General features: G+C 49.1%; 4 protein-coding genes, 1 long non-coding RNA gene and 1 other non-coding gene across 17 annotated transcripts; all 6 read right to left on the bottom strand.

Moving 5' to 3' along the window:
* Positions 1-52,689: 52,689 nt before the first annotated feature.
* On the bottom strand, positions 52,690-96,980 carry NOTCH3 (notch receptor 3). The gene is made up of 34 exons (XM_048834209.2): positions 96,778-96,980; positions 89,357-89,438; positions 81,606-81,748; positions 80,915-81,250; positions 77,438-77,560; positions 76,799-77,032; positions 75,571-75,726; positions 75,186-75,371; positions 73,042-73,155; positions 71,207-71,320; positions 70,323-70,556; positions 69,688-69,798; positions 69,183-69,375; positions 67,950-68,095; positions 67,757-67,870; positions 67,205-67,324; positions 66,972-67,124; positions 66,116-66,344; positions 65,158-65,359; positions 64,628-64,781; positions 63,796-63,980; positions 63,066-63,198; positions 62,577-62,828; positions 62,191-62,303; positions 60,615-61,144; positions 59,585-59,905; positions 58,579-58,727; positions 58,146-58,368; positions 57,759-57,843; positions 57,392-57,554; positions 56,858-57,162; positions 56,370-56,517; positions 55,898-55,995; positions 52,690-55,599 (listed from the first exon to the last, which is right to left on the bottom strand). Exons 1-34 carry the CDS (start codon positions 96,860-96,862, stop codon positions 54,277-54,279), a joined length of 7,257 nt encoding a protein of 2,418 aa, XP_048690166.2. The 5' UTR covers positions 96,863-96,980; the 3' UTR covers positions 52,690-54,276.
* Positions 96,981-184,651: 87,671 nt separating this feature from the next.
* BRD4 (bromodomain containing 4) lies at positions 184,652-435,703 on the bottom strand. Of its 9 annotated transcripts, none has more exons than XM_048834229.2 (22): positions 435,579-435,703; positions 343,212-343,306; positions 307,501-307,819; positions 295,033-295,170; positions 291,338-291,473; positions 280,719-281,002; positions 278,996-279,361; positions 277,348-277,428; positions 276,136-276,264; positions 252,091-252,300; positions 251,079-251,278; positions 249,351-249,652; positions 247,712-247,822; positions 234,756-234,808; positions 234,169-234,451; positions 222,122-222,637; positions 219,103-219,215; positions 218,680-218,839; positions 218,277-218,407; positions 211,271-211,482; positions 209,921-210,140; positions 184,652-185,141 (listed from the first exon to the last, which is right to left on the bottom strand). In XM_048834229.2, exons 3-22 carry the CDS (start codon positions 307,783-307,785, stop codon positions 185,025-185,027), a joined length of 4,047 nt encoding a protein of 1,348 aa, XP_048690186.2. In that variant the 5' UTR covers positions 307,786-307,819; positions 343,212-343,306; positions 435,579-435,703; the 3' UTR covers positions 184,652-185,024. The 9 variants fall into 9 exon arrangements, with proteins under 9 accessions (XP_048690186.2, XP_048690191.2, XP_048690188.2 ...); XM_048834234.2 differs by having other exon boundaries at positions 249,351-249,649; XM_048834231.2 differs by lacking the exon at positions 435,579-435,703 and adding an exon at positions 434,613-434,725.
* TRNAK-UUU (transfer RNA lysine (anticodon UUU)) lies at positions 196,050-196,122 on the bottom strand. Its single transcript has one exon. It is a non-coding gene; the product is annotated as a tRNA-Lys (tRNA).
* Positions 435,704-467,838: 32,135 nt separating the features above from the next.
* Positions 467,839-497,642, bottom strand: AKAP8 (A-kinase anchoring protein 8). 3 transcript variants are annotated; one of them, XR_007354327.1, is made up of 14 exons: positions 497,516-497,642; positions 489,958-489,996; positions 488,824-488,856; positions 485,028-485,331; positions 483,205-483,799; positions 481,865-482,006; positions 481,368-481,412; positions 477,859-477,955; positions 477,026-477,167; positions 476,127-476,220; positions 474,351-474,481; positions 472,084-472,179; positions 470,395-470,589; positions 468,584-468,718 (listed from the first exon to the last, which is right to left on the bottom strand). XR_007354327.1 is itself a non-coding variant. In XM_048834244.1 (13 exons), the coding sequence occupies exons 1-13, from the start codon at positions 497,532-497,534 to the stop codon at positions 468,194-468,196; spliced, it is 2,262 nt and encodes a 753-aa protein (XP_048690201.1). In that variant the 5' UTR covers positions 497,535-497,642; the 3' UTR covers positions 467,839-468,193. The 3 variants fall into 3 exon arrangements, 2 of the variants coding, with proteins under 2 accessions (XP_048690201.1, XP_048690204.1); XM_048834244.1 differs by lacking the exon at positions 470,395-470,589 and having other exon boundaries at positions 467,839-468,718; XM_048834247.1 differs by lacking the exon at positions 470,395-470,589 and having other exon boundaries at positions 467,839-468,718; positions 483,241-483,799.
* Positions 497,643-518,835: 21,193 nt separating this feature from the next.
* Positions 518,836-530,381, bottom strand: LOC142069672 (uncharacterized). 2 transcript variants are annotated; one of them, XR_012665612.1, is made up of 4 exons: positions 526,194-530,381; positions 523,629-523,749; positions 521,119-521,396; positions 518,836-520,142 (listed from the first exon to the last, which is right to left on the bottom strand). It is a non-coding gene; the product is annotated as an uncharacterized LOC142069672 (long non-coding RNA). The 2 variants fall into 2 exon arrangements; XR_012665611.1 differs by lacking the exon at positions 526,194-530,381 and having other exon boundaries at positions 523,629-525,061.
* A 6,121-nt stretch (positions 530,382-536,502) lies between these two features.
* On the bottom strand, positions 536,503-575,701 carry AKAP8L (A-kinase anchoring protein 8 like). The gene is given in 14 exon segments (XM_075121645.1): positions 536,503-537,561; positions 546,408-546,503; positions 547,955-548,085; positions 549,527-549,632; positions 550,122-550,263; positions 551,311-551,419; positions 553,157-553,193; positions 553,803-553,849; positions 554,055-554,178; positions 554,678-555,146; positions 558,567-558,795; positions 561,035-561,067; positions 575,534-575,584; positions 575,587-575,701. Coding segments are annotated over 14 exon segments (2,061 nt in total). The 5' UTR covers positions 575,687-575,701; the 3' UTR covers positions 536,503-537,174.
* Between the last annotated feature and the right edge of the window lie 1,015 nt (positions 575,702-576,716).

Genomic DNA, 576,716 nt, shown 5'->3' with positions numbered 1-576,716 from the left:
TCACTAGACTGCCTCCTCCATTCAGTAAGGGTCCCACACTTTGCCTGCAATCAGAAAGGAAATTTGTAAAAGGAGGGAGTATGTTAAGCAATAATCTGTGTGTGTCTCTCTCTCACACACACACACAGGGTAGAAAAATATTTTTTGCCTTTCAGAACTTCAGGACAAGCTGGTACCAGCTGAAGAGCAACCCAGAATGCCATCTACTGTTGCGACAAAGATTGTGTTTTATGGTTTTTGTTCGTCTTGTTGCTAGCATTGTTGTGTATTATTTTTAAAGGATTCTGCATTAGGCAGAAAAGGATTAAGTATTTTAATTGTAGTTACAGAAAACAATGTTGCAGAAGGGCGGAGGTCAAGGAATGCCAGTCTGTTAACAGGGAAACATGCACAGGTGGTAAAGGCAGAATATGCATGGGACACAAGGTTTATCTGTTGGTGGGAATGGAAGGATGTACACAAACAAATTTGAAGCACAAAGTGACATTACTAAGGGAAAGAAGGGTATGTGAAAACATTGGTTACTGAAAAAAAAATCTCTAATAATTGGCAAGTCTTAATCAACTTCCAGTATGTATGGCCAGCTGAGTGCACCTGGGTGTTGTAATGGCCTTCCTTTTCTTACATTTAATTTTATACAACACCTTCCCTGATTAGTATAAGGGGCAGTAAAGTAAAGGCCCAGTGAGGGTAGAGCTGCTCTAACACTATCTTAATGTGAACTACTGAAGGTTATTGGATTTGCCTGGGAGCCAGGAGGGGTGGGTAGCCTAAAAAAGGCTCTTGAGTGTATTGAAAACTGCTCTGGGTGAAATTGGATTAGGAGTTGGAGTACTGGATGCTACTAACAGAGAGGTAATGGCAAACTAAATTATGTTACAGCTGAAATAGAAAAATTGGGAAAGCCCGTCAGTGCATCCTTGTCAAAATTAGGAATGAGACAAAAATTATTTTCTAAAATACTACCAGTATGGCAACAGCAAGGTGAAAAGTATGTTACTTTCAGTAGGGACTATGGAATCAATATAAGAAAATGTGTCCTTAGCATTAGCCTGTACACAGGCCCAGGAAACAAATCAGCAATTGGTTATTCAAATCCGGGAAGGCATGCAAGGAAATTTGCCTTTGTATACAAAGTTGTTGGGAAAACGTTACGGAAGGGGAGAGACCATTAATGGCATGGTGGAAATCGGTAAATTTTACCCTAAATAAAGATCAAATTGTTCTACAAGCATATGCAGTAACCGTACACCCCAGTCTGACCACTGGTATATATCCAGTGGTACCTGTGGGAATCCAGTTAACAAATTTGCTTATGTATTCCACTGATCATATTGCTGGGTATATAAAGAAAACCACTGACGTGTTTCAGTGTGTAGCCTATGAGAATTTGGGATGTGTATGAGGATCAAAATTTACAAGAAAGAGGTGAATATTTCTATGTTCAAGACCAAGGAACCCAAAGATATGTTTAATGTATTCACTAAACAAAAGTCAGCTGTTGTATATGCAGGAAGGGGATGTGTTTCTGTTGGACATCATTGTCCAATAGTGGTAGTAGACGATAAGGGATTGTATTTTATGACTTATTTAGTTGTTTTTGCAATATTATTACAAAGATTAAAAGTTGTGATTTTAAATACTATAACTGTATGGACTGTAAACTACTTGAAACTTAAACCACACGTGTAACACCTGTAACCTGAGGCATGACTATGACCATGATAAGAAAATTGTTAATCCATCCTATGTTACATTTGCATTTACAATATATACTGCACAAACGGAACAACTTCTATTGAAATACAACCTAATAGAGACATCACTCATGTACTGAAAACTGTTGCAGATGCAGGATATCGTTCCTGGTGGGAAACACTATTAGGGTGGTCACCTTCTGCAACTGGTACACTAAATATCATGGTTCACCTTGTTGTGATGATCACTGGAATCCAATTGACTTTCTTAATGAGCATAGTAGCTTTGGCTTGCTGGGTGAAGAGTACCGTTTGAAGCTGGCCTGCACAGTCAAATAAGGCCCCTGTTAATTATACCCAGGAGGTAAGCCCAAGCTCAGCTGGTCTGAGTATTGGACTCCTGGAATAGTAGTGACAGCTTTGGAAAAAGTGTCATAAGGAGGGGACTGTACAGATAAGGCCTTTGTCTGCAGCCATATTAGGAGAGCAGCAGCAATGAGCTAAGAAGCAAAAAGTCACATCCTCACATTACATTAAAACAATGTAATATTAAGCTGTTAAGAAGGCAATTCTGTCCTAATAGTGCCCACCATCACCAGATAAAGAAACAGGATGCTGTCAAACTACGTTTTCTTTAACCACCTTAGGATCTGTCTGGCAAGAAATCACTTATCAACGGTTGCAGTTGTCAGAGTAACAGCTCTGTTAGTCTGTATTCACAAAAAGAAAAGGAGTACTTGTGGCACCTTAGAGACTAACCAATTTATTTGAGCATAAGCTTTTGTGAGCTCAAGCTCACAAAAGCTTATGCTCAAATAAATTGGTTAGTCTCTAAGGTACTCCTTTTCTGATTGCAGTTGCAGAAATTTTCATTTCTTTATGGTCCCCACTTCTCTAATGTTTGGTATGATCTCTGTCTAGTTCTTTGATTGTTTCTGTCTGTTACATAATTTTGCTAAGTGTAAATCCATTAAGGTGGTGGGTTATAATTTGTTAGAGAATTTTGTTACAATATGTTAGAATTGGTTAGTAAAATGATTGGTTAAGGTAGAGCTAAGCAAGGCTCAAGTTTCATTATATAAACTGGGGTCCAAAAGGAAATTCTTTGGAACCAACTACCGGACAAAGCCCCAAGATCAGAGCTGCCAGACCTCACACGCTGCCAATCACATTGTGCAGAAGCTGGAGCCCCCAGATAAACTTTTCCCTGCTGGCCAGTCAGGATCAGGTCATCTGCCTTATTGAGAGTGGTGAGCATTGTATGCATAGCATGTGTGTTCTGTTTTGGTGATTGTTAATAAATAGAGGTTAAGTAGCATATTACTGTGTAAGGCTCTTACACTCTGGGGGTTTGTAGGGTCTTTTACCAGTGAAAGTGTGGTGCCTAAATTAACAGAGTTGTGCTTGAGCCCTAGGAACAGGGTAAGGGTGGGTGCCCCTAGAGTGTGCGAGTAACAGAATTTTGTGCGGTTTACAAGAGCAAGTGTTATGTACAATGCAACTCCTCCCTTTTTCCCAGCCTGTGCTTCCTGGACAAGCTGAACCCCTCTGCACAATAGTTCAGTCATGTGACAAGTTCTGAGGTCTCTGTTATCCCCAAGTGGGCAATGGAAGGTTGGGCTCCCCAGCCCATTCAGCCCTTGGCCTCTCTACTGGGGCTCAGCTAGTGAATGTGGGTTTTGGGCAAGTGGATGCCTGAGATGAGACCCACTAAACTGGCCTCATGCAGAAGGCCACCAAACAGGCTGGCTAATAACCTGCCTTCCAGTAGCACCCAAAGCCATGTGCTGCCTTCTCACAGGTCTTGCTTTGCACTGACACTGAAATGCAGTCACCTCTGGACTAGAACAGTGTCTGGCCTGGCAGCTGCTGAACAGCTGCAGTGATATGACCCAGAGAGGGATCCCATAGCTAACTGCTCAGGGAGTTCAGGAGGGTGGACTAGAATTGTCGCCACTGGAATTGGGGCAGGAAGTAGGGCCCCAGGGAAAGCTCCATGGCATTGTTTTAGCTGAGGCTAAAACCTTCTCATTAACCAGGCCCTCACTGGAGTATTGGGAATAGTATGAACCCCCCCACCCTGCAGCACAGCACCCCCCTAGAACCATGCTGGGGCATTGAGGTCAGCACTGACTGCAAGGGAAGAGCACCCCCTACTGAGCCCTCACCCTACTCCTTGCAGCACCGTGCCCCCCACTTCACATTGGGGGCAGCACTGACCCTAGGAAGACCACCACCAAGGGAGCCCCAACTCTGCTCCCCACAGCATTGATTCATTCCATGGAGGGATCCCCATCCTAGGCCAAGCGGACTCCAAGCCTGTTGCTGGAGCACTGCTGAGCTCAGCGCCAGGGGCTGGCATGCCGGGTGCGGCGGCTGCTTCTTGTTCCTGAGAACCTGGAGGACAGAGTTGGCCAGGCACGTTGAGGCAGGGCTGAGGCACCAGTGCCACAGGACTCCCACGTGTTCTACCATCGAGCTCAGCATCGCTGCCCTGAGGCCTTCCCTGCAGCGAGAGCTGGGCGGGCAGCGGGCTTTGCATCCCGGTCAACCTTTCCAGCTATCACAAAAATGTCCTGACCTGAACTGACCCCAAGAGTCCAGGCCATGAGGAGAGAGACACACCACACACACACAGGCTGAGCATGCAGAAAACAAAGAGCTGAAACCCAGGTTTTATGCATCTGATGAAGTGAGCTGTAGCTCACGAAAGCTCATGCTCAAATAAATTGGTTAGTCTCCAAGGTGCCACAAGTACTCCTTTTCTTTTTGCAAATACAGACTAACACGGCTGATACTCTGAAACCAGGTTTTATGGAGGATTGAATTGGCTTGGCCCTTGGGAATTCCCTGAAAAGCACAAAGGACGATATCAGTGGTTGAGGACTCCCCCCATGTGCCTGCTGAACAAGTCAACTTTCTTGGGGGGACAGGGCTCAGCAGCAGGTGTTTTTTCCCCCCTTCCCTGTCTGGGATCGGAGAGAAAGCAGAATGGGTAGTTAAGGCAAGGCTGCCCACTGCCAAGTGAAGCCATTTGTCAGCACCCCTACCCCCATCTCTTTTGGAGGGATGTGCTACATGGGGGAGCCTACGTGGAGGGGCCTAGAGGGCTGCCTGGGCCCAGATCACTTCCTAGAAGGAGCCGTGAGAAGGGAACCCTTGGTGCAGCTTCAGGAGGAAACTGTGAAATGGGGCAAGACATGGAGGAAAGCAGGAAACTCCAGCTCCTCCCCCTCCCAGGCATCCTCTTTTTTCCCCCCCAAACCAGCCACTGACTGACCCCTGGCAGAGCCCCAGCCAAGAGGAGCGGAGGGGGCAGAGGACTCCATCCATTCATTGGGTGGGGAGCGGGGGTGCTGCTGATCAGCCACAGGAGCTGTCCATTCTGTCCTGTCCCAGGGACTGAGGGCATAGCCCCTGCCCCTGACACACAGCAGGGCAGAGCCATTCAAGCTGGCAAAGGGACGAGCCAAATATCCCACATCAGTGAGTGCAAAGAGCCAGGAGCCGAGGCTTGTGGGAGGACACAGCCTGCCTAGGCCCAGAGCCCCAAAGTAGGTGGCTGGCATCGATGCGGCACCGCTGCAGCTTGCGCTGGTTTGGTCATGCCAGAGCAAGCTGCGGTGCTGCGTTTCTCTAGGGTGAGCAGCCGCAGCCCAGGCCCTAGGCGCTTCAGAGTTACAGGGTGCATCTACACTGCAATAACAGACCCGCGGCCTGGCCATGGCTGGCCTGGTCAGCTGACTCAGGTTGCGGGGCTATAAAATTGCAGTGTAGACACTTGGGCTGGCCCTGGAGCCCAGGCTCTGGGTGTAACACCCCTCTTGCAAAGGGGCCATGGGCACGTTAACCCTTTGCTCCCTGGGGAATGAGCCCTTTCTCAAGCTAGCTCTGTCTAGCCCCCAGTCTGGGGTCATGCCGCTGCCTCCCACCTCCTCCCCAGCCCCCAGACTCTTCTGCTACCCCTCCTACACCTGGCCACCACCCCTCTTGAATTCCAAACCTCCTGCTACTCCCTATCCCCAAGCAAGGTCAGGACAACCCCCCCCCCCACCATGGCTTCCTGCACGCCAGCAGGAGCAGCACAGCTGGGATGGCACGGGGGTGCATGGAGCCCTGGGGGTGGGGGATGCACTCAGCGGACAAGAGCAGCTCAGTGGGGTCAGCGCAGGGGGTGCAGGGAGCCCTGGGGGTGGGATGCACTTGGCTGACAGGAGCAGCACAGTGGGGTCGGTGCAGAGAGCCCTGGGAGAAGGGAAGCACTCAGCTGAAAGGAGCAGCACAACGGGGACAGTGCAGGGAGCCTGAAGGAGCCTCCAAGATATAATTTCAGAATTTATTCCTCCTCGATCATATACTCTCAGGGGCAGGGATGCTATACCCTGGGGGTCGAGAGCCAGAGCGCTGGCTAAGGGACATCAGCATAGGCCAGAGCTCCCTGGGCAGGAGGAGTGTGGGGAACAGAGAGGGCGAGCGCCTGGCAAACCCAGAGCTGCTGGGACTGGGGAAGGGGCTCCAAAGGGAGACAGGTACTGGGGAGGGTTACCCAGGTAGCTTGGATTGTGGGGGGATCTGCACAGGTGGAGGGAAGGGTTAGCAGGAGCCTTTGCACTGGAGAGGTGTGAGGGGTAGGGATAGCAGGAAAGGCTAGAGAGGGATGGGGCATAGCAGAAGTCTTTGGATTCAAGGAGTGTGGGACCCAGGGGTGTGGGAGAGGTAGCAGGTGAGTCTGGGGGTTGGGGGGATCAGGGTGACCCCCAGAAAGGGGGCCAGATAGAGCTGGCTTCAGGAAGGGCACATTCTCCAGGGAACAAGGGGTTACTGCAGCCATGGCCCCTTTGCAAGGGGAGAGGTATTACTCCCGGAGCCCTGGCCAGGTTCCAGGTCAGGTAATTAGCAGCCATCCCCCATCGGGCCAGGCTGCTGGCACATCCTGCCCCAGAGGGGGCTGCATGTCACTGGCAGAGCGAGCACGGCCGGTCGGGGGAGAGGGTGGGTGGGGCTGGGAGAATCGGGGACAATGATGTTTCCCAGTCGGCATGTTTGGCAGCACATGCCGGTGTGCCCGCCCCCCGGCACATGGACTGCATTCCGCCGCCTTGCAGGCGAGCCCAGGCAGCCAACGCCCACCCCTCCCCACACAACATCACTCCCTTGTTTTGCTTCTGGATGGGGCGTCCCCCTCTGCTCCCCACTCCCCAGCCCAGACCTTGCCCCAAGTGGCTGAGGCAGACAGGCAGGGCCTGGCTTAGGGAAGCCAGCCCCATCTTTGTGCTGGAGCACAGCAGAGGGTCAGGCCATGTCAGGGACCCTGGCTCATCCCTGGGGGCTCCATTTCATCAGAGCCATTCTGGGGCAGCCACAAACCGCAGCCATGGCAGCAGCAGTATATTTGGGAGCCTTGCAGTGCTTTCCCATAGTGCCCAGATCCAGTGCATTCTGGGAGCCCTGAGGCAGCCCCCCATTGTGCCCCAAGCCAGTGCATTCTGGGAGCCCTGCGGTGCCTGCCCATAGTGCCCAGCCCCGGTGCATGGAGAAGAGGCTTTTGGATAACTCCCCAATATGACAGTTGGCATCAGGGGATGGTTCTGGGGCCTGGTCAGCTGGACCTGAGCTAAGGAATGCCCAGGGAGCCAGGCCCAGGTGGGGTCTCTTCCCCATCTCTGGCATTGGGTGGCTGGGGGTCAGTTGCAGCCACAGTCTGGCTGGCCTCTGAATCCTGGAGCACTGGCAGTCTCTCTGCAGGAGCATGCTGAGTCAAAGCCCGCTACCTCAACTGGATCAATGTTTAGTCCACCTAGGCTGCTTCCCACCCGTTCTTCCACAGCTGGGAGCTGTGTGCGGACAGGGGGTGCTGCTCCAGGGCTAGGCCAGCACACGAATTGAAATTGGGAGGTGCCATCCTTCCCTAGAGACACTAAGCAGAGGACACTGGCACCCAATGTCTGCAGAGGGGTGGGAGACCTCTCCCTTATCTTCCCCCTACAGGAGATGGGGCAAACACATGCCGAACTGTGCCCAGTTGGGAATAGGCTCAGGCCTACCACAGGGCCTCAGCAGCAAATCCAGAATGAGATTCCCCCTGCCTCCAACTCCTGACCAAAGGGATTAGAGCTATCCCAGCCTGCCCCCTGCCCAGCCAGAGGGATGAGCCCTGCCTGTCCCACCATGGCCTCCTTATCCCTCCCACAAGAGGAGGCTGCTGGGCTCTACTCCTTCCCCATCTCTTTACCCCGTGCTGGTGCCCTCCCAGGGGGGACGCCAGGCCCACCTACCCCTGGCTGTGGGGGAGCTGTCACCCCTGCTCTCTGGCAACCTCTGGAGGAGGACAGGTCGAGGCCTGGGATGTGGGTGGAGACAAAACTGGTGGCCCTAGGGGATATCACAAAGGAGCACAGGTTTAGGGTCAGGGCACAGGACTCCTGGGATGTGGGATGGGAGTGGGGTCTAGTGATTAGAGCAGGGGGGGGGGGCTGGAAGTCAGGACTTGTGGGTTCTATCCCAGCTCTGCCCCTCTCTCCCTGTGTGACTCTGGGAAATGGATGCACTTGGGGTACACGGGAATGGAGCCCTAGCCCATCAGGACACCGAGGGGTGCACGGCATGTGGGTTTTGGGCAGGGAGCCTTCCCGGCAGGGCTGTGCCCTTCACACCCCTCAACCTACAGGGCTGTCGGGGCTGGACCAGTGCCCAAGGGACCCACAGGCCAGTGGGGGCAGGGAGGGGGGGCAATGCAAGGGAAGGAAGGGGAGGTAGGGGCTGAGGGGGGAAGTTAGGCTGGGGGAAGCTTAGGAGTGGGGAGTGAGTTTTAGTGGAGGGGGTGGGGAGTCAGTTTGGGGGTGGCTGTGGGGCAGGTGAGGGGTGCCATGGTGGTGAGTTTTAGGGATGGGGCTGAGCAGTGAGTTTCGGGGGTGGGGGGAGGGCTGGGCATGGTGAGTCCCCCAGCATAGCAGGGTCCAGAGAAGCCCCTTACAAGTCACCCACAATACCTCCATGCCCTCTCCCAACCTGCCCCAGCCCCGTCCAGGCTCCTACCCCATCTGCCAGGCCCTGGCCGGAGCCAGGGAGGGGGCAGCTACTTGGCCTGAGATGAGGCCTCCCCGTGGCCAGCAGCCCCTGCCACTTCCTCACCTCCCAGGCCCTGCAGCAAAGGGTTAATCCCCAGGCACTGGGTTTAGCATTCCACAGAGGCTCAGTACCAGCCACATACCCCCCACCGCCCCACTTCCCCCATCGAGGCCTCCCTGCCCAAGAGGGTAAGAAGATTAATGGGCCCAGACGCGTCCTATTAACCCTCTGCCTGCAGTGCAGGGACCAGACACCTCCCGAGGGTGGCAGGACCAAAGGGAACAGTGTGTGAGGGGGGCGGGGGCATATCTGCCTCTCGGGGTGGGAAATGGGGCCTGGACGCTGCCCCGCACCAGCTCTGCCAGCCAGTCCCTGCCCCCTTTCCCTTAAGGGGCTTGTCCAGACTGCAGTGAGCTAGCTCTCTCTCTCTCTCTCTCTGTGAGAGAGAGAGAGAGAGACCACTGCTCACTGTGGGGGCAGCAGATTGGAACAGCTCAGCTGTAGATCATACCCCCTCCACTGCTAAGGGAGATTCTCTAAGCTCCAGGGTCCTGGCCTTTGGGAGCAGCTGGCTCTGAGCTCTAGCCCAAGGAGGCAGGACTCCTGGATTCTGTCTCTGGCTCTGCTGCTGACTCACTGGGTGACCTTGGGTGAGTCTCTTCCCCTCTTCCTGCCTCGGTTTCCCCATTGGTAAAATGACCCCCCACTTCTTTGCAAACAGCTAATTATACGCAGCCCAGCATGAGTGGCAAGGCTGAGTCACAGCAGGGTGGGGAACATTTACAAGCCTGCGTGGCCTCGTTCACCCCGACAGGCTGCACCCAGCAATGACAGGCAGGCACCTCTGGCCCAAGAGACAGCAGCAGCTTCTCTGCAATGCCTCTCAGTCTCTGCAGGCCAAGGGGAAGCCTGTGAGGAGGCAAAGAGTCCTGTGGCACCTTATAGACTAACAGATGCATTGGAAAAAGAGAAGGAGTACTTGTGGCACCTTAGAGACTAACCAATTTATTTGAGCATAAGCTTTCATGAGCTACAGCTCACTGAAATAAATTGGTTAGTCTCTAAGGTGCCACAAGTACTCCTTTTCTTTTTGCGAATACAGATGCATTGGAGGAACTCTGCAACTCTGCCCCACTCCCTGGAGCACAGCACCCCCTACAGACTCAGCCATCCCACTCACCCACTGCTGCATTTACTCGGGAAGGGTCCTACCCAAGCACTGACCACATCTACCCCTGCAAGCTCTCTAGAGGTGGCGGGCACATGCACAGGACTGCTCTGAGACAGGACAATGGTCCCTGTCATAAACATACAGCTTAGGGTAGCCTAGAATTCCTCCTTACCTGTAAGGGGTTAAGAAACTCAGATAACCGGGTTAGCACCTGACCAACAGGACCAATGGGGAAAGAAGATACTTTCAAATCTTGCTGGGAGGTTTTTTTTTGTGCTCTTTGTTTGTGTGTGTGTTCTCTCTTGGGACTGAGAGGGGCCAGTCAGAAATCCATCTTCTCCAACCCATCCTAATTCAAGTCTCCAATATTGCAACCAGTATAGGTAAGCCAGGCAAGGTGGATTAGTTTATCTTTTGTTTTGCTTGAATGTTTCCCTGTGCTAAGAGGGAGGTTTATTCCTGTTTTCTGTAACTTGAATTTTCCCTGTGCTAAGAGGGAGGTTTATCCTGTTTTTTTGTAACTTTAAAGTTTTACCTAGATGGGAATCCTCTGTGTTTTGAATCTGATTACCCTGTAAACTATTTACCATCCTGATTTTACAGAGGTGATTCTTTTACCTTTACTTTAAATAAAATCCTTCTTTTAAGAACCTGACTGATTTTTCCATTGTTCCAAGACCCAGGGGTTTGGGTTTTTGATCACTTTGTAACCAATTGGTTGGGATATTTTTCTCAAGCCTCCCCAGGAAAGGGGGTGTAAGGGCTTGGGGGGATTGCTGGGGGAAGAGGAACTCCAAGTGATGCTTTTCCCTGGTTCTTTGTTAAATCACTTGGTGGTGGCAGCGTTACTTAAACCCAAGGTACAAGGGAGAATTTGTGCCTAGGGAGTTTTTAACCTAGGCTGGTAGAAATAAGCTTAGGGCATCTTTCATGTGGGTCCCCACATCTGTACCCTAGAGTTCAGAGTGGGGAGGGAACCCTGACAGTCCCGTTGGGAAAGGAGCTGAGAACCTACAGCACACAAGCCCCATCCACACACACATGCACATTTGCAGCACATCCGTGCACACACAAACACACACTCAGCGATTCTGAGACCAGAAGGGGCAATTTTGGTCAACTAGTCTCACCTCCTGTATAATACAGGCCAGAGACCTGCCCCAAGATAATTCCTAGAGCAGAGCTTTTAGAAAAACCTCCAATCTTGATTTTAAAATGGTAAGTGATGGAGAATCCACCACAACCCTCGGTAAATTGTTCCAATGGTTAACTACCGTTACTGTCAAAAATTTACACATTATTTCCAGTTTGAATTTGTCTAGCTTCAAATTCCAGCCATTGAATGGTGTCAGACCTTTCTCTCATAGATTCATAGACTTTAAGGTCAGAAGGGACCATCATAACCATCTAGTTTGACCTCTTGCACATTGCAGGCCACAGAACCTCACCTCACACTCCTGGAATAGACCCTTAACCTCTGGCTGAGTTACTGAATTCCTCAAATCCTGGTTTAAAGACTTCAAGTTACAGAGAATTCACCATTTACACTAGTTTAAACCTGCAAGTGACCAGGGCCCCATGTGGTAGAGGAAGGCTAAAAACCTCCCAGGGCCTCAGCCAATCTGACCCGGGGGAAAATTCCTTCCCAGTCCCAAATCTGGCAATCAGTTAGACTCTGAGCATGTGGGCAAGCCCCACCAGCCAGACACCTGGGAAGGAATTCTCTGTAGTAACTCAGAGCCCTCCCCACTCAGTGCCCCATCCCCTGCTGTGGGGGATATTTGCTGCTAGCAGTCCCAGATCAGCTCCATGCCATTGTAGGCCATCTCATCATACCATCCCCTCCATAAATTTATCAAGCTCAGTCTTGAAGTCACTTTTTTTGCCCCCACTTGGGAGACTGTCCCAGAAATTCACTCCTCTGATGGTTGGAAACCATCTAATTTCAAGCCTATACTTGTTGATGGGCAGTTTATAGACATTTGTTCTTGGGTCCACATTGGCGTTTAACTTAAATAACTCCTCCCCCTCCCCAGTATTTATCCCTCTGATGTATTTATAGAGAGCAATCAGATCTCCCCTCAGCCTTCGTGTGGTTAGGCTGAACAAGCCAAGTTCTTTGAGTCTCCTCTCATAAGGTAAAAAGAAAAGGAGTACTAGTGGCACCTTAGAGACTAACTAATTTATTTGAGCATAAGCTTTCATGAGCCACAGCTCACTTCATCGGATGCATTCAGTGGAAAATACAGTGAGGAGATTTATATACACACAGAACATGAAAAAATGGGTGTTACCATACACACTGTAAGGAAAGTGATCACTTAAGATGAGCTATTACCAGCGGGAGAGCTGGGGGGGCGGGGGGGAGAAAACCTTTTGTAGTGATAATCAAGGTGGGCCATTTCCAGCAGTTAACAGGAACGTCCGAGGAACAGTGGGGAGTGGGGAAAATAAATGTGGGGAAATAGTTTTACTTTGTGTAATGACCCATCCACTCCCAGTCTCTATTCAAGCCTAAATTAATTGTATCCAGTTTGCAAATTAATTCCAATTCAGCAGTCTCTCGTTGGAGTCTGTTTTTGAAGTCTTTTTATTTTAATATTGCGACCTTTAGGTCTGAAATCGAGTGACCAGAGAGACTGAAGTGTTCTCCGACTGGTTTATGAATGTTATAATTCTTGACGTCTGATTTGTGTCCATTTATTCTTTTCGTAGAGACTGTCCAGTTTGACCAATGTACATGGCAGAGGGGCATTGCTGGCACATAATGGCATATATCACATTGGTAGATGTGCAGGTGAACGAGCTCTGATAGTGTGGCTGATGTGATTAGGCTCTATGATGGTGTCCCCTGAATAAATATGTGAACACAGTTGGCTACGAGCTTTGTTGCAAGGATAGGTTCCTGGGTTAGTGGTTCTGTTGTGTGGTGTGTGGTTGCTGGTGAGTATTTGCTTCAGGTTGGGGGGCTGTCTGTAGGCAAGGACTGGCCTGTCTCCCAAGATTTGTGAGAGAGATGGGTCGTCCTTCAGGATAGGTTGTAGATCCTTGATGATGCGTTGGAGAGGTTTTAGTTGGGGGCTGAAGGTGATGGCTAGTGGCAATCTGTTATTTTCTTTGTTGGGCCTGTCCTGTAGTAGGTGACTTCTGGGTACTCTTCTGGCTCTGTCAATTTGTTTCTTCACTTCAGCAGGTGGGTATTGTAGTTGTAAGAATGCTTGATAGAGATCTTGTAGGTGTTTGTCTCTGTCTGAGGAGTTGGAGCAAATGCGGTTGTATCGTAGAGCTTGGCTGTAGACGATGGATCGTATGGTGTGGTCTGGATGAAAGCTGGAGGCATGTAGATAGGAATAGCGGTCAGTAGGTTTCCAGTATAGGGTGGTGTTTATGTGACCATCGCTTATTAGCACCGTAGTGTCCAGGAAGTGGATCTCTTGTGTGGACTGGTCCAGGCTGAGGTTGATGGTGGGATGGAAATTGTTGAAATCATGGTGGAATTCCTCAAGGGCTTCTTTTCCATGGGTCCAGATGATGGAGATGTCATCAATGTAGCGCAAGTAGAGTAGGGGCATTAGGGGACGAGAGCTGAGGAAGCGTTGTTCTAAGTCAACCATAAAAATGTTGACATAGTGTGGGGCCATGCGGGTACCCATAGCAGTGCCGCTGATTTGAAGGTATATATTGTCCCCAAATGTGAAATAGTTATGGGTAAGGACAAAGTCACAAAGTTCAGCCACCAGATTTGCCGTGACATTATCGGAGATACTGTTCCTGACGGCTTGTAGTCAATCTTTGTGTGGAATGTTGGTGTAGAGGGCTTCTACATCCATAGTGGCCAGGCTGGTGTTTTCAGGAAGATCACCCATAGATTGTAGTTTCCTCAGGAAGTCAGTGGTGTCTTGAAGATAGCTGCGAGTGCTGGTAGCGTAGGGCCTGAGGAGGGAGTCTACATAGCCAAACAATCCTGCTGTCAGGGTGTAGATGCCTGAGATGATGGGGCGTCCCGGATTTCCAGGTTTATGGATCTTGGGTAGCAGATAGAATGCCCCAGGTTGGGGTTCCAGGGGTGTGTCTGTGCAGATTTGTTCTTGTGCTTTTTCAGGGAGTTTCTTGAGCAAATGCTGCAGTTTCTTTTGGTAACCCTCAGTGGAATCAGAGGGTAATGGCTTGTAGAAAGTGGTGTTGGAGAGCTGTCTAGCAGCCTCTTGTTCATATTCCGACCTATTCATGATGATGACAGCACTTCCTTTGTCAGCCTTTTTGATTATGATGTCAGAGTTGTTTCTGAGGCTGTGACTGGCATTGTGTTCTGCACGGCTGAGGTTATGGGGCAAGTGATGCTGCTTTTCCACAATTTCAGCCCGTGCACGTCGGCGGAAGCACTCTATGTAGAAGTCCAGTCTGTGGTTTCAACCTTCAGGAGGAGTCCACCCAGAATCCTTTTTGTAGTGTTGGTAGGAAGGTCTCTGTGGATTAGTATGTTGTTCAGAGGTGTGTTGGAAATATTCCTTGAGTCGGAGACGTCGAAAATAGGATTCCAGGTCACCACAGAACTGTATCATGTTCGTGGTGGTGGAGGGGCACTACAAAAGGTTTTCTCCCCCCCGCTCTCCTGCTGGTAATAGCTCATCTTAAGTGATCACTCTCCTTACAGTGTGTATGATAACACCCGTTTTTTCATGTTCTGTGTGTATATAAATCCTCCTCACTGTATTTTCCACTGAATGCATCCGATGAAGTGAGCTGTAGCTCACGAAAGCTTATGCTCAAATAAATTGGTTAGTCTCTAAGATGCCACTAGTTCTCCTTTCCTTTTTGCGAATACAGACTAACACGGCTGCTACTCTGAAACCTTTCATAAGGTAGGTTTTCCATTCCTTGGATCATCCTACTTGCCCTTCTCTGCACCTGTTCCAGTTTGAATTCATCTTTCTTAAACATGGGAGACCAGAATTGCACACAATACTCCAGACGAGGCCTCACCAGTGCCTTGTATAATGGTACCAACATGTCCCTGTCTCTGCTGGAAATACCTTGCCTGATGCATCCTAGGACTGCAGCTTTTTCACAGCTGCATCATATTGACTGCTCATAGTCATCCGGTGATCAGACAATACACCCAGGTCTTTCTCCTCCTCTGTCACTTCCAACTGATATATCCCCAGCTTACAGCAAAACTTCTTGTTGTTAGTCCGTAAATACATGACCTTACACTTCGCACTATTCAATTTCATCCCATTTCTATTTCTCCAGTTCACAAGGTCATCCAGCTCCTCTTGTGTGAGATTCCCGTCCTCCTCGGTACTGGCAACACCTCCCAGCTTTGTGTCATCTGCAAATTGTATTAACACACTCCTACTTTTTGTGCCAAGCTCAGTAATAAAAATGTTATATAAGATTGACTGAGGAACTCCACTAGTAACCTTCCTCCAGTCTGACAGTTCACCTTTCATTATGAGCCATTGTAGTCTCCCCTTTAACCAGTTCCTTATCCACCTTTCAATTCTCTTATTAATCCCCATCTTTTCCAATTTAGCTAATAATTTCCCATGTGGAACTGTATCAAATGCTAGGTAGATTAGATCTACTGCATTTCCTGTGTCTAAAAGATCCGTTATCTTCTCAAAGAAGGAGATTAGGTTGGTCTGGTGGGATCTACCATTTGTAAAACCATGTTGTATTTTATCACAATTACCATTCACCTTTATGTCCTTAACTACTTTCCCTTTCAAAATTGTTCCAAGACCTTGCAGACAGTTGAGGTCCAACTAACAGGCCTGTAGTTTCCTGAATCACCTTTTTTCCCTTTCTTAAAAATAGGAACTATATTAGCAATTCTCCAGCTATAGGGTACGTTCCCCCCCACCCCCACCCACCCCCCCGCCTCATGATTACAGATTCAGTAAAAATCCTTGCTATTGGGATTTCAATTACATGTGCCAGTTCTTCTAATATTCTTGGATGGAGATTATCCAGGCCACCCAATTTAGTCCCATTAAACTATCTGAGTTTGCCTTCCACTTCGGGTGTGGTAATCTCTACCTCTATATCCTCATTCCCATCAGCCACCATGCAACTACCTCTAAGCTCCTTGTTGTCCTTATTAAAACCTGAGGCAAAGTATTCTTTTCGGTGTTGCCCTGTGTTATTTTTAATCTTCACCCCATCCTCAGTGCTTAGTGGCTCCACTTCTTCTTTCCTTGTTTTCTTCTTATTTATTTGGCTACAGAACCTTTAACTGTTGGTTTTAATTTCCTTTGCAAGGTCCAATTGTGCTTGGCTTTTGGCAGTTCTCACTTCTCCCCTACAGTTTCTGACCCTCCAGAGGTCGCTTTTCTCGCTGATCCTTCCCATCATCCATTCCTTATAGGCTTTCTGCTTTCTTTTAATCACCTGTTTGAGATGTTTGTTCATCCAGCGTGGTCTGCAACCCTTCCTCACAAAATTGTTCCCCTGGCCTGGGATGCAGGCTTCAGAGAGCTTCTGAACTTTGACAGTTATTCCAGGCCTCCTCCACATTCAGGTCTTTGGGTTCCTCAGTCCAGCCCACGTCCCTAATTCCCTTCATTATTTAAAGTTTGCCCTTTTGAAATCAAGGCCCCTCAGTGTGGATCGATTTTTGTTTATCCTTCCATGTAGTTTAAACTGAATTAGCTCATGATCACTCGAACCAAAGTTGTCTCCTGCAACCAGCTCTTCTACAAGGGCCTCACTGCTCACCAATACCAAATCTAAAATGACATCACCTTGTGTAGGCTCGGGGACAGTTTGGTGAAGAAATCTGTCAGCTACCACATCCAGGAAAACCTGGGCCCTGCCGTTATTAGTAGCACTTGTCCTCCAATTTATCTCTGGGAAGTGAAAAAGTCTCCCATAATCACACAATTCCTAGTAGTATTTATTTCATCAAAAACATTAAAGAGGTCTTTATCCAGATCGGATCCTGAGGGTCTGTAGCACATCCCAAGCACTGTCCCATGGGAACTTCTGGTAGCTTCTTCCCCAGAATGATTTTGGCCCAAACAGACTCAGTCTTATCCATTCCATCACTTCTAATTTCTTTACAGTCTACCTCATCATTAACACACAGTGCTACTCCTCCACCTTTGCCTTTGTTTCTGTCTCTCCTGAACAGCAAACACCCTTCAATCCCTGTACTCCAGTCATGCCTATTCCACCAGGTTTCTGTTATCCCTACAGTGTCTGGTTTCACTTCCTGCACCAGTAGCTCTAGTTCCTCCATTTTGTTACCCAGCCTCCTTGCATTGGTGTACAGGCATCTTAATTACTGCTGCTTGGCTTCACCCACATTCCTCGCCCAATTGGGTACAGTCATTCTGCTTCCAGTATCGCCTTCCTGAATGGTATCGGCACTGTCCTTCCTCTTAATGTCCATTCTCCTACCCACTGCTGGTCCCTTCTCCATTGCTGTGTCCTCTCATTCTTGATTTTCCTCCAGGTCAATATTCGAATTAGGCATGGAGATTACATGAGCATCTCCCAACCTCTCCTGTGAGTTCCTAGTTTAAAGCTCTTTTAATCAGTTGCACCAGCTCCATCCCAAAAGGCTATTTCCCTCCCTCCAGAGAGCACAAGTCCTGTGAGTCCGTGACACCCCTTCATGGGGATTCCCCCTCCCAACTCCCACAAGATCAACAGCTTCCAAAGAGAGCTTGGCTCTGGGACCAGTATCCAGATCCTGTGTGTGCATGCATACATGTTCATGTGTGTGAGTGTACTTATGTGTGAGAGGGTGCATACATGTGTGGGTGTCTGGGTGTGTGCATGCGTGCGCAGGCATTCAGATGCACCTCTTTTTATGTGAATGTGCATGGTTGTGTGCATGAATATTAAAAAAAAACCTATGTAACAAAGGTAAAAAAGGGGAAATTAATAGTCATGAATATAAATCAGAAGTTAAGAATGGAAGAAAATTGATAAGGGAAGCAAAGGGACACAAAGAATCATCTATGGCCAGCAGAGTTAAGGAGAATAGGAGTTTTTTAAATATATTAGGAACAAAAAGAATCTGGACAATGGTACTGGTCCATTACCAGATAGAAATGGTAGAATTATTAATATTAATGCAAAAGACGCAGAAGTGTTCAATAAATATTTCTGTTCTGTATTTGGGGGGGAAAACAGATGGTATAGTCTCATCACATGGTAACGATAACATTATTTCCATTCCATTAGTATCTCTGGAGGATGTTAAACAGAAGCTACTAAAGTTAGACATTTTTAAATCAGCAGGTCCAGATAACTTGCATCCAAGAGTTTTAAAACAAATGATTGAGGAGCTAATGTTGACTTTCAATAAGTCTTAGAGCACTGGGGAAGTTCCAGAAGATTGGAAGAAAACTAATACTCTATTGTGCCAATTTTTAAAAATGGTATTAGGATGACATGGGTAATTCGATGCCCGTCAGTCGGACATTGCTCCAAGGCAAGATAATGGAATGGCTGATACAGCACTTGACTGATAAAGAAGTAGAGGGGAATGTAATTAATGCAAATCAACATGAGTTTATGGAAAATTGATCCTGGCAAACTAACTTGATATCTTTTTTGATGAGATTAAAAATTTGGTTGATAAAGGTAATAGAGTTGATGGAATATGCTTAGACTTGCAGAACATTTTGATGAAAAAATTAGAACAATACAAAATGAACATGGCACACTTTAAATCCTGGCTAACTGCTAGGTCTTAAAATGTAATTGTAAAAGGGAAATCATCAAGCAGGTGTGTTTCCAGTGGGGTTCCTCGGGGATTAGTTTCTTAGCACTGCATTATTTAACATTTTTATCAATGACCTGGAAGAAAACATAAAATCACCACTGATAAAGTTGCAGATGACACAAAAACTGGGGGAGTGGTAACTAGCGAAGAGGACAGGACAGGTCATTGATTTGGAGCAATCTGAACCATTTGGTAAACAGGGCGCAGCCAAAAACTATTAATTTTAATATGGGTAAATGTAAGTGTACATCTAGGAACAAAGACTGTGGGCCAGATTTGCAGGCTGGGGGACTCTCTCCTGGGAAGCAGTTACTCTGAGAAAGGTTTGGGGGTCGTGGTGGACAATCAGCTGAACATGAGCCCCCAATGCGATGCTGTGTCCAAAAGGACTAGTGCCATCCTGGGATCCATAAATGGGAATGTCGAGTAGGAGCAGAGAGATAGGTGCTGACTCTGTGGGTGTTTAGCACCCACTGGCAGCCAAGCTCTCTTCCCACACCCCCACTCCCACCTGCCGACGGCCCCATCCAACCCCCCTGCTCCTTGTCCCCTGACCACCCCCTCCAGAGACCCCCCCTGCCCCCTAATCACCCCCAGGACTCCAACAACTATCCAACCCAATTGTCCCAACCCCTAGCCACACCCCCGCCCCCTGACAAGCCCCCTGGGATTCCCACTCCCTATCCAATGCCCCCATTCCCCATCCCCTGACGGCCCCCGAAACCCCCTGGTCCATATCCAACCCCCCTCCCGGCCTGGCCCCCTTACCACACCACTGCTCAGAATGGAGTCCCCACCAAATCCCACCCTGTGAGGGTTCCCTCCCCACTCTGAACTCTTGGGTACAGACATGGGGACCCGCATGAAAGATCCCCTAAGCTTATTCTACCAGCTTAGGTTAAAAACTCCCCAGGCACAAATTCTCCCTTGTATCTTGGGTTTAAGTAATGCTGCCACCACCAAGTGATTTTAACAAAGAACCAGGGAAAAGCACCACTTGGAGTTCTGCTAACAAAAAAAAAAGGGATAAACCTCCCTCTAGCAAAGGGAAAACTCACAAGTTGAAAACAAAAGATAATCTAACGCGCCTTGCCTTATTTACTTACTCTTTTTGTAATATCAGAGACTTGTACAGGATGGTTTATAGGAGAAGGAGTTTTTTTGACCTAAGACTTCTCTACTTTCCCCAGAGAACACACCACAAAGCCTTCCCCCGCCCAAGATTTGAAAGTATCTTCTTTCCCCACTGGTCCCTTTGGTCAGGTGCCAACCAGCTTATTTGAGCTTCTTAACCCCTTACAGGTAAGGAGGAATTCTAGGCTACCCTTATCTGTATGGTTATGACACACGCCCTGGACATCCCCTTGACCAATGACGTGATGGCACTTATGGGGCGGGCGCAAAGAGCACCAACCAAGCTGGAGCACAGCAGTGGAAGAGCGCTATGACTGATGTAAGTCAACAAAGGTCACGAGGGGAGGTGGTGATTGGCTGGGCAGGCCTGGGCGGGGGGCCAGCGGGACTCATGGCCAAACAGGCACAATGTTCTGAAGATTCAGAGCAGGTTGCACAGCGGGGACAGGAGGACGGTGAAGAAATTTGGCAGCATGTGACCTCCAGAAGAAGAAAGGGGAGCGTCCATGAACCAGCAATGCAGATACAGGTAATCGACCGTTTTCACGTCCTCTCCACAGGTACTAATGCGGAGAGTGGACCAGATGATACGTCTGAGGGAAGGGAACAGAAGGAGACTCCACTGATTGGAAGGCATGAGATGCACTGTCCTAGGGATGGGGATTCCACGACCACTGCTCCAAAGAGGAGGAGGCAGGTGGTGGTGGTCGGGGACTCTCCCCTCAGGGGGACTGAGTCATCTATCTGCCGCCCCGACCGGGAAAACCGAGAAGTCTGCAGCTTCCCAGGAGCTAGGATTCACGATGTGACGGAGAGACTGCCGAGACTCATCAAGCCCCCGGATCGCTACCCCTTCCTGCTTCTCCACATGGGCACCAATGATACTGCCAAGAATGACCTTGAGCGGATCACTGCAGACTATGCAGTGGAAGAAGGATAAAGGAGTTTGAGGCGCAAGTGGTCTTCTCGTCCATCCTCCCCGTGGAAGGAAAAGGCCGGGGTAGAGACCGTCAAATCGTGGAAGTCAACGAATGGCTATGCAGGTGGTGTCAGAGAGAAAGCTTTGGATTCTTTGACCATGGGATGGTGTTCCAAGAAGGAGGAGTGCTGGGCAGAGATGGGCTCCACCTAACGAAGAGTGGGAAGAGCATCTTCACAAGCAGGCTGGCTAACCTAGTGAGGAGGGCTTTAAACTAGGTTCATGGGGGAAGGAGACCAAAGCCCTGAGGTAAGTGGGGACATGGGATACCAGGAGGAAGCACGAGCAGGAGAACGCGAAAGAGGAGGGCTCCTGCCTCATACTAAGAAAGCAGGACAAACAGCAAGTTATCTCAAGTGCCTATATACAAATGCAAGAAGCCTGGGAACCAAGCAGGGAGAACTGGAAGTCCTGGCACAGTCAAGGAATTATGATGTGATTGGAATAACAGAGACTTGGTGGGATAACTCACATGACTGGAGTACTGTCATGGATGGATATAAACTGTTCAGGAAGGACAGGCAGGGCAGAAAAGGTGGGGGAGTTGCATTGTATGTAAGGGAGCAGTATGACTGCTCAGAGCTCCGGTATGAAACTGCAGAAAAACCTGAGTGTCTCTGGATTAAATTTAGAAGCGTGAGCAACAAGGGCAGGGGTGAAAGTAAGTCGAGTGACTTACCGGTACTCTGGGGCCAGCTCTGGCCCCTAGAAGGGGCGGGACCTAGGGCAGAAGGGGCAGCGTTGAGGGGGTCAGAGCCAGCCCCAGCCCACCCCGTAAGGTAAGTGCCCCCCTCACCAGGGTAGCAGCAGCAGCCTGGGGCTCCGGGGGCTATTTAAAGGGCCTGGGGCTCCCCTCTTCCTCTGCCCTGGCCCTCCCTCTTCTACCACCCTGGCCCTTTAAATAGCTGCAGGAGCCCTGGGGAAGCGGCAGGGCTCCAGCGGCTATTTAAAGGACTGGGGCGGCAGAGGCAGCTGGAGCCCCAGCCCTTTAAATAGCCCCCCCCAAGAGCCCCTGCTACCCCAGGGCTCCAGGGGCTGTTTAAAGGGCCCGCGGCTCCCCTGCTTCTACCGCCCTGGTCCTTTAAATAGCCGCCAGAGCCCTGGAGTAGCAGCGGCGGGCCTCCAGTGGCTATTTAAAGGGCCCGGGCGGTAGAAGCAGGGGAGCCCCAGGCCCTTTAAATAGCTGCCGGAGCCCTGCAGCTGCTACCCCAGGGCTCCAGCAGCGGGGCTCTGAGGGCAAGCGGGGCTCTGAAGGCCACTGCTGGGAGCCCCAGGCCCTTTAAATCGCCCCCTGGGGAAGCCGGGCTGCCCCAGTACGGTGCACCGGCTCTTGCCGGTATGCCGTACCTGGGCGTACTGGCTTACTTTCACCTCTGAACAAGGGTGATGTCGTGGTGGGAGTCTGCTATAGACCACCGGATCAGGGGGATGAGGTGGACGAGGGTTTCTTCTGACAACAAATGGAAGTTACTAGATCGCAGGCCCTGGTTCTCATGGGAGACTTCAATCACCCTGATATCTGCTGGGAGAGCAATACAGCGGTGCACAGACAATCCAGGAAGTTTTTGGAAAGCGTAGGGGACAATTTCCTGGTGCAAGTGCTGGAGGAACCAACTAGGGGCAGAGCTCTTCTTGACCTGCCGCTCACAAACCGGGAAGAATTAGTAGGGGAAGCAAAATTGGATGGGAATCTGGCAGGCAGTGACCATGAGATGGTCGAGTTCAGGATCCTGACACAGGGAAGAAAGGAGAGCAGCAGAATATGGACCCTGGACTTCAGAAAAGCAGATTTTGACAACCTCAGGGAACTGATGGGCAGGACCCCCGGGAAAATAACATGAGGGGGAAAGGAGTCCAGGAGAGCTGGCTGTAGCTCACGAAAGCTCATGCTCAAATAAATTGGTTAGTCTCTAAGGTGCCACAAATACTCCTTTTCTTTTTGCTGTATTTTAAAGAATCCTTATTGAGGTTACAGGGACAAACCATCCCAATGTGTAGAAAGAATAGTAAATATGGCAGGCGACCAGCTTGGCTTAACAGTGAAATCCTTGCTGATCTTAAACACAAAAAAGAAGCTTACAAAAAGTGGAAGATTGGACAAATGACCAGGGAAGAGTATAAAAATATTTCTCGGGCATGCAGGACTGAAATCAGGAAGTCAACATCTCTTGCTAGCTGCAACTCCAGGTGTAATTTGAAGAGTAACAAGAAGGGTTTCTTCAGGTATGTTAGCAACAAGAAGAAAGTCAAGGAAAGTGTGGGCCCCTTACTGAATGAGGGAGGCAACCTAGTGACAGAGGATGTGGAAAAAGCTAATGTACTCAATGCTTTTTTTGCTTCTGTCTTCACAAACGAGGTCCGCTCCCAGATTACTGCACTGGGCAGCACAGCATGGGGAGGAGGTGACCAGCCCTCTGTGGAGAAAGAATTGGTTCGGGACTATTTAGAAAAGCTGGACGAGCACAAGTCCATGGGGCCGGATGCGCTGCATCCGAGAGTGCTAAAGGAGTTGACGGATGTGATTGCAGAGCCATTGGCCATTACCTTTGAAAACTCATGACGATCAGAGGAGGTCCCGGACAACTGGAAAAAGGCTAATGTAGTGCCCACCTTTAAAAAAGGGAAGAAGGAGGATCCTGGGAATTACAGGCCAGTGAGCCTCACCTCAGTCCCTGGAAAAATCATGGTCCTCAAGGAATCAATTCTGAAGCACTTAGAGGAGAGGAAAGTGATCAGGAACAGTCAGCATGGATTCACCAAGGGCAAGTCATGCCTGACTAATCTAATTGCCTTCTATGATGAGATAACTGGCTCTGTGGATGAAGGGAAAACAATGGACATGTTATTCCTTGACTTTAGCAAAGCTTTTGACACGGTCTCCCACAGTATTCTTGCCAGTAAGTTAAAGAAGTATGGGCTGGATGAATGGACAATAACGTGGATAGAAAGCTGGCTAGATTGTCAGGCTCAACGGGTAGTGATCAATGGCTCCATGTCTAGTTGGCAGCCAGTATCAAGTGGAGCGCCCCAAGGGTCGGTCCTCGGGCCAGTTTTGTTCAATATCTTCATTAATGATCTGGAGGATGGCGTGGACTGCACCCTCAGCAAGTTTGCAGGGACACTAAACTGGGAGGAGAGGTAGATATGCTGGAGGGTAGGGATAGGATACAGAGGGCCCTAGACAAATTAGAGGATTGGGCCAAAAGAAATCTGATGAGGTTCAACAAGGACAAGTGCAGAGTCCTGCACTTAGGACAGAAGAATCCCATGCACCGCTACAGACGATGGACCGAATGGCTAGGCAGCAGTTCTGCAGAAAGGACCTAGGGGCTACAGTGGACGAGAAGCTGGATATGAGTCAACAGTGTGCCCTTGTTGCCAAGAAAGCCAATGGCATTTTGGGATGTATAAGTAGGGGCATTGCCAGCAGATCGAGGCACATGATCATTCCCCTCTATTCGACATTGGTGAGGCCTCATCTGGAGTACTGTGTCCAGTTTTGGGCCCCACACTACAAGAAGGATGTGGCAAAACTGAAAAACGTCCAGCAGAGAGCAACAAAAATGATTAGGGGACTGGAACACATGATTTATGAGAAGAGGCTGAGGGAACTGGGATTATTTAGTCTGCGGAAGAGAATTATGAGGGGGGATTTGATAGCTCCTTTCAACTACCTGAAAGGGGGTTCGAAAGAGGATGGATCTAGACTGTTCTCAGTGGTAGCAGATGACAGAATGAGGAGTAATGGTCTCAAGTTGCAGTGCAGGAGGTTTAGGTTGGATATTAGGAAAAACTTTTTTTCACTGGGAGGGTGGTGAAGCACTGGAATGGGTTACCTAGGGAGGTGGTGGAATCTCCTTCCTTAGAAGTTTTGGAGGTCAGGCTTGACAAAGCCCTGGCTAGGATGATTTAGTTGGGGATTGGTCCTGCTTTGAGCAGGGGGTTGGACTAGATACCTCCTGAGGTCCCTTCCAACCCTGATATTCTATGATTCTATGGTAGCAGCGTAGGGTTCACCATGTGACACAATTGCAACAACTTTGTGCAGCTGCTCGGGAAGTTTGTACAGGCAACAAATACACCCTGCTTGGGCAAGCGGGAGGGACCCTGCCATTTTAGATTTGGTTTTGGTGAGTAGTGAGGACCTCATAGAAGAAATGGTTGTAGGGGATAGTCTTGGCTCAAGTGATCATGAGCTAATGCAGTTCAAACTGAACAGAAGGATTAACAAAAATAAATCTGCAACTAGGGTTTTTGATTTCAAAAGGGCTGACTTTCAAAAATTAAGGAAATTAGTTAGGGAAGTGGATTGGACTGAAGAATTTATAGATCTAAAGGTAGAGGAGGCCTGGGATTATTTTAAATCAAAGCTGCAGAAGCTATCGGAAGCCTGCATCCCAAGAAAGGGGAAAAAATTCATAGGCAGGAGTTGTAGACCAAACTGGATGAGCAAGCATCTCAGAGAGGTGATTAAGAAAAAGCAGAAAGCCTACAGGGAGTGGAAGAAGGGAGGGATCAGCAAGGAAAGCTACCTTATTGAGGTCAGAACATGTAGGGATAAAGTGAGACAGGCTAAAAGTCAAGTAGCGTTGGACCTTGCAAAGGGAATTAAAACCAATACTAAAAGTTTCTACAGTCATATAAATAAGAAGAAAACAAAGAAAGAAGAAGTGGAACCACTGAGGATGGAGTGGAGGTCAAGGATAATCTAGGCATGGCCCAATATCTAAACAAATACTTTGCCTCAGTCTTTAATAAGACTAAAGAGGATCTTAGGGATAATGGTAGCATGACAAATGGGAATGAGGATATGGAGGTAGATATTACCATATCTGAGGTAGAAGCAAAACTCAAACAGCTTAATGGGACTAAATCGGGGGGCCCAGATAATCTTCATCCAAGAATATTAAAGAAATTGGCACATGAAATTGCAAGCCCATTAGCAAGAATTTTTAATGAATCTGTAAACTCAGGGGTTGTACCGTATGATTGGAGAATTGCTAACATAGTTCCTATTTTTAAGAAAGGGGAAAAAAGTGATCCGGGTAATTATAGGCCTGTTAGTTTGACATCTGTATTATGCAAGGTCTTGGAAAAATTTTGAAGAAGAAGGTAGTTAAGGACATTGAAGTCAATGGTAAATGGGACAAAATACAACATGGTTTTACAAAAGGTAGATCGTGCCAAACCAACCTGATCTCCTTCTTTGAGAAAGTAACAGATTTTTTAGACAAAGGAAATGCAATGGATCTAATTTACCTAGATTTCAGTAAGGCGTTTGATACCGTGCCACATTGGGAATTATTAGTTAAATTGGATAAGATGGGGATCAATAGGAAAATTGAAAGGCGGATAAGGAATTGGTTAAAGGGGAGACTACATCGGGTCTTACTGAAAGGTGAACTGTCAGGCTGGAGGGAGGTTACCAGTGGAGTTCCTCAAGGATCGGTTTTGGGACCAATCTTATTTAATCTTTTTATTACTGACCTCGGCACAAAAAGTGGGAGTGTGCTAATAAAGTTTGCGGATGATACAAAGCTGGGAGGTATTGCCAATTTAGAGAAGGACAGGGATATCCTACTGGAGGATCTGGATGACCTTGTAAACTGGAGTAATAGTAATAGGATGAAATTTAATAGTGAGAAGTGTAAGGTCATGCATTTAGGGATTAGTAACAAGAATTTTAGTTATAAGCTAGGGACGCATCAATTAGAAGTAACGGAGGAGGAAAAGGACCTTGGAGTATTGGTTGATCATAGGATGACTATGAGCTGCCAATGTGATATGGCCGTGAAAAAAGCTAATGTGGTCTTGGGATGCATCAGGAGAGGTATTTCCAGTAGGGATAAGGAGGTTTTAGTACCGTTATACAAGGCACTGGTGAGACCTCACCTGGAATACTCTGTGCAGTTCTGGTCAGGCGGCAGGTGGGGCCGGGGGGGGGACACCCGGCCCCAAATATTGGGGGAGCTGGGCCCCTGGGCCGACTGCCCTCACCCCGCGCCGCTGGGGCCAGCAGTGATGTAAACACGGCTCCCCCCATCGCTGCCTGCAACTGCGGCAGCCTCCTCTTCCAGCCCCCAGCAGGAGCAGCCTTCCCCACTGGAGCTCCAGGCGTTAGGGTGTGCCTAGGCTCCCCCACTGCGCACACCTATGGCTAGAGGGGGTATATGGGGGCACATGGAGGGGGATGGGGTCCATAGGTAGATTGAGGTGGGGCATAGGGTACATAGGTAGATTGAGGGGGTATATGGGCCGGGGGTACATAGAGAGGGGTGTATGGGGCACATGCGCAGCTAGAAGGGGGTCACAGCCCTCAGCCCCCTCCCACCCACCCACCAAACCCCTCAGCCCCACCCCCGCCACACATCACCTCCTATTGGTGCACATAACAAAATTCATTCCGCACACGGATGGGAAAAATGAGAGTGACCATTGCCCCCAATGGCCAGGCCTGCATGCTGAAAGCCAGCGGGGCCGGGGATGGAGCCAGGGCCCAGCGCCTCTGGAATGTCTGTTGCGGGGAGCCCTACCCGGACCAGCGCCAAGAGCCAGTGCCACGACCCCATGAGCACCAGCACTCAGCACTGGGGCCAGGGACAGCAGCCGAGAGACCGACAGCCCCGCCCCTCCAAAATCCACTGCACCTTGTGGCCCGGCTACCGGGCTGGGAGCTCTGGCAGCTGTGGCCATGTCTGTACCCCTGCCACCCCATCCCTGGGGCAGGCGTGTGCCAACCCCCCCTCCCCCCACATCTATGTGGCGATAGCGTCTGGCACAGCCACATGCCTCCGTGTATTGATAATGCCAAGTGGTGTGTCTTGGCTCTTCAATCGCTAGCCCCCCTGCCCTGAGGCAGGACGAGAACCCAGGAATCCAGGGAAGAGCTGGGGGAATAGCTGAGGTTTTGCTTTGGCCAGCCCCCCAAAACAGCAGACTAAATTGTTCAGGCTGGTTTAGAAAATGGCAGAAAATGGGGGAAACCTCTTAGCATGCAACACTCAGCCAGTGGTGATTCGGTGCCTTCAGCCAGGGGCAGGGCACCCACCCGGGAGACCAGAGACCCTGGTTTGAAGCTTCCCTGTAGAGCAGGGATGTCAAGTCAGGACTCTTCCTGCTGCATGGTCCCTTGGAGGATTGCACCATTCCCCGCTGGACACCAGCAGCACCTGCCCAAGCGTCCGTCACTCTCCTGACTCAAGGGCTACTCGAGTATTTTTACACAGTGGAACAGCGTCAAGGGGAGAGCCAGGAGCCCCCACCCTGACTCACCAATAGCCCATGGGGGCAGGGCACACCTGGAGGGGATCCAAGTGTCCTAACTCTGGGCTGAAGGGACAGACGGACACTTGGCTTTGCTTAACTGGGGCAGGCAAAGGGTTCTCAGCCAAAACAAATCCTGTCAACTTTTCAAAGAGTTTCAGGTTTACCAAAAACTGCATTTTTAGCAAACAATTAATCCAAAAAACTTCACAGTGCTGTGTCCTGAGTGCCAGTCACCAGCTGTAATTCCTAGACCCCACTCCCCAGAGAACCCAGGCGTCCTGAGCACCAGTTCCACAGCTCTACCCAATAGACCCCACACCCCAGAGAACCCAGGAGTCCTGCATGCCAGTTTCCCAGTTCTACCCACTAGACCCCACTCCCCATACATAAGAACATAATAATGGCCATACTGGGTTAAACCAAAGGTCCATCTAGCCCAGTTTCCTGTCTTCCAACAGTGGCCAATGCCAGGTGCTTCAGAGAGAATTAACAGAACAGGTAATCATCAAATGGTCCATCCCCTGTCATCCATTTCCAGCTTCTGGCAAACAGAAGGTGGGGACACCATCCCTGCCCATCCTGGCTAAAATCCATTGATGGACCTATCCTTCATGAATTGATCTAGTTCGTTTTTGAATCCAGTTATAGTCTTGGCCTTCACAACATCCTCTGGCAAAGAGTTCCACAGGTTGACTGTATGTTGTGTGAAGAAATACGTCCTTTTGTTTGTTTTAAACTTGCTGCCTAGTAATTTCATTGGGTGACCCCTAGTTCTTGTGTTATGAGAAGGAATAAATAACACTTCCTTATTTTATTTCTCCACACCAGTCATGATTTAAGAGTCCTCTATCATATCCCCCTTAGTCATCTTTTCCAAGCTGAACAGTCCCAGTCTTATTAGTCTCTCCTCATACGGAAGCTTTTCCATACCCCTAGTCATTTTTGTTGGCCGTTTCTGACCTTTTCCAATTCCAATATATCTTGTTTCAGATGAGGAGACCACATCTGCACACAGTATTCAAGATGTGGGCATACCATGGATTTATATAGAGGCAATATGATATTTTCTCTCTCATTATCTATCCCTTTCTTAACAATTCCCAACATTGTTAGTTTTTATTTGACAGCCACTGCACATTGAGTGGATGTTTTCAGAGAACTATCCACCGTGACTCCAAGAGCTCTTTCTTGAATGGTAACAGCTGATTTACACTCCATTATTTTATATGTGTAGTCGGGATTATGTTTTCCAGTGTGGGTTACTTTGCATTTATCAACACTGAATTTCATCTGTCATTTTGTTACCCAGTCACCCAGTTTTGTGGGATCCCTTTGTAGCTCTTCGCAGTCTGCTTTGGACTTAACTATCTTGAGTAGTTTTGTATCATCTGTAAATTTTGCTAGCTCACTGTTTACCCCTTTTTCCAGATCATTTATGAATATGTTGAATAGGACTGGGCCCAGAACAGATCCCTCGGGGACACCACTATTTACCTCTCTCCGTTCTGAAAACTGACCATTAATTCCTACCCTTTGTTTCCTATCTTTTAATCAGTTTCCAGTCCATGAGAGGACCTTCTCTCTTATCCCATGATAGCTTACTTTGCTTAAGAGCCTTTGGTGAGGGACCTTGTCAAAGTCTTTCTGAAAATCTAAGTACACTACATCCAGGGCCGGCTCCAGGCCCCAGCAAAGGAAGCAGGTGCCTGGGGTGACCCATAGAAAGGGGTGGCACTCTGTCCGTGATTGGGGCAGCACATCCGTGTCTTTGGGGGCAATTTGGCGGCAGGTCCTTCACTCGCTCTCCTCCTCTTGGGCAGCAGTTCAGAGGCAAGTCCTGCTTCTATTTTTTTGTCTTTGCTGCTTGGGGTGGCAAAAAAGCTGGAGCCGGCCCTGACTGTATCCACAGGATCCCCCCTGCCCACATGTTTGTTGACCCCCCTCAAAGAATTCTAACAGGTTGGTGAGGCATGATTTCCCTTTACTAAAACCATGTTGGCTCTTCCCTAACAAATTATGTTAATCTGTGTGTCCGATAATTCTGTTCTTTACTATAGTTTCAGTCAGTTTGCCTGGTACTAATTGCCAGGATCACCTCAGGAGCCTTTTTAAAAAATTGATGTCACATTAGCTACCCTCCAGTCATCTGGTACAGAAGCTGATCTAAATGATAGGTTACAGACTCCAGTTAGCAGTTCTGCAATTTCTCATTTATGTTCCTTCAGAACTCTTGAGTGAATACCATCTCATCCTGGTGACTTATTACTGTTTAGTTTATCAATTTGTTCCAAAACCTCCTTTAATGACACCTCAATCTGGGACAGTTCCTCAGATTTGTCACCTAAAAAGAAGGGCTCAGGTTTGGGAATCTCCCTCACATCCACAGCCAATGGGAGCTGCTGGGGTAGCGAACAGAGCACCCTGGCTACCCCTACGCCTAGGAGATGCAGGGACATGCCAGCCACTTCCAGGAGCCGCTTGCGGTAAGCACCGCCCGGAGCCCACACCCCGAACCCCCTCCTGCATCCCAACCCCGTTCCCTAGTCCAGAGCCCCCTCCCACACGCTGAACCTCTCATTTCTGGACAACCCCCCAGACCTTGCACCCCCAGCCGGAGCTCTCACCTCCATCCTGAACCCCAGACCCTGCCCCAGCCCAGAGCCTGCACCCCCAGCTGCAGTCCTCATCCCCTCCCACATTTCAACTCCCTACCCCAGCCTGGTGAAAAAGAGAGAGTGAGCAAGGATGGGAAGGCAAGCAATGGAGAGAGGGGAGATGGAGTGAATGGGGTGGGGCCTTGGAGAAGGGGCGGAGCAGGGGCAGGGCCCCGAGGAAGGGGCAGAGCAAGGGGGTCAGTTTTCTGAAATCAGAAAGTTGGCAAAGTCCCCCTCCCCCTTTCCCTCTCCCTCCCCCCTCCGGCAGTGTCCTCTTTTGGGGAACCTGAAGTATGGTAACCCTACAGCCCTGGGCTGACTCATTCAGTGGATTTCAGAGCTAGGGTTGCCAACTGTCTAATTGCAGAAAACCAAATACCCTTGCGCATCCCCAGCTCTGCTCCTTCTCCAAAGCCCCACCCTTGCTCTGCCCCTTCTCTGAGGCCCCGCCCCCTCCCTCCATCCTCCCTCCCTCCATCACTCGCTCTCCCCCACCCTCACTCACTCGCTTATTTTCACAAGGTTGAGGCAGGGGGTTGGAGTGTGGGAGGGGGTGAGGGCTCTGGGGTAGGGCTGGGGATGAGGGGTTTGGGGTGCAGGAGGGGGCTCTGGCATGGGGCTGAGGGATTCGGAGTGTGGGAGGGGGCTGTGAGCTGGGGAAGGGGGTTGGGATGCAGGAGGGGGTGAGGGCTCTGGCTAGGGGTGTTGATTCAGGGTGGGGCCAGAAATGATGGGTTCAGGATGCAGGAGAGGGCTCCGGGCTAGGGCAGGAGGTTGGGATGCAGGAGGCAATGTGGGCTCTGGGAGGGAGGTTGGGTACTGGAGGGAGTTCCGAGCTGCGACAGGGGGTTGGGGCATTGGAGAGGGTTTCGGGTGCAGGCTGTGGGTGGCGCTGACCTCAGGTGGCTCCCGGGAAGTGGCAACATGTCCCTCTGGTTCCTAGGCACCTAGGAGCCAGAGGTACATGCAGGCCGGCCACTTCCTGGGAGCTGTGCGGAGCCAGGCACGGAGCCTGCCTGCCACGGCCACCCAGACTTTCAGCAGCCACCAGGATCCCTTTTTGACAGGGCGTTCCAGTCGAAAAATCGGAGGCCTGGCAACCCTAGCTGGGGAAAATGCCCTTCCCTCCCCACACTATGTGTGCGAGCTGGAGGCCAGGCTCCGCAATGAGCTGCAAGCCCTGAGCTTTAAGGCTGGGCTCTCCCAGGCTGGGCTGAGCCCCCATCTGAGTGGCAGGGGGAGGGAAGCAAAGCGGGAGCTGGTGCTGCAAAGTCACCTCTGCCCCGGGGAGAAGGGACCATCCCGCATGAGATCCCTGGCTCAGGTTGCGGCTCTGGCGCTGGTCACACGTGTCTCAGAGCCTCTGGAGCGGCTTCTCATGAACATGGGGTGTTTCTGCAGCAGGCCGGTGGGGCAGGGAGGAAGCACAGCTGGGGAGCAGAGAGGAGGGTAGAAAATAGGACACAATCCAAACAATCCCAAAGCATGGATTGGCACCCACCAGGCTCACAGCCATGCTGCCCCCAACTCTCTGCAAGTGCCTTGCTGAGGTCATACACACTGGTGGGCGCTGCCTTGGCCCCCTGTTCCGGCACCCCTGCCGGCAGGAACCAGACTTTTGGTGTCCAGTCAATACTTCTGACTGGACACTGTACAGGTCCCCTTTCGACCGGACTTTCCAGTCGAAAAGCAGACACCTGGTAGTCCCAGCAGCTGGCCAGTGCGCAATACTTAGCTTCACTAGCTGCACAATGGGGCGCTCCACATGGCTGACCCCCCCCCCCCAGGCTCTAGGACCTGGCCCAGCAGGGTGGCACATCCCTGCGGAGCTTGGGGCAGAACCAGGCCAGACAAAGGTTAAGGTGCTGCCCTGGGACTGAGCCCCTGTCTGTCATGGGACAACTCCACCTATTTGTGAAGGAGACTGCTCAGACCCTCTCTGAGCCCTGGGGTCCTGTCTGTGGGACAGGAGACTGGCCTCCCCCCAGGGCTGGGCAGGGCCCTCCAGCAATGCCCAGGAGATTGGGGGGCAACTAATGGCAGAGGGGTATCACTGTGCTGGGGGGAGGCCAGCTCTGTGCTGGGGGAGGTCTGTTTAGGGAAGGCACTTTACAAAGTGGGGTTGGGCTGCATGGGGGTGAGGGAGGAATATTAAAGGGTTCTGGAGAGCTGCATAATTTTGCCCTCAACGCCTCTGAACTCACTTCCCCCAACCCTGTGCCAGCTGCAGCCCCCATGAAGCCCATTCCCCTGGCCCACTGCCCCGCCTAGGGTTGCCAGGCATCCAGTTTTCAGCTGGAACACCCAGTCGAACAGGATCCTTGGCGGCTCTGGCCAGCACTGTTGACCGGGCTGCTAAAAGTCTGGTCAGTTGCTCAGTGGGGCTAAGGCAGGCTCCCTGCCTGCCTAGTTCCACGCAGCTCCCGGAAGCAGTCGTCATGTCCAGCTCCTAGGCACAGAGGTGGCCAGGGTGCTCAGCTTGCCGCCCGCACAGCTCCCATTGACCGTGATTCCTGGCCAGTGGGAGCTGCAGGGACAGTGCCTGCGGGTAGGGGCAGTGCCTGTGGGCAAGGGTAGCGTGCAGAGCCCCCTGGCCCTCCACCTAGGAGCCAGGCATGCCGGATGCTTCCTGGGAGCTGCCCGAGGTAAGCCACGCCCGGCTGGAGCCTGCACCCCAAATCCCCTCCTGCACCCCAACCCCCTGCCCCAGCCCAGAGCTCCCTCCTGCATGCCAACCCCCTTTACGCTGGCCTCACCAGAGCCTGCACCCCCCAGACAGAGTCTTCTCCCCCTCCCGCACCCCAACCCTCTGCCCCAGCCCAGAGCCCCCTCCCGCACCCTGAACCCCTCATTTCTGGCCCCACCTCAAAGCCTGCACCCCCCAGACAGAGTCCTCACCATCTGGCACCTCAACCTCCTGCCCAAGCCTGGTGACAGTGAGTGAGGGCGGGGGAGAGCAAGCTCGTCACCGAGCTGAGCCTGGCCGGGTTGTTGAAAAGGACAGATCGCCAGGACACGGACTCCTCGCAGCAGTGCCCTAGGTGGAGAGGGATTTCCCTGCCTCTTAGCTGGGCAGCTGAGCTCAGACCCAGAGCACAGGGGGCTCAGCAGCGGGTGCCGTGCCATCAGGTGTCACAGGTCGCTCAGCAGGGGGTGCCATGCCGTCAGAGGAATCACCTTCCCCGCGAGGCATTAAATCAACATCCAACACACAGGGGCCCCCCACCCGCTTCCAGCTCCGTTCCTGCCAATGACGCCATTGCTCCTTCTGGCTCCGCAGCTTAGTTTCCGTTAGTGCCAGCGTTTCTACCCTGCCCTGAGTGGCTGGGTCTTGCTGCTGTGGGGCCGAACAGCCTGTGGCCCTGTCCCAGCCCAGAACTGGCCGCCTCCAACACTGGAGGTAGGAGTGAGGCAGACGCCCCATCCTGGCCAGCCCTTCGGGCAGCGCTCTGATGCTAGGTGGTGCTGCCAGCTCCCAGCGCGGGTGGGTGGGGGGGCAGGTCTGGATCCAGAGAACCTCCAATGTCATTAGAGCCAATGGAGGTCAAGGACCCTCTTTCAGGGACCCCAGAAGCAAGCCAGCCAGCCCGCCCCTGGCTGCAGAGCCAGCTTCAAACAAGCACTGCCTATGGCATGGGGCAGCTCAGAGCTGAACCACATGGGCAGAGAGGGCACTGGCTGAAAATGCAGGTACAGCTTGCGGGATGCAGGGGAGGATGGGGGCAGAAGGAGCTGTGAGCAGGTCCCTGGGAGGAAGCAGAGATGTTGCTTCTTAGGCACAGAACTGGAGGGAGGGACAGACAGGGATTTCTGAGTATGGAACCTGGCAACTGCTGTTTGTTCCTCCCCTGTCCAGGGAAACAGGCCCCTGTATAAATAGCCAGAACCAGACTGAGAATAGACCTGACTCAGAGCAGCAATTCCTGCCCCTAATGGAAACAACAGTAGCTGCAAATCCCTTAGGCCAAAGGGGAAAAAACAGTTACCTTTTCCGTAACTGGTGTTCTTCGAGATGTGTTGCTCATGTCTATTCCACAATAGGTGTGTGTGCTTGCCACATGCACCGCTGCCAGAAGTTTTTCCCCTAGCAGTACCCAGAGGGGGGAGAGCCCCAGCAACTCTTGGAATGGTGCCTGCCTGGCATGGTATAAGGGGAGCTGCATGTTCCCCCCACCCTCAGTTCCTTCTCGCCAGACAACTCTGACAGAGGGGAAGGAGAGCGGGAATGTGGAATAGACATCTCGAAGAACACCGGTTACAGAAAAGGTAACTGTCTTTTCTTCTTCGAGTGATTGCTCGTGTGTATTCCACAAAAGGAGATTCCAAGCTATATCTGTTGGAGGTGGGTAGGAGTTCACAAGTTCTCAGGATGGAGGACAGCCCTGCTGAGCCCTGCTGAACCTGGTTTGGCGGACGATAGCGTAGTGCGAGGTGAACGTGTGAACCGAAGACCACGTGGCGGCCCTACAAATGTCCTGGATGGGGACGTGGGCCATGAAAGCAGCTGACGAGGCCTGCACTTGAATTGAGTGTGCCCTCACAATGGGTGGCAGGGGAACACCCGCCAGCCCAGAACAGGTAAGGATGCATGAAGTGATCCAATTGGAGAGCTGCTGCATGGAAATTGGCTGGCCCCTCGCGTGCTCAGCCAAGGCAACAAACAGCTGCGAGGACTTCCTGAACAGCTTGTTCTGCTCCAGGTAGAAAGCCAGAGCCCAGCGCACGTCCAGCGTGTAGAGGCGACGCTCCTCACCGGAAGCATGGGGTTTGGGGGCAGAGGACCGGTAGAAAAATGTCCTGGCCCAAGTGGTAAGCGGAGACCACCTTCAGTAGGAATGCAGGATGTGGGTGGAACTGGACTTTATCTTTGTGAAAAACCGTGTACGAAGGTTCAGAGGTCAGGGCCCTGAGCTCCGAGACTCGCCTGGCCAACACGATTGCAATCAGGAAGGACACCTTCCATGAGGGGTGAGACCAGGAGCACATGGCCAGTGGTTCAAAAGGGGGCCCCGTGAGTCGAGCTAACATCAGGTTCAGGTCCCACTGTGGGACCGGGGTCTAGAATACAAAAAAGACAGTCTAATCCCTTGAGGAACTGGCCAGCCATAGCATGGGAAAATACGGTGTGCCCCTGCACTGGTGGATGGAAGGCCGATATGGCTGCCAGGTGCACCCTGACTGAGGAGGGTGCCAGGCCCTGGGCCCTCAGGTGGAGGAGGTAGTCAAGGATAAGCTGGATCGGGGTGGCCAGGGGGGAGACACCTTGGTCCACTGCCCAACGAGAAAAACGAGACCACTTTGCATAAGCTCAGCGAGTGGAGGGCCGTCTACTTTCAAGGAGGAAGCACCGAACTTGTTTGGAGCACATCCTCTCCTCGCCACCTAACCACTGAGCAGCCATGCCATGAGGTGAAGAGCTGCTAGGTTGGGATGGAGGCGGCAGCCCTGGTCCTGAGAGAGCAGGTCCGGGGGTGGGGGTGGCAACGGCCACGGTGGAGATACTGCTAGGCTTGCGAGGGTCCCGTACCAATGTTGATGGGACATGCCGGGGCAATCAGGTTGACCCAGGCCCCGTCGATCTTTATCTTCTCCAGGACCCTGCTGATTAGAGTGAATGGGGGAAAGGCATAGAGAAGCCGGCCTGACCAGGACAGGGAAAGGCATCAGAGATCCCAGCCCACCCTGGAGCAGAACCAGGGACAATGCCGGTTCTGCCGAGTTGCGAACAGGTTCACCTGGGGAGTTTCCCACCATTGGAAGAGCTGGTGGGCCACTTCCCAGTGGAGGGACCACTTGTGTTGCGAGGAGAAGTCCCTACTTGAGCGGTCCGCCTCTCGTTTTGGGCGCCCAGTAGGTGGAAGGCCTTCAGGTGGATGTTGTGGGATATACAGAAGTCCCACAACCTGAGGGTTTTGTGGCAGAGGGCAGAGGAGCGGGCCCCGCCTTGCCTGTTGATATAGAACGTCGAGGCAGTGTTGTCTGTGAGGACCCCGACTACCTTGCCCTGCAGGTGCGAGTGGAAGGCCGTACATGCTTGTCTAATTGCTCTGAGTTCCTTGACATTTATATGTAGGGTCAGGTCTTGAGCCGACCACAGGCCTTGGGTCTGAAAGTTCCCCACATGGGCCCCCCAACCCAGGTCCAACGTGGCAGACACCAGCTCCAACGACAGAGCCCTGTCCCTAAATGGGATCCCTTGGGGCATATTGTTCAGGGCGGACCACCACCGTAGGGAGGTGAGCACAGATTCCGGCACAGTGAGGACCTTATCCATCCTGTCCGTGGCCTGAGAGAACTGCGAGGCCAACCAGAACTGGAGGGGCCTCATTCTGAGTCTGGCGTGGCAGACCACATATGTGCACACCGACATGTGACCCAGGAGCTGCAGGCAAACTCTGGCTGTTGTTGTGACGAAGCAGGACTGTTCTTAATGTTTCCTCTGAATAGTGTGGGGGTGCCTCAGTTTCCCCTATGCAGTTCTTAAGTATCTAGGTGGTGGGATAAGGGTGTATGATCATTGCAGAGCCCTAGAGGGCAGGTGTGTGCAGGGGTCTGGACACAGAGAATGGCCGACACCCTGTTTCCTGGCAACTGATGGCCTGGCCCTTCCCCCCTGCAAGGTGAGAGCTAAAGGGGTTGGAGAGCAAAGAAATCCGGTGACCTCCTGGCCCGGGAAAGGGACAAAGCCCAAAGGAGGGGGGGCAGGAGAGAGTTTCAGTTGGGGCTGGCTGAGGACGTGGAGTGAAGTGCAGACGTGTTGTCTGCCTCACTGCCCCCCCCAAAATGGACCCCGCTGTGGGGTCCTGTTCTCTGTACCTACAAGCTCTGGTTTAGACCATGTTCCTGTCGTCTAATAAACTTTCTGTTTTACTGGCTGGCTGAGAGTCATGTCTGACTGTGAAGTTGGGGGGCAGAACCCTCTGGCTTCCCCAGGACCCCGCCTGGGCAGACTCGCTGGGGGAATCGCACGGAGGAGCGGAGGATGCTGAATGCTCCGAGGTCAGACCCAGGAAGGTGGAAGCCGTGTGAGCTGTGTGTCCTGAAGACAGGCTGCTCACAGAAAGGGGACTTCCCCAGACTCCTGACTGGCTTCATGGGGAGCATTTCCAAAGCATCACCTGGGGACTCCGTGACAACTGGTGGGAGCGGTGGGATGTACTGCACCCCATGGATGGCGCTTCCTGCAGTAAGTGACTGGGGAGCAATAAAACGAAGGTGGATTGACGAGGACCAGGCGTGCTGAAGGCTCAGAGAGGAGCGGTTTCGGGGGGCGGTTAACCCCTGGGAGTGTGTGACCAGCGAGAAGGACTGTGCAGTAATGGGGTCCCCCTGGGGACTGCGCTGAGCAGTCTCAGGGGCGGAGAAGCCTGCGGCTTGGCCCTTGGAGACAGAAGGACTTTTGCAGTAACAGGGTTCCCCTGGGGATTGCAGCGAGCAGTCCAAGGGGCGGAGGAGTCTGCAGCTCGACCCTGGCAAAGACGTGGTGACCTCGAGAAGGGCTGGCAAACTAGGGGTTCTCCCTGGAAACCATGGGGAGCAGAGAGCACACAGGCTTGTGAGTCCACAACAACTTGGGAACAGCGTCGTGATGGCCTATCACCATCTCCTTAAGAAGGACATTGTAACCCTGTGCAAAAAGAGAGGGTTGCACATGGGAAAGTTCACCAAAGCACAGTTAATCGTGCAGCTGGAGGAGGATGACCGCTCTAAGGAACAGATTCCTGACTCAAATGGGGCTATAGCAGGATCTGGGAGCAGCTGGAGTGGTAGCCAGGCATCCCCAAGACTCCTGTCCCCGACCAGACGGGGGTCTTCACAATCAGGTTCCCCACTGGGGGATCGGAGACGGACGGGATTGGAGCTGAGTCCAAGAGAGCAAGAGGACTGTGAGAGACAGCGAGAGTCCAAGAAAGAGCTGCAGAAGCAGCAGCAGCATGAACTGGCGATGGTGGAGCGGAGAGGCATAGGGGACCTCCCAGGGGTGAGTGGGAATAGACCCCGGGGTGCCAGTTCCACAGGGAACCTAGAGACTAAATTGCTGCCCCTGGTTAAGGAGGGGGAGGGGATGTGGATGCCCACCTCACTGCCTTTGAGCAGGCTGGAGATTTGAACGAGGGGGACCCTGTGGAAAAGCCCTGGTGTCTAGCTCCCTTGCTGGGTCCCAAGGCCATAGACTCTGTCAGCCAGATGGGTGGGGAGGTGGACAGGCTCCCACTCCTGGTCCCAACCTATATGTCTGTGTGGAGTTTCCTGGGGTCAGGCTCCTCGGACCCCCAGTAGGAGCGGAAGGTGATGGTCAATGGGGAGACATTCCTGGGGTTGCAAGATCCTGGGACAGAGAGAACAGTTGTCAGGCCCTAGGTGGTGCAGCCTCACCAGATGCTGAGGGGCTGTGTGAGCTGGGTGAGGGTCCCAGGGATGAAGCCCCTCGCCCTGCCAATGGCCCAGATCCCTGTGCAGACCCAGGAGGGGTGGAGCTGGCTGGTCGTTGGGGTACTCCAAGATACCAGCTGTGAGACCCTGTTGGGGGGTGACTGTCTCTCCTTGGGGCAGGATCCAGGCCCTGCTCCAGTAACTGCCAAGGGTTTGAATTGAATCCAGGGAACCAATCGGCAGAGAGGGAAATGGTCATTGAAAATGCAGATGACCTGGCTGGCAGCACGGAGGAGCTGCTAGGCTCAGGCTACCTGCCTGCCAGTAACCAGACCTCTGGGGCTGGGTGGGATAGAGAGATGCTCGCTGCCCCCTTGCACACCGGAGAGGGGGCTCACGCTGGCTCTGATGCTGTGAGGAAAGCAGCGAGCTCGCTGCCTACCCCACTGGGACAGCAAGGGCAACGCTGAGCACAGTGGGAGCTGACATCCCAGCTGAGTGGGGGGAGTCACAGGCAGGGCAGGGGATCTGTTGGGAGTGGCAAGGTGCTTGGTAAAGAAAGTTTGGATGAGCCTAGGCAGCCTTGTGAGCTGATGGCTTTGTCTAGTCAGCAGGGTGGGAAGGCGAGGAGAGTGGAAGATGAGTGTCCCTGGACCTTGTGACAATTGTGAGAATTGTGACAGGGAAGGAAATGTGCCCGTGTCTGTCAGGGGCAGTGACTTGCCTATGGAGGGAGCTACCCTGGTCTCCAAGCAGTTGTCTGTGAACAGCCCTGCGTGCTGGGACAAGGGGAAAGAGATCCCAAGCTGTGTGTCTGGGAAAGGAGAAAGTGTGCCCGGCTCTTCTTTGTCTGTGGAGCAGACAGAAGGGGCCTTTCAGCCTGTGATGGTTGAGAATAGTGCAGTTGTCTCAGGGTTGGTTCTGGATTCAGCTAAAGCCCAGGAAGAGAATGGTCCTAAGTTTGTGTCTGCTCGGGAGAATGGCCCTGTATCTAGGTTGCATCCAGTTAGTATCTATGCAAAATCCCAGAGACCAGACAATTCTGGTGCTTGTATTTTGCCTGTTGCTAGTGTGTTGTTGGGAAAGGGTGTAGCAACTCTGTCTAATCAGAGTGAGACTTTAGCCAGGGCACAAGGAGAGCATGAAGGTGATTTGATTGTGTTACCTACTGAGGGTGTGGAAACCTGTAGCAAGAAGGAAAAGATTCCTGAACTTGTGTGTGGCAAAGGAAAGGAGAATGCTTCTAACTTTTTATCTAGGAAGTCTGTAAGTTTGCCTGAAAGGGGATTGTGTAGGAACCCGCCTGATGAGCCAGAGGTAATTCTGGATGTACGTGAGACCCAGAAAAAGTCTGTTGTTGCTCAGGAAAGTGTTCCTCTAGAGCAAGCCCTAGGTGAAGAGGGTAAGGGTAGAATTTCTGTGAAGGGTGAATTGTTGCATAGAAAAGCCCTAGGGAAAGGAATCCTCATGGAGTCTTTGCAAGCAGTTTACTGCAACTGAAGGGTGTGAATGTGATTTAATCAAGAAAGTTTCAGTTCCTAACAGCCAGAAATTTTCTGTTGTGAATGGATCCACTGACTTTCCTGTTGAAAGATCCAGTGTGGATAGCTTTGAGAAGGTCTCACATGAAGTGAAAGCTGTTAAGAAAGTTAAACAGTCCTATAACCAAGTGGCTGTGTTTGGGAGCTTGTTGGGGAGACAAGGTTGTTGAGAAAGGATCATAGAACTCACAACCCTGGGTTTCGCAGGCCAATGCTCCCCCCACCAAAAGATGGTGTTCATAGAATATCAGGGTTGGAAGGGACCTCAGGAGGTATCTACTCCCACCCCCTGACCAATCCCCAATTTTTGCCCCAGATCCCTAAATGGCCCCCTCAAGGATTGAACTCACAACCCTGGGTTTATGAGACTAATGCTCAAACCACTGAGCTATCCCTTCCCTCAAAGGAATGTCTCCATGCTAGTTCTGTAAGTGAACAGTATGTGGCCCAGGTCAAGATGGGGACTCCTAACCAAGAGAGCCCAAATTGAGCGCAGGGAGAAGACCTGATCCCAGTTTGACCCCCGGGGGTTTTGGGGTGGCAAAAGGGCACAGGCCGCATAAACCTTCCCACATGTGGCATGGGAGTGCTATCGACCACCCCCTACCTAACGGAGGGCATGAAACTGGAAGGGCCTGGTGTAAATCCCACCAAGGAACAGGAGAGATGCTGGGGCATCCATGGGAACGTTGGTGGCTCCGAACTTCCCCAGGTCACCGGCTAAAGTGACCCTGCTCAGTTCAGTCTCAAAGGGGGGAGAGATGTCACGAAGCGGGACTGTTCTTAATGTTTCCTCTGAATAGTGTGGGATGCCTCAGTTTCCCCTATGCAGTTCTTAAGTATCTAGGTGATGGGATAAGGGTGTATGATCATTGCAGAGCCCAAGAGGGCAGGTGTGTGCAGGGGTCTGGACACAGAGAATGGCCAACACCCTGTTTCCTGGCCACTGATGGCCTGGCCCTTCCCCCCCTGCAAGATGAGAGCTAAAGGGGTTGGAGAGCAAAGAAATCCGGTGACCTCCTGGCCTGGGAAAGGGACAAAGCCCAGAGGAGGGGGGCCGGGAGAGAGTTTCAGTTGGGGCTGGCTGGGGATGTGGAGTGAAGTGCAGACGTGGTTGTCTGGCTCACTGCCCCCCCAAAATGGACCCGGCTGAGGGGTCCTGTTCTCTGTACCTACAAGCTCTGGTTTAGACCATGTTCCTGTCGTCTAATAAACCTATTTTACTGGCTGGCTGAGAGTCATGTCTGACTGCGAAGTTGGGGGGCAGGACCCTCTGGCTTCCCCAGGACCCCGCCTGGGCGGACTCGCTGTGGGAAGCACACGGAGGGGCAGAGGATGCTGAATGCTCCGAGGTCAGACCCAGGAAGCTGTGTGAGCTGTGTGTCCTGAAGACAGGCTGCTCCCAGAAAGGAGACTTCCCCAGACTCCTGACTGGCTTCATGGGGAGCAGTTCCAGAGCATCACCCGGGGACTCCATGACAGTTGTCACCGGGAACTTTGTGACTGAGTTGATGAGACCTTTCAGGGTCTCCAGTCTGTCTGGCGGGAGGGAGGCACTGGCCGACGTAGCACCCAGGAGTGCCCCGATAAATTCCATGCGTTGTACCGGGCCTAAGTGGACTTGGTGTTGTCCACCAACAGGCCCAGGGCGGTGCACGTGGACAGGAGGAGCATCACTTAACCCCTCACCTGCAACCTCGAGGAGCCCTTGACCAGCCAATGGTCCAATGGACCCCCCGCCGTCTGAGGTAGGCAGCTACCACTGACATGCATTTTGTAAATACTCTGGGGGCCGTGGACAGACCGGGTGGGAGTTGGACGCCGGGAAGGTGTATAGGTACTCGTGTCCCTTGGTGGGTACGAAGTACTTGCGTTCCGCCCTCTTGGAGGTGGGAGGACCGTGCATTGGTAATGATTCTGTCCCACCACAAAACGGAGGAAGCGCCTGTGCCCCTCGAATATGTGGATGTGAAAGTACGCGTCCTGCAAATCGAGGACAGCGTACCAGTCCCCAGGATCCAGGGAGGGGATGATCGAGGCCAGGGAGACCATGTGGAACTTGAGCTTCACCATAAACTGGTTCAGACCTCACAGGTCCAGGATGGGCCTGAGTCCCCCTTTGGCCTTCGGGATAAGGAAATAGCGGGAGTAGAACCCCTCTGTCAAAATCGCCTTTTCCCCGCCTGTTTGCCCTTGGAGGACCCAAGTTGCGGGACTGGCCTCGACTGCCTCCAAGGGCGCCTTTTATAGTCCCACGCCTTCTTATAGGTGGCCTCGTATCTTGGGTGGAAGCCTGAGCAGGAGTCTGCTGTGGCTTAAACTTAGATTTAGCCGGAGCTGGGACATAGAGGCCCAGAGTCTGGAGGGTCGTGCGGGAGTTCTTTATACCATGCAGCTTTGTATCTGTTTGTTCCGCAAACAGAGCTTTGCCGTCAAACGGGAGATCCTACATGGCGGCTTGCGCCTCACTGGACAACCTGGACAGCAGGAGCCATGAAGCCCATCTCATGGACACCACGGAGGCCATGGACTGCGTGGCCACGTCCGCCACATCCAAAGCTGCTTGCAGGGCTGCCCTGGCAGCCGCTGTACCCTCCTCCACCAGTGCCTTGAACTCCTTCCTATCACACACCGGCCCAGGAGAGCCTGGTGGTTTGCCACTCATAACTGGGAGCTCAAGGACAAATAAACTTTTCTTCCAAAAGAGTCCAGCCTCTGTGAATCTTTATTTTTCGCGGTAGGGGCTGGCTGGCCCTGTCGTTCCCTGGGGTTGACCGACTCAACCGCCAGGGAGTTGGACGACGGGTGGGTGTATAGGTACTCGTGTCCCTGGGTGGGTTAAAAGGACTTGCATTCTGCCCTCTTGGAGGTGGGGGCCAACGAGACCGGTGTTTGCCACAGGGCATTTGAAATTTTTGCCACCCCTTCATTGAGAGGCAAGGCTACCCTGCCCAGTGCCAAAGACGACAGCACATTACATAAGGAGTCCGAGGGCTCCTCCATCTCCTCTGCCTGGAGGTGGAGGCTTGATGCCACCATTTCAGGAGTTCCTGGTGGGCCCTAAAGTCCTCCTGCGGGACTGAGGGGAGCGGGGCTGTAATCGCCTCATCCGGGGAGGGCGAGGAGGCCGGTGCGGAACTTTGGGTGTCTGCTGGCACCAGAGGGTACACCACTTGGTTGGTCCCTGGGCACGGTGCCGAGGATGTACGTCCCATTGACTCCTTCCTCGGAGGTCTGGAGCGGGAGGCTGATGGTGCCTCTGAGGCTCCGGCCACCGAGCGAGCTCCCACCGGGGCTGGATCGGGGGCCATGGTGCCCACTGGTACCACTGGACCAGCCACAGGGCCCGAAGCCATTGCGCTTACTGCGGCACCGGCGGGCCCAGTTGCTCGGCCAGGCTGTCCTGGCCCAAGGAGGGACGACTATGAGCGGAGGCTGGGCTGATGAACGACGTGCCACTGTCCCAGGACCGGGAGGAACGGCGGTGCCGGAAGTGACGTTGACCAGGGGACTGTGATCTCGACGTGGAGGACCAGTACCATCGGTAGCAGCTGCTCTGCAATTGGCTCCGACAGGCGGACCCGCAACAGCGAGACACCAGAGATTGACGCCCGGGGCTGTGGAGGCGATGCCTTGGTGGGTTCTTGGAGTGGGATTCCGAGTGGGAACGGCATTGACGTCTGTGCTGTAACCGCCTGCAGTAACCCCTCTGAGACGAGGACCTCTGGCGACGTCTGCCTCGGTCCTGTCGGTATTCGCTCCTCGAGGTGGACGGTTCAGAGAGTCTCGGTTGGATGGCACCCAACCAGACTGTATGGTGGGAGTCGAGGGCGACCTCCATGGACTTTGGCCTGAATGGTCGCTGGGCGGCGAATGGCGTCGGGAACGTTCCCTGGACCAAGAAGGCTACCGAGCCAGGGGCGACTGTGGAGATCCTAGCGGCGGCTTACCCCTGGAGTGCAGGACCGACATCAGCGGTGCTCCTGGTACTGGCATGGACATGATGTCCTGGGCCACCTGCAAGGCCTCCAGTGTGAGGGACATACGGACATGCAGGGAGGCCTGGTCCGAAGCGGCCAGGCTACTCCACTCTACGTGAGTTGGAGGCCAAGAGGCTTGAGAGATAGCTCAGTGGTTTGAGCATTGGCCTGCTAATCCCAAGGTTGTGAGTTCAATCCTTGAGGGGGCCATTTAGGGATCTGGGGCTAAAATTGGGGATTGGTCAGGGGGTGGGACTAGATACCTCCTGAGGTCTCTTCCAACCCTGATAGTCTATGATTCTATGACTAGCTGACAGGGGTCCAGCCCAGGGGGTCTCAAACACGTGGGCTGCATACGGCCGACGTGGTTATTTTCTGCGACCCGCCAGCTCCCCGCGGCCCTCCCCCAAGAGTTTACCAAGAGCAGCTCCGGGAAGCGGCCGGGACCTGGGGTGGGGGGGCCCACAGGGGTCTGTGTGTTGCCCTGGCCGCTCCTCCAGGTACCTCAACGGAAGCTCCAATTGGCCGTGGTTCCCCATTCCCAGCCAATGGGAGCTGCGGGGGGCAGTGCCTGGAGGCACAGCCAGGGCAACACACAGACCTCTGTGGGCCCCCCAGGTTCCGTCCACTTCCTGGAGCGGCGCGGGGGCCCCCCAAACTCCTCATGCAGCACCCCACACCCCTCCTGCACCCCAACCCGCTGCCGCACCCGGACCCCCTGCCCTGAGCCGCATGCCGCATCCCTCCTGCATTCCTACACCCTGCCCTGAGCCCCCTGACGCCTCCTGCACCCCGACCCCATGCTGCAACCCACATCCCTCCTGCACCCCGACCCCCTGCCCTGAGCCCTCTGCTGCACCCCGCACCCCTCCTGCACCCCTGCCCTGAGCCCCCTGCTGCACCCTACACCCCCTGAGGGCAGGGAGGGGGTGGAGTTGGGGTAGGGATTTCGGGGAAGAGGTGGGACATGGGTGGGCCTCATGGGAGGGGTGGAGTGGGGGCAGGGCCGGGGCAGCGGGGTGGGGGGTCGGTGGTGCGGACCTCGGGCCAACGTACTAGTCCTCATGTGGCCCTCGTGGTCATTTGAGTTTGAGACCCCTGGTGTAGCCTCTGCCCCGGGTTGACCTCGGTGCCGCTGCAAAGAAGGCGTCTTCTTTGCCTTCTTATGCCCCGTGGATGGGGAGCGGTGCCGACTGGTCGAAGGCTCCAGAAGGTCGCCACGTACCGACACTGCGGTGCCCGGTGCCGGCTCGGAGTAGTGCACCGGAGTCGGGGTCAGCGCCGGCTCCATCAGAATGGCCCAGAGCCTAATGCTTGAACGACTTGCAAACATTGTAGCGATCGCTGATATGGGTTTCTCCCAAACAGTGTAAACAGTCTGCGTGCGGGTCACTCCGTGGCACAGATCACCTACAAGTGTCACACAACTTAAAACCCGGGGCGTGGAGTGGGGGCATGCCCTGGCCAGGGCGCTCCCCGCCCCCTACGGGTACTGCTAGGGGAAAAACTTCTGGCACTGGTGCACGTGGCGAGCACACACACCTATTGTGGAATACACATGAGCAATCACTCAAAGAAGAAATGCTGGTGGTGAAAGTGGGATCCAGTTTCTAAGGAGAGAAACTGTAAGCTGGCTTCCTGGCAAACCATGATGGGGAAGTCCCTGGGTGGTTTATCTGGCTCAGGTCAACATCATAGTCCAAAGGGGGGTGCCTAGCAGCCAGCTTGGGTGGCCCAGCTCTGACTGTGCTGCAGAACTCCCCCAGAAAAGGGTGCAGTGAGCCAGACCTGGTGTGACGGAGTGAGAATTCTCTGTAATATTTTGTATGAGTACAGCATGCCTCAGTTTCCCCTATGGACTGCAGAGACCCCGAGATCCAGATGTGACTGATGCCAGCAGTCTGGGGCCTGGACCCCATGGCCATGGAGAGTCTGAGAAGGCAACAGACACTAATTGCCTAGACATTTGGTACCTAGAAACTAAAGAGCAGGGAGGGCCCCCTCTCCTAGTCAGGAAGTCACCCGGGTTTGTCTGGGAACAAGAACCAAGGACTGAGGAGGCGCCAGAAGGCAGGGGTTTGTTAAGCGGGGGCTGCTGGAAGCTGGAGGCTCTCCTGTAGTGGGACAAATGCAGGGCAGAGGGCTTAGGGCTGACTGACCAAGCTGGACCAGGCGACAACTTTGTTCTGTGCTAACCCAGGACTTTTCATGCTGTGTTCCAGACAGCTAACAAACCCAACTGCTTCTGTAATGCTTGCTGAGAGTCAGTGCAGGTGCTGAAAGGGGGGGTGCACTGCTCCCTTTGGGGGTACAGGTCTCCTGCTGGTGCCCAACCCAGGTGGACTCTCTGAGGGGAGCTCACAGTGTGAGGCAGGGGTGCTGAAGGCTCCGAGGTTTGGTCCAACAAGGCAGTGAAGCCGAGTGGCTCACCCTAGTAAGAGTGAGACCCTCAGGGGGTCTGGCACACTGAAGGGGTCCTTCCAGGGACTGTCCCACAGCAGCGGCCCTAGGAATTGACCTGGTGCAAGACCCTGCTGCATGGTTTGGAGCCATCCAGTGAGCTGAGCTGGCCAGGGCACAGCTAAGAGGCAGGAAAGGGAAAGAAGAGACCCCACCTGGGCTAGCCGAGGACCTGCACAGACCTGTGATCCTGGCGTACCCAGATACCAGAGGACGGCTGGGGCAGACTGGCAGCTGACCAATTGATGGATGCTCAGCTGTACTCGGACTCGCAGATCCCGTGCCCAGAAGAGAGCCGAGGACATGCCAAGAGGCTGTGGAATGGGCCCCCACCGTTGAATCTTTCCTCACCACGATGTGCCAGCAGAGGAAGCAGCTGCTAGCCAGGTGGATGGAAGCTGTACAGTGCTGGGTCTAATGCGCAGGCTGGACACGGGGACTCGATTCTGGGACATGTTATTGACCAGAGAGAAACATGTGGGTTGTAAAACCAGGGGAATGGGCACTAATGGAAACCCGAAGCGCAGCCGTTCAGTGATGTCCGGTCTGGGAACTGAGTGGGCATGAAAAGGACTGAGAAATACACATCTGGCCAGGCCAGAGCAGCATGAACATCTGGCAAAAGCCCTGCCCCCCGCCGCCCCACAGCTTGCGGTTCAGCTGGGACAAGCTGTTCTGTGCCATGTTGATGAAGGCTACACAGGGCCGTGACTTCCTGGTCTCGGGCATGCAGCCAAGTAAATCACTCCTGGGGCAGAGCAAGGGTGGGGTGAATGGGACTGAAACTGACCTGTCTCAGGAGAGGATCTGGAAAGACAGGTGAGCCCCAAGGGCCAGGAACTTCACAGCCCAGAGGAAGGAGCTGCCCAGGGAAATGGAGCACAGGCCCTGAGCTGGAGAACAAAGGGGCGGGTGTCAGGTTAAGCGCTGGCCTTCAGGACCCTGACAAAAGGAAGAAGGAGAATAGCAAAATACAGACCCTGGACTTCAGAAAAGCAGACAGACTCTGTTCGGGAACTGATGGGCAGGATCCCCTGAGAGGCTAATATGAGGGGGAAAGGAGTCCAGGCTGTATTTTAAAAAAGCCTCACTGAGGGCGCAGGAACAAACCATCCTGATGTGCAGAAAAAATAGCAAATATGGCAGGCGACCAGCGTGACTTAACAGTGAAATCAAGCACAAAAAGGAAGCTTACAAGTGGAAACTTGGACAGATGACTAGGGAGGAGTATAAAGATATTGCTCGAGCATGCAGGGGTGTAATCAGGAAGGCCAAGGCACAACTGGAGTTGCAGCTAGCCACGGATATGAAGGGTAACAAGAAGGGTTTCTACAGGTATGTTAGCAACAAGAAGGTGGTCAAGGAAAGTGTGGGGCCCTTACTGAATGGGGGAGGCAACATAGTGACAGATGATGCGGAAAAAGCTGAAGAACTCAATGCTTTTTTTGCCTTGGTCTTCACAGACAAGGTCAGCTCCCAGACCGCTGTACTGGGCAGCACAGTATGGGGAGGAGGTGAGCAGCCCCCAGTGGAGAAAGAACAGGTTAAGGACTATTTAGAAAAGCTGGACATGCACAAGTCCATGGGGCCAGATGCAATGCATCCAAGGGCGCTAAGGGAGTTGGCGGATGTGATTGCAGAGCCATTGGCCGTTATCTTTGAAAACTCGTGGCGATCGGGGGAGGTCCCAGATGACTGGAAAAAGGCTAATGTAGAGCCCATATTTTAAAAAGGGAAGAAAGAGAACCCGGGGAACTACAGCCTCACTTCAGTGCCTGGCAAAATCATGGAGCAGGTTCTCAAGGAATCCATTTTGAAGCACTTAGAGGAGAGGAAAGTGATCAGGAACAGTCAACATAGATTCACCAAGGGCAAGTCATGCCTGACCAATCTGATGGCCTTCTATGATGAGATAACTGGCTCTGCGGACATGGGGAAAGCAGTGGATGTGATATATCTTGACTTAAGCAAAGGTTTTGATACGGTCTCCCACTGTATTCTTCCCAGCAAGTTAAAGAAGTATGGGCTGGATGAATGGACTATAAGGTGGATAGAAAGCTGTCTAGATTGTCAGGCTCAACAGGTAGTGATCAATGGCTCCATGTTTAGTTGGCAGCTGGTAGGCAAGTGACATGCCCCAGGGGTCGGTCCTGGGGCCATTTTTGTTCAAGATCTTCATTAATGATCTGGAGGATGGGATGAATTGCACACTCAGCAAGTTCGCAGATGACACTAAGCTGGGGGGAGAGGTAAATATGCTGGAGGATAGGGATAGGGTCCAGAGTGACCTAGACAAATTGGAGAATTGGGCCAAAAGAAATCTGATGAGGTTCAACAAGGAAAAGTGCAGAGTCCTGATCGTAGGAAGGAAGAATCCCATGCACCGCTACAGACTGGGGACCGACTGGCTAAGCAGCAGTTCTGCAGAAAAGGACCTGGGGATTACAGTGGACGAGATGCTGGATATGAGTCAGCAGTGAGCCCTTGTTGCCAAGAAGGCCAATGGCATATTGGGCTGTATTAGTAGGAGCATTGCCAGCAGATCGAGGGAAGTGATTATTCCCCTCTATTCAGCACTGGTGAGGCCACACCTGGAGTATTGCAACCAGCTTTGGTCCCCCCACTACAGAAGGTATGTGGACAAATTGGAGAGAGTCCAGCGGAGGGCAACGAGAATCATTAGGAGGTTAGGGCACGTGACTGAGGGAACTGGGGTTATTTAGTCTGCAGAAGAGAAGAGTGAGGGGGATTTGATAGCAGCCTTCAACTAACTGAAAGGGGGTTCCAAAGAAGATGGAGCTCAGCTGTTCTCAGTGATGGCAGATGACAGAACAAGGAGCAATGGTCTCAAGTTGCAGTGGGGGACGTCTAGGTTGGATATTAGGAAACGCTATTTCACTAGGATGGTGGTGAAGCACTGGAATGCGTTACCTAGGGAGGTGGTGGAATCTCCATCCTTAGAGGTTTTTAAGGCCCAGCTTGACAAAGCCCTGGCTGGGATGACTTAGTTGGTGGTTGGTCCTGCTTTGAGCAGCGGGTTGGACTAGATGACCTCCTGAGGTGTCTTCCAACCCTAATCTTCTATGATTCTATGACACTGAGCACTCACCAGGGACCACAATGGGGACGAGGACCAAAAATGGAATCCATGGCAGCTTGGCTGGGTGGCACGCTGGCTTGGCCAGGATGGACTGTCTTTTAGCCTTTGCTTCTCTGTGCAAACCTGGGGAATTCCCAGGCTGGGTTCCAGACAACTAATAAACCCAACTCTGTTTGAAAACGCTGCCTGGTGTCACTGCACATCCTTGCCAGGGGTTGCTTGGCTCTGAGGAGTGGGCAAGTCTCTGGCCAGGCATCTTTCTCAGCTGGATGCGCCAGGCAGAGCTCACGGGGTGCAGCAGGAGGGCTGGAGCCCAGGGGCTCAGTCTTGGAGGAGGGGAGGAAGAGCAGTACGCCTTGGGCATCTGGCCCACTGAAGGGTTCCTCCAAAGGACAGTTTCAACGCTGGGGACTAGCACTGATCTCGTGGACCAAGGACACAGACCTGGGCCATGAACAGCAAGCCTGGGAGTCCAGCGACTGTGTGCTATAGGATCTGTGCTGGGGGGTGGGGGTGCAGGGTGTACAGTATTGGACACTGGTTCAAATGGAAGAGTTATTAGACCAGCCATGCTACAAAGCCAGGGCCTAGCTGCTCCAAACTGAACTACATAACTGGGCTCTCAGACCTGGGGAGAGCTGGGTTTGCTGCCTGGCCTGCTGGCAGGGCAGAGAGACGTCTGGGGAGCCCAGATGGAGAAGCGAATAATTGGCTTGGATTTCACTACAACTAAGGCCGGCGTGATTGGTGTCAGGAACGGTGTCTGACGAATTCCCCTGAGGCAATTCCCTTGAGAGCCGTACCTTTGCTGAGACTGACGGGCTTCAGGCCAGCAGTTTGCAGTGACCACCTGTCCTGCCTCACCGAGGCAGGAGCTGTCGGACCAGCAACTAGCCGGGAGATGCTCCGGGGGGGGTGGGGGGGGTGACCCTTATTCTGGGACCTGGCCCTCGGCTGCTAACGCTGGAGCTGCTCCCGGTGCATTTGCTGAACATTTCTGTCCTGTGCAGCCGGCAGTGGTTTGTGGGCTCGGTGCTGGTTAGAGGCTGATCTGTGGTTTGCCGATAGAGCCACTATTGGCTCAGACAGGGATATGCTGCCGGGGTGAGCTGGGCGCACAGGAGCGGGGCGAGCTGAAGATGGGCCTTGGCCTGCCCGCTTCGCCCCCCTCTCCTGCTGGACCTGAACGCCAGCACTTACAGCTGGGCACATCATGGACATGGCCACCCAGGGCTGCCCCAAGCGCCTAGAATGGGGCTGTGGGAAGCTGAGGCTGGAAGAGTTGTGACAGGCATGAATTCCCCATCAGGACAGATTGAGCCATGTCCATCCCAGCTTGCTGACTCCACCAAAACAACAGGGGTGAGGCAGGTGCCCATCGAAAGCGGCCCCTCCCGGCAGCTGCCCAGGAATCAGGGAGGGGAAGCGCTGAGGATTTGGGCTGGGGTCTGACTCGTCCTGACGCATCCTGGGAAGATGCAAATCGTTCAGCTGGTCTTGCTCATTTGTTTCTTTTCTGTCTGGGCTGCAGCCCTCCGGGGGACGGCGTGTCAGACCCCAGAGATGCTGGGCAGAGTGGAGACGGGGGGGTATCATGCTGAAGGAACTGGCGGCTTTGAACCCGGGACTATCACAGTCTCCTGAAAGCCAACAGCTGCCATGCTCCCCCTCCAGGCTGCACAGCGGGCGCCTGGCTGCAAGCAGCCCTCACATTCTGGGGCTCGCTGCTGCTGGGCTTGCCCCCAGGAAATCTGTGGCACAGCCCAGGTTTCTGAGCCCTCTCTGCTTGTACCCCAGGGACTTGAGGGGAACGACTCTGCCAGGCTGGGCACACATGTGGGACTGTGAGAAGAGCTTGGAGGACGATCAGCAGCCAAGCAGGTTAGCCGTGTCCCCACCGCAAGGCGGGCAAGTTCCCTGAGTAAAAGCCTCCTTCCAGCCCCACAGGTGAGAGGGGTGAAAGCAATGGGGGGCCACCCATGGCAGGTCAGTGCTGAGCCCCGCGGGGCAAGGGGCTGAGAGATGGGGCGCGGCGGGGAAGCGCAGAGAGAGTGTTCGGGCACAGAGCTCGCGGGGGGGCGGATGGGGGCATTTTTGCCAGCTACTGTTTGTCCTCCTGGAGCGCGGCCACCACACTCCCCAGGGCCCCGCCGCTCACCCACAGCACTTCAGGCCGCAGGCAACTGACTGCTGGGAGCCCCCGGCACTGGTGCCCCCTCTGCCGAGGCCCTGAACTGCTCAGTGGGGACCAGCCCAGATGACCCCAGGGAAACAGGCTGCTGTAACCAACCAAGATCAGCCCAGGACTGGAGCTGACCCAGAGCAGCCGCTCCACCCCAACCCAGAGCCATGGCAAGGCCCTGAGTATGGCAAACGGCGCACACATTGGGGCGGGGGTGGGAAAACAGGCGCACAGAAGGGGGCGGGGGGGGGGAAAGAGGCGCACAGAAGGGGGCGGGGGGGGGAAAGAGGCGCACAGAAGGGGGCGGGGGGGGGAACAGGCGCACAGAAGGGGGCAGAGACAGGTTCTTTGTTAACTACAGCTTTATTAGGCACAGTGGGGCCGGGCTCTGTACAGCAGGTCCCAGGGGGATAGGGGCAGGGTGGGCTCTGTACAGCGGGTCTCAGGGGCGTTATGTGCAGGGGCAGGGATGGGGGCCCCTGTACAGCAGGTCCCAGAGGAGTTATGTGCAGGAGCAGGCTCTGCAGTGGGTCCCAGCAGGGTTATGTGTGGGGACAGGGATGGGGGTGAGGGTGCAGGGTGGGCTCTGTACAGCGGGTCCCAGGGGAGTCAGAGGCAGGGCCGGCTCTGCACAGTGAGTGCCAGGGGGCTTAGGTGCAGGGACGGGTGAGGGTCCCTGGTACCGGAGGTCCCAGGGGGGTTAAGCGCAGGGTCAAGCTCTGTACAGCGGCGCCCAGTTGGTTCAAAGCTACTTGATTTAAACAGGGATTTAAAAAATAGTTTAAAAATGAGCTACACTTCGTTCTAGGAGTGACAAGCAGGGGCCTTGCCCCCTCTATGCTACAGCGGGGGGGCAGGGGCTGTGCCCAGGCACTGGGCTCCTCCCCAGCCCCTGCTCCCAGAGCCATTGACAGAGGAGGCATGTGGGGAATGTATAGAGGGGCTGGAGCCCAGCTGGCTGTCAGTTTGCTGCCTGGCATCGTACTGCGGGCAGGGCCCCCCGGTGGGAGGGCAAGCGGCCATTGTGGAGCAGAGGGGGTGGGATCAGCCATGGAGGACAGGTGCCGCCCATCCCGACCAGCTGTGCCCAGGGTGGGGGTGGCAGTGGTGCCATGGGGGAGACAAACACCGAGAGCAGCTGGCAGACCCTGTCGCTGGCCGGAGCCCCCCACCAGACAGGCCCCACTTGGGCAGCGGGCATCTCCAAGGAATAAATTAACCTGGAATGTGATGAAGTGCCAAGAAACAGGACAGGGAGGGCGGGGGACCTGGGGGGGCTCAGCCCCAGGCAGAGAGCTCGGGGCAGTGAGGGGGCTCAGTCCCTCCGCATTGCGGAGGGCCCTGAGCAGGGGGTAGGGGTGGGGGCTCAGCCCCCCGCATTGCGGGGAGGGGGCCCTGTGCCCCGGGCAGCGGCCACAGGCTATCGCCGCATCCCAGTACACAATTACAGTGAGCGGGCTCCTCCCCAACGTGGGGGGCGCTCTGCCCACCGAGCAACAGTGGGGGGAGGCCAGGGATCACCCTCCCCCGCTACAGCCCCACCCCCGCCCGTGGTGCTTTAGCGACACCTACTGGACACTTTACATATAATATTTTGTAAAAATAAAGCGCTCGTTTAAATGACTTTTTTTTCTATACAAAAGACTTTTTTTAAAAAAAGACAAATGCCCCCCGCCAGGGAGATGGGGGGTCAGGGCATGGCCAGAGCCCCCCCATGGCAGTTGGGGGGGAGCCCACAGCCCCCACCCACAGAGAGAGGGATTTTTTCCTTTTTACATTTGACATTTTTCTTATAAAAAACACTGCGGGGGGGGGGGGGGGGGGGGGGGGAGAGTTTCTCCAGGAGGCAGGGTCTGGGGGCGGGTGAGGGGCTCCCCCAGGAAGGGGAGCTGGGGGAGAGGCTCGGGGCCCTGGATCCCTCACCCCTGCCCTCACGCAAACACCTGCATCTTGGTGGGTTGGTCGGGCAGGTGGGAGAGGGTCTGGGGGGGCCCCAGCACGGCCGGGCTGGGGGTGGACTCGGACCAGTCGGACAGTGAGTGGGGCGAGGGGCTGGCCCACTGCTCGGGGGACTCGGGCGAGGGCGTCAGGTAGGGGTGCTCGCTGCGCAGGTGTAGGTAGTGCTTGGGGGTGCCATCCTGGCCGGGGGTGTAGCTGTGCTGCGAGGGGGGTGTGGGGTAATCTTCTGCCCCCTGCCCGCCGGGTGCCTTGTAATACTGGGGTGGGGGTGGGGGACCAGGGCGCGCAGCCCCCTGCCCCTCCTTGGGCGAGATGGGCTGGTTGGCACGGCCCAGGGTGGGTGCCGCAGGGGGCGGCGGGGGCATGGGCTGCCCAGGGGTGGGCGCCGGTGGGGGCTGATCCTTGACAGGGCTGGGGGCGGCCAGCACCTGGGAGCTGTGCACCATGGCCAGATGGTTGGGTAGCAGCAGCCCCTGAGGGAAGGGCTGGGCCGGCTGGTGCAGGTTCGGGTGGGAGGCAGCCGGATGCACCACCCCAATGACTGGGTTGCATTGGGAAGTGGGGACACGGGTGTGCCAATCGAAGGGCACCGCCACCGGGCTCACCATGCCCAGGCTGAGCCCCACGCAGCCAGGCTGGCGTGGCAGCGAGGGCATGGAGACCCGGTTCATGGAGAGGATGGTGCTTTGGGCCGATGCCACCTCGCCCAGGTCACTGAGCCGCGCCAGGCTGACGGCAAAGGGCCCATCCATCAGGCCGTGTACCATGGGTGTGGAGCCCACTGACATGGAGGAGCTGGCTGGGTGGAAGACGCCGGGAGAGGCCAGGACGGGAGAGGTGGGGTTGGCCACGTAGGGAGAGTCCAGCGAGTCGACGGGCGACAGGGTGACTGAGCTCTCCAGCAGGGAGCCCTGGCACTCCAAGCTCAGCTTCTTGCTGCGCCCCTTGGCCTCCTTGGCCAGGCTGGCGCTGCTGCCTGCCCCTGCCGTGTTCTTGGCGCTGGGCCGCCGGTTCTTCTTCCCCTGAGGGGTGGGCTTGAGGCTGGGCAGGAAGCTGTTGGGCGGGCACATGAGCGGGGACATGGTGTGGCCGGGGGGCAGTGCCCCCTGCGGGCTGCGTACCGTGTTGTACTCGTCCAGCAGCCGCACGATGTCATGGTGCATCCGCTCCTGGGCGATATCCCGCGGCAGCCGGTCCATGTGGTCTGTGATCTCCCGGTTGGCAAAGTGATCCAGCAGGATCTTGGCCGCCTCGTAGCTGCCCTCCCGAGCGGCCAGGAACAGCGGGGTCTCCTCCTGGGGGGGCAACAGTGGGGTTCAGACTGTGCTGAGGGGGATGCCCCCATTCACGGAGCCCTGGGAATGCCAGGGCAGGGCTGGGAGATGCCCACAGCCCTCTGTGCCAGGGCTTTAGAGCCAGGGTCAGGCCCTAGGCAGACGGGTCTCCCCCGCCCCAGCACAGGAGCAGCGTGTCCTGGTGCTCGGCCCAGAGGCTCCTAGAGGAAGGCACAGTGGGAGCCCCCATTGTGGGCGGGGCCTGCAGGATGCGTGACAGCCAGGCTTTGCTGGCCTGCCCATCCCGCCTGCCGCTCACCTTGCTGTCCTGCATGTCCTTGTTGGCGCCGTTCTTCAGCAGCGCGATCGTAGCCTCCACGTTGTTCACGGCCGCGGCCCAGTGCAGCGCAGATTTACCTGGGGGAGCCAAGCCATGAGGGGGGGCACTCTGCTGGTCTACCCCCCACCCGCTGCTCCTCAGTCCCAACCCACAGCCCTGCTAGCCCAGCCCTGGGCTCCCCTGCTCCCACCACAGCTCTGCCGTTGCCCCTCAATCCCAACCCACAGTCCCCTGCTAGCTCAGCTACGAGCTCCTCCTCCCTGCACAGCCCCTCCCAAATCCTCACAGGTTGGCAGTGCTCCCCCATGTCACCAAGCCCCCACAGTGGGCTCACGCTGGGCGTGGAAGGGTGGAGAGCTGAGCCCCAATACCCACAGCCAGACCCTTCCCCAGGGCAAGCTGGGGGCGGGCCTCAGTGGAGACCCCCCGATGGGGGGAAGCCGCCCGATACCTAGCTCATCCACGGCATTGACGTCTGCGTGGCAGGCAATGAGCTCCTCCACCATCCCCTCCACGGCCAGCCGGGCGGCCAGGATCAGTGCCGTGGAGCCATCCACCATGCGGGCGTCCAGGTCCGTGGAGCGGTTCCGGATCAGGATCTGCCAGGCAGGGCAGGTGTGAGATGGGAATACGGAAGAGCTGCACCTGGAGAAACTCTGCCTAGCCCAGCTCTCCCAGCATGGGCACAGCCAGGGGCCCTCGGAGCCCTCCCAGTGTGGGTAGAGGGGGAGCTCTCCAGGGAGTTGTTCTGGCAAGGGCAGAGTGCCCAGGGGCTTGGCCCAGGATGGGGGGGGCCTCCAGTAGAAGATGACTGCGTGGGGGAGCTCTGGGGTGGAGAGAGAGCAACTGGGGCGCGTCCCAGGTGGTGAGGGAAAGCAGGAGCTCACCTGGAAGACGCTCTGGGCGTCGGCACCACGGGGGGGAGGGGGTGGGTCTCACCTGGAAGACGCCCTGGGCGTCGGCGGTCACCGCAGCGTGCAGCGGTGTGCGGCCCGTGTTGTCCTGGGCGTTGGTGTCAGCACCGGCGTCCAGCAAGCGCTTGGCGGCGTCGGCCCGGGCATAGCGGGCAGCCAAATGCAGCGCGGTCTCACCTGTACGGTCGGTCTGGGCGCTCAGGTTGGCGCCCTGGCAGATGAGGTCCGAGATGATGTTGGCTGAGGAGTCGTCGGCCTCATCCTCCTCGGCCAGGTCGGTCTCCACACCGCCCCCGCAGAACGAGGCCAGCATGAGCGGAGTGAAGCCGTCTGCAAGGACAGCCACCACCAAGGGGTTAACTGGGAGCTGCCCCAGGGCTCCAGCATGAGAGACCACAACTCCCAGCATGCAGTGTGGCTGAACTGGGCAGTGATGCATGCTGGGACATGTGGTCAGCTGCATAGGCAGGGGAGCCTTTCCTCTGCCCACTTCTCCCAGCGTGTCTGCACTGCATGCTGGGAGCTGTAGTCCCTGAGATGGAGCCAGGCCCCCCCTTACCTGGCCCCCTGACATTGACATCCATGCAGTCGGTGTCGAATTCGCCCTGGGGTGGCGTCAGGGCCATGGATGGCGGCATGCGGATGTCAGCGGCCACCAGGTGATGCTGTGTCCACTGGCGGCAGTCCACAGGGTCCTCCGAGTCCCCGCCCGGCTCCTCCACCTGGAGGGAGAGCACAACCAATCATGGAGCTGGTAGATCCTGCCCCAGCCCTGCTAGGGACTCCCGTTCCCTGCCCAACACCACCCCCTCCGGCACATCACTGTGCCCCACACCCCTCCTCCCCCGCATCACTGAGACCAGCACCCATCACCCATCCCGCCCCCAGCAAGCCGGGGCTCACTGCTGGTCCACAGGTGTTGGTACCTTGAGTCTCTTGGCCTCCGGGCACTCTGCATCCATCCAGTCATCTGAGTGTTCCCCCATCAGGCTTTCCCCCTTGCTGATGTTCCTAGAGGGAAGCCAAGAGCTTAGACCCCAGCCCCTGCCGTGCAGCCCCTGGCCACCGCCCCACCCACCCAGGGCTTCAGGAGGCCACTCCTAGGACATCCCCCACTGCACAAGGCACTGGGCAGCCGTGGGGTGTGCAGGCAGAGACAGTCTGCACACTGCCCCCCTGGTGGTGGTGGTCAGGGGAGGACGGGGGGGGTCCTGCAGCAGGTAAAAGCCCCCATACTGCTGCAGCGAGCGGGGATCCAGGCCTGGGTGTGGGGAGCAGGCTGTGGGCTTGGCCCCCGAGGGCAGGTCCCGTACTTCATGCCCAAGGCGTCCTGGCCCACGGGCTCCCGCCGGTTCTTGTTGCTGTTCTCCTTCTTCAGGCTGAAGCCCTCTGGGAACCAGAGCGTGCTGTGCTCCCGCTTCCGCCGTGCCACCAGCACCCCCAGCACCAGGATCACCAGCAGGATCACGGCCGCTGCCACCACCACCAGGGGCACCAGGGGCACGGAGTCCGGGGGCTTCGGCTGCAGCTTGTCACCTGCAGGAGTGGATGGGGGTCAGACCCTGCCTCTTGAGACCCCGCCCCCACTCACCCCACCCCTCCCACTCACTCCGTCCCCTCCCAATACTCCGCTCCCTTTCACTCACCCCACCCCGCCCTCTCACCCCACCCGCTCTTGAGAGCCCTCCCCGCCTCTCACCCTGCCCTCAAACTCCACCCCCTAGCCCCGGCCCCACCTGCACTCACTGTGCACAGCCTTGATGGGGTAGGGGAACTCCAGGCGCTCGACAGCGGCCAGTGCAGCCAGGTAGTCGGCCGCGCTGCGCGCGTCGGGGAAGCACTTGTCTGAGGCCTGGAAGCAGAGGCGGTTGTCGATCTCCAGGGTGACCACGGAGCTGGGGCAGGGAAGGGGACAGTTACCAGTGGCCTCACCCACAGTGGCACCGAGCCCCAGACTGTAGGGGAGCCTGAGCACCCCTTGCCCCACACGGAGTCCTGGGGCAGGGCTGGCTCAGCACTCCCTGCAGCAAGGGCTGTGCATGTCCCAGAGCAGGCATGGCCCAGGCAGCGGGACCTCGGTCCCGTGGACCACATGGTCGCTGCCAGGCTGCCAGCAGCTGTTTAGCACCGTTGTGCAGGCCCCGTCCCGACCTGCTCCCATCTGGGCCCCAGGGCCGGGCAGGAGGCAAGGCCCCTGGATGCTGCCCCCAGGGCCCTTGCTGCCGTCCGAGAGCACAGGGAGCGGGTAACAGGAACCAGCTGAGCCCCCCAGTCCCCGCATCAAAGCGGGCGGCGACCCAGATTGCTGATTGAAAGCAGCTGTGTGGCACCTCTGTGTCCTGGTGCCAGTCAACAGACAACTTCCTAGTGCCTGCCCCAGGACTGGCCCCCTTCACTGGCACTGGCCCCCTACCCCCAGTGCCAGCCCCACAAAGTGCTAACCTGCCCCACCCTGGCACCAGCCCCCTAAAGGCCAGGATCCCAGCCCCTTGGCTCCCCCCCCCCCCCCCCACCATCTCCCCCGTGGCTCATGGGGCTGTCTCTCTCCCCCACCCTGGCTGCAGCCCACATCTCCCCCCTCACCCCAGCTGCGGCCCACAGGACCGCATCTCCCCCTGAATCCCCCTGGCTGTGGCCCCCAGGGCTGTGGCCCCCACACACCCCCTGGCTGTGGCCCACATCTCCCCCCCCCCACTCCCTGAGGCTGTGTCTCCCCCCACTCCCCATGGGGCCGCGCCGGCCCGCAGCTTACCCGATGACCTCCCGGCCCAGCTCCCGGCGGTGCAGGCGGCTGGGCCGGTAGAAGGGCTCGATCATGTAGTTGCCGTCCCTGTCAAGGCGGAAGCGCAGCGAGGTGCGCAGGATGGCGCTCAGCTTCTGCAGGAAGGTGGTGCTGGTCCTGCGCAGCTCGTCGGGGGGCAGCAGCACGGTGATGACCAGCACACCGCTGGCCAGGTGCTCCGGCATCTCACGGGCGCAGTCCAGCCCGTCCCAGCCGCATTCCTCGTGGTTGCAGCCCTGGTCGCACTGCCCGTCGGCAAAGTGGTCCGAGCAGTACTTCTCATACACGGGGCTTGGGGGGGGGAAGGGGGGCCATGGTCAGCGCACAGCCCCATCCAGCCCTGCCCCACCCAGCCCCCAGCCCTACCCCGTTCTGGCCAGTCCCCCTCTGCCCTGTTGGGCACTCCAGGACACCTGGGGTCACTGGGCTCCTGCAGCAGAGACTGCCTCACACAGTGAGAAACATCCTGGACATGGCTCCAGTGCCCACAGCCATCTTTGGCCAGCGGTGAGATGTATAGCTACCACAGCCCCCGTGCTCCACCCCAGAGTCAGGTGAGGGGTCCCTGTATAAACACCCTCCGCGCCCCACTCCAGAGGTGCCTGCACCTCAGCTGGGTGAGGGGTCCCTGTATAAATAGTCCCCACCCCACCCCCAGAGGGGGGCGCATCTCAGCGCCAGGCAAGGGGTCCCTGTATAAACAGCTCCTGTGCCCCACCTGGGCAAGCACCAGGGTTAAAGGCTCGTCCCTGGCAAACGCCATGGGACCTGCACTGGGCACAACTGCCCAGGGCCTCATTTTCACGCGTCACCCCCAGCTGCACGGCACACACTGGCACCATGCTGGGGCACTGGAGTCAGCACTGACCTTGGGGGGAGAGCACCCCCTACGGCACAGCGCCCCACTGGGGCAAGTGCACACTCTGAAGGGAAAGCGCCCGCTGTAGAGCGCCCCCCAGGGGCAGCGCCTCCCCATCCCCCGGCCCAGCGCCCTCCTTACTTGCAGCTGCGCTCACGGCTCTTGCAGTCGAAGTTGTCGTAGAGGCACGCGGCCGTGTTGCAGGCCTCATCGCACTGGCTGTTGTTGAACAACTGCCAGCACTGGGGCTCCTCGCACTGCTGCCAGGGGTCGCCCACCAGCAGGGAGCAGTCGCCCCCATCCCACTTGCAGGCGGGGCTGTTGCATTCCTTGTCGCAGTAGGAATCTCCGGCCTTGGCATCGCACCCCTCCTGCAGGCATTGCAGCTCCAGGGGGTGCTGGAGCTTCTGCTCGCAGCGCAGGCCGGAGAAGCCGCTGGGGCAGAGGCACTGGAAGTGGGGAGGCCAGGACATCTCTATGCAGGTGCCCCCACTGAGGCAGGGCGCGCTGGTGCAGCTGCTGTTAGCCCGCAGGCGGCAGTCGGAGCCAGTGAAGCCCGGCAGGCAGGAGCAGCGAGCGCCCAGCGCTGTGTGCTGACAGCTGCCCCCGTTGAAGCAGGCGAGCTCCCGACACGACAGCACGCTTCGCTCGCAGTTGGGCCCGGAATAGTTCTGGAAAGGGGCAGGAAAGAGGGTGAGAGAGATGGCACTGGGACCAGGCCATGGGCCAGAACCACCTCCCCCTTGCCCAGCAGCGTTGGGACCCGGACCAGAACCAACCCAGAACTAGGATCACCCCATCCAGCAACACCAGGACCCAGACCAGAACGGGCCCCTCCACGTGGCGTGTGTATCACAGGCCGGAACTAATCCATGGATGAGGGAGCAGAGCAGCTAGACCCACAGCGCAGCTCCACTGCAAATGGCCCATGACGGAGAACCCAGCTCAGGCCCTTGCTGGCCCATTCCAGCGGCTGTTTCCAGTCTGAACGTGTCCAGCTTCAGCTCCCAGCCGCTACATCCCATCACATCGCACCTCAGTCGCTAGGCCCAGGAGCCCAGCCTGGGCTCCACTCCCCTGGCCCCTTCCCTTTGGGACACTGAACAGCTCGAGCTCCTTGCTCTTCGGATCCTTCCACCATTCTCGGGGCTCCCCTCTGACCCTCACCAATGGACCAGCATCCCTGCACTGTGGGACCAGCACTGGGCACAGGAGTCCAGTAGCCGCTACACCAGTGCCAGGTACGCGGTAAGAGAACCTCTCTATGCTCGTCTGGGCATCCCAGGATTGTGTTAGCTCCTTTGGCCACAGCGTTGCACTGGGCACTCATGTTCAGCCGATTATCCACCCCCCAGGTGCCATGGGACCCCTCCCCCAGCCCCTCCCCCCCAAGTGTCATGGCAACCCTCCCCCAGCACCCTCACCCCAGGTGCCATGGGACCCCTCCAAGTAACATGGGAGCTCTCCCCCACCCCATCTCAAGTGCCATGGAAACCCTCCCCCCACAGCAGGACCAGCCTGCTCCCCCAGGGCACCAGGAACAACACCTAAACCCTTCCCCGCAGCTCCAGGACTGGAATGGCGGAGCAGGCCCCCAGCACCCCCCCACAGCCCCATCCCCCCGGGCCTGGAAGGCTGCAGGCTGTGCACGGCCAGGGGGAGGCCCCCAGCTGGCCTGAGCCCAGCCCCCTGCCCTTTCCCATGAGGGGGCACTCACCGGGGGGCAGCGGCAGGTGTAGCCCAGCGGCGTGTTCGCTGTCAGCCTGCACTGGCCACCGTTCTGGCAGGGCTGAGCCTCGCACGTATTCACGATGTTCTGGCAGCGCCGGCCTGGCCGGGGGGTGGACAGGGATGGGTCACGAAGAGTCTAGGGAGAGGGGAGCTGCCCCCGCACCCCGCCTCCTGCACTGCTCCTAGCACAGCCACCTTCCCACAGCTCAGCCCCTCATGGGTGCACAGACCCCCAGCCTAGAGAGCCTCCCCCGCCCCCCAGGGATTTCCCCTGCTCCCACCCTGCACTGAGTGCAGCCGTTGACATGCACCCCAGCGCCCCCGGGATAAACGCCCCTGGGCTGGGTGTAGCCCCCCCCCCGGCACACTCACCCGTGTAGCCCGGCTTGCACAGGCACTGGAAGTCGTTGGCGCCCTGCACGCAGTCCAGCGTGCGCTGGGGCAGGCAGGGCTTGGCCAGGCACTCGTTGATGTCGCCCTCGCAGCGCTCACCCGTGTAGCCCGGGGGGCAGTTGCAGCGGTAGCCACCCACCCGGTCCACGCACGTCCCGTTGTTCAAGCACTTGGGCGCCCGGCTGCCAGGGCTCGTGGCACAGTCGTCCTCGTTGATCTCGCACAGGACACCTGGGGATTGGGTGGGGGGCAGAGACCTTGCAGCCCCCGTCGTAACCAGAGCATCCCAACCACCCCATCCTGTGGGGATCTGGCCTCCCAAGGAAACCAGGCCCCATCCCCCAACCTGAGCTCCCCGCCCCACAAGTACCCCCACTCCTGGGAGTAACCAGAGCCACCCCTTGCCCCAGTAACCTGCCTCCCATTGCCCCCCCACGGTGCCCAGCCACTAGCCCAGCTTGGCCTTACCCAGGGTTCCCGGCGGGCAGGAGCAGATGTAGCGCCCAATGAGGTCAATGCAGGAGCCCCCGTTCTGACAGGGGTGGGACTGGCACTCATCTATGTCATACTCGCAGTTCTTGCCCTCGAACCCCGGTGGGCACTGGAGGGAGAGACAGACACAGCTCAGTCAGGGCCCTGGGCCTCAGTTCCTCTCCTGAGGGCCCCACCCCAGGGCTGCCCAGCCCCTCGGCTCAACCTCCTCCAGCCACAGAGGGGTTAACAAGGCCTCATGCTGCCATCACCAACCCCTCTCCGCTGCTGTGCGGGGTCATGGAGCACCATCGCGGGGAGGAGAAGGACTTACCCCACAGTACAGACTGTCAACGACAGCCAGGGAGAGAACCCAGGAGTCCTGGCTCCCAGGCCCCCATTCCAACCACCTGACCCCACTGCACTTTCAGAGCTCAGAACAGAACCCAGGAATCCTGGCTCCCAGCCCTCCTGTTCCAACCACTAGACCCTGCTCCTTTCCCAGAGCCGGAGGTAGAACCCAGGAATCCTGGCTCCCTGGCTCATGCTCAGACCAGTCTCGGCTGCCCTGCTCCAAGCTAAGCCTGTCTGAATGTGCCTCGCTCAGTATCCCCTTGGCCCAGCCGTCCTCGTGGGGGCACAACGCCTGCGGCTCCCCAGCAGCCTGGCGAGCGCCGGTTGGCAGCGCCTGGAGCTCCTCCATGCAGCCCCCCTCCCTGGGGCTCACCTCACAGTCGTAGCTGCCTATGAAGCTGTGGCAGGAGGCACCGTGCTGGCAGGGGTTGGGCTGGCAGGGGTCGGCCTCGCTCTCACAGTAGCTGCCCGTGTAGCCTTCCTTGCAGAGGCAGGAGTGGGTGTTGCCAGCATCGACGCACTGGCCCCGGTAGTGACACACCTGTTCCTTGGAGACCCCTGCCCCCAACAGACAGACAGAGACTGTGATGCCTTGTGCCCGGCCCACAGCCCCAGCACAGCCCCGACAGGGGAAAACCATGGCACAGAGTGGACAGGGACTCTGGCTGTCAGCCCCCCTGCTCTAACCACTAGACCACCCTCCCCTCCCCGAGCTGGGGATAGAACCCAGGAGTCCTGACTCCCAGCTCCCCCTGCTCTAACCACTAGACCCCTCTTCCCTCCCAGAGCTGGGGATAGAACCCAGGAGTCCTGACTCCCAGCTCCCCCTGCTCTAACCACTAGACCCCTCTTCCCTCCCAGAGCTGGGGATAGAACCCAGGAGTCCTGACTCCCAGCTCCCCCTGCTCTAACCACTAGACCCCTCTTCCCTCCCAGAGCTGGGGATAGCTGTGGGGGTACCAACAGCATTGCTAGAGCAGGTGTGGCTGGGACAGCAGGGTCCAGTGGGGGCAGGGCAGGGCCCAGGCTATACTTCAGCTGACAGCTCCACCCAAAGCTGCCCAATGGCCCCCAACTCCCCCCCATCTTTCGAGGGCACTGGAGACCCAGATCCCTGAGCAAGGGCAGCTCCGCTAAGGGCAGACCCCTCCCAGCCCAGCCTGGCAGGGACCAGTGGGGGTCAGTCCTGCCCAGGGTGCCCTCACCCCGATGAGCTGCCGCCACCTCGCAGGAGACATTGGGAATGTCACAGTAGCGGCCGGTCCAGCCCCCTGGACAGTCACAGGTCAGGGCCGTGCCCGTCTGCACGCAGCGGCCCCCGTTCTGGCAGGGCGAGCGCCTGCACCAGTCCACCAGGTTCTGCAAGGAAAGGGGAGTTAGGGGACAATGTACTCTTGGGGGACGCAACCTGGGGAACCAATATAGCCTTGGCTGGGCTCCGGCAATGCCAGGTCCCTGCGCCCCACCACACTGAGGTGTTGGATTCCCCCCCGCCCCTGAGGCCAGGCCCCTGGCACCTGCCTCCCACCCCCCACCGCACTTGGGTTTGGATTCCTCCCCTCCCCTGTGGCCAGGCCCCTACCCCCACCGCAGTGGGATGTTGGATTCTCCCCCCTCCCTGAGGCCAGGCTCCCCCCAGAATGCCAGGCCTCATGTTCACCCTCCCCAGACACTGGGACTTTGTGTCCTTGCCCCTGTCTGCCGAGCCACCATCTATCCCCGGGGCAGGGCTCACCTGGCACTGGGCACCGGTGTAGCCCTGGGGGCAGGTGCAGCGGTAGGACTCCACGCCATCCAGGCAGGTGCCCCCGTTCAGGCAGGGCTGGGACTGGCACTCATCGATCTCGTGCTGGCAGTGGGTGCCCGTGAAGCCGGCACGGCAGCGGCAGGTGTAGGAGTTCACCCCGTCCAGGCAGGTGCCGCCATTGAAGCAGGAACTGCAGGGCCACAGGCATAGTTAGCTCGATGCCCCGTTCACCACCCATCAGTACAACCCCTGCCCCCCCAGCACCCCTTCGTCCCCCGCCCCCCCCAGCACCGGCCCTATGCCCCCACAACCACCCCCACCCCACCGCCCTGCCCTGGCACCACTCTCTCAAGAGATGAAGCAGATAGGGGTCCTCTGGGGACAGGGAGATGAGGACTGGGGAGGCTCCCCGATGGGGGCCTGGGGCTCACCTGTCGGTGTACTCCTGCACGTTGGGCTCGCAGTGCAGGCCAGCCCAGCCCGGGGGATGGGGGGATCCCCAGGCGGGGGGCTCACCTGTCGGTGCACTCCTGCACGTTGGGCTCGCAGTGCAGGCCGGCCCAGCCCGGGGGATGGGGGGGATCCCCAGGCGGGGGGCTCACCTGTCGGTGCACTCCTGCACGTTGGGCTCGCAGTGCAGGCCGGCCCAGCCCGGGGGATGGGGGGGATCACCAGGCGGGGGGCTCACCTGTCGGTGCACTCCTGCACGTTGGGCTCGCAGTGCAGGCCGGCCCAGCCCGGGGGATGGGGGGGATCCCCAGGCGGGGGGCTCACCTGTCGGTGCACTCCTGCACATTGTGCTCGCAGTGCAGGCCGGCCCAGCCCGGGGGATGGGGGGGATCCCCAGGCGGGGGGCTCACCTGTCGGTGCACTCCTGCACGTTGTGCTCGCAGTGCAGGCCGGCCCAGCCCGGGAGATGGGGGGGATCCCCAGGCGGGGGGCTCACCTGTCGGTGCACTCCTGCACGTTGTGCTCGCAGTGCAGGCCGGTCCAGCCCGGGGCACAGGTGCAGGTGAAGCTGTTGACGTAGTCAGTGCAGGCAGCACCGTTGCGGCAGGGGCTGCTCAGGCACTCGTTGGTCTCGCTGGCACAGCGTGGGCCCGTGAAGCCTGGCAGGCAGGTGCACAAGAAGGAGCTGATGCCGTCCTGGCACGATCCACCATTGAGGCAGGGGTCTGCGGGCAGGTAAGTGGCAGGGTCACCAGGGGGTGTGTGTGTAGGGCTGGCGGGGGAGGCCTGCAGCAGGGTCAGAAGGGGCCAGAGGAGCTCAGCCACTCCATGGCCTCCCCTTCTCCCCCCCGCCCCAGGCAATCAGGGCAGGCACCCCCAGGGAGAGATTCACCCTCACATCCCGGTCCTTCCCAGAGCCCTTCCCCCACTCACTCAGCCAGTCCCCTCTGGGGAGGGAGCTGTGGCTGTTCCCCAGCCCCACAGCCCTGCTGCCCAGCTGCTCGGGTGGGAGGGGAAGGAGAACCCAGCGTGAGCAGGCTGGGCAGGCCCAGAGGCAGCCCTCGGGAAGAGCTTGTCCAGGACAGCTTCAGCTCAGCCCAGGGGAATGGCAGGATGATGGGACAGCCAGGACTCGGTGGGAAACCTCCAATTAACAGCACCTCCTGACAGCACCCCAGTAGCACGCTGGGGTACTGGGTAAGCAGGGAACGTGAGGGGAGAGCACCCCCTGCTGAGCGCCCTCCACCCACAGGGCTGGGGTCCTGCACTGTGCCCTGGCTGGGCTGTGGGGTGGCTGAGCCAAGCGAGCTGGGGTGCACTACCCCAACGAGCGCGCGTGAACCCGGACTCACTGGGGGCACAGTCGTCAATGTCCGTCTCACAGTTGGTGCCTGTGTACCCTGGCCGGCAGGCGCAGCTGTACCCGCCATGCAGGTTGGTGCAGGTGCCCCGGTTCCGGCAGGGGGTCCGGTCACACTCGTTCACATCCACGTGGCACCTCTGACCTGGCGGGGAGGGAAAGGGCACAGGTCAGAGCAGGCAGGGCAGGGAGGCCATGGGGGAGGAGTGGGCGGAGGGACGGTACCTTGCCAGCCTGGGGGACAGCTGCAAGTGAAGCCCTCGTAGTCGGGCGTGTGGTCGCAGACCCCCCCGTTCTCACAGGGGTTAGGAGAGCAGGGTGTCAGCACGTTCTCACAGTTGCGGCCTGCAGGCAGAAGGGGGCGATGGTGAGAGCAGCTCCGACTCTCGGGCCCAGAGTCCACATGAGGCTCCTGCCCTGGCCACAGGCCTTGCCCAACAAAGGAACTTCCCTGCCATGAGTCCCAGAACCACAGGGACCCCCCCCACACACACACATACCTCCCAGAACCACACACACCCCAGAACCACCAGGACCCCACCACACCCCAGCAAACCCCCCAGAACCACGGGGACCCCCCCAGTTCCAGCACACCTCCCAGAACCACAGGCACCCCCACACACACCCTCGCTCCACCTGGGCTGGCGCCTCCCTCAACTACAGGAACTCCCCACCCCCGAGAACCACAGGGACCCCCCACCCCTCCAGGCTCCCAGAAACAGGCCCTCTCCACTTAGCCTGGGTGCCCTCTTCTCCCCACAGTGGGCACAGCCCCACCTGTGTAGGGCAGGTCACAGAGGCAGGAGTAGCTGGCGATGGCGTCGATGCAGGTGCCCTTGTTCAGGCAGGGGCTGGAGACGCAGTCATTGATGTTTGTTTGGCAGTAGGTCCCTGGGAGAGAGACAGAGGGTCAGTGGGGGGTGGGTGGGGAGGGGGATAGGCGGGGAAGGGTGGATGCGGGAACATGTACCCTGGAAGCCCTCCTTGCACTTGCAGCGGTAGCCGTTGACGTAGTCGGTGCAGGTGCCCCCAGACTGGCAGGGGTTGGACTCGCACTCGTTCTTGTTCAGGTCGCAGTTGGTGCCGGCCCAGCCCGGCTCGCACTCGCACTTGTACCTGCGGGGGAGGGGGCGTCACTGCAGGCCCTGCCCCAAGGGGACGTCCCCCTGTGCCCCCAGGGCTCTCTGGGGAACTGGCACCACACAGCAAGCACTGGGATGGGGCCGCTGGGTCCAGGGGCTCCCTCTGGCAAGGCGGACAAGTGCAGCACTATGGCAGGGGGCAGATGCAGGCAGGGCGGGGCGGGGGCAGGGCAGGTTGTGGCAGGGCAGGGGCAGGGGCAGGAGCAGGGCGGGTGGATGCAGGCAGGGTAGGGCGGGGCGGGGCAGGGCGGGCAGATGCAGGCAGGTGGGGTGGGGGCAGGGTGGGCGGATGCGGGCGGATGCAGGCAGGGCAGGGGGCGGAGGACGCAGGCAGGGCAGGGTGGGGGTAGGGCAGGGCAGGTCACGGTGGGGGCAGGGTGGGCGGATGCAGGCTGGGTGGGGTGGGGCGTGGTGTGGCGTGGCGGATAAAGGGCAGGGCGGGGCAGGGCAGGGGGTGGCAGACGCAGGCAGGGTGGGGTGGGGGTAGGGCAGGTCCGGGCAGGACAGGGGGTGGCGGACGCAGGCATGGCGGGGGGAGGGGGGGTAGGGCAGGTCCGGGCAGGACAGGGGGTGGCGGATGCAGGCATGGCGGGGGGTGGGGGGGTAGGGTAAGGCAGGGCAGGGCAGGACAGGGGGTGGCGGACACAGGCAGGGCGGGGGGTGGGGGGTAGGGCAGGGCAGGGCAGGACAGGGGGTGGCGGACACAGGCATGGTGGGGTGTGGGGGGGGTAGGGCAGGTCGGGGCAGGACAGGGGGTGGCGGACGCAGGCATAGCGGGGGGTGGGGGGGTAGGGCAGGTCCGGGCAGGACAGGGGGTGGCGGACACAGGCAGGGCGGGGTGTGGGGGGGGTAGGGCAGGTCGGGGCAGGACAGGGGGTGGCGGACACAGGCAGGGCGGGGTGTGGGGGGGGTAGGGCAGGTCGGGGCAGGACAGGGGGTGGCGGACACAGGCAGGGCGGGGGGTGGGGGGGTAGGGCAGGTCGGGGCAGGACAGGGGCAGGGCGAGCATACGCAGGCGGGGTGGGGTAGAGACCGGACGGGCGGCCGCAGTGCTCCCTCACCCGTTGATGTCGTCGCGGCAGGCTCCATGCACACAGGGGCTGCTGCTGCACTCGTCCACCTCAGAGTAGCAGTGGGGGTCGTGGAAGCCCTCGGGGCAGAGGCAGGTGAAGCCGTTCTCGCCGTCCATGCAGGTGCCGCCATTCTGGCAGGGGCTGGACGCGCACTCGTCGATCTCCACGTTGCACAGGGGCCCTGTGAGGCACGCCCACTTGGCATGGGCACCCCGTATGGCTCGGCCCAGGACACTCCCTGGCCTAGCCCCCACACACCCCCAGAGCCAGGGCCCCACCCCACGAAGCCAGGGTGATGGGGCCCAGCTCCCACCCCCCCATCCACCCCCACAGAGCTAGGGCCCCACCACCCCAGAGTTAGGCCCCACCCCTAACAGCTCCCCAGAGCCAGGCCCCCCCATCCCCATCCTCTGAGATTCAGGGTCACAGGACCCCACCCCACCCACACCCCAGAGCCACGGCTCCCTGGAGCTGGGCCCCGTCCCTGCCTCACCTGTGAAGCCAGGCTTGCAGATGCAGTCATAGCGGTTGATGCCGTCGCGGCAGACGCCGTAGTCGCAAGGGTTGCTGGCGCAGTCGTCGAAGTTCACCTCGCAATTCACACCTGGAGAGAGGGGCTGCCTTACATCCGCGCCAGCCAGCCACAGCACGCGGGAACCTCACCCCCATGGCGTGGCCAGCGCAGGGCATGTGGGCTGGGAGGGCAGGAATAGCGGATAGGGAGCTGAGGGGATAGTGTATTCCTGGGGACAGCACGTGCCCTAGGGCTAGGTGGGTGGGAGTGAGGAGAGACAGGGGGCAGCGGATGTGCCCTGGGACTGGGGGTGGGTGGCATGGTGTGTTCTGAGGCGAGGGTTGTCCATGTCCTAGGGTTGGGGGGATGGGAAGCCAGGGGACCCAGGGGAGGGAGGGGCCATGGACCGGGAGGGGGCTTGAGGGGGGCAGCATAGGCACATGGCGGAAAGAGTGCCCCTGGGGTGGGGAGGGAAGGGGCCGTGGACCCTGGGGATGCAGAGGAGGAGCACTGGGCACCCCTGAGGGTGGAGCGGGGCAGTGCCAGGGCATGTGGGGATGGGGCGGGGCGGCAGACCCGGCCAGCGCGACGCAGGCCCCCAGCCCTGCCCCCACCTGAGGTGCCAGGAAGGCAGTTGCACTGGTACTTGTTGATGCGGTCGATGCATTTGCCCCCATGCTGGCAGGGACTGCTGTGGCACTCATTGAGCTGGTTCTCGCAGCGGTAGCCGGTGTAGCCGGCAGCACAGGAGCAGGTGAAGCTGGCAATGCCGTCCAGGCAGGTGCCGTGGTGGCAGGGGTCGGGAGAGCAGTCATCAATGTTCTTCTCGCACAGCGTGCCCTCGAAGCCTGGGGGAGGGAGCAGGGGGTAGGGGGGCTTGGCTCTGACCCTCCTTGCGGGGCAGTGCCAGGTTTGAGTGACGCTGGGGTGGCCCGATTGCCCCACAGCCACATGGCATGTGGGTAGCGCCACCCCGCCTGTTAGGGAGGGGATGCCCAGGTGGGACAGACTCCAGCAGCTCCATTCTTGTCCCGTCTCCAGATGCCGGAGGGCTCTGGAGGGGGACAGCCCAGCCTCATGGAATGTGACCCCAGCCATGGTTCCCCAGTGCAGGCAACCGGCCCCACACGTTGCCAGACCTGGCCCTCCATCCTCCATGCTGTGAGGGGAGGGGGCTCCAATGGGGTAAGGGGAGCCCCCCATAGAGTGTGGCTAGCAGGTGGGTTCCAGCCTTGGCACCATCTCCCCCTCCCTGGGCACCACGAATGCCTCTGTTTAATACAGACGTACCCCTGACCCCCTTATGGTTGGGGGTGCAGCTGCAGTGTCTTCCCCAGACTGCTGGGTGGGGGCCCTAGCCACGCCTGGGAATGGGGGTGGAATGGAGCACCGCTGCCCCTTGCTGATGGGAGGAAGTATTGTGGCCCCTGTGGGACAAGCCGCCCAGCCCGTGCTGAGGCCACAGAGCACCCAGGCCTCAGCGGCAGCCCTCACTCACCCTCAGTACAGCGGCACTCATAGGCGTTGGGCCGGTCCACGCACTTGGCACCGTTCTGGCAGGGCGTGCTGGCGCACTCGTCAATGTCAATTTGGCACATGGAACCGGAGAAGCCTGGGCACAGAAAGGCAGGGGGCTCAAATGTGTGCCAGGGCCCTGCACTGCCTCCCCATGGAGTCCACAGTCCCCACTGAGATTGCTGGGACCGCCCCAGGGGCGGCACAACCTGGGGGGCGTTCCCTCAGCCGTGCTCTCAGACGCAGCCCTGGGACAGATGCTGGGGGCCGAGCGAGGGCGGGTCAGCCAGGCACATCTGGGGGTGAGTGCGGGGCAGCCCATTCTGTATCTGGGGGGCAGTGTGGAGGTGAGGGGCAGCCCCATATCGAGGAGCTACGAGGATGCCCTGTTGCTTGCAGTTCTGGGGTGGGGTGCAGCTTGGAGCAACTTCAGGCAAAGGCTCCAGGTCAGGGTTGGGCAACAGCAAGGGGCCAAGTGGACAAAGGGGCTCGGGGGCGGTGGGAGGGGGGGATGCCATGGAAGTAAGGGGGACAGGGATATGCTGTGGTCCGGGAGTAGGCCACAGTGGTGCAGGGAGCTGAGCTCCGAGTTGGGGGTACAGGCCCCGAGGATGGTGCAGGGTGCAGGGCCTGGGATAGGAGAGGAGCTATGGGGAGGGGTGCAGAGTCTGGGGGTGGGGCAGGAGAGGAGCTCTGGGATGGGACGCAGGGTCCAGGGGAGGGAGAAGAGAGGGACTCAGGGGCAGGGTGCAGGCTCTGGGGGTGGGGAGGGGAGCAGGGCTCCAGGATGGGGCACCGGGTCCAAGGGTGGGAGGGATAAGAGCTCCAGGACGGGGCACAGGCTCTGGGGGTGGGACTGGGTGCGAGCTTGGTGGATCTGCGAGCGAGCTGGATGGGGACATCCTGTCCCAGAGGCGGGTGCTCTGCAGGCCCATGGCACAGGCTCCCCACTGGGCCCGGCAATGGGGCAGGCCAGCTCCCCTCCCGTCCCCCTCGCCAGCGTCTGCCCCATATGTAAATTGGGTTCAGGGGGCTGTGTGCCAGCTGGGAAGCAGCCCTAGGAGAACAAAGGTGCCATTGTCCCCAGTCAACAGGGACAGCCCCAGCCTGGCTGTCCATCAGCCCTGCAAGAGGTGGCTTCCGGGGTGAAAGGAGCAGTGCAGGTATGGGGTGGAGAAGTGGGGGGAGGGGGTATTATGGTTCCCCAGTCAGAGCCCCCTCCCCTCCGCCCCACAGGCCCCCTGCTGCTGAGCCCGGCCTGCCCAGCCTGGGGCACTTCCAGGAGCCCGGCCCAGGGCACTTCCATGAGCGCAGCCAGGCCGCGCTGGGAGCTCTGTGCCTGCCCCCAGCCCGTGGCCCCGGGACCCAGCCAGGCCGCGCTGGGAGCTCTGTGCCTGCCCCCAGCCCCTGGCCCCGGGACCCAGCCAGGCCGCGCTGGGAGCTCTGTACCTGCCCCCAGCCCATGGCCCCGGGACCCAGCCAGGCCGCGCTGGGAGCTCTGTACCTGCCCCCAGCCCATGGCCCCGGGACCCAGCCAGGCCGCGCTGGGAGCTCTGTGCCTGCCCCCAGCCCATGGCCCCGGGACCCAGCCAGGCCGCGCTGGGAGCTCTGTGCCTGCCCCCAGCCCATGGCCCCGGGACCCAGCCAGGCCGCGCTGGGAGCTCTGTGCCTGCCCCCAGCCCATGGCCCCGGGACCCAGCCAGGCCGCGCTGGGAGCTCTGTGCCTGCCCCCAGCCCGTGGCCCCGGGACCCAGCCAGGCCGCGCTGGGAGCTCTGTGCCTGCCCCCAGCCCATGGCCCCAGGAGGAGCCAGACTCACCGGAGGGGCAGGTGCAGGTGAAGCCGTTGACCCCGTCCCGGCAGACCCCGCCGTTGACGCAGGGGTTGCTGTCACACTCGTCAACATTGATCTCACAGAACGTGCCGCTGAACCCTGCAGGGGGAACCCAGAGGCAGTGTTAGAGACGGGGCAGAGGCGGAAGACCTCCCTGGGGCAGGGGCAAGGCTGCATGCAGGGGCCATGTGGGGCAGGCAGCAGCATGTGGCGGGGGAGGTGGCAGGCTATGTGGAGGGAGCGCAGTGCCATGGGGCAGGGGAGGAAAGGAGGTGGCAGGCTCTGTGGGGGCAGGGCAGCACCATATGGCAGGGGAAGTGGCAGGCTGTGGGGCCGGGGTAGTGCCATGGGTAGGTGGCAGGCTATGTGGAGGGAGGGCAGTGCCATGGGCAGGGGAGGCGAGGAAGTGGCAGGCTATGTGGAGGGAGGGCAGTGCCATGGAGCAGGGGAGGTGGGGTTGTGGCAGACTCTGGGAGGGCAAGGCACTGCCAGGGGAAGCAGCAGACTGTGTGGGGTTAGGGCTGCGCCATGGGGCAGAGAGGCTGTGGGGGGGGTCTGGAGTAAGCCCATTACCAGAGGGGGTCCCATCACTAAGGCAGTGGGATCCCCCTACACAGGTGGGCAGACACTCTGCTCGAGGCTACAGCAGTGCGGACTCTTGTCCCCTGTGGGGTGTGACAGGAGACGGCAGTGTTGGGGGGCAATGCATTTCTGGCGGGGGGACGGGGGGGGGAAGAGGATCTGGGGCCGCAGAAAACACAGATGGTATTTCATGCAGAGGTGAAACCCTCACCCAGAGCCCAGGCCAGTCAGTGGCAGAGCTGGAAAGAGAGAATTCCAGAGTCCTGGCTCCCAGGCCCCCTGCTCTACCCACTAGGCCCCACACCCCTCCCAGAGCTGGGGACAGAACCCAGGAGTCCTGACTCCCAATCCCCGCCCAGAGCTAGGAGAGCACCGATCCCTGCTCTATGCTCTGAGCTGAGCTCTGTGTGTGGCCCCCGGAGCGGCCAGGCGGTGGGCATGTGGAGTCTGTGGGTTGGTTTCGTGCCCATTCCCTGGTCCCCACATCCCTGGCGCAGGCATTGGGGCAGAGGCTCCTTCGCCCTCCTGCACCACAAGGGGCCTATGCGGCTCCCGTCCCATCAGGATGACCAGGCACCAGCATGGAGCAGCAGAGCACCAGGGTGCTGGACTGGGGAAGAGGGCCCGGTGCCCTGGCGAGGGCAGTGACGGCACTGCCCCTCCCCCCAGCTCCAGCCTCACAAAGGGCTGAAAATAACGAGGGGAAGATTCCTCCCCACAGGGGGTAGCAGGGAGACAAAAAGGAGCAGTCCAGCCCCGCGCAGGCCTCCCCCAGCCCCATTAGTATTCCAGGCACAGCCCTGCGCTCCCACCGTCTGGCTGCCGGCTATGCACCCCCTGCCCCTCTGGCACCTCAGGGTGAGGAGCCGACTCCACAGCCAGCCTTCCAGTGCTTAACTTGTGCCAGGGCTTGCCAGGGCTGAGCCCCAGCACCTCTGGGCTTGCCACATGTGTTATGCTTGAGCCCTGGCACCTCTTTCATTCCAAATTAAGCACTGCAGCCTTCCCTGCCAGGCCCAGCCCCCGGGATCCCGCCATCCAGCTGCCAGGGGAGGGGCCCTCGCCCCAGTCGCCTGGGCTTCCCAACAGCTCCCAAGCCCTGGGAGCCGAGCCAAGCCAGGATTCCCTGCTATGGACAGGAGAGGAATGCAGGCCAGGCCAGGCCAGGCTCGGCTCTGCCCACGGGGAGCCCCGTCACAGAGGGGCACCCAACGCCCATCCAGCCCTGGCCTCTCAGCTGGGGCTGCCAGCAAGGACGCTGGCTAGAGCCAGCTGGGATACAGGGTGGGGGACCCAGGTTCCCGCCCCGCTGGGCATTGGGCTGAGTCCCAACAAACTCACTGTGAGGTGTTGTTAGAAGGTGACGCCTTGCAGCTGCCCGGGGCGGGAAATCACATCTCTCATTCCCAGATACTCAGGCCAGCCAGCCCCTGAATCGACAGCACAATGCTCACCTCCCCGAGCTGGGGAGAGAACCCCACAATGCTGGGGAGGGGGAATGCTCCCCGAGCTGGGGAGGGGGAATGCTGGGGGTGCGGGGCACTCACCCGCCATGCAGATGCAGGTGAACTCCCCAATGCGGTCAAGGCAGGTGGCATCGTTCTGGCAGGGCATGGACAGGCACTCGTTGATGTCAGTCTCGCAGCGGGGACCCGTATAGCCACGCCCGCACTGACACTGGAAGGAGCCCTGCGTGTTCACACAGCGGCCAAAGTGCTCGCACGGGTTGGCGCCTGCAGGGATGTGGCCAAGTCAGAGACAGGGTGGGGGCCAGACCCCCCCAACCCCTGCCTCACCCCGATCCCAGCCAGGCCTCCCCCACTCCAACCCCATCACTGAGCAAAGGGCCGGCCGGCCAGCCGCCCCTCTCCCAAATCCTGGCCCAACCTCCCCCACCCCGACCCCATCACTGAGCAAAGGGCCCCGCCTCACCAATAGAGCACTCATCCACATCCTGGTCACAGGCCCCCCCAGTGAAGCCTGGGGGGCAGGTGCAGATGGCCCGGCCATTCACAGGGTTGGTGTCGCAGATGGCATCCTCATGACAGGGGTTGCTGACGCAGGCGTCGTCCAGGTGGCACAGGAGACCTGGCAGAGGGAGGGAATGAGGGGGTGTAGGCAGCCGCGAGGCAACCACCCTGCGGAAGCCCAGCTAGCCTGGCCCTCAGGGAGCAGAGTGCCAGTCCCATCCTGGAAGGCTAAGGAATGCACCCCATCCCTCCTCCCCACCCACACACAACAAACCTCCCCACCCAGCCGGCCCTGGCCTCCCGCACAGACACCCACCAACCCCCTAAGCCGGCCCCAGTCCCCCCCACCTGCACAAACACCCACCAACCCCCCCATAGCTGGTCCCAGTCACCCCCACACACACCAACTCCCTCCCCCCCAGACAGATCCAGTCCCCTCACACAGACCCACCAAGCCCCTCCCCCGCAGCCAGCCCCAGTCCTCCCCACCCACAGAGCCACCCAGCCAGCCCTGGTCCCCCCCTCCCTCCACACCTGCAGACACACACCAACCCCCCATCCAGCCGGCCCCGGCCCCCCCACCCCATAGACCCACCAACTCCCCCAGACAACCCCAGTCACACACCCCGACCTGCACACCCCAACTCCCACCCCCAGTCCCCCACACCCACACAGATCCACCAACACCCTCCCCCCATAGCTGGCCCCAGTACCTCCCACCCACATAGACACCCACCAACCCCCACCCAACCGTCCCCAGTCCTCCCACACCCACACACTCCCCAGCTGGCTCCAGTTCCCCCCGACCCACACCCACCAACCCCCAGCAGCTCCCCCCGCACTCCCACACTATTCCCCTGCCCCAGCTCCCTACCCCTCACAGCCCTCCTCTCAACTCCTTCCACTCAGCCAGCCTGTCACCCTCACCTCAGGTCTCCCTCCCACCTGCTTCCACTCCTTCTGCCCCCGTCTCCCTGCCCCCTTCCACTCAACCACCCCCTGCCCCTTCAGGTCCTTCCTAGCCCTTCCCATCCCCTTGGCCAACCCCTAAGCCCCATCCCCTCAGCCCACCACAGACTGTCGGGGGAGGGGTTAAGCATGGGGAGAAGAATCCCAAATCCCACGGTGAGGGATGCTAGGAGATCTGAGATTGGGCTGAGCCAGGCCGGACCCCCCCACCACCACCTCACCTGTCTTGCCCATGGGGCAGGCGCAGTAGAAGGAGGCCACGCGGTCGTGGCAGGTGGCCCCGTTGAAGCAGACGGCCGTGGCACAGTCGTCAATGTTTTCACTGCAGCTCTCGCCCGTCCAGCCGTTGACGCACACGCAGGTGTGCCCGCCGTTGGTGTTGAAGCAGGTGCCCCCATTGTGGCAGGCATTGGGCTGCAGCTGGCACTCATCTACGTCCTCTGTGCAGAACTGGCCTGGGGGAGAAGGGGGCTGAGCCTGGGCAGGTTAGAGCTAGCACCCCTAGAGGGGAAAGGGCCCGTGTCCCGTTCCCCACCACCTCAGCCAATCAGTCCCCTGTCCTGGGGCTGGATCAGAGCCAGCGCCCCGTAAAGGGGAAAGGCCGTGTCCCATTCCCCACCCTCTGAGCCAGCCAGACTCCTGCCCTGAGACTGGATCAGAGCCGGTGCCCCCTAGAAGGGAACGCCCTGTGCCACATTCCTCCTGGGGTCCTATGGCAGCCCTGGGCTGCTGGACACACAGTCCGTGCCCACAGGGTTAGATGTTAGCTCTAAGGCTCAGGACCCATAGAGCTGACTGCACTACTGGGGGTGGCCAGCGAGGGGTTAACTCCTGCCGCTGGGCAGGGCGCTAGGTGGTACCTGTCCACTCGGGCGGGCACTGGCAGTTGTAGGTGTTGACCCCGTCCACACAGGTGCCCCCGTTCAGACACTTGTGGCCTGGGCAATCATCAATGTTGATCTCACAGTTTTGCCCTTCAAAACCTGGAGAAAGAGAGCACCACCCAGTCAGAGAGGGCGCGTACACCCGCTCCCCAGACCTGAGCGTCTCCACCCACTCCCCGGCCCTGGCCCCAAGCGTCTCCACCCGCTCCCTGGCCCAAGCGTCTCTCTCCTGCTCCCTGGCCCCGGCCCCCTCCACCATCTCCCCGGCCCTGGCCCCAAGCCCCCGGCCCTGAGCATCTCCACCTGCACCCCGGCCCTGGCCACAGAACGTCTCCCACCTGCTCCCTGGCCCCAGCCCCCTCCACCTGCTCCCCAGCCCTGGCCCCGAGCCCCCGGCCCTGAGCGTCTCCACCTGCACCCCGGCCCTGGCCACAGAACGTCTCCCACCTGCTCCCTGGCCCCGGCCCCCTCCACCTGCTCCCCAGTCCAGAGCGTCTCCACCCAGGCCCCAAGAGGCACGGAGCTCGAATCCACCCCCCAGCCCCATCCGAGAGGCAGCCGGCCAAACAGAGTCTGGCTAAACCTGAAACAGAGACCAGGCAACTGACTCCCAACCCCCCCACCCCTCGCCCTGCTCAGTGTTGGGAATAGAACTCAGGAGTCCTGGATCCAGCCCCCTGCCCCTTGCTGCAACCCAGCAGACCCCTGGAACAAATGCAGGTCCCAGCAGGGCTGAGTGAGGCAGGCCAGTTTTCCCCTTTGCCCACACGGGGGCTCACAGCAACAGAAGCAGGAGCTTCTGCGAAGGGTCAGGGAGCAGGACGAGGGGTACCCCCAGGGCAATGGTGGATTCAGCAGCTTGGCCAGGAAGGGTGAGAAAAGCCCCAGGGCCACAGCAGAGCCGCCTCAAGCATGGCAGGGCCAGATTCTGCGGGAGGCCCTCTCCACAGGCCCCAGCAGGGTTTGCTGCAGGGGGCAACGGATGGGCTGCCTGCCCCTCTGGCTCCACGCAGCTCTGCTCGGCCCAAGGCCACGCTGCAGCAGGAACACCCCCCCACGTACACACAGCGCCCCCGAGCCTGCTCTCCCCCACGTACACAGCTCCCTGAACCCTGCTCTCTCACACACACACACAGAGCTCCCTGAGCCCGCTCTCCCCCCCACGCACACAGAGCAGCCCCGAGCCCGCTATACCCCGCTCCACGCACACACAGCATCCGAGCTCTCTGCCCCTTGACACACACAGCGCCCAAGAGCTGGCTCCTCCAACGCGCACACAGCACCCCCGAGCCCACTGTCCCCCCACAGACACACTCGAGCCTGCTGCCCCCCCCAACCCCCGCCCCCCACGCACACACAGCATCCGAGCTCTCTGCCCCTTGACACACACAGCGCCCAAGAGCTGGCTCCTCCAACGCGCACACAGCACCCCCGAGCCCACTGTCCCCCCACAGACACACTCGAGCCTGCTGCCCCCCCCAACCCCCGCCCCCCACGCACACACAGCATCCGAGCTCTCTGCCCCTTGACACACACAGCGCCCAAGAGCTGGCTCCTCCAACGCGCACACAGCACCCCCGAGCCCACTGTCCCCCCACAGACACACCCGAGCCTGCTGCCCCCCCCAACCCCCGCCCCCCACGCACACACAGCATCCGAGCTCTCTGCCCCCTGGCACACACAGCGCCCCCGAGCCCGCTCCCATGCCACGCACACACAGCGACTGAGCCTGCTGCCCCCACCCCCCCCCCACACACAGTGCCCCCAAAGCTCACTGCCCCACCCCCCACCACCTCCGAGCCTGCTCCCCCGCTACACACACATACACAGCACCCCTGAGCCTGCTCCCCCCCCACACACAGCACCTCCGAGCCTGCTGCCCCCCCAGCACACACTGCACCGCTGAGCTCTCTGTCCCCTCGGCGCTGTGCCCCCGAGCCTGCTCCCCCCCCATGCACACACAGCTCCCCAAACCCTGCTCACACACACACACACAGCGCCCCCAAAACTCGCTGCTCCCCCACACAGCGCCCCTGAGCCTGCACCCCCCCACACAGTGCCCCTGAGCTCTCAGCCCCCTGGCACACACAGCAGACCCAGAGCCAGCTCCTGCCATATGCACACAGCGTCCCCGAGCCCGCTCTCCCCCCCACGCACACACAGCGCCCCCGAGCCTGCTCCTCCCCACATGCACACACAGCTCCCCAAACCCTGCTCACACGCACACACAGCGCCCCCAAAACTCGCTGCTCCCCATAGTGCCCCTGAGCCTGCTCCCCCCACACATACAGCTCCCCGAGCCCGCTCCACCACACACGCACACACAGCACCCGAGCCCGCTGTCCCCCCCCACGCACACACAGCACCCGAGCTCTCTTCCCCCAGCACACACAGGGCCCCCGAGCCCACTCCCCCCCCCACACAGCGCCCCAGAGCCCACTCCCCCCCACACACAACACCCCTGAGCTCTCTGCCCCCTGGCACATACAGCACCCCCGAGCCCGCTCCCCCCCACACGCACACACAGCTCCTCGAACCCTGCTCACACGCACCCACAGCACCCCCAAAACTCGCTGCTCCCCCACACAGCGTCCCCAAGCCCACTCCCCCGCCCCACACAAACACGGTGCCCACAAGCCCGCTGTCCCCCGCACACACGCACACAGCGCCCCCGAACCCGCTGTCCCCCACACACGCACACACAGTGCCCCCGAACCCGCTGTCCCCCACACACGCACACACAGCGCCCCCGAACCCGCTGTCCCCCACACACGCACACACAGCGCCCCCGAACCCGCTGTCCCCCACACACGCACACACAGACCACAGGGCCTGGCCCCCACACACACACAGGGTCCCCCAGACCGTACCCCTCCTTCCCTGTGTTCCCAGTGCCAAGCCAACTGGCAGAGGGTGCAGGATTTGGCAGGAGCAGAGCTGCAGCTTAGATGAGAATGAGCCATTCTTTGGGGGCAGGGGGCTGAAGGGACTAACAGGGGACTAACAGGGGAGAAAGAAACGGTTGGCTTGAGCTGGGGAGGGGGCCAAAGGGGGCTCTGGGGAGCAGGGGAGGGGAGGGGATGGCCCAGGGTTGGGAGCCCCCCAAGCTCCGGCCCTGCTGCTCTCCCGGACGCTCCCTGGGATTGTTTCCTTCCTGGCCAGGGTCCAGGTTCTCCCAGCGCCATTTACAGCTTCCGATGAGCTTCCTGCAGCGCTGCCTGGAGCCGCTAGCCCCATGGGCACACGCGCCAGGGCAGGGGAAGAGACACACTCCTAACAACGCCTGCCCCCAGCGCTAAGGGAGGGGAACAGCATCCCCCGGAACAGATTCCTCCAGCACTGTCTCCGCCAGGCCCCCACACACCAACCCCTGCAGCCCAGAGTGCTGCCCCCAAACTCTGCTCAGCACCCCACTCCCTCCCCAGCCCCCCCACCAGCCTCCCACCCCCTCACCCGGCAGGCAGGCACACTCGTAGCTCAGCTCCCCGGTCTGGCGACACGTGCCCCCGTTGAGGCACTGTGAGGGCGCGCAGGGCATGTAGACGCTTTCACACAGATGCCCCGTGAAGCCGGCCGGGCACTGGCAGCGGAAGGAGCCTGGCGTGTTGAAGCAGGTGCCCCCGTGGCGGCAGACGCCCGGCGCCCGGCACTCGTCCACGTCCATGCGGCAGTTGCGGCCCTGGTAGCCTGGTGGGCAGGTGCAGTTGTAGCGGCTGTTCCAGTTGGTGCAGCGGGCCCCGTTGGCGCAGGGGTTGTTGGCACAGGCATCAGCCAGGGAGCAGTCCTGACCTGTGGGGGGCGAGGGGGGGCGGGTCTGTGAGCAGGGCCTGGTTGGGCATGAGGACACCCCAGAAAGCCCTTCACCCTAGGCCAAGCAGATCCCCGCCCTGGGGCCAAGGTGTGCCCATCCCTCCTCCCGCACCAGCCTTGTTCAGTCAGGTTCCGTTCCCCTCCCACAGCTGGGTTGAGGGTCCCTCCCCATCTCCCACAGCACCCCTATGGCCATCCCCCATCTCCCTTAGGCCTGCATGGCATGGGTCCTCCTCTCCGGCCTGCTCCGATCCTGGCCCCTGCTCCAACCAGGCCAAGCTGGGCGCCACCCCCTCCCCTAGACCAGCATGCCCCCCACCTACATGACCCTCACCTCGGAAGCCCTTGGGGCAGGTGCACTGGTACTGCACGGTGCCATCCTTGAGGGAGCTCTCACACACGCCCCCATTGGCACAGGGCGACTGGTGGCAGGGGTCCTGGAACTGGCAACGCTCGCCAATCAGCCCAGGCTGGCACCTGCAGAGCGGGGGCACATTGGTGTGAGTCCCTCCCTCAAGCGGAGGATCGAGACTAAGGGTAAACGCCCGGAACCAGTGCAGGAAGGCCACACACCCATCACCACTGCATCTGGGCACCTGCTACATCACGTCACTGGCAATGAACTTCCTAGGGGAAGCATCATGGAGTCTCCAACTGGCCTCTCTTTTCGGGGTAGGGTTAGAGTCCATCAATTTCCTCTACTTTTATTGGTTGCCAGGGGTTCCTTGGGGGGGGAGGTTGTCTCTGGCCCAGCCCATCCCCCAACTGTGCTCTGTGGGTGGGCACCCAGCCCTGCACTCAGCACCCAGCCATGGGCCCCCATGCCACAGCACATCAGCCACCTCCATCCCCGTGGCTCCAACAAGCTGTCCCCAGGGTAGCCTGGCCCTCATGCAGTTGGTGCTGGTCTTGGGGGTTGCCCCAGATCTCAGGTTATTCCCTCCAACAGGCATTGCTTGGCATTGCTCTGCTCCAAACACCCCCTGCCCTGTGCTGCCCATTCGCCCTGTGGGCTCAGCTCCCTTTGCAGGGCCTCAGTTGGCACCAGCGTGAACTCATCATTGTGCCAGCTGCTCACTTTACCCCCTCCTTGTTCCCCCAGCCCTTGCCAGATCTCCACTGAAACTTTTAATCCTCCCTCTCTGCTCCCCCAGGGGGATCCTCCCTGCCTCGGCCTATAACCCTGGCCAGGGGAGAAGGGGCCACTGAGTCTGACTCTGCTTCCTGACCCTGAAGTATTGGTCTGCTGGCAAACCAGACTGGGCTCAGCATCGGGGTACAGCTCCAAGCATGGGGGAATCTGTGCCAGTGCAAAAGGGCTCCCCATTGTGTAGCTATCCCTACACAAGGAAGGAGACGTGCTACACCAGTACAAGGCCCCTTTATACTAGCAGAGCAGCACCACCGCATGGGGCTGTATTGCTAACCCAGATCGGCAGAGAATCACCCCCACCCGCTACAAACTGTGAAGAGCTGGCGTCAGCCAATTCAGGACCCACTCCCTGAGCCCCCCACACCCCGTCATTCCTAAGATCTCACCTGCTGCTGCACCTCTTAGCACCTGCCCAAGCCCAGCCCCTGCTCCGACCCCGGGACCCCACCACCGAGAGCTCGTCCGCAGGGGCGGCCCCGGGACCCCGCTCTGACCCCGGGACCCCACCGACCAGAGCTCGTCCGCAGGGGCGGCCCCGGGACCCCGCTCCGACCCCGGGACCCCACCGCCGAGAGCTCGTCCGCAGGGGCGGCCCCGGGACCCCGCTCCGACCCCGGGACCCCACCGCCGAGAGCTCGTCCGCAGGGGCGGCCCCGGGACCCCGCTCCGACCCCGGGACCCCACCGCCGAGAGCTCGTCCGCAGGGGCGGCCCCGGGACCCCGCTCCGACCCCGGGATCCCACCGCCCAGAGCTCGTCCACAGGGGCACCCACTCCCAGTGGAACCTGGCCCAGCCAGCAGGTCCGCACCCCTCTCTGGTTCCCTGCCCCCCCCCCCCAGCTTCACCTCCTCGGGGCGCATGCAGAGGGAGTAGGGTAGAGTCCCTTCCCCCCCCCCCCCCCCGGGCTACGTCCTATAGGACTAAGCCAGGGTAGGCCCAGCCCGCCAATGAGCGGGGCCCAGCTCACAGGTCTCTAGCTAGCCAAGCTGGAGCAGCGCATGCTGGGAGCTCTGCAATGGGGAGGCCACAGGAGGGCTCTCTGCAGGGCTCACAGCCCGGAGCATGCCCCACAGGGCTGGGTCCGAGACCCACGGTGTGCAGGGGCTGAGAGGTGGAGGATGGGAGGGCAGCCAAGCCTGCCGGGCTGAGCCAGGCTGGGCAGGACCATCCTGCCTCCCAGCCCCAGTTCTAGGCTCGCTCCTGAGGACAGCTCAGGTCCCAGGACGGAGCCAGCGCTGGGCAGCACCTGGGCGCTCGCCCTCAGGCTGGGCTGGCTCCAGAGGGCACCCGCTGGGGGGAGCCGCACCAGAGCCTGGGTCCTAGTGCACAGATTATACCCTCCAATCTGCTCCTGTCTCCGGCTCAGCGGCAGCTCCAGCCAACCCCCACCCCCCTCGCCTGCCGTTCCCAGGGCAACGCAGAATGCCTGTTTGCTCTGCTGTCCAGGGCCTGCAAACCAGGCCCTCAATCCCGGGGGGCACCCTGCAGCAGAAACAGGGGGGTGCTCAGTTCACCCCACCACAGCACGGGAGCTCCCAGCCTGCTCTATACAGCATCCCCTGCTGGGAGAGGCTGGGACTGGAGGAGATCCTGTGCTCCTGCCCTGCTCCCTCCAGTGCCCTGCAGGCAGGGACCAAGAAGGGTGACCAGCAAGTGTGAAAAATCGGGACGAGGGTAGGGGGTAACTGGAGCCTATGTAAGAAAAAGCCCCAAATATTGGGACTGTCCCTATAAAACCGGGACATCTGGTCACACAAGTACCGCAGGACAGCAGGGACTCTGCCCAGGCCTGGAATTACACCAGCTCTCCAGAGCGCTGGGCCCTACCCCCCAGAGCTGGGGGCATGGCCCAACAGGGAGAGGAGAGGGCAGAGCATGCATGGTGCTGGGGGCACAGACGGGGCGGGAGAAAGGGATGGTGAGGAGAGAGATAGTGCAGACCAGATGCCCCCGCCTGCCACACCCATGGGCCCATCCAGCCTTGTAGCCCTTCTCTCCTGCCGCACTGGACCCCCAGATCGGAGAAATGGGCCCATCAAGACCATAACTCCCCTGCCCCCGGCTCAGACCCATTGACCAATACTGCCTGCAGGAACTCCTCCCCCTCCCCATCCCCTGGAGTCTGCAGACGGACAGCTGTGCCTGCCTCAGCAGCAGCCACAGCAAATGCCACTGACCATCCCAGGCCATGCAGCCCCCCCAGCAGTGACACAGGCAACTCCACTGGCCTGCGGACCCCCCCATCCCCATCCTGCACACTCCATTTTGGGCTCCCTCCAGCAGCACTTGGTGAGATGCCAACTCCCCTCTCCCTGCATGTGTGTGGGGGGCCACCCTGAGTGCAAGGCTGGGGTTGGCAGAGCTTCCCACCACATCCACCCACCCAGCCCCTGGAAAGGGAAACGGGATGTGGGGACAGGCATCCCTGTGGCAGGAAGCAGTAGGGGAGCAGGGCCCTGTATCCCAAAACCTGGCAGCGCCCTCCCCCGCAGGCAGAGCCAGGCTCCCACGCTGGGAAGGCAGCCCCCTTCCCAGCCCCATGGCAATACTCCTGCCTGCTCATGTCTGGGGAGTGGAGCCCGGCACCCAGCCCGCTCCGTGGGGCGGTGACTCAGCGGCTCCACTGCCGCGTCACCCCATGAGTCACCCCGGCAGTTGCCTCAGGCACCCGCTCCTGGAGGGATGGGATGCCCCTGGGCACGAGAGCGCACAGGGGCACAACTTCCTCCCCATACCTCCCAGCGGCAGGAGGCAGCAACCAGCTTTAGAGAATAGAACCCAGGAGTCCTGACTCCCAGCCCGCCTCCCCTTGCTCTGACCACCAGGCCACACAGCTCCCAGAATGCCCCCTCACCTGACAGATGGGGGCTACCCTGGCATGTGCCCCCTCCCATCCCCCAGTGGTCCCTACTGCTCTCCCTGACCTCACGCCCCTCTTCCAATTCCATCCTCCCACATGCATTCCCCCAACAGCCCCCTCCCCATCCGTCCCCCTGATCCCATCAGCCCCTGCTCCAATCCTGTCCCCCACCTACATATTCCCCATGGGCCCCTCCCCCATCCATCACCACGCCCCCCACCCTATCAGACCCTGCTCCAATCCTGTCCCCCACCTTCCCACTTCTCCAACTCCCACACTCATTCGGCACCCCCTTCCTGTGGCGTCTGGGCGGGCACAATCCAGCCTAAACCAGCCCCACCTTCTCACCCCGAGGTGCCTGGCAGACAGACCCAGGCTGCAAACCCAGCTCCAGGCTGGCACGGTAGGGCACATGGGGCCCACAGGGAGCTGCCCCCCTGTGAGGGGCCCCGCACACTGAGTGGGGCAGATTTCTGGCACTGGGAAGAAGCTACATTCTCTCTCCCCTCCTCCCAGCCCTCCCTGAGCCGGCTCCAACCCGTTCGACAGGTTCCAGCAGCACCAGCACCATGCTGGGCCAAACGGCAGGGAGAGCCCCGGCCGCTCCTCTCTGCTCCCTGTCGCGCCCTTCCTGCCCCCCTGGCAGCTCCCCTCTGTCCCCTAGTCAGAGTTCATCCACCTAGAGCTCGCCCGCTCTGCCCCAGGGCTGCTCCTCTCTGCCCCCTGCCCCACTCTGATCCTCCCCGGCCCCTCCTCTCTGCCCCTGCCCCTCTCTGCCATCCTGGCTGCCCCCTGTGCTCCCCCACCGCTCCTCTCTGCCCTCCCGGCCGCCCCCCCACTGCCCCTCTCCCCCTGCCCCCACCATCTTGGCTGCTCCTCTCTGCCCCTCTCCAGCCTCCCCCCAGCTTCTCCTCTCTGCCTTCTGCCTCCCTTCTACCTCCTCCAGCCACTCCTCTATCCCCGCCGTACCTCTCCTGCCCTCCGGCTGCTCCTCTCTGCCCCCTGTCCCCCCCCAAGCCTCTCCTCCCTCCCCCAGCTGCTCATTTCTGCCACCCCCTCCAATCATCTCTGCTTCTGCTGTGCCCCTTACACCCCTCCCCCTGATCTTCTCTGCCCTCCACTACGCCCCTCCCGCCCCCCGATCCTTGGTGCCTCCCGCCACACCCCTCCCGCCCCCCACACTCAATCCTATCTGCCCCCCTCCCACAGCACCGGGGGGTGGGGGGGGGGCTGTCTCCAGAGCACAAAGAACCCAGCATGCAGATGGGAGCCTGCTCCAGTGAGCTGGGGCAGGGGGCTGGGGGCACTGTGCTTGTTCTGGCAGAGAGGAGCGGTGGGGGGGGCACAGGTCAGCATTCAGTTGGTGCTCCAGCCCCACACTCCAGCCCATGATTTCCAGCAGCCAGGCAGCAAGGCCCCATCCAGATCCTGCTCCTACTCCTGGCCAGGCAGCGCAGCAGCCGGTGATTCACCTGTTCGGGGCGGGGCAGCAGGAGGCCCATCCACCTGTCTGGCATTCCAAGGCAGGCAGCAAGGAGACGGGAACCTGCCACAGCGAGCTCCGGCACCTGCCTGCGCTGCGGCTGTGCCGTGGCCTGGCACTCGGGGTAGCGGGGACCGGGCGACGGCACAGCACAGAAACCGCCCAGCTACTCCTGGCTCACCCCGCAGGAAGTGGTGGGCACAGGGCCACCCAGGCTACCCTTGCAGAGCCAGCCGCTGCCCCCACCAGGCGCCAACCTCTTCCCCCTGGAATCCATGAGCTGGGTGACAGGTCAGAGCCGGCTCTGCAGAGAGACTGCCAGGAGCTGCCCAGGCCCCCTGCATCCAGTCTCCGGGGCTCAGCCCCATCTGGTTCCAACTCCCCAGCAGCAGGGCCTGGAGCCCTGACCTGGAGAGGGGATTCCCAGATAATCAGCCTGCTTTGCCCCACTGGCAGCCCCACCCCCCAGAGCTTGCACTGCAGAGTCAGATGCAGGAAGAAAATGGAAGTGATTCACAGAGAAAGTCATTACTGGGATCAGAGACGGCAGGGTCGAGTGGCTAGAGCAGGGGCACTGGGAGTCAGGATCCCTGGGTTTTATCCCCAGCTCTGCTCCTGTGAAGTAGGGTGATGACACTCACTGAAGCACCCCATGCTAGTCAGCCCCAGCCCCTTGCAGCTGGCTCACCAGGACTCCGCAAGCCTGTTGGGTGGCACAGCACGGCAGACGTGGCAATCGCCATTCCACACCCATCTTCCATCCACACTGACCAAGCGGGGCCGGGCACAGCAAGAGCTGCCATGGCCCAGTGCCGTCTCCCCTTTGTTCCCAGCCCCCTCCCCACCAGCAGCTGGTGGGTCCCCCCCACATGGCCTTTACAGCATCCCCACCAGGGAAAGCATCTGGCCAGGCTGGGGCCCAGGGCCTGCAGTCTCTCCAGCCAGCCCCTTCCCAGAGGACTGGCCCAGCCAGGGCCGGGGAGCCAAACAGCCTCCCTTCAAGTGCTCCCACTGGCAGGGTTGAGAACCAGGAAACTCAGCACACTCCTTCCTGGCCTCTCCTACACAGGCCAGCTGCTCCAATGGGGGCTGGGGAGGTGGGGGTCAGCTCAGTCACCCTAGCCTGATGGGGTCAGCTCAGCTCCGGACACGGCCTAGGTCTCACATGCCCCCCACCCAGTTCCACAGATCAGCAGCTGCTTCCCTTCCAAGGGCTGTCTGCAGCCACTGGGATCAAATGACTCCAGGGCCCCCTCGTGAAGAGGCCCCCTGTCTGGGAGACTCTGGGAAGGAGGCCGGGCAGGAGGAGTCCCCCCCTCCCCGCGGCAGGAAGTGGGGAGCTGCGGGGGGGGGCAGCACACGTCACTGCTAACACTGTTCTGCAATCTGGGATTGCAACAGCCACAGCAGGGAGGAAACAAGGGCTTGGGCGGGGGGGGGGGGGGATCTCAGCCCCTTTGCCAGTGTGGGGTGGGCGGGGGAGAGAGCCAGAGGATGTGAACCCTGGGGTGTCAGCTCTCTGCCCAGGGAGCCCCAAAGAAAACATCCAGGCACCTTGTCACTTTGCCCTCCACTAGCCTTCCCCCAGGCACAAGATTCACCTCTTCTGCAGCCGCCCTCCCAGCTCATCCCAACCCCGGCTGGAAGCCCTTTCTCCCCCCAATGCGTCAGCAAGCATCACCCCGTGTTCCCCTCCCCAGCACAGGGCCTCGGGGACAGGAGGGGTCGCGCCCAACAGCTGGGCCTCCAGAGGCACAGTGAGTCGCCCACTGCCTGGCTGCTGACATGGAAAGAGACCCACCCCACCCCCCTGAACTCTTATAACACCCCACCCTGCCCCAAGCATCCCCCGCTCCCATCAGCTCAGGGCAACCCCTAGCCCTTCCCATATGCTCACAGCCCCAGTGGGGTGGCTCCACACCATTCTCCCAGATTGGCTCCCCTCCCTTGGCCTGGCGAGGGTCCCTTCTGCTGCATCCCTTTGCGGAGGCCATGAGGAGCAGGCAAGAGGCTACCTCACAGTAAGTGGCTGCTCCCCACATCCCCCAACCACTGGGGCTTGGTGCCATGAATAGAATATCATAGAATATCAGGGTTGGAAGAGACCACAGGAGGTCATCTAGTCCCCTCTCCCTGCTGGCTGGCACTCCCCAATCACCACCGGCTCTTTAGGGCAGGGCCGTGCCAGGCACGGTGACAAGGGCTGTGGGACAGCCATGCAGGCCCCCAGCCAAGGACACACATCAGGTGAGACCCAGCAAAATGGGCGCAGAGCCGGGAACAGAACCCAGTGCTGCAGAACCTGCGCTGGGCCGGCTGAACCACTGGGCCACACTGCCTTTACTCCTTATGACGCACTGCCAGGAACCACCCTCCCTCCTGTTAACCCAGCCCCAGGCCTCCGGTTCCCGCTGGTTCAGACCTGTCCATCCGCCGACCCCAAGGACAGTGGGAAAGGCACCCCCCCGTCCCCTCCCCCCCACAGCCTGTGAGCAACACCCAACCACCGTGGAGCCCATCTTGCCTACAGCCCCGTGCTGGATGGCAGCGGGCATGGATCCCAACCTGCAGAGCAGGGGGTCACTTACACGCAGGCTGCCTTCCCGTTGGAGTAGAGGATGCACTGGCCGCCATTCTCACAGGGCATGGAGCCTTCCAGACACTGCACGGCTGCAGGGAGAGAGTGGGAGAGAGCCCATTAGAGCAGAGGAGTGGCCCCCTCCCCTCCCTGCCCCCACCCCCACACAGAGCTCCCTCGTGCCCGGCCCCTCTGTGGGGAGCCCAGCTCAGTCACTGGCCATGCCAGTTGCACCAGGGTGGAGGGATCCAGGGGGCTTCCTAGCAGCAACCCCTGACAGCTTCTGCTCACTGCTTCCCTGTGCCCCCGCCACACCCAGATGGTCCTTGGTCCATCACCCGCCTGGCTTAGAGCACACTGTTCAGGGCAAGCCCCAGGGAACATCAGAGCACCCCATAAACTGGATGGACGTGGCAGGACCCTGCCCATAACCCCAAGCCCCACCCTGAAATGATCAACAGCAACGTTGTTGTAAAGCAGTCCAGTACAGCTGCCAAGGAGGGATTTTATGCTACTACATACATAAAGGTTGCTACCCTTCCCCCTATATTTATGACAGCTGCTATCAGGGCTGGGATTTAAACAGCCACCATTAGGCTTCAGAGTCAATGCACTGACACTGGTACTGAAGTTGCATGGGGAAAATTTCATCCCAGCAGCAGCAGGCAAAGGGAAGACACACACACCCCACAAACCAGGAGGAGGGCAGCTGTCAGACAAGTTCCATGCATGACTAAGAAGTTTAGTTTGGGGGTGCCCCCCACCAGTGAGCCAAGGAAAGGTCTGTGTGACTCCACCACCACCAGCCCCCAGTGCCATCCAGCACAGGGGGAGGGGGACAGGGGTTTTCAGGGCTCCAGGCACAACCTGCAGGTTCCAGTCATATGCTATGGCCCCGCACTCCCTGGGACCAAGGGGACAGCAGCCCCCAGAACTCCAGCTCCCAGAATCCTCTCCCCTGTGGCACATGGGCCCAGGCCACCAGGACCCCACAGGGAGAGGAGGCAGCTCGGGACCTGTCAGGGCCTCAAAGCCCAGCCAGTGTCTTCATCAAGTGTCCAGGGACCTGCCCTGCTAATCTCTGCCTCTTCCCAGGCCCCTCATACAGTAGTAACCTGCTAGCTCGGACCTCGGCTCAGAGACCCTCACCCTGCCAAGGACACTGGGTCATGCCAGGCAGCACAGAGCCGGGGGCCTCGGCCCCACATGCAGGGGACAGAGCAACACAGCTGGGAGGGGATTGCGACTGCACCATCCTGGGTGTTACAGCAGTTCGAGGCCCAGGAGACCTGCACCCACAGCTCACCCTACAGCCAGCCCAGCCCTCTGCCTCCACCCTGAGTGCCAGGTTCCCACAGCCTGGGGAGGGAGGGTCGCTCTGAGGCAGACTGACTGACACAGAGGCCCCCCGAGTCCCCAGCCCAGGGACCTGTTGCCCAGGGCAGCCCCAGCTCTGCCAGCCCCCACAGCCTCCTGAAGAAGCCTCCCCAGGGACAGTGAGACCCATCCTGTGCCAGGATGACAAGGACCAGCTGCCAGCCCTGTCTGGACCCAATCTAGGGTCGAGGGGCCAGGGCACCCAGCCCTGCGAGCCCTCTCCCCTTCCAGACCTCTGGGCAGCTCTGCCAGCAGCTGGGCTAGCATGGGGGGGCAAACTAGAGACACCCCACAACCCCCCCATGGGCCACTGCCTGGGCTGCTAATGGGAGGGTGGGGTGGGCTGGTCACAGCCCCCCTGGCTGGATTGGCCCCATGAATAAATGGGGTTAAGACATCTCTATGCCCCTGGGGCTGCAGCTCCAGGCCCCCTGGAGGAGCCGATCCCAAAGGGAAATCCCAGCAGCAGTTTTCCACGGCTGGGGAGCAGGGCAAGGCACAAACCCATCAGCCCCCTCCCCCCATGCAGAGAGAGAGGAGAGGCCAGGCCTGGGCCCCACAGGCCACATAGGGCTCAGGGGCCTTGCTCCTTCCCCCACCAGCCATTTCCTCCAGACCCACTTGGAGCATGCTGCGTGCCCAGCACACAGATCAGCTCCCAGAGACAATGCCGCCCCCGCCCCTCTCCCCCACTGCAGCCCCAGCTCCACCAGGCAGACCCCAGAGCCAGTGCTGCAGGCGAGACCAGCCCCCTCCCCACACACGGCTGCAGCCGAAGGGGTGGCATCGGGCTTAGACAGCTCCCACCCCCACTCTGATCCCTGGGCTCCTTTGCCCTTGGCGCCAACCCTCACCCCACAGCCCCGTGAGGGGCCCCAGGCGTGGCAGCTTTTGGGGAGGGGGATGAGATGCCGAGAGGCTCATTCTCCCGGAGAGCTGGTGGGGTTGCCCCAGGTGCCAGGAGGAGGTTCGGGCCCCGCACAGAAGAGTCTGTGGAGCGGCAAACCCAGTCGAGCCCCCCACAGTGGAGCGGGAGCCTGTTCCACACTGGGATGCGTGCGATGAGGGGCTCCCATGCCCCCCAGTGTGATACCCAGGGCAGGCCCGGGGGGGATTTTAAAAAGAGTCCTAACTTCTTCCACCCTAGAGAGGGAATGCGGGGGAGGGGGTCCCAGAACATTAACCCTTTGGGTGCCAGCTCCAACTCCCCATCTGCAGGGAGGCCTGATGGGAAGTGCAATGGGAAACCCGCAGCATGCACCCATGGGGCAGGCCCTCACAGCCCTCCAAAGAGGGCACCAACAGGAAACTAAGGCATAGAGATAGGAAGGGTACTGCCTAAAGTCACCCAGCGAGTCAGTGGCACAGCTGGGAGAGAACCCAGGAGTCCTGACTGCAAGCCCCACCCCACAATCTAACCCAGAAGCCCCCACTTCCTTCCCAAAGCCAAGGATAGAACCCAGGAGTCCTGACTGCCAGCCCCATCCCTAATTCTAACTCACTAGCACCCATTCTCCCCCCACACCCAAAAAAACAAAAAAAACAAACAAACAACAGCAGCAGCCAAGGCCCCATCACTGCAGAAATTCAAGGACAGTGGTGATAAGAGGCTGTGGGAACGCTGGGGCAGTTCATGCTGCCAAAGGCGGGGTGAGCCAGGATGACCCTGGAGGCTCCGGTGCCCCGGAGGGCTCTAGGACTCCTGAGGTGGAGAGAGGCACAGAACGACCCCCCACACCTCCCCCAAGTCCTGCTGTCCAAAGTGGGACACCCTCACAAACAGCCCCAGCTTCTCGCTCCGGCAGGCCTGGGGCACAGTCTCCCATCAGCCCCTGCAGGCAGCGAGGTGCTCAGCTCTGAGCCCTGGGGGTTATAGACAGCGAGGGGGGCACTGTGCCAACACACACCTGGCCTCACCCCAGCCCCCGTATTCCCCTGTCCCCCACAGCTGAGTTAGGGACAGTGCATGCTGGGACACAGCCGCTCACCCCTCTGCATCACAGGTATGCCAGGCGAGGCAGGGCACATACCGACAGAGTCTCGCACCCCTGACCCATGCTGTCCAGCAGCCCCGGGATCCTGACCACAGGCAGCCTAGCAGGACTACTTAAGCTAGCAGTAAGGCAGTGACCCGACAGCCACAGCTAGCCCAGGGACTGCCGGTACCTCCCATCTGCCTGAAACAGCACACCAAAGGCCAAGCCAGCCCAATGCATATTGTCAAGCAGGACACAGGATCCAGAGCCACCCAGAGAGGAATGGACCAGGGAAAGGTGAGACAGTCAGGACTCCTGGGTTCTATCCTCAGCTCTGCCAATGACTGGGGCAGAAGTAGCCCCAACCTGCCTCCTCTCTGGCATTTATGAAGCCTCATGAGGAGCTCAGGGCCCCAGGGAGGGCTCAGCCAGCGCCCCAGACTGTTCAGTTATGGATCCCATTACTGCAACTCCCCCACTCCCCAGGGCAGGGGAAGGGCTGCTCCTGCCAGCCAAGGACCCACAGATGGACCAGAACTGACCGTCACAGGATAGCGGAGCTGGTACCCCTGGCCTGGCAGACACAGCCAACTGCCCCGCCCCAACAGTGCAGCCAGTTCAGAGTGGTTGGTCTGGGAGAGTCGGAGCCTCTCATGTCTAGGGGATGCCAGCTGTGACCCAGCCCAGAGCATGGGGACCGACTGCCACAGGGTTGGCTGGAGTGGGAGACAGGACCTGTCACTTCCAAGGTGCAATCCAAGCCCCGGCATCCGAATCCCCACCACTGGCCCCAGCAGGCACCCTTCAGTGCAACTGGTGCCCCCGGCAGGGGCCGGGGAGGCTCACCCACTCCTTGCTCTCCCCATGGCTGGGGAAGCGGTCAGTGTCGCTAAAAGCCCATGAGTGGAGGGGGACTCGTGAGACGCCACTGCCCCAGGATTCCTGGTCTCCATTCTGGGTGGGCGAGCAGGTTCAGGCCCTGATTCTGGGGCACATTTGGATGCTGCCCTGGGGAAAGCTCTGCGGTCGCCAAGGCAGCAGGGAAGGGGGCTCACAAGCCAGGCAGAGAGCCCCTGAGAACAGGTCCACACTGTCCTACCAGTTGGGCAGGAGAGCATGGCCTGCGCTGGCTGTGCTGGGGCAGGCGGGCCCCCCAGCCCCACTCCTCCTGGCCCGGCGGGTTGGGTCCCTGGGTCTCCCCTTGCTGCAGCCAGCGGCTCTGTGGGAGGAGTGTTTACAACCGGATTAGCCAGTGTGATTGTTCAGGCGGCTCCAGGGCCCTCTCCAGATTCCACAGCTCTCCAGCTGCCTGGCCGCTTTGTTCACAGGCTAGCAACGCAGTGGGGAGAAGAAAGGGGCAGGCAAGTCAATGGCCCAGCCAGCCAGCAGGCCAGCCCTCTCCGGCATCTGGAGGAGAGGCAGCTGCTGCAGCTCTGAGCGCTCCCCCAGCATAGCCAGCGCCAGGGGAGGGGCAGGGTCTCACACTGTTTGTGGGTGAATGACAGAGGCCAGCGCCACCAAGCCATTGCCTGCCACCCAACTCCCGCCCCCGCCGCATTCCACAGGGGAGGCCGCCCCCACAAGCCCCTTCACTTAGGGGGCAACATGGGGAGCCTGGCCACAAACCAACCGGGTCCCACACAAACCATCGCGCCCTGGGGACCCCGCACTGCTGCAGCAGGGCACAGAGAAGCCAGTTTTGTGGGAGCCAGGCTGCTCTGGAGGAAGGGGGAGGTTAAACAGGGTGTGGCTAAAATCAATCAGGGAAAGTCCTGGAAACGAGACTTTGCAAAGGTAGGACCTCATCCCCAGGATGGGGGGCGAGAAGCTGAGCTGTTTCTCCCCCCCCATCCCCCAGGAGGACCAGGACTGGGGGAGGGGAGGACCAGGCCGCTCCCCGCCACACACAAGGAGAGGGGTAATCGACACCCCGATAACCTGATTTCTACTCTGACCACCCAAGACAAGAATTTACCCAGAAGAGGCTGAGCTGAGCCCAAGGCCTCCCAGCCCTTGCCCAGCCCCCAAGCAGTTGGAGCTGCAAAGGCCTCGTCCTCACTCAGGCTGTGACAGGGGCTAGAGGCGTCTTTCCCTAGTGAGGACACAGTCTGGGTGCATCTGGAGGCTGGTTCCTGGCTCCGGGACTGAGACGCTCCAAGCTCCTGCGGGGGGGTTGGCACCAGCAGTCTGTGCGGGAGCAGCGGCCAGACCCCTGTCTAGCCGTGGGGCCACGCGCTGCTCAGGAACGAATAGTGGGGCTTCCGCAAGGCAGCGAGTTGCTCAAGAAGAACAATGCTGGTCTATGTCCAGCCAGGCAGCAAGGGGGGAGGAGGGGTTATACTTCAGGGCATCCTCAACCTGCAGCAGCCATCCCACAGGCCCTGGGCCCATCCACATGTGGTCCCATGGGCTGGGAGTGCAGGCAGCAGGCCAGTCTCCCGGAGCCGCACAAACCAGTCCAGCAGCTTCATGGGCAAGTGAAACCCACGCTGAATAATAACCCTGCGCTGTATTTACCTTTCACAGCAGTTCTCTCATCGCTGGCACATTGCTGTGCACCAGCAAGTCCATGCAGGACACGCAATTGAATCATCTTATCTCCCAGACGCATCACCTCGGTCCCAACTCACACTCACTTGGGGGGCGGCGGGGGGGGGGGGCTGACCAGCTGGGACCCCAGGACCCTTACTGAGCTTGCCACTTGCCCGGCAGAGCCAGGGGAGGCCAGATCCCAGCTGGCCCAGTGCGGAGCTGGGTAAGCATTTTGAAGTTCTCTCCCGGCTTCCTTAGTGCTCCCTAGTCAGCGGGTGCCCTGCCGCAATGCCCCAGCTCTGTGGAGAAGTGGGGGGAGCCCAGCCCGGGCAGGGCTGGGAGCGCCCCAGGACCGTGCCTCGGAGTCACTTTCCAACACAGAAAAGTTTGAGCATCCGGGGTTGGCAGAGGGAAGAGACCGGAGCCAAAGCAGCTGCTGGAGCCTCTGTGCAGGAAATCAGCCCCCCACCACACCCCACACCCCCAGCCCCCACACTCATTCCACACACTGAACCACAACAAAAACGCCATCAAATGTAATGTCAGCCCCAGCGGCCCCCCCAGGAAGCCGTTTCATGGCAATCCCAGCTAACCCCCCGGGGGTGGGGTCACTGCTCCCCCTGCACAGCCCCCACCCCAATACAATGTGATCCCCCCCCACACACACACACACTCTGCGCCGGGCTCGTGGGGATTTCATGGGCAGGAGGCCGCGACCGCAGAGTGGGGGAAGGGCGGCAAGGGGGAAGGCGCCGGCTGGGGAAGCCGGATCCGCGCTCCAACTCCAGGTTTCCCCGCGCGCCCAGGCTGGCTGGCGCAGGCTGCTGGAAAGTTACTTCTAGTCAATAGCGAAAGAAGAGGAGCGCAGGATTGTTCCCCGCAGCCTCAAATCAGTGCCTGCGAACTCCCCGCCCCAGCCCAGCCGCGGGGCAGGGGCCGCGCAGCCCCCTCCCCCAAGCAGGGATTATACATTGATTAAGTATTTTCTTTGTGCTCTGACACAGGGCCAGCCCCCTCCCCCCAGCGCAGACAAGGGAGGGGGCTCTCCGGGCAGGGGAGAGCGCACAAGAGACTGGTTACAAGTGGTTCCCAAATTGGACGGAGCCGTCACCGTCCTGAGCCCCCCCTCCCCCCCCAATTCAGCCGCTGATCCCTGCCGGGGGAGCCCGCATCATTGGGGCGCGCGGCGGATTCCTGGCTTTGAACACCCCCCCCCTCGGAAAATAAAAGTTTTGTAAAGTTTGTAAAGAGAAAGTCAAGGGACCAGATCACGTCGCCCCCCTCCCTGACGCCACCAGACGCCCCCCGCAACATCAAACTGCGGGCCCCGAAACCGCCTGGGCCCCCAAAGACCAAGAGAGGACCCCTCAAGAACGGGGTCTCCGGAACTGCCCCAACGCCGGGCTGCTTAGCAAGAGATCGCCGGGGATGGGGGGGGGGTTCCCCTGGCACTCGCAGCTGCCGCGATCCCCGCTCCAGCTCTCCGGACCACAGCTCCCACAGCCGGCGCGCCCCCCGCACGGGATCCCCGCCCCTGCCCCCTTACCTGCTCCGGCTCCCAGCTGCACCAGCAGCGCGATGCCCAGGAGGCTGCCACCCAGCAGCGCCCGGGACCCGGCCCCCGAGCCCATCCCGCTGCTCCGCTCGCGATCCCGGACCCGGACCCCGCTCCTCCGCCGCCCCCGCCCTAGAGATCCATGGCGCGGCCGGGAGCCCCGCGCCGCAGAGCCAGACTCCAGCGCAGCCAGGCTGCCTCCCTCCCTCCCGGACCCTGGGAAACTTCCCCCGCCAGCAGCGACTCGAGTCCCGGCCCGGCCGCCCCTCCTCTGCGCGGGGCGGGGCCCGGCCGCCTCCTCCCCGGGCTCCCACGCTCCTTCCCTCCCCTCCCTCCTGCCCAGCCCGCTCCCGGCCAGGCCCAGCCCCGCGCTGCAGCCAGCGCCCCCTGCCCGAGCCGGCGCCGGCAGGTGCCGGGGGGCTGGCCGGGCTCACTCGCTGCAGGCGGGGGGAAAGGAGGGCACCGCGGCGCTCAGTGGGGCTCGGGCTCCGGGGGACAGATGACTGTGGAGGGGGAGGGGTGCAGTGGGGGCTTTGCGGGGAAATCTGTGAGCGACCGGGTAAAGGCCCCCAGGGTAGAGGGCTCCAAACCTGCCTCCCTTCCCCCAGCAGGGCGAGAGGGGGGCAGAGGCAGCGGTGTGTGTGCTGGGGTCAGAGAGGTGCTGGCTCAGGCCCCATAGCCTCGGCCTTTCCCACAGAGTCATGAATCCTCCCTCCAACATGACCAAAAAAAGCGTTTGTTTTTTATGAGCATCCAAATCCCCAAGGAGGGGAAAGTTTCCATCGCTGGCTGGCTGTGGCAGGGGCGGCCCGTCATCCACCCCCGCTTGACTCCAACCCAAGGCAACTGGTAGGGTCCGCACGCTGGCTGTAGCCCTGGCAGGATCCCTGCTGCATTGTTAGCTTTTGGGGGGAGCCAGGCAGACTCGGGGGGTGGAGTAGAGCAGACCATGGATGAACTGACTGAGTCCCAGCTGGAGCAGAACCAGCCAAGGGGGCTGGAGAGGGATGCTGGAGGGCTGATTAGCATCTTGGGGGTTCCTGCCTCTTTGCCCCAGCTGCTCAAGAGCTGGAGAGAACCACTTGCCCCTCCTCAGTGCAGAGCCCCCCCTCGCTCCATCACCAGCTGGAGTCGGGCCCAGCTGTGCCCACACTGGTAACGGTGCCAGCCCAGAGCCTTTTGGCCTCACGCTGCCCTGGCAGGATGGAGCTTTCCTGGAAAGTGCAAGGCAATTCAGACAAGACAGCTGGGCTCCAGGAGGGTCCAAGGCAGCTCGGCCCAGACACTGCTCTGCCAGGCTCCAGAAGGCCAGGTGTCATCGCAGGAGGCAAATTGTTGGGGGAAAGGGCAGTTTGACTCCTCCTTGAGGAAGAGGACGTGAAGGGACCAAGGGGCATGGGGCAGAGCTAAGGAGCTGTGGGGCTCTTTGCAGGGGTGCTGAGCACTCTGAAAATCAGGACCTGAAGATTCATCTACAGCTGGGTGAGCATCTGCACCCCAACCCCCTGGGTCTGGCTGGCACATCTGTGCCAAGGGTCATGTGCCACCTCCCTGGGCAATCACATACCAGGAAGCTTCTATCTGATTAGGGCGACCCAGGCACTAGGTGCCTCTCTGGAGGGATGGGCACAGGGCTGGGGCTCTAACCCCACCGCTAACACTGCGCTTTGATAGGGCTTCACAGCCAACTGAGAGCCACCACCAGAGCCAAGCTCTGAGGCAAGAAATACCATCCAGTGGGGAGGGAGGGGACAGGCCCAGAGAGGGGAAGTGACTTGCCCAAGGCCATTCAGCAACTCAGTGGCAGAGCATGAGTAGAACCAGGCCTCCTGCTCCCTGACACAGCACCCCACCTGCCACCCAGCCTGCTCCCCAGCTCACTGCTATTCCAACTGGTGGGCATGTGGAACAGTCTACAGACAGACAGGTGCCTGCTCCCAGTTCTCAGCCCCTGGCACATGTGAGTGGCCCCCTGAGGAGGGAACAGGGGCTGCCCTGCCTCTCCCCCCAAGAGATTGCTCCATCACAAGAGCTCTTGATTCTCAGAGGTGCTGGTGGGAGTTATTGCTAATGTGGCCCATATACAGGCCCTAGCTGGGATCAGGGCCCCATTGCCCTGCACAGCCACCTAGGGAGAGACAGTCCCTGCCCCACAGAGCTCACAGGCTGAGAGAGCAAACAGGCCAGAGAGGGGAGGTGACCTAGCTGGGCTGCGGCACAGCTGGGAACAGAACCCAGGTCTGCTGGGGGCCAGCCTGGTGCCCTCCCTACAGGGCCGCCCTCCTCCCCAGGCCCACCTGCTCCCTGACCTTAGAGCTCTCAGCAACTCAGAGGAGAAGCCCTGCACCACAGAACCTCCCCCGCAGTCGTTCTAGCCCTGCTGCCCCCACAGCAGCTGGCACTGGGGGCTGTAGCTGGCAGAACCATTTTCCCCAGACAGAAGGTTCCTGGTGGGGCCTGGGGACTCAGGCTCATCTGGGGGGGGGGGGGTGTGCTCCTAGATTCTGGTCCCAAATCTCCCCCAAAACTCACTGGGTGGCCTTGGGAAGATGCCCTCCCCTCAGGGCACCTCAGCCCCCAATATCATGGGGTGACACCAATCTCTCCAGGGAGCAGTGGGGCTCAGGGAATTGCGGGGCTGTCTGAACGATGGAGCCCCAGTTCCCATCCCGCCCTCCTGACCCTAGTCACACCCATTTTACACCTTCACTAGCCGCAGCACTGCTGACATCTCAGATCCCACTGACTCGAGCGGGCACTGCTGCTGTATGAGCCCGGGGCGGGGGGGCAGGTCACGCTCTCCGGGCCCTTGACCCCACAGCACACATGGGGGTGGGGCACACCCAGCTGCAGAGTGCCCCGAGGCTGGCACACAGCAGGCCACGCTCCCGTCCTTGGACTGGTCTCCACATGACACCAAGGGGCATGGGATATGGGGCACAGCTGGAGCTGTGGGGCTCATTTCAGGGGGGCTGAGCACTTGCGGGACTTGTGGGTGCTCAGCACCTCTGTAAATCAGACCCTGAAGATTCATCTACAGCGGGGCGAGCATCTGCACCCCGACCCCCAGCAATGCACCACCCCCTGCCCAGGACAGGCCCCTCTGGGGGCAGCAGAGAGCTCTGCCCCGGGGGCAACGTCAGCCCCTCTGCTGAGGCTGCCAACCTGGGGCCCATTGCAGGGGGCAGATCGTGACCTCCAGCCAACTCATCTCATGGGGGCTGAGACGCTGCCGTCGCGAGGACTGTGTTATGGACAGGCTGCGATGTCCCCTGGGCTGGAGATGAACAGCCCCGCAGTGTGCTAGGCACCTGGGATCCCGACTGAGTTATGGAAACGGCCTTCGGTCCCAAGGCAGCTGCCTGCCCCAGGGCTGCGATGTCTGCGGGGGGCACTGGTCACAGCCCTCCTATTCCCCACGCTGCGTTGGCTCCCCATGCTGCTGCCCCAGGCTTTGCAAAGCGCCCGGCCCAACTGCCTCCTCCTCTGTGAGCCGTTCCTGCTCCCCCTTTCTGAGCGATTCTCACAGCCCAGAGCCTCCTATTTATTTGTCTTTGTCATTCTTGTGTGAACGTTAAAGCCAGCTGTAGAGCGGGGCCGGGGCGCTGGGAAAGAGCTCCCCATCTCCCCTCCAGCCCCCTCAGAGCACATCTGCAGAGGTTTGGGAACACCAGGGAGCAGCCTCAGCAATGGGTTTGGGGTGCCAAGGTGCAGCCAGAGCAATGGGCTGGGGGAGCAAGGTGCCCCCAGGGCTCTGGGGGACACAGACAGGTTAGGGGGCAGCGTGTGGGGCTTGGGAACACACAGAGGGGCTTCAGGAGCACAGTGAGGGGGTTGGGTGCCTAGGAGTGCTCCCTGTGAAGGGTTTGGGGTGGCAAAGTGATGGGTTCAGGGGGCAAGAATACACCTTAATGGGTTTAGGGATGCCTGGGGGGCTCACACAGTGAGGATTCGGGAGTGCCTGGGGGGTCACAGTGAGGGTTCAGTGGTACCAGGGGGGCTCACACAGTGAGGGACTGGGGGTGCCTGGGGGCACCCCATGACTGGTTCAGACCACACCCCCTCCATGACAGAGAGCACATTGCTGGATCTGGGGAGGGAAGGGTGGCTGCCCTGCCCTTTAATAGTGAGTGCTGGGAGGCAGGACTAGAGGGCAGACTCCGCCCCGAACTGCCCAGGCTCCGCCCCTTGTGGGGTCAGAACTACTCCAGGGGCCCAGGAGGGCTGGAGCGAAGAGCTGCCCTTGGGATGGTTCCTACTATGGGGGCTCACCCCAGAGCCAGGCCAGGCTCCCCAACAGGCAACCAGACTCCATCTCCCCTGCTATGACCTCGGCCTTCACTTCCTGTCCTAAACAGCCATGTTTGCCCGGCCATGTAGTGCAATGTGGCTGTTAAACTGCCCCGGCCCACCCCAGAAGTGGCTGCAGCTCAGCGCTGGCTGGTCCCTGCACACCGTGTATGTGGCAGTAGGAATGGGGGTGGCAGGCTGTGGGGGGCAGTGGGGCCTGTGCAGGTTCTTTCTGTCCATAACCATCTCCCAGGCTCCCCCTCGGACTTAGCCTCTGCTGGGTCCCAGCCCAGACAGGCTTTGCTGGAATCGCTGCAGCTGTTCCCTGGTTAGGCACGGATGACAAAGATGCATCTTTTCAGCTTCAAAATGATCCTTCCCAGCCACCCCCTGCTCCCCTCCAGCCCCACATCATCCGCCCACACCTCCCCTGCAGCCCCACATTCCCCCACACCTCCCCTGCAGCCCATGCCCCCCTGCTCCCTCCAGCCCCACATCATACCCCACACCTCTCCTCCAGCCCCATCATCCCCCAGCTCCCCTCTAGCCCCACATCATCTGCCCACACCTTCCCTCCAGCCCCACATCCCCCCACACCTCCCCTCCAGCCCCACATCCCCCCTGCTCCCCTATGTCCCACCTCTCCCCTACTCCCCTTCGGCCCCACATCCCCCTGTACCTTCCTCCAGCCCCACATTTCCCCCTGCTCGCCTCCAGCCCCAAATGCCCCACAATGCCTCCAGCCCCTCATCATCCCCCACACCTCCCCTCCAGCCCCACACTGCACCTCCAGCCCCACATCCCCCTACACCTCCCCTGCAGCCCCACATTCCCCCACACCTCCCCTCCAGCCCCATACCCCCCTGCTCCCCTCCAGCCCCACATCCTCCCCTGCTCCCCTCCCGCCCCACCTCCCCCTGTTCGCTTCCAGCCCCACATCATCCCCCACACCTCCCCTTCAGCCCCACAGCCCCCCTACTCCCCTCTGCCCCACATCCCCCCCAACTCCCCTCCAGCCCGACATCTCCTCTATACCTTCCCTCCAGCCCCACCTCCCCCCACACCTCCCCTCCAGCCCCACACTGCCCCTTCAGTGCCACATCCCCCCACACCTCCCCTGCAGTCCCACATCCCCCCACACCTCTCCTCCAGCCCCATCATTCCCCCAGGTCTCCTCCAGCCCCACATCATCCACCCACACATTCCCTCCAGCCCCACCTCCCCCCACACCTCCCCTCCAGCCCCACATTCCCCCTGCTCCCCTCTGCCCCACATCCCCCCACAACTCCTGTCCAGCCCCACATCCCCCCTACTCCCCTCTGCCCCACATCCCCCCACAACTCCCGTCCAGCCCCACCTCCTCTACACCTCCCCTCCAGCCCCACCTGACCCCACACCTCCCCTCCAGTCCCATGTCCCCCCACACCTCCCCTCAAGCCTCACATCATCCCCCCACACCTCCCCTGCAGCCCCACATCTCCCCTGCTCCCCTCTACCCCACACTGCCCCTCCAGCCCCACATCCCCCCACACCTCTCTCCAGCCCCACATCCCCCACAGCTCCCCTCAAGCCCCACATCTTCCCACACACACACACGTCCTCTTCAGCCCCACATCCCCCACACCTCCCCTACAGTGACACATCCCCCCTGCTCCCCTACAGCCCTACTTCTCCCTACACTGTGCCTCCAGGCCCACATCCCCCTGCTCCTCTCCAGCCCCACACACCCCCAGTTCTCTTCCAGCCCCACATCCTCCACACATCCCCTCCAGCCCTACATCTGCTTACACTGCCCCTCCAGCCCCACATCCTCTCACCCCAGATCTCCACTGCTCCTCTCCAGCCCCACATCCCCCCTGCTCCCCTTCCAGCCCCACATCTCCCTATACTGCCCCTCCAGCCCCACATCCACCCTGCTGTACTTCAGCCCCACATCATTCCCCCACATGTCCCCTCTATCCCCACATCCCCCCACACCTCCCCTCCTGCCCCACATCCCCCCTCCAGCCCCACATCCCCCCTGCTCCCCTCCAGGCCCACCTCATCCCCCCACAGAGATGCACCTGGATCTCCAAGCTCTTAGAGTCTCGTCTCACATGGTCTATTTTCCATTCTTCTGATCGGCCTAGTCGCCCTTCTCTGCACCTGTTCCAGTTTGAATTCATCTTTCTTAAACATGGGAGACCAGAACTGCTCACAATACTCCAGGTGAGGTCTCACCAGTGCCCTGTATAATGGTACTAGCATGTCCCTGTCGCTACTGGAAGTATCACATCTGAGGCATCCTAGGACTGCATTAGCCTTTTTCACAGCCGCATCACATTGGCGGCTCATAGCCATCCGGTGATCAGCCAATACACCCAGGTCTTTCTCCTCCTCTGTCACTTCCAACTGATACGTCCCCAGCTTACAGCAAAAATTCTTGTTATTAGTCCCTAGATGCATGACCTTGCACTTCACACTATTAAATATCATCCCATTTCTATTACTCCAGTTCACAAGGTTATCCAGCTCTTCTTGTGTGAGATTCCCGTCCTCCTCTGTATTGGCAACACCTCCAAGCTTTGTGTCATCTGCAAATTGTACAGCACACTCCCACTTTTTGTGCCAAGCTCAGTAATAAAAATGTTAAATAAGTTTGGTCCCAAGACGATACCTGAGGATCTACACTAGTAACCTCCCTCCAACCTGACAGTTCACCTTTCAGGGTGACCGGCTGTTGTCTCCCCTTTAGCCAGTTCCTTATCCAGCTTTCAGTTCTCCTATTAACCCCCATCTTCTCCAACTCAACTAATAATTTCCCATGTGGAACTGTATCAGATGACTCGCTGATATCCTGGTAGATCAGATCTACTGCATTTCCTTTGTCTAAAACCTCAGTTATCTTCACAGAGAAACAGATCAGGTTGGTCTGGCAGGACCTACCATTTGTAAAACCAGGTTGTATTTTATCCCAATTACCGCTCACCTCTATGTCCTTCATTACTTTCTCTCTCAAAATTTGTCTCAAGACCTCACATACAGCTGAGATAAAAAAACAGTCCTGTAGTTTCCCAGATCATTTCCCCCCCTTTCTTAAAACAGGAACTCCAGCCATAGGATACGACCCCCGAGTTCACTATTGGGTTTGCAATTTCCTGTGCCAGTTCCTTTAATATTCTTGGATGGAGATTATCTGGGGCCCCTTAATTATTCCAGTAAGGTGTTTGAGTTTGCCTTCCACCTCGGATGTGGTAATTTCTACCTCTATATCCTTATTCCCATCAGCCACCATGCGACTACCTCTAAGCTCCTTGTTACCCTCATTAAAACCAGAGGCAAAGTATTCGTTTAGGTGTTGGGCCATGCCCTGTGTGATCTTTAATCTCCACCCCATCCTCAGTACTTAGTGGCTCCACTTCCTTCCTTGTCTTCTTCTTATTTATTTGGCTACAGAACCTTTTACTGTTGGTTTTAATTCCCTTTCCAAGGTCCAGCTCTGCTTGGCTTTTGGCACTTCTCACTTCTCCCCTACACAGCCCCCCAGCTCTGTGATGCCCCTCAATCCTTATCCACAGCCGCCCCATTACGATGCCCCTCAGTCCCAATCAACAGCCCCCCCCAGCGATGCCCCTCAGTCTCAACCCACAGCGACCCCAGCGATACCCCTAAGTCTCAACTCACAGCCCCCGCACTGCGATGCCCCTCAGTCCTGACCCAGAGCCCCCCTGCTGCGATGCCCCGCAGTCCCGATCAACAGCCCCCCCAGAGATGCCCCTCAGTCTCAACTCACAGGCCCCCCACTGCGATGCCCCTCAGTCCCGACCCACAGCCCCCCCAGCGATGCCCCTCAGAACTCAGTCCTGACCCACAGCCCCCTGCTATCCCAGCCCCATGCTTTCCCCACCATGGAAAAAGGACCAGAGAGACAGAAAGTCCAGTGTGGGGGAGGGAGCAGCAGCCCCTAAGGAGGGAGCCAAGTCTTTGAACTGTTGCAGCCCCCAGCCCCTTCCCCTCCAGGTCGATGCTGATAAAGTCTCTGTAAAGGAGAGTAAATGGATTGTAAATAGGGGACAAGCTGGGAGCGCTGTGCTCTCTGGAGGGGGCACGTGGGGGGTCGGAGGATGGCTGGAGCATGGCTGGAGAAGTCAGGTAGAATGGTTGGGGGTCAGGGGAACAGCTGGGTGGCTGGGGGCTCAGGGATACAGTTGGGGAGCAGGTGGTGTGGCTGGGGGGGTCAGGGTGTGGCTGAGGGGCCTGGGGTGTGGCTGGGAGCACAGGGGTGTGGCTGGGGGGCTGCTGGGAGGGTGGGGATGATATGATGCTGCTGCGAGGGGAGGTCTTTACAGCTGAGCTGCTTCCCCTTTCCCAGGCTCTGGGCTGGTCTGTGCATCCATGATTTGTTACTGGGAGTCTCCCCACTTGGGCTCTGGCAAGAGAGCCAGGGGCAGGGTAGGAGGAATTGCTGGGTGAGCTGCGCAGGAAGGTGCTGGAGGCTCCATAAGCTTCATTTCCCCCCACTGCCCCCTGCAGGTGGTGTCTGGGGCTGCAGCTCAGGCCAGTGGCCCCGGAGCTTGTGGGGATGCGAGGAGTACAGGCCAGCCTGAGCCATGAGCCGGCCTGGGGGGCCAGCTTCAGGCACCTGAGCTGCCTGGCTAAACCCCACGATGGGGGGCAGAGCCTGTAGGACAAAGAGCCTGCCCCTGCCCTGGGCCCCCAGGGAATCCAAACCAGGTGGGGCCCTAGCCCCAAGAGCTTGGGGGCATGATCATGCTCTGGCTGCCCTGGACCCAGCAATGGGGCTGGAGGGGTGTTGCCCCAACAGACTTCTCCCCAGAGCCATGCCCCATGCAGAGTCCACCTCCCCCACATCCCTGGGGCAGACTGTCCCCCTTAATCCCTTGGGCTCAACCCAGCCCCCACATGTGCCCCTGCCCCCTGGAACATCCTCCTCCCTCTCCAGCAGCAGACCCAGGGGCATTTGTCTCTCCACCTTCCCCAGACCTTCAAACCGCCCCCTGCGGGGCCAGCCACTGCATGAGGAGAGAATCTCCCCTGGGGAGCATGACCAAGCTGGGAGCCTCCTCTCTGCTCTAACCACCAGCCCCCACTCCCCTCCAAGAGCCTGGCTCCCAGCCCCCGCCCCCTCCTCTCCCCAAGCCAGGGATAGAACCCAGGAGTCCTGGCTCCTAGCCCCCCCTGCTGTAACCACTGGGCCATGCTCTCTTCCCTTAACTGTAGAGCTTGTTTCGAGGCTCCTTGGCTAATCTTGAGCCCAAGTGGGGAAGTGGGGGAGTCCCCTAGGCCAGGCCTGGCTCTTTCTCTTCTTCCTAAAGTGCTAAGGACATTTCCAGGTCAGTCACTGAACTAATACCCTGCCCCTGCGATCCCCTGGGCCTCCCTCTGCCACATCCCCCTGGGCCTTCCCTCTGTCCCCCCAGGCTTCCCCCAGCCCCCCCAAGCATCCCTTCTGCCCCCATCTCCCCTGGGCCTCTCCTCTGCCCCCAGGCTTCCCTCTGCCCCCATCCCCCCGGGTCTCCTTCTCTTTTCCCATTGCCCACACCTCCCCTCTTCCCACCCAGGTTTCCCCCTGCCTCACATCCTCCCAAGCCTCCCCTCTGCCCCTCATTCCCCCTGGGTCTTCTCCTGTCCCTCCATCCCCCACACCTCCTCTGTGCCCCCACCCCAAACCCCTGGGCCTCCCTCTCCACCCCCCTCCCACAAGGCAAGCTCCTGCAGGGAGCAGGAATTTCTGGTTCTCCAGCCCCAGGCACCTGCAGGGGCCGGGGGGGGGGGGGGCCTGCTCCCCCCACCCCTGGCCGGCCTTTGGCAGCAGGGAGCCAGCAGATCCTGCCCATCCCTGGGTGCTGGGAGGTGGTTCAGGAAAAGCAGCTGGAGCCCCCGCTGGGTGCTGGGATCCCTCCCCATTGCACTGGGCAGAGGACCTGGGAAGAGGGGCAGCAGAGGGGAACCGAGGTGCCTCAGCAGACCTGGGGAGCTCAGGGCTGGGATAGCTGCGGGCTGCAGGTCAGGACTGAGGGGCACTGGCAGAGCTGGGGGGAGGCTGGCAGCAGCTTGCCTGCCTCTGTCAGGTGGCCCTATAGCCCCATGAGCTGGTTGATCATGAGCCCCAGAGTGGCCCAGGCGAGGAGCCTGAAATGGTTAAGTCAGACCCAGAGAGGCTGCCCCTCATCTGACCCCACTCCAAGCTCCCTTTCCAGCTCTGCCCAGGGGTGGGGAGTCACCCCAGGGAGGAGAATACAGACAAACTGGGGGGTCTGTGTGAGCTGGGGAGGAGCCAGGGGGTCAGGGTGGGGTCTGTGTGAACCAGGGGGGGTCTGTATGACTGGGGAGAGTCAGGTTGGGGATCTATGTGAACCGGGTGGAAGAAGAGGGGTCTGTGTGACCCAGGGGGTCAGAGTGGGGGTCTGTAGGACCCAGGGGCTTGGCAGGGGGCTATGTCAGTTCAGCCGCTCCTTGGTGCCCCCTCTGAAGGGGCCTTGGGGCTGGCTAGGAGCGGGAGTGGGGAGTCAGCTCCCAGCTGCTCCCGTCCCTGCCCAGGGCCCCCAGCCCAGCAGAGCGGGGTGAGGCACCCAGGCGGCCAGCTGTTCCAGCAGAGCGGCCAGCTGTGGCAGCAGGTCCGAACAGCAGCCCATTGTATGCGTAAGCTGGAGCGGTGCCCAGAGCCGGACAGGGGAGAGGCCCCCTAGCCCCACATGGGGGCATCGCCACCCTGTCCCCATAGCACAGTGCCCCCTAGCCCCACACTGGGGCATGGCCACCCTGTCCCTGCGGCACAGCGCCCCCTAACCCCACACTGGGGCATTGCCACCCTGTCCCCATAGCACAGCGCCCCCTAGCCCCACACTGGGGCATGGCCACCCTGTCCCTGCAGCACAGCGCCCCCTAGCCACACTGGGGCATCACCACCCTGTCCCTGTGGCACAGCGCCCCCTAACCCCACACTGGGGCATCGCCACCCTGTCCCTGTGGCACAGCGCCCCCTAGCCCCACACTGGGGCATCGCCACCCTGTCCCTGTGGCACAGCGCCCCCTAGCCCCACACTGAGGTATTGCCACCCTGTCCCTGCAGCACAGCGCCCCCTAGCCCCACACAGGGGAATGGCCACCCTGTCCCTGTGTCACAGCGCCCCCTAGCCCCACACTGGGGTATGGCCACCCTGTCCCTGTGGCACAGCGCCCGATAACCCCACACTGGGGCATTGCCACCCTGTCCCTGCAGCACAGTGCCCCCTACCCCACACTGGGGCATTGCCACCCTGTCCCTGTGGCACAGCGCCCCCTACCCCACACTGGGTCATCGCCACCCTGTCCCTGCAGCACAGCACCCCCTAGCCCCACACTGGGGCATGGCCACCCTGTCCCTGTGGCACAGCACCCCCTACCCCACACTGGGGCATTGCCACCCTGTCCCTGCAGCACAGCACCCCCTAGCCCCACACTGGGGCATGGCCACCCTGTCCCTGCAGCACAGCGCCCCCCAATGCCAGGCTGTAGTCAGCACTGACTTCAAAGGGAGAGCACCCCCTACACAGCCTCCACCCCCTGCCTTTCCAGCTCAATCAAATCCCTGGAGCTCAATATATATCACCTCCACCCCAGTGCCAGAGACGTGACCCCAGATCTGCCCCACTTCCCAGGGGACGAGGCTGCTCACCTCTCTGTTGGTGGGGTGTGGGAAAAGGTGCTTCCTTTGCTCTACATTGAGCTCCCTCACAAACCCCTGCTCTACCTACTAGCCCCCCCCTCCCCTCCCAGAGCTGGGCAGAGAACCCGGGCGTCCTGGCTCCCAGCCCCCAGCTCTAACCCACTAGATCCTCCCCTTCCAAAGCTGAATAGAGAACCCAGGCACCTTGGTGCCCATGCTGGGGAGCAGGGTGGGTCAGTAGAGGCCAAGCTGTTATAAACAAAGGAGGATGAAAGAAAAGGGCAGCAGGGCAGGAGGAAGTGGGATACAAATAGCTGCAAGGGGGCAGGCCCCGGCTCCTCGGGGTGCAGTATAAATAACCCCCCATCGGAGCGTTCCCAGCACACCAGGCAGCTCCCAGCCTCCCCTCCAGGCAGGACCCCTAACCCTGCACTGAGGACACAAGACAGCACCTCCTTGCCCATGGGCACCTCCCCAGCACACAGGCAGAATTGCTGCAACTCCTCTCTCTCTCCGCCCCCCCCCATCCCCCCCGCAGCCTCCCTGGCCCCCGAGCAAGTGTGGGATTCGCCACTGGGCCGTGCAGTGCGGGTCACAGGAAGCACAGGCCCATGGTTCTCATGCCAGCCAGCAGGGGGCACACAACTTCATGTATTGCATGGTGCTCATGCAATGCTATTCCTATTCTACTGGGCCCACCCCACGGACAGACACAGCCTCAGGGTTAAGGTGGCACAGGGCCTTGCAGATGGCAGGCCAGGAGCCCCTCTGCCTGGGGGTGCGGGGGAAACCCTCCAGCTACACCGCCCAACACACTCGGCTTTCCACCAGCTCCGTGTCTCCTCCCAGAGGGGCCGTGCTCCCAACAATCCCAGCTGCATCACTCTGCACTCTGGGGTGCCTAAGCTGGGGACAGAACCCGGGAGTCCTGATTCCCGGCCTCACCCCCAGCAGCGCTAACCACACACGCTCTGTGTGAGAGCTCCCTCTGCTGGACTCCCAGGATCAGGGCAGGGCAGGGCAGGGCAGTGCTGCAGGGAAGCTCACAGCCTCTGGGGCAGTGGCAGGGATGAAGCTGGAATGCAGCACTGGGTTGGGGGCGAGCGCCCCCTGGGGTGTGTTCTGGGGAGGCAGCAGGTCTCAGTCCTGAGCTCTCCCTCTGGGAAAGGGCTGCCCAGCGTGGGTCAACCCAGAACGGCCACCCCCACCTCCCCCCCATCAGGCGCCTGCCAAGAAAGGAACGAGGCTGGATCCAGAGCTGCATTTTCCCAGGCAGGCCCAGCCCGGGTCAGGCACTGGCATGTGGGAGATCATGGGCTGCGGCTGGGGCTGGGGAGGAGCCTCCCAGACACAGAGGGAGGCCTGGGCAGAAGGGGAATCTCCCCAGAGCTGAAGAGAGCCTGTGGGGCTGCCCTCCACCCTGCTGCCCCTGCCCCACTGCATCCCCCACCGTGCTGCCCCCACTGCCACTCCCAACCTGCTGCCCTTGCCCTACTGTATCCCTCACCATGCTGCCCCCACTCCTCCCCCCACCCTACTGCACCCCACATGCTGCTGGCTGTTGCTTTGAGTGAACCCTGAGCCCAGGGGCAACCTCCGCAGCATGGAGCAGGGGTCCTGGTGTTGCTGCAGAGGGGTGGGGACAGTTGTTCAGGGCCAGGAAGGTTGTTGTGGGGGGGGGTTGGAGTCAGGGGGGCTCTTTGGGGTGCAGGAGCATGTAGGAACCCTGGGATTGTGGCAGAATACCCTGGGGTGCTGGGGATGTGTGGGGGTGCCCCCAGAGATGGGAAGAAAGGACTGGGGGGTCTGAGGAAGTGCTGGATGTTTGGGGGGCTGGGGTGAAAAGGGAGAGGGGGATTTGGGGGAGGGAAGGACACAGACGCTTTTGCTTAAAACAGAAACGGAGCTGGGGAAAAAAGCTGCCTCCAGATCAAGCCCAGATTGTGCTGCAGGCACACACACACGCACATAATCCCTCCCAGACACACACACACGCACACAATCCCTCCCAGACACACTCACACAAAATCCCTCCCCCCACATGCACACACGCACACACACAATCCCTCCCAGACACACTCACACAAAATCCCTCCCCCCACATGCACACACGCACACACACAATCCCTCCCAGACACACACACAAAATCCCTCCCCCCACATGCACACACGCACACACACAATCCCTCCCAGACACACACACAAAATCCCTCCCCCCACATGCACATACGCACACACACAATCCCTCCCAGACACACTCACACACAAAATCCCTCCCCCCACATGCACATACGCACACACACAATCCCTCCCAGACACACACACACACAAAATCCCTCCCCCGACATGCACACATGCACACAATCCCTCCCAGACACACACACACACAAAATCCCTCCCCCGACATGCACACACGCACACAATCCCTCCCAGACACACTCACACACAAAATCCCTCCCCCCACATGCACACACGCACACAATCCCTCCCAGACACACACACACACAAAATCCCTCCCCCCCACATGCACACATACGCACACACAATCCCTCCCAGACACACACACAAAGTCCCTCCCCACACACACACAAACAATCCCTCCCAGACACACACACACACAGGCGCAGCTGCCAACACATGGAAACAATCCATCCTCGAATGCCGAGCTGGCCAGGACTGGGTGGGAGGGGGCAGGGGGCTGACTAACCCCAAGAACTCACTTCAAACCCCCCCCCCCCGCCTCCCCGCCACCACGCCTGGCTCCCCTCCACCATGCGCTGATCCCTCCATTTCTACACTGCTCCAACGCTCGCAGCTCTGCTGGTGCCCCTCGCTCCTGACCCACAGCCCCCTGCTGGCCCTGCATTCGAGTGTGTGCTGGAGCTGAGGCAGGGCCAGTCCTGGTTCTGTGTCCCCATTCCTAGACCGACCTGCAGGAGGAATGACATCCTTGGGCCAGGTGATGTCAGGAGGGTCTGTTAAACAACTGCCACCCCCCACCCCAGAGATGGCTGCATCTCAGTGCTGGGCGAGGGAATCCCAGTAGAAACAGCCCCCATGCCCCACCCCAGAGATGGCTGCATCTCAGTGCTGGGTGAGGGATCCCTGTACAAACAGCCCCCGTGCCCCACCCCAGAGATGGCTGCATCTCAGTGCTGGGTGAGGGATCCCTGTACAAACAGCCCCCCCGTGCCCCACCCCAGAGGTGGCTGCATCTCGGTGCTGGGTGAGGGATCCTTGAGTGCAGCTTGTTACATGGGGGCTTCCTTGCAAAGGGAGTGTCCCAAAGTGAGGGCCGCAGAGACGATCGCCCCACGAAGAGGGGAGAGTTTAGATCCAGAACTGCCCTTCCTGGGCCCTGCTGTGAGCAGTGCCCAGTTGTGAAGGGGCCACGCGCTGGGTGAGGGGTGTGTCCTGAGGTGCCCCTTGCCCCCTGACGCAGGCAGCACCTTTCCCAGGGCCCCGCCCCCCATGTGCGAGCCATTAGGCACGGCAAAGGCATTTCTTTCGCTTGAGTAAGAATGTTCCCACAGCACAGGCTGGGGGAGGGGCTGGCCCGGTGCCCGCCGTGGGGAGATAAGTGTCAGGCTGGCTCAGCGCCAGGCCCTGCAACCAGCGCCACTCACAGCAAAGCTTGGGGCCTGGCTGCCCCTGCTCCCCACAGCTGAGCACTGCTCTGCCCCCAGGAAGGCCGAGGGTTACCACTGCACATGCCCCCACCCTAGCCAACCTCTCCCAACCCTGCAGGGCATAGCCACCGCCTGGGCCCCGAACCTAACGCTGGTCCTGGGGAGCCAGGGCACTGCCGCATGGATGCTCACAGGCACCGTGCCCAGGGGGAAGCTCACAGCCCAGACATGGAGCTCTGGGGCCTGAGGGACCCCACCAGACTGGCACCACCTGCAGGGACCCGCCAGCTGCCCACTCACTGTATACGAGCTCCAGTGGGAGTGACAGTACAGGGGTTCAGGTCCTTGATGCTATGGAACGCCCAGCAGGGAGTGGGGCAGGAGCGCTGGCTGGGGGGGGAGCTCCCAGCTACCTCAGCCAGGTCTCTCCCAGCAGGGGGCGCTGTGGAAAGCGGGGCAGGAGTGCTGGCTCTGGGGGAGTTCCCAGCTACTGCAGCCCTGAGCTCTCCCAGCAGGGGGCGCTGTGGGGAACTGGGCAGGAGTGCTGGCTCTGGGGGAGTTCCCAGCTACTGCAGCCCTGAGCTCTCCCAGCAGGGGGCGCTGTGGGGAACAGGGCAGGAGTGCTGGCTCTGGGGGAGTTCCCAGCTACCTCAGCCAGGTCTCTCCCAGCAGGGGGCGCTGTGGGGAACAGGGCAGGAGTGCTGGCTCTGGGGGAGTTCCCAGCTACTGCAGCCCTGAGCTCTCCCAGCAGGGGGCGCTGTGGGGAACAGGGCAGGAGTGCTGGCTCTGGGGGAGTTCCCAGCTACTGCAGCCCTGAGCTCTCCCAGCAGGGGGCGCTGTGGGGAACAGGGCAGGAGTGCTGGCTCTGGCGGAGTTCCCAGCTACTGCAGCCCTGAGCTCTCCCAGCAGGGGGCACTGCGGGGAACTGGGCAGGAGCGCTGGCTGTGGGGGGAGTTCCCAGCTACTTCAGCCAGGTCTCTCCCAGCAGGGGGCGCTGTGGGGAGCGGGGCAGGAACTCTGGCTGTTGGGGGGGAGGAAGCTCCCAGCTGCTGCAGCCTCAGCAGGGGGCGAGGGGAACAGGGCAGGAGTGCTGGCTGCCGTGGGGAGCTCAAGGTTCCTCCAGCCCCAGTCTCTCCCTACACCCCAAGTCCCCACACTCTGTCCCCTCCCCCACTCAACCCTGGTAATGTTGCTGTGTCCCACAATCCTCCTTGCTCTAGGGCTGATGTCTCCCTCCCTTTCCCCAGTCCAGTGACTACTCCTGTCCCGCATCCGCTCCCTCTCCTCTCCCTAACCCCCCCTTGCCTCCACCCCTGGCCATCCACTGGGCCCTAAACTCTGCCTGTCCCCAGCATCCTGGCCTGGGCACCACACCCAATAAGGCGCCAGTTCCTGCACCCCAACCCCCACATCCCACCATCCCTTCCTCTGGGGTCTCTGGTTCTGCAGTGTGGGGACCTCATGGTTCCCCCTCCCAGCGTAGTCTCCTGGGGGCGATCAGCCAGCTCAGTTCTCCAGGGGCTGCTGGCTCCCCCATCCCCATGGGTGGAGCTAGGGAACAGGGGCAGCTCCCAGGCCTGTGGGAGCCCCTGCAGAAGGGCAAGTTTGGCCCATGCTTGATGCAGGGGCTGATGCAGTTTGGCCCAACCTGGATGCAGGTGGATTCACTGGACACCAGCCCCCTTGTCTACCTGTCACTCATGCAGCTGGTTAGCCCTCTCCCTGCTTAGCCAGTCCGAGTGACTCTGGGCCCAGGCCCATAGGTCAGTGCTGGGGCACATTCCAGAGCCTGATGCCCCATCAGTGCAGTTGAGGGCACCAGCCTCTGTGAGGCCCGTGCCCCACCCCCCTGTGGGGCCCTCTCCTCATCTGGACCATGTCAGGGCAGTAGTATCTGCCATGTCCCTGACCACCCTTGTCTTGCTTGGGTGTAGGGTGACCAGATGAAACGGACAAAATATCAGGACAAATGGGGGGAAGCAAAAAAAGCGGCCGAGCCAAGTTGCCAAAGCGCCAAAAAAAACCCCAAAAACAAAAAGAAAAAAATGCCGGAGCGGCCAAAGCCGCAATATCGGGACAAGTGGCATCCCCACCGTGCATCAGTTGGGACGCGGGACAAAACTAAAAATCGGGACAGTCCTGATTTTACTGGGACGTCTGGTCACCCTACTTGGGTGCCACAGCCTCCCCCGCTTCTCCCCAGCTTCCAGGTTCCAGGAGCCACCCCATCCTGCTCAGGGGCTGACATAGAGCAGACGCCCTGGGGTGGGGAGACCGGGTTCCCCACTGTCGGGGGTTCAGGGCTGGTTCTGGCACCTCAGCCAGGCTTACAGACCAGGGGCTCTGTCTCCAGTGGAGAGAGGCTGGAGCCAGAGGCCCAGGCACTGCGCTGGGAGGGTAAGTGACTGAGTGGCGTCAGTGAGCATCTGTTCCAGGGCCTGTGTTATCGAGCGTCCGTCAGTTTGGTCTTCTCCTGAAGCCTCCCCCTGTCAGAGAGAGGACAGGCATCACAGGTGGTCAGCCTGGCAGAGCTGAGCCCAGTCAAGTCCCAGCCACAATGAATGTGGTAAATCCATATACTGGGCCAAAGATCTGTCTGCAACCTCTAAACCATCCTCCCCTCACAGGGAGTCAGGAATGGAACCCAGGAGTCCTGACTCCCAGCCCCCTGCTCTAACCACTGGATTCCACTCCCCTCCCAGAGCCAGGCATGAAACCCCGGAATCCTGACTCCCAGTCTCCAGTCCAGATTCTCAGCAAGCCACTGCTGTCAAACATAGTAGTTCTGCAAAAACAATGAGGAGTCCTTGTGACACCTTAGAGACTAACATATGTATTTGTTATAAATTTGTTAATTTTTAAGGTGCCACAAGGATTCCTCTTTGTTTTTGTTGATACAGACTAACACAGCTACCCCTCTGATAGTGGTTCTGGTCGTCCCATCTCAAAAAAGCTATTTTAGACATATACAAGGTGCAGAGAAGGGCATGATTAGGGGGATGAACTGCTTGTGTACGAGGAGAGATTAATAAAACTGGGACTTTTCAGCTTGGAAAAGAGATGGCTAAGGGGGGATATGACTGAGGTCTATAAAATCATGACTGGGGTGGAGACAGTGCATTAGGAAGTGTTACTTACTCCTTCTCATAACGCAAGAACCAGGGGTCACCCGATCAAATTAACAGGCAGCAGGTTTAAAACAAACCTAAGGCAGTATTTCTTCACATAAAGCAGAGTCAGCCTGGGGAACTCGTTGCCAGGGGATGTTATGAAGGTCAAAAGTATAACAAGGTTCAAAAACCAACTAGATAAGTTCCTGGAGGATAGGTCTATGAATGGCTATTAGCCGGAATGGTCAGGGAGGCAGCCCCTGCTCTGGATGTCCCTAGCCTCTGTTTGCCAGAAGCTGAGAGTGGATGACCGGGGATGGATCACTCAGTGATTGCCTGGTCTGTTCATTCCCTCTGAGGCACCTGGCACTGGCCGCTGTGAGCAGACAGGACACTGGGTTGGGCCATTGGGTTGACCCAGCCTCACGGTACTTATGCTCTTAAGTTCTGTGTAGCCCCTGGCCCTGCCCTGCATCTCAGCACAGGATGCAGCTGGGGGCAGCAGGCTGTGCCCAGGCCTTGGTGCTTCTGAATTCAGACCCTGGCACCGGGGAGGTATCAGGAGTGCTAGGTACAGCCTAGGAAGTGCAACCTAAGATCAGGGCCCAATAGTGCTAGGCGCTGTACAGAAAAATAACAGAGACACCATCAGTCCCTGTAGCAGCCTGCTCAGAGCTGGAGCCAGGCGGGACCGGGCCGGGGGGCACGGGGGGACAGTGAAGTTGCTTTTCAAGTTTCCTTGTGGGAGGGAGCTTTCTGCACCCTCTAGAGGGAGGAAGGGGAAGGGGACACCAGCCCTTGCCAGCCTCATTTACATAAATTACAGTGGTGCTTACCCATAATTCCCGCTGCAGAGTCTGCTTGTCATTGGTCTAGGCTTTGACTGCGTCAGTGATCACAGATTGTCATCACTGTGCCCTGACGGGGGAAGGAGGTGGGCAGGGTGTGGGCTGGAGGGAGAGGGGCACATGCGTGTAGGGAGGGGGGACACGGGTTTTTAGTAACAACACAAGCTCCGGTGTGTGGAGGGGAGGCTGAGCCTGCCACTGGGGGGTCCTTTGCTCTCCCCTCCTTGGAGAGTTTGTGGGGCGGGAGTGGGCGTGCAGGTGCAGAGCTGGCTTTGCAGCGAGCTTTGACTAGGCAGCCAGTGGCAGTGTGGTGCCATCTTCATACCGCCCCAGGCCGGCTGCCGGCAGAGGAGCTGCTGGTACAGAGCTGGCCCAGATTGCTGCTAGGCCTAAGTGCTTTGCTGGCCAGGGCAGCTGAGCAAAGGAAGGACCAGCCAGCCAGGAGTACGGGACCCCTGGATGTTGGCATCCAGGGTAACTGCCCCGCTCGAGCATGCTCGCACACGCACACACACATACATGCAGGGCAGCTCTGCTGGGCCTGACTCCCCATGCCATTGGCCTGGGCTGGGGGAGGCAGGGATGCTGGCTGGGCTGGGGAGGATGGTGCTGCAGCTTCCCCCTGTGACATGGGGGGACAGAGCAGGCCCAAGCTGCAGCTACACGAGGGGCAGCAGCCTGGGCAGTGGGGTGAGATGAGGGCATGGGGGGCAGCGGCCCAGCCGTAGGGAGCGTGCGCTGGGTGGGGTTTGTGCTGGAGGATGCCATGGCCTGGGATGGATGTGGAGGGATGGCAAGGGGGGACCAGCACTGAGAGAGGCAGGAAGTTGTGGGTTTTAAAGGGAAGCCAGAATGGGGCTCATCCTGGAGACCAGGAGCCGTGAAGGAGGGAGGCGGGGGCAGCTAGTGCCAGCAGTGGCATGGGCAGACCCTTCCCAGTGCAGCTGAATCCCAGTGCCGAGCCAGGTGCACACAGGGTTGCTGGTCCCACACCGGCTCTCATATGATTCACACACAGCACTGGCTGCCGCTGCTCACACAAATTGCAGCAGCAGCAGCAGCTGGGAGAGAAAGACCGGTGCCAGGACTATTGTGTGGGTGGGGGAGGGAAGCTCTGGAGGGGAGGGTGCTATTGACCCAGCCCAGCCTGGACTTTAAGGGTGCAGGGAGAAAGAAAGCCCTGAACTCTGCCTGAGCCGCCCCATGGGGCATGAGCCAGGTGGGGCACGTCCCAGCGACGTTCCCTTTGCAAGGTCCCAGCCAGGGCTGTGCATGGAGCCCCGGGCTGCCCCAGACACAGCCTGGTAGTTTAGTCTCTTGTACAGGGGAGCCCCGTGGTGCTAGATGCATTGCAAACCAACCCGCGCAGGCAGGCCATGGCCCCAGGGGCTCCAGGTGTAAGATCCAGACAGTGGGACAGTGGGATTGGCAGACATGACAGAGGAGCCGGGCACCAAGTGGATTCCCAGGTGCATCCCCGGGTCGCTCTCACAGCTTGACCTGGTTGGGCTGATCCTGTCTGACCCAGTGCTCAGTGTCAGGGCCACGCCCAGGCCCAGGCCTTGCTGAACACGCTGCTCCATGGACAGATCAGCCCAGCCTCCTGGGCAACTTCCTTTTCCACCTAGCACTGGCATGGGCAGCAGCATATCCTGGCACGGCGTGAGGATCAGGCTGTGGGGTGGACGGCTGGACGTGGGTGAGGCCCTGTTGCCCATAGGGCACCCTGCACTCAGAGCCTGAGTTCACGTTCTGCCCACTTGGAGCCTACTGCTCCCAGGGGTGCCCGGGCCCTGCAGCAGCTGGTGTGGATTTGTTGGGAGAGTCCCTCTCACCAGCTTGTCCTCTGGAGGCTAACGCACCTGTCTGCAGCTTCTGGAGCCTCCTCCAGGGGGCAACATCACCCCACAACAGTGTGAAACTGGGCACAAGGGCATTGGGGCAGAGACAGCTCCGCTTCCCTGTGTGGGGAAGGGGAGGTACGGGGGGTTTCTGAGGCCGCCATGGGCAGGGCTGCAGGATGGCCTGCCGCTGCAACTCAGCACATGTCTGGGGGGAGGAGCTTGACTTGGGTACTGCCTGGGGCTCGCGCCGACCCAGACAGGTTCCTGCAATAGTGCAGGGGCGAGATCAGCACTCTAGGTTGGGAGGGGCCAGACTCAGAGCCTCCAGCTCATGCACTGTCCAGCACCACTCGGCCTTCCGGCCACTCAGGAGCAGCCTCAGCACCTGCCATCTGGAGGCAGGGAGTTCCACAGACCAGCCACACTTTGCGTGAAAGAGCCCCTTATTGACTATGAATAAACTGCCTTCCAGCTCACCCCCCATCACTCTTGTGCCATGAGACAGGGGCACCCAATCGCCCTCTGGCCCCTTCATTACTCTGGAGACCTGAATTACGCCCACTCTGACTCAGTGCATAGAATCATAGAAATGGAGGGCTGGAAGGGACCTTGAGAGGCCACCTAGTCCAGCCCCCTGCACTGAGGTAGGTCCAAGTAGACCTAGCCTATCCCTGACGATGTTCGTCTAACCCAGGGGTCTCAAACTCCTGGCCCGCAGGCCGTCTGCGACCCGCGGGGCTCCATCAGTTTTGGGGCCAGATCTCTCCCTTAGCCCCACCTGCCACCCCCGGGCACTTCCCCTGGCAGGCAATTTACAATGGCCTGCGGCCCGGGCCTGGGCTGTGCTTCCGCGCGCTGCCCCCACCCCGAGCGACCCTGCAGCCAATGGGACGCTGTGGGGATGGTGCCTGGGGGCAGGAGTGCGTGGAGGCCCCCCGGCTCGCCCCGCCTTGGAGCCCCAGGTAAGCGCTGCACTCCCCCCAACGCCTTCCCGAGCCTGCACCCCCACCCCCTCCCACTCCCAAACTCCCTCCCAGAGCGTGCACCCCTCCCCGCCAGAGCCTGCAACCCCACCTCCTCCTCCTGCACCCCCAACCCCTGCCCCAGCCCAGGGCCTGCACCCAGCACCCAAACTCCATCCCAGAGCCTGCACCCCAGACCCTCTCCCCCTCCCCCCAGAGCCCAACCTCTCATCCCTTCTGCACCCAAACTCCCTCCCAGAGCCTGCACCCCAATCCTCTACTTCCTTCCCGACCCAAACTCCCTCCAAGAGCCTTAGGCAGGTGGGGGGGCAGAGTTGTGGGGGACATGAGTGACATTATTGGCCCGCTGGGAGGATTTGAGGACTGGCCCTGGCCCTGGCTCTAAGGTAAATTGAGCGTGAGACCCCTGGTCTAACCTGTTCCTGAAAACGTCCAGGGACAGGGATTCCACAGCCTCCTTGGTAACCTGGTCCAGAGCTGAACTAGCCTTAGAGTTAGAAAGTTTTTCCTAACCTCGGGCTCCCTTGCTGCAGATTAAGCCCATTACTTCTTGTCCTAGCTCCAGCGGTGCGGTCTGGAGAACAATTGGTCCCTGTCCTCTTTCTAACAGCCCTTCATGCAGCTGAAGATTGTTGTCAGGTCCCCTTTCAGTCTGCTTTTTTCCAGACTAAACAGGCCCAGTTATTTTAACCTTTCCTCAGGGTCAGGTTTTCTCAACCTTTTCTCATTTGTATTGCTCTCCGTTTATCCACGTCTTTCTTAAAATGTGGCACCCGAAACTGGATGCAGTACTCCAAGCTGAGGCCTCCCCAGTGCCGAGTAGAGCAGGACAGTTACCTCTTGTGTCTTACATACCACACCCCTGTTAATACGCCCCAGAATGATATTAGCCTCACACGGTTGGCTCATATTCACTTTGTGATCCACTATAACCCCCAGATCCTTCTCAGCACTGCTACCACCTAGCCTGTTGTTCCCCATTTTGTAGTTGGGCATTGGATTTTTCCTTCCTATGTGTAGTACTTTGCACTTGTCTTTATTGAATTTCATCCTGCTGAATTCAGACCAATTCTCCAATTTGTCAAGGTCATTTTGAATTTGAGTCTTGTCCTTGGGGTCACCTGCAGATTTTATAAGCGTGCTCGCCACTCCATTATCCAAGTCACTAATGAAAATATTGACTAGTACCTGACCCAGAACTGACCCCTGTGGGGCACCACTAGATACGTTCCCCAGTTGGAAAGCAGAGCATTGATAACTTTGAGTACAGTTTTGCACCCACCTGATTGTAATTTCATCTAGGCCACATTTCCCTAGTTTGCGTAGGAGGACGTCAGTTGGGGCTGTGTGTAGTCTTACAGGCACCCCAGGACCAGAGGGTAGGGGGCTCCCTGCCGTGTAGCAGAGCCTTTCAGCAGGCCTGACCAGCTCAGTGCAACCCACACACAGTTGTCATATTTATTTAGCAGGTGTCTTGTCAAACGTCACTGGAAAACTAGCAATTCATCAGTGTTCTTGCAAGATGGGTGTACGGTTAACATATAGTGAATTATAAATACGGGCTGGAAATACGTTCCAAAAACGGCTGCAGGAAGCAGGCCTTACAGCACCTGCCCTAGGAAAATAGTGTGGTTCCATCTACTTAAACGTGTCTCCAGTGTAACCTGAGTAAGCAGAGATGATGGACGCACATTTCCATAGAAGGTAAACAAAGCCATCAAACTAAGGAGGTGGGAAGAGAGGCACATCACTATCACTGTGTGGGGAGGAGACTAGAAATTAACTGAACCCCGGGGAGGGCTTCCTGGCTTGGAACACAAAGATAAGCGTTGAGGCTATAAGCAGAGAGAGCCACTCTGGTATCTTTCATCTAAGGAGACAAAAAAGCCGAGAAGTCATGGGCTCTACCCTCTGCTAGGGGTGCCTCCTCCTGGCCACTCTGGGGATTAGCTCCTTCCAGGTGCTGCGCCTTCCTCTGGCGGTGTCGCCACCCGTCATCCCCTCTCATTCCAGGAGCTGTAGTTTCCTCTTCATGACTTGGCTCCCCCGGCCAGGTCACTAGGGTCCTCACTTTCTGGGGTACCAAAGTCTTTCAGGGCAAAGAGTCCCTGACAGTCTGCTCTGCACCGCCTGGTCTGTTCCACATCCCGAATGGCTGGCAGAGGAACCCAGGCCTGCCTTATACTCTAGCTTCTGGCTCAGGGACCCTCTGATCAGCAGCCAAGGTCTGCACTATCCTACCCCTTGCTGCTTTTCCCCTGAGCCTTTCCTACCAAGCTAACTCTCCTACCTCTCTGGGTTTGCCAGCCACACCCCCCGCTAGGCTACTTCCCTGCAGCCCTCAGCTGCTCTCAGCTCCTGAGCTTTAGTCAAGCCCCTCCTGTTCCTGGCCAGCTGAGCCTTCTCTGGTTAATCCTTGCTCCCTGGCTGTTCCTTCAGGTGCAGCCTGGGCAGTTAATTGGCCCACCTGTCACTGTAATCCCATCAGGTCTTGTGTGGGGTGGACAATCCCATCATACCAGCACGTTGGGCTCAGTGTTGGATCCTGGCTAAGGACTGGGCAACCATGCTGGGAGAACAACTGTGGTGAGGAAACTCTAGGTGCTTAGAAACCGAGTGTTTAATAAGTTGTACCAGTACCTTTCCAGGCTGGCTGGTCAATAATACCTGGGTCCTCTGCATTCCCCTTTTTAAAGATGGGAATTTTGTTTGCCCTTCTCCAGTCCTCTGGGACTTCCACCCATCCTCCAGGAGTTTTCAAAGATAATCTCTAACCATTCCAAGATTGCTCCAGTCACTTATGTAAGTCCCCTCGGGTGGATCTCCTCAGGCCCTACTGACTTGAAGACTCTCGCTTAGGTACCGGTTCTTTATCCAGCTCTTTCCCTAGGCTGGTGTTTGTTCCCTCTCTGCATAGTCCCAACCTTTTCAATCTCTTTTTATGGGGGATTTTCTCCAAGCCCCTAACCCTTCTCCCTGCCATCTCTGCCTGGCATGCCCTGCTGAGCCCCTGGGGGACAGCCACTCAGCCCAGCACACGGTGCCCGGGCACGGGTGCCCCCTGCTGTAGAGCTGCACACCAGCCACATCCCTCACGTCAGCCCCCAGCCCGCTCCCTTCCCCCACAGCCCAGCGCTGTGTTGGCTGTGTGGAGCGTGGTGGCACAGGGTTCACTGAGCTGCTCCCAGCAAGGTGCACGGAGACACTGGGTTATTCCCCCCACGAGGGATCACTTGGCGCTGGTCCATGCCAAACTGCCTCCAGCTCAGTAGATCTTTGGTCAGAAGCGCACGCACACACACACACGCATGTGCACACACACTCCCTTTCTCGTGGTGCACTCTCCCCGGGTGCTTCTCTCCCCTTTCACATTCCTCCCTCCCAGGCTCAGTATTTCCAACTCGCACAGCTTGATGATGACTTTCACAAAAATGGGCCATTTTTCTCAAATCCCCAGCTCCTGGCGTCACGTGATTCTGCTTCCAATGAAAAAACAAAGTGAGTTTCTGGCCCTCCTGGCGAGCTGCAGAGAAAAGCTGGCAAATGTGTCCTCCTAAAGACTCAAAGAGCAGCCGGCCAATAAACAGACCCAAATCTGATCATGTTAAAAACCTCATGATCATCTGGGCAGCGGTTCCTAGTTAGTTACCAGGCGCCATGCTCCCCCCAGAGATGGCTGCATGTCATGGCACTGGTGAAGTTTGGAGGTGCACAAGAAGTGGCTGCCATCCAGAGTGCCTAGACGGTGCAGGAGCTGGGCTTCCCATGGGCACAGAGGCCTCTGGAGGGGAGTCCTTACCTCCCACCCAGGCAGCACTCCAGCCCCTCTGGCTGTGGCTGTCCCCCCCTTCTACCAGTGTTCCCGAGCTGGCCACGTGACCTCCCCACCACCACCGGCCTCTGTCCTACACAACGGGACCGGAACCAAAGGGCCTGCTGGGCTGGAGTAACATGGGGGATGGGGAGCTGGGGAGAAAGGGCAATGGAGCAGGGCAGCTCCTGCACCGGGCTGTGTAGGCCCCTGCCACTTCAGCGGCTGTGACTCAGGACTCAGATAACCCCCTTCCCCGCACAGCACTGCTGGGCTGCCTCTGCTCCCATTCCCTTGTGCCCAGTGTCACAGCTGGCTAGAAGTTACCTACTACAGAAGTTACCTACTACAGGACAGGCCTAACAAAGAAAATAACAGAACGCCACTAGCCGTCACCTTCAGCCCCCAACTAAAACCCCTCCAACGCATTATTAAGGATCTACAACCTACCCTAAAGGATGACCCAACACTCTCACAAATCTTGGGAGACAGGCCAGTCCTTGCCTACAGACAGCCCCGCAACCTGAAGCAAATACTCACCAACAACCACATACCACACAACAGAACCACTAACCCAGGAACTTATCCTTGCAACAAAGCCCGTTGCCAATTGTGCCCACATATCTATTCAGGGGACACCATCACAGGGCCTAATAACATCAGCCACGCTATCAGAGGCTCGTTCACCTGCACATCCACCAATGTGATATATGCCATCATGTGCCGGCAATGCCCCTCTGCCATGTACATTGGTCAAACTGGACAGTCTCTACGTAAAAGAATAAATGGACACAAATCAGATGTCAAGAATTAGAACATTCATAAACCAGTCGGAGAACACTTCAATCTCTCTGGTCACGCAATCACAGACATGAAGGTCGCTATCTTAAAACAAAAAAACTTCAAATCCAGACTCCAGCGAGAAACTGCTGAATTGGAATTCATTTGCAAATTGGATACTATTAATTTAGGCTTAAATAGAGACTGGAAGTGGCTAAGTCATTATGCAAGGTAGCCTATTTCCCCTTGTTTTTTCCTACCCCCCCCCCCCCGATGTTCTGGTTTAACTTGGATTTAAACTTGGAGAGTGGTCAGTTTGGATGAGCTATTACCAGCAGGAGAGTGAGTTTGTGTGTGTATGGGGGTGGGGGGGTGTGTGAGAAAACCTGGATTTGTGCTGGAAATGGCCCACCTTGATTATCATGCACATTGTAGGGAGAGTGGTCACTTTGGATGAGCTATTACCAGCAGGATAGTGAGTTTGTGTGTGTGGTTTTTGGGAGGGGGGTGAGGGGGTGAGAGAACCTGGATTTGTGCAGGAAATGGCCCAACTTGATTATCATGCACATTGTGTAAAGAGTTGTCACTTTGGATGGGCTATCACCAGCAGGAGAGTGAATTTGTGTGGGGGGGTGGAGGGTGAGAAAACCTGGATTTGTGCTGGAAATGGCCCAACCTGATGATCACTTTAGATAAGCTATTACCAGCAGGACAGTGGGGTGGGAGGAGGTATTGTTTCATATTCTCTGTGTGTATATAAAGTCTGCTGCAGTTTCCACAGTATGCATCCGATGAAGTGAGCTGTAGCTCACGAAAGCTCATGCTCAAATAAATTGGTTGGTCTCTAAGGTGCCACAAGTCCTCCTTTTCTTTTTGCGAATACAGACTAACACGGCTGTTACTCTGAAAGCTGGCTAGGGTGATGCTGCCACCCAGAGGATGTTCCAGGAGCTGCAGTACCAGGCCAGACAGGCGCGTCGGGCTCCAGAAGCACTAAGCGGCGTGAGGGACTCTCCACAGGACCAGGCTCCAGGGGTGCGCAGCGGGCTCCGGGCGAGCAGTGCATAGCAGGCTCTGAGTACAGAGTGGGCAGCAGGGCCATGTCTGTACATCTGTCCCTGCAGGCTGCCCCTTGCGCAGTGCCAGGACACACTGCCCACACCAGTGCCGGGGGGAGAAGGATGTCACTTGGGAGGCCAGGCTGATCTCGCCATGGAGCTGGGTTAGCCAGGATCAGCCCGACCAGCTCAATCCAGGACAGTGACGGAGCCGGGGAAATCCACCTGGGCTCCAACTCTGCTGCCCATGTCCGCCCATCCTCCCTCATGCCTGTCCCTGCCCCACCCGGTCCCACTGTCTGGCTCCTACTCTGGGAGCCTGTGTCACAGACATGCCAGGCAGGTATGCGACGTCTGCGTCCAGCCATCTTCTCGCTATTTCAGCAGCAGGGGAGGTGCGCGGTCTCAGCCAAGGGCTCAAAGCTCGCTGGTGCTCGTGGTTATTGGAGGGGGCTGGCACAGGAAACGCGGGCCGAGTTTTGGAACATGGAGGGTATGGGGTTCCAAACCCATGGGAGGTGAGCCATGGCGTCAGAGGCGGGGTGGGTCTCCCATCAAAACCGAGAGCAGTCAGCATCTGGGGCCCAGCCCAGCCCAGAGTTTACAGTCCAGGGATGATGCAGATGTGAGCATTGACACAGGCAAAGGGCCTGAGACTGTACGAGAAGGAAAGAGGGCACAAGTGCTATCCATCAGGGAGGCAACACTCTGCCAGCAGGAGCCTTCCAGGAAAATGTGGAGCCCAGCTCCCTGCCTGGACAAGTGCTGGACAGACTGACTGCTGGGACAGAGATACCTTATCGCTCAGGAAAGGAACTGGTTAATAAGCCCAGGCTCTAGACCGCCTTTGATGGGGTTATTTCAGGGGTAGGCAAACTTTTTGGACCGAGAGCCACATGGGAATAGAAATGGTATGGTGGGCCATGATCGGGGTTGGGGTGCGGGAGGGGGTGTGGCTCTGGTTGGGGGTGCGGGTTCCTGAGTGGGGCCAGAAATGAGGAGTTCAGGGTGCGGGGGGTGGCTCTGGGCTAGGGTCGGGGGGGTGAGGGCTCTGGGGTGAGGCTGGGGATGAGGGGTTTGGGGTGCAGGAGGGTGCTCCGGGCTGGGATTGAGGAGTTCAGAGGGCGGGAGGGGGATCAGGGCAGGGGTTGGGGCACAGGGGGAGGCTCAGGGGTGCAGGCTCCAAGCAGTGCTTACCTCAAGGACCTGGGGCTCCCTGTGCTGGGGAGAGCAGCTGGGTGGCGCAACTCGGGGGAGGGGGTCGCGCTGGGTGCCCACAGAGCAGCTCTCCTTGGGGTGGGGCTGGGGGGCAGTGCCCCTGACATATGGGGCAGGGAGGGCTCCTCTCCTCAGCAGCTGCTGCCATTTCGCCCCGCCCCCCACATCCTTGCGGCCTTGTATGGGGCCCAGCACCAAGACCAGCCTGGATCTGCCTCACGCCTCCCCAGGGATGGAGTTCGGAGAGCTGAGCTCATGGCCCAAAAATGCTGCTGCCCCAGTGCCTCAACCCCTCCTACCCCTGAGACAGCCCAGCCCCCAGGCTCCTTCCCCCTTCTCTTCTCTACCCCAACCCCCTCCTCACTACCACCCCAGGTCCCCTCTTGCACCCTCACCAGCTGCCCCTCAATACCCTTGTAGCAGATCCCTTGTTCTAGGGGCCTCAGGAGCCAGCGAAGGAATCTGGGAGGGGCTGGAGGGGAGGTGTGGAGGATGTGGGGCTGGAGTGGAGCAAGGGAGATGTGGGGCTGGAGGTGAGGTGTGTGGGGATGATGTGGGGCTAGAGGGGATGTAGGGCTGGAGGGCAGCAGGGGGGAGGTGGGCTGGAGGAGAGGTGTGGTGGGAGGTGGGGCTGGAGGGCAGTAGGGGGGATGTGGCGCTAGAGGGGAGGTGTGGGGGATGATGAGAGGCTGGAGGCATTGTGGGGCATTTGGGGCTGGAGGCGAGCAGGGGGAAATGTGGGGCTGGAGGGAAGGTGCAGGGGAATGTGGGGCCGAAGGGGAGTAGGGGAGAGGTGGGACATAGGGGAGCAGGGGGGATGTGGGGCTGGAGGGGAGGTGTGGGGGGATGTGGGGCTGGAGGGAAGGTGTGGGCAGATGATGTGGGGCTAGAGGGGAGCTGGGGGATGATGGGGCTGGAGGAGAGATGTGGGGTATGATGTGGGGCTGGAGGGAGCAGGGGGGCATGGGCTGCAGGGGAGGTGTGGGGGGAAGTGAGGCTGGAGGAAAGGTGTGGGCGGATGATGTGGGGCTGGAGGGGAGCAGGGGGTGGCTGGGAAGGATCATTTTGAAGCTGAAAAGATGCATCTTCGTCATCCGTGCCTAACCAGGGAACAGCTGCAGCGATTCCAGCAAAGCCCGTCTGGGCTGGGACCCAGCAGAGGCTGCGGTCCGAGGGGGAGCCTGGGAGATGGTTATGGACAGAAAGAACCTGCACAGGCCCCACTGCCCCCCACAGCCTGCCACCCCCATTCCTACTGCCACATACACGGTGTGCAGGGACCAGCCAGCGCTGAGCTGCAGCCACTTCTGGGGTGGGCCAGGGGCAGTTTAACAGCCACATTGCACTACATGGCTGGGCAAACATGGCTGTTTAGGACAGGAAGTGAAGGCCGAGGTCATAGCAGGGGAGATGGAGTCTGGTTGCCTCTTGGGGAGCCTGGCCTGGCTCTGGGGTGAGCCCCCATAGTAGGAACCATCCCAAGGGCAGCTCTTCGCTCCAGCCCTCCTGGGCCCCTGGAGTAGTTCTGACCCCACAAGGGGCGGAGCCTGGGCAGTTCGGGGCGGAGTCTGCCCTCTAGTCCTGCCTCCCAGCACTCACTATTAAAGGGCAGGGCAGCCACCCTTCCCTCCCCAGATCCAGCAATGTGCTCTCTGTCATGGAGGGGGTGTGGTCTGAACCAGTCATGGGGTGCCCCCAGGCACCCCCAGTCCCTCACTGTGTGAGCCCCCCTGGTACCACTGAACCCTCACTGTGACCCCCCAGGCACTCCCGAATCCTCACTGTGTGAGCCCCCCAGGCATCCCTAAACCCATTAAGGTGTATTCTTGCCCCCTGAACCCATCACTTTGCCACCCCAAACCCTTCACAGGGAGCACTCCTAAGCATTCAACCCCCTCATTGTGCTCCCCAAGCCCCTCTGTGTGTGTTCCCAAGCCTCACATGCTGACCCCCAACCTGTCTGTGTCCCCCAGAGCCCTGGGGGTGCCTTGATCCCTCAGCCCATTGCTCTGGCTGCACCTTGGCACCCCAAAACCATTGCTGAGGCTGCTCCCTAGTCCCCCAAACCTCTGCAGATGTGCTCTGAGTGAGCTGGGCAGCTCTTTCCCAGCGCCCCAGCTCCTGGCCCTGCCCCACAGCTGGCTTTAGCATTCACTCTGGGCTGTGAGAATCACACAGAAAGGGAGGAGCAGGAACGGCTCACAGAGAAGGAGGCTATTGGGCCCGGCGCTCTGCAAAGCCTGGGGCAGCAGCAGCATGGGGAGCTAATGCCATGGAGCAATGGGGGGCTGTAGCCAATGCCCCACACAGAGATCTCAGACCTGGGGCAGACAGCTGCCTTGGGACCTGTCTGTGCCAAGGAGCAGGTGGCCTGGGTCTATTCCCTCTCTGCCACTGAGTTGCTGAAGGACCTTGGGTGAGTCACTTCCCCTCTCTGGGCCTGTCCCCCCTCCCTCCGGGATGGTATTTCTTGCCCCAGAGCTTGGGGGGTATCATAAATATAAAGGGAAGGGTAATCACCTTTCTGTATACAGTGCTATAAAATCCCTCCTGGCCAGAGGCAAAACCCTTTCACCTGTAAACGGTTAAGAAGCTAAGATAACCTCGCTGGCACCTGACCCAAATGACCAATGAGGAGACAAGATACTTTCAAATCTGGAGGGGGGGGAACAAAGGGTTCGTCTGTCTGTGTGATGCTTTTGCTAGGAACAGATCAGGAATGCAGCCTTACAACTACTGTTAGTTAGTAAGTAATCTAGCTAGAAATGTGTTAGTTTTCCTTTTGTTAATGGCTGGTAAAATAAGCTGGGCTGGAGGTAATGTATATTCCTGTTTTTGTGTCTTTTTGTAACTTAAGGTTTTACCTAGAGGGATTCTCTATGTTTTGAATCTGATTACCCTGTAAGGTATTTACCATCCTGATTTTACAGAGGTGATTCTTTTACCTTTTCTTTAATTAAAATTCTTCTTTTAAGAACCTGATTGATTTTTCATTGTTCTTAAGATCCAAGGGTTTGGGTCTGTGTTCATCTGTACAAATTAGTGAGGATTGTTATCAAACCTTCCCCAGGAAAAGGTGTGTGTAGGGCTTGGGGGGATATTTTGGGGGAAGACGTCTCCAAGTGGGCTCTTTCCCTGGTCTTTGTTTACAACGCTTGGTGGTGGCAGCATATGGTTCAAGGACAAGGCAAAGTTTGTACCCTGGGGAAGTTTTTAACCTAAGCTGGTAAGAATAATCTTAGGGGGTCTTTCATACATGTCCCCACATCTGTACCCTAGAGTTCAGAGTGAGGAAGGAACCTTGACAGGGGGCCTGGCAGTGAATCCCTACCCAAGTGCAGTGTTAGTAGTGGGATTAGAGCCCCCCCGCCCCCGTCCCTCCAGACAGGTACCTAGTTCCTGGGTCGCCCTAGTCAGACAGAAGCTTCCTGGCATGTGATAGCCCAGAGAGGTAGCACATGAGCTTCAGCGTGGCTGTGCCAGCCAGACCCAGGAGGACCCCAGTGCAACTCAGGTAGGAGTCAAACTGCTTTCACCCCAGAATTCCTCCTCCTCCTCCAACAGGTTTCAGGGAGCCCAACAGACGAACATCGAGATTCTGCCAGGGAAATTTGAGGCCAGTTGGCTCTGGGCAGGCAATTGTAGTGGGGTGGGAATCCAGGTGGTGATGGAGTGAGGGAACTCAAATTAGGGGCGAGTGGCACTTTCCAGCTGTTGAGCAGATGGGACAAAGGGCAGGAGGTGCCAGAGTCCCTGTGCTGGGTCTGATCTGGCTGGGACTTGAACTGTTCTGACCCAGCCAGGACTCTCCATCCAGGCTTGCTCCATCCCCAGAATCTGCATCCCTCTCCCAAATGCCAGCAAAGTATGTGGGATCCTGCCAGGGCTACAGACTCCCACCATCCTGACCGCCACAGCCGCATTGGGCTGGAGTCCCCACAAACAGGGTGAGGGTGTGGGGAGGATGGATGAGGGCTGGTGAGCTGCCCCCCAAACTGCTTTGTATTCTATTAACATTTGTGTTCTGAAGTGACAGCTTCTGGTGAATTCAGAAACAGAAAAATGATTAATGATTTACGTCAATCTTTGTGGGTAATTTTCCTAACCAAAAACGTCCATCTCTGATGCACTGGGATCTGGGCAGTCAAATTACCTCAGAGGAATGGAATTTGCTCTGGGAAAGAGGAGCAGCAACTTCCGTCTGTAGCACAATAAAACAACGATTCTTTAGGACACCGTTTCAGTGATACCTCGCACAAGTCGGGTTATACCGAGAGTGAATGGGGACAGATGCTGGAAAAAGAGAAGAGATTTTATGTATGTGACACAGACACCCCCAGGCAGGTAAACCACTCCTGTGTCCAACTGTCTTCTCAATATCTCCCCAAAGGGGTCGTGTGTGGTCTCTGCAGAAAGCCAAGTACTAGCTGGTTGTCATGGTTATTGTGAGCTGTTTGTATGGGAAATAGCTTCAGAGACATGGAAAGTGCTGACAAGTAAGTTGCAAAAGCATTGAAGTGAGACTGGTTAGCTGGGGCAAGGCAGGGTCTCAGGGCTACCTCAATCAACGCTGAGAACAACAGACAACCTCGGAGACAGCACTGCGATTACACACCGACCCCAGGAGAGCTCTTTGAATAGCTCTGCTCAGCGAGAATAGCCTAGAACTGCAGAAGAGCAGAAGAAATGGCCCTCATGGTTATACATTACTGTTATAAATGAAGGTGTGGGGAGTAGCTCCCTTTTATGGGCACCCAGCCAGCCAGTTAGCTATAAAGTCCCTCTTGGTGGCTGTTCTCTGCTTGCTTTATCTGCAAAGGGTTAACAAAGTCCCTCAGGTGAAGGAAACGGTGTGGGCACCTGACCAAAAGAGCCAATGGGAAGGCTAGATCTTTTTAAAATGAAAAAAAAAAAACCTTCCCCTTTGTCTCTGTTGTTGCTCTATGGGAAAGAGGGGAACAGGGAGCAGTTATGCTATGAGAAGCTTTAAGCCAGGTATGATCATAGATCATAAAATCATACCTAGACCTACTTATTTGGAACCCCCAAATGTGTAAGTAGATCAGAAATGTTTAGAAAGACGCGATTAGGTTTATTTCTATTTCTTATGGTTAATGGACTCCTCCGTGCTAACCCCAGATGCTTTTTATTTTGCTTGTAACCTTTAAGCTGGACCTCAAGAAGGTTATTCTTGATGTTCGATTTTTGTAAGTGGGTTTTTTAAAATCTAGCAAAAGCCTATGTTCCAGATGTATTTTCTTTCTTTTTGTTTTTAATAAAACTTACCTTTTTAAAGAACAGAATTGTATTTTTGGTGACCTAAGAGGTTTGTGCCCATGTTGTTTAACCAGCTGATTTGCTTTGTTTTTCTTTTTCAGCTCTTCCCCGGAGGGGGAGTGAAAGGACTTGAGGGTACACCACAGGAGGGAATTCCCAAGTGCACCTTTCTGGTTTCAGGGGGTTTTGCACTTGGGTGGTGGCAGTGTCCACCCATCCAAGATCAGAGAGAAACTGTAACCTTAGGAGTTTAATCATCATAGAATATCAGGATTGGAAGGGACCTTAGGAGGTCATCTAGTCTAACCCCCTGCTCAAAGCAGGACCAATCCCCAATTTTTGCCCTAGATCCCTAAATGGCCCCCTCAAGGATTGAACTCACAACTGTGGGTTTAGCAGGCCAATGCTCAAACCACTGAGCTATCCCCTCAGGGGAGCCTTCACTGGCCAGTATTAATTTTTAAAATCCTTGTGGGCCCCAACCTTCTGCACTCAAAGTGCCAGAGTGGGGAATCAGCTTTGACAATTACAGATGAGAAACTCTGCCAGCAGGGGTGGCTCATGAAAGGTGGATCCCAGAGGGACAAGTGCTGTAAGGACTGACCCTTGGTGAGAGGAATGTAACTAGTTAACACATAGAGGCCATAGACTGGGTCTTATGGTTTTCTTTTACTTGTAACCTGACATTTCCAAACTCTTAGACTTACTGTTATTTGACTCTATCTCAAGCTCTGGTAAACAAATATCAGTTGAGTTTTATCATTGACATGTTGAACTGAGGTGAAACCAGAGAACTGGGGTTTGCTGCTTCCATGGAGACAGCTGTGCGGGATTTCAAACCCAGGTCCATGGGTCTCCAAGCAGTGCCCAGACTGCGACCGCCACCTAGCAGCGCACCAGAGCCAGCAGGGGAGGGAGCTAACAGAATTGCAGCCCACCAGAGGCTCCACCCATGAAGCTCCTGGGAGCAAACATCCAGCCCCACTGATTTTTCTGGTCAAGATACTGAAGCCAGAAGGAGTCACAGGAAGTTGTCCGAGAAACTGAGTGAGTTCCTGTTCTGCTGTTTCTGGGGCCTAACGCATGATTCCAGTTTGACTCTGGCATTGTTCCCTGACTCCGGTTTGGCCTTGGCTGCTGCTATTCGATTCTGACTCTAGTTAGACCCCTGGCACTGTTCCCTGGTTCCTCACTCCAGCTCAACCCTTGGTGTGTCTGTCTGACGCCAACTCCAGTCCTGACCCTCCATGTGACTCCTGACTCGGGCTCAGCCTTTGCTGTACCTCCTGACCCCAATCAGTCCTACCCTTGGAGTGATCCTGACTCTAGCGCTAACTCTGACTTTGGTTCCTGGCTGCCGACCCTGGCTCTGACCACTAGACCTGACCAGCCATGCCCTGGTCCTACAGCTTGCTCAGGCCTCCACTCCTCTGAGTGGGCCCAGCCTAGCATGGACCCAGTGGAGCTCCTCTAACCCCAAGGAGCATCAGCATCACATGAACAGGTGACTCCTCCAGGCAGATTGTGCAGCTGGCTGCTGAAAAATTGGGCATTGCGGGAGCAAGCGCCTCAGCTCCATGCAGAGAACACTGTGATCCGGGCTCGACCAGCCATGCCACCACACTAGCTGGGACATGCTCTCCCTTTGCTGAAGCACTTCAAAGAGAGTTGTCAAAATTTCAGGGCTTCATGAACCAATGGTGCCTCTTGTTCCTGCTTCGACTGCAGATGTATTCTTCCAAGAATAGCAAATAGCCCACTGACTGGGGACATATTGAACTGAGCCTCCCCCTGTGGGAAACCAGCGGTTAAGTTCTGTCTAACTTGGACACCTTCCAGTGGGTGATTGTGACATTCTATACTTGGGTGGAGCACCCTGTAACCCCCATATCCCTCAATTACATATCATTTTGATCTTGCATATAAAGCAGGCCATGTGAGGTATTGGGAAAGATTATGATTTGCTGAAAGCATTTCTCTATCCATATATGTCTATCATTAATGCATATGAAGTTATGAGAATTGTGTTGTATGGTTGTCACTCAAACATGCTGTAAGTTGAAGAATCAATCAGATATTAGCTCCCCAGAGGCAACAGCAAGGAAAGTTACCAGCACCCAGGTGAGGTGTCAAACAACCCATCAACAGCCATTGTCCAGCAAGGGAGATACAACGCAATGATTCACCTGCATAAGGCTATACCAGGGGAACTGCTCAGCCTTGCCTGGAGACTCAGCAATGCCCCGCAGACATGCCTGGACTTGTGTTCCCCAAGCACATGGGACTGAGGGTATAAAACAGAACACAGGGGCCCCATGCTTGGCCTTTCTCCTGCCCCCACCTATGCTGCAGGCAACAAAGACACTGAGAAGAAGACTTAAGACTCCCCCCTGTTGGAAACCAGCCATCTAGACCTGTCTAACTGGGACACCTTCCAGATGACGATATCAACCATTTTTTATGACCACAACTGTGCCCCCTTTGCTGAGGCTCCCCTGAGGAAACTCGGACAGGGGTCAGGCATAGCTGCCTCCTATGCAGCACCCTTCCAACCACATATGTCGGACCCAGAATGGAACTTCCAATGGGACTTGTGGGACAAGATCAAGGACGAGCTGTCCCGAGTTGAGACCCCCACAGGTCGGGATGACTTCATTGCTCTGTTCATCCAGACCGACCATCAGCCACATGTGCAACCCTGATGTGATGTCACAAAACTGCCCCCTGCTCTTGGATTCCGCTCTGCCAGGCGAGCTGATGCAGACCAACCTGGCTTGCTGGTGACTCACCCCTGAGGAAGGAGCACACCAGCAATGCCTTATCCTGTGGGGAACCGGGTCACACAATCTCTTGTTGCCCCTTGAAGAACCCAGCATGAAGGGATCTGGGAAATGAGCCAGCCCAAGCCCAGTGAAGGACATTCACAACCATCCCCTCACAGACACAGCTGCAGCAGATAATTTTATCAACATGGAGGCGGCCCAAGAGCTGCAGATTTCCCTGCAGCCCAAACCCAAACCCTCGTAGAGACAATGGAAGGTCCCTCCTGTCCTCTGGGCTAGTGGCCATGGAAATGGTTCCTGAGGAGCTCACTATCCAAGGGCAGCAAGAGACACTACAGTTCATTGCCATCCATTCCCCATATATCCCCCGGATCTTGGGTATCTCTTGCCCGGCCCTCCATGCCCGCTTATCCGCTGGCATGAACTAACAGTCAGCTTTTCCTCAGAGATTTGTCAGCAGCACAGCTTGGCCCCAGGGAATGCAGAGCATGCAGTAGTTCCCAACCAGTTACAAGCCAGAGTACCAGAGCCAACCACTGGCCCTGATTCTCTACTCCCTTCCAAATATAATGTCAAGGTTCCTTCCCCACTCTGAACTTTAGGGTACAGATGTGGGGACCTGCATGAAAACCTCCCTAAACTTACTTTTACCAGCTTAGGTTAAAACTTCCCCAAGGTACAAACTATTTTACCTGTTGCCCTTGGACTTCCGCTGCCACCACCAAACGTCTAACCGGGTTTATTATTGGTAAAGAGCCATTTGGAAATGTCTTTCCACAAAAAATCCTCCCCAAAACCTTGCACCCCACTTCCTGGGGAAGGTTTGATAAAAATCCTCACCAATTTGCATAGGTGACCACAGACCCAAACCCTTGGAACTTAAGAACAATGAAAAAACATTCAGTTTCTTAAAAGAAGAATTGTAATAGAAGTAAAAAGAATCACCTCTGTAAAATCAGGATGGTAAATATCTTACAGGGTAATTAGATTCAAAACATAGAGAATCCCTCTAGGCAAAACCTTAAGTTACAAAAAGATACAAAGACAGGAATATCCATTCTATTCAGCACAGCTTATTTTCTCAGCCATTTAAACAAACAGAATCTAACGCATATCTAGCTAGATTACTTACTAAGTTCTAAGACTCCATTCCTGTTCTGTCCCCGGCAAAAGCATCACACAGACAGAGAGAGAGGCTTTGTTTTCCCTCCTCCCAGCTTTTGAAAGTATCTTGTCTCCTCATTGGTCATTTTGGTCAGGTGCCAGTGAGGTTATGCTAGCTTCTTAACCCTTTACAGGTGAAAGGATTTTTCCTCTGGCCAGGAGGGATTTTAAAGGTGTTTACCCTTCCCTTTATATTTATGACATATAACAACTACACTGAGGTCTTTGAAAAGGAAATTGCAGATGCCTTGCTTCTGTGACACTCTGTACCTCAAAGTAGCACCCCGGAACCCCCATTTTCACCATAGTTATATGATTATATATGTTTTGTACAAAGTATGCCTTGTGAAGTATCATTTTAAAAGTATTGATCTGTAGAGCCTTAATATCCTGTTGGATTGCAGGTGCTATAATTGTCTGTGAAGTTATGGATCACTTGTTCATTCCCTCTGGGGCACCTGGCATTGGCCACTGTTGGAAGACAGAATACTGCGCTAGATGGACCTTTGGTCTGACACAGTATGGCCGTTCTTATGAAGTATTGCTCTGTGTGCTACTGAAATATGCTGTGAGGTTGGGAAATGCCCACAGCTGGCCTTTCAGCAGGGACAAAGGAGCAATTCTTATTGGCCAGACAGGCGTTGATGGCCCATCCACTATCCCAGAGACTTCTCAGAGAGGGCACATGCGCAATGAGGATTTCCTGACCTCACATCACAGCAAGGATCTTTCTAGCAGCTGGAAGAAAGTATAAAGGAGGGACAGTGACATCATCACTTGGCCTCTCTCTTCCCCCATCTCAACACTTGGAAAAGCATCTGGAAGACAAAGACTTTGAACTGGGGAGATTGGTCCTAGTCTGGGAAGGAAATCCAGCCTGTGTACTGGGAACTGTGAGCTGCCTGTAACATTTCTTAAGGTAAGAGACTGCTTGATTCAAATCTTGCTTAGTCTGTAGAATTTAGACCGCAAATTTATTTTTATTTCTATGTAACTAATGTTGATCTCTATGTCTACTTATAATCACTTACAATCTGCCTTTCTGTAATTAAGAAATCTTTTTTATATTTTACCTAACACAGTGCGGTTTTGGTTGAAGTGTTGGGGGAATCCCAGCTCAGGTTAACAAGGGCTGTTGCAGATCCACTACCCTTTTGTTGGAGTGGTGAGCTAATTAATGAGCTTGCACTGTCAAAGGGAGTCTCGAGCAGTGTAAGAAGGTATGGGGTGCAAGGCCAGGGGCTGGGGTGACTAGCTGGTGCCTCTCTCTGTATGATTCATGAGTGGCTCAGGGAGCATTCATGCAATCTAGCGGGGTGTGGGGCTCCACATGCTGATGGCTGAGTGATCAGAGCGCCTAGAGGGGTTTGCTGCTTGTCACTGGCATTGCATTGTGTGAGACAGCCCAGGCTGGAGAGTTAAGGGAGATAGTGGTCCCACAGTCCCAGGTTGTACCCCGGGGATCCTGTCACACCCCCATACAAGGATTACCATTGTCCAATCAAGTCACAACCTGCAGCAAACATTCCAGTCGGTTGCATTTACGCCATGTCTGAGCCTCAGCTAGCTGCGCTGCATGCCTACCCAGGAGAAGTTGGCTAAGGGCTTTTTTTGCAAGTGTACCTCCCCTGCTGGGGCAACAGGCCTCTTTATCCAAAACAAACAAACAAACAAAAAAAGGCACCCTCCAACTGTGTGTGGATTATCGGACTTTAAATCAAGTCACTGTTAGGAACTGATACCCACTATCCCTACACCCCAAACTATTGGAGCAGGTGGGAGTCGCTTGAATATACAAAGTTAGACTTCGGAGGGATGTGTCTATGTTAGAGCTGGGGACAAGTGGAAAACTGCCTTCCAAACCTGTTACGGTATTTTGAGTACCTCGTCATGCCCTTTGGTTTGATGAATGCACCTGCCACATTTCAACATTTTATGAACGACATGCTCTGGGACATTCTGGACCAACATGTGGTAGTATACCTGGGTGACAGAATTACTTTTTCAGTGACTGCTGAGCTGCACACCCTGCATGTCTGTTCCGTCCTGAGGAGACTACATCAGCATGGCCTTATAGTGAACAGGAGAAGTGTGTCTTTGGCCAGACCTCTGTAGAATTCCTAGGGTTCATTTTATCACCTCATGGTAGTAAGATGGATCCTGGCAAGGTGAATAGCAGTCCTTGAGTGGGCAGCATCATGCAATGTTCTCAAACTACAGGACTTCCTGGGGATCACAAATTTTTATCAGAGGTTTATTCTGAAGTTGGACAAAGATTAATAACTGTAAACAGAACAAAGGCGAGTCCCCTGCTGATTATCTAGATAGACTAACTAAGGTGTTTGAACAACATTCAGGAATTGCTACCTGCCAGCTGACAATGCCAGAGAGGCAGTAGGGGCTGCCTTTGTTCAGGGACTTTTACCAAAGGTTCAGCAGCAGTTAAGGATTATCTGCATTGGCTGGCAAACTAAACCTCTTTCTGAATTGGTGACAATTGTCAACCATTGTGCAGCTTGCATAGAGCAGAAGAAAGAAAGTACTGAAACAAAACTTTTGGCCTTGCAGTTGCAAACTTATCAATATAGAGGCCGAAGGGTGCGGAAGGACAAGGTCGGGGGAGAGGGAGAGGGAGAGGTCCCTCATATCCTGCCCCAACAGGGAACACTGCATGCCACTTTTGTGGCCAGGAGGGACACTGGAGAAATGAATGCCCAAACCGACCACCTGAAAATCCTCCACCCCTTTTTCCAAACCCCGAAACACCTGCACTTTCCCCACAAAACAACTCATATTAGGACAGCCTGAGGGAATGTAACTGCATCATGAACCCTTTAATTCCTATCAATCAAGAAGGCTCATATGTAAATTGTGGAAGAAAACACAATCTTCTTTCTCAGGTTGGTTGCAACACATCAGAGACAGTTTGTTTGTTTCTAGCACTTGCAAGGGGAGAGTACACCCAGACAGGAGTTCCCCCATCCCAGGCAGGTCTCCGTTAGATAAACAATTAGGGCAAGCATTTATACCTTTGCTACAGACAATAATGATCAACAACCATGTCTTGTTTATACATACACCTTCCTGCTATCTTACTTTTCTCAGTAGGTCCTGCTACAGTCTGTGTTCCATTCTTATCTAACACAAGGTCGATTAAAAAAAAAGTCTTGCATTATCAGAACTAGTGTTAGCCTGAATCTTGCTCTATTCCTAGAACTTAAGATATCTGCGTTCAAATTCCCTTAATCCTTTCCTCTACTTCCACAACCCCCCTCGCTGCCCTGCTCCACCAAAGCGTCTCTGGGTCCCCTGAGGCCCAACAGACCTTCAAGTAGTTAAAACTCACATTCATCACCACTCCCATACTGGTTCATTCAGACACTACGCAGGCCTTCATCATGGAAGACTCTTCCAATGTGGTGATCGGAGCGGTGCATTCTCAGAGACACGGTCCCCAACAGTTGTTACATCCCTGTGCCTTTTACTTCAAGAAACATACACATGGAGAGCAGAAGTATGAGAGTTGGATAAGGAACTCCTGGCGATTAAAACTGCCTTTGAGGTGTGGCACCCCCATCTAGAAGGGGTTTGGTATTCCATCCAGATGTATACAGACCATTAAAACGTTGAATATTTATGTAGAGCCAAGGCCCTTAACCAGTGACAGCATCGGTGGGCCCTGTTCTTTTCATGCTTCAATTTCATAATCTCCTATCACCTGGAAACCAGAAATAGGGGGAACATTATGCTGATCTAGAGGATTTGAACCCTGAAATCTTCTCATAATGTCCTGGGCTCAGCTCCTCACCAAGACCAGCCCATGCAAATACAATCAGCCTCAGCCCAAGGGGGTCCCTCCTGACAAACAGGAGTCCATAGGTAGGGAACTCCACAAGGTCCAAGACAGGATAACCTACAGGAATGGGCATATATATGTGTCACGGAGTCCCTGGGCGATGCTCTGGAACTGCTCCCCATGAAGCCAGTCAGGACTCTGGGGTAGTCGCCTTTCTGTGAGCAGCCTGTCTTCAGGACACACAGCTCACACAGCTTCCACCTTCCTGGGTCTGACCTCGGAGCATTCAGCATCCTCTGCCCCTCCGTGCGCTTCCCCACAGCGAGTCCGCTCAGGCGGGGCTCCTAGGGAAGCCAGAGGGACCTGCACCCCAACTTTGCAGTCAGACGTGACTCTCAGCCAGCCAGTAAAACAGAAGGTTTATTAGACGACAGGAACATGGTCTAAAACAGAGCTTGCAGGTGCAGAGAACGGGACCCCTCAGCTGGGTCCATTTTGGGGGGCAGTGAGCCAGACAACCACGTCTGCACTTCACTCCATGTCCCAGCCAGCCCCAAACTGAAAACCCCCTCCAGCCTCTCCTCCTCTGGGCTTTGTTCCTTTCCCGGGCCAGGTGGTCACCTGATTCCTTTGTTCTCTAACCCTTCAGCTCTCACCTTGCAGGGGGGGAAGGGCCCAGGCCATCAGTTGCCAGGAAACAGGGTGTCGGCCATTCTCTGTGTCCAGACTCCTGCACACACCTGCCCTCTAGGGCTCTGCAATGATCATACACCCTTACCCCACCCCCTAGATACTTAAGAACTGCCATGGGGAAACTGAGGCACCCCCACACTATTCAGAGGAAACATTAAGAACAGTCCCACTTCGTCACAATATGTTCCCCCCAGACCTCTGAGAACTGCAACTCTTGTAAATATGTCACAACTCCCCCCTTGTGGGACATTTTGGCAGGTTCAAAATGCAGTGCCTAGTCTCTTGTCTCATCTGGTGGTATTGCATGTGAGCCACAGCGAGGTCTATGTCAACTTTTGCAATGTATGTGCCAACTCCAAGGGAATGCACAATAAACCCCTCAGACTCCAGCAACCCCTCGAGAGTCCATCTAGCTCCTGATCAGTTACTGCCCTAGATTTTATAGTAGAATTACCAGAATCTGACGGGTTCACGACCACTTTGAAGGTCTCACAAAGATGGCACACTTCATCCCTTGCACTGGCCTACCCTCCTCCCAGAAGACCGCCTGGCTCAGGGTGGACCAAGTTGTCTGCTTCCATGGCCTCCCAGAGCACATCATCTATGACTGCAGAGCATACTTCATCTCCCGCTTCTGCGGTAAAGCCCTCTGAATGCTGGGCATTTGCTCTTGTCTCTCATCCACATAGCCGCAGGCAAGCAGTCATATGGAGAGAACCACCCAGATTCTGGAGCGTATCTTCACTGCTATATAAACTACCAACAGAATGACTGGTCCTCCCTGCTGTCTCATGCATAGTGCCCCTACCAAATTCACAACCATGAAAACTATGACTTGGACCGCGAAATCTGGTCTTTTGTGTGCTTTTACCCTACACTATACAGATTTCACAGGGAAATTCTCAAATTGTGGTTTCTGATCCAAAAGGGAGTTGCAGGGGGGTCACAAGGTTATTTTAGGGGGGTTGCAGTATTGCCACCCTTACTTCTGCACCCTGCCAGCCCAGAAGTAAGGGTGGCAATACCATACCATGCCACCCTTTACTTCTGCCCTGCTGCCTTCAGAGCTGGGCGGCCAGAGAGTGGCGGCTGCTGACTGAGGCCCAGCTCTGCAATACCATGCCATCCTTGCTTCTGCACCGGTGCTGGTGGTGGCTCTGCTCCAGAACTGGACTCCGAGCTGGCAGCTGCCGCTCTGCGGCTGCCCAGCTGTGAAGGCAGCGCCGCCGCCAGCAGCAGCGCAGACGTAAGGGTAGCAGTACCGCAAGCCCCCCCTACAATAACCTTGTGAGCACCCCCACCTCCTTTTGGTGTCAGAACCCCTACAGTTACAACACAGTGAAATTTCAGATTTAAATAGGTGAAATCATGAAATGTACGATGTTTAAAATCCTACGACATTGAAATTGACCAAAATGGACCTGAATTGGGCAAGGCCCTACTCTTGCGGAGTTTGCATTTAATAAAGTGGAACACACCTCGACAGAGCAAAGCCCCTTTTCAAACTATGGATTCTCTCCTCAATTCTACCCAGAGCTACCTGCAACTTCCTCCTACCCAGTAGCCCGGGACTGAGCACAACTCAGTCAAACCCAAGATGATGTAAAGATACACCTGGAGGACACCAAAAGGAGCTACAAACAGTATGTGAACCGCCGTCAACAGGAGGGGCCCACACTTTCAGTAGAACAGATTGGTATGTCTTTTGATAAAACACCTACACTTCAAGATCATAGAATCATAGAATATCAGGGTTGGAAGGGACCTCAGGAGGTCATCCAGTCCAACCCCCTGCTCAAAGCAGGACCAATCCCCAACTAAATCATCCCAGCCAGGGCTTTGTCAAGCCTGACCTTAAAAACTTCTAAGGAAGGAGATTCCACCACCTCCCTAGGTAACCCATTCCAGTGCTTCACCACCCTCCTAGTGAAAAAGTTTTTCCTAATATCCAACCTAAACCTCCCCCACTGCAACTTGAGACCATTACTCCTCGTTCTGTCATCAGCTACCACTGAGAACAGTCTAGATCCATCCTCTTTGGAACCCCCTTTCAGGTAGTTGAAAGCAGCTGTCAAATCCCCCCTCATTCTTCTCTTCTGCAGACTAAACAAGCCCAGTTCCCTCAGCCTCTCCTCATAACTCATGTGTTCCAGACCCCTAATCATTTTTGTTGCCCTTTGCTGGACTCTTTCCAATTTTTCCACATCCTTCTTGTAGTGTGGGGCCCAAAACTGGACACAGTACTCCAGATGAGGCCTCACCAATGTCGAATAGAGGGGAACGATCACGTCCCTCGATCTGCTGGCAATGCCTCTACTTATACATCCCAAAATGCCATTGGCCTTTTTGGCAACAAGGGCACACTGTTGGCTCATATCCAGCCTCTCGTCCACTGTCACCCCTGGTCCTTTTCTGCAGAACTGCTGCCTAGCCATTCGGTCCCTAGTCTGTAGCGGTGCTTGGGATTCTTCTGCCCTAGGTGCAGAACTCTGCACTTGTCCTTATTTAACCTCATCAGATTTCTTTTGGCCCAATCCTCCAATTTGTCTAGGACCCTCTGTATCCTATCCCTACCCTCCAGCATATCTACCTCTCCTCCCAGTTTAGTGTCATCTGCAAACTTGCTGAGTGTGCAATCCACACCATCCTCCAGGTCATTTATGAAGATATTGAACAAAACCGGCCCTAGGACCGACCCTTGGGGCACTCCACTTGATACCAGCTGCCAGCTAGACATGGAGCCATTGATCACTACCCGTTGAGCCCGACAATCTAGCCAACTTTCTATCCACCTTGATAGTCCATTCATCCAGCCCATACTTCTTTAACTTGCTGGCAAGAATACTGTGGGAGACCGTGTCAAAAGCTTTGCTAAAGTCAAGGAACAACACGTCCCCTGCTTTCCCCTCATCCACAGAGGCAATTATCTCGTCATAGAAGGCAATTAGATTAGTCAGGCATGACTTGCCCTTGGTGAATCCATGCTGACTGTTCCTGATCACTTTCCTCTCCTCTAAGTGCTTCAGAATTGATTCCTTGAGGACCTGCTCCATGATTTTTCCAGGGACTGAGGTGAGGCTGACTGGCCTGTAGTTCCCCAGATCCTCCTCCTTCCCTGTTTTAAAGATGGGTACTACATTAGCCTTTTTCCAGTCGTCTGGGACTTCCCCTGATCGCCATGAGATTTAAAAGATAATGGCCAATGGCTCTGCAGTCACATCCGCCGACTCCTTTAGCACTCTCGGATGCAGCTTGTGCTCGTCCAGCTTTTCTAAATAGTCCCGAACCACTTCTTTCTCCACAGAGGGCTGGTCACCTCCTCCCTATCTCGTATATTGGAGTACCAGTTCCTTTGCCCCTAAGTTTGCTGGAAAATCAACCCAGTTTCTCATGAACTCCACCTAGTCTAATCCTTCTAGATACACCCTGTTTTTATATATCACTCCTGAAGCCCTACATGTAGGATCCAATCCTTCACCACTCCCAAGTGCCACCTCACCCAGTATGTGCTCAAGATCATGTATATAATCATGATGAGTATATTGTCCATGAGATCCTCAACTACAAAATGAGATGGGGTAGACTCTGCTATCTCATAGATTGGGAAGGTTACAATCCTACAGAGCACTCCTAGGAGATGGTGGAGAATGTCCACACCCCTGACCTGGTGAAAACCTTCCAAAGAGCCATTCCAGAAAACCAAGCCCAGTGAAAGATGCAGGGCGCCAATGTGAGAGATTGTGGGTCTCAAACCCAGACTCCTGGGTCGCCAAATAGTGCCTAGGCCACGATCGCAACCCAACCGCTTTCTGGAACTAGCAGGGGAGAGGGCAAACAGACCACTGGTCCACCAGAGGTTTCACCCATAAGCTCCATTTGGAACAGATGTCCAGCCCCACCAATTGGCCCAGACACACTACTTAATTTAGATAATTTCCAGTGCCTCCTCCTGATTTAACTCCTGATCTGCTGTTGTACTGGACCCTGACTCTAGTTAGACCTTTGGTACTGACTTCAGCTTGGTCCCTGACACTGTTCCTGGTTCCTCACTCCAGCTTGACCCATGGACTCAGCTTGACCCTTGACCCCAGACTCCAGTCCTGAACCTCAACGTGACTCCTGACACAGATTCTTGCTCAACTTTTGCCATGACTCCTGACTCCAACTCTGGCCCCAAGCCTTTGGGTGATTCCAACTCCAGCTTTCATTCCTGGCTTCTGACCCCGGCTCTGACCACTAGGCCTGGTTGTCTACAGCCCCAGCAGATTGGAGTACATTGTGGGTGTCCAGAAGATAGGGGACTGGGCCATAAAGTGTAACAAAGTGGAGTGTGTAAATTGCAAGCCTGCAGTGTGTAAGAGTGGGGCTCACAGAACCTGGAGTGGAGCACCTGCATGGCCAGCAGCCAGTGGCTGGGGAGAGTTTCCCCCGTCGGCACAGACGGGGCTCCCTCCTGCTTTAAGCAGGTGGTCATGATTCACCCCAGACACCTTGGGTAACGTAACCCCGAAAAGTGTCAGAGCGTAGATGGTAGACATGTCCAGTCATTAGAGAGCGTTGGGGTGCAACGTGTAACCAAATATCACAAACGGTGGGGCTATTTATTACCAACTGATCTTTGGTGATCCTCCTGGGGCTTCCTGCTGGAAATGGTCACACAAATTAATTCCTCATCTGCTGGTACCTGTCTGGCTACTGACAGCCTCCTACTGGAGAAAGAAAAATAGTCCAACTCTAGAGGAATGGCTCATAAAAACATGGGAGATTGTTATGGAACAAACAGCACATGTACTCAGCAAAACAGAACAACTACATGGTTCCCGTTTCTTCAACACTTAGACAAAGCACATTAACCTGCTAATCAAACCCCAGCACACCTGTCCCATTATTTTGACTAGTAACATTTGATAGGGCAACTAATTAACTCAGTGTAATAAAATCACCAGAAACGACAGGTCCTGGGTAGCATAAAGAGGCCGCCTTCCTCCCTCTGTTAAATAAAGATCTGGTGATTACATTACAGGAGAATGTTTCTGTAAACAAAAGCTGGTTATTCTTTGGGCTCTGATAGTTACAGGACGGGGTTTGGAAACCTGTTAAAACTTCCTAAATAAATACGTCAGTGGCATGCCAGCTCTGCTATAGTTGTGCTTAAGACCAGCTTTCTGAATAAAGAACAGGAGGACTTGTGCTAATTTAGAGACTAACAAATTTATTTGAGCATAAGCTTTCGTGAGCTACAGCTCACTTCATCAGATGCATTCAGTGGAAAATACAGTGGGGAGATTTATATACACAGAGAACATGAAACAATGGGTGTTACCATACACACTGTAAGGAGAGTGATCACTTAAGATGAGCTAATACCAGCAGGAGAGTGGGGGGTTGGAGAAGAACACTTCAATCTCTCTGGTCACTCGATTACAGACCTAAAGGTCGCAATATTACAACAAAAAGACTTCAAAAACAGATTCCAAAGAGAGACTGCTGAATTGGAATTAATTTGCAAACTGGATACAATTAACTTAGCCTTGAATAGAGACTGGGAGTGGATGGGTCATTACACAAAGTAAAACTATTTCCTCATGTTTATTCCACCCCCACCCCCCTTCCTCAGACGTTCTTGTCAACTGCTGGAAATGGCCCACCTTGATTATCACTACAAAAGGTTTTCTCCCCCCCCCCCCCAGCTTGAAATGTGTTGTCCACCATGGGCGTGCGGGGTTTGGGCACTGAGTGGAAATGTGGGGCCATTTCTCCAAGCGGTTCCCAAGATGCAGCAAACAACAAGAACTTCCTGTCTGGCGATGTTGGAAGGGAGGGGAAAGGCCGAGGCTATGGGCCTAAGCCAGCCCATCTCTGACCCCAGCACACACACTGCTCGCTGCCTGTGCCCCCCCCACCCTGGTGTGGGGGGAAGCAGGTTTGGAGCCCTCTACCCTGGGGGGCCTTTACTCCGTCGCTCAGAGATCTCCCAGAAAAGCCCTCCACTGCACCCCTCCCCCTCCATAGTCATCTGTCCCCCAGAGCCTGAGCCCTACTGAGTGCCGCAGTGCCCCCTTTTCCCCCCGCCTGCAGCAAGTGAGCCCGGCCAGCCCCCCGGCACCTGCCGGGTGTAGTGTATTAAACAGCTCTCCATAGGACTGTGTTACTGATACGTGGGGGATTGTAAGAAATTGCTATTGTATAAAACTACAACCTGGTATAGCAAATGCCTGCAGGTAGCCACGTCTTGCACGGTGGCGTGTGGAAACTGCGGGGTGTAGAAATGTGCACTACACTGGGCCAGCTCGGGCAGAGGGCGCCGGCTGCAGCGCGGGCCCGGGCCTGGCCGGGAGCGGGCTGGGCAGGGAGGAGCGTGGGAGCCTGGGGAGGGGGCGGCTGGGCCGGGACTCGAGTCGCTGCTGGCGGGGGAAGGTTCCCAGAGTCCAAGAGGGAGGGAGGCAGCCTGGCTGTGCTGGAGTCTGGCTCTGCGGCGTGGGGCTTCCGGCCGCGCCATGGATCTCTAGGGCAGGGGCGGCGGAGGAGCGGGGTCCGGGTCCAGGATCGCGAGCGGAGCAGCAGGATGGGCTCGGGGGACGGGTCCCGGGTGCTGCTGGGAGCCGGAGCAGGTAAGGGGGGCGGGGACCAGGGGCAGGTCCTGCGGGTAGTGGGGTGGTACAGAACAGAGGGACTGGTGTGGAGAATGGAGGCCGAGGGGAGGGAGGTTGCAGGGGGACGGTGGGGGTGCAGGGGGAGGGACAGGGGTGCAGTGGGACAGTGGGGGGCATAGGCTATGGGAGAGGGCTCAGTGGGGGGGCAGGCTGAGGTCAGGGGGTGGCACAGGCTGAGCAAAGGGGGGTGCAGTGGGACAATCATAGAACTGGAAGGGACCACAGGAGGTCATCTAGTCCAGTCCCCTGCACTCATGGCAGGACTAAGCATTATCTAGACCATCTCTTACAGGTGTTTGTCCGAACTGTTCTTAAAAATATCCAATGATGAAGATTCCACAACCTCCCTAGGCAATTTATTCCAGTGCTTAACCACCCTGACAGGTAGGAAGTTTTTCCTAATGTCCAACCTAAACCTCCCTTGCTGCAATTTAAGCCCACTGCTTCTTGTCCTATCCTCAGAGGTTAAGAAGAACAATTCTTCCTCCTTGTAACAACCTGTTATGTACTTGAAAACTATCATGTCCCCTCTTAGTCTTCTTCCTATTTTGTATGTGTACAACTGATTGTTCCTTCCTAAATGAAGTACTTTGCATTTGTCCTTATTGAATTTCATCCTATTTACTTCAGCCCGTGTCTCCAGTTTGTCCAGATCATTTTGAATTTTAATCCTATCCTCCAGAGTGCTTGTAACCCCTCCCAGCTTGGTATCGTCCGCAAACGTTATAAAAAGAACAGGAGGACTTGTGGCACCTTAGAGACTAACAAATTTATTAGAGCAGAAGCTTTCGTGGGCTACAGCCCACTTCATCGGATGCATAGAATGGAACATATAGTAAGAAGATATATATATATATATATACTGTGGTGTTTAGATGTTGCTTGTAATTATTAGAATTGGGAGCATTAGCTGTTGGGAGTCTGAAAGGACAGGAAACTGGGAGAAGGGGGGAGGAGTTGAAGAGGCTGAGGGAGAACTACTGAGGGTGCAGCAACAGCTTGGAAAAGAGGTTTCCACTTTAAAAAATAAAGTCCTGTTGAAGTTTGTTAGTACCTTGCCTGGCTACTACAACATTTTGGCAACGAGGGTGGGATCTTCTGCCTTTGAACCCAGCTGCACCCTTTCTACAAAGCCCAGGTGAGCCTCCAATTGCTTTTACTGCTTGGATCCATATGTTTGAGACTTATCTGCTTGCAATCAGTGCTACAGAGATTTCTGAAGTAAGAAAACGTGTTCTGCTAATCCACTGCCTTGGAGCAGAAGGGCAGCGTATATTTTACACTTTTCCCCTTGCAGATGATAAATATGAGATTGCACTCACTGCATTAAAGAACTTTTTTGTGCCAAAAGTGAATGTAGTAGCTAATCGCTACAGATTTCACCGGCATGAGCAGAAAACAGGGGAGACTGTAATGCAGTATATTGCTTCCCTGAGGAGTCTGATTGTGACTTTGGGAATACGGCAGATGAGATGACTAGAGACCAGCTCATTGAGAAAACAACCATGCTTCGTGTAAGAGAACATTTACTTCTAGAACCACAATTTACACTAGAAAAAGCAATAACCATTGCTACCCAGATTGAGTCAGCTACAGCTGAACCCAAAATAATGAGCATGGATACAGGAGGCACAGTCCAGGCTGTGACTCCTTTGCAGAAAAGTTCACTATCGCTGCAGACAAACAATTACAAGAGGAAAACTAATGAAAAACCACCAAATCGGCAAATTCAAAATCCAGTAAAAGCATGCTTTCACTGTGGATCCCCACAACACCTTGCAAGCTACACAGGATGTCCGGCAAAAGTAGTTCAGTGCTGTCATTGCAAAAAGATTGAGCATTTTGCTAAAGTATGTCGCAGCAGCCAGTTCAATCAACAGGTGCATGCAGTTACAATACCAGATGTTACTGTGCTGAGCGTGGACAAAATCACTACTGCACATATTCCAGAACAAATAAAGTGCACTGTAAACGTTTCCGTCATACCCTCAGGCAAATCACACTCTATTCAGCTAATGTTGGACACTGTCTCAGAAGTATTTATACTACCTGATTCCATCTATTTGCATTACTTTAAAGATGTGCCTCTTACTGAACCCAAGCTTCACTTGGTGTGCTATTTGAAAAACCATATTTCAATACGTGGCTGCCTGCCAGCAATAGTTACTTTTGGTGATTGCTGTGTAACTGCAGAGTCCTACATTGTCCACAAAGGCACTCCTATCCTTGGCAGAGATTTATTGGCTGCTTTAAATCTCAGGGTAGTTAATGGACGAATTGATCTTCCTCAGCAAAGCACTCTTGTGGTACACACACCAGTTTCAGCTGGGACCCAACACCAGGTTGAGGAGAAACTCGGCTGTGCTTATGGGTTTCTGCATAAAGTTAAAATGCGGAATAATGTGATGCCTGTACGACAGAAATTACAGCGCTTACCGTTTTCAGTCAGGGAAACTGTTTCAGAGGAACTTAGCAAACTTGTTCAAAAGGATATTATTGAAGAGATTAACCCCTCGGAACGGGTTTCACCTATAGTAGTGATGTAGAAGAAGGGTGGAGGCATTTGCCTTTGTGTGGACGTAAGGGAGCCAAATAAAGCTATTGTGATTGACAGCCATCCTCTTCCTCACATAGAAGAAGTATTTGCAGAACTCCGTGGAGCAAAGATGTTTTCTACTCTTGATTTGCAGACCACATACCACCGGGTTATGTTGCATGAAGATAGCAGAGACCTCACAGCATTTATTACACATGAGGGACTATTTCATTTTAAACGTGTTCCATACGGTCTCGCATCTGCCCCAAGTGCCTTCCAAAAAATGATTTAATTGATTCTGAAGAATCAACATGGAGTTCAGTGCTATCTGGATGATATTATCATGTTTGGAAATACTGGAGGAGCATGACAATAACCTGCAGTCTGTACTAAACTGCATCAGCAAAGCAGGCCTCAAGCTCAATAGGTCCAAATGCAAATTTAGACAAACTGAACTCTCCTTTCTGGGGCATACAATTTCACAGGCTGGACTAAAACCTGATCCAGATCATATCCTGGCAATTTCAAATGCTCCTCCTCCAACAGATTTGCAAACCTTACGTTCCTTCTTGGGTCTTACCTCCTGGTATGCAAAACTCATTCCCAATTATGCTTCTGTCATCGAACCGTTACGAGAATTACTACGGGAAAGTTCAACCTTAGTGTGGACAACGGATGCACAAGCTAGTTTCAAAACGGTGAAAGACTTGATTGTACATAGTCCAGTACTTGCACTATTCACTCCTGCATTGCCCACAATTATAACTACTGATGCTTCTGATATTGAACTTGGGGCTGTCCTCACACAACTTCATGAGGACAACACAGAGAGGACTGTTGCATTTGCTTCAAGGACACTAAGTAATGCTGAGAGGAAATATTCTACAGTCGAAAAAGAAGCACTTGCTTGTGTCTGGGCTACTGAAAAATGGAGAACTTACCTGTGGGGCCACACGTTCAAGTTGCGCATGGACCACAGCCCTTTGACGACGTTGCTCACCACGAAAGGACAGGGAAGAGCAGGATATTGTATTGCTAGATGGTCTGCAAGACTACTCTCTTTCAATTATGAGCTGGAATATAAGCCTGGAAACCAAAATGTGGTAGCTGATGGCCTTTCTCGCCTGCCTTTGCCTTCACCAGATGGTCCACAGGAGGATGAGGATGTAGTAGTTGAACTTATTACAAGCACTCTTACTGCAGTCACAAGAGAACAATTTCAAGCTGCTTGTTCAGCGTGTCCAATTCAACAAAAACTATGGGAATTTCTGACAAAGAGATGGTCCAGTAACCCTAAAAACTTTGACCCATTTTTGCTGTCTTATTTTAGAGTTCGGGATGAACTTTCTTTGCTTGATGGCTGTGTGCTACGAGGTACACACCCGCTACTTGTGCCAGAAGAATTACAGTCAAAACTCATACACCTGGCACACGATACTTGAAGGGCTAAAATTCATATGCTGTTTATGTTACAACCTGATATATAGACTGTGTCAGCTCTTTTCACAGGCCCAAAATTCAGAGTTTGGTCAAGAAGACAGAGGCCTAGCAAATAGTGAATAATATTAGCTAAGAAGCAGAACAAACAAAGGACAACCTTGCTTTTTGCTAAGATAAGCTTGGTCAGCAAGAAGCCAGGTGGAAATTATAATTGGGGGCTTTATCTCAAAGTTGCAAACAGACCAAAGGCATGAAAGGGGCCCTGTTTCTTCTGTAGAAGAGGTGCCTTCCTACACACCAACCTTGAGTTTATGGAAGAGGTTCAAACATATCAGTATGAGATATGATATCCTCCCTCTCACAGATGTGCACCTCTCCTCCAGGCCATAGCCACTACCTGCCTTAGAAAGACAAATGAATAATTAAAAGACAATCTTTATTGCTATATACTTTTCATTTGTCCTTTTGCTTTAACTCCTAGGTGTGTACCTGCTGGACAATCAGGGGAGCTACTTCATTCCTGTGGATCCCAAATCAGAATTCAACATAGAAGTGAGCTGTAGCTCACGAAAGCTCATGCTCAAATAAATTGGTTAGTCTCTAAGGTGCCACAAGTACTCCTTTTCTTTTTGCGAATACAGGCTAACACGGCTGTTACTCTGAAACCTGTCATATTTTATACTAACACACTTAAAATATTGTTTAATGAAAAACACCTGTGTACTAATTAAGTGTCATGTGTTAACCTGAAACCATTGGCGGAGATATTATGTAACCTTTTGACCATTGGCTACTGTGCTTATCTTGTCTTGCTGCTAGACCTATCCAGGGGTTTGGAACTGCCTACCCCATCATTTCCCTCCGCCCATGGAAAATCCACATAATCCATTGTAATCAATTGATTGGCAGTGTCTCTGAGCCTAATAAGCGAGGTGACACTCAGTCAGCGCTGTACATAATAAACCCATGTGCTTGATTCTACACGGTGTCCATATTTGTTCCTTCAATACTCATCAAGGAATTGTCAGAACCAAACGACGACTACGGAATCTATATTGGTGACCAGGGATGGACTCTCAAACTGAAGCACTCAGAAAATCCTGTGTCACTTGCCAAATGCATGATAAGACAGCAGTGACATGTACCCCTCCATTACAGCCTGTTCCTCTTCCTGAATCTGCATGGGAAAAAGTGGCAATTGACATTGTAGGACCCTTTGATACTGCTCCAAGTGACTGCCGTTATGCCATCCCCTTAATAGACTATTTCAGTAAATGGCCTGAAGTAGCGTTTACATCGCAAATCTCTTCTGTTACAGTAATTAAGTTCCTCTCTTCAGTTTTTAGCAGGGAAGGTAACCCCAAAGAACTGGTTTCAGATAATGTTAGTCAATTTACTTCCCTGGAGTTTGAAACTTTTCTAGCAGAGAGGAACATTTTACACAGAAGGTCATCCCTATACTACCCTCAAGCCAATGGGGAAATCGAATGGTTTAACAGAAGTTTGAAAGAGAGTTTGCAAACAGCTAAACTGGAAGGGCGATTGTGGATAACCTTCACTACTGATTTCTTGCAAGCATACCAGGCTACATGACATGCCACAACGCAAAGATCACCCGCAGAATTACTGCATGGGAAACAGATGAATACTAAACTGAACATTGCTGGATTGTTAAAGGCACGACCTGAGGCCCCAGCCGAGGATGATGTGAGAAAAACAGTTGAACAGAACCAAGCAAAGTCTAAGGCTTTCACAGACAAGTGGCGGGGTGCTAAGGAACCAAAGTTAGAGTGTGGTTCCTTCATTAGAATACAAAAACCTGGAATTTTACGCAAAGGGGACCATCAATTCACAGCTCCTCTTAAAATCATAGAGAAGAAGGGACCTTACACCTATCGACTTTCTGATGGGCAGGTATGGAATGCTTCTTATCTTGCACCTGCCTATGCACCAAGAGGAGATTACGCCAACGCCAAGCCTGCACTGGATGACTTCACCGTAGTATCAACACAACAAGACATTGCACTGGAACCGGGGCTTGAGAGACGGCCTGTCAGACCCAGACGACCACCTGTCTGGACTAGGGACTATGTTATGTAGTGTCTATCGTGTTTTTATTGTAATATTTCTGTCAATAGTACAGTGCCTTGTTTCCTATTTGTTCCTGTGGTTAGAACAACCATGTTTATTGTAATTGGGAGAGTTTCTTAAGAGAGGAGGGAATGTGGTGTTTAGATGTTGCTTGTAACTATTAGAATTGGGAGCACTGGCTGTTGGGAGTCTGAAAGGACAGGAAACTGGAAGGAAGCGGGAGGAGTTGAAGAGGCTGAGGGAGAGCTACTGAGGGTGCAGCAGCAGCTTGGAAAAGAGGTTTCCACTTTAAAAAATAAAGTCCTGTTGATGTTTGTTAGTACCTTGCCTAGCTACTACATATAAGTATAGAGAAGGTGGAAGTTGCCCTACAAACTGTAAGAGGCTAATTAATTAAGATGAGCTGTTATCAGCAGGAGAAAAAAACTTCTGTAGTGATAATCAAGATGGCCCATTTAGACAGTTGACAAGGTGTGAGGATACTTAACATGGGGAAATAGAGTCAATATGTGTAATGACCCAGCCACTCCCAGGCTCTAGTCAAACCCAAGTTAATGGTATCTAGTTTGCATATTAATTCAAACTCAGCAGTTTCTTGTTGGAGTCTGTTTTTGAAGCTTTTCTGTTGCAAAATTGCCACCCTTAAGTCTTTTACTGAGTGGCCAGAGAGGTTGAAGTGTTCTCCTACCGGTTTTTGAATGTTATGATGCCTGATGTCAGATTTGTGTCCATTTATTCTTTTGCATAGAGACTGTCCGGTTTGGCCAATGTACATGGCAGAGGGGCATTGCTGGCACATGATGGAATATATCACATTGGTAGATGTGCAGGTGAACGAGCCCCTGATGGTGTGGCTAATGTGATTAGGTCCTATGATGGTGTCACTTGAATAAATATGTGGACAGAGTTGGCATCGGGCTTTGTTGCAAGGATAGATTCCTGGGTTAGTGTTTTTGTTGTGTGGTGTGTGGTTGCTGGGGAGTATTTGCTTCAGATTGGGGGACTGTCTGTAAGCGAGGACTGGTCTGTCTCCCAAGATCTGAGAGAGTGAGGGATCATTTTTCAGGATAGGTTGTAGATCTTTGATGATGCGCTGGAGAGGTTTTAGCTGAGGGCTGAAGGTGACAGCTAGTGGACTTCTTTTATTTTCTTCTTCGGGCCTGTCCTGTAGTAGGTGACTTCTGGGTACTCTTCTGGCTCTATCAATCTGTTTTTTCACTTCAGCAAGTGGGTATTATAGTTTTAAGAATGCTTGATACAGATCTTGTAGGTGTTTGTCTCTGTCTGAGGGATTGGAGCAAATGCGGTTGCGTCTTAGAGCTTGGCTGTAGACAATGGATCGTGTGGTGTGTCCTGGATGGAAGCTGGAGGCATGTAGGTAGGAATAGCGGTCAGTAGGTTTTCAGTATAGGGTGGTGTTTATGTGACTATCGCTTATTAGCACAGTAGTGTCCAGGAAATGGACTGCTTGTGTGGATTGGTCTAGCCTGAGGTTTATGGTGGGATGGAAATTGTTGAAATCATGGTGGAGTTCCTCAAGGGCTTCTTTTCCATGGGTCTAGATGATGAAGATGTCATCAATGTAGCGTAAGTAGAGTAGGGGCATTGGGGACGACAGCTGAGGAAGCGTTGTTCTAAGTCAACCATAAAAATGTTGGCATACTGTGGGGCCATGCAGGTACCCATAGCAGTGCCGCTGATTTGAAGGCATATATTGTCCCCAAATGTGAAATAGTTGTGGGTGAGGACAAAGTCACAAAGTTCAGCCACCAGGTTTGCAGTGACATTATCGGGGATACTGTTCCTGACAGCTTGTAGTCCGTCTTTGTGTGGAATGTTGGTGTAGAGGGCTTCTACATCCATAAAAAGAAAAGGAGGACTTGTGGCACCTTAGAGACTAACCAATTTATTTGAGCATAAGCTTTCGTGAGCTACAGCTCACTTCATCAGATGCATAAAAGTGGAAAATGCAGTGAGGATGTTTTTATACACACAGACCATGAAAAAATGGGTGTTTATCACTTCAAAGGGTGATAACTACATCCATAAGGGCCAGGATGGAGTTTTCTGGAAGATCACCAATTTTATAAGTGTACTCTCTATGCCATTATCTAAATCATCGTTGAAGGGGGTGGCACAGGCTGAGGGAAGGAGGTGCAGTGGGATGGGGGGGCGCAGGCTGAGGGAGGGGGTGCAGTGGACAGTGGGGGAGCAGTCTGAGGGGTAGGGGTGCAGTGGGACTGGGGGGGTGCAGGCTGAGGGGAGAGGGTGCAGTGGACAGTGGGGGAGCAGTCTGAGGGGTAGGGGTGCAGTGGGACGGGGGGACACAGACTGTGGGAAGGGGGTGCAGTGGGACTGGGTGATGGCACAGGCTGTTGGAGGGGAGTTCAGTGGGGGGGTACAGGCTGAGGGGAGCGGGGGGGTGCAGTGGTAGAGTGGGGGGGCACAGGCTGAGCTAAGAGGGGTGCATTGGGACCATGGGGTGGCACAGGCTGAAGGGAGGGGGTGCAGTGGACAGTGGGGGAGCATGCCAAGGGGAGGGGATGCAGTGGGACTGGGGGGTGCAGGCTGAGGGGAAGGGGGTGCTGCGGAAGAGTGTGGGGGAGGCTCAGGTAACTGCTGTCTGGAAAGCCGGGGAGGGATCACGCCAGCTGTGAGTCCCAGGGGACCCTCCCCAGGTGTCTCTGACTGCAAAGCCCCCCCAGCGTTGGGGTCTAACGCAGTTTCTGGAATGGGTGGCGCCCCCATTTGATAGCGGTGGGGGGGAGCCCTGGTGTTTCCGGGGCCCTCATGGTGGGAGGGGGGTGCGATCTGGCCACCCGGGTTTGAAACTGCAGCTTTTTCTCATTATTGCCTAGAAGTAACTTTCCTGCAGCCTGGGCGCGCGGGGAAACCTGGAGCTGGAGCGCGGATCCGGCTTCTCTGCCTCCCCCTTGCCACCCTTCCCCCACGCTGTGTCGTGGCCTCCTGCCCATGAAATCCCCACGAGCCCGGCGGTGCAGTGTGGGGGGATCCCATTGGATTGTGGTGGGGGCTGTGCAATGGGGCAGGGGGAGCATGGCTGGAGCTGACCTTGTGGTTTCACGTTGCTTCTATTGCGGTTCAGTGTGTGGAATGGGGGGGCTCCCCCGCGTCTCCACAGAGCTGGAGCATTGCGGCAGGGCACCCGCTGGCTAGGAAGCACTGAGGAGGCCAGGAGAGAACTTCAAAATGCTTACCCGGCTCCGCACTGGGCCAGCTGGGATCTGGCCTCCCCTGGCTCTGTCGGGCAAGTGGCAAACTCAGCAAGAGTCCTGAGATCCCAGCTGGTCAGCCCCCCGCCCCCCCCCTCCCCCGGCGCCTTTCTAGTGACTGTGAGCTGGGAGTCCTACAAACTTGCCAGCACACAGCAATGTGCCAGCGATGAGAGAGGTAATTTGCTATGAAAGGTAACTATAGTGCAAGGTTATTATTCAGGGTAGGTTTCACTCTCCCAACCCTCTGCTCTAACCACTAGTCTCCACTCCACTCCCAGAGCTCAGAACAGAACCCAGGAGTCCTGATTCTTCTCAGCCTTCCCTGCTCTAATTCGCTAGACTCACCCCATTCCCAAAGTTGAGACCAGAACCCAGGATTCCTGACTCCCAGCCCCCACTTCTAACCACTACAGCCCAGTCCCCTTGCAGAGCTGGGAACGGAACCCAGGGGTCCTGGCGCTCTCAGCCATCCATTTCTCTCTGGGTGGCTCTGGCTCCTGCACCCCACTTGGCAACATATGTGGAGCTGTCTTTGGCTGTAGGGTGCCAGAGGAGCCCCATTTCCTCTGTGCTGAGGCTGTTCCATTCCCATCAGCTGGGAAGTAAGGGAAGGTGTCTGCGGCTGTCGACTGCCTGTTTCGGCGGTGGAATCTCACTGGAGCGTCAGGCCCGCCACACCCCTGACAGACCGAGGGGTTTCCTGCTGGCTGGGCCTGAACCTCGTCCTGGCACCCCAGGGCAGGCCTGCCAGCTGCCCCAGGAGAACTGGAGCCCACGACTCTCAGCATCACACCTCGCTGTCCCAGCTGCCATGCATGTAGTCCCTCAAGGGGCTGTGGGGGTCAGAGCAGAGGGCAAAGGAGCCCTCAGATTGCACGTGCCAAGAGATGGGCTGCGGTGGGGTTGGAGCTGACTACACTTGATTCCCCCTCCACCCCCATGGGAGGCTGCCCAGCGCTGGCATTGCTGGAACGAGGGGCTGGTGTGGGGGAGCCGGAAGCTAGGAGCTGACCTGTGTGCTGGGCACGCAGCGCGTCCACGTGCGTCTGGAGGAAATGGCTGGAGGGGGAAGGAGTTGAGGCCACTTAGCCTGCGGTGGAGCCCAGGTGTGGCAGCCTCCCCATGCTTGTCGGGGGAAGATCTCAGTTTGCGCCTCACCCTGCTGCCCAGTCATGGAAAACTGCTGCTGGGATCGTGCCTCCAGCTGCAGCCCCCTGAGGCACAGCAACCTCAGAAACCCCCTTTCAGTGTGGGGGAAAGGGTGGCAATCTGGCCAGGGCCCCAGGGAGCTATTGTGGGGGGACTGTGACTTTGCCAGCAGACGAGTGGAGGGTCTCTGGTTGCTCTCCCACGTGAGCTGAGCCACTTGTGGAGCTGCACAGGGAGGTGGGAGGGATAGATCCCCTCAGCCCCAGACCGGGTCCCACGTCGGCAGGCTGGCCGGGCTAGTGGCTGGTCCCTGTCGGCCTGGCACCTGTAGCCTGGGTCCTGCTCTCCGCAGGGATGCTCTGGCTGGGCTGACGGCTGTTTTCATGAGGCCATGGGCACTGGGGCTGAGGGTCGTCAGCAGGCAGGCTCGAACCTGGGACCTCTGGAGCTTAAAGCATGAGCCTCTACCACATGAGCTAAAAGCAATGGGCTATTAGCTAAGGCTGTAGAGCAGACTTATTTTCTCTCTCTCTTTAAGTGGTCTCGGTGCCACTAGGTGGGACAGAACACCACACCCAGGGGGTGTGTGGGTTACACTAGCACCCAGGAAACCCACCATGGGTCACCGTGGTACAGTCCCAATCGCTGCCCAGATGAGCTTCCCACCCCCACATGGGGACTGAGATGCCCCCCCAGCTCCCTTCTCACCCTGCATGTGGGGCTGAGGCCCCACCCCCAGGCTTCCCCTGTTTCTACATATGGGCCTGAGGCCCCCGGCTCTGTGGTGCCTGTAGCCCCTGGCATGGCCCAGCCTCCTTGGCAGGGTGAGGGTCTCTGAGCCAAGGTCCGAGCTGGCTGGTTACTGCTGTATGAGGGGCCTGGAAAGGGGCAGCGATTAGCAGGGCATGTCCCTGGACACTTGATGAAGACACTGGCTGGGCTCTGAGGCCCTGACAGGTCCCGTGCTGGCTCCTCTTCCTGTGGGGTCCTGGTGGCCTGGGCCCATGTGCCACAGGCAGAGGGTTCTGGGAGCAGGAGCTCTGGGGGCTGCTGTCCCCTTGGTCCCAGGGAGTGCAGGGCCCTAGTGTCTGACTGCGGCCTGCAGGTCACTCCCAGAGCCCCCTGTGCTGGATGTCACTGGGTGTCGGGGTCACACAGGCCTTTCCTGAGCCCACTGCAGGGAAGGGGGAGGGCAATGGGGCATCCCCAGGCTAAACATCCAGACCAAGCGTGGAACTTGTCTGTGTCAGCCACCACCCTCCCCGCTCGGCGGGGGAGGAGGCATCCCTTTCCCTGCTGCAACACACACCTTCCCAGCACGACTTCAGTACTGGCTTGACAACCCCATCTCTGTGGGAGCGTTGACTCTGAACCCTTAGGTTACCTATTAAAATCCCAGCCTTATTAGCAGTTTTACTGGTGATAATTTCCGGTTGGGGGGGGTTGGGTATATGGATGGCATCCTGCCACCTTCCTTCAGGCCACGGGGCTCCAATAAGCCCTGGTGCCTGGCCAGGGGAGTGTGATCTAAGATGGTGCCTGCATGGTGAGCATGGCCTTGGAAGGAAGCCAGCAGGGAGGTTTTTTTGTGCATGGGACTGGCTGGAAAGGCAGACATGGATTTCTGATCAAGGAAAGGGGTCGGGGCATGGACTTTGTACGTTCTTTGTAAATAAACAGGACTGTCCTGCAGAAATACTGGAATCAGCCTCAATTTCTCCTCCTAATGGAAACAACTTAGCGAGGCCCCCAAAAGCGGTGAACCGCTGAGACTGAAAGGGGCAGCACATGTCAGGAGCACAGCTGGGAACAGACCCTGGGAGTCCTGGCTCCCAGCCCCACCAATCACTCAAACCCAGTCTTTGCCCTAACCTGGGAATAGAACCCAGGAGTCCTGGCTTCTAGCCTCCCCTTCTGTAACTCACTAGGCCCCTCCCGCTCCCACAGCCAAGGACAGAACTGAGGTGCCCTGACTGCCAGTGCCCCCCCCCGCTCTAACCACTAGACACTGCTGTCTCTGAGCCCAGTAATGCCCTTCTCTGTGAATCACTTCAATTTCCTTCCTGCATCTGACTGCAGTGGGAGATCTGGGTGGTGGGGGCTGCTCAGGGGGACAAGGCAGGCCAAGTAGGGAGTGGTCTGTCTGGGAATCCTGTCTCCAGGGCAGGGCTACGAGACCTGATGTTGGGGCTGTTGGAACCAGACAGGGCCGAGCCCTCTGGACCGGGTGGCATGCGCCTGGGAGGGCAGGAAGTTAGGCTGCCCCCTCCCTCCCCGTTGGCCCACAGTAGAGTCTCTGCAAAGCCAGTTCTGCCCCCTTCACCTGGGTTGTGGGCTCCCCAAATGGCCGGCACTTGGGGGGAGTGAGGGCAGGGGCTGGCTGAGTGGTGTTAGCCTAGGTGGCCCCACACTCACCACTTCCTGCCAGCGGAGCCAGGAACAGCGGCACGGGCTCGGTGCTGCACCCTCGCTAGCCAATGGCACCGTGCAGCCCCTTGTACCTCTAGAGCTAGGCTGCCACGTGGGCAGGTGCCAGAGCTCGGCCAGGCAGGTTCCCGTCTCCTGGCTGCCTGCCTCGGAAAGCCGAGAAGAGGTGAATCCGGCTGCAGCGCTGCCTGGCCAGGAGCAGGATGGGCCTGTCTGCCAGGCTGCTGGAAGCCGTTGGCTGGGGCACCTGGCTGAAAGCTGCCATGGCCTGGTGCTGAGATGGGCACAGTCCCCCTCCCCCATCCAAGACTGTGGCTCAACTGCCACCCGCCCGGTCTGAGAGCAACCCGGTGGGCACCAGGCCCAGGCAGGCAGGCGCCACCCTGGGCTGTCAGTGAGGGGTGAGAGCAGAAGTGTGTAGGGGGCAATAGCACAGCCATCGCTCAGCCCAGGCTTGGCTTCCCTTCCCTCCTCTCCCCTCGGCCCTGGCAGAGCCCGGGTCAGCCCCGCCTGTCCCCACCCCAAACCCAGCATGAGGAAGTGGTCGAAGCCCTGTCCCCAGCCCCCATTGCAGAGCTCCCAGCATGTGCTGCTCCAGCTTGGCTTGGGCAGCAGGCTCAAAATCAGGCCGGGGTAGAGGGTAATAGGCACCTATATAAGACAACGCCTCAAATATCGGCACTGTCCTTATAAAATTAGGACATGCGGTCACCCCAGCTGGGCCCCATTCACCAGGGGGCTGGGACCTTCCCTGGTTCAGTCCCATTGGACACACATGGCCTGGGGGGCAGAGTTCAGGGCCCCTGCGTGAAGGGGGAATTGTTGGGGGTGGGACAAGAGTGACTGTACCCTCCTCTTCCTGTATGCCCTCCTAGGAGGTTAAGCTGTAGGAGGGGTGTAGGGCACCCCTCACCCGGCTTGCCCCAAAGAGGGGCACAAAGCTGCTGGTTGGGGCAGGTTCTGCAGAGGTCGGTGCCCCAAGGGGTGGGAGTCAGTATCTACGGGGCAGGGCAGGTGCAGCCTTTCCACAGGGAAAGCCACCTGCCCTCTGCTTCAGCCCCTTCCCTGTTCGGGGGCTGGGAAGGAGGTAGGGGGTGAGGCTCTCCCCCCACAGCAGGTCGGCGCTGATCCCAGCTCTGCTCCCCACAGGAGCCTGTTGCTGGGCTGCCGTCTGCCCCAGCTGACAGCCCCATGCCTCTCCTGCCTTGCTCCCTTTCCATGCCCTGGCCTGACCCAGGGCCCACGATCCCCTTCCCCTCTGCTGTTACCCCCTGCTGAGACTCTTCTCCCCCAGCCCACTGCCCTCTCCTCTGGCTCCCAGGGGGACGGGGGCAGCTAAGGGGGAGAAGGAGGTGGCAGAGAAGAGCTGGGTTTCTCCATGCAAGTGCAAGACCCTTTTGCCCCTAAGGCACCAGGGATGAGATGCATCAGGAGAGCAGGGGCTTAGCTAAATGGTGTCATCCCAGAGCAGCAAGTCTCTGGGCCAGGCCATGGTACAGGTACATTATTTGCCTCCACAGTGCTTCATGTTCTTCCTCCCTCTGAGAGACCCCCAAAGCTCTGCCATTGTCCCTCATTAACCAGCGCTCAAAGCATACATCCTGAAGAGCTACGCTGGGACAGACTTGTTCTAACAGGGGGGCCCTTGGGAGCCTGTGCCGATCCAGTGCAATGGCTGCCTTTCTGTCTGTCTGTCCATCCAAGGGCCCCCCTCATCCAGCCCCATCACAGGCTGGGCACCTCTCACTCATTCCTGCATTTATCCTCACGCACCCTGGGCGGCAGGGCAGAGCTGTTAGCCCTACTGGATAGAGCAGGAACTGAGGTACAGAGCCACCAAGGGACTTAGGTGCCTAAACCCCAGTTTTAAATACCCCTGCAATCCACAAAGCTGCCAGTCCACTGCTGCCACACACGGCAGGCGCCTAGCCGCCCCTTAAATTTCTGCCTCCGGGCACACGCACGGCAGCTGCAGTTTAAGCATCCAGAGGCCTGTCTCCTACCCAAACCCCATGCAAGCCACAAATGCCAACGGGAGCACCGCCCCACTGCAGATTCTGTGGGGTGTCAGGGGAGACACAGCTCCATTCCACACAGGGTAAAGGGCAGCTGAGCCTGTCTACATGAGGGATTGGGCTGGGCCAGCTGCAGCAGGGGCTGCTGGTATCTGCTGGGATTGGGCACTCCCAGCAGACCAGGCCCTAGGGGGATGAGCTGCAGTTCCAGCATGGATCGCCACAGGCAGCTCCTGGGTGGGGGTTTTAGCCCAAGAAAGGTGAGCAGAGCAGCCAAATGATGAGTGTGCCTCAGCGAGAGAGAACTGCTCCCTGCTGGAGGGATGAGCACAGATCTATTTCAGGGGGGCTGGGACAAGGTGGCCCCAGTGCTGGGACTCTCCAGTGTCCCTGCTGCAGCAGGCCCAGTGTCACAACCCCTCCCTGTGCAGGAGTCACTTACAGGCCTCATCCACCCCAGGAGAATGTCTGCCCCACACCCACATGGGGGGGCCAGACAGAATCACAGATGAAGCCTGAGACAGCCGAAGGCTCCACCCAGAGCAGCCCAGCCTGGGGCACGAAGCTGCCCCTCACCCCCAGTCCCCATTGCACTCCCCTTGCTGGCTCCAGTGCCCTGCTCTCTGCCCTACATCCCCCACCCAGCCCAGCCACAGGAGCCCTGATTCTCCATGGGTGGCAGTTAACTCCTCCTGCTTGAGAGCTGGGCCCGATTTCAGCAGGAGATGGACTGTGAGGGGTCTCCCTGCCGAGGCCCTTCTCCTGCCCCCAACCTGCTGAATCCGCCCCCTCTCCCGTTTACCCCTGTTAAGGGGACAGGGCTCTCCACAGGTCTCCTCCCAGGGCTCCGCAAACTGCTCCCAAGCCCACCCCAAGGCCGGGCTGGTGTAGGGCTCTGTGTGGGGCTGGGCCCCGGTCCCCACCTAGGAGCAGACGGACTCTAGCACAGAGTGTGCCAAGGCCCAGAGCTGGCGAGTGCCTGGTGGAGGGGTCTGGAGCAAAGGGATGAATCCAGAGCCCGGCTGCTTTGGGCGCTGGGTACTCCAGAACCGGCTGTGCCCAGCCTGTGCCATCAGCAGAGACACCAGCCATCCCTGCTAGCAAAGGAATGGGCCTGGGAGAAGGGGCTGCAGGTCTGCCCAAGGAGGGGGTCTGTGGTTAAGGTCCTGGCCTTGGAGCCACGTTCCCTGGGTTCTAGCCTAGCCTCTGCCCTGTGCTCCTGCTGGGCTGTCACACAACTCAGCCCCTTTGTGGGGGAGGCTGCTAGTTCTGGTCCTAACCTCTCTGGGCCTCCAGTGTGTGATGCAACTCCAGCCAGGGCTGGGAAAGGAGAGCCCCCAGCGGCAGGGGGACTGGAGCTGAGGCATAGGGGTGTGGCTGTGCTGGGGAGGGGGAAGGCCAGGCCTCCCCTGCTGAGGTCTGTTTCTAGCCCTGAGCACTTTAAGCAGGAGGATGGTCTGTGGTTCTGGTGCTGGGCCAGGCCACCTGGGTTCATTCTGCCACAGACTCTGGGCGGCCCTAGGCGAGTCCCTTCCCCTCTCTGTGCAATGGGGATAAGGATCCTTCCCTCCCTCCTAAACCCTGGGGTGTCTGTGATGTGCCCAGATACCCCGGTGAGAGGCCCAGCCCAAGACCTGGGGCCAGGAGCGCTGCACAGCAGCTGATGGAAAAGCAAAAGTGAGCCGTTTTACTGGGCTGGGGCAGCAAGAGCCAGCTCCCCTCTGCTCAGGGCTGGCTTCCCCTTCCCTGCCCGCTCCCATGGGGGGAGTCTGGGGCCCTAGCGACTCAGACAGCGAGGAAGTGGGGCAGCCCAGGTGGTCTCCTGCCCCCCACAGCCACATGGGAGGAAGCAGGCACAGCTTTGCCTCTCTGCCCAGTCAGTGGCTGTAAGCTGGGCTGCTGCCCCCTACTGGCCCAGCCAGGCCCAGCTCCCAGAGCCATCAACACGCCACCCATTTACCAGATCCCCAGCAGTCCCAGCTGGAAACTGCAGCCTCTCCGCAAGCAGGGGCAGCCTGGGGCGGGGAAGGGGGAGGAAGCACAGCTCCAGGCAGGCAGATCCCCGACTAGTTCTGGGAGGTTTCCTGACATGCAGCTCCCTTGGCCAGGGCCGGCCACCCCTGCCCACACCAGGGAGGTTTCTGTACCAAATGCCGTTTATTAAATACACTCAGAGCATGGGGACCATAAGGCAGCACTTTCTATCCAGAAGCCATCACCCTCTGCAGATGGATTTACAGACAAGGTGCTAAGGAGCCCATCCCTGGCAGAGAGCACTGGCATCTAGGCACCCGAAGCTCCAGCCATACGTACGGGCAGCAGAGCACAGAGAGTCACTAAGGGGAACGGTAAGCGTGGGGAATCCACGGCAGAAATCAGCTGCTTGCCCACAGCCATCCTTTCTAGCGAGGTCAGCGCTAAGCTCCCCCCACCCTGCCCTGACACCACGGCAGTGAAACCCCGGCTTCAGGCACTGAGCAGGGGCTCCCACCTGCCAGGAACAACAGAGCTGAAGAGCACTGTGACCGGAGTCCCAGGGGAGCCTGCAATGAGGTCACTCAATTAGGGTGAACTGCAAAGAATGGGACAGACGATCCCCAAAACTGGTGGATATTCCAATACTTAGATTTACCAAGCCAGCATAAAACAGCTTCTATAATACCTCACTGGTTACCCAGAAGCCAACAGCACAATTCCCTTAAAGCAACCCAGCCTCAGGCCTCCACCCAAACACCAAATTAAATATGATGAGGATTACTGAAAATCTTATTCATCATATAAGAAAGTTCTATCAATCCCAAAGGATCAGATACATTACCTCCCAGGTTAATGAATATTCCAGATCTTACCCAAATACAAACTTACAGTCAATTCTTCTTAACTAAACTAAAATTTATTAAAGAAAAGAAAAAAGAGTTTTGGTTAACAGATCAGTATACATACAGACATGAGTACAGTTCTTGAGATTAAATTCAAAGTAGAGATGGTGAGCTTTGTAGTTGCAAAGAGTTCTTTCAGAATTAGGCCATGGGTTATAGTCCAATGTCCATATTCAGGGTGATTTCAGAGTAGGACTGGAGATCTCAGCCTTTTGATTTAAGCTTCCCCTGCATGAGGCATCAAGCAGGTCTGAGATAAAAAGGATCATCACCCAAGGGAACTTTATACAGTTTCAGGCCTCCTTTGACAGGTTGGAGTCCTTAGGCGAACAATAGGCAATTATGGAGACCTATTTCCTAAGCATCACCAGCAATTAGCTACACAAATTAATAAGGCAATCTATGCATTAGGCAGTCTATCACAAACTTTAAAGAGATATATAGACAATGACATTATTTCACCCAAGATTCATCTAAATGCTAATATTCTCTTTTGATCTCTGAATCAATAGCTATAGTAACAGACAGGAACTGTCTGTTTACATGGCTAACATTAAACAAGATATGAGTAAACACATACAATTAGTATCACCTTTAATTTCTAACAACATCGGGTTGGATTTCAAAGTTCTAGCCTATCTACCATGGAATAGCCCTAATTACCATTCACATACTTTTCTAACATGTCTCCAATGGTTGAATCTGGGTCATTTATCCTGCAGGATGCTTAACCCTTTCCGGCCATGCGTCACATTTTGTATAAGATTTGTTGCAATTATATAACAGTGGTATCAACAATGATTTGCATGGTCATATTTTAATCAGATAATGTTACACACACACACACCCTGCCCTGGCACACTGCAGTGAAACCCCGACTCCACGCACAAAGCAGGGGCCTCCCACCTGCCAAGAACAACAGAGCTGAAGACCAAGTGCTTAGATCCCAGGAAATGCAGTATTCTTGTTATGCTTCCCCAAACCAGGCATCCCAAATCACCTTCACTCTGTCCAGAGAGATGCCAGCAGCCAGCTCCCCTTCTGGACACAAAAGACCATCATCATGTGTACTGCAGTAGTGCCTAGGAGAGTAAGACCCACTGGGTGCAAGGGCACTCACAGAGAGAAGCTCCTGGCTGGAGAAGGGAGGCCAAGATCCTGCTTCTCTCCAGGCATCACCCACTTGCCCAGGGCTCTGGGCACAGAGCCCCCTCACAGCACAGGGCAGCACAGGGATGGTGGGCGAAGACAGGAGGGTAAGTGGGGTAGGCCACAGCCAAGGTGATTCAAGGGCCATGTTTGAGGCGTGCACTATTCAGAATTTCTCGGGTCTCCAACTCTGCTGTTTTACAGGTTGCTTCATCCCAAGGAGCCCAAACCTGCAGCCTCCTCCCCCCTGCCCCGCCAGCAGCTTTGGCAATGGGCTCTGCAGGAGCAGGAATCCACTCCAGCCAAGTGCAGTCCTGATGCCAGGAATGGAAATGAGAGGGTGGGGGGAGTGGCTGGGCAGAGTCTCCTGCCAACTACAACCCCCACCCTAGTCTATGAAAGAGGTACCCCACTATCATGAACCCCTATAGGTAGGGCTCTACCAAATTCACGGCCATGAAAAACATGTCACAGATGGTGAAATCTGGTCTTTTGTGTGCTTTTACCCTATACTATACAGATTTCATTGGGGGAGACCAACGTTTCTCAGATTGGGGGTCCTGACCCAAAAGGGTGTTGTGGGGTGGTGGTGGTCACAAGGTTATTTTAGGAGGGGGGGCCACAGTATTGCCACCCTTACTCCTGCACTGCCTTCAGAGCTGGGCAGCCAGAGCGTGGCGGCTGCTGACCGAGGGCCCAGCTCTGCAGGGAGCAGCGCAGAAGTAAGGGTGGCAACACCATCCCAGGCCACTCTCACTTCTGTGCTGTGGCTGGCGGCGGCTCTGCCATCAGGGCTGGGCTCCCGGCCAGCAGCCCCCGCTCTCCAGCTGCCCAGCTCTGAAGGCAGCACCGCCGCCAGCAGCAGTCAGGGTAGCAGCATCGCAACCCCCCCCCTACAATAACCTTGTGACTCTCCCATAACTCCTTTTTGGGTCAGGACCCCTATAATTACAACACCCTGATATAAATAGCTGAAATCATGAAATTTACCAAAATGGACCCTTAATTTGGTAGGGCCCTACCTATAGGTCTGGGAGCTAAGGGCTCCGCAGGAGGGCTCAGGCAGGATCTGGAGGGGTGGCCTGCTGCTGAGGGATGGTACCCCAGGCACAAGACCAATCAGCGTGGGGGATATGAGCCAAGGGGGCTTGGCCCAGTGGAGGGTCCCGGGACTGATTTGCCAGGATCAGATCCCTGCCGTGCCACACCCAAGGCTGTAAATGGGGCCCAGGCACGGCACCAGCCCTGCTCAGTCACTCTCCCGCAGGAAGCTCCAGATCAGCTGATTGACCTTGTCAGGCTGGTCCTCGCTGACGAAGTGGCTGGCATCAGGGATGCGCCCCACATGGCAGCGCTTGGCAAATACTGCTCCAGGAAGGGGATCATCCCAACCTCCAGGTACACGTACTTCTCCCCCAAGATCACCAGTGTGGGCACCAGCATGTCCTTGCACTGCATGGGCCTCCTGCTGCAGGGAGAGGGAGAGAGAGAGAGAGGTGACCACTTGCCCAGGGCACTGGGCCCAGAGCCCCCTCACAGCACAGGGCAGCGCAGGGATGGTGGGCGAAGACAGGAGGGTAAACGGGGTACGGGAGAGGGTGTTCAGGTTACCTTAGTGCTGATGAGGGCAGCACAGCCTCTGGGGCAGCTGCCTGACTGCACCTGCCTTCCCAGAACTCCATGGTTGGACCTGCTGCCCCAGCGAGAGCCCGGAGGTCTTGTCCTGCCACTCACAGACCTGAGAGCACCCGACTAGGGCCTGGTCTACACTACACAGTTAGGTCGATGTAAGCTGCCTTACATCAACCTAGCTATATCAGTGTCCACACTGCTACTCCTGAGGGCATTCTGTGTCAAAAAATTAATTCTGCAAGTTTTATTTGTCAATAAATAAATGCAGAGGCTCCAGCATGGCAGTGGGGAGCACAGGCCAATGGCTGAATGAAGGTGGGAGATCACCCTGAAGCCCTCCCACACCTCACCCCCAGGACACGGACTCAGTGGTGAGACTGCACCCGACCCTAACACAGCACAAGGCATGGGCCTACCCCAGAAATACCCTGGGGCCCTGCCCCTCTGCACCAGGCACGGCTCAACCAGGGAGGAGCTAAGTGTGGAGGGGCTCAGTGTGGGGGGATTGGATTCTGTGTGGAACAGTCTGGATGCAAGCAGCTCAGTGGTGGGGCTAGGTATGAAGGGATCTGATGCACAGAGGCCCATGGGGGGCGGGGGGCGGGCGTTTCCAGGTGCAATCAGACTCTGCAGGTCTTCCAGGTGAAAGTGGTTGGGGCTCAGCACAGGGGTCTGGGTTTGGGGATCTCAGCAGGGGGGTCTGGGTGCTGGGGGACTGAGGCTTGGTGGGGTGGGGATCTGGGTGCAGCTAGTTGCAGGTCAGTGGCTTGGGGGTCTTGATGTGGAAGCTCAGGGTGGTGCATGGGATGGGGCTCATCAGGATGGGGGTTTGAGTGTAGGGAGCTCAGTGGGGGGGGGTCTGGGTGCAGGGGGGCTCCAGATGAAGGGGTTGACGTTCAATGGGGTGGGGTTCTGGTATGGAGGGCCTGGGGGGTTCTGGGTGTATGGGGTGAGGCTTGGCAGGGGTGTCTGGGTATGGGATGTCCAGATGTACAGAAGTTGGGTGGATGGGGGAGCAGCTCCCTGTACACTGCCCCCTGCCCCCACAGCTGAGGAGCGATGCAGGCAGGAAGCAGGGGAGGATGCTGAGCTTCCTGCAGCTGGGGGAGGTTTCTGCAGGTGAGTCTGACACAGCCCCAGCCACTCCATGCAGGGGAAGAGGAAGTCCCGTCCTCACCTGCCTCCAGCCCAGCTGGGACTAGCAGCTGATCCCAGCTCAGGGTAGGAGCCACTGGCTGGGGTGTGATTTACCTCTCCACTAGCTGTTCCAGATGCCTGAAATGATGTACCTGTGTAGCTAGGGCGTGGTGCATGCCTGCTCTTGCAGCTTCCCTTTGCTTCCCTGCCAGAAAATAATTTTTCTTCAGGGAAGCAAAGAAATCTGCCAGGGAAATTAATTCTGTGCACACGCCGTGACACAGCCTTGCTCCTGCTGACGTAAGTGCCCTAGTACTCCAACATAACAAGTCCACCTCCACAAGAGGCGGAGGGCTTAAGTCCGTGTGGATAGGGCGAGGCAGCATCCCTGTGGTCACTTACATCAGCGCTTGGCTGTCATTCTTGTCAATTCAGGCTGTCACCCTGGGGCGGGTGTAGGGCTCCAGCTAGAGACCGGCTGCCCTTGGAATCCCAGTTCCCGGCTCCCCATCCGGATCCTCGCAGCTGCCCAGTGGGGAGCCGGGGGGGGGGGGGGCAGCAGGGCTCCTGGTGGTGGGGAGCAGGGAGTTGAGAGCCTGGGGAAGGGGGTGGGGCAGCCACACACAGAGCTGAGAGCCCAGGCTCTCAGCCCCCTGAACTGCCCACTTAAGTTGGTGGAGGCGTGCTAGTAAGGAGGGTAGTGTGGATATGAATCTGCAGTGGTTGTAAGTTGAGAAGGACCTTACACTGGCAGACAGTGATTTTTATTCTTTCTTTTATATCTCTATAACTAGCCAAGTGATAAGAATACACCTAAATTCTTAGAGTACAGGCCTTTACAGACAGGCCTGAATATCTATATCCTAACACACCATGTCAGGGTGTGTCATAAATATAAAAGGAAGGGTAAACAACTTTAAAATCCCTCCTGGCCAGAGGAAAACCCTTTCACCTGTAAAGGGTTAAGAAGCTAAGATAACCTCGCTGGCACCTGACCAAAATGACCAATGAGGAGACAAGATACTTTCAAAGCTGGAGGGGGGAGAAACAAAGGCTCTGTCTGTGTGTGATGCTTTTGCCGGGGAACAGAACAGGAATGGAGTCTTAGAACTTAGTAAGCAATTTAGCTAGATATGCATTAGATTCTGTTTGTTTAAATGGCTGATAAAATAAGCTGGGCTGGAGGGAATGGAAATTCCTGTTTTTGTCTCTTTTTGTAACTTAAGGTTTTGCCTAGAGGGATTCTCTATGTTTTGAATCTGATTACCCTGTAAGGTATTTACCATCCTGATTTTACAGAGGTGATTCTTTTACTTTTTTTTCTTCAATTAAAATTCTTCTTTTAAGAACCTGATTGCTTTTTCACTGTTCTTAAGATCCAAGGGTTTGGGTCTGTGTTCACCTATGCAAATTGGTGAGGATTTTTATCAAGCCTTCCCCAGCAAAGGGGGTGTAGGGTTTGGGGAGGATTTTGGGGGGAAAGACGTTTCCAAGCAGGCTCTTTCCCTGTTATATATATTTGTTAGACGCTTGGTGGTGGCAGCAATAAAGTCCAAGGGCAAAAGGTAAAATAGTTTGTACCTTGGGGAAGTTTTAACCTAAGCTGGTAAAAATAAGCTTAAGGGGGTTTCATGCAGGTCCCCACATCTGTACCCTAGAGTTCAGAATGGGGAAGGAACCTTGACAGGGTGATTCATGGTGAACTCCCATGCGATGGCATCACCACAGTCATGCCCCACCAGGATGCACTTGGTAAAGCCTGGAAGCAGAGACAGCTAGGCAGACCGACCATCAGGGCAGAGTGATGCTGGACAGAGCTGGACTTCCCCCACCATGGGCAGGCCACACCCCGCACCGCCTCTCCCCCCCCCCCCCCCAGCCTCCCCCTCTATCTTACCCTGCCAAGGGCATGTCCACCTCTTCCACAGAGATTCCCTACTGCCCCACTGCCTCTCCCGCTATAGAGATCCCCCCCTCCATTGTCTCCCAGCTCCCCAATTGGGGCAATAGCCAGAGGCTGGGACAGCCTGGACGGACCAAGCAAGCAAGCGAGTGGGATGGGACACTGAGCATCTGTCTCTGCTACAGGCACATGGGCTCATTGCTCCAGTTCTCGCCCCAGAAATGGATCTCCAGACTCGGCAGAGCACAGCCACGCAGTCACACGGCAGCCAAGCTCTTCCCACTTGCTGCTACGTGGCGTCCAACCAGGGAGATGCTAAGGATTGGGGGGCATATCCCAGGCTTCACAGCGCCCCACCCAACCACGGTGGTGCTCTGGGGTTGCCGTTGTGGGGGCTGGAGGAGAACCCCTCTGGCTGGGCGTTTCCACAACTCATCCAAAGGGGGGAGCCATCTGTGACCGTGTCAAGAGGGATGCAGCAGGGTCTCAAGGAAAGGCCCCCTCTGCACCTGGGAACAGCTTTAGCGGGGAGGTTCCTCTCCTCCAGCACAGGGGTCAGCTCCCTTGCAGCTCATACCCTCCCAAGCCGAAGCACAGAGGGGGAGGCCTCCATTCACACGTGCCCGGCAGCCACTCCTCACCCTTCTGGTCCTTGGTGCCCAGCGCCTGGATGACACCATGCACGTCCTCCAGCAGGGCCTCCATCCGGTAGTGCTGCTTCCTGCGTGGGGCGTCTGAACCCCCATAGCCTCGCAGGTCCAGCACCGCCACCTGGAACTGCCTCTTGAATTCCTGCAGCTGGTAGCACCGGGCAAACCTGCCAACGCACACAGCCCTGAGCTCAATCAGTGCCCAGGGGATACCCTGCCCAGCCGGGGGATGGGGGGAGAGTCCCTGCCAGCTAAAACTCAGGGCCATTCCCAGCTGCTCCCTAACCCTCCCATCCGCTCCACGGCTGCCCGGCCAGGGCACTGCCCAGAGCCGGGGCTGAGCATGGGGGCCTGAGCTGTGATAGCCAGCGCCCCCAGCACAGCTCACCCAGCGTCGCGCGACACGCCTCTGTGAAGAAAGGAAGGGGCGTCGCAGGAGGAACATGCAGTTTCTCTGTGGCACCATCTTCCAGGGCCCAGCTCTCTGGGGAGAGAATTCCTGAGCAGGCCCTGCCTTGGCGATGGGACCCTCCTTCCAGGCCGGCCTTTGAACAGGTGTCCACCGTGTGTTTTGCCCTTCACCTGCCCTGCCTCCCTCACGCTGTCAGCTCCTTGGGGCAGGGACTGCCTGCTGCTTGGTCTGTGCAGCACCAGCGCAATGGGGCCCTGACCCAGGCTGGTCCTTAGGCATGACTGTAATAAACACCCCCTCATCCCAACTCCTCACCGGCCATGGGAAGCAGGCGCCCCTCCCACCCAAGAGCAGCCAGAGAGACCTACCAGTTCTGGGGGAATCTGTGCAGACACAGCATGAGCTGCACCCCCTCCTGGCCAGCTGTGACATAGTGCAAACGCAGCCCCGAGCCCGGCAAGGACGGGGAGGGGGGAGAAGGGGACGTTCATGCCCAGTCACCCAGGAGTCAGCTGCACCATGGAGGGAGCAGGGCGGCACTTCCAGCGCCTCCCCTGACCAATAGGGCTGCTGGGCTTGGCAGCTGGTGTCCCCCTGGTTTGTCCCATCCTGGACACTAGCCTTGTCTGCAGCACCTGCCCCAGCTTCCCCACTGCCACAGCCCCATGTCAGCAAGAACCATGGGAGACAGCTGGGCAGGAGGCTGGCAGAGCCCCACCGGTACCAGCTGGCAAAGGGTTCACTGTTCCAATAGCCTGACAAACTCACTACACCGAGCACACCACTGTCATGGCGTTTACCCAGCAATGATGTCATGGGAGGTCTCCAATGGAAGGCGCTGTTATCCCGCTCCTCAGAATCATTGTGGGGAGGGGGTGGTACGGCTAAAATTGAAGGAGTTTTGTATATGCACTGAACATATTTAACGTCTGTGTCCAAGGCAGAGCTGACAGGTTCTGGGTCACACAACGGCTGTAGATTCACTGGTCTCTCTGTCGGCCACGGAGCATAAGCATGGCGAGCCAACCCCAGGGAAGCCCCATTTACACATGGAGTCAACAAGAAAGGAGCAAAGGGAGTGAACTTTGGGAATACAAGCAGAGGCAAGGAGACACCCCATGTCCTGCACTCCGGAAGTAAAAGTACAGCACGTTTACATGCGTGAAAACAAGATCCCAGCCAACCTTGCCTGGAACCACTGCCACGGACGTTTCGTCCAAATTCTTCTTCTTAGCTGAGGTTATAAGAATGATTTTAAAAGTTTTTGCTCCTGTGAATGATTATCTCCTAAAGGACCTAATGCGCCTTGCTAACATAGTAGTATTGATAACTTGCCTGTGAAGAACTTCAGCAAAGGAAACATTTGAAGATTGTTTCTGAGATTTCACCCAAGCACCGTTTTGAAAGATGCATGTGATGAAACGTCAATATTAAGATGTGCCACCAAAAAAGCCAAGCTACTGCCCCCAAAATGTCAAGATTTCATAGTCATTGAGCACTTACCAGGACTCTGAAATGTAAATGAGCATCAGTGGTCCCAGATTTCTCAGAAATGGACTGATGAAACCACTGGTGAAGGGCAGCGGGTAGTTGAGCTACCCAGTTGGTTCCTTGAGATAGTAAAGCCTTTATGATCTTTTTCTTTAAAGTTTGGTTTGCTCGTTCTACCAGTCCAGAACTCTCAGGGTGGTATGGACAGTGGAATTTCTGTTTGATGCCTAGGGCAGAGCAGACCTCCTTCATGATTTGTCCTGTAAAATGCATTCCCTGATCTGCGTCTATTGAACAGGGTAGGCCCCATCGGCGGCAAAATTCGTTGGCCAGGATCCGGGCCACTGTTCCTGCATCGTTCTTAGAGGTGGGGAAGGCTTCAATCCATAGAGTAAAGTGATCAGTTAGAACCAAGCAATATTTTTTTCCTTTTGCAGGTGGCAAGAGGCCCTATAAAATCCATTTGAATTTTTTGCATAGGGCCCATGGGTCAAGGCTGATGCCTCATAGCTACTTTAAGCTTTTTGCCTCCATTACATTCAGCGCATAGAAGGCATTGTCAGCAGTAGTTATGTATGTCTGCGGGCATCTTGGGCCGCCACCACTTTCCCTTCATGTGGTATAGCATAGCCTTGGGGTTCTGATGTGTTGGCAGGTGGTAGAGACCACAAAGGTGAGCTATAATTGCTCTAGGAGCCACAAACTGTTGGTCCTTTGTAACCCAGGTATTGTTTTTGTCGATTTTGCAGGCATTTTCAATCCATGTCCATCTTTCCTCTTTAGGACATTGTTTTGCAATTCAGGTAAAGAAATTTGTTTCAAGTCAGAAATGTGGGTGGCTGCTACTTGAAAATTGTCCTGGGGCATTGTGGCAGCCTTTTTGGCTGCCTCGTCTGCGGTTGCAATGCAAAGAGGGTCATTGTTTCTAGTATGTACCTCGATTTTAACTACAGACACTTTAGATGGTTTTTGGATTGCTTCCAATAAATTTGCAATATACCGTCCGTTTTTAAGAGGGGTACCGAATGAAGTGAGGTATCCCCTGTTAGTCTAGGACTCCAAATAATCATGAACCACCCCGAAAGCAGAGCGGCTGTCCGTGTAAACAGTTACACTGTGACCTTCAGCCAGAAGGCAGGCTTGCATTAGGGCCACCAATTCTGCCACTTGGGCTGAACAAGATTGTGGCAAGGGACCCAAGCGGAGGCATGTACCTGACAGATCGCAAACTGCCTAGCTGGTGTAAGGTTGGCCGTTAACATAGTGTCGGGATCCATCGACAAACAAAACAAAATTGGAAAAAGGTAATGATTGTTCAGATACAAGTTGGTCCTTGACCATAGTGTCCTCAGAAAGAGGGCACTGATGAGGTTCCCCTGTTGTCGGCATCAAGGTAGCAGGATTAAGAAGATTAGAGCGTGCAGTTGTAATGTGTGGGCTGAAGAGGGTGCATTCCCACTTGGACCATCTGGCAGAGGTGATTTTTGAAAACCGGCCCCCATCCAGGATTTTATGCACTGCATATGGCACAAAGATTGTTAGAGGGACTGTGACTGTTACGGCCCAAAAAGCTGCCTCCACAACTCGGAGACAGTGGTTAAAGGCTAGAGTTACCGAATCAAGGCGAGCGGAGACGTAGGCCACGGAGTGGTACCTGTCTCCATGGTTTTGAGTGAGCACAGCAACAGCATGGCCTTCCTGTACGTGTCCAGAGCGCAAATGGTGCTGAGGGGCGGGGGAACCCAAGTGCAGGGGCAGAAAGAAGGGCTATTTTAAGTTCAGTTAAGCAGTGGTCATGCTCTGGTGACCAAGAAATGAGGTTTGAGGAGGCTTGAGCCCCTCTAAGGAGGTCATTAAGAGGCTGTGCTAGGGTGGAAAAAGATGGGACATACTGCCTGCAAAAATTAAGGAGACCCATTAGTTTGCTTACCTCCTGCACCTTTGTGGGTTGTGGGGCTGCAGCAATTGCAATTCAATGGTCTGAGGTGAGGGCTCTTGAATCCTGGGAAACTGTATAGCCCAGATATTGAACCATAGGTAAAGCTACCTGGGCTTTTGGAGGATTGGCCTTTAGGCCTGCGTCTGCCAAGGCCTGGAGTAGCAATTGAAGGGCACATAAGTGGTCAGAGGCTGTGGGGGAGGCAAGCAGTAAATCACTGACAATCACAGAGTTGGCAGCAACCCAATTTGCTGAGAAAAGAGCCTTAGCCATAACCCGGTGAAAAAGGGTGGGAGCGTTATGAAATCCTTGGGGCAGGCGGGCCCAACTGTACTGGGTGGAGCCAAAGGTGAATGCAAATCAGGGCTGTGATTCTGGGTACATGGGAAGGCTCCAGAAACTGTTAGCAATGTCTAATACAGTAAATATACAGTAAGAAGGGTCAAGGTCCAAGAGGGCCACTGATGGGTCAGCAACAACAGGGGCAAGTTTGTCCGCATGTTGATTAACAGTGCGGTAATCAACGGTAAGGCACCAGGAGCCATCAGGTTTTTTAACTGGCCAGCTGTGGGAGTTGGTGGGGGAGGAACAGGGAACCAGTATGCCTTGCTGAAGTAAAGAGTAAGTAATGTTACCTACTGCATCCATGGCCTCAGATTTGAGAGGGTATTGCTTGGTAGGCAGAGGAAATTGGCCGGTAACCTGGATGGGTGGGCAGAGATGACCAGGCACCAAACTGCAAGACAGTTTATTTTCTGCCCACACCGAGGGAAATCTGGAACATAAGTCTTGAAAAGGGTTAGATGTATCCCAAGTAAGAGCCACAGATTTGGCAGTTGCAACAGAAGAGAGGGATGGTATGAGTACTCATAAGTTTATCAGTGGGGTTGTCCAATGTCCGGTCTCCCGACACACAAAACATTGGGAGGTAGGGGGGACAGTGGGGGCAGGACCAGGTTGAAAGGGCAGTGAAGTATTGCGGGGATTCGATTCGCCATGATTTTGTCCCTGACGAGATTTTTGGACTTTGCATTTGCAGTTCTTTTGGGTATCTCCGGGTCACCCACAGTTATAGCAAATTACATTATCTTTTCCTGTTACCACAGCAATGCGAGTAGACTTGCTCTTTATCTCTTTAGCTTGTCTGGCTTCGCATTCAGAGGCACACACACAGATGGATTCATAATCAGAGCCTGGGTTCACTCCCAAACTAAGGGCTGTTTGCAGGTGGGAGTTAAAACCTTCCTTTAACATTTTTAGAAATGCCTGATCAGTTTTCTTTGGGTCCCCAGTGCCTGCATTGCTGGAATACATTTCCTGTTTTCACTCAGAGTACTGAGAGGCCGGCTCGTCCTTGCCTTGTACACAGCCCACGATCAGTCCCCAACTACCGGCTCCGTTCCCCAAGGCTTCTTGGACAGCTTCCTTAAACTCAGTGCAGGTCATATCATATCATAAACTCAGTGCAGGTCATTTTCAGATTCAAATTTAACAGCGGCCCAAATGCCGTTTTGGTGTCCTTCTGTAGGGATCTTGGCCCGTGATAGATCGGGGCATTTAGCTTTTGTTAAAATATAAAGATCCCTGGGTTGTAATGTATAGGTGGAAACCATCTGTCTTATTTTTTTCCAGAATATCAAATTTGGGTCTTTGGGCTTTATATCAGGGAGATCTTTCAGTAAGCCCCTCATTTCCTCTGTGCTGAGAGAAGTGTACTTATAGGTATTATGAGCCTCTCTGTTTTCACCTGTCCCTGACCACCGAGTGGTCACTTGGAGGGGGGCCAAGAGAGCACTGGCATTTAATTTTGGGTTAAAAGGGGGGTGGGGAGGAGGAGGGGGCCAATTATCTCAATCTTCCCCCGTGTGTGCCAGGTTCCAATTCTGAATGTTTCCAATTAATTTCATTTTGGTCTTTATCAGTATCGCTGCCTAAACCAAAGTCGGTGAAATCACTCTGCTGCTGTGTGCTAGTAGCAATCCGGTGGGCAGAGGAGCTGGTTTCTTTTAGTTTTGCTCTTAGAGCCTTGTTTTCTGCTTCAAGCTCGCTCACTTTGTGTTTTAAATCTGCCTTTTGATTCAGTTCTGATGTAAGAGCCTTTTGGAGTATTTCCAACTCTTGTAATTTCCTTTCATATTCGCAATACATTATTACGATCCCCTTCTCTAATCTTCCTTTCGTCTGACCAGACCACCACATCACGCTGTCCAGCATACTCATACCCTCATTCCATCCATCTTTTGCCATCGTCTTTTGAACCTTTTCATGTTTTCCTTTTATAAATGCCCATAGAGGGCGTCATTGATGTTCTTTGGGGCCAGTCAATGGGTCTCCATCCTGTAGAGAGTATCATTGGTGTACCCTGGGGCACGCCAACGAGTCCCGCTCCCATAGAGGGTATCGTTGACACATTCTGGGACAACTCATATGGCATTGTGTCCCAGCTTCCTGAAACCTGCTTAAGCGGCGCTTCAGGGGAGACCAACTGAGCACACCCTTGTACTCGATCTACTGCAGCACACACACTGTACCTGGCGATGCAGCCTTTGGCTACAGTGATCCCTGCACCCCAAAAACCCTGGCGGTGCAGCCTTCCCTGCACCCCAAAAACTTTGGCCACAAACATAGTCCTGTTCAGTCCTCTTGTCTGTGCATCCTATATGTGGTTCATATTAGGAAGGGGTGTGAAGGGGTATCTCGGGGAGTCCCAAACCAAGGTGCGCCCTACAGGTGGTAAGTAAAAGGGTACTCACCTGTATCCCTGGTTGTGAGAAATGCTCAGAGGGTTCCCGATCATAGCCTGCTCGCTGTGCCAGTCTGTTAAGCAAGAAGATTCTTTCCCCAAGAATCAGAGTGCACAGGCAAATACTGAAGGAAGATTTATTCACGGCACCAGGAAGACTGGAAAACAGCTTCGAAAGGATGGTGTTACAGTGACCAGTTATGTACATTTTCTTATCAATTCATTTATATTTATCTGTACTTAGAGACAGACATTGTTACAAAGCAAGAGAGAACTCTTAAAGATAATAATAGGAACAGTACATACATATAGAAACCATCCTGATTACATCAATTAGAATCATAGAATATAGAATATAAGGGTTGGAAGGGACCCCAGAAGGTCATCTAGTCCAACCCCCTGCTCGAAGCAGGACCAATTCCCAGTTAAATCATCCCAGCCAGGGCTTTGTCAAGCCTGACCTTAAAAACCTCTAAGGAAGGAGATTCTACCACCTCCCTAGGTAACGCATTCCAATGTTTCACCACCCACCTAGTGGAGGTGGTAGAATCTCCTTCCTTAGAGGTTTTTAAGGTCAGGCTTGACAAAGCCCTGGCTGGGATGATTTAACTGGACTCTCTCCAATTTATCCACATCCTTCTTGAAGTGTGGGGCCCAAAACTGGACACAGTACTCCAGATGAGGCCTCACCAATGTCGAATAGAGGGGAACGATCACGTCCCTCGATCTGCTCGCTATGCCCCTACTTATACATCCCAAAATGCCATTGGCCTTCTTGGCAACAAGGGCACACTGCTGACTCATATCCAGCCTCTCGTCCACTGTCACCCCTAGGTCCTTTTCCGCAGAACTGCTGCCTAGCCATTCGGTCCCTAGTCTGTAGCTGTGCATTGGGTTCTTCCGTCCTAAGTGCAGGACCCTGCACTTATCCTTATTGAACCTCATCAGATTTCTTTTGGCCCAATCCTCCAATTTGTCTAGGTCCTTCTGTATCCTATCCCTCCCCTCCAGCGTATCTACCACTCCTCCCAGTTTAGTATCATCCGCAAATTTGCTGAGAGTGCAATCCACACCATCCTCCAGATCATTTATGAAGATATTGAACAAAACCGGCCCCAGGACCGACCCTTGGGGCACTCCACTTGATACCGGCTGCCAACTAGACATGGAGCCATTGATAACTACCCGTTGAGCCCGACAATCTAGCCAGCTTTCTACCCACCTTGTAGTGCATTCATCCAGCCCATACTTCCTTAACTTGCTAACAAGAATACTGTGGGAGACTGTGTCAAAAGCTTTGCTAAAGTCAAGAAACAATACATCCACTGCTTTCCCTTCATCCACAGAACCAGTAATCTCATCATAGAAGGCGATTAGATTAGTCAGACATGACCTTCCCTTGGTGAATCCATGCTGACTGTTCCTGATCACTTTCCTCTCATGCAAGTGCTTCAGGATTGATTCTTTGAGGACCTGCTCCATGATTTTTCCAGGGACTGAAGTGAGGCTGACTGGCCTGTAGTTCCCAGGATCCTCCTTCTTCCCTTTTTTAAAGATTGGCACTACATTAGCCTTTTTCCAGTCATCCGGGACTTCCCCGGTTCGCCACGAGTTTTCAAAGATAATGGCCAATGGCTCTGCAATCACAGCCGCCAGTTCCTTCAGCACTCTCGGATGCAACTCGTCCGGCCCCATGGACTTGTGCACGTCCAGCTTTTCTAAATAGTCCCTAACCACCTCTATCTCCACAGAGGGCTGTCCATCTCTTCCCCATTTTGTGATGCCCAGCGTAGCAGTCTGGGAGCTGACCTTGTTAGTGAAAACAGAGGCAAAAAAAGCATTGAGTACATTAGCTTTTTCCACATCCTCTGTCACTAGTTTGCCTCCCTCATTCAGTAAGGGGCCCACACATTCCTTGTCTTTCTTCTTGTTGCCAACATACCTGAACGGTTTCAGAGGAACAGCCATGTTAGTCTGTATTTGCAAAAAGAAAAGGAGTACTTGTGGCACCTTAGAGACTAACCAATTTATTTGAGCATGAGCTTTCGTGAGCTACAGCTCACTTCATCAGATGTATACCGTGGAAACTGCAGCAGACTTTATATACACACAGAGAATATGAAACAATACCTCCTCCCACCCCACTGTCCTGCTGGTAATAGCTTATCTAAAGTGATCAACATACCTGAAGAAACCCTTCTTGTTACTCTTGACATCTCTGGCTAGCTGCAGCTCCAGGTGCGATTTGGCCCTCCTGATAACATTCCTACATGCCCGAGCAATATTTTTATACTCTTCCCTGGTCATATGTCCAACCTTCCACTTCTTGTAAGCTTCTTTTTTATGTTTAAGATCCGCTAAGATTTCACCATTAAGCCAAGCTGGTCGCCTGCCATATTTACTATTCTTTCGACTCATCGGGATGGTTTGTCCCTGTAACCTCAACAGGGATTCCTTGAAATACAGCCAGCTCTCCTGGACTCCTTTCCCCTTCAAGTTAGTCCCCCAGGGGATCCTGGCCATCCGTTCCCTGAGGGAGTCGAAGTCTGCTTTCCTGAAGTCCAGGGTCCGTATCGTGCTGCTTACCTTTCTTCCCTGTGTCAGGATCTTGAACTCAACCAACTCATGGTCACTGCCTCCCAGATTCCCATCCACTTTTGCTTCCCCCACTAATTCTAATTATCTATGACTACCTTGAGAGGGGAGAGGCAGGGTGTGGGGGATAGGGAGGAGTGCTTACAGATATCTGGGGGCCCTGGGGGTTGTCAGCATTGTCCTTTGTTACCGATAAGCTGAGTTACTGGGTGGACATTTGAACATCTAAGTTACCATGTATTGACAGAAACCACTGTCCTTGGCCCTCTAAAGTATTCCTGCTTGATCTGTGGTTTCTGTCTTAGCTGTTAGCTAAATTTTACCTCTTGCCTGACACCACTCTCTCATGTGCTCCAAAAGCAGCTTTCTCCGATTCCTCAGTTCGAAAGGACTCTTTCCTCTCCAGACAGGTAGACAGGGTCTGGCACAGAAACTCCAGCGTTGACCCCTGCAGCCCCACTTTGGAATTGAGGGGATGCCCCCCATCCCCAGCTATGGGCCTGAGACAGGCTCACCCGCCTTTGCCCCACTGGAGTTTGCCTTGCACGGCATGGAGCCTTCTGCCCCCTGGGGGATCAGCCCTGGGGCAGTTGCTGGGATGGCTGCTATCAACAGCTGGAACGGGGGCAAACAGCCTTGCAGGCTGGGGCTGCGTGGGACTCAGCACAGCCACCTCGGCATGGAGCCAACTGCACTGGGACTTGGTCTCACGTTGATAACGCAGCTGGGAATAAGGGTGCAGACCAGACACAGAGTTTGTGGGCTCATCACCAGCCATCACCCAGTGCCACCCGCGGGCAATGCTGGAGCCCTGCACCAAGCCACACGCCAAGGCTGGAATTCACTAGCAGGTTCATTACCATGTGGTGAAGCACAGTGGCCCATTCAAGCCTGCCTGGCCCAAGCTATGGGGCCACGGGTCATGGAGCAGCTCAGCCCCAAAGGCTGGAAACCCCAGGCCCAGCCAGCATGTGCATCTGCCAGACCCAGAGCTGCTGTCTGCCAGGGATCAGTGAGGGAGCAGGCAGTGGAGCCCCTCCCTGCAGCCTCCCAGCCCCAACCCAGGGCGGGACCTGCCTCGGCCTCTTCCCACTAGCCCGGTGTTTGCTCTTCAGGATGGCGATGGGGTTCTCTCCATAAATGCTTGTCCAGAGCCAACGGGCCCCTCCAGTTTGACACAGCTGCATCCTGAGTGCTGGCCAGACTGGTTCTAAATTACCTGGCCCAACAAGAACCCAGCAGGCCATGAGCTCCTGAAGCATCTGTGGGGGTCAGGGAAAAGGAAGATGAGGCTATACCTTGGACAGGGGCTGTGGTTCTTCGAGATGTCTCCCTGCCACAGGATGCTCTCACCACTAGGGCACCTCCTACTGGCCACTCTGGGGATTAGCTCTTTCCAGGTCTGACGCCCCCCTCTGCTGGTCACCACACACCTGCCGTCTCCTCTCTCTCACCCTCTTCTGTCAGGGTGCTCTGTCTTCATGACTTGGCCCTCCAGCCAGGTCATGTGTGTGTCCCTTTCTGAGGTATCAAAGTCTTTTCCTCCAAGATGCCCATCACCCCTCCACTGCCTGGACCAGGCCTCTTCCCCAGTGGCTGGTAGGGGAACCTGGGCCTGCTGTCCACTCTGGGTTCCAGCTCAGGGACCCTCTGATCAGCAGCCAAGGTCTGCACCCCCTTAAACCTTGCCACCTTTTCCCGCACCCTCCCACCTAGTTTCCTTCTTTCCCTCTTGACTGTCCAGAGTGGCTACAGACTCCTCAATGCAGCCCCATTCTACTGCCAGCTTCCTGGCTTTAGCCTACCCCGGCTGCTCCTTCCCAGCTGGGGTGCAGCATTATTCAGGGGTTACTTAGGCAGCTAATTCCCCTCAGCTATGGCCTGTCCAGATAACTGGTCTCATTAACCCCTTCTAGGCTGTGCTATGAACACCCCATCACAATCCCCCTGTAGGTTCTCCCCTTCAGGTGCGTATGCGCCTCTCGAGCCCTCGTCTGGAAATTTTCCATTAGAATCCGTTCAGTCTGCTCATGCACTCCATACAACCTCGTGACTGAAGACAGAATAGCAAAACCAACCACCACAACAGATCTGAGGGTGTGGACCAAGGCATAGTGTTTAGAAGACGTGTACACTGAAGTCCATGTCGCAGTTCTCCATATCTCAGGCACTAGAATGGTTTTGAGTAATGCTGTGGAAACTGCCGGTGACCAGGTAGAGTGTGCTATAATCATTTGGAGAGGAAAGGCATCAGCTGCATCATAGTAAGCAGCAAGTTACTCAGAAATCCATCTCAACCATCTCTGTGAAGAGATCATGGACCCTTTGATCCTTCTGTGACGAAGACAGAATCTAGGTGATTTCCAAAATTGCTTGGTCCTATCCAGACAAAAGGCCAATGCCCATCATGCAGCTAACATGTGAAGGGACTTCTCCCGCGGAGATGTATGTGGTTTAGGGAAAAATACTGGTAGAAGAGCAGACTGGGTGGAAATCTATCAGTGCCTTAGGTAAGAACTTTGGGTGGAGTCATTGAGAGGTAAGAGGAGGAGGGGTGCCTTGGGGTGTCTGACTTACATTCTTATAGTTTCAGGCCCATTTTAGAAAACGTTTTCACCTGTGATTCAGGAGTCAAAAGGTCTCCGGGGGGGGGAGGACGTCTCCTACTGGTTTCCCCACCTGTTGGAACTTCCTTTGTGCCTGAGGACTCTGTTTGCTGCTTAAATGCAAATGAAGCAGAGCACACATTCTATTGTTTCGGACAGACCTGTTTGGGCAGGGTGTGGTTTGGAACGTGTGTTCTGTCTAAGAATTGACCTCCTTTACGATGGCCTGGAAGCCTTCTCTAAGCTCCCGTGGAAGATGTTCAGTAAAGGTTGCAAACTTGTAATTCTTGTGAAGTCAGACTTGGCCTTACAAGTTGGTCATAAAGGTCTAACTTCTGGTCCTTATGGTAAGGGGTAGACCTGGAGTAATGCTGTTTATCCCACACATTTACAACATCCACCACCAGGGAAGGTGTTGGGGGGACAGGACAAATTCTGAGTCCCTGGGGGGCAGAACATATTTCTTATCTGCCTGTTTGCAACGTGACAGGATGGTGGCAGAATTTGCCACACAGTCTTTGCTGGATCCAAGAACACTTAAATTAATGGGTAATGCAACCCAAGTGGGTGCTGCCCACTGCAGAATGCTCAGGAGCTTGTGTTTGAGTCTTAACTGCCTCATGAAGTATCTCTGGAGGGTGTCTGCCACCCTCTCCACAAGGTCCTGGAATTGGCAAAAATCAGGTGGAGGAGGCAGGACTACCTTCTCTGGAGATCAAAACAAAACAGGGGTTTGAGGGGTAGCCTCTCTTGTCCTCCCTAGCCTCCTGTTCTTCAAAGGTCTCCTCTGTTAGGGGGCTTATTTCTTCACCCGCTTACTTCCCTGGTCCTTCTCACATGAATAGAGAGCAACAATACCCGAAGTCCGAAGGTGCAAACAATTTGATGTTTATTGGGGTGAACTTCCAGCAAGCATGCTTCCAGTTTCCTTCCTTAGTGTCCCCCTTCCCAGCTCTGACACCTCAGAGCCTTGCCTGTGTCCTTGTTCCCATTCCCCCCCCTTTAGCAAAACATGATTCCAATTTCCCCACCCCCATTCCATTCCCATTCCACCCCCCACACACACACACTTCCTGATTGACTGCAGACTATATAGTAAAACTTGAGTTCTGCTTTGCTATACCTTAACCAACCATTTTCCTGAAATTTAACTAACCGATCCTAACATATTGTAACATGATTATGTAACCAATTATATCCCACCACCTTAATTGGTTTACACCCACCAAAATTAATTATACAGCAGACAGAAACAATCACAGAAGCAGACAGAGATTATACAGACAGACAACAGGGAAATGGGGCCTACAGCGACAGAACAAACACAGAAATGAGGATTTCACATCCCAGCTAGTGATAAGTGAGTTCTTGCCAGACAGGCTGCTATCAAACTAAGTTTCCTTTTACAACTTCTAGGCTCTTCCCTTTCTCTGGAGGTGATAGGAATCCTGTCCTGATAATGCCCATTAGCACCTTATTTCAATGTGACTAGTTTGGAATGTGAGGAGGTGACCAGTAGCTTCCCAGCTTATGGCTGCCTCTGCTGCTTAGCCAAAGGCCTTAGCCTAAGAACAGGGCCTCAGATTGTCACAGTGAGAAAAGGCCCTATACAGGCAGTGATTTTGATTCTTTCTTTTATACCTTCTCTCGTACGGGCATACCACACCTATTCCAATTGGTGTTCCAGACTTCCCATTATAGTGGGCCCGAGAAGGTTGGGTACAGGTTGGCTAGTACGCTGTGCGGGAGGGCTTACTATATTACTTATAGGTTATCTCCATATGCAACGTAACACAAGTACAGTTAATACATCAGCTGCTATGATAATCCACAGCAACACCGAGTTTTGACCACTGCAGTATGGTTCAACTTTCGAGCCACCACCAAACACTGCCTCTCCTCCTTTGACAGGGTCAAGATCTTAACGTGTCCACTTGCTGGCAGTTGCAACAAGCTGCCCCTGCAGGTTTTGCATGCTTTTGTCCATATTATAAGTCCATTCAATGTCCACAGAGAAATGGGTTATTGTTCTAACCAACGTAACCACTTGGTATGGAATCAGGCCATATGCCCTGGTTTGATTATTCACAGCAATACTATTTACAGATCCATTTGTGCACCAAAGTCCAGATAGCAGCATGTAGATGTGTGTAGTTTGGTTATGGGATGGTGTAATTGTGCCTTCTAGTAATATGTAGATTTCCAGCAAAACACCTTATACACAAAAAGAAAAGGAGTACTTGTGGCACCTTAGAGACTAACAAATTTATTTCAGCATAAGCTTTTGTGACCTACAGCTCACTTACACCCAATTGTCCACCCCTTGACATAGGCCATTGATCCTGCTCCTCCATAGTCATAGGAGAGGACCACATCCAAACATCTTCTCTGGATTTACACGATTTCACACACCCCTCCATTGATTCCCAGCGAGCTCCCCCCCTTCTCATTATTCCCATAGGGCTTGTGGGGCCCACCTTAGTTGCCGTTCCATTTCCAGATACCATGGTTGCTATTACACAGGTGCTGGCCTCCTAGTTGAGCCTTTTGCATTCCCATACAAATCTTTCCCCCCAGGTTAGCCTTTTGAAGCCATCCCCACCCACATCATGAGGTTTTTTGTTCACTGAAACACAACAATGCTAGCAACAAGACAAACACCATAGACAAACAATACAAAACATAGATTCATGGTATCCTGGGTTATTCTTCCGCTGGCACCAGCTTGCTTGTAGAGTGTCTGAAAAACAAAAGAAACAATTTTCATCCCCCTGGTGGGGACAGATTATTGCTTAATAATACCACCACTTACTTTTACAAATTTCCTTGCTAATTGCAGGAAAAACAGAAGAATTACCTCCAGGCTGTCCTTATTTTATTCTATAGTCAGACTAGTGAATTACCCCACTCACTGGTCATTTATGAAATTTATGAGGTGGTGGACCTCAGTTTCCCCTCTTGTACAACAGACCAGGTTTGCAATAGTTTCTCTGCTGTACCAAGCTTTAAGTTTATTCTCCGGTAATAGCTGAGGGAGACAGCTTTAGATTTCAGCACTGTATACACACACACACACCCCTTAGGGTTAGCCTGTCCCCCTTATTTTCAGGCTAGACTTGTTTTTACACCTCCCTTTCCTGAAGGGCCACAATCTGAGTCTTCTAGTAGCTTGTTTGCTGACCAGATGTATTTATTATTTGCAGCTCCTCTGTGCTGCCATTTATGCGCAGTTCTCTTCTTCCCCAATCAGCTAGGTAATTTGCATTCACACAGAGGCTTTCTCACTTGCTTTTGGATCCAAAGCTATTAGCAGCTCAGAGACGGTCTTAAATATAAAGGGAAAGGTAACCACCTTTCTGTATACAGTGTTATAAAATCCCTCCTGGCCAGACGCAAAACCCTTTCACCTGTAAAGGGTTAAGAAGCTAAGGTAACCTTGCTGGCACCTGACCCAAAATGACCAATGAGGGGACAAGATACTTTCAAAGCTGGAGGGGGGAGGGGGGGACAAAGGGTTTTGTCTGTCTGTGTGATGCTTTTGCCAGGAACAGATCAGAAATGCAAGCCTTCCAACTCTGTTAAATTAGTCAGTAATCTAGCTAGAAAATGCGTTAGATTTTCTTTTGTTTAATGGCTGGTAAAATAAGCTGTGCTGGAGGGAATGTATGTTCCTGGTTTTGTGTCTTTTTGTAACTTAAGGTTTTGCCGAGAGGGATTCTCTATGTTTTGAATCTGATTACCCTGTAAGGTATTTACCATCCTGATTTTACAGAGGTGATTCTTTTACCTTTTCTTTAATTAAAATTCTTCTTTTTAAACCTGATTGATTTTTCATTGTTCTTAAGATCCAAGGGTTTGGGTCTGTGTTCACCTGAACCAATTGGTGAGGATTCTTATCAAGCCTTCCCCAGAAAGTGGGTGTAGGGCTTGGGGGGATATTTTGGGGGAAGACGTCTCCAAGTGGTCTCTTTCCCTGTTCTTTGTTTAAAACGCTTGGTGGTGGCAGCATACTGTTCAAGGACAAGGCAAAGTTTGTACCTTGGGAAAGTTTTTAACCTAAGCTGGTAAGAATAAGCTTAGAGGGTCTTTCATGCAGGTCCCCACATCTGTACCCGAGAGTTCAGAGTGAGGAAGAAATCTGATGAGGTTCAACAAGGAGAAATGCAGAGTCCTGCACTTAGGATGGAAGAATCCCATGCACCACTACAGACTAGGGACCGAATGGCTAGGCAGCAGTTCTGCAGAAAAGGACCTAGAGGTTATAGTGGACGAGAAGCTGGATATGAGTCAACAGTATGCCCTTTTTGCCAAGAAGGCCAATGGCATTTTGGGATGTATAAGTAGGGGCATTGCCAGCAGATTGAGGGACGTGATCGTTCCCCTCTATTCGACATTGGTGAGGCCTCATCTGGAGTACTGTGTCCAGTTTTGGGCCTCACACTACAAGAAGGATGTGAAAAAATTGGAAAACGTCCAGCGGAGAGCAACAAAAATGATTAGGGGAGTGGAACACATGACTTATGAGGAGAGGCTGAGGGAACTGGGATTGTTTAGTCTGTGGAAGAGAAGAATGAGGGGGGATTTGATAGCTACCTGAAAGGGGGTTCCAAAGAGGATGGATCTAGACTGTTCTCAGTGGTAGCAGATGACAGAACGAGGAGTAATGGTCTCAAGTTGCAGTGTGGGAGGTTTAGGTTGGATATTAGGAAAAACTTTTTCACTAGGTGGGTGGTGAAACATTGGAATGCGTTACCTAGGGAGGTGGTGGAATCTCCTTCCTTTGAAGTTTTTAAGGTCAGGCTTGACAAAGCCCTGGCTGGGATGATTTAGTTGGGGATTGGTCCTGTTTTGAGCAGGGGGTTGGACTAGATGATCTCCTGAGGTCCCTTCCAACCCTGATATTCTATGATTCTACGAAGGAACCTTGACATAGTGGCAGAGCGGTGGGATCATTTTGAACCAGAAACACAGAAGGATTTTAAAAGGTTTTGTAAAAGGTGATTGCAGCTGTTGATTCTGTGTCTCTGCCTGGGGGAAAGAGCAGTAGGCATAACAAAAGGATTTTTTTGTAGGCTGAGAACAGCTATCAGAGAGAGACAAAAGGTATCAGGTTACAACACAGCAAAATTTTACAAGCCAGATTTTTTTTTTTCGTTTTCTTTCTAACTCTCGGGTGTAAAGTTAGTTAAAAACAGAGAGGTTAAGATGGCAGAATGCAATGTTCAACAGAAGCTGGAATTAGCCAGATTTGAGGCTGAGGAAAGACAAAAGGAACATGAAAGATGGGTAGAACTCAGACAGATGGAAATGGAGGCAAAAGAAAAAGAAATGGAGGCTGCCCACAGGAGGCAAAGGAAAAAGAAAAGGAGAAGGACAAAGAGAGGAAGCATGCTGAGGAGGAGGAGGACAAAGAGAGGAAGAATGCACTGGAGATGGAGAAGGCAAAGGCTCAGCAGAATATACCGAATAACCCAAACAATCCTTCCCCAACAATCCACAAATGGAAGTGATTATGTCCACAGTACGATGAATCCAGTGATATTGCTGAATATTTTCTCACCTTTGAGAGACTGTGCACACTCCATCAAATTCCTGAAGCTCAGAAGATGACCACATTGGTCGCAAAATTGACTGGAAGAGCTCTGGACATATTCAATAAGATGCCTATTGAGGAGGCTTCTGACTATAATAAATTCAAGGATTTGGTTTTAAAACAATTTCAAGTTACACCTGAAACTTACAGAGTAAAATTTAGAGCCCTTAAGAGAGGACCTGGACTAAGTAATGTGGTTTATGTAAACCAGATGACAGATCTGTTTGAGAAATGGCTCAACGGATGGGATGTAACTAACTTTGGAGGAATACGGAATTTGATGATACAGGAGCAATTCCTGAATATGTCCAAGGATGATATAAAACAGTGTTTATGGGATAAGAAAATGGACTCAGCAGGAAGTCTTGCTTCTTATGCTAATCAGTACGAGCAGTCCCAGACTGCCAGAGAGCCGGAGCAAACCGGAATAAAATGGATGGAGGGAGGAGAGAGGAACAACCTTGGTCGCAGTTGGAGCGGATACCAAAAGGCACAACCTCAGACCACACCCTACTACTGGGGGCAGCCCAAGGCCCCAACTACACCCCAAGGAACACTCCAGACACCTTATCATCCCGCCACACCGTTCTCCAGCAACCCACCTCGCCCCAGTGACCCGTCAGCTGGATGATGTTTTAAATGTAATAAGCCGGGACATGTAAAGGCCAACTGCCCCAAGAACCCCAACCAATTACAGTTCATTGCACCGGAATCACACCAGACGTCCTCAGGCCCAGATGCCTCCCAGATACACTCAGAGCAGAGGGAAACTTGCTGCTTCCTTAGTGGACCCCAATTTAATCGACCCAGAGGTCTAAGTGATGATTCAACCCTTCAAGTCAAACTCTTTTGACTTGCCTACAGCCAAGTTGCCGGTCCAGTACAAGGGCTGGTCAGGAATGTGGACTTTTGCAGTCTATGATGATTATCTCATCCCCATGCTGTTGGGAGAAGACTTGGCCAATCATGTGAAGCAGGCCAAGAGGTTGGGAATGGTCACTCACAGCCAGGCTAAGCAAGCTGTCACTCTTAGCTCTATTCCGGAAACTTCTATCAGGACCCTGTCAGAGGTGATGGACCCGGACCCCAGGCCAACGTCTGCAATAGCAGTAGTGGATCCAGTCACAGAGACCCAGACAGAGCCAGTCCCAGAACTGGAACCGGTGGAACAATGAGCACCAGACCCAGTACCAGCATTGAATCCAGTACTTGCAGCCCCAACACCAGAGGGCCCCACCAACCCTGCACTGGCAGCAGCAGCAGATGACCCTACACAAGAGGCTCAGCCAGAGCCTGAACCCCAACATAGTGCACCAGCGGAGAGCGGTTCACAGTCAACGGAAACAGCCCCATCCCCTGCATCGCTTCCAGAGGGACCAAGCCCAAGTCCACAATCCAGTGAGGAACTGATGTCTCCAGCATCAAGGGAACAGTTCCAGGCCGAACAGGAAGCAGATGAAAGTCTCCAGAGAGCTTGGACGGCGGCACGGAGCAACCTCTCAGCTCTTCTAATCAATCCCGGTTTGTTGTAGAAAGAGGACTTTTATACAAGGAAACTCTTTCTGGTGGACACCAGGAAGACTGGCATCCTCAGAGACAGTTGGTAGTTCCAACTAAGTACCAGGTCAAGCTATTAAGCTTAGGCCACGATCATCCTAGTGGCCATGCGGGGGTGAACAGAACCAAAGACCGTTTGGGAAAGTCGTTCCACAGGGAGAGAATGGGCAAGGACGTTTCTACCTATGTCCGGTCTTGTGAAGTATGCCAAAGAGTGGGAAAACCCCAAGACCAGGTCAAAGCCCCTCTCCAGCCACTCCCCATCATTGAGGTTCCATTTCAGTGAGTAGCTGTGGATATTCTGGGTCCTTTTCCAAAAAAGACACCCAGAGGAAAGCAGTACATACTGACTTTCATGGATTTTGCCACCCGATGGCCGGAAGCAGTAGCTCTAAGCAACACTAGGGCTAAAAGTGTGTGCCAGGCACTAACAGACATTTTTGCCAGGGTAGGTTGGCCCTCCGACATCCTCACAGATGCAGGAACTAATTTCCTGGCAGGACCTATGGAAACCCTTTGGGAAGCTCATGGGGTGAATCACTTGGTTGCCACCCCTTACCATCATCAAACAAATGGCCTGATGGAGAAGTTTAATGGAACTTTGGGCGCCATGATACATAAATTTGTAAATGAGCACTCCAGTGTTTGAGACTGAGTGTTGCAGCAGTTGCTCTTTGCCTACAGAGCTGTATCACATCCCAGTTTAGGGTTTTCACCATTTGAACTTGTATATGGCCGCGAGGTTAAGAGGCCATTACAGTTGATAAAGCAGCAATGGTGTACCATATTAATTCTCTAAAGCCCTTTTATTCCAGAGAATTAAAGGGTTGTCACTTTACAGCCTAGGGAGAAGATGATGCTGAGTGTCCTGAAGGTGTCTACTACGAAGGGAAAAGTGATGGTGGCGTGGAAGAGGTGAACCTCTCCATGATCTTTGGGCGTATGCAGCGACAGCAGATCAAGGAGCTGTGCTCTAGCTATGCGCCGACGTTCTCAGCCACCCCAGGACTGACTGAATGGGCATACCACTCCATTGACACAGGTAATGCTCACCCAATTAAAGTCCAACCTTACCGGGTGTCTCCCTCAAGCTAAAACTGCTATAGAACGGGAGATCCAGGATATGCTACAGATGGGTGTCATCCGCCCCTCAGGCAGTGCACGGGCATCTCCAGTGGTTCTAGTTCCCAAACCAGTTGGGGAGATATGTTTTTGCGTGGACTACCATAAACTAAATGCTGTAACTCGCCCCGACAACTATCCAATGCCACGCACAGATGAACTATTAGAGAAACTGGGACGGGCCCAGTTCATCTCTACCTTGGACTTAACCAAGGGGTACTGGCAGGTACTGCTAGATCAATCCGCCAAGGAAAGGTCAGCCTTCACCACACGTCAGGCTGTATGAATTTAATGTGCTCCCTTTCAGGCTGCGGAATGCACCCGCCACCTTCCAAAGACTTTTAGATGGTCTCCTAGCGGGATTAGGAGAATATGAAGGGTTTCTTCAGGTATGTTGGCAACAAGAAGAAAGCGAAAGAAAGTGTGGGCCCCTTAATGAATGAGGGAGGCAACCTAGTGACGGAGGATGTGGAAAAAGCTAATGTACTCAATGCTTTTTTTGCCTCTGTCTTCACGAACAAGGTCAGCTCCCAGACTGCTGTGCTGGGCATCACAACATGGGGAATAGATGGCCAGCTCTCTGTGGAGAAAGAGGTGGTTAGGGACTATTTAGAAAAACTGGACGTGCACAAGTCCATGGGGCCGGATGAGTTGCATCCGAGAGTGCTAAAGGAACTGGCGGCTGTGATTGCAGAGCCATTGGCCATTATCTTTGAAAACTCGTGGCGAATGGGGGGAAGTCCCGGATGACTGGAAAAAGGCTAATGTAGTGCCAATCTTTAAAAAAGGGAAGAAGGAGGATCCTGGGAACTACAGGCCAGTCAGCCTCACTTCAGTCCCCGGAAAAATCATGGAGCAGGTCCTCAAAGAATCAATCCTGAAGCACTTACATGAGAGGAAAGTGATCAGGAACAGTCAGCATGGATTCACCAACGGAAGGTCATGCCTGACTAATCTAATCGCCTTCTATGATGAGATTACTGGTTCTGTGGATGAAGGGAAAGCAGTGGATGTATTGTATCTTGACTTTAGCAAAGCTTTTGACACGGTCTCCCACAGTATTCTTGTCAGCAAGTTAAAGAAGTATGGGCTGGATGAATGCACTATAAGGTGGGTAGAAAGTTGGCTAGATTGTCGGGCTCAACGGGTAGTGATCAATGGCTCCATGTCTAGTTGGCAGCCGGTGTCAAGTGGAGTGCCCCAGGGGTCGGTCCTGGGGCCGGTTTTGTTCAATATCTTCATAAACGATCTGGAGGATGGTGTGGATTGCACTCTCAGCAAATTTGCGGATGATAGTAAACTGGGAGGAGTGGTAGATATGCTGGAGGGTAGGGATAGGATACAGAGGGACCTAGACAAATTGGAGGATTGGGCCAAAAGAAATCTGATGAGGTTCAATAAGGATAAGTGCAGGGTCCTGCACTTAGGATGGAAGAACCCAATGCACAGCTACAGACTAGGGACCGAATGGCTAGGCAGCAGTTCTGCGGAAAAGGACCTAGAGGTGACAGTGGACGAGAAGCTGGATATGAGCCAGCAGTGTGCCCTTGTTGCCAAGAAGGCCAATGGCATTTTGGGATGTATAAGTAGGGGCATAGCAAGCAGATCGAGGGACGTGATCGTCCCCCTCTATTCGACATTGGTGAGGCCTCATCTGGAGTACTGTGTCCAGTTTTGGGCCTGGGAGGAGCCTGGGAGGAGCGAGGAAGCTGGGAAGCGACTGGTCACCTCCTCACATTCCAAACTAGTCACATTGAAATAAGATGCTAATGGGCTGTTAGGAACACAATCTGTGATATTCCTCGCTCCCCCACATAGCTTCCTAGGGGTGTGCGAGGCAGAGGAGCAGCAGTCCTGTACTGACAACTAGCGCTAACTAGAACCACTAAACTAACTGCAAGAACATGCAGAGATGCACACAAGACGGACACGCTACAGCTCCGTCTCCAGCCGAGGCAGTAGAGAAGGAATTGAGGGTAGGTCACCCACAAGCTCTATATACACTTGGTGTGGTTGCATAGAGTGCTCATGGAGGGTGACAGCTCTTGTAAATGCCAGCATGGGACCTAGTGGCTGGTGTCATGGTGTCACTCCATGACCATGACACCACTAACCCCTGGGGTTCAAAAATCAAGAACTAGGCCCCCAAAATCCTGAGGTTTTAACCATAATCACTATGGGAGCTTGTTCTTCAAGGACTGGTTTCTGAGCCTTTCAGGGGAGTGAGGGCATTTTCCAGATTCCCTCTGCAACCACAAGGGCCAGAAAAAACCTGTTACTGGCCTTTCCATAACTGTTGTTCTTCGAAATGTGTTTCTCATGTTCATTCCACATTAGGTGTGTGCACATTGCAGGTACCGTCGCCACAAACTTCCCCCTCAGTGATATCCGTCGGGCTGGCTCTAGCAACCCCTGGTGCCATACACTTATACGCTGGTATAAGGGGCACAGCCAGCCTCACACCCTCTCATCCTTGTTGCCAGCTAACTCCAACACAGGGGCAGGAGGGTGAGTCATGGAATGGACATGAGCAACACATCTTGAAGAACAACAGTTACATAATGGTTAGTAACCGTTTTTTTCTAGAGTGCTTGATCATGTCCAGTCCACGTTAGGTGACTCAAAGCAGTACCCAAGGAAGTGGGCTCGAAGTTCATGGACATGCTGACTGCAACACTGCTCTTCTGAATCTGGCATCATCTCAAGCCTGTTGGGCGATGGTGTAGTGGGAGGAGAAAGTACGCACTGATGACCAGGTCGCAGCCCTGCAGATGTCTTGGATCAGGACCTGTGCCAGAAATGCCACTGATGAGGCCTGAGCTCTTGTCAAACTGGTGATCAAGATAGCAGGAGGTGGGAAGCCTGCCTGCTTGTAGCATGCATGAATACAGGAGGTTATCCAAGATGAGATTCTCTGGGCTGAAACCGGTAGGCCTTTCATCCTATCTGCTATTGCCACAAGAAGTTGCATGAATTTACAGAATGACTGTAGAAGGCTGGGACACATTTAATGTCCAACGAGTAAAGACACTGCTCCTCTGAATTTCTGTGCAGTTTCAGGAAGAAAACTGGGAGAAAATAGACTGGTTATTGTGGAACTGCGAGACCACCTTCAGAAGAAACACTGCGTGGGGTACCTTGTCCTTCAACACCATGTTTGGTGGTTCTGACATAAGGGTCCTGATTTCTGAGACCCTTCTGGCTGAGGTACTTGCCACCAGGAAGGTGACCTTCCAGGAGAGGAACAGCAGAGGACTCAATGCTAGCAGTTCAAAGGGAGGACTTGAGAGCCTTGACAGGATCAGGTTTAGGTCCCATGGTGGAACTCGTTCACAAATTTGAGGGTAAAGTCTTTTTAACCCTTTAAGGAAGCAAATGGACATCTCATGTGAGAAGACCGACCCACCGGTCACCGGAGGTTGGAAGGCCGAGATCGCTGCTAAGTGTACCTTGATGAAAGTGAGGGCCAGACCTTGTTGTTTCAGATGGAGCAGGTATTCCAGCACAGACTGGAGGGAAGACCGAGTCAGCAAAAGGCCTTGTTGGGAAGACCATACTGAGAAATGCTTCGACTTGGCCAGGTAAATAGCTCTAGTAGACGGCTTCCTACTACCTAGCAAAACCTGGTGGACTTGCTCTGAACAGGCCTGTTCCTCCGGGTTCAACCATGGAGCTTCCACATGGGTGGAGTAAGCAGCTGTGATCTTGTCAGAGCAGGTCCGGGAGGGGTGGGAGTGGCAGCGAGGGTGCTACTGTCAAGTCGAGTAGTGTGTCAACCCAGCGTTGGTGCAGCTATAACAATAGCCCATACCTTGTCCCACCTGACTTTGAGAAGGAACTTGTGCACCAGAGGAACTGGAGGAAACGCACAGAATAGGAACCTGTCTGTGGAAGCAGGAAGATGTCTGAGAAGGTGCCCTGGCTGTGTCTGCGCAGCGAGCAAAACTGTTGACATTTCTTGTTCTGCCTGGTTGTGAACAGGTCTACGTGGAGAAATCCCCAACCTCTGGAAGTTGCATATGGTCACCTCTGGGTGAAGGGACGACTCGTGGTGAGAGGAGAAAGATCTAGTGAGGTGATCGGCCAGGGCGTTCCAGGCTCCCGGAAGATGGGAAGCTTCAAGCTGGATGGAGTGTTTCACGCAGAAGTTCCACAGACAGATAGCCTCTTAGCACAGGGTGGAGAAGCGTGCTCTTCCCTGCTTGCTGATGTGGAACATAGCTGCCGTGTTGTCAGTAAGCACTCGTACTACTTTGCCCATGATCTGGAGAAGGAAAACTTGGCAAGCTAAGAGGACCTGTCAAGGTTCCTTCCCCACTCTGAACTCTAGGGTATGGATGTAGGGACCTGCATGAAAGACCCCCTAAGCTTATTCTTACCAACTTAGGTTAAAAACTTTCCCAAGGTACAAACTTTGCCTTGTTCTTGAACAGTATGCTGCCACCACGAAGCGTTTTAAACAAAGAACAGGGAAAGAGACCACTTGGAGACGTCTTCTCCCAAAATGTCCCCCCCCCAAGCCCTACACCCCCTTTTCTGGGGAAGCCTTAATAAGAATCCTCACCAATCTGTACAGGTGAACACAGACCCAAACCCTTGGATCTTAAGAACAATGAAAAATCAATCAGGTTCTTAAAAGAAGAATTTTAATTAAAGAAAAGGTAAAAGAATCACCTCTGTAAAATCAGGATGGTAAATACCTTACAGGGTAATCAGATTCAAAACATAGAGAACCCCTCGAGGCAAAACCTTAAGTTACAAAAAGACACAAAACCAGGAATATACATTCCCTCCAGCACAGCTTATTTTACCAGCCATTAAACAAAAGGAAATCTAATGCATTTCTAGCTAGATTACTTACTAACTTAACAGAAGTTCTGAAGCTGCATTCCTGATCTGTTCCCGGCAAAAGCATCACACAGACAGATGAACCCTTAGTTTCCGTCCCGCCCCCAGATTTGAAAGTATCTTGTCCTCTCATTGGTCATGTGCCAGCGAGGTCACCTTAGCTTCTTAACCCTTTACAGGGTTTTGCCTCTGGCCAGGAGGGATTTTATAGCACTGGATACAGAAAGGTGGTTACTCTTCCCTTTATATTTATGACAGGACCGCTCTGAGTTCTCTGATGTTTAGGTGTAGGGACAGCTCTTCATAGAATATCAAGGTTGGAAGGGACCTCAGGAGGTCATCTATTCCAACCCCCTGCTCAAAGCAGGACCAATCTCCAATGTTTCCCCAGATCCCTAAATGGCCCCCTCAAGGATTGAACTCACAACCCTGAGTTTAGCAGGCCAATGCTCAAACCACTGAGCTATCCCTCCCCTGTAATAGTAACATCAAAGAGTACTATATCTAAGATCTTGATGACTAGTTCCTCACCTGAGCAGGGACTTGAACCCTGGACCCTTAGATTAAAAGTCTGATGCTCTATCAACTGAGCTAGCCAGGCTCTTCTTGAGACCACAGGCCCTGTGTCCTGACGTGAGCTCCCCAACCTAGATCAGATGCGTCCAAAATTAAAGACACTGAAGGCTGCGGGGGTAACAAAGGGAATGCCTGCAGTTACTGACTGCAGGTCCTTCCACCAGTAAAGGGAGGTGAAGACCAGGGCAGGAACTGTAAGCACTGAGTCCAAGTGGATTTGGTTAGCACACCGAGGCCAACCAAGTCTGCAGGGGTCTGAGGTGCAGCCTTGAGTGACATACTATGTAAGTGCACGTGACCATGTGTTCCAAAAGTTTGAGGCAGAACCAGGCTGTCAAGATGGGGTGAGCTTGACCTTGGATATCAAGATCCTATGTTGTCCAGAATCAAGCCTCTGGAAGGGAGGCTTTGGCCTGGGTCAAGTCTAGAACTGCCCCAATAAACTCTATTCTCTGGACTGGAGTGAATGTTGACTTTTGCTTGTTTATCAACAGGCCCAGTGCTCAGAAGGTGGCTTGGGCCAGGCTGATGCTGTTCTTCACTTGAGCCATTGAGTGGCCCTTGATTAGCCAGTCGTTGAGGTACGGGTAGACAAAGGCCTCTACCATCACCATGCATTTCGTAGAAATCCAAGGGGCTGCAGACGGACCAAAGGGGAGGATGGTGAACTGATAATGGGTCTGGTTTATGATAAACCTGAGGAACCTTCTGTGGACTCGGAAGATGACAACGTGGAAATATGCATCTTTCAAGTCGAGGCCGGTCCCCTGGATCCAGGGAGGGAAAGATGGAGGCCAAGGAGACCATGCAGAACCTCAGTTTCTTGAGATAACTGTTGAGGTGACACAGGTCCAGGATGGGTCAAAGATGCCCTTTGGCCTTCAGGATTAGGAAATATCTGGAGTAGAACCCCTTCCCTCTCAAATTCTGGGGCACCTCCTCCACAGCTCCTACCTGTAGGAAGGCTTGTACCTCTTGAGCTAAAAGTTGCTCATGAGATGGGTCCCTTAAGAGTGATGGGTAGGAGCAAATTGAAGGGTGTAACTGTCTGCCATGATACTCAGCACCCAGCAATCCGAGGTGATGAGGGACCATGCCGGATTGAAGTAGGAGAGTTGGTCCAAAAACAAAAATGGGGAGCAGGATCCGAAGCAGGAACGGATAAATAGTGCCCTCAGGCACACCTTCAAAAGCTCTGTTTGGGGCCTCCTGGATATCTGTGTGACCTCGGTAGCACGGCTGAGGTGGATTGGGGTGGTTGTCTATGCTTCTAACCCCTGCTCCTTTTCTCGAACAGGATCTGATGCAGTAGTGGAGTTGAGAAGCAGGCTGGTTGCTGGGGCCTGAAATGCTTCCTTGAAGTAGCCTGGGAGTAGAGGCCCAGAGATCTGAGGGTGGCCCTGGAGTCCTTCAGACCATGGAGCTCTGTGTCCATTTTGCTCTGAGAAGAGGGAGGTACCCTTGAATGGGAGGTCCTGGATCGACTGTTGGCGCTCCAGTGGTAGCCCCGAGGGTTGAAGCCAGGAGCATTGCCTCACAAACACTGCGGAAGCCGTCATTCTGGCTGCTGGGTCAGCTGCGTCCAGAGCTGCTTGGAGTGAGGCTCTGGCTACAGTTTTCTCCTCCTCTAACAAGATGGAAAACTCTTGCCTGGACTACTGAGGCAGTGAGTCCTGAAACTTGGCCATAGAGTCCCACATATTGTAATCATACCTCCCACACAGGGCTTGTTGGGGTTGGGAGAGGAGGGATAGCTCAGTGGTTTTGAGCATTAGCCAGCTAAACCCAGGATTGTGAGTTCAATCCTTGAGGGGGCCATTTAGGGATCTGGGGCAAAAATTGGGGATTGGTCCCCCTTTGAGCAGGGGGTTGGAGTAGATGAGGTCCCTTTCAACCCTGATATTCTATGACATACAAAGCTGTAACCCAGCCCGTGAATACATTTTTCTGCTGAACAAGTCTAGCCTCCTTAAGTTCTTCTGCTGCCTGCCTGGCCTTGCCTGTCCCTCTCATTGGCTACTGTGACCAAAGGGACCCAGGAGGAGGGTCAGAGTACAAGTATTCGTACCCCTTGGCTGACACGTGGTATCTCTTTTCTGCCGTCTTTGAAGTAGGAAGGAGAGAAGATGGGGTGTGTCACCATAGGGACCTAACCAGACCCATAACAGCCTCATTAATGAGTCGGGCAACCTTGGATGGGACTGCTGTGGCCAAAATGTCAACGAGGCTATGTGCTAACTCCTTGAGTACCTCCACCTCCAGCCCCATGTTAGCAGCCACCCTTTTTAGAAGCTCCTGATGGGTTCTAAATTCATCTTGTGGAACCAAGAAGCTTGGTCCCAAGACAGCTTCATCTGGGGAGGAGGAAGAGGCCTGAACCAGTGGGGTCCTTCTCTTCTTTGACCCCAATTACGTTCCCCAGGCCCACATCTTGTGTGCTGGTAATGGACTCAGTACTAGAGTCTGGGTCAGGTGCAGAATGGTGAGGTGGAGGGGCCCTGCTCTTGGACACAAGCAAATAGGAATGGTTGGATGGTGGTCCTGGTACTGGGGGGGGGAAGCCCCACAGGTTCCAGAATGGCCACTGGACCTGCATTGGCCATTGTCCTCCAGGCCAGATGCCAGTGAGTGGACCTACACCAGGATCCAGAGGGATGTAGGATGGGTAATGGCAGCGGCTCTTAGGCTGGGTGCAGGGCTCGATCACCAACTCCAAAGAAGAGCTTTCCTGAGGTACTCCCTTACTTCTGCTGGTCAGTGATGAGGGTCTGGGGATTGGTGCTGGATCAGGGAAGACCTTGTCGATGATAGGAGAACCGGTTTGCCTGTGGTCAGTACTGAGGCCCCTGGTGCCAGGTAAGAGCTCGAAGCCCCATGCTCCCTTCTGCTCGTCACACTCATGGGAGCCAATGATTGTCCCACTGGTGGTACCGGGAGGGACAGTAGGTCCCTGGCCACTGCAAAGGCCTCCAGGGTGGAAGGCACCACGATCCTGCTGGCGTCACAATGACTCCCTGGCATTGATGGGTGATCCCACTCCAGACTCAACAGCCCCTGTGGGCAGGGTGGAGTCGATGGTGCCGCTAGGGCACCGGACGTGGAGGAGTGGCCTGACATGGTTGACACTCCGCTGCACTCCCCTTGTTTGTCCTTTCCTGGGGCCAGGGAGCAACCCCTCTCAGACCATTGCTTCTTGTGTTTCTTTCTTGTCACTGGAGATCATAGAATCTCAGGGTTGGAAGGGACCTCAGGAGGTCATCTAGTCCAACCCCCTGCTCAAAGCAGGGCCAATCCCCAATTTTTGCCCCAGATCCCTAAATGGCCCCCTCAAGGGTTGAACTCACAACCCTGGGTTTAGCAGGCCAATGCTCAAACCACTGAGCTATCCCTCCCCTCAATGGGAGAACAGTGCCAAGAAACACGTGGTGCTGGAGGGGCACTTCGCACTGAAACCGAGGAGCGCGGTGCCAAGTCGAACTGGCTTGGCTCAGATGCCGGTCTAAGTGCGGTTTCCATTAGGATAGCCCGTAGTCTAGCCTCCCTGTCTTTCTTTGTAAGAGGCTTAAAGTCTCAACAGATTTGACAACGTTCTCATATGTGAGCCTCTCCCAGACACTTCAGACAGCTGGAGTGTGGGTCGCTCACCAGCACAGACTTGGTGCAGGAGGTGCAGGGTTTGAAACTGGAGGACAGGAACATACCCAGCCCCAGGGGCAAAGGGAGCCCCTCTATGCTAAGAGAGGGGGCTCTAGCTACACTAATGCTGTTTACATTACTACTAAAACAAAGACTAATAAACTAAGCTGAAGAGCAACCACTGAATAACACCTTGCTGAAGCAAGTGTTGTTCCCGCGACAGTCACGGGGTAAGAAGGAACTGCGAGGGTGCAGGGCTGGCAGTGCCCCTTATAACGGCACATAAGCGAAGCGCGTGGCACCAAAAGGCACGAGAGCCGGCCTGACTGATATCACTATGGAAATGTTTCTGGCAATGGTGCACAGGGTACGCACATACCTAATGTAGACTGGACATGAGTAATCACTTGAAGAACTTGCTTTTCATATTTAAATGAAATCTGTGATTCACCCATAATCCCCTGACTCTGGGAGCTGGGTCTTTATGGCTGAAGGAATACAAGGCCCTATCAAGGCCTTGAGAAATGATGTGGGGGTTGCTAGTAAAATCGTGCCTGAGGCAGGAGGTGAAGTTAGGCAAATTGGTTATTGTGAACTTTGTAACTGTTAGGCAAATTAGACCTTTTCTGGGAGGTTAGGGCCTCCCTGCCAGAGCCAGACACCTAGTAGGAGCTATCTGTAACTGCTCGGCACAGAAACAGTTGAGACAAGAGAGTGATATGCAAGCAGTTCCAGGCAGACACAGCCCAAGTGCAGCTGAACCCGTGGGCAAAGGGCATAGGGGGTAAGTAAGGAAAAGCAGCTCAGAAGGTCCGTCGATAGCCAAGACCACGGAAGACATGGAAGATGTGATGGGTTCTATTTCTGACTCTGCTGTAAGTATCTGATGGCTCCTTACCGTATTTAGGTGGGGACAATTCATTCATATAATCATCTAAGGTGCTATTGGGATGACCAGCCTTTGGACTAATAAAGGTACTTTCAGTTAAAGTGTAGACAAGTGGTGGGCAAACTTTCTGGCCCGAGGGCCACATCAGGGAATAGAAATTGTATGGTGGGCCATGAATGCTCACAAAATTGGGGTTGGGAGGGGGTGCAGGCTCTGGGGTGGGGCTGGGGTTGAGGAGTTTGGGTTGCAGGAGGGTGCTCTGGGCTGGGACCAAGGGATTCGGCGGGCGGGAGGGGGGTCAAGGCTGGGGCAGGGGTGCAGGAATAGGTGCAGGTTCAGGCTGGGGATGCAGATGAGAGGTTTGGGGTGCAGGAGGGTGCTCTGGTCTGGGATCGAGGGGTTTGAAGAGCAGGAGGAGTATCAGTGCTGGGGAAGGGGGTTGGGGCATGGGGAGAGGCTCAGGGGTGCAGGCTCTGAGTGGCATTTGCCTCGAGCATGGTGCAGCCCCCAACCCAGTGTCTCGGCCAGAGCGGGCCGTTGTTTGCCTACCTGTGGTGTAGGCTCATTGAACCTTATGGGGAAGGGATAAAGATTTTCAACAATGGCAAATACCAACTATTGCCCAAGTTGGCCCTCAGCAGCTATTTATGTGCTATTTACACTGGCCCTCAGCAGCTGAAGGGACTCAGCTGGGCCACGCAGCTCAGTGCTTGGAAGCAGAAGGAATTTCAGATCGAGATTCCGGGCTCTGCAGATCATGGCCTTTGGCTGGACAAAGGCAAAGGAGGGAGTCACCGAGCTGGACTGTTATTCAAAGGGGACTCAGCGGTGGTGAAAGTTGTGCAATAGGGCCCATGATCCCTCAAAATGACGTCAAATAAAATGGAAGACTAAAAATCCAGCTGTCAAATGTTTAGAGATCTGTGTCATGGGTGGCCAAACAGGGTGATCACATCAGGGAAGTGCTGTCTGGGATTAAAGCCTATGAAGCCTGTTATGTTCCTGATGTTTGTGCCCCTCCCCCTCACCCCACCCCAGGCCTGAGGAGTCTCATCCCTGGGTGGCATTGGAACCCCAGGGGGAGTGGTAGCTGGCACACACCAGAGGGCAGTTTTCAGGGCAGGAATAGTGCAATGTCTGTTTAGATCAGGGGTGGGCAAACTTTTCGGCCCGAGGACCACATCTGGGTATGGAAATTGTATGGTGGGCCATGAATGCTCACGAAATTGGGGGTTGGGGTGCGAGAGGCGGTGACGGCTTCAGTGGTGGGGCTGGGGTGCAGGAGTGTGCCCCGGGCTGGGACCGAGGGGTTCGGAGGGTGAGAGGGGGTCAGGGGTGCAGGCTCCGGATGGTGCTTACCCCAAGCAGCTCCCAGAAGCAGTGGCATGTCCTCTCTCCAGCTCCTATGCGGAGCCACGGCCAGGTGACTCTACACGCTGCCTCATCCACAGGGACTGCTCCTACAGTTCCCATTGGCTGCAGTTGCCTGCCAATGGGAACTGCAAGCGCAATGTGCAGAGCCCCCTGCCTGCCCCTACATGTAGGAGGCAGAGGGGGGACATGCCCCTGTGTCCAGGAGCCACATGGAGCCCCAGCATGCACAGAGCGGGGCAAGCCCTCGACCCCGCTCCGCAACTGGGGCAGGGCAAGCCCCAGACCCCGCTCCCCGGCTGGAGCTTGAGGGCCAGATTAAAATGTCTGAAGGGCTGGATGCGGCCCCTGGGCCACAGTTTGCCCACCCCTGGTTTAGATGCACTTTTCCGTCAATCAAGCTGATGCAGAAGGCCCCCTGCCCCCAGTGCTGGGGATGATTCCCACTGCAAGCTGCCATGGGGACATTTCATAGAATCATAGAATATCAGGGTTGGAAGGGACCTCAGGAGGTCATCTAGTCCAACCCCCTGCTCAAAGCAGGACCAATCCCCAATTTTTGCCCCAGATCCCTAAATGGCCCTTTCAAGGATTGAACTCACAACTGTGGGTTTAGCAGGCCAATGCTCAAACCACTGAGCTATCCCTCCCCCCGTTTCAAAGTGGAAGGATGCTCTAGGATCTTGTGCAATAACTTCTCCTGCTGTGTTCGCCACCAAACGCCCTTTGGCCCAGGGAAATGTCCACAGGCCCATTTTCCAGAGGGGCAAACAGAGAGACAGGCAGCGTAAGTGACTTGGAAAAGGTTACATAGAAAATGTAGGGCAGAGTGGGGAACAGAGCTCTGCTCTTGATGGCAGCAGCTCTAGGTCTGAGCCAAGAGAGCCTCATACAATGGACTTCAAATCGCTGACTTCAGGCCACCATACAATGGAACTAACAGTTCTCACCCACCTTTGTGAAAGGCTTTGAGATCTGTAGGCAACAGCATGCCGTGCAAGTGCAATGGAGCAGTCTTAGCCACGCTCTCAGACATCAAGCCCAGAGGTGGTCAGTAACATGGTCGGGAGGTCACGTGGCCCCACTGGGTGGCATCAGATGTGGAGCCATGAGAACTGGGCTCTAGTCTTGGGGCTGACACTCATTTGGTATTTTCCTTCTCAATGTTCACAGTGAAGGGAGCTGTGTGACTCTTTGGGGGGTGCTGCCATTGACATCAGCAGAGACAGGGATTGCACCCTTGGTCCACAATGTAGTTGCATACAATATCCCACCAGTTCCAAAACACAAGCATTTAGAATAAGGAATAGAGCCTTTCAGGACGGCAGAAAGCTTGCACTGCCCATGTGAGGGGGATGGTCATGATTCAATCCAGACTTAAGATCTTGGGTGCTGTTAGGATATAGATATTCAGGCCTGTCTGCAAAGGCCTGTACTCTTAAGAATTTAGGTGAATTTTTTTCACTTAGCTAGTGATAGAGGTATAAAAGAAAGAATCAAAATCTGTTCTTAGGCTAAGCAGCAGAGGCAGCCATAAGCTGGGAAGTGACAGGTCACCTCCTCACATTCCCAACTAGTCACATTGAAATAAGGTGCGACTAGGCTGTTAGAAATACAATCCTGTCCTGATAATGCCTATTGCCTCCAGAGAAAGGGAAGGGCCTAGAAGATGTAAAAGGAAACTTAGTTTGATAGCATCCTGTCTGGCAAGAACTCACTTATCACTAGCTGGGATGTGAAATCCTCATTTCTGTGTTTGTTCTATCACTGTAGGCCCCATTTCCCTGTTGTCTGTCTGTATAATCCCTGTCTGGTTCTGTGATTGTTTCTCTCTGCTGTATAATTAATTTTGCTGGGTGTAAACCAATTAAGATGGTGGGATATAATGGGTTAAATAATCATGTTACAATATGTTAGGATTGGTTAGTTAAATTTCAGGAAAATGATTGGTTAAGGTATAGCTAAGCAGAACTCAAGTTTTACTATATAGTCTGCAAAAAGGAGTACTTGTGTCATCTTAGAGACTTGTTAGTCTCTAAAATGCCACAAATCCTCCTTTTCTTTTTGCGGATACAGACTAACACGGCTGCTACTCTGAAACCTGTCATTATATAGTCTGCAGTCAATCAGGAAGTAAGGGCGGGGAATGGGAACAGGGAATAGGGGTGGGGAAATTGGAATCATGTTTTGCTAAGGTGGGGAAATGGGAACAGGGCCACAGGTAAGGCTCTGTGGTGTCAGAGCTGGGAAGGGGGACACTAAGGAAGGAAACTGGAATCATGCTTGCTGGAAATTCACCCCAATAAACATCGAATTGTTTGCACCTTTGGACTTCGGGTATTGTTGCTCTCTTTTCACGCGAGAAGGACCAGGGAAGTAGGTGGGTGAAGGAATAAGCCCTCTAACAGGTGCCAGTTTGTGACATCTTACGGGAATGACATTTTCAGAGGGGGTACCTGGCACTTTCATGGAACCAGGCTCCTTCAAGGGGTCACCTTTTGGGCCCCCAAAAGCATTCGTCACTGTGAAGACTCTTGGCCAGTGCATTGTTGATAACCATGTGGCAACAAACAGGTTAGAATAGCCAGCACTATCCATTGCTTGCTTTAAGTTCTGGGGTTTTATCAATGAGGTCAGTGGCACTGTTGCAATGTAGCCACAATAGCTGATTTTGTCGATCCTGCAATAAGCCCTTTATGGAGCTGGGGCCCAAACACTATCGCAGTCTTGGGGGAATCTAGTCTCAATGCAGAAAACGAGATAAAATTTCAGACAAAGTAGTTTTAGCTTTATATTCAGTACAAATGTTTATTTTTGCAATGAGAACTGCACAAAAAAACCTTTAGTATATAAGTGAAAACTCTATGAATTCCCTTCTACAAATGTCTAAAGTGTTTAATACAAGTCTCAAATTCACTGACAGAATTATTTGCCAAGCGTTCCGTGCAAAAAGTACAGTGGGATTGTACATTTCTCTTATTCTTTTGTACAGGATTAAAGAGAAGGAGAAAATAACCAGGATTACATCATTTAGACTAGACTTCTATAGCAAGAAGATGCATTCTAATGTCCATAACTGTTAAATCATACACAAGGGGATGGGGTGGGGGAAATTAAATAGTGTATCATCTGAATTACAACCCAATTATAAACACACATAGCAAAACAGGAAAAAACCCATGAGAATAGCAAAAAACAAACAAACAAAAAAAAAACCCACCTTTGGCAGAAAAAAAACTGAAGGAACCATTTCTCCAGCTAAAGATACCACATTATGGTCATCATTCGGCAACGTGTAAAAACAAACAAAAGATGCACAGAAGAGAACAAGAAGTGTACAGCTTAAAAAAATATTTAAAGTTACAGAGTATGTAGGTGCAACCTGTAAACGTTTCCAGATATTTGCAAACAATACAGAGCCGAGCAAGAAAGGGAAAGAAAGACTGGATGAACTCACCAGTCTAAAATATGCTACCGCTACTCCGAATTATTAACTACTGATGATAAAGGTTTGGCAAATTTCAAATGCAAAAAAGGGTTGAACATTAAAAAAAGGACTAATATCACTAGTGACTAGATACAGGGGGATTTGTTCTTTGCATACATATAAATTATATAATATTTGTTTTCTTTATTTTACAACCTAGGGTGCTCTCTTAGAAGTTCCAGCACTTCCAATTGGTTTGTTTTTCTTGTTTGCAATGTGGTGGATTTTATGTACAATTGCGATGAGTGTGTGTGTGGTCACTCTTACAGCGGATGTGCACTTAAAAATACCCGGAAACCCTGAGCTTAAAATTAAAGGAGGGAGGAGATGATCACCCAAAGTGCTTTCATAAGAAGAGGAGAGAGCTTGGAAAGAGGAATACTGCCCAAGAAGGGTGAGAGATGGAAGCAGCTCGCCCCATGGCTCTGCGTGAGGCTCAAGAGACGTTGTTGGAAGAGGTTAGAGGAGAAGCCAACGGTTCAGATTTCCCCCACTACGATCTTACACAATGCACAACCGAAAAAAGATTGAAATCCAGAGGCAATTTACAAACTGTAACACATGCTTGTTCTGGAGAGGATGCAGCGGAAGCCCTGGGAAAGGACTTTAAGAAGTGACTGTTACTAGCCCTCGGGACATGGAAATGGCACGTTCCCTACCTCTCTTCGTAACTATTCCATGCCCTACAGTGCCATGAAGTTTTGCTCCTGCCAATTCTTGGGGATCAGAGTAAAATCAAGCATATCCTATTCCTCTGGCTTGGCACAGCACAGAGAATCTGCCCAAGCCAGGAGAGCCTGCCCACCCTTTGCCCAACCTGAGGCCCTATCAACCATTTGCCAGCAACATAAGGGTGGCTCCTAATTTGCATACAATGACGCCAGTTGTGTCCATTTTTATCATGGGTGGGGGGCCTTGGCTCACAAGAATACTACAAGTCCCAGCATACACTGATCTTCGCCAGGTCACTGGCATGAGCACAGGATACTGGGACCTTTCAGATTGCAGTTGTATTTTAAGGTTAAGGGCAGCCACCACTTGTTGATCCACACTGACACATCTCATCTAAACAAACCCACTGAGCTCTGAGGCTAAGCTGCAGCCAGTCCCTGGTCCGGCCTGGGGCTCTGCCAATCAAGGAGAGCAGGGATGCTGCTCTTTTGGGTTTCTCTTTGCAACAGCAGCAGGATCAGCTGCTAATGAAGTTCCCTGGTGCAGGTTCTCCCAAAGGAAATCAGGACTTTTCCAATAGCGACACCAAGGGGCTAGGCAGTTCACTGGGATGATTTCCTGAAATAGCCAACAGAAAAGCGGGGCTCTACATTCCCAAGCACAAAGAGGTCCTCATCTGATGCAGTTAATAAGCTCCCTATGATGATTAGATAGAATCAAGAACTATTCCTCACGACGTCACCAGACAAATCCTGCACTCTGCTTCTCTGGGCTTATCAGTGACCATGGCTAGCACAGTGGGGAGGCCAGAGATTAAGAGCTACAGAGATGAGGGACTTGAGTGTTCTCACCATTCTCTTGGTCAGTACAAGTTTTGATCACTGACTAGAGTCGGGAGGAGCCTGTCAGGTTTGACTAACATGGAGTGGGGGGTAGGGGAAGGATTTGGGCAGGTTTATGGGATGGATTTCTAGACTTTCTTGCAGCCTCCTCACGACCCCAGCCACAGCTGGCTCACACATCACTAGGTCCATCATGTTAGCTAAGAGAAACTTACTTAACAGGCTGATTTCTTTTAAACTTATTCCCCTCCCCACTGGCAGCAGAGAGCTCTAATGGATGACAAGAAAGTAGCTTAGAAAACACTGAAGTCATCTTATGGCAGACAGTCAAACCCTACAACCTGAGGCTACTATTTCAACGCTTGCTTGGTCACAGACAACAGCAAAGTGGAGTTTATCCATACTAGTGCCGTCTAATCTGTCCCCTGTCCTGACTGGATCTTCCCAGAGATAGCTGCACCCAGTTCTCACACTGAACTAGGTCTGGAATGTGAAGAGAAGGCCCTCCCACCCCATCGTCCATGCTCCTCCTCCCACCCTCCACATTCAAACCTCATAAAGCAAGTATCAATGGAAGCCACCAGCTCTCAAAATGAATAGGTTGGCCAAGGCTTGGAGAATCCCAGCTCTTGCTCAGTGGGACAAACGTCACCTCTGGAACTAGGCAGGCTCTTGTGCTTGCTTTACATAGTGTCAGTTACGTCTGCATCACAATCTCAGAAACTGGGAAGGAACTGCGCTGGCTGTTTGAGACGCTGTGGGTGTCAGTGCTGGGTGTCCTGATGCGCCCTCTGGGTGAGAGAGGGGGGCCAACAGCAGAATGAAGCCTTCACACAAGACCAGCCTCACTACACCTTGTCCAGGATCATGTTGCTTTAGCATGGCAGCTCTCCTGGCCCTCGCTTAGGAGGGAGGATGCACGTTGACTACCTGGGACAAGCTTCCCCCCCACGATGGGGACAGGAGCATGAGAACTCCTTCCTTTCCCCTAGAGCACAGTCAGGAGATAGGGACAAGCTTTCCTCAACAATCCTCACCCCTTTAAACAATTTCATCACAAGTAGGATTCAAAGAAATGTCAGTACGACACCATCTTTTAAAAAAAAAGAGATGAGTTTATTCCATGATCAGTACAGACCAAATGCATATTCACCGTATTAAAGTAAAACCAATCAATTACTCCAGCGCTCGCCCCATACTGACACACCAGTATTGTACTGTATAGTGGGTATTTATGGCACATAACGTTTTAACAGTTCACAGAATAAAATTAAAAGAACACACACTGAAGGCGCATGGGAAAGCGCCCACTGCTGGTGAGTGAGATTTGATAGGTGGTGGAAGGAGCCTTTCCAAAACTGCCTCCTCCACCTGCCCTCCTCTCAGCCACTCCTTTTAGGTATAAAAACTTTTTTTTTTTTTAACACCATATTTTATGACATTTAAAAAAACCCAAAATGCAACTTTCTGGTTTTACAGTTAAAAATATAGGCTAAAAGTTTGGAACTGAGCAAAATATAAGCAGTGTTTTTACACCGAGTTTGGTGGCTCACCAAAATCTTCAAACAAATATATGCCAACTATAGTCACTATACAATACAGCCACGGTTAAACACTAGTAACAGGGTGGTAGCTTCCCCTGGTGTTACTGGTTTCCCCACTCCACTCTATAACAAAGACAAATAATACCCAGTCAAGAGTCGAGCAGTGCCAAACTGCCTGGAGGAAAAAAACAGACTGAAAGAAACTGACTTTGGTTGGTAGTCTAGCTCCAATTCCTGGACCTCCACACAATGCTAAAACAAAAACCTCACTCAAATGGCCAGTTACACTTGACACCTCCACTGTACTATTCCCTTTTTCACAAGCGAACACTTACAGAGAATGGCTCCCAGCTAAAGGCTTGTGGGAAGTTAAGTTAAAGGCAAAGCCAGTGATGAAAGGACCAGACACAGCTTGTGTATTTTCCCATCTGGACCCCAGGTCTCCCATTGTTGCCAGGATACTCCCATAGGCAGCCTCTCAGTGAAGAGCATCTCTTGCTGTCATGACACAGCACTGTTTATTCATAGACATTCTGTAACTTAGAACCTTTATGGATAGAAAAGGTGTGAAGAACATGAAGTCCTGGATATACTGTGAATACGTTTGGCATAGAGAATGTCGAGTGATCAGGGCACCCTTCCCAGCAGCTGCATGTCCAATCAAACCTAGTACATAGTTGGCTTGTCTTGGTCGGTCTTTCTTCAGTGTGTGAGGGGGGGCAAAAGTCAAACTGTAAGGCAGACTCTGCTGATCCTTCTGAGGCCTCAACTGAAAGATCTGCAATGGTCATACATGCAGAAGGGCTGCAGGAATGCTCCCCCTCCCAGCCGCCGTTAACACTATGGAGAGTCAAAGATTCGCCGGGAAATTAAAGAGTCAGGAGAAGAAAACCAGGCGCTATTAGAAAAGATTCTCTTCGAATATTGCCAACAAATCGCTCTGGAAATTCATGTCGATAGTAGCTGCCATCTGAAGGGGAAGAGGAGATAGGAGAATTACAAAGGCTGCAGGATTGATGCTCACAAGAGCACATTGCAGGGATGCTGCACTTGACTCAATGGGTGGCATTAGGGGCCAGGGATTTTGTTGGGCTACCTAAACTTTTTACTGGTATAATCTAGTACTTTTTCCCTATAAAAGTGGACTTAAGTCTCCTGGCACAGTTATCTGCCAATCTGTTGAGTCTTCACTCAGTTCACCAAGGCATCAGCATTCCAGCAAAAGCACTCTGGCCTGCTTGTAACCCCCGGCTGATAAACCCAGCGTGCTCTAGGACTATCAAATTACACTGCAGAGTGATGCTCTGTCACTCAGCTCATTGCCGGAACATCTGCCTCAAAGAGCCCCACATCAGAGTGCCCAATATCCCCCCACCACTCACCGCCTCTCTGCGCCTTCGCTCCTGCTCCCGTTTTCTGGCCATCTCTCTCTGCTGATCCAGCATAGACTGAGAGGACTGTGGCTGAGAGCTCTGTGCTTGGGGCGCAGAGGCTGCAGCTGACACCTGCTGCTGCTGCTGCTGGTGCTGCTGCTCCTGGCGTCTTCGGACTTCTTCCTGAACTCTGCGAGCTTGCTCCAGGGCATCCTCATCATCACGACTCCTGCCAAGACCCGAGTGTCATTAGAATGGTGGGGTGCTTTGTGCAACCACATAAGGCATCATGGCAGTTTCTAATACAGCTCTATGGGGGTACTGCTGGGTCCTTCTTCCACACCCAGGGCTGGCTCATCATTGCTGTGATGAAGGACTATTTGAGGAAACACCCTTCTAGAGTGGGAAGGGATGTCTCAGATTTGGCTGTTTCAAACTTGTTCCTAGTGTGACCCATATCTTAGAGCTTCTCATGGATGCCTCCCTTCCCCACTGTGATCCCATAACCTTCCTGCGGGAACTCCAGCAATCACTGACATAGTGAAGTCTCTGAGGAAAGGACTCAATGTATTACATTTTTAATGCCAGGTAGCAGCTGGAAACGAGGAAGAGCAGCCAGCACCATATGTCCAGCCATCTCCCCCAGCAAGCGCTCCTTGAGGATCCCAGTTGGAGAATGGGCAGCTAAGGGGTTTCTCCCTGTGGAGTTTGTTGCATAGTCAAGCCGCCCATTTTGCAACACCCACACTGTGGAATGGGAAGTGCTTAGCAGAGAGAGATTCTTGCTCATATTGCTTCTTGCTTAACAGTACTGTTAGTCAGCTTAAGGAGGAGGAAACAGCAGCTGTTATCCAGTGGCACACCCAGATACCTCAGTGGTATGAACTGGGAATAGAGTATGATGCGGGAGCTCTACAACTTGCACTGGCTCTTGTGTGGGCAAGGAGCCCATCTCCTCGTGAGCCCACCAGGGAAACGGTGGCTATATTACACACACTGATTATGTTCAGAGTCCCTGCACTGCAGCATGTAAGTGCTGCCACACGTCTAGGCTAACAGAGCCGAGGTATAACCCGAGGGAGCTAGAGAAAAGGTGGCCTGGACAACAGGGCCATGTCTGGTATACCCCTCAAAAGGGCAGTGGAGACAACCCTACCCTCACCATCTTCTGGTTGATCCTGCTGCAAAACCTATCTTTTCCCAAAGTATCAGCAGTGGCTCCAAGACACCAAGCTGACAAGTGAAGCAAAAAGCAGAAGTGATTTTCCCCCATGGGGACATAGCCCCATTCACAGCACCTTGGTACCCTAGAGAGACAAGCTTTAGGAGCAATGAAATACAGATGTGCAGGCCTCTCACCTCATCCTCTCCTGCTCCCGCCTCAGCCGCTCCTTCTCCTTTTCCACCTGTTCTGCCTGAGCCTTGAGCGCCTTCTCCCGCTCCTCCTTCTCCCGCGCTGCCCTCTTGAAATGCTCAAAGCTGTCGCTGGAGGACTTTGCTGTGGAGGACGGAGTCGTGAGGGGTTTCTGGACCAAGCTTGCCCACGAGCCCATGTTCTTTATTTTCAGATCCTGTGAAGTCAAGAAGGCACCATTAGTGATGAACTGGGCCATAACTAGCAGACATAGCCTCCCAGCTAATATTAACAGCACACAGTAGCAGGAGTCTGGCATGAACCTTAGTGCTAGGCATTATGGTTAAGTTCTTAGTAAGAGGCCACAGAACTCCCCCAAAATCATTTGCTGAAGGGAACCTTCAGCACTTGTGACCTGTTTCAATCCAGCACAGACTGACAGTTACTGAAAGAGGAGGTTACTTACCTATAACTGGAGGTTCTTCGAGATGCGTGGTCCCTATTTGTATTCCCAGAGGGGTTACGCATGCGAACCATGCACCTGCAGTCGGAGCATTTGAAATTAGTGTGCATCGGTCAGTGCATGCGCCTGTGTTCACCTTGAGCTTCCAGCCAAGGTGATAAAGGCTGATGTGAACCGGACCATGTCACCAGTTCCTTCTCCAATGCGAATCAGACAGATCCGTAGGAGAAAGGAAGGAGGGTGGGAAGTGGAATACAGATAGGGACCACGCATCTCAAAGAACCTCCAATTACAGGCAAGTAACCTCTTCTTCGAGTGATGATCCCTACTATTCCACTGGTGGTGATTAACAAGCAGTACTTAAGTCGGAAGAGGGTGCAAGGATGAGGAAGGAATGGTTGTGTGGAGAACAGGCATGCCCAAGGAGATATCTGCTGCTGAGTCCTACACTAAGATAGTGTGCTGCAAAGGTGTGTAAGAACTCCAGGTGGCCGCTCTACATTGTCCCTAACTGAAGGGAGTCCATGGTCGAAGCCTGAGCTCTCGTGGAGTTAGCCTGCAATGCTGTGGAGATAGGTCGGCCTGACAGTTGGTAGCAGAGTGCAACCCAAATGCAACCCAAAATCCATTTAGAGATCCTCTCGGTGGAGATGACTTGTCCCCCGAGTCTTTCGGCTACTATAACATATACAGCATAGGGGAGTTCCTGATTGGTTTTGTGCTCGCAAGCAACAGGCCAGAGCTTGTCAGACATCGAGAGAATGGAGTTGATGTTCCTCTGCAGATGTGTGTGGTTTCAGGAAGAAAACAGTTAAGTGAATAGACTGACTGATGTGAAACTGGGAGACCACCTTTGATAAAACCTTGGGTCGAGACGTAGGGAAAGGATCCTTCTCAAACACTATAAAAGGCGGATCCTCTATCATAGCTTCAAGTTCACCAACCTTCTCGCAGAAGTGATAGCAACAAGGAAAGCAACTTTCATGGAAAGGAGGGACATAGAGCACGATGGTAACAGTTCAAAGTGTGGTTTTGTTAGCATAGAGAGAACTAGATTCATGTAACCATTGGGGTGTGATCATTTGGGTGGGAGAGGTTGTGATGAGGCCTTTCCAAAACCTAGTGGTTAGTGGGTGTGTAAAGACGGTGCAACGTGCTAATTGCCGTCAGGTGGACTCTCAAAGAGTTGAGGCAAGAGCTGACGACTTCAAGGACAGAACATAATCCAGGATTGGGGGGATCCCCATCAGTTCAGGCAGAAGTACTTTTTGTTGGACCCAAGATGAGAAACGTTTCCATTTGGCTCAGTAACATTGCCTAGTGGACCCCTTCCTGCTGCTGGAGAGGATGTCTTGCACAGCAGGAGAGCATGTGCATGCTAAAGCAAATGCCCATCCAAATACCATGTTCTGAGGTGGAGTGCACGTGGATTGGGATGCCTGATCTCGCTGTTGTACTGGGTCAGGAGATTGGGGAAGTTGTGGAGGGGAATTGGTGGACAGAATGACTATGTGGAGGAGATTGGGAAACTGGAATTGCCTGGGCCAGCAGGCGACGATCACTCTGTCTTGTTGGATCTTGTGCAGTACCTGAGGCAGGAAAGGTAGAGGAGAGGAGAGAAGGCGTAGTTGATTTGGTCTGACCAAGGAAGCAGGAGAGCATCACCCTGAGAGTGGTGACTGAGGCCTTCTCTGGAGCAGTATGTGATACATTTGCTGTTTGTTTGTGATGTGAATAGATGTCTGGTCAGGGTCCTCCATCAGGTGAAGATGCTGTGTACTACTGAATTGTGACGTTCCCTCTCGTGGTCAATTGCAAAACGTTTGCTGATAGAGTCTGAGACTACATTCTGTGTTCCTGGATGATAGCCTGCAGACAAGAGATCTGGTGATTGATGCACCAAGTCCAGAGAGAGAGAGGCCAATCTTATTCCCGTTTGTTAATACAGAAAACAGCAGTAGCGTTGTCTGACATGATGAGACCATGACAGGAGTGAATGAAACAGAAGAAAGGACTGGCATACCTTTCTTACAGCTCGGAGTTCCAGGATATTCATGTGCACCCTGGATTCTTGGGGAGACCACGTGCCCTGTGTCATGTGCTCATCCATGTGGGCTCTTCAGCCTATTGGGGATGCATTGGTGATGATCTTCTTGTCTGGTAGGAGGGAAGGAAGGGAACCCGCATGCATACATGACATGGCTCTGACCACAATCGGAGGGATGCCAGCATGAAATCCAGGGAATGACAGTTTGGTGAGTAAACATACTGGAGCCACGTCTGAAGGCAGCAAAGGTGGAGTTGTGCAAATGGGGTCACGTATGTACGCAAAGCCACGTGGCCCAGGAGGGACAGGAAAGTCCTGGCTGGTACATGATTGCTCATGATGCTAGTTATGATGAGATTTCACTGTCTGGAACCTGTCTTTCAGTAAGTAGGCCTGTACTGTGGCCGAACTGATGATAGCTCCTGAAAAGTTCAGAGACTGTGTGGGGTCTAGGATTGATTTCTCAACGTTGATGATGACTCCAAGGGATGAAAGGAAGTTGAGCAACATGGAGGTTGATGCTTGGGCTTCTTGTCTGGATCGTGCAATTAAAGCCAGTCTAATGTCTGACAAAGGCTGCAAAGATGGAAAAAACTTTGGTGAAGACTTGGAGCAGTGGCTATTCTGAAAGGGAGCACCCTGCACTGGAAATAGTGGGTGCCCACTATGAATCTCAGGAAACATCTGTGGGATGGATGGATATCAATGTGAAAATAAGCAACTTTCGTATCGAGAACCGTAAACCACATGGCCCTTTTCTAAGGATAGGATAATTGCTGCCAGCATGACCACTGAAAACTTGAGCTTGTGAAGGAACCGACAGATGTTGGAGATTGAGGACTGGTCTCCACCCGCCTTTCTTCTTGGGTATCAAGAAGTAAGTTGAGTAAAACCCTGTTCCCCGGTATTCTCTGTGTGTGTGTTCTACTGCTTCCTGTTGTAATGAGTTCACCACTTGGGTGAGAATGCAGTTGTGAGGATGGTCCCTGAAGAGGGACAGGGAGGGCGGTCTTGGAGGAGGTAATTCGACGAACTCGTATAGCCCTGGTGGATGCTGTTCGACACCTATTTGTCTATTATCATCGCACTCCAACCATGAGAAAAGAGTGCTAAATGACCCCAATGGGGGGAGTGTGTTTGTGAGGTGTCAGGCATAGTTGTTGGGGCTTGTGTCAGAAATACTTCTTGGTTGGAAGTTTTAGCTGTGATGCTGAAGCTTGCAAAGGAGGCCCAGGAGGGGGCGAGGTAGCGGAGTCTTTTGATGCTTCCTTGGAGGCTCAGGTGGTCTTTGAAGGCAAAATTGTGGGGGACCTATAGCGCTGGTGGAATTTGAGGTTGGGGGCAGGAGCGTAGATGCCCAGCGAGTGAAGGGTGGCTCTGGAGTCCTTGAGGGAATGCAGCGATTAATCTGTCTTTTGGTTAAAAGGATGGGATTCATCAAAAGCGAGGTCTTCAACAGTGCTCCGTACCTCCCTCGGGAAACCAGAGGAATGGAGCCAAGACACACTCTGCATAACTATGATCACAGCCATGGCCCTGCAAAGAGGTATCTGCTGCATCTACCCCTGACTGGAGGGCTATTCTGGCTATCAGCTTCCCTTCCTCAGTAAGTGCCTGAAAGTGAGCCCAATCGTGTTGCGGCAGGCTATCAGTAAATTCCTGGAACTTGCTGTAATTCAGGAAGTCACACTTGACTAGTAATGCCTGAGAGTTCGCGATACAGAATTGAAGGCTAGCTGAGGCAAATATCTTGTGTCTCAAAAGGTTCAAATGTTGGCCTTCCTTATCAGCAGGTATAGATTGAGGGTGCTGTTGCTTGGCTTGTGCAGTCACTGCCTGGACAACTAGGGCGTTTGGAGGAGGATGCAAAAAAAAAAAAAAAAAAAAAAAAGTGGGAGGGGGAGGGGACGGGGGGATGGACATACACAACACTCAGACCCCTTAGCAAGAACGTAATGCTTTTTGGCCCCTCTGGGGTAGCCATACATGTGGGAGAGGTGTGCCACGCGGTCCTGGCAGGCTCCAGAATAGCCTCAGTAATAGGCAGTGCAATTGTGGCTGGTCCCAGGTTTCTAGATTTCTTCCCGTGGAAACTGGAGTTCCCTTGAGAATCTCTGCAACAGTTCCTTGAAACTGCCTGTAGTCATCCAGAGGCGAAGGGGATGCTGCAGTCACTGCTTCACCTGGAGATGAAGAGGGAAAACTTACTAATTCTGGCAGCACTGAGGTGTTCCTCTTCCTCCAACAGATCCAAGCGTCTGCCAGAAGGAAACTTTAAGCAGGAGGCAAGCAAAATGTTCCCTCGTGGACCAGGCTGGTTCTAAGGGGAGGTATTGGGACCCGGTCCCTAGTAACAGCCAATAGGCCAGATCCGAGGAAGGTTGTGGTGGCCCCCACGGTATGAGGTACCAATGGCTCTGAGGTCATTGAAATGGAGGATGCTGCCATGGATGTGGTAGTTTCTGTGAAGACACGTAGGGGTGACAGGACATAATTGGTTCCTCTCCTGGTTCCTATTTTTCAGAGGAGGAGAAGGCAGACTGGTTCAAATGGTGGTACTGTCAGAAATGGCGGAAGGGTGTAGATCATCAGAGAGGATGGTGAAAGGACCTGTTCTGGGGAAATGTCCTGAGGTGGAGAAATCCTCTCTCTAGAGGTGGAAGGACTGGCTGGCTGGGGTGACTCTGGGTCTGGCAAGGCGAACATGTCCTGGGGTTCAGGTACAATTCCAGATATCCCCGGTATCACAGGCACCCTTTCCCTGGGCTGCTATCAGTGCCGGTGGCATGGACTTTCCCAGAACAGGAGGATCCCATGTCTTGTGGAGGGTTGGTGATGACGGTACTGTTGGACAGGTGCTTGGAAGTACCAGATTCCATTGCTTGTGGGACTTCTTCTCATGCCTATGAGACTTAGTGAGAATTCCATTCCCATGGCTCGAACTCGTGGAAGGAGCGTCCACTTTCTTTGACTTTGAGCAAGACTTAGTACCATGCTTATGGTATGCTTCCTTATCTCCCAGTTAGATGCCTCCACAGGCTTTGGATGTGGTAATGGGAGGTGTGCGTTCCTCACTGATTCAGGCCGATATACAGGGGGAGTTTTCCTACCTGGGTCTGAGTGAGACCTCATGGCGAGCTCTATGTGGTGCTTTCGGAAGCGGAGGGTCTGGCCTTTTTGGGTGTGGCTGGGAAAGGACTGGCAAATACTGAACCTGAATGTGATGTGAGCTTCCCCCAAGCAGTAGACGCAGCACTGGGTTAATCACTGATGGAGAAGAAGCGCGGGCAGGAGGCGCAGAGTTTGAAGCCTAGAATCCTGGGCATAGTCCAGTACCTGCACACAGGTACCAGGCAGGGTGTTGTATGAAGAAAAAAACAAACCCCAATCTTATCTTAACTAAGTGCTAAAACTGCAATAAAAACGGTAATAAACTGGTAAAACTACCATAAACCTGGGTAAAACTATGTACAACTATCTTTATTAAAGATGCACCAGAGAGGAGGACACTGAAAGTTCCGACCTGCACCATGCGGCAGTGAGAAGAATTGGAGTCACGGTTGGTCAGCCCCTCCCTTTAATACCTTGGACGAAGCACAAGGTGAGCCAGGGCGCATGAAGGGACCAACAGACACTACTTTCAAATTCTCCGACTCTGGGCACACAGTGTGCATGCTTAACCCCTCAGTGGAACACAAATAGGGACCATTACTTGAAGAAGGTGATGTTACCATCTGAAGGCTGTTCACAGTGGCATGTATGAAATGAGTTGGTAGTCTCACTTTACAGCTCCTGGTTCCCATATCGTCAAACCACCACATCCGTTTCCCCCATTTGTGGCCAGAAGTGTAGGGCTGAATGGGTCACAGAGACTGAGCTCCCTTCCCACACACAGGGAGTCCTCCCGCTGCATCTCAGTGACACAGGTGGGAGATGCTTGCCTTGCTGTGCCCAGGCTGTTCCTGATCTGCAGATAGAAGCTATCAGTCCTCACAGCTCTCAGCCAGGCCAAATTCTCTTGTACAATCACTTTAACATTAAAAAATTGGGCCCAAACCTTCATGAAGTAGTGAGGATAATAGTGCTGCCTCCCTCCCCGCCCCCCAACACGGATGGGGAGGGGAGGCGAGGCGGGGGGAGAGAGAGAGCGAGCATACGCGCACTAAAACTAGTTTACTCTGGTGAGCCCCACCCTGGCATGAAGGGACAGGTCTGCTCAATCTGGGATAAGACATGAGGCCATGTCCGCTTCGAGGCACCACAACCTGTGTCCTAAGCAGAAGAGGATGGGGGACCTAGCTGAGTAGATCAAACTGTTAGAGAAGGGACAACTTTGGCCTCGAATTTTTAGGGGCTTTACACTGAGTTCAGCCTCTTCTAGTAGCTCAGAGTTTCTGTGCCCCTTTCGCAAAAAAGAATATAGACCAAATGCTGGAGTGTAGGCAGGACTAAATAACCCCTTCCCCCAAACTGACTGCATCCAGGTGTGGTGAATTGTTACCTTTTTAGGAGCGACAGGTGTTTTCAGTTCCTGTTTTTGTCTGTCTTTGTCCTGTACTCCAGGTGGCGGCACATTCTGCTCAGGGGGTCTGATTACAGGCCGCCCACCCTCCATTGGTTTCATTTCTGTTCCTGAAACACACATATATATACCACGGTAAGGGCAAAAGACCATTCCTGCAGGCTGTCAGGGTATCTGAGTTTCCTAGAGCATTCAGGGAGTGATCCTGTCCCTTCCTTCCCCACTATCGAGGGCAGGCCAATTGACTGAGGTGTAGACTCTCAGGCTTTCACCGTGATGAGCAGTCCATTTCTCCATCTCAGCCTTCAAAGGGAAACAGACTAGCCCATGTTACACCCAAAACACACATTTCAACACTAACAGCGCAGGGGCTCTAACTTACTTTGCTGGATATGTGCAGGGGGTTTGATGCTCTCTGGGTGCTTGGGAGGTTCCTGTCGCAACGTGGGGCTGAATGTTTCATTTCGGATGACCGGTGAATGCATCTTCTCTTCCTTTGCTGCCATGGGCTGGGATTGCACGACAGAGGGTGCTCTGAGCTCCTGCCATGTTAGCACATTGAGATGGGTCAGTCACCATCCAAACACCTTCCTTGATGGAAGTCCATCCCACATCCACAGAGCCAGTAACATCCTGAACAATCCACCATGAGTGTCCCACAATGGGGCTGGCCTAGCCTCTAATGCATGCTCATGGAGAGTGCACCGTTGTGGGCATGAGCCCAAGCTACCAACACAGGTTGGGAACCCTGTGCTTTGAGAGCAGGCCCTTTGGGACCCCACATTCAGATTATGCCTTCCTTTACCTGTTTTTTCGGCTGGATATTTTGCTGAGGTGGTGACTGGTGGCCCAGACCCTGGAACTGGGGCATCTGTGGGGAATGCATCATGAGAGGGGAAGGCGCTTCTCTCAAGTGACCTGGAACAATTCAGCACCAGTCAGTTAACCTGTCATCACTATCGCTTGTCCAAACATTAACCGAGGTGAGAACTTGTCCTTGAGTCAGATCGAGCAGCATGCTGCTCCACAGGACTGACACCGTCTGCAGGTTGAATTTAACCCAGGCACACCTTACAAACATAGGAAGACTCCACACCAGTTTGGCAGTTTCCATAGTCTAGTCCTGCCCCTCAGTACTTCCGGCTGTCACATGGGCTGCACTGCCCCACTAATTCACACTAACCCTAAGCCCTAATTCAGAGCAACTTTAAGATTCTGTCACCCAGATCAGCACACAAAGAGCCATACGCTTAGCTGCATCTGTTTATTCCTCTCCATAAGCCTGGCAGACTTGCATGGAGATAGGGGGAACCTCCCACCAGCCTTCTTACAGTCCAGTGTCAGGCCAGTGCCATGGCTGTCACAGGCACATTCACAACGCACAAGGGCTGTAGGTGGCTGGGCAGTGGCAAGTGAAAAGGATTTTGTTGGATTGCCCTTTGGATTTGGCCATGAAGCCTATGGACTTCATTCTGAGGAATGGAAAACCTCCATACAAAATACATTCCTATTTTAAAGAATTTGTAAGCTCCTCTATGCAATTTCTTCCACTGAACCACAGAACACTTGAGAATCACTGAACATTTACTATTTTAAAACTCTCCTCTTATATTTCTATGCCCCCAGAGTCTCTCAAGATCTCTGTTCAGGAATCACACATGCACTTTAGGGCACAGAGAACTGAGGGAGCACCTGGAGACATCCATTTCATTTGATGTTTACTGAAATTTATAAGGGAAGTGAGCTTTCCTTTTTCAGGCTCTGGCTGGACTCAGCCAACACGCTAGGCACTAGAGAGGTGCTCAGCAGATTGCCTCATGGGTGGGAGGGAAGCAACTGAATTTCACTTGTCTGCACCCTTCTTTATTTGTCTGCCCTCTGTTGTTATAGCTCCCTGGCGTCGCTTGTAACAACTCTCAGAAACCCTATATGATGGTTTATGGCATTCATTTTAAACTACAGGTGGCCGGGGTGGGCGGGTTTGAAAGAGGCAGGATGTAGTAATTCCAATTAGAATTTAACCAAGGCACCACGACAAACACCCCTAACTAGAGATCTTTAATGAACCAAAGTGAGCCTCAGTTTTACATTTAATTGGAAAGACAGCACCTCCAGCAGCACCCTGCTGAGGGCACCAGCCTGGTGCTAAAGAGAACCACCTCCTGAATCACTAAATAACCTGTAACACTTTTTGCAATGCCTGGGTTTTCTTTGGAGGCCTCTCCTCTCCCATCAAAATCCTGCTCAATCCATTGACATCTGAGAAGGTCACAACCCAAAGTATGATGGCTGAAGGCCACTGACACATTCCTCTTATTTCTCCTACATACACAGTTCAATGTTTAGCATAGGAGGAAAAAATTAAAAGCACATTCTGAAAATAGCACTCCACCCAACAGCCAGGGGTCATTACATATCTAAAACAACACAACGGTAAAGAGAAGCAAAAAGAATTCATGCTAAATATTTAAGACAGAAAAATATATTTGTCCTTCACACAAGAAATGAATACCCATCTTCATATGCACTCTTATCCTGTAACAAAGCTTGTTAGAGATTGTAGAGAAAATATTCTTGATCAAGGGCACTATGAGGGAGACTAGGCTACACCATCATCAGCTCAAATAATCTTACAAGGGTTTAAAATCTGCCCATAGCTAGGAGGGACAAGGCTCTGTCTATGTCTCAGGGACCAGTCTGAGCACTTCGCTTGAGACTTTCCACCGCCCAATCTGGGTTGAATCACTCACGCAGTCACAGGCATTTTATTTCCTTTTCAGCGGTGCGTCCACTGGAGCATACCCCAGAAGGGCTGTCATTAAGGCAGGGAAAGCACTTTGGCAAGGCTGCTTGCCATCTGATCACTTGCTGGGGGCTAGCATACATGTACATGTTTAGTGTGGTAATGCTAGCTTGGCTATTCTGGAGATGCTGGCTCTTGTCACCAGATTCTAACTATTTGTATTTTAACATCTAATAAACTACCCAAGGGGACAACTTAAAGTGCTTGGCTAGTAAACAATACACAGCAGTCATCCTCCTTAACTTCAGTTTATTTCCTTTTACCAGATACTACACTGGCAATCATGCACTTTTGATCCTTTCATGGGGAACTTCCCAACATGCTTGCCAACGGCACACGAGAACTTCAAATCCAAACAGAATCAGGAAGCCTGATCTGTTCCTGGGGAGGTGGTGATTTATGCTATTACTATAAAATCACAAACCAAACATCCTGCCAAAGGGAGCAAACAGCCTCTTTTCTAGATGGAGCTCACCAACTGTACCCTGATTTCAGGACAGGCTAGACTTCCATGCTGAAAGGGGATGGGATGAATCTTAACAGGGCACAGCATTGCCAGTTAGAATCTGTTTCCTAACTTTGAGCCCTACAATAGTTGGTTTTCCCCATGGACTGAGATTTAAGCTCCCAGGAGAAAAGCTTAGAGTCCTCACTAGACTATCAAGTTATTTAAAGAATTCCTCCGAGACTAAATACGTTTCTTGATGACTTGTCCGTGCTCCAAGCCCGATGCCAACTCACCACCAGTATCTGCAAAGCTCAAAAGATTGTGGAACAATCACATTCCAACCAGTTTCAGAGTAGCAGCCGTGTTAGTCTGTATCCGCAAAAAGAACAGGAGTACTTGTGGCACCTTAGGGACTAACAAATTTATTGGAGCATAAGCTTTCGTGAGCTACAGCTCACTTAAGGTGCCACAAGTACTCCTTTACATTCCAACCAGGCATCCAACGCCCTTAATTTGTTACTAATTGTAGCTGCGCTGATGTTAAGAACTCAGAGGGGAAATTTCAGCACTCACCAGTTGAATAGGGGTCAGGCTTATGGTGCCGTGGTGATGGGTGGTGCTGGATGACTTGCTGAGGTTTAGCTGGCTGCGGCTGCGGCGGTGGATGCTGCTGTGGAGGTGGCTGAGGCTGAGGGATATGAGGAGGGAATTGCATGGGCTGCATGTGCATCGGCCTCTGCTGCTGCTGCTGCAGCTGTTGTACTGAGGGATGAGCAGGAGGCTGCAGGGGTGGCTGAGGCTGTGACTGGACCTTCACTGAAGGGAGGAGAGGAGTCTGCGGCTGCACTTTCTGCAGCTGTTGAAGGTAGAGCTGCATCTGGCTGGTGCTCAGAGGCAGGCTGTGATGAGGCGTGGGAGGCTCCTCATCCTCCAGGAGGACCTGGGGAGGCTGAGGCAAAGGCGGCTGGGGGAGCATGGGCTGCTGGCTTATGGCTGGTGACGCTGCTGGAGGACGTGAAGGCTTAGGGGGTAGTGCTGCGGCTCGATTACTGGGTCTTGATGGCTGCTGAGGCAGAGCGTTGTGCAAAGCTGGGGAAAAAGAGCAGGAATACATGGCATCACATACAACAGAAGAAAGAGCACAACTCCCCACAGCAAAACTGCACAAGTTGTTCTGCTTATTAGACTGCCATTACATCGCACAGAATACACATGGAACATAACACAGATCTCATGGCATCTAACCCCGTTTCTTAATCATGTGACCATACATCCTTCTCTAACACATCAAGTTATCCCCAGACTTGCAAAGCCTGGGACCATGTGGTGCCAACTAGGAAATGCAGGGCTGTAGAAGAAACAATGACTTACTGTAACCATGTCTCTTTGTATGTGTGCCCAAAGCACTGGAGCTGGAGAAATTTGCCTAGCAGTACACGTAGAGGGGCAGTGCTCATGCCTCATGGCCATAGGCCTACTCCTGGCTATATGAGGCGGCGCCACCCCAAGCATCCCTCAGTTTCTTTGCACTGAATGCCCAGACATTAGACTCCGATGCAAAGTGGACGGACAGTGGGTCGCAGAATACACATTGCATCACATCTTGAAAAACCACAGGTACATTAAGTAACCATTTCTTCTTCTTCAAGTAGATGCAGCTGTGTATTCTATTTTCCACTTAGGTGAATCACAAGGAGTACCACCCCCACCCACCCACTCCGGAGGCAAGGCTCAGAGTCTACCAAAACAAGGATTGCAAGACAGCTCTACCAAAGCTTGCTTCTGCCCTGGAAGATGTGGTGATGGTGTAATGGTTCGTGAACATACGTATCAATGACCACACAGCAGCCCTGGAAACGTCCAATATGGAAAGATCACTAAGGAACACTCTGGACATTGCTTGCATCCTCGTACAATGAGCTCACACACACTGAGGAGAGTAGCCAAGGCTATTTCATTGCTGTCAATGCAGGATGTTAGCCATTTGGAGGTCTGTGACGAGACCAGTTGACCCTTCATGCAATCTGCATATGGCACAAACAAATGAGGTGAGGCCCAAAACATTTTAGTTCTGTCCAGATAAAAGGCTAGACATTGCCTGACATCTAAGGTATGGAGATGCAGCGCCTCCAAAAATGAATGCAGTTTAGTAAAAAAAAAACTCCAGTAAATACAACACCTGGTTCCAATGAAACAGAAACCACTTTAGACAAAAATGTGGGGCGTGGTTGTAAAGTTACCTTGTCTTTGGAGAACTGTATATAAGAAGGTTCTGCCATCAGAGCCTGCAACTCTCTCAGTCTCCTTGCCGATCTTATTGCTACCAGGAAAGCAGTTTTCTGACACGAGCAAAAAGGAGCAAGATAATAGGGGCTACAATGGATGACCCATCAGAGTTGCCAGGACTGTGTTTAGGTCCTGCAGGGGAACTGGCTCTCGTACCGGAAGATATAGACAAAGAAGCCCCCTTAACACGGACACTGGAGAAGACTGATTTTCCCGGAACAGGGTATGAAATGCCAGTATTGCTGCCAGATGCACTTTCAATGGACTAAGCCAGTGGTCTTATCATAGAATCATAGAATACCAGGCTTGGAAGAGACCTCAGGAGGTATCTAGTCCAACCCCCTGCTCAAAGCAGGTCCAATCCCCAATTTTTGTTCCAGATCCCAAACGGCCCCCTCAAGGATTGAACCTATTTACCATTGTGGGCCGCATATGCAGGTCTCTGTGTGTTATGTGGGCTGCATCCACACTATATATATTTATTACCTGTATGGCCCTGAGGATGTCACATGGGCTGCAACTGTGTGCTGACTGGGGCACAAGTGGCCCGCAGGTTGAGAACTACTGGACTAAGCGCAAGCCCCCATGTCTGAAGGTGTAACAGATACTCCTAGATGTCGTGGATAGAAGTCAGTTTCGACTGGATTCCACGAGCTAATGACCATACCAAAAAAAGGTTTCCATTTTGCTGAGTAGACCATTCTGGTAGAGTTTCAGAGTAACAGCCGTGTTAGTCTGTATTCGCAAAAAGAAAAGGAGTATTTGTGGCACCTTAGAGACTAACCAATTTATTTGAGCATGAGCTTTCGTGAGCTACAGCTCACTTCATCGGATGCATACCGTGGAAACTGCAGCAGACTTTATATATACACAGAGAATATGAAACAATACCTCCTCCCACCCCACTGTCCTGCTGGTAATAGCTTATCTAAAGTGATCATCAGGTGGGCCATTTCCAGCACATTTCTAGCACCAGCAGGAGAGTGAATTTGTGTGGGGGGGTGGAGGGTGAGAAAACCTGGATTTGTGCTGGAAATGGCCCACCTGATGATCACTTTAGATAAGCTATTACCAGCAGGACAGTGGGGTGGGAGGAGGTATTGTTTCATATTCTCTGTGTATATATAAAGTCTGCTGCAGTTTCCACGGTATGCATCCGATGAAGTGAGCTGTAGCTCACGAAAGCTCATGCTCAAATAAATTGGTTAGTCTCTAAGGTGCCACAAGTACTCCTTTTCATTCTGGTAGAGGACTTTCTACTGTTGAGCAGCACTTGCTGGATAGCCACTGAACACTATTCTTCCTCCTCATTCAGGCATGCAGCAGCCATGGCGTGAGATGCAGAGAGGTGAGCACATAAGGAATCTGATGAGGTTCAATAAGGATAAGTGCAGGGTCCTGCACTTAGGACGGAAGAACCCAATGCACAGCTACAGACTAGGGACCGAATGGCTAGACAGCAGTTCTGCGGAAAAGGACCTAGGGGTGACAGTGGACGAGAAGCTGGATATGAGTCAGCAGTGTGCCCTTGTTGCCAAGAAGGCCAATGGCATTTTGGGATGTATAAGTAGGGGCATAGCGAGCAGATCGAGGGACGTGATCGTTCCCCTCTATTCGACATTGGTGAGGCCTCATCTGGAGTACTGTGTCCAGTTTTGGGCCCCACACTTCAAGAAGGATGTGGATAAATTGGAGAGAGTCCAGCGAAGGGCAACAAAAATGATTAGGGGTCTGGAACACATGAGTTATGAGGAGAGGCTGAGGGAGCTGGGATTGTTTAGCCTGCAGAAGAGAAGAATGAGGGGGGATTTGATAGCTGCTTTCAACTACCTGAAAGGGGGTTCCAAAGAGGATGGCTCTAGACTGTTCTCAATGGTATCAGATGACAGAACGAGGAGTAATGGTCTCAAGCTGCAGTGGGGGAGGTTTAGATTGGATATTAGGAAAAACTTTTTCACTAAGAGGGTGGTGAAACACTGGAATGTGTTACCTAGGGAGGTGGTAGAATCTCCTTCCTTAGAGGTTTTTAAGGTCAGGCTTGACAAAGCCCTGGCTGGGATGATTTAACTGGGAATTGGTCCTGCTTCGAGCAGGGGGTTGGACTAGATGACCTTCTGGGGTCCCTTCCAACCCTTATATTCTATGATTCTATGATGCAAGATGAGTTTGTGATTCTGAGTTAGCAGGTTGTGATGGAGAGGAAGCCTCATGGGAGGCTGAATAGACAGCGTGAGAAAGTCAGAGAAGCAGCTTTGTCTTGGTCATAATGCGACACTGAGAATGAGCTTGGCCTGAGCCACTTTGAGCTAGAGGATGACCTGAGGGATGATCAGGACCACAGCGAGTTCGGTCAGGGAGGCTTGACTGAGGCCTGGCTGAGAGCAGAACAGACGACATTTCCTCTTGTCCCTTGTAGTGAACAGGTCGATCACTGGGATGCCCCAAGCTGTGAAGATAACCCAGAGGACACCTGTTTTCAGGGACCATTTGTGATTCAGGCAAGAATACCTGTGGAGATGGTCTGAAAGTTGATTTTGAACCCCAGGCAAGCGAATGACTATCAGAGTAACATTCTCCTCGATGCAGAACTGCCACAGCCTGATTGCCTCTAGGCAGAGCAATCTGGAGCATGCTCCCCCTTGTTTGTTTACATAACACATCACATTGATATTTTCAGTAAGTACGTGAATCACTGAGGCTCCGATAGGTTGCTAAAAAGCGCGACATGCATTTTAAATAGCCCAAAGCTCCAGTAAGTTGATATGGAGTGAGGCTTCCTGTGCCAATCACAGTACCTGTACTTTCAGTTACCCCAGGTGCATCCTACAATCCACCCGGGAGGCTTTGGTAACAAGTGTACTGGGTTGGCGAGCGCTGGACAAAAAGAACGCCTTGGCAAACATTCTGTGGCTTCATCCACCACTAAGAGTCTAGGACCAGTGGAGGGAGATGAACCAGTCTGTCTAGAGAATAAAAAGAGTAGGATTCAAGACTGTCCTGAGACACATTCAAAGGCGACGGAGGTATAACCTTGCAAACTGGACCACCTGTGTGCAAACAGACATGTGGCCCAAATCTCAGGCATTGTCTAACTGTCATGGAAGGCTGAGATTGCAGACTGAGGCAAAGATGGTGAATTATCTGAAAACGGTCGGTCAGCAGAAATGCTCTTGATGTCGTGGAATATAACAGGGCCCCAAGTAACTCAATATTTTGAGTGGGAGCCAAGGTTGACTTTCTGGTGTTTAGGGTGAGACCCAGGCAGTCGAGCAACCGTAGTGTGGTACTGACATGAGCAAGAACTTCCTCTCTGGATCTGCCTCTCAGTAACCAGTTGTTAAGATACAGGAAGATGTGAATTCCGTTCTCCCTGAGATACGCAGTAACAATTGTGCATTTAAGTAAAAACCCTGGGGGAAAAAGAGAGGCCAAATGGGAGCACCACATACTGAAACTGGCATTCTGCCATGATGAACTGAAGGAATTTTTTGTGACTCGGTATAATTGCACTCCTGGGGGAATTCTGCTTCAAAAATTTAAAAATTCTGCACTAAAAAAGAAAAAGTTACTCATCTTGTGCAGTAATGTAGGTTCTGTGGGTGCACCACTCTAGGTGTTCGGGTGCCCCTGCGCAAGTAATCAGAGATTTATGGTAGTGCCCGGCTGGATCACACATGCGTGGTCTCAGTCTTGCACCACTTCAGGCGGTTAATTAGCGTTGTGTGATAAACTCCCCCTTAGTTCCTTCTCTACTGCAGAGCCTAGCAATAACTCTGAAGTAGAGGGGAGGAGAGAGGGTAGTGGAGCACTCACAGGGACACACATCTTGAAGAACCAACGTTACTGCAAAAGGTGAGTAACTTTCTCTTCTTCGAGTGATGTCCCTATGGTTGCTCCACTCTGGGTGACTTCAGAGCAGTACCCTCCAGAAGGAGGAGGGGGCTTTGGAGTTGAAGTCATAGCAGACAAAAGAACAGAGAGTCGAAACAGGGCATTGGAGGTTGCCTGTTGTTCTAAAGTGTAATGTTGAGTAAATGTATGGGCTGATGCCTAGGTTATGGTCTTACAGATTTCTACAATGGGCACATTGTTAAGGAACGTTATAGAGGTTAAGAAGGCCCTGGTGGCATGCGTGTGAATCCCTGTAGGGCAGTGGTGGGCAACTTGCAGCCTGTCAGGTAATCTGCTGGTGGGCCGCGCGACAGTTTGTTTACATTGCCCATCTGCAGGCACAGCCACCCGCAGCTCACAGTGACTGTGGGAAGCGGCAGCCAGCACGTCCCTTCAGCCTGTGCCACTTCCCGCAGCTCCCATTGGCCGGGAACAGCAAACCATGACCACTGGAAGCTGCAGGCCTGCGGATGGTCAATGTAAACAAACTATCTCGCGGCCCGCCAACAGATTACCCTGACAGGTTGCCTGCAGCCCATAGGTTGCCCACCACTGCCATAGGGGATTGTTGACCACGTTGGGAACAACAGTTTTCTGCAATCTGAAATCCATTTGGAGAAACTCTGTGTAGATATGGCGTTCCCTTTGGATCACTCTGTGATTCAGACAAACAGTTTCCGAGACTTACAAAATGCTTTTGTTCTGTCTATTTAGAAGGCGATTGCCCTACATACACCCAGGGTATGTAGTCTGGATTGTTGTCTATCCTGGATAGAATGTAAGAAGGCAGATTGCCTCACCTTTTCACCTAAACCAGCCTATCTTGGGCAAAAATTTAGGATTGGTCTCAAAGAAACTTTATCTTTGAAAAAGACAGTGTATGGCGGATCTGCCAAAAGAGCGCCCAATTCTCCCACCCATCTGGCGGATGTCATTGCAACGAGGAACACTACTTTCATAGAAAGATGTAATGAAGAGCATGTCACCATGGGTTCAAATGGAGGGCCAGTTAGGACTCTGAGAATAGGTTGAGTCCCATGGTGGAGTAGGTTCTCTCACTTCAGGATAGAAATTGCTGAGGCCTCTGAGGAATCTTTTGGTGAGCGAATGTGGAGAACTCATCTACTTTGCTGTGAAACGCTGTGATAGTGGAGAGTTGCACTCTAACCGAGCTCATGGAGAGGCCTGACTTTTCAAGTTGTAATAAGTAGTCCAATATTGGGGTAAAGAGGCTGACATAGCAGGAATTCATTTTTATTAGCACATGCCTCTAATTGTTTCCATGTGTGGAGGTAGTTGGTGTGGGTGGTGGTTCTGCAACTGTGTTTTGTACTTCATTGGAATGTGTTATTTCAGGTCGCTTGAGCCATTGGAATGTGTTATTTCAGGTCGCTTTGAGATGGAGTCTTTGGGGATCCGGTTGAAGAACATGACCTGCATCCTTAGATAGGAAACGAGGCAGAAGCGGAAGTGTCTGTGGTGGGCACACTGATAATTTGAGAAGGTAAGGATACCAAGTTTGGCAAGGCCACGTGGGGACTATTAGAATTACCCTGGAGTTGTCCTGCCTGATCTTGTGTATCACCAAGGCCAAAAGGAGGGTTGGGGGAAACACGTAAAAGAGAGGAGCATTCCACTTCATGAGGAAGGCATCGCCCAGAGAGTGGGGACCAAGCCCCCCCCGGAGCAGAACTGTGGACATAAGATATTTTGTGTGGTTGAGAACAGGTCTATTGTCAGGAATCCACAATGTCTGAAGAGGTCCCAGACCATGTGTGTGTTGAGTTTCCACTCATGGTCCCGGGAGAAATTCCTGCTTAATGGATCTGCCGTGGTGTTCTGGCAACCCAGGTAGGTATTTACTGTAATGTGGATATAATATCTGATGCACAATTGCCAGAGTCTGATGGCTTCTACACAGAGGGAGTGTGATCATGCACCCCGTTGTCTATTTATATAAAACATGCAAGCCACATCGTACGTGAGGATTTGTATAGTCTTGCTTTCCATTATCAGTAGGAAGTGGGAGCAAGCGTCGCGAACGGCTCTTAGTTCTAAGATACTTATGTGCAGAAGAGTTTCCGCTGGGGACCAGTGGCCCTGGATAGCGCGCAGACATAGATGTGCTCCCCAGCCCAGAAGCGATGCATCTGTTGTGATGGTCAACACTGGTAGAATTTGCATGAAAGGCACTCCTACGCAAATGTTGTCTGGTTGAGTCCAACCAGAGAAGAGACTCCTTTACCTTGTTTGGTATCTTGAGGTGCCTGTTTATGTTTATATTGTTCCTGTGTGGGACAAACTGAGTGGAGCCAGGCTTGAAGGCACTTCATATGGAATTGTGCATGTCTGACAACGTATGTTGTGGAAGCCACGTAAGCATGTTCTGGCGGTGAATTGTGGGCTGATTTGTACTGTAGCAATCAGGTTGGTCAGTGTGAGGAACTGCTGTTGTGGTAGAGAGGCCATCGCCTTTAGAGAGATTCCAATGAACTCTAATTTGTTGCACTGGTATTAGTGTGGACTTTTGTGCATTTATTTAGAAGCCTTACGCCGTAAAGAGAGTGAGTGTCTGTTCTGTGGCATCTATCAGTGCCTGCTGTGCTGGTGCTTTGAGCAGGCCATCATCCAAGTACAGGATCATCATAATTCCCTTTCTGTGTAGCTGTGCAGCCACAATGGCAAGGACCTTCAAAAAAAACCTCAAGGGGCAGCGGATAGGGCAAAAGGAAGGATCTTGTATTGGAAATTATGTGGGCCTATTACGAAATGGAGAAAATGCCAGTGTGAAGGATGGATAGTTATACGAAAATATGCATCTTGAAGGTCAAGGGCAGAGAACCAGTCCCCTTTTTCTAACTCTGGGATTATGACTATCTTGAAATGTTGGGTGTTCACAAACTTGTTGAGAAGTCAGAGATCGAGAATGGGTCTCCATCTGTTTTATCTGTGAGAGAAAATAATGCAAGTAAAAGCCCTTCCATTTGTACTTTGGTGGTACCAGTTCTACTGCGCATAGATATAGGAGGTGGTCTACCTCTTGTTGCAGTAGATGTTTGTGAGCGGGATCCCTGAAGAGGGACAGGGTGGAGGAGGTAGAAGTAAATGGGATGGAGTATCCAACCTTGATTATCTACAATACCCATCTGTCTGTTGTGATGGACTGCCAGACTGGGTAATAGGGGATAAGACGGTCTGAGAAAATCAGAGAGATGTGAGTTGGTCCCACAGCACTGGGGGGAGAGGAGGGAAAGATTGTCTTCTCCTGAAAACACCGACAAAGAAAAGTGAAGGGTGGGTTCAATGTCCTGACCTTGGTCAGAGGGTTCATCCTGTTCTGCTGGCATGTCGTCAGGGTGCTGAGACAGTCCCACTACCAACAGCGCAGGTGACGGTTGTGTGCTCTCCCTGGGGGGACAGGGAGGTATGTGGTGGTAAGCGGGATGTGCCATCCATGGTAATATGGCCACTGTGGTGGAGGTGGCATGGGTGTCATCCATGGGTACTTGTACCATTGGGGTTCTTTGGGCACAGTATGACAGACTGTAACAAGGCACGTGCTGCCGTATTACAGATGGGAGAAGAGCAGCAGGAATACCTTTCCCCATCACCAACCTCATCCTTGTTGCTCGAAAGAAGGGGAGCTGAATAAGGTGGAGTGGAAGGCTGACTCGGTACCAAGTGAGCCAGGGTAACGTTGGTGCCGAGGACAGGTGACTCAGGCACTGAGGATACTGCCAAATCCTTTTGGCAGTAAGAACTGGCACAGTACCAACAGTGGCAGCGCTGTTGTGGTTGTAACACTTGGTGCCCCAGGTTGTGTTAGTACAGATGGGTGTGCCAGTTGCAGCATACTGCCTGTAGATGGCAGCATGGCTTACAGTTGTATTGAGCTGCTGTGTGCCATGGGTCTGGTCAACTCCAGTGGTGCTGAGGCATGGGGTTTCATTTTCCCCTTAGTGCCTGTGTCAGGGCTCTCTCGTTTACAGTCCCTAGCTCTCACGGTACACATGGTACTACCTCAGTTGGAGAGGCTAATAGTGTGGTTGGTATCGACTTAGCATGCCGGTGCAGGGAACACCTTTTCTTTGCCGTCTCCTGGTTCGGTGAAGCCACAGGATGCTTTTTAGCCACCTTCATAGCAGGGTGGTCTGCTGTCTGAGCCTTGGAAGTAGAGTCTCTGTCAGAGGCTGCTGTAGGAAACTTCTGACCAGGGGAGTCCTGGCTTCTGGCTCAAACGCCAGCCAGAGAGACTTCTCCATGAGCAGCAATTTAAAGCTGCAAGTCTCTGGCTTTCCTGGTCTGAATTGTCAGTTTGTGACAATGAGGAACGTGTGTTTCACCTAAGCAGTGAACACTGGGATCGATAGCCTATAGGTGAGGCAGCATTTAAAGCCCGGAGAACCACCCATGCCCCTGAGGGGAGATCCACCTGGGCACTGCTACCATATATTTCCGATTACGAGAACAGGGGTGCCCGAACACCTAGAGTGCAGCACCCACAGGCACATCACCTGAAGCATTAAAAATTCTGTGTACAATATTTTAAATTTCTACAAAATTCTGTATATATTATTTGTCAAAACAACACAATGTAATCATGCCAGTTCCAATTATTTTGGTAATTTATTTCAAAATATCTGTCAGTAAGTATGTCTGTAACAATACAGACCCCCCCCCAAAATTCTGATTGTTTTTTTTTTGACGAATAGATTCCTTATGAGGCATATTAATACAGAATGTTGAGTAATTCATTTAAATTATAGTAAAGAATTGTATTTCCTGCACCTGGCAGAAGCAGTGCAAAGGCTTGAGGGAATCAGGGGTAATGGAGGAGCTGAGGGAGAGGAAAAGAGCCTGGGGTGAATCAGGTGGGTATGGGTGGGAGAAGTGTGGAAAATAGGGCTGTCAATTAATCGCAGTAAACTCAAGCGATTAACTCAAAACAATTAATCACGATTAAGTGCAGTGACATGGATAAGGCACTGGTGACCAACAGATGCAGGGCCAGGGACCTCTGTCCTGACCATGAGATGTGCGCCAATCCGGTTACATGTAACAAATCCATCAGTGGGCCTCAATGCTGGTCGGGCAATGGAGAGTGGGAGGATGACAACCCTGACTCAAAGGAGTCTCAGGATTCCAGAGATAAGGGCAGAGCAAAATCAGAGGGAGCAAGTAGATGTTTGACTCGTCTATTGTCCAAAATGAGGCAGGAAACAGTGCTACCAATGGAAGCAATATCATTGGTACCAAGCATGCCAGTGCTGGAAGCACTGGTAGTCCTGAAGTGAACAGTGGTAGTGGAGTGTCTGATTGCACCAATGTCAAGGGCGGCGAAAGCCACCATGGAAACATCTGCTGTGTGGACTGCAGCAGTGCCGAGTAGGTTCCTGGTACCGGGGTCCCACGTACCAATCCGAGTACCGGCCCTATTTCCACAATTTGTGGAAGGGGAACATTGGGGTGCAGTGCCAACAGACCTGACGGTTCAGTGGCTTGTTCAATAGAAGACACAGACTTGGCAAAGTCCTGGACCAAAGGAGAGGTTGGGACTGAAAGGCAGAAGGTGGTCTGTAGCTACTTGGTATGCTGCCAACGCAGAAACAGTCGGTACTGGCATCTCCCTCATCAGTGCCAGACTCAATGGATGTCCAGAGGCTGGAACCAAAGTCAACGGTAGAGGGTTTCTCACCTCCCTACTAGGTACCAGGGAAGGGTTAGAAGCACCAGCTCCATGCTGTTCCATGCTTTTCCGGGGGAGGCGGAAGAGTCACCCCAAAAGACCTATTGGTGTTATGCAACCTTTTCCTCAGCACAGGCAACAGCCCCTATTGAAGTACCTGCTCCAGAACATGAAGTGGCAGTGCTGTTGGAGCCCAAGGGAACCTCTGACCCACTGAGGGCCTTGGGACGGAAGCAGGCCACACGGCCTGGTCGAGCAGGCACTGCTTCAGGCGAAGGTCCCCAGCCACTTGAGTCAGTTTCTTAAACCGATCGGCAGATTGCGCAATACTTCTTGACATGGGCCTTGCTGCTGGGGATTGCTCCCCCACATTAAAGACAATGTTTAAACCCCAGAGAGGGCATCACTGGGGAAACAGACTGGTAACACACACTACTCTAACAATTAAGGGTACTACTAACTATACACAAGAGAAAAAACTAAATTAGTTGAGAGTTTGAGACCACACAGAACTCCGACTCCAGTCACGGGCGGTAAGAAGGAACTGAGGGAGGGTCAGGACAGCACTGCATCATGTAGCCAGGAGAAGGACTATAGCAACAAGGAGTGTGTGCCACCCCTCTACTGCTGGGCAAATTTCTCCTGCTCTGGTGTGCTGGGGACACACACCCCTACATGGAATACGAGGCTGCATCTACTCCAAGAAGAAGAAAGGGCTACAGCTTTAGACACACAGCATTGCCCATTAAGTGCTTACCTGGAGGAGAGACCACTGCATGTTGGTTCAAGTGAGGAGGAGTGCTATGCTCAGGCTGCTGGGGGAGATGAGGTGGCATCTCTGGCTGAGGAAGATGCATGATGGGCTGGGTGAAATGTGTGATAGTGTCGAACACGTTCCCTGGGAGAGGATGCTCCATGATGGGGACCTGTGCAGGTACGAAAGGAGGGGGAGAGGACTTCATCGGAGGTGGTGCTTGTTGAGGGACAGGCGGTGGTTGCATCTGCTGCTGCTGCACCTGCTGATGGTGGTGGTGGTGATGCTAGGGAAGACAAAAACTCATGAGATCAGAACACCTTCTCATTTAAACTTCCAGCCTTGTCTCATCTGGTATGCAGGGAGGCAGCTCAGAACAATTCCAGACATCAATAATGGAGGGACTGAGCCTGTGGTTGACTATAAGCTCCTGATCTAAAAGGGAGATCTAAATAAGAGTATTGTTCTAACAGCCTGTGTGCCTGGCCCAGCCCAACCTCTATGATGATTCAGCAGTCACTGTATACGGAGGACTCTCATTCATAGGAATTCTCTCATGGCTCCAGGAGGCAGGCTTCTCCAAAACTCACCTTTTTTTGCTCTCGCCCAGAGTGCCCTTTCTTCTTCAATTTTGGTGCCATTTCTGTGGAGAAAGGAAGAAGGGATAATAAAAGGGTTAGCATCCAAGTGCTGCTCTTTCAGGAATCACTGAGACAAATATGGGAGCAACTAATATTACTGATCTCGGTTACAAGTACACCACTTAAACCACAGGAAGAGTAGCGAAGTTTTGGTGCTCACTGCAAACTACTCTCTCTCAAGCACTCGCGAAGAGCACATTTTCAGACACAAAAACAGGCAGCTTTTCCCTGATTTTACCTTTGAAACTTACTACAGATTCCGGAGGAAAGAGATTCAGTTTCCTTGGCTACATCTTTGTTCCTTCACAAAACCAGGAAGGATCAGAACTTTCAAAACATCAACTACAATGATTTACAAAGAAATCTCTTCAAGACTTTGACCAACACTAATTCTTCAGCCACAGGCCTTTGGGACACCAAAGTGACAGACTGTAAGAATTGGTTAGCCCTTGCCTATATTAGAGTTTCTTGGAAATCTCTCACCAATGCAGTGCCACCGGTGGTAACCAAAGTGGCAGTTAGTGTGGATAGGACTCAGGGCGCTGCCAGACTGTGTGTCATGGTGTCTTCTACACCCATTCTGACCAGTGTTAGATAACATGATGGTAAAAATGCCAGTGGTCTGACAGTACTTCCATTGCTACCATTGGTGGAGCTGCAATGAGGGAAAATATCCCAAATAGCCTATTGGAGATACAACCTGACAGGGCTGCAGAGAGCTGGCTGTGAAGCAAATGTTTGCACAGCCCATTAGTTAGATCAAGAGCACTTATTTGAACATTACAATGTCAGTGATGGAGAAGAGGAAAGAAACAGACAGCAGCCATGATAGAACAGATGCTACACAGAAAGCCATCCTTCCTCTCTCACTGGAGAATTGTTAAGAGTTTGCATCCAAGGGCCTCTTGCTGTTTAAGCAAGAAGGGCTTTAACTCACCACTTTCTATCAGAGGTCACACTGGGAGTCAAACAGAAGCAAACTTTCTTCTCCACCCTATAACAAAACTGTCTGGGACCTTCAGCAGCTTTCACTACCAGTCAGCCCCTCTCCATTGGTGAAAATGTGTTATATATTAGAGCTTCCCAAGACTTCCTTTGCAGCTTACTTCAGAGTTTATTAAATCAACAAAAATGAAAGGCACAATATTGACCATCTGGCTTAAATTTCCTCCCCTGGAGAATTCCAGCCAAACACCTGGATCAACTCCCTTGCTTGAACGTGTTCTACTTCATCATTATTTGGCATGCCCAGTGGTGTGGGGTTAAGACTGAAACACTACCCCTGAACATACTTTTAAAACAACCTTGGCAAAATGCTAGTGGCCCATTCATGCCTCAGGTTTTTTGTTTTTTTTTTTTAAATCAGTAAGTAAAGTATTCCTATTTTCACTGTCATGAATCCTCATGTGATGGGACAGGCAAATATGATAGAATTTGTACTTAGGCTGGTAAATTGAAGTCAAACTAGATTATCACTTTTGTACCTTCCGGCCTTGAAATCTATTAAATTTTCATAACTTTGCAAGGCCTATACAAAGTCAAACCATTCTGTAGCAAAATTTAAGATGATCTGGTAAGTATTCAGACCCACTTCCTATGTATATCATGCTTCCTTCATACACATCTCTCATTATGAACTTCTCTGTGTTATAAGGTAAATACAGCATAATTAAAGTATTCCTGGAGGTCCCTTCAGCCACCAGGGTCTCATTATAGGGATTCCCTAAGCTTTTCAGGAAGCTGTATAAATTTTACCAGAGCAAGACCTCAAGTGTGTCAGCAGACTCCCATTCAACTGTTCACATTTTCCACGGCTCAGGCTGTTTTTCTGACCACTAGGAACAGCCCAAACTCAGCTGCAGGTCAGAACAAGTCCAAAAGAAAATGGAAGGTGGGTAGCAGAGCTCCATCATTACAGTAGGGAGATGAAGCATCAACACCAATGGCTGGGGCCACTAGTCATTTGAGGACTACTGTACAAACCTGACACTTTGCCAGTCTAACTTGGTAAGAATAATTGCTTAACTAGGCCTTGACCTAGCAGAAGACATTTCAAAGAGCCAAAATAAAACTTCAGTACATTTCATGCATTAAGGCTCATGTTCTACACATCCATACAGAAGTGGATGGAACAAAAAATAAACAATTATTTGCACTTTTCCTCTGAGGATCTCCAAGCGTTTTACAAAGGAGGTAGAGTATCATCATTCCCATTTTACAGATGGGGAAGCTAAAACATGGAGATTTAATGTCTCTCTTGAAACTGTACATGGTAGAGCTGGAAATTGGATCCCAATCCAGTGCACTGTTCACTGGACTAAAATGCAAAAAAAGGATTATGGTTAATCTGCTTGCAAACTTGTTTAAAAGAGTAGATTTTGACTTAGATGTACAAAGCTATCTTAACCAGCCATTTTGACATTACTTTGCACAAAGGAGAAAAAGAAAGAGTGATTGATGTTTTCTGCTATTAAGTGACTAGCCCCACATAGACTTTCCCTATCTGAGTCAAAAACCCAGGTAACAGAGAGAGAGGCTGAGAGAGAATTAATCACAGGAACACCATGCCAATCAACTGAAGAGGCACTGAAAGGCAAGAAGGAAACGCAGCAACATGTAGGTCTTCAGGAAAATCATGTTTTACAACTATTCACTGAGGTCTTTTCTGAGTTCCTACTCTATGACTGAGGGCAGAAAATAGAAGCCCCATACTAATCAGTAAACTAAAATCAAATTTACAGAAAAGTCGTCAAAGTGACAGATGTCAGTCTCTGTAACAGTTAAGTATCTAAGAGACTGGTCTGCTTTACTGTGAGCCATACACTATGTGAGGGGAAAAAGAAAAGGAGTACTTGTGGCACCTTAGAGACTAACCAATTTATTTGAGCATGGAGCCTGTAACTGCCACATTCTTATCTGATGCAAGTGTAATATATATAGCAAACAGAACCTGATTCACTTTGCTATAAACATTCTACTTGCTGATCCACTTTTATCATGTCCGCATAGCAAGAAACTTCCTACCATGCACACCAAACTAGAAGGAAACTGAATAAGCTGTGTGGCTTGAAAATGGAAGTTACTGAAGGAACCAATATTTCTGTCATGTTCCATTTAATCAGAAGGAAAAATACCAATGGGAAGAAACCAAGGGATGGGATACAAACAAACGTGGGGGATTCCAGGAAAGGAGGAGTTTTGTAAAAGGACACCACAACTTGAGGGGAAGAGACAAGGAAAACTATGAAATATTTGATCTCTGGAAATCAATGGGATTTGAGAGAATTCCTCTCGACAAGTTGCAGATTCGCTGCATAAGTACACAAGGAAGTTGCATGAGTAAACATTATCAGCGAAAAGGCAATTAAGCCAATGTCACTCCTATGTGAGCAGGACTGGAAATGCGAGATTATACATAGACAGTCCCCAGCTTCAGGAGTCAGCCAAAAATGCCATGTTTAATATATAACATTTCTCATTTGTACTTTATGTCAGAGACCCCTAGCTCCATGGTTTTCATGCAGCTGATCAACATGTATATGTTTCGCAATAGTAAAGGTGTGAAAAAGAGGGAATATCAGACATATAAGGCTGTGTGCAAGTGTCAACCCTGAAAAGCAGTTAAAAAGGTACCAAGCCCTGTAAAACTGACATGATTACTCCTGGTGTCACTCTGCCATAGTTGCTTCTCTGTACAGGTGTTTGCTCTCACTCCTATATTCCTCAGAGGTATGATGGCTAGCTTCTAACCAAGCTCCTCAGAAGCGTCACGTTTGCTTTCTGGTGTGCATATTTCTTGTATTGATACTGTCTTTAGTTTAAACTGAATTATTGACAAACTATCACATGTTTAGCCAAGATACTGGACCATTCTCTGCACACAGGTAAGAGAAAATGGTTTGGTCTGGATTGACAAGAAGCTCCATTCACTCTATACAGCTCTGAGCAAAAGGTTGTGCATCTCCTGGTTTGTGTGGATCAGCTGTTCTGTTTAATATTGGAATCACACCTGCGAGTCTGTGGGACTGAAGAAGCTATGGACACAGTTCCACTCTGCTCCACTCCAGCCAGCCACAGTACACTAACCTTCTGGCCATTTAACTAACCATGAGGTTTTCAGAAATGTAAGAACAGCCAAACAAAAGACAGTTATAAAACATGGCCCAGAAAAATCACTTTTCTAAGCTTAAAGTGCAGTTTTACTCTGAATAGTCACGTCAGCTATTTTAGAGATAAAATTTTGCTGCTTTTCATTCGTATTAGCCCTGCAGAGCCAACACAGCCAAGACTGAGTGAGCTGCTGATTCTATTCCATCTTGTGTATCTACAAAATTGCTTAAGTTCCAAATCAGTGTTATACCTATGGAAGCCCATGAAGGGCACCAAGGGCGCCGCATGAACTAAATCTGGTTCACAGAACCATTATGATGGTTCTCTTCGTACCACATTTCAACTAAGCTTTGGCTCGTAGAGCCCAGGTTGAGATTTCAAGGCTGGTAATTAGAAAAAATTTCTACTTGTGCACACAGCACATCTGACACAGAAATCCTCAAGACACAATAAATATGGGATTCCACAATGCCATTCTCACAAAGTCACTTTTCAGAGTAGAAACACTAAGATCAGAGCCCAGTTTCCATAAGAGAAGCCTCTGCTTACAATGAACTTATTCTGTCAAATAGCTTCCCTCTCTGGAAGGTTCTAGGGTATCTTCCCCACCCACACAAGTTTTTCCAATTATTAGTTACTTCCCCACATGTTCACTGAGGAAGGTGAAATACTCAATATAATAGTATACAATTATATACTTGGTAAAAATATTCTTTCAATTTTGAAATGACTTCTTAAAACTAATTCCATTATACAAAAAGGTACATTTTCTGTAACAAACCAAACACTTTATTTATTTTTATTTAAAAACAAAAATATAAAAAAACTATACAACTTGTTTTTAAAAAGATTGTGGTTACATTACTGTTAAATCAAAAAGCATGCAGATAAAAATATAAAAATAAACAGATTTGTATAAAGTAATTCTTTGTAGATGATAAATGCTAATTGAAGTGCCTTAAAGGAATCTGAATCAAAATGGCAATGACAGTCCATTCATTGCAAATGCATTCTTACTTTCAAACAGTTCACACTTGTGCATCAGAGAAACTAGGATTACAGCTTTGCTAGAAACATGCAGTTATACATTCCAGTAAAAATCAATCTCAGTCCCCAGCAGTTTATAGAAAAATAAAACACAACATGAACAATCATGTGATTTGGAGAAAACATTTTAACAATGCTAAGAGACTGCAAGTAAAAAAAAAACTTTACAAAATAGTTTCGGTTATAAATTAAATTTCCCTTGATAGCACAGAGAACCTCCATACTACCCTGGTATTAGAGATGAGCTCAAAATGTGAATACTGTGTATAAGTGACTCTCGGTCTCCAGACTGTGATGTGGTGCTTTCTTGGCATTATGCTGGAAGACAATTCAATCTAACTGCTTCCCTTCCCCTGTTGTGCAGGAAGAGCAGATCAACTCGTGGCTTCTATGCCACTGACACACAGTCATGTAAGGCAGAAGAGTTCCCTAAAAATGTGGCTAAAGAAAGTTGTTAGCAGTAGCAAGAGCACTAAAACCCAAGGTTCAAATTGGTCTTGGACAAGATGTATATCTACCTTTGCAGAAAAAGGGGTGCCTAAGTTCTAATTTGCTGGCATATCAGTTTATTGAATTTCTAATGGAACTATCACCTTAGTGGAAAAATGCTGGTGTGATATTTGTCAAATTATTACATTAAAAAACACCAGGGTTTTGAAGAAAAAAACCCAACAACCCTAATCTTAACAGGGCAAAAGAACAGTGATTAAAAACAGTACTTCGTTTTTCTATGTATCACAGTACGTAAAACACACTAAGGCCCAGATCCTGCAGCCATGTATGCAAGTGAATAGTTTCTTAAAATAGGATTAGAGTGCGAGTGCCTGGTGGACTGAAGCTCTGTATGGTGCTTTACAAATATTAATTTAGTTCTCCTTCCTCAGTTCAGATGCAACAAGAATCAGCATGTTGTAAACTAACAAGGAGTGGTGTATCAAGATGGTCATTCTTCAATGGGCTCAAAACCAAAGTAAAGCACTTTTCCTGACATCTCATTAGAAAGTATGTTTTTAAAAATGAACATCCCCAGCTAAAAAAGAATAAAGAGAAGAACATCCCACACCCAAACTCCCAACAAAAGAGTTTCTATTAAAACTCACCACAATAAAATAGAATATTAAGACAAATTTGATACAGTTATCAGAACAGTAAGGGTGCAAATTTGATCAGTCAGGGAGCCTTAACTGTTGAATTTCAATAGTGAACTTCCCAACTGCATAGTTCTCCAACTAACTACTCAAGAGGTTTGCAGGACCATAGATATAGCAGTGCTCTTCTGCAAAGCCCCATTACTGATGCTTAGGGCCCTACCAAATTTATGGCTACGAAAAAAGCGTCACGGACCGTGAAATTTGGTCTCCCCCCATGAAATATGATCTTTTGTGTGCTTTTACCCTATAGTACACAGATTTCACAGGGGAGACCAGCTTTTCTCAAACTGGGGAGTCCTGACCCAAAACAGAGTTGCAGGGGAGTCACAAGGTTATTTTAGGGGAGTCATAGTACTGCTACCCTTACTTCTGCACTGCCTTCAGAGCTGGGCAGCTGGAGAGCAGTGGCTATTGGCTGCACGCCCAGCTCTGAAGACAGTGCCCTGCCAGCAGCAGCGCAGCCAGAGAGCAGCAGCTGCTGACTGAGGGCCCAGCTCTGCAGGCAGCAGCGCAGAAGGGTGGCAATACCATACCATGCCATCGTCACTTCTGTGCTGATCCTGGTGGTGACTTTGCCATCAGAACTGGGCTCCTGGCCAGCAGCCACTGTTCTCCAGCTACCCATCTCTGAAAGCAGCACCACCACCAGACCAGCACAGAAGTAAGGGCATCAGTACCACAACCCCCCCTACAATAACCTTGCAACCCCCTCATCCCTTTTTGGGTCAGGTCCTACAATTACATCATGATGAAATTTCAGATTTTAAATAGCTGAAATAATGAAATTTATGATTTTTAAAATCCTATGATCGTGAAATTGACCAAAATGGACTGTGAATTTGGTTGGGTCCTACTGATGCTATTAGGAGTGTCCTTGGTGATTAATACAAAGTTAATTCTAGATTCTACTGAGAGAAAATTCATCTCTTATTTTTTCTTCTCCCATTTGGTGTTTCTCAGGGAGCAGCTACAACAGATAGGAGGTAGTAGGCACTTCGAAACATTATCTGTACGGTAAGTTAAGACTACAGGGAATCAAGTTTCCTATTTCAGACACCCAAGGACCAAAACACCTCTAGGAGTTTAGCTAAGTAAGTTTATTTATATAGAGCCATATAAGGTATTGAAGGTACAACTGTCCAAGGGGAATGGTGGCATTCTGTTCACAAATCACTGTGTGTGGATATGAATGCCTCCTCAGATGCACAATTCAATGCACAATTCAAACTACATCCTAAATGCAGGACACTAGGGTAGAATATCCTAATTCTTCTAAATTTCCTACATGCCAGATGATCAGGAACTTTGATACTACTAGGCATTAAGTCCACTAAATCCAAATTGTTAGAGACTCCCCACCCACATGAGAAAAAGTGGATGAGAGGAAGTTTCTGCACAGAGTCCCCCAATCTAGATGCCCCCAATTCTCTGAAGTTCCTCAATCACCACAGTATATTGAAGTTGTTAAGCAGTTTGATTGTTGAGAAGGGCAGGGCTGTCAAACATGACTAAAAAGCTACCTGATGCCTGATAAAGACAAAACAGATGCCAATTAAATTCAAATGAGTGCAGTACTGTTGAGGAGGGAAGAATTTTCCCCCCTCAGATTCATAAGGAAACTCTATTAAGGAACAGATTACAATTTAGCAGGGTCTGAAGTCTGAAAGGCCAGCCATTTAATCCATACATAAAAATACATTATGAACACAGGAAAAGTATCTTTCTTTTGCACAACTCACAGCTGAATTGGCATTAACTCAAAATGTTCACCCCAAAAGTTTACCTCTGAGCTGAGCAAAGGAAGTTTCAGCTGACAAATCAAGTTGAAACATTAACTTTAGCGTTTGTTATGATGGAAATAATTTTAGTAGAATGGTTTCTACATATCTGTGGTCTTTGAAGCTTTTCAGGAGACATCTCAGGCTTGCTAGCTACGACATGAACACAAAATAATACTTAAGACCTTTAGGTGAGGTATAACATCGCAATACTACTTCATTCAGCATTAAAGCTTCGAAATATGAAACAATAGCTATGAAACATGGAAACAAGTTAGCCAGAAGTATTACTTCCCACATTCCTGCTCCCCAGGGTATGAAAAAAACTGAGCTCTTTTGCTGCCCTAAAGTGGTAAGAGGATACTCAAGCCAGAAAGACCCAGCATTGCACCTCCAAAGGCAATTTCTGACTTTTGTTAACATATATTTGTGTGTTCTGTGAGCACTAGACACTCTCTGCCATAAAGATGCACCACTGTGTACTACAGTCTGATCATTCATGACTGAATGATTCAGATCAAAAGAACAGATATGCTTACAAAACTGTATTTGTATTCTGTAGAAAAAGATGTTGCTTACATGCAACTCACCTAAGGCTGAAGATACCAAAACCATAATTGAAAGAGGCAATGGAATCTACTAGAAATTTCACAGTACTAGCACAGAAAGTCAGGAGGTAAGAAAGTTAACAGCCAACATGATGGTCATGTTTAGTCTATATCACAAGTAGATGTTTCCAGGATGAATTTCAATCTCATTACAATTCATAAAGATACTGTCAAAACACAACTAAAATTAAACTGCACTAATCCTTTAATCCTGTACCTCTGTTTTCATAGATTATAAAACTAAGGGATCATTATGTTCACCTGGTCCAATCTCCTGCAGAACATCCCCCAGTAATTTGTTTTCTCTACTAATATCATCTATCTTCAAGGTATTAAATCTTCAAGGGCTGATTTTCAATGTAAGTATAGTACTCATGATTATTAACAAGAATGCTTTAAACATTCTGTTTTAAATTCTGATTAAGGATTAGCAACAACAGGTGAATTAAAGTGAGTGGAGCAAAATCAACCCAGAACGTAAGTAGCTTTTCAGAAATCTGGACTACAAAGATGAGTCAGGCAGCTGTAAGAGAGCACTGTACTAGTACATTAAAACTTGTCTTTAGTGACTACGGAGAGTGAACTGTAGGAGATAGGAGCAGAAGTGTAATTTCAGTATAACTACTTATATAATATGTACCTATTTTTCCTTATATATTATAGAATTAACTGGTGTGTATTTTTACATGTATCAAAGTGCTTTATGATAAACCAAACCAAGATAAAATAATTTAGAATATTAATATTTTTAGATTTAAAACTACATACATCTATTGCACAAAACACTAAGTACACCCACCAAACAGCAGCTCAGTGGGTAAAAAAAGGAAAAACAGAAACCAAGTTATTATAAAAGAAGATCATAAGAAGCCAGATCTTATTACAAATTGAAGTGCAAAGATTATCAGTAAGATTTTAAATCTAATTTTCCACTTCGCCAGTGCAGGTGTTTCCAAGATTCTCCTATCAGGATATATATTTTACAACTTCTCCAGAATCATATTGCTCATTTAAACATTACAGAGAGAGAAGCTCAGATGACCAGCAACAGGGCTGTTACAATAAAAGGTATCATGAACTAACAATACATTAGTTACATAAGGTATCAAATACACAATTCTCAAAAGTTTAAACATTTACATTTCAATTAATGGGAAACGGTATTCTATATGTTAATAATTAAGTTACTATCCTGCAGTACAGGGTCAACAAGGGCCCCTATATATAATCAGAAAAGCAGGAGAAAGATTTAGCAAAACAAACATCACTGTAAATATTCTAGACCAGAAAAATTTAGTTTTTCTTTTGTTGGTAACAAAGTATTATCAAAACAAGTATATTCATTTGTACATATTCAAAGGCTATTTAAAAAAAAATCTGGTGACTGTAGCTTTATGACATGGCAGAAAGCTTGATAAAGATTACAAACTGCATGCAGGGTTGCTGGCTTTTAAAAACAGTGTTTAAACTGAGAGAATTATAAATATATATGATATGATTCATTTTGTAACAGAAAGTGAAAGACAGCCAACAAGCTAAAACAAAATCAAAAGTTGCATCCCAAGGAACAGTTGCAATTTCAAAATAAATGTGATGGGAAAGAAGGCTCAATCATCACACACATTGCACTATACCTAGAGACAGAGTGCTGTCCAATGGCTCTGATAGCACTAAATCACTTAATGCCAACATTTTCAAAAACATCCGATTTCCAGTAACGAACATGGGACACCCTGGCCATGATTTTCAGAGATGCTGAGCACCTATTGACTAGGGGCACCAATTCAAGTTAAAGAGCTGTGGGGGGCTCAGCACCTGTGATAATCAAGTTCAAAATGGACACCCAAAAACAGAGGCAACCAAAATTAAGAGGCCAGTTTTGAAAACACTGGCCCTGTCATCCCAAGAATGTCAAGATGGAATCAGACTAGGTAGATATGGATACGTTTATGGGAAGAGCAGTTTTACAGTCAGTTCTTATAGTTTTATAGAACAGAGAACACTAGAGAAAAAAGCTCAGTCACATTTAGAATTCCACCAAGGAAGTGCAGTTATGGCACACAGTGGAGAACACTGGAGGTACTAATGTGACGGTCATGTTGCAAAGTTGAGCAAACTGTCATCTTACAGATTTCCATACCATACACCACATAAAATTTATAGAGAGCTAAGGTTTTAATTAGCTCTGCCTAGTGACAGCTTACTCAAAATACAAAAATAAACTATAATATGTACTTAAGGATAAAGTGCTCTACAGCAGAAGAAGGCTCTCTAAGCCAATACAACCCAAGAGGTCAATTACAGGACAATGAGCAAGTGATGCTCAATTTCACTCATATCCACCCAATCAAATGAATTAGGTTCCACTGCCTCATTCTCAGGAAGATTATGAGAAACATTTGACATAGAAATGGTTTTGTCTGGATCACGCATATTTTCCATGGAAAAAGACAAACAAGAAGAAACGTTCTGTTTTTGCCATATTGTGGCATTTTAGGGTTTGTCTACACACAGGTTTTGCACCGATTTAACTATAGTAGTATAGCCAAATACTAGTACAAAAACTTCGTAGACCAGGCCAAGATATCCACAACTGTGCTTTTGCAGACAACAGCATCACACTGGGAATAAATCTCTGGGGCAGAGAGGAACAACACTTTTTTAATTCCCATGTCTCAGACCTGAATGAGCAAAAAGTCATGCAAGAAAGAACAGAGAAATTGATTTCTAAACAAGTTTTTCACAGAAGCTTTGGCAGGACTGAGTCTGCATTAGTCAAATAAAGCCACCGAAAAACAAGTGTACAATAACAGTCTATGGTTTGAGTGTAAATGTGGCAGCTCTGCCTTAAGACTTATCAAGTAGCAGGAGACCATTTTTCTCCTCCACTAACACACACTATGAGGACAGCACTCACTACCACTGAAAGTTATATTTTGACCAGTATTAAATATAATTCCCTCTAAAGAACTATCATCAAAGGTGAGGAGTTCCTTTCAAAAAACTAAATTTACTTAAAAATATGCTTGACAATATAATGCAACTTAAATGTGTTATGTTTAACTACAGTTTAGTGCAGATTCCCCAACCCCAAAAAATACAGCCTTAAAATTGGAGTGTTTGTAGGAAGCGTCATTAGTAAGCACCCAAAGCAACTCCTATAAATACTAACCTCTGCTGACTGGAGGGGACAGGAAAAGAAGAGGTGAGTATTTAGCATACATGTCGGGCTTAGAGCAGTATGCATTCAGCACCTGTGCTCTTAGGCCCCTCCCAACCCAATGGCAGGCCCGAAAATGTATTACTTCAGTCACAGAATTTCTTACAAGTGCGTTTTTATTTATTTTTACTCCTGTTTGCACTTCAGAGTCAATACAGCTATAGAAGTGGAAGCAGGACTGTTTTCTACCTCTTACATCTTCATCAGACATAGTTAACTAAGTTAAAGTTGCAGAAACTATTACTGGTGATTTATGTGTCTGAAAGAACCCAGCTTAACTTTCAGAACCCACACAAAGCTGGCAGTTCGAGAAAGAATAACTCAAATTTTTAGCTATGCAGCTTTGCTCACTTCGACACAAAAGAATGCCACAATGCCACTTTAGAGGAAGAACCATACTTTAAGAAGCTATTTCAGAAGTGCAAAATCAACTTAACATGCCTAAATCACAAATTCTGAGGGAGTATCAGCTGAAACTAGAAAAGGTATACAGAGTCATTACTGCTCACTAAATTCACCCTACTTTCCTGAAGAGAATTGTTTCATGCCATTGTTTTTATTTTTTATACATAAACCCACATTTCCTCAGCTGTTGTCCAGCAAAATGCTCTGGTGCAGAAGTGTTCCTGGTGAGAACACTTACACTCCCCAAGAGCAAACTGAAAAGAGAAGGGGACTTTTAAAAAATATGTAATTAAATCACTGGCCAGATAGAAAGTATCTGCGCATATGTTGCAGGTTGGCTCTCCCATCGCAAGGAAGAAAAGCAAGAAAATCTTGTAATCTTGGGAAGTGCAAGATGCCATATCCCCCACCTCCAAGTTTCATATGTCGGGTCCACTATAGGCAACTGCAACATGCAGGATCTACACTGTGTGTACTGTTTTTAATTACAAGACAAAAAAATTAAAGACCAAGCCAGTACTGAAAACATATTTATTTATACAGAAGACAGGTATAGGACTGAGTCTTTAAATAAGCTGCATCTAACCTGTTTCTGAATCTTCACTGTCGGAGGAGCTGGATTCACTGGTGCTCTCAGACTCTGAGGAGGAGAACCCCTTCATTTTAGAGGAACCAGCAATTACATCCACTTTCTCTGCTGCAACAAGATAACAGTACAATATTGTCAAAGGATGACAAAAATAACCCAGAATCCAGTCTTGTGCTGTGTGGTCCTCCTGTAATCAGCAACGCCCGTAATAGGAATTCTATTGCATGGAGGACTGCTTGTATGCTGATGCTCTATAGTTGGAGTCATAAGTAGTTTAACTAAGTAAAGTACTATTGTAATTGGGCAAAGCAAACTCACTGCCCTGTTCCCATGTTCCTTCCTAGTCTTGAGCTTTACAAACTAAGGCAGAAACGAAGAGTTTGCCCTGCTGCTCCCAATTCCAATGTAACAAATACAACTTTTGCCTAAATAACCCATAAACATGCATGTATCAGATTCTTGCAGAAGGAAAGTGTGCTAGAAATGTTAACACACATTATTTACTGACTAGACAGTATTGGCCCAAAATTAATGCAGAGTATTTTTTTTTAAGAATGCTATTGACCCAATGAATTATAATAGGTCCAAAACTGCATATACTCAATCCTGCATGTGACCCAATCCTTCTGCAATCTGTGTTAGAGAAGGCTTATCATGCATATGCAGCGTTTGACATTTACACTTCAGGCTCTAGGCTATTTGTCTTTCCAAAACACCAAATAAGCTTACAAGTGATGCTTAGGCCAGCAGCACATAGGGCAATTTCACATCTTCTTATGGCTCGCTGAATTCCAAACGTAAAGGTTTTATTCAGATATATTAGTACAAAGAAAAGCATGGGAATGGGTGATTGGAGAGTCCTCCAAACTCCCCTCTACATGTGCAGCCATTTTTGATTTTGTAAGAGGCTTTACTTCAATTTTAAAATGCTTTTCTGCGCATTAACCATATATTAAAAACTGAAACAAAGTCCAAAAACAGCTCCAAAAACTGGTGGAAAGAATCCAGGATGGCAGCCCCAGTGTAGTGAGTCTCATGCCTGGCACAATCCAAAATCCAGGCCTATACATGTGCCAACTGTTTCACATGATGGCGCCCCAGTTTGACATGAGAACATTCTTTCACTGAGAGGAGGTGTTTTGGGGTTTTTTTTGGCACACTGAAGGTGAGTTTGCAGCCCAGAACAAATACTGTTGTACAATAAAAAGAAAACTAAAAGGTTTTACAAGAAAAGTTTGCATGAGATTGAAACAGCATGTAATATTCCATTTAGCTGGCAGTATGATCTGTCCCTTGTATCAAGTGTTTGGAGTGAAGAAAATATTTACATTAGAGCTCAAAGTACAGGGATATTAAGATAAAATTAGCCCTAAATCACAAGCCATTGAGTTGAAGTCCAGTGGTAAGATTTAACACACATGCTGTTGTGCCATTAATCAAATCTACCTTTTGATAGAAAAGTAGTAGCTTTGAAATGAGTTCTTCTCTCCCCTGGCATGAGGATATAAATACCTATACGCACAGTTTGTGCACCATCTCTCTCTACGTGTGTGTGTGTGTGTCTCTCTCTCTCTCTCATAAGATTTGCACTACATCGCTGGAATGTGAAGTAAACTGCTTTGAGGATGAAAGGTACCTTGAGGTTTCCTCTTCTTCCGTAAACATGATGTTACATATCTCTCCAACTCCCGCAACGTGGATGGCTTTAATGTCTCAAAGTCAATTTCAATCTCATCAGGATTGGAGTTTTTAAGTGAGGGTTCTCTTGACTGGATGATATGGACAACTCGGCCCAGTTTCTCACCAGGGAGTTTATTAATGTCCAGGCTCAGCTGCCTCTTCTCCTCATAGGACATTGGCTTACACTTGTCCTCCTCCTCAGACTCGTAGACAGGAGGGGGTTTGCTGTTCTTCACCGTCACAGGCTCCTTCTTACTACTTAGGAATAATTATAAAACATTATTATAGAAACACCAAAATGGTGAGGCGTTTAAAAAGCAGCAGCTTGATATTAATGTCTTAAATGTAACACTGATTACATTACACTCTAATTAAAAATTATCAAAGTTGTTTAATTTCAGTAGGCTATTAAGAGTACAACTGGAATGGGTGGGTAAGAGGGGCAGAGAGAACAGAAGGTGATAGATAGGCGCTCCTTGGTGACATTCATTTTAAGCATTAAATAAGAGGGATCCATATATGATTTTTGACTTGCTGATCTATGTACTGTGTGTGGGAGAGGAGGGGAAGCAAGAAGCAGCAGGCATGAAAAAAACAAACAAACCTGTCCTCAGAATAAGTAACGATCTGTTAGACTTCATATACTAGGGTTGTGGTTTTGTTCTGAGAATACATAAATTAGACTGTCAATGATTTTGAGAAACTAGATTTATAGTTATAAAAAGGATGTGTATGCAATTGAAGAGGTCACACTTCAGCCAGATTCATAGCACCTCAGCATTAACACAGAATGCACAGCCTATGTAGCAAAAGGATTACCAATGAAATTAAAGAAGTAAGAGATCTATTAGGCCACAGTCAGTTCAGTTCCCTGGGGAGGATTTACAATTGAGCTGTACAGTACATTGTCTAGTATTTTGTCCAGCCTCAATGCCCTAAATGGGGGGTGGGGGTAGGGTTTGAGAAATGGGCTCATGTCTCTTACCTTTAACAATTTTGCAGCCTAATCAAGCTCACAACAAACAGTTTGTACTTATATGAAAACTACATGTTCCCCTTTCTTCATTTCATCCCACTACCCGAAGTTATGATACTTTGTTGCACTGTAAATAGTTCCTCCCCCTGGCTGGGGGCTAACAGTTCCTCCCGCTGGCTGGGGGTTATGCCTGTGAAGTACTTGAAGATATTTTACCTCCTCTGAGTTGTCACTTACCCAGCTGTAAATATCTAGCTCATAACCTTTTCCCTGATAAGTCAATCCCTCCAGCACCCAGGAGGGGAAGGTAGATGAAATCTAAAAAAACCTCCAGGATCTGGGATTCAATGTCACAGTGACAATATACAGAGGAACAAAATTAATTCTATCATCTCTCATATTGGATACTAATGGCAGCCACACAAGCCAGGCACAGAAGCACAGGGGTGCACGAGTGAAAACAAGTACTGTCACACTGAGGCACAATGGATTGGGGTCTGCACCAACACGTGTTGCTGGAACTGATACTATCAATGCCAAGGCCCTTACAGAAGCTAGAAACCCCAGATTGAGCCATCACTACATCACAGGCACTAGTGGTTACTGTTGGAAGTAATCCTGAATGCAAGAAGGTTGTCTCTAACTCTCTACTGTTCCTCAGTGCAGTAAAATACAAAAACTGCAAGATAAGACAGACACAAAGCTGACCTTGAGTTACTGCTGTTGCTATTATTTTTCTTGGCCTTCTTGAGTGGTGGTTCCTTGGTTTTACTTTTCTTATTCTCCTCTACTTCTTCCTTTTTTTTGTGCTTCTCTTTTTTCTTTTCTTTCTTGTCTTTCTCCTTTTTCTTTGGTTTGTTCTGTTGTGGCTGGGACAGGGCAGCGAGCTGTTCATGCACTGCTTTAAGCTAAGAGGCAGACATACAAAGATCAAGATACTTTCGCTCTGCATCACCTTCTCCCCCATATTCATTCCTTTCTCCTCCTTTCTGGCCTAGCTACTCTCACTTGCTTTCATCTCTTTGAATATTAAGTGGGTCAGTTCGAGGTGCTTTTTATTGTACACTGATTTTTTTGTTCATTATACTTTAAAGTACCCTGACCCGCTTGACAGGGGGTAGGAAGCCTTTATAAATAAAGTTACTACTCTCCTTACCTTTTGGCCAAGAACAGACTGCCCACTTCCTCAGCGCCAATCGGACACTAAGTGTTATTGACACCGAATGATTTAATGTACGAGGAGGGCCTGTGAGGCTACAACAATCTAGATGGAGCACTTCACCTCCCTATCAGAGGTGGTGGCTACAGGCCCCATTTTATAAGTCCATGTTCCACACTTTAGTCTTAAGTTCAGCCAGCCCAAAACTCTATTCTATCGATTCAAATGATGCTACCTAACTCAAGGCAATGGTATCGTGTAATGGTGCTGTAATTTTTTTTGAACATTATGTGTGAGCTAAACAGAACATACGCAAATGTTTTGAAAGACACCATGATATTTATTAATACTTTGCCCATTAAGCCCTTTCAATGACAAATGTCAGAGCATTTTACAGTTGAGCTTCACAGCCCCTGGACAGCTGGTAGCTCATTTTACAGATGGATAAACTAAAGCAAAGAGCTAAAGCAAATTGCCCAAGGTCACCCAAGTCCGTAAGAGTTGTGAATGCCCGACTCCCAGTCCCCCTGCTCTAGCCCCTAGGCCCGCAGAACACATTACCTGTTCCTGGAGTTCTGCTAGTCGCTGAGCTCGTTCTTCCTCAGAATCATCTGACGAGCTATCGCTATCGGAGGAGCTGTCACTGCTGCTATCGCTGGATGAAGGGGGGGCCACCTTGGTTGGGGGCGGCACCGCTACTGGAGAGGAGGCTGGAATCATGGGTTCTTCAGGTTCATCTGGCATTTTAGCAAAGCGCATCTCAAAAACATCCTGGGGGAGAAACACACATTGAAAAATAATGCTGGGTTTGCATGAATACAAATACACATTTACAAGCAGCTCAGCATGTAATAATGATTATTATTCAAGCAACATAAGCACCTGATAAAGACAGACAAACCTTCCTCCTTGAATGAACGAAGGGAGGACAGACTAGGATTCAATATAGGTTCTGTACAGGCTTGGCAGAATTCAACTTCTGATATTGATGTTTATTTTTAAGCATTTTTTTGTCCATTTAATTATTCACAGTTGCAAAAAATTACAAGTTTTAAATTTTCTTCTCCTACTTATTTACATTTCCACAGTCGCAGGGAAGCATGGGGTAGTCAGACAATTATTTAATGACAGCAGATGTAGAGATTCAAAAAATTAAAGCTTTATTACCATTAAAATACAAATTGTCAATATCACATATGTAAATATCCTTAAATTAAACTAAGTTCTCAAGCAGCATTTTTCTTACTTTGCTTATCTGTAACTTTCTATTATCGCTAGAAATATTCAGTTTGTGTGTGGATAGTGAAATTGATGTTTACTGACATTTACCGATAAAAATCTAATCCTTCAAAGCCTACTTATGTAACTAAATAAGGTACGAGTGCTGAACTGATTATACTATCTACACAATAAATACTAAGCTGCAGGACGATCAAACCTACTAAAACAGCAGAACAGCTCTATGGATTAGCAAAAAGAAATGTTTGATTGTCCAATTCAGGACAGAAGCTTCCTTACTTATTAGAAGACAAAGTTCAGAGGACGCAAATAATTCCTCAAAATTACTTCTAAAGAATAGAATTCAATGTTTTAGCTTCCTTGATTAAAAACAAACTTTGAGGCAGCTCATAGCTTACTACACTACCTCTCTGTTCACTCCTTAACTGTTATTTTAAACAAAATTAAAGTCAACAGGTAAACCTGAGATTTGGAGGATATGGTAGATTGAAGTCCTAAAGAAAAATTACAACTATGCTTGCAGAGTCAAGACCTTAATACAAAACCCAGTACAGAGATATACTGAAATGTTGAAAAAATCCCCTTACAGAATGGCTAATACTAAATCTGAACAACCAGATGACATGGTTCAATGTGGACACAGGTGCTGAAAGGCTGCATTTTATCGCCACTGATATTTGGCATTGCAAAAGACTGGATAATGAAGTGTATTAGCAACACAAACACCAGAACAGCATGGGTAGATGGAAAATGCCTAGAAGACCTAGACTTTGCTGAAGATATTGCACTACTGAGTGATGCCCATAAAAACTTACAAAGACAGACAACTTGGCAAAAATAACAGGCTCAAAATTAGTTATGCTAAATCAAACATCCTTGAAAAGCAGATGTCCAGCGGTAACATCACATTAGAAGGCTAAAATATCAAAAAAGTAAAACAGTTCATCCACCTGGGCAGCATGCTGTTAGTCAACAGAGACCTCAAGAAGGAAGTGACATCAAGAACAGAGAAAAAAGAAAAGGAGGACATGTGGCACCTTAGAGACTAAAATTTATTTGAGCATAAGCTTTCATGAGCTACAGCTCACTTCATCGGATGCATTCTGATGTACAGAGACGCATCCACAGCATTTACTAAACTCAACCACCTATGGAAATCAAAAATATACAGCGCCAGAACCAAACAGAATTTTCAATTCAAAAGTAATCTCGGTGCTAACGCACGGCTGCAAGAGCTGCAGAGTTACTAAAATGTTAGAACAACAGACACCTTCGAAAATAAGTGCCTATGAAAGACTCTGGGAATTGGCTGGGAAAAAATCACCGATGAAGAGATCTGACAAATCACTAACCAGCAGCCCATTTCCACCAGAATCAGAAAGAAGCATGTACTGCAGATGCCAACATATATCCCCATGTGAAGCTGCCAAGTAGAAATGAAAGCACCCAAGATATATCTTAGGAACCCCCCTTAGTAGTGAGGGCAGAATAGTTCATTTCAACACCACAGAGCTAATGGGAGCAGCAGCAAGTGACAGAAAAAAGGACTGGTTTCTGCCTGTGCATCAACTTTGACATGGAAAGGATGTAAAAAGACCTTTACCAATGCTACTTCTTGTACAGACTATCTGTAAAGATTTGTCTGGGGCGGGGGGTTATTCATTCATCCTGCTTTTGTGGTTAAATAATTTTAGCTTCTCTGAAGTCTTATTGTGTTCTTTAAAACCCTGGCAGGCTCTCTACCTGCTCTACTGTACGGGGTTGCTTAGAGTATGGTCGGAAAGGCAACCATGTAAAAAGGGCATCTTCTTACTCAACAGGGCTCTTCCCCATGTGTAATATGTAAGGTTAAGATTTTGTCATGGTCATTTTTAGTAAAAATCAGTCAGGTTGTGGGCAATAAGCAAAAATTCACAGGAGCCATGACGTCTCTGTGACTTTTACTTAAAACAACTGGGTGGGGGGGAGGGAGGAGGGAAGCTGCCGGGGGTGGTATGCCAGCTGGAGCCCCATGCAGAACTGACAGTCCAAGCCCCATTGCCACAGGGGTGGGGGGCACAGCCCTGGCTCCAGACATGAGTGGGTGGGGGCGGAGGAGATAACCCCAGCTCCAGAGGAGTGGTTCATAGCCCTGGCTGAAGCTGAAGAAGTCAAGGAGGCCTGGTAAAGTCACAGAATCCATGACTTCCATGACCTTTTCTGTGACTAAATTGTATTCTCAGTAATATATATTGCAGGAGTAGGAAACTTGCGGCTCGCGTGCCAAAGGCAGCACGCGAGCGATTTTCAGTGGCACTCATACTGCCCGGGTCCTGGCCACCGGTCCGGAGGGCTCTGCATTTTAATTTAATTTTAAATGAAGCTTCTTAAACATTTTTAAAACCTTATTTACTTTACATACAACAATAGTTTAGTTATATATTATAGACTTATAGAAAGAGACCTTCTAAAAACGTTAAAATGTATTACTGGCATGCAAAACCTTAAATTAGAGTGAATAAATGAAGACTCGGCACATCACTTCTGAAAGGTTGCCGATCCCTGATATACTGCATCCACTTTAGTGCCAAAATAATATTTTAATATTGACATTAGTCTTGCAGCGCCAATCTGGGCAACGGGAGAGAGAAATGGATTTTACCCTGCGTCAGTCATTATCCTCTGAATTGTTAAACAAATACTGGTGCAGAATCTTTATTGCTGGCGAATTATATCCAGATGTAACCCAAGTTGATTCTCAGATCCCAGATAGTAGGGCTTGCAATTAGAAACACCATCTTTTTACAGGTAAGGCAAATGAGAGACAGACACACAATGCTATCTAAATTCTCAGAGCACATCCTAACTGCTCAGTCAGGTAAATAGTGGCTGGGATTTAATTTTTAAATAAGGTAAATGTAAAAATCTCTTCATGGTACAAAGAAGTCCCAAATGCCAACATTTAGTTACTGTGACATGCCAAAGCACCATCCCCAACTAGAGCAAAGGCAGCTGGGGAAACAAGTAAGTCTAACAGCAGAAGGGTCCATTTTAAATATTCTCTAACCCATTTATCATTCAATATGTAAAAACTAAAGCAGGATTCTTTAAAAGGTTATATTTAAAAAATGTAAAAACTTGTTTATGGTGAAAAGCCACATAAATGCTACCAATTATAATATTAAGTCTGTATTTGTCCGTCAAGCATGCACTGCTCAGTCATCTCTGCTCAGTCATATTTTTACAGGTTACAAGCAATCTGTGGCTTGTGCCTCAGAACAGTTAAGGGGGTAATTCTGCCTGATTAAATGCATATTTAAATAGCTAAGTCAGGTAGGCCATATGTGAGCAAAAAGACTGCACATCAAAGGCAAATAACTAGTAGTGGGCCACATTACCATGACATCAAGGTTAAAGGCCCAAATCCCAGACCTAACCGCAAGTCTAGCTACCTTTCTGATACTTTACTTATAATTTCAGAATGCTGAACGTATTAGTTGCCTGGAGACAAACAACTAGGCTATTAGAAGTATAAGGCTGTACGATTTAAGTAATTTCCCTAAGATCTGCATTCTGTCTGGAAACTGGACTTTAACCACAATACCTCTGAAGGAAACAATAAGGACAGGGGAAAAATAGTTTTAAAACTGTTTCTTTTTTGTTTAAGACTCAAGTGGTCTTTACATGCTGAGATTTTCTGTGCCAAGCTATACCCTGTACTAACACTTATTCAGCACAGACAGTTTAAAACAGGAATTATGCAAATACCCTCTTAACAGTACCACTGCAGTGACTGCTGTCTGCCCTCCGTCTTAGCAAAGGTACAAGCTTCATTTCCTAAAGACAATGGTTACATCATAACCAGCTGGTTACAGAAAGCAAACACCACCTCAATTACATTTACCACTTGACCAAGCAACTTGCAATTATACTTTAGTGTGAACCAGGGCACTGAGTCACCTTTAAGTGAAGCACTGACTTAAACCAATGATATGGCAACTGTAAACTAGTTAGAACTTTTAAGAGTCTGATGTGAAAGCCTGAAAGTATTTTTCAACATCTGTCCACTTTGTTTGAATGTTTAACAGCAAAGTTTTTTTCCCTGTAAGATTCCAAAAGACGACATAACCAATGAGACAGGATTTTAGCAACACTTGAAACAATCACCTTACCCTTAAGAGGCTGAAAAAACTGAACTTTAGAGACAGTTTCTTCTCTCACAAACCTTATGCTCTTTCCCTTTGTGAACTCTCTCTCTAGCATAGACACCAAGATGACCAAATCTCAGATTTCTGACTCTTAAGAGGAACAGTTTTGTTTATATGTATTTTCAAGAGCCATAGATTTTTTACTTTTAAAATCAGATAAACAAGTTTTTTACTTAACAAAACCTTTGTGATTCACATTTGAATCCCCTTCATAGAAAGAGTGAAGGATTTTACAAATAAAACATAACTTGTGAAAAGTGAGATTGAACAAAATCCCTTATTTTCTTCAGTGTAACTGCAGCTTTTCTCTTCAACCGTATTTATATAGAGAAAGAGTAAATGTGGGTAAAACAAAATAAAATGGTTAGAAAGGAAGTTTTGAAATGATAAATATGAAGCACAGCCCTAATTAATTGCTGCAAAAAAAGAAAAGGGGGGGTTGGGGTGGGAGGGTGCAAGTTCTCATCTTTCTTTATGAGACACTTCTGCTGTCAGGTTTTTCAGTACCATCCCTCTATCAAGTTTTGAATGCATTTAAAAGAATAAGGCAAAAATTCACCTTCTGCCTGGAAGTTCAACATTTAACCTCTAGATATTGTTTTGTGTACGTAAGAGTTCATCTCTGAACTCTACTGTGTATACAACTTAGATTAAGAAACTCTTTAGCACAGTGCACATGTCTGCTCATCACGGTGCTACGCATACTGTTGGTATGAAAAAATATTTACACATGTATTTACATAACTCATTTTAACCACTCACCAAATAAAATATGCTGCAGTATAAAAATTTACTATTTAAATATAAACTATTTTAACACACAGTTAAATAAAATAAATCAACCTCATTTCACAAAACAGCTACTAAGCATTATCAAAAATATTTATACAAGAGACAAATGATTCCTTTGAACAATAAACATTTAAAAGGACTTTTTAAATAAGGAAACTGAACACAAAACCAACATACTTTTCCTTCTCCTTTGTCCTACCTTAGAATACAGGTAAAGGATCCCAGATATGAAATTTGTACCGACTTATACCAGTCTACTTTGGCTCTTGTACCACACCTGTCACTATGACTTGAATGAAATCCCTTCTTGAAACCTTCCTGCACTTTTAATTCAGTCGCACCCGTCTCTGAACGCTCATCAGTCTTAGCCTCAAGAACTTGTATCTGTATGATTTTTTTCTCTATATGCTTTTTGTAAATGAAAAAGTAATGATAGCACCATTTGTCTTCCCACAGACTTTGTAAACATTACATTTTTTGCCAAAATATTCTCACTGTTGCTACCTCTGGTTCAGCTTCTCAACTTGGTAGCAATAGAAAGTGCACTAGTGCACACGTAACTCCAGGTGTGCATTTACATTTTAACTACCGTATCATCTAACTTTGCTTACAGAAGGTCTAGAAGATGCAGTGGGTAGACTGTAGGCTCTTGGGGGCAGGGACTGACATTTATTATCTGTGGACACCTATCACATTAGGGACCCAATCTGTTGACCTTTAAGCACTACCGTAATACAAATTTTGATTAATCGTATCATAGGTCGCCATCTAAAGCCCTATCTACCCTAACAACCAGCACTGTTAATGGCAAGTTTTTTTGGCAAAAACAGCCTAGTGCAGACAAGGCTCTAACTATCCTGAAGTGCTTCACACGCTTTACTAATCATACAACCTTCCCTCCACAAACAAATTGCCTCTGCATCTGAGGTGTTTAACAATGAAAAGCAACATTTTCACAGCAGGTTAACGCAGGAACCGGAAACTACAATTGCCAACTGGATCAAGAAATAATCAAAACTAAAACAGGCAGAAAAAATAATCCAATAAAAGCAGCTTGAAGTTGACACAGATTTTGAAGACACTGATACCATCTAGTGGCAAAAATACATTGTTAACCTATTAACAAAAATTCATTAATTCATATTCAAATACAAGGAAACATCTTTATGAAGAGCACAAAATAGTGATCAGAAATGGGCAAAGGGTTAACTAGTCATATCAAAACAGGACACTATTGAGCACAGAGCCACAGAAAGAACCAATTTCTAACACATTCTCAGTGGTTACAGACTGACTTTCCATTTTTAGTATGATGTAGACGTCTTAACATGCAATTTACAATCTTATCTATGATCAATCATAATATTCTTGGTTACCAGAGGTCTGCTCAGGCCTAATTTTTAGGCTCCGCCCAAGTAGGGTCAAGTCATTTTTTGACTTGACTTCAACCCTGAGCCTTCTACTCCATTCCCCCGAATCTGAGTTGCGACTGCTGCTACCTCCTGCCTGTGGGGTTGGCACAGAGGCAGCTGCATGCTCTGGTCCTATCACCCAGGCTCTGCTGTGTGTACCCTGCAAAATGAGTAGGCCGAGGCATCGCAATACCTCTCACACTGCAGCGTACACACAGAACAGCAGATGGTAGCAGACGGCAGGAGTAAGGCACACAGCTGCTGTCACAAGTAACCACCACAAGCTGACCTCACAGGCAAGCAGAAAGCCGAACCCAGCTGTCCCCGACTTGACGCTTGTAGCTGGGTTCAGATTGGGTTGCAGGGCCTAGTGTGAAAAACTGTTATTAATCTGTTCCATAACTACTGTTCAAGATGTGTTGCACATGTCAATTTCGCTTTGGCAGTCTGTACGCCCAGTGCATGGCCATCAAACTTTTTCCTTCAGCAGTACCTGTTAGGTGGCTCAAACGACTCCTGCTGCTGTGTGTCACTGTGTGCAGGTATAAAGAGCAGAGCTGCCTTGAGCCCCCTCAGTTCCTTCTTGCCATAACTCCAATGAAGAGGGGTAGGAGTGTATGTCATGGAATGGACACATGCAACACATCTCTAAGAAGAGCAGTTATGGAACAGGTTAGTAACCCTTTTTTCTTCTTCGAGTGATTCCACATTTTCATTCCACTCTTGGAGACTCACAAGCCATAAGACAGGAAGTGGGATTGGAATCTATTTCAATAGAGATTGGAGAACAATTTGTTCCCCTCTAGCATTGTCTTTGGAGTCTTAAGCACAGCATGTGGATCATGGACACGTGGACAAAGCTGCCACTACAAATGTCTGCAACTGGGACTTGTGTTAGAAAGATCGCTGAGTCTGACTGTGACCTCGTCAAACGAGCTGTGACTGTTATGTGGAGTGACATTAGCCAAAAAGTCATTGCACATGCATATGCAGGGTGCAATCCAGGAAGAAATTCTCTGGGTGGAGGAGACCTCTTACCCTATTTGCCAATGCTACAAATAGCTGGGAGGATCTATGAAAGTGACTGGTTTGTCTAGGTAAAATGGCAAGACTCTTATGTCCAACATATGTAAATGTTCTCCTACCCAATACCACATATAAGCAGGGAGGAATACTGGCAAATAAATTGGCTGGTTGATGTGGAAAGGGGAAGCCACCTTTGGGACCAACTTCAGATGAGAATGCAGGTAAACCTTGTCCTTAAAGAAGATCATCTGTGGAAGTCCCAACATTAATGCCAGCAACTCCCCTGCTCATTTGGCCACGGCTAATAATACGAAGGACTCGACTATGTGTGTACACACACACACACACAGTTCACAAAGGCTGAGACACAGAACTGTTCTGATATAGAACAGAGTTCCAATGACTATCATGGACGATAAGAAGGAACTGAGGGGGGGCTTCCTTTTATAAGAACTATAAACCAAATTAACAAACAACAGGGCTGGCTCTGCAGTTTTTGCCACCCCAAGCAGTGAAAAAAACAGCCGTTTGTGATGGCAAAAGGGAGAAGCTGCGGCCGATTTGCCGCTGCGGCCGGTGGAACAGAGGAGCTGCTGCCGAATTGCCGGTGCTGCAGCAACACTGCCTCCCCTTTCTAACTGCCGCCCCAAGCACCTGCTTTGAACGCTGGTGCCTGGAGCCGGCCCTGACAAATACTATCTGAAGACTTGGGAAGCGTGGAGAGCAAGCAGAGCAAGACCCCACAGTTCCAACAACCCTCATGGGTGGTAAGAAGGAACCGACGCGGCGCCGGGTCGGCTGGGGTATATATTGAACGCGATGAAGGTGCCACTCCAGGGGGCTCCACAGCCAACCCAACGGGTGTTGCTAGGGGAAAACTTTCTGACAGCCGTGCACGCAGTGAGCACACACCTAATTGGAATCGATGAGCAAGCACTTGAAGAAGAACTGCATGTAATGGTGAATGGGGGGGCTCAAGCTGCCAAGCGAGTACTATAGAGGGGAAAAGTTTTTGATAGCCGTGTGCACCAACACCAAGAGCGGAATGCACATGTGCAGTCACTCAAGGAACTATGTTTGTTTGCATACTATATAGATGGCTTTCATTAAGTCTGTTTTTTCTATTATACACAGATTAATAGTCAGTGTTACAAGATTTTACACACTCAGTCTTAACTTTAGCATTTCCTGGCTTCCGAGTGCTTAACTTCGCATATTTTCTTAATGTACTTCCTTAATGTACTTTTTTGCATGGAGTTTCCTAGCTAAAATTATTTGTATTGAATCTCCAAGCAAGCCAACAACAAAAAAATAAAAAACAGTTACTTACCTTTTCATAACTGCTGTTCTTCAAGATGTGTTGCTCATGTCCATTCCATTCTAGGTGTGTGCGCACCCACGTGCACAGTTGGGAGATTTTTGCCTTAGCGGTATCTGTAAGGTCAGCTGTAGTGCCCTCGAGTGCCACGCTCATGCATCGGGATATTAGGCGCTGCCGACCCTATGCGCTCTCAGCTCCTTCTTACCGCCCATGACGGTTGGTTAGAGCGCCTTGTCTTGCATCGCAAAAGCATTAGCGGTTCTTGCAGGCCATTGTTCTGTCTCCCTTGTTGTCAGTTGCTAGGTACTTAGTTAGACCTTTAAGTTAAGCTTTAGAGTAGTTGTGTAGGAGTTAGAGTTCTGGCTGGGACTTGGCCAAGGAGCGGGGCATACCCCTTTCCCCAGGTTTTAAGCCATGTTCATTGTGTAGCCAGCCGACGCCCATTAGGGACCCCCATGAGAGCGGTTTAAAATGTTTGGGGGAGTCCCATAGAAAGGATAAGTGCAGGATCTGCAAAAACTTTCGACCTCATACTCAGAAGGAGCGGGATATCTGCTTAAGGACCCTCCCCATGGAGCTTGCGCTTCGTCCTACCTCGGAGCCCGCTCAATTGGACTCCAAGCCTGGTACCTCGATTTGACAATCCAACTCCCATTCTTAGTCCTGTCAGAAGCGCCTGCTGAGCCTACTGGCTGTGACATTCTGGGCTCCAAGGAAGGCAAAAAGGCTGAGATCTGACTCTGATCAGCTATATACCAGTTCCATAACTTTCTAGCTTCACCGCACAGGAAGGGGAATCTTTCTTCTTCGGTTGTTGATATCAAACATGCAAGCCACACTGTCTGTCATGACTGTGATTGTTTTGCTCTTGACGAGGGCAGGAACTCAAGGTAGGTAATCCTTGAGTTCCAACAAATTGATATAGAGCCAGTGGACTGAGGTGACTACCTGCCCTGAGTTATGAGTGAGGGATGGGAGTATCTCTAAACAAACAGCGATGCATCCGTTGTCACACTTATTATTGGAGCAAGTTTGATCAAAGGGACACCCACATAGACATTGCATTAATCTGTCCATCAATCCAGAGAGTTCTTCACCTGGAGGGGAACCTTAACCTGTTTGTCCAATAGGTCCCTCTGAATCAGCCCTAAAAGCAGCAGAGGTGTAATCTTGCATGCTCGGTCACAAAGGTGCAAACTGTTATCTGACCCAGGAGCTGCAAACAGTTCCTTATTGTAGTACAGAGACTTCCTTGATTTGTCCCAACCAGATTTGACAAAGTTACAAATCTGTATGTGGGAAAGAAGTCCCTGGCTACCAACGAATCCAAATATGCCCCAATGAATTGTATTCTCTGTACAGGGGCTAATGTGGATAATTATTAGCCCCTCTGTACAGGGGCTAATGTGGATATATATATTTTTTTAACGTTTAGCTGGAGACCCAATTCCTGGTGGAGAGAGGGGGCTCTGGGTGGAAGTTAGTACCAGTTTGTAAGATCAGCCCTTGACTAACCGGTCATCAAGATACCGAATTACTAAAATTGCTTCTCACCGAAGGTGAGCAGCTACTACTGCTAAAGCCTTTAAGAATGCCTTTGGGGCCAAAGAAAGGCTGAAGAGAAGTACTCGGCACTAAAAACAATCCTGGACCATGGTGAAGCGCAGGTATCCTGTGTGCAGGATGTATCTCTAGATGAAAACAGTCCACCTGTAGATCGAGGGCCGAAAACCAATCTCCTGCCTTTAGAGAAGAGATTAGGGCTGCCAGAGCCACCATCTGGAACTTTTTTGAGACTTGGCACAAAAGTATACTTTGAGGAAAACCCCTTCCACTGTGGGGTCTACTGCTCCTTGTCGCAGGGCTGGTACATCCAGTCACCTTTTGTGGGCAGGGGAGAGGTGCTTTACAGCCCTGTGGCTGAGTCAACAGCATGGCCTAGTGGCCAGAGTCAATCGTATGGGTGAGCTGGGCCACCACCCCGGGGTGAGTGATGGCCAGGGTAGGGGGACCTCTCCACTGGGTCCCTCCCTCTCCACCGGGTCCCAACCCAGGGCCCTGTTGGTGGTGGGACTGCCCGCCACCAGGTCAGCGGGGATCCTACCGAAACATGCTGAGCTAGCCTCTGGTTCTACAACCAATTCCCCATCAAGTTTCCCTGGGTCACTTCCTACCCAATTCTCTGCAGTTTGCCATCTCTGGGTCCCCACGGTCTCTCCACTCTCTGCAGCATCCTGAGCCTGGGGGTCAGGGTTTCTCTTGGTCTTTGTCTGGCCTCTGCATCCTGGAGTGCAAGCGGTCTTCACACAGGAGCCAGCAATGCACTTCTTTCCTCGCCAGCAGTCAGCCCAGACTGAGCAGCTCTGCTTCCTTTTATACCCTGTCTCCAGCTGGAGCATGCCCAGCAGAGCTGAAGGGGTATGGCCTCCTCAGCCCAAAGAAAAGGATTAACTGCTGCTGCACCGGGGCGGGGCTGGTACACCTAAACAAAGGAAGGAGTGTACTTCTTGGCTCAGTACAGTCTTGTTAGGGGGTCCCTGAAAAGGATGGGGAAGGAGAGTGGAAGGGACGAAGTGGATGGTGGAGCCCAATGTTATATTCTCCATGACACACGTGTCTGCTGGAAATGGGAAAGGCAGTCTCCAAAAGTGTGGAGATGGGCAAAAGGTCGCAGCTTGCAAACTAGAGGTGAGGGAGGAGTTGAGCCCTTGACCATCCTGTCAAAATAGCTGTTTCAAAGATGACTGGGTACTTGCTGAAGGCAGGTGGGAAGCTTTTCCCCTCCGGAATCTCTGTCTCTTTCTAGCAAGTTTTGTGAAATCCAGAGAACTGCGTTGGGTGTGATCTTTGGGCAGTTTGAGACCCACTAAACCTCCTCTTTTTTGTAGGCGTACATATACCCAGAAACCTCAGCGTAGCCACGGAGTTCTTCAGCATGTGTGGGGACTCGTCTGTAGTTCCTGAGAAGAGCTTCTGATCGTCAAACAGGAGGTCCTCAACTGCATTTTGTACCTCTCTCAGGAACCCCAACAGCTGGAGCCATGACACCCTGTGCGTGACAACTGCTGTCGAGATGGATCTAGTGGCAGTGTCTGCAGCATCCAAGAATGCTGGGAGAGAGGCTCTGGCTAATAACTGCCCCTCCTTCAGGATAGCCTGAAAGTGCTCTCTATGCTCTTGTGAAGATGTTCAATAAAGGTTGCAAACTTGCTGTAATTCTTGTGAAGTCATACTTAGCCATGACTGCCTTATAATTTATGGTCCAAAACTGAAGGGTCTCAGATGAGTAAGCCTTTCGCCCAAAAATGTCTATCCTTTTCTGGTCCTTGTCATAAGAGGTAGACCTGGAATAATGCTGTTTACGTGGCTTGTTTACTGCATTCAACACATGGGAATTAGTTGGAGGATGGCAAAACAAAAATCCTGAGTTTTGTGGTAACAATATTTTTTATCTGTCCATTTACAAGTTGCCAGTATAGTGCCAGAAATTTGCCACACAGCCTTTGCTGGATCCATGAGCTCTTCATTATAGGGTAATGCAACTTGGGTGGGTGTCACTGACTGCAAAGTGTCCAGGAGCTTGTATTGTGAGTCTTTAACCTCCTCAAGAGGTAACTTGAGGGTGTCCACCATCCTCTTCACAAGATCCTGGAATCAGCAAAAAAGGTCAACCATTGATGGTGATGGAAGCATGACTACCTCATCCAGTCTGAAACCAAAGATTAAACAGGGGTTTGAGGGGTAGTATTGTTGTCCACCCTAGCCTCCTGTCCCTCAAACGTCTTCTGGTGTTGAGGGTTTGGTGGAGGAGAATGTTTGACTCTAGTCTTCTGGTGCAGTGGAGCCAGGGGTCTAGAAAATTGCTGCCGATACGCTGCCCAAAGACGCAAGCGGTCCATACAGGAGACAGGGTGGGACCGATCCCAGGACTGATCCCACTATCTCTGATATGGGCGAGAATTCTTATGGGTTCCTGTAAGTATGGGTTCCACAATCTCAGTTCAGGCTTCTTGGTGCTAAAGTAATGCAAACAAACAAACAAAAACATGGAAGACTTCCTTGCGTGGAATGAGACAGTTATGTTCACCAGCCTATCAACATTTTTTGCCCTTGTGAACCTGCTCCAAGTAGAACAATAGTCAAATTGACAGTGCTCAAAATGTTCTCCAGCCAAAAAGCCTACAGACAAGTGAGGTGCAACCAATTTTTTCTTCACTTAAAACAAAGGATTGTGCTCTGTCCCAAAAAACCAGAATCCAAACTAATAAGTTTCCAGAAGTTGGTGAATTTTCATAGGAAACCCTTGTAACCTACTATTCAGCAATAAATAAACCCCCATAAAAATGCAAACAAAGCAGGAAGCTATTTTAAAATCTTGCCTGGAAAGATGTCACTGATATATTTTGGTACATATCAGAGGGAAGACCATTCTAAAGTTACATGCACTCAGTGGAAAAAGACCAGCCTCTCACTCCTCTGTTATACAATAGGACAGTCAGCAGACTTAACACTGCTCATTTCTAGTGCTACACTTGAAGGCTGGGCACAAACTGACCTTCAGATTGGCCCAAGACCTTGTCATGTAATTGATGGATCCATCTATGCAGTATTGTACAGTGAAGACTGGGTAGGGATCTGATAGAGATGATCTAACATGGATCCCTAACATCACTTCGAAGTCTGAAAGGAGGAGTTCCATGCATCTAACTTTTCACATCTTCAGAATTTTGTCTCATTCTCCTAAGCATAGTTAGAGGACACAATTCATGTGAAAATGTCCAGAATGCTGAGACTGGGAGGCCAGGATTTCAAATCAATTACTATAGGAAGCAGGGAGGAAGGAAAATAGTGATCTCTATGCAGTAATAGCTTGCAGCCTGGTACAGCACTCATATACCGAAGCCCTGATGTTTAGAACGGTGAGCTGTAATTTAAATTTCCTTGTACTAGCCAAGTGCTTCCTACCAGATATACCAGCATCACTGATGCTTGCAGGCTCTCTGTGGTGAATCCCTCAGTTCCTCCTTAAAACATATCTTTCTCCTTTTAACAATTTTAACAATGTTTTTAAAAACTGTAACATGCTGTGTAAAATGCTAAGCAGATCACTCAGTAGCATGGAAATTCAGAGTCTGGCTTTGAGCATTGCTGTAGCTAGACAGTTATGATGCACTGACAAGAAACTTGAGAGGTTACACACAGTGTGATGGTGCAGCCAAAACAGCTAATGCTCCTTTGGGCTACAGTGCAGGATTCTTTATCCAAAGCCACACAGGAACAGAAGGACATATATATAGCTTGAGTAAATGCAGCACACAGCAGCAAAAGTGATAGGAATTGAGATACATGAGGAATATGAAACAGACATTAAAAAATGGCATATAGGAAAAATTCCCTACATATAAGACAACAATTTCTGTGGGTGGTATTGCCCCGTACACCATACTTTCAAAGATAGTTTGTAATCCAACCCTTACAAAATGCTTCAACACCTGATGAATGGGCAAAGTGCTTTCAGATTTCTTCTCCTCTTGGAAGGAAAGTGAAAACTTTACATGTTTCTGGTTCACATTACATTTCCTTCATTTACATCTACATCAATAAGTGCCTGACAATTCTCCTATATAAAATCGTCTCCAAGGGAAGGAAGATGCAGGAGCAAGACCATAAGTTAAGTAAGTCGCAGCCAAACATAATTCCCTTTTAAAAGCCATCCTGACAAGCCGTCAGTCTGGATGGATCTGGTCTTCACAGAAAAGGCTAGATTAAGCAGAACATCCAAGTATACCAATACAGTACGGTGTAGGGGCAACACAATGGAGTAGCTTTCATGATAGTTATAGGAGGCCTTCAATATTCTGTTCTAAGCCCAGCAATATGCACAAACTACATGCCAAAATGTCCAATGCAGAGAGTGCACGTGTGTGTTTTAAGTGTACAAAATGAGATGGCACAAGGGAGCACACCACCATGAGAAACTTGGGCTCTTATTCTGGATCTTCTTCCTGTTACTGTGGGGCAGAGCTCAAGCTATTATGCAAGAGTGTGAAGTTACTGAAAGATAATTGACAATTCCTGCACAGTCTATTGGAACTAGGAGAGTCACTCCAGCTACTCTGAATATGAATGTAAACAGACATTTTTATGGAATACTGAAGTTTCCATATTGAGTGAAACACTTCCCTTCTGTAAGCTACACTGCTATTTTAAAAAGCCCACATGCTGCATGAGTGAGTGGAGAGCTGCACGTTTTAATGAAAGGCTCTGACACAAAAGATTACTGAATTTTGATAAAGGATTACTGTGATGGCAACACGGAGTACTGAGTACAAGGAAGTTATTTATAAAGCTATTTGCTTCTGAGGCTTTATAAGATGGGAAGCAAAATAAGTTTTCGCTTCAGTTAAAGGATGGTAAACAAAGTACACAGTTACAGAGACCAAGGAGAGATTACTCACATTGTGCAGTAACTACAGTTCAAGATATTTCCCCCCCACCCTCCTTATGGGTGTTCAACTTCAGATGCCTCCCATGAGGTCTGGATCAGCGTTTCGGCAGCAGTGCCCATTTGTCCCACACGAGCACTCCTGATGGCCTCATGCCCTGTACTGAGATCTAGAGCTGCATGGGCAAACTACCTCCAGTTCCTTTTCCACTGTGAAATTCTATGAGACAAAACTTTGAACCAGAGGGAAAGGAGGGTGGGTAGTGGGGCACCCATAGAGACACATCTCAAAGACGTGCAGTTACTGCACAAGGTGAGTAACCTCTCCTTCAAGTAATGTCCCTGTGGGTGCTCCATTTCAGGTAACTCCCGAGCAGTATCCCTGGAAGCAGGAGGGAGCTTTGGATTTGAGTCCAACACTGAAGTTATAACTGCAATGTTAAATACAGCATCTGATCTGGCAGCATGAATGAAAGCTTAGTGTTTGGAGACCAGGTTGCCACTGTACAGATTTCAGCCACTGGAATATCCTTCAGCAGTGCTATAGAAGCATGCTGAGATCAAGTAGAATGGGCTAGGCACTTCAGAAGGAGGATGAACGTTGGCAGCCTCATAATAAGAAATACCATCCAGAGATCCACCTTGAGAGTTTTGAGTCGAGACTGTGGATCCTCTGGATCTGTCTATAAACAAACAGTCTGGGAGACTTTCAAAATGATTTGGTTCTGTCCAGATAGAAGGCTAACGCTCTTCTAACATCCAATGTGTGGAGGGAAAAATTTTCAGTGGTCTGGTGTGGTTTTGGGAAGAAGACTGGAAGATGAATATCCAGGAATATTAATGGCTAATACAGAATTCAAAATATACCTTCGGTAGAAGGCTATGATGAGGTCATAATGAAACTTTCTCCCTGAAGAATACTGTAAAGGGAGGGTCTGCGATTATCAACCCCTTTCTCCAACTCTTTTGGCAGAAGTGACGGCCACCAAGAAAGCAGTTCTCATGGCCAGGTGAAGATAGGAATATGCAGCCAACTGGCTCAAAGGGGACAATTAAGGACCAAGTTAGGGGCGGGGTGAAAGTAAGTCAAGTGACTTACCGGTACTCTGGGGCCAGCTCTAACCCCTGGAAGGGGCGGGGTTGAGGGGGTCAGAGTCAGCCCCCCCACCAGGGTAGCAGCAGCAGCCCAGGGCTCTGGAGGCTATTTAAAGGGCCCAGGGCTCCCCTCTTCTACTGCCCTGGCCCTTTAAATAGCCGCCGGAGCCCTGGGGAAGCAGCGGGGCTCCAGCGGCTATTTAAAGGACCGGGGCTGCAGAGACAGCTCTGGAGCCCCAGCCCTTTAAATAGCCCCTGGAGCCCCCGTTACCTCAGGGCTCCGGGGGCTATTTAAAGGGCCCGCGGCTCCCCAGCTTCTACCGCCCCAGTCCTTTAAATAGCTGCCGGAGCCCTGGAGTAGCAGCGGCGGGGCTCCAGTGGCTATTTAAAGGGCCCGGGCAGTAGAAGTAGGGGAGCCCCAGGCCCTTTAAATAGCTGCCGGAGCCCTGCAGCCGCTACCCCAGGGCTCCAGCAGCGGGGCTCTGAAGGCAATTTAAAGGGCCTGGGGCTCCAGCCACTGCTGGGAGCCCCAGGCCCTTTAAATCACCCTCTGGGGAAGCCAGTCTGCCCCAGTATGGTGCACTGGCTCTTGCCGGCACGGCGTACCAGGGCGTACCGGCTTACTTTCACGTCTGTTTAGAGGTGAGCTCTATGCCATGGAAAAAGGTTCAACCTCTTAATGAATTTTGCTGTCCTGGAGGGAGCAAACATTGAGAATCCCTCTACACAGCACTGGAAGGTCATGATGGCTGCCATGTGAGCTTTGCTGAACTCCTGGAGAGTCCTGACTTTTTCAATTCCAACAGGTAGTCAAGGACAGCGAAGAGGGAAGAGTGAACAGGCAAAAACTGCTGCCCAGTACAACATTGGTGAAATCTCTTACATTTCTGAAGGCAAATGTTTCACACGGTATCTTTCACTGTTATACCTCTGCAGAACAGGAAGATGCTATCCCCAAGAACCATCAAAGAACCAAACTCCGAGATGAAGAATTCCCAGGTTGGGATGAAGAGTCCAACCGGAATCCTGAGACAGCAAGTGGGGAGATGACAGAAGACTCAGTAACAGGCAACGAACACGAATCAGGTAAGGGTACCACGCTTGACTTGGTCACTATGGGATAACTAAAATGACCCTGGGTTTGTCTTGTCTGATCTTGTTCAACACTCTCAAGATCAATGCTGTGGGAGGATATGCATGGAGAAGGGGCCTTTGTCCAAGGAATTAGGAAAGGAGTCCGCTGGGAAGAGAGGACCCAGCCCTCCTCTTGAGTTGAATTTCTTGTACTTCCTGTTGGTGGAGGCAGTAAACAAGTCTATCTCTGGAAACTCCAGGGTCAGAAAAATGCAATTACGGGTCCACAAGTCCAGCTCCCAATCATTATCTAGGGAGAAGTGACAGCTGAGATTGTCAGCCATGGTGTTTTATATCCCTGGAAGGCGAGACTGAAATAAGGACGTGATTGGTTATACATCAGTTCTATAGCTTCTACAGCACAGAGAAGGGGGGGGATCTTGCACCCCTTCCCTCCTGACAATTGATGTAGAACATGCTGGCTATGCTGTCTGTCATGACTTTGTAGCTATTTCATTCCATTAATCAAAGGCAAATCCATCAGGCATTCTTGACTGCCCTCAGCTCCAGGAGGTTCATGTGTACAAGAGACACTTGGGTAAACAATTTGCCCTGAATGGTGAGAGTCCCTAAGTGTGCCCCTGCACCCCATCATGGATGCATCTAATGTTACGGTGATATGAGGCTGGATGAAAGAAACATCTGTACAGACATTGGATGGCTCCTTCCACCTACTGAGTGAGTCCAGTACTCAGCAGGGGAAAGACACCAGATTGTGCTTAAAGAAAAGGAGTACTTGTGGCACCTTAGAGACTAACCAATTTATTTGAGCATAGGCTACAGCTCACTTCATCGGATGCATACTGTGGAAAATACAGAAGATGTTTTTATACACACAAACCATGAAAAAATGGGTGTTTATCACTACAAAAGGTTTTCTCTCCCCCCATCCTACTCTCCTGCTGGTAAAAGCTTATCTAAAGTGATCACTCTCCTTACAACGTGTATGATTTTTATCTTTGAAAACTCGTGGCGAACGGGGGAAGTCCCGGATGACTGGAAAAAGGCTAATGTAGTGCCAATCTTTAAAAAAGGGAAGGAGGAGGATCCTGGGAACTACAGGCCAGTAAGCCTCACTTCAGTCCCCGGAAAAATCATGGAGCAGGTCCTCAAAGCACTTACATGAGAGGAAAGTGATCAGGAACAGTCAGCATGGATTCACCAAGGGAAGGTCATGCCTGACTAATCTAATCGCCTTCTATGATGAGATTACTGGTTCTGTGGATGAAGGGAAAGCAGTGGATGTATTGTATCTTGACTTTAGCAAAGCTTTTGACACGGTCTCCCACAGTATTCTTGTCAGCAAGTTAAGGAAGTATGGGCTGGATGAATGCACTATAAGGTGGGTAGAAAAATGGCTAGATTGCCGGGCTCAACGGCTAGTGATCAATGGCTCCATGTCTAGTTGGCAGCCGGTGTCAAGTGGAGTGCCCCATGGGTCGGTCCTGGGGCCGGTTTTGTTCAGTATCTTCATAAATGATCTGGAGGATGGTGTGGATTGCACTCTCAGCAAATTTGCGGATGATACTAAACTGGGAGGAGTGGTAGATACGCTGGAGGGCAGGGATAGGATACAGAGAGACCTAGACAAATTGGAGGATTGGGCCAAAAGAAATCTGATGAGGTTCAATAAGGATAAGTGCAGGGTCCTGCACTTAGGACGGAAGAACCCAATGCACAGCTACAGTCTAGGGACCGAATGGCTAGGCAGCAGTTCTGCGGAGAAGGACCTAGGGGTGACAGTGGACGAGAAGCTGGATATGAGCCAGCAGTGTGCCCTTGTTGCCAAGAAGGCCAATGGCATTTTGGGATGTATAAGTAGGGGCATAGCGAGCAGATCGAGGGACGTGATCGTTCCCCTCTATTCGACATTGGTGAGGCCTCATCTGGAGTACTGTGTCCAGTTTTGGGCCCCACACTACAAGAAGGATGTGGATAAATTGGAGAGAGTCCAGCGAAGGGCAACAAAAATGATTAGGGGTCTGGAACACATGACTTATGAGGAGAGGCTGAGGGAACTGGGATTGTTTAGTCTGCAGAAGAGAAGAATGAGAGGGGATTTGATAGTTGCTTTCAACTACCTGAGAGGTAGTTCCAGAGAGGATGGTTCTAGACTATGCTCAGTGGTGGACGAGGACAGGACAAGGAGTAATGGTCTCAAGTTGCAGTGGGGGAGGTTTAGGTTGGATATTAGGAAAAACTTTTTCACTAGGAAGGTGGTGAAACACTGGAATGCGTTGCCTAGGGAGGTGGTGGAATCTCCTTCCTTAGGAGTTTTTAAGGTCAGGCTTGACAAAGCCCTGGCTGGGATGATTTAATTGGGTATGGGTCCTGCTTTTGAGCAGGGGGTTGGACTAGATGACCTCCTGAGGTCCCTTCCAACCCTGATATTCTATGATTCTATGATAATGAAGGTGGTCCATTTCCAGCACAAATCCAGGTTTTCTCCCCCCCCCCGCCCCAACAAACCCACTCTCCTGTTGGTAATAGCTTATCTAAAGTGATCACTCTCCTTACAACGTGTATGATAATCAAGGTGGGCCATTTCCAGCACAAATCCAGGGTTTAACAAGAACGTCTGAGGAACGGGGGGGAATAATAAACAAGGGGACATAGATTACTTTTTATAATGACTCAACCATTCCCAGTCTCTATTCAAGCTTAAGTTAATTGTATCCAATTTGCAAATTAATTCCAATTCAGCAGTCTCTCGTTGGAGTCTGTTTTCGAAGTATTTTTGTTGAAGGATAGTCACTTTGAGATCAGAAATTGAGTGACTAGAGAGATTGAAGTGTTCTCCGACTGGTTTATGAATGTTATAATTCTTGACATCTGATTTGTGTCCATTTATTCTTTTTTGCTGGAAATGACCCACCTTGATTATCATACACATTGTAAGGAGAGTGATCACTTTAGATAAGCTATTACCAACAGGAGAGTGGGGTGCGGGGAGAGAAAACCTTTCGTAGTGGTAAACACCCATTTTTTCATGCTTTGTGTGTATAAAAAGATCTTGTGTACTTTCCACAGTATGCATCCGATGAAGTGAGCTGTAGCTCACGAAAGCTTATGCTCAAATAAATTGGTTAGTCTCTAAGGTGCCACAAGTACTCCTTTTCTTTTTGCGAATACAGACTAACACAGCTGTTACTCTGAAACCTGTAGATTGTGCTTGTTCAGGCTATAAATTATCCTGAGCCATCCCTGGACACAGCAAAGATGTAACCTGGCATGTTATGTTACAAAGGTACAAGCTGCATGTGTTCTGGCAGTTGGAAGCAACTGTCTTCCCAGTGGTCACCATGAGAAAGGCACGAGGCTCTTGAAAACCGTTAATCGGTGGCACAAAGATTCCAATATGGCCACTGAGAAGAGCCATTAAGCACAGAAGATGGCATCCAATGCTGGTCATACCAATGAGAAGGGACATGGATTTGTCTTGCCCCAAGATCCTCTCTTTCCGTAAAGGTGTCAGGTTCTTGCACAAAGATTTAGGAATATGAAGAGAGGTCCTCATTATTGTCTACAGGATGAGCTCCGCTTTGCTCAGAAAGCACTGGAGAAGCAGGTGGCACCAGAGAAAGATCTAATCCTGGTGACCCTGTTGATATCAGTATGAACAGGCACTCGGTACCCATTGACAGGGGAGACTTCGGCTCTTCTGAGACAAACAAGTCTCTTTAATACCTAAATTCCTGTTTCAGAGTAGCAGCCATGTTAGTCTGTATCCACAAAAAGAAAAGGAGGACTTGTGGCACATTAGAGACTAACAAATTTATTTGAGCACAAGCTTTCGTGAGCTACAGCTCACTTCATCGGATGCATTCAGTGGAAAATACAGTGGGGAGATTTATATACACAGAGAACATGAAACAATGGGTGTTACCATACACACTGTAACGAGAGTGATCAGGTAAGGTGAGCTACCAGTGGAGGAGAGGGGGGGACCTTTTGTAGTGATAACCAAGGTGGGCCATTTCCAGCAGCTGACAAGAATGCCCGAGGAACAGCGGCGGGGTGGAGGGGGTAGTTTTACTTTGTGTAATGACCCATCCACTCCCAGTCTTTATTCAAGCCTAAGTTAATTGTATCCAGTTTGCAAATTAATTCCAATTCAGCAGTCTCTCATTGGAGTCTGTTTTTGAAGTTTTTTTTTGTTGAAGAATTGCCACTTTTAGGTTTGTAATCGAGTGACTAAACAAATTAACTTAGGCTTGAATAAAGACTGGGAGTGGATGGGTCATTACACAAAGTAAAACTATTCCCCCCCCCCGGCTGTTCCTCGGACGTTCTTGTCAACTGCTGGAAATGGCCCACCTTGATTATCACTACAAAAGGTCCCCTTCCCCCCCCCAGTAATAGCTCACCTTACCTGATCACTCTCGTTACAATGTGTATGGTAACACCCATTGTTCCATGTTCTCTGTGTATATAAATCTCCCCACTGTATTTTCCACTGAATGCATCCGATGAAGTGAGCTGTAGCTCACGAAAGCTTATGCTCCAATAAATTGGTTAGTCTCTAATGTGCCACAAGTCCTCCTTTTCTTTTTGCTAAATTCCTGTGTTATCAGGTGGATTTGTGCTGAGAATGAGGGATGTTCAACAGTCTGTACTAGGTTGAGACCTGCTTTGATGGGTCCTGTCTAGCAAAAGTCATTGGTACCAAAGATGACAACTCCTTTGGAAGTACCAAGGGACTCTGGATCACTTGTCTAGAAACCGAAGGCAGCACAGGATGGCCTGTCAGTACAGACCTTCTGGAAGCAGAGAATTTAGAGTCTCTGCTGATGGATTTATGCTTAGGTGGTACTGAGTATAGCTTTGATAACAAGGTATGGTTGTTACTGTGGCTCTTTGAAGGGCTTGGAGTCTTAGAAGACCTCCCAGTATTACAGGAGCCTGGAGCCTCAGCAGTATCCAGTCCAGGACCTGAGATCTCTGACAGTTAATTTCTGAAGAGACTGGGGCTTTTTTTGAAATAGGCTCTTCATGAGGAGAACTAGAACTCCTCTTTTTAAGTGCCTATTTGGTACCCTCCAACATTTTTCCCTGAGAAGTTGGGGGGAAAATTGGTGCAGAAGCTGATGAGGCACTATGCTCACGCAAAGGCTGATGTACAGGGGAGTATCGTGGCCTGGATCTGAAGATGGGAGTGCTCCATCGTAGAGAAGCTTGAATCTAATCTCCTGTTTTTTTCTAGCTTTGATCTTAAAGGTTGAGTAGGTATTGTGCTTTTGAGGGATATGAATGTACCCCAGACAGTAACTGTACTGGTAATGTCCAACACTGAGTGGGACAGATTCCTGAGATGTGAGACTACTTGAATCCCAGAGATCCTGGCATATTCCGGCGACAAGGCAAAAACCTCCACAGGGAACCCCTCAGGTGGGGAGAAGGAGAAGCATTGAAAAAAGCTCACCTCAAATGAAGCAAAGACATTATAAAATATAACTTGCAGAAGTGAATAATTCCACTAAATTAAAAGTTAGATGATCCTAAAGCAAACTTCAAGCAACACTAGAAGCAACCATGCTAGACACTGTGTCAGGCTGTGGGTGGCTTGCCACACAGCTCTACTCATAGTTGGGACAAAGAACAAGGATGTCTGGAGTTCATGCATGGGCTTAACAGGCACTGCTACTGAAAACCTCTAATCAAAGATGCAAGGGGTGCATGCACACCTGAAGTGGAGTGCCTATAGGGACACTACTCAAAAAAGAAAAATGTTACCAGCTCAGTCTGTTCAAGCTGGCATAGCAACTACAGTTCATGCTCACACTGCAACGTGGAAGACTTGCTTTTGAAAATTTAGTGTACCATTCTGGTATATTTTTGTACTTCAATTTATTTTACTTTTAAAAGTTTAAGGTGTAGGTTATGCTAGACCATTATGAAAAAGTTTCAGGTACGAGTTCAAAACAGAAAAGCACTCTAACAAAGCAGTTTCTTTACCTGCAGTTTCCGTGCCATAGCTACCACCTCATGATCAGCAGGGTTGTATTTGTAACAATTGGAAAACATCAATCGGACATCTGCTGCAAATTCCTGAGCATCTCTGTATTCCCGGTTCTCCAGTTTAGACTAGAAGGGAAAACAAAACTCCACTATCAACAGAGCAAACAAAACAACTTACTGAATGGACAAGAAATATCTTGGATCTATGGCATCCATAGAGTTCTGGGCTTCCACCTAATCTCCATCTATATCTAAACCTTTGCCAAATGGAGCATTGCTTTGGAAACTTGCCAGAAACCTGAGATCTGCATTTGATTTACATAAAATGGAGCAGATTACAGCCATCCTGAACTATAACATGGAGGTGCATCCAAAAGACGACTACAGAAATAGCATACAATGCAGCTAAACTGCTGAGACCAAAATGGAACATTGTATGCCGAAGCTGGTATTCCTTCATAGAACATCCCTCCATAATAACGGGCAGCTGCAAGCTACATGGGAGGACACGACTGCCCACATGTGACAGACACTTTCACTGCCTACCAATTCAACGGACAGTATGAAGGAACTAATTCACTAGATTACTGGTCCCCATCATTACCAATCATGGTGCAAGGTTTTGTTTGAACAACAATATGCTAAAACTTCACACACGCATCTGAAATGATTTTTTAAACAAACAAGTTTTTAATCTTTGTATCACTTTCTTATAAGAGAAATCACAAACTGTCAGTAGCAGTTAAAGACATCGCACAAGTGGGCTCAGTCCAGCATAGCAGTGACAGTTTGAAGAATTGGGACCACAGGACAATCCCTCCTTCAGGTCAGCAGGAACTTGGAAGCATTCAAGAAAGCAATATGCTTGGCATTTTTCTGTCAGACACAGGGAACCACATCCAACTGGCTGTGGCAACATAGGATTTTTGAGAGAGTAGTGTGGAAATAAATCCCCCAAGGATCTAAGGATGAATCTTATCCCCACCCCCGGGGAAAAGATAGAGCTTGATTAAAGAAACAAAGCAGTTGAACTGTGCAGGCTTAAGTCAGTCCAGAGTGAGACTATCTGCCATTACAAAAACACAAGCCTTAAAATAAACTCCCTGCACAGCAACTTCATTTTATTATTAAGTGAATGTAGTGGTGTGAAGCCCTGATGTGTGCAGATCTCAATTTATCGACAGTTGTCCACACCATCTCATTATATACCTCAATTTTTGTCTGAAGGAGCCAGAGGTGAGGATAGTTCTGTCTCCATGGCTCATTCAATCCTTTGCCTCTCTGCTGTGCCTGCCAACAACAAGGCCAAAAGTGATGGTGTTTTTTTGAGAGGTGGACACCTGACCATCAGCAACTGGAACAAGATCCACCAATGCATTTCATATAAACATAAAACAGTTGTCATGGGCAATGATTTTTGCTCACAACCAACTTGAACTAAATTTCAACCAGTGACCTGGAATAAAGAACTTTGTTATCCCATTACCAATGCTTCAGACATCCAGATCCTCTCTGTACTTGTGGTTTTCCAAAACTTCCTAGCTGGTTTTTTTGTTAGATTTGGAGAATACTACAGAATGCTCAAAGTTGTTATACATATTCAGAAAAAGGGGCAATGGTACCAGATCAATCTTCAGCACAGGTTTTAATTATTTAATTGAAGGAAAAACAATAATCCTTCATTCACTTCATACAAGCCAAGTTCCCAGTGTAATCTCAATATGGGTTTGGGGGAGAGAGAAATTTGTCTTTCTTCTGCTTAACGTATTTTAAAAAAGAAGCCTGAGTTGCGTGAATATTGATACAACCAAAGAATTCTGCAGTTTAAAGCTATATCCATGAAGAAGTTATAAAATGACAGTGCTCCCAACAATGAATTGACATTTTCAGCAGAGACATGGACTGCTTTGCAATTACTTCTCTTGGATAAGCAACTCTCAAATACTCCATGAGAGGGAGCTAGTTGTGTCCTCTCAGCAGAAGGCTTTGATTTAGATGCTCTGGAAACATGGTCCTTTATATTAAGCAGAACATTTCCTTTAAAAGAAAAGGAGTACTTGTGGCACCTTAGAGACTAACCAATTTATCTGAGCATAAGCTTTCGTGAGCTACAGCTCACTTCATCGGATGCATAAAGTGGAAAATGCAGTCTGCTCAGATAAATTGGTTACATTTTCCACTTTATGCATCCGATGAAGTGAGCTGTAGCTCACGAAAGCTTATGCTCAAATAAATTGGTTAGTCTCTAAGGTGCCACAAGTACTCCTTTTCTTTTTGCGAATACAGACTAACACAGCTGCTACTCTGAAACATTTCCTTTAAAGGTGAACAGCCAATGTGGTGTTTTTTTGTTTGTTTTTGTTTTAAAGAAAATTCCCCTACTACAGCAACCTGTACTGACTGATTGAGCCCATTATCTTGGCTAAGGGTATTCAGTGTAGACTGCCATAGTAGAGGACATTTACTTTTAAAAAATGCACAGGCAGTTTTTTTTATTTTTTTTTTTATATTTTTTTTTTTTGAAGCCCCATTCTGGAAAGAGGACTGTCTTCTTTTCAGGACCTGTCACTTAAAGAGTAGCACACTATGGACAGATCAGAGACTCCACCTACCAGAATTCTCAGGTTACACAGAGCGAATGGTTATTTGATTTCAGACAGAGTCCCAGAGAAGAGTCCTTTCTTTTGCAACACACACTTTTTTGGTGGATATCTATAACACACCATGTTAAGCGTGCAGCTGCACACATATGCCCACATACATGAGTTGGCATGTAAAACAGACTGCATTTCCCCAGGGAAGTTATTCCTCCTGCACAGTCTATTTTTTTTTTTTGGCTATGTGAAACTGAGCTTACTTTGATTGTGCTCAGATCCATGGGATGTTTAATGATATCACAATAATCATGCAGTCCCAGTGCTTCCACGTCCACAGGTTTGTAGAAGGGCCATGCGTAGGCAGCATGCTTCTTGGCAAACATCTCTTTGATGATGCCACTGCAATACTTTAACTGCTCAGACACTTTGTTACTGTTACTCTTTTCTACCACATGCTGCTGAGAGTCCGGAACATCCTTCTTTGGAGGTTTCACTGGCCGGCTGCTTTCCCTTCGTGGACCCATCTTGGCAGACTTGGGTTCAGTGGGCAGCGAGGAGGATTCGTGAATTGGGTCTATTGTTGTTGGTGTTGTGGTGTCTGCTTTCCTCTTCACTCCTTTTTTTGTCTGTAAAACAAAAAATACAACAGCATTATAATATTTTATTTAGTCTTGTGCTCTTTTGTTACTATTGTATTCACAGGATCCACCTCTGGCTGTATATTAAAGTCTAACCACTAAATACTCAGATGAGATGGAACTAAAAAGTTAAAAAGCTTTCTATAAATATGCATGCTGGAAGCAGTTTGTACTGAGCCCTCTCGAAAATGCGTAACTACAAATTATCTTTATTATATTAGCAAAGGTCAAGAGGATGGTTAAATGAGAATTCAAAACCTTTTACTTAAGAACCACGTTAGCATCAAGTAAACCTCTTAGGATTCATTTCTACAGCTTGTGTAGTGTTTACAGAAGTCCAGATCTTGGATTATTTTGGCTGAGTTGCTGGATGGGATTTTCAAAAGTACCTAAGGCAATCAGGTGACCAACTCCCACTGAAGGTTCATATAACTTGGGTACCTAACTCTGCCAAGAACTTTTGTAAGTGGCACCTGACATCCTTTCTCCTGAGACATGGTTCTGCTGTGGAAGTGGCAATCTTACTGATGCAATGATATAAAAGGCATTACTCAAAATAAGAAATATTAGTTAGCAGGATCTGATCTGCTGAAGATGTATGCCAAAATTTTCAAAAGCAACTAGTGATTCTGGGTACCCAACTTGAGAGACGATAAAGGAGCCTGATTTTAATGGGTGGGGACTCAGCTCTTTTTGAAGAGTAAATTTAAATAATGTTCTGTTGCACATCCAAAAATTGAGGCACCCAAAATTACTAGTCACTTTTGGCTAGCTTAGCCACAGTGACATAGCTTTTCAAGCCAGATAGCTTTCTTTTCCTTGCAAAGCCTAAAAAAACCCAACACTATTAACCCCAGTACACAAGGGTACTAGCTAAATGTTTAGTAGAAATTCTGATGGGCAAATACTGTTCTACTCAATTACTTTGCTATGGTCAACAATCTATGGAAAACAGATTCTACTTTTAATTGATAAGGACAAGTGAGGCAGAGTCTTCGTGGTTAGAGAAGAGGACTGGGAATCAGAACTCCTGGACGCTAATCATCATTCTATGATTCTGCCCTTGACCTGCTGGATGACCTTGGACAAGTCAGTCAGGTGGGATTTTCAAAGGCAAATAAGGAGTTAGGAGCCTAACTCTCCTAAATGCTCTTGAAAATCCCACCCTTCACTTCTGTGTGCCTCAATCAGTAAAAATCTGTAAAGCAATTTTAAACCCTAAGATGAAATGGACTTCCCAGTGAATGTTTTAAAATAGTCATCCAATAAAATCTTCTCTTCTAGAGAGGAAATTGAACACAAAGAATCCTGACTCACTAACTCCACAGAGTCCTTATTTACTCACCTTCACAGGCTGTGCAGTTGTTGGGATAACAGGTGGGTGTGCTTGAATGGGCTGGGGAGCGGGGGTTGGGGGAATAGGAGGTGGGGGAGGAGGGGGAGGAGGTGCAGGTGGTTGAGGAGGCACCACTGTCATTACTGGCGTCTGGACAATAAGGTCAGGGGTCACAGAAGGAAAGGAATGAGTTGTTTGCACAGACTGAAGATTCTGTTGTGGGGCCTGCGTCTGAGATGGGGATGATGCTTGAGTTACGTTTTGTACCGTAGATGCTCCTGGCTTGGGTGTAACTGTCAAAAAATGAAGGAATAAAGAAGGGCCACACTTAATGCTTCAAACTTACTCATTTTGATCAGGCAACATATGCATATTTCATAACGATCATTATTATTTTTTAAATAGTTGCGCTTGGGTAACAATACTTTAGCGCATCCTTCCCTGAGTAATCAAATTCAGGGTAGATACTAATCAAATTTTTCATAGTCCATTTTAAGTAGAATCAGGTCAAAAGACACATTGCCCTCAAAGGGGTCCCTGTCAGAGCCTGGGGAGAAAGGGTGAGAGAGTCTACTCTCCTTCCCCTGCCTGCTTATCTTTTTCTGGCCATTTGCATGACTATACTTCACAATTACCAGGCTTGTGGTACTGCAGTGGGCAGAACTTCCTTCAAAATCAGTCAATACCCATCAATTAATAACAGGGGTTGCTATTCAGTGGAAATAAGCAGTCACCTCAACACATCTGCAATACTCAGAGAAAGATCATCAGTCTTGCTGGCTAGCAGGAACTCCCATGAGGCAACTTTTAACGTGAAATGCAAAAAGAACGGCAGATATCTGTGCAAAAGCCAGGTACCTGGGAACACAGAGTTTCCACATTAAAGGATGGGAAAGGCATTTTGAAAGTCATGCCCGTAAGTAATTGAGGAATTCCACCATATTTGGTGGCACCTTAAAGACTAACAGATTTATCTGGGCATAAGCTTTCGTGGGTAAAAAACCCACTTCTTCTGGGTTTTACTGCTAGGAGGCAGTACTTCTGAGAAAGATACCCACCCACTGCAGGCCAGCAGGCATTACAGGAGTACCCTCCTGGCAGACATCACATATTTTTCATTGTGTCTGTTAGCAACAGTTCTATTTTTATATATGCAAATTCCAGGAAAAGGAGCACCTATCATTCTAGACAGGGACTTCCTGACATTTTAACTTACATACTATTTTGGGAACATCCATTTGCCCAATCACTAACAAAACCTAATCATGAGCAAAAAATGACTGATTTTTAGCTTGCAGAAGTTCTAACTAGTTTAGCAACCTGAAATTAAGAGGTCACAGTGTAGGCCAGCAAATACAGTAGAACCTCAGAGTTATGAACACACCAGTCACCCACACACCCCATTTGGAATTGGGGGCACCCAATCAGGCAGTGGCAGAGACCAAAAAAGGGCAAATACAGTAAAGCACTTTGTGTTAAATGTAAACTACTAAAAAAGGGAAAGTTTAAAAAAAAGATTTGACAAAAGGTAAGGAAACTGTTCCTCTGTTTCTTTCATTTAAAAACAGCATTTTTCTTCTGCATAATAAAGTTTCAAAGCTGTATTAACTCAATGTTCATTTGTAAACTTTTGAAAGAACCACCAACATACTTTGTTCAGAGTTCCGAACCACCTCCATTCCCGAGGTGTTCAGAACTCTGAAGTTCTACTGTATCTATATTTTGGCTGCCATTTCCCAGTATTGCTCTTTCAGCAAGGCACTGGAAAGTCTTTAGCAGGACATGCAGCAGCATAAGCAGGGCTACGTGCATGACTTCAGTAAGCAGGGATGTGTCCACAGACTCAATTTATTGAGGAAAAAAGCTGTGGCCAAATTTAGTCACTTATAAATGATAGCTACAATTCCAACATAAAAGTGTGGCATTGTGTAACAGTTAAGATGTCTCAAGTAGAACCACCACTAACCAAACCATTCTTCTTATTGGATGCAGAGCTTGGCAAGCCAATTTACAGTAGCTTCATCACTGAAACACAAAACCCTCAGACTAAAAAGCTAGGAAATCCAGATACATATGGAGTATGATCCCCTTGGCAATTTATATAGAACATGCATGCTATATTGTCCGTAAGGATCTTGATGGCATTGTTCTTGATTAAAGGGAGAAAGTACTCGCATGCATTTTGGACTGCCCTTAGCTCCAATAAGTTTATGTGCAGGCTAGGCTCCACTGGGGACAAGTCGCCTTGGATCGTATTGTTGCGTAGATGTGCCCCCCCACCAACCGGGGAAACGTCTGTCGTGATTGTCATGGTTGGCGCTTTTTGTTGGAAAGGAACTCCTGAGCAGATGTTTTGTGGTTGTGTCCACCATGTTAGCAAGTCTTTTACCCTGTGTGGCACTGTGAGGCATCTGTTGAGAGTGTGTCTGGGCAGTATATACACTGGTCAAAGCCAGGCCTGTAAGCATCTCATGTGGAGTCTGGCACGTTTTACAACAAACATTATCACCAACATGTGCCCCAACAGTTGTAAGCATGTTCCGGCAGATGTTTGTGGGCTGTTCATCACAGTTGAACTTAGATCAACTAGAGTGAGGAAGTGTTGTTGGGGTAATACTGCTGTTGCTATGAGACAAGCAAAGTAGGCTTCTCTGAGCTCCAACCTTTAGACAGGAACCAGTGTGGACTTTTGTACATTTATGTGCAACCCTAGGTCTGTGAACAGGGTTATCGTGCTCTGTGTGGCGTGTATTGCTCCTTGATGCACTGGGGCCCTTATCAGGCAGTCTTCTAAGAATGGAAATATCATCACTCCTTGTCTGTGGAGGTGAGCTGCAATGACAATGAGAACCTCGAAAAAAAAACTCTTGGGGCAGTGGAAAGGCCAAAGGGTAGTACTCTGTATTGGAAATGCTGTTTCCCTAGGGTGAATCTCAGGAATCTTCTGAGCGTTAGATGAATGATAATATGGATGTCGAGGGCCAAGAGCCAGTCTTTCTCTAATGTCAGAATTATTGTGGTTAGAGTCACCATTCTGAAACATTGTGTTCTCACAAATTTGAGTTTTCATAAATCTAGGATGGGTTTCCACCTGCAAGTCTTTTTCTGAGTTAGAAAGTAATGGTAATAAAAACCTCGCCCTATGTTTTGATGGTATGGGTTCCATAGCACCTAATTGTATGAGGTGGTTTATTTCCTTTTACAAAGGTGCTCGTGAAAGGGGTCCCTGAAGAGGGACGGTGAAGAGGGGTGGGTAGGTGGGATAGAAATAAAGAGGATGGAGTAGTACTTCTGGATAATCCCTAAAACCCATTTGTCTTTCATGATGGTGTTCCAGACCGGGTAGCATGGTGACAGATCTCCAATTGGGCGGGTCACCATATCTGGTTTTGGAATCAGAGTGTGTGGAGGTCTCATGCCCTCGATCACACCTTCAAAATGATTGTCTGGAGGTGGATGGTTGAGACGTCGAAGGTTGATCTTGGTTCTGCCGATGTCTGTTCTGTTTTTGTTTATGCCGTTGGTCGTACTGTCTTTGTGGGTGGAAGTATGGCATAGACCAGAATCTCTGGTTGTAAAACCTGCTGTTTCTTTTTATTTGCAGGTACATAGATATCCAGGGTTTTTAAGGTCGTCCTTGAGTGTGTAGAGAGACATTGGTTTTGTCTGTGAATAATTTTTGATCTTCAAAGGGTAAGTCCTCAACAGTTGCTTGGACCTCCCTTGGGAACCTGGAAAGATGGAGCCAGGATGCACGGCGCATGACCACGGATGTAGCAATGGACTGTGCTGCTGTGTCTGCAGAGTCAAGAGAGGCCTGTAGAGCCATCCTGGCGATGAGACACCCCTCAGAAATGTTTGCCTTATATTGCTTTTTTGTCATCAGGTAAACTTTCAATAAATTCTGACATTTTAGCAAACAAATTGTGTGTGTATTTTGCCAGTAGGGCCGCACAATTGGCTGTGTGGAACTGGACTGTGGCAGAGGAGTAAGCTTTCCATCCGAAGAGATCTAGTCTTTTCCAATCCTTACCCTATGGGGTCGTTCCGGACTGGTGTTGTTTTCCCCCTTGGTAGACCATACCCACCACCAGAGAGTTTAGTGCGAGGTAGGTGAATAAAAACTCGGCCCCTTTTGCTGGCATGTAATACTTTTCATCAGACCTGTTACATGAGGGAGGGACTGTAGCAGGTATTCGCCAGATTATTTTTGCAGGCTCCCTGATAATCATGAATAGGCAGGGCTATCTTTGCTGCTGAGGATGCCTGGAGTATGTCCGTGACCTTGTGTTGAGTCTCTGGTAGTTATGCTAGTGAAATGTCCAGGGATTCAACTACCCTTTTGAAGAGGTCTTGAAAAGATATGAAATCATCCCCGGGGGGAAATCATTTTGTCCGGTGCCGAAGGTGAGATGTGAGGGGGCAGCAAAGCGTCACCTTCAGTTGTCTCCTCGGTCTCTTCCTCGTGTCTCTGAGGATGCTGGGACAGTTGGCGAAGGGGACCGTGCTGCTCTGGACCTAGACGGGCTAGGGGGCCTGAGGTTTTGGGCCCTATACATTACCCATGGATCCAAGTATGGCCAGTTGGGTGGGAATGGTATAGAGGGCAGTGCCCATGGTTGACCACAGCAGCTCTGCATGTCTGTAGATATTTGGTGATGAGAAGGTCCAGGTTTAGGTGAGAAGTGTATATTACTGCCTCATCCTCTTCTTCCTCATCACTGGAGACAGGAGGGGCTGATCCACAGGGAGTGGTTAACAGGCTTGGTCCCAGTCTAGATGGGGTAATGTCTGTACCCAGTAGAGGAGATTCAAGCATTGAGGCCACTATCAGATCCACACGCCTCATGAATTGCTACGGAACCATGATGCTCGGTGCCGCGGATGGCATCGTGCACTGACGAGGAATAAGAGTTGAAGCTGTTGGTGCCGATGACTTAGAGCTGTGCTGTACAGGTACAGCAGGTGGCGCCATTGTACTACTCAGTGCAGAGGTTTTCTTCTGCTGCGTAGGTGCCGAGCCGGGAGGCTTGACTTTACAGTGTGAACCTCCATTAGAGCTTGCCCTCATAGGGTCTTTAGCTCCTTGGGAAGTCTCAGTACCAGACATTCCTGGTGCCTCATGGTCCAGCGCTCTTGGTGCTGTCAGTACCGGGGCAGATTTTTCATTTGGAAATCGCTTTCTTTTAGGCAATTCTCGGTGTGGGGATGAGTGTGGCCGCTTTTTGATATTCTTTCTAGAAGCAGGCTCCTTAGCAGCCGCTGTTGAAGCAGATCCCCTGTCAGACGCTGCCGCTGGCGACCGCTGGCCAGGAGGCATCCTGGACTCAGGGTCGGAGGCCAGTCTGAGTGATTTCTTCATCATAAGGAGCTTCAACTGGAGATCCCTGGCCTTCCTTGTCCAGGCTGTCAGTTTTCTGCAGCACAGACATTTTTGGGTAATGTGTGTCTTGCCAAGGCAGCGGACACACTGTGTGTGGCCATCAGAGACCAGTATGGAAAGCCTGCAAATCAGGCAGAGTTTAAAGCAGGTGCACTGGGCATGCCTGGGAGAACAAGTCCTTGGAAAGAAAAACAGGGTTTATCCCTGTTCTTTCTCCATTTTTTTTTTAAGGTAATATCTAAGTATCTGACAGGGAGGCAGGGGTAAAAGAGGAAAGGGGAAAAATATATAGTTTTTAGAAAAAGAAAATCGAAGTAAAATATTAAAGGGCAAGGGGATAGGGTAGCTAACTACAACTAAGCGAACATTATCAGGAACAACTATGAACTATTAAGCTTATCTGAGGTAAGAGAGGGTGCTGCTGGTCACTCAGAGTCAAGCCAAAGGTGGTAGAGAAGGAACTGGGGCATTGGCTGCACACCACTATGTAACCGCTTGGTGATGTGTGAGATGGCTACAGCATATGCGTGGCCCAATCGGCACTGTTATCACAAATCTCCGATTACAAGCGCATGGCATCAAGACATCTAAAGTGGAACACCCACAAGGACACTCCTAGAAGAAGAATATATGTTTTCAAGACTTATGCTGGCTGCAACTACTTTGCTAAAAATATAAGTCATTTGGGATTCTGGTAGTATGGGATTCAGTCTACACCCTGGAAAACTTCATGCTGTGGAATACCTGCACACACAAAAATAAAGAGTGTTTCCTCTTTTACAGTCTGCCTCTCTCCCTATTTGATCTCTACAGGTTGGTCTCTAAAGTGTCCTGTTACAGCTTTATTTTTTTAATCTCAACCAAAGACATTAACATATAAAACAAAGTCCATTCTTCATAATCACAAACTCAGAACAGTGATAATCATGTGCTGTGGCATATCCCAGTCACCAGCAGCTAACTGAACATATCCAGATTGCAGGAAGGATTTGTACACTACAAGATGCAGCTCAAAGAGACGCTCAGTCCTTGAGTCTTCTGGCAGATTCCACTCCTCCTGGCTATTCCTGACACACCCATTAGTAGTGGGCACAGTTTACTAGGCTAATGAGAGGCTTATTTGAAAATCCAGGGGATGTGCCCTCTGGGGAAATGTAACACTGAATTGATATCAGGGAACCCTGAAGTGATGCCAACACACTAATGTCACAAATATGACATTATAATGTCACTGCAAGATCAAGCAGAGGGTGAGCTAATGAACACTATCCTATTGGAAACCTGAACACAGAAGACAGCTGTCCAAGTACACTGTTTGCAGAAAGGTTCTTCCTCAGCACCTGCAGTAAGCTTCATTCCCCTCCTCCACAGCTTATCACATGAACTATCTTATTTAATAGTTAAACCAAAGATTAGTGACTACACAGTGAAGTCATTGTTAAATCTGCTTATAATGATGATAGAAACCAGTACGCCATCTTCTCCACTAGGATCCTATACTACTGGTGTCACAAGAGTAACCTTTCAGCAAGGTTGTGGTGAAACCCACAAAGGTCAAAGGTGCAAATTAAAACCTATTTTCAAACACAGCATACAAGAGATGTAAAAAAACATTTGTTGAGCAAGAGCTTTGGGCCCGAACTAAGCAGGTGCAGAGCAATGTTTTATGGAACACTAGTCTACCTTCTATGGAGAGAGAGGGATGTATAGCTTGGATGGCCTTTATCTCAGGAGAATGGGAACCAATCTTCTAAGGGACAGACTGGCTAGACTAGTCAGGTGGGCATTAAACTAACAAAAGGGGAAGAGGAAAATGGGGAAGTAATGATGCTGAAAACAAAAGGAATCAAGAAACAAAGGGATATGAAGTGAAGAAATGCTATAACTGCCTATACTTCAATGCTAGGAGCCTGGGTAATAAAAAAGAAGAACTGGAATTACTCATTTACAAGCATATCATCTCACTTGTTCATACTGCTGAAACCCAGTGGGAAAAGTAGCATGACTGGAATGTTAAAACTAATGGTTATAATAAGCTATTTAGGAAAGACTAAGTGGACAAAAGGGGGTTGGGATTGGCACTCTGTCAAAACTGGCACTGCCTGCTTCCAAGTTACTGAGAAGTGATCTTGAAAGTTTATGGATCGATGTTCTCTAACAGATTAAGGCACAAGATGGGGTATTAGCTGGTGGCTGCTACACACCACCAAATCACAATGGAGAACAGGATGGCTGTATCCTTAAAATACCTACTTATAACTTGGGGAGGACTTCAATTTGAATGACCCATGCTGGAGGGTCTCATGCTGCCAGTATTAAAACATCCTCAGAATTTTTAAAACTATAAATGACAATTTCCTAACTCAAAAATGATGCATCCAATATGGGGAAAATCTATATTAGACCTCACCTTGACAAATGAAGAATTAGTCACAGAACTAAAACATTCAGAGATGCAAGTGATTATTATTTGATTGCATTTGTTAATAATATCCAAGCCAGTAATATAGATAAGTAATGTTTTAAAAGGCTAATTTCACAAAGATAACTCAGTCCAATCAGCTGGAAGAAAGAATTTACACACAAAAATGTGAATGATAATTGGGAACTGCATAAGAACTTTTAACTAGATGCCCAAAAAGTCACAACTGAGAAAGACTGTTAACAATTGAGGACACTGAATAAAAGACCAGCCAAGCCAAGTGGAAGTGAAAGCAACTATAAAAATAATTCTCCTATATAATTCTCACATATATACACACACATATATATAAACAGATCTCTCCATGAAAGCAAATTAAAAGAGGGTAAGTTGAATAGCAATAAATATAAATTAGAAGCTAGAAAATAGATAAGGGAAGCAGCAGTATAAAGAAAAATCTATGGTCAGCAGAGTTAAGAACAATAAAAGTAAGTTTTTAAATTATATTAAGAACAAAAGGAATCACAACAATGCTATTAGTCCATTACTCGATGGAAATGGTAGAGATGTCAATAATAATATGGCAGAAGTGTCATTTATTTCTGTTCTGCTTTTGGGAAAGAGCCAGATGAATTCACAACCTAAGCTGATGATGAAACACTTTCTGTTCCAACAGTAACTAAGAAGCACGTTAAACTGCAGCTACTAAAATCAGACATTTTTAAATCAGCAGGTCTGGGTAACTTGTCTCCAAGAGTTTTAAAAGGACAAGCTGAGGAGCTTGCTGCACTCAACATGATTTTCAGTAAGTCTTGGAACAGTGGAGAAGTTACAGAGGAAAGAAAGCAAGCTAAGGTTGTGCCAGTATTTAGAAAGGATACACAGGATGACTCAAGTAACTAGAGGCCTCTCAGACTGACACTGAGCCTGGGCAAAATAATGGAGCAGATGCTATGAGACTTGATTAATACAGAATTAAAGGAGGGTAATGCCAATTAGACAGGATTCATTTAAAAGAGATCTTGTCAAACTAACTTGATTTTTTTAATTTAAAAGTACGATATTATATTACCTCAGAATTTGGCACTGTTGCAACTGCTATTGGAATACTATATCCAGTTCCGGTGTCCACAATTCCAGGACAGTGAAAAATTGGGGGCTTCACAGAAGAGCCATAAAAATGATTAAAGGATTGGAAAAATATACCTAACTGAATAGGTAAAGGCTCAAGGAGCTCAGTTTATTTAACTAAGAGAAAGTTACAGAGTGATTTGATCACAATCTTCAAGTATCTACATGGGGAATGGAAGTTGGAGAGAGAGCTATTCAAACTAGCAGAGAAAAATATAACACGGTCCAATGGCTGGAAGTTGAAGCTAGATAGACTAGAAATAAAGCGCAACATTTTAACAGTGAGGGTAATTAACCATTGGAACCACTTACCAAGGGCTGTTGTGGAGTCTCTCTGGAAATTTTTAAATCAAGGTTGGATTGGTCTTATTCAAATCTGAATTAATTTAGGGATGTCCTATGGCCTGTGATATACAGGAGGTCAGTCCTAGATCACAATGGTCCCTTCTGGCCTTAGAATCTATGAATCTATGAACCAAGCTTCAAAAAACCTAAATTATTAAAAATGCATAGGCTTGAGATGTAAGCACACAATACAAATATTGAACGTACGTTTACATGCATAGTTTTACTGACTGTAATTTTAAATAGCTTTCAATGTGATATTGTTCACCTTTAAATAAACAAAGTCTAAAGCATTCAGGCTGAAACCCCCACCTTGCAAAGATCCACACAAAGCCAATGCATCAGTTTAGCCCTCAAAATAGAGCATGAGTGGTAATTCAGTGGGGCACGGGCCTCATGTAAGATGTCTACACAAAGCTGAATTTACCTTGAGTGAAGAGCGTTTCATATCAAAGGTAGCAAGCACACTTTTTCAAATGATGGCAGATTATTACAAAATCCAATAAAAATATGTTGCATATACACAATCTTGGAAAACCCACCCAGTAGACAGATTTATCAAAATTAAAACCTATCACCAATATGGATGACTCTTAGGTGCAAAAATGACTTCAGTACATTATTCTGCTTGTCGCGCCTGTTTTCAGATGCTTTTTGCATTAGGCGCAACGTTACATCCAAACCTTAATATTCCTGAAGGGTTATGTAGGTGTCACCAAAACAAACACGCAAGTAACATTAGACTTTTGAGAATCAGTTTCCCTTCACTTATTAATCCTTTCCTAATTACAGTAGAACCAACCGGCTATTTGCCATGATGACTTAATTAAGCAAATTAGCTGTTACATGAAAGCACAGTGAAGCTCAGGGAAAAAGGTTTAATACAACGTATTCTGCTTGTCTGACTACCGTAATTTACTTTTATGGGCCTTCACAATGTACTGATAGTATATTCAGTAAATATAATGAAGTGACAGTAATAAGATTTCACTCCTATAGTTCTCACCTTTTAAACTTCACTGAAAAGTAGGGAGAGAACTATTTACTTATGCTAATTACAATGTGTACATATTAGTAGGTTCTACTGCATAAGCAGGGTGCCCAAAGATAAACATGGTCAAGGGACTTCTAAAATGTGGCCCATATCCATTTGCTGTCAATAGCTCAGATATCAAATGTAGATAAGCAGCTGAAATTAAGATTAAGCATTGTATGTTGTGACTTGTAGTTTGAGGATTACATGAGGGTGGCTGATCATTTTTTGCTATTTTATTCAAATTGCAGTGGGCACTAGAAGGTATCCCTGAACAAGAACTGAACTCAAGACTAGTCAGTCAAGTACTTTACCTGCTTCCTTCCTCCCACGTCCTCTTCCTTTTGCCTGGACTATTACAATTTCCGTTTCTTCCTCAGTCATTTCAGAGATTTTCTGCAGAAAAAGCTTTTCTAGAGCTTCTGCCATTAAGACTATGTCATCCCCTGGCTGGATTAATGATAGATAAAATAAATTAGGCCTGGTACACACTTTCGAAGCAAGTATGAGATTGTAACCTAGAAAATTAATGCCACATTTAGGATTTTGCTTTGTCTTTTTCTCCCTTTAATATTGAGTTTAGTCATAACCAAGATTGAAAATGCAACAAAACCATTCCAGTACAGACATCATACATCTTCCACCCGCCCACCCAATCTTGCACTCTAATACAGCGACCCCCAAACTTTTGAGGATCATGCCCCCCCCCAACCCTGCCCGTCCCCACCCCCCGCACTGGGGCTGGAAGTGGGGACGTAATGTGGGGGAGACACGGACAGCGAAAAGGGGACTTAGGCTGGGGCCGCAGCTGGGGCAGGAGCAGAGCCACAGCTGGGCTGCGATGGGGGCTGGCATCCAGGCCCGCGGCCAGGTGTGGCTCCACTCCTGACCTTACCCCAAGCCTCAGCCATGGGTTGGAATGGAGCTGCAGCCAGGCACACACACGGGGCTGGGAACCAGGGATGCAGCTAGGGACTGGACCAGAGCAGAGCTGGGGACAGTTAGGGGCTGGCTGGCACACTCTCTCTGCCCCCATGGGGGCTGGCCCATGCCCCCCCCAAGACTGTCATCCACACACCTTAGGGAGGACGCCCCACACTTTGGGCACCCTCTGCTCTAATGTTTCCGGATCCCATCCAAGTGGTTCCTCTCACGTTTCTTTTTTAAATGTTTACATTACAAGTAGTAGTAGTATTTATATTATCATTGTATCCAAAGGCTTATGGCCCTACTATGCTGGATGCTGAACAGAAAAGAGATACATTATCCTTGCACTGAAGGGCTTACATTCTAAAGACAGCACAAACAGATGATGGGTAGAGAGATGTGAATACAACATACAGACAAATGAGCATGGTGAAGAACACCTTTGTTGCTACACTGTAACTTGTTTTTTCAGCTGGAGACAGAAATAGAGAGTGGGAAAAGAAAGGAAGCGGAATAATCCCAGTTTGTCACCTGCTAGTGCTATGATCAGCAGGCTGCATTTTGTAGGCATCATGGCAGGTGTGTGTTAAGGAGGGAACTGAAGGAAAATATGGCAATGGCTCTTTGGATTTTATCAGGAAATTTTACCCACTCATAAGTGGAATTATGGAAGAATGCAAAGAACTGCTTAAGGAAGAAGCTGACTGGTGGGCAGCAAAGGCTGGGAATTCCGGCAGAGAGAAGGAAGGGGTCAATATGCTGATAAAATTACTAGATTAGTTTGGTATGGGTAGGGCTAAATTAGGAACATCCTTAAAGATGAAGACAAGAAACTTGTATCTCATGCACAAGTAAAGAAGGTGTCAATGTGAGGAATCAGCAAGAGCTGATATGGTCAGAGCAACAAGCCAAGATGATCACTGTACCAGCAGCATTCTGAATAGACCTCATGGGAGCAGTCAGCAGCAGTTAAGGGCAGAAGAGGGGAGACTACAGTTGTCAAGACATGAATGACGAGGGCTTGGGTGAAGGTTTTGGCTGTGTGGACAGAGGTCATATTTTAAAGATGTGCAAGAAAACAGCAATATATAAAAAAAGAACTGAATTCATGGGCAGAATGTATAATAAGCCAGGGAGGCTCTACCTCCCCCAGGCTGGGAGGCAGCAACGTTTTTGCTTTATTATGCCCCATGCAGGTTCCAGGGTGGCCGAGGAGGCACATACCCACCTCCTCAGCCGCTCTGGAACTTGCATGGAGCACATCACAAGTCATCTTCCAACACGCTTTTCCCCTGGGTGGGTTGGGTCCAGGGTGGGGGGAAGTGTGTGTGTGTGTGTGAGAGAGAGAGAGACACCAGGGGCTAGCCTCCGCAGAGGGGGGGCTCCACCCAACACCCATGACTGAATGTGTGGGTCCAGTGACAGGGCAGAGTCACAACCTAACACCCAGGGTATGGGCCTGAGTGACTGGGAGGAAGGGGGAACGTGGAGGGCTTGAGAGGAAAGATCAAGAGCTGAGTTTTGGCCATGTTAAGGTTAAGATGATGACTGGACTTTCATAAAGAAATGTCAGAAAAACAGTCTGAGATACTAGACTGGATGAAAGGAGACAGTATATCAGTGGAGAGATTGAGGGAGAAAAAGAGAAAGCCCTCGGATGAAGCCTTGAGGGACAACAGCAGAAGAAACTACTAAACAAGCAGTCAGAGGAAAAAAGAACCATGAGAAGACAGAATCATGAAAAGCCAATGAAGGGCAAAATTTCAAGACGTAAGGAGTGGTTGATGGTGTCTAAAACTGCCGAGAGGTCAAGGAGGATAAAGATAGAGTACAGAAACTGAGTTTTAACTACGGAAACATCATTAGAGACTTTAGCGTGCAATTTCAGTGCAGAGGGCAGAAGCCAGTTTGGAGGGTCAAGAACAGAACTGGAAGAAAAACTCCAAACAGCAGTTGCAGATAGAATGTTTCATGAGCTTGGCGATGAAGGTGAGAAGAAAGACTGGACCATGGTCTAAGGGGAAGATAGGGAGGCCTAAACATGCTTACACTGTAAGGGAAAAGGTATGTGATGAAAGAGGATAAGAGTGAGAAAAGGGAGAGAGCAGATATAAAGGAGGTTAGAAGACAAGAGGGGATCGGGCACTTGGGCAGGAAGAGAAGAGGAGGCAGGAAGCCTTGGTGCCAATGATGGGGGAGGAGGAAGAGAAGTGTACTAAGGGCAAGAGGAGGAAGGGAAGTATACTAAGGGCAAGAGGAGGAAGGGAAGTATAGTGTAGTGGGGAGGATCACACCAGATCTTTGAACAAATGAACAAAATCCTGTGTGGGTCACACAGCTTCTTCGCTGCCTATGGAACCTACAAGTTAATAACTCACTCTAAGGAAGTTTCTCTTAACACTTAGTCCCAGATCCTGTTCATGCCTCCTTGTTCTTAAGGCTGTTACCTTCTCCAACAGTTTGGTGGTCTCCATCTTCTCTCTACCTCATAGTTTCACAACTCAGCCATGTCCCCTATTTCAGTTTTAGAAGCATAAATCAATTCTTTTTCTGACCTACCCTCAATTATTAACACCCCACTCCCTGCCACCCTAGAGATCCTTGCTGCTCTCTGTATCTTTTTCAGTTCCTTGATATCCCTCCCGTAAAATGGTATACAGAACAGTGCACACTGTGCAAGGCAAAATCTCATAGTGCCATAGTAAAAACACAACTGGGCATAAAAGGATTCATTGCACCATTCTACTTCTCATCTCATTCCTACCACCAAGCATGTAGCCTCACCCCCAGCAGTCTCCGGCCTCTTACCATAGATATTTAAATGCCAATATCCACTATTAACTCATCTGAGAGAATATCAGGAAGATAGGTCTGACTTGTCTTTTCATTGCATAAAGGCAAGAGGGGGCCTAAACTGCTATCAAATTATTAGTATTCACAGTTCTCAAGAAACCGTCTGTTAATCTGGATTCAGTTACATTTAAGGACTGTTATAAGAAGTAACATCTGAACCAACCACATGCAGTTCTGAAGTGGTGCAATGATTACAGGACATTCCCTTGGCAGGCTCAAAGTCATATACCTTATTGTAGATGTAACAATTTGTAAACATTGTATTAAAGTCCTGGATACATTCTTGAGCATTCCAGTAGTAGTTATTCTCCAAACGTTTCCTTATTGTTCCCATGTCCATAGGAGTTTTAATAATCTTATAATAATCCTGTGGAAATCAGAAAAAGAAATATCAGTTTAGAACCTGGAAAAATCCAACAATGCTGGCACATAAAGTGCATATTTACAGGTACTACAATAGGATAAATGCAAAGCTTTGATAAGCTTTTTCATGGCTCTTACTTCTAATCACTGAACTTTACCGATTACTCTAACCCAGGGACGCTCAACCTATGACCCATAGGCCATACATGGCCCGCTAGATTTCATAAGGCCCATGGCCTGCATCAGCACAATATACTAATGGCTGATTCATTAGTGTTTTGTCATGATATTTACATAATTTTAGTTTACACAAGGAAGTATGTAGAATCTGTTCGGCCCACACAAGGTTGTGCATAGGTTTATGTGGCCCTCCTGTGATATAAGGTTGGGCACCACAGCTCTAACCAAACCCCTGGGGAGCTTTCACATGAAAGCTATATTCTCAGAACTCCTATCTATCACAGAGTGCTTGCCTCAGCCACCACCAAACACTTTACAGTAACTTAGGCTGATGTAAATCATCTTGGGTTGATCTGTTTGTGCATAAAATGGTCTTTGGTCAACGTAAGCGCTCCATTACGGTGATGCAGTAAAACCACCTCCCTAAATTGCACTGAGCCATGGTCGATCTACTGAGGTTGACAGTGAGTGTAGATGCTGCATGATATATGTCACAGACTCAGACTTCAAGGTCAGAAGGAATGATCATGATCATCTAGTCTGACCTCCTGCACATTGCAGGCCACAGAACCTTACCCATCCACTACTGAAATAAACCACAAACCTCTGGCTGAGTTACTGAAGTCCTCAAATGATGGTTTTAAGACTTCAAATTACAGAGAATTCACTATTTACACTAGTTTAAACCTGCATGTGACCCATGCAGCAGAGGAAGGCGAAAACTCCCAGGGTCTCTGCCAGTCTGACCTGGGGGAAAATTCCTTCCTGACCCAAAATATGGCAATCAGTTAGACCCTAAGCATGAATGACCAGGCAAATACCTGGGAAAGAATTCTCTGTAGTAGCTCAGAGCCCTCCTCATCTAATGTCCCATCTCCAGCCACTGGGGATTTTTGCTTCTGGCAGTCACAGATGGGCCACATGCAGTCCCATTATCCCATCCCCTCCGTAAACTTATCAAGCTCAGTCTTCAAGTCAGTTAGGCTTTTGCCCCCACTGCTTCCCTTGGAAGGCTGTTCCAGAACTTAACTCCTCTATGGTTAGAAACCTTCACCTAATGTCGAGCTTAGACTTGCTGATGGCCAGTTTACATCCATTCCTTTTTGTGTTGACACTGGTGCTAAAATAACTCCTCTCTCCCCCTGGTATTTATCCCTCTGATGTATTTATAGAGAGCAATCATATCTCCTCTCAGCCTTCTTTTGGTTAGGCTAAACAAGGCAAGCTCTTCAAGTCTCCTCGCATAGGTAGGTTTTCGACCCTCCAGCAAGTGTTACACAACGACCAACAGTGACTGCTCTTGGTCACATTTGTGAACTCCACTGCCCAACCATCAAGACCAGAAGACACTCCCCTACCCTTTAAAATCTCCACATATTTTTTAAATGCCAGGGATCCTAGAAATCCGTTTGCCACCGAAAAATGTGGCATTTTTATGGAGAATCTTTAGTTTTTACATTTTTAAAAGCGTATACTATGGAACCCTGATTGTCCAATCTAATTGTGACCGGGGCCAGAGTAACGGAATTTTTGATTATCCAATCAGAAGAACGGGCGGGGCTTAGTCTGTCCGCCCAAAAATTGTAAATATATCAATAAAACCTGTTCAACTGATACCTATATATATTATGGCTAAGGAAACTGAAGTTCAGCATTTCATTTTAATTACAGAAAACCCCCAAGTCTTTATGTTTTTATCATCAGAGAATTTTAAGTTATCACAGAAAACTAGGATCCCTGCTGATAGCCAACCTCGGTAAGCACATCTAGAAGCTCTCCTTTGTTGTGTGCAACTCCCCAACCAACCATGCTGGCTCCGTAGACAGGAGGTATTGGACCCACAGGGCCAGAGGGGAGAAGAGGCTGTACAGACACAGCTATGGATGAAGCCACAGAAAGGTAGACAGGTACGAAAAGATTGCACAGCTCATGCAGATGAAGGGGTACAACAGGGATCAGCAGCGGTGATGTGTGAAACAGAAGGAATCATGGAAGGCATACCACAAGGCCAGACCTGTTGCCTTTACACCAAGTTGCATGACATACTTGGCAGAGACCCCCACTAACCACCGGATACCGCTGAGGAGCCCAAGGCAGAGAACCCTGCCTTGAACAGCGAGGAGGAGGACAAGTACTGGGGGGAGAGGGGTCCAGCTATGCCACAAACCAGGACCAGTTTGAGACTCTACCTCAGTTTAGCCAATGTCACCAGCTGAGCACGATGGTGCCTGGACCAACACTGAGATAGCAGGACAAAGGTATTGACTTTCCATTGTTTTACTTGTTCAAGAAGAGGCAGTGGTACAACAGAGTGTGATAGAACCAGGCCAGTTAGGTACAACAGAGTAGTCCTGTTGGGATCTAGGAAGTGGGTGGGCTGAGGTCACCCAGATTGAGACCCGCTGGCAGAGGGTCGTCCTCCCCCTGAGTGACTGGGGTCAGACCTAGGGTCTCGATCTCTGCGAAGATGGAGGGGTTCCATCGGAGGCCCCCTCGAGGAGGGACTCTGGAGGAGAGGTGGTGCTACCCTCCATTGCTGCCACGTCATCCGCAGCTAGCTCCAGTGGGTGGGATTCACCTGGGGGAAAGGCAGAAGGCTCAGTGTCGGTGGCCCCCTTACTGGTCTTTCAGGGGGCCTCCGCATCAGATGGGAAGAGTGGAGCTCGAGCCTTCCGCCTGGCCACTTCACCTGCACTTGGACCCAGCTCTCCATGACATCATCTGTGGGCTGGTGGACAGGGGTTGGGCCGGGGGGCAGGGGCAGTGGTGGGGGGGGGGGGGAGGAGCGGCTCTGTCCGCTGGGCAGCCTGGAGGTCCGGCACCCTGCTGGGGCTCGGATGTCCCATACGCTCCTCTGTGCCATGTCCCTCTCCCATACCCAGCGCACCCTCCTCCACAGGCCCCTCCAGAGTACATGCAGCAGAGGCGGGGCCCACCCGCTCATCTGGGCATGTGGCGGGAGGTGCCCCAGCACATGAGCGGGAGCAGTGGTGGGCTGGGGAGGAGGAGGAGCAGCTCTGTCCACCGGGCAGCCTGGAGGTCCGGCACCCTGCTGGGGCTCGGAGGTCCCAGACGCTCCTCTGTGCCGTGCCAAGGGGCAGTCCCTCCAGATGTGCCCCATCGCCTGGTAGAGGTAGCACTGGACCTGCCCCATAGAGAAATGCACCCGGTATGGGCCCCCTGGTAGGGGACCACAAAGGACCCCTCGAGCGCCTCTCCGTCACATGCCACCGGTGGTGGCTGAAGCTGCACCTGCCGGCGGAACGAGAGAACGTGACGGAGGGCGGGGTTTTTGCAGCCCAGGGAGAGAGGGCTGACTATGGAGAGGGGTTTCCCCAGGGTAGAGGAGCAAGGTAACAGGGCGGCATTAGGGAGGAACGGAGGTCAGGACCAACCGGACACCCAGGTTCTCCAGTGGCTCCAGGGGGACGAACACCTTCCCCCCCCCCCCCCCCCCGCCCCCACCAGGCCCTTCTCCACCTCCTGGGCGGTGGCCTCCGATGCCAGGAAAATGACTACCTTCCTGTACATTTTGGAGGCCACCATGATGGCCGTGGGCCCCAACACCCTAGCCAACGCCCGCACGTAGGTCTCCACATGGGGTGAGGCGGGCACCAGGAGGCAAAGGATGCCGTGCTTCCTGGTCAAGGTGGGGAAGGGGCTCCAAACGCCAGAGATGGTAGCAGAGGCAGCTGCCCGGAGAGATGACGTAGGGGCAGGCAGGGGAGCCGCCACCACCTGGGCGTACGCCCTGGGGGCTGGGAGAGGGGCACCCGCAGAGCGACGCCGCAGCCAGTGGCGGGGCCGCGGCAGAGGGACAGTCCCTACCATGGAGGACCTATCCTTTTTGGCAGGGCCCTTACCCTTCTTTTTGCCCTGGCCTTTCCCGCTGGCTGGGTGGGGGCTCCCCCAGAATCGGAGGGGGTGAGGGACGTGGCAGCAGTGGAGTCCACTCCATTGCCCACCGCTGCTGGTGCCCCAGAGGGGGCGGCAGCAGATGGATCGGCAGTGGCAGTTGAGGTGGGAGCCAGAGGGGGTGATGGGGGGGCAGGTGGAAGACGGGTAGCGGGGTCTGCCCGAGGAGTCCCTCCCACCTTGTCCCCCGCCATAATGAGCAGGGATGGAGGAGAAACACCGGAGGGAGGAGGGGAAAGGGGAAACAGGGTGACCACTCCTCCCCACTAGGCTGCAGGCAGGGGAGGACGACGCCAGAAAGGGGGGGGGGGGGACGGGACTATCAAGCATTTGAGGGGGTTCAGTCTCTAACACAAAATGGGATTCCGGCTCCTCTAGCTGCACTAGGAGATGGGGGGGTTATAACAACATGGGGGGGTGAAGTGATACGAGGGTTCATACTGAAACAGGGGAGGGGCACAAGCACACAGGAGAGAGCATGGGCACACGGAGCAAAGGGCTAGTCAGGGCAGGGGAACTGCGGGGGGGGCGGAGGCAACAGCCAGGCTGGAGGTAGGACAGGGAAACCAACGGGCTAGCTTCAGAGGCTGGGGCATGGTAAACAAGCAAGCAAAACTGCAGAGAGGAAAGAGCAGGGCAGGCGAACAAACTGGAGCTGCTGAGAGGCTGGGGCGAAACGGGGGAGCAAAGGTCTTCAAGGGGAGAGGGGGAGATTGCTGCAAGGAAAGGGGGGTGTCAGTCCAGAGAGGGGCAACATGCGCCCATGTGCGCTTGCAAAAAAAAAAAAGTCAATGGTTGCTGGCTGCCGTTTCAGGCCCAAGTGGTGGCAAAAGGGTGTGGCAAGCCAAGCGAGCAGCTGAGTCCCAGAGGCAGGAGCTGAGACAGATGGTAAGGAGCAGTGGGGCTGACGGAGGGGGCTGCGATGGTGGTGGTGGGACACAGATGGACATGGGGGCAGGCTCCACGCCACACCCCCTATGTCCCACAGACACAGTCAAGACCGCCACCACAAAAGCACAGTTCGAAAGTTACACAGTCCTTGAAGGCGCCCTCCACAGTGATCTGCAGAGGCTCTGCACACTCCCCCAGCAGCAGATGGTCCCCTTCTTCCTCCTCGAGGCTCCAGCAGTTCCCAGGCAGCAACAGCAACTCCAGCAGGCTGTCTGCTGGGCAGGCAGGAAGGACCCCTCTCAGGTGGTGATGGTGATAATATCCACAGCAGCAGTAGCAATGGCTGAGGCTGGAGCCCCTCAATCCTCTCCTCTGGGGAGTGGGCGAGTAGGCTCCCCCAAGGGGCTGCAGCAGGAGCAGCAGCAACCGGGGGTGGGGGGGTGGTCCTGCATAAAATCATAGAATATCAGGGTTGGAAGGGACCTCAGGAGGTCATCCAACGAGACATGGAGCCATTGATCACTACCCGTTGAGCCTGACAATCTAGCCAGCTTTCTATCCACCTTCTAGTCCATTCATCCAGCCCATACTTCTTTAACTTGCTGGCAAGAATACTGTGGGAGACCATGTCAAAAGCTTTGCTAAAGTCAAGGAATAACATGTCCACTGCTTTTCCCTCATCCACAAAGCCAATTATCTCGTCATAGAAGGCAATTAGATTAGTCAGGCATGACTTGCCCTTGGTGAATCCATGCTGACTGTTCCTGATCACTTTCCTCTAAGTGCTTCAGAATTGATTCCTTGAGGACCTGCTCCATGGATTTTTCCAGGGACTGAGGTGAGGCTGACTGGCCTGTAGTTCCCCGGATCCTCCTCCTTCCCTTTTTTAAAGATGGGCACTACATTAGCCTTTTTCCAGTCATCCGGGACCTCCCCCGATTGCCATGAGTTTTCAAAGATAATGGACAATGGCTCTGCAATCACATCCGCCAACTCTTTAGCACTCTCGGATGCAGCGTATCCGGCCCCATGGACTTGTGCTCGTCCAGCTTTTCTAAATAGTCCCGAACCACTTCTTCCTCCACAGGGGGCTGGTCACCTCCTTCCCATGCTGTGCTGCCCAGTGCAGTAGTCTGGGAGCTGACCTTGTTCGTGAAGACAGAGGCAAAAAAAGCATTGAGTACATTAGCCTTTTCCACATCCTCTGTCACTAGGTTGCCTCCCTCATTCAGTAAGGGGCCCACACTTTCCTTGACTTTCTTCTTGTTGCTAACATACCTGAAGAAACCCTTCTTGTTACTCTTAACATCTCTTGCTAGCTGCAACTCCAAGTGTGATTTGGCCTTCCTGATTTCACTCCTGCATGCCCGAGCAATATTTTCATACTCCTTCCTGGTCATTTGTCCAATCTTCCACTTCTTGTAAGCTTCTTTTTTGTGTTTAAGATCAGCAAGGATTTCACTGTTAAGCCAAGCTGGTCGCCTGCCATATTTACTATTCTTTCTACACATCGGGATGGTTTGTCCCTGTAACCTCAATAAGGAATTCTTTAAAATACAGCCAGCTCTCCTGGACTCCTTTCCCCGTCATGTTATTCTCCCAGGGGATCCTGCCCATCAGTTCCCTGAGGGAGTCAAGTCTGCTTTTCTGAAGTCCAGGGTCCATATTCTGCTGCTCTCCTTTCTTCCTTGTGTCAGGATCTTGAACTCGACCATCTCATGGTCACTGCCTCCCATCCACTTTTGCTTCCCCTACCAATTCTTCCAGGTAGCAGAGAAGGGGTAGGGGTGGGGGGTCTGGCCCAGCCAGGGAAGTAGCTGCAGCAGAGGCAGCAGCCCCAGCAGCAGGAGCAGCAGCCTCCCACCTCCCTCCAAGGCAGAGGGCTATGGGAGAGTCGTCAAAGGTAGAGCTACTGGCCACTGGAGAAGCAGGTTTCTGTTCCCTGAGTGACCAGAGCAGGGGCTGCACTAGAGCATCCAGGAACCTGCTAGAACCAATTAAGACAGGAAAGCTAATTATGACACCTGGAGCGAATTAAGAACATACTAGAATCAATTATGACAGGCAAACTAATCAGGACACCTGATTTAAAAAGAACCTCCCATCAGTTACTGGAAGGTGTGCAAGGAGCAGGAAGTGAGATGGCATGCTGCTAGAGGACTGAGTACAAGTGTGATCAGGCTTCAGGAGGAAACTCCTGTGGTGAGGATAAAGGTGCTGGGGGGAGGCCATGGAGAAGTAGCCCAAGGAGTTGTAGCTGTCACACAGCTGATACAGAGGACATTGTAGACTGTTGCTATCCACAGGGCACTGGGCGGCCCCGAGTTCTCCCCATCTCCATAACTCCTGATCGGACACAGGAGAAGTTGACCTGGTCTGTGAGAAACACCAGAAGGGAAGGTCTAATTTGGAAAGGGATCTGGCCTGTCCCCGACCCACTAGATAGGACAACAGACACTGTGGAGATTGTTCTCCATTTCCCCCCATGCTGGCCAGTGATGAGGTTAGCTGAGTGAACGGCAGGTTTGAGCCTCTAGCAGAAGCAGCCAAACTGAGGGCTGCCGTGAACCTCTGAGGCGAGCAAATCTGCCAAAAAGTGCAGGACCCACTAAGGCAGAGGAGGAACTTTGTCACAAGAGGTAGAGTTATTTGCTTTTCAGTCCCTGGCAGAGTTAGGCACAGGGTAGGAGCCCATGTGGAGCAGTTTATGTCCATAAGGACATATCTTTTGTATCCTCCTGAGAGGCCTCATGATGGTACTCTGCAATCCTCTCCTAACAATATTTAGGGATGGTAGCCTTACTTCTTCTTCTCATGGTACTCCATGACTACTTCAGAAGGCACTGTTGCAGCCAATGAGCTAGCGGCACATGGGCTTGGGCAATTTTGGGATGCCAGCAGCAGCTGTGCTCTCTGTGCCCGTTTTACCCTCAGGTTGACTGTGCACTGTGTGAAGAAGTACTGATTTTTGTTTGTTTTTAACCTGCTGCCTATTAATTTCATTGGGTGCCCCCGGCTCTTGTGTTAAGTAAAGGAACAAACAACACTTCCATATTCCCTTTCTCCACACCATTCATGATTTTATAAACCTCTATCATATCCCCCCTTAGTCATCTCTTTTCCAAGCTGAAAAGTCCCAGCCTTTTTACTCTCTCCTCATGTGGAAGCTCTTCCATAACCGTAATCATTTTTGTTGTCCTTTTCTGTACCTTTTCCAATACTAAGCATCTTTTTTGAGATGGGGCGACCAACTCGCATGCAGTATTCACGGTGTGGGTGCACCATGGATTTATATAGTGGCATGATGATATTTTGTGTCTTCTTATCTATCGCTTTCTTAATGGTTCCTAACATTGTTAGCTTTTTTGACAGCAGATGCACACTGCGCGGCGTTTTCAGAGAACTATACACGACTCCAAGATCTCTTTAGAGTGGTAAGAGCTAATTTAGAACCTATCGTTTTGTATGTATAGTTGCGATTTGTGTTTTCCAATGTGCATTATTTTGCATTTATCAACTATTTTCTTGCCTAGTCACCCAGTTTTCTGAGATCCCCTTCTAACTCTTCACAGTCTGCTTTGCACTTAACTATCTTGAGTAATTTTGTATTGTCTGCAAATTTTGCCATCTCACTGTTCACTCCTTTTTCCAGAACATTTATGAATATGATGAACAACACTGTTCCCAGTACAGTTCCCTGGAGGATACCACTATTTACCTCTCACCATTCTGAAAACTGACCATTTATTCCTACCCTTTGTTTCCTGTCTTTTAACGAGTCCCTGATCCATGAAAGGACCTTTCCTCTTATCCCATGATGGCTTACTTTGCTCAGGGACCATATCAAAGGCTTTCTGAAAGTCTAAGTACAATATATATCCACTGGATTACCCTTGTCCATGTGCTTGTTGACTCCCTCAAAGAATCCAATAGGTTGGTGAGGCATGATTTCCCTTTACAAAAGCAGTGTTGACACTTCCCCAACAAATTGTGTTTATCTAGGAGTCTGATAATTCTGTTCTTTACTATAGTTTCATCCAATTTGCCTGTTACTGAAAGTTAGGCTTACAGGCCTGTACTTGCCAGGATCACCTCTGGCGCTTTTTTAAAAAAATTGGTGTCACAATTTATCCTCCAGGCATCTGGTACAGAAGCTGATTTAAATGATAGGATAGTTCTGCAATTTCATATTTGAATTCCTTCAGAACTCTTGGGTGAACACCATCTGGTCCTGGTGACTTCTTAGTTTAATTTATCAATTTGTTCAAAAATCTCCTCTACTGACACCTCATCTTAGATTAGTCACCTAAGAAGAGTGGCTCAGTTATGGGAAACTCCCTCACATCCTCTGCAAGGACTGATGCAAAGATTTGTTTAGTTTCTCCGCAATGACCTTATCTTTTTTGAATTCCCCTTTAGCACGTTGATCGTCCAGTGCACCCACTGATTGTTTGGCAAGCTTCCTGTTTCGGATGGATTTATTTTAAAAAAAAAACTGCTGTTTGTTTTTGAGACTTTGGTTAGTTGGTCTTCAAATTCTTTTTTGGCCTGCCTAATTATATTTTTACACTTGACTTGCCACTGTTTATGCTCCTTTCCATTTTCCTCAATAGGACTTAACTTCCACTTTTTAAAGGGTGCCTTTTTGCCTTTGACCGCTTCTTTTACTTAGTTATTTAGCCATGGTGGCACATTTTTGGTACTTTTACAATGTTTTTAATTTGGGTATACATTTAATGTAAGCCTCTATTATGGTGTTTAAAAAAAAATTCCATGCAGCTTGCAGGCATTTCACTTTTATGACTGTGCCTTTTAATTTCCATTTAACTAGCTTCCTCATGTATGTGTAGTTCACCTTTCTGAAGTTAAATTCTACTGTGGTGGGCTTCTTTGCTGTCTCCCCCCAACCCAGGACGTTAAATTTAATTATATTATGATTGCAATTACCAAGCGGTTCAGCTATATTCACCTCTTGGATCAGATCCTGTGCTCTGCTTAGGACTAAATCAAGAACTGCCTTTTCCCCTTTTGAGTTCCAGGACTTGCTGCTCCAAGGAGGAGTTATTGAATGGTGTCTAGAAACTTTATCTCTGTATACCATCCTTAGGTGACATGTATTCATTAATATGGGGATAGTTGAAATCCCGCATTATTATTGAGATTTCTGGTTTTTACAGCCTCTCTAATCTCCCTGAGCATTTCACAATCACCATCTTGGTCAGGTGGTTGGTAGTATATTTCTACTGCTATATTCACATGGCGCTCTCTCCAGAAGAGCTCTCAACGGCTTCCCCCACCATTCTGTGGTGTTTTAGTATAGGCAGAGGGCATATTTTACAAACCCCCTTCCCTCCCTGCCTATGAAGGTGGTATGTGAGCCATGGGACTCTGGCAGACAGTGAAGTAGTGAGCATGGAGGCACAAGAGGCTTCAAAATGGCTGTATGCCAATTAATTATATTTACATTTAAAAATCTTCCCTTATAACATTACTGAGTATTACTGAACAGCACTGGAGCCCACAAGAAACATAGCTGCAGGCAGCCTGTAGGCTGTATGAGTACCAAGGCACTCCACTAAGGCCATGAGTATTTTAGCTTCCATCAAGGTCTATGCTAACTAATACAAAATAGCACAGATCAAGCAAGTGACTACACAGAACACAGCACAGTATTCTGAGTGGCAGGGAACAGTGAAGTCCAGGTTGGCAAATTCCTTGGCTCATCTTAATGATTCCTGCTGCCTGACAGCCAGAGAGATGAACTAACTAGTCTGGACTGGGGGGACAGGAAGGAATAGTATCCTAACATATTAAACAACTCAAAATATTTATTCCTAATGCATTTTCTGTCTATAAACCAGAAGGTTTATTATTCCTAATTATAAATACCCACCCCCTCCACAAAATGTGAAGACCGACTGAATCACTGAGAGTATACCCCTCCTTGTCTCCATCAACAAAACCATTGATTCAGTGATTGCAGAAGGAGGAAGAAAATACCCAAGATACAAAGGACTTCATATTCTTCATAGACATTGTGGCATTATGCCCCATATTCTTCATAGAGATATTGTTATATAGGATATGATTATGGCATAACTATGATGTATTTTATACAAGTTAAGACATGTTAGATATCATTGGAAAGGTTATGATTCACTGAATAGGATTACGTTATTTGTATGCATGCATCATTTTGGTATCTGAAGTTAGGAATACTGTCTATGCATCAATTACAGATGTGTTTACACCTGGGGAATGCCCAGTAGGCAGAATGCAATCAGTCTAGATGTCTCACTAGGAAGAGCCATTAGGGAGGACTATAGGTCTTAAAAGATGCCCACTGAGAAGCCTTCCAGGGGACAATGCAAACAGTCTCTGGGTTATGGCTGCAGGGAACTGTGACCAAGTCTCCTAGTACTGAACTCCGTAATAATACTAGTGTTTTTCCACTGACCAGGGATAAGGATCAAACTGGTAGACAAAGGATTCCTGCCATACACAAAAACTATTTAAGGCAGGGGAGTGAATCATTGTGGTTCGTTCTTCTTTGACTACCCACCCAAGAAAGAGGACTACTGGAAACACCTGAGAACAAGACTGGACTAGGGGAGAAGGGCTGAGCCCAGGCTAGCGGGTGTCTGGCCTGTGAAAGGAATATCTGGAGTTTTAAACTGCAAGCAAGTGCAGTTTACCTTCAAGAATCTCTGTAATCTTCCTAAAACAACTTTTAGAGTGAGAATTTGCTACTTATAACCATTTTTTTGGGTTTATTAAGTTTAGATTGCATGTTTGTTTTATTTGCTAGGTAATCTGCTTTGATCTGTTTGCTATCCCTTATCTTAAAATATCTCTTTTGTAGTTAATAAACTTATTTTGTTGGGTCTAAAACCAGTGTGTGGGGAAATCGTAACTTGAGGCAAAAAGCTGTGTATATCCCTCTCCACACTGAGGGAGGGGGTGAATTTCATAAGTTTATGCTGCACAGTTCTCTGTGCAGCACAAGATGGTACAACTGTGGGTTTACCCTCTTGAGGGGGGTGGGTGTGCACTTGAATACTGGGCAATTCTAGCTGTGCCTTCCCATGCAACGCTGATCTCAGCATCTGTGTGTGTCCCTACCTGTATGTGTACTAGTAAAGTGCAGTCTGAAACCTGAGGGAGGGCTTGGCTGGCTTGCCTCAGCAATACAGGGTAAAGGGAGCCCAGGCTGGAGGGTCAAGCAGACCCAGTGGTACCCCAGTTCCAGGCAGCACCCCCGGGGGGGGGTGGGGGGGTGGCAGAACCTGTCACAGACATGTAATGTTTAATCTGAGAAGCAGCAGCAGACTTCTCAATCTGTACTTACAGGGAGGTTTAGCTTGACAGCGTCCACAGGATGATGGAAAGGCCACGCAAACTGGTGTTTCCATAGTGTCTTGAGCACCACTTTGAGTAGATACTGCAGTTGGTTGGTCTGTCGCTTGGGCTTGTTAGGGTTGGAGGTCTCTGGTGGAGGGGGGTTAGTGCCTACAGTATTGCCTTGTTGGGGTTGGGTCTGTGCCTGTGTTGTAGACATTTGTGTAGTTTCTAGTCCATCCCCCATTACTGGTAAATTTCTCAGTCTTGTCCCAGGGCCACTCTCCACAGACATGCTATTGATCCCATCGCATTCCTCACCAGGCACTCTGTAAGGCAAATACAACAGAATTAACTGCAGGTTAGTTAAAACTGACAGTTTTCATTACTAACTACATATTGCTTAAGTACAAAGCAGGAAATCACCGCATACTTTAAATTTACTGAGAATACTGGATGCACTTCTAACAGCCTGCAACCTTTGCAGGATAGTTCAGTAAAAGCCTTCTGTTGTTCAGTAGCATGTATTAGCCAAATGATTGGACATATTCCTAGATCCAAAGGCTGAAAAGGATATCCTGGGTCATTCAGTAGACTCTAGTTCCCCTCTTTTCACAGATGCACCAAGCCATTTTCTTCTATCACCTTACAGGATATATCTTATTTTCGTACTTGCCCATTTTAGAGTAAGTTTTTTCAACAAGGAGCCCAGAAAGGAATAGAATACCTCAATATGAGTAGTCTTATTAATGCTATGTAGAGAGAAATCACCTCCTCCCTGGTATCACAAATGAGAACCAAATTAGCATGGCATTTTTAGCTGCTACACAGTTAATGTTTCATTGCCTTTGCCACTTAAAGCCTTTCATTTTCTATGAAGAGCAAGAACCTTAATTATCAGATTTAAGCCCCTCACTATAAGAGTTCTTCTAACTTATGAGACGAGGCTGTTTTGGGTCAGGGTTAACACACACATTACTTAACCACAACGTTTACCCTAGTGTAGATGCTGGTTAACACCTTTATATCTCAACAAGCTATACTGAAAATGCCATGGTTAGGTAGGAAGTAGCTAACATGTCAGCTAACCCAAATATAACTCAAATTTTTCCTAATTTAGGCAAACCATAGGAGACTCATAGCTAACAATTTCTGTGAAGTGTTTCAATCATATTATTCAGCAGTGACTAACCATTGAAAACTGCCCCAGGTGGCGCAGGCCAGGCAGCGTAGATGGGCTGGCTGGGGGAGGCTGACTGCTAGTCCCGCCCCTTCCGCTCGAGGCCTGGAGCCTGGCCTCCGTACCGGTAAGTGTTTCGTATTACTTTCATCCCTGGCCATGGATGACAGTAATGACAGGGTGGGTGAAGTAGTATCTTTTATTGTACCGACTTCCGCTGTTGAAAGAGAGAAGCTTTTGTCTCACAGAGCTCTTCTTCAGATCTGGGAAAGGAACTTAATGTCACAACTAAATGCAAGGCGGAACAGACTTAAGCATAAAGAGTTAACACACACTGCAAGAGACCATTCAAGGTGAAATGGACAGTTAAAACCTTTGCAGTCATAGAACAAAGGCAAGTGAGTGGTTAGAAATTGTTGTAATAAGCCATAAATCCAGTCTCTTTATTGAGTCCATGATTTTTAGGGTCAAGCGAAGTTATGAATTTAACCATCAAAAGACGAGCTTGGGAGCTAATATGCAGGTTTCCTTTGAGGATAAGGACTAAGCTCTCAGATATGGAAAGACCATTTTATGAAAAAAGTGTTCTCCCACAGGTATTTCTGTTTTATCATTTTTCTGTGAGTTCATTTGAGAATGTAGTGATTAATTTTTTTCACCCACATAGATACTGGGGCATTTAGTTCACTGGATGAGGTACACCACGTGATAAGCACGTGTAGGACCCATGGATTTTGAAAGGTATGTTCTGAGGGGTATTGATCATTGTAGTAGTGGAGGTATGGCTACAGGTTTTGCATCTGTTATGGCAGGGTCTGGTGCCACTGAATTGGTATGTCCTGTTCGGAGGGTAGCTTGCTTCTGATTAGCTTGAAGGGGTTGGGGGGGGGAGGTTATATGAAGGCCAGAAGAGGGGATTTAGGAAAGATTTATTTCAAGATGTGGCCCACATCCAGTATGTGTTATAATTGTCTAATGATACCCCCTCCAGACTCCAGTGTGGGGCGGTAGGTGACAAGTAGGGGAGTGCAGTGTTGTCGTCCCCCAACCACGTATTGAAGCAGGTCCTTTTAGGGTAATTGGGCAGCCCATTCCATGATGTAATCTACTTCTCTGGTGGAGTATACTTGTTTGGTAAACATGGTTTTAAGTGTTACAGTGTGTATCCCAGACTTTCTCCTAGAAACAGTCTATGGTATCTGAGTGCCTGGCTGTATATAACATTTTTGGGGGTGTTTGGGGTGGTTACTGGATTTGTGAAGGTAAGTGTAGTGATCTGAGAATTTCTTGTATATAGTTGTCTGCAGCTGATCATGGAGTCCAGGAAGTTGATGCTGGTGTGGGAGAGTTTTAGCTCTGGTTTACGCCACGGGTCTCCAAACTTTTTGAATCGCACACCCCCAGGGCCAGCCGAAGATGGAGCGGGGAGAGCCAAGCTGCCGCCGGCGTGCTGCCGAAGAATCAAAGGTCAGGAGCGCTGCTGCCGCCATGCTGGCAGCACTCCTTCGGCGGCACTCCTCCTGCCACGGTCTTGCGCACCCCTCTTTGGAGGCCACTGGTCTTTGCTACGGAGTTAGGTTGACATAAGCTGCCTTTCGTCGACCTAATAATGTCAGTATCTACACTGCAAGATCCCTCCCGCTATGTCAACTTAGCTCCACCTCCGTGAGAGGCATAACACTTAAGTCAATGTAGTGAGGTCAACGTAACAGCAGTGTAGACAATGCATTCCTTATGTCGACATAACTGGCCTCCAGGAGGTGTCCCACAATGCTCCATTGTGACCACTCTGGTCACAGTCTTCAATTCCTCTGCCCAGCGGCCAGGTACACAAGAAAAAGCCCCTCCCCTATTAAAGAACCACTAATTTTGAATTTCCAGTTCCTGTTTGGTTGGTGTGGAGAGCTTGCCTGCCCAGCTCAGCATGCCAGCTCCACACTCCAAATGCGCTCCTGCCTGGACTACACAGGAGGTGGTGGATCTCCTGGGTCTGCATAACTGCATCTCCAGACACAGTTCAGATCCAGCCATAGAAATGTGGACATCTACAAGCAGATCTCTTGGGGCATGGTGCAGAATGGCTACCAGAGGGGCCTACAGCAGTGCCATGTGAAAGCCAAGGAGCTGCGGCAGGCACACTAGAAGGCAAAGAAGGCAAGCAGTTACTCTGGTGCAACACCACAGCCATACCGCTTTTACAAGGAGCCGCATGCTATATTCTGCAGTGACCACACAACCACCCCTAACAGTTGTGAGAGTCAGTCACGGACCAACACAGGCAACACTGAGGCGACTGTTGGACGAGGAAGGAGGAGGAGGAGAATGGGAGACAGGCAAATGAGGGATCCATTGTCCCAGAGAACCAAGAGCTATTTGTAACCCTAGACCAGTCCAGCCAGTCACAGCACTCCAGCATGGGTGAGCATGATGCAGGGAAGGAACCTCTCGTAAGTATACAGTTCACATTAATATTGTGGGGGCACATCTTATTTGCTATTTTTTCTTGAACTAGCCAGTGCAGGTACAGTGGCTATCTGCTTCTAACTGCCTGGCACAGATAGCCAGAGGGCACCCTGCAAAAAAGATTGTTTATGCACACCAAGATGTTCTGTGAATCCTCCATAGAGATAAGATGATTACCTACCTTTTGTAAGGGTTGTTCTCGAGATGTGTTGCTCATGTCCATTCCAGGAGCGTGCACAGTGTGTGCACAGTTGCCGGAGACTTTTTCCCCTAGTGGTAGCCGTAGGGCTGGCTCTGGCGACTCCTGGAGGCCCGCACTCATGTGCCGGTATAAAGGGTGCTGCTGGCCCCACACAGTTTCAGTTCCTTTTCGCTGTGAACTCCTGTGGTGGGGCAGGTCATGGAATGGACACTAGCAACATCTCTAAGAACAGTTATGAAAGGTAAGTAACAGTCCTTTCTTCTTCGAGTGCTTGCGCTTGTCTATTCCATTCTGGGTGACTCAGAAGCAGAAGTCCTGGAGGAGTTTAAGGTCCAGTCGACTGCAGGACAGCCCTCCCGAAACTAGCATAATCTCTTGCCTGTTGGGTGATCGCCTAGTGGGATTCGAATGTGTGCACCGAGGACCACATCACTGCTTTGCAGATGTCCTGTATTGGTATATGCGCCAGAAACGCAGCCAAAGATGCTTGAGCCCTTGTTGAGCGAGCCTTCATGATGCCTGGGGGAGACACCACTGCCTGCTCATAGCAAGCCCGGATATGGGGAGACTGTTTGGCCTGTTACTGGGAGGCCTTTCACAAAAAGCTGTGTGGATTTGCAGAAAGATCTTGTCCTGTCCATATAAAAGGCCAAGGCCCTTCTAATATCCAGAGAATGCAGATGCCGCTCTTCTGTATTATACAACTTAGGGCAGAAGACTGGTAGGTTGATGTGAAAATGAGACACCACCTTGGGCAAAAAGGCTAAGCGGACGATCAGACCTTGTCCTTAAAGGATACAATACAGGGATGCTCCGATGTTAGCACTTGAAGCACCGAGACTCTTTTTTGGCAAAGTAACTGCTACCAGGAAGGTGACTTTCCAAGAGAGTAGCAGAGGAGAGCATTTTGTCAATGGCTCGAACGGAGACCCAGTGAGCTTAGACAACACCATGTTTACATCCCATGGCAGTAAGAGCCTCTCCAGACCTTCACTGAATCTGTCATACCCCTGGCAAAGACTGTCCAACCCTGGACTGGAGAACGGAATGTTGATATGGCTGCCAAATGCACCTTAATAGAGGCTAGCAACAGACCATAATGCTTCAGATAGAGGAGGTAGTCCACGATGGACTGTAAGGACACTTGTAGAGGAGGGAAGCCAAACTCGGCAGCACAGCAAGTAAAGCATTTTCACTTGGCCAGGTAAGTGGCCCTAGTCAAGGGCTTTCTGCTACCTAGCAAAAAAAACAACATCACCACACCACCACGGTTACTCACTTTCTTGTAACTGTTGTTCTTTGAGATGTGTTGCTCATGTCCATTCCAATTAGGTGTATGCACTCCGCATGCACTGTTGTTGGAAAGCTTTTTCCCTAGCAGCACCTGTTGGGTCAGCTGTAGAGAGCCCTGGAGTGGTGCCTCCATGGCGGAGAATATAGGTCCCTGCCTCTTCCGTTCCTTCTTGCTGGCTACTCTGACAGAGGGAGAGGCAGGTGGGTTTGGAATGGACATCTCGAAGAACAACAGTTACAAGAAGGTGAGTAACTGTTTTTTCTTCAAGTGCTTTCTCATGTCCATTCCAATCAGGTGAGTCCCAAGCCCTACCCAGGTGGTGTGCTTGGAGTTATGGAATCGCTGACTGAAGCACCGCTCTGCCGAATGCTGCATCATCTCTGGTGTGCTGGGTGATAGCGTCATGAGAGGTGAACATGCGAACCATGGACCATGTAGCTGCCATGAAGATTTCTTGAATTGGGACCTGGGCCAGGAACACCGCCAAGGAGGCCTGCACTGTTATGGAATGCACCATTAGTGCCGGGGCTGGAACTCTGACTAAGTCATAGCATGTGCGGATGCATGATGTGATCCACGATTGAATCCTCTGCGACAAGATCGGGAGTCCTTTCATCCGGTCTGCTACCGCCACGAACAGCTGGTTCGATTTACGGAACGGCTTTGTGCGTTCAATGTAAAAGGCCAGTGCTCAAGCGTCTAGCAAGCAAAGCCTCTGTTCTCGGCTACTTGCATGAGGCTCAGGGTAAAAGACAGGTAGAAAAATGTCCTGGTTGGAATGGAACTGGGACACCACCTTTGGAAGAAATGCCGGGTGAGGCCTGAGTTGCACCTTGTCCTTAAAGAAAACCGTGTAGGGAGGGTCGGAGGTGAGGGCTTTAAGCTCCGATACCCTCTTTGCCAAAGTAATGGCAACTAGGAAGGCCACCTTCCATGATAATTATAGCAGCGAGCAAGGCGCCAGGGGTTCCATCATGGGGGAGGAGGGGTGTGTGAAAGGACCAGGTTAAGGTTCCACGCCGGGACCAGTTGTCCAACCTGAGGATACAGCCTTTCCAGACCTCTTAGGAAACGTCCAAACTGGGGCTGGCAAAGACGGAACACCCAGCTGCTCCCAGGTGGAAGGCAGAAATGGCTGCTAAATGCACCTTGATGGATGATGCAGCCAGACCTTGCTGTTTTAAGTGCAATAGACAGTCCAGGATGAGCAATATGGGCACCTGCAACTGAGGTGTGTGGCCCTAAGCGCACCAGATTGCAAACTTTTTTCCACTTGGCCAGGTAGGTGGAAGGCTTCTGCTACCAAACAAGACCTCCCTAACATGCTCAGAGCACAAGTTCCATGGGGTTTAGCCATGAAGCAGTGAGATGAAGGTTGGGATGATGAAGGCGACTGATCTTGGGTGATCAAGTCCGGGACCCAAAACAGTACGATGGCATGTCCACCAACAGTTCCAGGAGCGTGGTCTACCCGTGTTGGTGAGGCCATGCCGGTGCCACCAGTATGACCACCGCCTTGTCCCTGCAGATCTTGAGCAGGACCTTGTGCACGAGCGGGAACGGTGGGAATGCATACAGCAGATGCACCTCCCAGGGGAGGAGAAATGCATCTGAAAGCGAGCCCAGGCTGTGATTCTGGAAAGAGCAGAGTCTTGGGCACTTTGTTGCCTCATGTGGCAAACAGGTCAACCTGGGGAACTCCCCACTCCCCACCTCTGGAAAATGCCATGAATTATGTCCGGACAGACGGACCACTCATGGTTGTGGAAGGATCTTCTGAGGTAGTTCACCAGCTCGTTCTGGGAACCTGGGAGGTAGGGCACCTCCAGGCAAATGGAGTGGGCTATGCAGAACTCCCACAGCTTGAGGGGTTCTCGACATAGGAGAGAGGAATTGACTCCACCCTGCTTGTTTATGTAAAACATCGCAGTTGTGTTGTCCATCGTAAGTGCCATGCATTGCCCTTGCAGATGGCTTGGAAGGTTTGGCATGCTAGTCAGACCACCTTCAACTCCTAGAGGTCGATATGGAGCGAGAGCTCATCCTGAGACCAGAGGCCCTGCGTCTGAAGCTCTCCCAGGTGTGCGCCCCATCCCAGTATTGAAACATCCATTATTAGGGACAGAGGGCTGGAGTCTGTTGAAGGGGACTCCCTCACACACCTCTTGCGGGTTGAGCCACCAGGAGAAGGACTCTAGGACCTACAACGGAAGGGTGACCACTATGTCCAGGCTGTCACGCCCCAGACGGTAGGCCGACACTAGCCAAGCTTGGAGAGCTCTGAGACACAGCCTGGCATGCTGTACTATGTATGTGCATGCTGCCATGTGACCAAGGAGCCTCAGGCAACCCCTTGCCATGGGGGTAGATTACCATCTGAGGCCTGGTATGATGTTCATCATAGCTTGGAAACGAGCCTCTGGCAGGGACACACTTGCCCGGCTTGCGTCCCCCCCCCAATACATTCTATTCTTTGAGTCAGTACCAGGATTGATGACTTTTTGGACAGGAGGAGACCCAACCTGTCAAAGGTGGATCTGACAAAGCGGACCTTTGCCTCCATCTGGACCCTAGAACGCCAGTCTTCGAGGTACAAGTATACCTGCACCTGCCTGCAGCGGAGGAAGGCTGCCACGACCGACATGCACTTGGTAAACACTCATGGGGCTCTCTCAACAGATGAAAGGGCAGGACCATGAATTGGTAGTGATTGATCACAAACCTGAGGAATAGTCTGTGGGCAGGAAGTATGGATATATGGAAGTACGCATCCTTGAGGTCAAGGGCGGCACACCAATCTCCTGGATCTAGAGAGGGGATAACTGCACTTAGGGAGACTATATGGAACCTCAAACTTTTTCATGAATCCGTTGAGGCCTTGAATGAGGAGATGCTCATGAAAAGCGTCCCTGAAGAGGGATGGGGGAGGGGGATGGGAGGGAGTGAGGGGGAGGAGCAGAATTGGAGTGAATATCCCACTTCTACCATGTGAAGGACCTAAGGGTCTGATGTTATTTGGAGCCAAGTATGGTAAAAATGGGACAGATGGTTCAGGAAACAGGGATGAGGATCCGGTACTGTGACTTGTACGCCATCCTCGGGTGCACCTTCAAAAAGGCCTGCTTGGAGCCCGATGATGGTTTTGTCGGGCCCTGGCTGGATGGGGTGGCTTGCGCCTGCCATTCCTGCCCCAGCTGGGGAGAAGAGAAGCACTGCTGGGGTTGGGGCTTAAAATGTTTGTGTTGGGTTGCTGGGGAATGCATGCCCAAAGGACTTCAGTGCTGTCCAGGAATCTTTAAGACTATTAAGCCTGGAGTCTGTTTGCTCTGCAAACAGGCCCATGCCGTCAAAGGGCAGGTCCTGGATAGCTTGTTGGACTTTGGGAGGAAGCCCGGACGCCTGTAGCCAGGAGAGCCTCCTCACGGCTATGCCGGAGGCCAGGGTTCGCGCAGCGAAGTCCGCAGCATCCAGTGAGGCCTATAAAGAGATCCGTGCCACTGTCTTGCCCTCGTCCGCTCTTGCTGCGAACTCTGCCCTAGAGTCATGCACAAGTTCCTTAAATTTCAACTTGGAGTTCCATGAATTGAAATTATATCTGCTGGGGATTGCTTGTGGTTAGCTATCCTCAGTTGGAGCTCCCTAGTCGAGTAGACCTTCTGACCAAAAAGGCCCATCTTTTTTGAGTTTTTCGACTTGGGAGACAGGCCTTGTTGCCCATCTCTACTTCTCATTGACCGCCACCACCACCAGTGAGCAGGGCTGCGGATGCAAGAATAGGTACTAAATACTTTCTCTCCACCCCCTTGGCTATTGGGGAGATGGAGGCAGAAGTTTGCCACAGATTTTTTTTTTGTAGTGGTCTGGATTGTTTTTATAAGGGGCAGAGCGACCCTGGATGGCCCTTTTGGTGTTAGGATATCAACCATAGTATCCTCCAGCTCAACCATCTCCTCCGCCTGTAGCCCCATACTACAAGTGATCCTGCACAGCGGGTCCTGATGTGCCCTGCTACGGGGCAGTACAGAGGAGGAAGACCCTGCCACTGCTTGGTCAGGTGACAAAGACGATGAAGCCAGATGCGGCACCAGACCCTCCATCTCCCTAGGGTCGTCCTGCTTGGGGCCGTGGCTCTCAGTGTCTATTGCAGGCTAGGTGCCGGTAGTGGGTGCGGGAGATGGATCCTGTTGAGCACCATGAGCCGACGCTGCCTCGGAATCCCTAGGAGGGGACGGTACCTGGCTGTTGGGGGCAAATGTCCCTCTGAGTCTACTGACTGTGGACCCCAGGAGAATGTGCCCTGGACCTGGTGATAGGCCAGTCATGGGGTCCAATATGGCCACTGCGTGGGCCCGTGCCACAGCACCATGCTGGCATCATGCCTGTACCTATGTCAGTCTGATTGGTATCAGCTGTGTCTGGAATAGCAGGACTCTGCCTCCAAGTCCGATGAATGGGACCTAGACTGCGACGATCATGGCAGGAGATAATGGCAATTCTGAAGGCCCAAACAGACATGCTGAGGCATCTGGTTGACCTTCAGGAGAAACATCTTGAAGGTTAAACCCTCTGCAACCGGTTCAGAATAGCATTCCAGCACTGCATTGTCCCCCCGCCACCACATTCCATTTGGTGTCAGGAGCCGGTACATTATTCCTATCACTTCAACCTGGGGGAGGGTACAGACAAGCACAGCCACAGATACACTGATCTTGCCTGTCACACATCAGTGTATGGTTTTTTTTTAAAAAAAGATGAAGAATGTGCTCTCCCCCTCCCAAGTTTATTCCCCTGTACTTGTAAGGTTCACTTCTGTCATACAAATATTTGTTTGTGTGCAATACAAGTCCTTTTTTGAAACTTTATTCACCTTTCTTAGTTTGAAGCACAGAGGGGAAGGGAGGTGGGTTGACAGGGAAACTGAGGCATAGAGATGTGAATGTCACACTGCGAGTCAGAGCCAGAGCCAGAGCCGTGGACAGAACATATGAATCACATATGTATACAAAGTCATATGGCCCAGGAGGGACACACAAGTCCTAGCTGGTACATAAGGACTGCTCATGATGCAAGTTATGACATCGCTCACTATCTGAAACCTGTCTTTCGGTAAGTAGATCCGTGCTGTAACCGAACTGATGATAGCCCCTATGAAATCCAGAGACTGTAATGGGGTCTAGGATCAATTTCTCAGCATTGACGCAGACACCAAAGGATGAAAGAAAATTGAGCAATATGGAGGTTGATGCTTGGGCTTCTTGCCTGAATCATACATACAGCTAGAAGTCAGTCACCAACATACTCTTGACATATGAATCACTTGAGGTAGGAGAGGAGTGAAAGGAAAGGCATATAGGAGGGGAGCGTTCCATCTGATGAGGAAGGCATCACTTAGAGAATGTGGTCCGAGTCCCGGCCTGGAGCAAAACTGAGGGCATTTGGTGTTATGTGCGACAGCTAGAGAGATCTATTGTTGGGAGCCCCCCAAGGGAGAGTGTGATTGTGTTCCCCCTTGTCTGTTTATGTAAAACACAAGAAGCCACATTGTCCATATGGATCTAAACCAGTGATCACCAACAGGTCAATCACGATCGACTGGTCGATCCTGGAGATTCTCCCAGTTGACAGCAATCTCCTGTTGCTAGAAGTTTGGTGGTGTACCGGCCCCAAGCTGGGGGGAGGGGGCGGCAGAGGTCTCCACGCGCTCCTCCTGCCTGCAAGCACCACCCCCACAACTCCCATGAGGAACGGGGAACTGTAGCCAGTGGGAACTGCGGGGGCAGTGCCTGCAGAGAGGGGCAGGGCACGGAGCCACGTGCTGCTCCCCAGGGGCCACAGAGGCACTTTGGTCCCTTCCAGGAGCAGTGTGGGGCCAGGGCAGGCAGGGAGCCTGCCTTAGCCCCACCAACTGGGAGACACTCAAAGCAAGTGCTGCCCAGCGGGAGCCCATACCCCAACCCACAGCCCCCTCCCAGAGCCAGCACCCCATACCCCCTCTTGCATCCCAGCCTGGAACCCCTCCTGCACCCCAACACTCTGCCCCAGCCCAGAGCCCCTTCCTGCACTCAACCCAAACTCCCTCCCAGAGGTTGCACCCCATGCCCCCTCCTGTACCCCAACCCCGTGCCCCAGGCTCAGCCCAGAGCCCCCTCCCACACTCCAAACCCCTCGGCCCCAGCCCAGAACTTGCACCTCCTCCCACAACCCAACCCCCTGCCCCAGCCCAGTGAAAGTGTGTGAGAATAGGGGAGAGGGGGGATGGAGTCAGAGGGGCAGATCCCCCTCTTAAATTCAAAAAGTAATCTTGTGTGTAAAAATATTGGAGACCACTGATCTATACGGTCTTGCCTTTGACCATCAGGAAGAAGTGGGAGTAGGTGTTTCGAGCAGCTCGTAGCTCTAAAAGGTTTATATGACGATGGGATTCCACCAGACCTGGACAGAATGGGAATTTAGATGCATCCAGCTGGGGTTGGGGAGCACATCTGTGGTGATGGTGAGCATTGGCCAATTCTGTACAAAGGGCACCCCATGCAAACATTATCTGGGTGTGTCCACCAAAGTAGGGAGTCTTATTTGTTGGACATTGTGATGTGCTTGTTTATATTGTGCCTGTGTGGGACACAGTTTGTCCGGAGCCAAGCTTGTAGACACCGCATGTGTAAACTCGCCTGTCTGACAGCGAAGGTGGTAGCAACCCTGTGGCCTAGAAATTGCAGTCCAGTTCTGGCAGTTACTTGTGTACTGTTTCGTGTCGTGGAGATCAGGTTGGCTAAAATCAGAAATCATTTTCTTGGTAGAGGCTGTTGCCTAGGGAGACTTGAGGTAGAACCCAATAAACTGTAGTTCTTGTACTGGTGTCAGAGTTGATTTTTTAATATTTATTTGAAGGCCTAACCTCATAAATAGAGTTACTGTCTGTTCAGTGGACTCTAATACTGCTTGCGGTGTCGGTAGTTTCATGAGAAAGTCATCCAAGTACGGAATATCATGATTCCTTTTCTGTGGAGGTAAGCAGCTACCACAGCTAAGACATTTGAAAATACCCAAGGGGAAGTGGATAGGCCAAAGGGTAGGACCTTGTACTGGAAATGTTCCTGCGCTATTGCAAATCAGAGAAACTTCCAATATGAAAATACATGTCCTGAAGGTCAAGGGCTGAGAACCAATCCCCCTTTTTTAGCACTGGAATTGTGGTACCTAGTGTGACCATTTTGAATCGGTGTGTCTTCACAAACTTAAGTCACCGTAGGTCAAGGATGGGTCTCCACCTTCCTGGTTTTTTCTGCGTGTGGAAGTAGTATGAATAGAATCCCTTCCTTCTATATTCTGTTGGTAGGGGTTCTACTGCTCCTAGATGTAAGAGGTGGGTTACATCTTGTCACAGTAGATGTTCGTGAGAGGGATCCCTAAAGAGGAACAGAGAAGGAAAGTGGGTAGGGGATTTGGAGGTTATGGGGATGGAGTAACCACTCTGGATAATTTCTAATACCCACCTGTCTCTGTTGTAATAGTTTCCCAGATTGGGTAGAATGGAAGCAAGCAATCTCCCAAAGGTTTCAAGATTGTAGATGGTTCCAGCACTGAAAGATACGGGGTTCTCAGGAACCTCGACCAAGGCCTCAAATTTGTTGTCTGGAGGCCGATGGTTGGGATACAGTATTCGAGGGAGTAGACTGTCATCTCCTCAATGTTTTCTGTTTGTGCCCCAGTGGTCAAAATATCTGTGGCACTGTGCATAAGGAGGGGGTCAGAATCTTCAAGGAGTCTGATAATTTCCTTGTCTTCATTTGCTCCTAAGTGTGTAAATACCCAGGGATCATAATGTCACCCTCGAGAGTATGTAGCAACTCACCTGTTTTGTCCGCAAAGAATTTGGGTCCTTTGAATGGCAGGTCTTCAACCGTCGACTGTACTGGTTCGGGAAACCCACAAAGATGGAGCCAGGAAGCCGCTCTTATAATCATCGTGGTGGCTATGGACCTCGCTGTTGTATCCGCAGAATCCAGAGCAACCTGTGCTGTCCCTGTTATGAGTTGTCCTTCTGATGCAAATGATCTGAATTACTCTTCCAGAATAAAAATCAATAAATTCAAAAGAATTTTGCATAATTATTATGATCATACTTAGCGAGTAACACTTCTTAGTTAGGTTTCAGAGGAACAGCCGTGTTAGTCTGTATTCGCAAAAAGAAAAGGAGTACTTGTGGCACCTTAGAGACTAACCAATTTATTTGAGCATGAGCTTTCGTGAGCTACAGCTCACTTCATCAGATGTTTACCGTGGAAACTGCAGCAGACTTTATATACACACAGAGAATATGAAACAATACCTCCTCCCACCCCACTGTCCTGCTGGTAATAGCTTATCTAAAATGATCAACAGGTGGGCCATTTCCAGCACAAATCCAGGTTTTCTCACCCTCCACCCCCCCACACAAATTCACTCTCCTGCTGGTGCTAGCCCATCCAAAGTGACAACTCTTTACATAATCAAGTCGGGCTACTATGCAGGAAATAGCCCGACTTGATTATGTAAAGAGTTGTCACTTTGGATGGGCTAGCACCAGCAGGAGAGTGAATTTGTGTGGGGGGGTGGAGGGTGAGAAAACCTGGATTTGTGCTGGAAATGGCCCACCTGTTGATCATTTTAGATAAGCTATTACCAGCAGGACAGTGGGGTGGGAGGAGGTATTGTTTCATATTCTCTGTGTGTATATAAAGTCTGCTGCAGTTTCCACGGTAAACATCTGATGAAGTGAGCTGTAGCTCACGAAAGCTCATGCTCAAATAAATTGGTTAGTCTCTAAGGTGCCACAAGTACTCCTTTTCTTTTTACTTCTTAGTTAGCTATTCTCAAGTGTAAGGTCACCGAGGAGTATGCTTTGTGGCCTAAGAAATTGAGCCTCTTTCAATTCTTGTCATAGGGCATGTTCCTGGGGTAGCTGTTGTCTGCCCCGCTCATTGACCACGAGAACATAAATTCTGTTCTCTTCGCAAACATGTAGTATTTTTTAAATCAGCCCTCTTGCTGAGGTGTGCCAGATTAACTTCACTGGTACCATAATCGCATCATTCATAGGAAGAACAATTTTGGAAGAGATAGATGTGTGTAGTATGTCTATTGTGCCGTGCTTCCTCGACTTCTTCGAGCAAAATATCCAGTGAACTTGCAACTCTCTTACAGAGGTCTTGGAATTGCTTCAAATCATCTCCCGTGTTGGGAGGTGGGGGCATGATAGTGTCATCAGGCGAAGATGAGGAGAAGTGAGTCTCAAGTGTGATGTCCTGGTCAGATAATTCTTCCTCCTCTTCAGCCCTGTTCTGTGGATTCAGACGGTCCCTGTGCCGTCTATAAGGGTGAATGTATGCTCTCTCTGCGTGGGCTGATAGGTCTGTATTGTTGCTGTTGTGACAGGTAAGCCATCCCTGGGTTCCAAAACGGCCACTGTGGAAAGAAGGGCATAGGTGGCATCCTGGGCTGCCCAAACCAGGTGTGGTACTTCAGGTCAACCAGGTAGCCCTTGTGCAGAAGAACTGATTTGATGGGACCACTCACAGGAGAGGAATGCTATAGAGCGTAGAACATCATCGCTCGAAAATGGCGGAACGGAAAGACGTAGAGAGGTGGGTTGACTTGGTATTGAGCATTGGTACAGAGGATGGGAGACTGGAAGGGGCGTGATGATGAGGTCTTTTTGGCTCAGGAATCGCTGTGGTGTCAATGGCATTGGTACCGCTGGCGGCATAGGAATTGGTACCAGATGTTGCAATCTGCTCAGCGGTGCCGTTGTGCACCCATGGGTGTGTGGTGTCTGCACTAGGTGGTGCCATCATCTGTGGAAGTGCTGAGACTCTCAGTACTGGGTTTCTGATCAGCTCTGCTAGTACTGCGGTATGGGGTTTCAGTTTCCCGTTTCTGCCTGTGTCAGAGCTCAGCAGCTTGGCATCTTTCATTTTCTTGGTACCAACAGTGCCAGATTGTCCTGCTATTTCGGCGATGGGAGGAGCTGGTGCAGTTGGAGGAGCGCCTTTTCTTGGCCAACTCATGAGTCAGGGTCGTTGTACCATTTTTTTTTTTTGCCGCCTTCATGGCAGTTGGTTGGGAGTCTGGACCATGGAAGAAAGGCCCTGTCAGAGGCTGTTGTTGGAGATCTCTGGCCATGAAAGGTGTGTACCTTGGGCTCAGAAGCAGGGCGGAGAGACTTCTCCATGAGGAAAAGTTTAAGTTGAAGGTCACTCACCTTCCTGGTGCGAGCTTTGAAGTTGTGGCAGTGCAAGCACTTCTGTGGTATACCTGTCTCACCGAGACAGAAGACACAGAGTGTCTGTCCTGAAACTGGTGTTGAAAGTCTGCAAGTAAGGCAGCGTTTGAACTCTGGGGAGCCAGCCATGCTCTCAGGGAGCATTTTCTCCCTGTAAAGGCGGGGGGGGAGCGGGGAGAAAGAAACAACTTCTCTAGAGTAACAGTTCAACAGAAACGTAAAATCCTATGAAGAGAAACAATTTTTATTTGGGGGGTGGGGGGGATAAAAGAATAAAGCTAACAAGTTTAAAGTAGGGCTGTCAAGCGATTGAACAATTAATTGCAATTAATCGCACTGCTAAATAATAATAAAATACCATTTGTTTTAAATATTTTTTTATGTTTTCTACATTTTCAAATATATTGATTTCAATTACAACACAATACATAGTATACAATGCTCACTTTAGATTTATTTTTTATTACAAATATTTGCACTGTAAAAAACAATAGTATTTTTCAATTCACCTAATACAAGTACTGTAGTGCAATTTCTTTATCATGAAAGTTGAACTTACAAATGTAGAATTATGTACAAAAAAGTCCACTCAAAAATAAAGCAATGTAAAATTTTAGAGCTACACGTCCACTCAGTCCTGAAAGTGAGAACAGGCATACTCATGGCACTGTTGTAGCTGGCGTCACAAGTTACTTACGTGTCAGCTACGCTAAAGATTCATATGCCCCTTCATGCTTCAGCCACCAGCGGACATGCGTCCATGCTGATGACAGGTTCTGCTTGATAACAATCCAAAGCAGTGCAGATCAACACACGTTCATTTTCATTATCTGAGTCAGATGCCACCAGCAGAAGGTTGATTTTCTTTTTTGGTAGTTCAGGTTCTATAGTTTGTGCATCAGTGTTGCTGTTTTAAGACTTCTGAAAGCATGCTCCTCACCTTGTCCCACTCAGATTTTAGAAGACACTTGAGATTCTTAAACCTTGGGTCAAGTGATGTAGCTATCTTTAGAAATCTCACATTGGTACCTTCTTTACATTTTGTAAAATGTGCAATAAAAGTGTTCTTAAAATGAACATGTGCTGGGTCATCATCTGAGACTTCTGTAACATGAAATATATGGCAGAATGCAGGTAAAACAGCAGAGGACATACAAATCTCCCCCAAGGAGTTCAGCCACAAATTTAATTAACGCTTTCTTTTTTTAATGAGCATCATCAGCATGGAAGCATGTCCTCTGGAATGGTGGCAGAAGCATGAAGGGACATATGAATGATAAACCTATGCTACTCGGAATAAGCTGAAAGTCGCTGCTAGCAGTTCCGACTTGAGTCAAAGGCGGAAGAGGAGGAACTGAGGGGCGGTTGGTGGCACAGTGCCAGATAACTGCCTGAAGTGGCGTGAGATGAGGACCATGCATGTGCGACCCAACCAGGCACTGCTCCCATAAATCTCCAATGATGAGCTCCGGGGTGCACAAACACCTAAAGTGGAGCACCCACAGGGACATCACTTGAAGAGGAATATAAATTTTCAGTGTATAACAGCCGAGATAAGTATTATTTCCATGTCTTTCCCTAGCACCCACATCACCTATTTCAATCTCTCTGGGCCAGCCATTCACGAATCCTACGTAAGTCTCTGCTGAAGATGATGGTCCAACTTCATATAACAGATCTAAGTTATCCAGAGAAGCATGGTGCTCACTAAACCCTGAAATCATTCATGAGATACTGTAACTAATTATCAAGGCAAATAGTACCTGCTGCACTGAATCCTTGTTACTCGGCATGGGAAGGGTCAACCTATAGCATGTCCGCTTTCAAAGTTTAGCTCTAACATTTAGAGGGTTTTGCACTAAACACGCTTTCTTGGATATTTTGCTTAGACTCTCCTGCCATTTCAACAGAGCCAGAGAGGGCTCTGTTCTATACACATCTTTTCCATCCTCTCCATATACAGAACAAAAAGGATGAAAACCGACAAGCTGTTCAGCTAAGATTTTACCAAACAGAAACATTCTTGGTTAATATGATGGAACTTTCTCACAAGGAGAAGCCAAAAGTCACAGAACTGATTTGCCACTTGGTGTATCTGAATACTGTGGAGTCCCAGCTGAGTAGCTCATCTGTCTTGTCTCTGGCACTTGATCGGAAACCCCCCAGAACTACCGCCTGTCTCATGGAAAGGACACAAGTCTTTCCCTGGAACAGAATGAGATAGAGGTGCCTTGGAAGGGAACAAAAAAATCTTCAGAACTTGGTAGGCTTTGTATTTGGTAGATCTACAAGTGCCCAAAAGAAAACAGCATTTCCCAATAACAGCTGCAGCAGGGTAAGTATAAATTTAGATTTTACTACGCATTAACAAGACCATTTTACTAGCTTAATTTTTCAGCCATAATGCCAGAAGCAAAAGCACATTACTAGACAGTTTAACAGTCACTAATGTGACTTTTTGCACCCGTAAAATATTAATTGCTCTGCCTAGTAAAGTGATAATTAACAGTTTATTTAATACTTAAAGTTTCTCCCTGACAGGGGAATATATTTTTTGGAGCCAACATGGAAAATAAGAGAAGAGACAACTATCTTATTATTACAACTAGACAACTTCAAAACTGCTTTAAAAACTTAAACAGATAAAAGTGTAATCAAGGGGCTTAGGGAAATATTGCTGTGATAGAACATACTATCCCCAAGGGGCCCAGTACAGTTCAGGGCATGACCAAGGAAGGATGCCAGGAGGCTTCAAGCTAGGGAAGACATGGATCAATGAACAGATTCCGAGTCAGCTAGGACCTGTTAGCCTTCAAGCAGCACAGGCTGGGGCAAAGATTGAAACAGGAAGGCAGCTGCTATTATTGCTGGGAGTAAACAGATCATCCTGTGTGGTGGGCCTTTGGGAAAGTTTGTGCCACACCAGTAGGCAAAACTTAGTGAAGAAACTAAGTTTGCTTTTCTTTGATTTGTTCACATGGTGAGTATAGCCAGCCTGGAAAGACTTGCTCCAAGAGATTATGTTTCTTTCATATTTGTTCATGGTGGGATTGTAGTCAGTCTGGAGAGAACTTCACACAGACTATTTTACTACAATTTACTCTTAAGACAAAAAGGGTAAACTGTTTTAAGTTCTGTTTGCTAAAGATGTGCTAGGCTTTTCTTTCAAAGGGAAAAAGACTGAATTATTTTGGCTTCTATTTTCATCTTAAACCAGTCTTTCAAACTTACCCTGCAGAACAGAAAGACTTTGGACTTTTTCTGTTTTTCCAACCTCTGTTCTGAGTGCTGACGCAGAAAACCATGTGGCTGCAGTGCATCAGACTGGTCATGAGAGGGTGCTGATTGGCTACACTGAAAAAAAAGCTACCTTAAAGACTTGGGTGATCCACGCATAAGGGGAGTTATGGAGGGGAAAAAAAGAGGTGGTTATAGGACAAGTGCGCAAATGGGGTTTTAAGGCTGTCATTCTTGGGAGCATGACAAGAGACAGTCAAATGAGTGTGGACAAATAGTTGTAAAGGGCTTTGAAGGCTTGAATTTGATGTGGTGGTGAACCTGGAGTCAAACAAAGGATTCAAGGGAAGGAGGCCGACATGGTCAGAATGATGGATCCAAGTGATCTCAGGAGCTCTGTGTTTAAAGGAGAGGCATGGAGTAGCCGCTACCAAGGAAGCCAGAGAAGTTGTGGCAGATAACAGGAGCCTGGATAGGAGTGTAGGTCTTAGAAATGTTGTGAAAGCAGCACACTAATATGAATACTGCCAGGATGATCTGGGTGAGATAGGACCCACAGGTTATGGGTTTGTGACAGGATGGATGATGATGTGTTCAGTAACAAAGTGGGGGAGAGGGAGATCAAGCAGTCAGTTTAATGTTGCTGCTCCATGGTCCTGCCAAATTAAAAGGCCAGCCCCAGAATGAAATGCTGGAGAAAGTTTCTGTAAGAGAGAAGCCATGCCCGAGGGAGTGTTGGTATAAACTAGGAAGATATCAAAGAAGGTACCACTTCTGTGTAGTGCACACCAGTTACCCCAGATAGGTTTAAAATGAAGGCAGAGGTGCCAGACTGGATCAAGAGATGGGCCAAAACAGAAAGATAGATTTGCAAGTCAGCACAGAAACTGTAGTCAATACAGTGAGAGTGGATGACCTCACCCAGTGATAAGATATAGAGGAAGAGGAGGAGAGGACGAGGACAGTGAAACAGGACCCCTAAAAAAGAAGTCAGAGGAAGCTTTACCAACACACACATACCCAAACTAACACTCACTCCGAACGAACAATCACAGGTAATCGCAGGAGACGACAGTCTTGTGAAAGTCAAAGGCGAACAAGATATTAAGCAGGTGGGCAAGCTCTGAGCTGCATTTCCTAGACACACAACAAAACATTCAAGATGCCAGGGGTAGGATATACTGCAACTTCATCATGTTAGAGCAATTATGATAGTCAGATGCATCAAGATGCTTCCATTAACAGCATGAAGCTGGAAAACCAAGTGGTATCAAAGAGAATGTGTGAATAAGGCATACTCCAGAAAAAAGCTGTTGCTCCTGGGCAGCACATGTGCAAGTGTAATATTTTAAAAATAAGACATGTGTATTAGTCTGTGTGGTGGGGCGGTGCCCCACCCCTTGAGAGAAAGGGCTGACCAGGCTGGAGAGGCTGTGCAGACCAGCAGCCTGTCAGGAAAGGCCTGGGGAGAGCCAATCAGGGCCGGGCTAGGTCCTATATAAAGGCTGCCTAGCAGAGGAGAAGGTAGTTGCTCCCTAGCTAGCAAGGGAGAAGGACTAGCTCCTGAGGTAAGGAGCAGCACCTTGGGTAGAGTAGTGCTGGGCAGGCTTGGGGGAGCAGAGTGGAGTTCCAGCCCATTACCTGCCAGGCTGCGGCCCATGCTAAAAAGGGTCGAGAAGGTGCATACGGCCAAAGGGGAAGTGGCCCAGGGAAAATAGGCAGACAAGAGGGGAGAGAAGAAGGTCAGAGGGAGACTGCCACTAGAGGGTCCCTGGGTCAGGACCCAGAGTAGCAGGTGGGCCTGGGTCCCCCACTTCCTCACTGGCACTGCACCTGGCCATTGAGGAGAGGGGCTGAGACAGACCACAACTTGCCCCTGAGACAAGGAGCTAGAATATAGGGTTGTGGTTGGCCACCAATGCAGGTGCAAGCAGAAGGACTGCTGTTAGCAAACACCACCCACCCCCCCACACACAGAAGGGGGTGAGTCTAGAGGAGTGGGCACTGCCAGAGGGCAGTGTCCTGAGGCGAACCAAGACAGTCATGAAGGAGGCGCCGCCAAGCGATGAGTAAGCGGGTCCCAGGGCAGCAGAGCAGATGATGGGCAAGATACCATGCGTTGAGGGTGCTCTACAGCAGTCGAGAGCTAACTCCCAGAGCAACCAGCCGGAGGTGCCAGCAGCGGTGAGTCGAACCCCGTCACAGTCTGCATTCGGAACAAGCCGCCTCCAGGTGCGCCCTTATTTGTCACAGAAGGGGGGGGGGAAAAAGCTTCTTTTCCCACTACTTTATTTGGGCTGTTTGTAATCCAGCAATTAAAAGGACCTGCATATTCTCTTAAATAAGCTAATTTGAGACACCCTGTGTCAAACAATTTAATGTAAGATGTTATTCAAGCAGAAAATGGATGCTCCTTTGTTTTCAGATGGATGTTGAGGTGTGCCAGAAGCATGGAACCAGCCCACTATGACTTCTAGGAACTTAACATCCCCAATCATAGGCACACAAATGTAAGTGTAGTAGGTTCTCTTCTATGCCAATACCCATAAAACCTGGGTATTTTAGGGTATTCATTACATAACCTTACAGCAAAAATGGGGCAGGTCATCTGAAATGGTCACACCTAATTTTTTTTTTCCCCAAATACATTTTCAATTTAACCAGATTCCATCCATTGTAAATCCAGGGAAACATCAACAAGCCCTTTATGTACTGGTGGTGGGGAGAGGGTAAAATTTTCAAAAAGTGCTTAAGTGACTTAGGCACCTAAGTTCCATTTTCAAAAGTGATTTACGTGTCAATGAGACAGGCCATTACACCACTCAAGCGCTTTGAAAATTTTATCCAAAGTAAAATGTCAAGTTCGAAAAGGTGTTGAATGGAGTGTAAAATAAAAACTGAAGATTTGACAGTGTTCATTTCACATTTCTAATTTATCTGAAGAACTAAGATTATAAGCCATTAGCAACTCCTCAGATGTTCCCAGAAAGGAAAGTCCGTGCAAGTGAAACAAACAATCTTCACTCTAATCAGTAAGTGCAGCACTAGCCTCAGGAAACAGGAAGTATACTGTCCTCTGGCTTCAGACAGAGTTTCTCCTCCACTGATTCTTTGTTCCTCTCATCTGTCCCTACAATAAGGGCACATGACTAACAACATGACTCACCCGAATTTGCTGACACACAGCCTGTAAAAGGAATCCAATACTGCAGTCTGGAGAATGGCCAAGTTAACAGGTCATTTTATAATGAATAAGGTCCGACTTCATTCGCAAAAGAAACTGCTACAATATTAGGCTTCCACTGCAATTGTTTTAAATTAATTTACTTTGCACAATCCATAACTTTACATAAATTTTGAGGTTTGCAACACACACATCCATTATTACATTAAATGATCTTGAAGAATTTTGGGCAGGGCCATAAACCCGGGCAGGGCAAGTAAGGCAGACGCTCAAGTGCAAAGCATGGGGATGAAAAAATGAGGAAAAACAAAGTAGGGGCTAGAGCCTTGCAGCAGGCATGGTACTGTCACCCTTACTTCTGCGCTGCTGCTGCCGGTGGCAGCATTGCCTTCAGAGCAGGATGCCTGGCCAACTTCCGTCACTCTCCAGCTCCCAGTTCAGAAGGCAGCACTACCACCACCAGCAGCGCAGAAGTAAGGTTGGCAATATCATGTCCACTGCAGCGTTCTCCCCCCTACCATTCCCCCCCTTCATTTTTCCACCCCTCCTTCCCCAGCTTTGCACCCTGGGCAGCTCCCCGCTTGCCTTGCCCTGCCCCCTACAAACAGCTCTGTAGTTGCACCAAACTCTCTGGTTATCAAAAAAATTGAATGCATAAACTAATAGTTGAATGTTTATATCATTCCAGCAATTTTTTCTGAAACAAATACGTCTACTGTGGCTTTTCCAAATTACTCCTATTAATAAAGGTCCATTATTACTTTTCCGCAATATTCCATGCTTAGTCCACGACTCAGCCGCAATTATTTTATCATCCCGCAATTCAGTTAGGGTCTTAATAATGAGAGATTTAGTCTGTTATCGCATAAGGCAAATACAATAGCTGCATTTTAAAGCAGGGCCTTGGCTTTCCCATTTTCAAAGAAATCAACTATTTCTATTCCCGGGCCTGTGTATCAAATAAGCATTGTTAGAATTAAACGAGGTAATGCTTAAATGCAGTTTTAGATCATAACAAGTCTCCCCAATTGCTTTGCTAAAGCCACAAACATGTATTTGAACACAAACTATTGCAGAAAAGGTGCAAAGGGGAAGTAAAAAGGGCAAACACATGATACGTAGCAACAGCTTGCCAGGGAAAAAAGTGAGTAAACTTTAAATAAAAAACCCAGCATTAAGGTGATATTGAGGTTGTCCATTTAAAAATAAGTCAGATAGCACAGATATTAACGTGCCTACAATATAATTGGTCATTTTACATATTACACACACAAACAAGTATTTTGTTAACTAATGTTTAGTGTACAACGTTAAGCACCTGAAAGCTAGGAAATGCCAGATTTATGTTTGCCTGCATGACCTTAATTCTACCCTCTTGTGCATTCATGTGGTGCAGTTAATGAAGCACGCATCCTGTGAAAAACACAAAGTATCATATAAATTAAACTCTGTACCATAATGAATATGAACAAGGGGACCAAAGGTGTCTGAAGGGGGGGCGGGCGTGCGGACAGAGAGGAAGGAATTTCCTAGTCATTTTTTTTTTTTTTCAAGAAAGGTAAAAACTACATGCTACTAACAGTCATCCCCAACCCTATCATGAGTCAGCAGCAGCATATGACCTCTGAATCTTCAGCACTGCAGTACAGACTACTGCTACTGGACCCACAGGACTAACAGCATTAGCTAGCAGCAGTTAAAGATTGTTCCCCAGAGGAATGGGGACGGGTACTTGGATCTAGTGGTTAGTGTGGGGTGGGCAGAGGAGAAGCCCAGCCCAGCCTTACTCACATGCACGCTCTCTCTTCCTTGCCCACTAATTGAAGGGGATCTTGCCCTGTGTGTTGCCAAAGAGGAGGAACACACAGGAGGAGTTTGCTGGCCCATGCACTGGGTACATGGGTAGCTGGCAGGAAGCTTGGCTCATCTTTCTTTTTCTTCCCCTCTCCACCCAGTACCCCGAGAAGCCTGGTTGCTATCAGCTCCACCTACAGTAAACAGCATTTTCTCTTCTTGTTTATCACTGTTTAATCCCTCCTCTCGTTTATCACCACCTGTCCTTCACTGAGGATTGTTTGTGTCAAGTTGGATGTTTCAAAACACATTGCTTGAGACAGGGAAGGGAAGGGCTCAATTCTTTAAATTTTTATTTATTTATTTTTAAGTGAAAGGGATTTTATTCAACTTCATGGAAGTTCCCCTTCCGTGCAGAAAGCAAACATTGAAGATTTCAGCTCAGAAGGTGACACTTTAGAAAGCTGCAACTGTGAAAACTGTGTGGCTCGAAAGCTTGTCTCTCTCATGAATAGAAGTTGGTCTAATAAAATATATTACCACACCCACCTTGTGTCTATAATGATTAAAGGGATATTCTGGGCTAGGTTTTCTAAAGCCAGCCTCTTTGCACTTGCAATCACTGTCACTTTTGTGGTTTCAAGGTATTTTAACTGCACCTGAAAATAACTAAGTTAAATATGCCTGCGATTTGCAGTTACCGAAAAGGGAGGCCTAGTAGAGGCTGAGATGAAAATTTTGTCCTGCATTTTTTAAAACTGCATCAATCTGTAGTTATCCAATACCACTAACTACACCATGGGGAAGCAGAGCAACAGTGTTTTGCACAACTCTAGTGACAAACAAGTGCATCTTAATTTAGTAGAAAATTCATACTGTGCTTCCACAAAAGCAGATAAATTTCTTCACTCACCAGAGCAACTGATCCTCACTGAAGACTGGTAACCCATCTTACTTAATTTCTCAAAGAGTGCACGAAACAGTCTGAATAATTTTTAGAAGTGCTGAGAATGAACTACGTCCACAGAGAGGGAGATACAATTTTGCTGTTCAAATACATTGGATCATAGTGTTATACAGTGGAATTATGAGTTCCATTTCACTAGCCCTAAGGAACATGTATTATACACATTTTACAGAGGGAAACTGAATCTGGGAGATTAATTTACACAAGATCACATGTCTTGCAGAGCCAGGAACAGAACTCCTAGCTCCCATATACAGGCTTCATTGATGCTTCCACTCCCAGCTACTCATGTATGTACCTAGAAAAGATTCTACAGGATTATACATTTTTGAAAGAAACACAGTATTGATATTTAAACATGTATCAAACTATAAATCTTAATTTATCCATCATTCTACTATAAAAAGCTTATTGCAATTTACATAATAGACATATGTTTAATCCAATCTTTACCGCAGCTCTGCTGAGCAAGCCAGCATCGTTGTACCTTCCACCATGGTATCCATGCATCTACTTACAATAAAAAGGTAAAAAGAACAAGGAGTACTTGTGGCACCTTAGAGACTAACAAATTTATTTGTGCATGAGCTTTCATGGGCTAAAACCCACTTCATCGGATGCATGCAGTGGAAAATACAGTACGAAGATACACACACACACACACACAGAACATGAAAAAATGGGTGCTGCCATATACACTATAATCAGAGTGATCAATTAAAGTGAGATGTTAACAGCAGGAGGGAAAAAAAACCTTTTGTAGTGATAATCAGGATGACCCATTTTCAACAGTTGACAAGGTGAGAGTAACAGTGGGGGGGAGGAGGGGGGAATAGTTTTACTTTGTGTAATGACACATCCACTCCCAGTCTTTATTCAAGCCTAAGTTAATGGTGTCCAGTTTGCAAATTAATTCCAATTCAGCAGTCTCTCATTGGAGTCTGTTTCTGAAGTTTTTTTGTTGTAATATTGCAACTTTTAGGTCTGTAATCGAGTGACCAGGGAGATTGAAGTGGTCTCCAACTGGTTTTTGAATGTTATAATTCTTGACATCTGATTTGTGTCCATTTATTCTTTTACATAGAGGTTGTCCAGTCTGGCCAATGTACATGGTAGAGGGGCATTGCTGGCACATGATGGCATATCACATTGGTAGATGTGCAGGTGAACGAGCCTCTGATAGTGTGGCTGATGTGATTAGGCCCTATGATGGTGTCCCCTGAATAGATATGTGGACAGAATTGGCAACGGGCTTTGGTGCAAGGATAGATTTCTGAGTTAGTATTTTTGTTGTGTGGTTGCTGGTGAGTATTTGCTTCAGGTTGGGGGGCCATCTGTAAGCAAGGACTGGCCTGTCCCCCAAGATCTGAGAGAGTGAGGGATCGTCCTTCAGGATAGGTTGTAGATCCTTGATGCGCTAGATAGGTTTTAGTTGGGGGCTGAAGGTGACGGCAAGTGGCATTTTGTTACTTTCTTTGGGCCTGTCCTGTACTAGGTGACTTCTGGGTACTCTTCTGGCTCTGTCAATCTGTTTCTTTGCTTCAGCAGGTGGGTATTGTAGTTGTAAGAACGCTTGATAGAGATCTTGTAGGTGTTTGTCTCTGTCTGAGGGTTGGAGCAAATGCGGTTGTATCTTAGAGCTTGGCTGTAGACAATGGATCCTGTGGTGTAGTCTGGATGAAAGCTGGAGGCATGCAGGTAAGTATAGCGGTCAGTAGGTTTCCAGTATAGGGTGGTGTTTATGTGACTGGTTTCAGAGCAACAGCCATGTTAGTCTGTATCTACAAAAAGAAAAGGAGTACTTGTGGCAACTTAGAGACTAACAAATTTATCTGAGCATAAGCTTTCATGAGCTACAGCTCACTTCAAAAGATGCATGCAGTGGAATTTTCCACTGCATACATCTGATGAAGTGAGCAGTAGCTCACAAAAGCTTATGTTCAGATAAATTTGTTAGTCTCTAAGGTGCCACAAGTACTCCTTTTCTCTTTATGTGACTATCGCTTATTAGCACAGTAGTGTCCAGGAAATGGATCTCTTGTGTGGCCTGGTCCAGGCTGAGGTTGATGGTGGGATGGAAATTGTTGAAATCATGGTGGAATTCCTCAAAGGCTTCTTTTCCATGGGTCCAGATGATGAAGATGTTGTCAATGCAGCACAAGTAGAGATGGGGCATTGGGGGACGAGAGCTGAGGAAGCAGTGTTCTAAGTCAGCCATAAAAATGTTGGCATACTGTGGGGCCATGTGGGTACCCATAGCAGTGCCACTGACTTCAAGGTATTCTTTGTCTCCAAATGTGAAATAGTTATGGGTGAGGACAAAGTCACAAAGTTCTGCCACCAGGTTTGCCATAACATTATCGGGGATACTGTTCCTGATGGCTTGAAGTCCATCTTTGTGTGGAATGTTGGTGTAGAGGGCTTCTACATCCATAGTGGCCAGGATGATGTTTTCAGGAAGATCACCGATGGACTGTAGTTTCCTCAGGAAGTCAGTGGTGTCTTGAAGATAGCTAGGAATGCTGGTAGCATAGGGCCTGAGGAGGGAGTCTACATAGCCAGACAATCCTGATGTCAGAGTGCCAATGCCTGAGATGATGGGGCGTCCAGGATTTCCAGGTTTATGGATCTTGGGAACAGAGAGAATACCCCTGCTCGGGGTTCTAGGGGTATGTCTGTGCGGATTTGTTCTTGTGCTTTTTCAGGGAGTTTCTTGAGCAGATGGTGTAGTTTCTTTTGGTAACCCTCAGTGGGATCAGAGGGTAATGGCTTGTACAATGTAGTGTTAGAGAGCTGCCTAGCAGCCTCCTGTTCATATTCTGACCTATTCATGACAATGACAGCACCTCCTTTGTCAGCCTTTTTGATTATGATGTCAGAGTTGTTTCTGAGGCTGTGACTGGCATTGTGTTCTGCACGGCTGAGGTTATGGGGCAAGTGATGCTGCTTTTCCACAATTTCAGCCCGTGCACGTCGGTGGAAGCACTCTATGTAGAAGTCCAGTCTGTTATTTTGACCTTCAGGAGGAGTCCAGCCAGAATCCTTCTTTTTGTAGTGCTGGTAGGAAGGTCTCTGTGGGTTAGTATGATGTTCAGAGGTGTGTTGGAAATATTCCTTGAGTCGGAGATGTGGAAAATAGGATTCTAGGTCACCACAGAACTGTATCATGTTCGTGGGGGTGGAGGGGCAGAAGGAGAAAGGAGATAGACGAGATAGGACAGATTGATTTGGAGGTGTTAATTCAGAAGTGCAGCAAAAATTTAAGAAAACTACAGTGCTAATCCTTAAGGTAAGGTACACAATACAGGACAGTCACCAAAACTATTTTAAGACCTCTGGCTACCACACAAAATAGAGGAAGGTTATGATTCAGTATGGGGCACTCTCACCCTAGCAGCAGTAGTCACAGACCATAACCCCACTGTCACAGGCTAAGAATGTATACTGAAGCCAATACACCAGCATGGTGCTGGGGTCGCATATAGCTGGATATTAGTCTTTTGAATGAGACTTTTTAAAAAATTTCTCAACATTTGTGCCATTACACATCCAATGCACTTTGCATAAGAATCAGGATATTTGACCAAGTACCCTGGCCAAATTTCAGCTTATGTAAGATCACAAAATTGTTCATAGCACTGTCCACATTTTAACAGACTATTACATAACATCCCTGTGGCAACTACAGCAATTACATACATCAGAGTAACATCAGAAGTATTTCAGCTGTCCAATTTAGCAGCTGAAAATGAGGGTATGCACTCCACAGAACACCGGAAAGTCCCCCACAGAGAACTGTTAAGAATCTACTGGTTAGGTAGTTACGCTCTCCACACCTAAACTGTCAATGCAGTTTCAATTCTATGTTATATTTTTCACTTGTTGCCCTCAACTTGTGTAGTCTGTGTACTGTTTAACAGCTGTCTTATTCACTAACTTGGAGAGAATTTAATCAAAAAAATTTGAATGACAATTGGCAATTGTTTAAGAACACTTTACTAGAAGCCCAAAAACCCTCAACCAAGGGGATTAATAGTAACAACCATAGGTGTCAATTCTATGGGTGCTCAAGGGCTCAAGCACCCCCGGAGAAAAAATAGGGGTGCTCTACACCCATCAGCTGATGGGTGGGGCAATCAGCACCTATGGTAAACTATAAATAAGAAGTTAGGAACTGTAGAAAAATGCTAAGGGAAGGAAAGGGACACAAGGAAAAGTCTATGGCCAGCAGAGTTAAGGATAAGAAGTTAAGAATATTAGAAAGAAAAAAGAAAAGGAGTACTTGTGACACCTTAGAGACTAACAAATTTATTTGAGCATAAGCTTTTGTGAGCTACAGCTCACTTCATCGGATGCATACTGTGTCCACTCCTTTTCTTTTTGCGAATACAGACTAACACAGCTGTTACTCTGAAACCTGTTAGAAAGAAAAAGAATCAGAACCATGATATTAGTCCACTGCTAGATGGAAGTGGTAGGATTATCAATAATAATGCAGACAAGGTAGAGGTGTTCAACAAATATTTTTTCGGTATTTGGAAAAAACAGATGATGTAGTCATATCAATCTTTCCATTCCACTAGCATCTCAGGAGAATATTAAACAGCAGATATTAATGTCAGACATTTTAAAATCAGCATGTCAGGATAATTTGCCGTCAAAAGTTTTACAAGAACTGGCTGAGGAGCTCACTGGACCATTAATGTTGATTTAAGTCGTGGAACATCAAAGAAGTTCCAAAACACTGATAGAAAGCTAATGCTGCACCAATATTTAAAAAGGGTGAAGTCTAATATTGACTCTGGGCAAGATACAAGAGCAACAGATACAGGACTAAAGTAATAATGACATAAAGGAGGGTAATATAATTAATGCCAATTAACACAGGTTTATGGAAAATAGATCCTTCCAAACTGATTTCTTTTGAGAATACATCTTTGGCTGATAAAAGTAATAGAGTTGATGCAATATATTTAGACTTCCGTAAGGCATTTGACTTGGTACGGTATAACGTTTTGATTAGCATGGCACACATTAAATGGATTAAAAGCTGGCTAACTGACAGGTCTCAAAATGTAACTGTAGATGGAGAATCGTCATCAAAGAGGTGTGTCTAGTATGGTCCTACAAGGTGAGACAAAAATTGGGCGAGTGGTAAATAACGAAGTGGACAGATCACTGACACAGTTCATTCTGGGACTCCGGTGGCACCTTAAAGACTAACAGATTGATTTGAGCATAAGCTTTTGTGGGTAAAAACCCCAGAGTTTGTTCTGGATCACTTGGTAAGCTAGGTGTAAGCAAATAACATGCATTTTAATGTAAATGTATACATACTAGGAACAAAGAACGTAGGGACTTATCCTGGGAAACAGCAACTCTCAAAAAGATTTTGGGGTCATACTGGATAAAGCTGAACATGAGCTACCAGTGAGACACTGTGGCCGAAAGGGCGACTGCAATCCTTGGATGCATAGACAGGTAAATCAAGAAAAGCAGTAGAGAGGATATTTTACCTCTGTATTTGGCTGCTGGAATCCTGTATCCAGTGCAGGCATCCACAATTCAAGAAAGATGTTGATAAATTGGAGAGGGTTCAGAAAAGAGCCATGGGAATGATTAAAAGATGTGAAAGACGCAAGGAGCTCAAACAATTTAGCTTAGAGAGAAAATTAAGGGGTGACTTGATTATAGCTGATAAATCCCTACAGAGGAAACGAATATCTAATAAAAAGAAAATGAGTACTTGTGGTACCTTAGAGACTAACCAATTTATATGAGCATAAGCTTTTGTGAGCTACAGCTCACTTCATAGGATGCATCCGATGAAGTGAGCTGTAGCTCACGAAAGCTTATGCTCAAATAAATTGGTTAGTCTCTAAGGTGCCACAAGTACTCATTTTCTTTTTGCGAATACAGACTAACACAGCTGCTACTCTGAAACCTAATATTTAATAATGGGCTTTCCAATCTCGCAGAGAAAACACATGATCCAATGGCTGGAAGTTGAAGCTAGACAAATTGAGACTGGAACTAAGGCATAAATGTTTAAAAGTGAAAGTGATTAACCACTGGAACAACTTACCAAGGGTTGTGATGGATTCTCCATCATGGACAGTTTTTAAATCAAGACTGGATGCTTTTCTACAAGATATGCTCTAGGAATTATTTTGGGAAAGTTCTCTGGTCTGTGTTATACAGAAGGTCAGACTAGATGACCACAATGGCTCCATCTGGTCTTGGAATCTATGAATATGTTCTCCAAAGGGAATTTGTTTGATATCCCAAGCTATATGATGCAAAGTATTTAATTAGACCCAACTGCTATGATAATTTATGCAGTTTCAATCAATTTCTTGAATATTCCTCACAAAAAAGGAAGTGGGTGGGCTGAATTTGCTTTTACTAAGACTATATAAAAATCCATTCTTATACCATGAACTCAACATGGAGTGGGCACTGATGTCCAACAGCTATAACATTTAAGCAAATATCAGTGCAATTCCACCTCACTAAACAGCTTTAAAACCCGCAAATAGAAGCGGCAAAATACAAAAACAGCTAATTTAAATTCACAGCAGATCTTCCCTATTTTAATTATGCAATCTGTTTCAGTGGGGAATCACAAATAGGATTACTTTTCCATCTGACCGATTTAGGCAGCTGGTGAGAACAGCATTAATGTCACCAGCAAGACTGCATTGTCTGGAACAAATTTAATAGTCATACTGCAATAATCTGTTATTAGAATCCTTAATCCTTGCTCACACAATTATGTGTGAACTCTGACATCTACAGTTACCTGCACAGTTTCTTCTCCACATCCAGAGATCTGATTCGGGTGCTCACTACTCACATTTTATCAAAGTCGTTTTGCCCCTAGAGATACAGACTGCTTTGTGATCATTGCAGAAACTTTAGAATTAGATGACAGACAATTCCTTTGAGGTCACTTTGTCCATGCTCTGGTCCACGCAGGGCAGCTCCCTATACTGTTACAGTGCTTTGTCTAACCTTCAACATCTCAAGCAATGGCACTTCCCTACTCTTTCCAAAGGAGTCTATTCCACCTTAATAGGCCTGGTTGCTTGGAAGTTTTTCTTCATTTTAAATTTAATTTTACTCCAATTGATCCCACTGTTCCCAGTTATTCTCACCTGGCCCATGCCAAGCACAACTCTTTCATATATGCACGTCTCACATACTTTTAGACTCTCTCCTGACTCCATAACAGACTTTCACAATATACTGCCATGAAGCCTTCCATGTTCCTCATTAAATATACTCAGAACTCAAGGAGATCAATAGCCCCATTATTCTGCACTACACTGGATTTAAATTATGTGGCAGCATTAAAAGGTGACCTGCAAAGTAGAATGTGTCCCCTGTTTTGCTTCTTTAGGGATGAACAAAGGAGACCACTTTCCCCCAAAGCTTTTTCTGTTTGTTTTACCCAGGCAATATCAGGAATATTAAATAGTTTTCCCTGTTCTTCTTGGGCATTTAGGAAGACATGAGTGGGAAAGTCTAAGGCTAGGTCTATCCAACAATGTTTTGCTAGCATAGCTACATTGGTTAAGAGAGCAAAAAAGTCACACACACCCCTAAACAACACAGCTGTCGTTCAGGGAGATTGACAACTATACTTGCCTTTTGCCAGTATATGCTATGTAGTCACTGCACAGCTGTACCATGCAAAGCCTCTGCAGTGGGGACTACTAGCCCTTAGCCTGTACTTTATGGGGCAGAATGCTGACACTTTCATAGAGAGCTTTTCTTTCAAGTGTTTGTTAAACAGACAAACTGAAACCAGAGTATTAAGCTATCTGAACAAAAAATCCTCTTTTCAAAGACTCAGGTTTCAGGCTCTTGTAATGATATAAGCTAGCTAGTTCTCTAACATCTTCCAGCAACAGAGCTTGAGAGCTTCCTGACAGGGGAGAGGAGAAACTCTGGATTAGGGAGTTGCTCATGAGAGGGGTCTCTGAAGAGGGACAGGGAAAGGGAGGGAGGGGTTGAACTGAATTGGAGGGAATATCCAAAGTAATTTGGGACCACGCATGGTAGAAATGAGATAAATGGGCCGAGAAGGGTAGCAACGGATCCAGGATTTGAGTTAATGCGTCCTCTGGACCGGGGGGTTGTCCCAACGACCCCAACCCCTGCTTGGCAGGGGGTTGAGACTGATGACGCTGATAATTTCTGCCCCTTCTTCTATTGAAGTCCTGCCTAGAACGCCCTTGATAAGGGTGCAGCATAGGCTGGGGCTTAAAGTGCTTACACTCGGTGATGGGTGTATGCAGGTCCAAAGATTTTAAAGTGGCTCGAGAGTCTTTTAAACCTTGCAACTTCGAGTCAGTTTTTTCCAAAAATAAGGTGGAGCCCTCGAACGGGAGGCCCTGAATTGTCGTCTCAACCTCCCCCAGGAGGCCCGAGGCCTGAAGCCAGGAGCAACGACGCATAGCAATTGCCCAAGACATGGTACAGGTTGCTGAGTCCGCCGAGTCCAGCAAGGCGTGCAATGAGGATCTCACCACCGCCTTGACCTCATCTACCAGGGCCGAAAACTCTGTCTTGGAGTCTGACGGCACAAACTCCTTAAATTTTGACATTGCGTCCCAGGAATTAAAGTTATAGCAACTGAGGATCGTCTGCTGGTTAGCAATACGAAGCCGGAGTCCTTCGGTGGAAACCATCTTCTTGCCGAAGAGCTCCAGCTTGTTCGTGTCCTTTCCCAGGGGAGTGGGCCACTGCTGCCTTGCCCCGCCCATTAACACCCACCGCCGAGTCCAGTGGAGGGTGTGTGAACCCTTTTGACAGCACAAAATATTTTCTTTCGACCCCTTTCGCTGTGGGGGTTAGAAAGGCCGATGTCTGCCACAGGATCTTTGTGGTTTCTTGTATTGTTTAAACAGGGGGGAGTGTTACCCCCGATGGGAACTGTGGGGAATAAGATGTCCACTATAGGGTTTGACACCTCAGTGACCTCCTCCATCTGGAGTCCCAGATTCTGGGTCACCCTTCTGAGGAGCTCCTGGTGGACTCTACTATCAGCTGGGTCAGGCACCGAGGATGTTCCCTGCTACTGCCTCATCAGGTGAAGATGAGGAGGCTCAGGCTGGTAAGGGACCTTCCTGTCTGGCTCCCTGGACTCCATGCACACCCAGTTGTCGGTATCCGCGCCAGTCTTGCTGCCGACCATGGTGCCGGTGCTTATGTCAGCACCTCAAAAGAGCTCTCTGGCCCTGGACTTTTCCATTTAGAGGCAACGTCCATCTGAGGCAACAGAGAGATTGCTGTGAAAAGGACCTCTGGGATTGGTGGTACGCCCACAGGGCCCAAAAGGGCCACTGCGCTGGCATCTTCCACTGTGCTGGCCATGGCACGAGTGGAAAGGATTGTCCCACTTCCGACCCCTGAGGATGCTGCTCTACTCAGTGCTGGCTCCTTCTAGATACATAGAACTCCATCTCTAACTCTGAGGAGTCAAGAGTGCGGAGACCATGGTGGAACAGTGCCTGACGTTGCCAGGCTGAGGGCAAGCAGGGTCGGTCGCATCATCAGTGGCTTGCCCCAGGATGGCACCAGAGGTCTTTGCGGTGCCGGAGGCTTTGGGACCGATGACCTCTCGCATTGGTTGGGAGAGTTTTGGCCCATTAGGGCTATGAGGTCCCTGGCTGCCTCAAAGGTCTTTGGCGTGGAGGGGAGATCTAAATCCTCCACTTCACCCTCTTCCACTGGCACCAGACTCGACGGACCCCTCTGAGGGCCCCGAGTCAAAGGTATCACCTCAGACACGGATGAGACAGAGTGGCTCAGCATGGTCGCACTCCGCTAGCTGGCTCACACTCAGTTATTTGAGCAGGCGAGCACCCTGTCCTTCTTCCTGTGCTTTTTGTGAGGCACTGGAGACTGCAAGCAGTGCCAGGTCTTCACACACGAGGAAGTCTTCGGTGCCGGGGAGTAATGATGCCAAGGGTCTTTGACCCCAGAGTCCTTCCTCGGTGCCGCAACCTCCCTGATTGAAGCCGGTGTGCTACGCATTGATGCCTAAGTACCCAGTGCCAGAACCATAGGCTCGACTCAGTCTGTGGCCCCAGGGCTGCCTCCATCAGCAACAGTTTTAGCCTGTGGTCCCTTTCCTTCTTAGTGCCAGGGTGGAATCTTGCACCTCTCAGTCTGGTGGGATTCCCCAGGCACTTTAAGCAGGACATGTGCGGGTCGCCCTTTGACATCAGCTTTTGGCAGACCCCATATAGCTTAAACCCCTGGGACTGAGACACACCCTAGCCCCAGGCAGGGGAAGGGAACTGGGAAGAGAATCCCGGCTAACAAGGGGAGAGGGTTAAAACACGACACTACGAACTACTAATAACTACTGAAACTATTTATAGGTAGGAACTACAAGTACAATAGGGGATAGTTTGAAAATGAAAGAAGAGAAAGCTCCAACGACTGTCACTGTCGGTAAGAAGGAGAGGTGGTGGGTCGGCAGGGCCCTTTTGCAGTGCCATGAAGGTGTGACTCCAGGGGGTGCCTAAGCTGACCAGATGGATACCAACAGGGGAAAAACCTTCCAGCGACTGTGCACACGGCGTGCACACATCAACATGAGCAAGCACTCGAAGAAGAACACAAGGTTATTGAGGCCATGTCCACGCTACAGGTGTTACAGTGGCACACCTCCATTGCGCAGCCACAGCACCGCAGTGTATAGTGTGTCCCACATCAACAGAAGGGGCTTTTCCCATTGATGGAGGCAATCCACTTCCCCAAGCGACAACAGCTTGGTCAACAGAAGAATTCTTCCACTGGTTAATTATTCACATTCCTGAGTACTGTAGGTATGTCGATTTAAAAGTCAAGTGTAGACCAGACCTTAGAGGATATGACAAGCTCAGATTTATACACACAACTGCATTAAAATAAGATTGCTATAACTGGTTTAATTTCCCATCATCACCACGAAAAAAAGTCTGCTGCGCCATAACCTCAAGGTTTGAGTCAAGACCCTCCATAAGGTCCTGCAGACATGCTGTATACCCTAAACACAACTGAAAAAAAATCCAGTCTAGAAGTCATGTCATCCTGAATATTATGGCCTGGCTCACAAGGTGTAAAATTTATGATGATAGTTACCTTGAAGCAGAGATGACCCTTATGTGTTCTGTTTTTCTTCACAGTTCTTACCCTCTCACCTTCATTTCTGCAGCTTTTATTATTGAAAGAAAGATCTGAAAGAAAAAAAGGTGTATATTACATTAGGTCTAATAGTAAAGATCCCAAGACAAATTAAGTTACTCCATCCCAGGACCTGTGCCATGTGCTTCAGAGGTATATTTAAAACTGTACTTAAAAAGACAATTATAAAATAAACCAGTTGGAATATAAATATTGTACTTATTTCAGCGTATAATATATAGAGCAGTATAAACGAGTCGTCGTATGTATGAAATTTTAGTTTGTACTGACTTTGCTACTGCTTTTTATGTAGCCTGTTGCAACCTAGGCAAATATCTAGATGAGTTGATGTATCCCCTGGAAGACCTCTGCCTCCTTCCAGGTGTACATGTACCCCTGGTTGAGAACCACTAATGTAGGTAATCCACTCCCCTAGGGGCAGTAGCTATGTTGACCAGAAGAGCCTTCCTGTTGCCATACCATTGTCTACACTGGGAGTTAGGTCGGTATAACTGTGTCACTCAGGGGGGTGGATTTTCCACATCCCTGAGCAATGTAGTTATACTGACGTAAGTTGCTACTGTAAACCAAGTCTCAAAGAGCTTAGCTTGTTTAGCCCAGCAAAACAAAGAAAAAGAGGGGATATGATTGTTGTCCTATGAGTACATTAAGCGGCTACACCAGGGAGGGTAGATAGTTATTTAAGCTAAAGGACAATGCTGGCATAAGAACAAATGGATATGAATCTGGCCATGAAAAAATGTAGGATGGAAATTAGATGGTTTCAAACCATTAGTGAAGTTCTGTAACAGACCCCCAGTAGTTGTCTGTTCAAATAACTTAGTTTTGAGAGAGACTGACATATTTGAATGGGCTTGTATGATGGGGTTGATAGTGGTGATGGGGACAGGGCTTTGCAGCCCTTGGATCCCTTCTAGTTTGTCTTATATTCCTAAAATCTGATTCTTCTCTTCCCCACTCCCCCCCCATCATAATGTATTCTTGGTGTGTTTTGTCTCCTTCTGAAGCGTCAGAGATGGCCACAGCTGGATATGGGATGCAGGATGAAGTGGATTGGTGCTCTGAGATATAACTGAGAATTCTCACTGTCTCTCTCCCTCTCTCATATATATGCTTGGCTGCTAGTTCTTGCTTACATGTTCAAGGTCTAACTGATCACTGTATGTGGGGTTGGAAAGGAATTTCCTCCCAGGTCAGATTGACAGTAACCTTGGGCTTTTTGCTTTCCTCTGCAGCGTGGAGTGCAAGTCACTTGCTGAGATTCTGTGTATATATCACTTAATTTATTCCTTGCCCATGCAGGGGGCCTCACCAATAGGTGCACCCCAGTCCTTTTTATTCTCTGCCTGTGGCACACAGTAGTTAAGTTTCCTGAAGGTTGTAATACTTTGGTCTAATTTCAGTTGTTGCGATTAATGTGTGGAAAGCTAGATGATGCTGGTGGCCCATGATATACAGGAAGTCAGACTAGATATGGTAGATGGTGTTCTGGCCTTAAATTCTGACTAAGTGAATTAACTCACTGATGTATGAAGATAATGTTGCACTGAGCTCTTAACGTATGCAAACACATTACAGCGCAGTGATCAAACAACAGTTTTGGTGTGTCCACACTAAAAAAGTTTTTACTATGGATAGATCTACATTACAAACTTTTATTGGTATAACTGTGTCGCTCAGGGGTGTGAAAAATCCACACCCTTGAGCAATGTAGTCATACCAACCTAGCCCCTCGTGGAGATATGTTGATGGGAGAGCTTCTCCAAAACACACAGCTACCAACTCTCAGGGAGGTGGATTAATTACGACGACAAGAGATGCTCGCCTATTGGCATAGTAGCGTCTCCACTAAAGCGCTACAGAAGTGCAGCTGCAGTACTATATGTGTTGATGTTTATTATGTGTTAATTCACATGTTGTAAAATCCTAGTGTGGAAAAGGCCCTTTGTGTTTTTAACCCTTAACTGGTTGAAGAAAACAGTAGAGGGAGCACAGGGTTTATCTTGACCAGTTAACGCCTGTAAAAACTGTCTTGCCAAATTCATATTTTAAAATTGTTAGTTAACACATAGTAAAAACCACTTGGGGGGGGGGGGGGGCGCTAGTGAAAACAAGGCTTTAATTTATAACCGTATTGTGTCTTCCTGGCTTCACTGCTTCCCAACCCATCTTCTCTCTGCTCTACTTCAGTAAATGCCACTACCCGAAGAGCAGTAAGATGTAAGAACTTTGGGGGATAAAGGCAATGTGTTACTCCTAGGGGAATTCTATACCAATAAATTAAACATTGTGTGCACAATATTTTAAAATCCTGCAAATTTTATTGGTCAAAATAACACTATAGAATCATGCCAGTTTCAATTATGTTGGCAATTTATTTTAGAATACCTGTCAGCAAGTATATCTGTAACAATATAGGCGCACACAAAAATTCCCCCAGGAGTAGAGAGTTAAAGAAACCCCTATGACAACCTAGTCCCTATTTCTCTGCCCCCTCCCCATGAGCCCAGCCATGGCCCTCCTCCCCCCCCAATTCCCCACCCCACTCACATCCCTACCCCCCAGAGGCCAGCTACAGGCTCCCTCCAGCCCAGACACTCTGCCCCCACCCCCCTACCCCACAGCCCAGGCACACTCAGACCCTCCCCCCCCTAGACCCCAGGGATTCAGAGGGAGAAAGAGCCTGATGCTGGGTCCTGGGAAGCCACAAAGTTTCCTGCACACCGCAGCCTCCTTTCTTCAGGGCATGCTGGGAACTGCAACTGCCGGGAACCCTCCAATTCCCACCCCCCCATCTTCTGTTTGCAAACTGGGCTCTGCCTGGTCCAGTGGCCCCACAGTGGCAGCCAACATCTCTGCAGCCCATTCTGTGTGAGGAAAAAGGAAATGCTGCACAAAACATTAATTTCTGCAAAATTCTGCATTGTGCAGTGGTGTAGAATTCCCTGAGTAATGTGCACTTTAAACAGATTAAGGCAATTAGTGCTGTTGGGTATTTAAGTAGAGAACACGGTGGTAGCAGAGGATATTCCAGAATACATCATTCTAAGTCTTCCTGTGGTTTCAGTACAAGGCATTCTGAGTTACCATTGGCATAACACAGACCAGTGAGGAATTCAGAGAAGGAAAGCTAGTTATGAGGGAATATAAGAACGGCCATACTAGGTCAGATCAAAGGTCCATCTAGCCCACTATCCTGTATTCAGACAGTGTACAATGCCAGGTGCCCCAGAGGGAATGAACAGAACAGGTACTCATCAAGTGATCCATCCCTTGTCACCCACTCCCAGCTTCTGGCATACAGAGACTAGGGACACCACCCTTGCCCATCCTGGTGAATAGCCATTGATGGACCTATCCTCCATGAATTTAGCTAGTTCTTTTTGAACCCTGTTATAGTCTTGGCCTTCACAACATCCTCTGGCAAGGAGTTCCACAGGTTGACTGTGTGTTGTGTGAAAAAATAAAGATGTATTTGTTTTAAACCTGCTGCCTATTAATTTCATTTGGTGACCCTTAGTTCCTGTGTTATGAGGAGTAAACACTTCCTTATTTACTTTCTCCTCACCAGTCATGATTTTACAGACCCCTATCATATCCCCCCTTTAGTCATCTCTTTTCTAAACTGAAAAGTCCTAGTCTAATTAATCTATCCTCATATGGCAGCCGTTCCATATCCCTAACCATTTCTGTTGCCCTTTTCTGAACCTTTTTCCATTTCCAATATATCTTTTTTGAGATGAAGTGACCATATCTGCACACAGTATTCAAGATGTGGGCATACCATTGATTTATACAAAGTCTTCTCTGTCCCTTTCTTAATGATTACCAACATTCTGTTCGCTTTTTTGACTGCCGCTGCACACTGAGTGGATGTTTTCAGAGAACTATCCACCTGACTCCAAGAGCTCTTTCTTGAGTGGTAACAGCTAATTTAGACCACATCATTTTTTATATGTATAGTTGGAATTATGTTTTCCAATGTGCATTACTTTGCATTTATCAACACTGAATTTCACCTGGTAGAGGAGAAACCATGGCACAGAGAAGAGCGACCTGGGCACTGCCAATTTGTTTGCAGAAGGTGTATTGAGAGGGAGGGAACAGAGCTGCTGGATTTACTAGATTTTTTTTGTAGAGCAGAACTCTGAACTTAGAATCATAGAATATCAAAGCAGGACGAACAACTACTAAATCAGGGGTTCTCAAAATGGGGGTCGGGACCCCACAGGGGGTCGCGAGGCTATTACATGGGGGAGTTGTGAGCTGTCAGCCTCCACTCCAAGCCCCGCTTTGCCTCCAGCATTTATAATGGTATTAAAGTATTTTTAATTTATTGGGGGGGGGTCGCACTCAGAGGCTTACTATGTGAAAGGGGTCACCAGTACAAAAGTTTGAGAACCACTGAACTAAATCATCCCAGCCAAGGCTTTGTCAAGCCAGGCCTTAAAAACCCTCTAAGGATGGAGATTCCACCACCTCCCCAGGGAACCCATTCCAGTGCTTCACCATGCTCGCGAAACAGTGTTTCCTAATATCCAACCTAGGCCACCCCCACTGCAATGTGAATCCACTGCTTCTTGTTTTGTCACCTACCAAAACTGAGAATAGCGTAGCTCCATCCTCTTTGTAACCCCCCCTTCAGGTAATTGAGGGCTGCTCACTCTTCTCTTCTGCAGACTAAATAACCCAAGTTCCCTCAGCATCTCCTTTTAAGTCATGTGACCCAGCCCCCTAACCATTTTCGTTGCCGTCTGCTGGACTCTCTCCAATTTCTCCACATCCCTTCAGTAGTGCAGGGACCAAAACTGGACACAATACTCCAGGTGTGGCCTCACCGGTGCCAAATAGAGGGGAATAATCACTTCCCTCGATCTGCTGGCAATGCTCCTCCTAATACAGCCCAATATGCCATTGGCCTTCTTGGCAACAAGGGCACACTGCTGACTCATATCCAGCTTCTCGTCCACTGTAATCCAGGTCCTTTTCTGCAGAACTCCTACTTAGACAGTCGGTCCCCAGCCTGTAGCGGTGCAGGGGATTCTCCCTTCCTAAGTGCAGAACTCTGCACTTGTGTTTGTTGAACCACATCAGATTTCTTTTGGCCCAAGCCTCCAATTTGTCTAGGTCACTCTGGACCTATCCCTACCCTCAATCATATCTACCCCTCCCCCCAGCTTAGTGTCATCTGCGAATTTGCTGAGGGTGCAATTAATTCCATCATCCAGACCATTAATAAAGATATTGAACAAAACCGGCCCCAGGCCCAACCCCCCTGGGGCACTCAGTTTGATACCAGCTGCCAACTAGACATCGAGCCATTGATCACTACATGTTGAACCTGACGATCTAGCCAGCTTTCTATCCACCTTAGACCATTCATCCATACTTTTTTTTAACTTGCTGGCAAGAATACTGTGGGAGACTGTATCAAAAGCTTTGCTAAAGTCAAGATAGATCACATCCACTGCTTTCCCCATATCCACAGAGCCAGTTATCTCATTCTGGAAGGCAATCAGGTTGATGAGGCATAACTTGCCCTTCGTGAATGTTCTGATCAACTTCCTCTCCAAGTACTTCAAAATGGATTCCTTGAGGACCTGCTCCATGAGTTTGCCGGGGACTGAAGTGAGGCTGACGAGTCTGTAGTTCCCCAGGTTCTCTTTTTTCCCTTTTTTTAAATATGGGCATTATATTTGCCTTTTTCCAATCATCCAGGACCTGCCCCGATAGCCACAAATTTTCCTTAGGAGGCAAAATTCTTTGTTCACCTTTAAGGAATCCTCACATGCCTGACAGGTTCCAGTCATTTTTGTGAAATTGCCTTGTTCATTTGTCTTTACACTTAGATATGAGCTTCATAGATGAAGCTTCTGTGAAGGGATCAAGATGAATCCATTGCATACTGGGACCTGTAGTTGTATAAGCCAAACTTCCGTATTGAAGATGCAAATTAGTTGGTCCTTGAAAGTTTTGTAAATTGCCAATGCAGCCCTCAACTGAGCAGTCTGACTAATGCCAAGTAACTGGAAAAGAAACCTTTTTTTCTCGGGGCACTAGTTGCCTATGAATGTTTGGCCAGTTATGTCTTTTTGCTTTGGGAAGAGGTTAAGATAATTAAGTTACTTCTTAGAATAGTGAAAGAGTCCAGGAAAAGGACACTTTGGCTTAGTTTAATCTAGTGAATACAGCTTCCCAGTTTTGACTGAAATGTGAATTAAAATCACATACCAGCATCTTTGGAACCTTCTTATCTCCATTTGTTCCTATTTAAAGATGGCCTGGTTCTAACTTCCAAGACTTTCTTCCTTTGAGAGTTCAGTTGCAAATGAAGGATAGACTTTTTAGAAGAGACAATCTGAAAGGATATTCATACTCCAATCCAGGAGTTGGATTGTGAAGTTCACCTTGCCATAATATATTGGAATGGAGCATGTAACTGCTGGTAGAAAGTAATTTTTGTTTTGGGAATCTCTGCTTCATCAGACAACTGAAAAGCACCATGAACGATGCTGCAGGTCCTGTTATGCTTTCCTCTGACATCTATTAAATAGCAATGTTTTTAATAATTTTTTTGTATGTCTTGGGATGGGGAAGTTGATATGCAAGTTGTAAACATAAGTAGGATGGCCAGTGACTCTAAAATGGGGTAGTAACTTCCCTCAATAAAATTGTCTTCCAGGATGTATTTTTCGTAAGAATGTCTTGTATACTGGCTGGCAAAAGTTGACCATAACATTAAATTAAGGAGTCTGTCCAGGTCTGTGATATCCTTCATTGTTGACAGTTGTATGCAAGTGGCCTGCACAATTTCTTTTTTCCACCAGGGTTTCACAGTTGTCGATATCAATACCATTTCCAGCTGATGAAGGACATAGAATCATAGAATATCAGGGTTGGAAGGGACCTCAGGAGGTCATCTAGTCCAACCCCCTGCTCAAAGCAGGGCCAATCCCCAACTAAATCAGCCCATGACTTTACATGTTTTCATTCCTAACTTGTGTTCATTCTCTTCATGAAATTACAAAGATAATAGACCGTGTGACAAATTGCCGGCACTACGATGATGGGTCCCGCGCTCTCTCTTCTTGTGGGGGGAGAGGTTCAGAAAGCTGTTTCTCACCCCTGATCTGGGGTATCAACTGTCCCACTAGTATCCCAGAGAAGGGGAGTGAAGAGGGAGGGACCTGGGCCCGCCCTCTACTCCAGGTCCCAGCCCAGGGGTCCTAGGGATAGCGGCAAACCACTTGAACTAGCGATTCCTTTCCCTGGGCTACTTCCCTCTCTGGCCCTTCAACTTGTGGGGCTTCCTTCCCTCTCTCTATTTGGGCCAGGTTTCTCCCAACCCCTTGTGTCTGTGGAGTCCCTCTGCTCTGCACAAGCCGGGTTTCCCTTTACCTAGGGTCTTGGTCTTCTGGCCCACCACAGCACTTCTCCAAACTGCTCTCCTCCAAATGGCTCTCTGCTCCAATACCAAACCACTCTGCTTCAACTCCTCCCCATGTCTGATTGAAGCGGGGGGGCGGGGGGGCGCGAGGAATCAGGTGACTGGCTTCAGGTGCTCTAATTAATCTATAGCAACCTCTCTTCCCTCTACAGTGAAGAAGGCTCATCATCCTGGAGCTTACATATCTCCCCTCTATCACTCTCCTGCTGCCCTCTGGCCATGCTGTATCACATATCCTGCCCCTGCTCAACACCATGGGGTTGGGCTACTTGGGACAAGAGGCAGTGCTGTTGTAACAGGCCACCAGCGTTGCCGTGTTGGGTTCCGGCCCTATGCTGTACCCGGAAATGGAAGGGTTGCAGGGATAGGAACCATCTAGTCACTCTCGCATTCTTCTCCTTGTTTCTGTGCATCCACTGGAGTGGGGCGTGGTCTGTCATGAGGGTAAACTGCCGCCGCCCCAGTAGGTAGTAGCGGAGAGTCTCCATGGACCATTTTACCGCCAGACATTCTTTTTCAACAATGGCGTATTTTTGTTCTCTAGGGAGGAGTTTCCGGCTGAGGTACAGGATCGGGTGTTCCTCCTCTCCTACCATCAGTGAAAGGATAGCTTCCCAGCCCTACCTCCAAGGCATCTGTTTGTAGGACGAATTCCTTCTCGAAGTCTGGGGCTATAAGTACTGGATGACAGCAAAGGGCTGTCCTTAAATCTGCAAAGCTCTTTCTGCCGCATCGGTCCACTTAACTATCTCGGGGCCCCGAGCTTTTATCAGGTCCATCAACAGCCCTGCTCTTATGGCAAAATGAGGGATGAATCTCCAATAATACCCTACTATCCCTAGAAATGCTCTGACCGGCTTTTTGCGGACCGGTTGAGGCCAACCCTGTATTGCCTCCACTTTGTTCCATTGGAGTTTCACCAACCTCTCCCTACTACATACCCAAGGTATCTGGCCTCAGCTAGCCCCACCACGCACTTGGGAGGGTTGGCAGTGAGGCCGGCCTTCCAAAGGGTGTCTAGCACCACTTCTACTTTTCCGAGGTGCGTTTCCCAGTCAGGGCTATGGATGACTATGTCATCTAAATAGGCGGTGGCATACTTGGCATGGGGTCGCAGCAATTGGTCCATAAGTCACTGGAAAGTTGCAGGGGCCCCATGGAGTCTGAAAGAGAGGACAGTGTATTGGAACAGGCCATCGGGTGTAGAGAAGGCAGTCTTCTCCTTGGCATCCTTGGCCAGGGGAATTTGCCAATATCCTTTGATCAAATCCAGGGTAGTTAGGTATCGGGCCTTGCCCAACTGATCAACTAGCTCGTCGATGCGTGGTATCAGATAGGCATCGAATTGAGATACTTCATTCAACTTCCGGAAGTCATTGCAAAACCTCGGGGTGCAGTCAGGCTTGGGGACTAGAACGATAGGGCTGGACCACTGGCTGTGGGATTCTTCAATAACCCCGAGTTCCAGCATCTTCTTCACTTCTGTCCTAATTTCTTCCCTTTTAGCTTCCGGTATTCGGTACGGTCTTATAGTCACCCTTACTCGTGACGATATGATGTTGGACCAGTGTCGTATGGCCCGGCTGCGTACAGAATAAGTCTTGGTTCCGTTGGATCATATCAATGACCTCTGTTCGTTGTCCTGGGGTTAATTCGGGGAATATCCTCACCTGTCCCTGTGGGTCGTCTGTCTGGGGTGGAGCTCCCTGAATGATCAGGCACGTCTTTAGGTCACCCCAGGGCTTCATTAAATTGACATGGTAGATCTGCTCTGACCTTCGACGGTCTGGTTGTCTGACCTTATAGTCCACCTCCCCAATGGCTTCCACTATCTCATACGGCCCATGCCAGCTGGCCAGGAGTTTGCTTTCTGCTGTCAGCAATAGCACCATCACCCGTTCTCCCGGCTGAAATCTCCGTACTTTCGCCCGGCTGTTCTAATAAGTCCTTGTGCTTTTTCCAAATGTTCTCATACTATGGAGGTTACTCGGGCTATTCGCTCTCTCATCTGTGTCACGTGCTCAATGACATTCTTTCCTGGGTTGGGCTGTTCTTCCCAATCCTCCTTGGCAATATCTAATATTCCGCATGGGTGGCGTCCGTATAGTAGCTCAAAGGGAGAGAAACCAATGAACGCCTAGGGGACTTCCCGTATTGCGAACATTAGATACGGTAGAAGAGTATCCCAGTCTTTTCGTCCTGTGCTACCACCTTCTGGATCATACTTTTAAGAGTACGGTTAAACCACTCGACCAGGCCATCTGTTTGTGGATGGTAGACTGAGGTCCATAAGGCCTGGATGCGGAGCAGGGTACACAAGTCCTCCATTAATTTCAACATAAAGGGGGTCCCTTGGTCAGTCAGGATCTCCTTAGGGATGCCCACTCTCGCAAAAACCTGGAGTAGTTCTTTTGCTATTGCCTTGGATGTGGGGTTCTTAAAGGAATGGCTTCTAGATACCATGTGGAGTAGTCAAGGATGACTAGTACATTTTGGTGGCCCCGTGCTGATCTTTCTATCAGGCCCACTATGTCCATGGCTATCCTCTCAAAAGGGACTTCAATAATAGGCAAAGGTACTAATGGGACCCGCAAGTGAGGTCGGGGGCTATGCAATTGGCATTCTGGGCAGGAGGCACAATAGCGTTGGACCTCCGGGTGTATTCCTGGCCAGTAAAACCTTCGTAAGACACTGGATAGAGTCCGGTCTACTCCTACATGTCCCCCAAATAGATGACTGTGAGCTAACTCTAGTACTGCCCTTGTGTCTCCCCGTGGGATTAAGAGCGGCTCTATTACTTCTTCCCCTCATATTTGCGCTATCTGGTACAACAGATCGTGTTTGAACACATATGGCCTTGAGCCTTTGGTCTTTCCCTCCACAAGTACACCATTTACTTCCACTACCTCTTCCCTCACATTCGCATGTAACGGGTCATTGGCTTGGTCTTGCACAAAATTCTCACGTGCGGTACCAATCTGACCTAATTCCAGGGGACCTGTTTCTACTCTGCCTCCTGGGTTGCCCCTACTTGGGCGAGGAACCGCCTCAGAGTCCTCACGCGCCTGAATTGTCTCCTGGCCTCCTGAACGGGTTCACCTACCAACAAGAGAGGCTTTCTGGTTCTCTGCTAGAATCCTAGTCCCTAATCCTTTATCTGCCCTCTGCTCCCACCTAGACTTTCAGGGCTTCCCAAGGGATGAAAATAACTCTGGGGCAAATCCGGAAAAAACTGGGGTGAGGCTATCTGTAGGTGCCTCCGTCTCAGCCCGGGGGTTGCTACCCTCCCCTGGCTCTACTGGGTGGAGTAAGCTCTCAAACCCTGGGAAGTCCCTACCAATTAAGACCAGGTAGGGGAGCCTGGGGACCACCCCTGCAGTCACCCTGGTAGTCTTCCCCTGGATCTCAATCTGAACGGGGATTGTGGGGTAGAAACTTACGGTGCCATGAACGCATGTTACCCCTGTGTTTTTGGCCTGGGTTAGTTGGTCTTGCCCCACCAACTTCCCCGAGACCAGCACGACACCACTCCCGGAATCCACTAATGCTATGGTCTCAATACCATTCATTTTTACCGACCTCATATACCCATGCGGGGTCACTGTGATCCCTACCAGGCCGATTTGGCCACATTGCTCCCCATGATCCCCCAGACTGCACTGCATAGGCTCTTCCCTGTTGGGGCATTGGGCTTCTACATGCCCCAATTCCCCACACTCGTAACACTGACCCCTTACCCCGGTTGCCGCCCTCTGCCTGGGGCTATTTGGCCGCCCCCCTAACCACTCGCTTCCCAAACCCCCAGGTCCCTTCTTGGCCTTGGGCCATTCCTCGGTGTCTTTCCTCCCAGTTATGGTTCTCCTGGAGTTCTCGACAGTCCGGGACCTTGGGTTTGGGACTGGCTTCCTGGTTTGCCGTATCTCACCCTCTGGGGTCTGGAACAGTTCGCGGGCTGCCAGCTGTCTTTCCACGAGGGAGACCAACTCATCATAGGTGGAGGGGTCATTCTGGCCAATCCAAGCCCGGAGGCCTGGTGGTAGCCCCCTCATATACCGGTCCAGTACCAGGAGCTCCATCATTTTCTCAGAGCTGAGGGCCTCAGGGCACAGCCATTTCCAGGTCAGGTGGATCAGGTCAAACAACTGCGATCGGGGTGCCCTGTCCTCCGTATACCACAACTCATGGAACTTCTGGGCTCGCAACGCCGTCGTTACTCCAGATCTGGCCAGGATCTCTGCCTTCAGCTGCGGATAATCTGCCACAGTCTCTGCAGCCATATCGTAGTAGACCTGCTGGGCCTCCCCACACAGAAATAGGGCAAGGACACCAGACCACTGACCTTGGGGCCAGGCCTCCCGCAGGGCTGCTCTCTCAAAAGCCAGAGGTTAGAGACACCATCACTGCCCATCCTGGTTAATAGCGATTGATGGACCTAACCTCCCTGAACTTATCTAGTTATTTTTTGAACACTGTTATAGTCTTGGCCTTCACAACATCCTCTGGCAAGGAGCTCCACAGGTTGACTGTGTTGTGTGAAAAAAATACTTCCTTTTGTTTGTTTTAAACCTGCTGCCTGTTAATTTCATTTGGTGACCCCCTAGTTCTTGTGTTATGAGAAGGAGTAAATAACAATTCCTTATTTACTTTCTCCACACCAGTCATGATTTGTAGATTTCTATAGACCATAGGGGGAAGGGAGTGGAATCCAGGATTGCTCTCAAGAAATGAGGAGGAAAGGGGGTTCATATATAGGAAAGTAGGAGAATCCTAAACAGAGATTGATGGTACTGAAGGGAGGTCTCTATCATTGTCCTATTTTCTCTAATGGGGGAGCTCCAACTGAAAAGGGAGGTAACAGTACCAGGGATGTATAAGGGTCTGGAGACCAAGACACACACAGTACCTGCCAGCAATGGAGACTCTGGTTCAGCAGCCACCAGTAAGTCCTTCTGATGCCTCAAATCTTATGGCAACTGGGTGGATTTGTGACACTGGCGGACCAATACACTTGTCCTTGCAGGATGGTACCAATGATTTTGAGTGCTTCAAAGACAGTGCTGATGTAGACAGAAGCTGAGTCTCACATGGTACCAAAGAGCTTGATAAAGGTACTGGGAGAGCGGTTAAATCCTATGGTACCAACCTTCTCCATTTGCTCTGATCATCTCCACTAGACTTCTCAGAGCCATGTTTACTCTTAGAGCTGCAGGACCTTCCCACCTCACTGGCACTAGAGGAGACCTTAACCTCTACAGTATCAAGCCTCAAGGATGAAATCCCTGAGGCTCTTGACCTGGTTGGAGAGCGAGGTCTTTTGGAGGTGGGTACCTTAAGAGGGGATTAGAGCTCCTCCTCTTAGGATCTTCAGAGTCAGTCTCTGAGACTTTCCCATTTCTATGAAAGTGTTGCGCCAAGGTCAAAGGGGCACTATAAACCCCTGCGGATTGAGGTACAAGGGGGCTCTCCTGACCTGGCTCCAAAGCGGCATGAAGGATCTCCATCATTAACAGTCACAGATCAACTTGCCAGTTCTTCTATGCCCTGTATTTGTGGGCTAAACAGAAGTTACACTTCTGTGGGACATGCAGCCCTCCCAGGCAGCGAACGCAATTAGAATGTCTGTTGCTGACTAGGATAGCCTCTCTACATGTGAGGCAGTATTTAAACCCCAGCGAACTGGGCATGCCCCTCACAGGGAGGATTTTCTCAGAAGAAATAAAACTATCTTTCAATAATCAGTACCTAACTACTACTACTACCACCTAACAAACTACATAGAATGAACTCAGCAAGCAGCTGAGGCACACACAATGAGGACATGCTAAGCTCCGTCTCAGGCTGAGGAGGTTGAGAAGGAACTCAGGGTGGTTGGCCCGTGTAGCCTGATATCACCTCGGTGTGGTATCAAAGGATATCAGCAGCGCACATGTGGGCTAAACGGACACTCCTAAAGAAAATTTCTGATTATATGGGCAGCAAATGCACCTAAAGTGGAGCACCCATAGGGACACTACTCAAAGAATGGAGGCTTTCAGGGTGTCAATGCATATGGTACACGTACAGCCCTTCTGCTGAGGCTTGGTCAAAAAGGTTAAAATAAGAAATTGAACAGGTGTTTTGTTTTGTTTTTTTTACTGATGGCTAAGCAGCACCGACATGAAAAGCTACACTTTTGGCTTGCTGGAGCAGAAAGCAGCATTACTGCTACCCTGAGGCAGGAATCAAAGACAGATAACAGCCTGTAAGAGGACTGAGCCAAAGTCACAAAAAGCTAAAAAGGAAGCCAATGGCTGCTAAGTGCCTGAACCTACTGACTCTCCCCAACGGTTGTTACCTGCCTGGATTACTACCTGCATTACTAAAAACTAAACCACAGAATATGATTTATTCTTTCAGCTACCTTTGGTTCCTCTATTGACCGTAAAAGCTACAACAGAGAAACATTTGAAAGAATATTAGAAAGTGCTAAGTTGCAAGAATTCCTCCCATTAAGAAGCTTATTTCATTGATTCTATAAATTACATATATTAACCACAATCACAATTCATTTAAATGATTAAATTAAATGCTACACCATTCATTCATATTAAGATTACTGTCATATTTCCAGTAACCCATTTGTATTGTAAAAACAGTTTTTGTTGACTTAGAGTCAGTGACAGGCATTAAGGCCTTTAATGCACTCTCTAAGGTGCCACAAGTACTCCTTTTCTTTTTGCGAATACAGACTAACACGGCTGTTACTCTGAAACCTATGTAAGAATTAAAAGGGTTCTTTCACACCTGTGATCCCTGCATGACAAAGGCTTTTATAAGAGACTGTCTATTGAAAGGGCTCTGTTACTTGCTTCAGTCAGATTCCTTTAAGAGCTATTTAACTTTTCTGGGGTGAGGCACAGTGGGGGACGGGTATGCTAAATGTAGATGTTTTTAAAACAGAACGTAGAAGAAAACAGTCAAAGAAAAAACAAAATTACCTTGATTTCATGGACAAAATTCATTTGTTTCCATTCCATAACCAGTAGTAACATTTTCATTTTTTTCCTCTTGTTCTCAACCCATCTGTCCCTAAACTATTTTAATGTGCCTCTAACACCTACACAATTTGAAAGACTGGTAGCCATGGTAATACAGGACTAGTTTAAATTCTCGGCCATACTGTAGCATTAGTTTAGGGTTTTCCTCATTATATTCTGTAACCTTCCATTATTCTGCATTGCACAGTTACTTGAAAAATAAGATACTTTGTTTCATAAGAACCGCCCTGTATAAGGCCCTGTATTTTCAGTAGCACCTAGGACACAAATAAGCATCAGCCCAATCATGCTAGGCATTGTACAGTAGTCCCTGCATCAAAGATTTTATGATCTAATTAAAGAAAAGACAACAGTTGTGGGTATAACAGAAGGAAGGAGAGGGGAAGTCAGATACAGTGAGTTACTCTGGACCCGAATATGTCAAATGTAAAATTGCAATTTAGAGTGAGGATAAATAGCAAGAGCAGATTCTCTCAAAACAGGATTAGCCAATTTTGAGTTTAACATTGTTAGCAACTAATAAGGGGGGCAAATTCAGTCCTAATATTTTAAACCCTATGAATAAAATGTACATAAAAGTTAGGGCTTGAGCAGAAATATGGGATGAAAGGGTTGGCAAAGAATAGGCAAAAGCATGTTCAGGTTGGAAAAAGTAAGCCTCAGTTTTTATTAAGGAAAATGTAAGACTACTCAAATTGTTTCCATGATTTTAAAATTCCAACTGTTTGTAAACAAAACCAAATATTTCACACCAAGAATCAGAAAGTAAGACCAAAGTCTACACTAGAAAAAGTTTCAGTATAGTTGTACTGGCAAACTCTCTTTGCGTACACATAGCTTATATTTGTAAGAAGTGCTTTGCTTTCATTAGTATAGCTTTTCCCAGTACCCTGAGCAAAATAAGCTTTATGGCAAAAGCATTTTTAGGTCAGTATAACTGCATGTACACCAGGACTTACTAGTGTAGAGTGTATGACCAGAACGGACCACCTCTTGTATAACATGGGCCATAGAACTTCTCTGAAATATTTCCTCTTTGAACTAATGTAGACCTATTGGAAAACATCCAACCTTGATTTTAAAATTGCTAGTGCGGAGAATCCAGCACAATCCAAAGTAAATTCTTCCAATGATTACTTACCCTCACTGTTAAAAATCTGCACTTTATTTCCAGTCTTAATATGTCTAGCTTCAGCTTCCACATATTGGATCTTGTTATACCTTTGTCTGCTAGACTAATGAGTCACTATTAAATATTTGTTCCTCAGACTGTGATCATATCACCCCTTAACCTTTTTGTTAAGCAAACTAGGTTGAACTCTGAGTCTCTCACTATAAGGCATGTTTTCCAATCCTATGAATCATTCTCATGGCTCTTCTCTGAACACTCTCCAATTTATCAACATACTTCTTGAAGTGTAGCACCAAAACTGGACACAAGATTCCAGCAGCTGTCACACCAGTGCCAAATAAGATAGCGTAATCTCTATTCCTACTCGAGATTCCTGTTTATGCATCCAAAGATTGCTTTAGCCTTACTGGCCATAGCTTCAAACCGCAAGCTCATGTTCAGCTGATTACCACCATGACACACAAGTCCTTTTCAGAGACATTTCTTTCCAGATTAGAATCTCCAGTCCTGTAAGCATGGCCTACATTTTCTGTTCCAAGATATGTACCTTTACATATGGTTGTACTAAAATGCATACGGTTTGCAAGATGTTGCAAAAAACTCACACCCCTGGCTATCATTACTAGATCAACAAAAGTTTCTTGTGAAGACCTTGCCTAAGACCACAATGAATAATAATGAAACAGACTTTGGCGGTCTTCATTATTTAACTGCAACAAATGTGAATGGTAAATAAAGCAGTATCCTGATTTTTTTAAAATTAGTAATTAACTAAAATAAAACTGTTTAAGTTTAATTCAGGGGTTCTCAAATTGGGGGTCACCAGCTGTCAACCTCCACCCCAACCCCACTTTGCCTCCAGCATTTATAATGGTGTTAAATATATTTTTAAAAAGTGTTTTTAATTTATATGGGGGGGTCGCACTCAAAGGCTTGCTATGTGAAAGGGGTCACCAGTACAAAAGTTTGAGAACCACTGGTTTAAGTGGAATATCCCTTGAAGTCAGAATCTACTGTTACTTTAACAATTTATGTGGAAGATTTTATACGGGAACCCATTCTTTGGGCAACTGTAGGCTGCACTGGCAACTTCAATAGGAGCCCTGGGGTACACGGTGCTTACATAAAACGGGGCAGATTACAATGTTTATTAATTATTATTATTAATAGGGAGACAAAACAGCTTTTAGTTCCCAGCATGTAATGCTCCATGTTTGTCCACGCCACAGGTCATCTGCTTTGATAACATGGTCCATCACAATAGGACCTGTAGACTCTGCAAGCTACTTCTTCATAAAGATTAAGGCACTAGACCAAATTAGAGAATTGTGGATCACACTTGACTCGCCAGTGGCTTCATTATGGCTGTCTAGTTTACATAGTAAAATAGTAATAGTAGTAATATAGTAAAACAGACAATGGAAATTTTAATAACTTCCTTCAGAGCCATCTAATGATCTGTATTATACTAATTATATTCTATTTTCCATAGACGACTATGAGAACCAAACACCTCAAAAAAAGTTCATTTGTCAAGGAAGTGTTTAATGGTGGTAGTATCCTATATAATGTTTTTAATGTAACTGGTTCTCTCTTACAAAACAGTTTGTGTTGTTCAATTGACTTTATGGAGCCTTCCACCGCCTGCCACATCACTACACAGAGAACAATTGTTCACTTCTCACTATATTCATCTACTCCAGCCTTTCCCTTATAATTTCCCATTCTTGCAACAGTTGCACCAACGGTAATCACAGCGAGTGTTAATGGCAGCCAATATTTTAACCACATCTAGACCATCTCAAAAGAGCACTAGAGGTTCTTTTAACTATGATGGCTGTCTTTCTAGAATTCCCATTGTTGCTCCTGCCGGTGGAGCTGCTCCAGAAGTAGCAACAGTCTGAGAAGTTATGGAGGAGAAAAAAAAAAGGGTAGACACTACTGTACAAGACAACGAATCAGGTGTAAAAACAAATGAGGAGTCCTTGTGGCACTTTAGAGACTAACACATTTATTTGGGCATAAGCTTTCTTGGGCTAAAACCTACTTCATCAGATGCATGGAGTGAAAAATACAATAAGCAGTGTGTGTATGTACACGTACACACACACACACACACACATAATACAATTCAATTAAGGCCTCTTCTAAGCACTTCCAAATTAACTGAATTGGCCTCGTTAGCACTGACCCTCCACTTGGTAAGGCAACTCCCATTTTTTCATGTGCTGTGATATATATATATACACTGATTACTGTATTTTTCACTCCATGCATCTGATGAAGTGGGTGTTAGCCCACGAAAGCTTATGCCCAAATAAATTTGTTAGGGCATGGCTACACTTGCAGATGTAGAGCGCTGAGAGTTAAACCTGCCTTCGTAGAGCGCAGTAGGGAAAGCGCTGCAGTCTGTCCAGCGCAGTGGCGTGGGTACATTTGTAGCACTTGCAGCGGCATTGGGAGCGGTGCATTATGGGCAGCTATCCCAGCATGTAAGTGACTGCAACATACTTTTCAAATGGGTGGGGTGGAGTGTAACAGGGAGTGTGTTGTGTATATGTGGGGGGGAGAGAGAGTGCGTTTTGGGGGGCTGAGAGCATGTCAGCATGCTGTCTTGTAAGTTCAGACAGCAGCAGACCTCACACTAACTCTCGGAGCAGATAAGCAGCCAGCTGTCAAACAGAGCTTTCAAATGGCATATTCACATTCCTGCAGTGATTCAAAACAATGACAAGAGTGGCCACTTGACTTCAGGGGATTATGGGACGTTTCCAGAGGCTGATCAGAGCACAGTAATGCAACATCTCGTTCACACTGGTGCTGCGGCGCTCCAGTGGGGGCGCAGCAAACATTATTCCGCTCACCGAGGTGGAGTACCAGCAGCGCTGTAGCCATGGAGTCAGAGAGCTCTACGTGCCTTGCCAGTGTGGACGGGGAGTGAACTAGTGCGCCCAGGGCTCTTTTACCACACTGGAAATCGTAAATGTAGCCAAGGCCTTAGTCTCGAAGGTGCCACAAGGACTCCTCGTTGTTTTTGTTGATACACACTAACACGGCTACCACTCTGAAACTAACCAGGTGTAAACTACACAGGAGATCATAATCCAAGCAGAAAAGCTAGCCAGACTACATATATTCCCCAACAAAGATGATATGATTTAACTATTTCCATACATGGAACTTCCCACCCAGACAGATTTATACAGCATAAGAGTCACCACTGAATTACTTGCAGGTCATGTAGATTAAATCACTCCTCTTTCTGTTTCATGAGCTCCTTTATTTTCATTCTCCCAGCAAGCCAATCCTGCCACTCCACAAAGCACTACAACAAAGGAGCTCTGCATATTATCCTACACTATCATCTGACTCAAATATCACAAGGAGGCTAATTTGTTGCCCCAAGGAAACAAATCTCAGGAAAAACTTAACTGTAAAACAATGGAACAGACTGCCTTGGGATGTTCTGGAAGGTTTTCAAAAGGAGGCTGGAGAGTCATCTGTCTGGGATGGTTAAGACCCACCAAATCCTGCATCTTAGCAGGTGGTTATACTTTACTAGATGACCCTTGCGGTCCCTTCTAACCCTATGATTCTAAGGCCCTGTCTACACTGGCAAATTACTGCGCAGTAAAGCACTTTCTGTGGTGTAACTCCTGAGGTGTACACACTGCCATACCACTTAGTGCACAGAAACTCCTCAGGCCTTGGCTACACTTACGACTTACAGCGCAATAAAGCCGCCCAGAGCACTGTACCTCACTCCCCGTCCACACTGGCAAGGCACGTACAGTGCTGTATCTCCGCGGCTACAGCGCTGCTGGTACTCCACCTCCCTGAGAGGAATAAAGTTTGTTGCGTCAACACTGGTGCACTGCAGCACCAGTGTGGCTGCCCAATGCACTTTGATTGGCCTCCAGAAGTATTCCTGAGTATCCCACAGTGCCTGTTCTAGCCACTCTGGTCATCAGTTGGAACTCTAGTGCCCTGGCCTCAGGTGACCAGCCATCAGACCTGCCCTTTAAATTCTCTGGGAATTTTGAAAAATCCCCTTCCTGTTTGCTCAGGCAGGTGTGGAGTGCTCTCAGTGAATCTTTTCAGGTGACCATGCCTCCACGCACCAGGCCAGCCCCAGTATGGAGCAATGGAGAGTTGTTGGACCTCAGTGTTTGGGGGGAGGAAGCTGTCCAGTCCCAGCTGCGCTCCAACCGTAGGAATTACGATACCTTTGGCAGATATCAAGGGGCATGAGGGAAAGGGGCCATGACAGGGACGCACTGCAGTGCAGGGTTAAATTGAAGGAGCTGCGGAGTGCCTACCGCAAAGCCCGCGAGGCAAACGGCTGCTTGGGTGCTCCCCTCGCAACCTGCCAATTCTACAAAGAGCTGGACGCGATACTTGGGGGCAACCCCACCTCCATTCCGAGCACCACCATGGACACTTCAGAGTGGGGGGAGGAGGAGGAAAGCAGGAGTGAGGGCACTGGGACGCGGGGAGAGACCCAAGAATCCCTGGAGGCATGCAGCCAAGAGCTCTTCTCGAGCCATGAGGTAGGTAGCCAGTCGCAGCGGCTGGTAGTTGGTGGAGGACAAACAGAAGAGCAGGTTCCCGGTAAGCGGCTTTTTTTTTCGGTGCCGGCTCTTTGGGCGAGGAGGGTTAGGGCTGCATGCATGCATGCCTAGATGCAGAATAGCATATTGATGTGGTCTATCACATCACGGTAATTCTACTCGGTAATCTCTTCAAAAGTCTCATCCAGAAGCTGGGCAATGCGCTTGCGCAGGTTTATTGGGAGAGCCACCGTGGTCCTTGTCCCAGTTAGGCTAACGTGTCCGTGCCACTGTGCCACGAGGGGACCACTGCTGCACACAGGCAAGCTGCATATGGGCCAGAGTGGAAGCCGCATTGCAGCAGAAGACCCTCCCTTGCTTCCCAGGTCACCCTCAGCAGCGAGATATCTTCCAGGACTGACTCCTGTGGAAAATGTTGGGACGGTATTCAGTGTAGGTGCCCCCTGCAGCTGTTGGCTCTCCCCAAGGCACAGAAACCCAGAGGACAGTACAGCCGTGAAACTATCAGTCCCCCTTGACCCTGTGCTTACTCACCATTGTGGGTTGTGCGCGCTCGCTTTGGGATGGGAAAATTATGCTATTGTGTAGACTGTGTGCGCCCTCCTTAAGTTCGGGGGAATCATTGCTCTGTCTGGTATAAAAAATGCTGCCTCTTAAGTGTTGCATTTTGCCTTGACAGATGCAACCTTGAGATCTCCGCAGTCCGTGTTACCACCGGCCAAGAGACTGCAAAGACTCAGGAAGAGGCCAGGAAAAAGCAAAGATAACATGCTGCAAGAAGTGATGCAGCAATCTCTTAAAGAGAATCAAAAAGTGCAAGAGTGGAGGGAGAGCAAAAGCAGGATCCACCAGGAAAACGCAGTGCACCGGCAGCAAAGCACGGATCGGCTGATAAGCATCATGGAGCGCCAAGCGGACTCTATCCAGGCTCTTGAAGCCATGCAGGTGGAGCACTACCGCGCCTGCCCCCGCCCTGCAGCATTTGTCCCAAAACTCTTTCCCTTGTGACCCCATGTCACCTCCAACCCACCTTCCCCAACATCCAGGTTCTTATCACCACCAGCTGCCTCCAACACCTGTAGCTTCACCACCCAGCCCTGAAAACTATGACCCTTACCCACTGCACTCAACCCCCATCCTAAATTACAGCCATCCTGAAGTGCAGCACTCATTGCACAACACTCCAGACAGGAAGGCTGAGTATGAGAACAGGACATACGCAAATATGTGATTGAACCCCACGACACCCCCTTGCCCTTTCTGTTTCCCAAGCAGTTGTGTTTCTTTTCAATAAATGAATTTTCTTTTCAATAAATGGATCTTTTGGCTTTGAAAACATTCGTTATTATTGCATAAAAGAGATACCTTAGCCCAGGAAAGAAACAGGCACTGCAAGTCAGAACCACTGCACTTCACTCCCATGCAGGGCACCAGACATTACTGGTGGTTTTCAGCCTCAAATTGCTCCCTCAAGGCATCCGTAATCCTCGCAGCCCCACGCTGGGCCCCTCTAACAGCCCTGCTCTCTGGCTGTGCAAATTCAGCCTCCAAGTGTTGAACCTCGGAGGTCCATGCCTGAGTGAATCTTTCACCCTTCCCTTCACAATTATGATGGAGGGTACAGCACACGGATATAACCTCAGGGATGCTGTGTTCTGCCAAGTCCAGCTTCCCACACAGAGATCACCAGCGGCCCTTTAAATGGCCAAAAGCACACTCCACAGTCATTCGACACAGGCTCAGCCTGTAGTTGAACCGTTCCTTGCTGCTGTCAAGGCTCCCTGTGTAGGGTTTCATGAGCCACGGCATTAACAGGTAAGCGAGGTCTCCAAGGATCACAATGGGCATTTTGACTTCCCCTACTGTGATCTTCCGTTCTGGGAAAAAAGTCCCGGTCTGCAGCTTCCTGAACAGGGCAGTGTTCCGAAAGATGCGTGCGTCATGCACCTTTCCGGGCCAGCCTGCGTTAATGTCAATGAAACGCCCACAGTGATCCACAAGCGCCTGGAGAACCATAGAGAAATACCCCTTCCGATTAACGTACTCAGAGGCTAGATGGGGTGGTGCCAGAATAGTAATATACGTCCCATCTATCCCCCCTCCACAGTTAGGGAAACCCATTTGTGCAAAGCCAGCCACAATGTCCTGCACATTATCCAGAGTCACGGTTCTTCTGAACAGGATGCAATTAATGGCCCTGTAAACTTGCATCAACGCGAGTCCAGCGGTCGACTTTCCCACTCCAAACTGGTTCGCGACTGATCAGTAGCTGTCTGGAGTTGCCAGCTTCCAGATTGCAATAGCCACGAGCTTCTCCACCGTCAGGGCAACTCTCAATCTCGTGTCCTTGCGCCACAGGATGGGGGCGAGCTCCTCACACAGTCTCATGAAAGTGGCTTTTCTCATCCGAAAGTTCTGCAGCCACTGCTCATCATCCCAGACTTGCATGACGATGTGATCCCACCACTCAGTGCTTGTTTCCCGAGCCCAAAAGCAGCGTTCCACGGTGCTGAGCATGTCTGTGAATGCCACAAGCCATCTCATGTCGTACATGTTACGCGACTCAATGTCATCATCCGACTCCTCACTGTCACTTTGGATCTTAAGAAATAGCTCGACTGCCAAACGTGACGTGCTGGCGAGACTTATCAGCATACTCCTCAGCAGTTCAGGCTCCGTTTCCCGCAGACCAAAACGGAACACAGATTGCGCTGCACAGAAACCGCTGAAATATGGCACCAAATGTGGATGGAAACACAGGGATTGCTGGGATGCAAAGCGATGCATCACGGGGCGCTGGGACAGGACCCAGAATGCCCCACACGGCAAGCCCCCTTCCCACAACCCACAATGCCAGAATGGGAAGAGATGCTCTGTGGGATACCTGTCCATAATGCACCGCTCCCAATGCCGCTGCAAGTGCCTCAAATGTGGCCACAACAGTGCGCTGGCAGCTGCCAATGTGGATAGACTGCAGCGCTTTCCATACTCAGCTATACAAAGGTGGGTTTAACTCACAGCACTGTACATCTGCAAGTGTAGCCAAGGCCCCAGTTGCAGCACTGCAAAAAAAAAAAAACACCTCCCTCGTAAGCCTTAAAGCACAGAGGCTCCAGCGCTGTACTGGCAGTGTAAACACATTACAGTGTCCCACAGTCCCTCAAGTGGCTGCTCTGCTCATTGTTTTGAGCTCCAGAGACTGCCCTGGAGACATGCGCCCCTCCCCTTTCAAAGCTCCATTTCTGACAACCAAAAGCAAACCATTAATGTGGAATGCTCGTGCTGTTGAACACAAAGGCAGGCGTGAGTGAGTGCGTGCGTGTGTACTGTGCTGAGAGATGGGGAGGGAGACGGGGGCTGATGTCGAGGTTTCCCCCTCCCCATCTCAGGACTGGTTGCTTCCTACCGCTGTGTGAACTTACAAGACTGCATGCTGACACACACTCTGTCCCGCAAAATGCATCCGATGAAGTGAGCTGTAGCTCACGAAAGCTTATGCTCAAATAAATGTGTTAGTCTCTAAGGTGCCACAAGTACTCCTTTTCTTTTTTCAAAACACACTGTCTCTCCCCACACCCCCGCTTCAGTTGAAAAGCAGCTGGCAATGTAGTAACATGCCCATGGGACAATGGGATTGTGAAACCTGCATCACGTAACACGGTGCCTGCCCCATGAGCTATTGCAAACCCATCCCAAAGCATCCTGCGGCCAGCTGCACAGTGGGATAGCTACCACAGTGCACTGCTCTCTTTGCCATTGCAAGAGCTGCTAACAGGGATGCACTCCACCATCACAAGGAGCACGCAACAGCGGTTTAATTCCAGCACTTTTATTAAAATGGTATAATTTGTTGCACAGAAACTTGTCAAGGTAGACATATCCTAAGGCAACTTTTAAGAACTCCCTTTTTGTTTCTTGGAGCAAGAATGACTATTCACAGCTACACAATTAAATGTATTGGACACAATGCACAGCCTTAGAAGTTGTAAGTGTGAATGCACAAAACTTGAAACAGAGTAGCAGTGTCTGAAAGAAATATTACAGTACACTAGTATTAGTCCTGGTTTACACTAGAAAATTAGGTCAGCATAACGATGTTGCTCAGGGGTGTGAAAAATCCACACCTGAGTGGCGCAGTTAAGCGGACCTAAGTACCTGTATCAACAGCACAAGATGGATGGAAGAATTCTTACGTCGACCTAGCTACCGCCTCTCAGGGAGGTAGATTACCTACACTGACAGGAGAATCCCTCCGGTTGGCATAGGTAGTGCCTAGGCTGAAGTGCTGCAGCTGTGATGCTGTAGAGTTGTAAACACAGACAAGCTCTTTAGAGAGACATTATCTCCAGCACAGTGATCTACTATCCATCTCCTTACCCTTAGAGGATTTCCTTCCACATTTAATGTCTAAACGAGAGAACTGAAAGACCTTATTCAGGTTGGTACCTCCTTACATGCAAGTGTATGTGGTTTCTAATTCTTGCTTTAGTTGCATGGAAGATTGTTATATCAGTGCCTTAATTTACAAGGCCAGCTAATCCTCAGTCAGTCAAAGCCAACAACAAAAACCAGACAGTTTGTCATAAAATATGCCTATCTTTTGTCTAGAGAACCTTGTTGTCCTAAAAAGAAGTGCTGCACTAGTCTAGAGAATGAAGGCCACTCTCAGAGCTTGCCCTGTGGTAGTAGGAACTGACACTCCATTTGAGAATGCAAGCCCTCTTTTCCAAACTAAACATATACAGTTCCTTCAGCCTTTGCTCATAAGGCTTACATTTCATCCCTTTGACCATGTGTGTCGCTCACCTCTGGATCCTTTCCAGTTTCTCTACATCCTTTCTATGCATTGGTGACCAAAATAGGACAGTACTCCAGCTGAGGCCCAACCAGCGCCAAATAGAGCGGTACTATCACCTCCCATGAGTTGCATGCTAGGTCTCTGTTAATGCAAAATAAAACTGCATTTGCTTTTTGTGGGGGGGAGGGAGGGGGAGCGTGCACACGCACAACAGCAACGCATTGCTGACTCATGCCGAGGTTGTGATCCACCACAATTCCCAGATCCTTCTCAGCAGTGCAGCTGCCAAATCAGTTTTCCTCATTCTGTATGTGTCTGTTTGGTTTTTCTTCCTTAAGTGTAGCACCTTATATCAGTCTTTGCTGAATTTCAGTTTGTCGTCTATAGCCCAGTTCTCCAATTTATCAAGATCCCTCTGAATTTTAGCTCTATCCTCCGAAGTTTTGGCAACTCCCCCTCCACCCCAAGCTTTGTGTCATCTGCAAACTTGATCAGTATGCCCTCTATAGCTACATCCAGGTAATTAATAAAGGTGTTAAACACTGGACCTCAAACAGATCCCTGTGGAACCCCACTTGGGACCTCCTTCCAATCTGACGTAATTCCATTAATGGTTTCTCTTTATTTGCAGCTGGTTTAACCAATTGTATATCCACTTAATGGTAGTTCTGTCAAGCCGACATTTCTCCAGCTTTACTTATCAAAATGTCATGTGGGACTGTCAAAAGCTATGCTGAAGTCCAGGTATATTCTGTCCAGTGCACTCCCCCATCCTCTAAATGAGTTACTCTGTAAAAGGATGAAATCAAGCTGGTTTGGCATGAATTGTTCTTGGTAAATGCACACTGGGGACTAGTGATTACCCCCTCAGCTCTCAAGTATTCACAAATTGAATGTTTTGTAACATCATTCTAGTAAACTTCCCAGGCATCAAAGTCAGGCTGACTGGTCTATAGTTCCCCAGCTCCTCCTTTTTCCAAGTTTCAGAGTAACAGCTGTGTTAGTCTGTATTCACAAAAAGAAAAGGAGTACTTGTGGCACCTTAGAGACTAACCAATTTATTTATGAGCTTTCGTGAGCTACAGCTCACTTCATTGGATGCATACTGTGGAAACTGCAGAAGACATTATATATACAGAGACCATAAAACAATACCTCCTCCCACCCCACTCTCCTGCTGGTAATAGCTTATCTAAAGTGATCATCAAGTTGGGCCATTTCCAGCACAAATCCAGGTTTTCTCACCCTCCACCCCCCCACACACAAACTCACTCTCCTGCTGGTAATAGCCCATCCAAAGTGACAACTCTCTACACAATGTGCATGATAATCAAGTTGAGCCATTTCCTGCACAAATCCAGGTTCTCTCACCCCCTCACCCCCCTCCAAAAAACACACACACAAACTCACTCTCCTGCTGGTAATAGCTCATCCAAAGTGACCACTCTCCCTACAATGTGCATGGTAATCAAGGTGGGCCATCTCCAGCACAAATCCAGGCTCTCTCACCCCCCCCCCTTTTTTTTCCCGGGGACACACACACACACACACAAACTCACTCTCCTGCTGGCAATAGCTCATCCAAACTGACCACTCTCCAAGTTTAAATCCAAGTTTAACCAGAACATCTGGGGGGGTGGGGGGGAGGGGTAGGAAAAAACAAGGGGAAATAGGCTACCTTGCATAATGACTTAGCCACTCCCAGTCTCTATTTAAGCCTAAATTAATAGTATCCAATTTGCAAATGAATTCCAATTCAGCAGTTTCTCGCTGGAGTCTGGATTTGAAGTTTTTTTGTTTTAAGATAGCGACCTTCATGTCTGTGATTGCGTCACCAGAGAGATTGAAGTGTTCTCCGACTGGTTTATGAATGTTCTAATTCTTGACATCTGATTTGTGTCCATTTATTCTTTTACGTAGAGACTGTCCAGTTTGACCAATGTACATGGCAGAGGGGCATTGCTGGCACATGATGGCATATATCACACTGGTGGATGTGCAGGTGAACGAGCCACTGATAGCGTGGCTCTAAGGTGCCACAAGTACTCCTTTCCTTTTTCCAAGATCCTTCTACAATCTTCCAGGATCTCTCCCATCGTTAGTTTCTAAAAACCGATGGAAATTCACATACAGGTAATTATTTACATGAGATATTACAATTAGTCATTGCAGTTTTCCTTTAGAGAGCAGTAGTGCAGATTTCCGCACCTGATAAAATTCCTTCAAAGTGAATGGGGGAAGTCAGAATACAAGTTTAGACAATATAACAAGATACATGCTACTTGTGACAACAGAATAATCCAACCCCAATTCCCAATGACCAGGAAAAAAATATTTTAGGCCAAACATTTGCCTTTTCAAATTTAAAGTCTTGGTGATCCACAGAACACCTCCAAGTTTGGACTGGCATTCTACAGGAAGGTTAGTTCATCACTGATGTGGGCATATTTCTCTGGCTGGCAAACAGCAACTACTGTGCTGTTCCCAATAAGCCCCTCTCTCTTCCCATGTCTCAGCCAGCAAATTCAGAAAACCAATCTCAGTGGCTGAGGGGACATGAACTGAAACAAAACTTAATATCCTTCAGTATTCCTGATGTAGTCAGGAAGGCAGGGCATGCCAATGATAGTTATATCTAGACAGGCATCACATTTGCCACAATGACTGCTGTATTTTTCACAGTCTATTGTATTTAATATACAAGCCTGCCATACAGAAGAAAGTTAATAGTTAAGAACTGCCACAATAAAGTTGCTTGTGTAACCTTAACTCAGCCTCCTTGGGCTTATGCATTATGATACAGACTTTAATTTCAAGATCACATACTGTTTTTCACAGGATCCATACTTCATTGCATAGGATAGATGAGTACACTGAATATGTAGCTAGTCTACACTTCTTTTTATCTTCATAATTCAGTTTGCAATCCCAGGGCTTATTTACAGTACACCATCCAAGCCATGCACTGAATACAGAATTTCCTAAATGGCTTTATGGCACTCACCACTGTAGCACTTGCATGTTTCTCAAACTCTAATGAATTGATTCACCTTCAAAACATCCCTTTGAGGTGAAATAGTATTATACCAATTTTATGGATAGAGAACTGAGGCACGCAGACAGACACATTAGAGACAAAAGTATCAAGTGTCCACTAATTATGGCTGTCCAACGACACACACAGGGACTTATTTTTCTGAATACTTAGCATTACATAGAACTTCATATATTGAAAGCACAGTTCCAGTTGACTGCAGTTGCAGTTGAGTGCGCTCAGCACTTCAACAAAATCAGGCCTCTGGTGTCTCAAGTTGGGCCCCCAGGAAATAAGGAACACAGTGACCAATGGAGAGAACTTTGGTTTAAGTGCCTTGCCCAGCATCTTATAGAAATTCTGGCAGAGACAGGGACAGGGTAGTTTTGCAGTGACATTCAACTGCCTTAACCATGAGATCATCCTTTTCTTCCTGCAGACCCTTGCCTCATTCACTGCACATCTTCCAACTTCTGCAACAAATAAGGCAGGGCTTCTACAAACAACCTCATTCACTACACAACCAGATTCATTCCCTAAGCATTGCCCATCCTATGTATTGAACGAGACCATGATCCCATGGAAAAAATGGTATTATGTAATTAAAGATAGGTTTCAGAGTAACAGCCGTGTTAGTCTGTATTCGCAAAAAGAAAAGGAGTACTTGTGGCACCTTAGAGACTAACCAATTTATTTGAGCATGAGGTTTCGTGAGCTATAGCTCACTTCATCAGATGCATACTGTGGAAACTGCAGAAGACATTATATACACAGAGACCATAAAACAATACCTCCTCCCACCCCACTCTCCTGCTGGTAATAGCTTATCTAAAGTGATAATCAAGGTGGGCCATTTCCAGCACAAATCCAGGTTCTCTCACCCTCCGCCCCCCCACACACAAACTCACTCTCCTGCTGGCAATAACTTATCCAAAGCAACCACTCTCCCTACAATGTGCGTGATAATCAAGGTGGGCCATCTCCAGCACAAATCCAGGCTCTCCCCGCCCCCCCCACCCCCATACACACACAAACTCACCCTCCTGCCAGCAATAGCCCATCCAAACTGACCACCCTCCCCACAATGTGCACGATAATCAAGGTGGGCCATTTCCAGCATAAATCCAAGTTTAACCAGAACGTCGGGGGGGGGGGGGGGGGGGGAGAGAAAAAAACAAGGGTTAATAGGCTACCTTGCATAATGACTTAGCCACTCCCAGTCTCTATTTAAGCCTAAATTAATAGTATCCAATTTGCAAATGAATTCCAATTCAGCAGTTTCTCACTGGAGTCTGGATTTGAAGTTTTTTTGTTGTAAGATAGCGACCTTCATGTCTGTGATTGCGTGACCAGAGAGATTGAAGTGTTCTCCGACTGGTTTATGAACCTGTATTTGTGCTGGAAATGGCCCACCTTGATTTTCATGCGCATTGTGAGGAGAGTAGTCACTTTGGATAAGCTATTGCCAGCAGGAGAGTGGGGTGGGAGGAGGTATTGTTTTATGGTCTCTGTGTATATAATGTCTTCTACAGTTTCCACAGTATGCATCTGATGAAGTGAGCTGTAGCTCACGAAAGCTCATGCTCAAATAAATTGGTTAGTCTCCAAGGTGCCACAAGTACTCCTTTTCTTTTTGTAATTAAAGACTATATCATAATATAAATACACACACACGGGGATCGAATTAAGGTTGAATGGGCAAACTCAATTCTGGCATTTCATAACTTAAGTGCTTTATGTTGCCAACTTAATCTTAACATTTCTATAGCTTCCTAGGTTTTATAAAAGCAAACTTAAAAAATTCCAACCATAGTGACCCCATAAGTCATCAGTAGGGTTGGAACCTTTAGATCCATAGTACAGGCTTCTACCACTTAAGCTAATGGAGTATCTGGCACAGAGGCAGAAAAGACAGATTTTGCCAGTGTGTTTCATGGATATTTGCCGACACCACAGGAACGCAAGAACTCGGGAATCAAAATTTCTGTTCTGGGATCTGGAGGGCAGTGTGTCTAGTGGTTATAGACCCTACTGCTTATCCCCTCCATTCTGTTCAGATTTCCCTCTGCTCTATTCAAACCTCCTCCTATTGACTCCACCTGTCCCCACCTCAGATTTCTCCTTCCATACTGCTCACCCTCTACCTTCAAATCAGGCTGCTTCCACTTCCTTCTCCATACTGCCTGAGCACCAGCAGAGATGGAGCACAGAGAGAATCTCCCTGCTCTCAGTTCCAAGTGTCTGATGTCAAAACGGCCCCATGTACCCAGGAAGACCAACTGCAGGAAACCTCCTGCTCAGCCCCAGGACAGAGCATGCTCAGTGGGGATGGAACATATTCAGTGTGCTTGACTCAGAGCTCTGTAGCAGTTGACTCTACCCATCGCAAACAACATTCAGAGAATTTTACTGCCAGCCTCTAACACACCCCTTCTGATCATGTGCAATTATTTTCAGAGGCTTGTATCTTGGCCAAATTTGGGTGGATTTTCAGTGACACCAAAAGGCACCTCTGACCCCAGCGTTATCTCCTTCACACAAAATTCAAGTTTCAGCTCTAAAGAATGGAGATGCTAGAGCTTCTTAACAAAACAGCTATAAGATTTTTTTTTTCCTCCTAGCACTGGCAAAGCACAGTATTTTTCCACAACCTCGCTCTCTGAAGCGACAACTGTTTTTACTGAAACTTTCCAAAATGATTCAACCTGAGGGAGAGACCCAGCATCAGAAATTTAAGCCCACATAATGAAAATCTGACGAAGTTATAAGCAACTGAAAATAAGATTTTACAGTGAAAGGTGTCAGACAACCTTAACTATAAGTAGCACTGCGAGCCCTACCTATAATTTCCTCCTTTTAGCGTCTCATATCTGTGTTTTTCAAAGTTTACAGAACCTTTTCAGGTCACTCATATCATGGTGATGAGCACTGTACAAGAACCTAAAGAGACAGGGATAGACAGGAAACTGATCATCACAGTTTCCATGATGGCTATGCAGCAGTTAAGGCGGCAGGTGTGCAACAAGTTAATGGCAGATACCCAAGTATTGTGCAGCTCTCAAGATAATGGTCAATATTACAGAACAAGAGATGATGAAACAGCAAGGCACAACTTGATGCAATCAAAGGAAGACTTAGGATCAGCCACTACTGTAAATTAAAAATTAGCTGTGAGAAAGCAGTAAACACTAGATTTCCAACGGCAGTCTTTAATATCCAACACCTTATACCTCATGTGCAAGCGTGTTGACCCAATACACCTATAACAGCTACAATTATATCAACTTTTTAAAGCAATGATTATATATAAATACACAATTAAGGTCTTTGAGAGCAAATTTTCAACACTAGAGAAAATGTGCAATACTCATCAGAAAAAACAGTTAAACTTGTGCAACAGCTTACTGAACTGGTCATTTCTTCCAAGTTTGGTGCTCATAGGAGCAAAGGACTGAAGGCACTTCATCCATGTCTGCAAATGATTGGTGTCTGTCAACTGAGCACACTTCCTTCTGAATAACTCGTCAGCTGACATTGCCACATTCCTTTCAGCCATTGCCGTTAGGTTTGGTCAACACTACCAACTCATGTCAATATAACTACGCTGCTCAGAGGTGTGAAAAATCCACACCCTGAGCGCCATAGTAATACTGGCCTAACCCCTAGTGTAGACAACACTATGTTGATGGGTGAACTTCACCCATCAACTCAGCTACCACCTCTCAGGGAAGTGGAGTACCTAAGCTGACAGAGAAACTCTCCTGTCAGCATTGGTAGCATCTTCACTAAGTGCTACTGCAGCACTGTAAGTGTACACAAGCCCTAAGTAACAACCAAAAACATTTTAAAATTAGCACATTCTACCCCACCCATAAGCAATGTCTTGGGTCACATTTGTAACTTATTAATACACCATTAAATCAGAAGACATGCATTAATATATATTCAATACTATCTGTGCTAAATAATTACACTCCATGCATCATGTAGTATGTAAAAATCATGTTTATGGCAACAGTATGTGTCTATGCTTCAAAGGGTTTCTCACAAACTATTTTCTTTAAGATGCCAGGTACCCCAGCTATTTTCAGAAATCTTTGTTTTATTTTTGTTTCTCTGCCATGCCTCTCCTGCCCTCAGATCATCTGGTTTCCTTGAATGAGAAGACAAGTTTAGCTCCTAGTTCTCTGCTCAGAGTTCAAATTAAAATACAGAATTAAAATACTTGCAATCCAAACAAAGCATTTTTTCTAACAAAATTCTTTCTAGGTACTAGGAAGTTCTGCCCCCATTTTTTCTGAATGGGACTATTTGGTTTCTGGATTAGGATAGGAAATGCCTTCATTTCAGGGGTGCCTCTCTGCTCTCAGGGGAACGACAGTGGTTGTACTACCATGTTAAAACACTGGAAGAGTTTGCCCACTTTGCTGAATGACTTGTGCAGCGTCCATTATTCAAGCCCTTCTGGGAAATATTTGGTTTTAGGTTTTTAAGATTATAGGGCCAGATTTTCAAAGCCTCAGCACTCTGTAGATTCTATTTAAACACTGCATTTTTGGAAAAGTAGCAACTTAATTTTAGGTGCCTAAAAGAATTATGTTTTGAAAATCTGATTCTAATTATGGATGCTGAGGATTTTTGAAAATCTGGCCCTTGGGCCCCAATTAGGCAAACCGCTGAGGTAATGCTTAAATCCCACTGAAGTCAAAAGGGACTTCAGCACATGCATGCTATGTAGAAACAGGCCTAGATGCTTGTAGCTGCCGGATATGGACAACCCCGGAGGCTGAAATCCTTTAACTACCAAACAGATACAGCAGGGGTAGCAGTACTGTTAGCTTTCCCAGTCTAGTTTATTAATGTGCCTCAACCAGAGGGATGATCTCTAAATCAGGGGAATTTAATATCAATCCTTTAATTATTAGCTTCTCTGAGACAACTATATATTAGGGAAGTCAAAATACCAAAATACATTAGGATTTTAAATGGAATTATGCCATGACAGGGTGGATAAAAATCAATGATTTAAATAAAAAAAATTTTTTTAATCGGATTTTTTTTGATAAAATGCTTTTTGAGGAAATAAGCTATCTCATCATCGAATAGGGATTATAAATCCTAATTCTATAGTATGAGACAATATATTCATGTAATGTTTAAGAAAAGTTTTATAAATGAGTTCCAATAGTTCGTGGATTAGGGACCCAATTTTATGGAGCTCCAGAGGCTTCTGTATAGATTATTTAGGTTAATCTTTCTATCTACCCCAATGGGACTCAATGCTCAGTCTAGAAGATACCATCAGAGATGGTTAGTTTTTCAGTTCTCAAACTGTGGATTTGTGTCTCCAGAGATAACATGCTTGTTAACAGCAAAAATGTTTTTAAACAAAGTAAATATATAGAGATGAGAAATAACAGACCTCTACCCTATTGTCCCTCTACAAATTTGTGTACAGATTCAATCCCTTACCTCTCTCTAAAAGTGCAAAGTTTCAAAAAGTTCAATGAATAGAAGATTGTTGAAGGTGGAATAGATCTGGACAAGCAGAAAAAGTCTGGAGATAAATGTGAGAACACAGGGACAGGCAGTAGAAACAAAAGTGAAACTGAGCAGCATATTCCAGAAGTCTTGAGGTCTCAGAGTGTAGCCTTCTGATTTGAGATCTACCATACCATTCTCTCACTAGAAGGGAAAACCTATAATGGCAGCAGGCCATAAAAGAGACCCAGTTTGGGAATAAGAACCATTCAAGGAATATATGTTTGCTGATGATGTTTTAAAAGAAAGTCACACCAGTGAACTGGTGGATATCACTTATTGGATTCAGAGACCGTTGAAGTGATAATCTCACTTAAAGGCAGTAGATTCTTCTGCCAATGTAGAAAGAATATTTTCTTCCTTTGGACTAATTCATTCCAAATTGAGAAATTGTTTGGGACATGAAAAAGCAGGAAAGCTTGTTTTCCTTTTCCAGATTATAAACAAACAGGAAAATGAAGGTGAAGACGACTGAGTTAGCTGCAGAAGCCAATATTTTAAGTTTCTCATGTTGACTTGGCTGACATGGCAATTTAATTTTTGTTTTGTTTTTTAAAAAATTTCATTGAACTATTTTTGTAAAAGCAATTTTAACAAAAACAAACCTGATTTTAAAAAACTTGAATGTTTAAATAACTACACTCAAAAATTCATATGCTTGTTTTGTTAAAATATCATATGTTTGCTGTTGAAGAAAAAAATCCAGAATACATAATGTTCTTGTAGTTAAATAAAATAATTTATAGGTCTGTCTGGTGACGTTCTCCTCCTAATATAGTATGGCAAGAAAATCCTCTAAATATTAATGACTAACCTGTTGAATTGGAGATAGCTCACCTCCCTAGGACTTCATAAATATACCAAACAATCATTCATTTTCTGATATAGCTGTAAAACGAATCTGAAAAGTTTTCAAAATAAATCACTTTATTTTTAGAAGGTACACGTATAGCGTGTACCTTCTAAAAATGAAACCTACATCTGAATTGTGAAGAACATGTATTAAAATTATAACCACGAGAATGCACTTTTATGTAGAAATCCATCATTAAATTGAATCTGATTAGTGATTTAAATCATGATTTAAATCAAATCCACCTTGTGCCATGAGGAATGATCAAAAGCTGTAAAACATATTACTATATATCTAAAAATGTATTCAAGAAGCAAGGACTAGTATATAATTCCCAAGATTTATTTTATGAAAAATGTTATAATTTATAAAAAAACTGTACAGTCTGCATCAAGTGGAAGCAAGAAACCTCATTTTATAACTGCACTAGAACTGTCAAATACTGACAATCTGAAACAAAATAGAAGGCACAATAGCAATAATGTTAGAAACAGAACACCTCAATTATGTGTTAGATATTACAAAAGTGGTTAAACTAAAAATACAAGCTAAGCAGCCCTGTTTTTATTTGTGTTGGCAAATAAACACTGATGACATGACCAGTAGGCAAGCCAAAGTAGAAGATCTGGGAAAACTGAACATGGAACAGATAAACAGCATACGCTATGCAAAACTTACTACTTACTTTTCTTCCTTTCCTTCTCTCACTTCTTCCCCTGCTCTCTCTTTCCGGCATCATATTCTCTTCTGCCATTCCTTTCCCCATCACCACTCCAACCTCTCATTCTCAGTCCATCTTCATGTTTTCTATAGTACCCATCACTGTAGTATTTAAACAGTAATTTGTGCCCTCCTTCCCAATCCCTGTTAATCTTGTAACCTGTTGTTGCTTCCAATTCTCTTTACTACAGTATTCCATCTTTTCCTCCTCACCAGACCAAAGATGCTGGCCGCCACTAGGGGCCGCTGGACCAGCAAAGCCCAGCTCACAAATAGAAGACCAGGCCGCCGGATGGGGGGGCGCGGCAGGCCGCCACTAGGGGCCTCTGGACCAGCAAAGCCCAGCTCACAAATAGAAGACCAGGCTGCCGGATGGGGGGGCGCGGCAGGCAGAGGGTACCCAACATGCCCTTAAGACGGTGGCCTGCAGGAAACTCTGTGCAAGCCCGGGACCCAGCATCAGGCTGTTTCTTCCTCTGGATCCCTGGGCTCTAGGAGGCTAGCGTCTGAGTGTGTGGTCAGGGGAAGCTGAGCTCTGGGAGACAGGGGGTGTGAGTGTCTGGGCTTTGGGGGAGCGAGTGAGCGAGCGAAGCAGGCCCCATGGGTGCGGGGGTAGAGGTGCCAAAGAAGCAAGAACTGGGTTTTCGTAAGGATTTCTTTAACTCTCCGTCCCTGGGGGAATTTTTGTGCAGGTCTGTATTGTTACAGACACACTTGCTGACAGATATTTTGAAATAAATTACCAAAATACTTGAAATTGGCGTGATTATAGAGTGTTATTTTGGCAAATAAAATGTGCAGAATTTAAAAATATTATGTGAAGGAATTTTTAATATTTTGGCACAAAATTCCCCCAGGAGTAATATCTCTACACCACACACTAGCAGCCCAATTGTGGGCCCAACCCGGAAGCCTGCAAAGCAACCACTTCCTAGGTAGGACTTCATGCAACAGCAAAGAAAGCCATTCCTGCAGGCTGACACAAGGTGAACTGCTATGCTAGGTAACACTCTCACAAGTCTTGGGAGACAGGCCAGTCCTTGCCTACAGACAGCCCCGCAACCTGAAGCAAATACTCACCAACAACCACATACCACACAACAGAACCACTAACCCAGGAACTTATCCTTGCAACAAAGCCCGTTGCCAATTGTGCCCACATATCTATTCAGGGGACACCATCACAGGGCCTAATAACATCAGCCACACTATCAGAGGCTCCTTCACCTGCACATCCACCAATGTGATATATGCCATCATGTGCCAGCAATGCCCCTCTGCCATGTACATTGGTCAAACTGGACAGTCTCTACGTAAAAGAATAAATGGACACAAATCAGATGTCAAGAATTAGAACATTCATAAACCAGTCGGAGAACACTTCAATCTCTCTGGTGACGCAATCACAGACATGAAGGTCGCTATCTTAAAACAAAAAAACTTCAAATCCAGACTCCAGCGAGAAACTGCTGAATTGGAATTCATTTGCAAATTGGATACTATTAATTTAGGCTTAAATAGAGACTGGAAGTGGCTAAGTCATTATGCAAGGTAGCCTGTTTCCTCTTGTTTTTTCCTCCCCCCCCCCAGATGTTCTGGTTTAACTTGGATTTAAACTTGGAGAGTGGTCAGTTTAGATGAGCTATTACCAGCAGGAGAGTGAGTGTGTGTGTGTATGGGGGTGGGGGGGATGTGAGAAAACCTGGATCTATGCAGGAAATAGCCGGACTTGATTATGTAAAGAGTTGTCACTTTGGATGGGCTAGCACCAGCAGGAGAGTGAATTTGTGTGGGGGGGTGGAGGGTGAGAAAACCTGGCTTTGTGCTGGAAATGGCCCACCTGTTGATCACTTTAGATAAGCTATTACCAGCAGGACAGTGGGGTGGGAGGAGGTATTGTTTCATATTCTCTGTGTGTATATAAAGTCTGCTGCAGTTTCCACGGTATACATCTGATGAAGTGAGCTGTAGCTCACGAAAGCTCATGCTCAAATAAATTGGTTAGTCTCTAAGGTGCCACAAGTACTCCTTTTCTTTATGCTAGGTAAGACTGTTGCCTAACACTACGCTCTGTGGTAACCTGCTGGAACTGCTCTCCTGACCTGATGCAGAAAGCTGCATCTTCACAGACCAACTAGAGATGGAAAGGAATGGCTCAATCCTGAACCCACGCAGAAAATTGACCCTACTTGCCCAGTGACCCAGTCCACAAATGAAAATCTCTAGTTCTCACTGACTGCTAACCTGCTCACCTAGAAAAGGGGGGAAGCAATTTTTTTTGGTCTGGTACTGGTTGCAAACTTGTCCCAGAAAAAAAAATAATATGGCGAAGACCACCAACAACCTGAACTGGAACCCACGGACCTTCAGATATCTACAAATAGTGGGACAAAATCTGTACATGGTTCAAGACCATGACAACTGTGCATTAAGAGATGTGGTTGTGAAGAAAAAGTACAAACTAAACATTCTTTTAAATCTTAAGAATTGCTGAAGTTTTTATATCAGGTGATTAATAAAGGCTTTCCCCTACCAATCCTGTCATGTTTAGCGTCTGCTGCAATACAATACCTTAACACAGCAGAGCAGGAAAGCTGAATGCTTTATTTTGCTTTGGACACTAAGGAAGTAAATCAGTTGCTGCAGAAAGAAAACTGAACTCTGGTCTCAATAATAAATGCATTCCCATCAGATCATTGAGAGGATCTCCAAATGCTACATAACATACATTTGAAAATCCACTTTTTGTTTAACGTTTACACGTAGATAGATACAAACTAAATTTATTAGCATAAGTACATATTATATATTTAATAAAGTGACTAGAAAAGATTTAATAAGCAGCCCAGAACATAACAAAACTAATTTTTGACTATAAATCCAAGTATCTTAGCTGTAAAGATCACAGACCATCCAAAATGACAGTTTGTGTTATCTTTGGACTTGCTTGCACCATCCCTGCTAGAGATCAGAGCTTCCTAAAGGAGACCTTCAGTTTTTGAAAGTAACTATAGGTTTATCTGCAGTTCAGGTGACAATGCACAAGTCTAATTTTAACTAAATTCCCATTATGGATACTTTTATCTCTTGATTCAAATCTCACATGTAGGGTTCTAGTAGCAAGTCACATACCTCAAAGACAGACATACATATTCAGAGTCCAAGTGTGTGTAAACATTCATACTGGCTATTTTGGGACTACTGATCTGTTTATTTTTGCAACTATTTATCTGGCTCTTGCAGACATCCCCAATACTAATGTTTTAGTGAAATTAAAGTGAAAGTCAATTTAGGGCCCACATCAACAAACAATTTCCAGCTCATCAACGAACGTATTGCAAAATGTAAATGCATATAATAATCCATATTCAGATTTTCCGAAAACTATTTAACAGATCCCACAAGCTACTGGTCATTAACATTTCATTTTAATAAGATATCTATGGAAAGCTAATTACAGGCTCATTTATTCTAATCAGCTTTAAAAATGGTTTGTCTCCCGGCAAACCAGGACCAACTAACTATTCCATCAAACTGAAGTAGAGCTCATTACAGACAAAAGATGGCAGTCCTTTGTGTGTCCCTAGTTTTGAGATAGGGCTCAACAAAGTAAGAGCAGCACTGATGGCACTAACCAAAACCAGATTCTGGGACAGTGCCAGGAAGTGCTTGGCACCAGACCCCTTGGCAACAACAGCCCCAGATAGCTGCCAAATCCACATAGCTGCTAGTAGATCTTGAAGAGTATCTCCCTGGTGGTTTAGATTAGGCTAAATGATCACAGTGGTTCCTTCTGGCCTTGGAATCCATTAAACCAAAAGCTAGCTGCAAGAGGTAAGCTTCCCAGAGAGTCTCCAGGAGGCAGATCAATCCCAAAGTTAGGACAGATTCATAGATTCGAAGGCTAGAAGGAATCACTTATCTGTCTGACCTCCTGTATAACACAGGCCACAGAACTTGCCCAAAATAACTCCTACAGTATAGCTTTTGGAAAAACATCCGTCTTGATTTAAAAATTGACAGTGATAGAAAATCAACAACAACCCCATGTAAATTGTTCCAGTGATTAATTACCCTCACTGTCAAAAATGTACCCCTTATTTCCAATCTGAATTTGTCTAGCTTGAACTTCCATCCCCTGGATTATGTTATACCTTTCTCTGCTAGACTGAGCACCCAATTACTTAATATTTGTTCCCTATGTAGATACTTTTAGACTACAATCAAGTCACCCTTCAACCTTCTTTGTTAAACTAAATAGATTGGGCTCCTGGTATCTATCAAAGTAAGGCATATTTCTATCGTTCAATCATTCTTGTGGCCCATCTCTGAACTCTCTCCAATGTGTATCAACAACTTTTTTGAACAGTTTCTACTCCTGCTTGAGATTCCCCTGTTTATGCATCCCAGGATAGCATTAGCTCTTTCGGCCACAGCATAACACTGGAAGCTCATGTTCAGTTGATTATCGACCATAACCCAGAAATCTTTTTCAGAGTCACTGCTTCCCAGGATAGAGTCCCCCACCCTGTAAGTATGCTAACATTCTTTGTCTCCTAGATGTATATGTTTACATTTACCTGTATCTAAAGGCACCTTGTTTGCAAGTACACAGTTTACCAAATGGCCCAGATTGCTCTGACTCAATGGCCTAGCCTCTTCATTAGAATCCATTAGAATCACAAGTTTCAGAGTAACAGCCCTGTTAGTCTGTATTCGCAAAAAGAAAAGGAGTACTTGTGGCACCTTAGCGACTAACCAATTTATCTGAGCATAAACTTTTGTGAGCTACAGCTCACTTCATCAGATGCATACTGTGGAAAGTACACAAGATAACACCATCCTGGCCACTATGGATGTAGAAGCCCTCTACACCAACATTCCACACAAAGATGGACTACAAGCAGTCAAGAACACTATCCCCGATAATGTCACGGCTAACCTGGTGGCTGAACTTTGTGACTTTGTCCTTACCCATAACTATTTCACATTTGGGGACAATGTATACCTTCAAATCAGCGGCACTGCTATGGGTACCCGCATGGCCCCACAGTATGCCAACATTTTTATGGCTGACTTAGAACAACGCTTCCTCAGCTCAAGTCCCCTAACACCCCTACTCTACTTGCGCTATATTGATGACATCATCATCATCTGGACCCGTGGAAAAGAAGCCCTGAGGAACTCCACCATGATTTCAACAATTTGCATCCCACCATCAACCTCAACCTGGACCAGTCCACACAAGAGATCCACTTCCTGGACACTACAGTGCGAATAAACAATGGTCACATAAACACCACCCTATACCGGAAACCTACTGACCGCTATTCCTACCTGCATGCCTCCAGCTTTCACCCTGACCACACCACACGATCCATCGTCTACAGCCAAGCTCTGCGATACAACCGCATTTGCTCCAACCCCTCAGACAGAGACAAACACCTACAAGAACTCTATCAAGCATTCTTACAACTACAATACCCACCTGCGGAAGTGAAGAAACAGATTGATAGAGCCAGAAGAGTTCCCAGAAGTCACCTACTACAGGACAGGCCTAACAAAGAAAATAACAGAACGCCACTAGCCGTCACCTTCGGCCCCAAACTAAAACCCCTCCAACGCACTATAAGGATCTACAACCTATCCTGAAGGATGACCCAACACTCTCACAAATCTTGGGAGACAGGCCAGTCCTTGCCTTCAGACAGCCCCCCAATCTGAAGCAAATACTCACCAGCAACCACATACCACAAAACAGAACCACTAACCCAGGAACCTATCCTTGCAACAAAGCCCGTTGCCAACTGTGTCCACATATCTATTCAGGGGACACCATCACAGGGCCTAATAACATCAGCCACACTATCAGAGGCTCGTTCACCTGCACTTCCACCAATGTGATATATGCCATCATGTGCCAGCAATGCCCCTCTGCCATGTACATTGGTCAAACTGGACAGTCTCTACGTAAAAGAATAAATGGACAAAAGTCAGATGTCAAGAATTATAACATCCATAAACCAATTGGAGAACACTTCAATCTCTCTGGTCACGTGATTACAGTTGCGATATTACAACAAAAAAACTTCAAAACCAGACTCCAGCGAGAGACTGTTGAATTGGAATTCATTTGCAAATTGGATACAATTAACTTAGGCTTGAATAGAGACTGGGAGTGGCTAAGTCATTATGCAAGGTAACCTATTTCCCCGTTTTTTCCTCCTCCTCCCCCCCCTCCCCCGACGTTCTTGTTAAACCCTGGATTTGTGCTGGAAATGGCCCACCTTGATTATCACACACATTGTAAGGAGAGTGATCACTTTAGATAAGCTATTACCAGCAGGAGAGTGGGGTGCGGGGAGAGAAAACCTTTTGTAGTGGTAAACACCCATTTTTTCATGCTTTGTGTGTATAAAAAGATCTTGTGTACTTTCCACAGTATGCATTCGATGAAGTGAGCTGTAGCTCACGAAAGCTTATGCTCAAATAAATTGGTTAGTCTCCAAGGTGCCATAAGTACTCCTTTTCTTATTAGGATCACAGAAGATTAGGGTTGGAAGAAACCTCAAGAGGTCATTAGTCCAATCCCCTGCTCAAAGCAGGACCAACACCAACTAAATCATCCTAGCCAGGGCTTTGTCAAGCCAGGCCCTAAAAATCTCTGAGGATGGAGATTCCACCACCTCCCTAGGGAACCCATTCCAGTGCTTCACCACCCTCCTAGTGAAACAGTGTTTCTTAATATCCAACCTAGGCCACCCCCACTGCAATGTGAATCCATTGCTTCTTGCTCTGTCATCTGCCACCACTGAGAACAGCCTAACTCCATCCTCTTTAGAACTCCCCTTCAGGTAGTTGAAGACTGCTATCAAATCCCCCCTCACTCTTCTCTTCCGCAGACTAAATAAGCCCAGCTCCCTCAGCCTCTCCTCATAAGTCATGTGCCCCAGCCCCCTTATCATTTTCGTTGCTCTCCGCTGGACTCTCTCCAATTTGTCCACATCCTGTAGTGGGGGGCCCAAAATTGGATGCAATACAGTAACTCCTCACTTAACCTCATCCCAATTAATGTTGTTTCATTGTTACATCGCTGATCTATTAGAGAACATGTTCATTTAAAGTTGCGCAATGCTCCCTTTATAATGTTGTTTAGCAGTCGCCTGCTTTGTCCACTGCTGACAGGAAGAGCAGCCCATTGGAGCTAGCTGGTGGGGGCTTGGAACGAGGGTAGGCTGGCAACTCCTGCATCAGCTCCCCTAAGTTCCCTGTGCCGCAGCCTCCCAGCAGGCTATCAATTGCCGGGCAGTTCAGCTGTCCCTCCCCCCACTGTCATATGCTGCTCCTGCCCTCTGCATTGGAGCTGCTCACAGGAGCCTCCTGCTCACTGTGCAGGAGGTGGGGAGGAAGAAGGGTGCTCATGTCAGTGTGTCCCCCTCCCCCCACTCCTGTACCCCATCTCCACAGAGCTTGGGGGGGGAATAGACATATGACAGGGCTCAGGACGAAGGGAGCTTGCTGGCAGCAGCTGCTGTCTCAACTTGCTGATCTACTTAGAGTGGGGTCAGTGTACTTAAAGGGACAGTGCGCGTGTGTCACACAGTGTGTGTGTGTCTGTCTCTCTCACACACCCCCACCCACCCACCACCCGGCACTTTGGAATGTGGAGGGAGTGGTGTTCCAGCGGGATAGCGTGGGTTCATCATCACGTTCAGTTTCCGCAGGGAATGTCTCAAGCCACTGTCATGTGTCTATTGTGTCTCCTCCGTCCATTCGTGCTGCTTTGCAGAGTGTGAGGCTACATTAACAATGTGTTAACCCTTGAGGGCTCAGCCAAGTGTTAGTTAGCAGCAAGGCATTCCCTGGGAAATACCCCACCCTCTGACTCCACCACCTCAACCAAGCTTCACAATCATCATTGCTGTGTACAGTATTCAACTGTTGGTTTAAAACTGTGTGTGTGTGTGTGTATATATATATATATATAATGTCTTTTGTCTGGCGAAAAAAATTTCCCTGGAATCTAGTCACCCCCCCGTTTACAGTAATTTTTACGGGGAAACTGGATTCACTTAACACCGTTTCGCTTAAAGTAGCATTTTTCAGGAACATAACTACAACATTAAGTGAGGAGTTACTGTACTCCAGATGTGGCCTCACCAGTGTCAAATAGAGGGTAATAATCACTTCCCATGATCCGCTGGCAATGCTTCTACTAATGCAGCCCAATATACCTTTAGCCTTCTTGGCAACGAAGACACACTGTTGGCTCATTTTCTGCAGAACTGGCGGATAGCCAGTCGGTCCCCAGCCTGTAGCAGTGCATGGGATTCTTCCCGTCCCGTCCCTCTGTCCTTGTTGAACCTTATTTATCACTCCTCCAATTTTTGTCTTATCTGCAAACTTTATCCATAATGTTTTTGCTTTCTTCCAGGTCAAAGATAAAAATGTTAAATTGCATTGGATGAAGAGCCGTACCCTGCACACACACATACACACTTGATGATTCCGTTTAATATTACCAGTTTGTAAACCATTTAATGTGTGCCATGTTAATTTTATATCATTCTAGTTTTTTAATCAAAATGTGGAGTAGACAGGGATCAATGGCAAAACAAGTTGCAGTTTGCCACAGACGGGGTAGGATGAGAGTTGGGTCACCAAGAAACCCCAGCACTGACTCTGAGGTCCATTTTGGTATAGACACATTGGTGAGCAACTCCTTGCACTCTATGGCACTGGAACCTCAGCACCAGATTGGTTCCAGATCTAGGGACTTCAGTGTAACTTATGCAAGACCAAATCCTCAGAACTGAACTTCAACCTGGATGGATGTGGGGACACTGGCCACTCTGTCAACTGACTTTTGAGAATCAACAATGTTTGATCCTCGGCACTGGACTCAGATTCTGGACAGCACTGTTTATACCTGGCATGCTGTCACTTTGGCAAGTGGATTTCTAAAATCAATACTGGATTTCCACTGTACCTGACTTGGTCAACTAGGTTTGAAGAGCCTCGTCACCTGCAACGTGAGTAAGTCCTAAACAATATCTTTGACCTATGGGCACCCTTCCTCTTAAAAAAAAATATATATATCTGACTGACAAACTACAAATGATAGCTCCCAAAGGGACAGAACAAGGAAAAAAACCTGACAAGATAAGCATTAAGGATATCAAGTGATATTCCATCTCACTGCACCTTCTAAGAATACATAGGGAATCATGCCCAGAAGGATAAACAAGAATCCTGCCCAAGAGGAGAGGGAAGAAGGGGTAAGTGACCCAGACACTGCTGTCTAGAAGATTTTTAAAAACTGCCATGAACGTTCCTTGATCGTACAAGTGGAACTTTAAAGAACCTGTTCTATTTCAAGTCCTAGGTAGAATTTGCTGCTCCAGCAATTATAAAGAATCCTGGTTTTGAAATAGATACGTCTGATCTGGAATCGCTGAAGGAACAGGACATGGAACACCAATACATTATTTCAAAAAGAAAAGGAGTACTTGTGGCACCTTAGAGACTAACCAATTTATCTGAGCATAAACTATAGCTCACGAAAGCTTATGCTCAAATAAATTGGTTAATCTCTAAGGTGCCACAAGTCCTCCTTTTCTTTTTGCAAATACAGACTAACACGGCTGTTACTCTGAAACAATACATTATTTCAGTAGTTTGTCATTTGTCTGACCACCGCCACAATCTACGCTAATAGAAAGACAAGAAAAATTCAGTTACAACTAGCACTGACCCTCTCACCCAGGAATTCCATTAGTAGAATGAATCACCACTCATTCTGAGATACATGTAATTGTTACAATAGTGCATAATCAGCGTAATTAAAGACTTTCTGCCCTTCTAAAAAAACTGGAACAGTTATCCAGGATGTTGAGAAAGCTACTTCTTGCAGCAAGAGGCCCAGTGCAAGTAATACAACTCATACCTAGGCAACAGTGATGCAGGATGGAGAACCTGATTCCACAACACCTGTTGTAAATTAGGTTGTGTCTTTTCACTGCAGAATTAACTTGGAAACTGGCACCCATGTTAACCTGCCTTGGGTGTGAGCAGCCACACTGCAAAGCTGCACTCAAGTTACGGGGCCCTCACTGATGCTGCACTCGCCAGTGTGGGCAACTAGGACTTCTGGGAGATCATACCATGGTTCTTTGTGCTGAGGTAAACTGAGCCAATCTGATTCTACACCAGTAAATTATGGGAGAACTTGTCTGTCCTTCTGGGCATACTGAGGACTATCAGCACTCAAGCGGTTCAGCCTGTGTCCACACTGCAAAGTGGGTGAGTCATCGACTTTAGTGAAAGCCTTGTTCAGGCTTTAGCCTCCAGCCCCAGGTCGACCAGTTACCTTGGGATGAAAGCACAACTAAACTTGGGTCAGAGGTGTATATGTGGAGGAGTTAACTTTGCAGTGAAGACATTCCTTGAGAGGAAAATCAGTCCCAAAGCTTCAGCATGAATTCTGAATATGAACTAACAAGATTTTGGAGGGGAGGGTTCACCTCCTCATAACCCAGACAAAGCAATGTTAAGTCTGATGATAATACCTGAATGGGAATCTTCCAAAGAATAGGAAAGACTTTTGAGGATGGGAGGAGGATGGCATGTTGAGAATTCATGTACAGATGTCAGTAAATTCAGAGCAGGCACTCCCACAACAATTTTGATGGTCCATCTTGAATGTATGCATAACAGGGATATTATTTACATTCCAGTGACATATTAATTGGAAAAAATACATTATAAGAGAAAAGAGAGAAGCCAACAGGTGTTCAAAAATCATAACTCAGACCATGAACTCATACAACTGCTTAAAACTCAGATTTTAAAATAAGTTTTGGGCTCTCTTATTTGCCTTCTAGTTTTTTAGCCTCTTGGGGGTTTATGTTTTCAAGCTTTTCTCCACAATAAACTTACTTTGAAAAAAAAAAATGAAAACTGGGGATCTCGTATTCACATGACTTCAGGAGCTGGGGCTTTAAGAAAAACACCAACTACCATGAGAGTCAGCAACAGTGCAATTTTCTAGAATTTTAGGCCCCATCTGCATTACAGTTACCACCATATCAGGACACCCAAATACAACATGGTACAGAGTCCCGTTGCATAGGTGGGACCTTTCCCCCAAATCTTACTAAAGAGATGTACATGCCCAAGACTTAAGGAGACAGTTCCATTTTGTAACGCAGATGGAACCTTGTGTTATACCAGTATTGCAGGACAAATGTTTCAGCCAATCATGCAGCACAGAAGGAACCTTAAGTGCACATATACTGTAAGGTCATAATGCATATGGCCTTTTGTAATACAAATTCACAAGTGGGCATAGTTATAGAAGTTGTGGGAAACTTAACGCTTAACTACAAAGGAACAAATACATTTTCTCCTGAATGCATAAAAGTTGCATAAATACATGGTGTTCCCCCACCTCGCACTTTTCATATCAGGCCTTGATTTCCCTGATTTTGCTAATGAATCATGACGGCAAAACTAATGACCAACAACTCAAGTGAGATATTTGTGCAAGTAAGGGAACTGCAGTTAGTCAGACTGCCTCAAAACAAAAGGAAGGAGGCGGCACTGGGGTTTTTAACTTAAACTCCTGACAAGTACTTGGGAGAAGAGCTCTGAGGGAAAGGCAACATTTCAATCCTTCCCAGGTAAAAGCTCAGTTTCCACTCTAGTTCTGAGGTCCCCCAAAAGCTCTCTGATGAAAATCTGGAAGACAAGACTTGGGCCAAATGTATTCTTGTGCTCTTCCCCTTCCGTTTCTTTTCTTGTGAACAAGGACTAACACTGTGGAGTGTGGTGTACTTACACCATATTGATTATCTATAAAAGAACACCAACTCCCAAAGGGTTAGGTTTCTTGAAGAAGTGACTGACCCCTGGGAACAAAGGGCAACTCAAGATCAGGTCAAAGGAAACATCTGAAAAACAGATATGAATCAGAGATGAGGGCAAAAAGATGGTGTGTTAAACATGCAGCATACTTAAATGAGCTGTACTTTCAGACAAAAATAAAGAAAAGAATAATCCCAGGAGGGGAAAAATAAGAAGCAAAGCAGCTGACCAAAGAGTAGAGCAAGAAGCTGCCTTACCAAAGGCAAATCATATTTGGGGATGCAGTTATAAGGATAAAGTCCTAGAGTTAGAAACAGCTCTGCTTATAACTTCTGGCATAAATACTCTCTCATATCTCTTGACATATGAGAGAGTATTTATGCCAGAAGTTATAAGCAGAGCTGTTTCTAACTCTAGGACTTTATCATTATTGGATGAAGAGTTACATATTTAAGATGTGTGTGGTTGGGCAGCACCATCAGCCAGGACGGTGGAACAAGCCAGAACATCCGGAACAAACTCAATAAAGCCAAGAACACCTTCAGGAGCTTAAATACAGTCTGGAAATCATCAAAATACACCACCAAAACCAAATTCAAGATTTATTAGAGCTGTGTACTTTCAACACTACTTTATAGAGCAGAATGCTGGGGAATGAGAAAGTATGACATTTCCAAACTTTCTTCATTCCATATAACCCGCCTCAGAAAAATCCTCCATATCTTTTGGCCCAGAACAATCTCCAACCAAGATCTACTGATACAGTGCAGCCAAGAGGATCTGAGCTCCATCATTACCAGGAGGCATTGGAGATGGATCGATCATGTGCTTCAGATGGAAACTTATTCCATCACCAGAGTAGCAATAATATGGACACCTGAAGGCAAGCGAAAACAAAGCTGCCTGAAAACAACATGGTGAAGAGCTGTGGAAGCAGAGCTGAAAAATCTGGGGCACAGCTGGGAAACTATTGAAAGACTTGCCAGAAACAGACAGGAGTGGAGGAGCTTTGTCACTGCCCTAAATGCCAGAGGCGTAATAGGAACATGACGACGACGGTTAAGAAAAGCGATCAAGTTACATGGTTTATTCTTGCCCTTATTTGCACAGTCACAAGGGAGGCACAACACAGCTTCATCACCCAAGAAACCACCATTTTTATACAAAAAGAAAAGGAGTACTTGTGGCACCTTAGAGACGAACGAATTTATTTGAGCATAAGCTTTCATGAGCTACAGCTCACTTCATCGGATGCATACTGTGGAAAGTGTAGAAGATCTTATTATATACTCACAAAGCATGAAAAAATACCTCCTCCCACCCCACTCTCCTGCTGGTAATAGCTTATCTAAAGTGATCACTCTCCTTACAATGTGTATGATAATCAAGGTGCACCATTTCCAGCACAAATCCAGGTTCTCTCACTCCCCCCTCCCCCACACACAGACAAACTCACTCTCCTGTTGGTAATAGCTTATCCAAAGTGACCACTCTCCTCATATTGTGTATGATAATCAAGGTGGGCCATTTCCAGCACAAATCCAGGGTTTAACAAGAACGTCGGGGGAGGGGGGGGGGACAAGGGGAAATAGGCTACCTTGCATAATGACTAAGCCACTCCCAGTCTCTATTCAAGCCTAAGTTAACTGTATCCAATTTGCAAATGACTTCCAATTCAGCAGTTTCTCGCTGGAGTCTGGATTTGAAGTTTTTTTGTTGTAAAATAGCGACTTTCATGTCTGTAATCACGTGACCAGAGAGACTGAAGTATTCTCCGACTGGTTTATGAATGTTATAATTCTTGACATCTGATTTGTGTCCATTTACTCTTTTACGTAGAAACTGTCCAGTTTGACCAATGTACATGGCAGAGGGGCATTGCCGGCACATGATGGCATATATCACATTGGTGGATGTGCAGGTGAACGAGCCTCTGATAGTGTGGCTGATGTTATTAGGCCCTGTGATGGTGTCCCCTGAATAGATATGTGGGCACAGTTGGCAACGGGCTTTGTTGCAAGGATAGGTTCCTGGGTTAGTGATGAAGTGAGCTGTAGCTCACGAAAGCTTATGCTCAAATAAACTGGTTAGTCTCTAAGGTGCCACAAGTCCTCCTTTTCTGTTTGAGAATACAGACTAACACGGCTGTTACTCTGAAACCTGTCATTTTTATACAGAATATTAAACTAGCAGAGTTCTAACATTTTAATCGAATACTTACTCAGCCAAATGACTAAGCCAAAGCAGATACCAAGGATGGAGCTTCCAACAAAGTCTAGTGACAGTGTTCTCTTGTGGCTTGCCTACAAACAAAAGTTGTACCAATTTAACTGTGCAGTATAGTTAATATGATACAACCTTTAGTGTGAATGCAGTTATACTGTTAAAGAAGAGCTTGTAGCTTATTCCCAAACAGAGGAGAATCTCAAAGCACTGGGAATGTGGTTCAGGAAGTTGGGAGGCCAGATCAAACTACTCCTGCACATAGCATGGTGAGAGCAGCAGAACAAGTCTGACTTTTTTAGAGGCAATCTGAGTTACAAGGAAAGTTATTGGTTGAGGGATTGGTTTATATTTAAAAATATATATTTTCCATTTAACTTTCCAGTCCACCTTTAAATGCCAGAACCTATACAAATGCCTGGATTTTTTCCCTCAGTCTTAACAGCATTCTTTTGGAATTCTACAAATAAGCATCTGACAACATGCACAAGGTTAGAACATTTGTAAACATATGCCTTCAAACTAAAGGCTACGCAATGTTCCTTTGTTGTAATAGGATACTGTTTACAGAGAATGCTTCTTGTCAGGGTACTTTGTTTAGTATTAGATGCCCACAAATAGAAGCAATTAAAAGCTTTTACCTGTCCCAGAAACCACTGCCCTCTCAAGTTGTGCCTAGTGGAGGTGGCTCACCAATATGTAACTTTGTGCCATGTGAATTAAAGTGTCTTTTAGCTACCAATTCAACTAACAGTAATACTCTCACGCCTGCCCTTTTCAAGTTATGCAATCCACTTTTCCAATGCCTCTCCCCCACACCCTTTTTTTCTGGCAGTCTCCTTCACCCCTTAAGCCTCCCATCTATGACAGAAAAGAGGGAGAGTTTGAAAGATAAAAACCCAGTATTGAGCTTTTTTTCTTGACTCTACTTTTTCTGGAACAGGAATGATTGAATCATGACCTGCCCTTTCCTCTCTGATTACCAAAGCCCTAATGTCTCTAAGGCCTTGTCCACACTATACAGTTTCGTCAACAACAGAGATGGACCGCCAGATGGACTGGCTAGACCAGTGGTTCTAACTTTTGTACTGGTGACCCTTTTCACATAGCAAGCCTCTGAGTGCAACCCCCCTTACAAATTAAAAGCACTTTTTAATATATTTAACACCATTATATATGCTGGATGCAAAGCGGGGTTTGAGGTGGAGGCCGACAGCTCACGAGGGGTCCCAACCCCCAGTTTGAGAATCCCTGGGCTAGACACCTCCAGAGTGTAAGAGAGGTCCTCACTCGCCATGCCACTAGATGACCCTGTCGTGTGCGCCACATAGTCCTCCCAGCTCGACCTCCTCATGCACAACTTCGTCCTTTGGGCTGAGTCCACTGTCTGCAGCCTCCAGCCCCACCAAAGTGTCCAAGGGGCTCTTGGCAGGGGAGGTGGGGCTGCCGCCAAGGATGGCATCCAGCTCCTTTTAGAAGCAGCAGGTCTTCGGCGCAGCACCAGAGCGATGGTTTGCCTCCCTTGCCATCTGGTATGCCTGCCTCAGCTCTTATCTTCACACAGCACTGATGCATATCCCATTCGTAGCTCTTACCCAACAAGCCACGAGAAATCTGACTGTAGGTATCAACAGTCCTGGAGTGGAGCTGGGACTGCACAGTCTTCTCTCCCCACAGCACCAGCAGATCCAACAACTCATATGCTCCAAGTGCAAGTGTTGATGCGTGGAGCTGCCATGGTCAGCTGGGAAAAGACAATGTGAGCTCTCCACACCAAGGAAACAGGAAGTGGAATTTCAAAAATTCCCAGGTCTTTAAAGGGGGAAGGGCAGAAGCCTGTGCACCTGGGTGCTGGGCAGAGGAGTTTGAACTGCTGACCAGAGCAATCAGGATGGGCATTGTGAGACACCTCCTGGAGGCCATTTACAGCAACATAAAAAAACGCAGTGTCTACACTAACACTTTGTCAATATAACTTTGCAGGAAATAGCTCAATGCCTCTCATCAAGGTGGTTTTATTTTGCTGGCAAAGCAGGACACCTTTGTCAGCAGAAGGAGCACTGCAGTGTGTATACCTCCACTGGTGGACAAAACTGTAGTGTAGACAAGACCTTAGAGGTCACTTCTCTTGTTGAGGACTGATCTTTAGTCAACCATTAGAAAAACTGACTACAAGACACCACAGAAAGTGCTACCTCTGTCTTCATCCACTCTGCTAGTTTAGGGATCAAGAGATCAAACTCTACCTAAGTTCATGTGTAATGCCAGTGTGTCTTTACCCTTCTGGCTTTGCAAGTTCTGTTCCCTGCATCCTCAGACTGCAGTGGAGGGGCAGTCAAATCAATGTTTTATCAGCAGTGAGAAATTAATAGCCTCAGATTCACTACATAGGAAGACTGTGTGATTTTGAATCCTGTTATAAGGTTTTTTGAGTATAGGCTGTAGGACATTAAAAATTATAGTTTGGTTGTTTTTATTTAAAAGGAAGTAACATGGCTTCTGCAGCTAACAAACTGCCAGCTACACATATTTAGTCTTGAATTATGAATATAAATCAAAACTTTTAAAAGTCAGTTCCTTTTTTTACCCCCTAAGGAACTTTTTTGTTTCCACAGCAAAAGGTGACATTCACACCTAATGCAAACCAGGCAGCTGCACTTTACTGGTTTAGTTTCAGCAATATATAGGCTTGGAAAGATTAGGTTTTACAGACAGGGAGAATTATTTTGTGATTAATGCACTGAACTAGGATTCAGGAAATCTGGGTTCAAATTCCAAAACAAACCACAAACTTCCCATGTCACCTCAGGAAAAATCATTTAATCTCTTGACCCCTTCTCCCCCCCGAATCCATTTTGATCTGTACTGTATCAACCAGGACCATGAACTCAGGACCCCAAACATTCACAGAATCATAGTCTATCAGGGTTGGAAGGGACCTCAGGAGGTCATCTAGTCCAACCCCCTGCTCAAAGCAGGACCAATCCCCAACTAAATCATCCCAGCAAGGGCTTTGTCAAGCCTGACCTTAAAAACTTCAAAGGAAGGAGATTCCACCACCTCCCTAGGTAACGCATTCCAGTGCTTTACCACCCTCCTAGTGAAAAAGTTTTTCCTAATATTCAACCTAAACCTCCCCCACTGCAATTTGAGACCATTACTCCTCGTTCGGTCATCTGCTACCACTGAGAACAGTCTAGATCCATCCTCTTTGGAACCCCCTTTCAGGTAGTTGAAAGCAGCTAGCAAATCCCCCCACATTCTTCTCTTCCGCAGACTAAACAATCCCAGTTCCCTCAGCCTCTCCTCATAAGTCATGTGTTCCACTCCCCTAATCGTTTTTGTGGCCCTCCGCTGGACGTTTTCCAATTTTTTCACATCCTTCTTGTAGTGTGGGGCCCAAAACTGGACACAGTACTCCAGATGAGGGCTCACCTATGTCGAATAAAAGGGAACAATCACGTCCCTCAATCTGCTGGCAATGCCCCTACATATACATCCCAAAATGCCATTGGCCTTCTTGGCAACAAGGGCACACTGTTGACTTCTCCAGCTTCTCGTCCACTGTAACCCCAGGTCCTCTTCTGCAGATTAGCCATTCGGTCCCTAGTCTGTAGCGGTGCATGGGATTCTTCCGTCCTAAGTGCCGAACTCTGCACTTGTCCTTGTTGAACCTCATCAGATTTCTTTTGGCCCAAACCTCTAATCTGTCTATGGCCTTCTGTATCCTATCCCTACCCTCCAGCGTATCTACCTTTCCTCCCAGTATAGTGTCATCTGCAAACTTGCTGAGGGTTCAATACACACACCTCCTCCAGATCATTACGGAAGATATTGAACAAAATCGGCCCGAGAACCGACCCTTGGGGCACTCCGTTTGATACTGGCTGCCAACTAGACATGGAGCCATTGATCACTACCCATTGAGCCCGACAATCTAGCCAGCTTTCTATCCACCTTATAGTCCATTCATCCAGCCCATACTACTTTAACTTGCTGGCAAGAACACTGTGGGAGACCATGTCAAAAGCTTTGCTAAAGTCAAGGAATAACACGTTCACTGCTTTCCCCTCATCCACAGAGCCAGTTATCTCGTCATAGAAGGCAATTAGATTAGTCAGGCATGACTTGCCCTTGGTGAATCCATGCTGACTGTTCCTGATCACTTTCCTCTCCTCTAAGTGCTTCAGAATTGATTCCTTGAGGACCTGCTCCATGATTTTTCCAGGGACTGAGGTGAGGCTGACTGGTTGTAGTTCCCCGGATCCTCCTCCTTCCCTTTTTAAAAGATGGGCACTACATTAGCCTTTTTCCAGTCATCCGGGACCTCCCCCGATCGCCATGAGTTTTCAAAGATAATGGACAATGGCTCTGCAATCACATCCGCCAAATCCTTTAGCACTCTCGGATGCAGCGCATCCGGCCCCATGGACTTGTGCTCGTCCAGCTTTTCTAAACAGTCCCAAACCACTTCTTTCTCCACAGAGGGCTGGTCACCTCCTCCCCACGCTGTGTTGCCTAGTGCAGTAGTCTGGGAGCTCACCTTGTTCATGAAGACAGAGGCAAAAAAAGCATTGAGTACATTAGGTTTTTCCACATCCTCTGTCACTAGGTTGCCTCCCTCATTCAATAAGGGGCCCACACTTTCCTTGACTTTCTTCTTGTTGCTAACATACCTGAAGAAACCCTTCTTGTTACTCTTGACATCTCTTGCTAGCTGCAACTCCAGGTGTGATTTGGCCTTCCCGATTTCACTCCTGCATGCCTGAGCAATATTTTTATACTTCTTCGTGGTCATTTGTCCAATCTTCCACTTCTTATACGCTTCTTTTTTGTGTTTAAGATCAGCAAGGATTTCAGTGTTAAGCCAAGCTGGTCGCCTGCCATATTTACTATTCTTTCTACACATCGGGATGGTTTGTCCCTGTAACCTCAATAAGGATTCTTTATAATACAGCCAGCTCTCTTGGACTCCTTTCCCCCTCATGTTATTCTCCCAGGGGATCCTGCCCATCAGTTCCCTGAGGGAGTCAAAGTCTGCTTTTCTGAAGTACAGGGTCCATATTCTGCTGCTCTCCTTTCTTCCTTGTGTCAGGATCCTGAACTCGACCATCTCATGGTCACTGCCTCCCAGGTTCCCATACACCTTTTGCTTCCCCTACTAATTCTTCCCGGTTTGTGAGCAGCAGGTCAAGAAGAGCTCTGCCCCTAGTTGGTTCCTCCAGGAAATTCCTTCCTAGTTGCACCAGGAAATTGTCCCCTACACTTTCCAAAAACTTCCTGGATTGTCTGTGCACCGCTGTATTGCTCTCCCAGCAGATATCAGGGAGACTGAAGTCTCCCATGAGAACCAGGGCCTGTGATCTCGTAACTTCCATTAGTTGTCGGAAGAAAGCCTTGACCACCTCATCCCCCTGGTCCGGTGGTCGAGAGCAGACTCCCACCTCAATGTCACCCTTGTTGCTCACACTTCTAAACTTAATCCAGAGAATCAGGTTTTTCTGCAGTTTCATACCAGAGCTCTGAGCAGTCATACTGCTCTCTTACATACAATGCAACTCTCCCACCTTTTCTGCCCTATCTGTCCTTCCTGAACAGTTTATATCCATCCATGACAGTACTCCAGTCATGTGAGTTATCCCACCAAGTCTCTGTTATTCCAATCACATCATAATTCCATTCTGCTGTGCTGAGGAGCAACTATGTTAGAGGCACAGTTCACATTCCATCATCCTCCCAGAGTACCAAAATGAAGTAGGGAGATTTTGATTACCTGAAAACAAGGTTTGTGCCAACTACCTTTTCAATAAAACAGACTGTTCTCCAATCCCATCATTTCAGTAGGCAGATGGACAAATAGCCAGATTTAGTTTTTCTGCCTGTCAGCGCTATTCTACTGGCTGGATTACGCAGGAACCAATCAAGTTCTTTTCATAGCATCATAGTTAAACTTCCATAACAAGTAACATTTTAACACTATAACCAGAAATAGGATACCAAGCACTAAGAAGCAAGGGCAGGCTCCATGACATTAAATAGTTTATAAGTAGGGAAAAATCCTCCTAGCTGTACCTGATCCACTCATGAAGCAATGGACTCTTAAGTTGCAGGGATCACTAGCCCATAGTACTTAGGGAAGAAAGAGACTTTGACAGTAATTCATCTAACTGTAGGTTGAATCAGCTACCTTTCTACACAGATCTTCTGCAAATCCCCTCCCAATTTAGCTGACAGAGGGAACATGAACTTGCTGAGAGCTCTGATGGGAAGATGTGTTGGAATACTAGGCACCTTTAGGACAGTTTAATAGGAAAGCCTTCAACCAGGATCTGGAGCTCGCTAGGCCACAAGAAGTTCATTCTGCATTAGTAGAATATACAGAATCCAGATCAGGTTGAGGATCTGCCAGAATCATTCCTTTTTAGATTGGTGGTTAAAGATCTTCTGAAATATAAGGAATGGATAATTCCCAAGTCTAGCTTTTCAGATACAATACTAAGACCGGCCTTGTCTTTGTACCTGAAGGAAGTCTAAACTATAGGAAATGAAGGCTCTCTTCAGGATTACATGGGCCCTACATAAAAGCCAGACAAAGTGAATCTGTCAAAGTGCAATGCTCTTTGCTCTTCAAGAGGATGACAATAACTTGGACATAAAATCTCAAATCTAAAAGGAACTGGCCACTAGCAAAAAGTTTATTAGGTGTTTTTAACTGACTGGACTTCGGGTAGGGCGGCAAATGAACTCTTGACATGATAAATTAAAGTAGCAGGTCTATATAGCACAGCACAAAAGCAATGAGAATAATTTAAATCCTACCACCTTGGATTTTCTTTAGCACACACGAGATCAGAGAGAACAGGCAGACTTGAATACTAGCTCCCAAATCACCTAAATGAATCTGTATTCTAGTCAGCCAATCAACAGGAATATTGAAAATCCTTGCCAAGTAATCAAGCTACATACAATCAATCAAGTTGCATGAGATCAACCAAGGCCAAAGACCTGATTCCAGGCTTAGACTGACTTTTTGTACTTCCTTGTTTATCTAAATGCCATGACTAGAACATTGTGAACTGACCACAAAGAAAAATCTACAACCACAGTTCAAAAGCTAAACTGTGTGGGCCACACCTTCTCTCCCTCCTTTGACCACGTTCAGGACTTGAGACAACTAATTCCCTAGTACCCCCAACCTTAAAGTACAAGCATTAAAGGTGATCACAATCCATTGAGGATAACATCACTACATTTAAAATTATCAGGTTTTCCTGCATATTGGGAAGAGGATGTTGGGGGAGATTCACTTATCCTAGTGGGTGTAAGTCTAAACTTAGAGAGATCTGGAGCGATAAGGAAGCCAGTTTGAACACAAACTTCATCAGGCCCAGCATGTAGAAAGCTTCCAGATTTAAATGCCACTGACTTTAAATTTATCTAGTGTGGAGTGAAGGCAGCTTCCATCAGTTGGTCTATGTAGGAATCATGATTAAGGCTCCATGACCTCCATGGTTCTGCAACAGCTGGTACACCAGGCCCGGGGGCTGTCTGAGCTGCTCAGGCTGTCCCCGGGCCAGGCACACCAGCCACTGCCGGGGCAGTCTCATGCCCCCCCACACACACACCCCAGCAGCAGGAGTTTGGGTGTGGGGGGGCTCAGGGCGGGGGTGCGGGACTGTGCTTACCTGGGGGGGCTCAGGTCTAGCTCCATGTGCTGCCTCTGCCTGCAGGCACCACCTCTGCAGCTCCCATCGGCCGCAGTTCCCAGCCATTGGGAGCTGCAGAACTGGGGCTTGGGGCGGAGCAGAGGCAGCATGTGGAGCTAGGAGTTGGAGGTCGCCTATTCCCAGGAACTGAGTAGGGAACCTGCCCCAGCCCGCCAACCCACCCACCCACCTGCCCCAGAACCCCTCCCCCACAAGTTTTAGTCAAGGGTATATAGTAAAAGTCATGGACAGGTCACAGGCCGTGAATTTCTGTTTACTGCCCGTGACCTGTCCATGCCTTTTATTAAAAATACCTGTGACTAAAACATAGCCTTAACCGTGATCTATGGTTGGCAAAAAGCTCCTGAAACAAAAGGCATTGGATAGCACCAGAGGGTGTTTTCTGCCTCATATCATCCAAAATGTCTGTACACAGCACTGGGAAAAAGAATATTGATGATTCCTGCCTAACACAGCCACAAACGAGCTCAAAGCCTTGTGCCCACTGGAGTGATGTCAGAAAGAGTTTGCTGATCCATATTGCCAAATAGATAAGTAAATGCTGATCGAACATATCATGGGCATTTTAGTACTACCAAGCATGAAAGTGCAGTTTTAGCAGGATTTGGCTAGCAAATGCAACCTAAGGAAAATGGCAAGAGGACCAGTAGCCAAGGCGCAGCCCTATGTGGCCAACAGTCACGCACACCATGGAAGCAGAGTTTGTGGAGATTACTGTTTCTGTGTCATGCTCTACTTCAGAGTCTCTGCTAGTGTATTTCAAACAGCTGTCTCTAATGTTCTGGAGTTCACAAGTCAATAACATGGTTTTGGTAATTAAATATTCATGGTAAATAGGCCCAATGGCCTGTGATGGGATATTAGATGGGGTGGGATCTGAGTTACCCAGGAAAGAATTTTCTGTAGTATCTGGCTGATGAATCTTGCCCATATGCTCAGGGTTTAGCTGATCGTCATATTTGGGGTCGGGAAGGAATTTTCCTCCGGGGCAGATTGGAAGAAGCCCTGGAGGTTTTTCGCCTTCCTCTGTAGCATGGGGCACGGGTCACTTGCTGGAGGATTCTCTGCTCCTTGAAGTCTTTAAACTACGATTTGAGGACTTCAATAGCACAGATTTAGGTATGAGGTTTTTTGCAGGAGTGGTGGGTGAAATTCTGTGGCCTGCGTTGTGCAGGAGGTCAGACTAGATGATCATAATGGTCCCTTCTGACCTAAATATCTATGAATCTATGAATATCAAACAACCTACTGCAGTTCTGTAATTACCTATTTCACCATTCTCTTTGGTTTCTGGAAAGAAGCAACCTGATGACTCTGTCAGGTAATCTGTTGTTCTACTGTACTGTGTAGTAAAATTCCAAAACTGGTTAGCAGTGTTCCCTCTAATTTTTCCCACCTATGTGCAGAATAAATTTTGTTATGACACACATCACCTTCATATCAGTGCACATAAAATCCAGTGGGGGGTGGGGCCAAGGGGTTCAGAGTGTGGGAGGGGCTCAGGGCTGGGACAGAGCATTGCGGAGCAGGGGGTAAGGGCTCTGGCTGGAGGTGCGGGCTCTGGGGTGGGGCTGGGGGATGAGGGGTTTGGGGTGCAGGAGGGTGCTCCAGGGCTACGGAGAGGAGAGAAGACTCCTCCCAGCTCTCTCCCCACAGCAGCACCTGGGCTGGGGCCACAGGATAGGCGCCACTCCCCTGGCCCACGCAGGCCCAGCCAGGATTGGGTTCAGGGAGGGGCATCCTGGCTGCAACAGCCATGCCGGGGCTGGGTTCAGGAAGTCCAGGCTGGGCCAGGTCCTGGTGGGGGGGAGGGGGGTGTCTAGTCCAGGCCCCTTTCAGGGGCAAAGGGGGGAGTGCCGCCCAGGTCCACTGTGCCTGCAACCCAACTCCAGTCCCAGCTGCAGCCCCGATCTGCCTTCATTCCCCCTCTGCCATCAGGCCAGCTCTGCCCCTAGCCCCAGCTCCCTTCTCTATTCTTAGTTCTGCCCCCAGCTCTGCCTTCATCCCAAGCTCCTCAGCTGAGCCAACTGTACAGTAATGGGGGGGGGGGGAACAGACAGATTCCATTACTGGTCGGGGGGGGGGGGGGGGGCTGCAACAGGAAAAAATTAGGGCACCACTGGGTTATATCCACAACTAAAATGGAATTTGGGGGTGTTGGGGGGGTAAGGTCTTATTAGGAGGACAGCCTGGAATCTAGGATCCATCTTCTTTTGAAATAAGCTAAAGGAAAGCCCAAAAAATGTAAACATGCTCATATTCCTTTCCTTGAACCATAACACAACATTTCTAAGTTTGAAGGACTCATCGTAAAAAGACTGAGTGGCACATTCTCTCTCTATTTTACATGGAGCTGGGGTTTCAGAGCATCTTTGTCATCTATCACACAGCACCAGCAGGGAGGGAATGGAGGCTCATCTTCTATGTAGCTATCAGCAATTGTTCATTTCATGACTAGGGGAGCAGCAAGATTTTGGTATTGCCACCTCCAACCACTCAAAAATCACAAGTCAGCACCCAAAAAATGAGACAAGATTTTAAAAAGTATTTGTTTCTTTTTATTTACTCTCTGAATTTTTTTTTGTCATAGACTACACTCTGGTTACTTTTCAAGATTTTCTCTGCAACCATGAAGGGCAGACACTTTCATTAAAAAAAAAAAAAAAGCATGGTGATTCTCACCTGATCTCATGCTTCTAAGAGCTGGGATTTAAGGGAAAAAAGCCAACTATCACAAGACTCACAATAAAATAGCACTGACAACATTGACTTGCAGGCAGAAAAATTAAATAGGGGCAATTTATTTTTATATTAACAGGGTTTTGGTTTTTTGCCTTTTGATTTAATATTAATATTGAAACGTGACCTTTTACAACACTTAAAATGACCTAGCAGCAAGCTTGTTAGAGGGACCAAGTGATTTACCTCAGCTGTTTTCAATGCTAGCACTTACTATTGCTGTGTATTTCATCATCTACTCCAGTGGTCTCCAAACTGGGGTGCGCGCACCCCAGAGGGTGCGCGAGATGATCCCAGGAGGTGCGCGGCAGCAGGAGTGCCGCCAGACAGCACTCCGCCGTTCTTTTTTTTCCTTCGGCAGCAGCTCTGCACGTCCACAGCTGGTGTTCCCCTCCGGCAGCCCGCCTGCGGCTGGTCTTCCGGTCTTCTTCCTTCGGCAGCGCACCTGTGGCAGGTCTTCACCCTGGGAATGCGCGAGCCAAAAAGTTTGGAGACCACTGATCTACTCAGTGCCAAACCTGTTGCACAAACACCTACTCAAACATTAAGATGAATATGGAGAATCCCAAATTGCTCTGGCTTTGCAAAAACAGAGATGTGAACTTTTAAGTCTACGCCAATTGCATCTATTAAGCACCAGCCTAGTGAAATAGGACTCTGTGTACATAGTCTTCCAAGCAGTGATACTGAACAATTAAGTTTTCTCTCTCAGTGGAGCTGGTCTATTAAACCACTTCTTTACAAACAAGCTCACTGACTGAACTACAGCCACTTTTTACAAACTAGCCTATTTAAAAGGAAGAATGACTGGTTCACAAATGTTTTCTATTAGCGTATATGTATTTGCTGCAGCTACCTATTAGCAAATTTGCACTCCTGAAAATTACACCTCCCCCAGGGAACACTTCATCTCTTACATTTAGTCAGTAAGTGAATGTTTGCAGATGGTTTTGAAAACAGGGCTCTTTTAGCGTTCAAGAAGCCCATAGCTGAAAGTACATAGAAGAAAAGGATATCCACTGTTTGCCAATGACTCCGACACAAGGAAAGTCAGAGCTGAAAAAATAAGGCAAAGATAAGACTCAAACATTAAGAAGTTTCACCTTATGTTCAACAATCCACTGTCACTTATACAATCTGAATTAAAATGGATTTCAAAAAAGACAAGGAAAAAATCTGAATGGGCTTGATTCAGTTACTCCATTCCTGCACTTGAGACAAGGACAGAAGTGGGGGCAGGCACAAAGGTGGCTTTAAACCTGTTTTGTGCTCCCTGCATTCTGAAATGAAGGCCAGCCATCAATATAGATTAGGGCAGCCTCATGGTTGCCCCAACTTTACACACTGCTTCCCAGGGCCCTAGGAAACAGAGAATAATAATAGTACAATGCTCTTCTGATACCTACAACACGTCCCCACCCTAAGCTGGGGGACTGGAAAGCACACATGGTATTGCAGAGCTCCCATGCCAGGTCTATGTAAGGTGGAACATTCTCTGAGGCTATTTCCACGCCTCTTAACACCGCCGGAACAGTATAAAGGGCTTTTGTATAATTTGAGAACAATTCCCCCATGACTTTCCAAAATTTTAAGGATTTTGGGAGTATAATTTTGTTTACACATGTTCAAAATGTCAACTTGATTACCATCTCACGTATTCTGAGAAAGTGTCAGGAAGGAACTAGAATCACTTATACCTAGAAGCAAATTTAACTGGAACTAGTGCACTTGAGCAAACTGTATGGCTATGAATTATTTTAAAGCAATATTACTACCTGTAAATGATAAATGCTGGTAATTCTTTTAAACAGTGTGTCTGGGGGGGGTCTTAAGTTCAGCAAAGAAATATGAAGTTCCTGCAATCATTGCCTTGTTTCAAAATTCCCGCGCAGAACAATTCCACAGACTAGACCACCATTGCATATCATGGGAAGTATGCCTCCAGCAAGAGGAGCATCAGCAATGTTAGAGTCAAAGTAATTTGAGCCTAATCAGTTTCAGTCTGCTCTTCTTTGAGCCAAACTAGTGTGTGCATAGAGAGCCCTTAAAAGGTGAAATTGCACAAAGAATGAAGCCCCCTTCAGATTACCAGAGTGACCCAGGAGAGGCAGAAATCAGTTCCACATTGCTCTGGAAAAACTTTTCTGAAACAGCAGTAGCAACATGATTCAGCATGCTGAGGGAAGTAAATGGACTAGAGACAAAAAGAGAGGTGAATATCCCCAGAGACAGAGGGAAAATAGAAAGACAAAGAGGACAAGGAGAGAACAGGAGCATATAAACGCTTAATTTTAGGAAAGATTTTAGTAGGAAAAAATTAATCAATTTGTAAGCACCTAGAAGATAACTGAGTAATAGTAACAGCTAATATGCATTTGTCAAGAACAAGTCATGCCAAACCAACCTAATTTCCATCTTTGATAAGGTTCCTAGACTAGTGGATGAGGGGAAGGAGCAAACACGATACGTCTTGATTTTATTAAGGCTTTTGATAGTCCCTAGTTTGCTTATGAGAATGTCATGTGAGAAATGTGTTCTAGATTAAATTACTATAAATATAAACTGGTTGAAAGACTGTACTTCAAGAGTAGTTATCAATGGTTCACTGTCAAACTGGGGGGACATATCAGGTGGGGGTCCCGAAGGGGTCAATCCTAAATCCAGTACGATTCAACATTTTCATTGATGACTTGATCAGGCTAGTCCAACTCGTGGCCTGCAAGACAATTTTGTCCAGCCCCCAAACGTGTCCTCCACGCAGCAGATCTCCTCTATAATATGACACCCTCACACACATCAGATGTGCACGGTCATGCCAAATGGAGGACACCATTTTGTAGAGCAGGTCTGCTACGGGACAAAATGGTGTCCTCCACACAGCGTGCATGCGAGGTCACACTGCCTGGAGGATACCATTTTGTTTTTATATGTGGCCCACAGAGGTGCTGCACAACTACACAACTCACATCACTGAAAAGGTTGGACCATTCTGGCTTTGATAATAGAGTGGAGAATATGCTTATAAAATGTGCAGATGAAACCAAGCTCGGAGAGGTTGCAAGCACTTTGGAGGACAGGATTAGAATTCAAAATTACCTTGACATATTGGAGAACTGGTGTGAAATCAACAAGGTGAAATTCAATAAAGACAAGAACAAAATATTATGCATCTGAAGGAAAAAGTGAAATGCACAAATACAAAATAGGGAAAAACTGGCTAGGTTGTAGTACTGCTGAAAAGGATCCAGGGATTATAGTGGAATACAAATTGAATATAACATAACAATGTGATGCAGTTGCAAAAAAGGTTAATTCCATTATAGGGTGTTGTATGTAAGACACAAGAGGTAACTGCCCTGCTCTACTCTGCAATGGTGAAGCCTCAACTGTGTCGCCCACACTTCACAAAATATATGAAGGAATTGGAGAAAGTCCAGAGGAGAGCAACAAAAGTGATCAAAAGTTTAGAGAACTTGACCTACAAGGAAAAGTTAAAAAACTGGGCATGTTTAGTCTTGAAAAGAGACAAATGAGGGGAGACCTGATAACAGCCTTCAACTCTGTTAAGGGCAGTTATAAAGAGGACAACAATCAATTGTTCTCCATGACCTCTGAAGACAGGAAAAGAAATAATCAGTTTAATCTACAGCAAGGGATGTTAGGAAAAACCTAACAAGGATAGTTAAACACTGGAACAGGCTTCCAAGGGAGGTTGTGGAATTCCCATCATTGGAGGTTTTTAAGAACAGGTTAGACAAATATCTGTCAGGAATGGTCAAGGTATACTTGCTCCTGCCCCAGAATGGGGTGGGGTGATGGACTAGATGACCTCGAGGTTCCTTCCAGCCTTATATTTCTCTGAGTCTATGACTAAAGCACAAGTATCTGTAAAATGACAAAGGAGCACCCTAAAAGGCTCAGATGCAATTGATATCAGATGTGTCATTTTAAAAGAGTCTCAATGGGCTGCAGGCAAGTTCCACCACAATCACTTTTCAGTACTGGCATTAATAATACACACAATGGCTGCCTCTTTTCCTAATAAAGCTCTCGAGCAATTTGAGAAAGCCCAAAAGGAATATGAGGTGAAAGTGAACTGTTCTCAGCTTGCCCAAACTAAGCATGAGCAACATGGTACATTATGCACCATCCCCTCAACATTTTTAATTCTTTCCCATTTTTAGCATTAGAATTAACCTATTATAAAACCCAATCTTTCTCATAAAAATACAGAAATATTCAGCCTAATGCAGTAATCTGATGAACAGAACATTCCTTGAATGGTCTAAATATTCAACTAAAAATTACTTTTATTTTTGACCTAATGATATGAATGGCATACTTGTACCTATCATTCAGAGCAGGGCACTTAGCTATAGCTCTCATTTGGAAAACTACATATAAAATGCATAAATATTGCTGCTCTTACCTGAGACCAGGGGTCCCAACGTGCAATTCATCCAGGCTACCTTGATCACTGCATCTTGGGACCTGTAGCCTCTTGACTATAATCTCCACATTAATTAGAATGATTGATCCAGGCCACATTACAGACCTCCATGGGCTGCTTTTGGTGCACACTTTTACCACCACTACTTAAGTTTCAGCTGAACACGTGTACATTTAAGATTCCATTCAAATCCACTCACTCAACTTGAATTTAAGTGTTTCTACAAATATAGGTTAAAACTGCTCATTCATAAGCCAACTGGTACAAATTCCTATTCATATATATCATGAAAAACTACAATACTTTAGTCAAACTAAGATATCCATATGGAGTTCTTCATTAAAAACCCACATAATGCTAATGCTATTTTTACATATCTTTTTCATGAGTTCATTCTCATTTCATTTCATGAAAAAAAAGAGTTAGCAATACTACTGCTTGCAGAACATATGAATGAATGACACCAGAGACGGATATGTTACTCTCCTCTCTCCGTCCCATCAGATTAGTAAACAATAAATACTATTAGTTCCTACATTCACAGATCTCACAGTCCTTTACAAAAAAGGTAAGTATCATTATCCTCATTTTACAGATGAGGAAATGAAGGCACAGGGAAACAGACACAAGGAAGGAAGTGATTTGTCCCAGATCTTCCAGCTGAAGGGGCGGGGGGGTGGGGGGGCACCAAGCCTCTTGAGTCCCAGTCCAGTACTCTGTCCACTAGTCCCTACATTACAGTGTATTCTGCCAGAGTTTCTCAAAATACTATAGGAGCCAGGTGACCAGTGAAAGTTCCCCACCTTCCTGGGAGCAGTGGGGCATGGGGCTTCAGCCTGGGGGTGGTGGGTGGGCAGCAGGCTCTGTCCCACAGCCGCATGGCTTCAGGCTCTGGCCCCAGGCTCACCCCACCATGTCGCCCCTGGCTCCCGCTGCCTCTTCCTGCCTGCACTCATGCAGCAGGACCCCAGGCCAGGACTCACCCCCACCCTCCCATCACCCTGACCCCCACTGCCTCCTCCACCCCCCATCCAGTCCCCCACCGCCCCTGGTCCTCCTGCCTCCTTACCCACCTCCCCATCCAGGATTTAATATGTCCTCCAGGTTGCTGGGGATGAGAAAGTCTGCTGTGAAAAGTGACACGAACAAATATACAAACAGCACTTTTTACTACAGCAGACTTGCTAGCTAGCAAGTCTTTAAAAAAAATAAAATAATCAACCAAAAAAGGCAAAACAGGCAAAGAGCCTTATTTGTATTTCTATTCTGTTTAGGTCCAGTAAAGAATAGGGACAACTGTACATTATTTTTATTACTGAGTCTATAAAAAAACCCTACATAAATAAATTATAATGATTTGGACATATATATGTGCATATGTGTTTTTCCTAAAGTTAATTACATATTTTAGGGAAAACTGTCAGAGCAGCCACCGGTAAGAGTTGGTGGCCGCACTCTGAGGCCACCAAAAATTTTGTTGAGAGAACCCCTGCATTAGGCTATGTCTGCACTACAGACCTTACAGCAGCACAGCTGTGCTGCTGCGCCGCTTTACCGTCTCCCATGTAGCCACACTATGCTGATGGGCATAATTAAACCACCCCCAATGAGCAGCAGCAGCTACGTTAGCCGCTGTCCAAACCAGCACTTGGCAGTGAAACTTATGTTGGTCCAGCGGGGGCGGGGGTGTTGGTTTCCACACACCTGACTGACAAAAGTTTTATTGACAAAAGCCTCAAAAAATAAATAAATATAGGGTTAAAAAAAAACACACCTTAAGAACATTTGTTTCTACAAATACATGTTCCACAAGCCCTTGCTCTTGTCCAGTAATTAATCCAATTTTACATTTTAACTTAACCAGACCAATAGCTGTCTATAGGACAGCCAGAAATCAGCATCTGTATAGGAAGAATTCACAGCACTCCAGTGAAACTAATTTTGTCAAAGTAATCTTAGTCACTTTCACTCAACAGCAAGGATGGCAGAGAAAAAAATACTTCTGTACTCAAGTGCAATACCCACTGTTTGCAGCTGCAAGGGGGTAGGGAGGGAGAGAGAGAGAGAAACAGACAATAGAACAGGGGGTTCTCAAACAGGGGGTCACGAGGTTATTATATGGGGGGTCGCGAGCTGTCAACCTCCACCCCAACCCTGCTTTGCCTCCTGCATTTATAATGGTGTTAAATATATAAAAAAGTGCTTTTAATTTATAAGGGGGGAGTCACACTCAGAAGCTTGCTATGTGAAAGGGGTCACCAGTACAAAAGTTTGAGAACCACTGCAATAGGGTGATGCAAAGAATTCTAATGCTGGTATCTCACATTAAGTTTTAATGCCAGACAGCTAACAGTTACACTCCACAGCAACTACCACACATGTACTTTTTGGTAGCCTGACAGACTACAATGCTATACACAAACTTGTTCACTACTGTTAAGCATTTATGTAGATTCATTTTTTGTTATGCCTCTATTCAATTTTCTTAAGAAATAATCTGAAAAAGGTGTACTAATGGAGACAAATATTAGTTATAACACTAAACTGTAATACTGCCACTTGGCTATTGTTCAAACTCAAAACCAAGTCCCCGAACTCAAAATCTAAAGACTATTATTTAAGATGAGTCATCTCTGGCATATTTCCAGTTCTGCTAAAAATCATTAACCAAATTGATCTAGCCTATACCCACCAACCAATTCATGGCATTTTACTTTAGTTGCTATTTCTCTTTGATGGATGGGAGCCATACCGGTGGTTCATTGAGGGACATTTAAAAGCCCCTACAATGCAGCTGCATCTATTCTACTAAGTTAACTAATACAACTAACTAGACTGTTATGAATCACTACATCTGCACACAGTATTCACATATGGTAAGCAGGACTGCAGTTATGCAATATGTCCAATGCTAGTGCCGCACCCAATAATTTTAGCAGCAATACCTTCTAAGCACATAACCCAGAGGTCTCCTCACTGCTTCAAACTAAAAGCACTGTGAATGACTGCTTATGGCTAGAGCCATACCAAATTCATGGCCGTAAAAACGTGTCATGGACCATGAAATCTAATCTCCCATGTGAAATCTGGTGCCCAGACAGAGGCTCCTACCCTGTGCATGGTTCCAGCTACTACTCCTGGCTGGGGATGGGAAGGAACCAGACTTCCTCTTCTGCTGCAAGGGCCACTCCTGGGGTGAGTCAGACCCACCTCCAAGTTCTCCCACAGCTGCAGGAAGCTCCAAGGCTCCAGCTTTCACCACCCCACGCGGGGACACTGCAGCTCCATCACCTCCATAAACTGGACATATGGTAACCCACCACCCATACACTTACCATGCCTGGCCAAGAGACTTCCTCTCTGCTCCCCAGCCCTGAAGACAGTGCCTCTGCCAGCAGCAGGGCACAAGTAAGGGTGGTAATCCCATGACCCCTCTACAATAATCTTGAGACCCTCCCACCCTGGCCCCCTTTTGGGTCGGGACCCCCACAGTTACAACACCATGAAATTTCTCGTGTAAAGATCTGAAAAACATGAAAGTGACTGATTTAAAAAACCCCTGGCCATCAAATTCACCAAAATGGACCGTGAATTTGGTAGGGCCCTACTTATGGCCCACCAGGACCCCGCATTTTTGGACAGAGGTATAACTCTCATATCTACCAACACCACCATCCCTCATATTTCTGAATAAGTCCAGAAGTCAATGAAGACCCCAGCTGACAGTTGGTAGCTGTGGAAACAGCTTTATGTGGCATACAGCTTCCTCACAAAGCAAAAGCACTGTCACTTGAAGAAAGTTTTCCTAGATGTAAAGATATAGTTGGCATCAGAAGCAGCTACAAATAGGCAGTGGGAAGTGTTCTATCATTGCCAGGGGAGAGCTCAGCAGTTGTGCAATCAACAGGAAAAGGACTTGAATGCAACAGTTCATGAGTAGCTGCATGGTATCTTAGTGAGCACTTCATCACTGTTAAGCAACAGTTTTGAACTAGACCCAGAAGCACAGACTGGTAGGACGATGTGGTTCTCTGGGTCTCAAATGATCAGCAGTGGCTGCAGAACTTATGGATGAAGAAAGCCACTTTCCTAGAATTCTGAAGCACTCAGGCAGGTCCAGACATGTGAGACCACCAGGATGAGAGCCCGAATACAAGTACAGAGGTATGCAATAGTTACCCTGTAGAAGCTAGTCTGTTACAGGTTTCTTGGGGGCCAGTTTGGGGTCAACAAGTCCCATTGTGGTGGTGGTTTGTGCAACCAAAAGTGCTGTACTTCATATATCAAAGGCAACTAATTCTCAAAATCGATATGTTTCAGTAGCTAGGCCAAACTGTGTTGGTATTCATATACCCATTATCTGCTGACACTACTGACTCTGCAGGTGCTCACAAGCACATCAATAAGAAGGATTATTTCCTGAAAAGGCAAGATTTGGCGGATCATTAAACGTGGCTCATGAACCCCCCTGCACTGGTCAAGTACACGAGAGGATATTCACGAATGCTATTGGGTCCAGGCATGAGCAAGCCATGCTCCCACACAGTAACGTGATCAATGGAGTTTGTTCATATTGTCATTCTGAAAGTATGGCATGGAGCCCTCAGCCAATATTTTTAAGTGTGAATGCATTTAGGAATATGTCCCCATGTTTCATTATTTACAAAACTGTAGACAGATAAAGCAACTCTTATTTATGTGAACATTTCCAGTGACACACATTTTGTTTGTAAAAACAATTTAAAACTAGTAGGTCTAAAATGCATGCGCCAGCTATGTAAGAACAAATATTCTATTCCCAGCACATTCCTTTTGTGAAGGCAAGATAATGAAAATGAAAAAATCCTACTCTGATAACATGTGAATGCCAAGTTTTCTATGTCACATTTTCAGTGTAGCTATATTTGAGGGTTTGTCTTCCTCTACAATGGACTGCAAATGAAAATACAGCATTTGATAACAAGCACATGACAGACTTTTCCTACAAGCATGGGGAGTGAAATATCCATAGCTTTGCTAAAAGATGCCTTGAGGCAATTTGACAGCTACCTACAGTTATCTGAAGTGGATCAACATTGCAGGAGGAATTATTTAGGATGGTTCAGAGATTAGCAAAGAGAAATAAAATGAAGTAGCAAAAAGACAAGTTTGGGCCATATACCTTGTCATAAATATAAAGGGAAGGGTAACCACCTTTCCATATACAGGACTATAAAATCCCTCCTGGCCAGAGGCAAAACCCTTTCACCTGTAAAGGGGTAAGAAGCTAAAATAACCTCGCTGGCACCTGACCAAAATGACTAATGAATAGACAAGTTACTTTCAAAGCTGGAGGGAGGGGAACAAAGGCTGTCTGTCTGTGGGATGCTTTTGCCCGGAACAGATCAGGAATGCTCTTCATAACTCCTCAGAACTTCTGTTAAGTTAGTAAGTAATCTAGATAGAAATGCATTAGATTTCCTTTTGTTAAATGGCTGGCAAAATAGGTTGTGCTGAACGGAATGTATATTCCTGTTTTTGTGTCTTTTTGTAACTTAAGGTTTTCCCTAGAGGGATTCTCTATGTTTTGAATCGGATTACTTTGTAAGGTATTTACCATCCTGAGTTTACAGAGGTGATTCTTTTACTTTTTCTTTAATTAAAATTCTTCTTTTAAGAACCTGATTGATTTTTCATTGTTCTTAAGATCCAAGGGTTTGGGTCTGTGTTCACCTGTACAGATTGGTGAGGATTTTTAGCAAGCCTTCTCCAGGAAAGGGGGTGTAGGACTTGGGGAAAAGACGTCTCCAAGTGGGTTCTTTCCCTGTTATTTAACACACTTGGTGGTAGCAGCATAGGGTTCAAGAACAAGGCAAAGTTTGTACCTTGGGGAAGTTTTTTAACCTAAACTGGTAAGAATAATCTTAGGGGGTCTTTCATGCAGGTCCCCACATCTGTACCCTAGAGTTCAGAGTGGGGAAGGAACCTTGACATACCTAAAATCCAGCTCATCAATAAGAACACAGAATAGCATCTCAGGAGATTAGGGAAGGTCAATTTTAGTTAATTTTTAAAAAATGTTTCATGAACATATTAAGTCTCAATCCTGAATTGGATTAATGTAGTCTTTAACTGTCATCCTGATCATAAAAAGGATGTCTTCCCACATTCCCTAAAACTGCAACATTCTACTTGGATGATCAACCAACAAATATATAATACCAGATTTCTTTGCAGATGAGACAGGCACATCCAGATCTCCGTATGCTTTCTAGCAGGAAAATATTAATACAGAAATGTCATGTAGTGCTTGAAAGATATCATGGAATTAGAAGTTTCAGAAAGAGACTTTAAAAATAATATGTTTAATATTTAACTTGTCAAACTCGCCAGAAGAAGTCTTACATTTGCATTCCCAAGTTACCACTTAAAGTCAAGGTTTTAGCCCTGGTCTACACTAGGACTTTAGGTCGAATTTAGCAGCGTTAAATCGATGTAAACCTGCACCTGTCCACACAATGAAGCCCTTTATTTCGACTTAAAGGGCTCTTAAAATCGATTTCCTTACTCCACCCCTGACAAGTGGATTAGCGCTTAAATCGACGTTGCCGGCTCGAATTTGGGGTACTGTGGACGCAATTCGATGGTATTGGCCTCCGGGAGCTATCCCAGAGTGCTCCATTATGACCACTCTGGACAGCACTCTCAACTCAGATGCACTGGCCAGGTAGACAGGAAAAGAACCGCGAACTTTTGAATCTCATTTCCTGTTTGGCCAGCGTGGCAAGCTGCAGGTGACCATGCAGAGCTCATCAGCACAGGTGACCATGGTGGAGTCCCAGAATCGCAAAAGAGCTCCAGCATGGACCGAACGGGAGGTACGGGATCTGATCGTTGTTTGGGGAGAGGAATCCGTGCTATCAGAACTCCGTTCCAGTTTTCGAAATGCCAAAACCTTTGTGAAAATCTCCCAGGGCATGAAGGACAGAGGCCATAACAGGGACCCGAAGCAGTGCCGTGTGAAACTGAAGGAGCTGAGGCAAGCCTACCAGAAAACCAGAGAGGCGAACAGCTGCTCTAGGTCAGAGCCCCAAACATGCCGCTTCTATGATGAGCTGCATGCCATTTTAGGGGGTTCAGCCACCACTACCCCAGCCGTGTTGTTTGACTCCTTCAATGGAGATGGAGGCAATACAGAAGCAGGTTTTGGGGACGAAGAAGATGATGAGGAGGAGGTTGTAGATAGCTCACAGCAAGCAAGCGGAGAAACCAGTTTTCCCGACAGCCAGGAACCGTTTCTCACCCTAGACCTGGAGCCAGTACCCCCCGAACCCACCCAAGGCTGCCTCCTGGACCCAGCAGGCGGAGAAGGGACCTCTGGTGAGTGTACCTTTTAAAACACTATACATGGTTTAAAAGCAAGCATGTGAAAGGATTACTTTGCCCTGGCATTTGCGGTTCTCCTAGATGTAGTCCTATAGCCTTTGCAAAAGGTTTCTGGGGAGGGCAGCCTTATTGCGTCCTTCATGGTAGGACACTGTACCACTCCAGGCCAGTAACACGTACTCGGGAATCATTGTAGAACAAAGCATTGCAGTGTATGTTTGCTGGCATTCAAACAACATCCGTTCTTTATCTCTCTGTGTTATCCTCAGGAGCGTGATATCATTCATGGTCACCTGGTTGAAATAGAGTGCTTTTCTTCAGGGGACACTCAGAGGAGCCCATTCCTGCTGGGCTGTTTGCCTGTGGCTAAACAGAAATGTTCCCCGCTGTTAGCCACAGGGAGGGGGGAAGGTTGAGGGGGTAGTCACGCGGTGGGAGGAGGCAAAATGCGACCTTGTAACGAAAGCACATGTGCTATGTATGTAATGTTAACAGCAAGGTTTACCCTGAAAGAGTGTAGCCACTGTTTTATAAAATGTGTCTTTTTAAATACCGCTGTCCCTTTTTTTTTTCTCCACCAGCTGCATGTGTTTCAATGATCACAGGATCTTCTCCTTCCCAGAGGCTAGTGAAGCTTAGAAAGAAAAAAAAAACGCACTCGCGATGAAATGTTCTCCGAGCTCATGCTGTCCTCCCACACTGACAGAGCACAGACGAATGCGTGGAGGCAAATAATGTCAGAGTGCAGGAAAGCACAAAATGACCGGGAGGAGAGGTGGCGGGCTGAAGAGAGTAAGTGGCAGGCTGAAGTGAGGGCTGAAGCTCAAATGTGGCGGCAGCGTGATGAGAGGAGGCAGGATTCAATGCTGAGGCTGCTGCAGAACCAAACCAGTATGCTCCAGTGTATGGTTGAGCTGCAGCAAAGGCAGCTCGAGCACAGACTGCCACTGCTGCCCCTCTGTAACCAACCGCCCTCCTCCCCAAGTTCCATAGCCTCCACACCCAGACGCCCAAGAACGCGGTGGGGGGGCCTCCGGCCAACCAGCCACTCCACCACAGAGGATTGCCCAAAAAAAAGAAGGCTGTCATCCAATAAATTTTAAAGTTGTAAACTTTTAAAGTGCTGTGCTTAAAGTGCTGTGTGGCATTTTCCTTCCCTCATCCACCACCCCTCCTGGGCTACCTTGGTAGTCATCCCTCTATTTGTGTGATGAATGAATAAAGAATGCATGAATGTGAAGCAACAATGACTTTATTGCCTCTGCAAGCGGTGATTGAAGGGAGGAGGGGCGGGTGGTTAGCTTACAGGGAAGTAGAGTGAACCAAGGGGCGGGGAGTTTCATCAAGGAGAAACAAACAGAACTTTCACACCGTAGCCTGGCCAGTCATGAAACTGGTTTTCAAAGCTTCTCTGATGCGTACCGCGCCCTCCTGTGCTCTTCTAACCGCCCTGGTGTCTGGCTGCGCGTAACCAGCAGCCAGGCGATTTGCCTCAACCTCCCACCCCGCCATAAACGTCTCCCCCTTACTCTCACAGATATTGTGGAGCACACAGCAAGCAGTAATAACAGTGGGGATATTGGTTTCGCTGAGGTCTAAGCGAGTCAGTAAACTGCGCCAGCGCGCCTTTAAACGTCCAAATGCACATTCTACCACCATTCTGCACTTGCTCAGCCTGTAGTTGAACAGCTCCTGACTACTGTCCAGGCTGCCTGTGTACGGCTTCATGAGCCATGGCATTAAGGGGTAGGCTGGGTCCCCAAGGATACATATAGGCATTTCAACATCCCCAACAGTTATTTTCTGGTCTGGGAATAAAGTCCCTTCCTGCAGCTTTTGAAACAGACCAGAGTTCCTGAAGATGCGAGCATCATGCACCTTTCCCGGCCATCCCACGTTGATGTTGGTGAAACGTCCCTTGTGATCCACCAGAGCTTACACTATCGAAAAGTACCCCCCCTTGCGGTTTATGTACTCGGCGGCTTGGTGCTCCGGTGCCAAGATAGGGATATGGGTTCCGTCTATAGCCCCACCACAGTTAGGGAATCCCATTGCAGCAAAGCCATCCACTATGACCTGCACATTTCCCAGGGTCACTACCCTTGATATCAGCAGATCTTTGATTGCGTGGGCTACTTGCATCACAGCAGCCCCCACAGTAGATTTGCCCACTCCAAATTGATTCCCAACTGACCGGTAGCTGTCTGGCGTTGCAAGCTTCCACAGGGCTATCACCACTCGCTTCTCAACTGTGAGGGCTGCTCTCATCTTGGTATTCATGCGCCTCAGGGCAGGGGAAAGAAAGTCACAAAGTTCCATGAAAGTGCCCTTACGCATGCGAAAGTTTCGCAGCCACTGGGAATCGTCCCAGACCTGCAACACTATGCGGTCCCACCAGTCTGTGCTTGTTTCCCGAGCCCAGAATCGGCATTCCACATCATGAACCTGCCCCATTAGCACCATGATGCATGCATTGGCAGGGCCCATGCTTTCAGAGAAATCTGTGTCCATGTCCTGATCACTCACGTGACCGCACTGACGTCGCCTCCTCGCCCGGTATCGCTTTGCCAGGTTCTGATGCTGCATATACTGCTGGATAATGTGTGTGGTGTTTAATGTGCTCCTAATTGCCAAAGTGAGCTGAGCGGCCTCCATGCTTGCCTTGGTATGGCGTCCGCACAGAAAAAAGGCGCGGAACGATTGTCTGCCATTGCTCTGATGGAGGGAGGGGCGACTGACGACACGGCTTACAGGGTTGGCTTCAGGGAGCTAAAATCAACAAAGGGGGTGCCTGTACATCAAGGAGTATTTCAGGCAGGACTGCACAGAGGGTTCCAATAAGAAATGGTGCACCTAAGTTATCGTTCTTATTGGAACAAGGAGGTTAGCCTGGCCTCTGATTGATACATGGCTAGATTTACCTCGCTGCACCTTCTCTGTGAGTGACTGCAGTGTGATCTAGAGGAATGAGTTCCCTAGACAGGGGAGGAGGCAAATGAGTACAAAACAAATCTGGTCTATTTCTTGTTCTGAGACACTCCATCTATCTTTTACATCTTTGGCTGGCAGCAGACGGTGCAGAAGGACTGCATGCCATCCACATCTCATGGCTGCTCGGCAGAAGATGGTACAGTACGACTGCTAGCCATCTTCATCTCTTGCCTGCCTGGCAGAAGATGGTACAATACGACTGCTAGCAATCCTCATCTCTTGCCTGCCTGGCAGAAGATGGTACAGTACGACTGCTAGCAGTCCGTATCGCCTGCCCGCTCACCATAAGACGGTTCAATAGGACTGACTGCAGGACTAAAGAGAATGACCTGGTCAAGTCACTCCAAATTTAGTCCCTGCACCCATGTCTGCCCAGGCGCTCCCAGCCGACGTGGCCAGGAGCACCTCGGACACGACGAGGACGACTACCAGTCGTATTGCACCGTCTGCTGCCAGAAGGCAATGGGTTGCTGCTACTGTGCAGCAAAGCCGTACCGCGTCTGCCAGCACCCAGGAGACATAGGGTGACGGTTACCTGAGCGGACTCCATGCTTGCCGTGGTATGGCGTCTGCACAGGTAACTCAGGAAAAAAGGCGCGAAATGATTGTCTGCCCTTGCTTTCACGGAGGGAGGGAGGGAACGGGGGCCTGACGATATGTACCCAGAACCACCCGCGACAATGTTTTAGCCCCATCAGGCATTGGGATCTCAACCCAGAATTCCAATGGGCAGCGGAGACTGCAGGAACTGTGGGATAGCTACCCACAGTGCAACGCTCCGGAAGTCGACTCTAGCCTCGGTACTGTGGAAGCGCTCCGCCGAGTTAATGCACTTAATGCACTTAGAGCATTTTCTGTGGGGACACACACACTCGAATATATAAAACCGATTTCTAAAAAACCGACTTCTATAAATTCGACCTTATTCCGTAGTGTAGACATACCCTTAGAGTGCTTGCCTGAGTCTTCATTGCTATCTGTGAGCACTTCTTGTTTTCATTTTAGTGATATTCTACATTTTATCTGGAGACATGCCATTCTGTTCATCCTTCAGGCTTCCTGGCTGCACTAAGTGACATCAGTCAATCATTAGACCAGCTGTTAAGTGTTTTGTGTAGAGCAGGGGTCGGCAACCTATGGTACACGTGCCAAAGACGGCACCAGGAGCGGATTTTTAATGGCAAGCTGCTGCCTGCTGGGTCCCAGCCGCCGGCCCTGCTCAGCCCACTGCCAAACCCAGGCCAGCAGCGGGCTCAGAGTGGCCGCCAGTAGGCGGCACCATACCATTAAAAATCCTGCCTGCCCCGGCCCACTCTTCTCCACCCCCCACCCCACCCTCGGTGGGGGGGTAGGGTGAAGAAGCTTAGTCCAGCCAGCTGCTGCTGCAGGGCAGGCAAGCTCCCCCCTCCTCCGCCTCTTCCCCCAGCATGCTGGGTTCCTGCCCCTCCTCCTCTCCCTCCCTGCCACTGATCAGCTGATGGCCCCTTGCGAGGAAGGGGGAGAAGCGGAGTCGCAGCGCGCTCGCTGCTCCAGGGAGGAGACGGAGAAGAAGTGGGGATGGGGCCTTGGGGACGGGGAATGGAATCAGGGCATATCCCCTCCAGCCACCTGCTGTGAGCCGCTCTGGGCAGGGGGCTGGGAGCACCCCCATGACCCTAGCCCACACCCCAGCCCTCTGCCCTGACCCCTGCACCCTCCTCACATGCCATGCCCTGACTCTTGCACCCCCCACATTCCCACCCCCACCCTGAGCACCAAACAGGAGCTCCTGCACCCCTCACACCAAACGTGAGCTGCCCAGGTAAGCACTCCACACCCAAACCTCCTGCCCCAACCCTGAGCCCCCTCCCTCATTCTAGCTCCTGGACAGACCCTACACCACATCCCCCAGCCTGCTCCTTCACCCCCAGCCCTGTGCTCAGTGCACTCCAACCCTCAGCTCAGTCCAGAGAGAGAGGAAGAGAATGGGCTAGAACTAGGGAGAAGCTAGGTACCCGCTTTATGTCGGCAGGGTTGGGATCCCAGACCAGCAGCAGGCTGAGCGGGGCTGGCGGCCGGGACCCTGGCTGGCAGGAGCCAGCGTACGGAACCCCAGACCAGCAGTGGGCTGAGTGGCAGTGGGCTGAGCCGCTCAGCCCACTGCCGGTCTGGGGTCCTGGCTGCCGGCCACTTGCCAGCCAGGGTCCCAGTCGCAGGCCCTGCTCAGCCTGTTGCTGGCCTAGGTGAACAGAACCCCAAGCTGGCAGCGGGCTGAGTGGGGCGGCGCATAAGATCAGCATTTTAATTTAATTTTAAATGAAGCTTCTTAAACATTTTGAAACCTTGTTTACTTAACATACGACAATAGTTTAGTTATATAATATATAGACTTATAGAGAGAGACCTCCTAAAAAACATTAAAATGTATTACTGGCACGCAGAACTTTAATTTAAAGTGAATAAACAAAGACTCGGCACACCACTTCTGAAAGGCTGCCGACCCCTGGTGTAGAGCCTTTCAATTGTAATTTGCAATCTTCCTTGTGCATGGAAGACATTAATATACATACAGCTGAAGAGTTACATTAGTTGCAACAAAGATCACTCAGTGATGGGAAAAACCCTCCTGGAAAGGCAAAAAGCTGGAAACAGAGCTAAGCAACGCAATTCCATTAACAAGAATTAAAGAAAACTAGAAGCAAGCACTGCTCCCCAAGAGCATCAATAAAGACATCAGCAGAAAGCTCTTTAAAAAGCCGTGGCAGTTCTAAAGTGTGGAAAGTAGATGATTGTTTCAGTTTAAGGAGATGGTGCACAAGATTAATAATATATAACCTTTCCACTTTCAGGTTAAGATGCTGAAGCCACAAAACTCCAATTTTATTTACATGACAAACTCTACAAATATAAAAAGGAGGAAACCTCATATCTGGCGAGAGATAGGTATAATAATGCACACGCTACAAGAGTCACAGCAGGTATGGGATTTTATCCTTTGTGTCCATTTGCCACTTTTAATTCCTGATTTAGCAACAGTTTGCCAAGTATCAAATACCATTCCTGCAGCTTTTCCTTTCTGATAGGAATACACAGTTTTCACTATAATTTTTTTACAGGAAGTTTTATTATTTCTGAAATTGAGACTTATTCCCCTATGATCTCATTGGTCATCCAGTTTACTACCTTAGAGGCAGAGGACTGCACGCATCCCAAGGCTGAGCTATCCACTATATGAGTGAACGAGAAGATCTGGGCCATCAGTTTTGAAAATGGAATTTTATTTTTAAAAACCAAGTTTCTAAAGTTTATATTCAGAAAGCTCTTGATTGTGACAACAGCTTTCTGAATATAAAAGATGCAGTGTTGTCTACTGAAGTCTGCAGACAACCCACTCTAGTAAACTCTACTGCTACTGTCTGAAGCTTTCACAAAATAGCAGTTAGTCAACAACTAACCATCATCATTGCTGCTAAGTAACTCCTGGCCTGTAGAAGTCAAAACTATGATTAACCGCAGCAAGAATTTAACCATGACCTTGACCCAAGGTGTCATTTTACTTTAAAAAATGCGCAAGCAGGAGGCTCTCAGGAGAAGCTCCAAGGCGGGGGGGGGGGGGAGAGGGACACAGCTGAACTGCCCTGCAATTGATAGCCTGCCACACAGGGAACTTGGGGGAGCTGATAGGGGGACTGCTGGTCCACCCTGGTTCCAAGCGCACACCAACTAGCTCCAACGGGCTCCTTTTTCTGCAAACAATGGACAAAGCAGGCAGCTGCCAAACAACATTATAAGTGAGCATTGCACTACCTTAAATGAGCCTGTTCTCTAATTGATCAACGTAATGAAACAACATTGTTGGGACGACTTTAAGTGAGAAGTTACTGTACTAACATCCAGCTATTTACTTCTATGTGCAAGAACTAGTGACCTGTGATAATTTCTTTGATTTCACAAATTAACATACAACCACACAGTACTGAATTATTATGAATGCTAGAGACTGAATTCAACCTCTTCTGAGAAATCCTAGTTAACTTACTCTGATGCCTATAACCATAAAGTTTTTATATCTAATACTTACTAATAAATGTACCAAAATATGAATGGATGTTTCCTGGGTACATTATAACCCCTCTTAAGCCTTTGTGTAGGCTAAGCACATCCAAAGAATTATGAAGATTCAGAATCTGAGTTCACTAGCTACCTCCTGAGAAATCCAAACCTTCAAACTGTAGTGAATATGAAGTACATAGGCCCAGATTTTTAAAGGTATTTAAACAATGCTCTGCTCAGCTTTCAACCCCATTGAAAATCAACAGGGTTTAGACTCCTACATGCCTAAGTCACTTCTGAAAATGGGACTTAGCCCCGCTAAGTAATTTTGCAGATTCTCCATCACTAACAGTTTTGGATTCTCCATCAATGAGAATTTTTAAAACAAGACTGGATGTTTTTCTAAAACATGTACTCTAGGAATTATTTTGGGGAAGCAATGATTAAGCAGTCAATTTGCAAACATCTAGAAAATAATGTGATAAGTAACCATCAGCATGGATCTGTCAAGAATAAATCATGTCAAACCAACCTGACAGCTTTCTTTGACAGGGTAACAAGCCTTGTGAATAGGGGGGAAGTGGCAGACATGGTATATCTTGACTTCAGTAAAGCTTTTGATACTGTCTCACATGACCTTCTCATAAACTTCTCCGATGAAGTGAGCTTTAGCCCACGAAAGCTTATGCTCTAATAAATTTGTTAGTCTCTAAGGTGCCACAAGTACTCCTGGTTTTTTTGCGGATACAGACTAAAACGGCTGCTACTCTGAAACCTGTCAAACTAGGTTTCAGAGGAACAGCCGTGTTAGTCTGTATTCGCAAAAAGAAAAGGAGTTCTTGTGGCACCTTAGAGACTAACCAATTTATTTGAGCTTTCGTGAGCTACAGCTCACTTCATCAGATGTATACCGTGGAAACTGCAGCAGACTTTATACACACACAGAGATAAGTTCCTGGGTTAGTGGTTCTGTTGTGTGGTATGTGGTTGTTGGTGAGTATTTGCTTCAGGTTGCGGGGCTGTCTGTAGGCAAGGACTGGCCTGTCTCCCAAGATTTGTGAGAGTGTTGGGTCATCCTTTAGGATAGGTTGTAGATCCTTAATAATGCGTTGGAGGGGTTTTAGTTGGGGGCTGAAGGTGACCGCTAGTGGCGTTCTGTTATTTTCTTTGTTAGGCCTGTCCTGTAGTAGGTAACTTCTGGGAACTCTTCTGGCTCTATCAATCTGTTTCTTTACTTCTGCAGGTGGGTACTGTAGTTGTAAGAAAGCTTGACAGAGATCTTGTAGGTGTTTGTCTCTGTCTGAGGGGTTGGAGCAAATGCGGTTGTATCGCAGAGCTTGGCTGTAGACGATGGATCGTGTGGTGTGGTCAGGGTGAAAGCTGGAGGCATGCAGGTAGGAATAACGGTCAGTAGGTTTCCGGCATAGGGTGGTGTTTATGTGGCCATTGTTTATTAGCACTGTATTAGCACCACTAACCCAGGAACTTATCCTTGCAACAAAGCCCGTTGCCAATTGTGCCCACATATCTATTCAGGGGACACCATCACAGGGCCTAATAACATCAGCCACGCTATCAGAGGCTCGTTCACCTGCACATCCACCAATGTGATATATGCCATCATGTGCCAGCAATGCCCCTCTGCCATGTACATTGGTCAAACTGGACAGTCTCTACGTAAAAGAATAAATGGACACAAATCAGATGTCAAGAATTAGAACATTCATAAACCAGTCGGAGAACACTTCAATCTCTCTGGTCACGCAATCACAGACATGAAGGTCGCTATCTTAAAACAAAAAAACTTCAAATCCAGACTCCAGCGAGAAACTGCTGAATTGGAATTCATTTGCAAATTGGATACTATTAATTTAGGCTTAAATAGAGACTGGGAGTGGCTAAGTCATTATGCAAGGTAGCCTGTTTCCTCTTGTTTTTTCCTCCCCCCCCCCAGATGTTCTGGTTTAACTTGGATTTAAACTTGGAGAGTGGTCAGTTTAGATGAGCTATTACCAGCAGGAGAGTGAGTTTGTGTGTGTATGGGGGTGGGGGGGATGTGAGAAAACCTGGATCTATGCAGGAAATAGCCGGACTTGATTATGTAAAGAGTTGTCACTTTGGATGGGCTAGCACCAGCAGGAGAGTGAATTTGTGTGGGGGGGTGGAGGGTGAGAAAACCTGGCTTTGTGCTGGAAATGGCCCACCTGTTGATCACTTTAGATAAGCTATTACCAGCAGGACAGTGGGGTGGGAGGAGGTATTGTTTCATATTCTCTGTGTGTATATAAAGTCTGCTGCAGTTTCCACGGTATACATCTGATGAAGTGAGCTGTAGCTCACGAAAGCTCATGCTCAAATAAATTGGTTAGTCTCTAAGGTGCCACAAGTACTCCTTTTCTTTCTGTCAAACTAGGGAAATACAACCTAGATAGAGCTATTATAAGGTGGGTGCAAAACTGGTTGGAAAATTGTTCCCAGAGAGTAATCATCAGTGGTTCACAGTCGTGATGTGGGGTCCCACAGGGATCAATTCTGGGTCCAGTTCTGTTCAATATCTTCATCAATGATTTAGATAATGGCATAGAGTACACTTATAAAGTTTGTGGACGATACAAAGCTGGGAGGGGTTGCAAGTGCTTTGGAGGACAGGATTAAAATTCAAAATGATCTGGACAAACTGGAGAAATGGTTTGAAGTAAATAGGATGAAATTCAATAACGACAAATACAAAGTACTCCATTTAGGAAGGAGCAATCAGTTGCACACATACAAAATAGGAAATGACTGCCTAGGAAGAAGTATTGCAGAAAGGGATCTGGGGGTCATAGTGGACCACAAGCTAAATATGAGTCAACAGGGTAACGCTGTTGCAAAAAAACCAACATCATTCCGGGATGTATTAGCAGGAGTGTTGTAAGCAAGACACGAGAAGTAATTCTTCCGCTCTACTCTGCGCTGATTAGGCCTCAACTGGAGTATTGTGTCCAGTTCTGGGCACCACATTTTAGGAACGATGTGGACAAATTGGAGAGAGTCCAGAGAAGAGCAACAAAAATTATTAAAGGTATAGAAAACATGACTTATGAGGAAAGATTGAAAAAATTGGGTTTGTTTAATTTGGAGAATAGACTGAGGGGGGGACATAACCGTTTTTAAGCACATAAAAGGTTGTTAGGAGGAAGAGGGAGAAAAAAAATTCTCCTTAACCTCTGAGGATAGGACAAGAAGCAATGGACTCACATAGCAGCAAGAGCAGCTTAGGTTGGACATTAGGAAAAACTTGCTGTCAGGGTGGCTAAGCACCAGAATAAATTACGTAGGTAGGTTATGGAATCGCCATTATTGGACATTCTTCAGAGCAGGTTAGACAAACACCTGTCAGGGATGGTCTAGATAATACTTAGTCCTGCCATGAGTGCAGGGGACTGGACTAGAAGACCTCTCGAGTTCCCTTCCAGTCCTATGATTTTATGATAGCGGATGATCAAAAGACACCGTTAAACTTTAGCGATAAGTATCCCATTCTTTTGTCGGGAAAAAAGGGCTATCCAAAGCAACACCAGCAGTCTCTCTGTTTTTCTTGCTCTTGATTTTTTTTGGATCAGCATGATCCAGTGAATGGGAGAGAGCTCAAGTGCAGAATTACTTTTTGGGATGGGAGAAACTGACTAGACTAGTCAATGAATTTTGACTGCGCAAAACTTCCACAGAAGTTATATGTGTAGATCATTCAAAACTGTCAAGCATTTACCATAGAAGATAAGCATCTTGAGTGACTTTTTGCTTTGGCTAGATAGAAGTATATTGAAATGTCAAGAAATCTTGTTGACTCCCTGTTAACTCAAGTTTTTTGTGCACACATGCAGTGTTAACTCAAGTCCAGTTAAATGAGTTAAGGGATCACATACCACAGTGGTAATCGGTGAACAACAATCTAGACCAGAGATACTCGGACTAATCTTGATTAAAATTAATCTTGATTAATTGCACAGTTAAACAATAGAATACCAATTGAAATGTATTAAATATTTTGGATGTTTTTATAAATTTTAAAATATACTGATTTCAATTACAACACAGAATACAAAGTGTACAGTTCTCACTTTATATTATTTTTATTATAAATATTTGCACTGTAAAATAGAAGTACTGTAGCGCAATCTCTATTGTGAAAGTGTAACTTACAAATGTAGATTTTTGTTACATAACTGCACTCAAAAACAAAACAATGTAAAACTTCAGAGAATACAAGTTCATTCAGTCCTACATCTTGTTCAGCCAATGCTAAGAATAACAAGTTTGTTTACATTGACAGGAGATACTGCTGCCTGCTTCTTATTTACTATGTCCCCTGAAAGTGAGAACAGGCATTCGCATGGGACTTTTGTAGCCAGCGTTGCAAGGTATTTATGTACCAAATACAATAAATATTTGTATGCCCCTTCATGCTTCAGCCAACATTCCGGAAAACATGCTTCCAGGCTGACAATGTTGGGGGGGAAAGGGGGTGGGAGGAAAAAAGTGTGTAAATTAAATTTGTGACTGAACTCCTTGGGGGAGAACTGTATGTCCCCCTACTCTGTTTTACCTGCATTCTGCCATATATTTAATGTTATAGCAGTCTCGGATGATGACCCAGCACATGTTGTTTGATTTATGAATACCGTTACTGCAGATTTAACAAAACACAAAGAGGGTACCAATGTGAGATTTCTAAAAATAGCTACAGCAGATGCTTAAATCTTGGGTCAAGTGAAGTGCCATCCAAAATTTGAGAGGGACAAGGTGTGGAGCATGCTTTCAAGAGTCTTAAAAGAGCAACACTCTGATGTGGAAACTACAGAACCCAAATCACCAAAAAAATAATATATAATAATAATAATCAACCTTCTGCTGGTGGCATCTGACTCAAATGATGAAAATGAACATGCATCGGTCCACACTGCTCTCGACTGTTATCAAGCAGAACCCACCATCAGCATGGACGCATATCCTCTGGAATGGTGGTTGAAGCATAAAGGGACATATGAGTCTTTAGCACATCTGGCACATAAATATGTTGGGATGCCAGTTACAACAGTGCCTGTTCTCACTTTCAGGCGACACTGTAAACAAGAAGCGAACACCATTATCTCCTGCAAATATAACCAAATATGTTTGTCTGAGCAACTGGCTGAAGTAGGACTGAGTGGACTTGTAGGCTCTAAAGTTTTACATTGTTTTGTTTTTGAGTGCACTGGAATGCATTACCTAGGGAGGTGGTGGAATCTCCTTCCTTAGAGGTTTTTAAGCCCTGGTTGGGATGATTTAGTTGGGGATTGGTCCTGCTTTGAGCAGGGGGTTGGACTACTAGATGACCTCCTGAGGTCCCTTCCAACCCTGATATTCTATGACCTCATTATTAAGTGTAGCGGGAAACACTTTCGCAAAAGTTATCTTAGTGCACCTACAACAGCTGGTGAATTGTGTCTATCCTGAATCACAGTGCAGATTCAGGGCTGCATCAACTCCAAGAAAAGTGCAGAGCGCAAAACCGACAATTGTACATCTCCTTTGTGGACCTAACAAAGCATTCGACATAGTCAGCAGAGCAGATCTATTTGCAATACTAGAAGAGATAGGATGCCCACAAACCCTTTTAAGTCTTATATGTTCATTCCACAACAACATGAGAGCAACTGTCCAGTCTCATGGGCCCACTTCAGACAGCTTTAAGATGAAAAGCAGAGTGAGGCAAGGATGTGTTCTTGCCCCTACACTCTTTGGCATCTTCTCAGTACTCTTGAACTGTGCGTTTATGGACATGAAAGATGGAGTGTATGTATATCCACACAAGATCAGATGGGAAACTCTTCAACCTGTCCCAACATAAGTCAAAGACCAAACTCAAAAAGATGCTAATCAGTGAACCTCTATTTGCTGATGATGCTGCCCTCATAACCCACAATGAAGATCTACTATAAGAATTCCCGGACCGCCTTTCAAGTACCTGTCAGGCATTTGCTCTCACCATCAGCATCAAGAAAACTGTTCTATTAGGACAGAGAGTTTCACAAGATCATTCAACTACCTTAAATGCAAACCAGCTAGAAGTAGTCCAAAAGTTCAGCTATTTAGGTTCTACACTGACCACCAACCTCTCACTGGATGAAGAACTAAATGTTCGCATTGGAAAGGCTGCCACCACCTTCAGCAGACTAACTAAAAGAGCACGGAACAATTCAAAGCTTACCAGCAAGACCAAAATGCTAGTGTATCAAGCTTGTGACCTCAGCACTCTCATGTATGGTGGGAAAACATGGACAACGTAAGGCTCATCAGGAGTTTCCATCTACATTGTTTACACTGCATACTCAAGCAAGACAAGGTGGGTGAGAATATCTTTTACTGGACCAACTTCTGTTGGCGGGAGAGAAGTTTTTGAGCTTACACAAAGCTCTTTCTGCACTAATACCTGCAGTCATCCACATTCATCTGAACATCTGACTACAATCACTACAGACAAGAGTCAACTAGTTTGTGAAGAAAAACAAAGCCAATTCGGCTAAGATTAAGAAAGCTTTGCAGAACAGAGTAAATGCCGATTCTGCACACATGCTAAATCTACTGTCAAAAGATTTGAAAAGATAGGTGAGATACTATCTATGCTCCTGATTGCATAATGGACTCCTGTATCCCCACAGACTTCAACGTTTCTTTGCACAAGTACAGGGATCCACCAACACAGGACCTTGATCATACAACTGGATTTCTGATTAAGTTATTTTTCAACAGCCACTTTACAGCTTCCAAATACAAAAACAGAAAGGTGGCAGCACATATGTCACATCTCAAGTAATAAGGTGAAAAACTTGTAAGCAAGCTGCAGAAGTATGTTTCAGACTAATCCAAGTGAATAAAGATCTATGAAGAATGTAGACTGAGTGTTCCTCTACGCTTACAAGGCTGCAACTGCGCCACTGCAGTGCTTCAGTGAAGACACTACCTAAAAAAATGGGAAGGCTTCTACTGTCGGCATAGGTAATCCACCTCCCCAAGAAGCATTAGTTATGTCAACAGGAGAAGCCCTCTCATCGACACAGTGCTGTCTACACCAGGAGTAAGGTCAGTATAACTGTCAATCAGGGATGTGGATTTTACTGGCCAGAAAAAATTCACTAGAAAATTGTTCAAAATACTGAAGCCAGTAGTAACGGTTTTGTATAGAGAAGTTCGTGTTCCATTGCTGAAGCTACTGAAGCATGGAGGAAGACGAACAATTATTAAAATGCAGAACATGCATTTTATCATTAATTGCAAGTATTATGTGGTACTCCTCATTATTTTCTAAAATATATAAACAATTTCTGCATGTGCTGGTTCCACTCACAGCAGCAGAACCAAACACCTGCATTTGACTATTTAGATTAATAGGTTTATGATGAAAGTAGGTTTTCTGCCAACAATAGTTGAACTGCAAGCCAGCTGCCTCAATTTAAAAAAAGTCTTGTTCACCAGTTGAGTACTGTAACAGCTATCCAGTAATGATAATCTCATGTACATGATCATGAAAGTAGTGTCAATTAACTGCTAAGGGTTCTGTCAGCTCTGAATGAGTATTTTCATCATTTCACCTGGTGCACTTAAAGATTAGAAAACTGCATCAGGACAACTTCAAAGTTGATTTTTGTTTTCAGCATTTTATTTTTGAATGACTTCAGGACCCCCTCTGTGAATTTCAATAACTGGATGCAACAGTAACAACTCTGACTTTTGCTCATTAACTGTAATTGTTTAAAATGTTACATTACTGATATTAACATTTTGCAAGATTGTATGTATAAAAAAATCAAAATTTTCAACTTTGTTAACATCTTGAAATACTAAGCTTTTCAAGGTTAACAATGACGCAACTTTCATAGTGACAAAGATTTTATTCCACTTCGTATGAATAAAAATTTTCAATAAAAACTGTATTAAGGCTCCATTCTGAAAGCACTTATGCTACTGAAATCAAACTAGTCATGCTGTGAAGTGCTTAAGTGTCTGTATGATGGAATTTTCGTTTTTTGCCTGAAGCAGTTTTGTAAAGTTCAAAAATACCTTATCGTAGTGACACTGAACAGTTTAAAACCAGCATTTATAAAACTTAATTCATAATCAACTTAACCTAAAATTGCAAGCCATACCATAAATTTTCAAATTAAGTTGGGGCTTTACAAAGCTAGTGTAAATCAATGATTTTTAAAGTCCCTCCACCATTTTATTCTATTTTTATGAAAAATGTTCTGTAAATACAACAGAGAACCCCACATCCAAAGTAGCCTGCAGAATTCAGTTTACATGCATCTAATAGAACACTAACCATTTATCCATACTATAACAGTATCATACACAACCACTGGTGATTATTCATGATCTTGGCTGTCTGGTAAACATTTGCCATGCATTTGTCAGCTTAATTCTTTCCATCCCAGTATAGTATGCATTTCAAACAAAGATCTATTCTACAGTACATGCACTTCCTACATTTTCCAGCTATTTTCCCAGTCTCCAATCTGTTTTTATAAAATGTGCAATAAGTCTGAACAACACTAAAACTTTAGATTAAAACAACTTTCTACAGAAGCATTGCTAAACAAGAACTTCACGGAAATAAAGTCTCAAAAAAAAAAAGATTTAACAAGGCTTATTGAAAGTTAACTATTTAAGTGACACCTAATTTTTGGCCATTTTTAGTTTTAAGATAAGATATACGGCACTATTTAGGTAAAGAACACAGCGTGAACGTTAGTAGTATTTAAAGGAAGATAAAGCTGTATTCTGACCCATTCTTGACATCAATCCAGTTCTAGGACAGACAATAGTTTTGCTTTACATTATTAACAAGCAGCAGGAAAAGAAAAAAAGTTACTAAAAATAAACAAAATAGTCTTCACATTTTTATATAAACAATTAATGGAACTATGAAAATATAAAAATATTACTGAAATACTTTTGCTTTAGCTTTGAGAGAGGAATTTTAGCCATACTACCAACAGTGCAAGTAGATCTGGCTTCTCTGGTTATCTTTTAAGTAGACTTCACCAGTCAATCACAATGCAATGACAGCATATTCAATAGGCAAATTCTGGTTGTCATGTCTAACTGAAGTTAGAACAGGTTTCAGAGTAGCAGCAGTGTTAGTCTGTATCCGTAAAAAGAAAAGGAGTACTTATGCACCGCTACAGACTAGGGACCGAATGGCTCGGCAGCAGTTCTGCAGAAAAGGACCTAGGAGTTACAGTGGAAGAGAAGCTGGATATGAGTCAACAGTGTGCCCTTGTTGCCAAGAAGGCCAATGGCATTTTGGGCTGTATAAGTAGGGGCATTGCCAGCAGATCGAAGGACGTGATCGTTCCCCTCTATTCAACATTGGTGAGGCCTCATCTGGAGTACTGTGTCCAGTTTTGGGCCCCACACTACAAGAAGGATGTGGAAAAATTGGAAAGAGTTCAGCGGAGAGCAACAAAAATTATTAGGGGACTGGAACACATGAATTATGAGGAGAGGCTGAGGGAACTGGGGATGTTTAGTCTACGAAGAGAAGAATGAGGGGGGATTTGATAGCTGCTTTCAACTACCTGAAAGGGGGTTCCAAAGAAGATGGCTCTAGACTGTTCTCAGTGGTAGCAGATGACAGAACAAGGAGTAATGGTCTCAAGTTGCAATGGGGGAGATTTAGGTTGGATATTAGGAAAAACTTTTTTACTAGGAGGGTGGTGAAACACTGGAATGTGTTACCTAGGGAGGTGGTGGAATCTCCTTCCTTCGAAGTTTTTAAGATCAGGCTTGACAAAGCCCTTACTGGGATGATTTAGTTGGGGACTGGTCCTGCTTTGAGCAGGGGGCTGGACTAGATGACCTCCTGAGGTCCCTTCCAACCCTGATATTCTATGATTCTACTTGTGGCACCTTAGAGACTAACAAATTTGAGCATAAGCTTTCGTGAGCTACAGCTCACTTCATCGGATACATCGTGCATCCGATGAAGTGAGCTGTAGCTCACGAAAGCTTATGCTCAAATAAATTGGTTAGTCTCTAAGGTGCCACAAGTACTCCTTTTCTTTTTGCGAATACAGACTAACATGACTGTTACTCTGAAACAGGTAAGGTGAGATATTACCAGCAGGAGAGCTCGGGGGGGAAAAAACCTTTTGTAGTGATAATCAAGGTGGGCCATTTCCAGCAATTGACAAGAACATGTGAGGAAGGGGGGGGGGGGGGGGTTGAATAAACATGGAGAAATAGTTTTACTTTGTGTAATGACACATCCACTCCCAGTCTTTATTCAAGCCTAAGTTAATTGTACCCAGTTTGCAAATTAATTCGAATTCAGCAATCTCTCATTGGAGTCTGTTTTTGAAGTTTTTTTGTTGAAGAATTCCCACTTTTCGGTCTGTAATCAAGTGACCAAAGAGACTGAAGTGTTCTCCGACTGGTTTTTGAATGTTATAATTCTTGACATCTGATTTGTGTCCATTTATTCTTTTCGTAGAGACTGTCCAGTTTGACCAATGTACATGGCAGAGGGGCACTGCTGGCACATGATGGCATATATCACATTGGTAGATGTGCAGGTGAACCAGCCTCTGATAGTGTGGCTGATGTGATTAAGCCCTATGATGGTGTCCCCTGAATAGATATTTGGACACAGTTGACAAGGGGGCTTTGTTGCAAGGATAGGTTCCTGGGTTAGTGGTTTTGTTGTGTGGTGTGTGGTTGTTAGTGAGTATTAGAAGTTAGAACAGTTTTCTCTCTTCCACACACTACAGTCAGTAGGGATGTCATAAATATAAAGGGAAGGGTAACCCCTTTCTGTATACAGTGCTATAAAATCCTCCTGGCCAGAGGCAAAATCCTTTCACCTGTAAAGGGTTAAGAAGCTAAGGTAACCTCACTGGCACCTGACCCAAAATGACCAATGAGGGGACAAGATACTTTCAAATCTGGAGAGGGGTTGGGGGGAGGCTTTTGTCTGTCTGTGTAATACCTTTGCTGGGAATAGATCAAGGATGCAAGCCCTTCAACTCCTGTAAAGTTCATAAGTAATCTGGCTAGAAAATGTGGTTTTCTTTGTTTCGGCTTGTAAATTCACTGTGCTGGAGGGAATGTGTATTCCTGGTTTTCTGTCTTTTTGTAACTTAAGGTTTTGTCTAGAGGCATTCTCTGTTTTGAACCTGACTGCCTGTAAGATTATCTTCCATTCTAATCTTACAGAGTGTTTCTTTTATCTTTGTTTTGTTCTTCTAATGAAGTGCTGGTTTTTTCAGAATCTGATTGGGTTTTTAGGGTTCTAAGAAACCCAAGTTGGTCTGTGGAGAACTAGGGACTCCAAGTGGTCCTTTCCTTGTTCTTTGTCTAAATCACTTGGTGGTAGCAGCATAATGTTCAAGAACAAGGCAAAGTTTGTGCCTTGGGAAAGTTTTTAACCTAAGCTGGTAAAAATAAGCTTAGGGGGTCTTTCATGCAGGTCCCCACATCTGTACCCTAGAGTTCAGAGTGGGGAGGTCACCTTCCTTTTCCTCTCATACTATCAAATCTCCTTTCCAAAACATGAACCAGCCTTCTTAATAGGAAGTTCTGTTTCTGAACAGACTATTTACACTCAAGGTACATTCTATAATCTAGATAACAATTTGGGGGAAAAAAATCAGTCGTAGTGGGAAAAGCACTGCAGGCAGGAAGAAAATATTAGCCACACAATTTCATATTAGCAGAAATCTCACTGTCAGGGATGGTCTAGAATGATAATATTTAGTCCTGCCATGGGGGGGGGGGAGGAGGGGGAGAGAAGAGTTGTAGAAAAAAGTTAAATGCAAAATTGTTGTAACTGGCTAGTCAAGTTATCTAGTTCACAATATATAAACAGCTATGTCAAGACATTTTTATTCCCTACACTAAATGGACAGTCCACATCAAATAAACCACACTTTTGAATTTTTTTTTAAATTCACTACATCTAAGATTAAAACCAGTAGTTTAAGAAATTCTCTATACAGAATATACCACCAAATACACAGTATAGTCAGTTCCACTGTTTCTATAATCACTGTATAGCAGCTACCACTTGTTTGAGTCTTTCACACCAAGAGAGAACATTTGTCTTTCTACACAAAATGACAAAATCTGAAGAGCCAGTGCAGTAAACAGCACCAGTTTATACTCTGAAGTGCACCAGAATTCAGGTTACTGCTCTTTCAAGAAAAAAAAAGGCAAGGTTCATCAAAAGCACACATTGTTCAAAGTCTCTCTTCCCATCAGGCACATTTAAACCGGAATCAGCGCCTCAATCCGGTTTACGGGACTCTGCTAGTGCCACAGTTGCTGTGCAATCTCAAAGAGGACCTTCCAACGGCAGCTGCTTGCCAGACAGCCAAGCGCCAGCAGGCCGGGGCGAGCTGTATCAGTCGGTTACAGTGAACAAGGTTTGACGCCGAGCTGCCTCCTCCTGCTGCACCAGCATCGCCGCTCCCTCCCCAGCGACCTGCCCCCGCACGGCCCTCCGCAGAGACCGGCCCGGCCCGCCCCATCTCCAGGACCCCCAAGTGTCGGCGATGGGCCCGGCAGCTCGGGGGCAGCCGGGCCCCAGCGCCATGAGGAGCCGGGCCCGATCTACCCGCATCCACCCCGCGGGGGTGGCGGCGGCCCGGCCTAACGGCGCGGAGGAGAGACGCGGCTATCCCACGCCCTGCCGGCGGCGTCGGGGGCCGCCTGGTCCGGGCAGGCGTGACCCACGAAGGAGCCGGGGCGGGCAGAGCCCGTGAGGGTGGGGTGCGTGACCGCCTCACTCACCGCAAGCCGCGGGGCCAGGCCGGGCCGCTGCCTCCACTCAAGAGCCACCGCTTCCTCCTCCGGCTAGATGACAAAATGGCGGCGGCAGGAAGTACCATCAGCTCCGCCGCCCCGCCCCAGGGCCCCTGTTCCCGTACGCTGCGCAATCCGCGTACCGAGCTACCCGTCCCCCGGCGGGGCGCAACGGCCCCAGCGCAAACGGCTCCGCACGCCCAGGCAGCCCGCCTACCAAAAAAGCTTTTCCCCACTCGCCAGAGCACAAGCAACCCTACGCAAACATCGCACTTCCGAAAAAAAACAACATCAGGCTACTCAGGTCGCTGCGCAAATAGCGCTAAAGCCGCTTCGCCTACCTCTCCAGGGAACAGCCGTCCTCAACGAGGAATCGCACCCAACATACGTAAACCGCGGTCCGCGCGCGGGGGTAAGCCCTATCCGCGCAAATCGCGTAGCCTACAGATGGGGCCAAATCTCTCTCCCACGCAAACTCTGCGCCCTATGCCCTGAGTCCGCTTCCCACCGCAATCGGCGCAAGGGAGCCAGAGACGCCCCTACGCACATCACGTAGCATTCTGCAGGTTAACCAGCCGCCAAATGCGCAAAATGCGTAAACACCAGAAAAAGCCGATCCCCTTCCCGTTCTCTTACACCACCTACGCAGATCGCTGGCTCCAGGACGCGGGCGCCGTGAACGGCACAAGAGTTACGCACACAGCGTAGCACCCCCTCCCCCCCACAAGAGGAAAGCGGGTCGGAATACAACGTTGAGCAGCAGGCCTCAGCCAGACACAGACGTCCCAACGAAAACTGAGTAGCCTCCCTGACGCAGCGGCCGCATTACGCAATGCGGATTACGCTATCAGAACAACGTAACCGAGGATGTTGAATACCGACACCCCCACCTCCGCTCGACCGCGCCCCCCAGTCGAGGGAGCCGCTTCCCTCGCGCGCGAACTCGGCTCTCACCTGGGGACGGGCAGGCCGCGCTCTCCACCCTCCCGCCGGACCGGGTGCCGTGGGGCCCGGAGCGGGGGAGGCGTCTCCTCCGCCTCGCACTGGAGAGGGGAGGCTAGGGCGCGGGCCTCCGCGGGGCAGATAAAGAGCGAGGGGCAGCGGGAGGGACCCACAGCGGCGCCGCACTGACCTCACCGCGCAACGCTCTGCGTCGCGGCGCAACAGACCACGCCCCCTCCGCCGGCGACGTGCGTCCCCCCCCCGCTTCCTTAGCCCGGCCCCTGGAGCCCGGGGCCCAAGGAGGAGCCGGGCGCGGGCGGGGCGCGTGGGAGAGAGGTCGGGTCGCTCTGCGCGCGCGGGCGGGCGGGCGCTGCACGGCACTGGGGAGGAAGGGAGCGCTGCGGGGCAGGGCGGGTATTGCGCGGGGGAAGGGCGCTCTTGAGGGTCTGTAGCTAGTTGTGGGGCGTGGGGAAGGGGCAGCTCTGCCGCGCGGGCGGGGGGCGCGCGGGGGGGAAGGGGCAGCTCTGCCGCGGGGGGGGGGGGCGCGCGGGGGAGAAGGGGCAGCTCTGCCGCGGGGGGGGGGGGCGCGCGGGGGAGAAGGGGCAGCTCTGCCGCGGGGGGGGGGGGGGGCGCGCGGGGGAGAAGGGGCAGCTCTGCCGCGGGGGGGGGGGGGCGCGCGGGGGAGAAGGGGCAGCTCTGCCGCGGGGGGGGGGGCGCGCGGGGGAGAAGGGGCAGCTCTGCCGCGGGGGGGGGGGCGCGCGCGGGGGAGAAGGGGCAGCTCTGCCGCGGGGGGGGGGGCGCGCGCGGGGGAGAAGGGGCAGCTCTGCCGCGGGGGGGGGGGGCGCGCGCGGGGGAGAAGGGGCAGCTCTGCCGCGGGGGGGGGGGGCGCGCGCGGGGGAGAAGGGGCAGCTCTGCCGCGCGGGGGAGAAGGGGCAGCTCTGCCGCGCGGGCGGGGGGCGCGCGCGGGGGAGAAGGGGCAGCTCTGCCGGGGGGGGGGCGCGCGGGGGAGAAGGGGCAGCTCTGCCGGGGGGGGGGCGCGCGGGGGAGAAGGGGCAGCTCTGCCGGGGGGGGGGGGCGCGCGGGGGAGAAGGGGCAGCTCTGCCGGGGGGGGGGGGCGCGCGGGGGAGAAGGGGCAGCTCTGCCGGGGGGGGGGCGCGCGGGGGAGAAGGGGCAGCTCTGCCGCGCGGGCGGGGGGCGCGCGGGGGGGAAGGGGCAGCTCTGCCGCGGGGGGGGGGCGCGGGGGAGAAGGGGCAGCTCTGCCGCGGGGGGGGGGGGCGCGCGGGGGAGAAGGGGCAGCTCTGCCGCGGGGGGGGGGGGCGCGCGGGGGAGAAGGGGCAGCTCTGCCGGGGGGGGGGCGCGCGGGGGAGAAGGGGCAGCTCTGCCGGGGGGGGGGGGCGCGCGGGGGAGAAGGGGCAGCTCTGCCGCGGGGGGGGGCGCGCGGGGGAGAAGGGGCAGCTCTGCCGGGGGAGGGGGGCGCGCGGGGGAGAAGGGGCAGCTCTGCCGCGGGGGGGGGGGGGCGCGCGCGGGGGAGAAGGGGCAGCTCTGCCGCGGGGGGGGGGGGGCGCGCGCGGGGGAGAAGGGGCAGCTCTGCCGCGGGGGGGGGGGCGCGCGCGGGGGAGAAGGGGCAGCTCTGCCGCGGGGGGGGGGCGCGCGCGGGGGAGAAGGGGCAGCTCTGCCGCGGGGGGGGGCGCGCGGGGGGGAGAAGGGGCAGCTCTGCCGCGGGGGGGGGGCGCGCGCGGGGGAGAAGGGGCAGCTCTGCCGCGGGGGGGGGGGGGCGCGCGCGGGGGAGAAGGGGCAGCTCTGCCGCGGGGGGGGGGCGCGCGCGGGGGAGAAGGGGCAGCTCTGCCGCGGGGGGGGGGGCGCGCGCGGGGGAGAAGGGGCAGCTCTGCCGCGGGGGGGGGGCGCGCGGGGGGGAGAAGGGGCAGCTCTGCCGCGGGGGGGGGGGCGCGCGGGGGAGAAGGGGCAGCTCTGCCGCGGGGGGGGGGGCGCGGGGGAGAAGGGGCAGCTCTGCCGCGGGGCGGGGGGGGCGCGCGCGGGGGAGAAGGGGCAGCTCTGCCGCGGGGCGGGGGGGGCGCGCGCGGGGGAGAAGGGGCAGCTCTGCCGCGGGGCGGGGGGGGCGCGCGCGGGGGAGAAGGGGCAGCTCTGCCGCGGGGGGGGGGGGGCGCGCGGGGGAGAAGGGGCAGCTCTGCCGCGGGGGGGGGGGCGCGCGCGGGGGAGAAGGGGCAGCTCTGCCGCGGGGGGGGGGGCGCGCGCGGGGGAGAAGGGGCAGCTCTGCCGCGGGGGGGGGGCGCGCGCGGGGGAAAAGGGGCAGCTCTGCCGCGGGGGGGGGGGCGCGCGCGGGGGAGAAGGGGCAGCTCTGCCGCGGGGGGGGGGCGCGCGCGGGGGAGAAGGGGCAGCTCTGCCGCGGGGGGGGGCGCGCGCGGGGGAGAAGGGGCAGCTCTGCCGCGCGGGGGGGAAGGGGCAGCTCTGCCGCGGGGGGGGGGGGCGCGCGCGGGGGAGAAGGGGCAGCTCTGCCGCGGGGGGGGGGGGCGCGCAGGGGGGAAGGGGCAGCTCTGCCGCGGGGGGGGGCGCGCGGGGGGGAAGGGGCAGCTCTGCCGCGGGGGGGGGGCGCGCGGGGGGGAAGGGGCAGCTCTGCCGCGGGGGGGGGGGCGCGCGGGGGAGAAGGGGCAGCTCTGCCGCGCGGGGGGGAAGGGGCAGCTCTGCCGCGGGGGAGGGGGGCGCGCGGGGGGGAAGGGGCAGCTCTGCCGCGGGGGAGGGGGGCGCGCGGGGGGGAAGGGGCAGCTCTGCCGCGGGGGAGGGGGGCGCGCGGGGGGGAAGGGGCAGCTCTGCCGCGGGGGAGGGGGGCGCGCGGGGGGGAAGGGGCAGCTCTGCCGCGGGGGGGGGGCGCGCGGGGGGGAAGGGGCAGCTCTGCCGCGGGGGGGGGGCCGCGCGGGGGGGAAGGGGCAGCTCTGCCGCGCGGGGGGGGGTTCGCGGGGGGGAAGGGGCAGCTCTGCCGCGGGGGGGGGGCGCGCGGGGGGGAAGGGGCAGCTCTGCAGCAGACGGTCACTGCACGGACGGTGGGAGGGAGCCTCTTCAGCCAGCTGGTCATTGCAAGCAGGGGAAAGGTGGCTCTCTGCAGCTGGGTGGGCGCTGCATAGGGAGGCGGTTTCTGCAAGTTGATGGGCATTGTGCAGGTAGGGGGCATGTCCCTGCAGCAAGGTGTGTGCTGCACGAAGAAATGAGGGGAGAGCTCTCATGTGAATAGCGCATCATCCACTGCATGGGGAGAAGATTCTCTTCCCCCAGTGCTGCTGGTTGAATCACTTGCTCTGGAGAATTGTTAGTCCTTCCACTTTCTGGTCTGCTCAGTATCTGTTGACTCTGAAGTCTGATAATGGTGCAAAATGTCTGTGTTAACTGTTTTACTGCTGATCATTTTAGCAGAAAGATCCGTCTATTCTGGCACTGTGGGTGTGACCCCCTACTAGTATCGTGTAATGCCCCTTCATTGATTTGTATGCAGCACTCCCCAGATTGCTGCGGCCCCTGGTAGCCAGGGCTTACTCACACCCAGTACCGGGTTTACCATGGTGGCATGGCACTGGGCCCAGAGTCAGGAGGGGCCCCAGCCAGCCCAGTCCCCTGGCTGGGAGCTGCCCCGCCCCTGCTCTACCCCCTCCCCGCCTCTTTCCCAAAGTCCCCGTCCCTGCTCACCGGAACTGCCCCGCACCTCTTGGGCTGGTGGCCATGGCATCCACCTGTAGGGTTTCTTCCTCCAATCCAGCCAAGCAGCCATCAGGTGACCCAAGTGAGCCCAGCTTGCCTGGGGCTGGTGGGTACAGTGGTGGTTTAGGGGAAGGAGAAGCCCTGACCCCCGCAGGAGCTGTGCTGGTGGGGAGAAGTCCAGACCCCGGCAGGAGCTGCAGGGCTGAAGCCCCCAGCTGCCCTAGTGGCAGAAACTGCAGAGCTGAAGCCCCAAGCTCCCTCTATGCAGAGCTAGCCTGAGCCCCTCTCTCTCCCAATTCCCCCTATGTGGAGCTGGCTCTCATTCTCAGGCTGTGGAGAAGTTCAGCCCAAATCTACCAACCTTGGTATGTTCATTTCCCCCATCATGACACAGCCATGAATGGATTTAACTTAAGAGGCAGGGTCAGCATTAGCTCCATTTGGCAGGTGGGATCTAGGGCTAGGGATCTAGGGTGGGATCCAGAGGTGAAGTGACTTTCCCAAGGCTAAGCAGGGAGTCTGTGGTAGAGCAGAGAACCAAACCCAGAACACCTGGCCCCCAGGCCTGTGCCTTAATCACCCACTGGCAAAACCAAAAGTCAGTACTATGATGGGATGGGGAAGAGAAGGGGATAGGAGAAGTGGGGGCCCAGCATGTGGATCCCCTTGGCAGCAGCTGGGGCTCTCCTGTTAAGCAGGCCCATCAAACCCTCGCCCTGACAAGCCCACCTCCTCTGCATCTGTACCACCCTGATACACCTCCCCATTGAGCCCCAACTACCTACACATGGACCCCAACCTAAATGAAACCCACCTCCCCTGCACGCACACACCCCACCCCACCCCCGAGCTCCAACCACTTTCACTTAGCACCACTGCAGACTCCCATTGCCCCTGTACCTGGAACCTCCCTGTGCATCCAGATCCCGCACTGAGCTGCCCACACCCAGACTGCTCCACACAGAGCCCTCTTACCCCCATGTGGATCCCCCCCACACTAAGTCCCTCTGAGCTTGGATCCTGCTGCCAGGCTGAGCCTCCCTGCCCACATCTGGTTGCCTGATGCAAAAGGAGCAGGGCCCCAGGGTGTTTCTGTGGCAGGCATGGCCCTTGTGCTGTGTCAGGGTCAGGTTAAGCCTCACTGCCAAGTCCCTGTCCCAGGGGGGTGTGGGAGGCTGCAGGGTATTCTCCCACTGCAGTGGCCTGTGCTCGCCACTGCCATGGTGGAGCTTCCACATTTATTTATTGTAAACAAAAAAAAAATTTGCAGAATTTTAAAATATGCACAGAATTCGATGCAGAATTCCCTTAGGAATATGGGGCGCTGTACAGCTGTGATGGTGAGACTGTGAAGAGGATGCTGGACAGTAGGGGATCTGTGGGTGAGGGAGTTAGGCAGGAGGTATGGTGTGCAGAGTGCTGTGCAGTTGTGGTGGGAGGTCAGCGGGAGGGGTCTCTGGGCAGGCGCTGCTGGCATAGCGGGTCCGGGGGCATTGGGCATAGGGATCCGTGGGGAAAGTCTCTGGGTGAGGGGATGCTGGGCATAAGGGCAGGGCACTCGGCAGGGGGGCAGTGTGGAAGGGGCATGTTGGCAGGGCTGGGCAGGCCAGTATATGTCGAGCAGTTGTGGGTTTGTAAACAGTGCCCTTGTGCTGGGCTGAGTGGGGCCACTCCCGCTGCACTGTGCCTCATTGCCCCCAACCGGCCCTTCGCTCTGTGGACCGCCCCCCATCACATGCCCTATTTCCCCAATGGGGGCCCACAAATATGTTTGACGCTGGGCCCACAAAAAGTTAATCCGTCCCGGCTCACACCTCTCAGGATATGTCTACACCAGAGCTGGAAAATGGCATTTCCAGCTGAAGGAGACATACTTGCGTTAGTGCTGATTGAGCAGTGTAGCTCAGGTGGCAGTAGGGGCTAGCTGTCCTGAGGATGTACCTACAATTTCAGACAGGATTGTACTTGAGGAAGCTTGCTTCTTGTGCCACCATGGCTGCGTTGCGAAGTTTCCACCTTTCGGGTCTGGTGTAGGCATCCTGTCAGCCAGAGCCCTGTGCTGAGCATGGGGCGGCACCTCACTTCCCCATCAGGAGCCCCAGCAGTCACGGTGATTCAGGCAGACCATGCTGCCCAGATGCAAAGGCAGAGAGCACCTACTCATGGGGTTGCCAGTTTTGGTTGGCTGTATTCCTGGAGGCTTCATCACATGACGAAATCTTTAATTAAATATTAATCTTTAATTCTTTGAGACTCCAGGACAATCCTGGAGCGTTGGCAACCGTACCCACTCCTCTTTCTCATGCCCAGGCACAGCATGCCCTCTGCTGGCCAGTGTGGAGATAGCCATTGCCCCATCTGCTGCCGAGAGCAGGCCTGCAGGTGTGGCTGAGATCGACATTGAGGGCACAACATGAACTCCCTTTCCTCCTCCCCATTATACATCCACTCTCAAGCTGGCTACAATCTGGTCCCTAACATCTTGGGTCTAATAACTGTTTTGAAGGACTCCAGCTGTTTGGTCTGTCTCCCTAAAATGATCCATGATCTTTCACAGGATCAGCTGTGCCCCTGATCCTCAAGTGCAAACATAGTCATGCCACCGGGAAGGTCGGGCTCAAGTTCTGTGCCTGTGTTCAGGAGGAAGAAATGGAGACACTGCTATGTGTTTGCCAATCTGAGCAGGAGACCTTTAATATGTGGCCTCTTATAGCTATCCACAGCTATGGCATTAACTATTGGCTGTCTGCTGGCCATGTGTGGTGGGGGTGGGGAGAGAAGTGCATCGGGAAATCTCTACCACAGCATTAACTGTGGCTCCCAGATCCCAAGCAGGAGGCAGAGGAGGGGTTGATCTGCAGGCAGTGGGGAAATTCATCCCTAGAGCTCCCTGGGTAAACTCAATTCTGGCATTTTCAAACTTCTGAATGGTTGACTTTCCAGCATTATCATTCTTGTAACAGGCTTTTGATTACTATATTGTCTGTATAACTATGGGACCCCAATCTTAAATTAACACTCAGCAGAGGACTGGATGGCTAAAGGGAGAGACTTTCTCCAGAAGATCACCAGTCTGAGTCCTTCCCAGTTCAACAGGGCCTAAAATTTTTCTCCATTTGCACATGTTCAGAGAGCAGGCACCTCAGCTAGATGGATCCAGAAATTCCCAGAACAAGGTGTGGTAGTTATCTGACATGCTTAGTATCTGTTTCTGAGGCTGTGTAGGAAGTTTTCATTATTGGCAACCCACTTGGGACGCCATACCCTACGCACCCTCTGAGAGCTGAGCCAACCAGAGATAGGGTGGCCAAGCATCCGGTTTTCGACCGGAACGCACGGTCGAAAAGGGATCCTGGCAGCTCTGGTCAGCACCGCTGACTGGGCTGCTAAAAGTTTGGTTGGCTGCAGCAGAGGGCTCCCAGAAGCACCTGGCATGTCCCTCTGGTTCCTAGGTGCAGGGGCGGCCAGGAGGTCTCCACGTGCTGCCCCTGCCACCGGCGCAGGCACCACCAGAGAACCAGCTCTGCAGCTCCCATTGGCAGGGAACCACAGCCAGTGGGAGCTGCGGGGGCGACGCCTGCGCAGCTCCCTGGCTGCCCCTGTGCCTAGGAGCTGGAGAGACATGATGCTGCTTCTTGGGAGCTACCTGAGGTCAGTGCTGCCCAGAGCCTGCACCCCATCTACTGAATGCCATCTACTGGTACCTGAACTCACTATTTACTTATATACATATAGAGAGCACTTCTGTAACAGGCGAGCTCTGAGGGGGGAGGTCTCCCAAACCAAGAAGCAGAGGACAAGGGGCTTCCCCCTTACTTTAGGGTTCCCGCTTGTTGACAAACAAAGGGGTTCTGAAGATAATGATGAAAATTGTGGAAACACCCCATGGGTCATGAACCACCAGTCTCAAACTCAAGTCCATAGGAGCAGCCACACTCCAAGCCCAGCTCCAGTGTGAGGCTCCATCTCTGATGTCTGATTGGTGGAGCCCCAGAGCGCCTAATTGGCCGACTGGCCCTGCTTAAGCCAGCAGCAGGAACAGGAAGCTGTCTGAACAACCGGGCTTCACCCTGCTTTGGACTGTGTGCCTTGTGCTTCCCACCCATGCTGCCTGATATCCTGGCTTGACTCCTGGCATCTGACTTGAGGTTCCTGGCCTCCAGCTTGTTTCCTGTCTCTGACCCCCTGGCAGCTTGACCTGGCCTGACTGTGGTTCCCAACTTGTGGTTCCGATCTCCAGTTTGTCTCCTGCTTCTGACCTCCCGAAATCCTGACCCAGTTGGCTCTTGACTCCTGTCTCCTGGCTGCAGACTTTGACACTGACTACAAGGTCTGAATGCCCATGACCAAGCCATGACACCCTTACAGTGGGATTGATAGTTGGCTCAAACCGGAGACAATTTTCAAAGGCAGGAATAATCCAATGTCTCAGGAATTGCTGTTTAAAAACTAGATGCAACAAAGCTGATGGAGAAGCACCCTTGGTGCTGGGGATATTTCTACCATTGGCCTGTGAACCATACAGGATATTTCAAAATGAAAGGAGGCTCTAGGATCTGGTGCAATGACTTCTCCTGCTGTGTTCGCCACCCAAACACCCTTTGGTCCAGGGTAATGTGTATGGGCCTGTTTTCCAGGTGGGGGAACCAAAGGACAGGGAATGTAAGTGACTTGGAAAAGGTTATAGAGGAAATATGGGGCAGAACTGGGAGCAGAGATCTGATCTCCATTCACTACCCGGAACTTTGGTTAATAAGGAGTTATGGTTGGCTGGCAGTGCCTTGTACCCATCTAGAATGTTGAGTGCAACTAGATTTAAATCTCTGAAAACCAGAAAATAAAGAGGTAAGGTGCATAGCAGCCCTCACCCAACCTTGACTCTGCTCGTGGAGCTTGAAAACGCCACTAGGGCTATACTGTAAGTATGGTTCAGTTAGGACTGCCCTGTAATTAGGAGACATGGGGAATGTCTAAGGGCTTGTCTTTGCTGCAGAGTTAATTCAAGTTAAATTCAAGTGTTGACTGTTATGATTATTGGACCTACAAAGTTGCCATGAGCTCAATTGTAAAAAGTATGTGAAAGTTCATAAAAGTTACAATACCTTGAACAATAGGTCAAGTTGTTTACAATGACAAATATTATAGTAGATGCAAGAAAACCCAACAGAGAAACTAGCAGTCCAAACAACAAGGGCTTACTGATACAATTCAAGGACTATGCCAGATCATACTTAGTAAACAAGAAAATATGGAAACAAAGGTACCTATGCCAAGTTTGGCCTTACAACAATGCATTTAAATGATGGACAAATCAATGAGGATAAAATATGCCACCTACTTTTACTCCTTTTTGGGGTTCCTAAAAAGAGACTTTGGGGAAAAATAGTTTTCTCCCCTCAGCTCATCCCCCAGTCTGCCAGCATTGCAACTCATCTTGACTTATCTCAGCTTCCTCAAGCTTAAGTCAGACAGAGCAGACCAGGCTAACGATTTCCTGGGGCAGGCGGAGGGAGGAGGCCAGCTGGCCTTGTTCTTGTTGAAGAAACTTTGTTTTCACCTATGAGTGCTGAAAGTCACCACACAATCACGACATCCCCTCCTCAGCCCATCAGTGGGACTGTCTTACATGTCTTTGCAGGGTTGGTAGATCCTATATTGTTTCCCCTTCCCTTGTTGTGTTGCTTTTTTCCCTCCCTCTTTTGTCCTATCCCCTCTCGTTCTCTCAGCTTTTTGTATTAATGTAGTGAGATGAGATGACCACAACTGTGCCTTGTCTAAGGAGCAAGAATCCAAATAGATTATGCCCCCAATTAGAGCATGAACAGGGTCCAAGCAGAAAGTGCTAAGCTTGACCTGCCAGCCAAAGCATCCATTCCAAAGTATTCCAAAGATATCAATAAAATCTGTATTCCCCCACCTTTCTCCTGCTCTCTCCTCCACCTTGAGCCTGTCTGTCTTAGAAACAGGAGAAGTAAATACCCTTTACACAGCAGGACTGGAAGTAAAATTAACTCTTCTAACCAACAAAAGGTTGTTCTGAAAATAAGTCTCTAATATTTTGGCTCCCAACAAGAGACTTTAAAGGATTTGATTGTTTCTGTTTCAATATAAATGCTTGTTTTAATTTCTTGTTCTTTCTTGTGTTCGATCAATACACTTTCAGTTTTAGAATGAATGCTTTTGGGTGTTTGCCGAGTAAACTAAGGTCTCTGTAGAACTCTTCCCCCCTCTCCCCCACCAAATCTATCTATTACCATGTGATGTTGGATAGTGAGAGAGTTTATAGTCACCTTAACTCTTCAGGCCTTCAAGATCAATACAATATGCCCCAACTCAAGTCCCATCCTTATACAAAACATCTTAAGGGTGGTGCTGCTTTTTACTCCAGTTGGCTGCCCCGTCAGGGATGTGGGCTATGCTGTTCAAGTTAGCACAGCTTGTCAGCTGCTAACACAGCCCCTCTGTGCAGCTCAAGTAGTATTTCATAGTGTGGCTGTATTTACTTGAGCTGGGCTAACTCCAGAGGAGTTAACTCAGGTGTAGATAATGTCAGTTTACTCTGCAGTGAAGACATTTACCATATGTGCCATGGTGTGTCCCATATAATTATATTATTTCATTCATCTGCTTGCATGCCCACTGCCTTGCACTGTTTTAGGGACAGCTCTATGGACTGGATCAGGAATTACTTACAGTGGGTTCCTACAGTTTCCAGTGTGATAGGATGGAGGTGTCTCTGTAATAGGAAGGATCATGCAGCCTTGTTTCTGTGATGAGTTATGTGGATTCTGCAGGTAGAGGAGCACTATGATCTATTGTTGCCATGGGGATTTCTAGCGGTCTGGTATCAGACATGACAGTGTTACAGGGCAGCGAGAAGTGCAGGTGGTGTTCCAGAGGGAATCCGTAGGCCAAGGGGTGAGGCAGTGCCGCTCATACTTAGCTATTCATTAACCTAGTTCTTGGGCAGTCAATAAAACAGTTACTAACCTGTTCTGTTACTGTTGGTCCTCTAGATGTTGCACATGTCAGTTCCACGTCAGGTTTGTGTGCACCAGAGTCAGAGATTTTTCCTTTAGTGGTACCCATCGTGGTGGCATGCACACACCATCTGCAGCCTTGAGCTGCTGTGCTCTGTATAACAGGTGGAGCCACCTCCAACCCCTCTCAGTTCCTTCCTATTGGACAGACCCCAATATAAAGGGGAAGAATAGCAGGTCCTGGAGTGGACATGTGCAGCACATCTTGAAGAACAACAGTTCCAGAACAGGCTAGGAACCGTTCTTCAAGTGATTGCACTGTCCATTCCACTTCAAGTTGACTCAAATAGTTCAATCCAAAGATGGATTTGAGTCTACCTGAAGGACTACTCATCTGAACTTGGCATTGTTTCTGAAGTGCTGAATGAATCGTGAAGGTGTGTACCGATGACAAAGTTGCAGCCTTACAAATGTCTTGTTTTCTAGCCTAAGGCACTTGGGCTAGAAAAGCTGCAAAAGTTGCTTGACATCTTGTTGATCACCCTTCCGGGCAGGGTTACATTGGTAATGTCATAGCACATATGCATACAGAAGGAAATCCATGAGCGGACCCTCTGAATAGAAACTGGAAGGCCCTTGATCCTGTCTGCAATGCTATGAACAATTCAGATGACAATCTAAACAATCTGGTTCTGTCCAAGTAAAAAGCTAATGTTTTTCTGACATCCAAGCTAAGGAGTCTTTCTCCACCTTTATGAGAATAAGACTTTAGGAAAGAAAGTTGGTAAACTTGATTGAGGTGGAATTTAGACATTGCTTTAGTCAGAAACTTTGGCTGAGGATGTTAGTAAACTTTGCTCATTAGAAAAGACTGTGTAAGAAGGGTACCAATATTTGTATTTTCCCCACTCTTCTCACAGAGGTAATCAATACCAAAAATGCTACTTTCATGGATAGGTGAAGTAAAGATCAGGTAGCCAACAGTTCAAAGGGTGGAGCCCTCAACTTTAGTAACACCATATTCAAATCCCAAGAAGAGAAAGGACTTGCCATTTGGGGATATAACCTGTCCAGACATTGGAATGAGCATGTCCAATGGATGATGAGCCAGAGAGTGACTGACTTTAACCAGTCCTACAACTTTCTGAAATGAAGTCTGGCATGCTAGATGGCATGTGCAGGAGGTCATGTGTCCCAGAGGCAGTTCCTTACAGCAGAGATGATGGTGTTTGCCACAGTAATCTTATGGGCTCTAATATGGCTTCATCTATGGGTAGAGCTGTGCGGGAAGGGCGTGTTGACCCCAGTATATCCACCAGCCTATGGGAACTCCCTTGCGCTACCTCGACCTGGATTTCCTGAGAGGAAGTAACCCTCTTTAGGAACTCCTGAAGAGGTGAGGACACCCCAGAGACCACCGCCTCATCAGGCGATAAGGAGTAGGAATGCAAAGGAGGTTGAACTGGAATCTCCTGTGCCTCCCCAGGTGGAGGCTGTGCTTCTGCAAGGCTGGTAGTGGAGGTTGTGACACCGCACCCCATGTTCTCGATAGTGATATTCGTGTGATATAATTATGATGTATTTTATGCAAGATAAGGTATGTGAGGTGTCACTGGAAAGGTTATTGCTTGCTGAATGTGATTACCCTATTTGTATGCATGTATTACTGGTGTGGACTTTATTCTGTATGCACATGTCACAGTGCATAAAATGGGTCACAGCTGAGTGCCATTCTCAGGTCAGACTGTCAGAAAACGGCAGACAGGGGGGGGGGCGGTGGGGGGGGGGCTGATGTCGGGTTTCCCCCTGCTGCTGTCTGAACTTACAAGACAGCATGCTGACACATTGCCCCCCAAAACACACTGTCTCTCCCCACACATACACACAACACGCTCCCCACCCCCTCATTTCAAAAACAGCTGGCAATCTAGTAGGATGCCCCTGGAACAATGGGATTGGGAAACCTGCATCATGTGATGCTGTGCCTGCCCCATTAGGCATTGCAAACCCTTTCCAAAGCATGCTGCAGCCACTTCCACACTGGGATAGCTACCACAATGCACTGCTCTCTCTGGCATTAGCAGCTCTTGCAATGTGGACATGCTCCACAGTCACAAGGGGTAAGTGTGAACACACAGCAGCGCTTTCCCTGCTGCTGTCTCTGAGGGCTGGTTTAACTCCTGGCGCGCTACATCTGCAAGTGTAGCCTTCAGTGGCGGATTAATGATTTTGCTGCCCCTAGGCCCTGAAATAATTGCAGCCCCCTCCCCCCCCCGCACCCCTCCTGCCCTAGCTCATCTCCGCTCTGACTCAGCCTCCTCTCCTGAGCACGCTACCGGGTGCTGCTTCTCCCCACTCCCTGCCAGCGCTTGTGCGCGAAACAGCTTCATGCGGCTGGGAGGGAGAGGGGAAGAGGGGGGAACGTGGCACGCTCAGGGGAGGAGACGGGGCCAGGGTGGGGATTTGGGGAAGGGGACCGATAAGAGCAGGGAGGGGATGGAGTTGGGGTGGGGACTTTGGGGAAGGGATGGAGTTGGGGCGGGGCCTGGGGCACAAGCACCCACTGGTGCTGGGGGAAATTGGTGCCTCTGGCTGCTCTTACAAATATGCTGCCCCTGCATATTTGCTGGCCTAGGCATTAATACGCCACTAGTAGTGATCGCCTTAATGATAAAAGGTTATTAAAACCAAAAATCATCACACATTAGGTTCCTCCAGACCCAAAAGGCCAGTCACTTACTCTAGGTCAAGTATACTCCGGATCTCACCAAAGACAACACTGAAGCCAGTTTCTCTAGTAAACTAACTAAAGATTTATTAGCTAAGGAAAGGAAATTAGAGTTATTGACAGGTTTCAGAGTAGCAGCCGTGTTAGTCTGTATCCGCAAAAAGAAAAGGAGTAATTGTGGCACCTTAGAGACTAAAATAAATAAATTTGTTAGTCTCTAAGGTGCCACAAGTACTCCTTTTCTTTTTTTTTTAAGAGTTATTGAGTAGGTAAAGCAGGCAAATCACATCACAGGTGAATCAACGTTTGTAAGGCCAATGTGACAGCAGGGGTGTAGTAATTTGCTGATTTCCATTAGTCTCTCAGGGTTACCCAGAATGGCTCTAGGGATCTCGATCCAATTGCTCAGAATTCCACCCTGTCAGAATTCATCAGGCCAGAGATGCAGGATCATTCCCTTGAATCAGTATTTATAGATTCTGCTCACTTAAGGCAAGCTAACAAGCATCTTGACCCACATGGGTTTTGAGAGTAGCAGCTGTCAATTGGAGCTGTGAATGTCCATTGTTGAACAAAAAACAACCTTTGCTTTGAAGTTAACATTCTACTTCCTATGCATCCACAAGTAATCCAGTTACAGTGATATACATAATGTAATTCCTGGCCATTCATTACAATAGGGATGGATGAGTGGGAACAATACAAGTATCCTTCATTAGTATTCATGAAGTTCTGCCCACTAAGTAAATTCTTATCCTTATACTAACATACCTTTTGATCTAGGATTATTTATTACAGGGCATGCATAATAGCAAATAACAGCATATAGTCCATCTTAACAATACAGTTACATTTTACAAGTGAATTAGTTTGAACACACCATGATCTTTTAACATTCCTTTGATTTCTATTAGCATGCGAGTGGATTAACCTGCTGGCAACCTGTAGATAGCATCACAGCACATTATAAATATGGTCAAGTTATGATCGCTTGAACCTAAGGTACCATTAATTTTTAGTTCTGTGATCATTTCCTCTTTTATCTGTTAAGACAAGAATATTGTATCATTTAACATTTATTAGCTGTATCTTTTATAACATAATTAGATCCTGAAATCAGAATAAGAAAAATCATACATTAAAAAACCCCCCCAACAACTCATGGATCAGAATGAAGGAGAATGTTGTACTGGGCTGAAATCTGCCTTATTTAGAGTTAATAAGAATAACGTGTTTCTGTTTATGTGCACAGTCTAAGATCTATGATGTTCTCATTTTCTTTAAGTCCTTAGTTTTACAGTGTTGCCAACTCTCACAATTTCATGATGAGTTTTGTGCTATTTGGTGTTTTTCTTCAAATCCCCGCTCCAGGAGTCAATTGATTTAATGAGAATCTCTTTTATTTTTAAAGTAATTTTCTAAGCTATTGTGGCTGCAGAGAATAGCCTGAAAACATGACCCACGTGCACCTTAAAGGCTCAAAACACCCCACGTTTATTATTTTTTAAGAGATCTCATTATTCTGAAGCCAGTCTCAGGATTTTTTTGAGGAGGAGGGGGGTCTGACTTAGGATTTTTTTAACTCTTGGGGTTAGTAGTGGTGATGGGATAGGTGACACCATTGCTGTCACGTTAACAACCCTCACTGTTGTGGTTCTGTACACACAGTTTATTGTGTGGGACCATAATGTATAAACTGCATAGCTGTGGAGCAGATCTTCATAGGATAATGATCAAATATGTGCCACTGACATTGCAGAGCTGCCCAGTCCAGAGCTGTCTCAGACCTATTAAACCCCACTCAAGGGAACATTCCCAGCTCCGAGGCACCCTTTGTCCTGAATGTCTGCTCCAGAAGTCATGGTGAAACAACCCTTCCTCAAAGGAAAGCTGTTCTATAACAGTGTATAAAAGTACTGGGACCTGCAAGTGCATGGGCAAAAAACTACAGAGACGCATTCCTAGGTCAACTGACACTAATAATAACGGGGCCAGTAGGCCCTCGCCTTCCTGATGTGAGCAGCTACCAGTTACCACCCCAAGGACCTGCTAATGGATTTTACCAGCTGTCCAGGGACTTGTGCCCAAACCACATAGTGCAGCCCCAAAGGCCTCAGAGAACAGGGCTGACTGGGACCCAGGAATATGGAGGGTGAAATTCTTACCTCTCTGTAGAGGGGCTAGCACCAGACCTAGGCACCACTTAAGTCCTACTTCAGACCAGAGAAGTGCCTAGGCCTAGAGGGAGAGAACTGAGGCCTCAGCCTTGTGCTGCCTCCTTTGCACAGAGGTGAGTTTCACTGTGTGGGTCTGATCCTAAAAACTCTTCTGTAAGAGAGTAATTGTGGGATTAGAATCATAGAATATCAGGGTTGGAAGGGACCTCAGGAGGTCATCTAGTCCAACCCCCTGCTCAAAAGCAGGACCCATACCCAATTAAATCATCCCAGCCAGGGCTTTGTCAAGCCTGACCTTAAAAACTTCTAAGGAAGGAGATTCCACCACCTCCCTAGGCAACGCATTCCAGTGTTTCACCACCCTCCTAGTGAAAAAGTTTTTCCTAATATCCAACCTAAACCTCCCCCACTGCAACTTGAGACCATTACTCCTTGTTCTGTCATCTTCTACCACTGAGAATAGTCTAGAACCATCCTCTCTGGAACTACCTCTCAGGTAGTTGAAAGCAGCTATCAAATCCCCCCTCATTCTTCTCTTCTGCAGACTAAACAATCCCAGTTCCCTCACCCTCTCCTCGTAAGTCATGTGTTCCAGACCCCTAGTCATTTTTGTTGCCCTTCGCTGGACTCTCTCCAATTTATCCACATCCTTCTTGTTCCAGGTAACTCAGTTGCTTTACTCGCATGAGCAAAGTTAATCCTTGCTTTAAGTATTTGCAGAATTGGGGCCCTAAAGACTAATTTAATAAGGAAATTAGCATAAATAAATAGCAGTGTTGCCAATTCTTTGTATTTTATCACAAGTCTTGGGAGAGTTGATGTTTTTACTTAAAGCCCATGTGATGTGGGTAATCTGAAACCTCAGGGATTTCCCTGAACTCCCCCATCTCCCCACCCGTGGTTAACCACCACTGACCGGGCCATTAAAAGTCCAGTCAGTGATGCAGCAGGGCGGGCAGTTTCCCTGCCTGGCTCTGCACGGCTTCCTGATGTGGCCAGGATGTTCCTGCAGCCCCTAGGTGCACGGGCGGCCAGGGAGGCTCCACATGCTGCCCCCGCCCCGAGCGCCAGCTCCGCAGCTCCCATTGGCCAGGAACTGCATCCAATGGGAGCTGCGGGGGTAATGCCCGTGGATGGGGGCAGTGTGCAGAGCTGCCTGGCCCCGTCTCCACCTAGGAATCACAGGGACATACAGGCTGCTTGCAGGGAGCTGCCTGACATAAGCGCCACCCAGAGCCTGCACCCCACAACCCCCTGTACCAGCCCTGAGCCCCCTCCTGCACCCAAACTCCCTCCCAGAGCCTGCACTCCTTCCCACACTCTAACGCCCTGCCTCAGCCTGGAGCCCCCTCCCGCACCCCAGAGCCCACACCCCCAGCTGGAGCATGCACCCCCTCCCGGCCCCCAACCCCCTGCCCCAGAAAATGAGCGAATGAGCCAGGGGAGGGGGGAATGGAGTGAGCAGGGGGCAGGGCCCCAGAGAAGGGGTGGGGCAGAGGGTGTTGGATTTTCTGCAATCGGAAAGTTGGCAACCCTAATTATGGGGCACTGACAGCTTGGAGCCCTGCCACCCGGGGTTGACAGCCAGCGCTGCACTGCCTGGGGCTCCCCAGGTGGAGGGGCTCTGGCTGTCTGCCCTGAGTGGCAGGACTCGGTCTGTCGGTTGCCAGGGGTAACAGCTGGAACAGTCATTACAATGTCAACACTACATCAACCCAACTACTTTGACCTAAGCGCTGGGCCTCTTGTGGAGGTCGAGTTGTTAGGTCAGTGTAGTGGGTGACTTACATCAGCAGGAGAAACATTATAGTGTAGATGCTTACAGAGTTAGGTCGACGTAAGGCAGCTTACACTGACATTACTCTGTCGTGTAGTCCAGGCCTAAGTCTTGCAGATTCTTTCTGCAGAACATATCAAAGATACGGCCTTTCCTATCCATCCCCACCCCTAAAACCCATGCAGGCTCCTATCATCTTACATCTTGATTACCGCAACACCCCTCTCTCAAGCCTTGACAAATGCAGTCTTTCCCTGCTCATATTCCATTCTCAATGCTGTAAAGATCATTTTCCTGACCTGTCACTTTGACCATGTCACCCCCCCTCTCTGCATCCCTCCATGGGCTCTCCCTTCTCTATTGCATCAAACATAATGTGACAAAGTTCTTCCTCTACTTTGGTGGGTCTTGCACTTATTGGCGGATTTGCTCACCTTAGAGCTTCACGGCAGCCCTCAGTTTGGAATCTCCTTCCTTAGAGGTTTTTAAGGTCAGGCTTGACAAAGCCCTAGCTGGGATGATTTAGTTGGGGATTGGTCCTGCTTTGAGCAGGGGGTTGGACTAGATGACCTCCTGAAGTCCCTTCCAACCCTGATATTCTATGATTCATAGGATCTTGAATTCTATCATGTTCAGCTGGTTTCCACCACAACCTCTAGGTCTGTTTCAGTCACAGCTTTCCACGATACAGTTCCCCATCCCATAAGAATGACCTATAGTTTTTGTTCCTAGATGTATGACCTTGCATGTAGGTGTATTTAAATGTATACTGTTTGTACTTAAGCTTACTCACTCTATACTAATGACTTGTTCTTATTTGCCTAATTCACCAGTTTGGCACATGCAAATTTTACCAGCAATTACTTAATGCTTTCTTTCAGTTCACTGATGATTGATCAAGAGAGTGACTTTGATGAAGATTAACAACAGCTACAGTTTGAGATTCATTTTGACACAATGAAAGTAGTCCTCTTCATTTCCTCTCTTGAACTTGTGATGATGTACAATAGCTGCTCTGCTCTACTCCGGGGGTGGTTGCATTGGTCCCTGTGTATATACCAGCTTCTTAGATTTGTAAAACCCCCAGGACGATGATCGATTGTTGTCCATGTCCAAATAAGTCAAGAAGTAATCGGCTTAGTTTGCAACAAGGGAGATTTAGGTTAGATATTAGGAAAAACTTCTAACGGTGAGCATAGTTAAGTATTGGAACGGGTTACCTTGGGACACTGGGGGATCCCATTTTTGGTTTTTAAAAAACATGTTAGACAAACATCTGTCTGGGATGGATAAGGGACACTTAATCCTTTCTTAGGTCGGGGGTGGGGGAAATGGACTAGATAAGTTTTTGAATTCCCTTCCAACCCTACATTTCTATGATTTTATGCCACATTTAAAATACAAGTATACTTCAGTTACATGCAGTAGCCAATAATTTATTCTTATTGGGGGCAAGGATATGGAGAGAGAAGTGGACATGAAGAAGATGCTACTGCATTAGATATGCACAATGACATTTTCCACTGTGACTAACTTTGCTCCATGTGATCTTGTGCAGCCATCAGTGTTAAAGAAGGTGGCCAAATGAGAGATCTAGACACTGCATTGCAAAAAGCCAGAGCTCCTGAAACCAAGCAACTACTAATCTGTTCTACAAATATACATGTTCAAGGACACAGCACCCTCATCAACCCAACTAAGCAGGCCCCCCCTTTTAGAGATAACAGCAAGAAAGAACATCTGAAGATAAATAAAATATTGCCCTGCAATATTCAAAGCCTAGTGTTTCTTCTTGCTATGTTTAGTGTGGAAGAAAGAGCAGAGTTGAAAAAGCATTCACCTACTCATATCATCAGGCTGGCAGGTTGTGACAATCCAAATCCAGACACTGCAAAGGGAGAACAGGGCTCTAAATCTGAAGGAATAAGTAATTGAAGCAACTGGTTGTATACAATATTATTGTGTATAAAAATACATCACATAAGGTCTTTTATGAAAGCTTGTCATGTTCTGAACTTGGTCATTATGAGCTGTGTAAAAGAAGTTACTCACCTTGTGCAATAACAATGGTTCTTTGAGATGTGTTCCCCTATGGGTGCACTACTAAAGGTGTGTGCGCACACTCGTGCTGCTGAGTGGAGAATTTCAATAGCAGTCCATCCTGCCGGCACATGCATGATTCCCGCCTGCCATGAGGCAAGCTGGTGTGTATGGGGATTTCCTTCTCTGTTCCTTCTCTATCGTAGAGTCAACCAATGAAGCTCCGAAGTAGAGGGAAGGAGGGTGGATCGTGGAGCACCCATAGGGAGACATCTCGAAGAACCATCATTACTGCACAAGGTGAGTAACTTGGAGTAATGTCCCTATGGGTGCTCCACTGTAGGTGACTCCTGAGCAGTACCCACTGCTGGAGGCTGGGACTTCGGAGTCAAGTTCTGATAGAGGTGACAGTACTGTGGCACCAAATTGAGCGCTTGTAGTCAAATTCCCCAGGATGGCATAATATTCTGCAAAGGTATGCACAGATGCCCAGGTAGCACTCTGCAGATCTCTGATATAGGGATACCCTTGGGAAAGATGAGGAGACTGACCTTGTGGAATGCGTGCGTATTGAAGATGGGGGTACTACCCCATGCAATTGGTAGCAGATTTAATACAGCCAGCAACTCATGTGGAAAGCCACTGAGCTGAGCTGGCTGCACCTTTTGATCTATCCAGAATGAAGACGAAGAGTCTCGGAGATTTTCTATAGGTCTTTGTTCTGTCCAAATAGAAGGCCAAGGCTCTTCTCACATCGAGCATATGAAGGATGGCTTACCTGTTGTCCTCATGTGGTTTGGGATAAAATGTTGAAGCTGAATAAGTTGATTCATGTGAAATGCAGAAGTCACTTTAGGGCTGAACTTCGGATGTGGTCTGCATGTGACCTTGTCAGGGAAGAACACAGTAAAAGGGGGATGCACCATCGAAGCTGCTCTCTCCCCTATCCTTCTGGCCAAAGTGATGACGGAAAAGGTGAGTTAGTGAACAAGAGGCCATGGGTTCAAATGGTGGTCTAGTCTGCCCTTTTATCACTAGATTGAGATCCCATTGGAGAGTGGGGGGCCTGGGTCGTGGTTTGCTATGCCTTTAAGAACCCTCTTTGTAATTGGGTGGTTGAAGACTGGGTAGCCTCTGCTGGTGGGAGGTTGCAACTGCTGCTAAATGAACCTTCAGCGAGCGAATAGAGTGACTCAATTTCTTTAAGGAGAGTCTAGGACCACCTGTGGCTGAATTAGAGTGACATCCTTGGTTTGGCACCAGATCTGGAACCTCTTCTATTTTTGAAGGTAGATATGATGAGCAGTGCCCTTTCTATTGTGTAATAGCACCTCCTCAGAACAAGATGTTTCTATGTGCTGGAACCATGAAGGAGCCATGCTTGGAATTGAAGGACTTGCAGATTGGTGTGGAGGGTGTGACCCTTGTTCTGCGACAGGAGGTAAGGAGTGATTGGTAGAGTTATCGGTGGACATGCCAATTGTGACAGGTAAGGGTACCACATCTGCCTGGGCCAGGTGGAGGTGATCAGAATGATGTTTGCTTTTTCCCTTTTCATCTTCAACAGGACTTTCAGCAATAGAGGGAAGGGGGAGGAGGCATAAAGAAGGCCCTTATCCCAAGGAAGGGGAAGAGCAGCTCCCATGGAACATCATCCAATATCCGCCCTGGAGCAGTACTGTGGACACTTCTTGTTCTAATGAATAGCAAACAAGTCAATTGCCAGCGTACCACATTGTCAGAATATGTTGTGTAGAATCGCAGACTATTTCCCATTCATGGTCTTGCAGGAATTTGTGGCTGAGACTATCAGCTATCGGGTTGTGTATTCCCGGTAGGTGGGCCGCTAATATTAGGATATTGTGGGAGAGGCACCAGTTCCATAGCTTCAGTGCTTAGATGCACAGAGAATGAGATCTGGTGCCTCCCTGTCAGATTATGTAGTACATGCAGGCCATGTTGTCTGTCGTGACCTTCGGATGCATGATCAGTGGGAGGAAGTGAGCGCACACGTTTCCACTGCTCTGAGCTTAAGCAAGTATATGTGGAGGTACGTCTCTCCTGGATACCATTTGCCCTGTATCGTGTGACCCTTGAGACGCACTCCCCATCCTATGAGGGATGCGTTGGTGGTCAGAAGGGATGGGGAAGACTGAGCAAACAGGATTCCCATACAGATGTTTACTGGATCCTTCCACAAATTCTTCTGCTTTCTTTATTAACGTTACACAAGCACGAAAGGCTGCAATTGGGATTGGGGCCCTGTTGCTTGACGCTGGTGGGCATTGATAAAAGCTTGCCCATATTGTCTTTATTCGGCCTGTAAACTGAACCAAACCGTGCTTGGAGGCATCTTATGTGTAATCTGGCATGAGCAATAACCGATGTGCCCATGGCCATGTGCCCCAGAAGCTGAAGGCAATGTCTGGGCGAGATTTGGGAACTGGATTGTACTGTCTCCATCAACGAGGAGAAACTGAAAAATCTGTGATATAGGAGGAGTGCCCTCGCCTGAATGGAGTCGAGGTCAGCTCCAATGAATTCTAGTCTTTGAGCCTGCGTTAAGGTCAATTTTTGTTCATTGATCTGTGGGCCCAAATTCAGAAACATGTCCTGTGTGGTCTGAGTGACTTGTTGGGCCTCTGTGCAGGACTATGCCCTGAGAAGGCAATCATCTAGGTAGTGATAAATCATTATGACCTGAGAGTATAAGTGGGCCGCTACTACGAGAGGACCTTGGAGAACACTCTGGGAGCCAAAGAGAGGCCGAAAGAGAACACTCTGTACTGGTAGTGGTCCTGGCCCAGCATGAATCTGAGCTTACGCCTGTGATCTGGTATGATAGAAAATGTGGAGGTAGGAGTCTTGAAGGTCAAGAGCCGAAAACAAATTGGGATGATCACTGATGGGGTGACCATCTTGAATTTCTGTCCTCCCTTTTTCTTTGGTATCAGGAAGTAACAAGAGTCAAAGCCTTTGGCTCTGAGATGTACGGGCACAGGTTCTATATCCCCTACGCTGAGGAGACTGTTTACCTCTTGACATAGTAGACTCATGAGGTGGATCCCCGAAGAGGGACAGAGAAGGGTGTTTGGGAGAGGGAAGGGAGGAGGTGAATGGCATATCCATTCTGGATGATTTCCAACACCTACTTGTCGGAGGTTCTCTCTTCCTAGGTGCTGCGGAATGGTGTAAGGCGGTCTCCAAAAGGAGGGATGGGGTTTCCCACCATAAGGTGGCAAGGACAGTGTACTACAAGCACCTCAACAAACCCATAAAAACTTCTGCTTCAAGGTTGAGGGCTGAGATGAAGTCAGTTGTGTTCCTGATTGCTTTTGCTTGGGGAACCTTGATTTCTTACTCTGTGGCTCCCAAGAGCTCTGCGACGAGTACTGAGGCATGTACTGTGATGACTGGGGCGTAAACGGCAGCCGAAGACTGCATTTTCTCTTATAGGCCAGCACGTATATCCCTGGGGGACAAAGGGTCACCCGAGAATCCTTCAACATGTGAAGAGACACATCTGTCTTTTCGGCAAACAGATTAGTTCCCTCAAAGGGAAGGTCCTCCACCATGGTTTGGAACTCTTTAGGGAGCAGAACAACTAGCCACAAAGCCCTTCTCATAACTGTGGCCATAGAAATAGACATGGCAGACACGGTGACACGTTCAAATGCAGACTGGACAGATTTTTTGCCACCGGCTGGCCCTTGTTAATTATTGCCATAAATTGGTCTTTGTGGGAGTTCAGGAGCGGATCAATAAAGGAACCTAGTTCCACATAGTTCTGGTAGTCATATTTGGCCAACACGACCTTGTAATTAGACACCTGGAACTGAAGAGTGGCTGATGAATATGCTTTTCTGCCAAACAGGTCCAAGTGGTTCCTGTCTTGGTCATACGGGGTGGATTTAAACTGGTAAACTAGAATTGAGCACATCCACAGTGATGGAATTTGGAGGTGGGGTAGGAAAATAAAAATTCCATGCATAATACTTTTTGCTCGCCCGCTTACATGTTGGTGGATGGATGCAGGGATCTGCCATACAACTCTGGCAGGATCCAGGAGCACCTCATTAACTGGAAGGGCCACTCTGGCAGAGGTGGAAGAGTGCAGAATGTCCACCAGTTTGTGGTGAGGCTCAGTAACTTGGTGCAGCTGTATTTGCGGGGCTTCTGCCACCTTCTGAGCTAAGTCCTATAATGATTTCATAGAATATCAGGGTTGGAAGGGACCCCAGAAGGTCATCTAGTCCAACCCCCTGCTCGAAGCAGGATCAATTCCCAGTTAAATCATCCCAGCCAGGACTTTGTCAAGCCTGACTTAAAAACCTCTAAGGAAGGAGATTCAACTACCTCCCTCGGTAACGCATTCCAGTGTTTCACCACCCTCCTAGTGAAAAAGTTTTTCCTAATATCCAATCTAAACCTCCCCCACTGCAACTTGAGACCATTACTCCTCGTTCGGACATCTGCTACCATTGAGAACAGTCTAGAGCCATCCTCTTTGGAACCCCCTTTCAGGTAGTTGAAAGCAGCTATCAAATCCCCCCTCATTCTTCTCTTCTGCAGACTAAACAATCCCAGCTCCCTCAGCCTCTCCTCATGTGTTCTAGACCCCTAATCATTTTTGTTGCCCTTCGCTGGACTCTCTCCAATTTATCCACATCCTTCTTGTAGTGTGGGGCCCAAAACTGGACACAGTACTCCAGATGAGGCCTCACCAATGTCGAATAGAGGGGAACGATCACGTCCCTCGATCTGCTCGCTATGCCTCTACTTATACATCCCAAAATGCCATTGGCCTTCTTGGCAACAAGGGCACACTGCTGACTCATATCCAGCTTCTCATCCACTGTCACCCCTAGGTCCTTTTCCGCAGAACTGCTGCCTAGCCATTCGGCCCCTAGTCTGTAGCGGCGCATTGGATTCTTCCGTCCTAAGTGCAGGACCCTGCACTTATCCTTATTGAACCTCATCAGATTTCTTTTGGCCCAATCCTCCAATTTGTCTAGGTCCTTCTGTATCCTATCCCTCCCCTCCAGCGTATCTACCACTCCTCCCAGTTTAATATCTACACCATCCTCCAGATCATTTATGAAGATATTGAACAAAACCGGCCCCAGGACCGACCCCTGGGGCACTCCACTTGACACCGGCTGCCAACTAGACATGGAGCCATTGATCACTACCCGTTGAGCCCGACAATCTAGCCAGCTTTCTACCCACCTTATAGTGCATTCATCCAGCCCCTACTTCCTTAACTTGCTGACAAGAATACTGTGGGAGACCGTGTCAAAAGCTTTGCTAAAGTCAAGAAACAATACATCCACTGCTTTCCCTTCATCCACAGAACCAGTAATCTCATCATAAAAGGCGATTAGATTAGTCAGGCATGACCTTCCCTTGGTGAATCCATGCTGGCTGTTCCTGATCACTTTCCTCTCATGCAAGTGCTTCAGGATTGATTCTTTGAGGACCTGCTCCATGATTTTTCCAGGGACTGAGGTGAGGCTGACTGGCCTGTAGTTCCCAGGATCCTCCTCCTTCCCTTTTTTAAAGATTGGCACTACATTAGCCTTTTTCCAGTCATCCGGGACTTCCCCCGTTCGCCACGAGTTTTCAAAGATAATGGCCAATGGCTCTGCAATCACAGCCGCCAATTCCTTCAGCACTCTCGGATGCAACTCGTCCGGCCCCATGGACTTGTGCACGTCCAGCTTTTCTAAATAGTCCCTAACCACCTCTATCTCCACAGAGGGCTGGCCATCTCTTCCCCATTTTGTGATGCCCAGCGCAGCAGTCTGGGAGCTGACCTTGTTAGTGAAGACAGAGGCAAAAAAAGCATTGAGTACATTAGCTTTTTCCACATCCTCTGTCACTAGGTTGCCTCCCTCATTCAGTAAGGGGCCCACACTTTCCTTGGCTTTCTTCTTGTTGCCAACATACCTGAAGAAACCCTTCTTGTTACTCTTGACATCTCTTGCTAGCTGCAGCTCCAGGTGCGATTTGGCCCTCCTGATATCATTCCTACATGCCCGAGCAATATTTTTATACTCTTCCCTGGTCATATGTCCAACCTTCCACTTCTTGTAAGCTTCTTTTTTATGTTTAAGATCCGCTAGGATTTTTTAAAATCATCTATCATGGATGGCAGGGGGCATCACTGCCTCATCAGGTGAGGACAAGAAACGAGCTTGAAGAGTGTCTTCCCTTTCTGCCTCAGCTTCCTCCCCCAGTTGCTCAGGAGGTTCTGACCCCTCTGACGCCAGATCTGAAGGAGGTACCTCCTTGCCTGTTGGTATATCGCACTAAGGGCCTGGAAAGCTTGTTGCCTCAGCCTGCCAGGGGTCCCAGTATGGCTATTGAGGGCAGGGGGCTGGTACCATGGCAGCTGAGGTCGGGTGGGCAGTACGCCACGTGTTCATGAAGAAATTAAGACCTGTATGGTGGGTAGGATGAGCGGTAGGAACTCAAGTCCTCTTGCTCACTATCTAATTCTGATGAGGAGAAAAACTATGTGCAGCCTGGAGAGGTCAGAGTCCAATGCTCTGGGAGAGCCTGGCACTGGAGCCCCAGTACTGAATAGGGGCGAGTCTGGTGCATCAGACACCAAGAGATCCGTTGCACACCAGAAATCTGCCAGTGCGGATGTCAGTGCGAGTGGTTGTCAGTGCAGAGAAGCTTGTACCAACAGAAGTGAAGACGCAGCCCTAGTCATATGGTCAATTGGTGCCACGCGCACTGGGGTCAGTGCTGATGACCATGCCAATGTAGCCTTCCCTGGGGCAGATCTTTCATGCTTTTCATGCCCCTGTGGTACTGGTACTATTTTTCCATTGGGTCTTTGGGCAGACAGACTTGCTCTGTTTGGTACCAACATGCCCTTGTACCAGCTCTAGATGGCTTCACTGCCCTCGGTATCAGTGGAGCCGGAGACAGTTTCTGGCTTGATCAGGGCTTGGTATGGGGACTCTCAGATCTTTTCTTAGTGGTCTTGAGGCTCGTCTCCTTGGGATCACCTGCCTTCGACGTAGAAGGTTGCAGTGATAACTCTCGCTGGGACTCCGCCAGTTGAAGGGCCGACACAATGGGCAGGAGTTTAAGCCATAACTCTGTCCTTCCTGGACCTGGATTTAACTGCTGGCACCAACCACACTTTTGTGGATTGTGCTTTTCCCCAGGCAGCGAATGCACTGTGAATGTCTATCCATCACTGGGATGGATTCTTTGCAGAGAAGGTACTTTTTGAAGCATGGCGAGCCAAGCATACCCTTGCCGAGGGGTGTCATCTCCCCCTTACCCCCAACCGTGGTTGGCAGAAAGCAAACCCTTTCTTTTTTTTTCTTTGGCACAGTGAACTAAAAACAAACAAGGTACTAAAAGAAAAACACTTCAAAGGAAGCTAAAATTTGCAAAACTATAGGGGGTGAACTGTCAGGCTGGAGGGAGGTTACCAGTTGAGTTCCTCAAGGATCGGTTTTGGGACCAATCTTATTTAATCTTTTTATTACTGACCTTGGCACAAAAAGTGGGAGTGTGCTAATAAAGTTTGCGGATGATACAAAGCTGGGAGGTACTGCCAATTTGGAGAGGGACAGGAATATCATACAGGAGGATCTGGATGACCTTGTAAACTGGAGTAATCATAATAGAATGAAATTTAATAGTGAGAAGTGTAAGGTTATGCATTTAGGGATTAATAACAAGCTTTCTAGTTATAAGCTGGGGACGCATCAATCAGAAGTAACGGAGGAGGAAAAAGACCTTGGAGTATTGGTTGATCATAGGATGACTATGAGCTGCCAATGTGATATGGCCGTGAAAAAAGCTAATGCGGTCTTGGGATGCATCAGGAGGAGTATTTCCAGTAGAGATAAGGAGGTTTTAGTACCGTTATACAAGGCACTGGTGAGACCTCACCTGGAATACTGTGTGCAGTTCTGGTCTCCCATGTTTAAGGGGGATGAATTCAAACTGGAACAGGTACAGAGAAGGGCTACTAGGATGATCCGAGGAATGGAAAACCTGTCTTATGAAAGGAGACTTAAGGAGCTTGGCTTGTTTAGCCTAACTAAAAGAAGGTTGAGGGGAGATATAATTGTTCTCTATAAATATATCAGAGGAATAAATACCAGAGAGGGAGAAGAATTATTTAAGCTCAATACCAACATGGTATTGTTGAGAACAAGAACAAATGGATATAAACTGGTCATTGGGAAGTTTAGACTTGAAATTAGACGAAGGTTTCTAACCATCAGAGGAGTGAAGTTTTGGAATAGCCTTCCAAGGGAAGCAGTGGGGGCAAAAGATCTATCTGGCTTTAAGATTAAACTCGGTAAGTTTATGGAGGAGATAGTATGATGGGATAACATGATTTTGGTAATTGATCTTTAAATATTCATGGTAAATAGGCCTAATGGCCTGTGATGGGATGTTAGATGGGGTGGGATCTGAGTTACCCAGGAAAGAATTTTCTGTAGTATCTGGCTGGTGAATCTTGCCCATATGCTCAGGGTTTAGCTGATGGCCATATTTGGGGTCGGGAAGGAATTTTCCTCCAGGGCAGATTGGAAGAGGCCCTGGAGGTTTTTCGCCTTCCTCTGTAGCATGGGGCATGGGTCACCTACTGGAGGATTCTCTGCACTTGAAGTCTTTAAACCACGATTTGAGGACTTGAATAGCTCAGACATAGGTGAGAGGTTTTTCGCAGGAGTGGGTGGGTGAGATTCTGTGGCCTGCATTGTGCAGGAGGTCGGACTAGATGATTATAATGGTCCCTTCTGACCTTAGTATCTATGAATCTATGAACAGAAAGCTCTTACCTCCATCTCTAGCCGGGGTCAGCTGTGCGTGCACTGGCGGGATGGACTGCTATTGAAATTCTCCAATCTGCAGCACAGTGGAGCACCCATAGGGACTGTACTCGAAGAAACTATGGTTATGAATATACATATTTATGTATATAGGAAAAAGTGCTCATAACCTGTATTACAATTTCAACTACACCTCACAGCAGGGAGGGGGCACCTCCCATCCCAGGTGTTTATACAAAACCAGATACAAGTAACAATCCATTGTACAACCCTGGAAAAGGCAACAATGAACCATTAAAGGTAATGGAACAACATTGAGACAACTGGTTTCAGAGTAGCAGCCATGTTAGTCTGTATTTGCAAAAAGAAAAGGAGGACTTGTGGCACCTTAGAGACCAACCAATTTATTTGAGCATAAGCTACAGCTCACTTTGAATATCTGTAGTGACTGAAGAAAAACACTCTTAAAATGGAAGGAGTTTGAAATGAAAGCATGTAGAAATTGAGGGACAGTCTACAAGCAGGAAGCGGTCTCTGAAACACTGGAACCCCCTAGTCAGGGGATACACTGGGAAATTGTTCAAAGACCACAGGTAACTTGTATTAGAAAAGGGATTTTATCACCTACAAAAGCATAAAGCCTGAGGCTGCAACTTTGTTTGATTCCTTACTACTTCATCTTTGAATCTGTGGTTTTTCTATTAAATAAACCTTTATTTTTTTTACCCCAAGCAAATCTCCAGAGTGCAAACTGCATGAAGTGTATGTGCCAAACTAAGCTCGGGGGGAGGACTGGTTTCATGCCTTCAGCAGTGACAAACCAGAGGGGAATGGTCCAACAGCTGGGCAATTATGAACTCAGGAACAATAGATTTGAGGAGACCGAGTGCTGGAAGGGCTGTTGGTGTCACCCTGAAAGGAGTAACTAGGCTTGTAAAAGCCAGGGTGAGACATTGACAGGCTACCAGCATCAGATTCTGAGCCATAGCAACACAGCATAAATGCACCCCAAGATTACAGAGCAGGTGGTTTCAGAATCCCTTATTGGTCTGCATGATCCCCAAGACATCACACCAGTACTGGAAGAGATGTCTATACCATACTCCCACAGATGTGTACAGAAAATTTGCACTCACTTGAAGCACTACTTGTATGTACATTATTATACACTCATTTGATACTCAAAAATGGCTTCCCAAATAAAATTCTCTATCAGAAATAAGAGCAATCGATGTATTAGCATCTACTAGCCAGCAAGTAAATGAAATTCAACCAATCCCCATTCCTCTAAAGCACGGGTGGGCAAACTTTTTGGCCCAAGGGCCACATCTGGGTATAGAAATTGTATGGCAGGCCATTAATGCTCACGAAATTGGGGTTGGGGAGTGGGAGGGGGTGAGGGCTCCGGAGTGGGGCTAGAAATGAGAAGTTGAGGGTGCAAGAGGGGGCTTGAGGCTGGGGCAGGGAGTGTGGAGTGGGTGAGGGCTCCAGTTGGGGGTGCGGGCTCTGGGGTGGGGCGGGGGAGTTTGGGGTGTAGAAGGGGGCTCTGGGCTAGGACTGAGGGGTTGAGAGGGTGGAAGGGGGATCAGGGCTGGGGCAGGAGTAGGGGTGTGTGGCTCAGGGGTGCAGGCTCTGGGTGGCACTTACATCAAGTGGCTCCTGGAAGCAGCAGCATGTCCCGTCCCCACCCCCCGTCCGCAGGCACCACCCCTGCAGCTCCCATTGGCCACAGTTCACAGTCACTGGGAGCTGTGCTTGGGGCAGGGGCAGCGTGCAGAGCCCCCTGGCTGCCCCTATGTGTTGGAGCCGGAAGGGGGATATGTTGCTGCTTCCAGAAGTAGTGCGAAGCAGCCCCTGACCCTGCTCCCTGGCTGGAGCAGGGCAAGCTCCAGACACCACTCCCCAACAGGAGCTCAAGGGCCGGATTAAAATGGCTGTTGGGCTGGATCTGGCCCATGGGCAGTAGTTTGCCCACCCCTGCTCTAAAGTCTCTCATCTAATCCAGTGTTTTGTGCCCTTCTCTTCCCCAGGAGCTATCTTGCATTCAGCACACTGTCGGTAAATGAAATTTACTGACTATGCATGGGCACTGTTCAGTTATTAGGAAGGCAGAGGGAGAGGCCCAGGCTGCAGCTTTATAGGACCCACAAGGCAATCTCCTTGCTGCTCCCAGTTCTACAGGGGCCTTAGCATTCCTGGAAATGTAGTGATTACTGAAGATCAGATCTTAGCAACAAAGAAATCAACACTTCCTGAGATAATATCATGCAGTTTATGGAAGCCTCCCATATTTACAGCTATTACACCAGAAGCATTACTGGCTTTGAAAATAATTCAAAGTTACATTTTAATTTAGCTTAGCAACTAAAATGCTTCCTTTCCTGCGTTGCAAGAACGAAGAGAAAGCAAACCTTCTCACCCAGCCACAACACAGAGCTAAGAGAGAGGAGGTTGTGCAAAAATTATTGCATCTGGGGAGATCAGGCTACCTTGCTACTTATGCCTACCTGACTTGGATTTCCCTGAAAAGCCTCTTTAGTTTAGGTGTACCAACCAGTTGCACTAGTGTTCAAGCTCTTATGTTCCTTTCTCTCCGTAATGTAGTCTCCCTGCCTCCCTCCCACCTCCATAGCATCCTGATACAATCACACACAGCCGGCAGAAGTTTATGGACAAGTAGAAAGGGAATCTGCAAGCAAGGATGTTCACACTTCCCCATTTCAACCTCCAAGTTCTCCTTTGTTCACATTGGAGTTGTTCCATAAGAAATCAGCTGGGTTTGGGTGTGCACATGATCAGCACTAACCTACTGAATTTCAACTGGAAGACCTGCACCATTTGCTACTTTGAACTATAAATGTTCAAAGTTGGCTCAGCCAACCCAACAAGAGATTGGAAAACCCAAGTGCTATGTGGACATGCAGACAGTGGCAATGACTATCAGGAAAAGGCTTGCCAATGATCTGTGTATGCAACATCTTTAACCTCTTGATGCCCTGAGAATCAGACCAATGTATTGTTACCAAGATCTTTGGTGCCAGGGATTTTAGCAGTTACGAAGTGCTATTTATAGCAAAACTTAGCTGCCGCTCCAGGCAAATGTCTCAGCTACTCTCAGCCAGCCAGCCAGGCAGACAATCAATCATGTTTGATACCTCGGTTTTCCCTTTGCATGTACAAATGTATCAAAGTATATTGGTACAAGGGATCGGAGGCAGAAATGGATGTGATTCTTACTGCAGCCTCCCAACCCTCCACTCGCTGTGGAAGAGAGAATCTTTAAAAAAGCACCACCCACATTCGGTCTTTGGTAAGAAGCGTGTGATATCTTCCCAGAACCTGAGACCCAGAGATGGAGCTGGTGGTTCTCATTTTACAAATCTTTAACGATTGCTCAATATGCAGACATTTCATGGACAGCTCAATTACCATTAGAGGTGATTGTTGTTTTTTTTCCAGATTCAGAAGTTTATTTAGACTTTAAGACCAAGAACTCTGGGTTTATTCAAAATGATAGCGGGTCTATATCAGACTTAAACATTTTATATCACAAGCATAGATAATAACACTTAAGTCAGCAGTTCCTATCATTTGCTGATCTTGGTATTGTTCGAATAACCCTGTGACAGCATTTGGCAATCAGTTTTATACTGTGAATGAGACTATTGTGACCTTATTAAAATTTCAGAGGAAGGAAAAATGGTTTTCAATGGAGGTGTAATTTCCCCCCCTCAAAGTAGGTCTCTAAATCAGTGCACTATACAAAGAGTGGCCTGATTTCTAGACAAACTGACTTGGTGCTTAAAAACCTGTAAAACTACGTACCCTAATTCTCATGCAGTACTGGAGTTTTGACAGACGAAGCCAGTGGATTTCACAACAAAAAATCCTCTCCTTTCTAGGGAGTATTTAAAATGGTAAGTACTCCCTACAGGTAGGGATAAAAAATGTTGAAGATATTTATTGGCTCCCAATTAGTAAAAGGACCAAGTCTCTGTTGCAAAAGAAACCATACTGCTTTAGTGCTGCACTTAAAAACCAAACAGCTGTCAGAATCTAATCATCATGTTTTTATTTTGCAAATCCTGCTTTTCATTCTAAAAATTCAAAAAGATGATGATGCACCTCAAGTGTTTCTTGGGGAATGTACAGCTTTCTGCAGTCTTCAACCTAAAAAATTATGTAGAAAGCAGAACTAAGCAAATCTACAGAACAAGACAGTTAAGCACAAGACTGCTCCCATAACAGAACAGTTGGGTCCCTCCCCTTGAACAAAAACAAAGCCAGCTGAATTTCTGGCAATGCGCATTCAGGTACTGCATTCGAATAAGACAGGAAAAAAATCAAAATCATGGATTATACAATTGTGCAGAACAAGTCACCTTCACACAAACATTCACAGAGTTATTCTTGCTGCAGCTCCACTTCTACAGGGGGTGGCTCCTCTTCCACCTTTGCATCACTGGTTCCAGCCTCTGTTACCCCACTCGGTTTCTCCTCTTCCTTTTCAACCTGCTGTACCTCAGCTTCACCTCCTGCAGAAGCCACTGTCTCAGCTGTATTTTCTTGAGGAGGGGATGGTTCCTCTGTTACAACCACTGCTGCCTCCGCTGCTTCTTCCATTCCAGCCTCTGCCCCAACCTCAGCTTCTTCCTGTGGTGGCTGCTGCTGCTCTGCCTCATTTTTAGGCAACTCCTCACTTTCAGGCAATTCCTCAGAGGCTTTTTCTATTTCTTCTCCTTCTGCTTTAGTGGTTTCAGGGGCTTCTGTAGCTTCCGTGGCTTCACCTGCATCCCCAGTACCTTCCTCTTTTATCTCTGCAGTAGCACTTTCATTCGCCCCTTCACCACCACCACCACCTCCTCCTTCCAAGGCTTCAGTTTCATCAACATCCTGGTCAACAATTTCATCTGTAAATGGATCATCGCCCTGACAAAGAGAGGGGGAAAGGACAGCAGTCATTTGCCTGTAATATGGTTTACGTTTCTCCTAGAGGAAACCTCAGACATGAAATTCAGAGGTTTGCAACAGAGATTAATTGGAAACGACAGATGCTCAATTTCAGGAAAGAACTGTGAAAATTGATCAGGTCCAGCCCCAAAGCTCCTATAAAAATTGTGCACTCTAAACTTTTATCATGAAAAGCACCCCAGGAAAGTGTTTGTCAAAGCCCCACATCAATAGGCAATCTTACTTATTGCTGGGAAAGCCTCTACCTTGCAGGAATGGAAATTGTATGTGACTCTCCTGTACTGCAACCTGCTCAGGGTGCAGTCACCCATGGGCTGGGGGAGGGAGGGTATACTCTTACAAACTGTGTGTGCTGCAACAGCTAGGCAAACCAGGGGTGTCCAATCTCAAGTGGGAGGAACTCCTCTTCTAGAAAGCAGTTATATCAATTTTTTCACCTTCTGTCCAGTCCCACTTGAGCATACAACCCAGTGGTAGAGAAATCTCTCCCACTGGGAGAGGTCCAGGCAGATCAACAACTGAAGTAACACTTTTCATACTACCCTATCTTTGGGAGCCAAGAAATCCAGGTATTTTTTGAAGTGTTCGTATAACTAAAGGTTTCAAGTGAAAACCGTCTTGGTAGTCTCAGGAATTGGTTCCTGCTCTCTCCATCCCACACTAAGTGATAACTAATTAGGTTTTGTTATTTCAGTAGGAGTTATTCACTTTTTTCATAGGAGGTCAAGGCCCTAAGGGTTTTGGCCTCTTTCAGCCTGAATAAGGCTGAGATATCAGAGCTCACTTCTACTCCTGTTGGGACAGGGAACCTATTTTTCATTATTTGGCTTAGATTGGGTTTCAGAGTTATCTGAAGGAGAATATTGTACAGCCAGCAGATGGACCCCCTGCATGGTTTGTTCTGGATTATGGAATGGTGGCTCCTAAACTTTCCTTCCCTTCCTCACAGATCACCTTGGTATGCAGGCAGCCTGCAACAGATGAAGTGTGAATGAGGAAGATAACATGCCAGTGGCAGAAATCTTGCCCGGAATCTAATCAAGTGTGACTAAGAGCTTTTGAACTCTTATGTCATGGTTGTGATGGAGGTGAGGAGAGAGTTCTCCTGCTCCACCAGTATCTGTGAAATCCTGCCCAGTGGAACTGTGCTGGGTGACAGACAGCCTAGTAAAATTGGGCCATCTTTGCCTAGCAACAGCCAAGTGTTTCTTTTGAGGAGTTTTCTACTTCACGGACCAGAATGATCAGATTCAGACCAGTCTGGCTGCCTCCACAAGAGCAGATCCATGCAGGTGGAGGACAAACATAATGTCGTCTTCTCTGGCTGGATTTCAGCCAGCCAAACTTATCTATTGAGATTCTGGAGGAACTCCAGGCTATACCCTGCGATCTGGACCCATGTCCACAATCGCCAGTAAAATCTACAGGGAAATATGGAGTCCACTATTGGTGGAGACTGCCTCGGCCTCTCTTTGTAAGGGCAAGGTGCCAGCATCCCTCAGAGGAGGAATCATTAGGCCCACGTTCAAGAAACCATCTCTTGACGCTGACAGTCTTGGCAATTATCACCCTGTCTCCAGCCTTCCTTGGGGAAGGTTGCTGAGAAGGTTTTGGCGAGGCAGCTCTGGCATTACCTGGAATCCTCAGATTTCCTTCACCCCTTTCAGTCTGGTTTTGCACCTGGGTATGGTACGGAGACCGTGCTGGGATCGGTCGAAGATCTCCTCCTGCTGATGGACAAAGGTCAGGTGCCCATGCTGATTCTTTTAGATCTGCCGGCAGCCTTTGATACCGTTGATCATGAGGTGTTGTTGATGTGCCTGCGGACCCTGGCAGGGGTAGACGGAGTTGCACTTGAGTGGTTCCGTTCTTTCCTCTGAGAGATCCCAGAGGGTAGCACTGGGCAATTGCTCATCTGCCCCGAGGGCTCTCTCGTGTGGGGTACCGCAGGGTTTATTGTCACCCCTCCTGTTCAACGTGTATGAGAGGCCGCTAGGGGAGACAGCCTCGCTATCTGGGCTGCAGTGCCATCAATGTGCTGATAACTCTCAGCTCAAAGTCTCTTTCACTGGACCCAGAGGGTGGAGTCTCAGTTTTGCTAGTGTCTAGCAGAGACTGGGGCTTGGATGAGAGCTAGTTGGCAGAGGCTCAATCCAGATAAGACCAAAGTGATGCCGGTGGAACAGGGGAAACAGTTGCTCCCCCCATTTGAGGGGGTTTGCCTGCCCTGTTAGCCAAGTTTGCAAATCAGGGGTCCTGTTGGATCCTTGGCTGCTCCTGGATTCCCAGGTAGCAGCAGTAGCCAAAAGTGCTTCTTTTCATCTTCGCATGGCAAGGAGGTTGCGACCTTTCCTCTCAGATGTGGACCTCGCCAGTTACCCATGCCCATGTCACCGCCAGATTGCATTACTGCAATGTGCTCTAAATGGGCATACCCTTGAAGGCAACTTGGAAATGTCAGCGCAGGACGCAACTGCCTGCTTACTCAGCGGTGCTTCCGCATGGAGCATATTACACCCATACTCTGAAGACTGCACTGGCTTCCAGCTTCTTTCTGGATGCAATTCAAAGTGCTGATTTGACCTAAGAATTCTACCTGTTGTGGCCCTGACTTTGTCCTCACACTCCATCCTGACAGTGAGGATCGGCTAGGGTGCTCTCACTGATACTCCCCTGCTTTGATCTCGAGGGACATGGATAGGGCCTAGAGGGAATGTGTTTCGACTCTGGCATTTGATGCCCCTGTTGGTCTGTCAGAGTTTGTTGACCTGCTGGGAAAGTTTCAGAGCCTAACTGTTCATGCAGGGTGAAATTCACCCCAGGCAGGTAGCCAGGATGAGGCCTAAGCACCACTTCAGTCCAATTTACGCCCTATGGGACTTAGATGGTGCCTATGCCTTGTGCCTCCTTTTGGCACCAGGGTGAATGCCGGAGGGCTGACTTTAGGGCACTGAAGTGTCTTTTGATATTTTGTTCCTTTAATATGTTTTGGTTTGGGTGATTTCATAACTAATCTACATGTGCCTGGGGGTTGCAATAGGTACAATATGTAAGTTTTTAAAAAATACATGAAAAGTGATAAACTGCCTAAAAAGAAAATAAAGACACCAGACCCAAGGCTCAGCCTACGCATAAGAAAGCGGAGTGGTATCTATGCTTCTCCCCATTGTATATAGAAGCGAGTTTTGTGACCAACATGCAGCACACACAGTGATACTCAACTCTGTGCTCTGTACCAGTTCACTGTTCAGGACCAAGTCGGCGTGTATCCCCACTGCTCTGTGGAAAAGCAAGACTAGCTGGCAACTTTCTTACTCACTCACCTTGAGATACTTTTCCAGCATTTTTACAATGTGCTTGTTATTTAGGACACTCTTGGCAACATGGAGACTAGTCTTCTTGAACTGCTCGGCTGCCATCTGAAAAGGAAACCGGACACTGGGGTTACTCTGTGGGTCAAGTCAAGGAAGAGCTTAACAGAGACCAGTCACAAGATCTTAGTTTCCTGCTCAGCTATGCTGTCAAGGGGAAATTCCAGATTCCAGCCATGTTCTGCAGTGGCTGCTCTGCATAGGGTGCACGTTTTGGCCTTGGGGAAGGGCATGCCCAATCGGGCAATACAAGCCCTGAAGGAAACTCCATTTAAGGACCCTAACTGTAGTTTTCAGAGTAGCAGCCGTGTTAGTCTGTATTCGCAAAAAGAAAAGAAAAATTGGTTAGTCTCTAAGGTGCCACAAGTACTCCTTTTCTTTTTCCTAACTTTGCAGTGGTCACCAAAATGCAAGACTGCTGGGCGAGGAAGGAGAAATGTAGCAATCCCTGCTTAAAGAAGCAGATTCTTACGTCTTTTCACTACCAAAGTAAGTTTATTTCGGGAAACAAGACAGCTAAACAATTTCTGCTATGCTGTGCATGCATTTACATCCAAATACCATCAAGTAGTGGGTGACTTTATGCCTTGACTTTTAAATTCTGACGGAAACTGCTCCCAAATTGAGGTGATCCCAAATCAGACATGAGCATATCCCTTAAATGCCTTAGAGTAAAATCAGATGCAATGAAGTTTTAGGACTTCAAAATGAATACTATTCGGCAACAGATAAAGCTGTCTGCACAAATATCAGTGTGCGATCTCTAGCAGACTGGCTAGCACCAAATGAGCAGGTGCACCATACTTAGGCTTGGTAGGATTTGATTTTAAACTGACAGACGTCAGTAAACACTGATTTCAGCTGACACAAGGGAACTGATGAAAACAACAGTCAGTGGGACTGCATCCACCCCGCCCCTTGCCCTGTAGAGACTGTCACCAGCCCTGCAGCAGCGCATAGTCCCCTCTGCAGTCCTGCTCCTTCACGCCTGTGGCAGCAGGGCTGCAGAGGGCTCCCTACATGGCTGCAGGGACAGTGAGCCCTCGTCCCTGCAGGCGCAACATACAGGGAAAGCTGTGATCCTGGTGGAATGAGTGGAGACCCCCCCACAGCTAGGGCTGCGAGAACAACAACAAACCCCGACACAGGAAAGGCCACCCACTGCTGAATGGCTCCTGCCAGGAATGGAAAGTCACAGAATACGTGATTGCCATGACTATATTGTAGCTTTACTCATCATGTATTGCTCCATTTTGAACTGAGATGAAGGCCTGTGGGAAGATATATTGTAAAGCTCCACTGTGGCTAATGCTGGTTTAGATGCTCATCTAATATTATGACTTCTGTTAAAATTATTATTGTGCCTGCCTCAAGTGTTCTGACAAGGGAGGTTTTGGAATTTTTAATTAAGCAGCACTATAAAATAGTGCAACCTCAAAGAGAACACTTGGTGTGTAGTTTATACAGCACTCCTGAGTCAGAGCAGTTTAAATCCCAAGAGAACAGGAAGGAAAAGCCAGAGCCACACAGAAATTACGGGGGGGAAGGAAAAAACAAAAAAGAATGATGTCCTCTAAACTGTATTATGCAGGTCAGACTAGATGATCACAGTCCTGCCTTCTGGCCTTAAAATGTAGGAATCCCATCCAAAATCTAATTCTTGGCCCAATAAAAGATCTGCCCTTAAGGGTCTATCTCCCTATGTATCCCAGTCAGCATATGGAAACTTCAGCTCCTAACAATGATTACATGGTTCTCGAATTCATTGACATACTGTGGGATGGCAGATTACAAAAGGCAAGACCAGATCTCACTTTCTTCGTAACCACTTCTATTCATCTCTCTCTCACTCCCAACATGTACTACAACCCCTTGCAGCTCAGCTGCTAATACCTACCTACCAGCCAATACCTGCAGGAGAACAAAATCCATATGGCCAGTTCCTTCGTCTTCCCACAACCACTAGTGACCACAAAGTTACTGGTTGGTTTTGCATTCCATCAGGTTGGGAACAATAAGCCAGAAGATAAGAAGGGTTTCTAGCAGGTGGAAAGCAAGTTAGCATTCCTCCATGCAAGAGCCCTCAGCAGTCAGGAGCCTTCAGCAGTCAGAAACCCTCAGCCCCTTACTTGTCCATTCAGCCAGTTCTCAGAGTTAAAGATGAAGTTACTTTAAATTATCTAATGAGTAGTTGGCCAGAAATGAGTATGCTTGCTTACCCTGCGGTTCCTGTTGTGGTCTGCTGACCTCAGGTGTCTTTGGAGGAGGTGGTTCTGTGCAGGAATTAACATGTCACAAGCCATACAGTGAGCTGCCTCGATCTTCTTGAAAAAGTGTTCCTGGCCGATACCTGGGGTGATACAAATAGATTAGCCAACATTCAGAGTACCTGTTACCTCGAAAAACATTCTGCGAGTCCCATCAACACCCTCTCACCACTCCCATAAATAAAGATCACAAAACTCCCTCTGGGATGTAACTGGCAGTAATTTGACACCGGTATCTCATCTCCTTTCAATTCGCCTTGCTTTCTGAGAACCATCCATGCGTGTCATTCTAAGGATTTGAGACGCCACTTGTCTCACCAGTCTAGATTCTTACACATGCCCCACTCCTGTTGTATCAGAGCACATCACAAATATCACCACTTATCCTAATGCCAGACAAGCACAAAAATCATTGACTTCCACTAAGCAGAGCAGGGAATGGAACCTAGATTTCTTGAGTCCCAGGTAAGTGCCTTCGCCACAAGGCCAGCCTACCTCAAAGTGGCTTCAATGAGACTCTTGCAAAGTCTCAAAGGCAGGACAGCACAAATGATTTCCTACATTTTGGAATATTTCACTCCTCCTTTACCCATTTTCAGAGGCCAACAGCAAAAACCTGTTAGCTGGCTTACTGTCGGCCAAAGCACAACTTAATTCAAGTGTAACCACCTATCACAGGACCCAAGCTCACAACATTAGTACAAATGCCTTTTCACTAACTGGCTGCGTCTGAGGAGACCCTGCACTGCAGGAAAACATGCTGGGAATTGTGTGCTAAGCAAGACCTTGTAGGTGCTGTGGCAATGTGCTATTGTAGAAATGGGGGCAAGAACAAATCAGGAAAAAAACAGCCCTACAGTTTTTAATGAAGTTAAATAGTAAAATGAACACGGGATCTGCTGTGTTCAACTGAATATTTACAAAGCCAATAAAACCCTTTGCTTTTGAACATTTTCTCATCTCCCACTGCCATACATCTTCACTGGCCACAGAATTCAGCATCAGTAATACTGCAGTGGATTCTCATTAAACCATGCAGAGAATCTGCAGTCTCTCCCCACATGATAGTGTGGCCTCTTATTTTTGTAAAATCTGCCGTGGCACCCATGTGTTCTGTGACATAGCATCTAGAAGCAAGGCTAAGCCACAACTGCCTACAAAAATGAACAGAGCACAGAGTGACTCAGCCGTTTAAAAATGGCACTTGTTCACTTTCTTTCTAACGTTCAAGATGCAGCCATCTTTAGCAGGCCTCCCAGTCACTGGGGTAAAATGGTAAGATTAAACTGGATACTGAAGCTGAGGGTGGGTGGCAAGTTTAAATTTCTGCCTTATCCCAGCCCTCTCAGATAAGAAGTTTGGCCCGAGAAAGGAAAAGTAAATGTGGCTCCTTTTTCCATCCCTCATCCAGCAGCATCCACACTGGTGGCCTTTTCCTTCAGCACTTGCCATTCCAGGGCTACTGGATTTCCAGTGACCATCTAAGCCACACCATTTCAGAGTAATACAACTGTTTTCTGCTTAGGGAGTCGGATAGTTTGTGGCATCTTGGGCCTAATTAAGAGCTGACTGAGCAGGCAATACTTAATTGTAAAATCCGTAGAGCAGGGACTGTCTTTTTGTTCTGTGTTTGTACAGCACCTAGCACAAAGTGGTCCTGGTCCATTCCTGGTGCTCCTAAGTGCCACAGCAAAACGAAGTCTCCACGCATACACAGACATCACTTACCTTTGAAAGGGTCTGGTTTCTGCTTTGTACCCTCCTTCTCAGTCAGCTCCTGACGACGCTTTTCAATTTTCTTATTTCTGTTCACAATATACTCCTGGGGGGGGGGGGGGGGGGGCAGGGAGGGAGGAAGAGAGAATGAAACTCTCCACCACTTGTACAAGCCAATGGCATCAATAAGCAGCACAATCTATAGCATGCCACTCAGAAGGGACATGAGAGTTCTCTAAGAAAACCCATGGGGAGGGGAAGAGAGCACAACTAAATAAGTAAGAGACTTGCCAAGCACTTCCCCTGCCCCCACCCTGCCTATACCTTCAGGAGCTCAGACAGATCTACTCAGTCAGAGCCACACTCCATACATCTCAGCATGCTTCAGTAGTCAATAGTGCCATGACAGTGGCAACTGTCTCTTTAAGTCTCCAGGCTGTCAGTAGGCATCTTTCAGGAACACAAAGGTCACGTGAATGGTTTAAACACCCAGCTGCAGAAGCACAAGCTGCCTGACACCTCACCCAAAAGACATGCTTTTAGAGCTGAGGGGAGGGGAAGGTCAGTCTCTATGGCTTAATTCATTTCTTGGCTTCTCTGCTGAGCCAGCCAACTTAAGGCTTAAACAGTGCCAACTGAGAGTTATTTGTGCGACACGCACTAGGAACTAGACAACCCTAACCCCACATTTCACATGAAGAGTTATCAATTGATGGCTCTTTACTGATTCATGAATGCTGGCATGAGCCGGAAGGGAGCCAGTGGGCTCTGTACCCAGTTACCAAGCTCTGGGCAATGCAATCAGCAGGTGTGACAGACAGTAACAGAATTCCTCAATTACCCTGTGCCTTCTCCTACGCCATTCTAGGAATTTTAAGTAAGGGTTAAAAAAGGCTGAGCCATCCACATACCTGCAGGAATTCAACGGTTTTATCAGGGAGTTTGGTGCCAATGTATCGCAGGGTATCTTTGTGAAACTTGCTTTGCAGATGTTTCTGGATTTCTTCATCTTCAAAGCTGCGGAACTTACACACAGAGCAGGCGAACTGGATTCTGAAGAAAGTAACGTGTGGTACAATAATCTATGTCTACAGTGAAACTTTTCACAAGAGTAAGCTCCAGCATCCTGACAAAATTCCAATTTGAGGAATTTTCTGCTTACCAAACTTTCCTCTCCAGTTTCAGTTGATGCAGTACTACTACATTCCTGTCAGAAATTGTGTAATTTTGCTTTGTAGCATGTATGTGCATGTTGAAAGAATACAGGTGTATTTTATGGGTCAGAGTTAAGCCTAACGTTGGGAATAAACAAAATGAATTTTCATTTGACAATACTATTGTTAATTTGTACATAGGTACTGAATGGGTAAGTTATCTTAATTGGTCATTTAGTCTTTAGAATGCTTACTTTTTAAAATGGCAATGCTCTGTATTTAGCATAACAGTTATAAAGAATTACTTCTACAACTGTAACTATTAGACAATACCTCCATTCCCCTTTCTTTAATGTGAGTTACAAAACACAAAGAGAAGAGTATTATAGATTGACTGGAATTGAAATGCTGATTCCACTGTACCGACTTCAAACGGGAACTTATATCTGTGTTGTGTGAACAGGAGGGAGTTCAGATCTCCTGCAGGGATCCAAAGAGAATTCTTTTGTGCCAGGTGGATTAGGGATGATGAGTCACAGCACTGCCCTTGGGAGATTGATTTATTGATTGCTTCCTCTATAGTCACTTACCTGTCCATAGCACGATCGCGCATTCTATCTCTTCTCCTCTGTTTCTCCCTCTTCTTTTTCACCTCATCATCATCATCATCACCGCCATCTCCAGACGCTACAGAGAATCACATTTAAAGTTTCTATATCACACCTAATGTAAACATTTTTTGTTGGCAGAAATCTAATTCTTTGGGTTTTATTAGGATGTGAGCTACTGTGCTTCCCTCCCATGCTAGGCTTCAAGAAATCCCTATCCTTCCTGATCTCTGACAGCTCCTCTGTCTGATCTGGTTTCTCAGGCCACTTTTCTATCATGTGTTTGTTTCTGGAAAGCCACTCAGCTTCCAGCCTAAATATTCTTAGAATTAAGAGTTCTCAGTCCGAGTAGTACCAATTGTAACAGACCCCATTCCTGACTCTTGGTGCCCATCACTTAACTTCAGAAGTTGCTGGGTTCAGTGAAGACACAGCAACCACCAATGGAACCAGCTCTTACTGCTGACAGTGAAGGCCCTCCCTCGGGGTAGCTGCATTGGGTGACACACATTTACCCAACTTCCCCTGCATGACTAGTGTCTGTCCCTCCCTCATAGCCTTGGTTTCCTTGGGTGGTCGAGTGCCGGTAACGCACATTCTCAGTGACTCATTTACCTGAGAACTGAAGCACAGACTCCATTTTGTATCACACTATTATATTTGGTATTTTCCTTTCACTTTTTTCACCTTCTACTTTTCAGGATGCTAGAAAAGCACCCCAGAGGGTTCAAAACACCTCGCATGCCATTCCAGAATGTCTGCCACAGATAAACATGACTGCTGTCTGGTTTCGCAGACGAGCTTTGAAGCCACTGCAGTGCTATTTCTCCAAAATCCTTAGTGAGTAAAGGAATAATATTTATAGCTAAATTTACATCATTGGGGCTTTAAGGCCTCTGGAACCACGACAACTAAGTGTAAGCCAGGGAGGGAGAAATGGACAGAACCTCAGTCCCAGTCTCCAACTGAACTAGATATCCAGGTATTTTTATCTTCACTGTACAGCCTGCTGTCTTCAAACTGCAAAGTTCTAGGGCTTTTCCAATGCACAGCCATGTATTCTGCGAGGTCTCCACATGCGTGGGAGAACACAGGATTTGAAGAGAGCAACTAGCCAGAACCCAATAAAGAGAGCAACCCTACCCCACTGCCTGTACTGTGGTAACACCTAAGATAGGGGACCCTCTGTGGGTCAGGATCTGGTTATCAAAGAGGAAGGTTGGATAAACATCCGAACATCAAACTATATCCCAATGTCAGCCATGAGAATGTCCTATGTGTGGCTAGAGCAGAGCACTAATTCCCCATACAGAAAACGTGTGGTTCCCCCCCAATAATCATGTGCTGCATAGCAGCTAACATGCAAAACCATCTTGTTCCAAGTTTCTGCTTTGCTTCAGCATTTAATAAGCCACAAATACGGCTTTCTACATTCCCACAACTATGCAGATCACAATTTCAAACAAGCAGTGGCTTGTGAATCTCTAAAAGACTCATATATGTCTTGAAAGCGTAAGAGAAGGGGAGTCTAGAATTGACTAACTTAGGTTTCCAAATGTAGAATTAAGACAACAGGCCATAAGTGAAAATTGTGACAAGTATGCTATTAGCTAAAATTCTTTCCACATATACAGACAAGGGGTGTAATTTTCAGAATTGCTCAGCACTGGCATAACTGCTTTCACTGAATTCAATGGTAAAACTCCTACTGAGTTAAGCCAACGCTGAGCACTTTTGAAAATCGCAGCCAAGAGCAATAAATGGGGCAGTTTCAATGTTTAGTCTCTGCCTTCCTATTTTTGTGGTTTTGCTATCTAAGGGTTTACCCCTCAAACTGATCACACAGATTAGCCAGCTCTGTGTTATAAATCCCTTCAGTGACATTACCCTCAATCTGGAATTAATACATATGCTTTATGACTTGATGTCAGACTCAAGTCCCTCTTTGCAATCAGCAAGTGAAAAAGAGATATCTTCCCCTTAGGGTGTAGGCCCAACAACCTGCCAGACATGCATAGCACAAATACAAGAAACACATGGATGCAAGGGGAGACGGTTCTGGCTACAAGAGACCCAATAAGACACCTCCATCTATAAATTCTAAGATAAAACTCTTTACATAACAGGCCCCTTCCCCCATGATAGCAGATAGCCCAGATGTGGCTGCGCCCTTTCTGTTCTCTATTCAACTCAAAGGAATTCAGTTAAAAAGGAATGACAAGAGTGGTTGTCACACGAGATAATAAGGCTTTCAAACTAACCCTTGATCTAATATGCTTCCACCTGCTCTGGACAGAGACATATTTAATTTAGAGTGTCACTGTTAAACCACCACCCAAGAAGTGTGTCATTATTAGAGAAAATCCTGCTTTACCCATTTACTGGACCACTGGTGTTTTGTTTTTCCATCTTAGTTTGTAAGCGTGGACAGGCACTGTGACTGGCTTTTCAGTACAGCCGTGAGCACAGTGTCAGAGCTCTGATATGTCACAGGCAAGGGGCATTATTCCACCAGGCTGCAAAAGACTACACTAAAGCAGCAGCTCAGGCACCTGGACCTGTGTGTGTTGTACTTGACATTACATAACACACTCCTAAGTTTTATAAGCCTTTGACTGAATGCTGAACTCAAGATAGCTCCAAGTGTAAAGAGGGAAAACAAGCCAATTGGGTACGTTAAGTCCACAGGAATCATGTGAAGTGGAGAAATCACCCTACCTTTCTTCTCCCAATCTTCACCACAACCCTCATTCTCCTTTAAAACAAAAACAAAGAAAGCCATCAACATCAGCTACTACTTTAAAAATCCACATAAACCGTATCTGCAGTAATCTGTCAGTGACTGACAGAGTATACAGTGTACAGTCATTTTTACATCAAACCATCATATTTAACTAAAATTTGCAAAATTGTTTTGCTAAGGCTATTTCAAAATATGACAATGAGATCCTATTTTGCCAGTCTTAACATTTTATATGTTGCTAAAAAAATGAGTCATAGCCATGGACAAAATTTGGTGTTTGTACAGTGCCTAGCACAATGGGGCTCCATCCTTAGTCAGCCCTTACGCACTACTGTAATAAACGTAATTAATAAGGAGTTTAACCCCACTATCCCAATTACTAGATCATACTCCCTCCAAAATCATGGAACAATAATGGAGCATTGTGCAGGTCTAGAAAGCAGAGTTCAGAGCACCCCAACATTAGGGGCAGTCATACGTATCCCATATTGCAGTAGGAGGGAACTTTTGGGTACTCAGCATTTTTGAGAAAAAGATGTCTAAGTAAATTTAGAAGCCAACCTTTAGGCTATTTTTGAAAATTCTGGCCCTGGTGTATGGGAGCGAAGTAAAGGACACTAGCTACAATAGTCTCAAATCTTCACTCTCAGGTGAGGCTAATCTAATAAAGGTAGCTCAGAAAGAATCTAGCAGACACGTTCAGAAAATTCACATTCATTCTATAGAGGCTCTAGAAAGTTACTTACACCTTTGTCTCCTTCATCTCCAGATTTGTCCTCTCCTTCACCATCATCTGCCAGATACACAAGACAGGTCATTTAACTAGGGTGGGGAAAGCCTGTCCTCCCGCTCTTACTGCAAGTTACAAGACACCAGCACTATATAGTTGCCTATTTACTCACAGAGCACTGGTTCATAACCACCAATACAAAACTCAACTTGCTGACTATTCTCTCTCCTATCTGGTAGACCCTGCTACAAGTTCTGTCCCTACCTTAATGATTAATTTAGAGCACCAACTTCTCTGATGAGTCCGCAGATCACTGAGGAAAGCCTGAATGCTAGGAGGCACCTAACAGTGTACCACAGTAACAGTGACAGACTATAGCCTCAGATTAAGGACCACTGAGTTTTAAGATCTAACAGACAATATCTATAGTGCTGGTTGCCAGCCAGTGAAGAGAGGAAGCACTTAATCAGTGCTGTTAGCTGCGAGCCTTTCTAGTCAAAAAAACAGGACTGTACCATTCTCGGTGTCGTCTCCTTCGCTGTCAGTCTTTGCCTGTTTGCTGTCTGGTTCATCTCCGCTTTGGGACTGTTTCCGCTTGCGCCCTCCTTCACTATCTGATCGACCCCCTGAGCGGTTGCGGAAACTCCTCCTCTTGGGCTAGAAACACAAACTAGGTGAAGTATCTTATGGACCATCTTTTCAGCATTAACCAAGAAGCTCCAGCTCTTCTAACCCTTCTGCAGCTTAAATGAAATGAGCTCCTAAAAGCAGGTGTGACCCTGTAACCTTCTGTCCAGATCAGCGATTCTCAAACTTTACCAACCCGTGGACCCCCATTTTGACTTAAAAATTTTCAGGGACCTCCAAGCCCCACCCCCCAACTCAGCCCTTGCCCCGCCCCTTCTCCGAGGCCCCACTCTCACTCACTCCATTCCCCCTCCCTCTGTCACTTGCTCTCCCTCACCCTCACTCACTTTCACCAGGCTGGGGCAGGGGGTTGGGTTGTAAGAGAGGGTGATGGCTCTGTGAGGGAGTTTGGGTGCAGAGCCCAACCCTCTGCCCCAGCCTAGAGCTTGTAAAGTGGGAGGGGGTGACCAGTGTGGGTTCTGGCCGGGCAGTGCTTACCTCAGTCGGCTCCAGAAAGCAATTGTCACATCCTTCTGGCAGCAGCTCCTATGCCGGGGGTGGGATGGGTGTGTGTGTCAAGGGGTTTCCACGCACTGCCCCTGCCCGCAGGCACCACCCCCTCAACTCCCATTGGCCACAGTTCCCAGCCAGTGGGAGCAAAGTCAGCGCTCAGTGCGGAGGCAGCACACGGAGACCCCCTGCGACGTGCCAGCCGCTTCTGGGAGTGGTGTGGAGCCAAGGAAGGTAGGTAGGAAGCCTGCCTTAGCTCCGCTGCACCACCGGACTTTTAGTGTGCAGGAGGCACTGGGAGGGAGGGGGAGGAGTTGATCAGCGGGGCCTGTGGAACGGGGCCATTTGAGAAACGCTGATTTAGATTAGCTGTACTTAATGCAGTAAATCCTTTTATAAACTGAGCAGATGAGCTGTGCCAAGGTTATCCAAAATACTGTACACGGTCCCCGGCCTCCCAAATAGTTAAATTTTTCTAAAGAAAAAGTCTGCTCAGAGCTATATTTTTTGTACAGAGAAACAGCACACCAGCCTTTGAAAAGTGACTGTGAAATCTGGCAATTATCAAAGGAAAACATATCCTTTTAACAGGAAGAGCGTACTTCACAGCTAATCCCATTGCCCCTGAATTAACAATGCACTGCCTGTCTTTTAAGGGTAACTACATGAGTAAAAGCAAAGGGTTTATATCAAGAACAAGTGGTTTGACGGCTCTTACCATAAGAACGTTCAGATGCCACGGCACTGTACTCACTCTGTTTCGTTGCCTGCCGACTCCATATGGCATGTTACCATACCTTCCCATTCCTGGCATTCCCATCATGCCATAGTCATAGTCACCATAGTCTCCGTAGTCACCATAGTCACCATAGTCGCCATAATCTCCATAATCTCCATAATCCCCGTAATCACCATAATCCCCGTAATCGCAATAGTCAGGGACAAGGGCTTGAGAGAAGAGGGAAGGAAGCCTGTTGGGGCAGGGACCACCCATGCTCCGCCCACCCATATAGTTCAACTCATTCCAGCGTGCAGACAGTCGCTCAGTACTTGAAGATGGCATGAAGCGGTCGGTGCGGTTGAAAGCATTTAGACGCCCCCGATTTTGAATCCGATTCTGGCCCCTCCCTCTAATGAGACCATAGCTGTTTCCTCTGTTGCTGGACTGATTCCTGCGGCTGTCAAATTGGCTTCCAAAGGAATCATTCCGATCAGTTCCAACTTCGCCATAATCGTAGCCAGCTCTGTACAGATCACGGTCGTTCATTGAAGACCTTGAGTCATAAGACTCAAAAGACTCAAACCTGAAAGAGCTGCAGAGCAAGCAAGGAATCAAATAAGTAGCTAATAAAGCACAGAGCCATGCTCTGCCAAACATAAAAGCCACCGAGAAATTTACATCCAGATTTAATTTGGGTTAAAACTAGAATCAGGACACAAAGAATTAAGATGTAAAGAATGAAAATAATACTGTGGTCCCTGCTGAGTGACATCTTTGCACAGGAACTCACTCACCTTGTCCTTAGTCTTAGGGTGACTTGAGAATTGAACCAAAAATTGTAAGTCTGCTGCACAAATATGTCTAATCAGAAATATGACTGAAAAAAGTCTCACTTAATTTTTATCCTCTCTGAGTGGGTACCTGCTGATCTGTCAATCAAAAAAGCTGATGGGTTTATCCACCTTAATCCCACACTGAGGTACAGCCAAGAGATCCCCTTCCCCACTGCCAGCTAGCTCCCTGGCTGGCACATTAGGAGAACTACAAGCATACAGGAAGCGTGGCACAGTACACAGCTGCAGAAATAGGAAATAACTGGAGAATTAATTAGATACAGAGGGACAAAAGAGCAAAAATCCCTGCCTGAAGTAGAAGCCCTGAGGAGAAATGAGAAATACCTCTGCTTTGCAGGGTAGAGGCAGTACACAGGGGTTCCAACGTACTTGCAATATTCCTAACATAGCAGCAGGGGCAATAATAAGGAATCCAAGAGAGAAAACTTTTGGTTTTACCTCTGGGTGTGGAATTAAAGCAGATAAATCCATCAGCATCTTGGCTGACGAAGTAGCAGGTACCAATGCCACAGAAAGGTTATGTATTTCATTTCTTCCTTCCTACAGCTGATGTCAGGATGCATATTACTGTCTGAATAACAGAGCAAGCATCTGGTACTTTTCTTCATACTGACTGGTCTAGCAATACAAACTATTTAGATTACAAGGCATTATTAGAAAAGGTAAGAAAAATACAGTTGCAGATTAAACATCTCACTTCAGCATCTCATCATTAATAAAAGTAAGTTTTGGTACAACTAAGGATGAACAGAGAAACCAGCTTTGAAAATACATTGTTATGCTGAATAGGGGTTAACAACATAATTTGGGACTGAGAGATCAAGGCTGCACTTTGTACTAATGTGTCTGTTTAAGAGGAATTAATATTGGACCATTCCCTCTGCTGTAAAATGTTTCAAATTTAATTTGAAGTTACAGTGATTTAAGATTTAAAATCTCTGTGAAAAGAAAGAAGTGATAAGTCACCTTTCCTGGTCTTCCATTCCTTCCCCGCCTCCACCACTGCCTTCCTTTGACAGCATATCCAGACGCTGGTTTATTTTGGCTATGATGGAGTCAGAGTTCTCATTTGCCACAGTTTCCGTACTATAAGTTGCAACTGGCATACTGGTGTTGACATCAGCAGTCAGAGTCATGTCGGTAGTTTTGGGAGTCTCCCAGGTATTAGTGGTTGCAGCTGCAGCTGCAGCTGCTGCTGCAGCATAATTGTACGAGGCAGCGGTAGTAGAGCCGGTGGTTTGGGTGCCATAATAGTCATAGCCTTCGTAGCCTTGCAGAAAAGGAAAGTAAAATTGAATACACTGTCAAAGAAATGTAGGCTCATCGGAGGAGTTTAGATTCTAATGAACTCGCTCTACTAGTCAAGGTTGCATCTGATCTTTACTATTTGATGAAAACTTGTAAACTAGAACAACTATGGTCAGGTTTTCCATGAAGGAAAATTCAGATTTCCTAAAGCTACAGAAATCAGAGATAGAAAAATATCTGTTGCAACCAGCCAATTATCATGAACCAGTGTAGGATTATTCCAGTGCTTGGTCTTAACTGATATGAGAGAGATCCTGTACTACCATAAAGATGTGTTGTTATAATAACGTTCAGTATCTACAGCATAATACATTGTCAGCATGCACTACCCATGTAGTATGGCTCCATGAAGCTATGCTACAATTTGAGAGACCTGTGTTGCTGGGCTTGTAACCACATATGCAAGAATAAATACGATATTAACATACATTTAATAGACTAACCAGAAAATCTGAAGTGATGAGTCATATTCTAGCTCTGACAACAACATAAGCTGCCTTAGGGCAAGATCATATAATGGTGAGGGGGAAAAGCACTGCACTACATCTATGTTCATGCCACTATTGGATACTGCTTATGCAAATCCAGAGATTTGGAAAGTGCATGACAGTACAGTAACTCCTCGCTTAACGTTGTAGTTACATTCCTGACAAAAATGCAACTTTAAGCTGAATGTTAAGCGAATCCAATTTCCCCGTAAGAATTAATGTAAATAGGGGGGATTAGGTTCCAGTGAAATTTTTTTCACCAGACAAAAAAAACCTATAGTGACAAAGTTCCTCCTCTGCCTTGGTGGGTCCTGCACTTATAGACAGATTTGCTTGCCTCAGAGATTCATGGAAACCCTCAGTTTGGCCACTTTTGCTAGTGGCTCAGACCTGCCATCCACTCAGCTAACCTCATCACTGACCAGCATGGGAGAAACTGAACAATCCCCACAGTCTCTGTGTCCCACCTAGTGGGTCAGGGACAGGCCAGATCCCTTTCCAATTTAGACCTTCCCTTCTGGTGTTTCTCACAGACCAGGTCAACTCCTCCTGTGCCCGATCAGGAGTTGGGGGGATAGGTGGAACCTGGGCCCACTCTCTACACCAGGTTCCAGCCCAGGGCCCTGTGGATAGCAGCTGTCTACAGTGTCCCCTGCATGACAGCTAAAACTCCCTGGGCTACTTCCCCATGGCCTTCCCCTAGCACCTTCTTTATCCTCACGGCAGGATCTTCCTCCCAAAGCCTGATCACGCTTGAACTCTTCACTCCTCCAGCAGCACACCTTCTCACTCCCTGCTCCTGGCACGCCCCGTTACTATCTGTTTGGAGGTCCTTTTTAAACCAGGTCTCCTGATTAGCTTGCCTGCCATAATTGAGTCTAGAAGGTTCTTAATTGGCTCCAGGTGTCTTGATTAGCTTGCCTGTTTTAATTGGTTCTAGCAGGTTCCTGGTTGCTCTAGGGCAGTCCCTGCTCTGGTCACCCAGGGAACAGAAAACTGTTCATCCAGTAGCCAGTATATTTGTCTTCTACCAGACTCCTGTACCCCACTGGTCTGGGTCTGTCACAATATCACATATATATATATACATACACACACACACACACACGCACTATAAGTTTTAAACAAACAATTTAATACTGTACACAGCAATGATGATTATGAAGCTTGGTTGAGGTGGTGTATTCAGAGGGTGGGATATTTCTTAGGGAATGCCTTACTGTTAAATGATGAAGTAGCATTCGGCTGAGCCCTCAAGGGCTAACACATTGTTGTTAATGTAGCCTCACACTCTACAAGGCAGCACAAATGGAGGGAGGGGAGACAGCACGGCAGACAGAGACAGACACACACACACCCTGTGTGTGTGAAAGATGTGCATTGCCCCTTTAAGTACGCTGACCCCACTCTAAGTACACTGCCTTTTTAAGTATATCAGCAAGTTGAGTCAGCAGCTGCAGCCAGCAAGCTCTCTCGGTCCTGAGCCCTGTTGTGTCCCCACCCTGCTCTATATGGAGAAGGGGTAAGCAGCGGGCAGGAGCAGGGGGGAGGGAGACACCCTGACATTAGCCCCCTTCTTCCCCCCCCCCCCCCCCCCCCCAGCAAGCAGGAGGCTCCCAGGAGCAGCTCCAAGGCAGAGGGCAGAAGCAGCACATGACAGTGGGGGGAGGGACAGCCGAACTGCCTGGCAATTGATAGCCTGCTGGGCCGCTGCCGCACAGGGAACTCAGGGGGGCGGGGAGCTGATAGGGGAGTTGCTGGTCCACCCTGGTTCCAAGCCCCCACCAGCTAGCTGCAATGGGCTGCTCTTCCTGCAAGCAGTGGACAAAGCAGGTGGCTGCCAAACAACGTTACAAAGAAGCATTGCGCAACTTTAAACAAGCATGTTCCCTAATTGATCAGCAATGTAACAACATTAACCAGGACGACCTTAAGTGAGGAGTTACTGTACAGAGAATTCTTGTAACAGCACTACACATACACAACCTGCCAGTGTGCTACAAGCAGTGCACTGACTCATCAAGCCAGGGCTGTACTGGTTCTGAAGAGAAAATGCATTTCTGAGCCATGTACTAAAAGGCAAGCTTCCTCTCAGAGCTCTTCCACTGCTACTTCTAACCTCCAATACCCTCTGCTATGCCAATCCTAGGGCTCTAGTTAAGTGGCTGCCAAATCATGGTCAAGAACCCTCCTCAAAACTCTCTCCATTCTATTAAACCCACAATAAACTTGACAACTTTAGGCCACTGGTGCACTGACGCTATTGCCTATCCTGAGGACCAATACTGTCTCATTTCCTTGTACTTCCCCACCTGTCTTATCCATCTGTTGTCTTGTCTTAGACTGTAAACTCTTTGGGGCAGACACCATCTTTCTGTTCTACACTTTTTCAGCACCTAGCATAATAGTCTATAACTAGGGCTCCTAGGAACCATGATAACACAAATAAGAGAAACTCATTTTTTCCTATTGACTTGATCAGAGGTCTATTGTCCTCTGTGCTACACAATACCCAATTTTTTAAAGTGAAGACTAGAGAAAAAGAAGACTAAAAGTAATAATAATTAGTTCTTCCCAAATTAAGGCACAAAACCCAGCTTTAAAAATACTTCAAACCAAGGCAAATTACACACCAGAGTGAAAAGCTAAATTCTAAACCCAATGCAAGGATTTATTATGGAAACACAGACAAACCCTTTAGCAGTACCAGCAGGCAGGTACAGCTCTGTATACTGCACACAATCAAGGTGTCATTTAATGTCAAGAGCATAATCCTAGCTTTTGAGGGGAAAGGTTTGGTACCCAGGCTCATCATTATTCTGGCTTGAAGCCCAGCATAGTGCAGAATGACGAAGCAAGGTACAAATAAGGGAGCTGGAGAATAAACCTAGGTATTGCAGTCAACTTAATAAGTTGAACAGAGTATAGAGGACTTAACACAAAAATAATATATTTATAACACATACCTTGCCAATTTGCTGCGTTTGCTGCATATGTACCTATGGGGATGAAAAGACAAATGCATTATTTCAACATTAGAAGAATCACCCAATGGTATTCAGTTTATAAAAGGCTACGTGAATATCACTCAATTTCATGCCAGAAAAAAATATTATCCTTTCACATAAGCAGAAAAGAAAAGGCTCGCAGAAGTACTGTCTTATGAAAATGTAACAAGTAATGGAGAATTAAATGGAAAACTGTATTATGTGGGAAATATTTCTGATTTATTTCAAGAGAAAGCCAGAGATACAGAAATACTGTACCAGAACCTCAGGGTCCAATACACTCAGACTATCCAGTCACAAAAACAAATATTATATTCTTCCCAGTTTATGGTTCAAAAAGAAAATCTTTGTTGTATTTCTACAAATATTGAAATATTATTTAGCGCTATTATCTTTAGCCAATGTTCACCATCAGCAGACCCAAGATTATTAGCTGACTCCAGTTCTATTAACACTAGCTCAAGATAGGAAAACCCACAAAGAGGAACTGAAAAGTGTAGGATTGCTTCACAACCACAAATCAGTTCTCAAGTTTCTCAGCAGAGGTCACAGGGCATAAGCAACTGCAGAAATTAGATTCCAGTTTCATTCAACAAACGCTTATTGGCAAAACCATAGTGAAAAAGCTTCCAAGTCAATGTTTAATAAGATCGAAACACTCCTGGAAACATAGAGGAGGGGTATAAAGAGATCAAGTAGTAGGACCTGATCCAGCAAACACTTGGGCACATGTTTAACTTTACTACCGTAAGTTGCCCACTGAATAAAGTTAAAAATGTGCCCAAGTGTTTGCTGAATCAGTGCCTCGGTCTGGAAAGCAACCTTCCAATATAAGAGCCCAGGAAAATGATGGGGAGATGGAAGGACAGACAAACACCACCACAGCACAGAAGTGAGTATTCCTTGAAAAGCTGGACTAAACATTTACAAAAACTTACCCAGTGTGATTATAGAGGGTAAAAGCTATCAGCCAAAAAATGAGGAATGTTACACTTTCTGTTATAGAACATTAGAAAGGAAAAGGCATAAAACAAGTTATTTTTAAAAAATGCAATTCCCTATGTCAGCTTGAAATATAACTGTGAAACTTACCTTGAGCATTGGTGGCAGCAGTGCTCCAAGTGCCATAACCTGTAGAAATAAACAAACATATTAAGCTACTTTAAGGACATGCTACTCTTTCCCCAGCGTCTTGTGGAATGAAGGCTACCCTAGGAACTAGCATTAGTGGCTAGCATGGTTTTTGTTTCCTTCTTTACTGGTTTGAGGGATAGAGCTGAGTTTATTTTTGTTTGCATGAGTATTTTTACCATTTGGCATCTGGAGCCCTGGGTCCCCGCTTTTAAAAGACAAATTGCTAAACACAAAGATAAATAATCTCCAAGTGAAAGCAGAAACATTGAGAAATTCAAGAGAATCCACATTTTATAGGAAAATTATTTTCAAAATAAGCACCTTTTTTGCAGTTATAAACCTACCTAAGCCAAGACAGTGAACCTGCAACTATTCTGATTTTCAAGTCAGTCAAGTAAGTCTCTTATGAAAAACTGAGTGACTGGACTACTACGCAAATTCAAGAACTGTTAGCCAGAATACTCCAAATGCACTGGAGCGATCTTGTGTATTACCTGAGTGCACATGTTGTTACCCTGGTGGAGAAGAGATAGGAAGTGAAGGACTGGTTTTATTTCTCAATTTCTTTTTGGCTACCAATCCCATTATTAATTGAAAAGAAGCCAATGTAATTTTCACCCTGGTAACCAAATAATTCATTTCTTTCTTTCCTCAATTCTGGACTCCACCCCTTTTCCAAAACATCTAGGGTGGGATTTTAAGGCCCAGTATGCTGCTTCAGCAGCCAACAGAGCCATAAAACCACAGAGCTGAATGGATGAGGATTCCCTTTGCCCTCTTTCCCTCTGGGCTATAAATTCTGCTTCACCTTGTAGAGACTCTTGCCCCTAATTTAGTTTCACCTCTAAGTGAGGAGAATTTAGTCTTGAAATTTAATTTATATATTTTTTAAAAAAAGAATTCTGTACATTTACTTTCTGAATTCTCTATTCCAAAATTCCATTTAGAACAGGAATCCTGAGAATTTAGAGGAGAGCATGCTGGATATTTCCCTACTATAATAAAAGTTAACTTGGCAACTTAATCTGCATTTTCATAAGAACAAATCAAAGCCGAAGAAACTGAACAAAAAAGAAACCCTCAGAGAGTCTAAAATGTATCCCCCAAGAGGAGCTCAGCAAGGATTACTCTCATACAACACTTACAATAGGAGCATGTAAGAAAGTACATCGCTAAAGGCTTCTGTAGTGCTCATGACAGCAAATGGTTAAAAGTCATAGATAAAAAATGTTTTAAACATGGTCCTCGCTTTACAAAGTCTACAAGTTTTGATGTTTACTTTTCCATATTTAGGCTGTTCACATTCTGCATTTCTCTCAGGATGAACATTTATTACTTTCACTTCTGTTCAGCAATTGCACTTTCCAGTTTTTACATATTAGAATTAGGCTGCTCTGTTTGGGCTACACAGGGGACGCTGCATGGAAGGTTTAAACCGGGGTCAGCAACCTTTCAGAAGTGGTGTGCAGAGTCTTCATTTATTCACTCTAATTTAAGGTTTCACGTGCCAGTAATACATTTTAACATTTTTAGGTCTCTTTCTATATGTCTATAATATATAAACTAAACTATCATTGTATGTAAAGTAAATAAGGTTTTTAAAATGTTAAGAAGCTTCATTTAAAATTAAATTAAAATACCCCCCAGACCGGTGGCCAGGACCCAGGCAGCGAGAGTGCCACTGAAAATCAGCTCGCGTGCGGCCTTTGGCGCACATGCCAGACGTTGCCCACCCCTGATTTAAACCCAGTCAAAACATACAAGTGCATTTTTTTAAGTTAATGATAAAGCCCCAAACCTATAAACACCATGTGTACACAGACACCTACAACCTCAGAGCCCTAATTTTGAAGTCCATCACTTGAGTGAACAGAAAATAATCCTTTTATAAATATGAAAAAAATAAAAGGGGAAGCAGAGAAGAGCAAATATTTGTATTACAATGAAACTTGAGAGCCCAAATCAGATCAGTGTCCCACTGTCCTAAGCACTGTCCCTATCCAGACTGTAAGACAAAGAATGGGAGGGGAAACAGAGCCAGAGGAGAAAGTGACTTGCCCTTGCTCACAGCAGGTCAACAGCAGAGCCAAGAAAAGACCTCAAGTCTGGAGTCCCATTGCCCTAGTCACTGGATCACAATACCGTAACACACAAAATAAGCCCATTTGTGAAAAATCCCCAGCATAGGTTTTTTAAATACAAATTATGTCAAACTAGAGCTTACTTAGCAGTATATACAAAATGTGGAAGACCACAAAAGGCCTAAGTAGCTCTACAATATACCTTACAGCCATCCTCAGTTTTGATACAGAGTTAGTCTGCACAGGCTACTTGGCCTAGTATGACATCTATTTTGGTCCATGGCCAGACTGCTCTGTATGCTGGAACCTGGAGTATTCACAGACTGCACCTCAATGTCTTGTCAAGTTGTTAATACAAACCCCAGCCAGGCATTCCTTATAGACATATTATCATTAATCTAGTGTTCTTGTTACATGACTGGAAAAATCTGGATTAGATAAAGCCATTATAAAAATGGATTTTCTAACCTGTTTTAAACCCAAGTTAAGAGGGCAAGGATTAATAGTTCGGCATCAGCTTTGTTTGGAAGCATTTGTCTAGGGGAGTCAGGAGATCAAGCACTAACACATTTATTAATGACGTAGTAAGAAGGAGCAGAGAACAAATTGGTAAAAGCTGTGATAAATACAAAACTGAGACTAACCACTCCAGAGAGGAGAGCAGAAATTCAACACAAGATGGAAAATTCAGAGAGACAGGCTAAGTTTAACAAAACAAATGCAAACTTCATTTCGGAAGAGAGAACCAAAAGACACAAATATAGAATGCAAACACACCTGCTCAAGAATGGTGCTGCAAAAAGAGCTTGGGGCGAAGTCAAGGCTCAAAAATGCCCTTGTTGGCAGCGAGTCAAATTGGTGCAGTGACGGGAGCCTTGCCATATGGATTTACGCTTTTGGTACTCTTCTCCCTGAAGCAGGGTGCTGAGTGCCTGTCACAGGAGTGTCTCCCCACTCCACTCCAATATTAAATCACAAAATGTAATGAAAATCTGTTTTTCTAAGTGGGGATGAAAAACAGGTCTAATGGAACACTAGTTATAGCCGCAGCTGTGGAAAAATACTCTCTCCCCATAGTAAAAATAATGAATAAAACCTGCATTTACCTATCTTACTAAAAGATAAATATGCCTATTTTACAGAAGGACAAACAACTTTCCAAGGGTCAGAAGTCAGAAATAAGTCACCAGGTGTTGAGGCTCCCACTGGAACACGGCTGCTACTCTGAAACCTTTATTTAGCTTGTTATTTATCTTAAAGAGAAGATTAGGGGGTGACTTGATTACATTGTGTAAGCATCCACATGGGGAAGAAATATTGAATAATGGACTCTAGCAGACAAAGGTATAACACGATCCAATGGCTAGAAGTTGAAATTAGACAAATTCAGATTACTCCTTATTTCCAAATTTTTGACAGTGAGGGTGATTAAACATTGGAACAATTTACAAAGGGTTGTGGTGGATTCTCCATCACTGACTATTTCTAAATCCATTCTGAATGTTTCTCTAAAAGATCTGCTCTAGGAATTTTGGGGAAGTTCTGTGGCCTGTGTTATGCAGGAGGAAATGGTACCTTCTTAGAATCTACGAATCTGTGACAAAGCAACTTCTAACATTCAGCCTCCTGGGTCCATACAAGACAGATATGCTGGAACTGTAAATCACATTCATCACTGGCTTTGGTTTTATGATTGAAACAATCTGCTAATTGAACTGCAATCAGCTTTTGTTGCATTATTTGCCATCTACCAGGGGAAATGGTTTCCACCAAGGACTTTGGAGACATTAAAAGAAAGCAATACATGTTCTGTCAGAGCAGCATTCTGAACTGTCCCATAGTCAGCAGCATTTCAATTCAGGTACAGTAGACAATTGTACTGAAAATTATCTTTTGATTAATCCTTCTATGTACAAACTATTTTCCTCACCAGAAAGGCACACTGATGATTAAGAGAAACCAAAGGATGACAACACACACAAGGATTAGAAAATAGTTATGTGAAGTTCAAGGACCTTAACATGTACAGTTGTAATCCTTTGTTCAAAGTCTGTGACAGAATATAACTGCACAAAAATATTTAGAAGATAATTCAAGATGGGGGAGTTACATGCATGGCTTAAAAAGAAACAATTTAGAATTAAAATAAGAAATGCCTAGGTTAGTGGGCAAGAAAAACTTAAGTGGCCAACCAGGGATTCAAATGGGCAGGGGTGGGTTTTGTTTTAGTTTTTTTACAATATCATCTAAGAACATATACACCACCTACCATCATGACAACAAGTGACAATGCTTAGCATCTACATTTTGGGACCAACCTTATTTAATCTTTTTATTACTGACCTCGGCACAAAAAGTGGGCCTATAATGCTAATAAAGTTTGCGGATGATACAAAGCTGGGAGGTATTGCCAATTTAGAGAAGGACCGGGATATCATACAGGAGGATCTGGATGACCTTGTAATCTGGGGTAATAGTAACAGGATGCAATTTAATTGTGAAAAGTGTCAGGTCATGCATTTAGGGCTTAATAACAAGAATTCTAGTTATAAGCTGGGGACGCATCAATTAGAAGTAATGGAGGAGGAAAAGGACCTTGGAGTATTGATTGACCACAGGATGACTATGAGCCGCCAATGTGATATGGCTGTGAAAAAAAGCTAAATGTGGTCTTGGGATGCATCAGGCAAGGTATTTCCAGTAGAGATAAGGAGGTGTTAGTACTGTTATACAAGACACTGGTGAGACCTCATCTGGAATACTGTGTGCAATTCTGGTCTCCTATGTTTAAGGAGGATGAACTCAAACTGGAACAGGTACAGAGAAGGGCTACTAGGATGATCCAAGGAACGGAAAACCTGTCTTATGAAAGGAGACTCAAGGAACTTGGCTTGTTTAGCCTAACTAAAAGAAGGTTGAGGGGAGATATAATTGTTCTCTATAAATATATCAGAGGGATAAATACCAGAGAGGGAGAAGAATTATTTAAGCTCAATACCAATGTGGACACAAGAACAAATGGATATAAACTGGCCATTGGGAAGTTTATTAGACTTGAAATTAGACAAAGGTTTCTAACCATCAGAGGAGTGAAGTTCTGGAATAGCCTTCCAAGAGAAGCAGTGGGGGCAAAAGACCTATGTAGCTTCAAGATTAAACTCGATAAATTTATGGAGATGGTATGATGGAACAACATGATTTTGGCAATTAATTGATCTTTAACTATTTATGGTAAATAGGCCCAATGGCCTGTGATGGGGTGGGATCTGAGTTACTACAGAGAATTCTTTCCTGGGTATCTGGCTGGTGAATCTTGCCCACATCCTCAGGGTTTAGCTGATTGCCATATTTGGGGTCGGGAAGGAATTTTCCTCCGGGGCAGATTGGAAGACGCCTTGGGGGTTTTTCGCCTTCCTCTGTAGCATGGGGTACGGGTCACTTGCTGGAGGATTCTCTGCACTTGAAGTCTTTAAACCATGATTTGAGGACTTCAATAGCTCAGACATAGGTGAGAGATTCATTGGGAGGGGGGGGGGGGTGTTAGATTCTGTGGCCTGCATTGTGCAGCAGGTCAGACTAGATGATCATAATGTTCCCTTCTGACCTTAATATCTATGAGTCTAATATCTATATATAACTGTCCTAACATCAAAGTGGACACACAGGAAGACAGCCTAATATCAATAAACTGGTATTCTTTGGAATAAAATGAAAAAGGATTTTCTCATAGTTTTAACAATCTTCATGTTACTACAATCTTTTGGTAGTCAAATCAGCTGTCTTCATAAATTCCACCCATTACTCTCTAATGCATACACACACAGATTAGTTATTGTACTCATGAGTAAAGTGTTTTAGCTTATAAATATACTCAAATAAATATACATTAAAATGTGTTATCTAAAGAGCCTGGCAGTGAAATTAAAGAAAATATGCTAGAGTTCCATTAGGCATATGTGTAGCTTTCATACAAGATCTCAGAACATACAAATGTTGACACAGGTAAGAACCAAAACCGTCAGAAACCTAAATAATTCCCTTTTCCAGGCCACATCTGGCATTGTTTTTGTTCCTTTCAATCACATCCTTGTTTTCACAGTTGACAGTGGGTAGCTCTGTCATGAGAAACACCAAGTTTGAAACATATAAACTGCCAACTTCAAATACTAGCTGGTTCATGGACTATGCTGTTACTGAGCTGCTTTAACGTGGCAGCAGTGTTAGAGGAGAGCACTGAAACTATGTTAATATGGCATATAGGGGATAACAGGATTGCGCTGGACTACTCTGCTTTGCAGTGGTGGAACCATGGGTGAGGACTAGAGCTGTTCCGGTCTGAACAGAAAATGTGTGTATACTGACGGTTTAAGAGGTCTGCACCAGCACTGGTCTGCTCTGGAAAATAGGAATTGCCAGACTGGTTACTGGACTAGACGAACCACTAGTGTGATCTAATTTCTGACAATGAATGGCAAGTTCCAGCTACTATCCCCAACACAGGGAAAGTTCCCTCCCGCCAGTCAACTTGTAACTTAAAGTTTAAGGATTTCTCAGTGTATTTTTTTAATGTTTACTTTTACAACTCCACATATTCTTTTCCATAGAACAGAAAAGAGATCTGGGGTTGCATTACAGGGCTGCCCGGGGGGGGGGGGCGCTGAGGGGAGGCAGACGGGGACAGGTCACAGGGCTACACTGTGGGGTGAGGCAGAGGACTGCACGGGAAGGGGAGAAGCTGTAGCAGTGGAGACAGACGGGGAGAGAGCCAGACAACTGCACAGGGTTACGGCGGTAGGGGGTGGCCAGAAACCTGGGCTGCTGAAAGAGATGGGCTCTTGGTCCAGGCCTGAGCTACGGGGCTGTGCGGGGGAGGCTCCCCTAGGCAGCCCTGGGAGTGTTGGGCCCAGTCCTCCGCGGCAGCGCAGCGCAGCGCGTAGGGCGCCACTGGAGCAAAAGGCGACAGCAGCTTCCCACGGCGCATAGGGGGGCCGCGCACGGGACCGCAGAGGCCGCGGGGCCGCGCACACGCGGCGAGGGGCAGCCGCCATTTTGTGTCGTCTTCAGAAATGAGACCCGCTCCATTTCCAATCGCGGGAGAGGGAGGGCTGGTCCCTCCCCCATTCCCCTCCCCCTCACGGGGGTCCTGTTCCCCACCACGCCACTCCTCACGGTGAGGGGGGGGGAGGTGGGCAAACTCCCTCACAACGCCATCCCAGGCTGCACCAATCGGCAGGGGTACCTCGCTAAGAGGCGGGTCCGACAGCCAATCAGCACCGCCGTCTGCACACGGTAGGCGGGGTTAAATATGCCAGGGGGTACGTTGCCCCCCCCCAAATAAACGGGGTCCGCGGCAGCGGGTGGGGGCCCACCGCGATGTCCCAGCGCTCTCCGTACGGCTCAGGCCTCATTCCGCCCCGCTTGCTCGCTTTACTTACTGCCGTATCCCTGATCCATGTCTCCCTCCGCCTTCAGCCAAGTCCAACGGCTCCTCCGCACTAACTGCACGCCCTTCCGCTCACTACGCAAGCGCCACACGCCCGTCGCCCATTGGCCATTGCAGCGATCGGGTACCGCCCCCAAATCACCCTATTGGGCGTATTCCCGAGTTCCGCCCCACGTCGCACCCATTCGTCAGGTCTCCCACAAAGCTCTGCCCCCCTCCCAATTTCCATTGGTTAGTGTTTCTTCTCCTCCCGGACGTTCGAGAAATCCCATTGGACTAGACGACTTCTTCTTCGGTGACCTTGAGCGTTCTCCTTGGCCCGTTTCTGGGCTTTTAGCCGTCAATCAAAGCTAGTGGCTGGCAAAGGGAAGGCTGCCATGTTGGAACGCCCAGGGGAGGTTCGTGGAGCGGTGGGTTGGGGGCCTGCTGCCCCCTCCCCCCCCCCACTTCTCCAAGGTGGTGGCAGCTCCTTCTGCCTGGAGGGTGGGTGAGGCATGGGAGCAGGAAGGGCTCCTCCTACACTGGGTATCGCCCCAGGGTGAGGCTGGAAGTGGCTGGGGGTTCCCTAGGGCGGCCCACGGGCACACGGATGGGCGAGGGGGAGGAGAGACTGGGCTGTGTTCGGGTATGAGCAGCCACCTGTGGCTCTCGCAGGCTGGGGTGGGGGCCGTAGTGCTCAGGGAGTCCGGCTGGGCCTGTGGCTCAGGGCTTACACCTGCACCCCCAAGGCAACTGTGCGGCTTGTTGCCTCGTGGTGATTTCATCACAAGGTATTAATGATAATAATAATTAATAATACGCCCTGGGGACCTCACCTGGACAGGGTGAGAAGGCTTACGCGTGACCGTGAGAGCTCTGCTGCGAGGGGTTTTAACTCCTGGTAGGGCCACCCAAGACAAGTCAAAGGGTAGGGGCCAGGCAAAAAGCAATTAACTGATTCTGGAGGGTGGGGGTTGACAACAGGCCAACAACCTATTGTGACCTTAAGCAAATTCCAATGCCAGAGGGCAAGGGGCTCACTGAACATAGCATAAGAATAGCCATACTGGGTCCTTCCAGCCCAGTATCCTGTCTACCGACAGTGGCCAATGCCAGGTGCCCCAGAGGGAGTGAACCTAACAGGTAATGATCAAGTGATCTCTCTCCTGCCGTCCATCTCCACCCTCTGACAAACAGAGGCTAGGGACACTGGTATTACGTAGCGAGTTTCAACTGGCCTGAGTAGTGTATCTCAATTCATTTATAGCATAGTCTGTATCTAATAACAGCCATGTAGGGCAAAGTGCAAACTCAGTGGGTGCTCCAAGGCTGGAGCAACCCTGGAAAAAAATAGTGGGTGCTCAGCACCCACCAGCCAATTGGCTGTTTGGTGGCAGGAAGGACGTGCTGGTGGGAGGGTGCGGAGCGAGGATGGGATCTTAGGGGAAGGAACGGAGTCGGGGCAGGGCCTCTGGGTGGAGCACCCACCCAGAAAAATGAAAGTTGGCACCTGTGATATAGGGTATCATTGAAAAAAACAATAATATACTGATCATTAGTATTTTTGTGTGGTGTATGTACAGTAAATGCCCAGAGGACTGTACAAATGTGAAGGAAATACAAAGGTCTAAAATGTATCTGATCCAGACAAGTCTGGGGAGTGGGTAAACAGGTTTTTTTCCAGACAAAGGAAAGGCTGATGCCTCCATCCAGATGTAATCACAGGTAATTGGCAATCACAATCAAGTGGCCATTCACTAGCATATCAGAGGCTGCAGAGACAGATAGATTTTTATTGTAAAAACACTAGGGGAGAAGGAACCAGCATGAACCTTTTCCATCAGACTCCATGGCACCTTTCCTCGCAGCAGGGTAGTGAACTTTGTACATTTGAAAAAGTTGCTGGCTTAGAAAAGAGAGGAGCAAAGGACCCCAAGTGATCTTTCACCTAAGACAAAGGAGCTGAGCACATTGAACTTTGTGGGAGATCCTGACCCTGGGGTTGCCAGCCATCTTGCAGGAAGGAGGTGTGGGAAGAATCTTACCTTGAACCAAGACTAGTTTTGTTAAGTCTCAGTCACTAGATAACATTTTTCACTTTTGTTTGTAACCATTTCTGACTTTGTCCCTTAAACTTGATACGCCTGAGGGAATTCTGTGCCAAAAAATTTTAAATTATGCGCCTAAAAATTATGCGCACAATATGTTAAAATTTTGCAAATTTTATTTGTCAATAAATAAATGTGGCTCCACCATGGCAGTGGGGAGCACAGGCCACTGGCTGCATTGAGGTGGGAGATCACCCTGAAGCCCGCACCTCACCTGGTACAGGGACTTGGCAGTGAGGCTGCATCTGACCCTGACACAGTGAAAAGGCTGGGCCTGCCCCAGAAACACCCCGGAGCCCTGCCCTTCTGTGCCAGGTGCATCAGGTGTGGGTGGGCAGGCTCAGCCCAGCAGGAACCAAGTGTGCAAGGGCATACTATGTGGGGATCCACTTAGAAAGGAGCATAGAATCATAGAATATCAGGGTTGGAAGGGACCTCAGGAGGTCATCTAGTCCAACCTCCTGCTCAAAGCATAAACCCTGCCAAATTAAGTGTAAAAATGTAATTAGAAAAGCCAAAAAGGAGTTTGAAGAACAGCTAGCCAAAAAGCTCAAAAGGTAATAACAAAATGTTTTTTAAGTACATCAGAAGCAGGAAGCCTGCTAAACAGCCAGTGAGGCCCCTGGACGATCGAGATACAAAAGGAGCACTTAAAGACAATAAAGTAATTGCAGAGAAACTAAATGAATTCTTTGTCTGAGTCCTCACAGATGAGGATGTTAGGGAGATTCCCAAACCTGAACTGTCCTTTGTAGGTGAAACAAATCTGAGGAATTGTCACAGATTGAAGTGTCACTGGAGGAGGAGGTTTTGGAATTAATTGATAAACTTAACAGCAACAAGTCACCGGGACCAGATGGCATTCACCCAAGAGTTCTGAAAGAACTCAAATGTGAAATCGCGGAACTATTAGCTATGGTTTGTAACCTGTCCTTTAAATCAGCTTCTGTACCCAGTGACTGGAAGATAGCTAATGTAATGCCAATATTTAAAAAGGGCTCTAGAGGTGATCACATCAATTACAGACCGGTAAGTCTAACGTCAGTACCGGGCAAATTAGTTGAAACAATAGTAAAGAATAAAATTGTCAGACACATAGAAGAACATAAATTGTTGAGCAAAAGTCAACATGGTTTCTGTAAAGGGAGATCATGTCTTACTAATCTATTAGAATTCTTTGAAGGGGTCAACAAACATGTGGACAAGGGGGATCCAGTGGACATAATGTACTTAGATTTCCAGAAAGCCTTTGACAAGGTCCTTCACCAAAGGCTCTTACGTAAATTAAGTTGTTATGGGATAAGAGGGAAGATCCTTTTATGGATTGAGAACTGGTTAAAAGACAGGGAACAAAGGGTAGGAATAAACGGTAAATTTTCAGAATGGAGAGGGGTAAATAGTGGTGTTCCCCAAGGGTCAGTCCTAGGACCAATCCTATTCAACTTAGTTATAAATGAGCTGGAGGAAGGGGTAAACAGTGAGGTGGCAAAGTTTGCAGACGATACTAAACTGCTCAAGGTAGTTAAGACAAAAGCAGACTGTGAAGAACTTCAAAAAGATCTCATAAAAATTAGTGATTGGGCAACAAAATGGCAAATGAAATTTAATGTGAATAAATGTAAAGAAATGCACATTGGGAAAAATAACCCTAACCATACATACAATATGATGGGGGCTAATTTAGCTACAACTAATCAGGAAAGAGATCTTGGAGTCATTGTGGATAGTTTTCTGAAGATGTCCACGTAGTGTGCAGCGGCAGTCAAAAAAGCAAACAGGATGTTAGGAATCATTTAAAAAGGGATAGAGAATAAGATGGAGAATATCTTATTGCCCTTATATAAATCCATGGTATGCCCACATCTTGAATACTGTGTACAGATGTGGTCTCCTCATCTCAAAAAAGATATACTGGCATTAGAAAAGGTTCATCGAAGGGCAACTAAAATGATTAGGGGTTTGGAACGGGTCCCATGTGAGGAGAGATTAAAGAGGCTAGGAATTTTCAGCTTGGAAAAGAGGAGACTAAAGGGGGATATGATAGAGGTCTATAAAATCATTAGTGGTGTGGAGAAAGTGAATAAGGAAAAGTTATTTACTTGTTCCCATAATATAAGAACTAGGGGCCACCAAATGAAATTAATGGGCAGCAGGTTTAAAACAAATAAAAGGAAGTTCTTCTTCACTCAGCACACAGTCAACCTGTGGAACTCCTTGCCTGAGGAGGTTGTGAAGGCTAGGACTATAACAGGGTTTAAAAGAGAACTAGATAAATTCATGGAGGTTAAGTCCATTAATCGCTGTTAGCCAGGATGGGTAAGGAATGATATCCCTAGCCTCTGTTTGTCAGAGGGTGGAGCTGGATGGCAGGAGAGAGCTCACTTGATCATGACCTGTTAGGTTCGCTCCCTCTGGGCCACCTGGTGTTGGCCGCTGTCGGCAGACAGGTTACTGGGCTGGATGGACCTTCGGTCTTATCCAGTGTGGCCGTTCTTATGTTCCAATCCAGGTGTGCAGTGAGAGGTTTCTGTGCGGGGCAGTCTGGGTGCGAGTGGCTCGGTGAGAGACCTGGAGGCACGGTGGCTCACTGGAGGGTGCAGGGGCAATGGGACTCTGCAGGGGATCCAGGTGAATGTGGTGGGGAGCTCACTTAAAACCTCTCTCTGTTTGATTAAATAAAACTTGTTTTACTTGTATTCTAAATCAACCCACTGCTGTGTTTGGCATGACGTGATTATGAACTCCAGTTAAAGCAACTAGCTCAGGGGTGGGCAAACTTTTTGGCCTGAGGGCCACATCAGGGTTCTGAAACTGTGTGGAAGGTCAGTGTAGTGTATTGAATTGCTCCCCCTAGGAATGTGCTACATAACTGTGTACTACTTATGGCTGCCAGTCCCGGTGCTCTGAGCAGCATGGTAAGGGGACGGGGAGCAGGGCGGGGGTTGGATAAGGGGCAGGAGGTTCTGGGGGGCAGTCGGGACAGGGAGCAGGGGGTGGTTGGATGGGGTGGAGGTTCTGGGGGAGGGGGTCAGATCGGCGTGGGAGTCCCGGGAGGCCTCTCAGGGGGTGGGGGTGTGGATAGGGGTCGGGGCAGACAGGGAGCAGGGGGCGTTGGATGGGGTGGGATTCCGGGGGGCGGTTAGGAGCACGGTGTCCCAGGAGGGGGCGGTCAGGGGATAAGATGCAGGGGGGGTTGGATGGGTGGGGGATTCTGAGGGGGGCAGTCAGGGGGCAGGAAGTGATGGGGGCAGGGGCCAGGCTGTTTGGGGAGGCACAGCCTTCCCTACCCGGGTGTATTGTATTAAATTGCTCCCTGTAAGAATGTGCTACTTATGGCTAACAGTCCTGGTGCTCTGTAAATAGCATATTCCTACGGGGAGCAATTTAATACACTACACCCGGCAGCTCTTGCAGCCATGCTGCCCAGAGTGCTGGGAGCATGGTGAGCTGAGGCTGCAGAGGAGGGGCCAGGGGTAGCCTCCCTGGCCGGGAGCTCAAGGGCTGGGCAGGACAGTCCAGCGGGCCAGATGTGGCCCGCGGGCCGTAGTTTGCCCAACTCTGAGCTAGCTGCTGTGCTTTTGACTCTTTAAAGAAGCAATGGACCTTATTACTCCTCGGAATGTTCCAAGAGAGGCCTGGACATTTCAGGGCACACAGTTTTGGGGAAATTTAGGTCTAGGGTTGTGTTGGGATTGTAGTAGGAAGAGAGCTTGAGACATAAGCCCTTGTATTAGAGGCCTGGTGTACGGCAGGACCTGCTCACAGAATCTGGCAAGAACAGGGCTAATAATGCAAAAATACACATTCCTAGGAAGTGCTAAGCCCAGAGTACTTACACAAACACATCCCGATATCAAGTGGTACCACAACATCCCAGTATTAAGGATGGTACAAAAACATTCCACAAGGTAACAGGAACACACTGACCCCTTCTAAAAGATAAGGTCAGGATGACAGAACATAATAGAGATGTTTTGTTTGAACCAACATGTACCAGGTGATGGGTAATAACTAGCCATGTAAGGGGGCAGTAACTAACTATGTCAGAGGCAGTACTAACTTGTTTGTCTCAGGATATAAAGATGTATCTCAGAGGGAGTATCTTTGTCCAGCTGAGGGGGTAATGGAAAGTCCCACCATTCACTGAGCTGCATCCATTGTCATGGGTATACATGTCTTAGTATCCTCGTAGAGTTTGCCAGGTGCTATTACCATGCCTTGTCAACAATAAACCTGGCCGCGTGCCTTCGTCCCTTAACGGATCTTGTATTGGGCAGTTCACTCAAGCACGGCTGTACCGGCTGTTTGTACAGAGCTGGGGCAGCACACAGGGAGAACAAACATGCAGATGAACATCTAACCACATTGGTGACCCCCAAATACTTTTTTATTATTTTTATTTTGTTCAAACAAAAGTAAATTTTATAACTTTTTTTTAAATACAAGTGGTACCACACTATTTTAATAATATCGTTGAGGTATAACCGTCATAATATTAATACCATCTTTTTAAAGTTCAAAAAGGTCTTAGTTATAAATATATATACATATATTTCTGCCTCAACCAGTAATGCAAATAAAAACAAAAAAGAATGATCTTTTATTAATCACATATTTTTATTTTTATTCAAAGAAAAAAATGTAAGGGGAAACCTCAACATTAAGGTAAAGGTAATATTAACAAAATGTCAATTTCTTGTTTGAGTTTTCATGAACTTGTTTGCACTTTTAAATATAGTATAAAAGTGTCATAGCAAAAATGTTTTAAAATAATAATTTATGCATAAAGCTAACCAAACAATTACAACATGTTTCCACCTTTTCAGCAGGTTTCCACCTTTGGCTCCCAAACACAACAAAGTGTCATAAACACTTAATACCCTCAAAGTGTTTGCATGAACTTGCATTTAGCATGTATTTTAGTTTAATTGTTATACACTTTTATGTTATGTTAAAGGGAAGTAGTGGTTGTTGAAGTTTGTGCTTCTAAATATATAAAAGTGGAATTGGTATCACAAGTAAATTAACTCTAAAAAGCTTGGTAAAAATTATGTTACTAACTCTTTTGCTAAAACAAAGTGCTCAACAGGGGAAAGCAATACACCGCAAAAACTGTAAGCATCTATTCTAGCAATTAAGCATTACATTTAGTATGAAATATTAGTAATGCACCTCAAGTAAAAATGGATGTCTATACAACAATTGCAAAAGTATAGTTTGTTATAAAACCCTTAATCCCCATTACATTATAAACAAACTAAATTATTAAATTTAAGTTTCTGAAAACAAAACAAAAAATGTAAAACAAACAAAAACCTTTAGTATGTTAACTAACTAGCTGTTTAAGGCTGCATCCCACAAACCAAAGACACCAAAATATATCACACCACAAAAACACCAGAAAATATCAGGATACAGTGAAGAAACCCCCAAGTGTAAAAAAAAAAAAAACAACCAAAAAAACTGGTCAACTACACCTCTGTCTACCATATATAAAAAATGAAGTTGGCAATCAGCTACAACCCACCAGCTGGACCAGGTTAAACCGTCCTTTAATTTAAATGTGGTTACTATGTAAAAACAACTGTATTATTGCTATATTGTATTATTTTTGTGCACCATTTATAATGTGCATAACATTGCTAACCGGTTCAACCAACACACAAATAAAAATCAAAAAGTAAATGGCAGCAAACAACATAAAAGCAACAACAACAAAAAAATTTTGGTAAAAAAGTTACACAGTAACTACAAATTGGGTAAACAAATTACCTGGTAGTACCAGTCACACTTTGAAGTCAGTAACACTGCATCCTAAGTAAAACAACCTTGTTCAGTGTCTGGGTACTAAATGCTGATACAGGAATATTTAATAAATTAATTACTGTCCATTCAGTAAATTATCTAGAAAACAGCATCCGTAAAAAACAACTGAATCTACATCAGCTACTAATGTATCACAAAGCAATGCAACCAATAAAACAAAAAAGGCTAGCAGTTCCTGTTTCGTGCCCAGCAAAGCTTACCCAAGGATAGATAACAACAAGCAGTAATCAGAGTAGCAGCCATGTTAGTCTGTATCCGCAAAAAGAAAAGGAGGACTTGTGGTGTTAGTCCTTAAGGTGCCACAAGTACTCCTTTTATTTTAACCAGCAGTAAGGGTAACCTATAACATAAATAAACAGTACTGTGTACTAACTAAACACACACAAATGTATATATAAAAGCCTCATTTGTACTGTCACTACTCCAAATTTCTGTTTTACTTCTCATATACATAGCACTGTGGAACACACTATAAAAATGCCTATCCCAGTATTTCAAAATACTCAGCCTACTACCAATAATAATACAAATAGTAATTGTAATTGCCCTAATAAAAGTGTGTTGCTATCTACAGCACCACAGTGAAAAAGCCAGATTACAACATCATATTAAAAATATTGTTATACTTAAATATAAAGTGGAGTCATATGTACATGTACATACTATACATAAATACTCATAAACACATATGCATATTATTATAATCCTAACTAAAGCCCATCTCATCAACCACTAACTAAGTATAAAGGCCTCCTCATGTCACCTACAAATTATCAAAGTACAACTCTACACCGCCCCCCCTTCATAGACTCATAGATATTAAAGTCAGAAGGGACCATTCTGATCATCTAGTCTGACCTCCTGCACAACACAGGCCACAGAATCTCACACATCCACTCCTGCAATAAACCCCTCACCTATGTCTGAGCTATTGAAGTCCTCAAATCATGGTTTAAAGACTTCAAGGTGCAGAGAATCCTCCAGCAAGTGGAGAATCCTCCAGTCATGGTCCCAGGCCTAACATTTCCAGGCCCACCATAAAAAACTAAAAACAATTAAAAAATAAAATCTGTCCATCAGGCGTACAAACAGATGTGCAAACTAAGAGACAGATGGGGCCTAAATGTGTGAATGGGAAAGTAAGGTGGTCACATAACAGTGTTTAGCCAACTAAGCCATCTTCAGTCCATGCATTATGCTTTTCCAGGACAACGGTTAAACGTTCTCCCCCACTCTCCCTGGTATAAGGCAGGACCTGCTCACAGAATCTGGCAAGAACAGGGCTAATAATGCAAAAATACACATTCCTAGGAAGTGCTAAGCCCAGAGTACTCACGCAAACACATCCCGATATCAAGTGGTACCACAACATCCCAGTATCAAGGATGGTACAAAAACATTCCCCAAGGTAACAGGAACACACTGACCCCTTCTAAAAGATAAGGTCAGGATGACAGAACATAATAGAGATGTTTTGATCAAACCAACATGTACCAGGTGATGGGTAATGACTAGCCATGTAAGGGGGCAGTAACTAACTATGTCAGAGGCAGTACTAACTTGTTTGTCTCAGAGTATAAAGATGTATCTCATAGGGAGTATCTTTGTCCAGCTGAGGGGGTAATGGAAAGTTCGACCATTCACTGTCCTGTGTCCATTGTCACTGTGATGCCGTATGGAATCTGGGGGACACTTGAGGATATTATGAATGTCAATATTGTAAAATTACAGTGAGTTCTGCCAGATATGCCATCTAAGATATCTGCAAAAATGTTATAATTTGTCAAATATGATAATCTCATTTATGTATTTGTATCACCTTTATATTTTGGGTTTTTGATATGTATGTATGTCTGTATTTTAAAACTTGTGCTATGCTTCTGGGTGATACCGCCAGATAGTTTCAGCACTGTCTAGCCTGCTTGATGGCCCATTAAAGACCATCATCTATACAATTGACCGATTGAGAGAAGGCAAGGGATACACCTGATGACTCAGCAAGGTATGGACAGATCTCTAAGGCTTTCAAGCCATGTGCTGGGCAGCTTGTGTCTGGGACAAAAGAAGCACAAACCGCATGGCAAAAGACTATAAAAGGCAGCTGCATCTTCTCCATTTTGTCTTCAATCCTGCTTCTTAGCTCTGGAGGAACTTTGCTACAAACTGAAGCTCTGAACAAAGGACTGAATGACCCATCCAAACTGTGGATGTATTCCATAGATGACTTTCAAGTCAGCAAACTCACCAATATTGCTAGGAATCTGGTATATGGACTTTTAAGTCTTTGGACTGCTTTACCATTTAACATCTCTCTTCTTGTTCTTTCTTGTTTATTTATAATAAACCTTTAGTTTTAGACACTAAAACTAGCTACATGGCTACTTGGCTAGCAGCATGGTATTTTGGGTAAGATCCAAATCTATACTGACCTGGTAACATGGCTGACCCTTTGGGGTCAGAAGAACATTTTGTATATGTGAGCAGAGTTTTTTAAATAACTTCTCACTGTACTGGACCTATGTGCTGATTGGGAGCCAGAGAACTGGAATGCAATAAAGGGGGCTGTGTGATTTCTTTTTTGCTTCTTGATAACCAGTGTGGGGGATCAAAAACAGTTTGTGACTGGTTAGGGAGTTTAACTTCAGTGTTACCCACCAGTCTTAGGAGTCTCTGCTCTCCCTTTTGCAGCCTGCCCTGACCTTGGTGTTTCCAGTGTGGGCTGCCCCAGGCACACCAGGTCACAGTCACAGGCATACATGTCTTAGTATCCTCATAGAGTCTGCCAGGTGCTATTACCGTGCTTTATCGACAATAAACCTGGCCGGGTGCCTTCAGACCTTAACGGATCTTTTGGTCATTGGGCGGTTCACTCGAGGTCTGCTGTGCCAACTGTCTGCACAGAGCTGTGGCACCACACAGGGAAAACACACACATGCAGCCAAACATTTAACCACAGGGATCACTTGGCTAATATTGGCTAATCAACAAAGGCTGGTGGCGACTAGGGTAACAAGCAGGCTACTGGAGTCAGAGTTGCAGAACCAGGATTTCTCAACATACAGACATTCAATATATACTTGTGTGCTGGCTGGGAGTTTCCAGACAGGGAGCTAAAGCAGCAGAGCATTTTAAGGCACTCAGGGTTATAGGACAAGTGGTGACACTGGTCTGGGTTAAACCCCAAAAGTGACACCTCTCCATGTAAAATGTGTCATAGAAACACAAGAAGGGAGCCATTCTGGCAAACAGGATGATAGACATTTTTTTGTGCCCCAAGTGATGCCTGATGGTTCAAGAATGATTTAGAGTCACAATAATGAAAATACCCAGCTCCTATATAGCACTTTCCACTAGTAGCTCTCAACATTTTTAAAATGAGGGCAGAATTATTACCCCCCCTTTTACAGATGGAGAAACTGAAGCACAATGAGGTGGAAGGAACTTGCCCAACGTCATCTAGCAGGCTAGAGGCAGTACTGGGTCTAGAACCTAGGTCTCCTGAGTCCTAGTCCCAGTCCCATGGGCTATCCAGTAAGACAGCAAGAAAGGTTGCTGCCTAATGACTAAACTAATACAGAGTGCTGGTTGCCACGCAGTGCCTTGCATGCTTTCTGAACATTGAGTCCACCTAGACTTAACCCCCTGAAAACCAGGGAATACAGAATGCAGGAGATACACACCAGCCCTGCCTCACAATCTTAACTCTGGCACTGGAGTTGGCAAGATCCACAGGGAATATACTGCAAGTGTCGTTCAGCCTGGGATGTTGCATAATAAGCAGAATGGGAAATGTGCTATGTGGTGCAATGTATGCCACAGACTTGCATTCTCTCCTTTATCGGCATGCACTCCAGCTGCCCTATGACAGGGAAACGGTGCAGGGATTACTTTCAGCAGGTCACTACGGTTCATGCTGCTATCTGAGGAAAGGTGCATCTGCACCCAGAAGGATCATGCACCCCTATTTCTGTGCTGTGATATGTGGGTTGTGCAAGTAGAGAAGCACTATGGTCTATCCTCACTGTGGGGATTTCTAGCCACCTGGAATAGACATGACAGTGCTACAGGACAGGTGGAAGGGAATCCTTAGAAGAAGGGTCATGGAGTGATAAGACCAGGCATCTCTGGGATGGTTTGTGCAGATTAGATGAAGTGGTTGAGTGTAGACAAGGTATAGCCAGCCTGACCTAATCACTAAGCCTGACCTAATCACAGCATTGCCTTAGTAAAGACAAAGTTTGCTAGTTTGTCCTATTGCACTCATGTGCTGTGTTCCCACTGCACTCCACATCTGGAAGGGTAGTGCGCTCTGATGATTGTCTGGGGCAGGTTGGGGCATTGCTCAAAGAGGGCAGAAGCATGTTATAGGGTGGGGCTGCATTTCTCTGTATTTCCTGGTTTAGTGAGCTGTAGCTCATGAAAGCTTATGTTCAAATAAATTGGTTAGTCTCTAAGGTGCCACAAGTACTCCTTTTCTTTTTCCTGGTTTTAGAGGTTTAAGTCTAGGTGCCCTCAACATTTTGGAAGGTTACAAGGCAGCGCTAAGCCATCTTAAATCTGTTTAACAAATTTTTGGGGGAAAACATGTCCCTTGTTTTTTGAGGAGGTGGTAGTAGTGAGAGGGGCATGACGCAAAGGCACCTGTGGTGGGGCAATGAGTCTTTCTGGAACAACTCACTGCCTCTTAGAACATAAGAACATAAGAATGGCCATACTGGGTCAGACCAAAGGTCTATCCAGCCCAGTATCCTGTCTGCCGACAGCGGCCAACACCAGGTGGCTCAGAGGGAGCGAACCTAACAGGTCATGATCAAGTGAGCTCTCTCCTGCCATCCAGCTCCACCCTCTGACAAACAGAGGCTAGGGATATCATTCCTTACCCATCCTGGCTAATAGCCATTAATGGACTTAACCTCCATGAATTTATCCAGTTCTCTTTTAAACCCTGTTATAGTCCTAGCCTTCACAACCTCCTCAGGCAAGGAGTTCCACAGATTGACTGTGTGCTGAGTGAAGAAGAACTTCCTTTTATTTGTTTTAAACCTGCTGCCCATTAATTTCATTTGGTGGCCCCTAGTTCTTATATTATGGGAACAAGTAAAAAACTTTTCCTTATTCACTTTCTCCACACCACTCATGATTTTATATGCCTCTATCATATCATAGAATCATAGAATATCAGGGTTGGAAGGGACCTCAGGAGGTCATCTAGTCCAACCCCCTGCTCAAAGCAGGACCAATCCCCAACTAAATCATCCCAGCCAGGGCTTTGTCAAGCCTGACCTTAAAAACTTCAAAGGAAGGAGATTCCACCACCTCCCTAGGTAACGCATTCCAGTGCTTCACCACCCTCCTAGTGAAAAAGTTTTTCCTAATATCCAACCTAAACCTCCCCCACTGCAACTTGAGACCATTACTCCTCATTCTGTCATCTGCTACCACTGAGAACAGTCTAGATCCATCCTCTTTGGAACCCCCTTTCAGGTAGTTGAAAGCAGCTATCAAATCCCCCCTCCTTCTTCTCTTCTGCAGACTAAACAATCCCAGTTCCCTCAGTCTCTCCTCGTAAGTCATGTGTTCCAGTCCCCTAATCATTTTTGTTGTCCTCCGCTGGAAGTTTTCCAATTTTTTCACATCCTTCTTGTAGTGTGGGGCCCAAAACTGGACACAATACTCCAGATGAGGCCTCACCAATGTCGAATAGAGGGGAATGATCACGTCCCTTGATCTGCTGGCAATGCCCCTACATATACATCCCAAAATGCCATTGGCCTTCTTGGCAACAAAGGCACACTGTTGACTTATATCCAGTTTCTCATCATCTGTAACCCCTCGGTCCTTTTCTGCAGAACTATTGCCTAGCCTTTTGGTCCCTAGTCTGTAGCGGTGCATGGGATTTTTCCGTCCTAAGTGCAGGACTCTGCACTTGTCCTTGTTGAACCTCATCAGATTTCTTTTGGCCCAATCCTCTAATTTGTCTAGGTCCCTCTGTATTCTATCCCTACCCTCCAGCGTATCTACCTCTCCTCCCAGTTTAATGTCATCTGCAAACTTGCTGAGGATGCAATCCACGTCATCCTCCAGATTATTAAGGAAGATATTGAACAAAACCAGCCGCAGGACTGACCCTTGGGGCACTCCACTTGATACCGGCTGCCAACTAGACACGGAGCCATTGATCATTACCCGTTGAGCCCGACAATCTAGCCAGCTTTCTATCCACCTTATAGTCCATTCATCCAGCCCATACTGCTTTAACTTGCTGGCAAGAATACTGTGGGAGACCGTGTCAAAAGCTTTGCTAAAGTCAAGGAATAACACATCCACAGCTTTCCCCTCATCCTCAGAGCCAGTTATCTCATCATAGAAGGCAATTAGATTAGTCAGGCATGACTTGCCCTTGGTGAATCCATGCTGACTGGTCCTGATCACTTTCCTCTCCTCTAAGTGCTTCAGAATTGATTCCTTGAGGACCTGCTCCATGATTTTTCCAGGGACTGAGGTGAGGCTGACTGGTTGTAGTTCCCCAGATCCTCCTCCTTCCCTTTTTAAAAGATGGGCACTACATTAGCCTTTTTCCAGTCGTCCGGGACCTCCCCCGATCGCTATGAGTTTTCAAAGATAATGGCCAATGGTTCTGCAATCACATCCACCAACTCCTTTAGCACTCTCGGATGCAGTGCATCTGGCCCCATGGACTTATGCTCGTCCAGCTTTTCTAAATAGTCCCGAACCACTTCTTTCTCCACAGAGGGCTGGTCACCTCCTCCCCATGCTGTGCTGCCCAGTGCAGTAGTCTGGGAGCAGACCTCGTTCGTGAAGACAGAGGCAAAAAAAGCATTGAGTACATTAGCTTTTTCCACATCCTCTGTCACTAGGTTGCCTCCCTCATTCAGTAAGGGGCCCACACTTTCCTTGACTTTCTTCTTGTTGCTAACATACCTGAAGAAACCCTTCTTGTTACTCTTAACATCTCTTGCTAGCTGCAACTCCAAGTGTGATTTGGCCTTCCTGATTTCACTCCTGCATGCCTGAGCAATATTTTTATACTTCTCCCTGGCCATTTGTCCAATCTTCCACTTCTTATACGCTTCTATTTTGTATTTAAGATCAGCAAGGATTTCAGTGTTAAGCCAAGCTGGTCACCTGCCATATTTACTCTTCTTTCCACATATCAGGATGGTTTGTCCCTGTAACCTCTTCATAATACAGCCAGCTCTTCTGGACTTCTTTCCCCCTCATGTTATTCTCCCAGGGGATCCTGTCCATCAGTTCCCTGAGGGAGTCAAAGTCTGCTTTTCTGAAGTACAGGGTCCGTATTCTCCTGCTCTCCTTTCTTCCTTGTGTCAGGATCCTGAACTCGACCATCTCATGGTCACTGCCTCCCAGGTTCCCATACACCTTTTGCTTCCCCTACTAATTCTTCCCGGTTTGTGAGCAGCAGGTCAAGAAGAGCTCTGCCCCTAGTTGGTTCCTCCAGGAAATTCCTTCCTAGTTGCACCAGGAAATTGTCCCCTACACTTTCCAAAAACTTCCTGGATTGTCTGTGTACCGCTGTATTGCTCTCCCAGCAGATATCAGGGTGATTGAGGTCTCCAATGAGAACCAGGGCCTGCGATCTAGTAACTTCCGTTAGTTGTCGGAAGAAAGCCTCATCCACCTCATCCCCCTGGTCCGGTGGTCGAGAGCAGACTCCCACCTCAACGTCACCCTTGTTGCTCACACTTCTAAACTTAATCCAGAGACTCTCAGGTTTTTCTGCAGTTTCATACCAGAGCTCTGAGCAGTCATACTGCTCTCTTACATACAATACAACTACCCCACCTTTTCTGCCCTGCCTGTCCTTCCTGAACAGTTTATATCCATCCAAGACAGTACTCCAGCTATGTGAGTTATCCCACCAAGTCTCTGTTATTCCAATCACATCATAATTCCTTGACTGTGCCAGGACTTCCAGTTCTCCCTGCTTGGTTCCCAGGCTTCTTGCATTTGTGTATAGGCACTTGAGATAACTTGCTGATCATCCCTCTTTCTCAGTATGAGGCAGGAGCCCTCTCCTCTCGCACTCTCCTGCTCGTGCTTCCTCCCGGTATCCCATGTCCCCACTTACCTCAGGGCTTTGGCCTCCTTCCCCCGGTGAACCTAGTTTAAAGCCCTCCTCACCAGGTTAGCCAGCCCGCTTGTGAAGATGCTCTTCCTTCTCTTCGTTAGGTGGAGCCCGTCTCTGCCTAGCACTCCTCCTTCTTGGAACACCATCCCATGGTCAAAGAATCCAAAGCCTTCTCTCCTACACCACCTGCGTAGCCATTAGTTGACGTCCAACATTCAACGGACTCTACCCAGACCTTTTCCTTCTACAGGGAGGATGGGCGAAAACACCACTTGCACCTCAAACTCCTTTATCCTTCTTCCCAGAGCCACGTAGTCTGCAGTGATCCCTGTCTTTTAACCAGTTCTCAATCAATGAAAGGATCTTCCCTCTTATCCCATAACAACTTAATTTACGAAAGAGCCTTTGGTGAGGGACCTTGTCAAAGGCTTTCTGGAAATCTAAGTACACTATGTCCACTGGATCCCCCTTGTCCACATGTTTGTTGACCCCCTTCAAAGAATTCTAATAGATTAGTAAGACATGATCTCCCTTTACAGAAACCATGTTGACTTTTGCTCAACAATTTATGTTCGTCTAAGTCTGACAATTTTATTCTTTACTATTGTTTCAACTAATTTGCCCGGTACTGACGTTAGAGTTACCGGTCTGTAATTGCTGTGATCACCTCTAGAGCCCTTTTTAAATATTGGCGTTACATTAGCTATCTTCCAGTCACTGGATACAGAAGCTGATTTAAAGGACAGGTTACAAACCATAGCTAATAGTTCCGCAATATCACATTTGAGTTCTTTCAGAACTCTTGGGTGAATGCCATCTGGTCCCGGTGACTTGTTACTGTTAAGTTTATCAATTAATTCCAAAACCTCCTCTAGTGACACTTCAGTCTGTGACAATTCCACAGATTTGTCCCCTACAAAGGATGGCTCAGGTTCGGGAATCTCCCTAACATCCTCAGCTGTGAAGACTCAAACAAAGAATTCATTTAGTTTCTCCGCAATGACTTTATTGTCTTTAAGTGCTCCTTTTGTATCTCGATCGTCCAGGGGCCTCACTGGTTGTTTAGCAGGCTTCCTGCTTCTGATGTACTTAAAAAACATTTTGTTATTTTCTTTTAAGTTTTTGGCTAGCTGTTCTTCAAACTCCTTTTTGGCTTTTCTAATTACATTTTTACACTTAATTTGGCAGCGTTTATGCTTCTTTCTATTTACCTGACTAGGATTTGACTTCCACTTTTTAAAAGACGCTTTTTTATCGCTCACTGCTTCTTTTACATGGTTGTTAAGCCATGGTGGTTCTTTTTTAGTTCTTTTACTGTGTTTTTTTAATCTGGGGTATACATTTAAATTGGGCCTCTATTATGGTGTCTTTGAAAAGTGTCCATGCAGCTTGCAGGGATTTCACTGTAGTCACTGTGCCTTTTAATTTCTGTTTAACTAACCTCCTCATTTCTGCATACTTCCCCTTTCTGAAATTAAATACCACCATGTTGGGCTGTTGAGGTGTTCTTCCCACTACAGGAACGTTAAATTTTATTATATTATGGTCACTATTTCCAAGCTGTCCTGTTATAGTTACCTCTTGGACCAGATCCTGGGCTCCACTCAGGACTAAATCAAGAGTTGCCTCTCCCCTTGTGGGTTCTTGTACCACCTTTGCCCTCCTCCTGGCCAGTACATGTCCCAGTAGTGCTGGAGGGGCCTTTGGGAGAAGGGAACATGGTACCCGATCAGCTGTGAGGAGATCATCTATCAGCTGGAGGCAGGCAGGGAAAACCCTGACTCCCTACTCTATTTCAGGAGCTAGTTTAGGGCTCTCCACATCTCTCTACAACATAGACGGGAGATTGTAGAAGTGTGAAGTGTCCTGTTCAGCACAATGGGGTGTTCTCAGTTAAATCAGAACAATCCTTTGAAATTAATATAGCCAGACACCAATAGCCCAGAGAGGTATGAGCTGACCCATTCATCTCAATGGGTGTTCTCCCCACCATCCAGCTAACGGCTACCCCAGAGGCTGCTGCAGAATACCAGTTTTAAGACAATCTCACTATTAATGTGGGTTTGAGACCAATGTGAATAGTACATTCAACTCCTTATTGGGGAACTGTATCTGGGAAGTCCCTTGACCTAATGACCCCAAATTTTCAATACAACGTACATATCTTCCTTTGTTGTGGCGTTCTCATATTCAAGCTAATCGCACTATGGGCGTGGATTTTAGAGCATGTTGAAAATTTCAAAAAGCTCATTTTGTGGTAGGCAGCTCTATTGCAGCACACCAGGTTTTAAGGCAACTTCATTATGTATATGGATTAGAGAGCAGAGGTTCTCAAACGGGGGGGGGGGGGATGAGAAGCTTTAGGAGAAAAAAACGTATTGCGGACCTTTTACCCACAGAAATGAATAAACTAGCAAAGCGGATTCCTCCAGACATAGGTCCTCAGCTGGCACGGTGCATTTTGACAGATTTCTGTTAAGCGTGCGCAGCATTATACAAAGTCATTGCCATCTGCATGTTAATCCATTTGCCATGACATGGTGTGCACATTTAACTGTAAGCATGGACCACAACGGCCGTTTTACTCTTATTACAATTGATTGTTGGCTCATTCGTGCAACAGAAAGAAAAGCAACTCAAGTGAAAAACAAAGAATCCAAAACTGATTCAAGTGAAGCACTGCTGCCATATATGTACTTATGTAATGGGGGGGGGAGGGCATAAACTACTACAGACACAAAAGGGGGGGGGGTTACAATCAAATAAGTTTGAGAACCACTGAATAGAGCACTTTTTAAAAAATGGGTGGGTGGGGGTAATATCTCAGGGATTCCTTGATCAAATGGTCCTGCATTTGCATCATGAACCCCACCCAAATCCCTGTTGCAAATTTGGGCACACCTCTCCATAACTCAGCTATCGGGTCCCGCTTCTTCCTGGACCCTCCATGCCCCTGGTAAGGTTGGAGGGAGGAAGCTAGTGCTGCTGTGAGGAGTCCATGTGCCAGCTGGAGATAGCAAATGGAAAGAGAGCAGAGATTCAGAGTCCCCATCCCAAATCTGGGCCTAGTGCATTGGGAAGGAGCCCTGCATAGCCCTCTGCAGCATAGGGGGCTCCCAGAGGTGTGAAGCAGCCCATTCATCTCAGTGGAATGTTCTCAGATGAAAGAGAACAGAGTCTGAAATATTAGCTCAGAGATGTGTGAACTGCTCATTCATCTCAATGGATTCTTTCATCCACCTTCTTTGTTTTAGTGCTTTGATGCCAGTGCTAAGCACCAAGCATACTGATGCTCAACCCCCCAGTGCCATTCAGTGCCTAGTAGGTGAACTGAGCATGCCTATTCCCAGTGTCCAGCACAGACCTGGTCCATCATGCCTCATGTTGCTCAGCCTGAGTGCAGCAAATCTATCTCATCGGAGCACGGATTCATCTTGGCTCAGACCCTTGGGCTGGCCTCTCTGATTTCATTATCAATGTATCAGCTAGTCCCTGCCATATCAACCCAGCCCCACACCACTAGGGGGGAGGGATAGCTCAGTGGTTTGAGCATTGGCCTGCTAAACCCAGGGTTGTGGGTTCAATCCTTGAGGGGGCCATTTGGGTCAAAAATTGGGGATTGGTCCTGCTTTGAGCAGGGGGTTGGACTAGACGACCTCCTGAGGTCCCTTCCAATCCTGATATTCTATGATTCTATACTGGGTTTCATGTTACAGATGTAGGGCAACTCTACACTACAAAATAATGTAAGTTAGGTCTACTTAGACATACAGCCACCGCAGTAATGAAATCACTTTTGTATGTCCATGCTATGCTCCTTGTGTTTGCAGAGCTTGCTTCACTGCAGAGAATAGCGTGCTGTGGGTAGCTATCCCACTGTGGAACTTGCCATCAGCTAGCACATAGTATTTTGGGAAGGGTTTGCAAGGCCTCATGAACCCTGACTCCCTACTCTTATTTCAGGAGCTAGTTTAGGGCTCTCCACATCTCTCTACAGCATAGGCAGGAGAGTGTAGAAGTGTGAAGTGGCCTGTTCATCCCAATGGGATGTTCTCAGTTACATCAGAACAGTTCTTTGAAATTATGACAGCCAGACACCAATAGCCCAGAGAGGTATGAGCTGACCCATTCATCTCAATGGGTGTTCTCCCCACCATTTTTGGCAAATGAGTCTTGCAAAGGTGATTGGGAGGGTGGTTTCAATGTCCCATGATGCAGTTTTCTCCATCCCATAATTTTATCTGCATCCCATAATGTTTCATGTCTTTTTTCAAAAGCCCTCTGTGAGAAATATGGATCCTGCACAGCTCTGCACTGTTGTGATGAGTGTTGTAAGCACAATGTGCCTGATCCTGCAGTATTTGCAGAGCTGCCAAAGGAGCTGCAGGGAACACGACAATTCCTTGGAGGCTTGGATATAGAGAGAAACAATTCAAGGTTGTTGTTGGCATTCACAGGGCAGCTGCAGACAGCGGAGCTCCAGTACTAGGCTCTAGAAACAAGCACTGACTGGTGGAATTGTATCGTTATGCAGGTCATGGGATGACGAACAGTGGCTGCAGATCCACAAATGCTGGTGGATTACTGGGGACATTTTACCGACATCAACACGGGATAGTCAGGAAAGGTGCATGACGCATGCATCTTTAAGAACACAAGGCTGTTCAGAAAGCTGCAAGCAGGGACTTTTCTTTCCAGACCATATGATTACCATTGGGGATGTTGAAATGCCAATAGTGATCCTGGGAGACTGAGCCTACACCTTAGTCCCATGGCTCATGAAGCCGTACACCAGCCAACTTGACAGTAGCAAGGAGCACTTCTAGTCCAAGCTCAGCTAGTGCAGAATGACAGTTGAATGTGCCTTTGGCCATTTGAAAGGCCGCTGGCGCCATCTACTCATGAGATTAGACCTCAGTGAAAAAAATATCTCCATGGTTATAGCAGCCTGCTTCATAATATTGTGAAGCAAATGCAGAAAAGTTTCCAGTGGGGTGGAGGTGGAACGGCTGTCTACTGATTTTGAGCAGCCGGATACCAGGCCTATAAGAAGAGCTCAATGTGGAGCTATACAGCTCAGGGAGGCTTTGAAAGACCATTTTAATAGTGAGCCACAGTAATGTGTGTTGCCATAGAATGCTCTGCCTGGCCTTGGGTTTTTTTTGCACTCTGGTATGAACCTTGTGTGCGTATAGTAATATGACATTACAAATGCACCTATAGCCATTATCTGTGAATGATGTCAGACCCAGCCAGCATATGTTGTGAACTAATAAAGATGAATTAAGCTTCTATAAATAGACTTTTATTCCAAACAGACATTTAGAACTGAATGAAATTTTATAAATACAAAGAAAATAATCTTTGAAAAGGAAAGAACAGTCATTTCTATTTTACAAACAAACATTCACCAACTGTGTCTCTCACAGGTATGCACAATTGTGATTGTCTGTACTCTCCCCCAGGGTGGAGCGGTATGGGTAGTGTAGTGGCCCTGGACATAATGTGGAATGTGTGGTGGTGGGGTGTAGGGGGGTGCCAGAATGCTGTTCTCTATGGGCTGAAGAGGGAGGCGAGCACAAGTCTGTTGAACCTGAACTTCAACAAGAGTCTCCAGCATGTCTGTTTGCAGCTGGAGAAGTGCTATCATCTCCCGCTGCATGTCTCTCCTTTTCCTGTGCTTTTTTCCTATCCACATTATCCCTGTCCATTCTGCCTACAAGGGTAATCCTCCAAGCCCTGTGCTCTGTATTTGAAGCCGCAGAGGCTTGCAGGATCTCTTGGAACATGTCATTCCACATAGAATCATAGAAGATTAGGGTTGGAAGAGACCTCAAGTCATCTAGTCCAACCCCCTGCTCAAAGCAGGACCAACACCAACTAAATCATCCCAGCCAAGGCTTTGTCAAGCCTGACCTTAAAAACATCTAAGGATGGAGATTTCACCACCTCCCTAGGTAACCCATTCCAGTGCTTCACCACCCACCTTGTGAAATAGTGTTTCCTAATATCCAACCTAAACCTCCCCCACTGCAACTTGAGACCATTACTCCTTGTTCTGTCATCTGCCACCACTGAGAACAGCCGAGCTCCATCCTCTTTGGAACCCCACTTCATGTAGTTGAAGGCTGCTATCAAATTCCCCCTTACTCTTCTCTTCTGCAGACTAAACAAGCCCAGTTCCCTCAGCCTCCTCTCATAAATCATGTGCCCCAGTCCCCTGATAATTCTCGTTGCCCTCTGCTGGACTCTCTCCAATTTGTCCACATCCTTTCTGTAGTGGGGGGCCCAAAATTGGACGCAATACTCCGATGTGACCTCACCAGTGCTGAATAGAGGGGAATAATCACTATCCTTGATCTGCTGGCAATACTCCTACTAATGCAGCCCAATATGCCATTAGCCTTCCTGGCAACAAGGGCACACTGCTGACTCTTATCCAGCTTCTCATCCACTGTAATCCCAAGTCCTTTTCTGCAGAACTGCTGCTTAGCAGTCAGTCCCCAGCCTGTAGAGGTACATCCTCTTCCTTCTCCTCATCTGGCTGAGCCGCTCTGCTGGTGTAGATGGAGAGATCCTCAAGGCCACATTTCCAGCTGTAAAAGATACATAGCACTGAGGTACTATTGAGAGCATATTCACAAGATAAATAGAAGCTTGGTATACTGAACTCCCTCCCCTTGATCCACACAAGTTACAAGCACTACATTCTCACTTCTCCTTGGGATTCATAGAGCACAACAGTCCCAGCCATGGTTAGTACAGCCTGGGGGGGGTGGGGGGGGGGAAGGGGGAAGTTGGGACAATAATAGGGGGTAGCTCATGGGCATGAGTGTACGTGGAAAAGGGCAACTGAACTGAATACTGGCACCGTTTTCCACAGGTGGTGGTGATTTTATCTGATAACTCACTCCTGAAGGTAACGGAGGCTAAAAGGGAACAGCTCCTGCATGTGTCAGGCTGCAGACCAGGTCTCTATGCTGCTAGCCTGTGTGCTGCAATGGTGCCTGCTGAAGAAATTGCTGCGTGGCGTGGGAAAGTGTCCTACCACGACAGAAGAAATAAGGCAGCCCTTCCCAGAAACCTTTGGCAGAGGATTGCAGACGATCTCCAGGAAAGTTTCAATGAGATCTTTATGAAGGATTCACGGGACATCCTGGTGCATATAAACAAGTTGTTCTGCAGGGCCCCCTCTGCCTCACTGTACAGGGGAATGAGAAAGAGACAGCAGCTCTATCTCTATTGGCTATTTCACTACTTCTTCTTGCATGTAAATGAACAGATGTGTCCCTGCAATATCAAACTCTATCTTCCTTCTCCTGCATCAGGCTCGCCTGTGTTGGACTGTAGGGACTGGCTCGACTGCTCTGGAGTCAAACACAGGTCCTGGCTTGCTGCACCCACAGTATCCCCCGGTCACCTGTCCCCTGTACTCCCTCTCTTCCTCATCCAACAACTCCTCCTCACTGTTCACTCCATGGGCCTGGATGGGATTCTTGGGGGTGGTGGTGGGGGCTCCACTAAGGATGGCATGCAGCTCTTTGTAAAAGCAGCATGTCTGCAGCTCCATACCAGAATGGCCATTAGCCTCCCTTCTCTTCTGGTATGCCTGCCACAGCTCCTTGCCTTTCACACAGCAGGTCCCTCTTGTAGCTCTTCTCCCCCATGCTCCGAGTGATCTCATATATATCGACACTTCTGTGGTTGGATTGGAGCTGTGTCTGCATAGCCTCTTCTCCCCACAGATTCAGGAAGGAGATCCATCACCACCTGCCTCCTACAGGCAGGAGCATGTCCGCAGCGTGGAGCTGGCATGGTCAGCTGGGCAGTTGCTAGGTGAGCTCTCCACACTGAGCAAACAGGAAATGGAATTTCAAAAAAGGGGTGTGGGTATATCTGGCCACCAGGCAGCAGAGTTCAAGTGGTCATGATGGGCCATTGGGGGACACCTCCTGAAGGCCACTAAAGTTGAACTAAGTAACACAGTGTCTACACCGACACAGTGTGACATAGTTATGGCAAAGCAAAGTGCTACTCCTCATGCAGAGGTGAAGTTACTAAGTCAGCATAGCAGGCACGTTACATAGGCAGGAGTGATATTTTAGTGTAATTGTTTACAGAGTTAGGTCAATGTAAGCTGCCTTGAATTGACCTAACTGTAGTCTAGACCAGGCGGGAGTACTGTCCACCACCACCACCACCAATGGCGTTCAGTGTTGCAAACTTTCTATAAGTAGCGATGATAAAGCTTTAATAAAAGCAATAATTTCTGAAATATTTCTAAACCTTGTCCTTCGTACCATTCAATAGCTGAGCTCAGCTGCAGTCTACAGATACAAATTTAAGAAGGGGCTCCCTTATTTTTTTTCTCAAGTTCTGCATCCCAAAACTTAAAATAATCTGAACATTTTATATACAGCTCTTTCGGGGGGACCTGTATCTCAGGAACCCCTTGAACAAACAATCCTAAATTTGCACCACTAACTATACCCCAGCCCCTTTTGTGGCACACCAGTTTTAAAGACACTCTCCCTATTTTGCATGGGTTTTAGAGCAATAGGAATATTAAACTCAGCTTCTTATGGGGGAAGGCAGTATCTGAGGAACCCCTTGCCCAGATGAATCCAAATTTGCATCACTAACTACCCCTGGTGCTGCTAATGCAGAAGAATTTTCTAAACCATAGGCAACGGCTTCCTCTAGGCTCCATTCCAGGCCCTGCCCCTGCCCCCACCCCCACCCCTTCCCCCAAATCCCCATCTCTGTCCCGCCTCTTCTGGCCCCCGCTCCACCACAGGCCCAGCCCCCCCCATCCCTTCCCCCAAGCTCCCACCCTGCCTTTTCCCGCTCCGCCTCTTCCCACCCAGTTCTGCTCCCTCCCCCCAGCGTGCCCCAACAGCGCCTATATTCTAAACCATTTGAGCTCTACTCCAGAGTTGGCTGCATATGGAGTAAGCTATTTTCAACACAATTGCCAACAGTCACAACACTAGGAAAGCCCTTAAGTGTGTATGGCAGCAACTTTGGGCCTGCCCCTGAAAGTGCTCTGTTGGCTTTGGTGAATACAGTTTATTGGATCAATCCCCATTGCCTAGGTTCAGTGCAGCTGGCTGGCAAGAGGTCCAATTGCAGGATAGTGCTATCCATGACACACTGCTGGCTAAAAAGAGGAGAGGACTTCCAGGAGTGATTATTCCATCCTCCCCAGAGGCTAAACTACTGTTCAGAGAATGAAACAGACTGAAACTGATTAGTGGGAGCGTTCCACTGAATCATGGCAGACCCTCTACACAATCAACTAGTGCTGCCATGAGAGCCCTGCAGGAGGATTTCAAACATTTGGGGATGGAGAGACCCCTGGAACTCTTTCAGAGCCAGCTCTACTGGCCCTGGATGGCAAGAAATAGGAGATATGAGTGCATTGTGCATCTAGAAAATATCACCAGCAGCAAGTCGTGGAACTAGTGTGCATTGATTTCCTGATTCTAGGAGCAAACTGGAAGAATGTGAGAAACATTTTAGTAGTGACTGACTATTCCGTAGGGTCATGGAAATACGGGGCTGGAAGGGACCTTGAGCAGACGTCTAGTCCAGCCCCCCACGTTGAGGTAGGACCAAGTAAAGCTGGATCACCTGTGACAGGTTTTTGTCCAACCCGTCCTTAAAAATCTCCAGTGATGGGGATTCCACAACCTCCCTTGGAAGCCTGTTCCAGAGCTGAACTACCTTTATAGTGAGAAAGTTCTTCTTTATATCTAACCTAAATCTCCCTTGCTGCAGTTTAAGCCCATTACTTCTTGTCCTGCCTTCAGAAGACATGGAAAACAATTGATCCCCATCTTCTTTATAACAGCCCTTAACATATTTGAAGACTGTTATCAAGAACTCCTCAACCCGATGGACATGCCTCCCCTTTCAGGAGGCAGCACAGAAAGACTCCAGTGAGATCGGATCTATTTCTGATGCTGAGGTCAATACGGCGGTAAAATGCCTTCTTTAGTGGTAAGGCAGTAGGGATGGACAAGATTCGCCTGGAGATGTTGAAAGCACTGGACAATGTTGGGGTGTCGTGGTTAACGTGCCTCTTCAATGTTGTGTAGAAGGTGGGTGCAGTACCTCTGGATTGGCAAACCAGGATGGTGGTCACGTCCCATTACACAAACATCCCTCACGAAGACGGCATCATTGCTTGCTTCAAGCAATCTACAAGAAAACAGGTAACACTCAGATATCCACCCCAAACACATTGCCAAACTCATCCATTTCATCCTCACCCATAACAATTTTACATTCAAAAATTAACACCTTGTCCAAACCATGGGCACAGCCATTGGGTAGTAGGATGGCTCCCCAATATGCCAACTTCTTCATGGGCCACCTTGAGGAAGAATTTCTCCACAAATGCACCATGAAACCAGTGATATATCTGAGATACATCAATGATATTTTCATCCTCTGGACAGACAATCTAAACTCCCTCATAGATTTCCACCCAACTTCAACAACCACCACCCATCCATTAAACTTTCTCTAGGACACTCCCACACTAGCATCAAGTTCCTGAATACCACAATCGGTTTAAACAATGGAATCCTACAGACAACTATATACAAGAAACCCATGGATCATCACACTTACCTTCACAGATCCAGTAACCACCCCAAATATACAAAGTAATCTATTATTTATTGCCAGCCACTCATACCACAGAATGTGCTCCAAGGAGAAAGTCCAGGATACGCATCTTAAAACATTTAAAATCGCCTTCACCACACAAGGACACTCCACCATAAAAGTAGACTGCATCATGGAATGGGCCATCTAAATACCCCGAGAGAACCTGCTTCAATACAGAAAAAACAACCACCCTCCAACCGCACACCCTTAGTTGTCACCTACCAACCCAAACTAGAACCATGTGGGGTATCATTAAACAATTACAACCCATACTCAATGGGGACCACCTCCTGAAAGAAATCTTTTCTGAACCTCCTCTTCTGGCCTTCAAACAACGCCCCAACTTCTACAAGCTGATGATTAGAAGCAAGGTTCCCACAGACCAGGACACACCAAGTCAAAGCGGCACCAGATCCCGACAGAACAACAGATGCAGAATCTGTAGACATATTTCCATTGCTATGATGATCAACATCCCTTACAACACACCTTTCAAGATTCATGGGTCCTACACGTGCCTGTCATAACATGTGGTGTATCTCATCCAGCGTACTAAATACCCCAGTAACAAATATGCAGGTGAAACAAGACAATCACTATGCTCTCAAATGAACTCACACAGAAAAACGATAAAAGACAAAAACAACGTATCACCTGTGGGTGAACACTTTTCACAAAGAGATCACTCCATATCTGACCTCTCAGTCCTTGTCCTAAAAGGAAACCTTCACAACACCTTCAAAAGACAAGCCTGGGAATTATATTCATAACTTTCCTAGACACTACAAATCATGGATTAAATAGACACTGAATTTATGGCTTACTACAACAATCAATAACCCACTAACCCCCCCCCCCCGCCAAACACCCACTCTTCCCCCCACTTTCCGCCCTGTTAGTGGAGAGGTGTTAACTGGCCATTTCACCTTGAATGGGCCCTTGAAATATGTGTTAACCACTTATGTTAAACAATCTGTTCCAGCTTGCATTTAGCTGTGACACTCTGACTACCTTTCCCAGACCTGAAGAAGAGCTCTGTGTAGCTTGAAAGCTTCTCTCTCTCCCGAAGAGAAGTTGATCCAATAAAAGATTACCTCACCCACCTTGTCTCTTGAATATCCTGGGACCAACATGGCTACAACACTGCAAACAATACTTTTTGTCAGTTTCAGTGTGTTAGGTGAAATTAACGTTTTGTGACATCTATCAATTTAAACTGAATCCTGCCAAGCCTATCAGGACATTGGGCCCAGATATGGGTGAGGGGCTTTGCACTTCCATTTGCCTCTCCTGCCTCTTCTTACATTCAGCTGGTCTGGGCACTCTTCATGGACCCACCACCTACCCATGGCCTTTCCCAGCTTACCAGGAATAGCAAGTAAGAGGGTGGAGCTGGTCTGTGGGTGGATGTGGTTGGTCAGAGCAATGTGCATGATGAAGGGCATGCTGGAGGAGTAGGAACAGTGTTCGGATTCCTGAGCAGTTGGAGGAGGGGCAGAGCAGTGTGTGTGGGGGGGTGTTGAAATAGTGCACTGAAGTGTGGGGTGGGAATATCTGTGCAGTGGGGGAACATTGGAGGCTTCATCTCTGTCCCCCAAACATCTAAGTCACTAGTGACTCCATGCTAGTCCCTGCACTGTTTCTGCATCCTCTTCCTGGCTCCTCAACCTGTGGGTCTCATAATGAGACCTGCCTCTCTGTGGGGAGGGAGGACTAGGCTGTGCTGGACAGAGAGATGGGAGGTGAAGTGATGCTGCAGGGACAGCAAAAGGACTAGAGTAATAGGACCACTGTGATAATCTAGTCTGATGTCCTCCTTTACAACACAGGCCACAGAACTTCCTCTAATTAATTCCCACAGTAGATCTTTTAGAAAAACATCCAGTCTTGATTTAAAAATTGCCAGTAATGGAGAATCCACCATGACCATGGTGAACCAAAGAATTACCCTCACTGTTAAAAATTTATACCTTATTTCCAATCTGAAGTTGTCTAGCTTCAACTTTCAGCCATTGGATCATGTTATACCTTTGTCTGCTAGAATGAAGAGTCCATTATCAGATATGTGCTCCCTATGTAGGTATTTGTAAACTGTGATCAAGTCACCCCTTAACCTTCTTTTTGTTACGCCAAGGCTATGTCTACACTGTAAAGTTCAGTCAATGCAAAGTTATGTCCATGTACAACCGACAAAGCGTGTATATCTCTTGGGCGCATGCACATTTGGGTGCTTGCATTAGCACTGTACGTACTCACCAGGAGTACTTGCATCAACATAAAACGTGGTGAATCACAGGCAGGGAAGCCAGCGTGCCCTGTGCCGCCGTCTGGCTCAATGCTTTGTGGGACATTTTTGAAGTGGTTTGGGGATACCAACAATTTGTCCAGGGATTTCTGGGAGCCATGGGTCAAGTTCCCACCATGCCACTTTCTCTTTCCCATAACAACTCCCACAGTGCTTTTTGGCCTCTGCCAGACGTATGGAGTCTGCAGAGCTCAGCACAATCATCATGAGTAAGGCTATGATTAGGACATGGAGGTCACAGAATCCATGACTTCCATTGATCTCCGTGACATTTTTTGCCTTGGGGCTGGAGCTCCCAGCCAGTCCCCCCACAGCTTGCAGCCCCTGCCCTGGTGCTGGGACCCTGCAGCTGCCCAGCCGCAACATGGGGACAGCCCATGCCCCCACAGGTGGCCAGGGACCGCAGAGTGCCCACTCGCTGCAGGTGGCAGGGAAACCCCTGGAACTCCCTGCTGCTGTGGGTGGCGGGGGCTCCCCAGAGCTGCTCAGCCACCGCTGAGCACCCACTGAACCCACCTCCCCATTTTGTCAGGGATATTTTAGTGAAAGTCATATTGTCCGTGACCTGTCCATGACTTTCACTAAAATATCCCTGACAAAATCTTAGTCTTACTCATGAGTATTGCTAATAAGGGATGCATGATTCTCCTGTATTTCCACAGCTTGAAGGAGTACTACAATTGGAATTGTGATGAGGAAGATGTGGAGCTTTTGGAGCACAATAACCGGATGCTGATGGACTGAGTGAAAAAAAAAAAAAAAAGCTGACTTCCTGGTGGCGTTCACGGAACAGCTCTACATGGTGGATCATTACTTCTGGGCGTGAGAAACAAGCACTGTTTGGTGTGATCGCATTGCGATGCGGATTTGGGTTGGCGAGCTGTGGCTGCAGCTCTTCTGGATGTAAAAGGCCACCTTCCTGAATCTGTGTGCTGAGCTTGTCCCAGACCTCCAGTGCAGGGTCATCAGAATGCAAGCTGCATTGACTGGAGAAATGACAAGTGATCGAGCTCTGGAAGCTTGGAATGCCAGATTGCTATCAGTCAGCAATCAGTTTAGAGTTTGAAAAGCCACACAGCTTAGAGTTGGCAATGCCAGAGCATGGGCCATTGTAATCCAAGGTTATTAGTGTTTCCTTTTACACAACGCTCTTGGAAACGTCTGGGAAATAGTGAATGGCATTGCAACAATGGGGTTCCTAAACTGTGGTGAGTCAATAGATGGCACACCTTATCCCTATTTTGGCACCATTCCATCTTGCCATGAGTACACCTACAGAAAGCAATAATTTTCTGTGGTTATGCAAACGCTACTGGATCATCGGGGACATTTCACTGATATCATCGTGGGCCCGTCAGGGAAGGTGTGAGATGCATACATCATTAAGAGCAAGGGGATTTTCAAAACGCTGCAAGCAGGGACATTCTTTCCCAGCTGGTGGATTGCCACTGGCAATGTTGAAATGCCAGTAGTGATCCTGGGGGACCCAGCCTACCTCTTGGCCTGCTTGGCTCATGAAGCTGTACACTGGCCACCTCAACAGCACCAAGGGAATATTCGACTACAGACTCAGCAGGGTTGTTGGCACTGTGTCTTCACTAAACTGAATCTCAGCAAGACAGACACTCCCATGGTTAGAGCTGCAAGTTGACTACTGCATATGAGGCAAAGGGGGTAAAGCTGCTGCCAGTGTAGAGGGAAAGGTGGAGTGTCCGCTGAATTTGAACAGGTAGACACAAAGGCTATGACTACATTGCAAAGCAAGCCCAGAGTATGTAGAATTCAAGTTCACAGACTCTGGGTTTGTTAACCTAGGGCTTGAATGTCTACACTCTTTTGTAACCCCAGGTTAGGACTTGTTGAACCACGGCTGGTCCCAACCTAGGGCTCCAGCACCTGCACTGCATTATGGGGGCCTCAGTCTGCATATCCCAGACTACCTATGCCCTCTGAAAATGTGGCCACTCTAGCCCTTTGTTCACATTACAGTGTGGGAAAACTTGACTGTCCACCAAACTTGACGGTTCAGACGACAAAAAGTCAGCCTGTGGGATTGTGGGATACTGTTGATGGACCCCACAGAGCAGGAGTCCAATGGGACTGCGTCTATATTGCAAAGCAACAGGGTTTGAACTCTGGATCCAGGCTTGATTCAGGCTCACACCTTCCACCTGTTGGGTCCTGGGACCAAGCCTTGGGTTAGTGTGATTTGTGTGTCGACAAAAGGTTGCAGAGCAGTTTTTAAACTAAGAGATGGGGGAAAGCCGATTGCTGCAGAGGCACACGTGGCTCTGACAGAGACATCTCTTAGAGGAGAGTCTATTGATAGAGATTCTCTAGGTTTTAGTCAGGAGGAGAGGCTTGGAAGAGGATAAAGTATGGGCCAGATTAGACGAGAAACATTCACATAAAAAAGAATCTGACACATCAGAAAAGGGCTGACAAATAAACAGTGACAAGTTTTTAAAGTGCTTCTACACACTAGAAGTCTAAATAATAAGATGGGTGAACTAGAGTGCCTCATGTTAAAGGAGGATATTGATATAATAGGCATCACAGAAACCTGGTGGAGTGAGGACATTCAATGGGACACAATCATTCCTGGGTACAAAATATATTGGAAGGACAGAACAGGTCATGTGGGTGGGGGAGGAATGGCACTATATGTGAAAGAAAATGTAGAATCAAATGAGGTAAAAATCTTAAATGAATTCAAATGTTCCATAGAATCTCTATGGATAGTAATTCCACGCTCTAATAAGAATGTAACAGTATCGACCACCTGATCAGGACAGTGATAGTGAGAATGAAATGCTAAGGGAGATTAGAGAGCCTATCAAAATAAAGAACTCAATAATAGTGGGGGATTTCAATTATCCCCATATTGACTGGGTACAGGTCACCTCTGGACGAAATGCAGAGACAAAATTTCTCGATACTTTAAATGACTGTTTCTTGGAGCAGCTGGTACAGGAATCCACAAGGGGAGAGGCAATTCTTGATCTAGTCCTGAGTGGAGCGCAGGATCTGGTCCAAGAGGTAACTATAACAAGACCGCTTGGAAATAGTGACCATAATAGAACAACAACATTCAACATTCCTGTGGTGGGAAGAACACCTCATCAGCCCAACATGGTGGCATTTAAGTTCAGAAAGGGGAACTATGCAAAAATGAGGAGGAGGTTAGTTAAACAGAAATTAAAAGGTACAGTGACTACAGTGAAATCCCTGCAGGCTGCATGGACACTTTTCAAAGACACCATAAGAGGCCCAACCTAAATGTATACCCCAAATTAAAAAACACACAGTAAAAGAACTAAAAAAGAGCCACCGTGGCTTAACAACCATGTAAAAAAAGCAGTGAGGGATAAAAAGGCGTCTTTTAAAAAGTGGAAGTCAAATCCTAGTGAGATAAATAGGAAGGAGCATAAACACTGCCAAATTAAGTGTAAAAATATAATAAGAAAAGCCAAAAAGGAGTTTGAAGAACAGCTAGCCAAAAGCTCAAAAGGTAATAAAATGTTTTTAAGTACATCAGAAGCAGGAAGCCTGTTAAACAACCAGTGGGGCCCCTGGACGATCGAGATACAAAAGGAGCACTTAAAGACGATAAAGAACATCGATATGATGTGCAATGTGTAACTGGACTGCCATAGAACTCTTTTTGAATTTATTCTCTAACATTGTATTTTGTAACATTAAAGCAATGAGAACTCAGTGCTTCCATTCTATAAAGTTGTTGATGGGATGGGAGACATTTTTAAATGGGGCAGGAAGGGAGATGAGGTTTCAGCAGAAAAAAACAAACCAAACTAAAAAAAAAAAACCTTGATAAGGAATAATGCATGTAGACACTCACCCGAGCTCTCTTCTTGCTCATTAGTGGGCTCATCTGCGTTCACCTGGCTTGACTCCATCAGAGTTTCAAACAGTTCCTGGCTCATGGCATAGTTTGAGTCCCCGGCTGTGTTCGCCCTGCCCCTTTGCTGTCTGTGGTAGGGGTCTCTGCCTTGGGCTCCTCTGAAGTGTCCACAGTAGTCCTCAGAGTGCTGGTGGGTTCACTGCCAAGTATGGCATGCAGTTTGTTGTAAAAGTGGCAGGTCTGCAGGGCAGCCCCAGGGTTCTTGTTGACTTCTCTTGCCTTGTGGCATGCCTGGTGGTATCCCCTGCTGCGCAGCCCTGTCATGCCCCTGTTCCAGCACCCCCTGTGAAATCTGCACATAGTGTTGATATTTCAACAGCTGTTCCATTTCTGGACTCGCACAGTCTTGTCTCGCCACAGGGTAAGAAGATCCACAACTTGTTGCTTGCTCCAGACAGGAGCTCTCTGCATGCATGGAACCAGCATGGTCAGATGTACACAAAAAAAGGTAAGCTGCTAGGTGTACTCATCAAGGCGGGCAACCAGGAAAAGGCATTTAAAAACAAGAGGGAAGGGTGGTTTAAAGTGGGGGGTAGGGAAGTCTCTGTGACACTTGGGCAGTGGAGTTCAAAAACTGATCAGAGCAATCGCTGTCATGGGGACAGTCATGACAGCTGGGGGGGGGTGGTCCCCCCATCCTGTGACTATGGCCTACATTCTTTGTTCCTACATGTACACATTTACATTTGGCTGTATTAAAATGCATAGTTTGCTTTTGCCCAGCTTATCAAATGAACCAGTTTGCTTTGTATCCGGGACCTGTACTCTTCATTATTTACCACTCCCCAGTTTGTGTGTCATTTGCAAACTTTATTGTAGTGATTTTGCGTTTACTTTCAGGTCATTGACAAAAATCTTAAATGGCATAGGCTCAAGAATGGATCGCTGTGGTACCTCACCAGAAACACTCACTTGCTGATGATTCCTCCTATACAATTACATTTTGAGATCAGTTAGCCTTTGTTTAATCCATTTAATATGGGCCATGTTATTTTTAGATCATTCAAATTTTTTAATCAAAATATCGTGAAGTACCAAAATGCCTTACAAAAGTCGAAATATATTACATCAATACCATTACCTTTATCAACCTAACTTGTTATCTCAAAGATGTCAAATTAGTTTGACAGGATCTATTTTCTGTAACATGCAGCCAGTGCATTCTGGGGCCAGGGTAATGGCTGCCAAGGAGCCAGAGGCAGTGGAGGAGGAGAGCTGAGCAACATGGGGATGTTTTTTTTTTTTTTTTTTTTTAAAGCCACAGAAATTAAATTATCGAAAAACTTAATTAACACAGACTTAAGGTTGTCCAGCACTGTCACATGTCAGTGCAGAATGTGGAGAGTAGCTAAATTTAAACCTCTGAAAACCAGGAAATACCAAGATACATGCCACACCCACAACACAACCTTAAGTCTGCCCCCCTGGAGCTGGCAATAGCCATTGTGAATGGTTCAGTAAGGGGGTAGACAGACAGGAGGAAGTTCTGAAAGAATGTTACAGTATTTGTTTTGTGCTCCGCAGCTTTGGATTGCAGCATTTAACTGCATGCACTCTAGCTGCCTTCACCACGTCAAGTGTAGCTGTATTGGATGGTGAAGGGATTAGTTAGAGCAACTTAACAGAACTGTTACTGTAATATGACTAGGTGCATTGAAGGATCCACTATGCCTCATTTCAGCACTGAGTTCTGCAGGTTGCATCTGCAGAGGTGCACCCGGGTGTCTTCTTGCCATGGCATTTGTCAGCAGTCTGCTGCCATGCAGGGCAACATCTCCAAGGCTTAGTGAAGGCAGTGTCTCAGGTGGAATCCTCAGAGCAAGGGTGAAGGGCTGGTAACCATCCAACTTTTTGTATGTTATGTGTAGAATCAGTGTTTGAATGGAGATACTGCATACTGCACCTTAGCTTGAGTTTTGCTGTAGCCACAGGTGTTGAGCACGGTAGACAGTCTTATGTGCTCTCTTCCCAGTGTTCTGCAGCATTAGGAGAGGGTGCTAGTACGCGCATTGGTCAAAGATGGCAGAGTTAAGAGTGCGTTGCAGAGACGGCATGCATCTTAACTTGGTATTTCCTCATTTTCAGATGTTTAAGTTTAGCCACTCTCCACATTTTGGAGGGCACAAGGCTGCTCTGGGCAATTTGAACTCTGCATTAATGAAGTTTTTGGGCATGTCACAATGTTCTATAAAGACAGCGTTTATCCCTACCACACAGTTTAGCGACTTAAGACTAAATTGAGGGACACCCCACGTATGGAAATGAGAAGTTAGGGGATAAGTCCCCTGCATTCCTTGCTATCTTCAGATTGCTTAAACAGTGCTGCCATTAACACTCCGATACGCCACAAGGCTTCACTTCCGCCTCCCCTGGACACTGAAAAGCAATCCATACTCCAGTGCCATCCGACCCGCCCTCTAAATGCAAAACTTGAACTGGCAACCTCATATGCACTTGGAGCAATAAATTGGCACATCCTTCTGTCACCCATTCCATGCATTTGGGAAGTTATTCTTTCTTTACATTGCTAAGGCCACAATTAAGGCTGTATCTACCCTACAGACTGCTGTTGCCACGGCTATGTGGGACAGGAGCATGAAGAGATGTGATCCCTGACCAACACAGCCATGCTGTCAAAACCCTCATATAGATGAAATATTACCACCAAAGTTGTGCTTTTATGGGTATAGCTTGTTTTGCTTGGGGTAGGTGTGGAATAAGCTACATCAGCAGAAGTAGCTGAGTTTTGCCAATAAAAGCTGCATCCACACTAGGCATGCTTTGTTGCTAGAGTATACCTAATACTACCTAGCACAGCTACAGCCTCAGGCACTAGAAGGGGACTTGATGTAGACTTTCCCAATAGGTCACAAAATGATCTGGTAAACAGCTGTAGAAAATTAGAGATCAGGAAGCCTGGGTTCTAATGCCAGCTCTGAAATGACACTGTAAGGTAAAGCTTCACAGCATTACCAAAGAACACCTGTAGTTTTGGGTCTACCATATTAGAGAGCTGGGTTCTATTCACAACTACATCTGAAGTAAACTTGTTTTTAACCTGTTGGCTTATTTGCAAAGGGAGCATGGCTCATAGCTGATTGCTTTCTAAAGTTGTAATCATGGTCTAGGTTGATCAGGACGGTGAAGTGCAAGAACTGTAGAGAGACTAGTCATGGGCTTGTGGTTCTTCACTCAGGGCACTGTACCCTAATCTACAGCGTATTTGATGGCTCTCTCTCACACACAGCTACCATCATACTGGGCACAGTCCATCACCCAAATACCTATGCAGACTGCCGCATTAACTGCTATGGGGAGGAATAGCAACAGTGATAAATGTCTGCTTCATTCTGATGTATTTAGGAAACACAACTTTAAAAACATTTACAGAGCAAAACAGAGAAGTGATACCTGCTTCTAAACTGGCATTGCTCTAAGCAGCAGGTGTAAAGTTAGTAGGACCAAATACATTTAAAAAAAAAAACCACAGCAGACCACAGCTTATAGGTTTTTGCAAGATCCCACAAATTATTTTTTTTTTAAAAAGTGATTTTTTTTTAAAAACTTTTGAGTATCACCCCAATCTGCACCAAACCAACATGAACTCCAATATGAATTAAAATTCAGAGGCTATATTTCATGTGGTGGCCACTTTTACATTTCTTAAAAATAATTTTAAGATTTCTAGTCAAAATGAAAGCTTTGTATCCACATGGACTAGACACTTTTTTAAAATGAACATTTCGATTCTGGAACAAAGGATGAATTGCAGTAAGTACCACCACCAGTAAGCTGCAAAGTCCATATGGCCCTGTCCATATGTTACCACGAATGGAAGTTCTGACTTTGCTTAGTAGTATATAGGCCAATGTTTCTAGAACAAAGAATCAGGGTTCTAGGCTCTAGCCTGCAGATTTATCTGGTCATGGTCTGGTTGGTTGTAGCAAGCCACCAAACTATTTTTCCTGGAATGTATGATGAAAGATGGTCATGCTTAGTTTATTAAAAGTTATCCTTAATAGAAGTCATTCAGTAGCAGCTACACATTATTTGCCACTATTCCCCTTCACTTGTAACTCTGCACAGGAAGAGTATTATTGTCATTAAGTTTAGGGTACACAAGAATTTTTTGAACACTTACAGGCAATTGGTCAACACATATTTAGAGGCTCAAAATTGACATTATGTAAACAAAGATTAGGTCACTACCCAGAAAACCCATCTTCAGTAGAGTACTTCTAGCTTTACCTACTGTAAAATACCATTAGAATTTGAGGCATAGGCAAATTCCCAAAACTTCACTTGTTTACAAAAATTGGCTTTGGCCTTGGCCTTGCCTACTGTGATGGATGGCTACATTTATTGCATGGCCAGGTAGGTGGCCTTAAGCATCTATGCAGAGCCAGGAAGAAGGAGAAGCCTGCAGATACTTGCTAAGCTCCAAAACAGGAAGAACTGGTTTGTTTGAGGGGGATGGCAGGGAGTAAAGATTGTAAATTGAAGATTATAATTGTAAACAGAGACTAATATAGTCTCAATCAAAGCAGGGAGCTGCATGAAAAAGAGTTGAGTCCAATTTTAATATGGATAGTAAGAAGCAAGATGTTATCTTACTTGCCTTTGAATGCTAGGGGATGGGTGAACTGGAGGGCAAGTTGTAGGATATCAGTGGTGGTTCTATGAGAGCTAGAAACTAAGAAATTCGTATGAATGAAGATGGGTGTAAGAAGAGTTCTGGTGCCTAGAATGAGGTAGGGAAAAACAGAAACAGAGTTAAGTTATTTAAATGCTATTTGATATATTCGAACGTAATTGGGGTATGTGAATATTCATATGCTTTCACTCATTTCTACATATATTTTTCTAAAAAGTAACCTTCCTTGGTAAACAGAGTAGCAACCTTTTAGTCCTGTAAATTTCTATGGGTTTGACAAAGTCCCATTTCAGTAACTTACTGTAGTCATCCTCCTAATTCTCTTGCCTCTTCATAATTAATATCTTAAAGTCAAATTTCCTGAAGCCAATGTAGGTACATGCATGTAGGCACAGTCTTAAAGGCCTTATTCAAAATGGCAATATGCCACAAGCTTCAGATCACTGCATGGTGAACTATTCCAGAAAAAACACCCCTACTGATCAGGCTTCAGGTGGCCTCTGGTATTATGGCCATGTTTAAGAGATCAGTAGTGACTGCTATGCCATACTGGTGTACCTACTTCAGACCACTATAGTAAACATTTTGAAATTTGACCCTGTGCCTCAACATTTACACTAGACAGCAAACAAGCTGCTTGTCATGTTAACACTGTCTGTGTTGCAAGATCATGATAGAAAATTCTACATAGATGAACACCTATAGTTTAGAAGCTGTGCAGTTCTACTGTATACTGACAACTAGGCTAACTTCCATGTTATGGAGGAATGAATGCAAGTAGGGAGGAAGAAGTCAGGTTTATAAAGAAAACTCATCAGCTACAGCTACCAGCACTCTATATTCTAGGGAAGTTCCACAGATGTTGGAGCCATTAAAGAAGCTCAAGGCAGCTTGTCCCAAAATGATGCCCTGTCATCCAGCAGAGATATACCCCTCTTTTCTGCACATGCATCCATGATGGAGCATTAGCCAGCAGAGATTTATCTGTACAAAACTGGTGCAGTTTCCTGCAGGGACATGCTTTGAAATATCATGGAAGTGTTAAACTTTTGATTTGTGAGCTTGACGAATATACTCAGAATTAAAAAGTCAGCGACTAACCTATGGCAACTTTAGGAAATATTTGTGAATATTCACAAGGCACAATTCAGCTGGAGATCTCAGAAGGGTTATATTAGCCTTATAGATGAGAAAAAAAAACAAAAAAAGAGAAGTGATTTTTTCCAAATCAGCAGCAAAGTTGAGTGGAGCTCAGGGCTCAGTGCAGCAGACCACAGCTATTGTGCAGTATTGTTTCAGTTTAGGAGGGCTGCATCTCAAGATCTCCACCTATTAAGAGTATCACCAGGACACTTACTACTCACCTCCACCTTCAGAAATTAAGGCGCACACAGGGAGTAATCTCAGTGTAGTGCTTTATCTCCACCCACCGAAAACATTCACCTTTAAATGAAAGCATTTTACAAACAATACAATGTCAACACCACTTATTTTTGCTTTGCATTAAAAAGGAAGAGTAAAACATTGGGAAGAGTACTACAGTCACATGGAAATTATGCAGAATTTTACAGCATACACTGCAGAATTTTAAACCCTGGATTTGAGGCTCCTTTTGCTTCCAGGAAGGCTGGCTAAGGGACAACCCACTTTTTTTAAATATATAAAAGTTTTACAGGGAAGATAGTAAGAGATTTAATCTGCCGGATTGTGATTTAGTACGAAGTGCATTAGCACAATTTGTTTTGTACACATGCTCAAAAGAAATTCTCCTATTACAAAGCCATCTAAAAACTTGGACTGCACAAAACCTAGCTACTAAAATGAAGGTTTGGTAAAAAAAAAATCTATTTCCAAAAACACTTTACAGATAGAGGCGTTCAACTGCCATAACTAGGTAAAAGTTTAGTAGAATGATAACCAAAAACATACTATGAAATTTCACAGATAGTTATGCTTTAAAAACAAAACAAAAACAAAACAAAAAACAAACAAACAAAAAAACAAAACAAAACAAAAACAAAAAACAACTTAATGTTGGGTCTTAAACAGGTCAGCTTCCCCATCCAGAGTCTACTCCACGGGCTCATCCTCTTCTGCTGCAGTAACTCCTTTGCTTTCTTCCTCACCTCCTTCCAGCAGTTGCTCTTCCTCCTCAGCAGTGAGGGTTTCCTCTGCAACTTGTGAATTCTTCTCCTCTGCATATCCTGCTTCTACTTCTGCCTGTGCCTCTGCCTGAATCTCCTCTTGCTCCCCATGATTCTCAGTTGCTTTTGCTTCTGGGTTCTCCTCTCGGTCTTGGCTTTCCTCATCTTTATTTTCTTCATCTTGGTTTTCTGTGTCAATCTTGTTTTCATCCGCTCCTTCAGCTATTCCCTCCTCTGCATTTCCACTTGTTCCACCCTCTCCTTCCTCATGCTCCTCTTTCTCTTCTGGATCATCTGTGAAGGGATTCTCACCCTGTAAGTCAAGACAGAATTATGTTGAAGCTGTATTTGGACAGGTTCTTGGCAGATGTTAGCTAAGACCTTACTTAATTTCACACAAATTCCAGGTACATGAGATCCTCCTTCAGGGCATGAATATTTCTGATCATTAGGCTGGGACCAGCACTTGGAAGTTCTCTGTATGTGAAAGTATTTGTACAAAACCAGAGGGTTTAACCCTGGCCAGCTGTAAGTTAGTGACCCTTACAGCAGTGTGTGGTGAAGGCACCCATGGAGGTTTGCTTTGTTACTGAGAGTTAATTTTATATTATGTGGACGTTACTTGTAGCTCCCCTGTTCCTTCTCCCAGCAAAGTCCAATAAACTATTCAAGTGCCACGTTTCTGCAGATATAAGCAGACTGCTTTCAGACCAATGAAGTTACGAGAAAAGTAAAAAGACTTGGTATACTTGGTCTATTGAAAGCAGAGCTGTTTGTAATGTCAGGAACAGGGGATGTTCAGACTCTGGGAGCCCTCCTGATAAAGTTGAGCTGTTGGAGACTTATTCTGTATCAAATGTAAAGTGACGCTCTCCCATCCCCTGTTTTAGAAGGTTTTTACCAGACCTCATCTACACTGAGAATTCACACCAGTTACAGACAGCAGTGTGACTGTACTGATACAAACTGGCAAAACTGTTGTAAACCAATGTTTGCACTGGTGCAAATCACCCCCTCTCAAAGCAGGGACAACTGCAGTGGCACACACTGCAGCTTATTGTAGTTTTGCTTGTCCACACTAGGGGTATGTGCAGCTACACCAATGCCTACACTGGGGATTTCAGACAGCCAAAGGCTTAGTCTTGCAACCCATTTTCAATTCTGATTTAAGCAACCAACATTCAAGAAGTCTATCCATAGTAGAGCTGGATACCAATCTAAAGGTGGGGTTCCAAGCTACCCAATGTTGTGCAGCACCCATGCTAACTGACAGTTTGGAGAAGAACTACTAAAAACCAAGCTGTAACGGAAGACAGGAAGATATAAGACTTGTTAGAATGTCAGTGATAGAGGCACTTTAAGTACTAACAGAAAGACAAGAGCTCAAACCACGATCACCACAGATCAGCAAAGCTATGGACAAATGCTATCACGCAATGCACTGTCAACCTGTGGAACTTCTTGCCAGAGGGTCTTGTGAAGGCCAATGTTATAAAGGGATTCAAAAGGGAGCTAGATAGATTCATGGAGGATAGGTCCATCAATGGCTATTAGCCAGGATGGGCAGAAATGGTGTCCCTAGCCTCTGTTTGCCAGAAGCTGATATTGGGTGACAGGAGATGGATCACTTGATGATAACCTGTCTGTTCATTCCCTTTGGCTGTCAGAGGACAGGACACTGGGCTTGATGGACCTTTGGTCTGACCCAGTATGGCCGTTCTTATGTTCTTAAGTGGAAAGCCAGGCTTTCTAACCAGGTGCATACTATTAGTTTCCAGCCCTCATGCTTGGCAAGGTATTAGCCTTCAGAATGGTCACTAAACGCAGAGACAAGTGGTGACTTTTTGGTACTAGCCCTGGACTTCCCATGGACCAACTACTGCCTTGGCATCAACGACAAGTTTTTGCATATAAGTGGATCATAGGCCCCAGCCTAAAAAGGAGAGGGTTACTCACCTTGTGCAGTAACTAAAAGTTCTTTGAGATGCGTGTCCCTGTGGGTGCTCCACGTCAGGTGTTGGTGAGTCCTGGTGCCATTGATCGGAGATTTTCAGTAGCAGTGCCTGGTCAGGACGGACGTGCGCAGTAGCTGTCTCACGGCACTGTTGGTGCCTCATCTAGCGTGCACACAGTCCGACCCCTTCAGTTTCTTTTTTACCGTTGAGTCTTTAATGCAAACTCTGAAGTAGAGGGGAGGAGGGTGGACAGTGGAGCAACTTCTTTGGGTGCTGACCCTGTGGGTGCTCCACTTCAGGTGACTGTAAAGCAGTGCCCTACTGTTGATGGAAGGGCTTCCAAGTTGTATTCATAGTTGACGCTAGCACCGTTAGGCCTAGTATCGCATCTGAGTCTGAGCTTTGCATTATTGCATAGCGATTAATTAACGTGTGTTCAGATGCTCAAGCGGTGGCCCAACATATCTCTGGGATTGGTACATTATTTAAAAAAGGTGCTGAGGTCCACACTGATCTGTTCAAATGGGCTCTGATCTCTGTCGGGGATTCTCTTTTTTTGTTGTTGACAGCACAGGTGGATGCAATTTGAGATCCATTTTGAAAGTCTTCATTTTGATATTGCAGATCCCTTTGACCTTTCAGCCGTGGAGACAAAAAGTCTTCAGAATGGTTTCGTTCTATCTAGGTAGAATGCTAATGCACGTCTCACATCTAGAGTGTGGAGGATGGTCTCTTGTGTAATCTCATGTGGTTTAGGGTAAGTGAATTGATTGGTTGAGATGAAAGGATGATGAAACCTTGGGGACAAATTTTGGGTGTGATCATAGTGTCACTTTGTCTTTGAAGAATACAGTGTATGGCTGGTGGGCCATGAGAGCCTCTATTTCACAACCTTGTTGCACATAAATAATCGTGACCAGGAATGCAACTTTCATTGAGAGGTGTAGTACAGAACAAGCCCCAAGTGAGTTCGAATGGTGTTTTGGTAAGGCCTCCAAGGACCAGATTTAGATCCCATGCTGGTGTGGAGTTGTATATTTCTGGGTACATTTTCTGTATTCCCATTAGGAAATGCTTTCTGATCGAGTGTGTGAATACTGAGACACCATCAATCTTATGATGGAAAGCAGTTATGGCTGCTAGATGTACTTTAACCGTACTTGTGGAGAGTCCTGATTGCTTTAGTTCCAATATGTACTCCAAGAACAAATGAAGAGGTGCTGTAAGTGCAGTTATGCATTTGTTTTGGCATCACATGGAGAACCTCTTCCATTTCTGTAAGTAAGCTGCACGAGTGGATGTCTTTCTGCTGTTGAGTAAAACCCAATTAACCTGTTCTGAGCAGGTTAATTCTTTGTGTTGGAGCCATGCCTTCCAGGTCAAGTTTCTTCAGGTTCGGATGGAGGACTTGACCTTCGTCTTGTGAGAGGAGATCCCGTCACAGCAGGAGCGTGTATGGTGTGCAGATCGCCATGCAAATCAGGTATGGGAACCATGTCTGTCTGGGCCACACTGGGGCTATAAGTATGACCTTGGCTTCGCTGGTTTGAATCTTGTGTATTACTCTGGAAATTAAAGGTAATGATGTGAATGTGTATAGGAGAGGTTCGTTCCATCTGATGAGGAAGGCATCCCCTAGGGATTGTGTTCCCAGTCCTGCTCGTGAGCAGAACCTTGGGCATTTGATATTTCATGCTGCTACGAATAAGTCCATGTGTGGGAACCCCCACATGTGGAATGTATTGTATGATGTTGTCGTTCAGTTCCCATTTGTGTTCTTGGGGAAAACTGTCTGCTTAATGTGTCTGCCATCGTGTTCTGCCAATCTGGGAGACATGATGCTGTAATGGTGATGTGTTTATGGAACTGGTCCATAGTTTTATGGCTTCTGTGCCTAGGGAGTGAGATCAAGCTCCCACTATTGGTTTATGCACTGTTGTCCATCATGACTCTTATTGTTTTGTTCTGGATTTTTGGGAGGAAATGGTTACACGTGTTGTGAATGTGTGTAATTCGAGCAGGTTGATGTGTAAATGTGTCTTCATGGGAGACCACTTCCCTTGGGTTGTATGCTGGTTTAGGTGGGTGCCCCAGCTGATCAGCGAGGCATATGTTGTGATCAGCATGGATGGTGGATTCGGCTGGAATGGAATCTCCGCACATACATTTCTTGGATTTGTTCACCACTGTAATGAGTGTTGGACTTTTGGTGTTTGTACAAATCCTAAAACTGTCTGTGCTTTCGTGGTACGTATACCGAGTTCAGACATCCCTGCAGAGCACATGTATAGTCGACCATGTTTTACTATGAAGGTGATGGCCGCCATATGTCCCAGTAGTTGAAGGCAAGTGTGTGCTGACCTCTCGGCTATTTGTGACCACTGATACAAGAGTAGTCAGTGCTGCAATTCTAGTAATTGGAAATGATACCTTGGCCTCTGTGACTCCAGATGCGCTCCAATGAAGTCCAATTGTTGTACTGGGTTTAGAGTAGATTTCAGTTAGTTTATTTGCAACCCTAGGGTGTGAAAGAGGGTTATAGTCCTTTGGGTAATATTTACTGTTTCTGTTTGAATAGGTCATTTCAGTAGGCAGTCGTCTAGGTTTGGGAAGATCAATATTCCCTGTCGGCACAAATGCTACGCAACTACTGCTAGCGTTTTGGTAAAAACTCTCGCGGTTGTTGGAAGTCCGAAAGGTAGCACTCTGTATTGGAAGTAGTCTTTCCCTACTGTGAATTGTAGAAACCTTCTGTGTGCGGGATGGATGGGGATATGAAAATATGCATCTTGTAGGTCGAGGGCTGAGAACCAGTCCCGCTTTTCCATCACTGGGATAACTGAATTCATGTGACCAGTCTGAATCTGTGGGTACAGACAAACTCACTGAATTTTCTGAGATCTAATATGGGTCTCCATTCACCGTTTTTCTTTTGAGTCAGGAAATAGTAGGAATAAAATCCCTTTCCCCTGTATTATTTTGGAACTTGTTCCATGGCACTGAGTTGAGTAGATGCTTTATTTCTTATCATAGTAGGTGCTTGTGAGAAAGGTCCCTGAAGAGGAATGGGGACAGGGAAGGGGGATGGGTAGGTGGAATGGAGATAAAAGGGATGGCATAACCTGTTTGAATGATCTCTAATACCCAGTAGTCTGTGGTGATGGAGGCCCACATATGATAGAATGGTCGTAGCCGATGACCAAAGGTCTGGGTTTTTGGTAGCACTGGCGCTAGTTGTTGGGGGAGGTCAGACTCTTGACCAACATTTCAAAATTGATTCTTGGATGGTGGTGCTTGGGTTGCCGCAGACCGAGACTGGGAAGGACAATGTCTTTGCAGCCGACATCTGTGTCTCTGGTTGTCATGTGGCCTTTGTTGTTGTTGCGATGTATGGTCTCTGTTGTGGGAATATGGTTGGCATCTCCTCTGGCTGTTTGGGGGCGTGTAAATGCCAAGGATTCTCAATATCACTCGTGTGTCCTTCAGGGAATGTAGGACTTCGTGGCGGAGAACAGCTTGACCCTGATCAAAGGGAAGGTCTTCTATCTTAGTTTGGAGCTCTCGCAGGATACGTGAAGAACGTAGCCACAATGCTCTGCGCATTACTATTGCTATGTGTGTGTGCAGCCGTGTTCGCGACGTCAAGGGATATTTGGGGTGCTGTTCTGGCTATGAACTGTCCCTTATTAACGATCGCTTGGAATTGTTTCCTCTTATCCACAGAGATTTCATCGAGGAACTCGTTCAGTTTAACTTAATTATCATGGTCGTATTTCGCTAGCAACGTTGTGTAGTTGGCCATGCAGAATTGCCGAAAAATAGACTTTCCGCCCAAATAGATCTAATCTCTTCCAATTCTTGTTTTGAGGTGTGGATCGGGATTGGAGTGGTTTACCCCTGGCTGGCTGCATCCACCTCTAAGGAGTTGGGTTGTGGGTGTGAAAAAAAAGTCCATGCCTTTATTAGGTAAATAATACTTTGTCTGCAGGTTGGAAGAATAGTGGTTGGTGCTTGCCACACCATTTCCATCAAGGCATCATTTATTAGCAGAGCTATCTTTGCCATAGAAGAGGTGTGTACGATTGTTAAGAGTTGGTGTTGGGTCTCAATTACCTCCTCCAGCAGAATATTCTGCCGGTGTGCCATTTGCCTGAACAATTCTTGAAAATGTTTGAAGTCACCTGCAGCAGTGGAAGGTGGAGGCATCACCGATTGTCCGGAGAGGACGATGAATTGTGAGCAAGTGAGGTATCTTGTTATGTGGATTCCCCTTTATTGTCTCCAGTCTCCTCTGGTGCCTCTGAAGGCTCTGGTAATGATGCTGTTGTTGAGCGTACATGTCTCCTCTGAGGAGTTGGAGGTTTGGAGAAATGAGACTTGTAGGCTCCCCATGGATCCCATTGTGGCCATTGTATAGGGAATGGCATGGGAGGGCACATCCAGGGATTGGTGAGCCAAGGATGCACGTCCCTGGTAAGCTGCTCTCTGGTTCTTGTGTGGGACATTGGTATCTGGTGCCTGATGGGGAGGAGTGGCCTGATTAGAAGACTTCCTCCTCAAGTTCCTCCTCATCTTCGCTGGAAAATGGTGAAGCAGTAAGGGAATCTGGTTGGTCCGGTGCTGTTGGTGCCAAACAGAGGCGATCTGGGAGTAGAGATTACTTCCATGTCCACCTTATGTGTAAGAGGACACAGTGCCATTGTTTAGGGTGCTGTAACTTTCTGTGCCAACACTTTAGAAAGTAGCTTGGTTGGTACAGATGGTTTCGGTGTGGCCTTAGTCAGTGCTGGTGGTGTCCTCCCTGATATCTCTGTGAACAGTTCTGATGAAGTCGGTGCCGGCATCACCAGTGGCAAAGGCTGTGGCACAGTGTCCTTTGTAGGAGTAGTCGGTGCTGTGGAGGAGGAGGCTATTTTGTACCTACCACTTGACTCCTTTCCCCTGCCGGCAGAGGTCCCGTACAGGGGAGGTGTCCAGTGCAGGCAGAGTGGGCACCTCTGATGAGGTTGGCACTGAGGGTAGAAATCTCACTGGAAACTATTGCTTTTTTAACAATTCTCTGCTTGGGGAGGACGTGGCACTTTTCCTTGATTTCTTAGAGGAATTGGCACTTGCTCTGTCCACCGAGGATGTACCTGGAGAGTCCCTTGTTGAGGGTTGTCCAGGATCTGAGGTGGACATTAGGGATTTCTCCATTAAGATGAGTTTAAGTCGGAGATACCGGTCTCTCCTCGCTCAAGCTTTGAGGTTGCTGCAGTAAGCACACTTTTGTGGTATGTGCGACTCACCTAAACAGCGGATGCATTGCGAGTGCCCATCTGAAATAGGCACTGTGTCCTTGCATGAAGTACATCTCTATAAACTTGAGGATCCAGGCATATTTTTGACATCCCTCTTAGAAGTAACTTAGGATGGGAAAAACGGGAGGGAATTTTTTTTTTTTTTGAGGAATGAGCTGTCAAACAGGAGTAACTGAAACTTAACTAACACTAATTTAACTGACTAATTACTACTAACTGAGTTTTAACTAAATAATCTAACATCTTTTCTAGGATTTCTTTGATGCTGCTGGACAGCTCCGTCTCTGGCTGAGGATGGTTGAGAAGGAACTGTAGGGGTCGGGCTCTGTGCGTCCTAGATGTGCATGCATGTCCCAACCAGGCACTGCTACCGATCAATGGCGCTGGAATGTACTGACACCTGAAGTGGAGCACCCACAGGGACAGCACTCGAAGAAGATTAAGTTGTTTATCTTAATAATACTCAATATCACTCTTCTGAAAGAGAGAGCAGGCCTGCTGCTGGTAAGCACTGCTTCTTACTTCAACCCCCCCACTCCTGTCTTAACTCACAAAGGTAGTCTGAACTATGGGAGAGGGTATGCATCAAACATCTAGCTTGAACTTGAGCTTCTTACCCACAAATCCATTTCAATACTAGCCAATTGCTTACAGCACCAAGGGAAGTCAAATGAGGAGCTCTGGAAAGTATATACTATCTTGAGAACTCAAACTGACACCAATACCAACAGTAATAGGCTAACAATGCTAGTGACCCTGACTATAAAACTGCGTAAATTCTATTCCATTAAACTGAAAATGGACACTATTCTCATCCCTTGAAGACCTGGACTTCGCAGATGATGCCGCTCTCCTATCACATACCCATCATCATATACAAGAAAAAACGACTCAACGCATTCAGCCAGCTAATTGGACTGAAAATCAACTGCAATAAGACAGATATCAATCATGACCTTTAATATTGCCTCACCATCACCAGTACGGATAGAGGATTATGTTCTCACCAATATAGAAACATTCACATACTTGGACAGCACCATCAGCCAGGACATCTGGAACAAAATCAGTAAAGCCAGGAACACCTTCAGGAGCTTAAATACACTCTGGAAATCATCAAAATACAACACCAAAACCAAACTCAAAATTTATCAGAGCTGTGTACTTTCAACACTACTTTATAGTGCAGAACGTTGGGGAATGAGAAAGTATGACATGCCCAAACGGTCTTCATTCCATACGACCTGCCTCAGAAAAATCCTCTGCATCTTTTGGCCCAGAACAATCTCCAACCAAGATCTATTAACACAGTACAGCCAAGAAGATCTGAGCACCATCATTGCCAGGAGGCGTTGGAGATAGATCGGCCATGTGCTTTGGATGGAAACTGATTCTATTACCAGAGTAGCAATAAGATGGACACCTGAAGCAGGCGAAAACCAGGCTGCCCAAAAACAACATGGCAAAGAGCTGTGGAAGCCGACCTGAAAAACCTGGGGCACAGCTGGGAAACCATTGAAAGACTTTCCAGAAACAGACAGGAGTGGAGGAGCTTCGTCACTGCCCTAAACGTATAGGCGTAATAGGAACATGATGATGATGAAACTGAAAATCTTAAAAGGAAGAGCCTACCCCTGTTCATTCAGGAATTACGAGCAACATTAAAGGTGGGAGACCACAGAGATGAGGAAGCTAGTCATACGTACTATGAAAGTCCTTGAGCTCCACTCAGCCAACCCTTAGGGATCTGACGCTGTATTGGGACAGTACTTTGGAACTTCAGCCTGAGAATTAGCTAGCAAGAAATGTAGTCAGCAAAAAGCAGCTAGTAAGAAAATTCATCAGTGCAGAAGCTGTGTGGCTCTCTGCTCAATCCAACTCAAAGCTGCTTTGCAGGTATTTACCTTCAAATACCGCTCCAATTTCTTGCTGATTAGTTTGTTATTGAGAATACTTCTCGCAACTACTAAAGATGATTTCTTGGACTGCTCCATCATGGCCTAAAAGGAACAGGAATATTTAAAGAAACCAGAGTTAAGTTTTGAACTGAGTCATGTAACACTTCAGTAGTTGCTTCTAGCCCAGCGGTTCTCAAACTGGGGTCTGCGAGGGTACTCCAGGGGTCCGCAAGTTATGTCCAGGGCCACTGGCCCCGCTGATCAACTCCTCTCACTCCCTCCCAGTGCCTCCTGCACATCACGGACCAGCTGTTCAGCTGTGTGCAGGAGGTGCTGGGAGGGAGGGGGGAGGAGCAGGGACGGGGTGCGCTCAGGGGAGGGAGCAGAAAGAGGTGGGGTGGGGTTGGGGTCTTGGGCTGAGTGGGGGTTGAGCACCTCCAGGGAAAATTAGAAGCTGGCTTGTGGGGGGGGGGGTGTCTCCGCAAAATATTTTAAAATCAAAATGGGGGTCCTCGGGCTGCTAAAGTTTGAGAACCGCTGTTCTAGCCACATGTTTATCAGTTATTGCAGACATGCTGAATGACTCTAGATGTGTTTGACACAATCAAGTTTCATATCTGCCACCGTCTACCACTCCACCAAATTTAGTTTTCAGCGGGCTCCAGAATTTGTATTGACAATGCACAGCTTTAGAGGTAATGGGCATGTGTGACTTTACATCCCATCTTTCTCTGGATGCCAAGTTTGGCTTTTTTGGCCTTGGGGAGGAAATCTCATCTTTCCATCCTCTTGTGGGCAGGGGTAGATGTAACATGAGCATTCTGACAAAAAACGTACGTAGTGGAGGGATACCGAGCACCTGAACAAGTCTGCTGCTGCCAGTGGCTTCCAAGGCACTCAGCTACCCCATTGCACCCTCAGTATCTGGCACTGCGTTAATTGGTAGCCATTTCATTGCTAATGTGCTTTAGTGCTAATATTTAAATAGTCATTGGGCTTCAGAATCAACACCTTCTTTAGACGTATGGGATAATTCAGAGACATCTGCTCAGATTATCTGTTTACAGATTTAGGAAGGCCATTTATACATGTGTGGTTCTCTTTAAAACCAGAAGAATCAGAACATCAGAGGATCGATTCTACAGCCAATGGGTCGTAGAAGATATGGGATCCTGCTAGCACTGTTCCTCACAATATGAAGAGATTACTTTTCTGCTGACCTCTTACAAGAGTGAAGATCAGTGTTCTACAATAATAGACGACCACATTGCAGTATCACAACTCTGAGCTGTTACCATATAGAGACCACCACTGCAGAAAGTTTTAATAAGGCTAGTCCTGGTTTTAGGTCTCATTTTCCCCATATAGCTCATAGGCTGTATGAATGCAATCATACCCAGTTTTTAGCATTCATCAGCTTGTTTTATTAATTAAAACAAAACCCTGCAACCTGGATTTACCATGCAGGGATAAGCTGATCTCCATATCTGCCCAGCCAGCTGTAGTCGTACATTGCCATATACACACACACTTTAAACCAGCTGCATGCTTACTCTGCGGTTGTGGTTGTGGTCAAGGGACTTCAGGTGCTTCTGGATAATGCCATACTGCATTGGAATGAAGAGGTCACATGCAGCACAGTGAGCAGCCTCCACCTTTTTAATGAAGTGTTCCATGCCAATATCTGAGGAGAGACAAGAGCTTTGTTCATCTACCTTGAGCTGTGGTGGCCACCTCAGGGAGTTTTGCAGCTTGTTCTGGGAGTTCATTTATCTTTAATATACTCATGCACCCCTGGTTGTTTCCTACAATGTGATGCTCAGTCTTGACCAATAAGGGTAAGGGGGAGCATTGCATAGCCATAGTCTAACAGACCTGAGGCCCAGAGTACGGCGGTACACCTCGAAGTAGAATGCTGCTGGTCACTGCTGCATCAGAGCATTGACTATAGCATGCAAAATGTTTCCAACTAGTTGATCACCAAGCTAGCTTGTAGTAGGACACAATTGTGTCCTACGTCAGTGGTTCTCAACCAGGGGTACGTGTAGCCCTAGGGGAGCGCAGAGGTCTTCCAGGAGGTATGTCAACTCACCTAGATATTTGCCTAGTTTTAGAAAAAGTGCTAGCGAAGTCAATACATACAATGACTTGTTTGTACTGCTCTATACACTGACATGTAAGTGATTTATTTTAGGATATGGTAAAGATGAGAAAGGAAGCAATTTTTCAGCAACTGTCCTGTGATACATTTTTTTAAGGTCTCATTTTGTAAGCAAGTAGTTTTTAAAAATGAGGAGAAACTTGGGAGTAAGACAGACAAATCAGACTCCTAAAGGGGCACAGTAGTCTGGAAAGGTTGAGTGCCACTGTACTACATTACTTGCTGTTTACACACCTCAGTGCCATCTCTCTCCTAGAAAGAGGAGATTACTTTCTATATTGTACTCTAACATATGAGAAATAAGGCTCCTGTATATTAATCTGCTAATTATTCTTGTGTGAAATTAGAGCTCTCCAAAATAACAAAATTACAATAGCGTGCAAGGTGAATATTAAAGCATAAATAGGGGAAAAGACTTCATCTTGCAAAAAGTAGTAGGGATGAAGAATCACCAGCTACAGACACGTGTTCCTGATCAATATTTCAGTTTTCCAGGAGCAGCTTTTAAAAGTTTGGTTCCACTCGAAGTTTACTATGCAACAAAAGGTGCCTCAGACGCTCTGTGTCTGCATAGGATCAGATGATTTAAGTAACAAGAATACTTTACTCCTCTTGGCTCTGTAGAGCAACTCCTATTTCTTCCCGTTTATCAGTCTCGTTTGCCATGTTACAGTTTACATGGCACCGGTGGGACTGACTGGCAACAGCAATTAGGTTGTACAATAACCTGGTTTGCTAAACCTTTACTGGTAACAAAAACAAGGAAAGAATCTAGTTTGAGTCTCAGATCTCAGGATAGCTTTAACCATGCTTTACTTGTGAACTGTGCACATTTTAAAAATTCAGCATAACACAAACAAAGAACCTCACAATGGCTTTTGTTTTTCCCATTTTCTGAGGGAAGTTGCACATTAAGGTAGCCTCACAAAAAAACCCATGAAGATGCAGGGAGACTTGCTCTTACCTTGGGTAAGATCTTGGTCTTTATAGATCTGTTGGATAACTGCATTAATATCTTCAATTGCTTTACGGCGTTCTTCGGTTTTCTTTGTTTTGTTAGCAACGTAATCCTGTATCGTACAAAAATATTTTATATTAAACTTCAGCTGTACATCTGACCATTAAATGTGAATTCAAAAATGCAAAGCACAACATGTATTGTACTTACTCTACACTGCAGTTGTGCCTTTCATCAGAGCATTTCAAGACATTACAGCCCCTTAGCCCTGCTCTAACTGTTCTCCTGAAGGTAGTCAAGGACTGTCTGCGCTTTACAGATGGTAAAGTGCAGAGGGTAAGTAACATTCAAAGTCACAGGGCAGTTGACATAGAGTTGGGAATAAGAACTCAGATCTTGATGTCCAGTCCTGTACTCTAATCACACCCGTAGTAGTAGTTTCACATCTAAGTTTTCATAGCTTGACTATTTGAACTATCCATTCACATCCAATTATCAAAGTTCTTTTGTTTGTATTTTTTTGTTAGGTCTCCGACAACCAACATGAAATAGAGGTGCACTGTATAGCCTGAAGTAATGGGAAACTTAACCAAAGATTCACCTGGAGGAAGTCAGCTGTCTGCTGAGGCAGTTTTGTTCCAACAAATTTGAAGTGCTCCTTGTGGAATTTGCTTTCCAGATGAGCATTCATCTCATCCTCATAGAAGGTCCGATATTTGCACAGCGAACAAACAAACTGAATCCTACCAAGAGAAAGTTAGAACCAAGTGAGAGATCAAACCCCAAGCCCAAGGGTTCCACTCCAGACTCCCCATCAGCTTGAAAATACTAGTTATTTCCCTACTAATACTTAGGGGTACAATTAAAAAAAGAGCACAGCTCATTCAAGAGGACAAGTCTTATACCTGGTTTGAATGGTCACATCCCTCCTACAGGTTTTAATACAGACTTTAAGGCCAGAAGGGCCCATTAGCAGTAATTAGTCTGACATCTTGTATAACCAAGGGCAGAGAATTGCAGTAATTCCTACATCAAGCCCAATAATTTATGGGACAGCTAGAGAGGATTTTAAGAAGGATGTCTGTCTTGATTTAAAGATTTTGTTCATAATGTAGAATCCACCACAGTCTGTAAGTTGCTCCAATGGTTAATCATGTTCACTGTTAAAGTTGTGCAACTTACTTCATGTGAACTTCTCAAGTTTCAGCTTCCAGCCACTGGATCTCATTATGCCTTGGTCTATTAGATTAAAGAGCCCTACAGTCAGAGAGTTCCCTGCATAGGTAACTAAGGGCTTAGATAGGACTCTCACAGTTCACTTATTTAGTTTATCAAAGATAAGGCTAAGCCTCACTGTAAGGCAGGTTTCCAGTCTGTGAATTATTCTTGTGACACTTCTCTGAACCCTCCCCAAATTTTCCAATTTTTTAAAAAAGAAGTGGACACCAGAACTGGACACAATATTCCAACAGCGTTCTCAGCAGCATAATTCACAGAGGGGGAGGTATTGATTAGAGTTTGCCATTTTATAGTTAGCTAACAGTCGTCTGTACTTTTGTAATACTTTTGCCTTACCAGCTCCCTATGAGGTGTTAAGTCAATTTTACAGATGATGGAGAGATGGGTACAGAGAAGGTCAGGTAACTAACCCTCGTTTTACAAACTAGTCAGGTAGAGCCAGGGACAAAAGCCAGAACCCAGATGCCGAGGCCCATGTTCTAAACATTAGGCAATCCTCCCAGAGTTCTCAGACAGGATGTATACTGTGTCACTGGAAGAGGAAGATGTACCTTTCTACCATGCGATCCCGATGCCTCTTTTTCTGCCTCTCTTGAGTTTTCTTGCCTGCCTGCAATTTGCGCTTGATTTGACTGATCTCTTCTTGAATTGTTAAAGCACCTAGATGTATAAAGCAGGTTGTGTTTCAGGGCACTATGTGTGGACACCAACTGATTAAGAGGTTTCACCTAGACGAGTCTAGTAGCCAACTTGACTGACCCATATAGCTCAGAGATGACAAAGTTATAGCTGAGTGTTGGAAAGAGCTGCTCCCTTAACAATTCCTGCTGTTGCCCAATTAAAGGAGCATTGCTAGTCTATTAACAGATGTCCCATCACTCTTTGGCCCAGACTTCAGAAAGGCTGAGCTTGGGCACGAGGGTGAGAGAATACCTCTTCTGATACAGTTTCCTAACCCATCATTTCTGATGGTGATATAATGCCCCTGGTTTTACTGGGAAAAGGCGGCCCATTTTAGATTAGATGTGAATCTGACAGTTTTAAGAGGCAACCACTCTCACCCCTTTGGCTTTTGTGCACAGGACACACACGAGATGAAGGTTGACAGTGAAATAAGAACTGAATGCCTCCTATTAAAAAATCCCAATTTTTTCAAAACAGGGAAGTAACTTCCACTGTTATACTGGAATGGTACCCGAGTACCCCTTTCGTTTCCCAGCCAAGGCTTCTCATATGGTTTTATACTGCTGCCATCACATTCCACTGATAGCAATGGCAAGTTTGATACTGTGCTATCAGGTTTCTATTTAGACAGGTTCTTCCTCTGGTGAGAGGTCACCATGCTTCTCTAAGCAACCCTCTCCCCAGCTGCCACAACAGTGCTAGCATATCAAACTATCACATGGACTCTACTCTAACCAATTAAAACAACGAGAAGTCCTTGTGGCACCTTAGAGACTAACAAATTTATTTGGGCATAAGCTTTCGTGGGCTATAACCCACTTCATCAGATGCATGGAGTGGAAAATACAGAAGGGAGGTATAAAAATACAAAGCACATGAAAGATGGGAGTTGCCTTACCGAGTGTGTGTGTGTGTGTGTGGGGGGGGTCCAGTGCTAACGAGGCCAATTCATTTAGGGTGGATGTGGCCTATTTCCAACAGTTGACAAGAAGGGGTGAATATCAGAGGGAAAATTACTTTTGTAGTGCTAATGAGGCCAATTCAATCATGGTAGATATGTCAGTATCCACCTAACTGATTTGGCCTCGTTAGCACTGATCCCTCACTCGGTAAGGCAACTCCCATCTTTTCATGTTCATATACCTGCCTACTGTATTTTCCACTCCATGCATCTGATGAAGTGGGTTATAGCCTACAAAAGCTTATGCCAAAATAAATTTATTATACACCAGAAATCTCATATGAGACCTATAACACTGGCTAGGAGCCAGGCAGTCACCAGATGCTGTGCTGGATTTCCCTATGTTTCCTAAAGCACCTCAGTCATGACCAGTAACATACCCTATTATTCTAGGCCTAGCAGGGTGCCAGACAGACAGATATCCACTAGGGATTACGTACTGGGTACAGAAACCAGTGCAAGCTCTAGAGTGATGATCTGAGTTAAAGCTCTAGTCTCTCATCGTAATTCACCACCTTTAGGCTTCTGTACAAGCTACAGCTCAGGGAACAAATGGTGCAACGCAGTGCCTGAACCAAGTCAGTCAACAGACTATTACTTGGAGCTATTTCCTCCACAGCAGAGTCCTTCATTGGCAGAAGGTTTATGATGTACAGAGATGTAAGGTCTGAAGAGCCTTAGCACATCCCTTGGTGATGAAGTTCTTGGCTCATTTCCCAAGAATGCTTTTACAGAAGTACACTCAGACTCACCTTTCTCAGAATCTTTTCCTTCTTCATCTTCACCCTCCTAAAATACAATTTCAAGAGGTTATCAGCAATCCCTAGCTATAACTTTTGTTTGTCTTACACACAAAGTGAGTGCATACTAGTTTTACATCTCTTAACCATCCTGCTCCCCAAAGAGACTCCCTCCTGACTTCAGATAGCACAGTTCCCTGTCCGAGGAACACATTTAGCCTGCGATTTGGTAACAGTACTACACACTGTTGATTTCTAGGTTTCCTCCCCCTATTCCCAGTCATTTTCATAAATTCTTTAGTCACACATATTCAGCTCTTTGAAGCAGGGCCTGCCTTGCTATGCACCTGTGCAGTGCTCCAATCAATCTCTATTAGGGCCTGCAGGCATTACTGCAATACAAAATAAGTAATCTAGGGAGGATTTGCAACCTTCAAGGTTTCTTCTACGAGGATCCAATCCCCCTCCTCCCCACCAATCCCAGGTCTCTGCCACTGAAAGGTAAGAAGTGGTTCCCACTCACACTGCAGGAAGATTCATTTGGTTTTAATGCTGCCACCATAACATTCTGCCCTCCACACTAGTTACGTGGCCACTCATCCACTTCCCTCAAGCACTATGGTCTTTACTGTGAATTACAAGTGTTAGTTTCACTTACAGCTTTAGAGCCCTCCTTCTCTGCTGCTTCTCCTTCAGTCCCTTCCTCTGAAAAGCACATCACAAATGGTCACCATACAAAAAGTAACAGTTGGGTAGCTCAGCAAAGAATGGTATTAACAACTTTACCACCAAATTAAAGATTCAAGAGAAATTGAAATGTCAGAGCCAATTACTACCTGAAACAAAGGCACTCTGATAACTTCACATGACTAAGAACTAACTCATTAGTAGTCACCAGAGAGGTTCTTACCATTCTCAGAGTCAGAGTTGTCAGAGCCATCAGTTTTTGCTGCCTTGCTGTCAGGTTCATCAGTGCTGTCAGTTTGTTTTCTTTTCTTAGAAGTAGGGTCCTTCTTCAGTTTCTTTTTCTGTGACTAGAAAGGAAAATATCATCAGTCCCCAAATATACATTCTGAGACCATCCCCTGCCAGCAGCAAATAAGTCTGCATTAAGCCACCTTAAAGGAGCTTTATATTGAACTAAACTTCCCTGAACACTCAGTTATGCAATGTCAGTCAAGACAGATAACATTTGGCACAGTCCTTCACAGCAACCACCCTTCAGCATATCAGATTAAACCACAAAACTATAGCACATTGACTTTCCTAGCTTTACAAAAAGAGCATCAAGGTTAAACATTTTGGATGCTAAGACTGCACTATGAATGAATGTGGCCTCTTCACACCATTTAGAAAGAACACTAAGATGCCAAGCAAATAATGCACAGAGATACAAATTACACTGTGGAAACTAAGTATGGTATCTCAGAGAATAGGGCCCTTTGCACTCAGAGCTGGACAGTGTAGTTTGTTGGGAAGTGAACAGTCTCTATATGAGGTAAATGGGTGGGAGGGGATTGCACAGGTACTTACTTTAAAGTCTGCGTCCCACATTTTCCAGTTTCTCCTCATTCGCTGTTTCATGCCGCCTCCTCCAAAGCGCATGTTTCCAGAGAAACCTCGCATTCCCTGGAACATGCTGAGTTCTGGGATAATGTTGTGGGAGAAGAGGGATGGGAGCCTAGAGGAGCCGTGGGGACCATGGCCCCGCCCTCCCATTGGCTGTGGCGGCTCATTCCACTGTCCGCCCATGTGCCCGGAATATGAAGATGCCATGGGTCTGTTATTTCGCCCGTCTCTGGCCCAGTTCTGACCCCGCTGGCCAAAGTTGTCCCGTGCTCTGTTCTGGTACTGGTCCCTGTGGTTCCCATAGAAGCTGTCATAGCAACCTTCATAGGCATTTTCGGTGTCATGTTCAGCCTCACTGTAATCATAGCCGGATCTGTATAGATCACGGTCGTTCAGTGAAGACCTTGAGTCGTAGGACTCATATGTATCATACCTGCAAGAGTTGCACAGCAAGCAAGGAATCCAGTCAGTAGCATATAAGGCACCACATTACAGCCTGCCGAGAAATGGCAGCAGAAAGATTAAACAAAAACAGAACTGTTCCAGTCTCATTTATATCAAAAAAGGCTCAGAGGTTTCACTCAACATAGGAGTTTTTCTGTGTGATACAGCAGCGGGAGAAAGGGGCAGCACAAGGCAAAGGTCAGGAGAAGGGCATAAACAGAATGACAAGGAGTGGCAGGGATTCAGTTCAACCTCAGTCCATCACCTTAGTCCATCACCATATCTAGTCAGATTTACATACGCCTAATGAGCCAGGAAGCACACCAAACTAATCTTCAATTTCTCTGGAAATTACTGTGTCACACACTGATCTTTTTTAAAAAGAAAAGTTCCCAAGCTGAGCAAAGGTTCCTCAGTTAGCAGTGCTGTGGATTTTCAACTGTGCGGACATTCAGATTTTCTGATTTAAATTTAATATATTCACCACCCGCCCTCTATTTAGCTATGCTTAAATCAGACTGAACAATCCAAATAGTTAAGAATAAATGCAGAGCCAAAAAATAATAGTCCTGATTCTCTTCCCCACCCCCCCATTCTGAATTGTTACAAGGAATGGCTTAATTTAGGCCTTGTCTGCACAAGAAAGTTTGTGTATAATGCATGGTGTGAATTTAAGCCAACAGCTATACTGGTAAAAACGCCTTATGTGGGCATTTATTGTGGTATAAGAGTGCCTTTTCTTGATTTAGCTTGTGTTGCTTGGGAAGGGTTTTTACCAAGTCAACTTTCCCATGTAGACATGACTTAGAGTTATTACTGGTCACTGTAGTTTCCACAAAACCAGTTTTTAACCAGGACAGTTTCAGAAGACAAATACAAAACCTGCAGAGGAGTTTTAGACTTAAGTTCTGTAATATCTAAAGTAGTGCCTCTGTACATCTTATGCAGTGGCTGACAGCATAATTTGAAGCAAAGATGATATATCAAAGTTTAAGGGGAGGCTCCACACTCTTCATGATAACTTGCTACTTTACCAGCTGAGGTGAGGGAAATCCACACCCACCAAGACAGAACACAAATTACACAAGGAAGCAAGAACAAAGTGTCAAACTAGCACTGACCACTGCGGCACAAACCCCAAAATTTATGCTTTATAGCAAGGTCATGAAAGCAAGGGAATTGAAAGGAACAATGACTGAGGAGGAGACACACTAACCCCAAGGCCACAAAAAGAGAGCCATTCCATCAACTGATACGAGAAGAATCATTCCGACTAGCAATCACCAAAAAAATCTTCAACTGGTAAAGCTACAGGTGCCCATTTACATAAGCCGAAGCTTTCACTGCAGCAACTGAACAGCCCTCCCCACACTTTGCTTTTTAGGAAATGAGACTAAAGGCTGAAAACTGATGTTTTCTAAACCACTAATTTCATCCTTTTGTCCCTTAAATGGTTTACTACATTCACTCTGGATATTTGATAACTCTTCTCCAGCAAAAGCTAGAATCAAGAGCTAGAACCTTAACAGGGCTGGGTTACCAGCCAAGTATCATCTATCATGACAGAACTATGCATGGTAGCTTGCCTGATGCTTGGGGCTTGGAGCAGAAGATCCCAGTTGTGTGGTGTCTGAATAATAGACAAGGGCTGGAACATCAAATTCAAAGTTCTCATCTTCTAAAATTAGAACCCAAGAGTTTAGTCAATTAAACTGTTCACCTGCTGCCTTGCAACAGTCCTTTCTACTCCCAACAAGAGAGGTACAGATTCACAGATGAGGCTAGAAGATACCACTGTAATTGTCTATGATCTCAAGAATAACAGGCCAAAGAACTTCCCTACAGCATCTCTTTTAGAAAAACATCCAATCTCGATTTAAACATTTTACCCTTGGTAAGTTGTTCCAATGGTTAAGTACCATCACTTTGAAAGTTTGCACCTCAACTTCAGTCTAAGATTTGTCTAGTTTCAACTTGTTTACCTTAGTCTGGTAGATTTAAGAGGCTGCTATTATCAAGTATTTTTCCACAGGATGGATTTTTTTTTTTTGAAAACTCTGATGTACTTTACATGAGTGCTTTTAAACAGAGTACTCCACCAAAATCTATTTGATGCAAGACTTCAGAGGAGTAATTCCTTAAAACTTTGTGAAGCCTACTGTACATTTTCCCTCTATTCCATAAACACAGTTAACGTAGCAATTTTACAATATTCAAAAGTCATTATATGCTACTAGTAATTACTATTGAATTATACTTTTGGTAAACATATCCCAAGTTTTTGTGATAAACTTCATAAAAAGTTTATATAGTTTTAAACGTGGTTGCTTAAAACAAAAGTACAGATGCAACAATAGTTGACTGCAAACAAACCACAATGCACCCCAAATAAAAGGATGATAATGTATAAAAGTCTCTTGCATGACATTTCTTACTACTAACAAGCTATGCTTTCATTCTAGAGAAGAGGTTCTGGTTTGCTTACATTATATAGAATTTAGTTTAAGTTATTTTGACAACGTGTCTGCATACTTCGTATTTGAACAGTAGCAGACAAACTTCAAGTTCTCTACAAAATAGATGTCTCCCCTACATGGATGTAAACCTGCTATTGTTCAAATCAATACTTGCACATAAGCAAAATACACAGATGTAAAAATACTCAGAAATGGATTTGCTGGGATGAATTAATATTTCACATAAACCTAGAATGAACAGCAGTGTTGTAGAAGTATTACATTTTGAATATAAATTCGTTTTGAAATTTAACATGAGAAAATCTTTGTGAAGTGAACAGTCCTTATTAGTACTGCATATATTTCTGATTTAAAAACATGGCCAAAACCTCATTTGATCTTTTCTGGACAGCTATACTGTATTCCCAGTCAGCAACCCAAAACTGGAACAAAAATGTCACTTCTAGACTAATAGTTAAGCTTAAAATCAAATGAGGGACAAAGGCAAATGAATGTTGTGGCAATGCTATAGAAATGAAATACATCAGCAGGCTCCCAGAAATAGAAATATTAAGGAATCCCTTCTTTATTCATCTCCAGTTTAAAATTGAGAAGATTTTTTTCCCCCAAGTTAAACAAATCCTACTACTGCTGTAAAGATTGCATCACAATTCCAGTACCTGTCAAACAGACTATCAAGACTTCACTACTCAAACTGGGATACAAATGACTTATTTAAAAAATATAAACAAAAGAAGGAAAATCCAGCTGAGCCAATTCATCTGTTTCCCCTTGAGAGCCAAAATGTGAAGACACAGTGAGAATGAGGTCAAAATGAGAAAGAAGTAAGAGGTTGCAACTCTGATAGTCAGCAGAAGATTAGAGTAGCGGTTCCCTCACGAAAAGACACTAACCTGTCTAGTACTGAATCTTTTCTTGATCTCTAGACTCACCTGTCTCCACCTGAGCCATAATGTCCTCCTTGCATTGTGTCCGTTTCTAGATGAGACACCATATCTAAGCGCTGGTTCATTTTTGCTATAACAGCATCGGCACCCGTGGAAGCATTAGGGTCTGTGTCTGAATTAGGCATTTCCCAAGAGTTTGAAGTGGCCATACCATACCCATAATTGCCAGAGTTATCTTGACCATATCCATATCCATAACTATATCCTTCGTACCCTGAAATGAGAAAGCGTCATTGAGATTTTCAGTCAAGCAGCTGAGCTAACATTTCTATGCAAGCTCAGACGCAGAAGTCCCAAGAATGCCCCTTCCCCACAGAATGGGGAAGTTTTAATTTACATTTAACCCATTTTTCCCTTACAAAACACCTGCCAAGGTGTGTTAGTGTATCCAACACCAGGACTTGAAGGTCAAAACACACATGGAGGAAACTTCACACCAAATCCCAGCAATATAGTAACAGTCTACAATCTGCCCCAACTAATATTTAACACTCAATTTTCATTCTTGCTCTCACTCATGGACAGGGCAGGCTGCAGTGTAGCATACGCAAAGCCTTCCATGGCAATCCATCTGCCTGATAAAAACAGATTCCAGAGAGAACATGGGCCAGTCACCCTCAGAAAGAATAGCAAGTGTGGCATGGACATTTAGGTATGTGTAAAGAATGTAGGTTATGTGAGAAGAAAATACAAGATAACGTATTTAGGACAAGCCTAGTTTAGTTCAAAGTGGGCTTGTCTCTGTCAGTTTGACATGAAGTTGTGCTGTATCCATATCCAGTTATGTTCTGACTTCATAGCCAAATGAAATAAAATTCATACCTCTAAGCTAAGCAGTGAGTTCACATTATAATTGCAGTGATTTGTTCGAATTAGAGGACATCACTGTATCTGGGGTCTATTCTTCTAGAGATGCATAGGAATTTGTGCAATTCGAAAGATGGGACAACAAGCCCCCCACTAACTTTGACCAGCACACATATGACTCATGTCACTTCTGTTCCCTCTCCTATCCACACATAAATGAGAGAAATGGCCCTCTCAGTTGCATGTTATCTCAGGGGTGATAGAGAACAGTTTCCTCAAATGCAGCCCATGGCATGCTACTTACAAAGCAGACAGGGACAGAAAACTGACTAAAATGGTATCAAGTGTTCTATGCTGTTTTCCCCCTTTTAACTTGCATATTAGGTTTGCTCAGTTCACCCATCAGCATGTCCTACTACCAACCCTGCAGTTCTGGGATTCTTAGTATCATGAAAGTTAAAGCAGAGATTTGCTAATTTGCATTTATGAATCAAAACGCTATTGTGAACAAATTGTGATTTTGCAAGTGAAACAGACAGTACCACCAGATTCTAATATCTTTTGTAGTTTAAGAATATTTAATAGCTTTAGGAGGTAGCATGAGCCAGTGGACCGAGCACTTACCTAGGGGTCAGGATACCTAAGTTCTATTCCGGATATGCCACTGACCTAGAATGTCTTTGGGGAAGACACTTAATCTCTCTCACCTTCTCTCTGTCTTGTCCCTTTAAACTGTAAATTCTTCAGGACACAGACTATATCACAATACGCATGTTCAGTGCCTAGCATAACAGTACCCTGATCTTAGATGGGGACCCTAAGTGATACTCTAACACAAGTAGTAAAACAATGACACTGCTAGCAAGCTCACCTTACTGTATATTTTGACAAAATAACTAGTTGATTGAAAAGTGGGAAAAATCATGAATTGTCTGGTTTTTACAAAAATAAGTTTTCCAGCTAGCTCTGAAGATAGTGAAAAGGTCATAAAATCCTTCGTACAACACTGACTACAGTTTAAACTACCAGTCAGTGATACAAAAAAAACCCAAAAACATACTATACTGCTCTGCTAGTCAGTCTTCGTGGAGTGGATAGAGGCTTCCTTGTGCTAATTAAAGCATGCAGATTAGGGAGATTCTCCCACATAGCTGGGCATCACACTCTAGTCTGAGCACAGTGAGCATGGCCTCTGGAAAAAGACAAGTATTTATAAAGGGAGGCCTGTTTCAGCCTAAATGCAGACACACTGCCATTTTTTGCATCTTTCAGGCACAAGAACTAGAAATTCAGTCTTCTAGCATGCTAGGACAGCACTTTAATCTTCAGTGCCGTTTCATAGAGAAGTGATATCAGACAGAAAGACTGAAGGAAAACAGATAGTGGATTCAAACTGTGCTGACTTCTGGGAACAGAAATATCTGGTTTTGTTGATGCACAATGCAGAACAGTAAAGAGTTGACTGTCACAGTTATATGGGCTCTGCAACGCTGACCGAAATAGTTGTGTGACCTGAAAGGATATTATTCAGACGTGGTGGAAGAGATTTGAGCTGTGAAAACCTTCAATTTTATAATCATTTTTCTAACTGATTACATTAAATGACATTTGTTCATGATAATGTATTAAGATTTTACTATACTTGCCTCTGTTTGTCCCAGAGTTCCAGTTGCCATAACCTAGAAAAAGACCAAAAGGTGGTCAAAACCCAAATTATATGGTATGCTCTAGCTAGAACAGCTGGCATTAAGGAGAATCTATTCTATCTAAGATCTGATCATCAAATGCACCCAAATAAGCCAGACTGTATCACAGTGGATACTCCTAAAAAGAGATCAAAGCTTGACAAACCTGTATTACTCTGGAGGAATTCTGCGCCACTGAGCATACAGAATTCATGTCCCCCGCAGATAAGGATGGGGAAGCAAAGGGAAGTCGCAAGAGCGGCCAGGTGCCCCTCCCCAGCAGCACAGGCATGTGGTATCCAGCACCCAGAAGAGAGGTAAATCACCGGGGGGAGGGGACCCTCCTATGAGCATAGTTTAGGGAGGACGGGGGCATTGCCCCTCCCCCCAAAGACGTGTGGGGTCACATGCCGCTGCCCATTTTTGCGAGTGCAGAGCTGCCTGGATGATGGAGTGTGCCCCTCCCGCTAGCTAACTCCTCCTCCTGGGTCCTGGTGCCAGTCATACCCCTCTTCTATGCGTGCTGGGAGCCATCCTGTTTTCTATACAATGGTGAGGGCCACTGGTGGTGGTGGGGAAATAGGCAGTGGGGAAGAAAGGGGGATGGGAGCAGGAGACTGGGGAGAGGAAGGCAATGGGATGGGGGAGAGGCAGTGAAGAAAGGGATAGGATGGGGAAGAGAAGCGGATGTGGGAGGGATCCTGGCACTGGCGGCAGCATCAGCTGGGGTTCCCCAATTAAGCAGGCCCATCAAACCCCCACCCCGACAAACCCCACACCCCTGCACCTGGACCACCCTGACAAGCCCCCTGCAACTGGACCCCCCACTGAGTCCCAACCAGCTGCACCCAGACCCCAAACCCAGCAAGTCCCACTCCCAGACCCCCTCGCTGAATCCCATCTTTCTCCACCTGGACCCCCCTGCAGAGTCCTACTGTCCCTGCATCTGGAACCTCCCTTGTGCATCCAGATCCTCCACTGAGTTTCCCCCAGCCAGGGTGCCCCACACAAAACCCTCTTATCCCACATCTAGATCCACCTACACCAAGCCCTCCACAGTTGGGCCCTGCTGGGCTGAGCCTGCCTGCCCACAACTGGTGCAAAGCCCAAGGGTGTTTCTACAGCAGGCCCGGCCCTTGTGCTGTGCTAGGGTCAAGTGCAGCCTCACTGCAGAGACCCTGTACAATGGGTGGGGGGCCTGCAGGGTGATCTCTCACCTCTGTGCAGCCAGTGGTCTGTGCTCACCACTGCTATATTGGAGCCTCCACATTTATTTATTAACAAATAAAATTTGCAAAATTTTAAAATATTGTGTGCAGCATTTTTATTTTTCTTGGTGCAGAATTCCTTAGGAGTACCATATCAACAACAAGTAGGAAACGTGCTCTAGAGAGTAGTGTCCTTATTCATCAGTTTCAGTCAATGTTATTTTAATTCAATCTTAAAATTTCTAGAACTTGTGACTGCATAGATACCATTCCAACTGGGAACTGGTGAGTTTTGTCTTTCAAGATCTACAGAAAGATGCAGCTTGGAACAAAGGCTGTTATTTGCCCAAGGCCTAGCTCACAGCATCATCTTGGACTGGAAGGGAAGGAATCACTCACTAGCAACTTGCTTTCCATTTGGTAATCCAGTGACAGATAATTTTGTACTTATTGATAGGTGCCATCATACCAGGGCAGAACATGGATTAGCTGCAATGGTAATTATGGCCAAAACAGACAGCACCACTTGATTTTAGCCAAAGTTTCTGAACCCCCACTGCCAAATCCCTAATACACAGAAATCTCCCTGCTGGGTTAGGTTCAGCAAGATTCCTTAGGTGTGAATCCCCCTATGTGGGCTCCCAAATTCCTATCCAGACCCAGAGTAGGACTATACTGGATCTGCTACAAAGAGTGTAGGGAGCAGGACTGGTCATAACTTTTTTGGTGAACTACTTGTATCTTAAATCATAGAATCACCGAAGCTTAGCACTGGAAGAGACACAGTCCTGTATAGCAGGAGGCAATTAATGTCCCTGCACACTTGCATGACCAGGGCTCCCACTGCAGAATTTAGACTTATAGAAGATTAGGGTTGGAAGGGACCTCAGGAGGCCATCTAGTCCAACTCCCTGCTCAAAACAGGACCAATCCCCAACTAAATTATCACACCCAGGGCTTTGTCAAGCTGGGCCTTAAGAAGCTCCACCACCTCCCTAGGTAACCCATTTCAGTACTTTACCACCCTCCTAGTGAAATAGTGTTTCCTAATATCCAACCTAGACCTCCCCCACTGCAACTTGAGACCATTGCTCCTTGTTCTGTCGTCTGCCATCACTGAGAACAGCTGAGCTCCATCCTCTTTGGAACCCCTCTTCAGTTGAAGGCTGCAATCAAACCCCCCCCCCCGACCCCTCTTCTGCAGGCTAAACAAGCCCAGTTCCCTCAGCCTCTTCTCATAAGTCATGTGCCCCAGTCCCCTGATAATTCTCGTTGCCCTCTGCTGGACTCTCTCCAATTTGTCCACATCCTTTCTGTAGTGGGGGGCCCAAAACTGGACACAATAATCCAGGTGTGGCCTCACCAGTGCTGAATAGAGGGGAATAATTATTTCCCTCAATCTGCTGGCAATGCTCCTACTAATAAAAGAAAAGGAGTATTTGTGGGGCACCTTAGAGACTAAAATTTATTTGAGCATAAGCTTTCGTGACCTACAGCTCACTTCTGAGCTGCAGCTCACGAAAGCTTATGCTCAAATAAATGTGTTAGTCTCTAAGGTGCCACAAGTACTCCTTTTCTTTTTGCAGATACAGACTAACAGGCTGCTACTCCAAAACGGCTCCTACTAACGCAGCCCAATATGCCATTAGCCTTCTTGGCAAGAAGGGCATACTGCTGATTCATATCCAGCTTCTCATCCACTGTAATCCCCAGGTCCTTCTCTGCAGAACTGCTGCTTAGCCAGTCGGTCCCCAGCCTGTAGCGGTGCATGGGATTCTTCCATCCTAAGTGCAGGACTCTGCTCTTGTCCTTGCAAACCTCAAATTTCTTTTGGCCCAATCCTCCAATTTGTCTAGGTCACTCTGGACCCTATCCCTACCCTCAGAACTTGTTGCAGGTGCAATCCATCCCACCATCCAGATCATTAATAAAGATGTTTAGGGGATGGAACAAAAATGATTAGGGGTTAGGCAACAAAAATGATTAGGGATATGGAACGGCTTCCGTATGAGGAAAGAATAATAAGACTGGGACTTTTCAGCTTGGAAAAGAGATGGCTAAAGGGAGATATGATTGAGGTCTATAAAAATCATGACTGGTGTAGAGAAAGTAGATAACGAAGTGTTGTTTACTACTTCTCATAAACACAAGAACTAGGGGTCACCAAATGAAATTAATAGGCAGCAGGTTTAAAACAAATAAAGGGAAGTATTTATTCACACAATGCACAATCAACCTGTGGAACTCCTTGCCAGAGGATGTTGTGAAGACCAAGACCATAACAGGGTTCAAAACAGAACTAGATAAATTCATGGAGGATAGGTCCATCAATGGCTATTAGCCAGGATGGGCAGGAATAGTGTCCCTAGGCTCTGTTTGCCAGAAGCTGGGAATGAGCAACAGGGGATGTATCACTTGATGATTACCTGTTCTGTTCATTCCCTCTGGGGCACCTGGCACTGGCCACTGTCGGAAGACAGAATAATGGGTTACATGGACCTTTGGTTTGACCCAGTATGGCCATTCTTATGTTGAACAAAACCGGCCCCTAACCGACCCCTGGGGCACTCCCCTTGATACCAGCTACCAACTAGACACTGAGCCGTTGATCACTACCCGTTGAGCCCAACAATCTAGCCAGCTTTCTATCTACCTTATAGTCCATTCATCGAATCCATACTTCTTTAACTTGCAGACAAGAATACTGTGGGAGACCGTATCAAAAGCTTTGCTAAAGTCAAGGTATATCACGTCCACTGCTTTCCCCATATCCACAGAGCCAGTTATCTCATCATAGAAGGCAATCAGGCTGGTCAGGCATGACTTGCCTTTGGTGAAAAAGACAGTTACCTTTTCCGTAACTGGTGTTCTTCGAGATGTGTTGCTCATGTCTATTCCACAATAGGCGTGCATGCTCGCCATATGCACCGGTGCCGGAAGATTTTTCCCCTAGCAGTACCCGTAGGAGGGGGAGCACCCGAGCGGTGCCTCCAGGGCGTGGTATAAGGGGAGCTGCATGTTCTCCCCCCCCTCCCCCCCAGTTCCTTCTTGCCAGACAACTCCGACAGAGGAGGAGGAGGGCAGGATGTGGAATAGACATGAGCAACACATCTCAAAGAACACCCGTTAACGGAAAAGGTAACTGTCTTTTCTTCGAGTGATTACTCATGTGTATTCCACAATAGGAGACTCCAAGCTATATCTATTGGAGGTGGGTAGGAGTTCACAAGTTCTGAGGACGGAGGACAGCCCTGCTGAACGCAGCATCATTCCTGGTTTGGGAGATGATCGCGTAGTGCAAGGTGAACGTGTGAACCGAAGACCAGGACATTTGTAGAGCCACCACGTGGATGGGGATGTGGGCCAAGAAGGCCTGCGCTTGAGACGAGTGCGCCTTCACAATTGGGGGGGGATGGGGACAGGACCCGCCAGCTCTTAACAGGTATGGATGCACGAAGTGATCCGGTTGGAAAGTCGCTGACTGGAGATCGACCGACCCCTCATGTGCTCAGCTAAGGTGATGAACAGTTTCGAGGACTTTCTGAATGGCTTGGTCTGCTTGAGGTAGAAAGCCAGAGCCCACTGCACACTGAGCATGTGGAGACGGCACTCGTCACTGGACACGCGGCGTGTGGGGCAGAGGACTGGCAGAAAAATGTCCTGCTCTATGTGATAGGCAGAGACCACCTTCGGGAGGAACGCAGGGTGTGGGCGGAGCTGGAGCTTGAACTTATGAAACATCGTGCATGGGGGCTCGGAGGTCAGGGCCCTCAGTTCCGAGACCAGCCTGGCCGACGTGATCGCGACCAGGAAGGCCACCTTCCACGAGAGGTGGGACCAGGAGCACGTGGCTAGCGGCTCAAACGGGGGCCCCGGGAGACGGGTCAGCACCAGGTTCAGATCCCACAGAGGAACTGGGGGCCTAGCATATGGGAACAGATAGTCTAACCCCTTGCGGAACCAGCCAGTCATAGTATGGGAGAATACCATGTGCCCCGGCACCGGTGGATGGAAGGCCCATATGGCCGCCAGGTGAGTCTTGACTGATGAGGGTGCCAAGCCGTGGGCTCTAAGGTGGAGAAGGTAGTCCAGGACAAGCTGGATCAGGGCAGCCACCTGGGAAACACCCCACTCAGCCACCCATCTGGAGAACCAGGACCACTTTGCCAAATAGGCGCAGTGTGTGGAGGGCCGCCTGCTTTCTAGGAGGGTGTGCTGGACCCCTTTTGAGCATATCCTTTCCTTCCTACCTAACCATTGAGCAGTCACACCATGAGGTGGAGAGCTGCTAGGTTGGGGTGGAGGAGGCAGCCCTGGTCCTGGGAGAGCAGGTCTGGGTGGAATGGCAATGGCCAAGGCGGAGCAAACGCCAGACCCGTAAGGGTCCTGTACCAATGTTGCCTGGGCCATGCTAGGGCAATCAGGAGGACCCGGGTTTTACCCTTCTTTATCTTTTCCAGGACCTTGCTGATCAGTGGGAATGGGGGGAAGGCATAGAGAAACTGGCCTAACCAGGACAGGAGGAAGGCATCGGAGACAGTGCCCCATCCCAGTCCTCCCCGGAGCAGAACCGGGGATAGTGCCGGTTCTGCCAAGTCACGAACAAGTCCACCTGGGGAGTTCCTCACACTTGGAAGAGCCAGTGAGCCACTTCCGGGTGGAGAGACCACTTGTGCTGAGAGGAGAAATCCCTGCTCAAGCAATCCACCCACATTTCCGGGCATCTGGTAGACGGAAGGCCTTTTGGCACATCCCACAGCCTGAGGGCTTCGCAGCAGAGAACCGGGCCCCACCTTACCTGTTGATATAGAACATCGAGGCCGTGTTGTCTGTGAGGACCCTGACCACCTTGCCCTTCAGGTGCAAGCGGAAGGTCCTGCATGTCAGGCATACCGCCCTGAGTTCCTTGACATTTATGTGTAGGGTCAGATCCTGAGCCGACCACAGACCTTGGATCTGAACATTCCCCACATGAGCCCCCCAACCCAGGCCTGACGCATTAGACACTAGCTCCAGCGACGGGGCCCTGTCCCTGAATGGGACCCCTTGGAGCATGTTGCTCGGGGCAGACCACCACCGTAGGGAGGTGATCACTGAGTCGGGTACGGTGAGGACTTTGTCCATCCTGTCCCTAGCCTGGGAGAACTCCAAGGCCAACCAGAGCTGGAGGGACCTCATCCTGAGTCTGACATGATGGACCATGTACGTGCATGCCGACATGTGACCCAAGAGCTGGAGGCACGCTCTGGCTGTCATCACCGGGAACCTTGTGACCATGTCAATAAGCCCCTTCAGGGTCTCAAACCTGTCCGGTGGGAGGGAGGCTCTGACCGACGAGGTGTCCAGGAGTGCCCCGACAGTCCCGGTCCAACGCATAGAGTTTAACGTGGACTTGGTGTTGTTTACCAACAGGCCCAAAGAGGTGCACGTGCACAGGAGGAGCGTCACGTAATGCCTCACCTGCAACCAGGAGCTGCCCTTGACCAGCCAATTGTCCAGATAGGGAAAAATCTGGGGTAGGCCGCTACCACCAACATACATTTTGTAAATACGCCGGGGGCAGTGGACAGGCCAAATGGGAGGACCATAAATTGTAGGGATTCTGTCCCACCAATAAAACGGAGAAAGCGTCTATGCCCCCTCGAATATATGACTATGGAAGTACGCATCCTACAGGTCAAGGGCAGTATACCAGTCCCCGGGATCCAGGGAGGGGATGATGGAGGCCAGGGAGATCATGCGGAACTTGAGCTTCACCATGTACTGGTTCAGACTGCGCAGGTCCAGGATGGGTCTGATTCCCCTTTGGCCTTCAGGATAAGGGAATAGCGGGAGTAGTACCCCTTGCCCAGGGAGTTCAGAGGCATCACTTCCACCACTCTTAGGCCCAGGAGCTGCCCCACCTCCTGCTCGAGCAGAGCTTCATGCGAGGGGTCCCCCAGGAGGGACAGAAGCAGATGATGGTTGGGCGGGGAGGAAGTAAACTGGAGGGTGTAGCCCAGGGAGATGGTGTTGAGGATCCATTGGTCCGAGATCAGCCGCGACCGCTCCAGGAGGAAAGCACACAACCAGTTGGAGAAGGGGAGCTTTATTGAGGGAGGATCCCTGATGAGAACTGGCAGGGCACCCCTGAGCGTCTCATCAAAAACGCCTTTTCCCCGCCTACTTGCCCTTGGAGGACCCAGGTTGGGGGACAGGCCGAGACTGCCTCTGAGGGAGCCTCTTATAGTCTCGCGACTTCTTAAGGGCAGCCTCATATTTCAGGTGTGTAGCCTGAGTGGGAGTCTGCTGTGGCTTAAACTTAGCTTTAGCCAGAGCTGGAACATAGAGACCTGCACAACCCTCCAGACTCTCTGGAAGTCTTTCATGCCATGCAGCCTTGTATCGGTTTGCTCTGCAAAACAGAGCTTTGCCCTCAAACGAGAGATCCTGCATGGAGGTCTGCGCCTCACTGGACAGCCCAGAGAGCAGGAGCCATGACGCCCTTCTTATGGACACCGCGGAGGCCATGGACCGCACAACCATGTCCACCGCATCTGAAGCTGCCTGCAGAGTTGCCCTGGCAGCCACTGTACCCTCCTCCACCACTGCTTTGAACTCCTTCCTATTGCGCTCCTGGAGGGACTCCTCAAACTTGGGCAGGGAGCCCCACAGACTGAACTCGTACCGGCCCAGGAGAGCTTGGTGGTTTGCCACTCATAACTGGAAGCTCGAGGATGAATAAACTTTCCTTCCAAAAGAGTCCAGCCTCCGTGAATCTTTATTTTTCAGGGTAGGGGCTGGTTGGCCCTGCCATTCTTTGTGGTTGACCGACTCGACCTCCAGGGAGTTGGGCGCCAGGTGGGTGTATAGGTACTCGTGTCCCTGGGTGGGTTAAAAGGACTTGCATTCCGCCCTCTTGGAGATGGGGGCCAACAAGGCCAGTGTTTGCCACAGGGCATTTGAAATTTTTGCCATCCCTTCATGGAGAGGCAAGGCTACCCTGCCCAGTGCTGAAGAGGATAGCACTTTAAACCGGGAGTCTGAGGACTCCTCCATCTTCTCTGCCTGGAGGTGAAGGCTTGATGCCACCCTTCCTGGTGGCCCTAAAGTCCTCCTATGGGACTGAGCGGGGCAGGGCCATAATCGCCTCATCCACGGAGGGCGAGAAGGCCGGTGCGATACTCTGGGTGTCCACCGGCACCAGCGGGTCCACCACCTGCTTGGTCTCTGGGCATGGTGCCGGGGATGTACATCCCACTGACTCCTTCCTCTGGTCTAGAGAGGGAGATCTGGAGAGGGAGGCCGATGGTGCTTCCGAGACTCCGGCCACAGACCGAGTCCCCACCAGGGGCTGCGTTGGGGCCACGGTGCCCACTGGTACCACTGTCCTGGCTACGGTGTCACAGTTGTTCGGTAGGCCCAGTTGTTCGGTCTGGCTCATGGATGGGCAGCTTCGAATGGAGGCCGGGCTGGTGTATCACCTGCCGCTGTCCTGGGACTAGGAGTGCCTGGAGCGACGTCGAGCATGGGACCGCAATCTCGATGTGGAGGACCAGTACCGTCGGTAGCAGCTGCTCTGCAATTGACTCTGATGGGCGGACCCGCGACAGCTCAAAAGTGGAGTGGTGCCGCGAGTCTCAGTCAGATGGAACTCAACCAGACTGTTTGGTGGGAGTCGAGGGCGATCCACATGGACGTTGCCCTGAACGGTTGCTGGGTGGTGAACGGGGTCGGGAACATTCCCTGGACCAAGACCGGTACCAAGCCAGGTGTGACTGCGGAGATCCTAGCAGTGGCTTGCCCCTGGAGCATGGGGCTGATATCGGCGGTGCTCCTGGCACAGGCATGTACATGAGATCCTGGGCTGCCTGCAGGGCCTTTGGCATGGAGGGCATCTGGACGTCCAGGGAGGCCTGGTCCGAAGCAGCCAGGCTACTGCGCTCTACGTGAGTCGGAGGCCTAGAGGCCAGAGGGGATAGAGGACTGCCCAATATGGGTCTTGCCTCTGCTTTGGGTTTACCTCAGTGCCACTGCGAAGAAGCCATCTTTTTGGCCTTCTTGTGCCCCACGGACTGCTCGAAGGCGCCGGAGGGTTGTCACAGACTGACACCACAGTGCCCAGTGCCGGCTTGGGGCGGCGCGCTGGAGTTGGGATCAGCGCCGACTCCATCAGAATGGCCTGGAGTCTAATGTCTCTCTCTCTCTCAGTCTGAAGCTTGAGCAACCTGCAAATCTTGCAACGATCGCCGATATGGATTTCTCCCAAACAGCATAAACAGTCTGTGTGCGGGTCACTCCTTGGCACAGATCACCTACAAGTGTCGCATGACTTAAAACCCGGGGCATGAGGAATGCCCCAGCCCAGGCTCTCTTAATAACTGATCAGCTAACTAACTACAGGTATTAACACTGAATGAACAAGCAGTTCTGGAGACTAGCTACAACGAAGCTGGAGCAGAGTAGTTGCGATGCACCTTCACTGGCAGCAAGAAGGAATTGAGGGTGGGGGGAGCGTGCAGCTCCCCTTATACCACACCATGGAAGCGCCACTCCAGGGGTCACTAGGGCGCTCCCCACTACGGGTACTGCTGGGGAAAAACTTCCAGCACTGGTGCACATGGCAAGCACGCACACGTATTGTGGAATACACATGAGCAATCGCTCGGAAGAAGAATCCATGTTGACTGTTCCTGATCACCTTCCTCTCCTCCAAGTGCTTCAAAAATGGTTTACTTGAGGACCTGCTAAATGAGCCAAAAGCTTTTTAAAACTGGCATTATTGTCTCCTCTTAGAACCTAGAATACACAAGTTTCCTGACTAGTTTTAGCATTTTCCTACATCAGCAATAGTGCTGCATTTCTAGCCCTGCAAGAGGCTGACTGACACGCTTCTGTTTGATGCTGGTACAGAAAGGTGACTCCTCAAGATTACACACACCTCAACAGGTGCCACATACAAAGTGAGCTCACCTCTTAAAGTTACCATCAAGTCACTGAGAATTTTAGTTAGAAACTGGAAGACTTCACACTAGACGATACCAATTTTAAACAGACAACTCCATTCAAGAATGGAGTTACATAGAGATGTGTAGTCTTAGTTCTTCTAAAGATAAGGAACAGAGATATAATGCCTACTTCCAGTTCAAAGATAGGAGGGTTTTGCTTTACCTTTGCTTCTTGTACATGTCTGGGTATGTTTTAAGCCACTTTATATCAGAGATACAGAAGTTAATACAGAACGTATTAAGCTGTAAGTCATGCCTCCTGTATATGCAAAACATTTACGTAGAATCCTTTACCAAAGAATCATTTAACCACAGATATATGAACAGATAATGGAATCTTATTAACTTTTCTGCTAATCGAATCACCTGTACAGAGAAACTGAATGACTATAAACATAATATACTGCAGGAAAGGGAACAGAAGGGCAACCAACAACTCAAGTTACAACACGGCTAAACTCTAGCCTAGACATACCTTAAGTATCAACCAAAGTTATATTTCTGGAAGATTTGAGTAGAACCTGGATATAGGGCCAGGTCCATCATCCATCCCAACACCACACTCCACTAATTTCACAAGGCCAGAAACATCAAAAAGTAACTGTATTAGATGAAGACTGGTGAATTAAGTGCAAGAAACCCCAGTCTGGTCTCATCACACCTCTGACCACACACTTTTGCACACAAGTAATTGCATCAGCATACCCTTCCTGCTCCGTCTGTGTTCGTAGCTGGCAATTTCTGGCACCCAATTCCCAAAGTCAACCACAGTTCCCAAAGTCAACCAATTTCTTCTGTTATGCCACATTCATCTAGCTTCGAAGTCTGCACACATTCTTCCAGGGCTGAGCTATTTAGTTGTTTTTTTTGTTTTTTTAATTTTAATATGGGCATCTATTTTGCAATGGATACTCATCACATAAATGCGTTTTCTAGGTGAACAATGATAAAAAAAAGTATGTATATCGAGCCATTACTATGTTCTACCCCTACCCCCACCTCCTCCTCAAGAAATAATCTATAATCCATACAAGCATTAATACAGACCTCAGATTAAGGCTTCTAATTCCACAAAAATGAAAACGGAGAAAGCCTCAAGTAACATATATTCTTAATATTTGCAACAGCCTACAAGGTTGCAGTCAAGGAGTACATCCTGAAAACCTTCATCTCCCAATATAAAATGCATTCTTGTTTTGAGGAGGGCTACATGCTTCACATCACTTTTACCCTATTTCTACAAAAATAAGACTTTCCCTACAAACTGTATAATAGACAAGCAAAACTTCTATAGTTCCTTCCAATATACACCACATCAAAGCTCTTTACCATACTACTTAACAGGGATTCTTAACTTTTATCCACCGATGACCCCCCAAAACCAACCACTTCTCCTTCTGTAATGCCACATCCCAGAACCTTTTGCGCTGTTTCAGCAATGAAAAGAGCTAGCAGTTTGCTTTTGCAAGTTCTTTCACCTATGGTAGAGAGGGGAGGGCACCCAGAGCCACAGGGGCAGGGGAACACACACAGAACCCCCAGTTTGAGGGTGGGTTACAGAGACCAAAATAGAGGGGAATGTGAGGGTGGCATTCAGGGAACTTGTGGGGGAGAAAGAGGGATACAATCAGCTGCAGGTGCATGTTATGAGCTGGACATTCAGAAGCAACAATGACCCTCTAGTTATGTTATGGATGACTGAAATCAGTTATTACAGTCAATGCATGTGAACTCAATCATTTAATATTTAAAAATACATCAAGCAAAAATTATTTGTAACATTTTCCATAACGAAGTACAACTTTCCCCTACAAGATAGATAGAATAAACCTAATAACTGGAGCAATTTGTATTCAGAAGGTCCTTCACAACCATAATAAATGGAAACAGTTTTTACATTAAGCCTTAGAGTCTGTAGAAAATGATAGCAGTTCCATGACCCTAAGGCTGAGAATCCTTGCCATACCTGCACAGCATTGAACAGGCTGCCACCTTGGGGAAGAAAGGGAGCAATACGGTGTCCAGCTATCACAGTGCACAGTTGAGGTATGGGTCTTGATAAGTGAGAGATTTTCACCACTGATCAAGGTGAACCCCTTATATTTAGACACAAAAGTGTCAAGCAAAGCAGGAGTTACAAACCCAATTATACTATTAATTTGTCCAAATTGCACACATTGTATTGGAAGGTAACGTTCTGAACATTCCACATACAATTGAGTATCCAGAATAAGGCAAATTTCATAGCTAGATTAATAGTCTTTTAGCAGTACAGTATTATTGAATCTGAGCTCTAAGGTTAGTATTTTCCCTGCCTCCCCCCACAACCTCTCTCATTTTATTTAATGCAAAACGTGTAACCCAGCACCCAAAGGCAGTTAATTGCAACCACACTGAGGAAGAAAAAAAATCTCAAACCTGTAGCAAAAAGCAGCAAAGCTGCAAATTCTGGGCTACCAGCTGAATACCAGAGACTCTCAAAGGACAACTTCAACTACCCTTTTACTTTGTTTCAACAGAGGGTAGGAGAAGCAGGGATTGATGCCCCCTCTCATATGCAGAATCCCACATGCCTTGTCACCCTAGCTGGGTATAAATCTCAATTTCTCTCTCCCGAGCTCATCAGATGCAGGGGGAAAGGGAAGAATCTGTGCCAGCTTTATCCTGCTTATTCCCCCACCCTCTCCCGAGCTCATCAGCCAGGGATATTGGTGCCAACTTCTTCTCCTTCCTTATTACATGCCCTCCAAAGCCATGCAATAGTGTGAGGGGGAAAGGAGAGAAAATATCACCATCACCTTCTCCACCCTTATCATACCCCATTCCTTCAAGCAATGGTGAGTGTATGTGAGGAAGCAGTGTAAATTCCTTCCATCATCCATCATTGCCAAGATGATGCAGTGACAGTAAGGTAAGGGTATAATCAGTTCCACCTTTACCCTCACAGTCTCCAAAACTCACAGCTGACAGAGAATATTACCAATGCTGGGTTTCCCTCTCCCTCATTATTTATTACACACATACTCACGCCAATGCAATGCTGTATACAAGGGGAAACCACGTCAGCTTCTACTCTAGTTATTATACCCCCTTTACCAGAGGCCTATTCAATGTTATGTATGGCAGGATAGCAGAGCCAACTCCTCCTCCTGGTTACTACATCCCCCCAGAACCTGTTGTAATGGTGTGTGTGTGTCCCTCCTCCCCTTGTATATCTTCCCATATGTCCAAAACCCATGTAATGCAGGATGGTTGGTGGTGTATGTGGGGGTGTCAGGGGCAGAACCCCCCCATCCCCGGAAGGTCTCAGGCAATTCTGTTGTGTGCATGTTGACTGCCAGCCCTCCCCACACAGTGCTACACAATGGGGATGAGGTATGTATGCGTGTGTGTGTCAGTGCCAGACACACACACACCCCAAACTCCGTAACACACTGTGTGGTGGAGATAATGTGTGTATTAGGGAGTATCAGGCCCCCTGTAATGCTGTGTGGTAGGGGGAGGGGATCAGTGCCCCACTAGGCCCCACACTGTGCAATAGGGGGACAGGGTCAGCACCAACACCCCACCGGGCCCCGCACCAGCCCCCCACCAGGCCCCACACGGTGCCATGCGCCAGAGGGTCAGAGACAGTGCTGATCTCCGTGCTGTGCCATGCCATGCCATGCAGCAGGGGGTCAGGACCAGTGCCAGCCCTCCTCCCCCTTGGAGCCCGTGCTAACCCCCATACCATGCCATGCAGCAGGGGGGTCAGGGCCAGTGCCACCCGCATGCCATGCCGTGCAACAGGGGATCGGGATCGGGATCAGGGCCAGCCCCACCCCAAGGCCCCAGGCCATGTTTGCGGTAGGCTGTCAGGGTCCGCCAGCTCCAACCCCTTCAGGCCCCGTGCCATGCAGTAGGGGGTCGGGGTCAGTGGCGGCGGCCCCCCCTGCAGATCTAGGACAGCTCTGTGCTAGGGGGCCGGGGTCAGAACCGGCCGGGCCCCCGCAAGCCCCATGCTCATGCGGCGGGTGGAAAGCGACGGTCAGGTCCCCACCCGCCGTCCCCCCAGCCCCACGGCGGAGGCGGTGCGCAATAAGGAGCGAGCTCCTGGGCCAGCCCTTCGCCCGCGTCCAGGCCCGCCCCGGGGCGCCGAGGGCACGGGGAGAGCTCGGAGCAAGGCCCGCAGGCAGGGACGGGGGAGGAGGGGCAGCGCAGAACCCCCCTCACAGACGGGGGCAGCCGGCCCCCTCCCCGAGAGCCCGGCCCCGGCAGCCTCTCACCTGAGTAGCTCATGACAGCAGCTCCACGTCCCACGCTCACCTCACACGCTCACCCCGGCCCGCGGCTGCCTCCTGCGACAGACGGTAACGGCAGCTGTCCAGCCCCGCCTCCCGACCGCATTGGACGCGCTGCTCCGCCCACCTGCAAGTCATTGGTGGCCGGGCCTGCCACGCACCGCCTCCCTCCCTGTCCACCAGAGAAGTTTCCCGCTGTGCTCTGTTGCCATTAGAATAAAAAAGCCGTCAATCAAAATCACTCTTACTTTCCATAGGGTGGACAAATGTCAATCAAGAACCTCTTCAAATACGAAAGGCGGACATTAACGTCAATCGAAATGATTTTAACAGCTCATTGGTCACGCTATTTGTCAGTCATTACACGCCAAAGCAAAGAGGGGGGATTGGCCAAGATAACTGTCGATCAGGAAGCAATGTCAGGGGCAGTATCCTGCTCTCTGGTTGGTCAGCAGGAGGCAGGCTCGGCTGTACGCTGATCCGCTTCACCTTAGGTACGGCGGCAGGTCGGCGGGCCCGTGGTGCTACGAGCCCTTCTTCGGGCGGGGACCCAACCCAGGCTGGCTAGGCTACGGTGTCTCCGCAGGGACATGGGGCGGTACGGCGGTCAAAGCCTCCCCGCCAGGCGGCCCGAGCCGGGCCCTGCCCCCGGGGCTCACCCCGCCAGGCGGCCCGAGGCCCGAGCCGGGCTCCCGAGCTGTGGAGAGCAGCCGGCTGGAGCCTGGCCGCGCCCAGGCCGCACCCCGAGGGTGGCGGCGCCTGGCCCCTCGGGGCGGGACACAGCGGCGTTAGCGCAACGTGCAGCCCCTTCACACGGACGCTTCTGCTCTGGGGCGGGATCCCCAGCCCGGCAGCCGCACGAACAGGGACTGGGGCGGGCACCCCAGCGGCCGGGGGAGGCTTGGTGCCGCTCGCTGCGCTCCCCAGGCGACTGCCAACGTGCTGAGGAGCGGGCCTGTCCTGCCTTCCCCCGCAGAGAGACCCCCCCCATAACCGGGCCTGGCCCCGCGTTCCCCCGCCGAGCCAGCCACGGGCGTCCAGTCGCACCTTCCCCGTTAAGCCATCGCTGGGCCCTGCAGTCCGGACCCGGTCCCAGTCCCATCTTCCCCCATTGAGCCAGCTGTGGGCTGAACATACGCAGGCTATGGCCCCGTCTTCCCCCACTTAG

This window comes from Caretta caretta, chromosome 20 (genome assembly GCF_965140235.1).
Source record: "Caretta caretta isolate rCarCar2 chromosome 20, rCarCar1.hap1, whole genome shotgun sequence".
In the NCBI taxonomy this organism is placed as follows: domain Eukaryota; kingdom Metazoa; phylum Chordata; order Testudines; family Cheloniidae; genus Caretta; species Caretta caretta.
The sequence above is the reverse complement of the archived record's forward strand: the minus strand, read 5'-3'. Positions and strand labels throughout refer to the sequence as shown.

Coding starts and splice junctions, on each gene's coding strand:
- NOTCH3 (XM_048834209.2), bottom strand. CDS start 96,862: ATGGGCTCGGGGGCCGGGTCCCGGGCGCTGCTGGGTGGCAGCCTCCTG. Junction 77,561..80,914: donor CGAGTGTGCCTGCCTGCCGG/GTGAGGGGGTGG, acceptor CTCTTTCTCCAG/GTTTTGAAGGGCAAAACTGT. Junction 75,727..76,798: donor CTGCCCCATGGGCAAGACAG/GTGAGGTGGTGG, acceptor TCCCTCTGCCAG/GTCTCCTGTGCCACCTGGAC.
- BRD4 (XM_048834229.2), bottom strand. CDS start 307,785: ATGTCTGTGGAGAGTGGCCCTGGGACAAGACTGAGAAATTTACCAGTA. Junction 252,301..276,135: donor CTATGGCACGGAAACTGCAG/GTAAAGAAACTG, acceptor TTTCTCCCCCAG/GATGTTTTTGAGATGCGCTT. Junction 222,638..234,168: donor TGCAGTGGTCTCTCCTCCAG/GTAAGCACTTAA, acceptor CTTTTTCCCCAG/CTTTGCACAACGCTCTGCCT.
- AKAP8 (XM_048834244.1), bottom strand. Junction 483,800..485,027: donor GGAATGGAAGACCAGGAAAG/GTGACTTATCAC, acceptor CTTGCTCTGCAG/CTCTTTCAGGTTTGAGTCTT. Junction 482,007..483,204: donor GGCATCTGAACGTTCTTATG/GTAAGAGCCGTC, acceptor TTGTGTTTCTAG/CCCAAGAGGAGGAGTTTCCG.